The sequence below is a fragment of the Macaca mulatta genome, chromosome 1 (assembly GCF_049350105.2).
Source record: "Macaca mulatta isolate MMU2019108-1 chromosome 1, T2T-MMU8v2.0, whole genome shotgun sequence".
NCBI classification, from domain to species: domain Eukaryota; kingdom Metazoa; phylum Chordata; class Mammalia; order Primates; family Cercopithecidae; genus Macaca; species Macaca mulatta.
Window position 1 is genome coordinate 146,487,211 of NC_133406.1, and position 517,173 is coordinate 147,004,383.

Sequence of the window (517,173 nt, forward strand, 5' to 3'; positions counted from 1 at the left end):
TTTTTCTTAAAAGCATTAATGATGCATATTCACTAGTTAATTATTGTTGGTTCTATTCCATCTCATTTTATCCTCTTCACAATCCTGTGATGTAGCTAGATCTTTTTGTATACATCCAAATATGGTTCACAGACATGTTTGGTATAGCTAGCACATTATTTTAAAAATTGTGAATTCTTACATAAGTATCTGAATTTCTGGCTTCTCTTCACAATCATAAGATTGAATAAATCTAGGCCAAGCTTTCCTCCTAACAGCAGTGAGCTGCAGCTGAGTAGTGATGGCTCCCTAGGTAAAAGCCTATCTTCTCTGTTTGCCACAGTCCCCACCACTCCCTGGTACTACTTAACTCGTTACATTTTATGTCGCACAAGCATTTGACTTTGAGGTTTTCCACCTTAGAAAAAATAGGCCCAGATTCTACTATGGAAAATTATAATAGCCTACCTTCATTTGGCGTTTCCAAAGTACTTGCTATAGAAAGCTGCATTTTGGGGTTTCTTTTTTAATCCTCTCTCTCTTTTGGGGAGACCATCAGGTTGCTGTTTCTTGTTTGAAGGGCACCTTCAGCTCTCTACTGACTGCAATAAATGATATGCCCCAACTCCCAGAATGGCCCAGCTGCCCAGTTCTAGCCCTTCCCTTCTAAGCTGGCCCTTTTGGGAATCCCCAAGATGGAGCAGAACTATCCTTAATCCCTTGAATTTGCTATGTTCACGCCTGACCAACACTAGATCCTTATAACTTGGAATTCTCAACAGGAGTAAGGGAAGCTCATACAGGGAGCACCAACGTCAAAGTTTTCTAACACCACAATCTTGCCTAGAGCCAAGTGTGCACACAAAGACCTCCTCTCTGGAAGATAAGTGCCCAGTGTTCATCCACTGTTGAGAACCAATTCTCAATATTCCTAATGTCACAATGCTCACTTTGTCCTGTCAAAGGCTCTTGATTTTGTTTCCAAAATGTCAACAGGTAACTCTAAGTGTTGATTAAACAAGCAAGAGCATTGCCTAAGGAGAGCATTGGCTGTGCGGTCTTCATCAAGCCCATTAGAGAAGCTCCAGCCTGCACAGAAAGGATAGTCTCTGCCTGACCTGACTAGGCAACTGTCTAATCAGGACACTTTCTTCCCCTTTGGCTCTTGGGTTTTTCTTTGGCTCTTTCATGCTGGGAGAACTGCTCACCCTCAGCACTGCTGGTGCTTAGGAGTAGGAAAGGTCTGTGGTTTTACTCCTTTTAACCTTCTGAGTAGGCTCTGCCACCAAAGTAGGACATTCTGGAGCAGGCAGTTCCCCCACTCGATCCTGCTCCATCACATTCCCTGTCCTCCCCTCATCAATAACCATAATCCTAAATTTTATGTTTATTCCCTTACTGTTCATCAGATATTTTACTATCTATTCTGGATACCTATTGCATAACAAAATGCCCCCAAATTTAGTGGTGTCAGTCTTTTTTTTTTTTTTCCTTTCTTTACAGATCCATTATTTGGGCAGGATTCTGTAGGGAAAACTCATCACCAATTCATATAGCATCAGCCTTGCTGCTCAACTGAGGGCTGTTGGATCCACTTCTAAGATGACTCACTGCTGGCTGGCTGTTAGTGCTGGGTTGAGGCCCTGGGGCCTTGGTTTGTCTCCACATTGGCATCTCCATGTGGCCTGGACTTCCTCACAAAATGGTGGATGAGTTCTAAGGGTAAACATCCCAAGATAGAAAACCAGGCAAGAGAGCAAAACTTGCCTTTTGTGACCTAGCCTCAGAAATCACATAGTGTCTATTAATTGAAGCAGTCCCAAAGTCCCACCTGGGTTCAAGGGGAGGAGATACTGACTACACTGTCCTTGATAGGAGGGTGGTAAGGTTCTGGAAGAGAGATGGGACCAGAAATGTTGTTGTAGCCATTTTGGGGAAGTGCAATCCACCACAACACATATGTATGTACTCCTAGGCAATATGCTATTTAATTTTGCATGGTTTACACTTTATAGAAACATCCATACTGAATGTTTTTCTACAACTTTGTTCCCTCAACATTTATGAGTCACTTATATTTCTGGAGTTCATTTTTAGAATTGTGTATTTCATTGCAATTATTTGCTACAATTTAGTTGTCTGTTATTTTGTTGAATGTTTGTGCTTTTTCTATATGTTTCCAACCCTTTTTTTCTATATATTTATGCCTTTTACTATTTTGTACAGCTGCTCTGAACATTCTCATAGAACTTTGCACATGAGCCTAGGGCAAGAATTATCAACCAGGGTGATTTTTAGCAATGTCAGAGGCATTTAGCAAATGTCCTGCACATTTTTTATTTTCATGACTGGGGTGGGAAACATTGATACTGACATCTAGCAGGTAGAGACTATGGATGCTGCTAAATATCCTACAGGAAAGCCCCCTATAACCATTAGCTGGTCCAACATGTCAATAGTGCTGAGATTGAAAAATCCTAGTTTAGGGTATATATGGAGGAGTAGAATTCTCTCTCGATGATAGGTATTCACAGTTTCAACTGTACAATACTAAATTGTTTACCCAAGTGGTTGAGCAAGTCTATACTTCTACCAAAGGGAGGCTCCACATCCTCTGATAATGTCAGTCTTCTTAGATTTTGCCAATTCATGTTTTTTTCCTTCTGAAATGCACGTTTGTATGCTTTGTCCGTTTTTATAGAGTACATTTTTATAGGATTGATTTGTAGGCATTATTTATATATTCTGGATACTCATTCTTTGTTGGTTGTATGTGTTGAAAATATCTCCTCCCAGTCTGTGGCTTATTTTCTCACTTCTTCCTGGTTCTTTTGATGAACAGATGTTCTTAAGCTTCATGTAGTTAAATCCATCAATCTTATACTATCCTTCAACGCTTGTGATTTAGGGTTATTATTTAAGAAAGAATGTCCTGCCCTGAGGTTATCATTGCTTCCCAAGCCTGGCAGCATTTTGGGGTTTTATCTTTTCCAGCTGGCAAGACCTGGAGTTCCTCTTGCTGACCCCAGAGGTGCCTGGCCTTCCTTATCCTCCACTGTGTTTGCTCAGTCCTTATGAACACTCAGATTGTATTTCCTAATGTACTCCGTTTTCTCTGTTGGGCTCTTTCTACAACCTCTCTAGCCCTCCCTACCCGGGACTGGACTCTACTGTCTCGGGGCTGGCCTCAAAATGAACTGACTTATCTGGAACCATAGTGCCCCACTTAGTATCAGCACTGCTGAAGATGTCCCTTAGAGATTAGCCATGCCAGGATTGAGCCCCAGTTTTCTACAGTACTTGGATGGTTTCATTTGCACTCATGTGGAGCATTCTCCTCTAGGGCTAAAATAAAAAATGGGGCAAAGCTGAAGATGCCAGGTGGTCCCCAGGAACATTGCTGCTCACAGGAGGGACACCCCAAGATGAGCCTGTCTGCTTTAACCACATACCTTCTAGCCAGGCCTACCTACCCAGGGCCCCTCAGAGCTGACCATGATTAAAGGACAGCCTTGGTGTGGTCTGCTCCATCCAGGGAAATCATTCAGAGTTGATTTTGCTTCCTTTTCCCTCCATTCCTGTTCTGTCCACATCCAGACTTCTGAAATGTCCTCTCTTCTGGATCCTTCTCCCATCCTTTAGATTTCACATTCATCTGAGTTTCCCTGGCTTTCACACTCTGTAAGGGCTTTGGGCAAAACCCACCTTTTGGTTCCAGCGGCTCCTGTTTGCCCCAAGAAAGACACCTTATCCTAGTTGAAGTCATGATGACCCAAACCCAAGGACCAAGATAAAGTTGAAGAGATACAATTCCAGGTTCCTAACCTGAACAGTTGTCGAGCTTGGGAGAAGATAAATCTTAAAGTGGGGAACAGGGAGAAGGTGAAAGTAAGAATCTAAAAAGCCAAACAGCAGGAAGAGATAGGAAAGTAGACAGAGGAGGATTTGAGAACCCAAAATGTATGCCTATGATGCAGAGCCAGCATGGGAGGCATTATAATGGCTGAGAACATGGGCTTTGTAGATAGGCGAGGATCTCCCAACCTTACTAGTTGTGTGACCTCAGGCAGGTTATCCTCCCAGAACCCTATTTTCATCATCTGTAAAGTGAGGCTTGTGTAATAACTTGCTCAATTGTACGAAGATTAAATGATGATAAATATGTAAAGCATTTGCATAGTATTTAACAGAGTAAGTGTTCAAAATCATGGGCATTATCAATATTAATTGATGTTAATATTAATGCACTAATGAACAGAGGACCAGCTGCCCGGTTCCTTTGTGGCTGTTCTGGCACACACTGAGGGTCAGCAAATTATGGCCTGTGTATCAAATCCAGCTTATTGGCCATGTGGCCCATGAGCTAAAAGTGATTTTTATATTTGTAAATGATTGAAAAAAAATCAAAAGAAGAGTATTATTTCATGTGTGAAAATGACATGAAATTCAAATTTCAGTGTCCATAGAGTTTTACTGGAACATAGCCATGGTTGTTTCTTTTGTATTGTCTTATTTTCTGCCTCTCCAAGAAAGTTTGCTGACTCCTGGCATAGGCCTAGTGGACTAGGGGCAGGTGCTTTAGTCAGCTGGACCTTGGAGAACTGGGCAATCTCCTCCACTCCATAGCTCTATACATGCTGGCTACCCTTTTCCTACTGGCCCTCCCCTGGGGTTCCAGAGTCCCTTTTGGTCAAGCCAACTCCACTTGACCCAGGGCATTGAGGTCTAGATTTCTGAACAATGAGCCAAATCATTGCAGAATCATAGGGGAAATCAAGACAAGGCTGTTTTGAGATTAAAATGAAATAAAATGTGTGAAAGTACTTGTAAATGCAAGGGATGTTATTTAGCAAATAATGGTTAAATGGTATCAGTGAGGTTTGGATGCATTTTATTCTTCTTCGTAAATTTAGTAATGTATTTTATGGTCACTTTTAACAAAATGTATTATTAACCAGAATACCCTAATTTCTGTCTAGATCAAAAAAGATTTTAAACCAAATGAAACCATCCACAATGCATGTCAAACCCACCCCCAAAATGGAGTTTTGAGCTTCTAGCCCTTTCTGCAAAGAAAATCCTGGCTCCTCCATCTTGTTTTTTTTTTTTTCCTTTCCTCTTTGCTTCCTGTTTACCATCTCCATTTTCTTTTCTTTTTTTTTTTTTTTTTTTTTGAGACGGAGTCTCCCTCTGTCGCCCAGGCTGGAGTGCAGTGGCCGGATCTCAGCTCACTGCAAGCTCCGCCTCCCGGGTTCACGCCATTCTCCTGCCTCAGCCTCCCGAGTAGCTGGGACTACAGGCGCCCGCCGCCTCGCCCGGCTAGTTTTTTGTATTTTTTAGTAGAGACGGGGTTTCACTGGGTTAGCCAGGATGGTCTCGATCTCCTGACCTCGTGATCCGCCGGTCTCGGCCTCCCAAAGTGCTGGGATTACAGGCTTGAGCCACCGCGCCCGGCCTACCATCTCCATTTTCTTTTCCAGTCTCTGTGCTTGTGCTTTGGGCCACTTGATTGCTTTGGGTGGCCAGAGTAGAGAGCAGATGAATGTCATTGTGTTTGAAGAAGCCAAGGAAATGTAAGAGAAGGGTTTTAAGAGAATCATCAGCCCAGTGTAGACATATCAAGTGATGGTAAGAGTTGGAGTGGAAAAAACATTATGAGTCAATTCCTCAGTCCCTATTTTGGGATAACCAGGACTTGGTAGGAAAAGCAAAAGGAAGAGGTAGATGGCATAAGAATCAAAGATCGTTTGTACAAAGGAGAGATGAGCAAAATATTGGGCGAGCTAGGACAATGCTGATCGCCTCTGAGTCCCCACAGGATGTGGGAAAATGAGCAGCCTTCCATGAAAAAGGTGGCAAAGGAAGGCCACAGAGGAGTCCTCTAAGGGAACAGAAGAGAACGGGCTGAGGTTTGGGTGTTGTCTACCTTAAGCAGGCCCTGAGGGTGGGAGGGAATTCCAGGAGCAGTGAGGGATGAGGTCAGTGGGAAGGAGGTTGGAAACAATGTGGGGTTGAGAATGAAAAGACGTGTCCTGAGGGGTTTACCTTTTGGGTGGAGGCCAAGGGCAACAGGAACCGGAGTCACCTAGGATTAGCTGGTCCCAAATTGTAAATGAAGCACTGGGGTCAGGTTGTTCCCATCCTGGGATTGGGGAAGGAGGAAGGAGGTGGGCATGAGAGGCCCTGCTGGGCTGGAGGTGGGTATTGCAGCTGCCACATGCCATTCCCTTGCTGTAAAATCTTTTAGCAGAATGTCTGCTATCCAGGAGTACGTGCGTTGGTAAGTTTGTTCTCATTTCCTGAACAACTTACGCACTAAGCAATTACTTAAAAGCGCTGAAGGAAGAGGCTCAGGTTTCTAATGACATTCTGTCAACATGACTAATGCTACCCTGGAACACCCTTCCCCTAGGTATCTGCATGGCTCACTTTCTTCTTCAAACAAGTTTCTCTCAAAGAGGGGCCTTCTCTGATCCCAGTACCCAAATAGCCCTACTCATCACTCACTATCCTCTTGCCATGCTTTATTTTTTCTTCATTTTACTTATGTCCACCGACTTATCCTATATTTGTTTATTAGTTGGTACCTGTCATTCTCACTAGAATGTAAGCTGCATGAGGTTAGGAGTTTGCTTTTGTTCTCTACCCTATTCTCCACTGCTGAAAATGGTGCCTGGCATAGAGCACAGCTCAATAAACAGCTGTGAGCAAAGGAATTAATGAATGACTTGGCCAGGGCCAAGTCACTGGACCTCAGGAATGGCATCTTTCAATTAGAAGTTGTTGCTACTCTAATGATTTTGTTAACCATTAGGTGGCCTCTCTTCACCATGCTTCCTGTACAAAAGTGAATTGCCTAAAACTCAGCACCTGCATTTCTCCCTCAAAGTTTTAGACAATAAACTCTGACTGTTAGAAACTCAGCTGTTTGCCTTCACCACTCCTCCTCCCATCTTGCCTCCTCCCATCCTCCTTAACTGCTTTTTCTGATGTTGGCCAAGATATCAGAACCTGAGATCAGTATCAGAAAATTGAGCTCCTACCGTGACCCCATACCAAAGCCTGAGGCTTTCCATAACAAAGACAGACACCCTCCTTTCTCCAAGAGCCTATATGTTGTGAGGGAATTGATAACTAAACATGGTGATTGTATAATGGTTTAATGAGAACCACAACAGGGGAGGTGCTACCTTCAGAAAGGCTTCCCTCAAGAAATGATACCTGAGTATTAAACTGCACGATGAGTAGGATTCAGCTGAGCAAAGAAGGGTTGGAGAAAAGTGGACAGCAGGGAAAATCCCTGATCCTAGAGAAGTGGGTCGTGTTGGAGGAGCCAGAACTGGCAGGTGGCTGGGAACCCAGTAGGAGGTGTGAGTAGTGGCTAAAACCAGGATAAACTGTAGGAGGTGTGAGTAGTGGCTAAAACTTAGGATAAACTGGCTCTATCGCTTATACGACAAGCGATAGAGCCAGTTTATCCTAAGGCAAAAACAACTCAATTTCACTGCTGCTGCTGGTTTGGTTGGCAAAAAAAAAAAAAAAAAAAAAAAAAAAAAAAAAGACTCCATGATTTTAGTAATCAGATTGCTGATAATAATATTGGTATTATTATTCTGACACTATTCACTATATATATTATAGGATAGAGCAAATAAGTAATTAGGCTAATGTTGATAGAAACCAAGATTCTTCACTATAAAAGAGATGCAAATATAAAATTTTAATAATTAGTAAACATTCTATAATTTTAAATTTGAATAAAATATATTAGTGTTAACTAATGATACATTTTCTTATCTTAAATCTGTTTTCCATCTCTGATTAAGAAACAAGACTAGTCAAATGCAGTCCATGCCCCTAGTACCAGTTTGTAGTCTCTAAATTATGTTTCCCACCAAATGGAACCAGGGTTTCTTTCAGAAATGGATGGTCCAGAGGAGGAATTGCACATGAGACTGAAACATGATATACCAGATAGTGAGGGAAGTGTCAGAGATCCCTGGGGTCGTGTCAACAGGACTCAGAAGTCAACTTGTCAAGGCTCTCACTGGCCACAAATGGGACAATGTGAATATGAATAAGAATAACTAAAAAGGACTGAAATCCACATGAAGTCTGTTGGAAATTCACAAGTTTATAATGATGTTCAAAAAAGATAAATAAACACCATTGTTCACGTTTGGATGATACAGGGTAACAAACTCATTACTCTGAAAATAGGAAAGTAAAGAAAAGGAATCTACATTTGCCATATAAATTGAACCTCAGGGTAACCAAATGGTAGAGGAGGGAATGTTTCTTTCTATAGGATTATTCCAGCCAATAATTTAGAAATATTGGGCCCGGTGTGGTAGCTCATGCCTGTAATCCTAGCACTCTGAGAGGCCAAGGCAGGAGGATTGTTTGAGCCCAGGAGTTTGCCACCAGCCTGGGCAATATAGCGAGACCCCCATCTCTATAAAAAATAAATAAATAAATTAACACAGTGGTGCATGCCTGTGGAGGAGGAGGAGGAAGGAGGAAGAGGAGAAGGAAAGAAGAGGGAAAGAAGAAGAGGAAGAGGTGGAGGAGGAGGAGGAGGAGGTGGAGGACAAGGAGGAGAAAGAGGAGGAGGAGGAAGAGGAGGAGGAAAAAGAAGAGGAGGAAGAAGAAAGCAGAAGAAATATTTGCAAGCTCTTAAAGAAATAATTATTCTAGGTAAAAATAATTGTATTAGTTTCCTATGGCTGCCATAACAATGTACCACAAACTGGGTGGCTTAAAACAACAGAAATTTATTGTCCCGCAGCTCTGGAGGCTGAAATCAGAAATCAAAATACTGACAGGGCTGTGCTCCTCTGAAGCCTCTAGGAAAGAATTCTTCCTTTTGTTTGCCAGCAAGCAATCCTCAGCATTCCTCTGCCTGTAGAAGCATCACTCCCTCCTCTGCCTCCATGGTTACATGGCTATCTTCTCCCTGTGTCTATCTGTGTTCAAATTGTCCTCTTATAAGGACTGAATCAAGGCCCACCCTAATCCAGTATGACCTCATTTTAACCTGATTCCATCTGTAAGAACTCTATTTCCAAATGAGGTCACGATCACAGGCACAGCATTGGTGGGTAGTTAAAAGTTCAACATATCTTTTTGGGGAACACAGTTCAACCCGTAATAATCATCACGGGCAGCCTAGATCACAAATAGGAAGACATAAGACTTTATATATCTTCTGACAGAGTATACCACCCATTGGCAAAGAATTGGACATAAATCAGAGTAAGTCTAGATCTACCTACCAATTTACAGGAAGTAGAGAGTACAGAAAGGCATGTTAAAAAATACCACAGGCAGTAGAATCAGCAAGATCCAGAATGTGGGAAACTCTACAGAACTAATGACCTGATTTCTTCAAGAAATAAATTGCAAGGAAATTCCAGGAGAGAGCTCTGTAAATTATAATAAAATGGACATAATAGACATAACAACCAAATACAATATATAGATTTTGTTTGAAAATTTGCTTACTAGATATTTAATAAAATAATGGCTTATTGACAATTTAAAAAACAATTATATTGTGGTAATGTTTAGAAAGGGAAGAATCTTTAACTTATAGTAATACATTTCCTCAGATAAAATGGCATGTTTGGAGGTAGGAAGACAGTAGGGGGTGGGTTGGGTATGAAACAAGGTTAGCCAAGTTAATTAATGACACTTGGTAGTGGGGACATGGGGGTTCATTATATTATTTTCTCTGCTTCATATGCAGACATTTTCTAGCCTATAAAATTAAAAAGAGTTAACATGCAGTATGTTTAGTTAATGCTTCTCAGCTTGGGAAGTATCAGAACCTGCCTGATACTGCTGGAGATACCTCCCTCCTTCAGCCTCACTGAAATCTTTTGTTCTAGATACTTTCCTAGGAAATTGAGTTTCTCGTTTCAAGCTTATTCACTGCAGCTTGATTGCTGATGGAGATCTTTTGTTTGTTGGAAGCTCCTGGCTAGCTGACAAGAATATTTTTCATTAGGCAAGAAAGGAATTTTTCAAAACTGCTTTTATTATAAAAATCCTATGTACATACAGAGTCAAAAAGAAAATTCAAAAAGTGCAGAAAAATTAAGTGGTTCTATTTCCTAGAGTGTTCACTGCTTCAAGTTTCTTGTGAATTGCTCCAGACATTTTTTCTAAGCATATACAAAAATAAGCATGATTTGGACCTTACTGTAAGCCTAAGTATGTTTGCAACTTTACTTTTTTCCACCCAGCAATGTATCTTAGAGACATTTTCATAGCAGCAAATATACATCCTCCTCTGTTTTATTCCATTATGTGGAAAATTGTATTTATTTCAAATTGGTCCCTGAATGGCAGGCACTTTTTTTTCCAGTGATTTCCTCTTAGAGATAATGCTGCCATGTACCTTCTTGAAAACATATAGAAAATGAATTTTTAAAAAAATATGCATCTCTTAAGAAAGCCCTTCCTTTATCCTTCCAGTTCAGGACAGGAAGCACCCTATGATAAGAAGCAAGCACACAACAAACCTCCTGGACCTGTCCACATCACCCTGTGATTCACCAGACACACAAGCACTGGGCAGGTAGAGGCTGGAGTGGTCAGGAGCATGCCTGGCTCCTGCTGCCTCTCTGTGGAGAGCACCTCTGTGCCTCTCCAAGAGCACCCGTGGCCAAAAGCACACAGCTGCCCCCAGGCTGAGGGTGCTTGATACACCCCTGAATCCCCTCTTGTATGATGCCCAAGCCCAGGAGAGATAAAAGCATCAGCACCATGAGATTCACCTGCCTCCGGTCGTTAGATAAGTTCACAGGCACTGGCGTTGAAAGATTCTAGGACTGAGGGATGTTAAACTCAATTAAATTTACCTGGACGCAGCAATTGCTCAGCTGGTGATGTGTCCAAGTTAAGAAGCTAAAATGCTAATGTGTAGCACCAGTGCCTCTGATGGCTTAGCGGCTTCTCTGAAAGTGGGTAACCAGAGTAAGCTTTTATTTTAGCTTACTTTTTAGTTTACTCTATTTTGTTTAAAAATGTGGTTTGTGTTTAATCCTCTGGAAGTCCTCTGTGTCAGCAAGGCTTTTCTTTCCTGCTGTGTGAGACTTTATACAAGACATCTCTTGCCAGATTTTGGAATTCCCTGGCAAGGAAGAGAGGCAATTTGAGTAACCTGGCCACAGACAAATACATTTCACTTCAACAAAGCTTTTCAGATGTCATTGAAGATGTGTGAGAAACCAGATAGAAAGCTATAGAAAATGCTCTTTGAAAAAGTATTCCCTCATTGACTGCTTAATGAAGCTCTTGCCATCCAATCTTCTGAATGGGATAGATAACTCTGGGCCGTTGCTTTGCCAAGGAGAGGTTTGTTAGACCATAGGGACAGGGCTTGGGTGTTGGTCAACTGTCTCAGTACAGGCTATGTGGGGCCTCCTTTACAGCTTGGACAATAAGTATCAGGGCTAGGGTCAAAACGTACATAATTTGGTTTGCTTGTCTTTCTTTCTTTTCCTTTCTTTTTTTTTTGAAACGGAGTCTCGCTCTGTTGACCAGGCTGGAGTGCAGTGGTGCAATCTCGGCTCACTGCAACCTCCGCCTCCTGGGTTCAAGTGATTCACCTGCCTCAGACTCCTGAGTGGCTGGGACTCAGGTGCATGCCACCACACTACTTTTTGTATTTTTTAGCCCAGCTAATTTTTGTATTTTTAGTAGAGGCAGGGTTTCACCATGTTGGCCAGGATGATCTCAATCTCCTGACCTCCTCATCCACCCACCTCGGCCTCCTAAAGTGGTGGAATTACAGGCATGAACCACTGTGCCCGGCCGCTTGTCCTTTTTTAAATAATGCTCATGTGCCTGTTTGAAAAGTCTATGCAGGCTTACGTAGTCTCTCCCTGAAGAGTGTATTTTGGAGTTACTCCTGATTGCTGTTAGCTTCCTTTGTGAAACGTGGCCGATTGATAGTTATTGGAAGAAAAGCATATGGTTACTTTAAAGGGACCAACAAAGTTTTTGATCATCTGACAACTTTGATGTTTCAGTAACAGCATTTGGCTTACAAATAAGGCTACTCAGAAATCACCGTTTTAGCGGGACTTGAGGAGGGGATTCAAGTGGGCAATAGAGAAGAAGTTGAGTGGAAGTCCTATGAGGCCAACACAAGAGATGTAGGATGAGCTGGCTAGAAGGAGAAGGCTGTTCTGTGTTTTATATATATATATATATAAAATAAGCATTAATATCAAGAAAACAAAAGAAAAAAGAGCTAATGGAGGTGCGGTGGCTGGGGTGGGGGAATGGACTAACCTAAGAGGTACTGGTCAGGCTGGGACAGAGCTTTGGACACAGTTCACTGCTGATTCCCAGCACCATGTGGAAATCCAGTCCTAGACTTTATAGGCACTGGGCACTGGCTGATTGTGCAACTGGAGCCTGGTCCACGACTTTCATGAGCAGGGGCCAGTCACCAGGTTTCATGGGGTTATGGAAATAAATCCTGACCAGAAATCAAGTGGATTAGGTCCCAGGAGACAGACAGTGATTCTTAGGAAATCATCCAGGGAAGCTTTCTGTCTGCCCCCATCCCCTTCCCACCTGCACAGGGGTGTCCCATTTCCTGTCCAGTCTCCCTAAACAGCATTTATGTTCTGAACTAGTTCAGCTCCATAGAGAAGCTTTTGTTAAGCATTCATTAGCTTGTAAGATATTTTTTTCATCTATGAAATTCCCTCAAGTCTTTTGATATTGTCAAGTGCCACAATGACTAGTTTGAACAACTGTGACTTTCAGCTGCCTGAAGACTTGTTATGCCATCCCTGTGGATTGTAGATTCAAACTCAGGCATCTTTTAGTCAACAGGAGGAAACATGAGAAAGGGATGTAGGGTCCTCTCTCCCTGCCTTTGGGGTCTGTAAGCTACAACCTGTTTTTCCTACTAACCTATCAATCTTCTAGTCAATCTTGATTCTAGTTCCTGTAAACAGATCAATTTCCTAGAGAGATAGAATACCAGGGTGCCTGGTTTAGGAGTCAGAAAATCTGGGTTCAGTATTGTCCCTACCACCAATGACTATCCATGGCCCTTCAGCAAATCTTTCAGTATTTCCCCTTAAGTAAAAAAGAAGAAGTTGATGGCCGTGTGTGGTGGCTCACACCTGTAGTCCCAGCACTTTGGGAGGCTGAGGTGGGCGGATCAAGAGGTCAAGAGATCAAGACCATCCTGGTCAACATGGTGAAACCCCATCTCTACTGAAAATACAAAAACTAGCTGGGCATGGTGGCGCATGCCTGTAGTCCCAGCTACTCGGGAGGCTGAGGGTAGGAGAATTGCTTGAACCTGGCAGGCGAAGGTGGCAGTGAGCCGAGATAGCGCTGCTGCACTCCAGCATGAGCGACAGAGTGAGACTCCATCTCAAAAAAAAAAAAAAAAGTTGGATCAAGATGCACAAAGATTTCAATAGCCCAAAAGGAAGAGCTGAAACTAACAAGATTATATTTAAAACAGTTAGTTGCAGAGATAGATGCTGGGAAAGAGCTAACATTGCTATTCCTGTAGAAAGGCTCTGTTGCCCAGAGCTGAATGTGAACCAAGAGTGAGCTATGGCTGCTGGTATAGCTCACCATCACTGGCAGCATTGCTAGAAGCTAGGAGGTTAGAGGCCTGCTTTACTGTGCCCTGGTCTGGCCATGGCATGTCCTGCCCCCAGTCTCACATTTGCCTCCAATCCTCTCTCCAACTTGTAGTCAGTGATTTTTCTTAAAATCCAAATTTGATTGTGTCACTCCCCTGCTTAAAAGCCTTCAGTGGCTCTCCATTGCCCTCAGCATAGAATCTTATACAATGTCCCTTGTGATTTGGCCCCTGCTGACATCTCCAGACTATCTCTTGTACTCCACTGATCCATGACCCTCACCTCTGATGAGGCTAGAACAAATCATATTTCACTTGTTCCCTTTGAAATGCCTAGCCTTCCATTGACATTATGAGAGGCGTAATAACTCACCTTCATGCCAAGGGCTGCCAGGAGGAAGTGGGATATTATTTGCTCTGGCTGCAGCAGAGGGCGCAAATAGTATCTCTGGTGGGAGGGAGATGGATATGGTGCAATCTTAGAAGCAGCTTTGGAAAATGCTATGATGTGCTATATTTGGGTACATTTGGTAGAGGAAGGGTGTGCTGTGGAGAAGGGATGGCTTCCTGGTGACCCAAGGAGCGACCTGGCCCTAAAAGACCTCAGCACCATCTCAGGAATGTGGTTGGAAGGATTATTGTGTTGAGTGAGGTGTTCATATAGATAAAATATTAAAGATCCTGCAGAATATGGATTCTAAGATCTGCAGGTCCCTGACAGCTCTAAAACACCACACAATTTAGAAAACGAAACAGACATTCTAACTTACGACTTATTTTCCTTAGCAGCTTCTGGGTATTTACCTATTCCAAATCTGCCCTTGATGCCTGGTTCACTTCATTGTTCCACTGGGAAAGGAAAAAGGGACATAGAAACGTTATATAACTTGTTGTAGTTTTTGCAGGTAGCAATAAGAGGCAGAATCTTAATAGGAAACAGAACTCTCAGTTCCTAGGCACTAAAGCAGATGCTTTTCCAGGTCCCTGATGACTTCACGTGCCAAGTTGCCCTATGTCGTGTCTCTTACCATTTTGCCTGAATTCTATGTATAAAGTTCAAGAACACAACTCTGACAGGGTGACTGTGGGTATGGGTTCTGGAATTAGATTGCCTGTGTGACCTCAGAAAAAGTCACTTAATTTTGCTGTTTCTCCTATTTCAGCTTATCTTAGTTTCCTCATCTTTCCATTTCTCCATCTATAAAATGGATATGATAATGGAATTAACCTTGTAGGGTTGTTATAGGGATAAAATGAGAACACAGTACATGGGTATAGTAAATGCTTAATAAACATTAGCTGGTATTATTAGTACTGGACAAGGACTGGATTGGAAATAAAGATAATTGATTTATCATTCCCTTGTGAAAAGTATAGTACAGTGGTCTTCAGACTATTTTCTGTGTAGCCTCAGAAGTTCCTCAGAGCTTCCACTGAGAGCCTGGACTGGGTTTAATGGGTGAGAGATGACACCACTGACATAGATGAAATAAACGGAGTGGGAGTATGCACCAAAATGGTGCTCCTGTGCTGCTGTCTGTGGTCCTGAAATATAATTTGTTAGTAGGACCTAGTTAATTCTCTAGAAAACTGGTAGGTACTCTATTGCCCCATGCCTTTCCTCCCTTCTCAATAACTCCTTGCCTATGACCAGTTCTCCCACCAACTACTATTTGGATAAATTGTTGATAACCTATTGAAGCATTAGTTTCCTTATATTTTAATATAGGTATTTTCTACACACTCCCTCTGTATGTTCATGGGGATGCTCCCAGGTTATGTGCCATCCTATATATATAAACTCCTCCCTCAATGCCTGCCTGAGGGACATAGTCAGAAAGGGGCAACATACTGGCAACAAAATACGTTTGCCTCTGAGCTCCCTCCTAGTAGAGTCACTGGAACCCCAAGCCCACTGAAGGCATAGCCCAGTTTCTACCTGCAGAGTCCCAGGGGGCCCACACAGATTTTTAGCAATCATTCAAGTTTTTCTGAGGCCAGGATCGGGATCAGAGCAGAGGCATTCTCTGCACTGTCTCCTGGTGGCCTACGTGAGCTGTCATTGCCTCTGCCATTACTGATGCTATACCTCCTTTCTGGTAGTCCTTATGGTGGGGACAGGGCAGGGCACTCCCCCAGCAGGGTCACAGCTCTTCCGTTAGATGCCTCGAAGTATTCTTTTGCTGTTTCAACTTTAAATCTTCTTGACCAAGGACTTGGGATTGATTTCCAGTGGCGTCTGGGCCAAGTGACAGTTGAGCCACCTTCTGTCCCTGACTATCTTGCTGAAAAGCCTTTCCCCTTTCTGTCTCATAAGCCCAGACAGTGCAATCCATCACTGTCCCAGGATAAAGTCCAGCCTCCACTGGGCCTTCCCCAGGGAAGACAGAGGGGATGCGCTGCTTTTGTCCTCTTTCTTGATGTCAGGGTTTTTATCTCACATCCTGCAGCTCAGCTTCATTCCCAACACCCTCATCAAATAACTCTCCTGGTGGCCCACAAGTGGGTCTCCTAAGGGCATCCTGTCAGCTGGGCTCCCTCTGGGATCCCCAATCCAAGATATGAAAGTTCTGCACCAGAGGAGTTCTCCACATTGATAGAGTGTTATTATGAGGAAAGAGTTGGAAAAAATTTTCCTTTCCATAGATTCACAGAGCAGAAAAACACTCTTGGTGTTGATTTGGCCCATCTTTCTGGCTCCAAGCGGGGTTAAACTCAAACAATGAATCTTTAAACTTAGAAAGAGAGGAAAACACCTCCTAGAGATTGCAATGCAAAAATACTCCCTTATAAGTTGTAGGATTTTTTTTTTTCTCCTAGTGGCCACACAAATTCTCTGGTGGTGCAATTTGAGTCCTTTGCCTGTTGTTCTGTCCTCAAGGGGAATCAGAGAGAAGATCATAGTCTCTTTAAGTATTTCCATCACATTGCATTTCTCTCTGGCTGAGTGCTTCTCCACCCCCCTCCTTCACACACACACACACACACACACACACACACACACACACACACACACACACACACACATTCCTACCCACACATTTAGTCCTAAACTATAATCACCTGTGTCCGACTTGGCTCTTGGAAGTGAAGAGGGAGCCCTGTGTTTGCAATACCACGAGCATATTTTCCCCAAGAGCTGCTTATGCAGCAATACAGAAATTCCCACTGCTCTGCCTTTTAATTAGTTCAGGGAGTTGCAGCCTAACGGTGTGGGTGTGCTTGCCAGCTGTGCTTTTCGGGAAGTTGTATGTCTGCTGCTCCTTCTCTCTCCTCCCCAGGGTTGGGAAATTATAGACCCTGCTCTCTTTACCCTGTAGAACCCCAGATGCTCTAGGGCCTTTTCCGGCCAGTGCTCAAAGGCCCTTGGGAACAAAGGCGGCGACACTCAGATCTCAGGTCTTGAAACCTGCTGTCCTTGAGCAGGGTGGCAGAGATGACCTTTGAACTAAAGGGATTATTTTCATCTGTGACTATTCAGTCCCCTCAGGTTACCTACCGTGGAATCAGTGCTTGCTGGGGACCAGAAGAGGGATTTTATGGCTTGAGGGGTACCTGCATCTCTCCCAGGCAGCGCCTTGTTTGTTCTACAGGCTGCCAGATACCTTATCTCCATGAAATGAGAGGCCTCCAGCATCCCCTCCTGCCCCACTTCCTGCAGTATCTCTACTTCCCCACATGGGCCCTGGGCTGGCTGCATGGCTGAAATTAAATCTCTCATCGCTGCTGTCTTTTTAATTAAACTTTTTTCCCCTTCATATTTTGTTTGTGCATTCTCCCTCTGGGTGGTCACATCACACTCCCGGCTCCAGTTTTAAGTTCTCCTGGTTACCAAGATTCAGCACATCCCCCTCCTTCAAAGGGTGGGTGATAGTGTTTTTCCTGGCATCCTCCCACAGACACTTTTCCAGCTCAGCTGCGCGGCTAGTGCCTGTCTGATTTGCCCAAATGGGTGGTGTAGGTTTCTACCACACAATTTGAACTCAAACCCATCAGGGCACAATTTTCTTTCTTCACTTATCTCAACCTTGGGCATGGATTCTACTGTTCGTTGCTTCCTATTTATATACCTGCTTTTTGTTAGGCTGTTGTACACACACACACACACACACACACACACACACACACACACTCACTTAGTCTTTTGAGCAGAGCTTCTGCCAGCCTTCCTCCTTGGCACTTGGCTTCTCTGGCACAACATCTCTCTGCAAATGGGGTGATTCGTTGCTGCTCTGGCCATTGACTCTAATCCGACAGACCTGCACATAGCCACTTGCTTGCCACGTAGTCCCAGCACGTCACATTGATTTTCACCAAGTGTACCTCGGCAAAGCCTGAAGACAGGTACCAGCCTTGTTATGTTCATATTTTTCAAGGCCTAGACTAAGAGCACAAACCAAGAGGCTCAGAACTCTTTGATAAATGATGTTTTCCATGACTAAAAATATATGCTTTTGTAACCCCTATCTAGTTTCAGAGGATCTGCCTAATTGAAATGTTGTCTTGGATGCTATATTTATTTTTCAAAATAGCAAAGTAAATTAAACTGTTATTTTCATTTAACCCATTTCCTGTTTGCCCCGAGAATACTCTTGCTTCTAATCATAATGTAACATCACATATATTTCTGTTACATTAGGATTAGAGACAAGTTCTGCTTAGAAATAACTCCAAGAATAGTTTTTATATTTTATTTTCATACCGAAAATCAGATTTCCTTCAGCCTCAAAGAGCATGTTTATGTAAAATTGCTGGCAGTGAGTTGCACTTTTATTTTCTAAATAGGAAATGGGTTAATTTTCAAAAGGCGTAATACATTTGTATGACTTGAAACACAAAAAGTATAAACTATTTTTTTGGGGGGTCAGGGTCTTACTCTCACACAGGCTGGAGTGCAGTGGTGTGATCATGACTCACTGCAGCCTCAACTTCCCAGGCTCAAGTGATCCTCACACTTCAGTCTCCCAAGTAACTGAGACTACAGGCACATGACACCATACCTGGCTAATCTTTGTATTTTTTGTAGAGATGGAATTTCAACATGTTGGCCAGACTGGTCTGGAACTCCTGTGCTCAAGTGATTGCCTACCTCGGCCTCCCAAAGTGCTGGGATTACAAGCATGAGCCATTCTACCCAGCCAAAAAGTATAAATACTCTTAGACAGCAAAAATGCTTTCTCCCAGTCTTGTTCCCTTCTGCCCAGTTCCCACCCTGCCTAGGTAACTACTGTTCTTGGCTTCTTGTGTTTAACATGGATCTTGATAGTCTCGTACCAGATTCAAAAATCAGTCAACTACCTCAAAAACAATGACATACTGGCTACTTAAATAGAAAAGGAGGCTTCTTTTTTTTTTTTTTTCGCTCTGTCACACATTTGTCGCTTAGGATTGAATTAACTGCCCTGTTCCCCACCCTGAGAGCTATATAAATTCTATCCTAAACTTTTTCTGTTTCTGACAGTCTACAACGTAGCCTTTGTTGCACTATGAATTTTTATCTCAGCCATCTTTGTCTAAGTTTCTTTGTTTCAATGTCTTGAAGCTTAAAGCAGATTCCATTACTTGGAAGCTTAGTGAATTGGCCCCAGTTAATCAGATAAGCACTAAATAAATTCCCTGGAAACCTCCAACAGATAGACTTTAAAAGATCCAGCACAATCGGTTTATCCTGACAAGATTACAGCTGTGATACAGTGAAGACGGAGGAGACTCTGGTTATCTGAATAACTTGAAGTGGACTCTAAGGAAGAGGAAGGCATCAGGAGTGTGGACAGGCAGCCATGTTCAGGCTCAGGCTGGATGTGTGCTGTGGCCAGTACTGGCTCTGGATAGCGGTCAGCAAACCAGGCAACAAGAGCCCAGCATTCCTGCAGTCAGAAAGAAAATTCACCTGGGAAGAGGGACCTTTAGAGAGCTCTGGCTGCCCACTTCCTGGGCGCTCTTGCCTCTCAGGCTGGAGGAAGGACCCCGGTAGCTCAGTCATGGTCAGCACCGTCTCCAAGACTGCCCCAAACACATGCACACTTAGTGTCACCTAATGCATTTGTCCCAAGTCATCACTTCTCTACAAAGAGCTTTTAATGCACTGGCTCAGGTGGCTCTGGATGAGTCAGGAGGGGTCACCAATGTGGTTTCCTCTGAGGAAACTCTCCACAGGTTTGTTCTGTAAACTAACTATCCCACACATCTCTGTGACCTGGCACCACATTTAAAGATGTTGGTCAAACTCATGGAAGCAGAGTAGCATCGTGGTTGCCAGCGATTGGCAAAAGGGGAAAGGGGAGATGATGGTCAAAGGGTGCAAAGTTTCCATTACACAAGACAAATTCTGGAGATCTACTATACAGCATAGTGCCTGTAGCTTTGAATATTATATTGTATACTTTAAATTTGTAGGCTGAGAGCAGTGGCTCATGCCTGTAATCCCAGCACTTAGGGAGGCCAAGGTGGGTGGATCACAAGGTCAGGAGTTTGAGACCAGCCCAGCCAATATGGTGAAACCCTGTTTCTACTAAAAATACAAAAATTAGCTGGGCATGGTAGCAGGTGCCTATAGTCCCAGCTACTCAGGAGGCTGAGGCAGGAGAACCCTTGAACCTGGGAGGCAGAGGTTGCAGTGAGCCAAGATCACGCAACTTCACTGCAGCCTGTGCGACAGCAAGACTCTGTCAAAAAAAAAAAAAAAAAAAAAAAAATTTGCTAAAAAGGTAGACCTTATGTTAAGTGTTCTTACCATACACACAAAAATAATGATAATAATAATAAAGGGAGTGAGAGGAAACTTTGAGAGGTGATGGATGGCCTTGGTGGATGGTGTCAATGGTTTCACAGGTGATATCTACAGATTCATCAGGTTGTATACATTAACTATGTCCAGCTTTCTACCTGTCAATCATATCTCAGTAGAGTGGTTTAAAGAAAAGAGATGCTGACTGGTGATCCTAGAGATGGCCCCAGGTCCCACAAGATCCAGAATAACCAAGACCAGGGAAGTGTGCTGTAGTCTCAGTCGGTAGTATTAATATTAGCATTTGATTGTGAGGCTATGAAAACTGACCATTCTTATACAGTGAGTGTGGTTTCTATGGTAACACCACATTAAATATTTATTAAGAAAATGTTACTCCCAAGCCATACCTAGTAGTAGTGGTTATTGTACACAGCACTGGAGACATACAAAGGGAAAGCAAGTACTTTCTTTGGGTAAACCCCTTGGTCTTTAATTAGGAGTTGGGAGGAAAATACAGGGTCCTGGCTATGAGCTGTGCCCACCTTAGCCGCCTCCCCTAGGAGTAGCCCCCAGGATGTCCACTGAAGCTCATCCTGACCTTAGGAATATCTTCTGATCTCTGAGCAGTGGAGCTCAATCCTTGGGGCTGCCTGGCATAAGAGCGAGTTCCCACTTGAACAGGAGATGCAAACACACATATGTGCTACAGTGGGGCAGACACCTTCCCCCAGGACTGTGGATGTGGCCCAGGGTAGACTGGGCAAGAGGATACCTCTGGACCCAGACTCCCACTTAGGAGGCAGAAGTGCTCAATCAAGGGCATAGACAGAGACCAAAGGAGAGCTGGAGACTAAAATTGAAGAGAGGAAGCATTCTGACCAGGTCCCCCACACTGAAGAACCCAGGTAAGTGTGGAAGCCCAGGTGAAAGGCAAGGACTCTGGGCACCCTGGGCACTGAGGAGAGGAGCAGGAGGGGCAGGCTTGGTATCATGGGGAGCCAGGTCTCCTGGTAGCGATGTGGGGATGGGCCAGAGCAGAGGCATGCAGGTGTAAGACTGTGGCAGCAATTCAGGAAGAGAGTGGTTTGGTGATAGCCGCAGCAGAGATGGGACCATGAGAGGCAGGAGATGGAGGCCACAGATATCACAAGGGTAGACTCTGTAGGGCTTGGTTCCTAGGCTGAAGTGGGAGAGGGGAGGGAGGTCTCAGATCATGCCCATGTTCCTGGCTTGGCTGATGCGATGAATGGCGGTGTCAGTCAGAGATTGGGACATGGAGGAAGGGTTCAGTCTGTGGAGAAAGAGGATCAAGGAGGCCTAAGAATGGCTTAATGGGAGGGGCTTATGGGACATCCATATTCCCAAAACATCCTCATAGGAAGGAATGAGAAGAGATGGGCCCCCTGGAAGTGTGAGATGATGGAGAAGAACAGACACACAGACCCAGGCAGCAGGGTGGGGTGTTTTGGTGGAGGAGGGCAGGGGCTGTGATGAGTCAAATCTACTGTGGCAAGTAGGAGACAGGGGCCTGTCTGGAAATGACAGCAGCCTTCAGTTCTGCCTTAAGACTTCCATTGGTGGGCAAAGAAATAAGTGTGGGCTTTCAACAGCACTTTCCGGATCTACATGTGATCAGGTGGATGGGTGTGTGAGGTCCAAGGTACTCCATCCTTGACGAGCAGTCATGGAGGGTGACAGAGCTGGATCCCATCAGTGGTGTGCTGGAGTCAGCTCCTGCCAGCTCAGCTCACAGACTGATTGTGCACATCTCTTCCCATCTCTGCATTCAGTGACATCATGTTCATAGCTTGAAATCAGCCATGATGGGAGCATTTACACCATGGAGGTTGGCAAATGCTGCAAGTCAGGACTTTATTTTCCAGAAAGCCAATGTTAAATATTCACTGGCACACCACTGGGGTGGAAGGGGGAACAAAGTTGCATGTGGGCAAGTGAAAATGGATGAGTCTGGAGACAGAGGTGGGCAGGAGCCAGAAAAATGAGCTAAGAAGACTGGAGAACAATTGAGAAGCAGTATGATTACAGTGCATTGCTTGAGAGTGAGGAATTTAAAGCCTGGAGGCTTGAGTTCACATTCTGGCTCTGTCACTAATTGTATGACCTTGGCCAGGTTACTTAACCTCTCTTGGCCTCAGTTTTTTCCTTTATGAAATGGGAGAAATAATGCCTACTTCATGAGGTTACTATGAGATTTCAACACATTTTGCATGTAAGCACTTAGAACAGAACCTAGCATGCAGTAAGCATTCAACAATAAGTGTTAGCAGGCTGGGTGCAGTGCTCACGCCTGTAATCCCAACACTTTGGGAGGCCGAGGCAGGAGGATCATGTGAGGCAAGCAGTTCAAGACCAGCCTGGGCACATGTGAGACCCCAACTCTACACAACATTTAAAAATTAGCCATGTGTGGTGATGTGCACCTGTAATCCTAGCTAATCTGGAGGCTGAGGTGGGAGGATTGCCTAAGCCTGGGAGTTTGAGGTTACAGTGAGCTGTTTTCATGCTACCACACTTGTAGCAGAGCAAGACCCTGTCTCAAAAAACAAAACAGAAAAACAGTGTTGGCTATGTAGATCATGACATGATTGTATTTGTCTTTTGGAATGAACCCCACAGTATAGAGAATACATTGAAAGAGGCAAGAGAGAAGGCAGGAAGAGCAGGCAAGGAGCATCATTAGACAAGACATGGGGGAGCCTAAGCTAAGGCAGAGAGAAGAGAGGAGATTTGAAGGAGCTTGAGGTGGAATGGAGGGGACTGGGAGATTTATTGACTATGATTCAAGAAGGAGAGAGGGAGAGTGGGTAACGTGACTAGAAGAGGCTTTGGGAAAGAGGCTGGGATCAGGCTGGAGTTTGAAGGGCTATCTTTGCAGAGAAGAGGGAGGAGGAAGCAATATGGGAGGAGAACAAGTGTTTTTCAGAGAGTATTGGGGTTGGGGATGGAGTACCTGGTAGGGCGTGACAATGATTGGTGGGTTCAGGGGTGAAGGGTGTCATTTCAGCAGAGGAGCATGAGTCCATAGCACAGTCAGGTCCCTCTGTGGCCTGGCCTGCCTTTGCCTGGCTCTGGGTCTTAGCCAGGTGTGGCCATCAGCACACATCCTCCTGCTGCCCTTGCTAACTTGTCTGCATCCACTGCTGCTGCCACTGGGTGTACACGAGCTCTCAGCAGGATGGTTCCGAGTTCTGACCCAATTCTGTGGTCAGCATGATGGGGAGCCTTGCTTGACAGTTTTGTCTGCCATGTATGTGGATGGTGCACAGAGCAGAGCTGGGGACAGTGACCCTTCAGGGGTCTGTTGGTGTGAGTTGATGTGTGTGGATGCTTTCACTTCTTAGCAAAGGAGGTGGAAAGATCTCTTGCTTGTTAACTGTGCATCATGAAAGTGAGAGAAGGACAATGGACAAGTGAGATGTGTCTGTCTTCAGCCTGGTCCCTGGTGCTGCTGTTTTAGGCCCCTATGGAGAGAGAGCTTGGAGGAAAAAGTTTAAAGAGCTATTTTCATGAGGGACTTTGTGATACTTAGAGCACATATTCTACTTCTGTGGGACCCTGGTGACAAGATGTGGCACAGAGCCAGGGAGAAAACCATGATCCCAACTCTTGCAGGAAGTCAGCACTGTGGGCCTGCATGCTGGTGCTCTTATCATAAACCCTGACAGCCCAGACAGCAGTATGGTACCCTCAAGTGGCTTCTTGGGTGAAGGTATCAATGAGAGAAAACTGGAAGGGGACAGGAATAGCAGGGAGGATGCTATTGATGTAATCATTGGACTGGCTCATGGGCATGTAGGCAAGTGGGATAAGAACATCATCTTTGTGTTACTGAATTTCTTTGGAATTAAACAGGATCCACAGGAAGGTGGCCTGGGGATGTTCAGATTACCCATGAAAGTGAAACATTAGAAGACCACATTCATGCTGGCTTGGCTGACTTGAGCTGGGGGGTTTGCCGTGGCTGCCCCAGCTGGGTTGGCTGAGGGCATACAGTAACTGCAGGGCTGGGTGCTCTCAAGGTAGTTCATCTGTCTCCAAGCCTGTCTGGGTCACCACTTACACTTGCTCTTATGGTGAAAACAGAGAAAATACCTCAGCCAAAGACCAGCCTGTGATTTCAGCAGGTCCAGGGTGGCCCCTGCCTGAGCTGGAGTGTCCTTTGGTGATAGGATGGCACTTACTAAGGTGTTAGGAATTAATCTCAGTGGGGAAGGGCTGGGTGAATTGCGGAAGCAGGGTTGGAACTTCAGCATCAGGAGCCCAGACCTCCTCTCTGAGCAGGTCTACACTGGTTGTGTTCACTGGTTCCAACTTTGTAAAGACAAAGCTGGCTCAGGACACTGGGGTCAGCAGAAATAGGTGGAAACTGCTGTGGAGATTTACTGAAGCTCCACACCCCCTGTCATCTCAGCCTTGCGTCTCTGCTGGGGGCAGACTCCTGCCACCAGCTCTGTCCCAGCAGGATTCTACTCCACATGCCTAAAATCATCTCCTTGACTCTAAATTCCTTCTTTCCATATTTGTGTTAATGCTCCCAGCATAGAACCACAGTAGTTATCATTTCTGAGTGTCCTACATGCTGTCCCATCTCACTCCTTCCAACAAGAGTGGCTTATTTTTCCTTTTAGGTCCCACTGTCTACAACGGGTGGACCATCAGTCACATGCCTTGCTCCTCTCTGGCTTCAAAGGTGCCATGAAATGGAAATCTGGTCAATCAGAGACCTCAATTCCTTGGGCCACAGTGATAGGTCCAGGGATGAACTCCTGACCAAGGCCTGGCCAATCAGAGTCTTTCTTAGGACCTTTCTACCAGAGGTCATGGGAAAGCTCACCTGTGTTTGCTGGGAGATGAGTCTGGGGCTGCCTAAAACACTTGCCTGCGCACAGAAAGAGCCTAGTCGTGAGTGGAGCTGTGCCTGCAGCAAGAAGTTTCCTTACACTTCCTAGTGACATGGCTAATACATTCTTTCTTTTTTTTTTTCTTCTTTTTTTTTTTTTTTTTAGCTAATTTATATAGGGTTTTACCATTTGCAACTAAATCTAATGCAGCCACAACAGCATCCAAATTTGATTTCTCAAACTTATCTTTATTTTATTAGTCTCCATAATGCCTCTCATATCTGTCCCTTCCTTTTCATCCTCACTGGAGTGAGTAAAGCTACCATGCTTCATCATACTTTATACCTGGAAGACACCCTCCTGCTCCCCATTTCTCATTGAGTCTCACCCAAAGTCAGACCTTTATCACCTTATAAGCTGGATTATTGCTGAGCCCCCATTGAAAATCATGAAAGATCAAAGTCTAATACCTTAATTCCTAGTGCAAGACTTCCTTTGATTCTAATCTTTCTTTTCAACCCTCCTTTTCCCCATTTGTCTCTTAGATGACCTCTCTGAATGGTTAGCCTGAAAACTCCAGAAATGCCTTTTTTTTTTCTGTGGGCCACATTTATTCATTTATTCACCATGGCCTTTTGTATGCCAGGCACTTGCTGGGTCTCTGCCTGGAACACCTGCTTTTTTATCTGAATCCTGTTCCTGCTTTCACACCTAGTTTATGTTACCCTTCCTCCAGCAAGCTTTCCCTGACCTACTGACCCACTCACTGGATAGGTCCAGTTTATCCCTGGACCTTTCACTGTGACCCAAGGAATGGAGATCTCTGATTGACCAAATTTCCATTTCTTGCCACCTTTGAGACCAGAGAGGAGCAAGGCATGTGACTGATGGTCCACGTGGACCATGGTAGACAGTGGGACCTAAAAGGAAAAATGAGCCACTGATCTGTTCCAGCCCTGGACCTCAGCAGCACCTCCTGTGTGGCTTTCTGGTGTGCTCACAGCAGCTCATCAGGCTATCATTTTCTCTTTCTTATGTGTACTTATCTTCTCCTTCCAAGTAACGCAAGGGCAGGTGTGTTCCTTCTTTCCCCTGAATCATTTAGTGTGGTGCTTGACACCTAGTGGGCTTTCTAGCAATGTTTGTCATTTGGTTATTTAAATGTTTGATTGATGCAGTTGGCATGAAAATGAAGAAAAAGCAGGAAACTTAAAAAACAAAAATTGCTGTGAGGCCCCAGTGGCACTCTCTGCTCTACACACTCCTTCCCCTAGCACCCATAGAGGCCACTTGGTAACACACCCAGGTGCCACCTCTGGCGCTGTCTGGCAGACAGGCTTCCAGCCAAGAACTGCTCCTGCCTCTCCTGAATGCCCAGCTCATTGTGGAGCTGCAGTTACCCTTGGCCAGTGTTGCTTAGGAAATTAGCCAGACACTGGAGGGTTAAAAAACTTCTCTCTTTTTCGTGAAGGGTAGAGAAAGAGAGATCTTTCCTGTCTATACTGTGCTTGGCTTTCGGCACCTTCCTGTTATCATAATGGTTCTTTGTTGGTGGCAAAAGCCTTTTCAGACCAGTGAGGCAATATTTCACCCTTGGTCACACTTTAAACCTTGTTGTCAGGGGCCAGCTAACTGTGCCGTAGGCTGTGGGTTGCATCAGCCTGTGTGTATGCTTGTGAGGTTAGTTTGGGGATAATGACTGGCTAGGGTTATACCTAATTTTGCATAATAGTGATGGGAGAGGGGTAACAGGGTGATAAGAGTTATACACCGAATGCTCTTGGCTAGGGAATGCAGGCCCAGAACGTTCCACCATTCCCTGGCATCTGGCCAACCACCCCCATGATGGCCTGAGAAAGGTTCACAGTGCAGACAGCCAGACTTTTCTCCTATTCGGTTCTCAAACAGCCTCTCCTCCATTGCCACCCTCTGTCCCTCCTCCCAAATGCAAGAGAAAAATAAAGATAGGTGGCAACGATGCCCAGTGGGGTGAACAGAGAGCAGAGAACCACACTGGACCTGATAAAGTGACTTGGTGAACGCTGATAGGCAGACATCACTCCTAGCTTTGGTCAGTATTTCTCAGTTCCCAAGAACGTTTCTCAGCTATTCTCCTCATCCAGTGTCTATGAGTCTGCTATGCTTTAAAAATGATATACACTAGGAAGTGCAAAGCAGAGTAAGGTTAAAATCACCTTTGGGAATCTAGTGAAAGTGTCATAGATTTAGACCATCTTAGAACCGGCTCCCGATTAGGGGTGTTTTCCAGACCAACTCTTTGTCTGCACTGGGACTCTCCTCTTAGGCCTAAGCTGGTTGTCTGGACTCCATCTACAAGATAGCGGCCAGTTCTTCTTCATACTGGGTCTGCCCTGCAGCTTCCAGCTGACACTTGTTCTTTTCCAGCAAGCACTGGCAGGGCTCCCTGGAAACTTTTCTTTGTCCCCACCGGCCCTGTATCCTGATGGATCAGGCCAAGGCATTGACCTAGAGCAGTGCAGACCAGAGGCCACAGCTTTATACTCCTCTTTCTCTGGTCTCTGACAGGAGCAAATGCTGGAGAGACTGCCCACATCTCCCTTCTGAGCCAAGACACTCATCCTTCTAACTTCAGAAGTGCTGCCTGCTGATGGGTCCCTCCCTGGGAGTTGCCCTCAGCCAATGGGAGCTGCCTCCCAAAGATTACATGCCTCAGGCACAAGTGGACGATGCAGCGGTACCAAGGGCTCCTCCTTTCCCTCCATTCAAGATATCTCCGAAGGGCCAACTTGGCTTCAGAGCTCCCTGTGTGATCAGCTGAGGCCTCTAGTACAATTGTGCACTACTCAACCCTGTGTCTGAGCCTCCTTCTCTCACTCCCTCATGGGTATTGTTCCCAAGATCAGCCACCAGGCCCCATGATTGTGTGCCCCTTTTGGAAGACCACTCCTCACTATAACAGAGGACAGGAGTGAAGAACGTCTTCCTCTTTGCATCTCAACATGGATTCCAGAGGCTAAACACACTAACCTGCCCATCAGACCTAGAACAGACCCCAACCAGCAGAGACTTTCCTATGTGGGAGCTGAGCTGGAACCACAGCTAGTCAGGGGACATGCCTGCAGGTCCTCCCCACCCCTCCCTGACTCCAAAGAGGCCAGTCCAGCTCAGCCTCTCTGCCTCTCCCATTCCAGGCAACTCTAGAAGCCTAGAGTGTAGATTTTGTAAGGCCAGGCACCCCCACATTTGGGGATAACCATTACATAGCACTTGGCACAGCAGCCATAGGAATGCCAGGGACTAGTCATCAAAGCCATGAGACTCTGAGTGCTGTTGGTGCCAAAAATCACTCTAACCCTTCCCAGAGGCTGCCCCTGGGCATTCCCTGGAGTGTTCCTTATGGAGCATGGACAATGAACACAGCCACACTTCTTTCCAAATGGAATATTGCCTCTTAGGAACTAACCAAGGCCCCTTCAGTTTCTGTTAAGGTTTTTGTTCAAAAGTAATTTTTAAAAATGTGTTTTATAACCATTTTAATTGAAATTAGAAAATTAGCACATATAATGACTTGCTTCATCAGCTTTTCCCCAACCTTTAAGAGATTACAGAGAATAGGAGAAATGAAATGCAAACTTTACAAGAACTTGTATAACATAAAGTGGTGCTGGGCTCTTCAGTTAGTCACCAGGGTGGTTCCTGGCATGAAGCACCAGCTATTCGTGTCCCATGCCAAGGAGGGCTCTGGACGACTTTGGGGTGGTGGGGTGTTGATTATTAGACCAGGGAGTGGTATTACAGAGATAGAATGGCTTGGGAAGGAGTTAAGAGTGAGCACTCCAATAACAGCCTTTGGGTGACCCTGGGCCAGCCATTGTTTTCTAAAAGAAGGGGAAACCAAGCCACCAAGAGCACTAACATACAAGGGGGAAAGAAAACAATTCTAGACCACGGCATGCAATTAAAGAGCAATTAAAGAGCAGCTTAGTTTGGTTCTTTTAGGTTATAGATCACTCTCAAATCCTGCTAATCAGTTCTGTGCATTTTGTCTGTGCTATTGGCAGTTATCCACAATCCACTGAAATAGTCAGAGGCTCTAGACAGGAGAGTCACAAAGCCTATGAAACTGGGGACATATTCTCCCTACTCTTACTTGTCAAGGTCAGGTGAACTTCAGTAACAAGCTGGCTCCTGCTGTGGGAATTCCCACTCTGTTTGGCTTGAGCCCTGGAGTCAGTGTGACTCCAGATAACCTTGAGATGGGACACAACAAAAACTTTAAATGACACAAAAGTCCCTGTCATCAGATATTATCTGAGATAATTTTAAGTGATTAAATGTTTCCTCCCTTTTGCATGCACGCACACACATGCGCACACACACACACACACACCACACATACTTCTTCACTCTATATCTTTTTATATATAGTCATGTGTAGCTTAATGATGGAGATACATTTGGAAAAATGCATTATTAGGTGATTTTATCGTTGTGCAAACATCATAAAGTGCACTTATACAAACCTAAATGGTATAACCAGCTGCATACCTCTGCTATAGGGTATAGCCTATTGTTCCCAGGCTGCAAACCTTTACAGCATGTTACTGTACTGAATACTGTAGGCAACTGTAATAGAATGTTAAGTATTTATGTATCTAAACATGTCTGAACATAGAAAAGATATAGTAAAACTACAATATAAAGATTTAAAATGGTACACTTGTATAGGGCACTTACCATGAATGGAACTTGCAGGACTGTAAGTTGCTCTGGGTGAGTCAATGAGTGAGTGGTGAGTGAATGTGAAGGCCTAGGACATTACGGTACGCTACTGAGGACTTTATAAAGACTGTATACTCAGGCTACACTAAATTTATTTTAAAACTTTATTTTTCTTTCTTCAATAATACATTAACTTTTTAACTTTATAAATGTTTTGATTTTTTTTAACTTTTTGAATCTTTCATAATAACACTTAGCTTAACATACAAACACGTATAGCTGTGCAAAAATATTTTCTTTATATTCATATTTGGTAAGCTTTTATCTATTTTTAAATTTTTTTACTTTTAAAGTTTTTTTTGTTGTTGTTAAAAACTAAGACAAAAGCACACACGATTAGCCTCAGCCTAGGCAGGGTCAGGATCATCAGTATCACTGTGTTTCACCTCCACATCTTGTCCCACTGGAAGGTCTTCAGGGGCAACATACGTGGAGCTGTCCTCTCCTAGGATAACAGTGCCTTCTTCTAGAATACCTCCTGAAGCACCTGCCTGAGGCTGTTTTACAGTTAACTTTTTTTTTTTAGTAGGGGTACACTCTAAAATAACATAAAATTATAGTATAATAAACACATAAACAAGTATAATAGTCATTTATTATCATTATCAATTATGATGTACTCTACATAATTGTATGTGCTAGGCTTCTCTATGACTGGCAGTGCAATAGGTTTGTTTACACCAGCATCACCGCAAACATGTGAGGAATGCACTGCACTGCGATGTTACCGCAGCCATGACATCACTAGACAACAGGAATTTTTCAGCTCCATTACAATCTTATGGGACCACTGTCATAGATGTGAGTCATCACTGACTGTATTTATGCATTTCTGATTCTTCATCTGCACAATGGAGATAAAAAAGAAAGTCTGGCTCAGTTTCACCTCCGAGATATGTTGTATAGATCAAATCCTATTATGCAAGCTCTCCAGAAAGATGAAGTGCTGTAGAAATGGAAGGCATTTCCACCAAAAACCATAATTTCATCACTTGTTATCTGATTACTCTCTACCTTGCCCTTTGTGTTCAGGGAACAATGGAGGCCTGCAATTTAGAGTTAAACTCTCAGCGATCTCCGTGTTGACAACACCAAAGCTAGAAAGAGGAATCCGTAGGATGTGGGCATGGTTTTCCCGGAAGGCTGACTGAGCAGTTCTGCAAATGTGTTTGCAAGTACAGGGCAGAATTTCATCCAGCCTTGGAACCTTGAGCCAAGACTCAGCATCAGCAAAGCCAAAAGTTTCATTTCTTCAACTGTGGGAGTGCTAGACCCACCCTTTAGATGGCCATTCAGTTTTAAGTTCAATAAGCATTTTGATTGAGAAATACTTTGCTGAGGGGTGAAAAGTCCTTGGCTTTGAAAGACAAATGATGAGCAGTTCAGTGGCCCATGTCACAGTCTGGGCACCTGCCAAAGGTGACTCCCTGGGAGGAGCATCTTAGTCACAGAGCCAGTGCCTGCTGTAGGTGTGCAGGGCTCCAGAAGGGTGCGTGTGTGTGTGTGTTTGTGTGTGTGTTTCTGTGTGTATATGTATGTGTGTGTTGGGGGAAGGGAGCAAGGTTGCAGGAGCATTTCTTATCTGCTCTTCTGTGCAAGATTTCCTGTGATTTAAGTCACATTAAAGTGCCCATAAGCCCATAATGCAAAAGAACCCCAAAACCAGCCCAGCAGCTAACCACGGCAGCAAGTAGGTGCTCTGGTCTTTAGATAGTCAGAAGTGACACTTCTGGGCTCTCAGGCAGTCACTGGGTTGAGCTCCCCATTAAAGTTCCTAATGGAAATGTTTCTCCCTGCCAAATCTGGAATAGTCTTCTGGAATAGTCTTGGTCCTGTGTGTGGTGTGTGTGTGTGTGTGTGTGTGTGTGTGTACCCACGTGTGCATGAGCGCGTGCAGTACAGGGTCTGCATGCCTAAAGCAGATGAAATTCTGCAGAATGGCTACCTCACTAGACAAAGTCAAGAAGACAGACCGAGGAGAGAGAGGTTGATGTGTCTCCACTACCAAGAGATAGGCTTCTCTGAACCAGTGAGACATTCCATTCAACAACATGAAACTGGCCACATTCCCTTGAGATGTCAATGTTGAAAGTGTAGCTGCATCTTTGTTCTTCACTGTTATGAAGTTGGGTGCAACACAGCCCGAGTGGCATACAAAAACACCACTTGGAAACACATGATCTGGATTTGAATCGCAGCTCTATCATTCACCTGCTATAGACTTTGCGCAAGACCCCTCTGAGGTTATTTCTTCACAGTAGGTAGAGATAAGACCTACTTCAAAGATTCTTAAAGGTGAACCTACCTGAGTCAATGAATGCAAAAATGTTCACATTTAAACTGTAATTTTAAAGCACAATACAAGTAAATAGCATTAATATCATTAAAGAGATTAACTTAGCACTGTGCATCACATGATTCATCACGGGCCATCTGTGAGATAGCAAATAGACAGGTGAAGGCCACAGCAATAAAAAATATTGCCATAGATATAACCAGTGCACTGTTCCCTTCCTAAACAACAAACAAATCTTGCCAGAGTCAAAAGGCAACAGTTTCGACTGCTTTTTCTGTTTTCTCAAAAGGCAGCCTTTCTTCAAGCTTAGTCCCTTCTCTATGAGAAATGGTGAAGGAGGCACTCTTTGTTAGAGCTATGGAGAGTGGCCCAGTGTGGATCAAGCCAATGTCCTGCCTTCCCTGGGCTCACAGACAACACTTAGAAATGTCAGAGCTCAGATCACCTCCAACACTTTTTCCTTCATCAAAGAAAGTGTGTCCGAATGCAAATGAGAGCAATGATATCGTATGCATACCCAGGAATCCACTTTTCGCTCACTCTTATTTTGAATTCACTCCTATTTCAAACTTTTGGTACTTCCTATTATTGATAACAAATGACTTATGACTCACTTCACAACCGATTGATATGTGATGGCACAACTGAAAGTCAAGATTGAGGACAAATGTCTGCAACCGTGGGTGGGGGCAGGAATTTGTTTTATGCATCTTAGTATTTCCAATGCCCGGGTAGATGCTCACTGCTGACTTGAATTGGCCCTAGCCTGGGAAGGAGAAACCTCACAGCTCCCTACCCATGAGCTCTGGGGCCATTCCTAATGCAGAGGGGCTAGTTGGGTAGTCATAGCCCTTTTAGGAGCATCACAGTCATGACAGGAGACCAGAAATGGCCTCTACAGGAGATTTCAATGTAGGACAAACCAGCTCCCTTCACACTCTGTGGTAGTGACAGTATTAAGTGGAGGAGTAAGTGCCCAGCTTCTTTCATGCCTGCCTTTGAAGAGGGTGGCCTCTTGCCAGCAAGAAGTGTCTGAGGTTTGGGCTTGGTGAGAGCTGGATGAAATGAGTGTGCAGGTGGTACTGCCCAGGGAATAAATGTGAAAAGCCAAAGCAAACCTGCAAGCACACAGCAAAGAGGTGCATTCTGAGCTGTGTTCCTAATGACATTCAAAATCACATGCTTCTATCTGGGTCATGTGGGTGGATCTGTAACCCAGGGCATCCACAGATACCAGGGCCAAAGCTGGCATGGCTGTTCCCTGCCAGGCTGGGAAGGCCTTGCCAGAGCAGCAGCCCCAGCCACACGCCCTTGTGTTGGGACAGTCTGGAGGCTGCCAGTCTGTGGGGCTGGCTGAGAGCGCCAGCATGTGGGGAATCTTCTAGATAATTTGTCACAAATGTGCTAATGGCTCTGGGGGCCAAGAGGAAAGGGGTGATGCAGCATGTTTGGAGACTGGAATGTGTAAATGAGTTGCTCTGTGAATTATTTGATATTTTCTTCCTGCAGTTTAGAAGAAAACTAGGTCTGATGGGCTTGGCTAAGGTTTATGAGGCAAAGCAGGGCTTCTGAGGTGAAGCTGCATGGCTGTTTGAGCCTGAGGCGTGGCAGTATTGCTGCCATAGTCTGTAAACCTCTCTGGTGATTTCAGGCCAGCTTGGTACCAGGTGTAAAGTTACCCAGGTCAGAAAATGCAGAGGCTTCATTCCTTTCTTGAAAAAAGGGAATTGTAGGTAGCAAGTGGGAAAAGAGAGAAACCAGAGGAACCAAATATTTGAGGGCATAAGGGAAAGGCCATCAGAGCAGAAGTCCAGAGGTTTGTGTTGACAGTCTTGTTGTCACCCGCTGCGTGGGAGGAGTCAGCTGCAGCTTAGGGGTGGGTTAAGCCAAGCTGAGGTATCAGCCCCGGCTCTGCCAGTTCCTCCCCATGGAACTGAAGTTGTTAGCCCCTTAGTCTTCAGTTTCCTCGCTGTGTAAGGGGAAAATGATGACTTCCTCCCTGAGTTCTGGTCAGGATGAAGGGAGGTGAGTGTGCAGGGCTTGCCACTGTGCCTGGTGTTTGGTGTTGTTTCTTGGTCACCATGGTCATTGTTACCCAGTGTGACTCTTCTGATTACCATGGCTGCATCACACACAGCACAAATTTAGTGGCAGAAAGACCCCAACTATTTTTTATCATGCTCGTAGATTCCGCGGGTCAGAAATTCAGAAATGGCACAGCAAAGACGACTTGTCACTGCTCCACGATATCTGGGGCATCTTCTGGGAGGGGTAAAGATCCAGGGTATCTTGACTGTTGGAACCTGGAATCACCTCAAAGCTCATTCACTCACATGTCTTGAGCCTGATCTGGGAGGGACTTGACGGTTAGGACTGCCAGCCAGAGGGCCTACACGTGACCTCTCTGTGTGACTTCCCCACAGCATGGTGATCTCAGGGTATTTAGACTTCTAACACAGTGCCTGGTTTCTCCCAGAGCAACTGTCCCAAGAGAACCAGGCAGAAGCAGAATCACCTTTTCTGACCCAGCCTCAGAAAGTTGTGGCATTCTGTTGGTTATAAGTGAGTCTCTAAGGTCAGCTGTCTGTATTCAAAGAGAAGGCAGCTCTGGATGGGAAGACTGTTCAAGAATTTTAAAACCGTCATAGTGACTACAGAAAATTATAATGCCTTATGCTCACGGAATGTTTACAGTTTCAAAAGCCCATTCACTTGATCCTCACAGTGTCTTTGAGTGGTGAGCAGGACAGGTAGCAAAATCCCATTTTGCAGATGTGGAAACAGCCTCAGAAAGGCCACGACTTCATTCCCCTGAGCTACAAGATGAAGCATTTATACAAGATGCCCTCACTGGTGCCTGAAATGCGGTGGTTTTCCGTTCCTTGCTGAAGGAGGCAGTCCTGAGCAGTTGGTTTGAGTGAAGGAAGCAGTCTGATCAGAACTCTATTTGCTCTTTGAACAACTTTTGTGACTTCCTGGGCCAAACCGAATTGCTTCCACTTAGCTCACACCTGGATTCTTGAAGGCAGCTAATTTTAGACTCTTTGGTCTGGTGCCAAATATCAAAGGAGAGTTGAAAGAATAATCTTTGCTCAATTGTAGTACAAATTCCTTCAACTGAGACCAATTCTGGTGCCTCATATTAAGATAAGGAAACCCCCATTTATCATATATCTTTAAGCTGAAACATTTCAACCAAAGCAGGAAAAGGAAAAAAAAAATCAAGATAATCTTTAAGCAAATTACTCACTGAGCAAATACCAAGAACGCAGATTTTTAAGAGTATAAAATTACTAAATTTGTGCAGGTGCAATTTGCTTTATGTAATACTTGTGTTCCTGATTTGGTGAGTGGAAATTAAACATTTATACTTTAAGTCTATTTTAAATTGACTTGAGAGTAATATGAGAATGGGGAATTTCCTAGTAAAGGCTCCTGTGCAAATTTACTTCCTAGTTTCGGTTTTGTTAATTTGGGTTTCTAGAGATTGGATTTTCTTTTTCTTCTTTCTTTCTTTCTTTTTTTTTTTTTTTTTTTTTTTTGACGGAGTCTTGCTCTGTCACCCAGGCTGGAGTACAGTGGCGCGATCTCAGGTCACTGCAAGCTCCGCCTCCCGGGTTCACGCCATTCTCCTGCCTCAGCCTCCCCAGTAGCTGGGACTCCAGGCTCCCGTCAACATGCCCAGCTAATTTTTTGTACTTTTAGAAACCCCGTCTCTACTAAAGCCAGGATAGTCTTGATCTCCTGACTTCATGATCCACCCGCCTTGGCCTCCCAAAGTGCTGGGATTACAGGCATGAGTCACCTCGCCCGGCCCATGATTTATATTTTGAAAAGTGCTGTGAGGGAAGGGTAATAGGAGGGAGAACGATGAAGAAACATTAACCAAAACTTAAACCCAAGTGTTCTTCATTAGTGGCTCTGGAAGCCATTGTGAGAGATTAATATGCAACTACCACACACACACATGCGCACGCACACCCCCCCCACATACAATTATTTCTTTTGTTGAAGGATACAGTAACATTTCTTTGAGACCTATACAATGCCCTGCAGTTATTGCAGATCATCTTGTAATTCTAAACTTAATGATATTTTAGTTTTTAAAACTAAACTGGCACATTATGGTGGTGAGGCTACTTAAGGACCCAGTCAAATGTTGATTCAGCACCTTTGTTGTCTTCAGCATTGTGTTGGGTATTGTGAGAGTTAAAAGCATAGGACACAGTCCCTATTCCCATGTACCCCAATCTAGCTGGAGGGCTGAGACATACACATAGTCCACAGTGAACAAGCCAGGTTTGTATACAACATTATGTAAAGCAAGAATAGAGTTCCAGGCCATGTGACACTATGGAAAAATATATAGGTCAGTATTTGAAGTACTATTAATTGTGCAGACAATAAAAATATATAGGTCAGTATTTGAGGTGCTTTTAATTGTGCAGATAGTAAGGACAAAAGAAGATTGGTGCAGTGAGAAATAATATTGAGAAGGATGGTGACCAAAGGGGCTACTTCCCTTTAATGAAGAGTCAGAAGTTAAAAATCACAAGATCATTGAATATGGCCAACTGAAGTCCAGTCTGGAATGGCATTAATAATCAAAGTATCTGATCCAAGGGATGGAGTCAGGCACAGTGCTAAGGGCTTTGAGATGGAAATACATCTTGGGGATGGGTAAATGACAGAGTTAGAGATCAAGTTAGGTGAAGGAAAGGATATGACAATTAAGATGCAACTCTTTGTGAGTGGAGAGTAAAGAGGGAGGTGGGTGCTGGTCAGTGGGGTATGGGGGAGCTGGCCACTGAAATGGAATTCAGAAGACAGTGCAAAAGCCCAGGCAAGCAAGCTAGCCCCAAAAGTGGGCATTCAGCTGGCTCTGCCCTCCAAGATAAGCAATGGCTATCTGTCTATGCTCAATCCGAGCACCTAACTCAGTACCTAATATTGAGTGGGTATTCAATAAAGAAGTGTTGAATAAATAAATGAAAGAATTAGGAAATGAGGAAGAAAAGGAGGCACCTAGGGCTCTGTTTACTCTAGGGATGTTGTTTCCAGGGCTCAGGGAAGCAGACATTTCTACTTACTAAAGGTGAGGCCCTTCCAATGAACCACCAGGGTTGGTTCTCAGTCAGGACCAGAGGCACTTGCTGGGTCATTACTGCTGGCAGATGGGTAAGGTTGGAGCAGGCAGGACTCTCCAGAATTATAGTAAACAAAAGCCTAGAGGTTTTCATCAGCGTGGCATGTACAGGAAACACAAGCAGTTGAGTATGGCTGGAGCATAGCGCACTGGGGGAAATGGCAGGAGATGGAACCTGAGTGTCATGCTAAAGGGTTCAGATTTTATCCTCAAAGCAATAGAGAGGTGCTGAAAGATTTTAAACAGCAAAGTAACAAGGTCCAATTTACATTCAGGAAAGACAGTTCTGGTAGCAGCTCAAATTAGATGGAATGGGAGAGATGAGAGGCAGGGAAACTCACTAGGAGGCTATTTTGATAGGGCAGGTGAGCACTAATGAGACCCTAAACTGACAAAGTGGTGCTGGGACACAGGGGAGAGGACAAAATCAAGAGATAGGTTCAAGGTTCATTTAATCTCACTGGGTGAAGATGATGCAAATAGGATGTGATGCTGTTACTCAAGATTGGAAGTATAAGAGAAGGATCCCTGTGGAAAGTAGTGGGTAGCCCCTATACTGTCTGCAACAATGCTGGGCACAGACACCACAGCTTGTGCTATTGGACACTGAACACTACTTCTAGAACCTGGATATAGCAGCATCAATCCTCACCTGAATGGAGCCTGCCAGTGCATGCCTTTTGAGCCTGGTTTCCCATTCAAAGGTGGCTTTCAGGTGCATCTGGTTGCCAGAGCCAAGATTGAATGTGTGCACCCTAGCTGCAAGGGAAGCAGGAACCAGTATCCAGACTACCTCTCCTTCCCACCTAAACTCTTAAGGTGGAGACTTCAAAGAAGAAACCTGTTTAGAGGGGCTGGTCAGGCATAAAGAATGATAAATGTCCATTAAAAATACGAAGAATGAAGAAAACAAAGAAAACCAAGACCAGAGCCCTGAGGAAAGCCAATATTTAAGGGACAGAGGAGAAAGAGTCAGTGAAGGAAACGGAGAAGGAAGAAACAAGATAAAAGGAGATTGAGAAGAGTAGGAGTGTTGCAGAAGCCTTGAGAAGAGAGGGCTTTGAGCAGGACTGAGCAGCCATTGGATTTGACAGTTAGGAGGTAGCCAGTCACCTATGGGAGAGCACTTTCAGGGGCAAGTGGGGGTAAAAGCCAGACTTCAGGGATCTCAGGAGTGTGGGAGTTGTGTTAGTGAAGACAGAGTGTGGATCACCTTTAAAAATTTGACTGCACGGTGGCTCAAGCCTGTAATCCCAGCACTTTGGGAGGCCGAGACGGGCAGATCACGAGGTCAGGAGATCGAGACCATCCTGGCTAACACAGTGAAACCCCGTCTCTACTAAAAAAATACAAAAAATCTAGCTGGGCGAGGTGGCGGGCACCTGTAGTCCCAGCTACTCAGGAGGCTGAGGCAAGAGAATGGCGTAAACCCAGGAGGCGGAGCTTGCAGTGAGCTGAGATCTGGCCACTGCACTCCAGCCTGGGCGACAGAGCGAGACTCCATCTCAAAAAAAAAAAAAAAAAAAAAAAAAAAAAAAAAAAAAAATTTGACTGCAAAGGGAAAAACAAAGAGAAAGTCGAAACTAAGGAGTGGCATAGAATGGTAGGGTGTGGAGTTGGGTTTTTGAGCCTGGGGCGCCTTGACTATATTTATAGGTGTACGTGCTGGGCAAACCTTGTGTTCTGTGAGGATGCCCACAGGCTGTGGGGAGAACAAATTTAGTAATGGCCTCTCCCTTTCTGCTGCTCTGAGAAAGTTGCTCTGTTCCACAAAAGGTATTAGTGTTCTTTTTAAGACTAAACTACCCATGAGGCTCTCTTTCTTTAAGGATTAAGAACATAGAAAGTCTCAACTTTACATCTAGTGTTTGCAAATGTTTACTTCAAGAGGCATTCTGAAAGGCTGGAGGGAGGAGTGGGGGTTGGCAGGGAGGCTTGAATTGAGCACAGCCTTGTAACATTTTAGCCCAGTGCATCTCTTTCCAGCTCCTAGACAGGACTGGCACCCAGCCCGTATTCCTTTGGACCTGGGCTGGTGGCTGCTGCTGCCACTCCCTTTTGTGCCTGTCCCAGAAGACTTGGCAAGTTAGATGCTCTTGACATCTTCCTACCCACATGCTTGCAAATCCCTGAGCTGATCCACAGCCAGCTGCCTTTTACCTAGTAGAGCACAAGGAAAGCATTAGGCTTCTGCTCAATTTTTCATCCAAGTTGCAACCTTCTATCATCCCAAGACCACTGTCTCACCTTTAGTTTCACACAAATACTACGTTTAAGTGAATAAAAGCTTCTATCTTCTGAAGAATTCTAAGCACTTTCACTTATCACACTCCCTCAGAAACATGCCCAGAGTAAAATATTTTTGGTTTTGTTTGTAATTTTTAAATATAGAGATGGGGTCTTACTATGTTGTCCAGGCTGGCTTTGAACTCCTGGTCTCAAGTGATCCTCCCACCTCGGCCTCCCAAAGTGCTGGAATTACAGGTGTAAGCCATCAAGCCCAGCCATAAAATTTGTTAAAAGCCTTACTTTCCAGATGGGGAACTAATGAACAAGTAGATAGGGTTGTCTGCCTGCTGCCCCTGCCTCCCCGCCCCACACCTGGTTGTGAACTCCTGGAAGAGACAAGATGAGAATCCAGGACACTTTCTTCTGCATATCAAGTAGCAAGAGACAAGAGGCTATGGAATGTTTGATTGTGCTGGTGATAGAGGGGATTGATTGAGGAGAAGAAAGATGGTGGAGGGTAGGAGAAAGATAAAAGCATCTTGATTTCCCATCTTTAATTTGCATAAAACATTTCAGCTCAAGAAGCTAACATTTGGTAATTTCTGAATAATCACAAGGGCCTATGACAAAGCAATTCTGGAAATAACTGAGCCATGGGCCCCTCTGCTCTTCTCACAAATGCTGTTGATAAAGGCTGTGTTCATTTGCTGAACAGTGAACTCATCTGTCTTCAAAGCACCTAACTCCTTGGAGGTGGGCAGAGGCTGAATCCAACTGCCAACTCCCATCTGCACAGCCAAGCTGGCAGCATCACTCCTTTCCCTCCACTCCCAGTCACATGACCAAACCAGCAGGTTCTTGGAGCATCTGCTTCTGCCCCACATGGAGGGCTCCACCTGGCAGACTTTCTGTCACTGACTCTTTGAAAGAGTCTGTTTGTCTGTGGGAGAGTTGCTGTCACCCATAAGACTTCTGACCCCAGCCATCCAACAAGAGTGTACCTGCTGGGTAGGGCAGACATGTGCTTGCCTGATTTCTAGCTATGGTTCCCTGGAGATAATTAAGTAAAAAAGAAATGCGTTTGGGTTTTGGCCCAGCTCAAAGTAAAATTAGAGAAGGCCTGGAAGGGGAAAGAGAAACTGCAGTTTGGGCAAATCTCTTTCATTTGTAGTTTCTTTCTTCTCTCAGACACCATGGCAGCTTTCTTCCTAAGGGGATTTCCTTGTGGGGAAGACATGAAACCCACTGCATTTGGCTGAGCATCCTGTTTAATGAAAGCAATAAAGCATGTCAGTGAGGGAGGTCTAGAGAACTGAGCCAAGGAAGGTGGGACAGGGGTTTCTGCTGGCCTCAGGCTTGGTCCCCTTTATCATCAACAGTACAGTGGGAAAGACAAAGGTTTCATGGGATGTGCCTGAGAGAGCCCAGAGGGAAGCTCAGGGATGCTTCTAGCTTTCAAACCCAGCTTACCTCTGCCTTGAGCAGGGCTCTAGCTCCTGTGTGTGCAGAAGGGCCAGCCTCTTCATCATACAATACAGATTGGTGGCCTGAGATCCAAGGAAGGTCCTAGATTCTCTCTTGTACTCATTTGTTGCTAATGTAAAGTGCTCCTATTGGAGAAGCACTTTACATTAGCAACATGGTCTTCCCAATATGACTACCTCTAAAGTAGGCTCATTTTATGGGTATTTACCCCTGTTGTAATGTATCCTCAGGAGGAAGACAGGGACTGATCAGGACAGCTTGCCAACTACATACTTTACCTGGGCCTAACCCTGCAATCAAGCACTGTCGGGAATAAATGATTTTGCCACTAAATTCTAATGTGACTAAGACTGTCATCATGCTCTGAGCTTTAGCTTTCCAATCTGTAAAGTGAGGATAATAATGCTTACCTAACGGGGCCATTGCCAGGGTGAAGGGAGATTGCAGATATGAATGCCCTGGGTAACTGTAATGTACAGTGTGCGTGGTGGGGGCGATTCTTGCATACAGCCTGCTGACTCCCAGGCCTCAGGCTAATCAGGCCTGGCTAGGTTACATCCATAGGTCTTCCCTGCACTTTCTGTCCCCTCCCACTACACATCCCCATGCCCTTCCCCAGCATCCTTTTATGTGACATCGTGATATCATACTGTTGGCACCATTAAGCCTTAACCTTTCTTTTTAAGAAACAAACAACAGTAATGTGGACTGAGAGATGACAGGCACACAGACCAATCTATGATCTTTATACAAAGAGACATATTAAATAAATACCTATTTACATTATAGACAAATAATGTAGTCAGTGTACTTAGGAGTAGTTGGGTAAGAATGGGCTTGTCTGTACTTCCTGGCTGATTGAGTGCTCTCTGCAAAGTCCCTACAACATTTTCCAAACAGAGTTAACCTGGGAAAACACCATGTGCTTAGATCCAAATTAGACAAGTGTCTCAAGGAAAAACCGTATCAGTACTTTCTCCCTTAAGGTTCATGTTTTAACAGTGTACAGGGAATATTTGGTAAGTTTAAATGAATTTATTTTTTATGAACTGCCCAATGCAGAGGCTGTATGCTCCTGAGCAGTGGAAACTAAGCTAGAATATGTGAGATTTATGGAGCAGTTGGGGTTGTTTATAGGACCCTTAAGCTCTGCCTGTATTACTAGCCCCCTGATCTGGAAGGGTCACCTCCAGATTTGTCTTTTTCCTGGACTCAATTTTTCTCTCTTGCATGATGATAAAACTTTGAGAAAGTGCAATTAATTAATTTATAGTCTATTTCTCATTCCCTATTAGATGAAATGTTTTAAGAAAAAATACACAGCATAATTTTTTTAAATGCACCTGGCACCTGTATTAAAAACAGGTCTTCTATTACCCAACCCAGTAATCTCTCAACTGTATTCACTTTAGCACCATATCAACATTTTTTTCTGATACCAAAAACTGATCAAATAATTTGTATTAACCTATATAAAGAATTTGATTGCTTATGATTCAATACATATGATTTAATAAAATAGATTGCATTTTTTAAAATAAAGAATGATTTGAAAAAAGGCTTATGGAGTTAAGCAGAATATTCATTTTCTTTTCAATTCTACTCAGTATGAAAGAGGTGGCATTTCAACACATGTCCTTTCTTCGGTTCCCTTCTTTGTGTGATGGCATTTTGGCAAGAGGATTTCTTTTCTGTGTGGTACCATTTCTGAAATAATTATATGTGGGTTTGTTGTTTGTTGTTTTTGAAATAGTAGATTTACAAAAAATGATCCCTGTTTCAATTTGTAAAATAATCTACTTCAGCAGAAACCTAGGAAGGTCTTGTCAGTGGTTTTAAACACAAGAGATTTTTAGTACCAGCAATTTTATTCCCAGACTAATTCAGCGTGGGAAAGAGTTCACCAAAAATAGACAACAAGGACGAAATCTGTGTAGATAGAAAACGGCTTCTAATGGGTGTAAATCCCATTTTAAGCAGACCCAGGTGTGCAAGCCAATTAGAGAAAATGGAACCTGGCAAATGGAGAGAACGTTTCCAGGGTCCCCTGGGAGTGGCGGGTTTTAATCACAGCCTGTGTGAGGAACACTTAACTGAGATTTGGGAGATTATTAGAAACTATTAGCACCTTGTCAACTTAGGAGTCAGTAAGCCTCTTGCTTTAAACTTTGAACTGTAGTTTTCCACTTTCTTTCTAAGACTATAAAGACACAGTTTTAGTGGTTATATGGAGCAACTCTGCTTGCTGAATTCTCCCTCCAGAGAGCTCTTTGGATAGCAGGAGGCATAATCCAGCAAGCATAATGTCCCTCACCTTATTTCTCCTGCTCCTAAGTCTTCTGATTAGCAAATTGCTCTGCAAAAGAGACGTCTTCACTCTGATACCCTGCACCACCCACCTCCCCTTCTCCAGTGCCCTGGATAAATTCAAAGGGACATTTTAGGAGTGAGGAGCGCTGGTTTGAGATGCCAGACCCAGACAACTCTCCATTCTCCTGTCTACACGGAAGCACCGTGTGGTGGAGGCAGGTACATGGGCTCTGATTTAAATTAAGACTCCATCACTCACCATCTGGGTTAGATGGACAAATGATTTAACCTCTTTGGAGCTACTTTTAAATCTGTCAATATGCATTCCTTACCACATCATTGTGAGGATCAAATTCAAAACATAAGGACAGGTGTGATGACTCACGCCTGTAATTCCAGCACTGTGGGAGGCCAAGGCGGGTGGAACACCTGAGGTCAGGAGTATGAGACCAGCCTGGCCAACATGATGAAACCCGGTCTCTACTAATAATACAAAAAAATTAGCTGGGCATGGTGGTGCACGCTGTAATCCCAGCTACTCGAGAGGCTGAGGCAGGAGAATCACTTGAACCCGGGAGGTGGAGGTTGCAGTGAGCCAAGATAGCGCCATTGCACTCCAGCCTGGGCGACAAGAGCGAAACTTCGTCTCCAATAATAATAATAAAATAATAGCTTCCAGTTATTGAGCACTTGCTATGTGCTAAGCATTATTATAAGTGCTTTATTAATATTAGCTCATTTAATCCTTACAACAACCTTATGAAGTAGTCACTTTCATCATCTTTGTTTTACTGAAAAGACAACCTAGGCACAGAGAGTAACTTCCCCATGGTCAGAGTTAGCAAGTGTCACAGTGAGGCATCACAAACAGTCTGACCTGAGTCCATGATCTTCATATTGAACTGTAATGGGTTTGTGGAGGTATCGGGCGTTAATAATAATATAGGCCATTATTATTCAGCATGTTTTCCCCAAGTTGCAAGCTAGTATAAAAGTCTGGGCCCTGCTGCCGTTGCTGTCATTGGAATGTTGGGGCCCAACCACCAACCCCTACCATCTACTGATGGTAGTTACAACTTCCTTCCAGTGCCACATTCTCAATTACACTTCTGGTTCCATTGAGCGTATTTCCTGAAGCCACCTAACAGATTTAGGCACTGGTCACTTGATGTCAGCCAAGTAAGGACTCTAGTTCAGAGACAGGCAGGCAAAAAGCCAAGCTCTCACCCTGGCCATCTGCAGCTGTTATCAATAAAGCCGGTTGCAGAGGATGTGGAAGTCAGCAGATGCGCTTGCATCTAAGGGCTGAACACAAGGCTGTCAGCTGGAAACACAGCCAGTGCTTTTGGGTAATTCCTAACTTCCTATTAGAAATAAACAAAAAGCCCGCCCTACTGAATTTCCCACTTGGCTTCTCTGCTTGGCAGCCAGTCCCTATTGCCTGTCACCTAAGATAGCAAAGATATTAGGCCGGGCTGCTGGACTAGAACAAAAAGGATGGGAAAGGCCGCCTCTTCCCTGACCTCTGCTCCACTGAGCGACTGATCCTGTGGGAATCTAGATGCATCAGGGTTTTGGGGGCTGGAAGGGGCAGGGGCCAGCATGTAGGGTGAGGGGAGGACTGAGCAGAAGACAAAAGAAGGAAAGAATGTTGAGTGAGCAGAGCGCACAAGCTCAAGGACCCCTTCCTGTTAGTGGTCTCCCTGCATCTTGCTGGAAGTTCAGACCCACCCAGGGCCCACTGAGCAAGTCTGTCTTTGGGTGAGGACAAACCCTGACAGGCTGATGGGACAGGGGTTACAGGGAGATTCTGGCTGAGGATCTAGAGAGTGATCTCTGTGCAATTAAAAGTGGATGGCCCAGCTTGTGGCTGAGGCTGGGAGCCTCTCCCTCCACAGCATGCCCCTTTGACGTTGTGCTGTTAACGCCTCTGTCTGTGGGAAAGAACATCTCGGCTGACATGCTGAGTTTCCTAGGCCTGGATGCCACACACACCTAGCCATTGTTGTCGGCATTTGGTGTCACCATGAGCAGATTCCTAGGTGACAAGATACCTGCTTGAATTGACTTTTCTCCCCAGATGAAAATGCCTTCTTGTGATTTTGTGCCACCACGTATCAAATTTTGGCTGGTATTTCGGAGGCTCTTTTCTTTTTCTTTCTTTCTTTCTTTTTTTTTTTTTTTTTGAGATGGAATTTCACTGTGTCACTCAGGCTGGAGTGTAGTGGCATGATCTTGGCTCATTGCACCCTCTGCCTCCCAGGTTCAAGCAGTTCTCCTTCCTCAGCCTCCCAAGTAGCTGCGATTACAGGCACAGGCCATGATGCCTGGCTAATTTTTTATATTTTTTGTAGAAATGGGGTTTCACCATGTTGGCCAGGCTAGTCTCGAACTCCTGACCTCAGGTCAGGCTTGGCTCCCAAAGTGCCGGGATTACAGGCATGAGCCACTGTGCCTGGCCAGCTCTTTTCTTCTTCCATGTACCGTACTTGCTTTTTAGGCATATTCCATCCTCTTAGGGCAGGGCCAAGTACATAATTTTTAGGTCCCAGTTAACAATGAACATGCAGGGAGGGCCTCATTCTAAAGTTATTAAGAATTGCAAGATGGCAATCGCAGAACATTAAACCTGCTGTGGGATCCTTCCAGCTCAGGGCCCTGCATGCGTTCTAAGAGGCTACATTTCTATAGGCAAGGTTAACTGGGTCAAAGATGACACTATACATTTTTGGTCATTTTTAAATTTTAGAATATTTTAATACTGTATTAAAAGATTAAAACATAAAGATTTTAATCAGTCATTACTTGTTCTTTTTTAAATATAGAGGTCCTTATATTTGGGAGACATGGACATCTAGGCACCCCTTCTAGTAACATTTAACTGATTCTAACCACTACTCAACATAACCGTAATTTTCTCCCATCCTTGAGCAGCACTGCATTTCCCATCTCACAGGCTCCTCTGTGGCTCTGAAATGTCTCCTCTTAACTGGACCAGGGGTCATCTAAGGATGTGGTAGCTGTCATGTAACCATGCCACCTAGAGAGGACCATTTCCCCGGGGAAGGGAAGTTTATTTCCCAGTTGTACAGCTTGAAACCCAGCAGAACCTGGGAGATTAACACCTACAGCACAGAAGAAGAAAAACGTTCAGTATTGTCCAGCAAGTCGAGGTGCGAATTCCAGGAGATTAGAGGCAGTGCCAGGTGCCTTTCCACCAGTTGTGTGGGTGGGGTCAGGAAAACATATCCTCAGAGGACTGAGGTCAAGGCTCTGCCCCTCTGCTCTTCCCATGGTTCCTCTTCTCTGGCCCTGGCTCTCAGGTTGTCCTTTGTTCACCTGAAGGGTCCTAACTAAAGTTGCCACATTCAGCTAATAATAAATACAAAGTTCAAATTTAACTGGATAGACTGTATCTGGCACCCCCAGTCCTAACCCTGGCACCCCCCATGCCACCCTGTCTTGGCTGACTCAGGACTGGCTTCTTCATGACTGTAACTGCTCCCAGACTAGTGCTCTCCCCACCAGCATCTCCCACCAGGCTTCCTCAGACTTAGCTGCTGATCTGCCCTGCCCTGCCCTGCCCAGTCCTCTGATGGGGACTTCACAGACAAGCTGTTAACCACCATGGAAGATGCCAGTGCCAGGTGGAGACTCATCTCTGACCTGTGGTCGGCTCTGCCGGGACCTCTGTGCATTCCTTCCTAGTGCAGCTCATCCTTGACACTGAGACCTGTGGCAGGGTAGGGTGGAGCACAGGCTTAGCTCCATCACTGGCCTACAGGGTAGGCTCAGAGTACATTGAAATGGTGACTGTGGCTTAGGAATGCTTGTTAGACAAGTTATTCTCCTCAATTTCATTTCATTTTAAATTTCCCTTTTTGGAAATGAGCATGAAAATATTGAGTGTCAGGAATGTGCACATTGCTTGATGATATGTCACTTAATCCTCGTAACAATACTGTGAGGTCAGTAATATTGTCCCTACTTTGAAGATGAAAAAACTAAGGTGCCACCATCTTACTATTGGTAGATTTCAAAGCTTGAATTAAACTCTGGTCTTCTAAATTCAAGCCCAGGGGCTGGGTGCTGTGGCTCATGCTTGTAACCCCAGCACTTTGAGAGGCCAAGGCAGGAGGATCGCTTCACATCAGGAGTTCAAGATCAGCCAAGGCAGCAAAGCAAGACCCCGTCTCTAAAAAGTAAAAATAAAAAAATAAGCCTGGCATGGTTGTGTTTGCTTGTCTTAGCTACTTGTGAGGTTGAGATGGAAGGATCACCTGAGCCCAGGATTTCAAGGTTACAGTGAGCTATGATTGCATCACTGCACTCTAGCCTAGGTGACAGAGCAAGAGCCCATCTTGAAAAAAATTACCCCAAGCCCATGCTCTATTATTGCATAGTTTCATCATTGGCCACCCAAGCAGAAACTTTTGAATAATTAATTGTTCATACCTCACTCTTTCTTCCATCTGATCCTATGTCCTTATGATTTTGCCACTGAAATGCCTCTTGATACCACTGTATTGGCTTCCTAGGGTTGTTGTAACAAATGACCACAAACTGGGTGGCTTAAAACAACATAAATTTATTCTTACAGTTCAGGAGGCCAAAAGTCCAAAATCAAGATGTCAGCAGGGTTGGTTCCTTCTGGAGACTCCAAGGGGAGAACCGTCTTGTGCCTCTCTCCTTGCTTCCAGTGATTGCAAGCATCCTCGACATTCCTTGGCTTGTAGCTGCACCACTCCAGGCTCTGCCTATGTTGTCACATGGCTTCTTCCCTGTATGTCTCTCTGTGTCTAGGTACATCTCTCTCTCTTCTTTCTTATATAGGCATCAATTACTAGGTTTAGGGCCCTCCCAAATCCGCTATGTCCTCATCTTAACTAATTACACCTGCAAAGACCCTATTTCCAAATAGGATCACATTCTGAGGTTCTGGGTGAACGGGAATTCTTGGGGGACACCGTTCAACCCAGTACAACTGCAATCTCTCTACTCCAGACTTTCACCATCACCACTGTTCCACTTTGAGGCTTTCCCCTCTCCCATTCATCCATTGCTCAAAAATTTGCTTTCTGAAAAGCAAATCTGACCACAGCACTCCACAACTTAAAAATGGTCACATATCTAAATGGCTTCTAGCAGTGGTTCTCACACTTGAGTGTGCAAAAGGATCACCTGGAGAACTTCTTAAAACTCAGGTTAGAGATCTCCATCGGGGAGCTTCCGATTCAACAGGCCTTGGGAGAAGCTGGAATCTGCATTTCAACATGCGTAAGACGATTCTGATGCAGATGGACCAGAGACCATGCTTTCAGAAAGGTCTATAGCAGAAAATACAAAAGCCTAACAGAACCCAGCACACAGAAAGCACTCGATGAAAGTTAACTATGATGATTTTTTATTTTCATAGCTTTGCTCATTTTGCCTACTTTTCCTGGGAATGTTTTCCCTCCTTTTATCACTTGGAATAATTTCTTTTATCCTTCAAAATCCAGTGAAGAGGCCATCATCTCTGTAAAATCTTCCTGGACCCCCTTAGTGCCCCCTTAGTTATTGTTTTCTTGTCCATTCCCCCATAATTATTGCTGGTATTCTTTGTTCCATTACCATATTATGCAAAGGAATCACACATATTTCTGTCTACATACATGAACAAACAGTTTGAGGGCACCTACCATTCTGTAGGGCTTAGTAGAGTGTCTGGCATATTTTATAATTCAGCTCCTTATTGGCCAGGCACCGTGGCTTACGCCTGTAATCCCAGCACTTTGGGAGGCTGAGGCAGACAGATCACCTGAGGTCAGGAATTTGAGATGAGCCTCTAACATGATGAAACCCCGTTTCTACTAAAAATACAAAAAATTAGCTGGGCATGGTGGCATGCGCTTGTAATCCCATCTACTTGGGAGGCTGAGGCAGGAGAATTGCTTGAACCCGGGAGGTGGAGGTTGCAGTGAGCTGAGATCACGCCATTGCACTCCAGCTTGGGCAACAAGAGCAAAACTCCATCTCAAAAACAAACAAAAAAATAAACTTCTTATCACATCTCTTCATACAATTGAATGTTCAATTTATTGTTTTAAAATGGAATTGCATGATTTTTTTCTTAATTTAATTCAATAATTATACTAGCTCTTCTTTCTTCCTACCACACTCCCTGTTTTCTCTCTCCCAGATGCTCCATGTTTCACACTGTGGTCAGTGTGCAGTGACTAGTCTGGCTGGATTGTTTTGCATTCCAAACACCTTATTTAGGAACTAGGGCTTACCACCCACTCATAGATACAACCCTCAATTCTGGTGGCAGGAATGTTCTTTCTCTGCTCTGCCTACAGAGTCCATAGGAAAGCCACCAAATGCTATGCTTCAGAGAGTTGTGTCTGAGTCTCCTAAGGAAGTCTGGCTCCTACCAGTGGAAGCTAGAAGCTTATATGGTGGTGCAGGACATGGAAGCTAGCTTCCTAGGCCTAAAATATCATCTTTTCTCTCTGAGAGTATTATCTCAAGACCACATTATGCAATAAATGGATAAATGAGCTTTTCATGGGCCTATAAAGATTTCTGAGACTTGTAAAACTGTATGTATTTTTCAAAATAAGGAAAGGAAACTCCAGAATCAAAATTGATAAATTGAATTAAATGTCTACAAAATATAAAATGATTCCAACTAGCCAACTGCACCTGAGCTCAACTCTGATGTGGTTATGTATGTTCTATTTCATGTGGAGCACATTTTAATAATGTTTTATATGGGATGTGGTCTCCAAAAGCAAAAGTGCCTGATGTTTGGGAAGTTCTCAAAATGATCCCATGTTGTCTGCCATGACAGAGCTCATGGCTTTGAGTGGAGTCCATGTGAGGAGTGGGAGAGGAAGAGAGGAGGGTCCTTATCCGGACAGTCAGATCCAGAGAATCACATGGAAAATTATCCCACAATCCAGGCATTTTGGAATGTGGTTCCACACATGAAAGACATTTGTGTAGATGATTGCTGCTCAGCTTTTAGCACAGAGGTCCAGGCCAATTTTGACCAGGCCAGAGGGGGCACCAGAGGCCCAGATCCATCAAACCCAAAGGGCCTAAAACACATTGTTTGCATTTCCTCAACAAATATCTACTGAGCCCTGTTATGTGTCTAGAACTCTGCTAGTGATGGGGAACACCACAGTGAGCAAGATAGGCACCATCCCTGCCTCAAGGAACTTACAGAGCAGTTAAAAAAACAAACTCCAAGAAGCTCACCACCAGTCAAGAAGGATTGCAAAGGGATGTGGAGGTTATCATGGGTGTCTAGTAGAGAGGTTAATCTAGTCTGGGAGTGAGGGAGGACCACTCAGAGGAACTAACATTTAGTATAATAACTGAAGGGTGAGTAGGAGTCAGCCACAGGAAAGCATTTTGCACAGAAAGCCCCATGCTGCCTTAACATGGTGTCAGATGCCAGGAATGGGCATCCTCTGTGTGCCCGCTATTCCGAAGCCCCTTCTGATTGGCCCAGTAACATCTCCGAATCCCTGCCTTGGCTTCCTGATTTGCCCTGAGTGCTGGAACTACAGCTAGCCTTGCCGACGTTGCTGGGGCCCTCCCGGCCTGGACATAAGAGCCTCTGCACTAAATGGCTTGCCCTGGGTGGCCCATGCAAAGCTGTACTGCTGCTGCCACCTGTTCCAAGCACCGCCGCTGCCCTGGAACACCACACTCCCTCCCACCCCTTCTGACCTCCTCAGAGATCAGCCCAGGTCAGAGCACACCCTTGTGTGTCACCCTCCTTTGGCCTTGGTGACCGCAGGAGCCAGCCATCTACCCTATTGCAGTCCCATTTCCTTCCGGCTCAGGCCTCTGGTTCAACCACACCATGTGACAGATCCTACAAGAATGCTGGAGTCATACAGTAACGTTTCCCAAACTAGGGAATCCAATGCATCCTGAAAATATATCCATGCACTCCAGTTTGAGGAACACTGCACTGAAAGATAATGCAGTCTCTTCTAGTTGACATGATTATAAACCAAACACAAATGTGTGCCTTGAAACTTCATGTCAGTACTCTTGCATACTTCACAAATGTTGTTAATATAGACTGGGTGAGGCACATAAGACACCTGGAACTCCATCTGAAGAGGCCATGTAATTACAAATGGGTATTATTATTTGTCTTCATCCTGTCTTGCCAGCTAAGAGAGACAGCCAGCCCACATTTGCTCAGCAGCCTGGAACTTTCTCCTCCAAAGAAAACCCAGTTCTCCCTATAGAGATCAAATAAGGCCAGATATTCAGGAGAAAAGTAACTGGTTTCTACTCCTCAGAGATTGGATTTTGGTTTTAGGTTCTGCTTTTCAAATTAACTTGTCTGCTATGCCTATCTGGCCTAATGCTTAAAAGAAAAAAGAATGAATAACCTTTATACTAGTACCCAACAGGCCAAGGGCTCTGAGAAAATGAGAGGATCTGGAGAAGGGTAGACACATGCATGCACGCACACACACAACCCACATGCATACACATGTGTGCACACATATGTTCTAAGAGTGCCCATACGGGTGCATGCGTGTGCACATACTCTCACACACACGTCATCCAGCTGTTCTGAAGTCTCTGGTTAGAGAGCAGGGTACTGGCCTGTGTTTGCATTGTGCCTTTCATCTGGGGTACACAAAGTTCCTGGCAAGGAAGGCAGGCTTTGTCACTCCTCACCACCCTACTGGGAGGCAGCTGCCCCAATCAAGTGCTGGGGGATATCCCGCTAGAGCCTTGTGTGTCTCCTCTAAGCTCTCCTTTACCCCCAGCCCAAACCTCCTCCTGAACACCAGCTTCCTGTTCCTGGGCATTTTGTCCTTAATCCACTTCCACTGTCCTGCCCACTGTCTGTGAGGTGGGTGGGCAGGGGTAGGGAATGTACAAAAAAATCCAAAATACTAAGTAAGCTGGGGCATCTTTATCTTTCCTGTGGCTCTTCTGGTTTGGTGTGTCTGTACTTCCAGGGAACTTGTCCCCAGGTGGGCCTGAGTAGGAGACAAATCTTCAGCTGCTGGTGGGGAGGGTTAGAATATTTGGAGTTTTCAGTGCACTTATTCCTCAGGGACTTTAAAAAAAAAAAAAAAAGCAGTCTAGCAAGGATCTATAGTCCAGAATTCTGCTCTGGTAGAAGACCTAGTAAAATACTGCATTGGTCTCAGTTTTGTATTTTGCTTTTTTTGCTGGGGGACTCAGATATTAACTCCATTGATAGAGTTTGGATGCAGTGCAAATGCTTCTCCTTCTGCAGTTATTGTTTGTGTTTAGCTGGTCTTTGTCTAAAAATGATCATTGCTGCAGGTGTGGGAGGAAGGGGCGCCATTTTGCAGTTCTCAGTACATATGGAAGGTTTCTGAAATTGCTGCCCTGAGAAGTCAGGCAGGTTGGGAGGAAGTGAGATCTCTACTTTCCTGAGGCTGTTTTCTGGAGTTTGGGGTTTTGGAGAAGGTATCGTGGCTGAAGGATAGTGGGATCTCCCCTAGAGGGCCTCAAGGCAACTGCTGAAGTCTTTTTTCTCAGTCATTTCAAATCAGATCTTCCTTTTCTTTCTTTTTTCTTTTTTTGAGACAGGGTCTCGCTATGTCGCCCAAGCTGAAGTTCAGTGGTGCAATCTCAGCTCACTGCAACCTCCGCCTCTCAGGTTCAAGTGATGCTTGTATCTCAGCCTGCTGGGAGTAGCTGGGATTACAGACACCAACCACCATGCCTGGCTAATTTGTGTATTTTTTGTAGAGACAGGGTTTTGCCATGTTGGCCAAGCTGGTGTCAAATTCCTGGCCTCACATGATGCGCCAACCTTGGCCTCCCAAAGTGCTGGGATTACAGACGTGAGCCACCGCGCCCGGCCAGATCTTCCTTTTCAAACCTCTTTCATTCTCTGTCTCCCTCCACCTCTTGGTGCTGATTTGTTTGTCCTGAGGCTTTGTTGGCTTTACAAAGCATCACCTGGCACTGAACACATTGTCTAGGAACAGGTTTCACCCCCAGGGCCCTGTCCTAAACACTAGCCCTGCTAATTTTGGCTCCACACTGTGAAGCCACCGGTTCTGTGAACCTCTTTCTATTCCTTAAATATGCGAATTCTCTCTTTTTCTTTCTCACTTTCCCTGGAGAGTAGAGTCTCTCCTGGATGTGCAGACACTAGAAAGAAGTCACCTGTCCTCGCGGTTTGCTCTTGTTTCCCAGCTTTGCCTGCCAGGCCCACCTCTGAGCCTCACCCACAGGGCCTCTGCCTCTACCAGCTCCAGGGTCAGAGCCCTTGCTGCCTTCTTTCTCTTTGCCCAGAGGCGGTGGGGGCGGGCAAGGAGAAGGCCCTTTGAAATCTGGGAGGATAATATTCCCACTCCCTACTCCCCAGGTGCTTGGGGCATTATGCCTGAAAAGGACTGTTTGGGAGATTTTGAACCTCATTTTGGAATCTCTCAGCCATGCACTGTGCCAAAGGGAGAGAAGATTGCTTGGATTCAGGTGGCACTTGAATTATTTTATTTTATTTTACTTTAACATCTACTATTTATATAAGACACAGGCTTCCCACTGATGTTTTTATCCCATCTAGAGCATGTTTTTATAGCTGAGCCCCTGGCCTTGTACCTTCTTCCTTTCCAGCCTCTCAGATAAAATGGGTTAATGGGAGGGCGGAGCAGGCCCAGCGGCTTTCCCCTGGCATAGAATCGTTGTTGTGCCTCTCCTAGATTAAAAAAAAAGAAAAAACAAACTAGCTTTAGATGAACAGAAAAGTTGCAAAGATAGTACAGGAAATTCCCATAAACTCCTCACTCAGTTTCCCTGTTGTTAACCTGTTATATTCCCATGGAAGTTCAACCCTCTGCCACCATGAATAACAGAGATTTGCAATTGCTTTGATTTTGTTTTTAATATTAAGTTTAGACCCCTCCAAAAACGCAGGCCACACTCTCAGACTCTTACGTATCTTTTCCATAATGAGCAGCCCCAATAACAACCCTGCAAAGGAAACCATCCTGTCACCTGAAGACAGGAGTCTGCTTGTGCACAGTTTTCTTATCTCCGTTTTTTCTTTTTGTTTTTTTTTTGTTTTTTGTGTTTTTTTTTTGTTTTTTTGTTTTGTTTTTGTTTTTGTTTGTTTGTTTTGAGGTGGAGTCTCACTCTGTTGTGCAGGCTGGAGTGCAGTGGCGTGATCTCGGCTCACTGCAGCCTCCACCTCCCTGGTTCAAGCAATTCCCCTACCTCAGCCTCCTGAGTAGCTAGGATTACAGGCGCACACCACCACACCTGGTTAATTGTTTTGCGTTTTTAGCAGAGACGGGGTTTCACCATGTTGGCTAGGGTGGTCTCGAACTCCTGACCTTAGGCAATTCGCCCGCCTCGACCTCCCAAAGTGCTGGCATTACAGGCGTGAGCCACTGCGCCCAGCCTCTTTATCTCCAGTTCTTACTTCCATGTAGCCCTTGGCCTAAATGCGAAATCAACTAACTTTTGCTGCCTAACAAACTGCCCCCAAATTTAGTTGTTCAACGCAACAACAATTTATTTAATTCATGTTTACAAACTCAGCAATGTTGACTGGGCTCAGCTGGGCCTCCTTCTGGGCTGGGCTGGGTTCCCTCATGTGTCTGTGGTCAGCTAGCAGGTTGGCTGGGGACTGGTTGATCTGGGAGTACTCAGCTGGGATGACTCTTCTCTGCTCCATGAGGTCTCTCATCTGTCAACAGCCTAGCCTGGCCTTATTCACATGGCACAGCACAGATCTAAGAGTATAAGTAGATACTGTGCGATTTCTTGAGTTTTAGCTAAGAACCTCTACAACCTTGTAACCTCTGCATTCTATTCATCAAAAGACCAGCCCACATTCAAGGAGTAGAGAAACTGATTCCACCTGTTGATAGAACTGCAAAGTGTTGTGGCCTCAGTGTATATCTCCTGAGCCCATCTACAGCTTCCCCGCTCGCGTACCTGAGTCTCCCTGCCTGAGTGCACGCTCTGCCTCTGAGAGCATGTCCATCTCCTGCATAAAGCAGACTAGAAGATCAGAGTGGATGCCCTCCAGTCAGCCCTCAACCAATGAGGAGGGGAGCTAATGGACAAATCCTCCAGGTTCCTTTCCCTTGGCCAGATAATTTCAAGGTGTGTTCTACACAAATTCTCCAAGGCGCTATGGGAGATGGAACCCAAGTTTCCCATGGCGGTCACCTGCTCGTGAGGTACCCTTTCTCGGCATTCCCCTTTGTTGTCTCATGTCCCCTCTACCTTACCACACTCTGGGGATCAGCTCCCTCAAGTGATCTTGCCCTACTTGAAACCAAATCCTTTCAGGGCCTGGTTTTGGGGAAATCTATGCTAAGACAGAGAGCTAAGAGTTAGATCACCCCTGATCTCATAGGCCAAGCTAATGAGTTTGAATTTATCTTGCAGGTGATTGAGCTTCAGTGGGTTTTGAGCAGGAGGAATTGGTGTTTTACAAACCATATTAGTGGCAAAGTAGAAACTAATAATACCCAGTTCCACTGACTTCAGGCCAGTGCGGTGACATCAACTGCATGCTATTGCTATTTCAGGCTTTGGATGTGAGAATATGCAGATCTTCTTTTAAAGTTCATTTATTTTTGAATAAGTAATACATACACATGGTGCAAAATTAGAAAAGTGCAAATGGTCTTTTGTTAGAATTCATTTTTCAACACCAAAGGATCATTTAAATAGACATTGTGTTCACCCTTTATTTGGATTTCACTAGTTTTTTCCCCGTGTCATTTTCTGTTCCAGAATCCCATCCAGGATACCACACTGCATAGAGTCATCCTTGGCCTCCTCTGGCCTGTTTCTGACTTTCCTTGTTCTGATGACCTTGGCAGTTCTGAAGAATACTTACTGGTCAGGTGTTTTGTAGATTGTCCATTGGTTTGCATTTGCCTGCTGTTTCTCCCATGGCTAGACTAAGGTTATGAACTCTGGGGACGAAGACCATGGAGGTGCAGTACCTTTCTCATCACAGTGTACCAAGGTCACATGCTGCCCACGTGACTTATTCCTGATGTCCATTCACCTGGATCACCTAGCTGAAGAGTGTTTGCCAGGGTTCTCTACAGCCAAGTTCTTTCCCCATTTTCCATCCTGTACTCTCTGAAGCAAGCCACACTCAAGGGATGTGGGGGAAGGAGGTAAGCTCCACCTCCTGGTTGAGGGAGTATGACACATACTACTTGGAATCTTCTGTAGGGGAGATCCCAGACATGTTTTTTAAGTAACTCAGACATTCCCTCCAGCACTTACTAAAAGGTCAGTGGTACTGGATGTGTGGATTTTGCCAGGCTGGTGCCACAGACCTCAAGTAGAGCATCTCATGGGGCCATACCCTGGGGGTTTTCAGTTCCTTGGTATGAGGGAAACCGGTTGGGATATGCAGAGTACAGGACGTATGTGTATAAACATGTAACCACTGTGTAAAATCACAGAGTCATTCAAAAATGTTTAGCAAGGGTACACAAATGCACAGCGCTCTGCTGGGTGCTAAACGTGTGGAGTGGCAAATAAGACTCAATCTAGGTCCCAGGAGTGGCGGGCTGGAATGCCATGCAGTTCACCAGATATCTCTGCACACCCACTGGCAGCCCAATTTTGAAGCAGCAGTTACAAGTGTGATGAGCAATAAGATGGAAAGAAAGTCCCAGGTGCTGTCGGAGAGTTCAGGTAAGGGGAGTTAGTGAAGGCCTCTCTGTGGACATGAAGAATGGGCAGGAGTGAGCCAGGTGTTGGCAGGGGAGGGGCAGGGAGGGCTTCCAAGGAGAAATCTCACCAGGCGAGAACAATATGTGTTAAAAACAAACTAGTGTCAAGAGGGACATCTGGAGGAACTGAGAGATGCTTATATGGAAAGAAAACTGCTTCCTGAAAAAAAAATCACATGATTATTTAGTCATATGGAATAGTTCTACTTTCTTAAAATAAGCCTGTTCTATAAAATTTAAGACATAAAACGCACTAGTGTTTGATAATAGATTTATGCTTTAATATTCTGCTAAATTTATGTATAAACATGCATAAAGTTCAAGTGTTTCAGAAATTAAGTGCTAAAACTGAAAATGTGTACTACAGAGAAGCGTAGAAATGACTGGAAGGGTATTTTAGTGCAAGCTGATGTGGCCCCAGTTCTCCATCTCAGGACAGAGGCTCTCATTTCCCCAGATGCTGGAGTGGTGCCTGCTGAGGGCTCACAGCCCTCAGCGTTGCCTTCTTCTGAGGGGAGGTGCCCACCCACAGTATACCCCTCCTGATGACTGGCCAATGCAGAGGTCTGGCTCCCTGGCCTCAATCTCAGACAACTCTGAGAAGCCATCCCAGCATCAGGGCTCCCAGCCGGGTGAGCTAAGGCCTCTGTGACAACTGCACCACAGTTCAACTTCCCCTCTGCCCAGTGCTGCTCCTCTCACGGCCTGTCAGATCCGTTGGTCCCCAACATCATGGTTCGGCTTACGATTTTTAGACTTCTTGACAGTGCAAAAACTATCTACATTCAGTAGAACCCGTAATTCCAGTATCCATACAACTTTGCTGTTTCTCACTTTCAGTACAGTATTTAATAAACTATATGAGATACTCAACACTTTATTATAAGATAGACTTTGTACTAGATGATTTTGCCCAACTCTAGGCTAATGTGAGTGTTCTGAGCACAGTTAAGGGAGGCAAGACTAAGCTATGATATTCAGTAGGTTAGGTGCATTTTCAACTTTAGATATTTTCAACTCACGATAGGTTTATAGGGACATAACCCCATAAGTCTAGATGATCTGTATTGTTTTCAAAAGCATTCCCCAATAAACTGCCTACATGAAAATCTCTGCCTCAGAATGCATTTCCTGGGGAATTTGACCCCAGAAAATACAGTGTATGGCAGATATACACTGTATTAGTCCTAGTGATACAGAAAGGAAGAGCATGGTTCCTTTAAATGATAGGGAAGCGGGGAAGGGAAGTGCTGGGTAGAGGAGGGCGTGGTCCCTGGCTACGGCTCCACCCCCACGGACCTAAGGGAGGACAGGCATTTTTTTTTTCCTGACCAAATGTTGTGTTTCCCAAGATCACCCTGGCCTGCCACGCCCCCATCCTATGCCTGTAAAAACCCTGAGACCCTAGTAGGCAGACACACACACAGCTGGACGCTGAGAGGAGCAGATCGGCGGAGGAAGACACAAGCGGCTCGACCTCAAGAGGACGTCGAGGAAGTACGCTGGCAAAAGAGGACATGACAGATACCGGCACGCCCGCAGGTCATTGACCAGCACTGGAAGAAGGCAGAGTTTGTCTGGGGCAGTTGGAGGAGAGCCCGGGCAGCTGAGTAGCTTGACTCCATCCCTTTTTGGCTTCCCCCGTCTGCTGAGAGCTATCTCCACTCAATAAAACCTTGCACTCATTCGCCAAGCCCACGTGTGATCCAATTCTTCTGGTAAACCAAGGCAAGAACTGGGGATACAGAAAGCTCTCTGTCCTTGCAACAGGGTAGAGGGTCTAATTGAACTGGTTAACACAAGCCGCCTATAGACAGCAAAACTAAAAGAGCACCCTGTAACACACGCCCACTGGGGATTAGGAGCTGTAAACATCAACCCCTCAACATTGCCATGGGGTCGGAGCCCCACGACCTGCCCTTCTGTGTGCTCCCCTAGAGGTTTGAGCAGCGGGGTACTAAGGAAGCGAGCCACTCTCCCTGTCACACGTCCTGCGAGGGGGACAAAGGAATTTCCCATTTCACTACGGCTGCTGTAAAAAAAATTATCACAAACTTGATGGCTTAAAACAATAGAAATTTATTCTTTCCCAATTCTGGAGGCCAAAAGCCTCACATCAAAGTGTCAGTGGGGATACACTCCCTCTGGTGGGTGGAGGGGAGAATCCTTCCTTGCTTCTCCCAGCTTCTGGCGGCTCCAGGCGTTCCTTGGTCTGTGGCAGCATAACTTCAATCTTGCCTTGGTCTTTGCATGGCTTTCTCCCTGGTGTCTGTTTCTTGCCCTATCTCTTCTCTTATAAGGACTTGCCATTGGATTTAGGACCCACTCGAATCTAGGATGTTCTCATGTTGAAATTTTTTTCTTTTTTTTTTTTTTTTTTTTTTTGAGACGGAGTCTCCCTCTGTCGCCCAGGCTGGAGTGCAGTGGCCGGATCTCAGCTCACTGCAAGCTCCGCCTCCCGGGTTTACGCCATTCTCCTGCCTCAGCCTCCCGAGTAGCTGGGACTACAGGCGCCCACCACCTCGCCAGGCTAGTTTTTTGTATTTTTTAGTAGAGACGGGGGTTTCGCCGGGTTAGCCAGGATAGTCTTGATCTCCTGACCTCGTGATCCGCCCGTCTCGGCCTCCCAAAGTGCTGGGATTACAGGCTTGAGCCACCGCGCCCGGCCGTGTTGAAATTCTTAACTTCATTACATCTGCAAAGACCTTTTTTCCAAATAAGATTATAATTACAGATTCCAAAGTGGATGTGTCTTTTGGGGGGGGCCACTAGTCAACCTGCTACGTACACCAATATATTAAAGTGATTATATCCCAGGGTGGGAATGGGATTTACAGGTAACTTTAATTTTCTTCTTTGTACTATTTTGTTTATTCCAAATTTTGTACAGAAGGCATGTATAACTTCTATAATGGTAGTTTTTTGGAGTTGATGGTTTGGCCTAAAGTGCACAGTCTGGATTAAAAGGTAACTGCCTAGTGAGTGGAGGGCAAGAGGTAACGGCCACAGATAGGCTGAAGGATTCTCCCATTAAAAAATGACTGGATCCCAAATTCTTGAATAAAGTCCAATTTTTAGTACATTGCCGGGCTTACAAAAAGTATGGTGAATCCTTAAGTTCTCTCCCAGGTTTTTCTGACCCAGATTCAAGAGTTGAAACTAAACCTGGGTAAAGCAGTAAATAACCAAGAGTGAAACTTGACCTGAGAGTAAGTGCCTATTTAGGAGCTAGTCCAGAAGAAAAAGGCTTGGGCTAGAGGTAAGGTAAGGCTGCCACATTAAGTCCAGGGACCTCTTAAGGGGCTTGTGTGGTTCCAGATTAATGCATCCTCTGGATCTAGACAGAAGCAAATGCAAACTCCCTATGCAGGAAAGTATCCCCACTTTAGGGCCATAGTTCCACAGATTAAGACTATGACAATGTAAGCTTACAATGAAAGAAAGCCAAACGCAGAAGGAAACAAAGCCACCATGTACAAGAGTCAGTGGAAGGAACAGACAACAGATTAAAAATTATTAGATAAATAAAAGTTCTGCAAGGATTTCTACAAGTCAAAAAGAAAAAGACAACCCAAGAGAAAAGATGAAAGGAGTCACGAAACAGGCATTTCACAAAAGAAACAACACCAATGTTTGATAAACATGTAGAAAGATGCTCAGCCTTATTAGTAAAGGAAGTACAGGCTGTTGATGAATACAAAATCAATATACAAAAATTAATTGTAGTCACCATGTGTGAGCAGAAATTTAGTGGTTTGTTTTTTTTTTAAAGATACTACTGCAAAGCAACAAAAGTAGTGTATTTCATAGAATCTAAGACGCCATCAGTGATACGATGAACCATGACTTTATACACTCTAAGAAAGGAAAAAGACTGCCAATTATAATTTCTAGATGCCATCAACTATAAGACACAACCCAGATTGTGGGCAAAAGTATGAGAGCTACGTGGAGAAAAGTATAGCTTTATTCAAAGGTACTAAAGAAGTCCTAAAAGTCAAGAAGTACTCTGAGTTCATAGACAGGAAAACTCCCTATCGCAACAGCATCAGCTTTCCCTAAAATAATTAATTAAAGCAATTAAGTCAATGCAATTCTCCTCACAATCCCAATAGAATTTTTTTGAGACATATGACAAGATAATTCCAAATTTAGGTGGACTGTAAAGTATTAAGAATAGCTAATAGGCCAGGCACAGTGGCTCATGCCTGTAATCCTGACACTTTGGAAGGCCAAGGTGAGAGGATTGCTTGAACCCAGGAGTTTGAGACCAGTGTTGGCAACATAATGAGACCCTGTCTCTCTCAAAAACAAACAAACAAAAAACTTTATTTAAATTGGCCGGGCATGATGGCATGCACTTGTGGTCTCAGCTACTCGGGAGGCTGAGGTGGGAGAACCTGGGAGGCTGAGGTGGGACAACCGCTGGAGCCTAGGAGGTTGAGGCTGCATTGAGCTGTGTTCACCACTGCACTTCAGCCTGGACAACAGAGTGAGACCCTGTCTCAAAAAACAAACAAACAAACAAACAAAAACTAATAACCTCTGAAGAAGAAGAATAAGGAAGAGGGAATTTCAGATATTATTGACTTATTATGAAGTGGTGATCAAGACAAAATGTACTGATGCCAGAGTGGAAAAACTGGTCATTGGAACAGAATAGAGAGCCCAGAAATAGACCTGCCAAATATGGAATCTTGATATAAGACAGAAGTGAAGCTGCAGATTCCTGGAAAAAGAACAGACTAGTAAATAAGTAACAATAATTGATGGTTAATAAGGCAAAAAATTGGATCGCTACTTCACCCTTACCCAAATATCAACTCTTAGTGGATTAATGATTTCAGTGTGAAAGACAAAACTTTAAAACTTTTAGAGAGAATACTGAAGAATATCTTTATGGCTTCAGAATATAAAAAATTCATTAAATAAGACACAGATAGCATTAATCATAAAAGATTAATAAATTATACTACATTAAAATTAATATACCACAAAGAAATAGGAAAGACAAACCCCAAACTGGGAGATACACAATAGGATCAATATAGGATTTGTTTCCAGAATATGTAAAAGATTTCTACAAATCAGAAAGAAATAGCCAGACAACCCAAGAGAAAAGATGAACAAGAGACATAAGCAGGCATTTCACAAAAGAAGAAACACAAATGTGTGATAAATATGTGGAAAGATGCTTGGCCTAATCATTAGCAAAGGAAGTACAGGCAGGCTGGGCCATTTTAAGGCCCTCACAGGCCCTACGTAATGCTTATTTCTGGAGGCCTAATCTTGTAATATTTCACATACCATCATGCATACACATCCCACATGAAATTTGTTCATTCAGTATATATTTTTGAGTGCCTGCTGGTGCCAGGAAATGTTATATGTGCTTGGGATGTATTGCTGAACGAAGGAGACAGGGTCTCTGTGAACTTACATGTGAGTGGGACATAGACAATGAAGAGAAGGAGGTGAACTATGTAGTGGTGCGGTGGGAAGTGACGAGTGCTGCGGGCTACAAAAGACAAAGCAGAGTAGAGTAAGGAGAAGTGGGTGGCAGGGACAGAGGCTCTTGGCGGGTGGGACTTACCCCACGGGTGCTCACAGCATTTCCCTTATGCATCAGTTCCCTTGGACCCTTCCTTCAGGCGGTTTCTTCTTGGGGTATCAGCTAAGAACAGTTTAGAGGGCTAATGCCTCTCAGAGGTCTTTATGGGTAGGTGGGTGGAAGTGGAGAGAAATCCTTGAGGACACCTCCACCAGCCCCATCCTATTCAGATACCAATGGCAGGTCAGGGGTAGGAAGGACATTGCATCAGCTTCCCACCATCTTCTCCAGCACCTCCCTCTCCTGTGGCCCATCCCAGAGAAGAGGCCCGCCTCTCCAAGACTCACTAGGTGGGACCTTTCCCAGACAAAAGTCCTTGGACACCAGGCTGGGTGGCAGGAGGGGAGCCAAGTAGCTCAGACGGGACAGCCGATCATCCCTGTAGACACAGGCTCACCGTGCTGCAGGAAGCAGGCATTTTCTGCAATGTGGTCCTTTGATGCACCCCTTTGCACTAGAAAGAATCTATGGCAGCCTTCTGAATTCTGCAGGCACCACTTACATGTACAGATTTGGTGGTGTCTATTCCTTGGGAGTTATAACAGTCCAACAAACAAGGGCTCCTGTGTGTGAAGGCCCAAAGATAGGGTGGCCCCAGCAGCAGAAACAGCCCAGGAAGGCACTGCAGGCCAGTAACGGACATAGCCTTTTGGAAGTCACTCACAATGGGACCAGTGTGATGGCGGCCCTTTCTTTACCAATGTCCCCACCTGAGAGGCTGGACATGGACCCCCAGCCACCAGCACTGGCATCCTAACTCTGGGGGCCTCGACTCCACTCTGTGGGGCTCCCCTCTGTGGCTCCCCTTGTTTTCACTTCGGCTAAGCTGCCTAAGCACAGGCTGCAGCCCAGTGGGATTAGTGCTCAGCCCTCCTTAATCACTTTATTGCCCCCCCAACCTGCTCATCAGAAGCTCCTCCTGCCCTGGACAGAGGATCAGTTCATTTCTTCCAGATCTGCAGGGACAAAGGCACTGCTATGAGGTCCCCAGAGGGAGATGGCCAAGTGGCTTCTCTTTCATAATGGAATTTGACATCTCCTTGTAATTAGCGACCATACAGGATGGGAAAATAAGAGCAGGGTAGTCCTTCTAGCGTGAAAACCCATCCGCCTTTACCAAGAGAACTGCCAAGAGGCCCTGCATTCCAGTCCCAGCTGTTTAAAACTCCTGGCCTCCTTCAGTGGTTATCACAGCCTCTTTTTCCTTTGCCTGCCTCCTGGATCAAATTCAAGGTCCTGTCCCTGAGACAAGGTTCATGTCTCAGGATCATTCAGTCCCCAAGAACAACCTCCCAAGGCTTGTTGTTCCTGAGGCTCCTGTGGTAGAGAAAGACATTTAATAAAGGCGTTAACGGGGTGGAAATCAAACAAACTAAAACCAAGTGGAAAGTCAGAATCCATCTTTAAAGAGATGTGCTCTTCCCAGGATACTCTCCCAGGGAGCTGGTGGAAAAGACTGGGCCTGAGGACCCTGCGGCGAGGAGTCAATGGAGGATGCTGAAGGTTGAGAGGAGCACAGCGCGCAGCTCCAGTCATCAGCAAAAGCGGCTTCCATCCTGTTGGGGAGGGAGCAGCCAGACCATTCCAGCACATCGCTCCTTTGAATGCTGGGTGCCCACGCCCAGATGGCCTTTCCCTAAAGGAATGCAGGCCTGTCACCATGCAGGGTATCTGTTTGCCTCCATGCCAACAGGGCAGCTCTGCCAGAGGACACTGGAGTGTCTTTTTCTATTTCAAAACTCCCTGCAAACCACTTTCCTTACTAAGATGTGTACCCCTGCTAGGAGCATCAGGTTTCCAGAAGTACCTTATTCCTGGGGCCAAGTCAGTGTTTCAAGGAAAATTGTTTTTTTCCAGCTACACCTCTGGGACAGCCCCTGGAGCTGGGGTCTATTGGTTCCTTTCTTTCTTCCAGGCATTTTGAGGACTTGCCTGAGAGCTTAGAGATCTGCTCAAGCCTCTAATCTCGGCTGCTTCTTTGTTCTTCAGGCAGTGACCTTTACTGACATCATTTCAACCCCCATCTATTTGAATCTCCCATTCTTTTTTCCTCTTTCTGGGTTAGAGTGAAGGATTTTACTCTCAGGGGCCTAATCCTGTTGCTCTTGTGTGTGACTAATTCCCTCCCTTCCCCCTCGGCTCCCGCAAAGAGGAAGGGGCCTGTTCGCCCCACTAGAGGGTCTGCGGCCCTTGTCGGCAATCAAAGCACAAACATATTCCTCCGGGTGATTTCCTGCCCTGAGAGCCCAGCCCGGAACACAAGCCTGCTCTGTTCCCTCACAGCCCACCAGTCCCTGGGACTGGGACTTAGGCAAGAGGATTTATGATATAGAAAGTAATAAGTCACCCTTCCAACCTGGCAACGTCTGGTGTGAAAGCAAGTTGTACTGTTGTTCAGACAATGGCTCCCAGGAGGAGAAATAGCATCCCTCAGAGCCCCACAGTCCTCTAGTGGCTGCCTGCAGCTTAGAGTGTGCAGAGGTGACCCAGCGCAGGACGGAGGCCTTAGTATCCCCAGGGCACCCCATGGACTGCGGCGGGTCAGCTGTGGCTGCCTGATTTCTGAAGTTAAAAAGCACATAATTATGGTATTGTTTGACTGCCAAGAATTCTGGGTTAATCTCAGTTTTATTTTGACTGCTACCTAAAATAGTAGCCTGTCCCCAAGGACGCAGTAAAGGCCAAGAAGCCAAAAACAGAAAGGCAGTCCTGAGCTCTAGGAGGCCCTCACTCGGGAGCTCTGAAGAGGCTTATGAGTGCATGGGATCCGGTACCAGGAGCCAGGTCACCCCGAGGCCCTCCCTTCCATAGGCCTGTCCTTAGCCACCGGCCATGGCTGCCCCTCCCCCATGGGACCTGGCCGAGGCTGTGGAGAGCTGCAGGATGGCCAGTCCCCACACACCCATTGTCCCCGGATGCACTCAGGACAGTCCCTGAGACAGTGTGGAGGCCTGCTTCTGTGATTTGGGGAGACAATAAAAATAATAGTTGTCATTACTGAGTGTTTGTGATGCACCAGTCACTGACCTAAGTGCTCCTGCATATGGTAACTCCTTTAGTCCTCACAGCCAGTAGGCACTCTGGCTATCTTCTAACCCAGCCAGAGCCACATGGCTAGTAGGTGGTGGAAACAGAATTTGGACCTGAGGAATCCTTGCTCCAGAGGCCACCTCCCCTACTTTGTCGCATGGCATCTCAGGAGGTGAGCAGCGGCAGAACTTAAAGGCTCAGAAAGAACAGCTCCCATTGGAATCGGTGAGAGGCATCAGTTCCTAAGTGGAGGCCATGAGAACAGGCCTGGTGAGGGGTCGTTCTCCTTCTTGGAGCACAGATAGAAGTGTGCCTCAAGCATTCTCCATCATACTTAGGTCAGCAAACATTTACCAAGGTTTCTAGTCTGTTTTAGAGGTCTCCTGGCCACTGGGCCCTGGATCTCCAAGAAAAGTTCTGTTGTATTTCCAGGAGAATAACAATACAAAGTCAAGTGTGCTCTTAGAGAGGAATGCTTCCTGCATGCAGTCAGGGAGGGCTTCCCAGGGGAGGGGACATTCGAGTTAGATCCTAACAGATGCCAGGATTCTTCTGGGTTGATAAAGTGGAGGTGAACTCTCTGGGCAGAGGGGACAACCTGGGCAAACCACTGCTGTATTCCACCAGGCTCAAGATGTTGTTCTTGAGGATTTTGTTCCCAACGATTCAGAGCCATTGGGCCCTGGGCTCCAGTCTGCAGGGCATGGCAGGAACTGAGTAACTGTCCCCTCCCAGCTACTACTAATCCCCGCCATGCTGACTTCAGACGAACCTTTCCTACCCTTCCTTCCTGCCCCACCTAGATGCCACCCTTCCAGTCTGAGGCATCCCTGAACTTCTAAAGTGCCCAGAGCTGCCAATCTAGTCGCTGCCAGTGGCCGCTATTCCAGCGGTGCTCCCAGGGTCAGCCTCGCCTCAGCCAGAAGCACCTGCAGAGCTGGCTCAGGCTTGCCCTGCTGCCCAACACCCTGATGCACTCCCAACCCTGCTCCACTCCAGCCACCCTCGCAGGCTAACAGCAGGGCAGGTGGACACCGTGAGAGCACAGGGAAAAGCACAGGGCCTGGGGGTTCTGGCAGCTTCTTCATTCTTCTCCCCTCCCCACAAGTGAGAAAAAAGATACGAGGAAGGCCAAAGGTCCAGGCCCTCAGGCCCAGGGGGTGTAGGGGCAGGTGGGTCTGTGTTCTTCTGGCTCCTCGGAGCATCCTCCTCCTTTCTACTTTTTGTTTGTAGTTGTTCATTTATTTTAACAAAGTGATTCTGAGTTTTTATTTGGAAAAAACAAACACACAAGGAACAAAGGCAGTAGGAGTTTTAAGTCTTGGCCTGTGGAGGAGGCAGTTGCAGCACTGAGCATTGACCCGACTTTGGATCTCCATCAGGCTCTGTGGTCCAGGAAGGCGAGTGGCTGTATAAGGCACCACCGTCCAGCGAGACCAGGGTCTGGAGGCAGAAGCCCCTCTACTGAGTGCTCCTGCAGGCCCCTGTATCAGCAAGTGAAGAAGGAGACTCCGAAGTTAGGTCCTGTTGTGCCCAAGAGCACACAGCCAGGAAAGAGTGGCACTCAGAGTCCAGGCTCTTTCTGCAGTATCTTACAATTCCAACTTGCCCTCTTTGTGTCTTAACACTTTTTTCTTAAAGCCTCCAGAGGAAGACTTCATTCAGAGATGTGACATGCCGGGGAAGCTGCAGGTCCACAGAGCTGAGGCCCCAGGCAGCCCAAAGCATCCTAAAACCCTGTGGAACTTCGGGGGAGAAACAGGTGGAAGGAGAAGCCTTCCCAAGGAAGTGCTTCACAAATCCCAGTCTCTTGCTTGACTGAGGATTTTTATAAGAAAGACCCATAGGTTTACTCTACAACATACCAGTGCCCAGGAACATTACATGAGCCCAGAATTCAAGGCAATAGTGCACTATGATTGTACCTGTGAATACAGCCACTGCACTCCAACTTGGGCAACATAATGAGATTCTGTCTCTAAAATAAAAAATTGTAAAATTCAATTTTGAGCAAATCATAAGTGAGCATTCAAATCTTCATGCATCAAGGGAACCAATTCCTCTTCCCAGAGCGATCAGAGATTCTCTCTTCATCAGAATTGCCATAAACATGAACATAATGAAACACTTGCTGATTGTCTATGTACAGGTTCAAAGGACTTCTCCACTGCAGTTCAGCATTTATCATCAGTGCTTAGCTCATTAAACTAATTACATGCCTGCATTTCCACATTGAAAGTTTAAATATAGAGGCCGGGTGCGGTGGCTGATGCCTGTAATCCCAGCACTTTGGGAGGCCGAGGCGGGCGGATCGCGAGGTCAGGAGATCGAGACCATCCTGGCTAACACGGTGAAACCCCATCTCTACTAAAAATACAAAAAAATTAGCCAGGCATGGTGGCGGGAGCCTGTAGTCCCAGCTACTCAGGAGGCTGAGGCAGGAGAATGGCGTGAACCCGGGAGGCGGAGGTTGCAGTGAGCCGGGATCTCGCCACTGCACTCCAGCCCAGGCAACAGAGCCAGACTTCGTCTCAAAAAAAAAAAAAAGAAAGTTTAAATATAGAGACTAACTTACTGCTTTTTAATGTCTTTGTCAGAGCAAAAGCTGATGCAATATAGGGCCTTCATACAACATGGAGCATCAACCATTGCTAATAGCAGGGTCCCAGCTGGACCTTCCAGAGTAGTGGACTCTGTGAGAACCTGGAGATAAGAGTGGGGTTTATTTGGAGGCTTCCCTTTTCCTCGGAAACGATTTTACAGGGGAAAAAGATAAACTGATGAACCTGCAACTCCCTTGGTGGTCTGGGGAGGCAAGTGGCCATGTGAGGCACCATCATCCAGGAAGCTATTGACATCTCTTTGAATATTCTTCAGCTGGGCATGGTGGCTCATGCTTATAATCCTAACACTTTGGGAGGCCAAGGCGGGCAGATTGCTTGAGTTCAGGAGTTCAAGACCAGCTTGGGCAACATAGGGAGACCTTGTCTCTACAAAAAAAAAGAAAAAAAAAATTAGCTGAGTGTGGTGCATGCCTGTAGTCCCAGCTACATGGGAGACTGAGATGGGAGGATTGCTTGAGCCTGGGAGGTTGAGGCTGCAGTGAGCCAAGATCATACTACCGCACTCCAGCATGGGCAACAGAGCCAAACCCCGTCTCGGAATAAAAAAAAAAAAAAAAGAAGAAGAAGAAGAATGTACTTCAGATCGTTGTGAAAATTAGAGAACATTTACTTTATGGCCAAGCATCCTGGAGGGACTTTACATCAGTTCACTTAATCTTCATGACAGCCCTTTGATGTATCTATCATCTCCATGTTATAGTTGAGGAAATCGAGGCCCACCCAGAGGTGTGAAGTAGTGCGCATTAGGCCACAGCTAGGAAATGGAAGAGCCAGTAGTTAAACCTGACCCCAGAATTCGTGCCCTTCTCCCATCATACTGCTGTGTCCTGGCCCAGCATCGCTCCTCACGCTGCAGCCTCCCTCTGCACCGCATGCTGGCGCTTTCTCACCCTGCTGCATTAGTACGCGTTCTACTTTCATCTTTGGTGTCTAGTGGCTTCAGTCTTTCTAGGGAGTGTCTGATCATATGTATCAAAGTTTAGAAAACTACTTCTGTCTTCTTTCATTTTCTACGTGCCCAACTCCTATTTATTTTACTAGACTCTGGTCAAATAACATGTCCTTTGACATGAAACTTCTCCTCATCCTCTGATTGGAATTCAGCATCTGCTACAAGTATGCAGGAGTATGTTGAAATTTATTATTTTACTTTAAGAGCTGTGAAGGTGGAAGTTTCCAGTGAAAGTCTTTAGACACTTGGAAATATTAAATGTGACAAACAGAACCTAGTGACAACCAAGTGAAGTGAACTTTAGGCTTCCCTGTCTTTTTAGAATAATCCGCAAATGAACAGACAAAAAGTTCAACCCTCTGCCACCGTGAATAACAGAGATTTACAATTGCTTTGATTTTGTTTTTAATATTAAGCTTAGACCCCTCCAAAAACGCAGGCCACACTCTCAGACTCTTACGTATCTTTTCCATAATGAGCAGCCCCAATAACAACCCTGCAAGGGAAACCACCCTGTCACCTGAAGACAGAAGTCTGCTTGTGCACAGTTTTCTTATCTCCAATTGTCTTTTTGTTTTGTTTTTGTTTTTGTTTGTTTGTTTTGAGGTGGAGTCTCACTCTGTTCTGCAGGCTGGAGTGCAGTGGCACGATCTTGGCTCACTGCAACCTCCACCTCCCTGATTCAAGCAATTCCCCTACCTCAGCCTCCTGAGTAGCTAGGATTACAGGCGCACACCACCACACCTGGCTAATTGTTTTGCGTTTTTAGTAGAGACGGGGTTTCACCATGTTGGCTAGGGTGGTCTCGAACTCCTGACCTCAGGCAATTCGCCCGCCTCGACCTCCCAAAGTGCTGGCATTACAGGCGTGAACCACTGCGCCCAGCCTCTTATCTCCAGTTCTTACTTCCATGTAGCCCTTGGCCTAAATGCGAAATCAACTAACTTTTGCTGCCTAACAAACTGCCCCCAAATTTAGTTGTTCAACGCAACAACAATTTATTTAATTCATGTTTACAAACTCAGCAATGTTGACTGGGCTCAGCTGGGCCTCCTTCTGGGCTGGGCTGGGTTCCCTCATGTGTCTGTGGTCAGCTAGCAGGTTGGCTGGGGACGGGTTGATCTGGGAGTACTCAGCTGGGATGACTCTTCTCTGCTCCATGAGGTCTCTCATCTGTCAACAGCCTAGCCTGGCCTTATTCACATGGCACAGCACAGATCTAAGAGTATAAGTAGATACTGTGCGATTTCTTGAGTTTTAGCTAAGAACCTCTACAACCTTGTAACCTCTGCATTCTATTCATCAAAAGGCCAGCCCACATTCAAGGAGTAGAGAAACTGATTCCACCTGTTGATAGAACTGCAAAGTGTTGTGGCCTCAGTGTATATCTACTGAGCCCATCTACAGCTTCCCTGCTCGCTTACCTGCATCTCCCTGCCTGAGTGCACGCTCTGCCTCTGAGAGCATGTCCATCTCCTGCATAAAGCAGACTAGAAGATCAGAGTGGATGCCCTCCAGTCAGCCCTCAACCAATGAGGAAGGGAGCTAATGGGCAAATCCCCCAGGTTCCTTTCCCTTATTCAGATAATTTCAAGGTGTGTTCTACACAAATTCTCCAAGGCGCTATGGGAGATGGAACCCAAGTTTCCCATGGCGGTCACCTGCTCGTGAGGTACCCTTTCTCGGCATTCCCCTTTGTTGTCTCATGTCCCCTCTACCTTACCACACTCTGGGGATCAGCTCCCTCAAGTGATCTTGCCCTACTTGAAACCAAATCCTTTCAGGGCCTGGTTTTGGGGAAATCTATGCTAAGACAGAGAGCTAAGAGTTAGATCACCCCTGATCTCATAGGCCAAACTAATGAGTTTGAATTTATCTTGTAGGTGATTGAGCTTCAGTGGGGTTTGAGCAGGAGAAATTAGTGTTTTACAAACCATATTAGTGGCAAAGTAGAAACTAGTAATACCCAGTTCCACTGACTTCAGGCCAGTGCTGTGACATCAACTGCATGCTATTGCTATTTCAGGCTTTGGATGTGAGAATATGCAGATCTTCTTTTAAAGTTCATTTATTTTTGAATAAGTAATACATACACATGGTGCAAAATTAGAAAAGTGCAAAAGGTCTTTTGTTAGAATCATTTTTCAACACCAAAGGAGCATTTAAATAGCCATTGTGTTTTTAGAGTGTGTTAAGACATAGGCAGCTAGCTCTTGGCTCCTTCTGAGGCCGTTCCTGGTGGCATCTTGCACTCTCACTCCTGCAAACCTGTTCTGGGCCCTCCCAACACCCTGCAGCCCGCAAACCTCTGCTCTAAGGGCAGGAGAGAGACGCTGACATTTGTGGTCCAAAGAAATCTTGGCGGGGTTGGTGGTTGCCATCCTTGCTCCCTGTCACCACAAATAATTGCAAGCTGGCTGAGGGCTACTCAAACGCATTAAGGTTTGTGGCTTGTTCTGACAGAAATTGAAAAAGGGCAATGTCAAGGCCAAGCCTGCAGCTTTTATCTCGGTTAGCTGGAGAGAGGAAGAGATAATGATTCACAACACTCCAGGTCTTCACATTTCTCCTGAAGAGCCACCATCTGTCTATAACATGAGGGAAGAAGTGCTGTCAGGTTAATTGCCTTGCGTCAGCCAAACCGTCTGCATTTATTTAAATCAAGTCAAGTCCATAAATAGTTTCGAGTGTCTGCTGTGGGCCAGCTCTGAGCTCAGCTCTCTGGGCTACTCAGGTAAGTGTGAGCCACCAGCTCTGGCACCCTAAGAGATAGGCTGGTGGTTTGGCAGTTCTGAACCAGGCATGTTCAGTAAGAATCCCAGTCCCATCATCAATCAGCTGAGAGATCTTGGGCAACTTAGTTGACCTCTCCAGAACCTGCATATACTCACCTTTAAAATGGTCCTGCCTACTGCAAAGGAGTAGGTGAAAATCGCAAAGGCAATGCTTTGCTTCTGTCATCTTTCCTAGGAACTTACAACCTTTCCAGGGAAAAAAGACAATTTCACCTTGTGAAAAGTTAAGAAAACATTTCTAAAAGATAATCAACAGTTCAAAACCAAACAACAACAACAACAAGAAAAGAAAGGAGGTAAACACAAGGGGTGATGAACTGCCAGACATCAGTGTTTACTCTAGAAGTTGCGCTGGGAAGAATAGCAGGGGGGAAGAACAAGGAGGTGTTCCTGGTTTGTAATTTTATTCCATTTTTGCCTAATACAAAATTGCAGTGCCTAGCACATGGTAGGCATGCAATAAATATTGTTGAATGAGTGTTCAAGTAAATAATAAATGAATGAATATTCTGTACAGGTTTTGTCACTGAACCTTAGGAAAGATACCCAGAGGAGAGTAGGCAGAGATGATAAACAGATGGAATGGGAGACTTTTATTTTCAAAAAATGCTTTTCCTGAGAAATCTTTCTGGTCTGTAAAGGCAGGAGTTGAAAATGGATGTGACAGAAGCTTACAAAATTATGAAAGTCATGGATGAGACTATTATCATCTTTTTTTGATTTTTGATTAATTTATAAATCTTAAACAAATATTGTGTTGCTAGAAGTAGGTACAGGATAACCTTTGAATTATATGAAGTTTTAGGACATCTGAAAAAAAAAAAAAAAGAAAGGAGGTCTTAGTTGTGATTAGTATGTAGAAAGAATTTTTATCCCTTCACACTGGAGGCTGAAAATACAAGTAAAGCCAAAAGGGATTTGATGAATTCATGAAGGCTGATCTCAGGGTAAGTTGCTTCAGATTCCTCAGGGATTTTGAAGCTTATGTTTTGAAGGACTCCCATGTTAGAGACAGACTGCTGGGCTGTAGTGACCCTGGACCTAGCCTAGGAGCACATTTCTGTGGTTTTGTGTCCCGTCAGGGAATATTTAATAAGCTCCCACTATGTGCCAGACAGTGTTCTAGGGGCCAAGAACACAGCAGTCAATAAGATGGTGTCCTAGACCTCCAGGACTGCCAACCTAGAGACAGAAGGAGATATGGGAAGGAATACATTTCAGTGTATTAAGTTCCATAATAAAAGTAGGATGGGGCCGGGCGCAGTGGCTGACACCTGTAATCCCAGCACTTTGGGAGGCCGAGGTGGGCGTATCATGAGGTCAGGAGATCGAGACCATCCTGGCTAACATAGTGAAACCCCATCTCTACTAAAAACAGAAAACATTAGCCGGGAGGAGTGGCGAGCACCTGTAGTCCCAGCTACTCGGGAGGCTGAGGCAGAAGACTGGCATGAACCCGGGAGGCGGAGCTTGCAGTGAGCCGAGGTCGCGCCACTGCACTCCAGCCTGGGTGACAGAGCGAGACCCCATCTGAAAAAAAAAGAAAAAAAGAAAAAAAATGTTGAATCTATAAAAATTGTCTTTCTAATTTTTAAATGCCTCTCCCCCACCTGCATTTTAGAATTCTCATGTATGTAGAAAAATGTTTGTGGATGGGTGGATGGATGAATGAATGAATAAGTAAGTAAAAGAATGAATTTTTGCTTCCAGAAATGGGCATATTTTTCAAACAGAAATTTATTAATATTTGAAGGCTCACTACAGTCAAATTCACTAAGTAACCACTTTTAAGATTGCTTTGTGTGAAAGTCCTGAAGCCTACATGATTTAATAGGGGAAAAAATGGCATTTCAGTTTTTGGAACCATTGCTGTGGGTTTTTAAATCTGTATTTCCAGAAATCTTGAAGGGGGAAGCTCTATGCAATTGCAGCTACAGGCCAAAGGTCATTTTTACTAAATATTGATTTTAGCAGCAAGGAACTCTTACTTCAGTAAGACTTCTCACACTTGCCCTACCCTGAAATGAGCACATTTCACTCTGCATGTTGCTCAGGAAGGCTGCCTCTCTGAAGAGCCTCAACATAATTCCTAGAGCCTGGCATGCTTGATTACATCACCAGGAATTTGGTGATTGGAAGGCAGAGGTCCGGGAAAGAATCTGGGACCAGGAATCTGGACCTCATTAAATAATTGGTCCTTATGAGAAGCTTAGTCTTGGGTCCATATTCATGGACCACAGAACAAAGAGTTCTGTGGCTTCCTCAAGCTGCCTTTCTCCCCATCTATCTTTCGCTACCTCCTGCCACTTATTCTCCCTCCAATAACAAACTGCACTAAGATAAGACCCTAGAGTGTACCGTCCAATACAGAAGCCCCTACCTGGGTCTGGTTATTTAAGTTTAAGTTAATTAAAATTAAATAAAATTGAACATGCAATTTCTCAGTCATACTAGCCACATATCAAATGCACAAAAGCCACATATGTCTATTGGCAACCATAGTGGACAGTGCAGAGAACATTCTCATCACTACAGAAAGTTCTGCTGAACTGTATTGCCCTAGAGAAAAACGAAGACAAAAGCTGAGGATGAAGGTGGTAATTTTGAAGGAAATGCTGATAACATCTAGACCAGCCATATAGAGAGAAGGAACATTCTAGCAGGAAGTTGCCACAGGATGCAAAACCAGGCAACAAGTGAAGGATGTGAAGGGAGAGAGTACAGCTTTGGGACCAGAACCCAGGTTAAATCCTGATTCTAACCAAGTTGTGGCCATGAACATGTTATGTGAACACTCAGAGCCTCAATCTTTTCATAAGGGAAATGGTGGTAATAGTTCCTATGCCATGGAGCTGATGTGAAAATTAATGAGACAGTTAGTGTAAGGTGCTTAGCATGCTGCCTGGCTTATGAAAAAAGGTCAAAAATAGTAAGACAGGGAGGGATAAGGAAAAAGAAAGGAGAGAACCTAGTGAGAAGACAGCTGACCTGGAAAGAAGAAATGTCCAGAGGATGTTTACATGGACCTAGACAGTGAGCACTTTTATGATGGCTGGAGAGTACAAATCGGAAGGACAGAGCAGCTGGACCTCCGGAAACCTGAGGAGCACGAGGGGAAGATCCTCTGGATTAGGGGAGCTGTGCCAGGTGGGGCACAATCCCATATGATCCAGTGTTCCTGCCCATGTGTGGCAGCAGGAATTGTGCCACTCATGGGAGCTTAGCTGTACTCAGGTTTATGCCAGTGATTGCATTCTTGAGACCAAGGGAAGTATGGAACAGATGTGGCTTTCCTGGGACAGGGTGGGTGAACCAGGGTTGGGAACAGAGGGGCCAGACCATGATCGAGTTGATACAGGGAATTGAAGGGAAGAGTATGACATTTATTCAGTACCTGCTACATGTTCAGCACTTCACATATCCAGTTGCACTTCACCCCACAACAGTAGCCATCCCCAGTTTGTAGGAGAAGAAACTGGGGCTCAGCAGAGTGAAGGAACTTGCCCAAGATCACACAGTCAGTAAACGAAATTCAGGATCTCAGCCCTGGTCCTCAGGATTGCAAAGCCTATGCAAATCAACTGTGGAAGCCCCTAAGCTTTGAGGAAGGAATAGCAGTAGAGATGTGCAGAGAGGGTTTGAAAAGAGTCGGCATTGCATTTTTTTCATCATCTAGTAGAGTTCTATGCAATGTCCATGTTGTGCGGGTCACAAACATGAATAAGACAGGATTCTTGTCTGTAGGTGCTTCCTTAGCAGTGAGGCAGACAGGCTACGAACCAGATGAGGACAACTAAAGGCAAAATGTTCAAACTCATCCCTCTAAGAAACACTGTACTTATTGAGTCTCTACTATGTGCTAGGTACTGTGCTAGGCTCTGGGGATACTCTGGTGTGCTGTGTTTACAGAAATGGTTGCACTTTCCCCTTTTCCTATATCCACACCCCTTTGCACTATGTGACTTTGCAGCTCCTTCTATTAAAGTTGAGTCTATTTTCCGCCGATTGAATCCAGGCTAGTCTTGTGACTTGTCTTGGGCAATAGAATGTTGTAGAAGTCACATTGTACCTCTTCCAAATCTTGGCCTTAAGAGGCCCCATACCTATCCATTCTCATTCTTGAAACTCTCTAGCTGCCATGTGGACTCACCCCGGCTAGCTGGCTGAATAATGACAGACACATGGCTCTTTCATTTTCATTGTGCCAGCCCATGGTCAGTCACCTGACAGACATGAGTGAGGCCATTTGGACCCATACCATACGAGTATATCTTAAGGGAAAGGAAGCAATAATTAAGCCAGCCTCCCACGATGGCCCCAGAGATCACCATTCTGGTATTCATACCATGTGTAGTTTCCTCCCACACTGCATCAAGGGTGGTCTGTGTAACAATGGCACATGGCAGAAGGGATGATGTGTTGCTTCTGATATTAGTTCACAAAAGCCTGCAGCTTCTATTTTGGGTGCCTTCCTTCTCTCTTTCTTATCATTCATTCTGGGAGAAGCCAGCTTCCACATCCTGAGAACACCCAGTCAGCCCATGGAGGGGTCATATGGTAAGGAACTGAGGTCTCCACCCATAGCCTGAGAGGCACTGAGGTCCACACTGAGTGAGTGTGTCAGGAGATCCTATAGCTCCAGATGACCAAAGCCCAGGCTGACAGCCTGAATGTAACCTCTTGAGAAACCTTGAACCAGAACCATCGAGCTAAGCTGCTCCCAGACTCCTGATCCAAAGAAAATGTGAGATAACAAATTTTTGTTTTAAGCTACTAGGTTTGGGGGTAATTTGTTATGCAAGAAAAGATAACTGGCAAAAAAGAGTTAGCTAGATAAAGCAGGGGGAGGGGATAGAGTGTTCCAGACAGAGGGAATGGCGTGATCGAAGGTCCTTGGGTAGGAGGTAACACAGAACCAGAAGAAACTGAAAGAAGACCAATGCAGCAGGAGTTCAGAGAGCAAATGAGGCCGAAAGGTTGGTGGGGTAGAGACCTGCCGGGTGTGGCCTGAGGGTCTTCCTAAGAAGTTTGCATTAGGAACAACAAGAAACCAAATTATTGAGGGACCAGCATTAGGGGCTCCAAGGAAACCCAGATATCCTGGCTAAGATAAAGTCTCTCCCTACCAATCCTCCAAATTAGTAACTTTCGGTTTTTAGTTTTCCCTACTCAAAGGTGCCCTTCAAGGTCTCCAAGGGAAGGGGCAAAGGGAGACGTAGCAAACATCCAGCATGGTATGGGTAAGGCTTCTCCAGCTCCAGCCATGCCAGGCAGCCAGGCCCAGCAGAGCTGTGCTTCCCTGGCTGGTCAGGACTGGTCCCTCCAGCAGGGGCAAAGCCAGACAAGGGGCACAGGTCCAGGGAGGGAGCCCACCTCTTGATCAGCCTTTCTTGGTTCCCAGTTTCCCAGCTTCCCACCCCCTATCCACCAGAAGTGAGTTTATACTGTTTTACAAAGACTAGTACATTTGAACTCATATTTCATTCTCTCATGGGTTTCATCCAACTGGCCTAATCTTTTTTCTCTAGTGAAGAAGAATCTAACGATACAAAATGTTCCCCAAAACAGCTTTGCAAAAAAGCAAAATAAACACAGCATCAAACAGGCCCATTCATTTTGTGAATTGATTATAGAAAGATAATTTCTATTTTTTCTTTTAAAAATGTATATTTAAGATAGAGGTATGAAAAAATTACATGATGTTCCATCAAGGAGATACATTCCACCATGATTACGTTACAGGAGCAAAACCATAGTCCTAATATAGGAGGGTTGAGTTGATCAGATAAAGACTTGTTTTCCCAATCTACAATCCCATAGATGGTAAATAGAATTTTTTAAAACCACAACAGTTTTCCATTAAACCGCCTTCCTTTTTCTCTTCCCATCTCTGGTCTAGGAGATATTCCCATCCCTCCTTTGTGCTGCTCCAAGGACAATCAAGGGGGACTGCCTGCTGAGCATTCACCACTGTGAATCCTAATCTAATGCCAGTAAGACATCCTTATACAGGGTCACCCACATTAAGAGAGAAGGCTCTGTGTTCTGGAGCCCCTGGCTAACACCTGTACAGATCAAGGGCCGCTTCACTGAAGGATAAGGGACCAGTTTGAAGACAGAGCGTGTTGTCAGAACATCAGTGCTTGCTCAAAACCACTTCCCAGTTGGGCGGATTCACTGGCCTCTCTTTCCCTTGAGTGTGCTTTGAACAGAGTGTGCTCTGCAGGCTGGCTTGGAGGGACAGGAAAAAGAAGAGATGCAGCTGTAAATCAGTGTCATCTCTCCAACTCGGGGTCAGAGGAGGAGAATGTGCCCACCTCCAGGAAGGCCTGGTGTTATCAGATGTGCCTGAGCAGTCATGAGCACGCTGCTCTGCTGCCCTGCAGCCTGTGGACTCCCCCTTGTTCCTCTCTTCTGCGGCATGGAAACAGATGCCCTTGGGAGGGGAAAAGCTCTGACTTCATCAGGGCTCCCAGGCTCTCCTTTCTCCAAACAGAACAAAGCCTGTTTAGCTTATCGCAGCACTTCTTGTGATTTTTTTTTAAAATTGGCCTCTTCAAATGTGCAATCAACTCTCCTGATATGAAAGTTGTGAGTCCTGTTTTTGCAAGCCCGAAGGTTAGAAGCTGATCCTCATGAGCATCAACAGAAATCATCTGAATGCTCTAAGTACTGCCAGTGCTTGCTAAAAATAAAACAGCCTGCCAGCCTCCTCCTGCCCGTGTCCTCGGCATAGCCCTGGTGGGGCAAAGGAGCCCCAAGGACCCCATTGTTCTTTGGAAAGAAAGAAGCAACTCCAGCCAATTCAGGTGTTTGGGAGATTATTGAGATGGTCTTTTTTTGTAGATATGATGCGGTGGTGAATAGGGTAAATTATATAGGGGACTCTATGGTAGTGACATTTGAAAAGATTGAAGGGTGAACTGAAACGGGTTTCTGTGAGCCCAAAGTTTTATTCAGCCAGCACAATTCTAGAATTTGCTACTAATATTTTTATTTTCTCCCAAAGATCTTCTCCTTTTCTGAGAGTAATGGGACACTGGAGAGATAACTTACGGACAAAAATATGGAGATGGAAAAGATTATGACAACTTGCAAAGGGTCCACACTGTGGGTTGGATTAGCTATGTGAGATGATGATGGTTAAAGAGAGAAGAACAGGCAAAACCAAATGAGGCCCCTTGGAAACAAAGTTAAAATGGTTTTTTAATTCATCCTACCTCCTGTGGGTTTAGCTTAACATTAGTCCCATCTGCCAGAGGCCGGAGGCAAGGTGCTTAGGGGTTTAATTGTTCTGTGAGACCCTGAAGCAAGGTGAGAAGTGGCCTGGTGTCAGAGTAGAGCAGTTGGCCCATTACTGAAGGTCGTGGTTCAGAAGTTCTCAATTTATTCTTTTCTCTATTCAGGTTCTACATAAGTGAGCAGTAAAAAGATATGGTTATCTCCTTCCTTTATTGTAGCAGTCTGTGAAGTTCCATTTCCTTCTTGAAACCTCTGACGCAATGGCTAGAGGAACCCTCCCACACCCCTCCCCTTCTGTCTATGCTGGCAACTTTTTTTTTTTTTTTTTTTTTGAGACGGAGTCTCGCTCTGTCGCCCAGACTGGAGTGCAGTGGCCGGATCTCAGCTCACTGCAAGCTCCGCCTCCCGGGTTCATGCCATTCTCCTGCCTCAGCCTCCTGAGTAGCTGGGACTACAGGCGCCCGCCACCTCGCCCAGCTAGTTTTTTGTATTTTTTAGTAGAGACGGGGTTTCAGCTTGTTAGCCAGGATGGTCTCGATCTCCTGACCTCATGATCTGCCTGTCTCGGCCTCCCAAAGTGCTGGGATTACAGGCTTGAGCAACACACAACTTTTGAGCCGCCCCCTTGGCTTATCGCCTTGAAAAACACACCAGATCCATTGCTTTTACACACTGCTGTTTACCTCGTTGTTTATGTTGTATATGTGGGTCATCTGTTGTTTAGGTTAGATTGAAGTCTGGCTGTGTTGGTGTAGTTAGCTTTTAATTATTTCCAGAAGAAAGATAGTGTACCATATCCATATAAGCATTTAATATTATGGTGTTTTCTTTTTGATCTAATGTTCAGCTTCAGCCTAGGAGACACCCTGAATGATCCAGGCTTGGGGACTGTCAGAGCTATTATTATTATTATTTATTTATTTATTGAGACTGAGTCTCACTCTATCACCCAGGCTGGAGTGCAGTGGCACGATCTCGGCTCACTGCAACCTCTGCCTCCTGAGTTCAAGCGATTCTCCTGCCTCAGCCTCCCAAGTAGCTGGGATTACAGGCACATGCCACCATGCCTGGCTAATTTTTGTATTTTTAGAGATGAGGTTTCACCATGTTGGCCAGGCTGGTCTTGAACTCCTGACCTCAAGTGATCGGCCACCTTGGCCTCCTGAAGTGCTGGGATTATGGGCATAAGCCACCATGCCAGGCCTATTATTATTATTTTAAAGCATAATTATTTAATGTGGATTTTGCATATCTACTGCATTTGATCCCTTTCCGAATAGTTTTCACTGTTTTCTTTAATTACTGTACTTCAAAATACAGAAATTTTAGAAAACAGAGAAACACTATTTGGTATATATACTCTTCATATTTTTTTTAAATGAATATAGATTTATTTTCTGTTTTCAGCAATAATATTACACAGTTTGTTGTAAACTGTATAGTATTTTTTTTTTTGAGATGGAGTCACTCTTGTCACCCAGGCTGTAGTGCAATGGCACAATCTCAGCTCACTGCAAACTCTGCCTCCCGGGTTCAAGCAATTTTCCTTCCTCAGCCTCCTAAGTAGCTGGGATTACAGGCACCCGCCACCACGCCCGGTTAATTTTTGTATTTTTAGTAGAGACAGGGTTTCGCCATGTTGGCCAGGCTGGTCTCAAACTCCTGACCTCGTGATCCACCCGCCTCAGCATCCCAAAGTACTGGGATTATAGGCGTGAGCCACTGTGCCCGGCCTAAACTGTGTACTATTAAACTGTATATTGTTTACTTTAGTAATAGATCATGAATGTATTCCCATGCTACTATAGAAATTGTAATGGCTGTGTAATATTTAATTATATAGATTTATATAAGCTATTCTCCATTATTCTACTTTTATTTATCAAACATTTATATAAGAACTTACTACTAACTGGATATTAACTCTATTTGAGTTAATATCCAAATAGATATTAACTCATTTAACTCTCATAATAACTTTATGAGGTAAGTACTATTTATATCCCCATTTTGCAGATGAGGAAACTGAGTCACAGGTTAAATAACTTGTGCCAGGACACACCTCTTTGTAAGTGATAGAGCCAGATTCAAACCCAGATGATCTGGCTCCAAAGTCTATGCTGTAATCACAGCCCTCTCCTTGCTTCCCTCTCTACCTCTATTGAAAAGTAAAGACCTTTCTTTCCTGGGAGAATAGCTTAATCTTCATAAGACTTCCCTGGCAAATAAGGGAACTGCTGTCCTGTGAGTCACTGTTATTTACAATTAAATTGTGAGCTGCTGAGACGACAGGCAAAGAATCATCTGGGCAGGATGGGCGGTGTGAGCTCTGCAGCCCAGAGAAGGTGACTCCAGGAGGAACTGTAGACTTGGATCCAACCAGGCTGAGGTCCAAGTTACTCACCCACTGGCAGAACCCAAGTGGCTCTGCCTGCCCCGAAGCTACTGTAATTTCCTCACACCCAACGGAAGGTCTTTCCTTTGCATTCTACTACAGGAGCTGCTGCATCTGACCCAAGCCTGCCTGGAGAAAGGAGGAAGAGGCAAGGTAGGAAGTGGCCTGGACTCCTGCTGCTCTGCCCCAGAGTACAGGGCAGAAACTGCAGCTGGAGCTGTGGCGTGGTCTTGATCCAGCCTACAAAGTGACTTCTGGGGCAGTGCCTGGAGTGTGTGAGAATCCTCTTAGTAACCTGCAGAAGCTCCAGGGTAGTTGTTTCTGGGTGACTCTGGGATCCTTATTCATCACAGCCCTGAGACTGGGCTTTGGCTTCAGCCACCTCCTTTCCTATACTCTCCCTTCCAATAATGACAATATGATATCATAGCTGACCGTAATTGTTCTGTCTGACATTTAATTCATTCTGACTCATTAAATTCTCACAACAGCGCTATGAGGTAGAATGATGGTTACCATAATTATCCTCATTTCAGTGATGAAGAAAGGCAGCCACAGGGAGGCTGAATAACCTGCCGTAAAGGGGGGAGGGTTTCAGGTGCTGGGAGCAAGGTCATGCAGAGTTGTGACCTTGACTTGTATCTCAGACAGACCCTGCGAAGGGAGCAGTGGCTGGAGGCGAAACTGCAGGTGAGCCACCTTGCTCCTCTTAACCCTACTGGGAGGAGAAGTTCTAAACAAACAATTGGCATTTGACAGGGGAGTGTTAGGGCTGGAGGTGGTCGGAAGTTGTATTTTATTGAAGCACTTTGGCAGTTGTTTGCAGGGCTGGTAGTAGGTTTATATGACATAACATTCCTTCTCTCTCTCTGGGAAGTCCGTCAGTTTTCCTTTATTTCCGCATTTACAAGGGAGCCTGGAACACATACACCCCACATTCAAAGTCAATGTTACAGGGTAAATTGGTCCAGGGAGGCATGATTATCACTGCAGTCCTAAGACTTGCCACTCTAAATGCACGAGATGGAGATGATTACATACCACCCAGCCTGTGAAGTTCTTTTCCATGCAGAAACCCCACAAGTTGGGTTCCCACCTGGGTCAGGACTCCACCCCCTTCTCCTAAACATGGAAACGACCCCGGGTGGAGCTAGAACCAGCTCAAGTCAGATCTCCCATTCTAGGAAGATCATTGGCCTAACTTGATAACAATGTATAGAAAAGATGCTTTATACAGAACTGGGTAAGGCTTGGCAAAAACTGGCTTTCCTGCAGCTAAATGCATGCTGGTATGTACCTATTGAGTTTTGGAGCAACTAACTCTTAGGAATGTGTGTGTACTTTTGTCTTAGGAAAAAGAAAAGATACATGGTTTTACCTGCCATAGTCCTTGAAAGTAAGTAAACCATGAAAAATAAAAGTGCAATGTCTGATAGGCTTTTAAAAAGAAGAAGAATTGCTGCTGTCCTAGTTGGAGCCACAGTAATGTTATTACCTCGAATAATGAGGCAGTCCCCTGACTTGGCCTTCTACCGTCTATTCTCCCCACCATGAACAGATGGATCACTTAAAAGTGCAATAGATCGGCCAGATGTGGTGGCTCACGCCTGTAATCCCAGCACTTTGGGAGGTCGAGGTGGGCGGATCACGAGGTCAGGAGATCGAGACCATCCTGGCTAACACGGTGAAACACCATCTCTACTAAAAATACAAAAAAATTAGCTGGGTGTGGTGGCAGTCACCTGTAGTCCCAGCTACTTGGGAGGTTGAGCCAGGAGAATGGCGTGAACCTGGGAGGCGGCGCTTGCAGTGAGCCGAGATTGTGCCACTGCACTCCAGCCTGGGTGACAGAGCAAGACTCTGTCTCAAAAAAAAAAAAAAGTGCAATAGATCATGTCACACTCTTGCCTAAAAACTTGTGGGGACTTCCTTTCACACCCTGATGAGGTCCACACTCCTCACAGGGCATTCATAATGCACCCCTGACTTTGGAGATGCAGTGCAGTGTAGTATAATAGCTAAGTGCTCCATGGCTATGGCACTAGCTGGAATCATAGCTCTGTCCCTCACTAGCTGTGTGACTTTGGCCAAGTAGCTCTACTTCTCTGTGTCTGTGTTTTTATTTGTAAAATGAGAATAGCAGCACCTACCTCATAGATGCATGTAATGAGCACCCGACAGCCATCTCAGCTGTTTTTATTATTACTTTTGACCTCATCGTCTCTACTTTCCCCACCCCCAGCTCATTACACTCCAGTCACACCAGACATCTTTCTGTTCCTCAAATTTGCCAAACTTAAGTCTACACGTGGACTTTTGCCCTAGAGTGAGTGAAACTGTCTGCCCACACCCACTCCCACTCAGGCCTGTGAGCTGCTGCTTTCTTCTCATTTTCAGGTTCCACATGAAGGCACCTCCACAGACAGGCTTTCCCTGACCACCTATTCCAAATCAGCCCTGAGCCTCTCACTAGCCCTGTGCCACCCTATGGCAATTTCTGTGATGATGGAAATGTCCAGTATACCACTAACCATGAGCCACATTGGCTATTCAGCACTTGAAATGTGGCTAGTGTAAATAACTCAATGTTTAATTTCACTTAATTTTAATTCATTTAGACTTAAATGTAAATAACCACATGTGGCTTCTGTATTAGACAGTCCAGCTGTAGCTATTACCTGACTTGTGGCACTTGTCACTCCCTGGACTTGTCTTGCTGATTCATTTGTTGTTTGCAGTCTGCCTCCCCCAACCAGACAGTAAGGCCAAAAGAAGTGGCAGAGGGCCTTATGCACCTTGCTCACCACTGTGTCTCCCTGTGCCTAGGAAAATGTCTGGGTCTTTGTGGGGCTCAAAAGATTTGTTGGATAAATAAATGAATGGGCATATAAAAGCACTCTGTAAACTAAAATACATAACATAAATGTAGTACATTATCATTATATGTATATATAATTTGAAAGCCTGCAGGGGTATCTTTTTTGTTTTTTTTTAAAGAGACAGGGTTTTGCTCTGTCACAGGCTTGAGTGCGGTGGCACAACTATAGCTCGCTGCAGCCTCCAACTCCAGGGCTCAAGCAATCCGCTGGCCTTAGCCTCCTGAGTAGGTAGGACTTCAGGAGTGTACCACGACACCTGCTAATTTTTTAAATAGAGACAGAGTCTTGCTTTGTTTCCCAGACTGGTCTTGAACTGCTTCAAGCATCTTTCTGCTTCAGCCTCCCAAAGTACTGGGATTATAGGTGTGAGCCACTGTGCCTGGCTGTGTTTCACTTTTAAAAAATCCCTAATACACATACAGAGCTGATCGTTAAATGTCAATAATTTTTAAAAGTTGTTTTCCTGTTTGGAGTGTATTTTTTATGTCTTCAAGTGAGACCCCCTCACCACACGGGTAGTACATATGATATGCAGTCCCTCTGGAAACCTAAGGAGGGCCTGGCCTGATCACAATTCCAATTTCAGGCAACTTCTGAGCAGCTGTCTTTGAGTTAAGTAAAGCAGGACACACCTGTGAGCTCTTCTGCCTAGCACAGGCCGCGGTGGCCAGCCCTGGACCACAGAGGGCAGGCTCCCTTCGCTGGTCCCTGGGCTGTTCATCTGCTGGCCAGAGACCACTGCTCTGGGCTTGACCAGGATCAGGTCTGAAGCCTCTGACATGTGTGGGCAGCTGCCATTCTATCATGAAAACATGAGTTTTCCTAAGGGGATTGCAGTATTCTGGAAATTAAAAACAAGGTGGGAGCAAGTCATCTCCTTCCTGTGGGAGTAGCTGAAGCTCAGTTGTTCTGAAATACAATGCCTGGCACTCCTGGGAGGGCTGGGGCCTGGCCGGTTCCATGCCACTGGGCGGTGTGCGGTTTCCAAAGAGGGCTGGGGCTATTATCTGACCTCATGTCTTAATGAAGTGCTTTGGCTTCATGTCTGCCTCTGAGAGAGCTCTGTGACTGCAGCAGCAGAGTCAAATCGAAGACAGGGGACATCCCCCCAACCCCCATCCTCACCCCTACCTGGGCCTGAGCCCAGGAACTCCATGAACACAGACTCACTGCTGCTTCCATTGCTCAGAGCCAGCTGCAGGGTCTGGGAACCAGGCTCAGCTGGCTGTGCCAGGCCGGCCTGGGCCTCCCCTGACCTGGACCTGAGCTGATAAGTTGGGGGCACAGTCAGGAGACAGTTGGGCTGAGGTTGTTTTTAAGACTCCTCTGTGGCCCATGTGCTTGGATTTCTTGTCAACACTCTCCCTTCTGACGTGCCTAACTTGCCTCTCCCTGCCATGCCTAGGCGCACATTGTCTTCCCATAACATCAGACCCGATTCTCAGAATGAGAACAGGGCGTATTCATGGGGGCGCAGCTTTAGGAAGGGGCCTGCTGCAGTGGTGTGCTGTGCCTAGGGGCATGAAGTGTGCAGGGGTAGGTGTGCTGGCCCTGAGACTTTCCACTGTGAGAATTTCATTCCCACAGCGCCAGTGGGTGGATCGATATCTTCAGGAAGGTGAGGTTTAGTTTGTGGAGAAAGCACCAGGAACAGCGTGTCCACCCCCAACCCCACCTCAAGCCGCAGGCTCCTGGATGGCCTGGGTTCTTCCACGACACTCACCCAGCCCCTCTCTATTTGGGGCCCATGCCTGGAGCACAGCCCAGTCCCACCCTGCCCCTGAGGGTGGCTCACATGTTCTTAAGGCAGGTACCAGGAGGATGACTGGCCACTCAGGGATGCAGGAAGTGGCTCTTCCGCATGGCCTGCCTGGTGAGTCACCTGGAGAATGCTGGGCCCAGGTCAGTCCTCCTGGTCCCACAAGGCCCGTAGACAACAAAAGTGGAGACAGAATCATCCTTAGAGAGAGGCCCAGGGGCAGGGCTGGGAAGCCAGCAGAGTGGGGACAAAGTGGGCCACCACATAAAACAGGCCCCTGTGGGCCTGCCCGGCCCCCCATCACACATGGTGGTCTGTGCAGTGTTTCTTTTGTCCCAGTGGCTTCATTTTGTTTCCACTTTTTATAAATGCTTGCTAATTGAGCTTCACTTTTTTCAAAATAATAATATGTCATTGTGAAGAGATGTCCCCTGCCAGGCATCTTTAGGGCTTTTCTCACAGCCCAGCAGACCAATGCACGTGAGGGCATCAATGTCCTCCCCCAGCCTGGTGAACCCTGACTTCCACTCCAATGGAAGAGATGTGGGGTGGCTGGTCGCTGCCTCTCTTGAAGGCACGTTTTGGGTTGGAAGGAGGCCTTGGGCCCCCTAAGGCAAGCTCAATAAGGGAACCAGTGACAGCCTAGAACTCAGCCACACAGCTCCTTTCAAGGCAAGTGGGGACCTCACGATGACCGCTGTGGTTATTCAGTGCCTGTGTGTGGCAGGCCTTGTGCTCCATGCTCCTTTGACATCATTGGGTCTAATTCTCAAGGGCCAGTCCAAGAGGTAAATATTCTTGTTACCCCATTTTAGAGTGGGGAAACAGGAGCAGAGAGGTGAAGGAATTTGCCCAAGCTCACACAGCTTTGAGCAGCAGAGCCACTGCTCAAAACCCAGGTTTGGCTGCTCCCGAAGGCTGTGCTTTTAACACCACACCATCTGCCTCCCACCTGGTGAGGTCCGCTGAGGGCGCCCACATCCCTGCTTGGTGCTAGGTCCTGAGGGGACGGCAGATGCCCATGGGCGGACCCTGCCCTCTGCAGTAGCTTAGAGCAATCTGCTTCCTTCCCCAAAAGGCCTGAGTCAAAACACTCTCCACTGATGAAATGTTTCTTCCTGTGGAATTCCGCTGAAAGACGGCTCCCGACTGTGTCCATTTGTTCTCCACAGGAGAATCCTGTAGGGGAAAGATTATCAAAATATTTGCCAGCCTTGCAGGGAGTATTCAGAGTCGTTGCCAGAGTGCTACTGGATGTGTGAGGTGCTGCTGTTCCTCCTGGCTTCTGTTTGTATCCATCTGCCAAGGAAGGGAGAGGGGCAGAATCTCTGTTTAACCTATAGGTGGAAGCTATAGTTAGTATTCTATGAGCCCATCGGGGATGCTCAAGTACAGTGCAGATGTCTGCCAGTGGCATGTCCAAATAAATAGGCATTTAAGGATTTCCTAGGCCAGGCGTGGTGGCTCATACCTGTATTCCTAGCATTTTGAAAGGCTGAGGCAGGCAGATCTCTTGAGCTTAGGAGTTTAAGACTATCTCTATAAAAAATACAAAAATTAGCCAGGTGTAGTCGTGTGCCCCTGTGGTCCCAGCTATTCAGGAGGCTGAGGTGGGAGGATGACTTGAGTTCAGCAGGAGGAGGCTGCAGTGAGCCAAGATTACACCACTGCACTCCAACCTGAGCAACAGAGCTAGACCCTGTCTCAAAAGAAAGAAAAAAAAAAAAAAAGATTTTCTAGTTTAAAGCATTAGGGAGGATCTAAACTTTGAACTGGGTGAAGTGCAGTTGGCATACTCCTGGAGTCTTGGGTGTGCTGAGCCCCCAGGGTGGAGGAAAGTGCCCTGGGTTTTGGTCAGAAGATCTGACAACTTAACTGGCTCTGCCCTTGACTGGCCAGGCAAGGCCCTTGCCTCCCTGGACTCATTGCCTTACCTGTAAAGTGGGGTGGGGTAGCCAGGGGAGATGATCTCTGAGAGGCAGGGCAGCATCTGGGAGCCAGGCTGTCCAAGTCCCTTCATAAGAGCTGGGAAATGGCGGGCAACCTCTCTGGGTCTGTTTCCTCATGTGTACTGTGTGTGTGTGTGTGTGCACGTGTGTGTGTGAAATGGGTCTATATGTAATGTCTCTGGAACAGTGCTTGGCTATTACATAACAAGCAGTCAATAAACTTGGCTATTATTATTTATGGCCCCTCCCCACTCCCTCATGAACTAAATGGTGGGTCTTGGCAATCATTCTCTGAGAGAAAACGCTTTGGTGGAGCAGTGGGTTGAAAAGCTGGCTGGAGGGAAAGAAGATTCTTCCTTGCTGGAGTTTAAAAGCAAGACATGGGGCTGGGAGGAAGAGAGAATCACTGAGGCCAGTATATGATCAGTTCATGAGTTCTTCTGCCCATCCACCACCCCCGCCCCCCCACCGCAACAAGGTACAGCTTTAATGCAATGATTTCACCCCTATAGAAATCCTTGAGGATGGGGTGAGGAAGGCAAGGAGTGTAAATGTCCCCAGGGCCCAGGCTCCCTGATAGCATCTTGGAAGCATGAATAGGAAGAAGACTGTAGGGAGACTGGCTTCAAGTTCCGAAGCAGAACTCGTCAAACTTTTTCTGTTCCTTTTCACTATTTTGGGTTTCTCTCCTGCCAAGGGAAAAACTTTGCAGGTGACACAGTGTGAGTTAAGAAAACCCCATGTGTCAGAGCCAGACAGAGGGGAGAATTCAAATTCGATCTCTACAGTTTAATGGCCGACCAGTGTTATTTTTTCCCTCTGAGGTTCAGTTGCTTCATCTGTAAAACGGAGATAATGACACTTGTTTTACAGGGTTGTTGGAGAATTAAATGTGAACATACATGTACAGCAGAAAGCAGGGGTTCAGAAAAGCTAGGTCCCCTCCGCTGCATCCCGTCCCTGTCTGTGCCTAAGAGGGTACTCCACTTGCCTGTCCACCTTCTGTACCAAGCCAAAAAAGCAGGAGGCACGATTCCCTTGTGTTGTGTGCTGTTCGCTTTCAGAACAAGGCTATAATCTTCCTAGAAGTTCCTGGGCAGGTCAGAACCTGTGAGCTGTCGTCAGTAGTGGATGCTGTTAAGGTGAATCTATAAATAGGAATGAAACAAAAGGAGAAAACTCAACAGCCCCCTTTTACCTGACATTAGGCCACAGACAGATTGGTCACAGACTTAGCTTAGCAGCCAAGGTTGATGCTAAAGGCTGAGCACAGTGGTAGTCACAGGGCAGCCTAAGGACACCTCTCTTTATCAGGTATCCTCCACCCCACTCAGGAATGGGTTGTTGGAGTTTAGGTGGCCAGGGCCACAGTCATGATTATACTGCCTTCTTTCCTCTGGCCATGGAGGCCTTATGGTTGGGGTAGTCTTGGAGGGAGTGGGATGGTCCTGAAGGGATTAAAGGAGGAGTAGGGCACAGTCACGGGCCTGGGAAACATCTCAATGGGCTGAAATTCTAAGCCCTCACACAGTAAGGTCCCTGGGGCTCCCAAAGCCCTTGTCATCTTCTGCCAGATCCTGGGTTCCTCTTATGTTCTCCTAAACTTTCTCATGGCTGCTACCAGTGTCTTATCTCTCAAGGTTGTGACAATCCAAAATGGTGCCTTTTTGCAGATTAGAAATAGGCATCCCCTTGCCCCAGCAAATGCAGTCCTGCACCAGGACACACACCTTGTGATACAGGTGCATAGACTAGATTTCAGCCCCGAGTTGCCCCTTTGGCTGAGCTGCCTTGTCTGCTTCTCATGCTCTGCTTCAGTGGTCAGGACTGGCCATACTGCTTCTGCTGCTGCCTCCTCTGAACTTGCTGCCCCCGCCTCCACCGTAGCCCTTCCCATGAGCAGAGCTGGCTTTCAGTAAGACGCAGAAGGTAGCCTGGATGTGTCAGATTTTCTAGCCCTCTCTTTGTTTTGTTTTTGTTTTTGTTTTTGTTTTTGTTTTTGTTTTGAGACAGAGTTTTGCTCTTGTTGCCTAGGCTGGAGTGCAAAGGCATGATCTTGGCTCACTGCAACCTCTGCCTCCCGGGTTCAAGCGATTCTTCTGCCTCAGCCTCCTGAGTAGCGGGGATTAACAGGCATGTGCCACCACACCCGGCTTATTTTGTATTTTTAGTAGCGACAGGTTTTCTCCATGTTGGACAAGCTGGTGTTAAACTCCTGACCTCAGATGATCCGCCGCCTCGGCCTCCCAAACTGCTGTGATTACAGGCATGAGCCACCATGCCCGGCCTAGCCCTCTCTTTGAAGGGGCTTGTGATCCATTCCAGGGCTGGGTCAGAGGACACTTGAAGGATGCCACAGAGTCCAACTGTATAGTATTCTCTCTAGCATCATTCAGCACTACAGGCCCAGGTGAAGGTCTCCCCATCTGCTATAGTAGTGAGAATCCCCCACCTATCCAAGGCTGAGGGCAGTGCCCCCAAGATTGTTCAAGAGAGTGCATCCCCAAGTCCTGGGGCCTCCAGTATCAGTCTCGGCCTCTTCACCTTTCCTCCCAGTAGGGCATGTAGGCTGTCTTATAAACAGCACCCTGGGTGCCTGCTCTGGCATCTCAGGATGCCTGAGGCGGGCAGGTAAGTGGGCTACACCCTCCCTCCCGGCTGAACTATCCCCTCACAACTGGCCTGGCCCTTAGGGTTCAGGGTAGTCCAAAAACATGGCATTTTATGATTCCATCTCTGCCCCTTTTAAACTCACATCCACATCCCTGCCAGAATATCTGGACCACCTGTTTAGACGTGAATGGTCTGAAGCCAAGTTTCTGGTAGCTTTGCCAATAGCCAGGAGAGGCCACTCCCTTTGAGGGGCAGAGCTTGAGGTGCGCTGTACCTGGGTGGTCCTGCCGCTTCACTATGAGAGACTGAGGGAGGAGGGGAGGGCTGGCTTCAGACACATTTGTGGGTGCACAGAGACGCCAGCTGCCAGTCACTGAGGTAACAATCAGGGCTGGGGGAGGCTGTAACACCTTAAAACAGTCCTCAAACTTTCTCTCCACAGCTAAAAGCTGGATTTACCATATAATCTGGTAAGTGGAAAGTGACACAGGAATATGCTTGAGAAGTGCCAACCTAGAGCCAAAAAAGAAGTTGCTGGGGACACAATGCCTGGGCAAGGGACGGCTGGTTAGATAAAGAATGAAAGAAACTATAGGAGCAATGGCATGGAGGCACCAAATAAAGGGTGAGTTCAGGGGAAGCATCCTGAGGAATTTGGATTTCCACTTATGGGTGGCAAGAACTCTTGAAGGGCTTTAAGTGGTGGAGAGATGGATCAAGCTTGCCTTTCAGAAACATCACTCTGGGGCCTGAGTGGAAGACAGACTGGAGAAGGGCAGGATGGGAGGGAGGGAAACCAGCTGGGAAGCAATGGAGAGTCCAGGCGAGAGAGGAGGGGACCCTGGGCCAGAGTGGTGGTGGGGGAAGGAGAGGAGGGCATGACTTTGAGGATTCCTTAGGGATAAAGTCCCCAGGCCTTGGTGAGAGATTGGCTGTGTGTTATTTGTGTGTGGGTGGAAATGGAGAGAGACTGGGACCCAGGGTGGTTCCCAGGGTTCCAGCTTGGGCAATAGCTGGATGGAGATGCCATCCTAATATTTGGGAATTCAAGAGAAGAGGGAGCTGGCTGTGGAGTGTGCAAATTTTAAACTGTCTGTCCCATAATCAGCGTTTAGCAAACCATTTGGATGTGAAAACTAAGCTAAAGACACAGAGCTGGGCACAGTGGCTCATGCCTGTAATTCCAACTACTTGGGAGGTTAAGGCTGCTTGAGCAGGGGAGGTCAAGGCTGCAATGAGCTTTGATTTCGCCACTGTGCTCCAGCCTGGGTGACAAAGCAAGACCCTGTCTCAAGAGAAAAAAGGGAGAGAGAGAGAAGCAGTAGCAGATTGCATTATACTGTGGAAGTGTGTGTGATGACCAGGCAGAGTAGACCAAGTGCAGGACCTGGATACGCCCATTTTCAAGGTGGCTGGGGAAAGAGGACACACAGAAAGACAGGCTGGAAACTGTCAGAGAGGTAGCAAAAGAGTCGGGAGAAAACAGTGTCTCAGAGGTCACAAGAGCTGAAAGATTCACGAAAGAGGAAGCAGTCAACAATGTCAAATATAGCAAAAAAGCCAAGTAACACAAGTTCTAAATCCTGTCCACAGGATCCTGCACTGAGGAAGTCATTATCAACCTCAGGGAGAACAATTTCAGACGAGGGGCTGAGGCAGGGGTGACTGCAGAGAATTACAGAGCCTTTGGTGAAAGGAAGACAGGAGATTGGATAAAGATGGTAGATAGGGGCATAAAATCAAGCAAGCTATTCAGGGCAAGGGAAACTTGAGCAGCTTCATTGGCTGAGCTGGAACAGCCAGTTGAGAGGGAGGCGTTAAAGATAGAGAGAAAGAGGGTGATTAATAGAGTGGGATAGGAATGGGATGGATGACAGCAAGAACATACTGGGTGGGTTTCTACTGAACCACAGGATCACAGTGAAGAGACAGATGGAGAGGATGACATCCTACAAGAGGATGACCATGTCAGTTCCATTGTAGGGGGAAAAGGAGTGGGAGTTGGAGCCTGATGGCCTCATGGGCTCTAATTCTAGATGAAGTTGAGCTTACCCTAGATTTGTGGTGGGGTGGACCTACAGGGTTGTGGGGTTTCTCTGAAGATCTCAGAGAAGATGGAATGAATTAATCTGAGCATTCCTCAGGAAGTACAACAGAAGGATATGGGTCCAGACTGACAACAAACTAGCTCATGTGATTAACCATGGGTGGGCAGGGAAGGAAGAAGGAAGCCCAGGAGGTGCCTGATAGACCAGAATGATGTCGATGCATGAAAGGATTATGCTCAAGGGCCAGGGGTCAGGGAGGAGGAATGTGGGAGGGTGAGGGGAATGTGGGCAGAAAGAGGCTACTGGCGTGAAGATGTCAGGGGAGGAGCAGTCCCAGGGAATAACGAGACCCAGGTGGGGCAGAGTGTAGGCTGAGGTGGAGCACAGGTGAAGGTGATTGGAGTTGGGAGGTCATTTTACTTTGAGGCTGGAGCATTGGAGGTGCTGTCACAGAACAGGAGTGGGTGGCTTTGAGGACCCCAGCCATTTCCAGGGTGAATTAGGAACAGTGTTTGGTGGATTACAACAGGAGGAGTGTGGTTCGGGGTTTCCTAAATGTGTTTGATCATAAGGACACATGGGCTTTTGTTAAACATTGGCCTCAAGGTTTCACTTGGGTCTCTCCAATTCAGACCTCTGGGACAGGAGCTGGGGGATGTGCATGATTCTGATGATCAGGTGATTCTAATGATCAGGAAAGTTGGAGAAGGTTGATATTAGGCATAGGCCTCCAAGTATGGAGAAGGGGACTATAGAGAAGAATGGATGAGAGGTTTGGAAAAGAAAGGGGTAGGGAGAAGAAAGAGGAAGGGACCAAGAGAGCTATGGAGAGTGGAGTGGAGAAGAGAATTCTTGCCCAGGGGACTCACATTTTGGATGCTGAGCAAGAATGATGTGATGTGAAGAACTCTGGGGTCATGACTGGGCTCAGTCACAGTAGCTGGGGGTCCCATGGTGGCTGGGAGGGCATCAGTCCCTGAAAAGTCCTCTTTTTGTCCCTTGGTGATTCATGCAGGGCATCTCAGGATCCCAGAGCAGGGACCAGATTGACATGGAAGTGGAGTTGCCAGCCACCAGTGTGATGTGATTTCCACATGCCAGGGGAGCTCCCCACCTTGCGCTCTGTGAGCATCCCTCACCAGAAATTCCCCCAGGAGCCAGGTGAGGCTGAAGCAACCCAGGTGTGGAGGGAATGACACAGGCTTTAGAATCCTGGTCAGATCTGTATTCTCATCCTCTGATACTTTCTAGACATGCAACCTTGGGCAACGTAGCTTCTCTATGAGCCTCAATTTCCTCATCTATAAAATAGGGATAATAATACCTGCCTCGAAGAGCTGTCATGAGGATTAAGTGGGCAAAGCACATAGAGTGCCAAGAGTAGGTGCTCAGGGCCTTGAGCAAGAGGCAGAGCCTTGGTGGTGGAGACCACTATAAGCTCCACTCCACACTGAGAGCCCAGAGAAGATGGGAGATGGACAGTGGGAGAGAAGCACAGGAGGTGAGCGTCCCTGGAGCTACTCTTGAGTTTCTGCTCCTACTAGTCACCAAAATCACAGCAGTCCGTGTTTACAGAGGCATCTTACCTGTCCCTATTTTTACTGTGTTACCAAGGTGGTAACAGTATAATATTATTTTTGTATAAAGTGTTGATCTGTTGTCCCCAGCACCTTGCACTTTGGGGGACACTATATGTTCATTATCAATATATTCTGAAATAAGAAACAGAAACCAGAAATTTAATCATCCAGTACCCAGTCCACAAGAAAGGCCAATGACTCACTTCAGAATATGCGAGGATTGTTCACTCATTTCCTTCCATGTGGTGTGTTTGTCACTGCCTGGTCATGCTGTGAGGAAAAGCTGCTCTCACCTTCATGTTCATGAACCTGAGACAGACGAGGTCACATGGAGATCACTCAAGGGGTTCGCTCTTCCTGGAAATGCTGACAACTGAGAAGTTTGCCTCCCACAGCTGTATGAAAGGTTTTGTGAGGAGGAGGTTAGGTCAGCACCAGGAGTTAGCCCCTCAAAGTGCTATTCCCTAAGCCTAGCACAGGAAAAAGAAATTTCCTCTGTACTGGGTGGGGGGATGACTGCTCGCTTGCTCCCTTGAAGGAGGGTTGTTGAGCTGGAGCAGTGCCTCTCACACAGGTCACCAGGAGGCTTGTTAAAATGTGGGTTCTGAGTCAGTGCCTTGGGGTGGGGCTGAGATTCAGCATTTATGACAAACCCTGGGCATTGGAGAGGCAGCTGCTCCACAGCCCCAGGACAGGGCTAGGACTCCAGGGTCACACCTGTGAACCTTCAGTGTGGGTTCCTGCCGTGGAGAAAATTCAAATGTATGTAGAGGCTTGACTGATTCCTGACCTGCTTGAGACCCCCACACACCCTGACCTTATGTCTGAAACTCTGTTCAAAAGTCCAAATCTCAAATATCTATGGAATGCCTAGCAAGTGCCAGGCACTGGGCTAAGTTTACCTAACCCAGCTTGCTTGCTTCTCTTAAGACTCACTGTGCCATTCCACACCACGCTCAAGCAATCAACACCAAACTCTCCCACTCACTCTGAGGAACAAGGGTTCACACTGGGAGGTGAAGCGGGCAGTGGAGACAGGGAGGCCAGTTTAGGGAGCTCCACATCCCAGCTCTGTGAACTTGGCTGGTTACTCTGCCTTTTTGTGCTTCCATTTTCTCATCTATAAAAAGGGCTTAATAACCCCCACCTCTCTGGGTTGCTGAAAGGATTAACTCAGATGATGTACGCAGAGTTCTTAGCCCTGGGCTGGTAAGCATAGCTGTTATGATTCATATTTAAGGTTGTGTTTCCTCCATCAGAACCTTTGGTGCTCTGTCCCTCTTTGCAGACACCTAGGCCAATTCTTGTGTGACTCCTTATGCTTGACTGTGTTACTATCTGGAAATTATTCTTACCATTTGGAAACCTCAGTCAACAGCACCATTAAAAGCAGTTCCAAATGGTTACCACACAAGAGGAGTGCCCCACAGCAGCTGCGTGTGCACTGGGGAGGGGAGTTCCTGTGAGGAAAGAACCAGAGAGGAAAGGGCCAACCCGACAGCCTCTTGCAGCCCTCCAGCTTGCTGTGCCAACTGCTCTTGCACTGGACACTGAGCTGTGCGGCAAGGACTTCATTCCTAATAATGCAGTGTCAGTTATAAATCATTTATTTAAAAATCAAACTGGCCAACCCTAGATTGTCTTTACCATAGCACCACTTTCACTCACTTGCATTCCAAAGAGATTTTAGAAACATTATTTAACTTTTCATCATGGCATTTTCAACCATACGCAAAAGTAGAGAGAATAGTGTAACGGACTCCAGCTTTAAGAGTTGTCCACATTTTAGCAGCAAAAGGTCTCTTGAGGGAAAGAGAACAGTGTGGGTTCATACACCTCCACCACCCACATAAGAGTGAATTGTACATATTCTTGTCTTATTGGAAAAAAGCCTGAGAACTCTGGGTCTTTCCTATCCATTTCCATTTGACTCACTGTGCCATTCCACACCATTTTTTTTTTTTTTCCTGGAGAATGGGGTAATGACCCTTACTTTGCAGGGATCGACTGAGCCTGAAAAATGGGCTGCTGGTCAGAGCCTCATACATGGACATCCTTTCCTGGGCTCTGCCTGCCCCCTCTGCTCCTGGGAGGAAAATGAGGAAGTAACAGGCACAAGCAGGAGGCTGCTGAGCTGGGAGCAAGGACCAAGGCTCCACTCTGGCCCCTCCCACCACCCACTGGCAGCCACCTGCCTGCCCAGGCCACCTGTCTCTTGCGGGGTGGATTGTGTCCTGTTTGTAGAATAACTCCTGTAAAAATAAGCACCCTAAATAGCCTAGAGAAAGGGACAGTAATCTGACGCCGGGCTGCGTGTACCCCACAGGGAAGGGGTGTGTCTGTCATACTTGCCCCTGCTTTGATTTAGCTCTGAAGTGCAGGGGAGACCATTTTCCTCACTCAGCAACAGCAGCCTGTGAAGTAATGGGAGGCTGTCCCCGCTGTGGGACCATTACCACTATCATTTCTATAATGCTTTCCTTCTGAGAGGCTGAAGTCACCACTTCCCAACCCTGATAGCCCCACACTGGCTCAGGAAGTGGGTGTTGTGGAAAGAGGATGGGATGTGGAATTAGAACGTCTCACTTTCAGTCCTGGCTCTGCTATGTAATTTGCTTAGTGGCCTTTGGCAATCCCTGAGGCTCCATATTCTCCTCCTGAGTATAATGATATTTTACCCCAGAATGACTCTAAAACTCATACACATATTATTAATCTTATTGGCTTAATTGGACTGGGTTTAGGCAAAACTGTGAAACAGTAGTGTTAATTTAGCATTTTCTACTTTTTCAGTCAGATTCCCCCTTTTTCCCAAGTTCCCCCTTTCCACTTACCCTTGAAGCACCCAATAATGTCAGGCAGCCTGTCAAGAAAATGGCCTAGAAAACTAATATACATTAAAGGGCTAGTAGTTTAATCTTAATAGTTAAAATAGTCTACATTTATCAAGTGCTCACTAAGTGCCTGGCACTAAACATATTTTCTGGAGTTTTCACAACAGCATCATGAGGTACGTAACTATTATCCTCATCTTTCATATGAGAAAACTGATCTAGAAGTCAGACACTTGCTAGGAACTGCACAGCTAATTTGCAAAATCTGGGATTTAAATGCAGATGTGTCCGATTCTAAAAACAGTGTTATTTGTTTATTTAATCTTTTGGAGGCACTGAACCCTAGTGATTAAGAGCACAAAGTCTGAACCAGATGGCCTGGGTTCAGAGCTCAGTTCCTTCACATATTGCTATATGACCTGGGCAAGGACCATGCCCTCATCTGTAAAAGGGGAAAAGAACAGTGCCACCTCATAAGATTATTGTCAAAATCAAATGAGTTAATGTATGTAGGGCTCTTAGAATAGTACGAGGCACATAGTAAGCACTATGTAAATTATAAAACAAAATAAAAGCAATCAGTGATAATCAGAAAAAAGCTCAGTTTAGAACCACATGAAAGAAAAGGAGCATCCCTTTGTGCTCACCAGTCAACTTCACTTCTCAGTTTGATGGGAGGAAGTTCTTCAAGATGTTTGTACATAATCCCACACAAATGCACACAATTACAGACGTCTGTTATTTGCACATGAAAAGGGCAACTTGTATTTTTCACCTAACATTTTATCACAGCTGTCTTGCTGTCAGTACCTATGGAATTACTTCATTCTTATCAGCTGCAGAGTGCATGCCAGGTATAGATGTGCTGTAATTAAATCATTCCTCTACAGATTATCTGTAAATGATGCTGCCATGAGCATTTTAGGTTGTTTATCTTAATATGTACAGGAGAGTGAAGCCCTGGAAGGCTGACTTTGCTCTCAGAGATTGAGTTGGTACATCTAAGGAAGTCAGGTTTTTCTCTCAGTCTGGCTCCTTTTGTATAGAGGAGCTGTTGAAGCATAAATGCTTTCTGTTCCCTGCATTTCCCTCAACTATCTGCATTCCTCCTGTGCTAGAACGAGGTGCACAGCTCATCATCACCACCCACCCCCAACCCTGGGGTAGCCCAAAGCATCTAAATGAAGCCCTTTCCGGTCATAACTCAAGAAGGCAGTCAGGTGGCCATTGCCACCAGGTTTTACACACATTTGTTTCCTTTCTCTTCATTTCCATAATCAAGCTCCCTGCCTCCCTACAACTCCTCCCTCTCCTTTATTTCTACAGGCATCTCTAAAATCAACAGTCTGTCCCCAGCACTTTTTTTTTTTTTTTTTTTTTTGAGATGTAGTTTTGCTCTTCTTGCCTAGGCTGGAATGCAATGGTGCGATCTTGGCTCACTGCAACCTCCGTCTCCCAGGTTCAAGTGATTCTCCTGCCTCAGCCTCCTGAGTAGCTGGGACTACAGACACATGCCACCACACCCGGCTAATTTTTGTATGTTTTTTTTTTTAGTATATGTGCTGCCAAAGCCAGCACTAATTTTTGTATTTTTAGTAGAGGCAGATTTCACCATGTTGGCCAGGCTAGTCTCGAACCCCTGACCTCACGTGATCCACTGGCCTCGACCTCCCCGACCTCCCAAAGTGCTGGGATTATAGGCGTCAGTCACTGTGCCCAGCCCCCAACACTTTTAATCTCTGCCTTCTCTGTGTTCCCACAGCACTGGGAGCTCTGCTGCAGCCCATCCTTCACTCACTCCAGATCCATGCCATGTTCCCTGGTGGGATGAAAGTCCTGGTAATGTGGTTACCTTCATACCTCCCAGGGCTAGTGATGGTTTCCATATGGTAGATGCTCAATGAATTTTTAAAACTTTGTTTATATTTTTAAAATATGTTTTTGAATTTGTTTTTAAGTAACATTTTACATGATAAAAATAATATATGCTGGCCAGGCATGGTAGCTCACACTTGTAATCCCAGCACTTTGGGAGGCCAAGGTGGGCAGATCACCTGAGGTCAGGAGTTTGAGAGCAGCCTGGCCAACATGGTGAAACCCTGTCTCTACTAAAAATACAAAACAAAAAATAAAACAAACAAAACCAAGCCAGGTGTGGTGGCATACGCCTGTAATCCCAGCTATTCAGGAGGCTGAGGCAGGAGAATTGCTTGAACCCAGAAGATGGAGGCTGCAGGGAGCTGTGATGGCTCCACTGCACTCCAGCCTGGCCGAAAGAGTGAGAGTCTGTCTCAAAAATAAATAAATAAATAAATAAATAAATAAATAAATAAATAAATAAAAAATAAACAAACATACATACATATGGCTGGGCGCGGTGGCTCATGCCTGTAATCCCAGCACTTTGGGAGGCTGAGGCAAGCGGATCACGAGGTCAGGAGACCAAGACCATCCTGGCTAACATGGTGAAACCCCGCCTTTACTAAAAATACAAAAAATTAGCCAGGCGTGGTGGCGGGTGCCTGTAGTCCCAGTTACTTGGGAAGCTGAGGCAGGAGAATGGCGTGAACCCAGGAGATGGAGCTTGCAGTGAGCCGAGATCACACCACTGCACTCCAGCCTGGGCGACAGAGCGAGACTCCATCTCAAAAAATAAAAATAAAAAAAAACCCATACACACACACACACACACACACTTACTGTAAGGAAAAACTGCAAAGGAAAGCTGTGTAAATAAGGAAATTAAATCATCTGGAATTCCTATCCAGAGATGTTCTGATGTATTTCTTTGAATTGTTGAATTAAGAAGCTAATTAGTGAAAAAAAAAAAAAGGCTAGTAATTAGACTGAGGATGTAAATGGGAAACAGGGTCCAGAGTTTGGTGATAAGAGTAAGTCTTGAAATGGGTGGTTCAAATATAGACAATCAGGTTGAGGTGTACTTTGTATAGAAAATGAGCCTGTGTTGTCAAGAAGTTCATCTTTTTTTCACTCTGTCACTATTTATTCAATAGTATTTACTGAGGATTAGTAAGCCATAGTCCTCAGACAATGATTTCTCTGGCCAACGTGATAGTAAGTATGCAGCTATCACACAGGCCTTTTGGAAGCTGAGTTGACTTCCCCGCCTAGTAGACTGGACACCAAGTTCATGGCTAGCTCTTCAGGGGTAGGCACCTAGGGGGTAAGGCTTCTGAAATTATTGCAGAATTTTGCCTCTCTGGTTCATATCAGTGTGGCCAGCTCTTTGTATCAGTAGTTATGATATATTAACTTCAGGGAATTCTCAATCTTTCTTTCTGCAATTGTTTAAGTTCAGCTTTTCTGATTGGTGTTCCTTGGTGATAGTTTAAGCACTTGTTATTCCTTACCTGTTACTGTTAGGGCTTGGCAAAGCAAGAACTTTAGGGATTGTTCCTTGTTAAAGTGCAGTTCATCTAATGCATACCCCAGCTGCCTGTTAACTAGTGTGTTATGGGATGGGACTCAACCGATTACTTTGTGGCAGGAAGGGATCAACTCCAGGTGGAGTGCTCCCTGACAAAGCCTCTTGTGCTTCTCAGAAGTCATTATTATGTTGTCCGTTCATGTGTCTCTTTGGCAAAGGAACCCAGGGTTTCGATATTTAAAAATTTAAGTGTGGCTGGGCATGATAGCTCACGCCTGTAATCTCAGCACTTTGGGAGGCTGGGGTGGGTGGATCATTTGAGGTCAGGAGTTCAAGACCAGCCTGGCCAACATGGCGAAACCCCATCTCTACAAAAATACAAAAATTAGCCTGGCATTGTGGCAATTGCCTGTAGTTCCAGCTACTTGGGAGGCTAAGGCGGGAGAATCCTTTGAACCCAGGAGGTGGAGTTTGCAATTAGCTGAGATCATGCCACTGCACTCCAGCCTGGGTGACGGAGCGAGACTCCATCTCAAAAAAATAAATAAATAAAAATAAAATAAAAGTTTAAGTGAAGCCTGGTTGTGGACTTGAAGAAATTTGAATTCTAAAATTGTTTATAGCATGACTAACATCCAGGGGATTATATTTATTTAGCCTATGGGGAGCTTTATGATGTAATTTAAAGGTGAAAAGCCAAAGGAGTTCATTCATTCAATAAGTACTGAGTGCCAGGCCCCAAACTAAGAACAAAACAAACAAATATAGATCTTAGAGTCTATAGAGCAACAGGTATTCAACAGCAATAACAGAAATGAATAATTACCAGCTGTGACAAATTCCAGGTAGGAGAGGGTGCTGTAAGGCACATATAACTGGGAAACCTGACCTATGCTGGGTGTCAGGGAAGGTTTCCTAGGGAATAGAACACCTGGTTATTTAGTTTGTGGTACCTGAGTCTTCTCACCAGTAAAATAGGGATACTACCCTCTTTGACTCACAGAGACACTATAGCAAGAGTGGTCATGGACAAGAATGAGCTCTGAAAAATGCTCAGTGTGCCTAAAACTGAGTTTGTCCCTCCAGCCAAAGGCAGCTGTTCTCTAGCTTTGACATCTGTCACCAAGCCAGGCAGTTACTCAGGCAATCTGACTGAAGACCTTTGATCATTCTCCTCTACTCTGTCCAGCAGCAGGGGTCAGACAGACTTGGGTTAGCTTTGGTTCTGCCATTTAAATGTCATTTGAACTTGAGTAAGTTTCTTAATTGGTAAAGTCACTTTTCTTATTTGTGAAATGGGGCAAGTATCGGTTCATGGCTTAAAGCTTGTAAAGCACTTAGCATAGTAGTTGGCATGTAGTTACTTCCAAACCAAGTATAGCAAATGTTGCTGTAATTGTTATCATTGCTAATTATTAACTTTTTTTTTTGTAATGGGGGCTCACTGTATTGCCCAGGCTGGAGTGCAGTGGCTATGCACAGGCTCAATCAGCACACTCAGCCTCAAGTTCCTGGCTCAAGTGATCGTCTGCCTCAGCCTCCCAAGTAGCTGGTACTACAGGCATGCACCACAGTGCCTCGAGCTAATTAATTACTCTTGTCAATTATTTCTTTGTAATAACTTTTACCTCTATTCCCACCAGCTTAGAGAAAGCCCTTGTCATTTGGCAAGAAGTGATTCCATAGCCTTCTGATCAGTGCCCCCAACTTGGCTCTCACTTCTCTAATTAATTCTACTTGCTTCCAAAAATAACAGCATTTTGCATATGTCACAGCTTTTAATATTATCACTGAAAAAACATTTGAAGCTTATAGCACAAAGAGCTAAACTTCCTAATATGGAAAGAAGTCCTAGATAATTGATAAGAAAAAGACCTACAAATGTGTAGAAAAACAGACATACAAATTCCAAAAAAGAAAAAAAAAAAGTCTACTAAACATGAAAAGATAAGCAGCCTCATTTATTATAAAAGAAATGTAAATTAAAATTACACTAAAATTCATATTTTACTTATCAAGTTGACAAAAATTGAAGGTGTTACTAATAATACCTTCTGGCCAAGCTGTGGAGAAATAGGCATTTTCTTACATTGCTGGGGAGTAGAAATTGGTACAATCCTTATAGAAGGCAATTTGGCATTATTTGTCAAAATTACAAAGGCATATACCCTCAGACTCAGCAATTTTACCTCAGGAAATTTATTTTACAGAATACTTGCACATTGTATTTATTGCCGTATGGTTTGTAACAAGAAAGAACTGGAAACAAGCTAAATGTCTGGTAAATTATGGTTCATCTCTTCAAATAAATGCTATGCAAAAAAGAATGAAGAGAGTCCCTCTGTACTAATACAGGAAAATCTCCAAGATGTATTAAGTGGTTTTTAAAAAGCAAGGTGTAGAACAATGGGTACAGTATGTTACTTTTTGTGTAGGGAGGGGGTAATAATACACTCATGCGTGCACACACACACACATAGAAACTCTGGTAGGCACATACAATATTAATAGCAATACTTATCTCTAGTGGGAGGGGGTCTGGGTAGATGGGAGACAGAGGTAAGAGGGGAACTTTTCACTGGATACCTTATATAGTTTTAGCTTGTGAACCGTACTGCAATGGTTCTGTAAACACTACCTAGTCAAAAAATTATATTTAAATTACTCCCACTATTAAACCATTAACATATTGAGCATCTACTGTGTGCCAGGCCTAGGGGATACAAATGTGAATGTGGTTGTGGTTTGATGGAAAGATCCACTGAGCTTAAAATACCTGATTTAGGTCGGGCATAGTGGCTCACGCCTGTAATCCCAGCACTTTGGGAGGCCAAGGTGGGTGGATCACCTGAGGTCAGGAGTTGGAGACCAGCCTGACCAACATGGTGAACCCCTGTCTCTACTAAAAATACAAAAATTAGCCGGGCGTGGTGGCATGCGCCTGTAATCCCAGTTACTTCGGAGGCTGAAGCAGGAGAATCGCTTGAACCCAGGAGGCGGAGGTTGCAGTGAGCCGAAATCACGCCATTGCTCAACAGCTTGGGCAACAAGACCGAAACTCCGTCTCAAAAAAAAAAAAAAAAAAAATCTATCTGGAATTGATTGGGGATGGGGGGATTCAGTTAATCCAGCATCATTTACTGGAAAGACAGAGCCAATCTGACCCCCAATACAGCACAGCAGCACCTGACATAAATCAAGTGACCACATATTGTAAATCTGTTTTCAGACTTTATTCCATTGGTCAGTTTGTCCATCCTTCTACTATTTCTATGACTTATAATGGGTGTTGATATAAGATAGTGTTAAGTCTTTTCCAGTGGGCTCCGATTTTTCACCCTACCAAACCATCTAGTGCTGAAGTGCCACTGCCAACTCGCGCTTTGCTTTCAATACGTCCATGCGAGTGCGATTGATTTGCCTGTTTCCGTGGCTGGTTCATTTGTGGTTACCTGGGTCTTTGTCTCATTAAAGCCCTTCACACTGAAAGCCAGCCAGGTGTCTGCAGACGAGCAAAGCAGATCTGTTGGGTAATTAAATAACGCGGGGCAGGGGGAGGAGTGGATTCGACGAGGTTGTCTCTGGAGAGAGCTTCAGAAAGGAAGTGATCGAGCTATACTTGAGGACTGGCTCCTTGGGGAGATACGAAGAGAGCCAAACTCTAAAATCCGGGCAGAGGGAGGGCCTGGCGAGGTCACCGAATGTAAATGTCTCGGGGGGTTCCGCAAGGCAGCGCGAATCGGCTCGCCGGGGTGGGGCCGCGGAGCGGCAAATCACCAGTTGAGGGCCAGAGCGCGCGCCGCCAGCTCAGAGCTGCGCCTGCTGCTGGCCGGGCAGGGGACGGGACGGCGGCTGGAGCCGGGGCTGCGGGGCGCACGGGCTAGACGCGCGCGGGCTTCTCAACGGGCACGCCCCGCGGACTATGAGCGTCCCCTGCTCCGGGAGCAGCCGCGGCGCGGGCGGTGCGAGGCCAGCCGAGCGGCGCCTTTGAGCCCCAGCGGGAGGTCCAGAGATCCCGAGAGCCCGAGTGCCCAGCGCCGCGCCGGGAGGTGAGTCTCCGCCGCGCGCCCAGCGTCCTCGGGGTGCTGTTCCTCCCGGGGCGCCTGGGCCTCCCCCGCCCCTGTGAGGACACGCTAGGAAGTTTGTTGGAGAAAGTTAGGCTCTGGGGAGCCGGCGCTTGTTGGTCCCCACCCACCCCCGCCAGCGGATTTGGCGTTGGGGGCGGGGGTGACTGAAGTGGGGCCGGGGCTTGCGCTCTCCCGGCTCTCCGAGCGCGCTGCGACTCCCGGGACGTGGCCCACGGCGGGGAGCGCTCAGCCATTGGCAGCCAGACGTCTTGCTCGGCGGCACTCGAGCGGCATCTTCCCGGGCGCTGGCCTCGTCCGACCCCCTGCCCGTCGGGGCTGCTCTGCCGGACACCCCGTCCCGTCCCTCCCGGCCCCTCTCCGCAGAAGCCGGCCGGGTCGGGGAGATGCGAGGGCCCAGAGCGCTCCGCTGGAAGCCCAAGGCTCCGAGGAGGCGAGTTTCTCTGTTAATCTCTTGGGAAGTTTGCAAAGAAAGCGAAGGAGCCTGCCCTGTGACTGTTGACAACATCTCCCTCCCTCTCTCCCTTTGTTGAGAAAGAATGAATAGTTGGTTGTGTCGCTCCCTCTGCGTCGCGGTGGGGAGGGGGAGGGAAGGCAAAGGAAGGGAGGGACGGTGGGAAGGAGGTTCCGATAGATCGTACGGCCCATCTCTCCTTACCCACTTGGGCCGCTGAGGGCGCCGCCGCTTTAAAACGGTGTAATCAGGTGTAGACACTCGTCCGGGAGGAGGTTGAGCGGACTCCGAAGCATCTGGCAAGGCGGCGTGTTGCGTGGGGCGGGTCATGGTTGGGGTTTCTGGGGTGGAGAACTCGTGTTGGCGTTAACTCGCTTGAAGCAAGGTGCAAAGGAGAAAAACCATTTTCCTAACCTCATGTCTGTTTTCGCTTAAAGCTGTTAGCTGAGATGGAAAGTAGAGCCGTGCATTCAGATTCTTTTAAACCTTGACTTTATCTCCCAAGGCTACACAGACCTCCCCAAGGAAAGTACATTGGCCGAGGGAAGGTCAGTTTGGAAGCTGATAGCCTCCCTTGTGTTGCCTGGGACTGAGTTGAGATCCTGGGGGCTGCGGGAGGCCTCAGTGCTGGGGGTGGGGCCCAGCTCAACACAGGCCCAAGTGGGAAGGGGCTACCCAGATAACAACGGGGAAGCCCACAGGCAAAGCGCTTGTCTGCGAGCGTGCCAGCGGGTATTGAGGGTAACGTAAATACCTTGCCAAGCCAGGAGCTCCCACACCACCCCAACTCCAACTTTCTCTAAACTGCTGTTGAGAAGGCTGACGTTTCCAGGATGACTAACTAAGGTCTAAATCTCCTGTTCACAAAGAAAGAACTGCTTGTCAAATGGATGCTAATCTTCAGAACCTTATCGGGTAAATCCTGTACTGTTGCTCGAAATACGATCCATGGAGGAATTATTCATACTTGAATCATTTGGCTAGACTTCATAAGTTTACTTCAAAAATAAAGGGATACTCTTAATTCCTAAACCCAAGCAAAACTTCATTTTAAGTGGATGAGCATTTTAAGTGAATATGTGTGGTTGTTCCATCTCCTCTCTCCATCTGACTCTCCAGAAAAGATATAAAACTACAGATCCAAGTTGTAAATTCTCTGTCATGGGGCAGCCGAGACGGTTACATTTCCAGAGTTTAAAATATAATGAAAAGTTCTTAAAGCCCACATCAGATAACCATTATGAGTTAAACTTGAAAATATCCCGTTTCAGAAATAAAAGAGTAAAATCCAAACAAGTGGGCTGCTTATCTCTGCCTCAGCTTGCAAGATCATCAGTTTCTCTGAGACGTCATTGTAAAGCAAGTGAGTTGGGCCTCAGTTCACAAGCATTTCAAAACCCAGCGACTGACCAGGCCCAGGAAGGCAGCACATATGGTAGAGTTTGTCAGGCTTGCTCTTGTTCCTGATGGTCACATGAGTCTCAGATTTTCATATCAAGATGCAGAGTCTTTGACTTTTGTATATTTCAAACTGTGGCATTAGACTGAGTCAGGACGTTGTGTCTGTTTTCCTGCATAGTAGAGAGAAGTTAGATGGCCAGAGTCTCACTTAGGCTTTATTCTAAAGACTGCATGTAGGCTCACTTGGTTTGCCTGTACGTGTGTCTGTGTCCATGTCCTACTTGGCTTCGTGTGTTTGTATCTATTGTTCTAGGTTAAAACGTTTCCCTCCCCATCCTTCCCAGTTGCAGTCTTCATTTGTGAACTCTGAGTTACTTCCTTTGTGAACTCTCAGTATAACAGAGATACAGTGACTCTTATCTGACAAGATAGATAAGAGCAGCTCCTGCCCTGCTTAGAGGGGACCTGCTATTTACTAAGTACTTGCAGTATTTCTAGAACTTTGTATACACAATCACTTTTAATTTTTACAACAATCTTATGAAATAGCTGTTAAGTCATTTTTTAAAATGAGAAACAGAGAGGTTGAGTAACTTGTCCCAGGCCATACAGCTAGTAAGTCAGTGGCAGAGTAGAGACTTGAACGTGTAGATACCTGCCTCCAAAGCCTAGGTTCTGAGTCATACCATTTTATTTTTTAAGAAGTATATAATGACATAAGAAGTATATAATGACTAGGGACATTGAGACAGAAACATTTCCAAGTGGAGAAAACATGGGAACCAGAGACTGGAGACTTGGGTTTAGTCTCCATCCACCACTTGTTCCTACAGCAAGACTTTTGCATTTGCCAGATCCCCTGCCTGGAACCCCCCTTCAGACCTTTTTTTGACTGGTTCCTTCTCTTCCCTTTTTTCAGGTCTCATGTCATTGTTACCTTTTCAGAGAGGCCTTCCAGTCCACCCTAATGTAAAGTAGCCCTCCACCCCCATAGTCATCTTTTGTCAGTTCATCCTGTTTTATGTTCTTTAGCCTGCTTACAACTTGGATGTTACCTCATTTTCTTGTTTATATAGGTTGGATTCCTCCATAAGAGCAAGACCTTGTCTAATTTATTATGCCCTTAGCCTTGGTACACCTTGAGCCCACAGAGAATATATATCAAATGAACATTTATTTCCCTTATCTAGAAAAATGAACTGGGAATTACCAGTACTTATGGTCATTACTTTTTGTCTAATAATATTCTTCCTCCAGAATATTATTAGCTTCATGAGAACAGACCACTTCTGTCTTGTTTAATGCTGTCCCCAACACCTAGCACAGTGCCAGCCATAAAGGAGACCCTCTGTAAATGTATGTGTTGAAGAATGAATGTTTGTATTGATTGAATGATACCCCTTCATCATCATTGAATTCTGTTTTGCAGGTAAACAATTATGACTGAATTGCTGTGTACCAAAGAGACTCACTAATCCAGTGGTTCTCAATCCCGGCTTCACATTGGTCAATACTGGAGACTGATGCTAATGTCCCACCCACAGAGATTCTCATTTCATTGTTCTGGGCTGAGACTTGGGCATCAGGATTTTAAAAGCTTCCCAGAGGATTCTTATGTGCAGCCAGGTTGAGAACCAATGGTTTATGTTTTTATAATAGAACTCATTCCTTGCTTTGGTCCTTATAGGCTTGAAAAAGCCAGGGTGAGAGAGAGCAGGGATATAATTCATGGGTATTGTATGATTCCTGACAGTTTAAGAGGTACTTTCACAGCTGTTATCACCTCTGATAATAACAAGTTAAGGGATCTACTCTCTGGTTTAAATATTCCCTTTATGTTGATGATTCCTAAAAATCTCCATCTGCCCCCACTTCTAATTGTGCATACCAGTATCTAACCTCCTCTTAGACTAAATTGCTTATACCTCACATGCAGCAGCTCCAGTGCTGCGCTTGGTTCCTGCAGGGGTCCCCTTCTGAAGCTACTCAGCATGTTACAGCATCGCACCACCTCCTGTGGCTGTAGGCTTCTTCCTTCCAGCCAGATGCCTCAAGCTCTGATGTCTCATCACTCTCTCCTTCCTCTCCCTTTACCCAAATGCTGTCCCAGGTCAGACTTCTTCATTGTTCCTCCATGGGTTTCACCATCAGCCTCAGTAACCTCTCTGCCTCCTTTTTCTCTCCCCTCCAGAACAACCAGAGTCACCAACTTGGGTACTGACTGGGTTCTGTCCTTCCCTGCCAGATCTTCCCTAGCACTTACAGTCAAGTCCAGACACCTTGGCAAGGCCTTCAAGACTCCATGGTCTGGTCCTAACCTAAGTCGTTTCTTGGAAATGCTTCTCAGCTTCACTCGAGCCACAGCACACAACTTGGAGTGTCCTGAGCCTGTGGGGACACTTCCATGCCTTTATGCATCTGCCATTATAGCATCCCCCGGGGAGGCTTTTCCCTACACGTTAACTTTTCAAAATGCTTTGTCTCTATTGTTGCCCTCTCTGAGCCTTCTCAAGTCCTTTTGTCAAAATTAATTGTTCCTTTCAGCATAAGGGTCTCTACGAATTATTCTCTCTTAGAGTTCATAGTCAGGTATTGGGTCTTAGGTATCTTTGTTTCTCCAGGTGTCTTGTATGAAATAGGCACTTAAATGTTGGTTGAATTGAAGGTAAGAAGGGGAAGTATTAGCATCCTCTGTTATTGGAGAATAAATTGAGGTGTTGGTAACTTGAAGGACATTTTAGAACACTTTAGGGCAATCTGGAAGTCTAAATAGATGTTGGAGAAGCAGAGAGGAACAGGCTGCCAAAGGCACTGGTGCTAGGGCGACTTTTGCCCATCATGCTATCTCGGAAATAGATTTGATCAGCAGCATGGCCCTATGCACATGAAGAAGTTCTGTAGAGTGCTGCAGGCCTCCCCACAAGGTTCTTGGAAATGACCCAGTCCTGTCTGTGAAGAAGGAAGGTGCTGATAGCTTGAACAGGCGAGAATTCACAACGGTGGGGTGTGTGTGTGTAGGGTGGAAGAATCCTAGTCGGTTTACGTCACTTGTGTTCAGGCAGGGTGGCTAGGGAGTTTGGTTTCCTTTCTAATATGGACGGTTAGCATTGAGCAAGTGCTGACAGTGTGCCAGGTACTGGCCAGAGCTGGGAGGGGCTGCACAGGACTCTGTCCTATTGTTCTGCACCTACTGTGAGCAGGCCTTCTGTGTGGTACTAGTTAGACGCGGAGCAGGCAAGCCCCAGAATTATTGGATTTGACAATGAACCGAGGACAGGGTTAGGATTGTAGACCTTTAATAAAGATGCTCCTTCCATCTCACTCCCAGCACTTCTGTGCTTCTGCCTATCTTATGTGGAAGCAGTGGGACGTGTGTTTTGTTGTATACACACATACAAACACGTGTGTTTTCTTTACACACTCTAATGTCATTGTCGCTGCTCCACTTCTGTCAGCTTGTGGAGGGTTGCGTTCTTCTTGGTTGTCTTCAAGCCACGTCCCAAGTCCACAGTTCCTTTGTAGAACTGACTGTGCAGTAGTGCTATTAAGTGAGAATTTTCACTCGAAGCTCTTGCATGAATAATGCAGTGGAAAGGGTGGTCTGCAAGGAAAGAGGGCTGCAGGACTGGAGAACAGACTAAGGGGCAGCTCTCCTCACCAGCCCAGGGGAAGGGCTGTGTGTTGGGCTTGGCCACCCTGCAGTGCTGTCCAGACCAGAGTCTGATATCATGACTATTGTAAGACAGATCCTGGAGCCTCTGTCTCCAGGAGCCAGCCCTCATTTTTCTTTCTTTCGCCTCCTATTTCTTTTCCTCTGTATATTGGCCTTAAAAATGTGTTATATAATTTGTCTTAGGCCAAAACCGTAGTTTGCTTTGGAGCTGGAGGCACTGACTCTGCTTAAGGTAAATGCTTCTATTCATGGTCCTAGCTAGGAGCGAGTGTCGGGGCTACTTGCTGCAGACAGCCTCATGTGCCATTCTCCTTTCTCTTTCCATGTCTCCTTTGCCCCCCACCCCCACCATTTTTTTTCTTTTCTTCTTCCCTTTTCCTGTCTATTCTTTCCTGACTGTACAGGCACCCATGGGCATTACCTAACCCTGCTGGGGGCAAGCAGATCCTGACCCCTCTGGGGGGCCATGTACATGCAGCGCCCACCTCAGTGGCTTTCCTTTGCAGCTAAGCCTGCTGGTGTATGGCAGAATTGCCCACCTCCTGACCCCTGACCCTAGCCCGTGTTCACTAAGTAGAGTGCATTGATTGATTTATAAACACTGGGTCTTTGCCAGAAAAATTCGGTCCCGTCATCCTGGGTAGCACAACTGAGGACTGGTTCGGCACTGAAGACAATTCTAGCGGCTAAAGAATTTCAGTAATCCCTGCTTGTTCTTATCATTTACACTGCTGTGAAAATATGTGAGCTAATTAACAGTTTATAATATTTTCTTTCATACATTTATTACTGCAACTGTGAGTCCTCCCTTAATCACCTTTGTTTTGCTAGTTGTGCTTTTCCATCAGTCACCTGAAATAATAAAATGGCTTATATGCCACTAACAACTCTGAAAGTGTTTGCCCTCTTGGTTTTGCTGCCAACCCAGGAACATTTCATGAGGAAGATAAGTAAACTTCCCATTCTTATTAGACTCCACTAGTGATGCATTAAATGTTGATCTGTTAATGGTCTGTGAATATTTCATTTTATGTGGCATATTTCCATTTCCTTTTGTAAGTAGGAAGTCAGTTCTTGTGACTCTCGAAGATTTATATCTTCACTCTTTTCTTTCCCCCTTAGAGTTGAGAATTATGGCTGCAGGAAAATTTGCAAGCCTTCCCAGGAACATGCCGGTGAATCACCAGTTCCCCCTGGCCTCGTCCATGGACCTTCTGAGCAGCAAGTCCCCTCTCACTGAGCATCGCCCAGATGCCTATCAAGATGTGTCTATACACGGCACCCTTCCACGGAAGAAAAAAGGTCCTCCTCCCATAAGGTCCTGTGATGACTTCAGTCACATGGGCACCCTCCCCCACTCCAAATCCCCACGGCAGAACTCACCTGTGACCCAGGACAGCATCCAGGAGAGCCCATGGCAGGACCGGCACTGCGAAACCTTCACCTTCAGGTAACTTCTGTGATTTCACTAGTGAAGATGATTTGTCTTAAAGTGCTTTTTAAAAGGTTTTTATGGCTGGGTGTGGTGGCTCACACCTATAATCCCAGCACTTTGGGAGGCTTAGATGGGTGGATCACAAGGTTAGGAGTTCAAGACCAGAGCAACATGGTAAAACTCTGTCTCTACTAAAAATTTAAAAAGTAGCCAGGCGTGGTGGCGTGTGCCTGTAATCCCAGCTACTCAGGAGGCTGAGGCAGAAGAATCACTTGAACCCAGGAGGCAGAGGTTGCAGTGAGCCGAGATCACTCCACTGCACTCCAGCCTGGGCAACGGAGCGAGACTCCGAAGTTTTTATTAGGAAAAATGTCAAACATACACAAAGTTGAGCGAATAATTTAATTAACTCCCATGAACCTGTCACCCGGCTCCAACAGTTACCAGCTCAGGGCCAGTCCTGTTTTGTCTGTACTCTCACCTACTTCCCTCATCTGGTATTATTTTGAAGCAAATCTCAGATTTAATATTATTTTATCTGTAAATATTTTGGTATGTTCCTTTCAAAGATAAGGACTCTTATGTTAAAAACTATATAACCACAATGTAAAAAACTATAACACCTAAATAAAAATTAGCCACTTCTTAACATTATGTAATATTTGAGGGTATTTAAAAATCCAACTTCCTCTATTAAGTCCCTTAAAAGAAAGCCCAAGTACTTTCTTTTTATCATAGCATCAGATTCTGAACCATGTGCATCCACTTCTGTAGAGATGCCAGGATGTCTATAAATTAGGCCCCATATCTCCTTATATTTAGTTGTCAGCAAGCTGAAATAAAATTTTATATGGATGCACCATCAGGTCAGCTTCAGAATACTTTAGGACAAGAATTGATTTTTCCCTCTCTGTGACAGAGATCTGGGTAAATGAGTCTTACAGTTGTAAATGCTTTTTCTCTGGATTTGTAATGGGCCTGGCTGTGACTGGTTTCTGCCTGTTAGAGCTAGTTTGGAAACTGCACTCCTTTTCGTGTTGGGGAAGATCAGCAGCCTGTGATGCTATCTGGTAAAGAATGGGACGATTTCTTTTGTTATATCTCTTTCTGTCCAAGCTTGTCGCAAAGCCGCTTGGATCCTAGCTCATTCATTTGTTCAGTATCTGTATATGGAGCACCTATATTAGAGTGTGTTGATTTTATAAGCCCCAGGGCTTACCAGGAAAATTCTTCTTAGTCCTTCTGATTATCTTAAATGAAGGGCTGGTCCAGCATTGAAGACATTCTAGCAGCGAAATTATTGCACAATCGGTTCTTGCCCTTTTATAGGGTGGTGGAAATATGTGAACTAACAGGGTAGCAGTGGAGCATCTGAAGCAGTGTCTTCCCAGAGTTTACATTCTAGTGAGCGAATTAGGTAGTATGTGCAAATAAATAAGACAATTGCAGATTATCCCAAATGCTGTAGAGGAAATGGAGTGATACGCTGGAGATTTATTGGAGGTGGTACGTTTTTGGTAGGATAAACAGGTTTCTGAGATGATATTTAAGCTCAGATTTGCATAATGAGGGAAAGCAACCATGGGCCTTCCAGGCTGTTGCAGGCATAGGGAAGTCAAATGCAGAGAACTGGAGGTGAGAGCACGTTTGGCATGTTTCAAAACCCCAGAAGGAACCGGAATGGCCTGTGGCTGGACTGCAGCACCTTGAGAGGAGAACAGTGTAGGTGTTGGTACAAAGCTAGGTGAACAAGAGTTCAGAATTATTCTCAGTTCCATAATTACGGTAGTACAAGAAGAAAATAAGTGGAGGCCCAGATAATCTCCATAGAAACCACTAGAGAGCCCTGAACTGCTTCTGACACCAGATTGGGACATTCCTTGGGGTATCCTGGGGGTTAGAAGGTCCTGGACCCCGCTCCACAAAATCTAGGTGGGTGACCTCCCAGCTCAGAGAGCTGGCAGGCAGCCACTGCTGGAATGGGTGAACATGGAGGTGCATACCTGTGCACAGGATTGTTAATATCGCCTCATTGGCATGTAAGGCACGTAAGGGGCAAGAATGCAGGAGGTGAGCAGCAAAGACAGGTAACTTGGCCTGTTAAAGATGAGCACAGATGCCAGGCTGCATGATGTGGAGTCAGAACCAACTGTTAGCTGGCTTACGGTGGACCGCTTTTCATTTATTAACTTAAACTGCCCTGAGCTAGGTGTCTACCGTGTACTAGACACAGACAGTTTATAGACTTACTCCTTGAAGTTCTGAGGCCCTGGCTAGGTGCCAGCTCTTACAAAGGGAAACTCCACGCTAGGGGGGTGGGTGGGGAGGCGGTAGTAATGGAGTCACCCTTCCTATCTTGGGGAAGTTCTTGGTAAACACCCAAGGTCCAAGCTGTCAAGCTGCCAAGAGCGTAAAGCTTTTTGATTTGAAAACTGACTTGGACTGAGGTCGTATTTCTGTAAAAGATCTTATCGGAGGATGGGCGCAGGTCCTGAGTTTGTAGTCCAGGCTGTGGAAGACTTAACAAGCACTCCTGGTTTAGGGTTTGTTTATGATTGAGAGCTATATTAATCCAAATTCACATCTTTTTTTCTTAGCTGAAAATATCTTATTGTTAAAGATGAATACAGGAAGTAACAAATGCATATCCCTCAAAAATTGTGCTGAGAAGATGCATGGTTCTCTGTCAAAGGGTCATAAAGTCCTACCCCGCTCTGTACGACTATTAATGTATTTGTTTTTCTAACACATTAAAGAAAAATCTCCTGAGGTGTTCTTAATTTTGAGAAGTTCAAAATACCTTATATTCTTTTTTTTGTGAAGTATTCTTAATGAGATTATAAGCTGCCTCAATTCCTTTTTGAAACCAGCCATGATATAAACAAAGTTTTTGCGTATGAAAAGCTAGGACCAAGCAGCCTGAATGAAAATCCAAGGCTCTAGAGAGGGAGGTTTTGCCAAAGGTGCCACAGCAGAAATACAGTGAGAGAAACCGAACTTCTCATTCAGCTCTTCCAGTTGAAAGGAGCTGCAAAACACCAACCATTCACTCCAGCTCAGTCACCTCTTTCTCTCTTTTCGTAGTGAATTCAGGGGTTAATTTGAGTTGACAGTGACTTGCCCAGATGTCAGCTCTGAAAACATTGCATCTCATCATGTTGGGTATTGGCCTGATGTGTATTGGCATGAAGATAGTGGGCCACCTTGGATGTCTCCTGCCTCCCCTATCTCACTCAGAGGGAGGCCCTCCAGATAAGCACCTCTTTGTCTTGTGAAGTACTCTGTTGCAAGTTTGCTCTTTTCCAAAAAATTATGTTTAGCTTGTTAATCATTTAAAAGTCAGCTTTATAGGCCGAGCGTGGTGGCTCACGCCTGTAATCCCAGCACTTTGGGCAGCTGAGGTGGGCAGATCATGAGGTCAGGAGTTCGAGACCAGCCTGGCCAACATGATGAAACCCCCTCTCTACTAAAAATACAAAAAAATTAGCCAGGCATGTTGGCGTGCGCCTGTAATCCCAGCTACTTAGGAGGCTGAGGCAAGAGAATCGCTTGAACCCGGGAGGTGGAGGTTGCAGTGAGCCGAGATCATGCCTCTGCACTCTGCCTTGGGTAACAGAGCGAGACTCTGTTTCAAAAAAAAAAAAGTCACCTTTATTATAATTGAATATTCATTGAACATACATCCTATCGGAGGCCCAAGACAAAGCAGAGGAAGTCCCTTCTTTGACCTTAAAACTTGCGTGATTAAGCTGTCATGTCTACATGTGTCATTTCCTCCATTATTCTTCCATTATTAATTATCCTAATAATTATTAATAAACATAATTATCCTAATATTATCAATTGTTATCGCCTACATTTTATAGTTTTCAGATAGCTTAAGGGATATGTTCATAAACTACCTTGTTTGAACATTGTAACCCTGTGTGAGAGACATAGCAGATTTCATTATGAATATTGTTATCACCATCATCAGTATCATCATTTAGAGTTGAGGAAATGGGTCCAGGGATGTTGAGGCACCTAAGATCATACCTTAATGGATCACTGAGCTAGGATTAGAACCCAGAAAGTATTATAGGGCCTTCCCCAGACAGTGTGTTCCATAGCCTCCCAAGAATGTTGGCACCAGCTGTGGGCATCCTCTGAGCTATCTTCTTGCACAGGGATCAGTACCCTGCTTGTATTCAGCGCCTTGGACACCTACTTTGGGGAGAATGGAGCCTTGCCTGCCGAGAGCCAGGCAGAAGGCAGGCCTGGAAGGGGGAGTTGGTCTTCTCTTTTGGTGACTGTTATCTCTTGGCTTTGTTGTTGTCTTGGCTGCCCTTGGATGTACTTGTGGTTTTGAAAGGTGGCCAAAGCCAGAAGCCAGGGAGCTCTTAAACCTGCTGCTTGATGTCACAGAAGGAGCCTTTGTTCTGCAAGCAGACCCAGGTTTCTCTGAGAGGTCTGCAGATAGGATTTCCTCTTGACATTCACATCGTTCAGCTGATATCCCCTTGATTCATTTATCTTCAAGGATGAATTAGTATTATTATTTATTTTTATATTTTTCCATAAGTTATTGGGATACAGGTGGTATTTGGTTACATGAGTAAGTTCTTCAGTGGTGATTTGTGAGATTTTGGTTCATCCATCATCCAAGCAGTATACACTGCACCCTATTTGTAGTCTTTTATCCCTCGCTGCCTCCCACTCTTCCCCCCAAGTCCCCAAAGTCTATTGTATCATTCTTATGCCTTTGCATCTCATAGCTTAGCTCCCACATATCTGTGAGAACATACAATGTTTGGTTTTCCATTCCTGAGTCACTTCACTTAGAATAATAGTCTCCAATCTCATTCAGGTCACTGTAAATGCTGTCAATTCATTCTCAAGGATGAATTTGTATTCAAATCTGGAACCTTCCTTGGACTGAGAGGAGACTGGTTCCTGTTGTCGGGATGTCTGTGTTGCTAGGATAGCTGAGGGATCAGTGCTTGGAGACCATTCAGGTCTTTTTCTTGCTTGTGGGTACGTGGAGGCACACATTCCTCGGAACAGCTGTGAGTGCCTAATTCCTTCTGCCTCTTGTGCTGTGGGAGCATGTGGTGGGACAATGTGGTGTTTCATTAGTTTGCATGAGTGGAACTGACTGACTCGTCACAAGTGTTTTAACTGACAGTGGCCAGAAAGTCTGCAGAATTATCCCTAGTTAAAATGAGCGGTACATTTTCCCAGGCAGTAACTAACCTACCCTGTCACAGTGTCAGATCTTCAATGTTGAAACAAAGATGTAAGGTCCAGGATCTATGCAGCTTTTTCATCTAAAACACTGATTTAAAGCCCTAACTCTGGACTGTCAATGCCCTCATCTGAAAAATGGTTTTAGTTATTCTTCTTCAGTACCACTGATTTCTGTAACTACTGCCTTCTCCTTAACAAAGCAAGATGTTCCCTCAGACACTCAAATACACCAGCCTTTAGCTCAGGGTTAATCAGAAGGATGTATGATGTGAAGGTCCACATGCAAACATCTGCAATTTATTTATACCCAGCATGTCTGCTGTCTGCAAATTGGAAGCTTTATTGTGTACTTTTTGGAGAAAAAAATTGGATTTGGAGTTTAAAAAAAATACTGGGCCAGGCATGATGGCTCCTGCCTGTATTCCCAGCACTTTGGCAGGCCGAGGCAGATGAATCACCTGAGGTCAGGAGTTTGAGACCAGCCTGGCCAACATGGTGAAACCCTGTCTCTACTAACAATACAAAAATTAGTTGGCCATAATGGCACATGCCTGTAATCCCAGCTACTGGGGAGGCTGAGGCAGGAGAATCACTTGAACTCGGGAGGCGGAGATTGCAGTGAGTCGAGATCACATCACTGCTCTCCAACCTGGATGACGAGAGTGGAACTCCGTCTAAAAAAAAAAAAAAAAAACTTTTACTAGATTAATAGATTCTATTTAGTAGACGGTATACTTACTGAGTGAGCATAGTGACAATGGCTTTTTAACAGCCCAAGTTCAAGAATGTTTCTGGAAAATAAGAGTCCATGGGTTGAATTGATGTTTTTATAAGTTTAAAGTTGGGTTTTACTAACATTTTGAAATACCCCTTGGTGTTTGAATGCAGCTGTTGTGAATAGTTTAGTGAATTCCAAGGAATGGTGAATGTCCTGGCCCCTGGTGGCCCCTGGTGTGCTGAGGTCAGGAGCAGCTGGGTCAGAGGTGAGCTCAGCCCCTGCATCTTGCGCTGCTCCTGGGTTGAAGAAGTCCAGAGTGTGGAAAGTGCCTGCAGATCTACCAGCTGTCTGGTGGTTGTCCTAAATCCTCTACTGACAAGGATGATTTGAATCTAAATGCCAGGATCTACGCATTCTCAGCTGTTCTGGGGGAAAAAATTTTTTTTAACAGATTGCAAACCACAACCAAGAAAATGATCAGAGAATTACACAATGCAGTCCTTGTTGAGTGGAGCTGCGTAACATCTCCTCTGGACTGCCCCTTCCTCACTCCCACCCCAGGACAGACCTGTTTTAAATCATGTTTTTTTCAGGTCACCAGCATGCTATTTGGGAAAGATCAGGTATTTTAGTCTTCTGGGTTTTTCACGTCCCTCAATATATGTTAAAACACCTTGTAAACAGAAAGTGCTATGCAGTTACAAATTATTACTCATATTCTTATCACATGTGGATTTGCGAGCCAGCCTAGCCTGGCTAGAATACACAAGCTGGAGAAGTCTTAGTTGTAAGCTAAAGGAGTAGTTGCTGTGGTTGATTGGAAGGAGACTGTCCTCAGGGGGACTGGACTAGGTGGCCAGACCTGCCTGAGCCACATGGCTGATACGACCTCAAGTCATGCTTCGGAATGGTGTCACTATCCAGTCTGTCCCCAAGAGGCTAGCCGTGGGATTGGATGTAGAATTTCAAGCTCTCTTCTTAGAGGCCCCAAAGACAAGCATATAGGGCCTTGCTTGAAGGATTGTGCTGTTATTTATGAGTTAGAGAGGTCTGAGAAACCTTCCTTAGTTGCCCCAGCTTTTATGCAGTGTGATCTGTCTGTAGTTCCAGTTTTCCTGTGAATATAATCGCTAAATATAAAATAACTCCTTTTGTGAAGAGAAGAAAAAACACAGGACAGATAATCCAGAGGTTTCAGTTCAGATCCTTGTTTTTGCCACTTATTAGATGTGTGAACTCTATAGCAGGTTCTAAACCATAAAATGGGAGTGTAAATAACCCGTCCGAGGAGTGCTGTGTAGGTTTACTACTCACTAAATATGAAGGCTCCACAGAACGTCAGAGCTCTGACTTTCACACTTGAGCCTGGTACACCGTACTGGGAGTCTGCTTGAGCAGGTCCCATGCCTGCTTCTAGCTCCCACCTGGTCACCAGCAGTTTCTTCTCCTGCTCAGCTCTGCTGGGACGCCTGGCTCAAAGCCACTGAGGCCTTTTCCGGGACATCGATGTAGCCATGGCTATCAAAGAAAGCCACTAGTGACCTTGACTCTGATTCCAGCAGCCTGACATGGTAGCTTTGTGACCTTGGATAAATTATTTTATCTTTCTGAGTCTCCATGTCCTCAAAGGGTGACTCTAAGGATCAGATACAATCTCATGTGAGGGTGCCTAACACAGCTCCTGGCATGGAGGACGCTCAGACTGATTGGTTTCCTTCCTTCCTTCCTTCCTCTTGGAAGGCTAGAGCTGGGAGGTGCCTAAGCCTTTGGTGTAACCTGAGATCACGTTCAATGACAGCAGCATGTGTGGGAGAAAGTTTCTCACATGTTGATGGAGTCTGGCTGGAATCCCTCTATCTGAGCCTGCCCTACAGCAATGAGTCTTGGCCAACACTCAGTTTATAGGTATAACAACCACGCAGTGCTCTAAAATATCAGCATACCATTGTACTGATACAATACACAAAACAGAGCCTGTCTTCAGTGAATGGGGCCCCCAGCCCTTGCCTGATTGTTCTTGTACTTAATATCAGTGTCTTTGCTGTTTATTCTTCCATGCATATTTATTAGCTTGTTTTATGCCAGGCATTGTGCTAGGTGCCAGATACCTAGTGAAGCACAAAATAGATGTAGCCCCTGTCCTTAGGGAGTTCTCAGTTTAGGGGCCATTCAGGCAAATGCATCATTAAGTGCATAACTACAAAATGAGGAGGAACAAGGAAGATACAACATCAGAGGACCCCAAGTTACTTAGACTGGTCGAGAGAAGGCCTCTCTGGCATGGGAATTTGAAGATTTAATATAAAAAGAGAATGTATTTCAGTAATAATTTTTACGTAACCATGTTGAAATGATAATGTTTTTGAAATAGTTAAATAAAAGATTAAAATTAACTTCACCTATTTTTTAAATTGACTACCAGAAAATTTAAAATTACCCATGTGGCTCACGTTGTGTTTTTATTGGATAGCACTGGTCTAGATTTAGGTAAGGAGGTCAGATTTTCTCTGTAGGGCGAAAGAAAATCTAACTTTAAAGGATTTTAAGCAAGAGAATGGCATGATCATTTTTAGAAGATTGCTTTGTCTCCTTGTAGAGAATGATTGATGGAGAAGAGCATGAGGAGGGAAGGCAGGACGTGGTTGTAAAAGTACAGGGAGCAGGTGAGGGTCTGCACTAGGGTGGTGGTAGAGGAGAGAAGTCTGTGGATTTGAGATATAGTTTGCAGGTACAGTCTGCCGTATCTGCTGAGGTTTGGATCTGGTGGCGTAAGGGAGAGGTATAGTCAAGCATGGCTCAGGCAGCTGAGTATATAGGATAGGGTATTCGCTGAGATAAAGAAGCTTGGAAGAGGATCAAGGCTTTATTTGTTTGGTTGATGGCATTTTCTTAGGGAAGGGGGTTATGGTAGATTGCTGAGAATCAGGACTTCTGTTTGGGGCTTGCTAAGTTTGAGATGCATGCATGTCTAAGTGGAGGTGTTAAACAGACAGGCGGTTGGAATTATGAACCTGGAGCTCTGCAAAAAGGTCTGATCTAAAAGGTATAAAGTTAGGAGTCTGCACAGAAGTGAAATTAAAGCCATAGAAATGGATGCCATCGTCAAAGGAGAGATCTAGAGCTCTGTGTATAGAGTAAAGGGAAGGAACCCTAAGAACGACCTCAAAGGAATCCCAACACAGTTCATTCCAGGGAGTCAGAAGAGGAGGCTGAGTGCAGAGAAATGAGATAGGATATGGATAGGTAGGATCTGGATAGGGTTGGTGTTCAAAAGAAGATTTTTTTTTTTTAGATGATAAACAAAATTCAATAGGAGACAATCTTGCCATTTAAACTAAAACAAAGCACATTTTATCCACTACTTGATTTTTTAAATAAAGCAGACATGTTTCCAGGGCCACCCTCCCTGGGGTCTGTGTCAGCAGCATGGTGATTGTATTCCTATGGTTCCTTCCCAGCAGTCCTGGACATTCCCCGAGGACCCTGTAGACAGGAGGTACATGGACACTTCAGTGTCTGCCTTTGCCTGAAGGGTGATGGCTGCTTTTCCAAGGTTGAGGTGGGTGGCCACGTTGAGGATGGGTGTCTGCCCTGGAAGACAGGTTAAGGGGGTATGTTCTTTATCTGGTAGGCAGAAACCCTTCCTCTTAGAGGCTTGATGACATTATTTCAAAACCATAGCATTTTTATTCTTTCTCTGGATTAGTTAGAAAAAGACTTTACAAACACACTCTTTCAGAAGCCAGTAGGGAATGGGTGGGGGTGGGGTAGATGGGACTAGTGGGATTGGAGGAAGGGCAGATAGATAGCAGCCAAACAAAGCATCTGCTTTTATCAAAAGTGCTGTGTTTGGGCTTAGACAGACTGAAGCCTCATGATTTACTGATGCCAGATCCTCTATGCCTGCCAAGAGACATACTGGCCTTGATACGGTTTTTCTTGTTCTTACCCTATTCAATTTGACCGACTGCTGCCAAGTTAAAATTTCAACAGTGGCTTTTAGCTTCATGCTGTCACTAGAATTCTGCTGAGCCCAGGTTAACCCATGACTGGGTCAAGTTTTTATCAACCAGTACCACTTTGTATTAGTCTTGGATTCCTATATAGACTCACCATAGTGTAATATGCAGGATATTTAAATGATGCTGTTTTAACATGATTAGGGAAACTGCCTGAAAAAGGAGTTGAGTTGCCATTCTTTTCATGAACACATTCATCATTGCTATGTTTTCAGATAAGATAGACACTGACTCATAGAAAAGTAGGAACTGGGCCAGGCGTGGTGGCTCATGCCTGTAATCCCAGCACTTTGGGAGGCCAAGGTAGGCAGATCGCGTGAGGTCGGGAGTTCGAGACCAGCCTGACCAACATGGAGAAACCTCGTCTCTAAAAAAAATACAGAATTAGCTGGGCGTGGTGGTGCATGCCTGTAATCCCAGCTACTTGAGAGGCTGAGGCAGGAGAATCGCCTGAACCAGGAGGCAGAGGTTGCAGTGAGCCGAGATCCTGCCATTGCACTCCAGCCTGGGGCAACAAGAATGAAACTCTGTCTCAAAAAAAAAAAAAAAAAGAAGAAGAAGAAGAAAAGGAAAGTAGGAACTGGCTGTTGAAATGAAAGAACCAGGCATTTTAGAAGTAATCAGGCCTTAGAATCTCTGACAGCCAGGGAGGGAAATGTGTTCTTGTCTATAGTCTACCCCGGACTGTAAGAAAAAGGATTCCAAAAGTCGAGGGGCATGATAAACACGATCCTATGGCCTCAGATTTCAAAAGAGAAACACAGTTCAGGACAATTAAAAACAGCACTGTGACCCCAGTTCCAAAGGAGGAAGAGGTATGTGGCCATCCAGGTAGCTCTTCTGTTTAAGGATGTGCTGAACCTGCTCCTTTAAAGGATTCCCCCAGTGTGATATGAGGAGCCAGGGCCACTCTGATGTATTCATTCACAAGTATGTTGAACACTGGTGTGCCAGCTTTGTGCTAGGTGCTGGAGATTCAAAGACAGAAAGGCCAGGTCTTTGTGCATTTAAGGAGCCCTGGGAGAAAGGAATGCCCATTTGAACCACCTCTCCTTAGCAGCACCTTTTCTGCATCTTCTTTGCAAGTGACCTAATTTCTCATCCACAGTATAGCCCTTTGTATCGCTCCACTGGTTTCATAAGCAATCCTGCCTTTCCTGACCTCTGACCTTAACATCTTTCCAGGTATCATGTTACTTTTTCTCCTTGACTTGCTGACTGCAGGTGGCACTTTCTAGATAACCCTTTCTTTTGGACCTGCCTTCTCTGTACTGCCACTTCCTCTGTGCTTTCCTGACCTTGGACCCTGAGCCAGACCCAGGAAAGGTCGGGTCATGCAACCAAGGTCCATATCAGAGGGTGGCTCTGGGCTGTAAAGAAACAGAGTGCAGAGTGAAAAGAGGATTGTGAAAAATGCAAAGGGTAACAAAAGGGCTTTCAGAAGTTATGTTTGGAACAATAAGACCAAAGAGAGGGGATTGTGAGAGAAACCAAACTGCTGAGCTTCTGTTCGGCTTGCATTTTTTTCCATCAAGAAATGACTTCTCTGATTGGAAAGGGTAGGACAAATGTGAAGCAAGAATTGCTGGCCTGGAGTAGATGAGGCCATGACAAGAGGCTCTAATGCCACCAGATAAGGTGAAGCCCCAAAGGCCAAGAAGACTGAGGGAGTGTGAGACTGAGATCATCAAATCATGTGATGTTGGAGGAATAATGGAGTAGCAAAGAACTATAGGAAGGATGCAGGTGGATACATAGTTTAATTTTTAAAAAATTATTTAGAGAGAGAAAATTAAGCTACAAAATGATAAGCTTGACAATGATCTTAGGAAATATTCTGTTATAAAGTAGATTATCAAGACAATGATTTTTGAATACTTTGTAAAGGAAGCAGTCACCATTAGTAGCTATCAGGGCTTTGCTAAAAGCCAGTCATTCCAGATTAACTTTAGTTCCTGGGATTACTTGGTTGGAAGCGTAGAAGAATGTTAAGAAGGCATGCATGCAAATCAGTCACTGGTGCTTTCCGTGGGGTGAGGGAGATTCAGGCTAAATGATAATACAGGAAGCATGCTGGAGGCTGTGTCCCCGGTTTTCATCATTTAAAAACATCATCTAGACAATAATGTTGGCATACAGATCACATACGTGAATGATAAATCTAGGGGAATTGTTAATATTTCAGAACAACAGAAATGAGATTTTTTTTGAAAAAAGAGATCTTGGTATTTCAAAACAACAAACCAAATCTAGTTGAATACAACTTGAGAGGGAGAAAGAAAGACTAGCACGAGAGTCCAAAAGCATTCATTACAAGTGAAAGTATGGGGTTTGGCTAAACAGCCACACACGACAAATATTTCAAGATCTGGAGAACTGCAGCCTCAGAATGAGTCAGCAGCATGCTGTGACTCTCAAAGAAGCTCCTGTGATTTTCAGGAGCATTAACTAAAGTTAATATTCTGACCATCGGAGTTGGTCACACATGGCTGCCCAGATCATACCTGGTGAATTGTTTTTAACTCTAGACATCAGAAATAGAAGGTGAATCCACCCTTGACTGCAGAGCAGTGAGCTTCTGTTTAGACCTCTCCTGCTTTGAAGCACTTCTATTGCTTTAATCATGAAGTATCCCTAACATTCTTCTGTATTCGTGAAAAGGAATTTCTCGCATCATGTGTTAACCCTGGGTGCAGAATATAAAATGAGTGTCAGCCTTAATCCTGCTAACTGCTAGTAAAGCATACTTTAACAAATAAGATGAATGCGCATGTTGTAAGATGTGGAAGAGCGAATCTTTTCTCTTTTATTTTGCAAGGGGATGAAACAAAAATATTTAAGCGCACATCTAGAAGTGGTATAGTTCTCTGTTTAAAGCTACGTTGGGGCTGGGCAAAGGGGCTCATGCCTGTAATCCCAACACTTTGGGAGGCCAAGGCGGGTGGATCACCTGAGGTCAGGAGTCGAGACTAGCCTGACCAACATGGTGAAACCCCGTCTCTATTAAATACAAAAAAACTTAGCCAGGTGTGGCGATGCATGCCTGTAATCCCAGCTACTTGGGAGGCTGAGACAGAAGAATCTCTGGAACCTGGGAAGCAGAGGTTGCAGGGAGCCAAGATTGCACCATTGCAATCCAGCCTGGTGCAACAGAGAGAAGCTTAGTCTCAAAAAACAACCAAAAAAAAAAAAAAAAAAAAAACTACATTGGGCCTGGTGTGGTGACTCACCCCTGTAATCCCAGCATTTTGGGAGGCCAAGGCAGGCAGATCACTTGAGGTCAGGAGTTCGAGACCAGCCTGGTCAACATGGTGAAACCCCGTCTCTACTAAAAATACACAAATTTGTAGGCTGGGTGCGGTGGCTTATGCCTGTAATCCCAGCACTTTGGGAGGCTGAGGTGGGTGGATCACCTGAGGTTGGGAGTTCAAGACCAACCTGACCAACATGGAGAAACCCCATCTCTACTAAAAATACAAAATTCGCCGGGCGTGGTGGCAGATGCCTGTAATCCCAGCTACTCCGGAGGCTGAGGCAGGAGAATCACTTGAACCCAGGAGGCAGAGGTTGTGGTGAGCTGAGATCGTGCCATTGTACTCCAGCTTGGGCAATGAGCGAAACTCTGTGTCAAAAAAAAAGAAATTAGCCAGGCATGGTGGCAGGTGCCTGTAATCCCAGCTACTTGGGAGGCTGAGGCAGGAGAATTGCTTGAACCCAGGAGGTGGAGGTTGTGGTGAGCTGAGATTGCGCCATTGCACTCCAACCTGGGCAACAAGAGCGAAACTGTCTCAAAAAAATAAAAAAAGAAAAAGAAATTAGCCAAGCATGGTGGTGGGCGCCTATAATCCCAGCTACTTAGGAGGCTGAGGCAGGAGAATTGCTTGAACCTGAGTAGTGGAGATTGCAGTCAGCTGAGATCACGCCATTGCACTCTGGGTTGGGCGACACTGCGAGACTCGATATCCAACAAACAAGCAAATAAATAAGCAAGCTAGCTACATTGCTTTTAAATTTAGCAAAGGCTATATGCACAATATTCCCCTGCTTGCAGTGAGAAAGCAACTCTTTATTGGGACCTTAATATGATTCCCAACATCAGTAAATAACCTGTTAATCTGAGTACACACTAGCTGATATTTTTCCAAAAATGTCATTTCTGCACTCACCAGGCCAGTCCCATTTTAAGCCTCTTTGTTTTCTCTTTTTCCCAGTAAACAGATAGAAATGGCCCTATGGTAAACTCTGTTCTCTTGGTTATCTCCCTGATTAAGTTTCTCCCTGGTATTTTAAACATGTTCAGAGAGATTCATTTTCAACAAGAGCAGCCAGCCTCTCACAGTATCACTTTGAAAACATCTGGTCTCAGTGGGGCTGGGGAGTCGGGCGCTGCTCTGGCAGCAGTGATGTTCTGTTGCTGAGGGAGTTCTGTCTGAGGCCATCACAGTTCAGTTGCCCGCCTGTGGCTAAATTATCTCCTTAATGAGGGGGCCTGTCAATCCAAGAACAACATTTCTCTCTTGTTCCCTCTCTGCTTCCAATGTTTTCTTCCCTTAGTGAACTCACAGAGTGTGATGGGAGGAAGGTCTAGGTCTTCTGCATATTAGAAAACACACACACACACACACGTTCATTTATTCAAACCAACATACAGGGAGCAACTGCACGGGAAGTACAAAGGTGAATACAGTATAGTCCCTGTTCTCAGTGAGCTCATAGTCCAGTGAGTGAGGTAGACAGGAATACACATGGTATATCGAATTGTAATTGTTTGTCATCACAAAGTTTTATAATTCACAGGAAAGGAGCACTGAGGAGATGTCACTGATTATATGAGCTGTGTGTCTGGGTGGGGGTGGGAACACATGGTCAGAGAAGCCAGGAATGAATGGCAAGAAGATGGGGGCTCCAGGCCTGTTGATACAGGTAATTCCAAGTAGTTAAATTTGCTGGAGTGTAAGGAGCAAGGTGAGGAGATTAGGCTGGTGGGTTGGGCAAGACCTCAGAACCATGATTGTCATCTTAAAAAATATAAAATGAGAATACAAGACTGTCCCATGTATTAACCTTATCTAATAGAACATTATTATCTAATAGAACATTATTATATATTATATATAACTATATATATAATTCTATTATAGTAGAAGGAATATTGTCCAGTAGATGCAAAATCTTCATAGACTTAAAGCCTGTTGCTGGCCGGACATGGTGGCTCATGCCTATAATCTCAGTGTTTTGGGAGACTGAGCAGGGAGGATTGCTTGAGCCCAGGGGTTTGAGAACAGACTGGACAACATAGGAAGACCCCATCTCTACAAAAAAATAAAAACTGAAAAATTAGTCGGGCATGGTGGTGTGCGACTGTAGTCTCAGCTACTCAGGAGGCTGAGTCAGGAGGATTGATTGAGCCCGGGAGGTCGAGGCTGCAGTGAACCAATGTTGCACCACTGCCGTCCAGCCTGGGCAATAGCAAAGCTGTGTCTCAACAACAACAAAAAACCTGTTGCTATCTCTCTTCCCCCTATCCCTTCATTCCTTCTTCTCCCCAGCTAAGATTTTGAGATGTTGCTGAAGCTTCATGCTGGAGAGCAAGGGATGAAGCCTCTGGATTCCAAGGCCATATACACATGCAAATGAGCAGAAGCCCCCAGGTTGCCTGTGGAGGGCACACTGTCTCCCAGTTGTTTAGTTCACCTTTCCTGATTGTGTGACATACCCTGGTGCATGGGTTGGTGAAATGATAGACTAGTGGATTCCAAGGCTGAGGTGTTTGTTCCTTATGGGCGGCACTGCCTCTGGTAAACAGAGAGGTTCAGCCTACTGGCTACACTCATCTTAAATCTTGTTGTGTTACACTGTAATTAAGTGTTCTAGGAATGGGTTCATTCAGGATGAATAAACACCAGCAAAGCAAGAACTCCATCCCAGACATGTAAGCCTTCTTGTCCCTGCCCTCAGTAAGTTTTAAATCTAAGGTTTTTGCATAGTGCTTTTATATCCAAGAAACTTGCTCAACTTTCTTTTTTGTTTTTGAGACAGGGTCTTACTCTGTCGCCCAGGCTAGAGTGCAGTGGTACCATCTCGGCTCACTGCAACCTCCACCTCCCGGGTTCAAACAATTCTCCCACCTCAGCCTCCAGAGTAGCTGAGACTATAGGAGTGTGCCACCATGCCCAGCTAATTTTTGTATTTTTTTTTTTTGTAGAGATAGGGTCTCACCATGTTGCCCAGACTGGTCTTGAACTCTGCTCAACTCTCTTATAAGCTCTGCATAGATTCTTTGTGTGTTCTATGAAGACAGTCATCATTTGTGACTCATTACTGTTTTGAATCATTACAACCAGTTTTGTTCTTTCTTTTCCAGTCCTGATACCTTTTATTTCTTTTACTTTATTTAACTGTACTGGCTAAGACCTCCAGGACAATGTTGAAAAGAAGCAGTAACGGACTGGGCGCAGTGGCTCACACCTGTAATCCCAGCACTTTGGGAGGCCGAGATGGGCGGATCACGAGGTCAGGAGATCAAGACCATCTTGGCCAACGTGGTGAAATCCTGTCTCTACTAAAAATACAAAAATTAGCTGGGTGTGGTGGTGGGTGCCTGTAATCCCAGCTACTCGGGAGGCTGAGCCAGGAGAATGGCTTGAACCCGGGAGGCGGAGGATACAGTGAGCCAAGATTGCACCACTGCACTCCAGCCTGGTGATAGAGGAAGACTCTGTGTCAAAAAAAAAAAAAAAGAAAAAAAAAAAAGAAAAAAAAAAAAGGCAGTAACAGTGGACATCCTGTCTTGTTTCTGATTGATTGATTTTAGTGATGCTTCTAATACTTAGCCATCTAGAATGACACTTGCTGAGGTTTTTGGCAGATACCCTTTTCAGGTTGAAGAAATTCTCTTGTATATCCAGTTCATTAAGCTTTTTTAATCCCAGAGATTATGAAAAGATGAGGATTTTTTTTTTCTTTTTCTTTTCTTTTTTTTTTTTGTGGACCATACATCAGACTTAAAGGATTTTTTTAACGCTTTTTTTCGTCAATTCAATTTTCAAAATTATTTTTCTCTTTTAATCTGTGAATGCGGTGAATTGTATTAACAGGTTTTCTCATGTTAAACTGACTGTATATGCCTGGAATAAACTTTATTTGATTATGATATATTTTTTATACATTCTTGGATTTGGTTTGTCAATACTTTTTTAGGATTTGTTCATACCTACTCGTGTGATATTAGCCTATGCATTTCTTTTACTGACTTTGTCTGTTTTGGGTATCAAAGTTATAATGCCCTCTTTTTCAAGTCTCTGGAAGAGTTCATATAATTTTCAAGTAACAAATAATTCCAAAGTTTGGAAGAATTTGCTATATAGTAAAACTATATAGGCCTGGTATTTTCTTTGTGGGAAGATATTGAACTACTTTTTCAGGTTTTTTTAAATGGTTATGGGACTATTTTGATTTTCTGTTTCTTTTTTTTTTGAGATGGAGTTTCGCTCTTGTTGCTCAGGCTGGAATTCAGTGGCGCGATCTCAGCTCACTGCAACCTCTGCCTCCCTAGTTCAAGCAATTCTCCTACCTCACCCTCCCAAGTAACTGGGATTACAGGTGCCTGCCACTACACCTGGCTAATTTTTTCTTGTATTTTCAGTAGAGACAGAGTTTCACCACGTTGGCCAGGCTGGTCTCAGGTGATCCACCGTCTTGGCCTCCCAAAGTGATGGGATTATAGTTGTGAACCACCCAGCCTGGCAAATTTTCTGCTTCTGAGTCTGTTTTGGTATCATCTTTTCCAGGAACTAATAGAGTGAGAACTTTATTACCCTCTTCTGCCAGGGGATTAATCTGTTCATGAGAGATCTGCCCCCATGACCCAGACACCTTCTATTAGGCCCCACCCACAACATTGGGGATCAAATTTCAACATGAGATTTGGAGGGGACAAACATCCAAACTCTGGCGCCATCCTAATGGGTGTGAGGTGATAGTTTGCCTTTTTTAACTCCACAAATTAGACATCTGTCTTGCTTTATACTATCAGTGCTGATTTTGAGTTACCTGCCTGTTTACCAGTTTCTTCATGCATTGTCCATTTTTAGATCTTAGGCTTTCCTTTTGGCATCCTTTTCCTTCTTCCTGAAGGGCATTCTCTGTTTTCATTGGTCTAGGATTCTGTGTATTCACCCTTGTTGTTAATAGTTTTGCTGGGTACAAAACTTTAAGTGCCTCAGTTTCTCTTTTGGCCAATGAAAATCTGCTATCAGTCTAATTGTTATTGTGCTTTCTTTGCTCTGTGACTGCTTTTGAGATCTTTTCATTGTCTTTGGCGGTCTTTAGTTTTATTGCAATGTGTCTAGGTGAAGATTTACCATTTCTCATCATTATTTAAAATTTGACTATTGCTTTTTCTTTTCAATTTTCTCCTTCTGGAGCTCTGGTTAAATGTACTTGGGGCTTTTCATCCTCCGTCATTGTCCCTTTCATACTTTCCATTGCCTTTTCTCGCTGTGCTATGTTCTGTGTGATTACTTTATGTCTTTAATTCATAAGTACTTTCTTTAGTCATATCTAATTTATTATTTAACCTAGCCATTGGGTTTTATATTTTTATTGATTATAGTTTTTTATTTCTAGAAATTATAGTATGTTCTTTTTATATTTTCCTGTTTATTGAGACCACTTATGATTTTATCTTTTTTTAAAAAATGTACCATGCATCGTTATTTTATAGCCTGTATCTAATATTCCAATATCTGAAGTCTTTTTTTTTTTTTTTTTTTTTTTGAGACAGTGTCTCACTCTGTCACCCAGGCTAAAGTACAGTGCACAATCATAGCTCACTGCAGTCTCAACCTCCTGGGTTTAAACGATCATCCTGCTGCAGCCTCCTGAATAGCTAGGACTACAGGCATGTACCACCACACCCAGCTAATTTTTTAATCTTTTGCAGAGACAGGGTCTCCCTGTGTTGAGCCTCCTGCCTCAGCCTCTCAAAGTGGTAGGATTACAGGTGTGAGCCTCTGCAGCCAGTCTCTAATATCTAAAGTCTTTGTGGGTCTCAGTCTATTAATTATTTCTGCTGACTTTCATTCTTTGGGGCTTCTTTCCCAGTGTGTATGGTTGTTTCTGAAAGGGAATTTACATTTAACCAAATTTGTGGATAACCTGAGTAGCATTCTGTTGAGCAAGTTTTCATCCAAAAAAGATTTGCATTGTTTCGTTACTAGTGGGCACTGCCAACCCAGACACTTTGATTCCTCTATTTTGGATTTATCTGAAAGCAGGTAATATGAATTTGAATTCCCAGCCAACATAAAGACTTGACCCATGTATGGATTCTTAGGAGAAAAATTATTGCCATTATTTTTTCCCATTAGCATTTGTGTAGAGACAACAGGTTTCTTTTTTGGTTCCCTTTGCTAGAGCATGTTTTGTTTTTAGCCCATTTCTCTCTCCTTTGGGGTGGGGGTACCCCATTTTGATGGTTCTGCTGTTATGCAGGGCTTCAGGGCCCAGAGTGCATCCTCCCTGCTTTCCCCCTTGCCCTTCTTTTGTCGTTTATGTTTTGTATGGATTTGTTCTGTTTCTGTATCTGTTTTGTATATGCATGTGTATTTCTTGGGAATTTCCCTTTCTTGGACTTCGGCGACATGTTTGAAAATATATTTGTAATTTAACTATCATTTAGTTTTCAGAAGGTCTGGTTTACCATATTGAGCAAATGAAAGTCTCATAGTAAAAATTTCAAATTTTCTGAGGCCTTAATTGGATTGTATAGATACAATAAAAGGTTGACTATTTGTGGTTTATTTTGTATTTGTCCATTCCTACCCTTATTTATTAATTGAATACTATGTAACAAGTACTGTTCTAAGGACTCCCTATACATTGGTAAGACTGAAGTATCCCCTACCCTCATGGAGCTTACAGTCCAGTGGAAAAGACAAACAAGCAATGACTACCTGCTGGGCAGGGTGATGGAGAAATGCAAAGGTTATATACAATTGGGCATTCTTAACTAGTGTCTGCACAGCTCCCTTGTTTTGTTGGTCTCTGCTTTTCCTTCATGGATTAAATATTTTTGTTGGTCCGAAGGGATCCCTTAAATGTTTGTCATGTTTCGTTGTACTTTTTGGGAAAGATTTATGTGTCCATAATTTGAAGGATGTGAAAGACTCTCCTAAAAGAGCTGATTTACCTGTTGAGAGGGAAGGAGAGCTTATTTGCTATTTAGTAGTTGCTTGGCAGCAGTCATATGTGCACTGTGCACTGATAGCCACAGAAATAAGTAGTAATGAAGAGAAGTCTTATTTTTTCAGATCCCAGTGGTCTTAAAAGTTAGTATAGTGTAGTGCGTGGAGGCAAAGGTATTTGCCAATTCGTTGTTAACAAATGGATTGAGTGCCTGCCATGTGCCAGGTACAATCAACTTAGTACCCTTGGAAAGAATTCTGTGAGTGTCCTTACCTCTCTCTTCCGTTTCACTCACCAAAGCCAGTCATTTATCAAGATCTGTCTATTCTTGGAAAAATTTCTTACATCTGTACACCATCTCCCCACCTCCCACACTCTAGTTCAAGTCTCGTCATCATCTCTCATCCAGATGATGCCAACATCCTCTTCTTTGGGCTTTCTGAGTCTATCTTGCCCTCCAGCTAATCTCATTTCCATGATGTTGCAGGGGGACTTTTCAAAAACAGAAATCTCTGGTTATTTTCCAGCTTAAGATCCTTCAATAAATCCCATTGCTATCATGATAAAGTCTAAGCATGTTTGTGTGGCATCCAAGCCCCTTGTGACCTGGCCCTGCCTCCTCTCCAGCCTCAGCTCCCAGCCCCTTACTGTTCCTGCTGCTGTCCCGAACCCTGCGCTTAGGTTTACTGTTCTCTTACTCAAGAATCCAGCAAATGCTCACTGAGCAACTGCCATGTGCAAAGCACTGGGGGTACCAAGGTGAGTAAACTGGACAAAGCCCCACCCTTGGAGGGTTGTATTCCAGGGGAAAGATAGACCCTGAGCAAACAGACATTTACTATAATATCAGGTATGATGGAAAAAATAAAGCCAGATTATCAGATAGAGGGGAGTGGTGGGGCAAATCTAAATAGGCTAGATAAGGAAGGTCTCTCGGAGGAGGTGGTGTGTGAACAGAGACCTGAATGGTGGGAGGGAGCGAGCCCCTGAGTATCTGGGGATGAATATTCTGGGCAAGAGAGTAGTCAGTACCAAGGCACTGAAGCAGAGGCAGGCTTGGCATGTCTGAGCAACAGGAAGAAAAAGTCAGTGTGTGGCTGAGATGGAAGAGTAGAATAGACAATGAGCACGTTCATTTTCTTTTACTGTGTGACAAAAACTTGGCAACTTCATACCCATTCATTACCTCGCGGTTTCTGTAGTCCAGAAGTCTGGCGTAGCTCAGCTGAGGTCTCAGTTCAGGGTGTCCCACTCAGGATGTCAGCTCTAGGGAAGAATCTGCTCCCACACTCATTCAGGTTACTGACAATTCAGTTCCTTGCGGTTGTAGGACTGAAGTCTCTGTTTCCTGGCTGTTGGTGGTGAGGGCAGCTCCCCTCTCCTGGAGACCACTTGCAGTTCTGTGCCATAGGCCTTCTCCCAGGCCCTCTCATAACACTGCACCAGCAGCAGGATCCCTCACCTCAGATCCCCTCACACTTCGTGTCAGGCCCACCTAGTCGATCACCGTCTCATAACGTCAACTGACTTCAACCCTTAATTCCATCTACAAAATCCCTGTGCAGCAGCACTAATCTAAACACCAGACTGATTTTTGACTGAGTAGCTAGGGGATAGGAATTTTGGGGGCTGTCTTAGGAATTCTGCCTGCCACCAACTAGTTGGACTGGTGGCTGGGGTCACGCCAACCAAGCTGGTAGGGCATGGTGAGGACTTGAGGGTTTTGTTCTGATGAGGTGGGAACAGCCTGAGTAAGGACCATCATGGCACTGGATGGAGAGCAAATTGTGGAGCTGGCAAGACACAGAAGGTATTGCAGGTGTCCAGCAGGAGATGATGGTGACCTGCGCTCAGGTGGCACGAACTCCTGAACAGCTTGCAGTCCCCCAAATGTACCGTGTTGCCTTGTGTCCCTATATCTTTGCACATGCTTCTCCTGTTGCCTGGAGCATTTCTTATCACCACCTACCCCATGTGGGGCTTCTTCACCGAAACAAGTCCCCACCCCACTGAGTGCTCCAAACCTAGCTCAGATGCTGCTGGGAGGCCCCTCCACGGTGTTTCCCAGCCACTGGCACCCTCTCGCCAACCTGAGCTGTGTTGTGTCTGTTAAGCTGTCTTCCGCCCTGGCCTGTAACCTCTCTGGAGTCAGGGGCTTTGTCTTTGGTTCCTGTGTTTCCATTTTCTAGCCTTGTGCATGGCATATTGTAGATGCTTGATGATGTTTGTGGGCTGAATACAAGAACTATGGAAGATGACTGGGTGTGAAGTAGACATGTTACGACTGTTGGAAAGCTCACCCTGTAGAAGGAAAGAGCATATATAAAAAAATATACAATACAGTGAACGGGAATACAGATACCATGCCATGTGCACAGAGGAGGTGTGCCACCTCTGCAGATGGCTAGTGTGCGTGGAGCTTAAACAGAGCCCTTATCCTACTCAGTCTGCAGTAGTTGGTGCTAGCTTTTCACATTCCTCCATTGCATGAAATATTGATAGTATTGCAAACAATTCCATTTTGTTATATCTAAAAACATTTGGCAATACTCTTAGCCATTAATTTATTCTGTAATTAAAGAAGTAAACAGTCATTCATTTAAAACATTCTATAACTTAAGACTGACACGTAACCTTCCTTCCCTATCCGTATTTCAACTACTCGGAAAAGAAGGTCTGTACTAGTGAAATTTTGCTTAAGAGTAGGACCTCTTAATTCAAAATAGCGAACGCTTGTAGAACAAGTGTCCTTTTAAGAGGGATGGAGGAAATTGTCAATCTGGTTACTAATGAGAAACAAACTAAAATAGTAAGAATATCATTTCTGTGACTCAACTAAACATTTCCAAAGTTTGAACTTTAAAAAGTGGGATGCTGGAAAGAATAATTTAACCAGAGTAGACACAGTGATGTTATTTAAAACTTCATAAGCTTAAAAGCAAAATAATGAGGGAGTCCAGTTTCACCCTGCTGGCTTCCCTGTTGGCCATTCACAGTGGGGCAGCGTGCCTGCTGCCAGGAGGGGCCAAGGTGCCTGCCAGACCCTCTGTTGCAAGTAGAGATGCACCCACCATGGAATCACAGGGTGAGGACTCATAATTGGCATAAGCCAAAAAAAAAAAATTATATAAAAAACCTTTTCATTTATATTGCCAAGTTTCTCTGTTTGTTTTCTAGTGATCTGTCTTGCAGAATAGAAATCTGTGGTGCAAGAACTGTTTGCATACAGTCTTGTGTAGATAATTGGATATTCTATTTCCAATTAGATTCTCGGACTATAGGGCCAACTGTGATGTTTTCTAGCTCCCTGGAAAGGGCGTCTGGGTGTGGAGAATGTCTTCTCTCTGGTTAGCTGCGATTGGGTGGCTGGCTGGGAAAGAAGGAGACACAGCATTTCTGCTTTTAAATATAATTTTAATTTGGTTCAGATTTTTTAAAGCTTTTGGATTTGTAAGGCATTAACTTGGTTTTATGATACTGTCCTTATATTCCTTCCCTTGCTTCTCTAAAAAGGGTAAGGAGAATAAGCAGATCCAGGATCCCTTGGAGCCCTGAAACTAGAATCTGAGAACACTTGAACTCCTGTTTGCTTTCAGAACAAAATGAACAAGGCCCCCTTAGCAGAGGCCTTGCTGGGTTCACCTGGGGGCAGCACTAAGAGGGAACTTCAGTCTTATTCTTTTCTCTGCTCTCAAGGTGTTTTAGATGAAGAAAAGCAGAATAATTTCATGGGAAGTGCCAAATACCCCCTCAGAAGTTCTCTGGGTAGTTTGCCTGACTTTTTTTTGGCCTCGCTGCCAGAGAGCACCGCTGGTTTGTCCGTGCATGGCCGCATGGGCTAACATGTTGACATGGGGGACCCAGTGCAGATGCTTCCACAGACCTGTTGAGATCAGTGCTGACGCGGGCTTGGGAGCCATCCTAAATGTGATGCCACTTCTCTTGGCTTCCCTTTTATAAAAGGGGGAGGGGGAGGAGGTAGGGATAAGGCCAGAGTAGGAGAGTTACCTGGCAACTTTTCTGTGCCTTTTTGTAGCCTCAGTGTTGAATGGTCAACTGCACATCTAATCGACTTCTTTAACCATTTCTCCTGAGAGCCTCTAACTTGCTGGCACTGTACCAGGACATACAGTGTAATGTGGTCCACATCTTGTTCAAACCTCAGACTCCTCTTCCTAGCCGAGTCCTCTCTGTTTTGTGCTCTGTAAGTTGAGGATAGTACCACTTTCTTCACAGGATTATAAAAATTAAATCTTCTAATGTATGTAAATCACTAGCACAAAGTAAGTGCTCAATAAATGTTTTGTTTTTAAAAGACAGATACAGTCTCTGTTCTCACATGTGAGCTTTTTCCAACAGTCTGGACAGAGGGCCATCCAGCTTCCCATCCGCCAGATGACCATGGACCTTCACACCCATCTTGGAAGGCAGTTCATCCCATTTTCAGATGGTGTAGTTGTTGGAAAGTACTTCCTTAAGTGAGGTGAAAATCTTCCTCCCCGTGGGTCCCTCTGGCTGCACCTAAACTAAGTATTTGCTCCTTCTTCCATAAAGAAGTCCTCAGCTGTTACTGACAAGCAGTCTGTGTCTGCCTTCTCCCCAAGCCCACTCTCACCCGGGCTAAATGTTCCTCTTCCTTTTGGTTCTTCCCATGTCATGTGGCTTCCGTATCTTCTCTCTCTACCTGGTTGCTGGTTTTCTGGACCTGTCCTGGGGAGTCAGTGTTCTATTTATTCCTGTTTTATTTACTTTCAGCATAGAAGTGAATATTCCAGATGTGCTCTGACAAATGGCTCCTACGTCTTTTCATTCTGGTTTTTAATCTGTCAACATAGCCTAACATCCCACTGGCATCTTTGATAACAGTATCCTGCTATTTCACAATTAAACTTGGTCAATCAGATTTCACATCTTTCCCATCTTCTACTTGCACAGGTGGAATTTTTAAATTAGAAGTTCAAATTGTATTCCTGTTCTATTTCATCGGGTTAGATTTTGCCCATCACCTAATTTTTTTCGGGGAGGGGAAGACTTTATTAATGTGATTTAATACATAGATCACACTTATAACACTTAATATATGCCCACATATTACTTACTAATGCCAGATGCTGTTTTAAGTATTTTGATAAATTTCACCTTTGCTCTGTCTGCACAACTATCCTATGATACAAGTACTATTATTCCCATTTTGTAGATGACAAAACTGAGGCGTAGAGAGGCTGTGGTCACATGGTGAACTGTGTTGAGATTCACACAGTAGTAAGTGATAGAGGCAGTATTTGAACCCAGGTAGTCTGGCTTTATAGCCTGTGTTCATTATAACTCAGCTAGAGTGACTGTTACATGAACTAGCCCTTCTGGTTTTCTTTTTTGAGACAGAGTCTTGCTCTGTTGCCCAGGTTGGTGTACAGTGGCATTATTTCGGCTCACTGCAACCTCTGCCTCCTGGGCTCAAGTCATTCTCCTGCTTCAGGCTCCCGAATAGCTGGGATTTCAGGTGCTTGCCATCATGCCCAGCTAATTTTTGTATTTTTAGTAGAGACAAAGTTTCACCATGTTGCCCAGGCTGGCCTCAAACTTGTGACCTGTAGTGATCTGCCTGCTTCGGCCTCCAAAGTGTTGGGATTACACGCGTGAGCCACCACACCCTCCCAGGCTGCTGCTGCTTCTTTTTTTTTCCCCCTTGATTCATGAATTTCATCACTGTGCCATCCAAGCTCTCATTTAAGGTATCATAGCAGTATGGATGGAATGGGGGCTTGGATGGAACACTTCTGTCCACTTATATGGATCTTTCTAGATAATCAGTGGTTTGTTGGGCTTTTTTTTGGTGGCGGGTAGAGTGGGTAGGGTGCTGGCTGCTGAGTTCAAACAAATCTACCTTATGGAATACTAAATAACTTGGGGTCTTATAAATTATTTGGTCATAGCAGTGTCACGACTTCCTCAACTTCCTTGTTGAACTCCAGATATGATTTAATTATAGCATTTGTTAGACCTGCTGTTCTCTTCATCATATCACAAAAGGCAATATAGTCAGATTTGTGATTATAATGCTTTTTTTTAGGTGCTCAACAAGTCATTCTGGTTAAATTTTGCCTAGGACCTGCTGTTTTTACCAGATTTATTTGTAAAACCCTTTTCCTTTTGTCTTTTTTTTTTCCAGCTACATAATTTTTATTTTTATTTATTTATTTCCTTTCACCTTTTGAAAGCTGAAACATTCTTTTTTCCCTTTCTCTAGAGAGGCATGTGAAAACTCACCATACTTCCTAAGCTAGTTCTCTAGCTTAGTCAGTGAGAGCAGTCAGTCTCACTGGGGAAGTTAGGTCCAAGCAGGGGGAATGACAGCTAATGACATAGGGCAGCATGCAGGAGTGGTGCAGACCAGGGAGGCTGCAGCCAGGAGCCAGGCTGAGGGAAGACACCTCAGGGAGGGCTTCCTGGAGGAGGTTGGACCAAGACCCACTGGCTGGGAGAGGCAGTCTTGGCTGGAGTGATGGCAGGCCTCAGAGAGAAGAGGAAAATGAGGCTCCTGAGGTAACTTGGGGTTTCCAAATATCTGGTCCTCAGTTTTGCTATCAGGACATTGAAGTACCATAATGAATTAGGAAGGTTTAATCACAAGTAGGAGGAAATCTAAGCAAGCACTGACTGGTGATAGTTAATGTTAGAGATTGTAGGAGAGAGAACTGGGAAGACAAACCTCAAACCTCTTTAGCCAGTTAACGGACAATTGTCTATTTTATTCTTTCTTTTTATTAATTATCCTAATCTCATTCATTTAAGACCTTAGTTTTTAAAGAGTCTCCTTTTCGGTCTCTATTTCAGTCAAACCTCATTAAAGACCATCCCTTTTCATTTTTAATGTGCAATTTCCATTTACCAAGAGTAGCTTTTGGAGAGAGATCAAGATCAAACCATTTACCTCTATACATAGCACCTCTCTCCTCCATCCCATTATGCCTGTCACTAAAGCAGAGCTAAAACCCTCACCTCATAAGCCTTGCTTTTATTGCAGACATTTCAAGGGAATGGCTTTGGATGGTTTTAATAAAATTTTCCCTAATTTGAGTCATTCATCCAATACTGTGTCGTGTTTGAAAGACCCATGTTACTTTTCTCATGTAGAGATAGTCCACTGGCACCCAAATATTTCAGAATTTTAAGTGAAAAATTTTGAAAAGATGGGCCCAGGTGCATTGGCTCACACCCGTAATCCCAGCACTTTGGGAGGCCAAGGTGGGCGGATCAGTTGAGGTCAGGAGTTCGAGACCAGCCTGGCCAACATAGTGAAATCCCCGTCTCTACTACAAATACAAAAATTAACCAGGTGTGGTGGTGCATGCCTGTGATCCCAGCTACTCAGGAGGTTAAGTCAGGAGAATCACTCGAACCCGGGAGGCAGAGATTGCAGTGAGTCAAGATCATGCCATTGCACTCCAGCCTGGGTGACAAGAACGAGACCCCAAAAAAAAAATGTATTTTAAGAAAACTATACACAGGAACTTTATCATACTGCTGGTCTCCAATGCAATTGTTTGGGGCTACCTTATAAGTGAGAGCACTTCGAATCTCCTTTGGTACTTTAGTTACTAAGTTATAACCAAGAGCAGCAAAGTGAGGGTCTCTTTGGAATCAGATGTCCTTCTATTTAGAAGAAGTGTTTTCTCTAGAGTATCACTGTCCAGTAGAACTTTTTGCAATGTTGGAAATACTCTGTAATTGGGTCATGCTAGCTGCTAGCCACTGGTGTAACTGAGGAGCTGATTTGTAAATTTTATTTGGCTTTAATTTAAATAAAGCTTGTTTAAACATCTTAAATTTTATAATTCTGTTAACCTGTATGTTTTTATGTTCTGGCCTCAGGAACCCCCCAGACCGTCTTACCTTTTGGTGAAAAGGGTTTGGGTTCCCAGCAAGGAACCCAAGCAAAAATTAAGAAGCGTCTCTAAGACAGCAAATTTGATTAGGCTTCTTAAACAGTCCTGTGATTCTGTGGGAGGGGCACCCAAGTTCAGAACAAAAATTCACCACACAAGAATCTTTCTTATAAAATTACTTTCCTTTTTACCTTTTTTACCAAAAATACTTCTTTGTATCTTTAACTTTCTTTTCATCTCTTATTTACCTTGTTTTAGACATAGCCCAATGAGGTTTGAGTTAGACAAAGATATTTTACCTTTAATAAGAACATTAAAAAAAAAGTTTTCCTGTAATTCTTAAATCAGAAATTACCCAGATACTTAATATCAAATAACCCCAGATCCTAAATTATGACAGATTTGTTTGTAAGCATTTATTCCATTACATTTACCTGATGAATGTATGAATGTAATAGTTTACCTAGACTATTAACAAAAACTGTGATAGCTAATAAAGTTATTTTCCTAGTAACTATTTTTATAGCTGTGAATTTCAGGTATTTACTTAAGTAATAAAACTTATGCTTAATTTTAAGGGTATTTATACCAATAACTCAGGATTTAGTTATTTTCATTAAGCCAACAATATTTCATAGGTATACACAAGCAAAGATTATTCTGTCTTGGGCTGGGTTTTATAGTTGATAATCCTCATGGCAAATTTTATAGTATTCTGCAGGGATAAACATTGCTAGTATTTTACCAATAATTTTTTTTTTTTTTTGAGATGGAGTTTTGTTCTTGTTGCCCAGGCTGTAGTGCAATGGCGCCATCTCAGCTCGCCGCAACCTCTGCCTCCCAGGTTCAAGTGATTCTCCTGCCTCACCCTCCCTAGTAGCTGGGATTACAGGCATGCGCCACCATGCCAGGCTAATTTTGTATTTTTAGTAGAGACGGGGTTTCTCCATGTTGGTCAGGCTGGTCTCAAACTCCCAACCTCAGGTGATCCACATGCCCCGGCCTCCCAAAGTGCTGGGATTACAGGCATGAGCCACCATGCCCAGCCTACCAATAATTTTAAAGCCACCTAATTTATTAAAGCTTTTACTTAAGTCATGGGTATCTGGGTAATTTCCAATTTAAGAATCACAGGAAAACATTTTCTTTTTAATGTTCTTATTAAAGGTGAAATATCTTTGTCTAATTCAAACCTTGTAGGGTTATGTCTAAAAGCATTTGACTAGTCTTTTAAGTATCTGGTTAAGGGCTTTTACGTATTTTTTAAGCCAGTTAATTAGAGTGCTTTATGTATTTTTAGTAGTGAAACATTGTTTACACAATGTATAAATACATAGAGGTATTTAGGCATGCTGATAGAAATACATTTTATAGATTCATAAAGACTTTTTCCTTTTTTCTAGCTTAGATTCAAAATTCTTGATAACATGTTGCATCACTCTAGGCAGTTTTCAGCTAAATAGTCCTAAATCTGCATATTAAAGGAAACAACTCAGGTGAAGATCCGATAGCAAAATTTACATGATGAGCTATAGGGAGAAAAAGTTTGGTGTGCTAGAGGGCAATTAAAATGAATTTAGCTGCCAATTAAACATATATATTATAAAATTATATATTTATATTTAATGTGTATATCACATATAATACGCATATCATAAAATGCATGTATAATTTACAATGGCCTTTTAAATATACATAGATACATGTATACACACATATACAAACAGAGATCCTGTAGCTTTACTTTAGTGCTTTAGCCTTGAAATAAGTATAAATTCGCTGGCTTGCAAAAAACAAAACAAAACAAAACAAAAAAAAACAGTTAGATCCAAACAGTGGTTTAAAGTAACAGCAGATTTAAAGTAGGCAGAAAGGAAAATAGAAAAAGAGAATTTAGGGACTCTATAGTTTGCAGGTCGACCTTAGGGTTCCTTTTCCTTAATGTAAATGTGTACAAAGACCATATTACTTCTATTTTACATAAACTCTGGCAAGTTGAGGTGCCATAAAACCTATGGAGTACTCGAAAGGGGATCATTCTCCTTATTTTTAGAGTATTTCTTTCCCACGTGTTTTGTTTTGTTTTGTTTTTTCTTGAAAGGAGGAACTGAGTTCTGGCCTAGGGATTTGTGTGGTGGATGGATATGTGTCCTGGACGAGCCGTTTGTAAAATGAATTTGTACTGAGGATTTCCCTGCAGGGTTGCTGCACGTTGTGGGGGATCCACCCCCTAGACACTCCCATGAGGCCCCCAGTCACCCATGGGCGCCTTTTGGCTGGGAGGAGCAAATGCCCTTTCTCTTCAAAGCTGAAAAAACTGTCTCTCATTTACCTATGAAAACAACAGTTCAGTTTCTTATACAAATGCGCACAGCCAAGCCAAATTGAGATTAATTCTGAGAGGAAAAAGCAATAGAGGAGACCCTTTAGAATGCACCTTTGAACTAGAATTAGGATCTTACACGATTTCCTAGGAGAAAAATCAGCTCAAGAATAAATTAAGGACCATCCACCAAAACGGGAGGTCCGGAGCTCAGGTGGACTTACCAGTTCCACCAGAGGAGAAGCTCAAACTGGGTGAGGCTTCAGTGGGCCCGGGCTGGTACCTTAGCTCCAGTTTCCGGCAATTCCTTCAGGGTCCTGAGTCTTCTCTGAGGCCCCACGTGTTTGCGCATCAAATTATTGTCAATGGAAAGAGTCAAACTGTAAAATATTTGAAGAGATTTATCCTGAGCCAAATATGAGTGACCATGGCCTGTGACACAGCCCTCAGGAGATCTTGAAAGAATGTGCCCCTGGTGGTTGGGGTACACCTTGATTTTATACATTTTAGGGAGGCATGAGCCATCCATCAATCAAATACATTTAATTAATACATTGGTTTGGTCCAGAAAGGCGGGACAACTCAAAGCAGGGGCTTCCAGGCTGTAGGTGAATTTAAACATTTTCTGGTTGACAATTGGTTGAGTTTGTCTAAAGACCGGGGATTGATAGAAAGGAAATGTTCAGGTTAAGATAAAAGATTGTGGAGACCAAGGTTCCTTTGAAGTCTCATAGTGGCTGTCCTTAGAGACAACAGATGACAAATGTTTCCTATTCCAATCTTTAAAAGGTGCTAGACTTTTAGTTAATCTCTTTAGGATTGGGAGGGCCTGGAAGAAAAAGATCTAGCTATGTTAATGGAGATTCTTTACAGATAAAAATTTTCCGCCATAAAGGACAACTTTGCAGCGCCATTTCAAGATATCAAAGAAACATATTTCAGAGTAAAATATTTTGACTTTCTTCTTTGTCACATGTTTTGCCAGAGTCAGATTGGAAAGTAAGACACGATATGTAGGGTTAAATAAAACCCATCTGATGAGAATTTATGGTTTGTAGGGCATGACTCTCCAGACCCCTTAGATAGGAATTCGGGCAAGATAAAAAAAATCAGAGCTTAGTCCTCAGTATGTATCCAAGATATACAACATGATGCTATGGAATACATATACTCTTTAAAAGGTGACTATAGTTGAAGCAAATTAATATATTCATCATCTCACATAGTTATCCACTCTTTTGTTTTTGTGGCAAGATCAATCGAAATCTACTCAGCATGAAACCCATGTACAGTACAATTGTATTACCTGTAGTCCTCATGTTGTCCATTAGAGCTCTAGGCTTGTTCATCCTACATATCTGCTGCTTTTTATCCTTTGACCTACATCTCCCCATTTCCTCTCCCTTCTGGCCCCATCACCATAACCGCTGTTTTATTCTCTCTCTGTATATTTGACTTTTTTAAAATTTTTCTTTTTTTTCTTTCTTTTTTTTTTTTTTTGAGACAGAGTCTTGCTCTGTCGCCCAGGCTGGAGTGCGGTGGCGTGATCTTGGCTCACTGCAACCTCCGCCTCCTGGGTTCAAGCAATTCTCCTGTCTCAGCCTCCCAAGTAGCTGGGACTATAGGCGCCCACCACCACGCCCGGCTAATTTTTTTTTTTTTTTTTTTGTATTTTTAGTATAGACAGGGTTTCACCATGTTGGTCATGCTTGTCTCCAACTCCTGACCTCAAGTGATCCACCCGCCTTGGCCCCCCAAAAGGCTGGGATTACAAGCATGAGCCACCACACCTGGCCTCTTTTTTTTTTTTGAGACAGAGTTTCACTCTTGTTAGCCGGGCTGGAGTGCAATGGTGTGATCTTGGCTCACCGCAACCTCTGCCTCCTGGGTTCAAAGGATTCTCCTGCCTCAGCCTCCCTAGTAGCTGGGATTACAGGCATGTGTCACCACACCCGGCTAATTTTGTATTTTTAATAGAGATGGAATTTCTCCATGCTGGTCAGGCTGGTCTCGAACTCCCCACTCGAACTGCCTTGATCAGCCCGCCTTGGCCTCCCAAAGTGCTGGGATTACAGGCATGAGCCACTACACCTGGCCTATATGGGGGAATAAAAACACTGGGCACACAGAACAGTAGGATGAATTGCTGAGGTTTTCACCAGGAGTGGGTGGGTAACAGCCAGCAATGAGAAGAGAAGGCTCCGTTCCCTCCATCACCCAGGCACTGGGCAACCTGGGGCAGCCCCTCCACCGCCTAAGCCTCTCTTTTCTTATTGTCAATGTGGGCACGACACAGTTACTGGTGGGGATATTTTGGGGATTAACCCAGACACCACCAGTGACCGAAAGTGCCATACGTTCCCATACCCAGTCCTGCCTGCCTCCCACCTCTGCCACCCCCTGAGCTCTTTGCTTCAGACTTTCACTTTCTATGCTCAAGTAAATCTAGAATTACCACATATAAATACTCTAACATTCTGGGGCCTGAATTTCACAGGGAGGCCTGTGGGAGCTTCTAGACTGAGGTCACGATGGTGTCATCCACCCCACCACACACACCTTGTCGTGAATACTGTCTGGGAGATGGGGCCCAGCTTAGTAACTTAATGAATAGGGTGAAATAATGTTGGACATATTATACTCAATGTAAGAATGCATCGTTCCCAACCATTCTTACATTTATATTTTCTCTTTTCAGGGATCCACATCTTCTGGACCCAACTCTGGAATATGTGAAGGTAGGAAATCAGTATTAAACATGTAGCCGTGACCCTGGGTAGTAGATTTTCCATTTGGATCACAAAGTTGCTAAATAATGCTGCAGCCTGGTTTGTGTAAAAAGCTGGTTAGACTCGCCAAAACAACGGGAGGAAATTTGACTCCCTTAGGCCTTTGGTAAATTTTGTAGGGGTCTCATGTCATCCTATTACAGGTACCCTTATCTGGCCTTAGAGCCAGATATGTTTTAAAATTCAGAGTTTTTTTTTTTCCCCAGAAAGGTAATATGGTACGTATAGTAATACCCCCAGAGAGGTTTGGGGTCAGCACTCCATAATCACACTCATTATTTTCACAGTGACATGTAAGAATATTCACACTAAGAGGGATAAATAGATGACAAATTATTTTATGTAGTTCAGGTTACATTTTGTCACCAAATGAGTTTGCTGCCAAGTGAGGTTTTTTTTATGTTTGTGTTCAGAGTTTTTTGGATTTTGGAATGTAGATGAGGAATTGTGGACCCATATTTACCTTCAGTGGAGGACCGAAGGCTCCCTGAGATTTTGTGAGCCATCTTTTCCATTCCAAGAGCCACCCTCTTGTTCAGGGCTAATCTGGGGTCAAGTAGTAATATTAGGTACTTAGTTACTTTCCAGCAGGACTGGCAGTCGAGGCTTCTAAATATTCAACCCTTCTAAATAATGTATTTCTTCTGAGCAGGAAGAAAAGATGCTTTTCACTTCTTCCCTCTGCCTCCTCATTTTCCGGTGTTGCTGTTTGCTTTATTTTCTTTTATTTTTGAAACTGTATTCTGGCACCTCCTACAGAAGAAAGAAGTCTGATTCTCACATTTGGTTTCTTGGATTTATGACAACATAGTTATTTTTTGGGAGAAATCGTGGCAAGAATTAGAGTTTAGAATCAGGAGCCTCATTCCACCTTCACTATCCCAAGGGCAGCATCCTAGTTTCAGAGTGTGTAGGCCTATCTCTTGTGTGTGTACCCATGCCTTCCCCAGAGTCTTGCCATTTCCTCCCTCTTTAAAAGACCAGAGGATAGACGGAAGAGGAGGAAGCTCCAGTAGAACCACTTGGCCACTTGGGGCGGTGGAAGTTTGTTGGAATAGAGGTGGATATTCTTTTTTCCCATCTCTTATCCCTGAATGACAACTGAGCTGTGTTTTCATGGGAGAAAATGTGTAATCCTAAACCTGCAGGGCCACCGCACCAGAATCTGGCCAGAGCTTTATAAATAGTGTATCTGTGTCCCTCCCAGATGCATCACATGTTTTGTGCAGGTTATGCATTGCAAAGTATTAGAGGATGCTATTTGCATAGACTGTGATTTTTTTTTTTTTTTTTTTTGAGACGGAGTCTCGCTCTGTCACCCAGGCTGGAGTGCAGTGGCCGGATCTCAGCTCACTGCAAGCTCCGCCTCCCGGGTTCACGCCATTCTCCTGCCTCAGCCTCCGGAGTAGCTGGGACTACAGGCGCCCGCCACCTCGCCCGGCTAGTTTTTTTGTATTTTTTAGTGGAGACGGGGTTTCACCGGGTTAGCCAGGATGGTCTCGATCTCCTGACCTCGTGATCCGCCCGTCTCGGCCTCCCAAAGTGTTGGGATTACAGGCGTGAGCCACCGCGCCCGGCAGAAAAATGCACTTTAGAATTCTGCAGTGTGTAACAACAGCCCTTTAAAAATCACTCCATGCCATGTTTCAGAAATTGGCTGTCTCCTACCGTGGGCCAGTCTGGCTGTGCTCAGCAAGTATTCTGCCTTCTTCTTACTCCAATACCTCAGTCTTTTCTTTTACAAAAGTCCAAACCCCTTTTAAGATAATTTGGTGGTGCATTCTCAAGCTAAATATAGAGGATTTTGGAATGGCCTGTTTAGGTATTATCCAAGCTATTGCATCTCATTTGTGAGTATCAATCATTGTGAGTTGAGTGGTATTGACAAAGAAGAGATTTTGGAGTTGTCAGTGGCTTCTGTTTATCTGGGCTCTCTTTGCCTTCTCCTGGCAGTGACATGTGATGGAACTGCTCTTTGAGGTTCAGAGGTTCCTTTTCAAGAACATGTTGAGGTATTCCGAAGGGTACCCTTTCCTCCTAACTTGATCTGAATCTAGTCAGAGCCTTATAAATGATGTGTCTGTATCCTTCCTAAATGTATCACTTTTTTTTCTTTATCACTTCACCTTGGCTTAGAGGGATGGTTTCGGAATGTGTTGGGCCAATGTGGGGTATTTTCATTTGCCTCTATGGACACTAAGGCTCTGAAAGCACGTCCTAGCGGTCTCTGATGTAAAGGTCCAAGAGGACCAAGGGACCCATCTTCTTGGCTTGGGTCTGATGTAGGACTTCTCACACTTAGTTGCCCTGTGGAGCCAGGCTGACTAGTGCCAGGAAGGCCTCATAAGTTGATGCCAGCTGGTGCCTCATGGCTGGAGATAAATCAAGGGAGGTGAGAGAGTTGCAGATAAACTGAGGTGCAGTTTGACCCCCTTAACTTCTTGTCTACAATCCCCTTGTGCACTTACTGCCTCTTGAGCTTAGAGAAAAATAGTTCTATGTGAATTATGTTGTCTCATAAAGACCCCTTCCAGTGGGTTCAGATTCATTGGTCAAAAAAACAAGCATCACGAAGCCAAATTGTAGGATCCATTTTGACCCCAGAATGGGGAGAGTCTTATCGTATCCTGAGTCTCATCCGGGCAGGGGAAGCACCCAGTTGTGGCCAACAGATAGCAGTCCAAATACTGGCAGGAGCTCCAGCCCCAGGTCTCCCTCCCTCCCTGTGTCTTTAAATGCTGCTCCCTTGCTGGGCCCTGTGGCTCACACCTGTAATCCCAGCACTTTGGGAGGCCAAGGCGGGCGGATCACCCGAGGTCAGGAATTCGAGACCAGCCTGGCCAATATGGTGAAACCCCGTCTCTACCAAAAAGACAAAAATTAGCCGGGTGTGGTGGCAGGCATCTGTAATCCTAGCTACGCGGGAGGCTGAGGCAGGAGAACCCAGGAGGCGGAGATTGCAGTGAGCTGAGATTGCACCATTGCATTCCAGCCTGGGCGACAAGAGTGAGACTCCATCTCAAAAAAAAGAAAAAAAAATGCTGCTCCCCTCCCCATCAGAGATTTTCCAGCCATCTTCCCTTGGTTTTTTCAGTGCCCAGATAGAAGAGAGAGGTCTGGGATAGAAGAGAGAGGTCTGGGACTGCCTCCTGCCTCCTCGGGTCTGGGAGAGACAAGGTATTGAGGCTGACCCTCGTAGCTGGTGGAGCGAGGGGACTGCAGTGTCATGGCAGGAGAGAGCTGGGTGGAGAAAGAATCCAGCATTCAGCTCTGGCAGTTTGTAGGTGTGTCCTTCTAGCACCGCGCACCGTTTGTGTTGCAGTACATTCATGCCGGGTGAAAGGGGACCAGTTTCTCGGTTGCTTAGCTACCGGTTGTTCATCCCAAGTGGAATGGAGGAAAATATGCATGGCTGGGAAGCCCCAGGGCTGTTTGGCAGCTCTTTTACCTTGTCCAGCAGGCTGGCCTCCTGCTGGGACTTCTGACAGCACCAAGACCCCAAAGGCTCAATTTGATATTTGGATGTGAGAGGAAAATAAATTGCAGATCCAAAGTAGCCCAGGGATTTGGGGATCTCATTCCTCACTGTTTCTGTCTCTTTAATTCCGGCATTTAAAGGAGAGAATTTTTCTTTTCTTTTCTTTTCTTTTCTTTTCTTTTCTTTTCTTTCCCCGTTTTTCTTAGCCTTCTCCCCTCACAATTTTTTCCCCTCATAGTAGCTCAGAACATGATCATCTTGAGAGTTTGGTTTTAACTTTTGTCTAATCATGAGGTCCTTTTCTGTGGTCAAACGTAATTGATTTCTATTTCACAAGATTGAAAGGAAAGATTTCTTCCAGATTGGAAAGCCGAACCCTCCAGAGTGGCTCCACCTTCCTCCTGCTGTTGACCACGTAGTTAGTGACTTCGGTTCCTGGCATACAGCTCTGGAATTTTCCTCTGCGTACCTAGCATATCTTACCCTAGATAAAACCAAACATTTTTTTTTTTAATAGGAGGAAATATCTTTTAGAGCCAATAACCCTAGGCAAAATTATGAAGTAGAAGGTTATCTCTATACTGCTGAATCTACTCACTGCCCCATTGCATTTGGCTAGATTTTTACCTCATTAAAACACAATTACACTGTGTCCAGTTTCTTAGATCACTATCAAGTAGCTGCTTAGAAAATTTGATAAAATAGTAGTGCTAAAATGTTAATAAATGATAACAGCTCCATGCGATCCCCTTCCCAGGTAGTTTTCCAACAGAGACTCACATCCCCTGAGACCCCCCACCCCAGCGAGGGAGCTGGGTCCACACTCTGGTTCTTTTTGTTTTGTTTTGTTTTGAGACGGAGTCTTGCTTTGTCGCCCAGACTGGAGTATAGTGGCACAATCTTGGGTCACTGCAACCTCCGCCTCTCTGGTTCAAGCGCTTCTCCTGCCTCAGCCTCCCAAATAGCTGGGACTACAGGCGCCCGCCACCACACCTGGCTAATTTTTTGTATTTTTAGTAGAGATGGGGTTTCACGGTGTTAACCAGGATGGTCTCGATCTCCTGACCTTGTGATCCACACCCCCCTCAGCCTCCCAAAATACTAGGATTACAGGCTTGAGCCACCACACCCAGCCCACACTCTTGTTCTAATTAGTAATGTGACCCTGGATTTGCCACCTGCTCTCTGTGGGTTCCATTGTCCCCACAATAGAAACCTTGGGGTGGGCTAATGTTCCTTCTAGCTTAAGTTTTTAGGATTCTCCATGCCTAGAATAGGCTGTAGAGGAAAATCTTGTAGCCAGTGGTAAGGAGTTCTTAATTGTGCGATATCCCTGTTGATCCTAAGATTGCCATATTGGTTGGAACAGGATACCATTTCATGTTGTATCTTGGATATGAAGACCAAGGCCATGACAGATCATAACTGCCACCATGGTGTTCCCAGAAGAGTGGAAGTTACCCCAGCACTGCTGCATTGCTCTGTGATCCATTATGTTTCACTTCTGTAACCCTCTTTGAACCTATGAAGCCTAGGCTCACTTCCACTCTTTATCATTCTCTTCCTTTTATTTTCCCCTGGAACTGCATCTTTAAGCTTCAGAAGTTGCCCCCACAACCTGCACTAAATATAAATGTATATTATCTCCTCTGAGTGTGGTGGCTCACGCCTGTAATCCCAGCACTTTGGGAAGCCGAGGTGGGTGGAAAACCTGAGGTCAGGAGTTCGAGACCAGCCTGACCAGCATGGTGAAACCCCAACTCTGCTAAAAATACAAAAATTAGCTGGGCGTGATGGCAGGTGCCTGTAATCCCAGCTACTCAGGAGGCTGAGGCAGGAGAATTGCTTGAACCTGGGAGGTGGAGGTTGTAGTGAGCCAAGATTGGGCCATTGCACTCCAGCCTGGGCAACGGAGCAAGACTCCATCTCAAAAAAAAAAAAAAAAAAATTTACGTTTTCTCCTTCCTCTTTGTACCTATATTCCTTTTAGGCTCAAGACTAGTGCTCTTTTGTTTATTTTGTTTTTTGAGACAGGGCTTACTCTGTTCCAGGCTGGAGTGCAGTGGCTTGATCATAGCTCACCGAAGCCTTGAACTACTCGGCTCAAGCAATCCTCCCACCTCAGCCCCCTCAAGTAACTGGGACCACAGATGACCACCGCCATGCCTGACTATTTTTTTCTTATTTTTTATAGAAACAAGGTCTCACTATGTTGCCCTGGCTTGTCTGGAACTGTTGGCCTCAAGTGATACTCCTATCTCAGCCTCCCAAAGTGCTGGGATTACAGATACAAGCCACCATGCTGGGCCAAGACTAATTCTTTTTGGCCTCTTCACACACCAGCCCTACAGTTATTTTAGTAAAGAGTTCTTTTTCTGGGGGTGATTTAAGCTGTAGTTTTTTAAGGGAGGAAGTGATTGGCTAGGGCAGGGCTGGGTGATTTTTCTTTTAGAAGAAGTGTTTATTATACATTTTCCATTTTTAAATAAATTGTCGTCAAAAAAGATACATTAGAAAATATGGTGAAGTGGAAAAAAATATTGGAATGCCTGTTTTTTTCAAATTAGCCGTGAGTAGGCAAGTGGTTTTTTGTAGCCAGGCTGTAAACAGCACGCTTGCCCGGCTGTGGACAAAGGCCTGCTCTCCAGGCGACTGCAGTGAGGAAGTGTCAGGACGGAATGCAGCCTTTTGTTCCTGGCTAGATTCCTAGTGAAGGCATGTCCTCTTTCTTTTGTAGTCAGCCTTGGTGGGTTCTTGTTAGACCCACTGTGAGCTGTAATAGAATGACCTACAGTCTCTGAGCTTGTTGCGCAGGCTAGGAGGAGAAAGGACAAGGCTGCAGCTGTTATCCTCAGTGGGGACAGCGCCCTGCAGCTTCTCCCTTCACAGTACAGATGACCCCAGAGAAACTCAGGAAGCTGTCCTTTGTGGGGTGAATGCTCTGAAAATTCTCCTTCCCAAAGGGTCTTCTAGGTCTATAGATGTTACAGGCCATCCAAGGCTTAGATCTCAGCAAGGCCGTTTCCTGCAGCCAGCTGGGGATACATTAGGTCACCCAGCATATTTAAAAAGGAGTAATTATGCAAATTCCAGCACCAAGAATAAGTGCCCTGGCTGCCGGAGACCTCAGTGGAGAAGGGGTGACGTGACTTCAGCTCCCTTTTTGTGCTCAAGATGGCTGCAGCCGTGGTCACAGTTAAATAGCTGTCTTTGAGGGAAGCCTTTTCTTCCAGCAGGAAAGCAGGCCAGTCTGCTCTGAATTAGCCAGCTCGCAAAGTATGAAAGGGACTTACAAAAACAATGGCACGCTGTACATTCCGTGAGATTTTAACAAGTTATATGAACCAAATAATGGACCGATTGGCTGGCTCTGCAGGTTTTTGCCTGAGTGTGCACATTGGCAGAGCCAGCGCTGGCCCCTGTGGGACCAGAGATCAAAAGCCGCCAGCAGTGAATGTAAAACAGCCCTGGCCTGCTCTAGGGCCCACATGCAGAGGGACGAAAGGGAGCTCCCATCCAACTTCTTCCACTCCACCCCAAAAACATTCTCTGCAAATATTCTTGGGAGGTTTGGTGTTACTACAGTTACGAAAAATGCTGAGGTAGGATGTTCCCACATCCTAGGTATGGACGACAGTCTCTCTCATTCAGTGGAATCTTATCCTTCAGGTCTGTGAAAATGTGGCCATTTATAAAAAGTAAAACCTTATGAAAACACATGTCCGTATAAAAGTCTATATCCATGTTTATAGTGACATTATTCATAATTGACAAAAACAACTGGAGACAACCCCAAAGTCCTTCAACAGGAAAAAAGTAGTACACCCATACAATGGCGTATTATTTAACCATAAAGAGGAATGGACTTTTATTTACTTATTTTTTTTTAAGAAACAGGGTCTCACTCTTGCCCAGGCTGGATTTCAGTGGTGCAATCATAGCTCACTGTAGCCTCAAACTCCTGGTCTTGAGTGATCCTCCCACCTCAGCCTCCTGAGTAGCTAGGACTCCAGGCACTCGCTACCACACCTAGCTAACTTGTTTATTTTTTGTAGAGATGGGGTCTCTTTGTGTGCCTGGGCTGATCTCGAACTCTGGCCTTCCTCCTGCCTTGGCCTCCCAAAGTGCTGGGATTACGTGTGTGAGCCACTGTGTCCAGCCTAGGAATGGGCTATTGATATACACAGAAACACTGTGTTAGTCTCTTTTCACGCTGCTGGTAACAGCATACCCAGACTGGGCAATTTACAAAAGAAAGAGGTTTATTTAACTTACAGTTCTGTATGGCTGAGGAGGCCTCACAATCATGGTGGAAGGTGAAAGGCATGTCTCACATGGCAGCAGACAAGAGAAAAGAGCTTGTGCAAGGAAACTCCTTTTTTTTTTTTTTTTTTTTTTGAGACAGAGCCTCACTATGTTGCCCTGGCTGGAGTGCAGTGGCATGATCTTGGCTCATTGCAACCTCCACTTCCTGGGTTCAAGCAATTTTCCTCCCTCAGCTTCCCAAGTAGCTGGGATTACAGGCATGGGCCACCATGCCCAGCTAATTTTTGTGTGTTTTTAGTGGAGGTGGGGTTTTGCCGTATTGGCCAGCCTGGTCTCGCACTCCTGACCTCAAATGATCCGCCCACCTCGACATCCCAAAGTGCTAGGATTATAGGCATGAGCCATCGTGCCCAGCCGAAACTCCCCATTTTAAACGTCAGATCTCATGAGACTTATTTACTATCATGAGAACAGCATGGGAAAGACCTGCCCCCGTGATTCAATTACCTCCCACCGGGTCCCTCCCACAACACGTGGGAATTTGAGATGAGATTTGGGTGGGGACACAGCCAAACCGTATCATGCATGAATCCTGAATACATTACATTGAGTGAAAGTAGACAGTCTCAAAGGCTACATACTCTATAGTTACATTTGTATGATATTCTGGAAAAGGCAAAACTTATAGTGACAGAAAACAAATAAATGGTTGAAAAGAGGTTGGGGAAGAGATGAAGTGCACCAGGGAGCTTTTGGGGGCGATAGAAATAGAAGTATGGTGATTGTAGTGATAGTTACCCAACTGGGTTGTTTGTCAGTGCTCATGGAATTGCACTAAAAAGGGTGACTTTTGCTGAATGCAAATTATACCTAATAAGCCTGAGCTTAAAAAGCAAGCTAGGCTGGGTGTGGTGGCTTATGCCTGTAATCCCAGCACTTTGGGAGGCTGAGGCAGGCGGATCACAAGGTCAGAAGTTTGAGACCAGCTTGGCCAACATGGTGAAGCCCCTGACTACTAAAAAAATACAAAAATTAGCCGGGCATGGTGGCGAGTGCCTGTAATCCCAGCTACTCAGGAGGCTGAGGCAGGAGAATTGCTTGAACCTGAGAGGTAGAGGTTGCAGTGAGCAAAGATTGCACCACTGCACTCCTGCCTGGGCGACAGAGCAAGACTCTGTATCAAAACAAACAAAAAAAGGCAAGTTAAAGCCTTATATTTCAGTCCTTAAGTGCTGCCACCTCAGCAGGAGAAATTTTCCATTTTGAGATGGGCCACACCAGGGAGGCCCGACCCTTGATGAAATGGAGAAAGTGCCAAGCTTGAAGATTTTTGACTGCAGTGGCTCTTTCAACAGATATTTTTTTAGTATATACCATGTGTTTGTAATTGTTCAGTCAGGTCAGACCAGGTGGCAGGAAAGTGTTACCAGGAGTCTAACCTGAGGTAGTCGCAGTGGGAATGGAAAGTTAGGTCACATGCTGAAGGCCTTTTAGAGATAGAATTAAGACCTAGTTATTAGGGAAGCTGAGAGATTCTAACAGGATGTAAATGGTGCAGGTGAAAGAGAAGCTAGGGGCAGTTCCCGGGACCACACCAGTACCTAGCATTGTGCCAGAAGCCAGTAAATAAGGAGGAAAGGGGATGTCCATTTGGAAACCTTGTTACCACAGTGTTGTTAATCTTTGAGCATTTGTGGATATCTTTAGACCAAGGAGTCAGCAAACTATAGCCTAAGACCAAATCTAGCCCACCACCTATTTTGGTATGACCACTAAGCTAAAAGTGGATTTTATATTTTAATATGGCTTTTTTTTTTTTTTTTTTTTTTTTTTTGAGTTGGAGTTTCGCTCTTATTGCCCAGGCTGGAGTGCAACCGTGCAATCTCGGCTCACTGCAACCTCTGCCTCCTGGGTTCAAGCAATTCTCCTGCCTCAGCCTCCCAAGTAGCTGGGATTACAGGCACCCACCACCATGCCTAGCTAATTTTTTATATTTTTATTAGAGACAGGGTTTCATCATGTTGGTCAGGCTGGTCTTGAACTCCTGACCTCAGGTGATCCATCGCCTCGGCCTCCCGAAGTGCTAAATGGCTTTTTAAAAATCAAAAGGAGAGTGGCATAAAGTTCCAGTTTTGATGTGCATCAATAGTTTTATTGGAACACAGCAATGCCCATTCATTTATGTATTGTCTGTGGCTACTTTTCCTATAATGGTGGGATTGAGTACAGATTCTCCTCCACTTACAATGGGGCTACATTGCAATAAACCCATCATCAATTGAAAATATCCTAAGTTGAAAATGCATTTAATACACCTAATCTAACGAATGTTATAGCTTAGCCCACTGAATATTATAGTTTACCCCAGCATCACCCAAGAGTATCATGGTACATGTTGCTAGCCTGGAAAAGATCACATTTCAAAATTTGAAGCACACTGAATACGTATCACTTTAACACCATCGTAAAGTTGAAAATCAGTGGAAGCATTGTTAAGTCAGGGCCTCTGTAGTTGTGACACTACGGCCCCAAAAGCCTAACAGAACCTTTTACAGAAAGTTTTCTGACCCTTGCTATAGAGTCTTTGCACCTTTACTGTTTCTGTTTTGCCTTCCCAATAATGCCTAACAGGCTTTCAACAAAAGTGAGTCCTTGGGCAAGTTTTGTGATCTTGCACAATCACAAGGATAGTGCTTTTGTCACACTGTGCAGGATTTGGACCCCTCTCTGCATCTTGTGAGGTGTACCTGTCAGCTCTGAGCAGCATCTCTCTGCTGCCCTGGTCAGTTCTGGCATCTTTAGCCCAGATGGATGAACAGGTGTGTGGGGCAGCATTGGTACTTGAACCCTGACTGCTCCTGACTGAGGGTTGCCTGGATAACTCCTCAGCCCAGACACTGCTTTGTCCATGCAGCCTGAGATGAATTTTCTTGTGCCCCAAGTCAGAGAGAAGTGACTTCTCACTGGGCCTCCTGAACTTGATGGTTTGAGATAAGGTCAAACCCTGGAGCTGCCCTCTGGAGGTGCTAAAAGGAACATGGTCTGGCCAGTGAGAGGAATAAGACCAGATTTACATTCTGTGTGGATTTGTATTCTGTGCTGCAGGCGTCAGCCTTGTAGCTGAGGCACCATCCTCCTTAGTTCAAGGAAGGATTCTTCTGAGATCCCAAACTGTAGGGATGGCTGAGAGACTCAAAAACTAACAGGCAGGCAAGAATTGAAACTGTGGCTTCTGACGGGACTCAGCTCCATATTGGACTTAGAATCTGGTGTGGCCTGCCGACCTCTAACCTCATCTCCTGCCACCCCAATAGTCACTGTCCTCTGCCACCCTGGCTTTCCCTAGTGTCCCTGGGGCTTTGCCTTCCCATTGGCCTGGAAGGTTCTGAGGCAGAATAGCTGAGTGGTTTGGAGTGAGTGCTAGGACAAGGACACTGCTGTGGGTTGAATTATGTCCCCCAAAAGCGGTATGTTGAAGTCCTAACCCCCAGTACCTGTGAATGGTGACCTTATTGGGAAATAGGGTCATTGCAGATATAATCAAATTAAGATGAGGTCATATTGGACAAGGATAGGCTCTAATCCAGTGACTGGTATCCTTGTAAGAAGAAGGAGATTTGGACCAGACACAGGCGTAGAGGGAGAAGGCCATGTGAGGACAGAGACTGGGGGATGAGTCTGCAAGCCCAGGAGTGTCGGCAACCACCAGAGGTGAGGGAGAGGCAAGGCAGGCTCCTCCCTGCAGCCTTCAGAGCCATCGTGGACCTCCGGATACTTTATATAGGATTTCTAGCCTCCAGAGCTGCGAGACAATAAAAACATTTCTATTTTAAAGTTGCCAAGTTTGTGGTAATTGGTCCTGGCAGTCCTGGGAAACGAATACAAATCCAGAGCCCTGTTTTAGCCATTTCTTGGTTGTATGACCTTGGGCAAGTTACTGAAGTTCTCTGGAGCTCAGTTTCCTTAGCAGTAAATGGGAATTTCGGGGGATTAAACAGTGAATACATGTGAAGTTCTTAGTTCTTAGCACAGTGCCCCACATGTAGTTAGCACTCAGCAAATACCAGCTTAGTGACTGTGGCTCCACTCCCTATGTGGCTGGTTCATTTGACTCACATTTCACTGCCTCAGAACAGCCTTCCCTGACATCCCTACTAAAAACAGCCCCCAAGTCACTATCTCATTACTCTGTATATTATCCTCGTTTGTCCCAAATTTTATTTATTTATTTGAAACAAGGTCTGGCTTGGTCACCTAGGCTGGAGTGCAGTGGCACAATCTCAGCTCACTGTAATCTCTGCCTCTCAGGCTCAAACCATCCTCCCACTTCAGCCTCATGAGTAGGTGGGCCTACAGGCATGCACCACCACACCCAGCTGATTTTTTTTTCTTTTTTAGAGACCTGGTTTCACGTTGGCCAGGCTGGTCTCAAACTTGTGAGCTCAAGTGATTCGCCTGCCTTGGCCTCCCAAAGTGCTGAGCTTACAGGTTTGAGCCACTGTGCCCGGCCTTATTTGTTTACCTTTAAAAATAAGACTTCTCACTAGCATGTGAGTCCTGAGGACCAAGACCCTTCTTTTGTTTAGTGACTGAGCACACACACCAGATGCACAAGGGCATTTATTTTAATTTTTAATTTTTGTGAGTACAGAGTAGGTGTATATGAGATATTTTGATACAGGCATACAATGTGTAATAATCACATCAGGGTAAATGGGGCATCCATCACCGTTTACTGAGTTACAGACAATCCACTTATACTCTTCAGTTATTTTAAAATGTACACACACTGGACACTTAAATTTAGGGAAGGGGGAATGAGGTTGTTCTAAAAACTTTTATGTTTCCCAAAGCAGATAATGCTGATGTCTCTAAAATTTTTCCAGAAATCCTTAGTGTTTTTATTTCAAAACAGCAAGGAGGTTCCCACACCTAACCTCAGTCTACCTTCTCTTGCCCACCTGGTACACGATCAAAACTGTGGGGTTGCTGTTGTCACCTTAAAAACTCACGTATTTGGGAAGAGATATACACTGTTTTTAAAAGTGTAGTTCTGGCAACTTCTATGGCCTACACCGGTCTACTCTTTGGGAGATCTTGTTAACTATAGGCAATCTAACTTCAACACCAAAATGAGAGGCCTGGATGTCTAGCTTTAGAATCATTTGCTGTTAAGCTCTGCCCTCTAGTGGTCACCAGTGTCACAACAGTTCAACATTTGGCTACAGTTCGGTTTCTAAATATCCTGAGAGCTTTTAATATTAAATGTAATAGCGTGTCAGGACATTGTATTCAACTTCAGAAAGAAGAGCTGTGTTTACAATATATGAAAAAGCAGATTTAAATTGTCAAGGAATTTTATTATTAGAATTGTCAGTGTTCTTGAACGAAGAGCTGTAAAATGCTATGATACTGTATGTAGATTTTGAGATAGGAGGTTTGCATTTGGCCTGAAGTTCCCTCTGGTAACCAAGAAGTTTCCTGGGAACAACTGGTATTTAAATCGTGATCTGATATCTGAAAAAATGTCTAGGCTTGGCAGGAAGGGTGCTGGTATTGGGTAAGGCAGAAGACCGCATGCCTGGGAGACAGCATGTGCTCAGGCTGACTGCAGCAGGAGAGAACAGTGGGAGGAGCCTTGGGAGAAGCAGTAGGTGCTCCATGTTTCTTGAATCAGAAAAGAGATTCTGAGAAGATCACGTTGTTCAGAGAACAATGAGTTTGGGAGGAGTTGTATTTATTTATTGCCAATGTATCTAACTACATATAACTTTGCAAGTTGCTTTTTTCGTTGGACATCATTCCATATTAAACGTATGGGCCTCCCTCCTTTCGAGTGGGTACCCAGTATTCCATTGTATGAAATACAGTTATAGTTCACTAGTTCCCTACTGACATTTGGGTTTTGCTAATATTCTGTTAGAAACAGTTTTGTGGTTAGTACATAGTCATTTGGTAAATATTTGTTGAGTCTCTTGCCTGTGCTGGTCACTGTTCCAGGGGCTGAGGATACAGCAGTGAACAAAACAATATCCCTGCCCCCATGGAGCTTTTACTCTGGGGGTGGAGGACTGGGAAGACAATAAGAAAGACAATCAAGTCAATCCTGTTAGCTGACGATGAGTGCTTAGCAGAAAAGATGCATCAGGGAAAGGAGCTATGAAAGTTGGGGTAAGGGGACATTAAATTTTAGATAGGGTGACCAGGGAAGGCCTCACCAAGAAGGTGACTTTTGAGTGGAAATACAAGTCAACTGTGATGTCTAAGGGGAAGAAGAAGGGCAAGGCTTTGAAGCCAGGGCCCACCTCTTCCATGGAGGAACCAGGAGGCCAGAGGCTCGAGCTGGTGAAAGCAGCTGGTGTTAGAGCGGCAGAAGGTGATGTGCGAGGGATTGTGGGTCAGAGTAAGGACTTTAATTTTTTCTGGAATGAGATGGGAGGCATCTCAGGTTCACTTTGGCTTCTGTGTTGCTGCTAGACTGCAGGGGACAGGGGCTGAAGCAGGGAGACCAGTGGGGAGGCCACTGTGATTGTCCAGATGAGAGATGATGGTAGTTTGGACCTGCGAGAGCAGGGGAGGTGGTAAAGAAGGGGGCTCTAGGAGCCATCAGCCCTTCCTGATGGATTGGACGTGAGGTGGGGGAAGAGAGGAGCCACACCTGATACTGGTAGGATGGTGCTGTTGTCAGTGGAGGTGGCTTGGCGTGTGTTTGTGCAAGAATTTTCAGAAGATAAAAATCTAGGAGTAGAATGATTCAGTGTCACATAATGGGTCAAAATAAAGCTTCTTGGCAACTGAAAGATTCTTTATTTGTTGTTTCTTACCTTTTTCTCAGTTTCTAATTTTTTTCTAATAGTGTTTTTATGATAGTTACTTATAAAAATAAAAACACCCCTGTAATTGTATACCTTAGTCTACTCCGTAGATAAGACACTGAAAACTTGTGGCTCAATCAAAATTATGTAAAGCAAGTAAATATTAGAGCAGAAGTTCTTGAAGTCTTTTGTCTCAAGACCTCTTAAAAATTATTGAGGACCCTAAAAAGTTTTTGTTGTGTGACTTCTAGCTATTGATACTCATCATGTTTGAAATTAAAATGGAGTATTTTTAAATGTTTATTTATTTTTACTTAATGAGCATTTCATGTAATGTTTATTCATTTAAAAATAAGAGTAAACCCATTATATACCAGTGAATGTACATTTGTGGTAAGAATGACATTGTTTTACATATTTGCAGATCTCTTTAGTGTCTGATAGAACACAACTTGATTCTTATATTTGCTTCATTGTTCACTCTGTTGTTTTATGTTATTTTGGTTGAAGTCTCAAATAATGTGGCCCTGCACAAGTATGCAGTTCAGAAAGGGAGGAGTATTTTAATAGCCTCTTCAAATCATTACAGATGTTGGTCTTTGATACTAGAGTAGAACTCAACAAGTTGTAATTCCTTAGAGGTTAACTGCAGTGTGGACTCTGAAATCCTATCAATGAACTTGTTTTATTTCCTTAAAATTCAATTTGAATGGATCTCTCTTGCAATTTGAATGGATCTTTTACCCATGCATAAGTTTATATCATCATGCATTGGCCATTTGAAAAATATTGGTTTATAAGTTATGCAGATCTGATAAATGTTACATATTTCACTATGTAATATCAAAACTCACATTCATTAATATGACCACCGATCTCATCAGAAAAATCATTAAAGTATTGGAAAGCTGTCAAACTCATGTGGTAAATACAAGTTTTCCAAAATTCTATTTTCACTTGAAACCTGGAATTTTATCATTGGCAACAAACACTGTTGTTTTCCTTGAAGTAACAGGCTCACTTTGTTCGTTTTTCAGAAAATGGCTGCCAAATAAATACCCGAGTCTGAATAACCAAGTTTGTCAGACATTCTTTGAAGTAAAAACTGTGTTCCACGAAAAAGCAGCTAGTTGAGCCCACGATTCAATTGCACAGTTGCTTTTCCTTCAGACAAACTCTGTGCTTGGAAACGCGGCAGAATTGTTTTCTGTGCATGTCCTGTTCCATTGTACAGAATACTAAACAGACATGTACTCGAGGGCCCAGATTTAATAAAGTGAGTAATTCTCACTGCTTCATCAAAGACTTCTAGGTGGAACTGGCTCTTTTTCTTCAATTCTTTGAGCCAGTGGGAGTCAAGAGTGCAATGGCCTCTGGTAGAGTTTGGTGCCTCTGCCTTGCTTTGTGCTGAGGCACCAGGAATTCACCCGTCACAGCTTCTGCACCACCAGCAGTGAAACAGGCAAAAAATGTCTCTGTATCATGATGAAAATAAGTTTTGACCTCTCAGACCTCCAGAAACCTCCCCCCAGCCTGCAGACCAGCCTGTAGACCACACTTTGAGCACCACTGTACCAGAGGGTCTTTTGCTACTTAAGAGACTAAAAGCTGCAAAAACACTTAACGCACAAATAATCCCCTCTTGTTTATCTAAATCCATATTTATTTCTCTAGCAAAGTTTACTTTTAAGCTCAGCTTGCCCAACAGTTGCATTTACATTTAAAGAGACTGGTTATTAATATAAAAAAGACATTAAATTTTCATTTAAAAATAAGGAAAAAATTGAGAGTCAATCCTCGAAGTAAGGGTTCTCAATTGTGGGCCTGTTCCTTGCAGTGGAGTGGATTATGATGCCTCTAGAAATGCTAACTCTATGTAACATAACCAAGTCATGATATAATGTAAAGATCTGGTTGCTTATCATATACTGTAAAGTGCTAGGCCAGAAGCAATTGTAACTCTCCTCTCATTGCTTTACACTAAAACTCTGAAAACCCCAAGCTTGGTGGGGCCAAGGCTGGGGTTATGGCAAGGTGCTCTGCTTGAATGTGCAAGTACAGTCGAGGGAGAAATTTGTTGGAGGGATCCATTTACTTGCAGCAGGCTGGAAGTGCGCATTCTCCTGATCCTTAAGCTTTTATTAATTGCTGCAGCCTTGGCTCCTTCTATGCTCCCAGCGTGGATTTGCTGGCTGAGCTCCATCCGTCCTTTATGTGAATGAAGATAAGGATGTGTCAGACTCTGGGAATGAGAGCATGCTGTTTGGCCCTTCAAGGCAATTTCCTTTCGAGTCCCAGCCCTCTCCAGATGGCATCTAATTGTTTCTTGAATGACCTCAGTGTCCAGGCTGCAGGAACCTGGTCTGAGAAGCCATTTCACATATTTATTAGCCTGTGGATGAGAACTTACTATATAAAGCCCCCATTCACACTCTCAAAAGAGCTTTTTGTACAGAAGAAATAAGGAAGCTGATGGACTGTTTCCTGTGACCACCAGTCTCCAGCTGGATTCTTATTTTTACCAGGCCCCGGTGGGTGTATTTTGAAGGGGTCTGTGTGGTTCAGTTGAGTCCATCCCGATTCAGTCACCTCCACTCTGTCTCCTCATGGTCGCTACACAAAGCCTTGACAGAACGGAGTCAAGTCCCCTTACCTCATGGTTTCAGGATTACTTGAACAGAGTACAGGTGGTATGAGTTGGGGATTACTGCATTCTGGAAGCCTCTCCCAGTTTGGGAGCTAGTTCAGAGTTTGAGAGAGTAAAATGACTCTTAGGGCCAAAGTGGGAAGCAGCCCTAATTCAGCCAGAAGCTGGCAAGGCTGGCTTACCCAGTGAGGAGCATAACTCCTCTGTGGCCTGTCGTCCCTCACACCTCTGCAGTTCTGAACTATTTTTGGGGAGAGAGGGAAGGGCCCCTACCTTTTTGCAAATATCATGAATAAGAGCCATGTCTCCAGAAGTATGCATGCACACTTATTGCACATCTTAGTTCCAGGTGTTTGTGGACCCTAGGTTGAGAATCCCTGAGCTATCTCCAGATGTTCAGTGGGCCCCTATCATGTTCAGGCTTTCTAATGATGACAATAAGACATGGGTCGTGAGGCCAACAGACAAGGGCACCAGTCATTTTAATGAGTGCTTCAGTAGCTGAACCCTGGAGGACAGGGTTGGAGCTAGGGCTTCTTACTGGGACAAGTAGAAGAATAGCAAGGGGAGAAGGAAACCCCAATGGGCCCACACAGACTAAGAGCAGGGGCTCCCAAACTTCCAGGCCATGTCCACCTAAGGACTGTCTAAGGAGTACATTTGGGAAGATTCTAATGTGATTTGGAGATGATATAAACATCCTGTCCTTTGACCTGGAAAGAAGTCATGAAGGTTGCCCTCCCAGGTGACTGTACCAGGTAAAGCTCATCTGGCATCAGAAAGGGGGTGTCTCAGCCAGTACCTCTGAATTGGGTCTGTGGCCTTCCACATAGCAGAATAGCCTTTTGGAAACATTCTCCAGGAGCTGATGGTGCTGATGCCACATAAGCAGGGCTGAGAGTGCAGTTGGTTCATGCTTTCCCCTGGCTGGGAGGTGCTGGGTGTGGGAGCAGAACTCACCCCTACACCAGTGGCATAGGACATTCCAACAGTAGGAATCCCTCTCCCTCTTCCTAGAGGCAAATTCATGTCATCGTTATCCTTAAAAACTCAAGACAACTCAGTTATTTCCATGGAAGTCCCTGGAATAGACTGCAAAACACCATTAATTTCCATTCATTGCTGACACATGAGTGCACAACCCTATTATTAATGGGTGTATAATATGCATGTTTTCATGTAACATCAGTTCATGTTGGCTCCTTGTAGCGTTTCTCAGATACAGAGATCACATTTTATACACATAATCTCCAGCATAGCCCGACACAGTATGTTACATCTTCATCTCAAGTTTTAATCTTACACTGATAAGGTGAGCCTGTAAGCGCACATTGATGGTGTAAGCTAGGAAATTTACCTCTGGGAAGGGCATGGGTGGAGTGGCCTGGGTTGATGACTACTTCTGGGAAGGAAAACATTTTTAGGACCTTAGTCTCTTGCATCTGCTTCTCTTAGCACTTTGGCCACATTCTCTTCCATCAGCTTCTTTATGCAGTGGGGCCTGACTGTGGGCTGCTCTAGGCTTATATTCTTAAAACTTGTGGTCCAAGGGGAAAAGGGGGTGTCTTCCTTAGCCCTTGTTCGAAAAGTCTCAGGGAAGGACTCTGTTTGGTCTCATGTCATTCACCTGCTCACTCTTGGACCGTTCAGTGTTCAGTATTCTGATTGGCTCACACATCCATTTAAAGAATGAATACACATTCTACTCAGTAAAGCTTTTAAATATAATAGCCACCACCTGCTGTCTATACCATTTACCCCCCTACATTTTTAGGATCAGAAGTATATTCTGCTATATTTCCGTTATCTCTATTCAGGATACATATATAAAATGTTGACACATGAATGCTAAATTTTGCAAAAAAAAAAAATCTTTCCAAGTCCTATTCCCATCTTTCCCCAGTTTATCTCCCTCCTCGTTTATGTACTGGATACCTATTGCCTCCAAGTTTGCCAGATTCACTGCTGTTACAGATAAGTTATGGGCAGGGGGTGGGGGTGTCCAGAGGGGATGTGGATCCCCAGCGATCTATAGCTTGTCCTTGGACAGATTCCCACCTCTTATCACAAGTGACCCAACCGGGAGGCCTGGTGTTCCTGGAGAGTTACCCAGATGGGTTTCTACTGCTCTCTCTAGTAATTCTCCCTTCCTCCACCCAGCCCTTCCACCCATTTGGGTATACACTGCAAGGTATACCCAGATCCTTGAGCCACTGGCAAAAGAATTCATTGTCCCCACCTTGGCACCAGGAAGGGCAAATGTTGACCTTCTGGGTGTCACTCCTGCAGACAGCATTGTGCTTGGCAGTTGACCACGTTAGGAAGTGAAGAAACTGGCCGGCAGTCAATGAGATCCTTCCATGCACAGAACCCTCTGAGTTGGCCTCTTCCTGTAGAGGAAGGCGTACTGTTTGTGTTTCCATGTGACAAAGGCGGTCCCTTAGCCCTTCTTGTTGCCTCCTGGTTCTTCTCAGATTCTGATGTCAGCATCCATCCGTCCCAGCCCTGCCGTTTCCTTTCAGCTGTGCATGGACTAGGCTCTCTGATGGACTATTGCAGATGAGATCTGCTGTCTGTGTTGCCAAAAGTATCTGTCCCTCAGTTGGAGGGAGGTCTGCCTTTCAGATTTGCATAAGATAAAGCACTTCTGGTGACCAGGTGTTCTCCATGCTTCCCTCATCACAGCAGATAGAGCCAGCCATTATGATTCATTGTTGTTTTAATCATTAACTTTAAGAGCTGTTTGATCCCACATGTGAAATGGAGATAATAATACTTAATACTCCTCTCCTAGTATGAGTATGAAATAGGACACTATGGTAAAAGTTCTCTGTAGAAATGCTGGCTCCTGGCCGGGCGTGGTGGCTCACACCAGTAATCCCAGCACTTTGGGAGGCCTAGGAGGGTGGATCACAAGGTCAGGAGTTCGAGATCAGCCTGGCCAACATAATGAAACCCCATTTCTACTAAAAATACAAAAATTAGGGCCGGGCACGGTGGCTCAAGCCTGTAATCCCAGCACTTTGGGAGGCCGAGACGGGCGGATCACGAGGTCAGGAGATCGAGACCATCCTGGCTGACACGGTGAAACCCCGTCTCTACTAAAAAAAAATACAAAAACTTAGCCGGGCGAGGTGGCGGGCGCCTGTAGTCCCAGCTACTCGGGAGGCTGAGGCAGGAGAATGGCGTAAACCCGGGAGGCGGAGCTTGCAGTGAGCTGAGATCCGGCCAGTGCACTCCAGCCTGGGCGACAGAGCGAGACTCCATCTCAAAAAAAAAAAAAAAAAAAAAAAATTAGCCAGGCATGGTGGCGGGTGCCTGTAGTCCCTTCTACTCGGGAAGCTGAGGCAGGAGAATCGCCTGAACCTGGGAGGCGGAGCTTGCAGTGAGCCGAGATCATGCCACTGCACTCCAGCCTGGGCAACAGAGTGAGAGTCTGTCTCAAAAAAAAAAAAAAAGAAATGTGGGCTCCTGGGGACCTTGCACGCAGGGTGAGTGGGGTGAAACGGTGTCTGTGACTGCTGCATTCTTCTTCAAGGCGTCTCTGAAGTCCGTGGTGAGGAGGGGTTTTCTGTTCTAAGTATTATATGCAAAGAAGGTCCTTCCACCCACTGAGTGAAGGAGTTCCCATGCTGGTTAAAGCTGCTCCAGTGACCATTAGGAACTGCAATACTACTTGCCTCAAGGCTATCTCTCCCCTCCTCTTACCAGCCACATCCCTGCTACAGCGCGGGTATGTGCAAGGTGGCCAGCCAGGATGCTTTATCAGTCGTTACTCACTTCCGTGACCACCAGGGTATTCTCACCTCCTTTCTCACATGCCACTGAAAGTCTTTCTGGATCAGAAGGAATTTTTTGGTCACATGACTCTTTGAGATTGGGTAAAAGTAATAACCCCTCTCTTCAGTGAACACAACAGTTTGTATACAGTTTCTAGTGGCCCATGGAAGCCCCAGTCCATCCCTAGGTTCAGAACTTCTCATCTGGACTGATTCTCACAGCTACTTTGGCAGGATGCAGAATTATCCAGTACATCGCTCAGATGGTAATGCCCATGGTCAGCTCATGACCATGAAAAAGGGATATTTTCCCGCTGAAATATTTTGTTTACATGGCTAGAATTTGCTTGACAACAGAAAAGCAATTTATAAGACCATTTTCTCTCCAGGCTGGAATGGGTGTGGTTACTCCTGACTCCATTTCTCACCCGGTACAGACCCCGCCCTCCACCCCTGGGTTCCTGTCTTCCTAGGCAGGTGATCCCTTGCAGGCTGGTTCATCCACTCAGCCACTTGGCAGCCTTTCTGGGTGGAGATAGGGATGGGTGGCTTTGGAAGAATGCACTGTAACTCTGGCAGATTCCTGCCATTAGGGACTTGAGAGAAGGAGATCTAGGCAGAAGGCAGTATCTGGAAGGACACAGAGAAAAAGTCTAGAGAGGACAGAGGGGTCACAGCATCTGAGGAGCTATAGCAGACATGGTTGTAGTTCTAGAATTAGTTGCTATCAGACAACCCAGTAATACAGGCCAGGGAAGTATGAAGGAGTCGGCATATGAGAGGTGGTTCTCTGGGGATGCTAAACACACATGGGAGATCTGTTCCCAGGGCTGAATTGCAGGGCCAGGGCAGGGGGAGGTGGGGCTGGAGGAGTGAGGATTCTGAAGGACATCCAATCAGGACTGAGGTTGAAGTCCAATTCTGCAACCAGCTTGGTCCCAAGGCAGTGGGAAAGAAGGGGTGTCACCCAGGCCCCATAGGCAGAGGGGGCCCACAGGATCCCCAGTCAGATTAGCTCAGACAAGGATGGTACATGGAGAGCTGGTAGTTGTGGATGAACCCAGGAGTTCCCTGGATTAGGGTCATGTGGGCAGATGCTGTGGATACACCTGCTGCCTATTAGCTCCTAACATGATAGAGACTCTGGAGTAGAAAATCCTGAGACATCTGAGCAAGTGTGATTAAAACCATATGTGGTATTTTAATAAGCAGTTTTAAAATTTAATGAGTAACATATATTTTAAGGCTAAAAGCTCTTAAAAGTCTCCTTATTATACCAGCTCCTAAGTGTACCAGCTGGGAGCCAGCCAGTGGTCAGTGGCTCATGGCATGGGTGGGTGTCCACCCTCTTCTTGTGGTTCCTGTAGCCCAGTGTGTGGGTGGGTATGTGCCCTGTGAGTACAGTGGGGAACATGGGGTTTGTCGTCCCTTCCTTCGAAGGGGGAAGGAAGCTCACGTTCGTTGTGTGCCTACTGTGTGTTGGGTGCCAGGCCCCCCGTGTGATATCTCACTTGATGCTCACAATAACTTGGTAAGTTTGGGGAGGAAACTGAGGCTCAGAGAAGTTAATCCCCCAAGGTCACCCAGCTAGCTAGTGGTAAAGACTGGAACCCATCCTGGCTCTCTTTCTAGCCTCCTACCTCCGGGGTGCATTACAGAGCCATTCTGAAGACAAGCAGATGTTTGTCTCACAGCTCAGTTTTGGAAGATGCCATTTTGCAGAGATGCTTGTGAGACAGAGAACTGGCACAGTGGAGATGGGAGAGAGGCAGCCGTTCCTGGCTGGTAAGGCCTCCAGAGGGCCCCGCAGATGCCCCTCTGCCCATTTTTATGGCACTCTGCATGGGAGGGACCTCTGAAGGGCTTTGTGGTCATTGCCTATTGCTTACATAGCTCATGCCTACCAAAAGTGGAAGGAAAGGGAAAGAAAAAAGTGTACAACAAAGAAAACCCAGGAGCTAAGATGGCAGGAGAAGTAAGTGATTGCTCCAGGTGTAATTGCTTGCATAGTAAGTGTAGAAGAAAAGGAATCTTGGTGATGAATCATCTTGGATGGATAAGACTCCAAGGGGTATATGGATGGGCTTCAGTGGATACAAGAATCCCTTGAAGCAGAGGTGTCCAAGAGGGAGAAGGGGTTCTTAGTTTCTGTCTCTGGTTGGACCAGTAAAGCCCCTTCTTCATCCCTCTTTTCCACTTATCATTAGAGACAGAAACTAAAAATCATGGCTTCAGCCAGGAGCAGTGGCTCACGCCTATAATCCCAGCACTTTGGGAGGCTGAGGTGGGTGGATCACGAGGTCAGGAGATTGAGACCATCCTGGCCAACATGGTGAAACCCTGTCTCTACTAAAATACAATTAAAAAAAATTGACGTGGTGGCGTGCGCCTGTAGTCCCAGCTACTCGGGAGGCTGAGGCAGGAGAATTGCTTGAACCTGGGAGGTGGAGGTTGCAGTGAGCCGAGATTGCACCACTGCACTCCAGCCGGGTGACAGAGCAAGATTCCGTTTCAAAAAAAATTAAAAACAACAACAACAAAAAACACCCATGGTTTCAGGCTGCTAAATGCCTAAAACAGAACAAAATGAACAACAACATAGTAAGGCGGGTTGGACAAGTTCTAATTGTAAAGCATTGCAAGTATGTGTCTTTTGCTCTAGCAGGAGGGCCCATGACTTTCATAGAATCTCAAAGAAGGCCAAGATCATCAGATAATGAGTCTGCCATTTGAGAGCTTGGGATTATGTCCTGTATGTGTTCTTTTTTTCTTTTGCTTTTATTTATTTTTGCCTTAATGCTAAAAACAGAAAATTGAGCTTGCATAAGATTTCTGGGGTGACACCAGGAACTAGGTGGTAGTGGTAGAGAGGTGAATGGGGCAGAGTTGTGTGTGATAGTTAAGAAAGCAAAACAGGGCACAGTGCCTAATTTTGCTTCACATTACTCAGTTATACAATTTTAATAGCTAGTTAGAGAAACAGAGATTGGTAAGGGAAGACAGAAGGCCCAGCAGAGAGAAATCTGTGTAGACTGTACTTAGTCTCTTTGTTTGTGTGCTAGGCAGATCAATACTGCTTCCGGATAGAGACCATTTGACAGCCATACTCTTTCATCCCCTTGAGGAATCTGGGGAAACTGTTAGACCAGGATATGTACAGCAAACACTCCTGAATGCACCCTCTGTGTTCACCAGGGCAGGTGAACATCTTGTCCACAGCAATACACAAAGGGGGCCAGAGGGCGCAGGCATTGTTGCCTGCCCTCCTCCCGCTGAGTGTCATTTGCATTCCCTTTTGGAACAAGAAATCAATCAGATTTGCATATAGGGAAATGTGTAGAACTGTCTTTGGCAGCTTCCGTAGCGACTGAGCCTGGCTGGAAGAGGAGCTGACCTCTTGCGCAAAGTCCTCTCCTCCTGTCCTCCCCGGTTTCTCAGCTCTTCTCCCTCAGGCCCTCTGACTCTGTGGGAAGGTGTGTGAGCCCCTGGCTTATTTGTTCAGAATCAGGCAGAGACATGGTGGGTGCTGGGGAAGTCTTGAGAAGCAGGGCTGTGGATCAACTTGCCTCCTTATCTGCCTAGGGCTTCCCAGGCATCTGCCACACTGCTCTCCACGGAGCCGAGTCTGCCGAGGGTATCCTCACCGTGACACCAGGCTGGTGCTGAGTGGGGCAAGGTCCATTCTAATCATTGCCTGCTTCCCAGGGCACCAGGAAAGATGGAGCTGGTTCCATCAGCCTCAGGCCCTAGCTCATTAAAGCTGTCTTTTTTCACCGGGAGCCAGATCACTGGGGTTTAGGGGAAGCAAAAAGCCAGAAAGCATTGATCTTTAGGGGAGAGGGAGTAGGATAAAGGGTCATAGTAGTTGCCACAAGATGTTTTGAGCTGTTCTGATCGTGATGACTGGTGGTCACCCCGAATGATGTCACTTTGGGCAGGAACGAGCCAGGCCTTGAAGCCTGGGGTGAGTTACTGTCCTCTAGCCATGGGCAGAGTCACTGTCCATGGGGCTGCTTGACAGAGCCCAAGAGTGCCTCCGTGTAAGGCTTGATGCCCTGATTCTGGGCTGCTTTGGGGAGGGTTTGGGGCTATGGGCAGTATTGTGTTCCAGATGTGCTGAAACAGTGAAAAGCAGGTACCTGGCAGGCATATCTTTCTCGTGCTGTCTCCCTCCATGCCCTGTTGGAGAGAGGGCCTACCTCACTGGGAGCCTGATCTTCTAGCGGGGGCCGTGGCGCTTTGGGAAAAGGACTCTGCACTCACTCTCTTGGCCCTTGTCAGCTGAGGGGCTGCTGCCAACAGGAAGCATGTGTCTGCTGATGTGGCTGGCAGGCAGCTCCTGTTTCCATGGTTACTAAATAGGGCAGGTTAGTATTAGGGCTGCCCAAGGAAAAACTGGCATTGAGGGCAGTGCTTCTGCAGGGGTCTTCCTCTGGCCTGCGTTAACCCTCTTTTTAAATTGGGGGGTGGGCAACATTTGACCTGAGGTAATGGAGGTTTCCTTCAAGGACCCACCTGGCTTCCCAGCCATGGCTTTAATCACAGGTGTTCCCTTGGTGCAAAGGAGCGAGCCTTCCAGGCAGCCAGAGAGGGGCGGTGGAGTTCACCCTGTGGGACCTTTTCCAGAGCTCAGAGCTGCCTGACTGGGTCCCTCCCTTCCTCAGTCCCTGGGAATTCCTTAGAAATGCCCTCCCCTATCCCTAAAGGGTCATGGTGTGTAGAAAGCCCTGCATCCAAATTTGATGAGTCCCAAATCCCATGTACCAGATCATCAGAAAGTGGCCCACCGCCCCAGGTCACAGCCCCTTAACGGGGCTGTGTGAGTAACAGGTTTAATTATAAAACATTTAAAAAATCTATTTGTGTTTCTGTGTGACCAGATACCAAGTTCTGCAGTCTGAGGTTGGAGTCCCTAGCCCTTTGTTCTCTGCTGAGTGGTACACGGGTCTGGTCCTGTATTTCCTTGTAACTGGAATAGAGTAATCATTGTGGGGAGAATGGGAGGAATTGATCGGCGTAAATAGGCAACGTTTTAAAGCTTAACAAGTCAGTGAAGGGCACTTTGAGAATGCCTGCAATTATCATCTTTAGTTACAAAAACAACACATTATGTTAGTCTCTCTCCTTGACCGTTTCGGGAGAAAATTGATGAAAACCTTTGAGTGCTGCTTCAGAAATTGTTTTTGGTGTGAAATAAAAATAAAAGATGCTTAGGAAACAGTTACCTAATAAGATTAGTCATGATTTAATCCTGGTGGAACAAATTCTTTGAGTATTTTGGAGATATTTCTTAGAATAAACAGAGAAATCCTCAGGTAACAAGAGCTGTGATTCCACAGTGACCTGAGTGTCTTTGGTTTTGTTTTTACCCTGGCTCTGGAGCACTTTATTCGTAATTCTATGTGATTTACATGTCTGAGTTATTTGCATATTACTTTCAGGAATGCATTTCATTCACGATTTCTGGGGGAAGGGTGTCTGGGCTTCAGAATCTCTTGGCTGACTAATCTCACGAATTTCTGTGCAGGATTTCAGGCACTGCTCCCCTCCCTTTTCCCAGGCCTGGGATGGTGCCTGTCTAGCCTCTTGGGGAGGTTTTTAGCTTGGAGGAATTGTTATTTGCTCTCCAAGGAGAATACCAGGTGAAAATGGCCCCTTTTGTGGTGGCTAATGGCCTGATTGATGAGTCATGCCCACAGAACTGCTGGGGCCTGGGCCTGGCTGCTCACACGGACTTACCCTTTGAACCCCATCTAATGGAAATGAGGGCAAGCCAGAAAACGCTTCCTCGCAGATGCAGTACTGGACCTTGGAGGACAGTAGGGTCCCACTGACCAGACAGTCTTCAAGGGCTCTTCCAGCTCAGAAAACCCGTCTGAGTTCTGCCACCTTGGTGCTGCCTTCTAGGTTCTCTGGTGGACTTTCTGTGGCCCAGGAGTCCTCAGGACTGTACACCAGACCTCCAGAGTCAGAGAGGAGAAGGAGTGAGGGAGGAAAGCAGAAAGGAAGTCATCGCCTGTGGCAATAGAGCCTCACTTAGCTTCTCCATCCCCATGTTGACACGTTGATTAGACCGGGCCCTTGTCCTTGCATGGGTGCGAGACTGTGGATCTCCGTACCTGCTCACTGGGCCCAGAACAATTCCCTATTTTTGTAGGCAGACTTGACCTAGTCCAAAGGACCTAGTCCAAGGTCTTCTGAGGATTTGACGCTAATCCCGTTGGATATTTCTCATACCTCCCTCATGCCTCATTTGGTATTGTTCCTTTCTGGACTGAATAGGTCCTGTTTCTTCCTCATTACAAGTTTCTGCCTGTGTGAAGTTTTAGAAAGCTTCAGGACACATTCCATATTTGAGACTGAAGCCACAAAAAGTTAATATATGGAGCAGTAGGATAAGAGAGGAAGAGCTACAGGCAGAAACCTGGATTTGATTAAAAAAAAAAAAAAAAAAAAGACTCGTTGAGTATCCGCTGTAACTGGTATGAAAGAGGAAAAGCAGTTAGTTTTCCCTGAAGGTGTTATGCGGCTCTTGGTAGGGGTAGAGGCCTCAGATTGCAGGGAATCCAGGAGGGCCTTGCTTGGCTGCGTTGGATGCGAGGTTTGTGTGCAGGATCTAGGTTACGCAAAGTGGGTAATCAGAGTGGCGATGAGTAATTAAAGTGAAGGATTTAAAGGAGAGTGTAGGACAAACAGTTGAGTCAGAAGTGGGTACATGGGCCCCATCCTCCCAACAGGCTGCACAGCCAGGTGGGAGGGCATAGGGCGCTTAGGGTGTTTGCTGACAGACTTGCTAATTAAACACCAAAAGGCAATATTGCTTTGCCAGTAGTGATGACTATGCCAACGTTATCAGCTGCAAACTGGCTGCCAGGAGCATCTTAATTAAAAATAAACAGCTCTGGAGGTGGGCTTGGGAGAGTGAGGACAGGGATCCTGTCTGGGTTACTTAGGACATCTAAGATTGCTCCTAGGGAAAGTCACTTTTAGGCCACCTCGTTTCTTCAAAGGAGCCTCTGTACATAACAAGGTAGTGTGAATGTACAACTTTCCCTGCTTCCTTAAACCTCTGGTTGCTAGAGTGACAAGCAAATAGAACCACTAGGAGCAGGTGGCATGGTACAGTTTAGTCCCAGAAGGAAATCCTGGGTTGGGGGAGAGGGGCTGCTAATGATTTCTGCCTGGTCTCTAAATTGAGGGGACAGCTAAAGCCCAAGGCCTCTTCTAAGAGGGGTTAGAATTTCATCAGAAAGCAAGTCTGGTCACATGAGAATTTCTGGCACTGTGTGCATGGCAGGCTGGACACCAGCCTGCGAGAATTGAGCGAGTGGATCGTATTGGCTTCAGCAGAGGGGAAAAGTCCCAGACTAGCCTGGGAGAAGGAGCCGACTCACTCCCCCGGCTGCCGACTTCCCTGACTTCTGGGCAGAAGCAGCACAGCTGCTGTGGTGGGCTAGGGCTTTAACATCCGAAGCCCCCTTTCTTTTAACCCTGAAGAAAGTGTGTGGTCCCCGGGACTGAAGACCGAAAGATGCCTAAGGAATGCAGTGCTTTCCACGCCTTCTCAGCAGCTCTGTGCTGCTTTTATCACCGCAAGTCTTTCATTGGAGTCAAGGTAGGTTTGGTTTGGAAATAAAGTACATCTGTCAGTCTTTTGGGGGACCCTGAAAGCATTAGTTTCCTAAAGGGCAATAGGTAAAAGTTTGCAGCTTGCTGATTATAAAAACAGAGGTGCTTTCTTTGACTGATGGGTCTTCAAGAGCCCCTAGTGGTGTACCTTCCCTGGAAGCAGAGCCCAGTGGCACAGATCGGCGCTTCTTGTCTGTTTTGGGCTGAAGCTGTTTTTCAGGACACTTTCAGTTCTCCATAGGCTGAAACTTTATACTAAAGTAACTCAGTAAGACAGAGCAATTTTTCTTCTTTCTCTCTTTGCTTCTCTTCCTTCATTTCTAATGAACGCACGGTGGCTGAGCCCTTTTCTCTGTGTATCCTGCTGGTCCATTACATATCAATAATATACATAATGTACAGAAGCCACACAATATTTCCTTTCAAATTGCAGCCAGGTTTCAAAACATCTCAGGGTTCAGAACTGTTGTCTTTACTGCTCACATTTTAACATTTGTTATAAGACACCAGTGCCAAGAGCTTTGTGTAATATGTCAATACACTATCTTTATTCAGAGAACCTCCTTTGGCTAATTCAAGATGAGGCCTGTGTTCTATGTTGCCTGCCTGTGACGCACTAGGAATTAAGATTAATATAGGCTTTCGTGGATCTTGGGGTTTGTCTGCCTTGGAAAAAGCCTCTCGGCCCCAGCCTGACTGCGGACCTCGTTTATTCCTGGGAAATTGGACTCTGAAAGCTCTTAAGGAATGCTTCCCACCCTGAAGCAGAGCTCCCTCTCCTGTGGGACTGGCTTATTCATTACCTTTGAAAAGGCTGCAACAGGGTTATGATGTTCTGCTTCTTTCTTCTCAATACGCTTTTTAAAAAATCAGGAAAACTACCTGTTAGTGGGAGAAAACCTTTCTGTGTAAAAATATACAGAGTGGGAAAAGGGTGAGCTTCCACTGATTTTGCTCCCTGGTAGGAGTGTTCATTTTTGTCCCTTTGTCAATAAATTTGACAGAGGATGAGTAATTAATCATTGGTTAGAAGCATTCCCTTCCCGACTTGAGCCCCTTTCTCTCCTGGAGCCCAGTGGAGTGATGCGAGGTCCATGTGGTTTCTGGCCTAAATATGGATCGTTCAAGTGTGGGGCAGATGAAGTCATGCCATTAACAGTATTTTAAAGCTTCCAAGATAGACTGGGAGGTCCCAAAGGGTATGGTGCACTTCAGGGATTGGCAGTGGGTTTCACGCTAATAGAAGTCCTTCCACAAGCCAACTTCTGCTAATTCAGTAAAGTGCAACTCAGCATTGAGTGTATGAGGGAGTCAGCCTAAAATATCTGGGTCTGAGGGATGAGTTTCTGTTTGGGTACCTGTTTTTCTGCACTTACGGCCCCCAGGCTGCATAATCTATAGAAAAGGCCACTTAATATATGGGGTAGTCAGATCCAGCTGTCCTTCAGCTTGTCCACTCTCTACCTCTCCACCGTGGGCACTGTTAGTGGTTGACTATTGGTAGAAACACCCTTCTTTCCACCTGGACTTCCTACTCTATTCCCAGTTTGTCGAAGTCTTCATAGCACAGAGAGAAGGCCTGACCTGCTCACTCACTGGAAACTGCAGCCCTTGGTCCCAACTTAGGGTTCCCCAACTGCACCCTCAAGATCAGTCTCCCTGTTTTGTTTTGCTTAGCTAGTTACTTGGGAAAGAAATCTGCTTGTACCTCATCCCCCATCCTGCCAGTGGTGCCCCAATTGATAATGCCGAGTCGCTTTATTGACTCCCACTTTAATTAGGGGTTTCAGATCTTGCTGCTCATAATTAGTTTCCGTTGCAATTAGAGTTTCAAAATTAAATTGGGATTGATTGCCTGATAGCAAAGAGGAAATAAAGCTCCAGTTCTTGACCATGTATACTGCTTCTCTTGGCATGAATTTCTCATACCAAAAATAACACTGCGGTAGCCATGGTAACTTTCCATTTGGTCTAATCCATATCATCTCTGGAGAAAGTATGATGGTATTAATAGTGTTTGCTGTATGGGAAGAAAACTAAAAATATAGAGGCTCCCTCCTTACATAGGAGAATGATTATACAGGTGTTTTCAGAGAGTAAGATCTTATTTGCAGAGGTCTTACAGAATTTAGGATGTATTTAGAGGCCTCATACGGACTTGTGTATAAAGACCTTGGGAAGGAATTAAATGGGAAGCCCAAAATGAAGAGAAGGATCAGGGATGTGCTGGCTCTCATAGAGTTGGGGCCAAATACAAGATGTTCCAGCCATGTTGAAGGTCATGATTTTAATATCCCGAAGGGGTTCACAGTAGACAGCCATTACATAAAAGACTACTGGATTTTTTTTCTGGGGGGAAAAAGATAAAAGTATGTTTTGTTTAAGCCCAATGGAAAGAAGCTTGTAATGGAGATATTCCAGATCATAACATTAACAGACACATTCAAGTTCTAAAGTCCATGGATATTGAATGTAGCCCTTCCATGCATAAGCCCTCTGTTAGGTGGGGAGGGATTGGTGGGAGGTGTGGGGCAATAAATGAGAATTGAGGTATGGTTCCTGCCTTCAAAGACTTACCACAAGAATATTATTAGGTCATAATATCCCTTCGTTACGTTTGTAAAAGACTTTCAAATGTATGAGTTCTTTCACATCTTGTCTCATTGGAGTCTGAAAACAAACTCTATATGCTATGAAGACTTCAACAACTTTGTCTCACTGGAGTCTGAAAATAAGCTCTGTGAGGTGAGCAGGGCAATAATTTCCCCTTTCCACAGAGGAGACACCGAGGTTCAGAGAAACAGCCTGCCCAGAATCATTTCGTCGGGAACCAGGAATAGAAATCAGATTTTCTGGGCCGAAGCCTAGTGCTCTTTTTTTTTTTTGAGACCGAGTTGCCCAGGCTGGAGTGCAATGGCGTGATCTCGGCTCACTGCAACCTGCGACAGGAGAAGGCAGAGGTTACATTACAGGCACCCACCACCACGCCTGGCTAATTTTTGGTGTTTTTAGTAGAGACAGGGTTTCACCATGTTGGCCATGCTTGTCTCGAACTCCTGACCTCAGATGGCCTGCCCGCCTCGGCCTCCCAAAGTGCTAGGATTACAGGCGTGAGGCACTGTGCTTGGCCACTAGTTTTCTTTCTACTGTACTATATTAAGACAATTGATGCCTAAAACAAGATGATATTGCGTATGTTAATACTTTATTTTGCAGTTCAGTTGGGAGAGAACAGTGTGAGCCATAGTTTTTAGGAAAGCTTCAGGGAGGATGTGGGACTGTTTTTTTTTTTTTTTTTTGAGACAGAGTCTTGCTCTGTTGCCCAGGCTGAAGCGCATGGCACAATCTTGGTTCACTGCAAGCTCCACCTCCCGGGTTCACGCCATTCTCCTGCCTCAGCCTTCCAAGTAGCTGGGACTACAGGCAGCTGCCACCACGCCTGGCTAATTTTTTTGTATTTTTAGTAGAGACGGGATTTCATCATGTTAGCCAGGATGGTCTCGATCTCCTGACCTTGTGATCTGCCCGCCTCGGCCTCCCAAAGTGCTAGGATTACAGGCGTGAGCCACCGCGCCCGGCCGGGACTGTTTTTTGTTGTTGTTGTTGTTTGTTTGTTTTTAAGAACAGGTAACACCTTTTAAAATGTTCTCCTTTTTTAAATAACTGGGGATTTGGACGCACAAAGAAAAGAATGGCATAGGGAAGGCATTTCAGCCTGGGGGAGCAGCAGACCAAGTGGCTCAGAGATAGAAGAGCCACTGGCATTTGCAGGAGTACAGTAGGCCAGACCTGGTCAGAGCAAGGTTCACTGGGAAGGTTAGTGTGTGACATGGTCAGAGAAGTCACAGAGGATCTAGGAATAATCCTAGCAGCCAGGCCTCCCATACCAGGGGTTAATAAGTATTTGAGGCACATTTCCCCATTGGCTTTCATCCCATTGCATCCCCAGTTCAGCTCAGCAGTCGCCAGTTGTGGTACCTCGGATATGTCGGTGCTGGGGACCCAGTGGGAGTCATTGGTCCAGTGGGGAGCTCTGCTGTAATATCATGCCTGGCAGGCATTTTGCCGACATTTACCTCTGGTTGAAGGAAACGATCGGTTATCACTGATTTGGTGTTGCTCTCCTTAGAGGGTGCTGTGGCTCCCTGGAGGCACATGCCTGGCATAGATGGGGCTGGAGTGGGGAGGATCAGGGACGGCCTCCTGCAGGGAGGGAGAGCCTCTGCTGAGTCTGGTGAATTAGTCGAAGTTATCCAGAAAAAGAGGAGAATTGGCCTTCTTCGTAGAGAGAGGAGCACACACAAAGTGTAGAGACGTGGAGTACCCAGGTGTGGGCGAACAGGGAGGCACCAGCCTGGAAGGGGAGCGCAGGGAGCAGCTGCTGGCAGTCCCGCCCCCAGGTCCCTGGTGAGCTAAAGGAAGAACTTGGTAAAAAACACAATGGGCCACATTTCTGGGGCTGGCAATGAAAACAAACCCCCACCTCTTCTGGCCCCTTGTGTCTCTGATTGTTAGTAACTTATTTAGGTATTTTTGTGGGCAGAGAACAAAGGAGCTGAAACTCGTCACTTCATCAATGTTTGCGCCTGAGGAAGATCCGGGTGCCTGTGTCAGAGGAACCTAAGAGACGGGAATTACCTTGCAAGGGCAGAAAGACCACCTTTCTGAAGGAGTGTAGATAGAGAGGTTGGGGTGTGGTGCCTGTGGATAGATGAATCAGTAAGTCTCCGCTAACCAGGCCTTAAGTCCAGTGGCCATGGTCTTGTCAGTGAGCAGCCACAGTTAGAAGGTAGGGATGTTAGGCATGTGCTTTCCTAGACTTATATTCGACTATGTTTGTAGCTAGGAAGTGCTATGTAGTATTGTTTCTTTTTTGTTTTCCTTTAAAGTCATTTCCCCTGCCCTGAAAATAATTTCTGGAGCCTCTTGGAATCCGTAGTACAGCCTGAGGAGTCACGTCTGCCCATCCTAGAGCGCTGGGCCCCTGGAGCTTGGTTTCGTGTGAACTGTCTTTCTGTGGTGGCGCGTGTGTGTGTTGGAGCAGAGGCCCTGCGCATCTTCCCTGTGGCTGGTCCTTTGTCTGTCTGTTACTGTGACAGCTTGGGGAATGGTGACACATCCCAGCATTGACGATGGCCCTAAGTGCCTTTGTCAGTAAGGCAGATGCACCATCAGCACGAGCTGCGCAAGGTGGAAGAAGCCTTGCAGGAAACATCTTTCCAAGTAACTCAGCCCCTCCTCGTGGCGGCTGCTAATTGCTCACTTATCTCTCCAGCCCTCCCAAAAGAAAGGACAGTGTAGCTTTTTGAAAGAGGCTTAAATGCATTCCATTGGCATCTGGTTGGGTGGGATCTGGTTTCAATATCAGGGGAAAGACATGCTTGACAGAGGCTATGTCCCAGCACCCGGTTCCCTAGCAGACCCTGGAGCTGGGATCCTGGCCAAAACCTTGTTTTTGTTGGAGAGACCTAAGTGGGAAGCAGAGACGGGATTGGGATCTTGGGAAAATTCTGTTAGTGAGTTCAGCACCTCCAGGACTGCAGAGGGATGGGCCGTGCTAAACACTGAGGAGGACGCTGGAGGCTCGGTGTGCTTCGACCACAAAGGTCTCTCCGCGCAGCCCGTGCGAGAGGTCAGCAGTACACACGGGACCCAGTCCTGTTGCCGGGTTTAAAGATGTTGTCAGCGATAGCTTGGGGGCCTTTTAGCTGATGGATATCTTGGGTGTCCCCAGGAACAGCAGAGGAGACTCAGCCTGTCCTGGTGGGGAAGGAAAGGAGAGCCTCAGGAGGTTGGACACCATCTCTAGCCTCAGCTGTATTTCCAGTGTGTGTCCACAGGCCAGGAGCTACTGTTGGAATCTGGCTCTGGCCATGAGAATATTATGGCCAATTTTTCTTTCTAGCTCATGAAAGTGCTATGTTTCATGTCTTGTAGTTCTTGTGGAGAAGAACTCTCCCCAGTGTCTACTCTAGATATATGTGTGCTTTTACAAAAATAGTTACGTACAAAGAACTGATGAGTAAAATCTGGATTCTCAGTAAGATGGGATTTGAGGAACTATCCATGCAGCCTCTGACTCAGAAGCCATTGATGGGCCGGGCGCGGTGGCTCAAGCCTGTAATCCCAGCACTTTGGGAGGCCGAGACGGGCGGATCACAAGGTCAGGAGATCGAGACCATCCTGGCTAATAACACGGTGAAACCCCGTCTCTACTAAAAAAATACAAAAAACTAGCCGGGCAAGGTGGCGGGCGCCTGGGAGGCGGAGCTTGTAGTGAGCTGAGATCCGGCCACTGCACTCCAGCCTGGGCGACAGAGCGAGACTCTGTCTCAAAAAAAAAAAAAAAAAAAAAAAAAAAAAGCCATTGATTCATCACCCTTCCCCAGCCTACCCCTAGCATGTGCATTGAAGGCCTACTAGGAGGGGTAAGACGAGGTGAATGTTCCGCCTGAAGGAGCTCTGCTGTGTCTGGTGGGCAGATGGAGATACAAGCAGCTTACACTGTGCTTTATGGTGGGTGCAAAGGCAGGAAGGATGCACAGCCTATGGTGAGATCCAGGGAGAGGTCTTTAACACAGCCCTGGATCAGGGGACTTCCTGGAGGAGATAACACCGTAGGAGCCATAGGTACAAAAGGCATAGGAGAGGGAAAGAGCTTCCTCTACGGGAGCTTCAGGCTAAAGCTGAGGAGTGGAACGAGATGAGCCCGTAGAGGCGGTTGGGGAACAGAGCATGCTGGGCCTTTTATTTTTATTTTTACTTTTTTTAAGGGCAGTGGGGACCCAGCAAGTGGCTTGGATGCAGAGTGAGTGAGAGCTTGAGTGTTGGACTCTATGTGTGGGATGAGTTTGGGGAGCAGCAGCAGCATCCCCCTAACTCATGCCTGTGTCCTCCCTGGGCCCCTGAAGCCTCCCATCCATCCTGCTTGTCCTAGCTCAGTTCACCCTAATTTTCTTTCCTCCACCTTCACTTCAGACCTTGTCCTTCTAACACTCACAACGAGATTGTGTTTCCACTTAGAAACATGCTGTGGTCTTCCCCATGTTAAAAACCCTCCTCATTTCCATGCTGTCCTTTCTAGTCCCTATCTTCCTCTACCCCAAAGCTGGTTAACACAGTGTTTTTAAAAATATTGAGCAGGGGCTGCATGTGCAGGTTTGTACATGGATATATTGCATAGTGGTGGGATTTGAGCTTCCAGTGAACCCACCACCCAAATAATGAACATTGTACCAATGGGTAATTTGTCAACCCCTCACTCCCCATCCCTCCTCCCCTCTTTTGGAGTCCCCAGTGTCTATTAGGTCCCTCTGTATATCATACATGCATAAACTCTCACTTACATAACACAGTCTTTACTCCCTCCCTTTCCATCGGCCACTCAGCCCCCTTTATGCCACCAGTGACCTGCACATTGCCAAGTGCAGCAGATGCTGTCCAATTCTGGTATGATTGGAACTCTCTGCAGCACTTGACAATGTTGACCATTTCTTCCTGAAATCTTCTCTCTCAACCTCCAGGACACTGCATTCTATTTGTTCTCCTGCATCCTTCCTGTCCAGTCCTACTGTCTTCTTGGGTTTCTCTTTCTAGTCAGCCTCTGAAAAGCCTCCCCCAGCCCTCTTCTCATGCTGTATCACATCTCTTTGGTGAAAGGTGGGATAGAATACCCCTCTATACTAAGGACTCCCAAGCCGTTGTTCTCCAGCTAGGCTCTCCAGTCAACCTATGTCCATAGCACCTGGACCCCATGGCCTGGTAAGTGACTCCATCCAGATGGCCCAGCAGACCTTAGTTCTACATCTTCTTCCACAAACCCACTATGCCCTCGTGCATTTTTATTGGATGTTGGTGGCTCAGTCATCTTTCTGGAATGGCCATGCCCCTTCTTCCTATTCATTTTCCACATGTAATCAATGAGTAAGTCTTCATGATATTACCTTCTAAACGCCACTCTCACCTGTCTCTTCCTTTCTGTCCCTACCACCACCCTATTTTCTTGTGAGATGTAAACATTCTTGCTCACTATTTAGCTCACAGGAATGCTGTATGGACTCATGAGATCTGAGTTATATTGGGTTGAGTATCTTGTGTCTTTAAGTCCAGTTTCTGGTTCTCCATTTCTTTGCATGACATGTAGGATGTTTGTTGTTTGCATTTTTGAAAATGCTTGTTAAATGAGATATGTGGGTATCTAGTGCTTTGAGCTCCTCTAGAAGGAATATACCTTTAAAGTGGCCTGTGAGTTGTATATTAAAAGTGGTGCAGTTGATATCTGGCCAAAACCCATCTTGTGATGAATCATTTTGTTTTACTGCAAGCCTACTGCGTACTTAGCACTGACATATGATGCGCTTTGTCCCAGAGCAGAGTTCTAAGATGGTTGTTAGTCATGGTACTATTTTGGAGAGAGAGAATTTCAAAGTCATTTGTTCTACACCCCACGCTGGAAGGCTGTCTGAATCTTTGGCTTTTCCTCCGTGTGTTTGGCATATCTTGTTTTTCCTTCCAATTACATCTTTGGGTGTCTTTCAACTACAGTGCAATCTGTTGATTGAGTACTCTCCCTTTCCTAATTCATCTCATTCATTTGAGGTGAATTAAGAAATGAGAGTATTTGAATTAAGTTGATTTTGATTTGCTGACATTCTTATTGAAGAGCAAATAGGACATCTGGTTTGATGAATAGCTGTGTTCCAGATCATTCATAATTTGCATTAAGATGTTGAATTAACAAGATCGAATTACCAGTGGTGAGGATTTCTGGCTTGGATCTTCTAACATTTTGAACTCTGATCAGCTGGATTTCAAACTCTTTTATTAGGGTCTGCCTTAGCCAGGGCAGTCTCTGTTTTTTTCATTCTTTGTAGATGGTAACAAAGCACTACTATTACTGAGTGTAATCTTGCTGCTGAACTCAGCGATTAATATTTCACTTGCATTGTTTCATTTAACCCAAGGGCCAGCCCTGTGAAAGCGAGAGAAGTATTATTCAAAGTCGCTCGAGGACATGGTTAAAGGGAGCAAAGTGGTTTAGATGGGGTTTTTGTAGGTTGAACTGGTGTTTAGCTTTTATCAAAGCCCTTCATTTCTCTGGTCCCATAATGATTAAGTACACCCAGTGACCTTCGGCCTTCCTCTTAATTGTGGCACAACCGACTTCTCGCTAGGAGGAATGAGAATGCAGGCCTGCCTCGTGGGGGTGATTTGGATGTCTGGTCCTCTGTGGGCTGCTCCAGGAAGTCATCATCTAAATTTGATCTAGACGGAAGGTACCCACCAGGGCTTTCAGAAAGCAGGGCAAGATGTTAACAAATGGCCTATTGGAAATCTCATCGTGTTTCGGTTTATCTGTTAACAGAAAGATGAAACCCCCTTGGAGCTGAGCTTTGAGTGAGGCTGTAGGTAAATGATGCTTATCAAGGGGGTAAGAAACACGATGGGCAAACTCACTGGGGTCAAGAAGGGGTGGAGGGAGATATTACAGTGCAGTGAGTACATTGAGCAGTTTCACCAGTGTGTGGGTGAGCTTAGTGAAGAAAAGAAGCCACATTTGTTGGCATTGTATGTGCTACATTCTGTCAAGCTTAGAATTCCACCGGAAGTTTTCAGACCAAAATCAGTGAGAAATAATTTTCAGTCCCTTGGTGTTCTATCAAAATAAAAGTGAGCTTCAAAAGCAACAGCTTCATGATCTGGCAGGATGGGAATGTGTACAGGAGACCTTGCCCAGAGAATGACTGGGGAGCAAAGGTAACAGGGGTTTAACATCAAAGGAGCCATGGGCACCTATCACAATGATTCTAATATAATTAGTTTGGCATGTAGGATTAAGTTACTGCTGCCTGCTTACAGAGTGCTCTGCTCTAAGACTTCGATCTGCACGAATTAAAATTAAATTAGTCTTTTTAGTTTGCACACATAACAGAAATTTAATGGGAATTTCTCAGAACTTTGATAAGCAAGGGGTTCTACAGATATCCTCTTCATATTTACTATTCATGGTTTCTGAGCCTCTTTTGATAAGAGATTGATTAGGTTTGATAATAAAAGGAAATCTCTTAGATTTGGGGTCTCTAGGGGTTTTGATGATATTTTCTTGTCTGCACTAGGGTCTGATTGCCCTTGTATCCTCACTCATCTGTGAAAAGGAAAATCATATACAGTAGGAAAATGAAGCATCTTAATTTAACAGCAAATTGCAAATTAGTTTTTAATGGCACTAAAGCGAGCATTTGGTCTACAGTGTGATAAATTATAGAGATCTAACTATAAAATGGTAAAATGGCATCAAAACCCATCTGCAGAATCTTTGCTGAAAGGGAGATTCTTTCTAGGATTTGGAAGAGAGAAATTTATTTCATCAAGGTGCTTAAACATTAACATCAAACCAATTGAAGTGTTTCAGAATGCTAAAACTTATTGAAATTTTTGTGGAATCTCAGCTGCCATTTTCTTTGTCAGAAGGGGCCAGAAACCCTTACTGACCCCAGATAAGATAGATGTTTATTGCTGTGCATTCTCTTCAGATGCTTTGTCTGCTCAAAAAGGCTGTGACTGCTGCAGGGCATGGAGTTCTCCTTCCATCACAGCTGCGGCTGCCTCAGATCTAGCCAGGGAGGCAGAGTAGTACGGCGGGCACGTAGTAAGTCCTTGGGTTTCATTTAAGGCACAGTGTTCCAGTGACTGTCAAACTCTTGATTAAAAATGGAGGCCCTGACTATTTCTGCAGGACTTTAGCCAACAGGGTGAAGTATGAGTGGATTAGGAAGCTCTCTGCAAAGGCTGCTTCACTGAGCTTTAATGAGGGAATTTGAAGGAGCTGACTCATAGCAAGGGGTCCAGTGAGGCCAGAGGTCCTCATCTGCCAGGAACCCAACACCTAAAAGGCAGAGAAGTCACAGGGACACACTCAGGGACCGTCCCTGCTGGCCCATAGAGTGGCTTTGCATGAATTAGAGTAAGACACCCTTTCCTCAGGACACTTTATTACCCTCTGTTGGACAGCTGTTGTAATCAATATACAGATCCATGACAGCTGTGTACAAGTGGCACCTCCTTAGCTATGGTTCTGGCCATGTCCTGGACTGCTGGCCAGGCCACCATGTGCCCACTGGGCTGGGTCAGGCAAAGATGCCCAATTGCCCATGTTTACTTTTTTTTTGTTTACCCAATAGGGATATAAAATATGAATTCTTTTCTCTTTGAACTTTTTTATTTGTAAAGTTAATTATTTAAGTAAAGGCTTTGGCTTTAATCACAGTTATTAGCATAAGAAACTATTTTTCTAGCCTAGCATCCCAGTGGGAAAAGTAGGATTGGTGAATTCAAACCTTTCTTCATTTATCTTTGGATTATAATAAAATAAAGTATTTTTAGGTAAGGCACAAAACCAGCAAGTGTCAGTAAAAGGTGAAACAGAACCAATCTACTAATTATTTCATTACAAGGCTTTAGGATTGCCACAAGTGCCATTCCTGTTCCTTCTGTTCTACTTTACATGAAAACACCCAAGGGCTTGTACTAGAAGTAACTGGTTTTCAAACTTGTAGAGAACTGGATTTTTATTTTTTAGCTTCGGGCAGGGTTTAGAGTGGTGAAAGTAATTGGGGTTTATTCATTCTTTGGGTTCATGATCAATTTATGCAGGTTTTCAATTGTAAAAATACCAATTGGGTCTTTAAAAGGCCTTTATATACTTCGGAATTTGGTTGTAAACTTGGCTTGAAATTCAACACAAGGCAGGGATTCAAAAGGGCTGAGTTTCTGAATTCTCCAAAGAACTTCATTTTGGGGTGGATTTACTTGTAAGACGATGCCAGATGTAGCAGCCTTCTTCAGAGGAAGGGTTCAGACTGCTTTATTTAGTGGTTTTTGAAAGTGTTCTTTTTGGGGATACAGTTTCTTTACATGTTTACAACGTTTTATTGGGGGTAGTGATGATGCAGGCCTCAAGTCATCACAGGGATTCCCAGAGTTCAGTGGAATTGAGATGTGGGTCTGTCTTTTTGGACACCCACCTTGGTCCTTGTGGTGCAGTTCACAGCCCAACCCCTGTGGGGTTTCCCACCCTGAGCTCATTGGAAGACACCGGCGTTGCTTAGAAATTAGACCAATGGCCAGGTCTGGTGGTACAGGCCTGTAGTCTTGGCTACCTGGGAGGCTGAGGCGGGAGGATCACTTGAGCCCAGGAGATCAAGGCTGCAGTGAGCTATGAACGTGCCACTGCACTCCAACCTAAGAGACAGAGCAAGACCCTGTCTCAAAAAAAATGAAAAAGAAATTAGACCAGTGTTAATATTGAAGATCCAGAACTCCAGTCAGACTTATAATTTTGTTTGTAATCAAAATTTCTGGATAGGATTTCTAGAAAATCCCAACCTGTGGAGTTGTTTCGTACAATTCGATAAGAGGCCTGGACTGTTGTGGACTTCTCCCTCAAGCTAATAAACTGTTCCAAAGCTGAAGAAAGGAGGCTTTTGTTTGAGAACCCTGATAGCATTCTGGGTGTTGGAGCCTGACATTCCCAACTAGGATAGAATAGCCCAGCAGCTTCTTAGCTTTCTCCTTCTCCAGCCTCCTCTTCCTTCTCCTCCCCACCTCCTCTTTTTATGCACACATTCCCTTCTTCTTTTTCTTTATTCAACCAAGTTAATTGCCAGGCTTGATCATGGAATTAATGAATGACTAGAAAATCATCTCAGTTTTTAAAATTCAACAAAAAATTTCTCAACAACTAAGTGTCCAAGAAGACAGAATCTACATACAAGGACCTCTTAGCCTTGTGCAAACACAAAACTGTCTTGCACTCGCATGCTGGGCTGTGTCACCTGTGTACTTGTGGATATGTGAGCCACCTGGAGCGAATACATAAACTTGTTAATAGTGAGATATATGCACAGAAAGTGCTTGCCACCAAGTGACAGTATGCCTGCTTACTCACCCTGCATCTATAGAACCATTGAGTGCTACTCAAAACTCCAGAAACTATTGACTTTGAACTGAAATAAATGAAATAAACAAACCTGTGCCTAAGTAGAGATCAATTTTCCAGCTTCTAGCTTTTTTATCACATTAGAACTAAATTATCAAGGGCCCGGTATCTCTAAAATTTCTGATGGATTTTGTAATTTTTTTTCTTTACTTCTTTAGTGAAAGTTCCATTTTGTTGCTAAAAGCCATCTTTGAAAGAGGGTTCAGGCCGGGCACGGTGGCTCACGCCTGTAATCCCAGCACTTTGGGAGGCAGAGGCGGGTGGATCACGAGGTCAGGAGATCGAGACCATCCTGGCTAACACGGTGAAACCCCGTCTCTAATAAAAATACAAAAAATTAGCCAGGCGTGGTGGCGGGCGCCTGTAGTCCCAGCTACTCGGGAGGCTGAGGCAGGAGAATGGCGTGAACCCGGGAGGCAGAGCTTGCAGTGAGCCGAGATCGCGCTACTGCACTCCAGCCTGGGTGACAGAGCGAGACTCCATCTCAAAAAAAAAAAAAAGAAAAAGAAAGAGGGTTCAAATTCCACAGTGTGTCAAGCGAGCATCCATGTGCCAGGTATAGTGCCAGATGCTTTACATGCATCAGGTTCTTTAGTCCTGTGAGTTGGGAATTGTTACCCCCACTCCTTGTGCATACAGAAACAAGCTCAGAAGTATAGAAATGTGCCCATGGTCACTTGTCTTGACCAGCCTCCAAGCTCTCTCCTCTTCTCCACACCCAGTGTGACAAGGAACCTGCTAGACAGAGGGCAAGCAAGTGAGCATGGTTCCAGCCAGTCACTGTCTACTGGGCACTCGCTGTGTGCCAGGCACTGGGCCAGGCTCTGGGAGCCAAAGGCAAATAAGGCATGGCCTCTGCTTGGCCTTCAAGGTCCCCACCTGCCTTGTCTGACTTTCCCCTGGCTGCTCCCCAGTTCCCATCCTGGACTCCTGCCAGGCTGTGCACCTCTATAGATGTGTCACTGTCTGCCGGACCACAAGACAGAGGCACGGAGGCAGGACGTGAGGGATGTTATGTTCAGGGAGCCGTGGAAGGTCCCTGCAATTGGGCCCTGCATCAGAACATGTTAGCAAGTTAGCTTGTGACCAGGTGGAAAAGGGCATTACCTGCCTTATGAAGGAGGCTTTGGGCTTTATCTGGAGGTCACTGTTAGCCCTTGGGAGCATAACCATTATTTCCTCAGGGCTTGGCAGCCAACAGCCCCAAATAATGTCCTGAAAACTTTAATGCCTCAACTCTGGTGACTCCTGGAGCGCACTTCATAATGGCAGGACCCTTACCCATCTCCCCGCCAGTCATGCCTCTGACAGTTATTTCTGGGGGCCCATAGGGATACTTCCTATTTGCATCCACAGCCCTCTCATGGTCTGGGCCTCCTAGCAAATTCAGAACCAAATCCCAGTGTGTCTGTAGGTTCAGTATATGTCAGGGGCATGGGTCAGCTCCCTAGGGCAACACGGAATGGTGTTTAAAGCTCAGGATTCTGGAGGAACAATGCAGGACTGGGGTCTGTGCCCCCAGGGACTAGGCCTGAACCCTGGCATGAATGAAAACTAAATACTAGAAGCTCATTGATTCTGTGTATATGTGTGTGTGGTGGGAGGGGAGTTGAAAGAGACTGTGGCTGTCGTGTCGGCCTTAGCTGGAGCACCCTCGGACTAAAATCTCTGAACCTAGAGGCAATATGACAAGGTTGGTGGTATTGTAGGTGGCAGGTTGTGAGACTAGAGATGGGAGGTAGAGGAACTGTTAGGAGGCTACTGCAGAAGTTCTAGGAGAAAAGAACAGTAATCTAAACAGTGGGGATTCGAATGGGGATAGGTAAAAGAATCAGGAATTTTTTAACCAATGGAAGCCGATTCTGAGGGTTCTAGTTTGGGTAATGAGGGCAGAAGAGATGCCAGTGACTGGGCAAAAGGGCAACGATCAGGCTTTGCAGAGGGGATGAGTTGTTTATCCATACTGACATCTGAGCTCTAATGCGGATTCCAGTAAATATCCCTACCAGGCACTGACCCTAAGGGCTGGAGATGGAGATCTGGGCATTGTCAGTACATTTCAAAAGACTCTGACCTGTGCCTTCAGCCCTGACCCCATCCAGCCCATGCTCTCACTGCAGCCAGATTGACCTCTTTGAAAGCATCTTTTTGTATACCTGTTGCCTTCCTGGGCAAAGATTTTCAGTGACTCTGACTTTCTGGAGTATGACGGTCTAAACCCTCAGCCACCAATGTTGGGCTGCCCTCAGCCAGTCCTTGCGTTTCTGGATCAGGACTGCTTTGGTCACAGGTGACAGGGATTCCACTCATACTAGCCTAGCTCACAAGAGGAGTTTGCCGGCTGATGTAATCAGCTTGGGGCTTAGGGAGGTGCATGCTAGGGGTCACTTTCCATCTCTTGCTCCTCTTCTCTTTGCTTGCTGGTTTGATTCTCTCAGCACTTTGTTCTACCTGGCAGGAAACACGGGGGTGAAGCAACTTCCACGCTTCAAATCTCATGATGTTTTCACTGGAGTGGGATAGAGTACCTTCTTCGCTCAGTACCATCTAGAAAAATCCCAGGAAGAACTCTGATTGGACCAATTTGGTACAGGAGAACTTCCTGGGCCAACTAGCCATGGTCAGGAAGGTGGGGTCAGAACCACATGCTTGGAGTGAAGATGGGGCTCTCCTGGGGGGTGGCAGGGTTGCTGGATGATTATAAAATACATAACATACCATTGTTATGCCTTCGCATGCTTTAGCTGTCTCCTCCTAGCCAGAACCTTCCAGCCAAGGCCAGCTCTTTTTGTCTTCAAAAGACACAAGGAAATGTCTCTTAGCTCAAATGTCCCAAATACCCTTCCTATCCCTGTCCTTAAGTTTTATCCTCACGGTCCAACCCTGGTTCTCCAGACTTCTGTCCTCCTCCCATCTCCATGAATCTGTTTCCAGGACACTCCTGGCCACAGTGACTTTTCTCATTTTTCCACAGGGAAAACCAAAGGACAAAGAGGTGGGGTAACTTGCCCCAGCTGCCGAGCTGGGAGGGACAGGGAGCAGATGGCAGGACAAACAGTATGCTTCTAGAGCTTGGGGTGTGTTAAACTGTTTGTGTGTCATCTTCCAAGGAGACTGTGCCTTCCTCGAGTGCAGGGACGAGGGCATCCATCCCCCACCGGCAGCCAGATGCTGGCAACTGTTTGGTCATGACAATGGATGGCCATGGCCTCCTCAGCCTCTTTCCACCCTCGTTCCTAGGCCTGGGGAAGAGTCTTTCCTGCCGATTTGCACAATTTAAAATCCTGTGGGAACTAGGAAGCCTTTCTTACAGGCAGGGATAGAGTAAAATAATTATTTATTATAATGCAAATGCCATCTTTTTGAAATTCTGCTGTCTCCTACATGCGAATGAGTGTCCCCAGCCTCCTCTGGGCGTTTCTGACAGATCGCCCAAGTGCACCCCTCCCCATCCCCTGTCTTCAGAAGTCGAATCTCCTGCGCCTCCAGGGCCCGTTGTTGTGCCTGATTTGAAATGCAGGCTCTGATGCTCACGCAGGAGACCCCGAGCTCCATTCCTCCCATCCCGGAATGGCTTTTCTTCCTTGGAGAGCTGCTGAAATGTGGGTTTCTGCATTAATCAAGGTTCCCAGCACATTCGCGGACCTGGCTCTGCGCCTCCAGAATGTGTTTTCCAATCATCTCCTGGGCCCTGGCTATTCCAGCCTGTCAAGACTGGACTTGCCGGGGCCATGTGGGGCTGCAGAGATGTGCTTTCCAGATTCAGAGTGATATTTATGATTTCTTGGAGCCAACCCCAGCAAGCTAGGACCAGCCCTCTCCGTGTAACCGAGCAGAGGTGCTGGGCCAGGTGGGCAGTGAGTGAGGATTGAAGAAACCTGTGGCAGGCAGCCTCCAGGCACTCCGCAGGCTCCAGGCTGCTTTCCTTAACTGCTTCCCTCCCAAACACCTGCCTCCTTCAACCTCCTGCGTCAGACCTTGAACAGGAAGCCTGCTTATTTTACAGAAACAGATTAGTAGCATCCTGATGAGAGTCTATTATGACAATTGACAGTGCTATGTGCCAGGGATGTTCTTAGTGCTTTCCCGATGTTGACCCATTTAATCCTTATTAACACCTCATGACATATTATCATGCCCATTTTGTAGATGAGGAGCCTGAGGCTCTACAGAGTTAATGTCACTTGCCCGAGGCCACACAGCAGATGCGTGGCACAGTGGCCTGTGGATTGAGGTGGCTCTTAAACACCTTGCTGTAACACTTTTTGATATGAGGGCTATTAAAATGCTGGGGATAGGAAAGATGTAGCTAGACTCAGATTTTCATGAAAAGCATCAATTATAGTAACTTATTAATTTTCTAACTATCCTGCAATTTTGTTGGACAAGAGGGGGCGTCATCCACTCCCTACATTTGCCCCGTTTGTCACTTTACCTACATCTCATCTCAGACCCCAGTGCTAATGACTAGGACAAACATAAACATTTCAAAGTGGGGCCATGTGAGTGGGTGACCATGTACAGTAGTTACTAACTCTCTCTCCCTTCTTTTCTTTCTTTCCCCCTGAAGGTATACTTATTATTTATGTACATAGTACCTTATCTTACTCTCCCTGTCCCTCTAAAAGGACTACTCAAATTTCTTGAAGCACAAGATATGGGCCCTGCCTGCACATTTGTCTCATTGTGGTCTCATCACGGTTGTGGGTGGATTTGGTCCCTGGAGTGAAGCTGGCAAGACCTGTGGGCACAATGTTCTTGATCCAAAGCCCAGCAGCATCCCTCCCTCCCGAGGCTGAGCCCACAGCTGCTGTGTGGGGTGAGCTCAGGATGGCTGGAGCCTCTGCTGAGGCAGCGAAAACCAACCTTGTCTCTCTGACTCCTCCTCTGCTGCCACCTCCTTCCCTTCAAGACAAAACGCTGGAAAAACAAGGAATCAGATGCCTTCTAGGAATGAGGTTCAAACTCAGGGGCAAATATTAGAGAATTTAATCTTGGAGGGAGAGTTGTATTACTAGATAATGTAATCATTATTAACGTTTATTGCATTTATGTGAGCGAATGATTATTCACAAGTTATCTTGCTCTGCCTGGCAGTTGAAGAAAATGTACAGTCCTGCATTCACATTCAATGTCAGCTTTCTTTCTTTCTTTCTTTCTTTTTTTTTTTTTTTTTTGAGACGGAGTCTCGCTCTGTCGCCCAGGCTGGAGTGCAGTGGCCGGATCTCAGCTCACTTCAAGCTCCGCCTCCCAGGTTTATGCCATTCTCCTGCCTCAGCCTCTCGAGTAGCTGGGACTACAGGCGCCCGCCACCTCGCCCGGCTAGTTTTTTGTATTTCTTAGTAGAGAGGGGGTTTCACCGTGTTAGCCAGGATGGTCTCGATCTCCTGACCTCGTGATCCGCCCGTCTCGGCCTCCCAAAGTGCTGGGATTACAGGCTTGAGCCACCACGCCCGGCCTCAGTGTCAGCTTTCTAAGAGAGCACAGCCGTGTTACTCATTCTGGGTGCCACAATGCCTACTGTCCCTTGCTGACAGAGGGATTGAGGATGACTTGAGTCCAGCCCGTCCTTAAAGCACACTGAGTTCAGAAGATGTCTACAAATGTGAGAGAGCTGGAAAGGAGCTAGGAGAAAAGGCTGTAGGAACTGGGGTGGATTTGAACGATGTGCTTGTGTCTATTTTTCCAAGATTGGAAGCAGTTGGAATACCTAGGACCTGACACCTTATCCTGTCTCTTCTCATAAATCATTCTGGGCTATGCAAACAATAACAATGCATGTGAATATTATGTGAGTGAATACAGTACTAATCTCTTCTGCCCTTCCCTTAGAAAAGTAGTCTGAGGAAGGGCAGGAGGATTCTTAGGGCATTCATAGAATAAATTAGATCAATTAGAGGAGACCGATAGCCACACAGAGGGGATGAAACCTTTGCTGAAGGCAGAGGCTCTGTTGTGTTACCTTAAATTGCTAGAATTTGCTTCATAGCCAAGTCCCAAAAACTAGCCTATGCCATGAACAAAATGGTTACATTCCAGGGAGAAATCCAAATTCTTCCCACATGGCAGTAGAGAAGTGGAAGGAGACACTGCCACCAGTAATTCAGGTTGTATGTGGGAAGCCTACAGAATTCTGCCAAATGTTACAGACATGCATGACCAGTCCTATGAAGCAGGAATCTCATTTCTGGTCCCCAAGAAGCACAGATATCAATCACAATGTTCTCAGAAATACAGATGGATACATTTTGCCACAATTTGTTATATCGTCACCTCTCACTAACCTGTGGGGTTTACAGTCCATCAAAATACTTATCTATAGTGGCAAAATCCCAGTTGGGAGATCCAGATCTCATAAAATACAGGCAGCTGGGAAAAATAATTGCGTTAATATATGTGACAAAGGCAGTAGTGAAAGTTCTAGAAGGTTTCCACTCCCAAAATAACCACTATTTAATCATGAGGTGGGCATATGGGGTGATCCTTTTGAATTGCTTTCTTCAGTTGTCTGGCACACTTGTCTACATCATCTGCTAAGGCAGAGGCGCCCAGCAGCACACATGGCTCCCTGCAGTATATTCGAGCCAGCCCTCACTGGCTGGAAATGGAAAGCCTTTTGCAATTGCTTGTTCACTCTGGGTTTCCCTCTCTCCCTCCCTCTCTCCCTCTCATTTTCTTCCCTCTCTCTTTCCCTCCTTCCCTTTTAAAATACAAGTCTAGGCAGTTGTGTAACCTTCAAACTTTTCATAAATTATGCAAGAGCTTAAGGGCATACTTTTTGAAGTCTGGTCTTTCATTCCAAATTATTTGAGAGCATCAATCTTAAAATCTTCATTTCTCTCTCTCTAGGTACTTTCCTAGTACCCTACCTCCTATAGTACCCTGTAGGATTCCCTCTCTGGAGTCTACAGGGAGAAAGAACAATAATTTAGAATTTTTCTGTTCTTCTGTTAGTAATATGGACAGAAGTAGCAAGGTAGTTGATTTTATATATTTTTTAACTAGTTTAAAAGCATTATCTCAAAACCTGGAATAAAAGATTGATGCATATAAAGTGCTAAAAAAAAAAATGATAATAAGCCTTGCAGTTATGAGCAGAGCTGAGAAGGGAGCCAGGGAGAGGGAGAGGTGGCTGAGTGTTAGGACATCAGGGAGGAAGGAAAATGCAAAGATAAATATGGAAATAGCTTCTTGGATATAAGCAAATAAATTTTCAATAAAGAACCGTGCAAGACCTGCTGTATGTTTTCAGATCTCCACATTTTCAGAGCTCAGACCAAAAAGTGGGCCCAGGGTGCAGCACAAGGGATTTAGGCTAAGCCTGCAGACTGCCTGTCAGGGTGACTCAATGGGGGTCAGGTCACAATATGGGTTAGGATTTAGTTCAGCTGCCAGTGACGGGAACACCCACCAATCACAGGTGTCCATAAAGTAGATCACCTAGAAGACCTGGAGGCTGGCGGCCCAGGGCTGGTGTGTTGGCCCCACAGTCATCAGGGACCCAGCCTCAATCAGACCTTCCACCCAGCCATTCCTAGGTGTGGCTCCCCACTCATGGTCCAGAATGGTGTTGAGGCTCCAGCCATCGCATCTCAGCTCCTTGGTCAGAACTGAGTCCTGTGGCCACATCTCCCTGGAAGAGACAGAGATTGAGGAATGTGGTCTTTTGGCTGAATGGCAGCATGCCCAGCGAAAACAGGGCTTCAAATAACTTGAGAGAGAAAGAGAGAATCTCCATAACTAAGCAAAGTCAGCATCTTTCTCATCCTGGGGTATTTGTTTACTACATACCCAGTGCCTGATGTTTTCAGGCATTGCTCAAGGGCGATGGGGAAAAAGTAAATGGATTTCTGTTTTCATGAAACTTACAGTCTAGTGGGAGGCAAGACAGACAATAAAAGGACAGTAAAGCGTGGCCGGGTTGACAGCCTGCGTTCCACACTCAAGCTGTCTTCAGATGAAGCTGCACAATATTAATAATGGAGCGGACGGTGTCAAACATCACCATCTAAAGCCTGTAGGCACCCTGGACAGCCAGCGTCAGCATCTCTTTGATGCAAATTCCATCTTCAGACACTCCCCAGTGAGTGTCTGCCCAGTGAGAAGAGGAGGAGGGAGAAGTAAACACATAGTAAGCCAGGGCCCCGTTTAAAAATCAGCCCCTGAGTGACTCTTCAGCTAACTCGCCTCATGGGCCAGTGTGCAAAGAAACACTAGAGGATAAGAATCTAGCCCTAAAATTCCAGGGTTTTTTTTTTTGGTTGGGGGGGGGTGGAAAAGAATTTGAAGCTATTTCTTTGCTGAGGTGCAAAGTAGTATAATAGGCCAGGCACAGTGGCTCACACCTGTAATCCCAGCACTTTGAGAGGCCGAGGTGGGTGGATCACTTGAGCCCAGGAGTTTGAGACCAGCCTGAGCAACATGGCAAAACCCTATCTCTAAAAAAAAAATTACAAAAATTAGCCAGGCATGGTGGCACGTGCTTGTAGTCCTAGCTACCAGAGAGGCTGAGGTGGGAGGATCGCTGGAGCCCAGGAGGCCAAGGCTGCAGTGAGCTGAGATTGCGCCACTGTGTTCTAGCCTGGACAACAGAGTAAGACCCTGTCTCAAAAAAGTAAAACAAATAAGCATTTTTAAAAAGTGGTGTGATAAGTAATAATCGTGTGGCTCCCTTGGGGGTTTGAAAGGCAAGCTGGGAAACTTGGGAAAACCACAGGGACACAGCCTTTTTCTGCTCATGGGACCTTTAGCAAGCGGTTCCTGGTCAGCCAGCCTGGTCTTGCTGGGAACTGGGCAGGTTTCCAGGTTCAGTTCACATGTTGTAAGTGGGCGTGGCTCTAAATTAAACCTGGAGCCACTGCTGCCCACCTAGCACTCCCCGCCGTGGCCACTGTGCAATGCCGCAGGCTAGTGATTCTCAGACATCTCAGGTGAAGGACCAGGGATGTCTTTTTAAACTTGTTTCAGTTTCCTATCTGTCATAAAAATGAAATATTAGAAACGTGAAATGAAGACATAGACTTCTGTTATTAGATTCAAGAGACATAAAATTGCTCTGTCCATTTGCCCTAAAAGTTTCTAAAGACGGACTCAATTCCTGAACTTGAGTTTACCAACAGCAAAGAAGTCAGGGCCATCGCTACCAGCCCAAGGATTCTGCTTTGGGCCTCACTGCCCAGAGGCCCAGTATCTAAGGCCAGAAGGGAACAGCTGCCCTCCCCACGCTATGTCAGGACAGTCCTGAAGGAGAATGAGGAAGCTCTCCGCTGGGAAGAGAGCAGCCTGGGCTGCTGTGTCTTGCCACCTGTTCACCTCTCTGGCCCTTCCTGCTCAGCTGCTTGAGTAGACTGGTCAAAGGAACCTCTTGGTGGACTCTCCTACCATAGTCCCCATGTGCAGGTGAAAATTTTATTACATGGTTGCGGCCAGAGAAACGAAAGGTCACAGCTCTTTGTAATCATTATCTAGGCTCCCCTACCTGAACGCAGGCTTTAGCATAACTGGTTGGATTAGTGAAGCAGGCGGTCACCTCCAGCTGGCATGGCCTGGTGTGGCCTGGGCAGGGTGAGCTCATGGTTGACTCTGTGTTGCAGTTCTCCAAGGAGAGGCACATCATGGACAGGACCCCCGAGAAGCTGAAGAAGGAGCTGGAGGAGGAGCTGCTGCTGAGCAGCGAGGACCTGCGCAGCCATGCCTGGTACCACGGCCGCATCCCCCGACAGGTACCTGGTCTTGTCCCTTCCAGCACACACAGGGCTGCTCTCAGGCAACATACAGACTGATGATCTGCAGGGCCCCACTTCGAGGCCACACGGGAGGAAGCTCCTGTGTAACCAAAAACAGATACTCTAAAAATGGCTTCATTTAGACCCTTCTCTAAGAAGACCTTGGGAAGAGCTGAGGTCAAGAACCCAAAGCACACATCCACATGTTCAGGAAGTAGAGGGACAGCCAGCACTCCTGGGGTCTGCAAGCACAGAGCTGTGGGAGGCAGCAGCCACAGGGTCAGCAACCGGAAGAACTAGGAGGGCGGGGTATGGCCCAGGTAATTGAACTCTTGGCCAGCTGCCAGCAGCCTCAGACCATTTTGCAGCCCCTCCTTCTCAAGGCAGTGGCTTAGCTTCGGGAGGAGAGAGGGCGGTGGCCCAGACCAACAAGGCTGCCTCTGGCCCGGTGAGCTGGCAGTTATTCACACTCTCCATGGCTTCCCTGCTGGATCCCGTGACCAGAGGTGGGGAAGAAGGGGAATTAAACCCATGACCACAGACTCGTGGCCCAGAATATACTGTGCGATCGTCATTTGGGTGATTGCCATGAATAATGTTTTTTCATTTAATACTGTAAAAATTGAAAAATAGAGTAAGTCCGCAGAATTGAGGCATAGAATTTCCCTTGGGTTTTTATTGTAAACCTGACCTGGCCAATCATTAACCAAGGACAACATGACAGGAAATGTGTGGACAGGGGCTGGGGGGAAGGGCATCATGTCTTAAGTTTTTTTTTGTTTTTTGTTTTTTTTGAGACAGAGTCTTACTCTATCGCCCAGGCTGGAGTGCAATAACACGATCTCAGCTCACTGTAACCTCTGCCTCCTGGGTTCAAGCGATTCTCCTGCCTCAGCCTCTCCAGTAGCTGGGATTACAGGTGTCCACCACCACGCCCTGCTAATTTTTATATTTTTAGTAGAGACAGGGTTTCACCATGTTGGCCAGGCTGGTCTCGAACTCCTGACCTCAAGTGATCCACCCACCTCGGCCTCTCAAAGTGCTGGGATTATAGGCGTAAACCACTGCGCCCAGGCTTTTTTTTTTTTTTTTTTTAATGTATCAGATTTCTTGGCACAATCAAATAATTATTATTCTGACTTTTTTTTAAGTTTAAAATTGATTGTAGAAAATATACATAGCAAAAAGAAGGAAATTAAACTCATCCATAATTCTCCTCATAATTCTCCTGGGGATAACCATGATGAATACTTTTGTGTACAGACATCACCCCAGGCTTTTTGAAATCAAGTATGAGATCGTACTGCATATACTTTTTTGGTAGCCCATTCTACTCACTCACTGTGTCCTGGGAATTTTCACCCACTGTAGAATATTCTTCTGCACCAGACTATGTTGTATGTCTGTCCACGGTATGCATGCACCACAATTTATTGGACACGTAGAGTGTTTCTAATACTTTGACCAACATCCTTTATGATTGCTATGTTCATACCTACAATTATTTTCACAGGCTCAATTCTAAGAAATGAAATTTCTATGTGAAAACATTTTTAAGGCAAAGATGCAATTTTAAAGTAACCATGGTAGCCTACTCTTTTGAGCTAGCAGAAGTATGCTGTTGATCAAATATTGGAATGTCCCAGAAAAATTGTCAGAATTATAAAACTGATGACTATCACCACTGTCCGTCTCCTTATCATGGTCATCAAATTTGTTTATTACTAGCCATGAGTATTAATTTTCAGTGATAAATCGTTCCAAACTGGATAACTGAACACTATAACCATAACCATAATAACAAGTTATTGCTAACATTTTAGCCCCTTAAATCTTTATAGCCATTCCGTAGGTAATATCATCATTTGTGTTTTTCAGATGATGTAAGTGAGCCACAAAGAGATTATGTAATTTGTCCAGAGTCATACAGCTGAGCCAGGATGCAAACCCAGGTGGTCAGGCTACAGGAACAGCCAGGCTGTACCACATTATAAATTCTTCAGTTGCTATAAGCAGCAGCATCATGCTAGTTAACTATTTTTGAGCATCCACCGTGTTCCAGCGCTTGCATATGTTATGTATACAAATACATAACCCTCATAGTAACTGTAAGATGGACCCCAGCCTGACTTTGTTCCAGGCCTCCTAGCCAGTAATTGGTGTGTCCAGAATCCATACCCTAGTCCTGCATGCAGAGTCCTCCTCCCCATTGGCCAGGCCTGGAGAGGGGCATCTTAGGAGAGGGCCCCGAGGACGACTTCTGGACACCAACAAATACCTTCTTTCTCCTCACTCCACTTGTTGGGGAGGGAAAATCAGGCCTGCCAGGCACACGTTTTCTCATTTCTTATTTCCTGTTGCATTACGTCATTCAGGTCCGTATAAACATCATGTTCTTGTGACACCTCCCCAACCACCCTGTTTTACTGGACAGCCCTCATCCCCTCCCCAGCACTCCCTGCCTCCTTTCCTGGTTCACTTTTTCCCTGAGCTTACAACTGGCGTGCATAGCTGTTGGTTATTTATCCTCACTCAAACAGAAGCTCCCACCAAAACCAGGAGCTCCATGAGCTGGGCTCTTCGGTGCCGCTGTCACCACCGCATCCCCTGAGCCTGCAGTGGTTCTTGGCACGAGTAGGTGGTCAATGAACACAAGGTGAATGAATGATTGGATCTCCTATGAATTTGGTATTTGAAAAACTAAAGAACTGGCCCAAGAAGAGACATAGTAGCATTGTCTTCTGTTGGCCCAGAGAAGTGGGTAGCCATAAGCTTTTAGAAGGAATGTGAATTTGCCTTTCCTACCCCTCACTCACCTTTTTGTCCCAAAGGTGTCGGAAAACCTTGTGCAGCGAGATGGCGACTTCCTAGTTCGTGACTCTCTGTCCAGCCCTGGGAACTTTGTCCTGACCTGTCAGTGGAAGAACCTCGCTCAGCACTTCAAAATCAACCGGACGGTTCTGCGGCTCAGCGAGGCCTACAGCCGCGTGCAGTACCAGTTCGAGATGGAGAGCTTCGACTCCATCCCTGGCCTGGTGCGCTGCTACGTGGGCAACCGCCGGCCCATCTCCCAGCAGAGTGGCGCCATCATCTTCCAGCCCATCAACAGGACGGTGCCCCTGCGGTGCCTGGAGGAGCGTTATGGCATCTCCCCAGGCCAGGCCCGGGAGGGCAGCCTCACCGAGGGAAGGCCAGACGTGACCAAGAGGCTGAGCCTCACCATGGGTGGCGTCCAGGCCCGAGAGCAGAATTTGCCCAGGGGAAACCTCCTCAGGTAGGTCAGGGTCTCCTCCTCAGGACTATGAGGGGCGCCGGGGGTGCCCAAGGTTAGTTAGGCAGATGAAGAATTCATCATGGAACAGAGAAATAAAAGATGTTAATAGGAATGCTGACTGTTCGCGGAATAGCAGTCATGAGGCAGTGCACGATCAGCTCCTAGCCGAGCAGGGCCAGCAATGAATGGTACAGGAGCTGAGGAAGGATTGTGGGGGCACTTACAGGGGAGACCTTGTGAAGGGGGTAGGCTTAGGCTGGTCTGATGACTGGGGGAAATTTGGATAGATGCTGTAAAAGGCAGGGGGTGTTCCAGGTGGGAGGCACAGCATGGGCATAAGTGTGGGGACAGAAAATGCCACGAAGAGCTTGCAGTGAGTGTGCTGATGGGGCTGGAACAAAGGGTCTGTGCAAGGGACCTGTAGCAGTCGGCTTAGGGAGGTAGCCCCAGCCATATCATGGGGGCCTTAATGCCAGGTGCAGGGCTTTGAGGGAGCTGCACAGATTCAGCATAGTGAACACGGTGTCCTAAGAATAGAAATGGACAGCAATGTACTGGGGGCGAGGAGTGAGACAGGAACAGGAAACCCAGTTACTGAGTCATGGAGGGCCCTGGCTGCAGGAGTGGAGCGAAGGGAGAGTTGAGAGATGCAGGAGCCTGGCCTCCCAGGACTCTTCTGCACGTGGTAGAGTCAGAGGAGGGCACATTGGAGACCACAGGAGTGACCAGGAGGAAGGGCACTGTGGAGGATAAAACACACTTTTTCGTTTTTTTTTTTTTGAGACGGAGTCTCGCTAGGTCGCCCAGGCTGGAGTGCAGTGGCCGGATCTCAGCTCACTGCAAGCTCCGCCTTCCGGGTTTACGCCATTCTCCTGCCTCAGCCTCCCGAGTAGCTGGGACTACAGGCGCCCGCCACCTCGCCCGGCTAGTTTTTTGTATTTTTAGTAGAGACGGGGTTTCACCGTGTTAGCCAGGATGGTCTCGATCTGACCTCGTGATCCGCCCGTCTCGGCCTCCCAAAGTGCTGGGATTACAGGCTTGAGCCACCGCACCTGGCCAAAACACACTTTTTCATCTGAGCTGGAAGATGTGGTTTTGTTGAGTGCCAGAGTCCAGCAGCAGTTTTGGGGTCCAGGCGATGAGTTAGGGCTGAAAACTTAAATTAGGGCTTGGTCCACATGGAAAGGGTGGTTCACTTGATGAGAACAGATGAGATGTCTAAGATAGGAGATGCAGAGAGCATGGGGCTGTATTCTGAATCGCAGGGAATGGGGGAAGAGAAGGATTCGGGGCACTTGGTGGAAAATCAGGGCTTCAAATCAGGCCTCCCTGATCCTAGGCACCCAGCTGTCAAATGTCAGCGATGGTGGGCTGCATTTGTATAGGGCTGATCTTTCATGGAGCTCAGAGTCTTTGTGCATATTATCTAAAAGCACTGGGAAAGGAAACGAGAGAAAAGGCAGGCATAAGAACACAGATCCAGTCCAGCCCCTCAGTCACACAGCAGCCTGAGCCGTCTCCCAGCTTCTAATCTTATGCACGTAAACCAACATGTTTTATTCTACTCACTGGTTTTCTTTTTGGTCCATGAGGAAATGTCACAAACTGTCATTTCTATACTGCAAAACTTCGGGAGGAAAATACAGGACTCTGTGTGGAATGCAGATGACAGCTGTGTGCTGCATGGAGGCTCTGGCACATGCTAGTCAGCATCTGGCTGGGGACCTGGTAGCCAGGCACAAATGCTGGTTCCACACTGGGCAACTGTTCAACCATAGGCAAGCGACTTGACCTTCCTGGGCCTCACCTTCTTTATCTGGAAAGATGGAGCTTGTGAGGTGTACATGATTTAATATATGCAAAGTGCTCAGAACAGTGCAGGCACATAGGAGATGCTAGGGAAATGCTCGTGATAATTATTATCTGGAGGGGAGCAGAATGTCAGACTCAGACCCAGCACAGTGGCTCACAACTGTAATCCCAGCACTTTGGGAGAATAAGGTGGGCAGATTGCCTGAGCTCCGGAGTTCGAGACCAGCTTGGGCCACATGGCATAACCCTGTCTCTACAAAAAATATGAAAATTAATATAAGGAGTTCAAACAACTCTATAGGAAAAAATCTAATAATCTGATTTTAAAAATGGGCAAAAGATTTGCTCTTTTGAGAAATGGGTATTTCTCAAAAGAAGACATACAAATGGGCTGGGCACGGTGGCTCACGCCTGTAATCCCAGCACTTCAGGAGGCTGAGGCAGGTGGATTACCTGAGGTCAGGAGTTCAAGACCAACCTGGCCAACATGGAGAAACTCCATCTCTACTAAAAATGCAAAAATTAGCCAGGTGTGGTGGTGCATGCCTGTAGTCCCAGCTATTAGGGAGGAGAATTGCTTGAACTCAGGAGGCAGTGAGCCGAGATCATGCCGCTGCAGTGGCAAACAGGCATATGAAAAGGTGCTCAACGTGGTCATCAGAGAAATGTAAATCAAAACTATAACGGATATCACCTTACCCCAGTTAAACAGGCCTATATCCAAAAGACGGGTAATAACAAATGCTGGTGAGGATTGTGGAGAAAAGGGAACCGTCTTACACTGTTGGTGGGAATGTAAATTAGTACAGCCACCATGGAGAACAGTTTGGAGGTTCCTCAGAAAACTAAAAATTGAGCTACTATATGATCCAGCAATCCCACTGCTGGGTATATACCCAGAAGAGTGGAAATCAAAGAGATATATCAAAGAGATAACCTGCACTATGTTTGTTGCAGCACTGTTTACAATAGCTCAGATTGGGAAGCAGCCTAAGTGTCCATCAACAGCTGAACAGATAAAGGAAATGTGCGTATCCACAGTGGAGTACTATTCAGCCATAAAAAAATGAGATCCTGTCATTTGCAACCACATGGATGGAATTGGAGATCATTATGTTAAGTGAAATAAGCCAGGCACAGAAAGACAAACATCACATGTTCTCTCTTATCTGTGGGATCAAAAAGTCAAAACAATTGAATTCTTGGACACAGAGAGTAGAAGTATGGTGGGCCGGATGCGGTGGCTCACACCTGTAATCCCAGCAGTTTGGGAGGCCGAGGCGGGTGGATCATGAGGTCAGGAGTTCGAGACCAGCCTGGCCAACATGGTAAAACCCCATCTGTACTAAAAATACAAAAATTAGCTGGGCATGGTGGTGCGTGCCTGTAATCCCAGCTACTCAGGAGGCTGAGGCAGGAGAACTGCTTGAACCAGAACCTGGGAGGCAGAGGTTGCGGTGAGCCAAGACCACGCCATTGCACTCCAGCCTGGGCAACAAGAGTGAAACTGTCTCAAAAAAAAAAAAAAAAAAAAAAAAAAGGATGGTTAGCAGAGCCTGGGAAGAGTAGTAGTGGGTAGGGAGTCAGGGGTGGGAGGGAGGTGGGGATGGTTAATGGGTACAAAAAAATTTGGAAAGAATCAGACCTATTTGATAACACAATAGGGTGACTATAGTCAAAACAACTTAATTATATATTTTAAAATAAAGAGTGTAATTGGATTGTTTGTAACTCAAAGGATAAATGCTTGAGGGTGTGGATACCCCATTCGCCATGATGTGCTTATTTCACATTGAATGCCTGTATCAAAAGATCTCATGTACTCCAGAAATATATACACCTATGTATCCACAAAGTTGTTTTAAATATAAAAATTAGATGGGCATGGTGGTATGTGCCTGTGGTCCCAGCTATTTGAGAGGCTGAGGTGGGAGGATTGCTTGAGCCTGGGAGGTTGAAGTTGCGGTGAGCCATGACCATGTCACTACACTGCAGCCTGGGCAACAGAGCGAGACCCTGTCTCAAAACAAACAAAAAATCAGGGCAATTGCAAGGAGGGAGGCAAGATCTGATATTTAGAAATCCTCCTTTTCATAGTAATAGGATTGGACTTGAGATCCCCTACAGTGTTACAAGGGGTACGTTTTCTTCTCTTTCCTTTGGGAGGGATTGGCTGCTGAATGGTTGAAACAGGGAATTAATGTCATGCACAGAGTGGGAGTGTATTTGGCAAGATAACAGAACCACTGCTGTGGGGAAGGCCTTCTAGTTGGCCCTGAATGAGCCTAGTTTAAAAACTTTCTAAGATAAGAAATGAAAAAAAGACTAAGAAAGTCTCTAAGTCAACAAGTCAGGCCTAATAGAGCCACTTTTCTGTGTGCCCTTTGGAATGCAGATCCTCCTAGAACTTGTCACCACTCTGTACAGGCAGCACGCCCAGAAATGTTTAAGTGGGAGGAGGGGAGAAGATGGCCTATGGCCTGCTGCCCTGCCCCAAGGTCCTTCAGTGGCTGGCTCCCTTATGCAGCTCTGGCCAGGTGCCACCTGCCCTGACGTGGGTCCTGCTAGTTGGCTGGCTGGTGGCCTGCCCTGGGCAAAGGTGTGTGTTCACAGGCAGGTTGCATTCCAAGCCCTGCCGTTCTGGCACCTGGAGTCCAGCCGCAGTGGTCACTACTTCAATATCACTTCTCAGGAGTCATTTCCTTTTGTAATCTGCCCTCGGTCTTGCCTTATCTTCGAAAGGTTGCTGGAATTTCCCTGTTGCTCGGAGTTTGGGGGTGTTTTGATTTGTTTTTTCTTTGGTGCTTGTAAAGGTAGGAAAGAACTTCATGATTTCTGTAACATAAGAATGTTTTGTGCTTATGGGAAGGCCAATTAGAGTTCATGACAACTTGGCTGGTGCAGTGCCTCCGTCTCTAGCTAGGGAGATTCTGGTGCTTGGTGCTGGAAAAATTCCCAATTTGAGTTGGAAAGGGACAGAAGGAATAACAGCGAGTGTGTTGAAAGTTACCTTCCACCTTTTCCTTGTGTGGTTACGCAGCGTGCCTCCCAACTGCTGCTTGGTGACCATGGCGGTGCCTTTCCCAGCTCAGCAGGAGGAGGCTGTGTGGGGGGTCCCCCCAGAGCAGCCAGGAGGTTGGGGATGGCAGCCTCCCCAGGCAGTCCTGCAGGTTATTTGGGGGATGCTGAGATTTGCACCAAAATGGAAGTTTCCCCACAGCTTCCTTCCTAACTGGAACACTGTGGAGCATGTGGAAAATGCATGTTAGTTAGGCAAGCCATTCCCTCCGGGCCTGTAAGTAATTTTGGGCTCTGTTAAAAGTCCACATTCCAGTTCATCAGATTTTCCCGGGGAGTATCGTAAAACTTTTACCCTACTCTGTTCAACAGGATGGAACGGCCCAGGGGAGGCATCCTAGGACTTAGCTGCATTGGTCATGGGGACAGGGGGATGGAGCACACGCAGTCATATATTAATCACCCCATCAGTAATTTGTTTCTCCAGCAGACATTCCTATACTTTTAGGGTATGCTGTAGCACTCTCGTTCCGAGCAGTTTTCTGTTTTTTTTTTTTGTTTAAGTTCCCATGGCATTGCCTAAAGGTTTTAGTTTACACTTTAATACATGTTTCCGTCCTATTTGTCTTTTGCTTCAGAAACAAAGAAAAGAGTGGTAGCCAGCCAGCCTGCCTGGATCACATGCAGGACAGAAGAGCCTTGTCCCTCAAAGCCCACCAGTCAGAGAGCTACCTGCCGATTGGTATGTTTCGGGGAATTTTCAGGGAGAACGTCATTGTGACCCTGGTTTCCTTCAAGCTGTTACCCTGCCCCATCTAGTCATCTCATTTGAAACCGACACTTGCCTCAGCTTGCAGCCTGAAGGGGAATGGGTTTGCAGAATTATATCCAGCTGGGAAGCGCTGAGCTAGACACTGTATGCCAGCTTTTAGGCCTAGTAGCAAGCCTTCAGAGTAGGCATGATTATTGCCATTTGACAGCTGAGGAAACTGAGGCACAGACAGGTTAAGTAACTTGTCCAGAATCACCCAGCATTTGAACCCAGGTTTTCTGATTCAAGCCCATTTGAAAACTGGTAGACTTCATGACAAATGAGCCTACTCCCTTTTCCCGGGTGGGTGGGTGGATCCTGGGGCTTTTGGCAGAACAGCTGTCCAGGCCAACTCCCCTTCCTCTCCATTCTGCTTTCAAGGCCGGAAGAGGGATAAGGTATGGGGTGTGGGGAGACCTACCAAGCAGTTACATTTGTAGGACGGGGGGTTGTTTTTCATCATTTTCATAACTGACTTTCCCTGGGACCACAAAGGGATTTTCCTAATACCCCTGCATAAACTACTTCCATGTGGGTTACCCCAATGCCTTTTCTCCCTTCCCTGTCTCCAGCTCTCCCTTGGAAGCTGGCTGGGATCCATCCTTTGACAGTGGCGTTTTAGGTGGCTAACAACTTCTGTTTCTTAGGGCAAGATTACATTATTCGTGCCCTCCTCACTCGTATACTTTATCATTCTGACTGTCCAAGCCTTCTATGACCATACAACAACGTTTGTAGCCCAGGTGTCAGCAGTCCCCGGGATTCCAAATTGTACCCAGGAGTGTGGGATGGGGCCAGCCCAGCCCAGCCCTCACAACGCTGTAGACTCCGTGAGATTGGGCGTGGGACAGTCACACTGACTTTTCTTTTGGAAATGAAAATGAAAATTGAAACCCACGGGCATGAACGGAGGGCCGGGCCGCCGCCGCTCTGGTTCTGTTTGTTTTATATTCTCCACACAGATGAGCTTTCTCTGACCTTTTCTTATCCCCCACAGGCTGCAAGCTGCCACCTCAGTCCTCAGGTGTGGACACAAGCCCCTGCCCAAACTCCTCACCCGTGTTCAGGACGGGAAGCGAGCCCGCCCTGAGCCCAGCAGTTGTTCGGAGGGTCTCCTCGGACGCCAGGGCTGGGGAGGCGCTGAGGGGATCAGACAGTCAACTGTGCCCTAAGCCGCCTCCTAAGCCCTGCAAGGTGCCGTTCCTCAAGGCTCCCTCATCTCCCTCTGCCTGGCTCAACTCAGAGGCCAACTACTGTGAACTGAACCCAGCGTTTGCCACAGGCTGCGGCAGGGGAGCAAAGCTACCTTTATGTGCCCAGGGAAGCCCCACAGAACTGCTCACAGCCAAGCAGAATGGGGCACTAGGTCCCCGGAACTCTGGCATCAACTACTTGATCCTTGATGATGATGACAGGGAAAGACCTTGGGAACCTGCGGCAGCTCAGACGGAGAAGGGGCAGTGGGACAAGGGCGAGTTTGTGGCGCCCCTCCTGGAGACTGTCTCCTCCTTCAGGCCCAATGACTTTGAGTCCAAGTTCCTTCCCCCTGAGAATAAGCCCCTGGAAACAGCAATGTTGAAACGTGCAAAGGAACTGTTCACCAACAACGACCCCAAGGTCATCGCTCAGCACATACTGAGCATGGACTGCAGGGTAAGAGCTGGGGGTCCTGGTGCTGTTCTGGCTTTTCAAGGTTTGGTAAGAGCTGGTAGTCCCGGTGCTCCTCTGGCTTTTGTAGGTTTGGAAGGAGAGTATCCGTCTGGCCTCACTCTGCCTCACCCATTAAGTGCTTTGCCCATAGGAAAGTCCGAAGATAACACCAGCATGGGAATTTATTTAAGGGGTGGGAACCACAAGCTGGGACAACCTTTGCCCAAGCAGGAAGCTTATAAAATTCATCTTAGACAGAGGGATGGCAGGCTGCTGCCATGGGTGGGGGCCGCCCTCTTCTCCCACCCATCCCTGCTGGCGTCAGCAGCTGCAACAGAATTCTTCTCACACCTGGTGCTTATTTAAAAACTACCCCCTTGCCGGGCGCGGTGGCTCACGCCTGTAATCCCAGCACTTTGGGAGGCCGAGGCGGGAGGATCACGAGGTCAGGAGATCGGGACCATCCTGGCTAACACGGTGAAACCCCGTCTCTACTAAAAATACAAAAAATTAGCCGGGCAAGGTGGCGGGCGCCTGTAGTCCCAGCTACTTGGAGGCTGAGGCAGGAGAATGGCAGGAACCCGGGAGGCGGAGCTTGCAGTGAGCCGAGATGGTTTCACTGCACTCCAGCCTGGGCGACAAAGCGAGACTCCGTCTCAAAAAAAAAACTACCCCCTTGCCTCAGCTCCATCAGAACTGGTAAAGCCAAAGCTATAGGAGAGTAGACTGTAGATGAAAATGTAGTTTCTGGAGTAGCAGACCTTGGTTATTTTTATTACATTATACTTATGCATTACATAATTATTACTAAAATGATCTTTAGTATAAACATCTTTAAAGCTACGTTTTAAAAATAATCCTTCCTCAATTTAGAAAAATTCTAAAATGGCCGGGCATGGGGGCTGATGCCTGTAATCCCAGCACTTGGGGAGGCCAAGGTGGTGGATCACCTGAGGTCAGGAGTTCAAGACCAGCTTGACCAACATGGAGAAACCCCATGTCTACTAAAAATACAAAATTAGCTGGGCGTGGTGGTGCATGCCTGTAATCCCAGTAACTCTGAAGCTGAGGCAGGAGAATTGCTTGAACCCGGGAGACAGAGGTTGTGGTGAGCCGAGGTCGCACTGTTGCACTCCAGCCTGGGCAACAAGAGCAAAACCCTGTCTCAAAAAGAAAAGAATTCTAAAATACAGATTAAAAGATAAAATTAAAATCACACCAAATCCAGTTTCCTGGAGATCACCATTGTCAGCATTTGGTTTATGCAAAAACATTATTTTTTTCTCTGTAAATGTATAGGTGTAAATAATTGCATGCATAATATCTATTTGCCGCAGAAATGGCACAGGTCTCTACACACTATTCCAAACCCTGAACCTTTCATTGATCAAGGTGACTGTCTTTCCACGTGATTAAATATTTACACTGTCACCTTTTTTTTTTTTTTTTTTTTTGAGACAGAGTCTTGCTCTGTCGCCCAGGCTGTGGTGCAGTGGCTGGATCTCAGCTCACTGCAAGCTCCGCCTCCCGGGTTTACGCCATTCTCCTGCCTCAGCCTCCCGAGTAGCTGGGACTACAGGTGCCCGCCACCTCGCCCGGCTAGTTTTTTGTATTTTTTAGTAGAGACGGGGTTTCACCGTGTTAGCCAGGGTGGTCTCGATCTCCTGACCTCGTGATCCGCCTGTCTCGGCCTCCCAAAGTGCTGGGATTACAGGCTTGAGCCACCGCACCCGGCCTTTTTTTTTTTTTTTTTTTGAGACAGGGTCTCACTCTGTCACTCAGGCTGGAATGCAGAGGTGCGTTCGCAGCTCATGGCAGCCTTTGCTTCCCGGGCTCAAGTGATCCTCCTGAGTAGCCGGGACCACAGGTGCATGCCACCACACCTGGTTAACTTTGTATTTTTTGTAGAGATAGGGTTTTGCCATGTTGCTCAGGCTGGTCTTGAACTCCTGAGCTCAAGTGATCTGCCTGCCTCGGCCTCTCAAAGTGCTGGGATTACAGATGTGAGCCACCGCGCCCAGCCCATCACCATTTTTTTGCAGGAAACATTTATTTTACATGTGAGTGACTTTTGTCCATAGGTGGTCCCAAAGCAACCACATCCTGAAGAGAGATTAAGTCACTTTTTCGGATCTGTGGGGATTCGTTTGAGGCCCTTCAGTGGCTAGCAAAATCCACAGAAGCTTGCATTCCTTATATAAAATGGAATAGTATTTGCATATAACCTATGCAATCCTCCTGTATACTTTAAACCATCTCTAGATTACTTATAACACCTAATACAATATACATGCTTTGTAAATAGCCATTATACTGCGTTGTTTAGCAAATAATGACAAGGAAAAAAGTCTACATGTTTCATACCAATGCAGCTTTTTTTTTTTCCTGAATATTTTTGATCCTCCTTTGGTTGAATCTACTGTTGCAGAAGCCACGTATAAGGAGGGCTGACTGTATTCTAGACACCAGGTGCTGTTTCAGGCAACGGTGGGCTCGGTCCACCTTTTCATATAAAGAGGCTGGTTCCTGGGCATTTGAAGCCCTTTTTTATTCGTAGTTCAGTGAAGTCAATTAGCCTCAGATGTCAGGGCTTATTTAGGAACGGGGTTTTCCTACCTATGTGTTGAATCATGGCAAGAAGTCCAGTCTCAGCGCACTCCTGCAGGAGTGCCAAAGTTGATGGAGGGCTCCCCCAAATAGGCTTGAGGAACTTTAGGCAGCTGCTGGCCATCCTGGAGTAAACAAGGCCCTTGCTGACAACAGAACTTGAGGGATGACTCAGAAACCAGAGTAACTCATTGCCCAGGCCTAGGAGGTGGGGCTGAGGGTGCACTTCTGCTGGGCAGGCCCTGAGAAGAGAGCCAGGGCTGCACTGGAAGAACAAGCGCCTGCTGCACTTTTGGCCGGATGACCTCGGGCAGTGCTCCCAGGTAGTCACGCAATTTGCGGAGTTAGCAGAGTTATCTAGACCTCACTTCAAAGCGAGCTTAACCTGTTTGGGAGGTAAGAGTAGTGAGGATTTCTGTTCTTGTCAGGCACACTGGGCCCTGGATCTGAGAGCAGAACCATGTCAGCGGGCCAGGAGGGAGACTCTGGCCTGGTATGAACCTGCGTGGGTTCTCCATGGAGGAAGCTCCTTGTAGAAACAGGCCTGGGTTTACAGAACAGCCCAATTCCCAGGGGAATGAATGCTTCCTGTGACTCTGGGCAGGGCTTAATGATCCTCTAGGTGGAGGAGAGATGCCTGCCTGCCTGCCCACCTGCCCTTGGCAGGAGGTCTGGGACCTGCCCACTACCTTTGGTAGCCATGAAACTAGACTCCGAGGATGGTCTCAACTGAAGAATGCAGTCCCCCTGGCTTGCTGTGGCACGTTTTGTCCTCCTAGTGGGGCCTCACTCCCATGTCTGCCTGCAGGCACCCCTGGACAAGGGGGCTGGATGGGCTCCCCAGGCAGCGAGCAGGAGCCAGCCTGGATTCTGTCCAACCAGCCCCAGGGCAGGGCCATGTTGAAACTTCCTTCTTCCCTGTCTCTCAAGAGCAGACCACGATTTCCATATTATCTTCTGGAACCACTGACTTCCAAGCAGACACAATCAGCATCTCTAAGAGGGAAATACACAATCTGTTGTTTCCCACCCCAGATGCAGTGGCAGCCCAGACGGGGCCACCCGGAAGCTGAGAGCAGGCTCTGGCTAGCATCTGGGTCCCGCGTGCTGGTTCCCAGCCATGAGGGCAGATGCCCAGATAGGCCATCAGGACAGTGGGTGGTCCTAAGAGCCCTCCAGGCTCCCTGCCCTGCTGTGTCCATGCCCCCAACCCCCAAGGGCCTGGTTAGGAGCCACTGAGCCTCTCCCACCATGCACAAGGTCTTTGCCTGTAGCTAGAAGTGAGGTCCAGTAGTGAAGTGCTTGGCCCAACTGAGCCTGAATCCTGCCTCTGCCACATCAGCTGAACAGCCTCCCTTTCTCTGCCTGTCTGTAAGGAATACAGCTACCCAGGTGGTTGGCGAGGACTAAATGAGATACTAATATAGTAAAAGCCCTGGGCACCTTGCCTAGCCCACAGTGAGCACGATGTGTTTATCCGGGTTATATATTCAGCCTTGACTGAGCGCCTCCTGTGTGCCAGGGCAGCTTGTGGTCTCTGTTCTTGGAGCACCTGCTATTTGGTGGGGGTGGGCTGGGGAGGGACAGTGATGCAGGACCTTGAACCATGACCCAGGTGGGAAACGCCCTGCTGGGGAAGGCACAGGAGCTGTGGGGCCTCTGGGCAGGGCCTTGAACGGGGAGTGGGGTGTGGAGATGGGGCGGGGATGTCCAAGATGAGTTTGGAAGGCTGTGTCATTGGCCAGATGAACACCAAAAGCATCTTGCAGATGGCAGGCAACGCACACGCGCAGAGACTCAGTTGTCAAAAGCCATGGAGAGCGGGGTAGGTTTGCAGCAGATTTGTTCTGTGTGGGTAGAAGAAGATGGAGTTGGGGTGGGTTGTGGGAGGGCTTCACAGGTCTTTCCTTCAATGTTTTTAAGTCTCTGCTTCTGCTTCCTGCCTTCAAGGCACTTTACAGTTGATTTGGGTGCAGATCTGATCCTCTATGCCCAGGGCAACAGAACCAGCAAATGGAGCCAGGCAATCTCATGGCGTTTTAGAAAGGCCCTTGTGGCTGGGAGGAGGGCTGGGCCGGGCCCCCATCGGGGTCTCCTGGGTCCGTGCAGCAGCCTCCAAGACAGTGGAAGAAGTAGCAATGGGTGGAGTCCAGAGGTGGAGCAGAGTAGACCAGCTAAGATTTGGAGGGCAGAGGGAGGCCTCGTCGGGGGTGCTTCTGCTACCCTGCCCTGTGGAGTCGGCTCACAGTAAATGCTCTAGATGTGGTTGTCCTTCCTTTGTGTCTGTGAGCTGCACAACCTTGGGCATTTGTCAGGGAACCTAATCCAGGCCCTGCGGTATGAGCTTGGGATCCCCTCGGCCCTCAGGCAAGCAGGTGTGGCTACAGGGAAGTGACCTAGGCATGGCATATATATGCTGAAGAAACGCAGGCTGGAGAGCAGGGGCCGCCGCCTGTCTGCCAGGTTTTCTAGAGCAAAACTGAATCAATCACAGGCCTTTCAATCTCGCCACCCAGAGCGTGGGAGACACCCCTCAGAAGTACAGCGTTTGGGACGTCTACCAGAGGGCAGCTGTCTAAATAAGCGAGGAAGTGTGCATGGCATGCGTCTGGGCTGCCTTGCCAAGGTCAAGGTGTAAATCGGTTTCCCAAGATCTGGCCAGAATTCTTCCCCTTTCCACATGGCTGATGATTCACAACTTGTATTTTCAGGTAGCTTTTGGGAGTTCTAAAGTTATCTGAATCCTTTGCAGAGTCCTTGAGAAAGGTGAATTTAGCAGTTATGTTAGAAAAGGGGAAACTGAGGCCCAGAGAGCACAGGTAGGAGCACAGTAGGAATTCCGCATCCTGTCCTGGCGTCTGCCACTGGAGAGCTCATCCACAGGGTCATCCCCTCAGGGTTGACAGTAGTTCAGCCTCAGAAGTTATAGGGCAGGGTTAGTAATACCACCTAAATGTCCAGATGTGTTTCGATAGCTTGGGGTAATTAAGGTTGAGGACAGGTGTACCAGATCAAGGAGAGGAGCCGTCCTATGCCTGCCGTGTGTTCAGGTGGCTAGACTTGTTGTTGCAGCTGTTAGTTCCACTCTTAGTACATCACTGTGCTGTGAGGTATCATTAGCCGCCATTTAATTTTTCTTTTGTTTTTAGACAGTGTCTTGCTCTGTCACCCAGGCTGAAGTGCAGTGGCATGATCATAGCTCACTGTAACCTCAAACTCCTGTGCTAAGTGATCCTCCTGTCTTAGTGTCCCAAGTAGCTAGGACTGCAGGCGCACACCACCATGCCTGGCTAAATCTTAATTTTTTGTAAAGATGGGGTCTCGCTATGTTGCTCAGCTGGTCTCAAACTCCTGTCCTCAAGCAATCCCCCCACCTCGGCCTCCCGAAGCACTGGGATTACAGGCATAAGCCACCGTGCCTGGCCTGTTGGCCCCATTTTAGAGACACACTGGCTCGGTTGTAACTCTTCTTCGTGACATTGTAATAACTAATACCTGATTCTAATAAACTGAGATTACATACTAGAATGGCGATGGGTTGAGAGCTGTCTGGGACAAAGATTTTAAGAAAAGCCTCTCAGGAGAAAGAAGTGTGTTTGAGATCTCAGGTTTCCAATCACGGTACACATTTTTAATAGTTTCCAGACATATAGAGCATTTACTGAGCCCAGGAGAAGCGTAATTAAGGGTAATAGCAGCCAGCTGTGGCTGTTAAGTGAGAACATGAATGGCAAAGCCCACAGCAGAGAGGCTCTTGGATGAGATTCCGCTTTTCCACTGCAGGGGATCGGTCGGCTCTGAACACATGCAGCCCTGCTGTTGGCAGCAAAACGTCACAGCAGGATCCGGCCTGTGTCAGACAAAAGCTTAGAGAACTAAACTGTTCTCTGGCTGGGCAGAAACACTTAACAAATCTGTGGATCTGCAGAGTGGCGTCGGCATCTCCCACCAGTCTTTCTTTTCCCCCTAAGTTTTATACTCTTCTATGTGTATTAAAACACCCTAAACATCATATAAGAACAGCAGTCTCAGTGGTTGCTTATAAAGAAATGCAACACATAAAGTGTGTCCACGCCATTCTAGTACAGTGTGTTTCCTCTCATATGCGGAATTCGTGATCAGGCAAGCCCACTTCCTGATCCAGTGTATTTCACCTTTGGCTCTTGACAGGTTGCTAGGATACTTGAAGTCTCTGAAGAGATGAGGAGAAACATGGGGGTGAGCTCAGGCCTGGAACTCATTACCTTGCCTCACGGACACCAGCTGCGCCTGGACATCATTGAAAGGTGAGCAGTGCTGTCCTCTGCACTTCCGACCCTCCCAGCTCCTTGCAGGCATCAGAGCAGCAGGTTTTAGAACAGGGACAGGCTCAGCACCAGCCTAGCCCTGGGGTAGCAGCGCTTCAGGGCGCATGGCCTACAGCGACTCTTCCCAGAAGCCTGAGCTTGAGAACCCTGGGGTTGCACAGAGACAGCACAACTCAGGAACAAAGAACGTGTTCCTGTCCCTGCTCCTGGAGGCGTGGATGGAGAGAACAGAGGCCTGAAGCCAGTGACTCAACTGGCCTGTGCGAGCAGGAGTCACAGATCCTGCAGCCTGGGGCAGAGCTGGGGCCCCAGCACGGTGGAGTCTCCTGCCCAGCAAGCTGCGCCTTTGTGTCTTTGGGAGTTAAGATTGCTTGAGGAATCAGGAGGAGTTTGTGGGAAAGGCTGGGAAGAGCAGAGTCTAGACAGTGTTTTCTTTGAGGGGTGGACAAATAGGGTCAGAGGTCGGGGATGACGGCACTGGCCCGGGGCCTCCGAGGCATCCCTCCCCTCTTCTCATGAAAAGCCGGGGCCCTGGGTGTCCATTGAAATGGAGTGTTTAGGAATTAGAAAGCCACCAACAATGAGGTATGTTTTTAAGAAAAGCACTAGACTAGATGTCCGTATTACCACAAAAGCTGGCCTTTTTGACACATTTTTTTAAAGTTGATTTGGGCAGGACTGTCTTGTTAAGTTTTCTGTCTGTCCAGCCCATGTCCTAGTTGCCATGACTGACTGCCCATGGCTTTCCATGAAGTTCCAGATCACAGCGCTGTCCAGACAGCTTTCTGTGGTAACAGACACGTCCTGCACTGACCATTACAGTAGCCACCAGCCCCACACATCACTCTCGGGCACCTGCAATGTGACTGATGATTGAAGGATGACTTTTTTTTAGTTAGAATTTACTGTTCTCAGGGTAAAGAGCCACCTCTGGGGGGGTGGATGTCGCTGCGTTGGAGTTTCCTCGGCTGTACAGCAGATAAGATGACTCCCATGCTGCTGCTGTTTTGGTCTCGCAGCCGTGGTACATCCCATGGAAACTACCGAGAACGCTGAATTGCAGCCGTGTGGGAGGACGGAGGTGAAGAAGTGGGGCCATGCGGACTTTGTTCGGGAATGCCCATTGCTTAGGCCTTTGGGGAATTCTAGATCCCACTTCTGAATTTCCCTGCTCTTCCTGAGACTTTTCTAGGTTCCAGCCTCTCTCCGGGTGTCCCCTTTTTCCCTCCTGCCCCAGGGGCCTGGCCTCCCAGCTCCGCTAGCTTCCGTTCTATCAGCAGAGGGGAGCTGTGCCACCACACTTGGCCGTTTCTTCCATGAGACATTTCAGCCTGAAACCCCCCAGCTTCCAGGCCTCATGAATCTGAGCCCTGTTTTCTTAGTATCAGTCAGGGTGCTGGGACAGGCTGAGGGCAACAGGTTTGTTTGGGGCTTCTCTCTTGGCTGTTTTCTGATTTTCTACTTTATTTCTCTTTTCTCCTGACTGCCTCTTGCCTGGGGTCTTGCTTCTTAGCTTGTTTCTTGTGACCTGTGGGATCTTCTTTTAAGAGCCTGGGGAGTAGTTTTATTAATTACAATGTGTTTATTAAATAAAGGCCAAGGTTATAGAGGTCCTGATGTGTCACATGACATCACCTTCTTGCATTTGAGAATCAAATACAAAACCACCCTTTATTTTTAATTTACCACCTCACCCATTCCAGGCATACTGCTCTGGAAGTGTCCTTCATGTGACATCTGAATGCCTCCTCTTGCCAACCACAGGAGCTTTTGCTGCAGATTTGCCAGCCCGAGTTGTTTTTCCCACAGTCGGTGTATCCAGGAGGTTTCAGGCAAATGTTGGTTGAGTGAATGGATATAACCATTCAGTTAACCATTGATGTAACACTAGAGGGCCATTAAAACATAGGGGGAGAAAACACTGAATAAAGAATCAATGGAATGCAGCATGGGAAGTGAGTTTATAGTTAAAAGCAACATCTAAAATGTTCTGTCAATGTTAATATTTTGCAAATGGATAACAACACTCTTCCAAAAATGTATCAGATAACAGCTGGGCATGGTGACTCATGCCTATAATCCCAGCACTTTGGGAGGCCAAGGGAGGTAGATCACTTGAGCCCAGGAATTCGAGACCAGCCAGGCAACATGGCAAAACCCTGTTTCTACAGAAAACACAAAAATTAGCTGGGCATGGTGGCATATGCCTGTGGTCCCAGCTACTTGAGAGGCTGAGGCAGGAGGATCCCTTGAGCTAGGGAGGTCAAGGCTGCAGTGAGCCGTGATCACACCACTGCACTCCAGCCTGGGCAACAGAGCAAAACCCTGTCTCAGAAAAAAACAAATAATAAAAATATATTTTAGGTCTATTTTTGGATCCATTAATTGAGAAAGACAAATCCGGAAAAGGAGATAAATGGAGAAAAGAGGAAAGAGACGGAGACAAAGAGGCAAAATGGACCAAGACACAGAGGGAGAGGCATGCAGAGACAGCGCTAGTAACAACTGCTATTTATTAGGCGCCTGCCAGTGCCAGGCACTTTCGTTATTATTCTTTTTGTTTTGAGATAGTCTCTCTAGTTACCCAGGCGGGAGTGCCGTGGCCCGATCTCTGCTCACTACAACCTCCGCCTCCTGGGTTCAAGCCATTCTCATTCCTCAGCCACTCGAGTAGCTGCAACTACAGGCATGTGCCACCACGCCTGGCTAATTTTTGTATTTTTAGTAGAGATGGGGTTTCACCCATGTTGCCAAGGCTGGTCTCGGACTCCTGGGCTCAAGCATTCTGCCTGCCTCGGCCTCCCAAAGTGCTGGGATTACAGGCCTGAGACCTGGCTCACTTTAATTATTTTCACTCCCATACACAGTCTCTCTTTCTCACAACCCTTGCTCCCATTTTACAGATGAAGAACCTGAGGGGTGGAGCAGTTAGGTACCAGCCTAAGCTTACACTGCAAGTGAGCCCCATACATGCATATGTGTGCAAACACACTTGGAGGCAGAGCTCATTACCTATTCAACAAACATTAGAGAACTCAGTGATGCTAAGCACTCAGTGAATCCCTGCTGCCCTTTGCTCAAGGACAGCAAGAGACAAACCAACACACCTGGACACACAGAGAGCACAGCGTGGAGTAACATCCCAAGCTCTGAACATTCAGGACAGAGTGGCCCTGCAGTTCAAATGCATGCTGTATTTTAGTAACTCTAGCTATACATTGGGGCTTTGCCTCCAGCACTTGTACCACAGCCTGGAAGAAACTGAGGCAATTCTGGTCTAAAGCAGTTAACTCCTGGGTCCTGATTTACAGTGGGAAGGAAAGGGGATCACAGTCTATGCTTTTGCAGCGGACTGACCCCATTCATATTAGTCCTGTTGTCATGTGGAGGAAAGATCACCCTGCTTCCTGTTTTGGGTCTCTGAGGTTGACCTGTGTAGTTTAGGATGAGAAAAGGGAGGATTGTTGGGGAAAATGAGATTTTGATTTTATTAGGGTCTGGCCTTACAGGCACATTCCAGCCCATCAATCTTTACCCTCTTCCCCGTTCACTTCCTGGCCTCTGGAGTGGGGCTGGATAACACCATTCTTACCTCCTCTTTCCTGCCTTTGTTCTGATAGCCATGTTATTATCCTGGATCAAGAATGTCCTCTCATTTTCCTGTCCCTTCCATCCCCAAGTCCAGGGGGCCCAGTGGAGGTGGCCCTGGGCTTCCCTGAGGAGAGATTCTCAGAGCGTGTTGGGGGACCTGCTGTCTCCACGGACCTCTCATGGTACAGGGTACTAGCAGCCACATGCAACTGTTAAACAGCTTTGCCTCAGGAGCTCCCTCTTTGTGCCCCCAGGTCCAGGGTTGAACATGGCCCTGTCCGGGGACATCTTGCTTTCTGACTGAAAGTGTACCCTCTGTGGCCTAGTTTGGCCCTCCACAGTCAGCCTGCTAAGGGGCGTTCTCTGTTGAGATTGGCCATCTAAACTGTGCTGCCAGCACATTTTAGAGCAATGGCAGCAAATGGCACAAAAACAGCCCTGCTCTTGGCTGATTTGGTTTGGTTTTCTCCTAGTCTCATTGGCCCTGAACCTGACCACTGATCTCCTCGCTTTCAGACACAGCACGATGGCCATCGGCATTGCAGTGTACATTCTGGGCTGCACGGGCACTTTGGAGGACCGAGCAGCCACTCTGAGTAAGGTCATCCAGGTGGCAGTGGAACTGAAGGATTCCATGGGGGACCTCTATTCCTTCTCAGCTCTCATGAAAGCCCTGGAAATGCCACAGGTAAATTTCCGATTACTTTATGTGTACTTAATGTTCTGTAAAGAGATCTGCATGCCATGTTTGGCAAATCAGACTATATTAGTCAATCTCAAAAGTAAATTGAATCTTAGTGAAAGCTGCTTCATTTAGGGGACAGTGTCCTAAGTGTTTGGGGTCTTTTTTTTTTTTTCTTTTTTGAGACAGAATCTCACTCTGCCACCTAGGCTAGAGTGCAGTGGCTCTATCTCAGCTCACTGCAACCTCCGCCTCCCAGGCTTAAGTGATTCTCATGCCTCAGCCTCAAGTAGCTGGGACTATAGGTATGCACCACCACACCCAGCTAATTTTTGTATTTTTAGTAGGGACAGGGTTTCACCATGTTGGCCTCGAACACCTGACTTCAAATGATCTGCCCGCCTCAGCCTCCCAAAGTGCTGGAATTACAGGCATGAGCCACTGTGCCTGGACTGGGGTCTTTTTTTTTTTTTTTTGAAATGGAGTCTCACTCTATTGTCCAGGCTGCAGTGCAATGGCGTGATCTTGGCTCATTGCAACCTCTGTCTCCCGGGTTCAAGTGATTCTCCTGCCTCAGCCTCCTGAGTAGCTGGGATAACAGGCATGGGCTACCATACGTCGCTAATTTTTGTATGTTTAGTAGAGAGAGGGTTTTGCTATGTTGGCCAGGCTGGTCTCCAACTCCTGACCTCAGGTGATCCACCCACCTCAGCCTCCCAAAGTGCTGGGATTACAGGCGTGAGCCAGCACACCCAGTCTCTGGGGTCTATTTTTAAAGTAGTAGATAATTGCTGACAGTCCATGCTTTCTCTTTGATGCACAGTGGCAAGTGTTATCCTCATGAACAGTAGTGATTCATGGAGAACCAATTAGGATGAGACATCTGTGGCTAAAGTGTGTCGTATAAGAAAGAGACTGCCTCCATCTGGGTCGCCGGGTGTGTGGGCAGTTTAGTATAATCCTTGGGAAATGAGACACTGGCAGAGCTTCTATCAGAGAATCCTTACAATAGTTTAGTTCAGGTCACCTAAAACAGACTGTCCTATTAAAAAGTTCAGATTCCTGGTCCATCTGCCATAGAACTCCCTAATTACCGTTTCTGAAATTGGGCATTTGAATTTATCTGCTGTGCCAGGGGTTTTTTAGGATGAGTGTCAAACATGAATATCTGTATCTGAAGTCAAGCAGGCCTCATAGAGGAAAGTCATGCTGCCATCTTCATCGCTTAGGATCAGCACTCCCACTTCTGTTCTCCCAAGCCCTGGGTGCTTGGAGGACTTGAGTATGAGTTTACAATCCAGCCAGCAAAACCTTCTAGTAACACCAAAACCGCTGGTCACTCGGCTTGGCTGTTTCATAGCCACAGGCTATATCCGAAATCCTGCCAGGTGCTCATTGAAATTCCATCATTGCTACTGGGAAACAGCCACAATCACATGTCCCGCAAGTCAGATCATGGCAGGAATAGAATTTACTTGCATTAAAGCAAGGTCACCTTAAAAATAAAAGGTTGAACAACTTAGTGCCTTCTTCGGGAATTTTTGGGGGGTCAATTCTAATTATATTTCAGAAGCTTTCAAAATTCTTCAGGTAGCCTGGAATTTTGTAGGATTGGTATTTGAAATAAGCAGTCCATAAGTTCTGCCAGATTTTCATGATATACCTATTTCTACTATAACAGGGGTTATCATTTTTTCATTCAGGTATTTTAATGTGCATTATGTTTATTTCCTGTCATCTAAAACTGCCTAGAATTTTGACAGCAGAGCCAACAGGCCAGGCTGTGGGTAAAGCCTTCCAGCCCAGAGCTTCCCCTGAGACTGGTAAAGGGGATATTTTGTGGGATCACATGGTTGTCATCCATGACATCAAACTCAGCGGTTAGGGACTTGTCCCCAACCACATTACCATGCTTTGTAGGTGGCTCCCTGCCTTTTAACAGTGTCAGCCTTTCTCTTCTGGAGCACATCAGCAGTGACAGGACATAGTCCTCCGGAGCATTCAATGGCCTAGGAGGAAGTGGCATACCCAGGGAAAGCCCAAAAAAAGAGTCACATTACTTTGCATGTTACCATCCAACCCAGCCCTTACACTATAGCCACATGTGCCACCTTCTCTTCTCAGCTTCTAGTGTCAAGAGAGTACGTCCAGGAGACGGGCCTAGCCCAGACCCAGAGGCTTCTTTCAGAAAGGCAATGCCTCAGGGAGTGGGTAGGGAGCAGGGGTCTACAGAAGGAAGGGCAGCATGGTGGGCAGCAGGAGGAAGGCCAGCCACAGCCTTTTCTTCACAGCACATCTGCTGGTGCTGAGCCTACTCACCTTCCTTTTGGATACAGGAGCTCTTCAAGGCCAAGTAAATGAGTCTCAGCTCTACCACATACTGGCTGGGAAGCCTTGGGCAGTTACCTAATCGCTTCTGTTTTCTGATCTGTAAAACGAAGCCAAAATACCTGTCTTAAAGGGCATTGTGAAGATTAAATGAAATTCTTCAAATATTTGACACAAAGTTGGCTCTTATTCCCTAAATACTAATGCCCTGGCCTTGTTTCATGTAGAAAACTTAACACAGCCTTGCTGGTTTTAGGGTATGACTTGGGGACCATTTATCTCAGGACAGTCAGAGTCAGTGGTAATATGCTGCTGCTGACTAAATTGTTCCAGAGGAAAATTAGGCCCTGAGTTACCTGCAGAAGAAAAGAAATGAGTAGCAGGCGTGGTGTCTCATGCCTGTTGTCCCAGCTACTCAGGAGGCTGAGGTGGGAGGATCACTGGGCCTGGGAGGTTGAGGCTACAGTGAGCTGTGATCGCATCACTGCACCCCAGCCTGGGCAACAGAGTGAGACCCTGTCTCAAAGAAAAAAAAGTCATAAAACTCTTTAAGAGACTAGTTAAACTATAGCTATCCATACAGTGGACTATTATGCAGAAATTTAACAAAATAAGGCTGTTCTATATGTACTTATACTGAATGCTTTTGAGGCAAGGAATAGGTATGGTTTATGTAGTATAATATGCATGTATTTATTTTTAAAAGGGGTGTGCATATAGACAGGAATTTTGGGGAGGTCAATTCCAGTTTTATTTCAAGAGCTTTCAGAATTCTTCAGGTACAATGGAATTTTCTAGGATCCATATTTAAAATAAGCAACTTATCAATTCTGCCATATTTTCCTGATAATGCTGATTTCTATTATAGCAAGAGTTACAATTTTTCATTCAGGTGCTTTATTTTGCATCGTGTTTATTTCCTCTCATCCAATACTGCCTTGAATTTTGACAGTCGACTGGCCAGCAGGCCAGGTGTATGTGAAGCACACACGCACAGGCAGTTGGAGAGTTTTCATCTCTGGGATGGGCTAACAGCAATGCAGATGGGGAGGATGGGGGATTACTTTTCCTCTCTACCCTGCTTTCAGCCACTTTGACATTTTTACCATGTGTATCTTATCACCTGTTCCAAAATTTAAGCAAAAAGGTAATTTTATTTTATTTATTTTTTTGAGACGGGGTCTCACTCTGTCACCTAGGGTGGAGTGCAGTGGCACGATCTTGGCTCATTGCAACCTTCGCCTCCCGGGTTCAAGCGATTCTCCCGCCTCAACCTCCCGAGTAGCTAGGACTACAGGTACACGCCACCATGCCCAGCTAATTTTTGTGTTTTGAGTAGAGACAGGGTTTCACCATGTTGGCCAGACTGGCCTTGAACTCCTGACCTCAAGCGATCCACTCGCCTCAGCCTCCCAAAGTGCTGGGATTACAGGCATGAGCCACCATGCCCAGCCACAAAAAGGTAATTTTAAAAAGAACGTTTCCCAGAACACTACCTTTCTTCCAGATCACAAGGTTAGAAAAGACGTGGACTGCTCTGCGGCACCAGTACACCCAAACTGCCATTCTCTATGAGAAACAGCTGAAGCCCTTCAGCAAAATCCTGCATGAAGGCAGAGGTGAGCACGTGGGCAGAGCAAGCATGGGGCTACCTGCTGGGGAGTGGAGTACAAGTACACAGGGCATGTTATGAGGCCCTGAGTTATCTGCAGCACTGTGAATGGCTCATCAGGGCTTTTATCAGATGACAGCATTGCTTGTAGAAGGCTGCAGTTGCTATAACAAGACAAGGGCTGAGTCACCTCATTCTGTGCTTAACTTCGGAAAACATCTGATATGGAAAACTCTACTCCTTATTCTTCAGAGTCCACATGTGTTCCCCCAAATAATGTATCAGTCCCACTGCTGATGCCCCTTGTGACCTTAATGGAGCGCCAGGCTGTCATTTTTGAAGGAACCGACATGTGGGAAAAAAATGACCAGAGCTGTGAAATCATGCTGAACCATTTGGCAACAGCACGATTGATGGCCGAGGCCACGGACAGCTACCGGATAAATGCTGAGAGGATCCTGGCAGGTGAGAGGTGGTTTTTGTAAGTTTTTCTCTAACACTGTATAGTAACTGAAATGAAGGAATGGAAGAGCATGGCTGACTTCACTTAGAAAAAGACTAAAGAGGAAGGATTAAAGAATGGACTTCCCTTTCCTATATGGCTGGTTATTACTTCCTCTTAATTCCAGAATGACTCAAGTGCCCTTTTCTCCTTTCTTCTTGAAGTGTTCCTTTTGTTCAATGGCATAGAATAAACAGAGAGAAGGGGTCAAGAAAGAATTGGGGCCGGGCGCGGTGGTTCACGCCTGTAATCCCAGTACTCTGGGAGGCTGAGGCAGGTGGATCACTTGAAGTCAGGAGTTCACGACCAGCTTGGCCCAAATGATGAAACCCTGTCTCTACTAGAAATACAAAAATTAGCTGGGCGTGGTGGTGCATGCCTGTAATCCTAGCTACCCAGGAGGCTGAGGCAGGAGAATCACTTGAACCCAGGAGGTGGAGGTTGCAGTGAGCCGAGATTGCACCACCGCACTCCAGCCTGGGTGCTGAGCAACAGAGCAAGAATTGGCCAACTTGCCTACCACTTATTAATAGTACCTCTAATAGGTGAGATTAGAAAAGGTGATGTGCCAAGATGAGGAGGTGGAGTTTTATTCAGACCTCATTTATCTGCATTCCTGTGAAGTGAGCTCCCCTGCTCTTATCATCAGACACATCCTGGAAAGTGTGGGGCACTTCTACAATGTGTAAACGTATCTTTCTTATAAGTGCTATGGTGACAGAAAGCAGCCTCCTCAGTCAGCCCGGCCGGCATTTATCACAGATGCGGCATGTGCGCGGCACCACGCTAACTGGATGTCCTGAGGAATGTAAGCAGGTATCTCAGCATGCAGCGATAAGTGCAGTGTGTACTGTGGGAGCACTTAGGGGAAGGGACTGATTTGGTCAGAGATGCTAGGAAAGAGGAAGCACCTGGTGACAGCTTCCCAGAAAACACTGCATTGATTGTTAAAGGACAAAGTAGATACCAGCAAGCAGGCTGGGAATTCCACTCAAGACGGCACAACCCAAGCAAAGCCACTGAGAGAGCTTGGTGAAAACTGGGATCCACAAGTACCTGGGTTTAGATTTGTACAAGGTATGACCTAAGGAATGGCCAACTAGGCTACCGAGGGAGGTGCAGCTGGGAAGGGCCTTCCACATAGACCATGGCTGAAGAACAGCCGGTGAAGGGTTTAACCATGGGAGGGTGCAACATGGTCAGATTTCTGTTTTAAAGTAAATTACTCTGGTGTCTGTGTGGAGGAAGGCTGGAGGGCTGAAGGTGTGATGGCAGAAAGACCATTCAGCAAGGAGGGCTTTGCCAAGGCAGTCATCGGGGATGACTATTTTCCATTACTATATAATTTTCAAAAATTCTTCAAGGACCCATAGTTTGAGTCACAAGGTTAAGAACTACGTGGGGGCAGGAGACTCCATTCATTTAATTCTAAAAGGGAGCTAGCTGCCTCAGAACCAGAATGTGGGACTCAGTCATTTGCTGTGGTTATAAGTACCACGTACCTGTTTCATTTTCTTCCTCAAAAAGTTCTCCAGGATTGGCTGTATGTTACTCAAACAATAAAAACAAGTCAACAAATATCAGAGTGCCTACTTAGACAAAGCCAATGAATACACTACCATGGATGTTGCATAAGCCAGTACATCAGGCTGTGTTTTTAGAAAAGTGTGCCATAAGCTGTTCTACAGCTCTAAATCACTTTAAAGGTCGCTGATGGAATTTTTCAGTTGATTCTAATGTAGATTTACATAGCAAGTTCCCATTGCTGTAAGTGACAGTGAACCCAGGAAAGGCAGACATCTGCTCATCAGCATAGACCAGACCAGGTGAATGGGGAGGGGCTCAAAGCATGTTAACTGAATGAGTAGAAGTCACCATCTGGGGGCTGGGCACGGTGGCTCACACCTGTATTCCCAGCACTTTGGGAGGCCAAGGTGGCCAGATAACCTGAGGTCGGGAGTTCAAGACCAGCCTGACCAACATGGAGAAACCCTGTCTCTACTAAAAATACAAAATTAGCCGGGCATGGTGGAGCATGCCTGTAATCCCAGCTATTCGGGAGGCTGAGAGGCAGGAGAATCATTTGAACCCGGGAGGCAGAGGTTGCAGTGAGCTGAGATCATGCCATTACACTTCAGCCTAAGCAACAAAACTCTGTCTCAGAAAAAAAAAAAAAAAAAAAAAGTTAACATATACTTACCATATGACCCAATAATTCCTTTCCTAGAGAAATGAAAACACATGTCCACACAAGATTTGTACACAAATGTTCACAATCAGTTACTCATAGCAGCCAGAAAACTGAAACAATCCAAATGTCATCAATTGGTGAATGGATAAACAAAATATGGCATGTCCATAAAACTGAATACTGATCAGTAAAAATGAATTATTAACATGCAACATATGGAATAATCTCAAAAACATCATGCTAAGTGAAAGAAGTCACACATTAAAAAGTCCATAGTGGATGATTCCATTTATCCCAAATTCCTAGAAAAGGCAAAACAGTAGCAACAGAAAGCAGATCAGTGGTTGACTGAGGTCTGCAGTAGGAACAGGAATTGACAGCAAAGAGGTACTAAGGTGATGTAAGTGTTCTAAGACTGGTAGTGATGGTTTATATAGACTTACCGTCATAAATCAAACTGCACAGCCAAAAATAGGTGAATCATATGACATGTAAACTGTACATCCGTAAAGTTGGTAAAAACAAGTAACAAACTCCTAGGTACCATGAACCCTCCTTCCCACAGCACTACTTCCCACGGTGGTCTGTACAAACCAGTTTCACGCTATTGTTTTTAATGAGTTGACCTGTTATTTCTTCTCTGAAGGTGCTCACGTTCTGCAGGGTGGGACTCTGCTCTCCCTTATACAGAATAGATCCTATATTTTTCTTTGGGGACATTTTTTAAAGTTCTGAGAGAGAGAAGTAGTTCATTTTGATTCTACTTTAAGCAAGCTTTCAGTCTACTTAGACAGAACTGAAGTAACTTTCTGTTTGTTTTGTTTTGATTAGGTTTTCAACCAGATGAAGAAATGAATGAAATCTGCAAGACTGAATTTCAAATGCGATTGCTATGGGGCAGCAAAGGCGCACAAGTCAATCAGGCAGAGAGATACGAGAAATTCAACCAGATTTTAACGGCCCTCTCACGCAAATTGGAACCTCCTCCTGTAAAGCAGGCAGAGCTTTGATAACTCTCCAGAGAACCTTTAGAATGTCTTTTCAAGTTTCCCCAGCTTCATCTTTGGGAAAGCTTACTATTTGATAAAGTAATAATGTGCAAATCTGACAATATACAAGCTTTTAGTATCCACAGGATATTAAACGTGTAAATTGCACAGAGCACACTTATTTATGAATTGTCTAAAATTACTACTGATTTTTAAATGAATAATTTATTATTAAGATAACTACTGCTAATGTTGATCAGCAAATTTAAGAGAAGACCTAGCTATGTTGGCTGGTTGCTTTCTATTATCATGGTATTTGACCATTTTAGTTTTAATTCCATGTCAGATAAGTGTAAATAGAAGAGTTTAAAAGCCTGAACCATTTCAGAAGGTATCAGTTATATGATATTCTTTAAACAAATACGAAAAATGTAAATACTCATGAATGAAAATATATCTTTTTGTGAAACAGTTGTATCCAGTCTCTTTCATATTAAACAATTCATCTTGGTACAGTAATTCTACCTCTTAGCCACCTCAGGCATGCTCTTCCCTAGGCACCATATCCTGATGGTAAACCAAAATGAATGAAAGTGGTACGAAAAATTTAATATTCCTGGATTAGGAGACAGAGTGATAGTGATACAAGGTAGAAACAGCTGCACAGGACCTGGGTTCAGACTCAAGCTGTGGTACTTGCTAGCAGGTGTAGTTAGGCCAAGTTTACCTCATTGAATTCCATGTGCAGCATAGCAGCCTGTACAAACTGGGCACCCAGATGTTATAAACAACATCTCTTCACATATTTCAGAGTAATCAACTGTTACCTTTTCCTCTAGCTGATAAGTACAACAATGTGTTTCCTAGGTTGGCTTTCTAGGTTTCTCATTAAGCAAGGGGGATACTTTCTACTTTCTTTCTAGTTTATCAATATCCCTCTCAACTTTCCCTATTGTACAGAATTTGGAATGTAAGACTTTAACATATCCTGTCACTCTGCCACCAACTGTCAAACATTTAATAATCTGTTTTTCCTTCTCTTTTACATAGTATTAGGACCATACCAACTTTTATATTCGCCTTAAACTGGCTGTGAAAATTTCTCCACGATGTTAAATAGCCTTTAAAAACTATGATTTATTGGTGACAGAAGTTACACTGTAACTTAACTATCTCCCTGTGATGGTTTTTAAAAATGTGCCACATTTTTTTAAAAGGTGCCATAATATGTTATTTTTTGTTGAAACATACCAAAGCACATTTCTACTTCCGGCAGTATGGTGGTTCAGATGCTTTTAGCCCTCTCACCCATAACTAAATCCTGAATACATTTTAATAAACATACCTTTTAGTGTATGATCAACCTTGATAGAAATCCCCAAGGAACAAACTTCTCCCCCTGCCGCACCTGAAAAAGGTACAGCAAATTTGAATCAACTCCTTATGAGAACTTAGGAGCCGGGACAGACCTAGAGGCAAAGAGTAACGTCAGCTCAATGAATGAGAGTGTCTGTCTTGGGGGAACTTAAAATGCCTCCATTAAGCAGGACTCCTTAAAGGGTCCCTGTTAATGGAATAGAAAACATTCATCTGCCAGCAAAGGGAGGTTGCCAGGAAACATGACTGTCTTCACATACAGCTCCAGGAAGAAAATACTTATAATGACTATAATCTTCAGTGAGGATCTGCAACCACATGCCTGTCCTCATACAGGTCTGGAGTAAAAATTACAAAATCCAAAACCAAGAAATTTATTTACAGCGGTCACCGGTTCGTGGTGCCTACCAGATATGAAAGCTCATAATTCAGCTACAGTAATTAAGGTATCATCAGAAATTTAACATGACAGAGTGATACTGTTGATCAGCAAGGGAAAGGATGACTTTAATTCTTGAACAATTGGTTAAGCAAATGAAAGGGGGAAAATGGTCTCTCACCTCTTGTCATACACAAAAATAAAATTTGGATGAGTTAAGAACCTACATGTGAAAGGCAAAATCGTAATACTTTTATAATAAAATATATTTTACTTTGAATCAAGTATTTCTTAAGTTAGAAAAAGCATTAATTATAAAATAACAATCTGCATTAAAAAGAACTTTCATTCAAAAGACAACATAGAGAACCTGAAAAATCAGAAATATTGGCAACACATAAAATGGACAACAGATTAGTATGGTAGGCAGCCTCCAAGATGGCCCCCAGTGTTCTCTGCCTCCTGGTGCTCACACTCTGTGTTGTCCCTTCCCACATTATACCAGGCTTTGTGCAACCAAGCACACAGGGCAGAAGTAATGGTATGTTGCATCTGAGATAGGTTATGAGAAGACTGTAGCTTCTGTCTTGAGTCTTGGATCACTCACTCTGGGGAAAGCAAGATGCCACCTTGTGAGTATCCCTATGGAGAGGTCCTCATGGCAAGGAACTGTAGCCTCTGGCCAACAGCCAGCAAGGATAATCTTGGAAGTGGACTCTCCAGCCCCAGTCAAAGCCTTGAGGTGACTACAACCTCAGCCAGCAGTTGGACTGCGACCTCATGAGAAACCCTGAGCCAAAATCAGCCAGCTATGTTACACAGTAAAAGATAACTAACACAATTAGCATCCTTAATACATAAAGAGCTTCCATGAATAAATATAAAAAGACAATTGACCCCCCCCCCCCCGCCGAAAACAAAAAGGATAAAAACAGGGTTTTTACAAGAAGGGGAAACATAGTAAACATGAAGATGCACAACATCAATAATCAGGGCAACAATTGAAACCTACAATGAAATGCTCTTTTATATCCTTTAACTGACAAAAATTGAAGTCTGACTCCTAAGTGCTGGCCAGGATATGGAACACAAATAACCCTTATACAATGCTTGTAGGAGTGTAAAAATATTACAATAACTTTGGGAGGCAAATGTGGCATTATATTTTAAAACTGAAAATTAAGGAAGTCCTAGCCAGAGCAGTCAGGCAAGAGAAAGAAATAAAAGGCACCCAAGTAGGAAAAAGGGAAGTCCTATTTTCTCTGTGTTGATGATGATTCTGTACCTAGAAAACCCTAACGATTCCACCAAAAGATTCCCAGACCTCATAAATGACTTAAGCAAAGTCTCAAGATGCAAAATCAATGTACAACAATCAGCAGCATTTCTATATACCAGTAACATTGAAGCTGAGAACCAAATCAAGAATATAATCTCATTTACAATAGTCACCAAAAAAAAAACCAAAAAAACAAAAAACCAAAACTAGGACTGCTGAAATACTGCTGAAAGAAATCATAGGTGACACAAACAAATGGAAAACCAATCAGTGTTCATGCATTGGAAGAATGAATATCATTAAAATGTCAATATTGCCCAAAGCAATATATAGATTCAACACTATTCCTATCAAATTACAAATGTCACTTTTGACAAAATTAGAAAAAATCATTCTAAAATTCATACGGAACAAAGCAAAAAGAATAAAGTGGAAGGTATCACATTACCTGACTTCAAACTATACCACAAGGCTACAGTAACCAAACCAGCATGGTACTGGTACAAAAATAGACACAATAGACCAATGGAGCAGAGTAAGGACCCCTGAAATAAAGCTGCTGCACACCTACAACCAATTGATCTTCAACAAAGTTGACAAAATAAATAATAGGGAAAGTATACCCTATTCAATAAATAGTGCTGGGAAAACTAACCATATGCAGAAGAATGAAGCTGGACACCTACTTCTGACAATACACAAAAATTAAGATGAATTAAAGACTTAACTGAAAGACCTCAAGCTATAAAAAGCCTAGAAGAAAACCTAGAAAATACTCTTCTAAATATTGGCCTAGGCAAAGAATTTATGACTACATCCTCTAAAGCAAATGCAACAAGAACAAAAGTTGACAACTGAGACCCAACTAAACCAAAGAGCTTCTGCATAGCAAAAGAAACTATCAACAGATTAAACAGACAACCTACAGAATGGGAGCAAATATTTGCACACTACACATCTGACCAAGGACTAATATCCAGAATCTGTAAGGAACTTAAATCAGCAAGAAAATAACTACATTAAAAAGTGGGCAATGGACATGAACAGACACTTCTCAGAAGACACACGAGCAGCCAACAAACATGAAAAACTTCTATCATTAGTCAGCAGAGAGATGCAAATGAAAACCACAATATCAGCTCACACCAGTCAGAATGGCTACTGAAAAGTGAAAAAAAAAAAAAAAAAAGATGTTGGCAAGGTTGTGAAAAAAAGAGAATGCTTATACACTGTTGGTGGAAATGCAAATTAGTTCAGCCCCTGTGGAAAGCAGTTTGGAGATTTCTCAAAGAACTGAAACTAGAATTATACCATTTGACCCAGCAATTGCACTACTGGGTATATACCCAAAGGAAAAGAAATCATTCTACCAAAAAGACATCTGCACTCGTGTATTTATCACAGCACTATTCACAACAGCAAAGACATACAATCAACCCAGGTGCCCATTAGTGGTTGACTGGATAAAGAAAATGTGGTGGGCAGGCACGGTGGTTCATGCCTGTAATCCCAGCACTTTGGGAGGCCGAGGCGGGTGGCCTGAGGTCAGGAGTTTGAAACCAGCCTGGCCAACATGGTGAAACCCTGTCTCTACTAAAAATACAAAAATCAGCTGGGTGTGATGGCGGGCACCTGTAATCCCAGCTACTCAGGAGGCGGAGGCAGGAGAATCACGTGAACCCAGGAGGCAGAGGTTGCAGTGAGCCGAGATTATGCCATTGCACTCCAGCTGGGTGAAAACAGCAAAACTCCATCTCAAAAAAAAAAAAAGAAAGAAAGAAAAAAAAAATGTGATACATACACACCATGGACTACTACACAACCATGGAAAAGAATGAAATATTATTTGCAATAACATGGATGCAGCTGGAGGCCATTATCCTAAGCGAATTAATGCAGAAACAGAAAACCAAATACTACTGCATGTCCTCACTTTTAAGTGGGAGCAAAACATTAGATAAACATGTACATAAAGATGGAAGCAATAGACACTGGGGATCCAAAAAGCGGGGAGCGAGAGAGGGGAGAAAGGCTTGAAAAAATACCTATTGGTTACTATGTTCACTATTTGAGCAAAAGGATCATTAGAAGTCCAAAGCTGAGCAGCACACAATAAATCCACGTAATAAGCCTGAACATGTGCCCCTTGAATCTAAAATTGTAATGAAAACTATAACGATGACCTGGCAATTCTACTCCTCGGTACAGATTTTAGAGACACTCTTAAATCAGTAAACATGTACATAGATATACATAAGCGGTATATTTTTACCAGCAAAACTAATAGCCCAAATGTCCATCAACAAGAGGATGGATAAATTGTGTATACTTTTATAATGGAATACTATACACAATAAAATTATGCATAAACAAGGATAAATCTTAGAAATGATGTTGAGTGAAAAAGCCAAGTCTCAAGATACAATTGAATATTTAAAATATTTGATAAATGGGATATTAAAATCATAAATATATAAATCAGTGTACAAATCATTTTCTTTACATAAAACTTTATCAAGTGATAGAAGTAGCACCAACCATTTATCAATCACTAATAATTTTCAAGTTGTTTAAACAAATGGGTTGGTATAATCTGTTTGATAAGGCTGTCACCAGGTAAACGACGCCCCTGTGATTTGACACAAGGAACTGCAAACTCTTCCAGTGACTTCCCCCATTCAACTGATCGTTATCATTAGTTTACTATCCACTGTCTGGCACCTGAAGAGAGGGGACAGGCAACAGATCGCCATCTCACTTCCTACCCTCATCTCACCTCCTACATCAGCACAGCACCATCTGGGTGCTGGCTATATGCCAAGAGCCAGTGGCAGGAGCTCTCAGCCATAGAAGAGAATGGAGAAAAGGGTGAGAGGGAGTAAGATGGTTGGGGATTGCTGATCTTGCTTTGCCAGAATTGGAAGCTTGTAGTTTTTATCTGTCTCACTCCACACTCAGACAGTGCTTCCACTGCACCCACCTGGTAATATTCTATTTGTTAAACTGGGTGATACATTTATCTTATAATGGTTCATAACATACATATACATATAAACTCCTCAGGGTGGAGATTCTGGGTTTACCAAATCAGGTCATCAAATGCTCCCATTCTCCCTAACAGTGCTGTTACAGCTCACAAAAAACAAGTGAGAAATCTTGTCAAACTGAAATTGTGTTGAAAGCAAGACACGAATTGTGTCTTAGAATTCCCCCATTTGTATCAAAAGAAAGAAATGAGGCTATTTTGAAATGGCTTATTCTTAGGAACTTCAGTCAGTTGCCCAATACACTGTCCCCTAAAAGCTAACATTATCTAATACTTTCAAGGGTGGTTGTCCAACTTCTCTCAGAATTTACTCTTCAAAATGTATGTTTGCCAATTCCCCAATCTTTTGGTGCCTCTTATGTTTTCTGTAGTTTCCCTAATTCCTGACAGTGACTATCCTCAAGAATACATTGATCCTAGGTATAGGAACTCATAGAAGTAAGTTCATTGTTTCTTAAGCATTTTTTTTTAAACCTAAGCTAATACAAGTTGAGAATCCCAAATTCTAAACTCCAAAATCTGAAACTTTCTGAGCACTGACATGATGCTCAAAGGAAATGCTGACTGGAAAATTCTGGATTTGGGGATTAAGGATGCTCAACTGGTAAGTATTTAATGCAACTATTAAAAAAGAAAAAAGAAAAAAAAAAAAACAACAACAACACTTCTGGTCCCAAGTATTTCAGATAATACTTACAATCTGTTCGTTCTTCAAAATAAAATCCCTTTCAATGAGCCTGGAGAACCTTTTCATTTGTTGTTATTGTTATAAGGACGTTATCTGCCCCTCACAAATAGGATGTGATTTCCCTGATCTTAGTTTCGATAATAAAAGCCTTTTTCATTGTTTTGCGCTCCCCACCCCAAATGTCTGTCCATCTGAAGTTTTAACAATTGACACTATTTTCCTACTATTTTGTTTTGTGTGTTCCTACTTCCAAACTTGGGACTGATCTCTAAATTTTCATCTCAACAATCACAGCCTCTCATTGTTCAGCATCTACCCTGAATTTTATTCCCTTTTCTGAGTTTCTAAAAGTTTGCAGTCATAGTTTCATATTTCCATTTTTTAAAAGGTGAATCTTCTGAAATTAGACTTTCTGAAGTTACAGATAATATGTCACTAATTATGGCAAATGTTCTTCCCATGCTTTGAAATGCCAGGAAGACTTGGGTGTTGTAACTGATCAGGAATCAAGCCAGAGCACAGGAAATGCTGTCCAGCGTGTAGTGGCTAGACTGGGCTATGAGGTACAAGGAAAGTTCTTATGGACGCAGTGGATAGATAGTGTAAAAGGAAAGTCTATGCAACACAGCTACTGGAGAAGAAAGATAAATCCAAATTATTGCAAGCAATTTAAATTCACTCTAAAGAGACAGTGAACTTTTTTTTCCCCCTTTAGGAAAGCTTAGAGAAACCAAAATTAGAATAAAATTTCCAAAACTGCTTTGCAAGAAAAAAAACAGTTGTCCCACTTACGGAATTTGTCATCTACTCTGTATTACCTGAGACTTGGCACATTCAAGAACAAAATCATCACATCTCTGGTTCACAGAGCAATGAAAGATCACACACTAAACACCTTAACAGGCCATGAAAAGATTGTTTTATTCCATGAAAATATTCTCAACAGAGAACACTATCTTTAAATGAAGGATTTACCATTAAGAAATCAACATGTGCACAAAGAGAGTAAAAATTACCAAAAAATTAAAGATTTTTTGGGACAATTCACATGTTCAAAATTTAAGAATGATTTAAACTGTGCAAGTACAAATGTCTTTCCTATTATAATAACCCATATACAGGTTGCACTATTCCACGTCAAGGAACTTGCCTCCTACGGAAGCAAATCCTGCTTTTAGAAAAACAAACAGTAGCTTGAAAAGAACAGTTAGTCCTTACAAGATAGTCTTAAACTTTGCCCTCTGTGGCTGTTAGCCAGAAAACCATAAGCACTTCAGGCTTTGTACAGAAGACAAACACAGCCAGATCACATTTCCTCCTCATTGCTAACCTTTAAAATAAAAATAGCACTAGATTTTAAAACTACTTCACGTAGTCTGTCAGTACTGAATAATGTCACATTATATAAATAACCCTGTAACGAGATTCAATATCTAAACTTTATAGTTTACTAGCTGCAAAGGTAATACACTATATGTCAGCTGTGTAACAGTGGTGACTTGATCTTATGAAGGCAGTAACTTTCACACAATTGTCATTTAGCTTTAGTATAACTGGTAGTATGATTCAAATAACACTGGGAAAAAGTTATTAAAGCAGTCACACAGCTTCTAAAATATTGCTTAAAATTCAATAATACACAAACCATTTCACGTTCTTTCTCCCCTCAAAACAGTAAAGAATCAAATTAATGAAGATTCAGTGGTACAAATAACCCCCCACCTGCCCCATCTCCCTATTACAACACCACTAAGAAATTAGTTAAGATACAAGTCATTAACAGAATCACAAATGCGAGGCAGGACACCATGAGCAACAGGAGCACTAACAACAATCCTATTTACAAGTATAAACATACAGAAATTCCATTTTACAAGTAAAAGTGCACATAGATCATTACAAAGTTTCACTAAATTTTATCAGGTTCAAACAAAAGCATCACGTGGAAACAGACTATCATTGTAATTATCAAACATGATCGTCATAACCCCAAATAAAAAGACAATTGGGGGAGGTCCATAAAACTTCTCATAAAAACACTGAGGAAAGTAAAATGGACTTGGACATGTCTTTAGTTTGATGCATAAATTTGAAGATGCACCATTGTATATGGTAGAGCTCTAATAGCCACCTACCGAGGCTACGTCGGTAGCTGCAGCAGTGCTGCAGAGTTAAAGGAGGTCGCACTGAGCTGACACATAAAGCCCTTTGTGGGATACTGTAGTGGTAGTGTTGGCAATCAACAGATTTAGGCACTCTAGTTTAAGGCAGCATTTGAATGGAAGCAGCTGACTTTTGACAACAGTCCTTTGTCTTGAGGTGGTGAGTATCTTCCGTGTTTATTATGCCAGGATTTCAGTGCTGACTATAGATTCTTCCCAGACTGAGGTGCTGAAGATGTGTCACGTTTCAAAGAGTTCTTTCAACTGGGCTGCAGGCTACAGCAGAGATGTTTTCTTTTTCTTATCATAAATACCTCAGCTTCACAGGCTACTTCTTCGTAATGCCAAAACTGGAATGTTTGCAGTGGGGAGGTTATAGCAGTGTGCACAAATACTAGGATGGAAACATTCGTGCTGGAGATGTTTGACAAAGTGATTTGCACTACAAATGTAAAACAAAACAAAGGCTTTGACAAGAACAAGGGAATCTAAAGACATGCCTGAAAAATCTAGCTCAGTCACTCTAGACATGCAACAGGATGTTAAGCAAGCACGGAGGTGGCACAGGCAGACACTGACAGATGGCAAGGATCTGACAGATAGTGGGTCTAAAAGCCAATTAAAACAGAGCTGGGAGGGAGACAATCCTGTTGGGACGCTAATGTAAGACACATTTTTTGACAGCTCTGCATTCTTTATTGATTAGACAGCAATAAAATAAATAGAAAAATGGTACACTATTGTTGGCTTTTTCTTTTGTGGGAATAACTGTGAACTAAGAACTTAAGGGTTGGTATGATTTTTAAAAACAATGTATGGAAATGCTAATGAAGTTAGTAAAAAATAATCATGTCTACATGCACTCATGCAACTTGCTTCTCTCACTCTCTTTGAGCCTGACAACTCTAATACCCTCCCCCCAAAAGCAGCTGCATGTAACCTCCTTCAACATCTTGCCCATTTCCTCAGAAACCCTCTTCAGGAACCTGCAGTCCAGGAGGAAAAAGAAAAGAACAATTACTGAAGACCTTTGGTAAAACCAAAAGGGGTGTTCAGTTTAAAGTGCCTGTCCCAAATGTCTCTAATCATTTTACAGTCAGCTACTGAAAATACCAGGAGAATTTAAAACATAGGCAAAATTAAAAACCAATCTTACTGCTTCTTCACTTTTACTTCCCCACACCACTGACTCAGGGTGTGATCACATAACCAGCACTGCACAGTCCTTGACTGCACAGTGTTTCCAACAATGCTTGCTGAAATTAACTGGAAAAATTTATCTATCCTAATAACTAACGATTCAGCTAAAATAACAAAATGCCCTAAAGGGTGGTATACGTATCTTCCTTTAACCCAGATAGTCAAAAAGTTTCTCCTTTAAAATAAAATCTGTCAAAACTTCCCCTCCATTCAACATTTCCTCTATCTTCAAATGTGTATTTTTCTATATAACTATGTATTTTTCTGTGTAACTGCTAAATGCTAAATAATCACTAAAGTGGTATTTCCCAAAAGATATTTTCAAGATCAAACATACAAAGTATAAGATTAGTTTGGAAAGAAGCCTGTAAATTATTGAAAATTACCAGTTAACCTCAAAATATTTTGAGGTCTCAAACAAAATCTCTTTTATTCACCTAAGAGCTAGACCAGGAGATTTATTTTGCAACTCTCTTTAAATCTATTTAAATAGATTATGTGCTACGTGTTTATTTTCTTCCTTTAGGAAACCAAAGTTAAGAAAAGGGAAGAAAATGAAAATGATTTTATTATTTTACCAAATTTCCAACTACTATTTTTCTTCTTGAAAACTGTAGCTACAAACTCAAACTCCTAGAAGAAACCACTCTTTGGGGAGTCGGCTTTCCATGGCATTTCAGAGCAGTTTCACTTATTCAAATTCACTATAGTCACTGTGTTTTCTGAAGTAAAGGGGGCAGAGAGCATTACTATCCATGAATTCCTGCCCAATAAATCAAATTCTATTTGTAAGGCAGAAAAACACAAATCCTTCACACAGACTTAAGCAGGACATAAAGCAAAAGGCATCAATTAAGCTTCACACCAACATTACTCAAACAGTAAAGTGCCACAAAATGTTTCTTGTGGTAATATTCACAAGATCAAGCCTACACTCAGCTCACATAGTGAACAATTAATCTTGGATGCCCTTTAAGTTTTCTTATTTTTTTCAACCTATTGAATGTGTTTTCATTTTATGTTACTCTTTCTATGTCACACACGGCACAAAGGTGCCTGGTTACTTTAGATATAAGTTACTGCACCTTTACTGTTTTTCTCTAGAGTTACATCTATGTATGACGTGGGAACGTAGCCTTCTTCACCGTTCTGTCTCCGAGCTCTTGTCCATCCGTCACCTTTGTCCTCCTCTATAATGTAGAGAACTTCACCTTCTTTCATTGCTAGAGTACCTTCATTATGTCCTAGATGAGAGTTTTCACAAGCGTAATTTAAGAAATGTGATATATTTTTTTAAAGTTACAAATACAACACACAAAATACAATGAAACCCTATTAGATTTCAATGTATCTGGAACTACTGATTCTCATTAGCAACATCTCTATTATGCTTTGTGGTTTACCCAGCACTTTCATATTCATTCTCCCATTTGAGCTGCATAATAAGCCTGCAGGGCTGGATAACATCACCCCCATGTAACAGATGAAGGTAACTGAGCCACAGTGACATTACATGAGTTGACAGAGTATTCTAATTCCTATGTCACTATTCCAACTCTTTACCCAAATTTTAGTGTCTTACTATCTAAAAAAATTCATTAGGTATGGATTAGGAAAATAGTAACTAGAGAGCAAAAGAGTGGGAAGAAAGAAGGAAAAAATACCATTTGAAGGGAGAGCAGAGAAAAATACAGGTTTGACTCTAGAGGTGGCAGAAACAGAATGGCCATACACAACTCTTTTACTCTCTATCCCCAACCACCCCCAACCTGCTTAGCAGTAACAATTTTCACAAGTGAATCTTCATTTAACGTGTGCTAAATTACTTCCCGACTCTCTAGATTACATTATAGCAAGTGTTTTGTTTTGTTTTGTTTTGTTTTAGAGATAGGGTCTTACTGTCCAGGCTGGATTCGAACTCCCGGGCTCAAGCAATCCTCCCACCACAGCCTCCCAAGTGTCTGGGACTACAGGCACACATCACTGCACTTGGTTGCAAGGTCTTAAATTTAATATATTTTCTAATAAGAAGTTACTAGAGACTTTGCTCAATTTTAAACCAACACGAAGTGGGGAGAAGGACCTTAAATCAAGCACCATTTTACAACAGTTTTTTAATGAAAGTGTTACTCAGCTCTCCTGCTAGTTGAGGGAGAGTATTTTTCAGAGTCCAGGAGAAAGAGGAACTAAAAATCTGCAGGAGAGGGCCTCAGTGCCTTACTTCCCTTACAGAGTTTGTTCTTCAACTTTCATGGGGTAAGAGATAGCACAGTCAGTAGCTACTACATTCTCTCCCACTTTCATCTAAACAGGTGGCCTACAGACTTAGTATATGATGATGGCATTCAGCTAACTATGCCTCGTGCCTGTATCTTAATGTTAGTAAGCTACAAGGAGGAAGAACATGAAGTGGCATCCACCAGCATCCCGCTTCCTGGGTTGGGCTACATGTTCAAGATGTCTCAACTTTGTTTAGGACATGTACACATTAGTAAGAACTCTGGTGAAAATTCTGCATTGACCAAAATTGATAATTAATTAATAATCTGTATTAGGATGCTAGTAACATGGGTAATTTCCTTTTAATTCCATGTATGGAAGAAAAATATCTACATTTATAATACAGTTAAAACAAAAGTATGCATACTAAAGAAATGGGATAATTTTCTTTTTTTTTTGAGACGGAGTCTTGCTCTGTCGCCCAGGCTGGAGCGCAGTGGCCGGATCTCAGCTCACTGCAAGCTCCGCCTCCCGGGTTTACGCCATTCTCCTGCCTCAGCCTCCTGTGTAGCTGGGACTACAGGCGCCCGCCACCTCGCCCGGCTAGTTTTTTGTATTTTTTTAGTAGAGACGGGGTTTCACCGTGTTCACCAGGATGGTCTCGATCTCCTGACCTCGTGATCCGCCCGTCTCGGCCTCCCAAAGTGCTGGGATTATAGGCTTGAGCCACTGCGCCCGGCCGAAATGGGATAATTTTCTGACAACGTGTATTACTTAAATAAGGACACTACAGTGAGTGACTCGATGTAAATACTTTTAAAGAACCAATTTTATCAAATACAATATTATTAAGAAAATCATACCATCAAAAGGGTAGATAGCTTTGCAGTGTCCAATAGCAGGTAAGGGATCATCATCCTCAAATTCATCATCAAACTCACTGTGGTGACCATGCTGTTGGGGTGGCCCACGGACTTCCTGGTTTGCATCATCAGTGTAACTTCCCTCAGGACTGTAAAACAAAAAATTATCTCTGATCAAGTATCATAAACATGAGAATTATATAGATTATTTATAAATTGATATCCTCAGGATCAATTCCAAAAATTAAATATTAATGACACGGTTTCCACTTAAGCCCTATTTTTTTCAAACGTCGAGTATACAAATTACTTCTAATACAAAATGCTGCTTTGCTGAATTTCCTGAAATAAAAAAATTACAAGATTACAATATTCTAGGCACAAAGTATTATTCAGTAAATACATCTCACTATCACCAGGTCTAGAGATAAAACAGAAAAACGTTCTAGACACTTGTCTTCCATCATCCCAAGTTTATCATCCTAAAATTCCTTAGGGGACCCATGCAGACCTATGTTTAGTTCACAAGCTTCAGGTTGAACTGTTTCTATTCTGGATCTGGAATGGCCATCAGAGCAAGCATCTGCATGACCAGTTCACAGGAAGTCCTGTAACCTAATCAGATGTAAGAAATGCACAGAGACTTTTGCTTGGGACTCTTGGAAGAGAACTCACTCTGTCCCTTTTCTACTGGACTTGAACCTGCAGGAATACTCACTTAGAGCTTTGGAGCCTTAAAATTAAGCCAACACAGTAGAAAGCACAGCTGTGAGGTGGACAGAAATCGAGTCCCGGGGATAACATCTGCGCTCCTAGATCAAGCTCTCCCTAAAGTCAGCCAATGAAGTCCATTTTTGGTTTAAGCCAGAAGGGGTAAAGTATTCACTCTGTCACTGAAAATTAGAAGATTCTCAACTAAAATAAAACATAAAGTAAATTTCCAACTAATCATGGTAACAGGGAAGTTGGTAACTTAAAAAATCCAAAAAAGCAGGTAATACAAATATAATTTATTTTTCTTAAAATTTTTTAAATCAGAGAAAAATGTTAATAATTTTGCTGAAGAATCCAATGACTGAATTAGATTTAATAATGGAAAATTTTACAGAATTAGATTTTAACAGTACTTTCAGTAAGCCTGAAGCCAGAGAAATAACACATGACAAAGAAATTAGATCCTTTTAATCTGAGTTTTACCTAATAACAAAAACCAGTAATTTGTGGGTATCTCTTGACAGATTAAAGATACGTACTCTTTCAAGAAGTCATACTATTATTACCACTATTTACTACTAGGTGCTTTAGGTACATTATTTACTTTTATACTAACAAACCTAAAGGGTGGATGTTTTAACCTCCATTTTATACTTCAGGAAATTGAGATTCAGGGAGCATTAAAAATGAACTTGCTTAGATTACACTATAATTAAGTAGAAAACTAAGAGTTGTTACTAGGCCGCTCACATTCTTCTCTAAGATGAATCCTAATTTGCGGACTTTTATTCTGGAAAAAAAGATACAATACATCAAGAAAGAAATGTCCCAGTGGTACAGAAACTTAGCAAAGTGTCTTTTGGAAGCTCTGGTCCAAACTAACAATACGTGTTTTTTTTCTTCACAAAACTCTGAGCTATTTGATAGCAAAATTTTTCTTTGGCATAAGCGACCCTAACTCCACTTGAACCTTAAGAAACCTTCCAATGCCTGAGGAGCCTACGCCCTCAGACTGTAGCTCCAAGAATTTTCTATGTTCCTAGCTCTGTGTTTGGATGCATGACAAACTAGGATTGAATAGCAAGATGAACTTTCCTACTTCATCTGTAATTGTCACTAAAGAAAATTACTTAGGTTCAAAAGACTGAGGTTATTAAAAGCTGAACTTGTTAAATTTGGAAGAAAAAAACGAATTGTATAAAGTTTAGGACAAAAGGTTGAGAAAACTTTGGGGAGAAGAAATACAAATAAAATACAAAAAATGACCTTTCTCGTCCCTGTGTTACAAGATGATTTATGTCACTGCTATGTCTTCTGTCTCCTCTCCCACCTGTTTTGCCTTCAACTTCAGAGAGCCAAGCCTTAGGAAAAAAATAAGCAAACAACTGAGCTCAATAAATACGTTTAAAAGCTCATAAGTTATACTTCTACATTTAAAATGTGTTTGTTTTTATAATTATGTAATTCTTAGAGATGTGAAACCTTTATTCCAAATTGGTCAAATGATCAACTTTATAGCTGATTCAAAAAAACAGTATAAATATTTAATTTTATATAAAGGTCTAAATAAAAAACTTCAAGGAGATTAAATAACACACATCACAATAACACTTTTAGATCATAAACCCTAACATTAAATATAAACATTTGAAGATAATTCTAAGAAAAACCAATCTATCATAATGAAGTTTATAAAAATAATTTATCTTGACAACTGCTGAATAACAACTCTACCTCATTCTTATGGATTTCCATTCGTAGGCGGTCAATGTTATTCATGGTCTCTGCTAATTTAGGCTGCAAACTCCCTGGATCCCCCATTTGTGGATTCTTCTCATATACATCTTTCATTTTGTTGAGTGCATCTCTAAAAAAGAGAAGGGAACCACAGAATTAAATATTAACTTCATATGCTTCCAGATAAAAGAGTTTTATTTGACTCTGGGGACTCATACGCAGCTTAATCTTAAGTAGAGTCATATCTTTTAAAGTTTGTCTAACACGACCTGATTAAAGACAATTTGCATAAAGGTGATAACATATATAGAGTCAGTAATTTATCAAGACAATCGGAATACCAAAAGAGAACAGAGTTCATTTCTTATTTCCTGCTTTCTAAACAAGGAATTTTATTTAGATGTATATATACAAACACACACACACACACACAAAATCAAGGGCTAGAATAACATTCTTCAGCTCGTCATGTCCCAAATCAAATTCATTATATTCCAACTCAGCCACACTATTCCACAGTGTTCCTTAGCTCATACATCATCATTGTCCTCCCACTCACCTCTGCTAGAAATAGAAATGGCAGCTTTAACTTGCCCCCACCCAAAGTCAGTCATTTGCCAACTCCTCTCAACCTACCTCCTATTCTCTAATCATATCACAATCGGTTATGCCTCAATTAGCTGTTCTTGACTCTAACATCTGACACTATTGACTAACACTCCTCAATACTCTCTTCCTTCATGACTTCCTAGAGGGTACATTTTCTTTTTCCTCTTTCTCATAATCTCCCTCACTGGCTTCTTTCTCCTCCTTTGTTCAACCTTTAAATGTGTATTACATAAAATGACAAACGTTTCTTCGCGTCTCTTCCTACAGTCTTGTTTGAGGATGATCTCTTAATTGTCTTAATATCATCTATGTTCAGATGATTTTCAAATGCGTATCTCCAGACCTCTTTCTCTCCTGAACTCTAGATTCATATTTCTAAACTCAACTGGACACTTCCAATATGGACTTTTCACATTTGAAAAATCAACATAAACAAAATCTTTATCTTTGCCCTAAACTTTTTTCTTATTGTTGCAATTAAATCTATAGCTGCAAGCCTTCTTTTTTTTTTTTTTCTAAGCTTCCTCCATGTATTCTCTTCTCCAGCATCCAATCAGGAGAAAAGTACAACCTACTTTGGCTTTGAAATGATTCTTTTATCTATTCCTCCTTTCTATTCCCATGGCCATACCTTAATTTAGGCCCTCAGCATCTCTCACCCATATTGTTAAAGTCTTCTACCTCCAATCTCTTTCCTATACTATTTACCCTTCATACAGCTTTCAATTATCTTTTAGCACACAGAGCTAATAATGTTACCCCTTCTCTCAATAACTGGGGACTGTAATACCTACAGAACTCCACAGAAAAGCATTCAAAATTTTTCACAAGTCCTATACTTCTTCATCCTCAACTTCTATTATTATGCTCCACATAATTTTGAACCAAGTCTCTCTGGATTAGCACTAATTCCAGGCCATGGCAAGAACATTAACATTTCTGTGCCTTTATTCTTGTTTTGGACATGGAGATATCTGAGAAAAATTTGAGTCACCAGAGGTAACATTCAGGTTCCAAGCTGAGGTCAAACCAGTAATACTCTGGCCTTTCTGCTTGTATTCTCATATTCTGGACATGTATCCTTTTTGCAGTCTACTCATTTAGTGCAATGTTTCTCACATTTTTGTGCTTTTTGTTGATCTTGGTGTTTAAAATAGCCCCTAAGCATGGCAATGAAATGCTGTCTAGTGTTCTTAAGCAAAAGAAGGACGTAATATTATTACTTACAGAGAAAATACATGTCTTAGATAAGCTTTGTTCAAGCATGAGTTACAGTGCTATCAGAAAAAATTCAAAGTTAATAAATCAACATCATATATGAAATAAGGTGTTTTTGCACAGGAACACAAATAAAAAAAGGTTGTGTGTCAATCAGCTGATGGAAACATTGTGACCAGTGGCTACCTAGAACCTAACCCTGTATCTCCACAAGAGCAATGTTTCAATATTCCATAATTCAGGGTTCACAGTGACTTTACAGAACACAGCTACTGTGAATGAGAATCAAAGGTATTGCAATATTTCATATGATTAAGCGCCACTTCATATCTGATACACTAATTCTTAACATCAAAACTTCAATCTCTCATGCTACAATTTAAGCTCCAATTTTATCCTCAGTGAAGATCTAGCAAGTCACCAATTCACTGTAATAACACTTTAATTATCATATATAATTCTATGTCCATTAAAAAAAATTAAACTAGAGGAAACTTCTTGTAAAAATGAAATAAAAAAGTAAACCTATGTGTGAACAAATATGAAGCTGTTAGTAATCAAGCACTGTCTGCCAAATGTTTTGCTACATACAAAACAGCCTCAGGTTGCTAATGAAATCAATTCACATATAAAAGCAAAATGAAAATGTATCAAAGAACAACAGGTGGTTAGTGTTGGTGAAACTACTCTTGACAATAAAACATTGAGAAATTTTTTGCAAATTAATGAAGACATAAATATACACTATTAGCATCCAATAAAAATCTGCAACCAAGGAAATTCTCTAACCTATGACAGGGTAACCATAAAAATTTCCAGGGTAGGAGTATAATTTTCTCTCAAAAGATATTTCAATTGGTATATATGATTTTTAAGGCTTCTGTATATCATACTTAAGGGTGTCACTCAAAGTAGATCCTAAAATAAGCAATAATGATAGAGAAAACTTAAAGGAATAATACTTTTGGTCTGACTCCTTCTGTAGTTCTCTGTTAAGTTCATCAATGCGCTGCTGTAGTTTTTTACGTCTCTGTTCTGGTGGCAGATGACTGAAATCTTCTAGTGCTGGGCCCTGAAAAGAGAATCTAAATCATTATAACGGACATTTTCAGGAAACGTTATTTTTAAAATATACCTGCTATAAAATAAGAATACATACCAATCTGAAGTTTAATTTCAAATTTGCCTCAAGCAACCCCTTAAAAAAAATCTACACAGATGTGTGTGTTTATGCGTATATGTTAATGAAACAATGTACTGAAGAAAGAGCTCAAATTTCATTCATTTTATAAAACCATGTAACAGAATAGGTAAAATCATACCCAGATACAGATAACCAGTAGGTAGTATCACATTACTTTCCAATCTTGGCAGATTATAATGAATACATGTAAACCTTCTTACAGCAACAACAACAAAATGGAAACACATAACATTTCTTGTCTATACAGGGTATTGTTTTATATATAACATATCACAACATTTCCAAATAAAACCCATTGCCATGACATTCAGAATGTTACAAATGTTCAAACTGAAAATATGAATATAATTAAGAAACTTACCTCACAAAGACAATCTAATGAAATATACTTTGATACTACATACAGTCTTTGAACGATTGATTAAACCATTCAAAACATACCTGGTCATTAAAAACCAAAGACAGAACTATCCACTGAGCAGAAACTATATTCCAACAAAGAGTGTATTTTCAATTAACCTTTTGTAAACCAAATAACATACTTCAGTTGTTACTGAAAGAAGGATAAAATCCTTCTTTAGGAAAGATCCTTGATGTCTGAAAAATTTTTTAAATTTTGATATTCAAGAAACTATGCAATTTAAGAAAAAGTACTAGTATCTAAATGTAAACATCTGATCCAACTGACATCTTTTCCCTTAAATGTTATTTTAATCACTGTTACTTATGTTATTACAGATTACAACAGAACCAATATTAGCAACTATTGAATCTATTTAATATAAACCTATATTACTTAAATCTTTATATATACTCCAGAAATTGATGATGCCTATCACTATTCATTTTCTTTTCAAAATGGTTATTTTAAGAATATTAATATGAGGCCAGGCGCAGTGGCTCACGCCTGTAATCCCAACACTTTGGGAGGCTGAGGCGGGTGGATCACCTGAGGTCAGGAGTTTGAGGCCAGCCTGGAGCCTGGCCAACATGATGAAACCCCGTATCTACTAAAAACACAATAAATTAGCCAGGCATGGTGGTGGGCGCCTGTAATCCCAACTACTCGGGAGGCCGAGGCAGGAGAATCACTTGAACCCGGGAGGCAGAGGCTGCAGTGAGCCGAGATCGCGCCACTGCATTCCAGCCTGGGAGACAAGAGCGAGACTCCATCTTTAAAAAGAAAAAAAAAAAGAAAAGAAAAAAGCATATAAATATTCAATTTGTTAAAGTGATGCTAAAAGGAGCTCTCAAAACAAATACATTCTTGCTCTTTGGGCCACTTATGCCTGTAACATATGCTAAATAGCTTTATTTCACCATGTGTAAGAATGAGTCACTTACTTTCAGAAAAGAGAAAACTCACTCCTAGGATGAGCTATAATTAAATGTAAAATTTAATTAATAACAGAATCCCTAGTCTCTTTCCCCAGTGGCCTGTACATTATGGATATTCAACAAGCTTGCTAGAAAAACGCAGGGGATCCTAAGTATTTTTTATTTTTTTTCATTTACCAATCACTAGAAACAAGGATCTCAATCAACCCAATCTGACCTAAATAAATCAATAGTGAAATTTCCTTTGTTGATTTCCTTTAGATTTACTGGTTAATTTGTAACATAAATTTGTCGTATTTTATCTAATTTGGAGTTGAAGGTTTTTTGTAGAGACAGGGTCTCATTCTGCTGCCCACAATGGAATGCAGTTGAGTGATCATAGCTCTCATGGCTCACTATAGCCTCGAACTCCTGGGCTCAATCAATCCGCCCACCTTAGCCTCCCAAATAGCTGGGATTACAGACAAGGAGTACAAGTTTTGAAAACTAGCATATATATGCCAAAAATAAACTTCCTAATTTATATTTTTAAAAATATTTCTTAAAATCTTGAAAAAGTATTGAATAAGATGAAGAAATGCATGTCAACATACTGTGGGTTTTTTGTTGTTAAAATTATGATAAACTCACAATAATCTACAAGTAAATCTGCCAGAATTCCACATATCCCTTATCAAACCCTGTTCTCAAATTTATGAACAGTAAATACTGAGGCACTTACATTTTGAATATCCCATTTGATATTAGAACCCTATTCTTATATAGAATATGAGAATTAAACTTAACTTTATTTCCTATGGATGTTCAGAAGACCTCTGGGACATTTAACAACCTCTCTTACTACAAAGGAATTTATAAAAGGCTGATTCCAACAGTGTAAAAAAAGAGTAATCTATTTTTCAGTAGCTTCCTACACAATAATTTTGGGGTTAGTTCCTAATGTAGATCCATTAATTTGTTTGAAATAAACATACCAAGGAACATCCCAAACCCATACACACCTTCTCTGCCACCGCCCCCGCTGCCTGCCAAACACACACAGGATATTTAGATCATATGTGCTTCTATTCTCCTTCAATAGTACAGAAGAACCAACGACTAACTCCATAATGATACTAGCAGGAAATTTTTCTTTCTTTCTGGAAAAATCTAATGATTCTGGTGATAAAACTACAAATCAAATGTATATGATTTTTTTAAAGGCTGTTAAGAAAAATAATATTTGCTAAATTTTCCTTCTGCATAACAAACTGTGGCTCTACCACGTAATCTTTAAAAAATGTTTAACCACAATTTTACCCTCTTCTGTAACATGACAAGGACTCCATTCAATGACATTTAAGAACTTAATGGGTTGATGACAATTAACCACATTATTTTCTAATCTTATGACATCAAGAGTACTGGCATATGCTGGACTATGAAACTATAAAAAGAAAAAACACACAAGGTGAAAACGTGGGATGTAATTTACCACTTGCTTTGAATTAAACAAAACAATGTTCTGAGATTACTTAATGTTGGCACAGTATATAGATCAGCACATAAGGCTTACCATCTTCACCGACCACTGAATAGTTCAATGGAAAACAGAAAGAAATGGTAAATTATTCACAGGAAACCATAATACAGAAGATGCAATAGCCTATTCTTTTTTACAATACTAAAATAAATCACATACATTTCACAATTCAAACAATTATGCCAGAAAAACCATTTTAAGCACATTTTGGAAAAGTAAATTACTTGCAAAAAAAGAAAAAAAAAAGCATACACTGATAATGGGCAGATATTTTCTATGTTTAACTAAAACTTAAAAATAAACATTCTATCTGTAATCATGCATTTTATTTTAAAGTGAATTTTATGTAAGTGGATTTCACTTCTATAGCAGTTTATTCTCAAATTACTAACATTTGAAAAGGTGAATATGAGCTCTAAGATTAGACATTTAAAAAGAAATCTTACGTGAAATATTAAAAAAATAGAATGTTCTTTCCAGTGCATTAAAGAAAACACTATTATCTACATTTTTATAGTTCCAAGTACTGTTTGAATTTAAATATACCATGGTTAGGTGAGGGAACATTTTTACTTTCATTTTAAGATCTTTTTAAATGTAGAGATACATTAAAAACACATTATTTTCAAAATAGTGAGTTATCCAGATTCAAGTTTCCCATACACATTTCCTAATACATACAAATATATAGGTTGAATTTTGCTTTAAAAATATAGCTTCTATTTTTCAGGTTTTATTTTAAAATCCATATGCTTGAATAACACTAAAAACATAACTTCAATTTATAGAAAACTGATTAAAATGTATTCTTTCTGAAAATATGAAATGACACAGATTCTGAAGAGACCAACCATAGTGCTCTTATACAATAACAATACTTTATATATGTATATATATGTGTGTGTATATAGATATAGATATGAATATGAATATGGATATATCTCCCACATTTTGTGGGTCAGTAGGATTCTCCAACTGGCACAGCATCTATCTAGCATCCCAACTACACACACACACACACATACACACACACGGTGACCCAGAATATGCAACAGAGTTTTATAAAGTTAATCTTCACATTCATCTCAATTGGTGAGCAGCCTCTAAAATTTTTACTTTTCCCTGTTTTCTAAATCATGATGTTTTAAGAGAAGGTGTTGGGGAGATGTCAGGTAAAAAATTCACATTAAAAATATGAATGAATTTTAATAAATAATCTGACAAAAATATCTACCCCTTATCTCTGATGAGTTGGTCACTGCTATGCATTATCTTTCCAAATTAAGTTTAACATTCTTTAGACTGTCAGTATTTTTGAGAAACAAAAACCACAATTTACTTTGCTATGAAAAAACTCCTGGTAAGGAAATAAAAAGGTTTAAAGAAAGATATTCATGGTCTTTCAAAAATGTTATTAAACGAAATTATATACAGGACAAGCAACAAAACATTTAAAGTATTTGAATTTGACTTATCTGTTGATAATTTTCACCAGCGAAATTTCTAAGTGATTCAAATTATCTTTCCAATTTCTATATTAATCTTTTAGAGAAAGCATTAAGATAATTATAGCTGAAATATCAAAATTTTTAGCTGTTTGTTAATCTAGTCTTACTATCAATTGGAAATCTGATAATTAGATTTGGGGATATACAAAACTCAAGTTCTTTGTAAAAATAGTAGACATATATTCTGTGTAAGGTTTTAAACTAATACAGGTTCCACACAAAAATATCTTAGTCTCATATACAATTATATACTCATAAACTAGAAAATTTCATATACTCAACTACATTTAATAAACACAAGAGAGCTAAAAAGGAAATCATTTAGGCAATTACAATTATTAGGTGTATTTCATTTTACATAGGACAAAATTTCATGAGAACTACTCTGGAGAGAGAAAAGCTTAGAAAAAAGTCTCGGAAAGTCTATAAAGTCATAAATAATTCAGAGAGAAAACCTGGACTCATTGCTAATAACTTAAAAAATAGTATCCAATAAAACTCAAATAAAGTAGCAATAGAGTAAAATTTATTAGTTTGTTTTTAAGTAGTTAAGTTCAAGTATATCCTCAAATATCCATTAACAGAACTTAATGTCACAGAATGAAATTATAGACCTTCCTCCCTCAGAAAAGATCTGCTGATACCACTGTCAAACTCAAAAACACTGGTGTAAGATAACATTTTTCATATCCTTAATTTATATTGGGTTCTGTACACACCAGTTTTTCTTTAAAAAAGGAAAAGGAAAAGAAAGAAAAAAAATCATAATTTTTTAAAGAAGTTATTTAGGAAAAGCAATGTGCAGCAAATATTGCACAAAACAAGAGTTTCTGAACTGAACGGTACAACTCATCGGTTTTAAGAAACCTCTAGACTTGTTCTGTAATCTTTAATAGACTGAAAACTCCATGTAAAAACATATAAATAGGCTTACTTAAAGCTTACCTCCTTTTTTTTAAATTTTTCTATATTGAGAAAATTCTTAAGTGGGAAAAAAAATCTCTATAGGTTAATTTTTGAGATACATATCTAGTAAATACCAAACAGTAATCAAAAGAAAAAAATTTCTCAACCTCAAAGTTGTAATCCACTTTCCTCCCTGCTCTGTCCTCTAAACCCCCAGTTGGTTTGTCATATTTTCTATCTTGCATGCTGCTTTCTTCTTCAGAATGGTAGCTAATAATAAATCTGGGAGAGGATTTCAGCCTTCTAAAACTAGGCCCCTACAAAAATAACTTATGAATATCTATAATTTGTGAGAAACAAATAATAAGCAAACGCTTTTAAGTTTTACAGTTGTAAAATTCTACCTACAAACTTATTAAAAATAATAATAATAAGATGACATATTTAAGCTTCTCTGTCCAGGGCTCATAGCTCTAATTGCCTGAGGTTTTTTTTTCTTTTTTTCTTAGAATTACACTTATGTTGCATCTCTATGACTATATGTGAAAAATATGACTATGACTATATAGTGTAAAATATGACTATTTTAACTGGGCCTGGTAGACTCATTATGTAGGATATACAAATGATTACAAAAACGTGACTACTACATGGTAATTTCTCATGATTTACGTAACAACATAATATTTAGTGTAGTCTAAATTGCCAGAAGAGTGGTGGTTCATGCCTGCAATCCCACAACTTTGGGAGGCTGTAGTGGGAAGATTGCTTGAGCCCAGGAGTTTGAGATCAGCCTGGGCAACAACACATTTCTATAAAAAAAAATTAAAATTAAAAATAAGTAGTAAATAAACTGCCATAGGGAAGCAACATAGAAATGAGTTCTAGCCTCATAACTGAGGCAATAGAAATTCCAAATATGATTTCTCAAAGTCTTTCAAACAAGTCTTCAGAGCTTTTGGAAGTGATTATAGGCATGCCTGTAGTTATAATACAGACTCATCCACGGGGACTTTTCAAAATGTCATCAATTACCTACCATCCACACATAGAATCAGGTAAAATAGATGCAAAGAAGTTCATGTCATTGGAGGAAAAAAGAATCCCAAAAAAAGACATAACACACTTGGACATTTCTGCTGCATTAGTTACATTAGTTAAGTTTGTCATAATGTTTTAAGGCAACATAGATATAATCTTGTCCCTAAACTAATATGTCTTGTTCTACAGGAGGCCAAAATGCAATCTGAAGACAGAAAGAAAGAAAAATAGAAGGGAAGGAGGAGAAAGGAGAGAGAAGAGAGGAGAAAAGAAGGGAGGGAAGGGTCTAAGAAGGAAGAATGAAACAACCTAACTTTAGATTATTGTTGTTAGGCTTCTTATGGCACTGACAGACTGATTTCTCATCTATGGGTTAACAAACCTATGTTTTTCAAATCTTCCAACAAATGCTCAAACAAATCTTATAAATGAGTCTAAATTACAGGCTATTAATATTAAAAGCACACCTTAAAATCAAACATAAACAAGAAAAATTACCTCACTAACACAGTAAAGTAACACTAATGTATTTATTAGTAGTATAACAGTTGTTGCTAAACAACAGTTTAGTAAACATTACTCAGTGATATCTAGTATTTTTGTAGGCTTTACAATTTACAATCTACCTTCTAATATATTATCTCAATTTGATCTACAACAATCTTGATATTTAAAATGCCTATCTTTAATTTTTTTAACTATTGGAAACTGTGTTTTATACATCTGAAAATAAGCAGGGCAATTAAAATTGAGTTTGACATTTTATCGTCGACAAAATAATACTTTATAAAATTGGCAGGTGAAGTCAGCATTGGTGACAAATTATTACAAGAGTAACTCCAGTGACAAATTACTGAAAGTCTTAAAAATGTAAATACATTACAAGACAATGGTGAACATATGATTTCACATAAACAAAAAAATAGCTAAAATATGATTGTACCCAGCACCCTCTTTATAATACCATTCTTTTATGGTTGAGCATTTCAAATGTTATAAAGAGGAGTTGTTTTTAACTTGAGGGCAGCTATTCTTAATTCTGTGGTGTTTTTAAACTGTGTATTTATAGGAGAGAGCCTTATAATGAGGGTGGAGAGTATTAAAAGCCACACTACACACACAATAGGCCATCATGCATTTTAACCCATTATTAAACTTACCCCTCTTTTGAGGCTTCTGAAAGAAGGAATTCTGGGCTTCCCTGTTTTTATTTCATTCATACAATAATGCACGGGCTCAATGGAGAATGTGAGAAACTGGGACCCATTAGGAGTACTGGATGTGAATAAACTAGTAGGGGTTAAGGGTGGGGACTGTGGCTAATATGGAAATAAAGAAAGGAATCAATAAGCCAAATGTGCATAGTTTTTTCCTAAATGAAAATTCTATTTTTGGCAACATACTTTTCACAAAATAAATCTCAAATAAAGTTTTCTGTAAAAATATTATGAGAAAGTAAACATAGTTTTGCCCAAAACTATCATTTAAAAAAATCAAATTACTTTTTAAAATGTACCATTTCACTTGATTACTTTTTACATCGGACAAATTAAAAATACAGAGTACACACATTATATTGTCAAAGAAAGCAATATGGACTAGATTTTAAAATTCTCTTCTAATTTCTAGAATATTAGCACTACCATGGTACTTGTCAAGAAATAAAGCTGGCAGCTACACCTAAAGTTATCTAAACAGGTAATGTCACACATAAAATATTAAAACTATAACTGATTATTATCAAAAATAGGCAAACAACTTTTCATTACATTAATGGCTTTCCTCTCAGGCTGTTTCTATTTCATCCTTATTTCACCTTTTTAATTCCAGTATTCCTTCTATATCTAAGCTCTTCTAGCTACCTTGATCTGACTAAAACAGGTTTTACCTCTCAACTTCTTGACTGGACAATATTATTAAAAGCATAAATAAAGCATGAGTTAATTATAATTGTGCTTTTAAAGATATAGATATATTATAATGAGTTAAATTTTAATTTTATCTACACTCATATGCCATGATCAAAAAATGAATTAAAATAATCAAGTAGACTTTAATAAATATAGTGCATCAGATTAAAAGTATTTCTCTATTCTCCTCACTAATAAGACACTAGTACAACCATTTAATTGATAAGAAAGACAAAGCACCCATCTATTTCATTTGCTCACATGCTGACCTAGATCTATCTAAAATAAAGAGCACATCAGAAGGCGGGTTCTAACAAGAAGTCAAGAGTGAGATTCTCTTACCAAACTAGAAATTGTTTTAAACTTCAATTAACCAAGAAGACTGAACTCTTCCCATTAAAAACTCATATGGATGATAAAAATTTTAGTAGTATGATCTGTCAAACCTAATTTGACATGTGTTATGGCTGTGGTCAATCATTCATTCCATTTGAGAATTGCAATTTTAGTGGTATTTTAGTTAGATCATGTTTCCTTAAAAATTCGGATGGAAACTACATACAAATGAAACTTCAAAAGCATGTAATTTAACTAGATATTAACAACTTTGTTAATACTCTTACCCATTATTAAGTGGTAATCAAATGTTAAATCCATAAATAACTGTTACTATTAAGGTATTTCTAATATAAGTGAAAGGTTAACTGAATCATTCAAATTGAAAATATTTATTCTCCATTAATGGTAAATCATTTTCCATTCAATACCCACACTGTTTTAGTTGGTACACTTAAACTGATTAGCATATAAGAATTTTATGACTTTTACCTTTGGTTTCTTTCCAAAGAGCCACAATTTGCCCTTGGCCTTTCCTACTGTGGTTTTGGCATCCATCTTCCCACTCTCCTGTTTGGATGCACTGATAGTCCCATCAGAAATGGTTCTATATATATGTTGACTGTAATCTTCAAATGGAAAGTCTCCTGGAGGTTCAAAACCAGATTTGAAGGAGTCTACCACCATTTGAGAGTCCTATACAAAAGAAACTAAGTTTTAAAACTGTTTCACTTGCTCATAATTCCACGTTAGCTTTCATACCTTTATTCAGTAGAAGAAAACAACAAATATAAGTTTAAATAAATAATTCCACAGTAATCATTAAAGTAAATAATTTATTCCCATGAATGTGTAACAAACCCAAAATATTTTAATCCCAATATACTTGCAAATTACCACTTAATTAATTTATAATATTCATAAAATGTTTTTACTTGGTAGCTTTAATGACCTGAAATTCATCTGAAGACTACTTAGCTGAAAAAGACCTAACTGACAAAAAGAATACAGAAAGAGGTTATTATCAAGTAGAAATGTTGAGAAGTTTCAAAGCAAAAAGGCTTTTTGCTTTAAAAGACAGATGCCAACAAAGAAGCTAATCTTTGAAGTGAGGAAAGAACATCTAACTGTAAAAGAGAGTAAAAGATGAGTGGGAAAAGCTTTCTAACTAATTCAACATGGGAAAAGACAAATACATTAAATACATACTGTGGAATGTTAACAGAGCAACACGGGAAAGATCTCATAAACACTACTGAGTACAAAAAACGCTTGAAAGTAAAGTCTAATACCATGTACTTAAAATTTTTAAACTCACATAAGTATTGTTTTTAGATATACATACCTCTACCTGAATGCTTTACTGACATCTTAAACTCATTATTTTCAGAGTATCTCTACAAACTCCTTCCCATCCCTAACAACAACCTCTCCTCTTCTGTTGCCTATTTCTGTTAACTGTACATTTTGCCCTTTAGTCAAAAGTCATCCTTAAAAGTCATAGCTTACTTTTGTCAGTAATGCTACCCTCAGCAATCATTTGCTTAGGGTAATTAGAGAGAAAAGGGCTCTAATGATATTGTATAAACCTGTATCCAGCCATGCTCAAATAATATATGCACTTTGGAATTTCCAGTTAAAGAAGCCAAAAACCCTCTTTTCTAAATTTAAGAATTCTATTAGCTGTTACAGAAAGGATCCTCACTAATATAATATCTACTTCATAGGTTCATTAAGACTAAAATATGTGGCACATATCTGATACCCTCCAAACACCAGTTCTCTTCTCTTGTCACTGCTTTTCCTCAGTTTCTGCCAACCATGCTTTTTGATCACTCAATCAACATTTACTGAGATAAAAGATCACTAGTCCTTAATCAAGATACAATGTGATTACCTATATTTCCCCAAGGGGAGGCGGCCTATGCTGTTTCATCTGCACATAATGCCTCCTTCCTCCTCCTCATGGGTCATCACTCCATATGCTACCCACGTTTCTTGATCCAGCTCAAGTGCTAAAGGCAACTCTGACCACATCCTTCTCTAAATTTTCACTAAACAAATAGTATAACACAATTTGTAACACACAGTTCCTAGGTTAGACTCTTTGATAAGAACTGAAAACTTAGTGGGAGAAGCGAGTTAGAAATCTTTTTTTTTTAAAAGAAAGAATTAGAACTTTTGCATTTAGAATGAACTTAGAACTCAAAGGAATCTATTGCAAGACATTATGCTACAGAATATAATTTAGAATCACACATCAGATTACTTTATCCCTTTCTCAACTCATTTCACTAACTTAAACTGCACACCTAAACCAAACAGATGCATTCAAAGATAATTATGTAGCACTTACTCTTCTTTCATCAACAGATTTTGCTGCAAGAATCATTCCTTCCAAACATTTTGAAATGATAGGAATAACTTTGCGTTCTGAGTCAGCAAATCCTCTGTAACACTCACTGAGTTTAATAGTCCTTCGTTCATCCATTTCTTGTAGTTGCTAATAATCAAGAATTTTTTAAAAAAGAGAAAACTGAATTTTTCAATCATTCTAAAGGAGATCAATTAGTGATCCCCCACCAAAAAATAAAGATTTCTACCCTCATAGTTACGCTGTTGTTGTTAATACCTTTCAACAAGTGTTACTGACTCATAATACTTAAAACCTGAGGTGTGCTAAACAGCAAAATAAATTAAAAAAAAAAAAAAGTAAGGCTCTTAATATTGTTTTCCTAGAACCAGATGACACTGGGATTCCAGCCTTCTAAAAGGATCCCTTACTGGCTATCAGCTCCCTGCCCCATACTACTGCCACCTTTTACTCTTCAATTAGAGTATTCTTGTTTATGCTTCCAGGAAACATTTCATTTGATGACAAAATTCTGGTGCTTTTTAAAAAAACTTTTTTATTTTTTAATTTTTTTTTTGGCAATTGGCCCATAACATATACAAGTCTGAGACTTTTTTTTTTTTTTTTTTTTTTTTTTTGAGGCAGAGTCTTGCTCTGTCACCAGACTGGATGGAGTGCGGTGGCGTGATCTTGGCTCACTGCAACCTCCACCTCCTGGGTTCAAGCAATTCTCCTGCCTCAGCCTCTCGAGTAGCTGGGACTATAGGCATGTGCCACCATGCCCAGCTAATTTTTGTATTTTTTAGTAGAGACGGGGTTTCACCATGTTGGCCAGGATGGTCTCCATCTCTTGACCTCGTGATCCGCCTGCTGGGATTATAGGCGTGAGCCACTGCCCCCGGCCAAGTCTGAGACTTCTAACCTCAAGTTTATTCAGGATACTTCGGTAAGACCTGGCTGGACCAACAGTCCATACTCATTGTTTATCAACAGGTACCCAGACCTACCGCAGTGTACGGCTCAGAGCTGGGAATACATGAGGAAAAACAGGAAGTCACAAGCTCAAAGTGGCACATAAAGAATCCTCACAACTGAAAATTCACTGGCACATGCCACTAGGAAATATGTTGGAACACATGAAGTCCAACAACTTAAAGACTTTTTTTTTTTTTACATATCCTATTTGCCAGCACTGACCTTTCTGTTCGTTGAAAGCAGTTACACTGCTTGTGTCCCCAAACTCCCACAGCCTAGGACTTTGAGACCTGTATTTTCACAGAAGAATTGCTCCATAGAAAGGTCCAAATGTAAGTATCAGGCCCAAAACACAAAAGGTAGTTTATCTCCGAGTTATAGTTTCCCCAGAATATGGAGACTTAACTATTAAGCCTAGAAAAGCACCACAGTGAAGACTGGCAGGCTTGGTCCTCTGGATTCAGTGACCAGAATTCTGGTTCCCACTCCAGTTCACCAACTCTCACTGTGCTTCCTTTGTATTTCCAACTCACCTTATAAAGAGGAAAAAGTATACCTGGGCTGACATTCTTCCCATGTAAGCTCTGCTCTTTGAGATACTACCTCATCAACACTGTTTTACTAAATCCCTTTTCTGTAATTTCTCTTCTTTCTAGAAAAGGCAATTAAATAATTTAATCCTCATGAAAATTCTGAGGTCTTTTTTACCTGAGGCTGTTTTGCAACTGTTATCATCAAGTGATGACAGACAGGATTTATAAGCAAGCTCAAAGTCTGAATTACATTTATCATCTAACAGAGTCAGCATGACAAGCAGGCAAAATCCACGCTAGCAAATACATTTTGTAAGATTTATTTCTGCCATCTGGACTGATGCCAATGACTCTGGTTTGGTATAAAAAAGCTACATCTCAATTCTAGGTGAACAGATTACAATACACAAATGCAATTAATTCTTCTTTGTCATGTCAAAACACTTAATGATACAGTATTTAAATGTTTCTTACAAATGTCATTGTTTAAGTAAACTGTTTATAACACTAATAGTAGATATGTAGGAAAATGTGTGACTTAAAAGTTAGAAAAAACTTGTTTTCAAATCTATAATCATAAAGGAATCTCTCACCCCTAACCTTGATGACTAGTGAATCCAGAAAGATTCTGATGTCTAAGATTTACAAGTTTTATATTTAAACACCAGCTCTTCCAACTCTAAAACTAGATCAACTTCATATCTAAGATTTACCTTGTAAATCTGAGGAATCACTACATAAAAATGTTTGTGTTGTTCTCCATTAAAGTTTTGTAATTGTGCAGCATATTCATTTTTATTTTCATCAGCCATATGTGTGCGCAGATTCAACTGCTGTTTGGCCTAAGGGCAAATTGGTCGAAATTATTACCAAGAACAACAACAAAATCACAACAATTCACTTTTCTGAAAATTATACTAAAACTAGATTTTATCAATGGAGAAGCCAACACCTGACATCAAAAGAATAATGAAGTGGCATGACTCTTTTGAACTATTAATACCATTTAAAATATAAGGAGACACTTGCAGATCTTATTGTCAGAGAGGTCTCCTTATTACAATATTCTTCCCTCCCTCATTACAATAGTATTCTTTGATAGCAATAAGCCACTCTAATATAGACTCTCCTTACCAAATCCAGATAAAAAAATAAACAGATGAAAATCTCATAGTTTGAAACAGTGTGCTTTTAATCAGAAGAGAAAAACAGGTAGCTTTAGGAATATTTTCATATTGTTAAAAAAGTTAACAGTAAAACATTTCTTTATGATCCACCTATATCCAACTAAAATATGGAACTTAAATCACAGTGAAACTAAATAATATGATTTTTGAATAATGCAACATTCAACAGTGTTTCCACCTATGTGTAGAACCACAGATACTTTAAGGAATGCTTATTTAAGGAATATAGTTCTGTTCCTCTTGATCTCTTGCACAAAGTCAAATTACAACAGTTATTCTCTAACTAATTAGTTATTACCCCATCAACACATCTTAGCTTTCTAACCTATCTTGGAATAGGACAAAAACTCAATTCCAGTAGCAACTACATCTTTCCTCTAAATTTGAATGCAGCTAAGATATTGTAATAAACTAACACATATTGCTTTCTCAGACCAATACGTACAATTTAAAGTTGGCAAATATTTGTATATTTTAGACTTAGATACAGTGTATCTCTTGAGTAAATTCTAATACTGTACTGATGCAAATGTCGTGACTACTTTCCTTACGCAAATAATAATATTTTGACATTAAAGTCAGGGTATTTCTTACCTTTTCAACATCTGCCTTGGTTGCATTAGTATCATTATCCAATCTTTCATAACTCTGTTGTGCCTTTTCTGCCTCTCTACATTCTCTTTCAAACTTCTTTTTACTCTGTTAAAAAAGATTAAAATATCACACTGAGAAAATAAAATTAGGCTAACTTCATTTAAGAAATAACTTTAGATAGCATTAGGAGAAAAAACTAACACAGAGGATGGGTTGATGGGTGCAGCAAACCACCATGGAACATGTATACCTATGTAACAAACCTGCATGTTCTGCACATGTATCCCAGAACTTAAAGTATAATAATTTTAAAAAGAGAGAAAAAAGAAATAACTTTAAAATGTGCCAGTGTGTATTGTGTGGAAATGAACTGCACGCTAAGTAAAATTTGTCCTTTCTAAATTAGAAAATAACTTTCACTATTACAACCAATCCACTTTCCTTAAATATGACATTACAGACTATGAAGAAAAAAAACATAGGCATGACTGAGTTAATATTTACTATGCATCTCATTCAAAAAATGTGTGTTTTATACTTTTTATGATAAAAAATATAAGTCCTCATCTGCAGGAGGACTTTTTTGGTTTGGTGTTTTTGGTTCAGTTGGTTTGTTTTGGCATTTGTTTTTATATTTTTTTGGTGAGACCCAATGTAGCTTGGGATATGGAGTGTCCCTCCCAAAAGTGGTTTTATATTGTTTTTTTCCAGGTGTCTCACGAAGACCATCAGCCCAGACCCCAAATCTTTTTAAATTTTATTTCATTCAAATTATTATGACTTTGTAAAAGCTATTCACAACTGAGCCATATAAAATGTATGTCATATTATATTTCCTTTCCTACATAATTTTTTGGAATTCTGGAGTTAATACATGTCTTCATTTTTTCAATTTGCTTAGTTTCCAATGCACTTATCTCTAATTCAACACCGGTTTTTTCCAGTTCTTTAAATCTGTCCGCAGTTAATTCTAACACATTAGGAATTCTATTGATTTTATTTTCTTGATAAATCTCTCCCAAAGGCTTCTAAACTTGCTGAAATTTGAACTCATTAACTAGGCCTAATGCATACTTGTTACCTTAGCATTTCCCTCCACCATCAACCTGTGGATTCATTTCACCTCTATCTTTGTTTGGATCTCCTATTTCCTAGTTTTATGCTTTTTCCTTTCTTGATTCACTTTCTCATTTTGCTATAACACATTCAGTAGCAGCCTCCTAAAAGGTCTGCAGGAGATAACTGAATCTCCATGGCTAAAAATGCCTTTACCATCATTTTTAATCAACAAAATTTGGCTGGATTTAGAACTCTAAGTTGGAAATCATTTTCCTTCAAAAACTTAAGAAGTATTGCTCCACTATTCTTCTGGCTTCCTGTGTGACTATCCTGTCTATTCCATTCTGATTCCTGATCCATTGTATAAACCATGTTTATTTGTTTGGGGTTTTTTCTCCCTAGAGGGTGGTAGAATCTTCTCTCTCTCCAAATGTTCTGAAATTTCAAGAGATGTGGACCCACTGTGCCAAGCACCTGGACTATCCTTTCCATCTGGAAATTCATGTCTTTCAGTTCTGGGAAAACTTTCTTGAGTTATTTTTGTCCTCTTCTATGTTTTCTCTTTTCTAGTATGTTTATTATTTTGGAAATGAACCTACTGGATGAGTCTTCTAATTTTCCATATTTTCAATGTCTGTCATTTTGCTCTACTGGGGTATTTATTGAACTTTATCTTTCATTTTTTTCTAGTGGGCTTTTTTTTTCTACTATCATAAAGTTATTTTTTGTTCTTTATATGTTTCTTTTAAAATAATACCTTATTCTTATTTCATGGATGTAAAATTTTCTCTATTCCCTTTGAGAATATTAGCTAACAGCTGCAGGTCTTTTCCTTGTTTGTTTTTGCATTTTAATTTTCATTTCCTTTCACAGTCACATTGACTTCTTTCCTGCATATTAGTTCTGGTCTCTGATGTGCACATTAGATGTCTTCTTTAAATATCCGGGGATCCTTGGATATCTGCTCTTATTTAAAAAGCTGTTGAAAGCTCCACAGATGGGGCTTTATGGATCATGATATTTTCCTCCAGGGTGACATGGCCAGGTAGTTTGTTTCCTTGGAAAATTCTGGCATCAATTTTTATAAACTTTTTCTCCCTAACTGATTAGATTACCCTGAAAGACTTCCAATTTCTTGCCTGGAAAATTCATACCTTGCAACCTGTGCTCTGAGAATTCCTCAGAAGAAGCAAGCAGGGGATCTCAATATTTTGTATTTATCTAACCTCCTTTATCAAACGAGTTATAACCTCGAAATCCAAGCCCTTAGCAAGTACCAGGTCCAGGAAACCATTATACCTCAAACACCCTGTCCCCATTTTTCCAAATGTCACTGTATCAGCTCAGACACCTATTGCTCTGGATTTGTTTACCCATGGTTCCCTAGTAGCTAGCAATTTCCCTTTCTTTCAAGTAACTAAGAGTTTAAAATACAATTTTAAAATACAATAGCTATTACATGCAGCCATTTGTAGTCAAAAGATTTCTTAGTTCAGTTTGTAATATAGTTATAACCAGATAGGCCTATAACTTACATCAAATAAATGCGCTCCAGAATTTTTTACAAATTTATTTAAATGTAGGCTTTATTCTATACAGGTATTTTGATTAGTATAAGACACCAAATGAGATACTTGTAATTTACTCGAAGCCCCTGAAATATACAAATACTCATACATAAAGTCACTTTGCTATGAAAATTAAGTTACCACATTTCATTCTCTGAAACTGAGTTCAGAACAGTATTTTCCAATCAAGCAACTACAGGCTACTAATTTTGGTGCAAACTGAGGCTACTTATGTACAAAAGTATTTTTATATTTGGTATCTTATTTGTGGAAAAACACATACCTAATAATTCCTTGCAAAAGCAAAAGAACTAGTAGTACAATAATATTAAAAATATTCCTTCCCTGAAAGATAATATAACGTTACACAATATAGAAATATACTCCAGAAAAGATTTTTTTTCCCTTCATCCTTGGTGTGGCAGATGAAGAACAGCCACTTCTACTCCCCTACTCTTGCTTAGCAGAGCCTGCCCTCCAATACAGAGGCAGAAAACAGTTAATACTTGCTGTCCTAGACTCCCCACAGCCAGGGCAGAGGTAAGTAATCTAATTCTGTCAAAGGCACCCAGAGGAAATTTGCTGGGGACTTTCTGGGAAAGTTTTCCTTCCCTGATAAAAAGGGATAGTTGGAAGTGATTTCCCACCTCTGGATGAAACTGAATGAGGATATGGTGTTTAGCTGTTTAAGCCTACTTTTGACCTTAAGGAGACACGGCTGAGGAAGAGAGCACCTGGTCAAGATGGCAACATAGACAGATGAAAAGGACATGGAGCCTGGTGACATCCTTGGGCTACTGACTAACTATGGAACTGCTCCATTTCTGAGCTGTGCTCTTATAAAATTGCATGCTCTGTTACTTGGAGCCTCCTAACTGATGGACCTGGCATCTCTGATGCTTCTGTCTTCTTAATCTCTGACCATTCCTTTAAGACCTCCTTTACAGGCTCTTCTGTCCTGACCTTAAATGCCAGTACTGCCTACTTTATTTATCCCAAGGTTAATAACTGTCTTTTAATTTTTTTCCTCAATTTTTAATACTCTGTCACTAATTCAACCTGTCCACCAGTTCTTTACATTGCCTCACAATTATTTCAAATGTGTTAGGAATTCTACAGTTTCATTTTCTTGACTAAACAGGAAGACATGGAACTAGGAAATATGATCCTACATTTGTTTCTACATATTAAACAGAAATTATATTGGTTAGTTTGCCTCACTAGACTGCAGGTGCTACAAAAACAAGAACCATGTCATACTTACTTTTGTACCTCCAGAGTACATGTCAAGGATACTTTTTAATAAACACAAGTAGAGCTGAACTCACCTTTTTTTATAGTGTTGTTAATGCCTTAAAGAAATCTCTCCTACATTTTTGATGCTTCTTTCTTACGACCTCTAAAACTTTCGCTTAACAACTGTCAACTGTTCTAAAGGCAAGTTGGCACCTATTAAGAATAATCTGTGCCAACACCAATTTTTAAAGGAACCAACGACTCATGAATGTAGGAGTATGTTATTTTGTGCAAATGAAAACACACACACACTCATTAGGTGGTAGATACTAAGGATGATAGTAAAGGCAATTTAAAACTTAGTCAACATAAATACTTTGTAAAGTCTTGCTGAAACCAATTAGAAAATCGAAATGAAAATGAAAACAGATTATTAATATACCTAAGAACTCTCGATCAGCACTGGTGATTAGAACATTACATCAATGATAGTTACATAGTAGAAATGTAATCAAAGTTTTGAATATGCATTTTTAAAAGGGAAAGAAAACAGGCTGAAAGCAATGGAAGTATATGCATGAGATTTTTAATCTCAAACTACTTTTTCTAACAAGCACAGGCTAAACTGATTAACATGGAAAAACTCTCTTCAGCATAATTTTCAAGGAATACGCAGTGCCAACCAGAGAAACATGCTAGTAAAGAGTAAACTGTTCAATAACTTGAGGGTTCAAAAAGAATATCTTATACTACAGAATATCATTTAATAGAGCTTTTTTTTTTTTTACTCTAATCCCATGACACAGATTACAGAGCATTTTATGTAAAGGCAACTGCAGTGTTCCATGTGAACTTCTTGTTTTTCAAATTATTCATGTACTAGAGCATTTAAGAAAAACTACATGAGGAAGTGCCTTGGGGAAATTTTTAAGTAAATAATTATTATGCCTTTATAATTTTGCCCTAGAAAGTACTTTATTTCCTACATTGGGATGGTCTCTATTAGCAGGCCAATATCAGGAGCATTTATAAAATTATACAATGACTGAACTGGAAGAAACATTTCATATTATCTCGTTCACTCTCTTCATTTTTCACATGCTAAAAAATGAAGTCAAGAGAAATCAAGTGCTAAGTTAAAGGTAGAAAAAGAACCTTGATTATTCTCAGTCCTCAGTCATATGGTCTTCTAAGACATATCACCCTTGCCCTCTTACTTCTATCCTCTATTAATACTTTATAGTAACTACTTTAAAGTAAAAAAAAAAAAAAGAAAGAAAGAAATCTCCTTAAATGTTCACAATGATTGAAGATTATAGAGTTCTTAAGTATAGAGTTATAAAGGTCAAGAAAAATGACAAAATGATCTCACATCCTCTATTTACACTATATTGACTATTATGCAATAATACCAATGTCAAATTATTAATAATACACTGAGAAACATTAAAGTCAAATAGATATGAAGCATAAAAGAATTTAGGGCTAATCTAGTCTACAAGATTTTATGTTAACCATGAAAACATCATAACTCACATTATCCATCTGTTTCCAGCACATGTCAAGATATTGTTGAGCTTTTCGTCCTTCCTGCAGATGCTGAAGATTATAACCATGGCCAAAAAAACAAAATAAAACAAAACAAATAAAAATAATTACATTTAAACACTAAAGTCTAAAGTCCCCAAAAGGCTTTTCACTTCATTTTTTTTTAAGGTACTAATTATAACTTTATCAAGACTTAGGAAGAAAGCAAAACTTCCTAAAAATGCATTTTATAGGATATTGTCTTAATACTTTAAATATAACCTTGAAAACAAGCACAATTTTCAGAAAAATAATGATTGTCTTGAATTGTGGATGACAAACATTTTTTATAAAAGGTCAGATAAATACTGTAGGCTTTTAAAGCTACACTGTCTCTGTGACACTCAACTCTGCTAATGTAATGCAAAAGCAGCCACAGGCAATATAAAAGTCAATGAATGTGGGTCTGTTCCAATAAAATGTTATGTATGGACACTAAAATTTCATATAATTGTCAATGTCATGAAATATTATTCTTTTTTCAACCATCTAAAAATATAAAAATCATTCTTAGCCTATGGCAACTAGCAAACAAAACCAAGCACTAGGTTGGGTTTGGCCCATAGGCTGTAGTTTGCCAAACTTAAATCCAAAAGAATCATAAATTAGCAAGAGTATTTTGTGATAATTTTTAGCTAGAAGAAATGTAGTGAAATAGAAAACCAGTTTATGCTGAACACACATTTTTAAAAAAAAGTATTTCTGTGCAACTATTTCATATACTACTGCAATTGGATGAAAATTGTAAGAATTACCATTTTTCTTTCAGTTTTCAGATCATGAGCATATCTCATTAATTCACCATATACTCTGTGCGCCATTTCTTCTGCTACAACTTCTCGTTGTCCTGCATAGTCATTTAACTCATTAAGGATATTAAAAAAGGCTACACACGAGGTAAACCTGGCAAAAACATTTCAAAATGGTGAGACTTAATTTTATTTTCATTACAAATGTTGGTGAGGTATGGACTGAATCTAACATTTCACAAATTTTAGCATATTCAACCTAAATCTCAGCTACTAGTTCTAAATTAACTTCATATGGAAAAAATCCTGCATTACGCTCAAGTTGCACACGTCTGTATATCTTCAAGTAGTCTTTCATTTATTAGTAAAGGGATATTGGGGGTCAAAAAATAATAAGAATACTACCTGCAGGCTCTTTTGGCATACTGGAATCTCTTAAGTTGCCAACTGACTGGCCTGAGCTTGGGAATGAACTTGGTTGGATTCCTAGGCTTGGCAGCTGAACCTGTTGCAGAGATGATGTGCTTGCCAAATGCATCTCGATGGCTGATCTACAGAACAATTTTGCTATCAGCTCTGGACACAGCTGCCTGTATGCCTGCCCATATCCTGAATGGAAGTGAAGTGCCATTATATTGACACCAAAGGGGATAGAAGGGTCAAAAATAAGGGTAAAAACGTGTGTGAGGGAAAAAGAGAAACAAAGAGAATCACTGTATTAATGTATATATCTACTTTGAACATACTGCGGAACACTCTCTTACAGCTGAAGATTAACAGCTCAGATAGGACTCCATTAACACTAAACCTGAGAATCCTAACAACTGACAATTATATACAGAGTTGTTTGTTCGTAAGTCTAGTCTCTTCTTGTTTCTGCATCTAACCAATCATCCACATATTCCTCTTTAAGACCACCAAAAAACTCATAAGTGATTTCTAACCTTTTTATTTATTTCTAACGCAAAAACTCTCAGTGCTTTCCAACATCCCTGTATACCAATTAGTCAAATTGTTTTACTACCTATAAAAGTAAAAGCAAGAATCTAAGAAGCCAACAACTATGTAACAAAGTGTGGAAAATATTCTTTTCTTCTGCAGACTAAATCATTCAAGTGGAGTCCTAGTCTACATTTTAATTGAAAATCTGTATTTGACTATTCTAGAAAACCATTGATCAAGCCCACCGCAGTATTTATCCTCATAAAACATTAACAGTAGTTCTCTCTTTCATAAACATTAATTTTTAAATTAAACTTTATAAAATCTTTATAAAAAGCTAAGAATATATTTATCTTACTAAATAATAAAAATATAAGTATTTTAAAATTTTTTAATATGCATTAATGAACAGGTATGTAATTTACCGTGGCTCTTCATCTTTGGATGAACGTTTGGGGCAGTACTTCTTAACCAGATTTCTATAGGAAGAAGATTTTTAAAAATTTATTAAAAATTTCAACTGTTGTTACAATTGAAATAGTCTAAGTTTTCAATTTCATTCAATCATGAATTTTATGATATAAAACAATTAAGACAGCAATATGGTCTCTACTCCATTAACATCATAATATGTAATCATTACTTACATTTTGTTCTTAAAATACTGATATCTGGAGAAAGAAAGGTTATTTCTATATTTTCATATGAATGTAATCACAACAATTTGGTTGATGTTACTATCAAATAAGAAAAGAGTTAAGAGGAAGAATAGAAGAAACAAAGTACAGTTGGCCCTCTGTATTCCAGGGTTCCACAACCACAGATTCAACCATGGGTCAAAAATATTCAAATAAGTAAATAATACAGCTATAAAAAGTAATACAAATTTAAAAACCAATAGAGCCTAACAAATATTTACATAGCATTTACACTGTATTAGGCAGTCTAAGTAATCTAGAGATGATTTAAAGTATGAGGAGAATGTGGGTAGGTTATAGGCAAATGTTACGCCGTTTTATACAAGGGACTGAGCATCTTTGGATTTTGGTACTCATGGGTCTGGGAACCAATCCCCCTGAGGAACAATTACACTCAGTATGTGAAACTGAGTCAGGGCAAAAAGAAACATTTCAAAGAAGTATCATCACTTCTTTTGTTTCACAAACTGGGGGCTTTAATACTAACTAAGGTAAAATGTAATCAGATGCTGACTCAAAGGATAAAACAACAATTTGTCACCATCTCCATAACTCTACTTTTATATGAAAATCATGATGTAACTCCTTACCCTTCTCTTTTCTAGGCAAATGAATTACATTCTGACTTGTAACTATTTTTGCCTTCATCCATGTCTGTTCTTAACATTCTTACAGTAGAATGCTACCTTATTTCATCCTTTCAAAATCAGAAAGAGACTAGCATATGGACTTTGGAGCCAGATTGGACTGACTACCTTTGTTTGAATCCTGGTTTGTTTGTTTGTTTGTTTGTTTATCGAGATGGAGTCTCACTGTGTTACCCAGGCTGAAGTGCAGTGGTGCAATCTCAGCTCACCGCAACCTCCGCCTCCTAGGTTCAGGCGATTCTCCAGCTTTAGCCTCCTGAATAGCTGGGATTATAGGTGCATGCCACCACACCTGGCTGATTTTTTTATTTTTAGTAGAGACAGGGTTTCACCATGTTGGCCAGGCTGGTCTCGACTCCTGACCTCAGGTGATTCACCTGCCTCAGCCTCGCAAAGTGCTGGGATGAGCCACCAGCCCAACCTGAATCCTGGCTGTTTTATGTAGTACCTGTGTGACCTTGGACAATGTGCCTAACTTCTCTGTCCCCTCATTTCCTATAAATGGTACAAACAGTACCTACTCCATACAGTCAGGAGAATTAAATGATATAAAGTGCTTTATACCCTGAGTCTCAAAGTATGGTCAACCTGGGTCCAGCAAGAGTCCATAGACTCTGTGGTAACAATCTACAATGAGATAAGTACAGAAGTTGGGATTAACTGTATTTCTTTTGAATCTAATAATTAAAAATTAGGGCCTATATTCTGTATGTCTCTTTTATGTCACGTTTCTAGTATTTAATTTTTATTGTATTTTACTGTATATTACAATACAAAATACAAAAATCTATATATTTATAATATAAAATTTACAATACAAAAATTTATATAATATTTTACTGTATTTTACAAAAGTACACAATGGATTGGAAATTAAAAGAAACTGGTCCATCATCACAAACAATTTGAGATGCACTGCTTTAAACTATAAGCAGTTTTAAAGTAAGGGGCCCTACTATCTTTCAATACTATAAAAGAATCACTGTCTTAATTAGTGATTCTCAGATTAGTATCAATTACTTCCACTTGAATCAATTTATTCATTCTACAAATTGTCTATTATGTGGTAAGCACCATGCAAACTACTAGGAGCATCATAAATAAAAGAGGACCCATGAGCAAGAGACTTATACTCTATTGAAAGGAGACAAGTATACACCAATAATTGTAATATAGAGCATGGTAAGTGCTATGATAAAGATATACGAAGAAAAGGAAGACCTAACACCCAGAGAGGGGTGGATAAAGAACAGGCAAGACACTGAGAAAAGAGTTCAGATCAACATGTATTGAGTTCCTACCACCAAGAAACCCACAGTTGTCACTGATTGTAAAGTTAGAGACAACATGAAAGCATTAGCACTTCAACCACTCTAGGGTGCAGCCATAGCTCACTGTAGCCTCAAACTCCTGGGCTTAAGTGATCCTCCTGCCTCAACCTACCAAGTAGCTGGGACTACAGGCACACACCATCATGCCTGACTAATAATATCTATATATACTTTTTAAAGATACAGGGTTTCACTACATTACCCAAGCTGGTCTCGAACTCCTGGCCTCAAGTGATCCACCTGCCTTGGCCTCCCAAAGTACTGGGATTACAGGTGTGAGTCATCCTTCTTGGCCTTCAAAGCTTTGCAGATATTTAACATGTCACTACATTAATACATGTACATAATTTACAACCTGTGCAGTCATATGCTCAAACATTTTTTACAGGTGAGCAATAAAAAGTTCAGAGATCTCTGGTCTAGAGAAATCAAATATATGGACACTCTTATATAACATAATATGGTAAGAACAATAGAGGGCTCTGTAAAGAGGGTTCCCCAGGGGTAGAAAGCTAAAATTTCTGATTTGCTGACTGAGCCTAAAGAGATAAACAGGAATTGGGCAACTGGAAACCCCTGGGGGGAGGATTCTGCTCATTAGTGAAGATCTAATGAGCAAAGACAAAGAAGTGGGGGAAAACAGAGCATTTAAGAACTGTAAGTGGGTTCAATGTTGCTGGAACATCAAATATGAGCTAGAGAATTACAAATAGTTAAGGTTGAAAAGTAAGTGGGGAACGAAGCAGAGACCCTTCTAAAGTCATATGAAGGAACTCTGAATAAATACTCTTGACCAGTGGTTATTAATCCTGGTTACCCAAACACTATCAAAACTCACTGTTGTGAATGAGTTAATTTACTAATTCACCCAAATATCAGCAAAGCTACTATCTGCTATAAATTAATTACTTCAGATACTAGACTGACAGAAAGAAAGGGACGAGTCACAGTTAGCAAACTAGTAATTGGGCATGACCTACAGTCCTTTCTACAAAAGAACTCAAAAAGGAAGAAGGGGAAAACATGATGAACAGAATAATTCACTAGAATAGGCAAATTCAGAGACAGAAAATAGATAATGGTTGCTAGTACATGGAGGAGAAGGAAATGACTGCTAATGGGTACAGGGTTTTCTTTTGGGGATGATGAAAATATTCTAAAATTCAATCGTGGTTATGGTTGCAAAACTCTGTAAATACACTAAAAAACCATTCAAGTGTATGCTTTTAGCAAGTGAATCTTACAGCATATGAATTGTACCTCAGTAAAGCTTCTATAGGAGAAGGAGTGGCAGTTGCATAGGCAGTCCATCTGCCACAGGTACCTCTATTCAACAAGTCTAAAATGAAATTTATCTGCTTCTTAATCTTCTTTTACATACCTCTTTTCTTACATTAGTGGCACTACCAACCATCTAGAATCTAGACATTTAAGCCAAAAATTTGACAATCATCCTACACTTTCTCCCACCTTAACACGTTCAATCCCTAAAGATTCTATTTCCTAATTAACTTTTTTAAAACAATAATTTTTATAATAAAAAGGAAAAAATACACAAAGAGAAGCCCTGTCTTGTGACTACTTTATAAAATTGTTTTGTATACAGATGTGGGAGGACAGACTGCTGGACGCTACTGCAATATCTTGAAACCATGAGGGGAAAGACCAAGAGACGTACGATAATGCCCTGACATCATTGCTGAGCTCTAGAATGCCACTTCCAAATTTGTTACATAAAATGACTCTATTACGTGAAGCTGAAAGCTTCTTAACTGACACTATAGAAGAGTTAAATAAAAATGCCTAGTAGAGATATATAGTAAAAACTAGAACTCTAAAGAAACTGCTGGGATCATGATGCAGATATGAGGGTAAACGTGTAAAGACAATAACAGAAACAACAAGGAGTTACCATTTGTCGTCCATGTATTATTTGCCAATCTTAATGCTAAACTCTTTATATATAATCTTATGCTTACAACTGCAAGCAGATATTATTAGCCTGACTTTACAGGACTCAGACATATTAAGTGACTTGCCCACAGTCAAATAGCCAGTAAGTGACAAAGCCAAAACCTGCCTCAAACCTGATGCCAACACCTGAGATGGTTAAAATAATGAATGCGAATGAGGCTACTGAAGAAGTATGAAATGAAAGGTAGCTAGAGACCATCTATGAACACAAATTTAACAGGGAAGGAAGAAGAGCTGCTTCAGAAGAACAATAAGGACGAACAGCTAGGAAGATTCGAGGTAAACAAACTATGTCCTACCACCTATTTTTAAAACAAAATTTTATTGGAATGCACTACACTAATTCATGCTTGTATTGTCTATGGCTGCTTTTGCATTACAACAACAAAGCTGAGACAACCAAGTTGAGTAGACGTATGGGTAACAGAAAACCCAAGAGTCTGTCATTGAAAAGAAGGGATTTCTTTTTTAAAGACGTTCTCAGACACGCCAGGTGAGGTGTCTCACGCCTGCAATCTCAGTGCTTTGTGAGGCCAAACTGGGATGATCCCTTGGGGCCAGGAGTTCGAGGATGCAATGAGCTATGATCATTGCCACTGCACTCCAGCCTGGGAAAGAGAGTGAGACCCTGTTCCTTAAAAAAAAGAAAAAAAGAAGACAAGACACTTTGGGAGGCCAAGGCAGACAGATCATTTGAGGTCAGGAGTTTGACACTAGCCTGACCAACATGCTGAAAACCTGTGTCTACCAAAAATAAAAAAAATTAGCCAGGCATGGTGGCTCACTCCTGTAGTCTCAGCTACTCAGGAGGTTGAGGTACGAGAATTGCTTGAATCTGGAAGGCGAAGGTTGCAGTGAGCTGAGATCGTGCCACTGCACTCCAACCTGGGTGACAGAGTGAGGCTCTGTCTCAAAAGAAAAAAAAAGAGAAAGAGGAAGAAGAAGAGGAAAAGAAGAGGAGGAGAAAGAAGAGGGTGAAGAAGAAGAAGTTGTTCTAAGAAACAGTCAACTCATCAAAGATAATAAAACAGGTACCTAAAGTATCCACGGAATTTAGCAATTACCAGGTGATTTAATAATGTGGTTATGACAGGCACAGTCTCCAACCTATAAATGGGGTTGTATTCTAGAAATTACTTTTAAGTTCAGTGGTTTGCAAGCACAAACTCATGAACTGCATTAAATAAGTCAAATTGGCCGGGCGCGGTGGCTCAAGCCTGTAATCCCAGCACTTTGGGAGGCCGAGACGGGCGGATCACGAGGTCAGGAGATCGAGACCATCCTGGCTAACACGGTGAAACCCCGTCTCTACTAAAAAATACAAAAAACTAGCCGGGCGAGGTGGCGGGCGCCTGTAGTCCCAGCTACTCGGGAGGCTGAGGCAGGAGAATGGCGTAAACCCGGGAGGCGGAGCTTGCAGTGAGCCGAGATCGCGCCACTGCACTCCAGCCTGGGTGACAGAGCCAGACTCCGTCTCAAAAAAAATAAATAAATAAAAATAAGTCAAATTTAAGCAAAAAGCATTTCATAGAGTGAGTAGTTTCAAAGATTGACTACATTTTTATATACCAACATTTTAAACATTGTTTAGGGTCCCAGTCTGTAGTGGACACATTTTAACTACCTCTATGACTACCCTTCTTCTGCAACAGCTTGTGGAGACATATTTCTGCTCATCAAAAAGCCATGTTATTTCACACACTTCCCAGCCCCCTAACAGTTTGGTAGAACCACGTGGTCAATTCTGCATTGGGCTATGACCTCTCTGTAAGTACAGGCTGAAGCATTTAGAGCTTGTGTACAACCCTCTGGGCTCCCTTATTCTCTGCTGAAGCAATCGTGGAGGTTGAATGATGGGATGAAGATGAAAAGAGTATGGATCCTTGAGTTACCACATGAGCTGTCTGAACTTGTAACAGACTTCACATGATTAAGAGTGTTAATAAGTGTTTAGTTAGTTATGTTTAGTCCCTGGGATTTGGAATTTAATATTCTAGTATAGCCTAACATATCCTAAAATACAGCTCCTCCACTGTCATGCCTATGAACCTGTGGTCGTGGTGACCACATATTAAGGTCTGGGAGTATTCATATGATCCAGGTCCATTAATCTAAGCCAATGAAAGTCAATCCTAAAATTTCTGTTGTAATTCTTAGGAAGGCATGCTCTCTTTCTGCTGAAGTTGTTAAACTGATAGGACATAATCTTAAGGCCATGGGAAAAGAGCCTACTGGGAAATTAAACCAACACAGAGAAAAGCAAAGCCAAGAAGAAAGATCCAAAACACTTCTCTAAGTGCCTGGATCCCTAAATTTTTCACTCAAACAAGCCAGTAAATTCCTTTCTTTGTTTAAACCAATCTGAGTTAGGCTTCTGATACTTGAAAGAATTATGAGTACTACCAACGGCAACCACAGAAGTCATTAATAGCTTAAACATCACATAAATAACACTAATTGGAACTCTAGCTTCTGGGAGGAAGAGCAAATGTAACACAAGAGGTAAGGGGAAGAGGAAGAAAATAACTCTGTATTTTGAACATGCAAGGTAGTCCTAAGCAATTTTAAAAATAAATTCATCTTGAATCCCTGTATGTAAAACTCACGCATCTATAGGTGACTCATCCCAAACCCCAATATCCTGAGCCCTCAGATGCCATACACAGGTCACTAAAGACTCCATTCAAGTCAACCCTGCAACCTGAAAAACTACAGCACTGTCCAAGACGTTCTTCTCATTTGTCACCAAATCCAAATTTATAGGAAAACATATGCTCTGAAAGAAGACACACCAAATTATTATAAGACAGGGTCTCACTCTGTCACCCAGGCTGGAGTACAGTGGTGCAATCTGGGCTCACTAAAACGTCCACCTCCCGGGTCAAGCAATCCTCCCACCTCAGCCTGCCAGGTAGCTCGGACAACAGACACATGTCATCACGCCTGGCTAATTTTTTTGTATTTTTAGTAGAGATGGGGTTTCACCATGTTGGATCCACCTCCCAAAGTGCTGGGATTATGGGCGTTAGCCACTGCCCCAGCTAACACACCAAATTATTAATAGTACTCACTTCTCAGGAGAGGAACTGGGAAGGGACTTGAATTTAAATGTTATAATGATCATATAATGCTTTCATAAAATAAAACTAGGCCAGGCATGGTGGCTCACCTGAGGTCAGGAGTTCAATACCAGCCGGGCCAACATGGCAAAACTCCATCTCTACTAAAAATACAAAAATTAGCCACATGTGGTGGTGGCACACCTATAATCCCAGCTACTAGGGAGGCTGAGGCAGGAGAATTGCTTGAACCTGGGCAGTGGAGGTTGCAGTGAGCCAAGATCGTGCCACTTCACTCCAGCCTGGGAGAAAGAGCGAAACTCCGTCTCATAAATAAATAAATAAAACTAATAATAAAAATATACAATAAGAATGTATTCTTCCGAAGCAGCTGATCTCATTTGGGCCTTCTGAAAAAATAGTCTAAAGTCAACAAAAAGTCATACAAAGGGATGAATGGTTCAGTAAGTCCCGCAAATCCCTGCTTTGCAGTTTTAACACAATATGCTTATTAGCTCAAATAAATTTTAATATGTAAGTGCAAAGTATTCAGGTCATTCCTAAACTAAAAATATTTCAGACAATTCATCTAGTTTAAGAAATCTGCCCTTAACGTTACTTCCCCTAGGCTCTTTTTCTGTTCGCCCCTCTTCTAAATCCAGATTCTCCACCAAACTGATAGCAGTTTACGTATGAGACATGTTTTTAGTATGTTGTCATAAATCAGGAGTTAACTGAAACACAAAGTTTTATATACACACAGTACATATTACAGAAATTATAATAGATTCCACAGATAAGCTGGTACATTGTTTGGGGGGAAGGGGAGGGAGGGACGGAGAGAGGGAGCAGAGAGAGAGAGACAGTGAATGTGCGTGTGGATCCATGTTTTTCTATGTACTTTGGCTTCATGCACTTTGGATACAAAAGAAATCAGTGTTGTTCCTTCAGTTGTCAGAGAAGGCTTCTAAATTTAGTGGGCATCTCCAAAGATTATAGCAGTCTATACATATTAGTTATATTTGTGATATTAAATATATCACCCTTTTAAATGTATATTTAAGTTGTTGATTCTAATCTTTTTATCCATTCCAGTTTTGTCATGTCTATATTTACTTTTGAGTTTCAGTAAAAATTACAAAATATTCCAAATACTTTCTCAAAACATTAATTCACTTCTATTAAAACATTTTGCTGCTAAGTGCCAGAATGTAAACTATCTCAAAAATCTTAAAAGACTGAGAATCACCTCTATACATTTTCAAACTTTCAACATTTGAGAGGCTGAGTTCTAATTACTGTTTAAGAGGTGATCAATATTCTATTTATTTACAAAATGGAATATAAATCATACCATTTCTTCCAGCAAAGGGTAGTATTAGAGATCTGAGACTCACTGACTAGTATCCCTTTTCTTAACCTACTTAAGAGCTGCCAGATTAACACATATGGCCCAAATTGTGGGCTCAGTTAAGTGACCCAACGATAGTAAATGAAATAGCTGGGCCAACGAGATCCCTTTCTGAAAGTTCTAAGACTTTGGACCTGACACAGCTTTGAGGCCAGTATGGGAGCTGAATCGCCAAGACATAAAACTGGCACTGTTGGTGACTGTATTTCCTGCCACATGGAGAAAGTCAGTCTGTGCTAAAAGAATAATGCCACCAACCCCAGAGGACACGGAGGGGGAGAGGCAGGGGGAGGAGGGGGAGGGAAGAAGGGGGAGGGGAGGGGAGGGGAGGAGGGGGAGGGGGAGGAGGAGGAAGAGGAAGAGGAAGAAGAAGAAACAACAAAGGGCTTTGGCTGTGTTTCAGATACTGTCTTTATTTTTTTCTGTGAGCTAGCTGTAGACCAAGCCTTCTAGCAGTATGACTATTTCACTTCTTGAACTCAATAAAAAATTAAAATCAATAAATCAATAAATTTATATTGTAAATAAATTTCTCATTATACTTAAATTAGCTCAAGCTGGAGTTTCCATCACTTTCAGCCAAGAATCTTCTCTCTTATAACTTAAACATAAAAGGCATCCATTGCAAAAGAATGAAGCGGGGCCAGGCACAGCGGCTCATGCCTGTAATCCCAGCACTTTGGGAGGCCAAGGTAGGTGGATCACAAGGTCAGGAGTTCGAGACCAGCCTGGTCAATATGGTGAAACCCCATCTCTACTAAAAATACAAAAATTAACCAGGCGTGGTGGCAGGTGCCTGTAGTGTCAGCTACTCCGGAGGCTGAGGCAGGAGAATCATTTTGTAAAAAGTAAAGTAGAGGTTCCTCTTCAAAGACTTTCCTCCCCATCTAATTAGGAATAAATAGTAACTTCTCTTAGAAGCAAAATTTATTTAAAGACATGTGCTAACATTCTTAAATACCTGCTAGCTGTAATAAGGAAATCAGTGTACTTTATGTTCTTAGCTCCCATAATTTAGCCCAAATATTTGCCCTAGCATGCTCAGACTGGTCCAAGCAAGCATTAGGTCATAGCCTGTTCCTGTTCCTTATTTAAAAGTGTTTTTACCTTTCTCAACAGGAAACAAGTTACTTCCTCCTTCCTTTGTTCCCCTCTACCTTTACCTCTTTTTAAAAAAAAGTTGTAAGTTGCTAACCAATCAGGGTGAGGTCCCATTCCAGCTAATGGAAACTGGACACAGCAGTAGGGTGGATGCGTCAGGTTATAAATGACCCTGTCTCTTTGTTCAGTGTACTCTCGTGGCACGAGTGTACCCTTTCTGCAGGAAGTAAAAATGGTCTTACTAAATAAATAAATTTTATGTTCAAGTGCTATTTCTTTACAGCTCCGAGGAACAAACGTTTCAAACAGTTTGAACCCAGGAGGTGGAGGTTGCAGTGAGCCGAGATCGCACCACTGCACTCCAGGCTGGGAGACAGAGTGCGACTCTGTCTCAAAAAAAAAAAAAAAAAAAAATGAAGCTGGACCCTTATAACACATACAAATATTAACTCAAGATGCATCAAAGACCTAAAACTATGAAACTGAGAAGAAAACATAGGAGAAAATCTTTGTGATATTCGATTTTGCAATGATTTCTTGGATATGACACCAAAAGCAGGCAAAAAAAAAAAAATAGATAAACTGACTACATCAAAATTTAAAACTTCAATGCATAGAAGGGCACAATCAAGAGAATGAAAAGGCTACTTAGAGAATGGGAGAAAGAATTTGCAAATCATATATCTGGCAAGAGGTTAAAATCCAGAATATACAAAGAACTCCTAAAACTCTAAAACAAAAAAACCAAGTAACTCAATTTTTAAAAATTGACTTGAAAAGACATTTCTCCAAAGATATACAAATGGACAACAAGCATATGAAAAGATCACTAGTCATCAGGGAAAAGTAAGTCAGAACCACAGGGAGATAACAAACTCACACGGATTAGGCTGGCTACTTGCAAAATAAGGATGTGGAGTAACTGGAAGCTTTGGGTATTGTTGATGAGAATGTAAAATCTTTCAGCCAGACAAAATAGAGTGACATAGAAACCAAATTCTGATAAAGAGGTATGAGAAAAGTAAAATGAGATAGAGACATACCCGAGACAGGGAGGAAAAAGAGGTTTAATTGGAATTACAGTTCCACAAAGCTGGGGAGGCTTCCGACTCACGGCGGGAGGCAAAAGGCACTTCTGACAGACTAGCTGTATTTGGATTGCTCTGTATCTAAGCCTACCCGAAATATTTGGGACTGCTCTTAGTAGACACAATGATGTACATAACACCAACTTGACCACATCACAATGATGTACATGACACCAAACTCCAGTATTAATAGAAAGCTGCTATGTAGTCAAAGGTTTGGCATGTGGTCAGAGATCCTAATTTCTAAACTAAACTGAAACACAGATTATGCCATTACTTATTCATTCAACTTATATTTAATCACCCAGTTCCAGAGGTACCAGGTAGGCTTAGTATGGGGTATAGAAATGCACATAATATAATCTCTGATCAAAAGAAATTCAGAGATTTCTGCTTTGGCCAAAATAATGGCTTCCTGTCTTGCAGCCTAATTCTCTTCCACTATACCATACTGCCACATTTGAACCAAAAATTTATGTATGCTTTGGGGTGGAGGCTGGGGAATATAATTTCATACAGCACTATCTCTATGATAGAACTGAATACAATTACTTTTACTAGGAAAAAACTAAAATGATACATACTTATCACATATATAGGGCTTCTTTTTTTACTTAGAAATCTTAATCTCTGTTATACAAATAAAATAGTGTAAGTTTATTAAAAGAATGATTGATTTCAGTTGCATATATCTTTGCAAACAAAATACACTCCACCAATTGATCTGAAGTGACCATTTTCCATCAATCAAAATGGACATGATTCAATTGTATGTAACTATGTCTCCAAATGTCATTAGATGCTTTATTTTCTATTTATTCCCATCCTCAAACCAAAACCAAAAATCAGTATCAACCACCAGAATAAAGTTAAACCAACACCATCAAAACACAAGAACAGAAGAGTAAAGGGAGAAAAGAAGAAAACAATCTGGAATTGCCAAAGATTAAGAAATTTTAATCTTGTAATATATTTAAAATGTAATTGTTTAACATCATGAATATAGTTGATATGATTTGGCTGTGTCCTTACCCAAATCTCACCTTGAATTACAGTTCCCATAATCCCCATGTGTCATGGGAGGGACCACGTGGAGATAACTGAATCATGGGAGCAGTTTCCCCCATCCTGTTCTCATAACAGTGAGTTAGTTCTCACGAGATCTAATGGTTTTATAATGGGATTCCCCCTTCACTGGGCACTTATTCTTCTCCCTCCACTATAAGTTTACTGAGGCCTCCCCAGCCATGCTGAACTGTGAGTCAATTAAATCTTTTTCCCTTATAAATTACCCAGTCTCAGGTATGTCTTTATTAGCAGTGTGAGAATGGACTAATAGTTATTATTTAGGAGAAAAAAAAAAGTGCTGCCTCACTATGAAAGAAATTACCCTCTGCACTAGCAAAAATATGGGGAGTTAACCAAAAGAATTTTTCCCATTAAAGAGGAGGAAACAAACAAGGCAAACCTCTTCCCTTTGGATAAAAGACATACTATAAACAGCAGCTGATAATCCAATCATTTATCAAGTAGTCACCCAAAGCAGCAAATCTCAATGTAGATCATTTCAAATTAAACATGCCTTCTCTCAACTCTTCGTTACTCCTCATACCTCACTACTCCAATAATTCTACCCTTGCTGAGAATCACTGCTATTGAGAATTATCCTTAGAATGGAAATGTGCCAAATTCCTTAAGTGTGCTTCATTCCTTCAAATCACCTATCTAAAGCATCAGTACATAATAAAACCTACTTTCTCAACACAAAATTCTACTTTTCATATCATGAAGTTGTGGGTTCTAGCCACCCTTGCTTCAATGAATCAGAGCTCAATCCTTTTCTTCCAAGTAAGTGAAAATTGTAATGGTTATTATCAGCCTCAGAACAGAGAGAAGGCAAACGAGTCTGCCATTTGATTAGATGAGTCCTGTTACACTAGCGAAACCCTGGCCATCTCAAAAGCTTTGAGGTCTAAGTAGTCTTGGGCAGTTAAATATTCCAGATTACTGAAGTTTTGTCTTATAAGTTATCAATTTTTATTTTATAATTTGTGATAGGAATCTCTTTTGAAGCATATCCTCTTCTTAATAACAAGTGTTTTAAATTACAAAAGTAACACACAATCATTGAAAAGACTACAATTCAAAAGTGTATGAAATAAAAAGTTCCTTCCCTTATCATTCCCTACTCTCATTCCACAAGGGTATCATTGTAACATAATATGAGTGTATTCTTCTAGACCTCTTCAGAATACATACAAATTTTATACAATACTGTATGTACAAACACAAGTAAGCAATAAAATGATGTTACTGTACATTCAGTTCTTACTGTACATTCATCATTCAACCTGATGAATAAGGCTTTTAAGTTTTAAAATGTTGGTAAACCTGATTTTTTTAAACTTAATCTACCACAGTCTTTTTCATCCTTCTTCTACTGACAGGCACTTTTACAACCAGAAACTTTTTTTTTTTCCCCTGCAATGAAGAGTTTTGTGCAAACACCTTTGCACACTTGTGTTTTTCTGCAGGGAAGTTTAGAAATGAAAATGCTAGATTAAAGGACAGATTGGACTTTTTAAACATTTTGAGATACACTATTATATTCTCTGCCTTCTTTAAAATAATCTGATTCTTTTCTTGAGGGCCCAGGATCATTCTTACCAGTATTTACTTTTTCACTCTGTATAATACAGTGATTCTCTTGGGGCATTAGAAGTAGGTTCACTTTTCACTATGGTTTGGATATGGTTTGTTTGACCCCCACCAAAACTCATGTTGAAATCTGATCCCCAAAGTGGTGGTGTTAGGAGACGGTGCCTAATGGGAGGTGTTTGGATCATGAGGGATCCGCCCTCATGGATAGTGGTTTGGTGTCATTTTTGGCAGTGAGCTGTGTTCTCATTCTAATAAGACTGGATCACTTTTTGAGAGTGGGTTTTTTAAAAGCCAGTACTCTTTCAGGTTTTCCTTCTCTCTTCATACATCCACGCTTCCCCTTTGACCCAACAAAACCCTGCGCCAGGAGCTGGGGGCATGCCTTTCAACTCACCAACCTGTACAACCATTAGTTAAATAAACCTCTTTTCTTTATAAATTACTCAGACTCAGGCATTCTGTTATGGCAACACAAAATGAACTAGGGCACTCCTGCATTAAATTTCATCTATTTTTGTAATTTTTAAACCTTTTCCTTTATTGTTTGTTCCTTCACACTGCCATCACTGTATTACCTAGAGCATTTTTTCTCATTCATTTCTATTGGAAAAACTGAGAATTTTCCAATAGAAATATGAGAATTTAATGTGCTAAAATTGAGATCAAATTAAAATTTAAATAAAATTTTTATTTGTCACACAAGAATACATGTGGTAGCTGCTATTTTAATCTCTCAGAGGCCATTTCAAGCTCTTCTAGATTCTAGAGAAGTAAGGTTCGCAGATCATTAACTTTTGGACAGATGAAACATCATCACTGTGATTATTAATATACTAATAGGCTCCCTGTTTATATTCTCATGTGGAAAATACCTTGTTTAAAAAACAGGAAGACGATGGAATAGGAAATTAGCATAATGTCAATATTCAGTAAATATCATAAGTGTTTATCATTATAAAAATATTATAAGCAAGCTATTTGTGACTCTAGTCTATTCCATCCCTGCATCCAGTCAGTTGGTTACATGCAATTTTTTTTTTTTATTATTATACTTTAAGTTCTAGGGTACATGTGCATAACGTGCAGGTTTGTTACATATGTATACTTGTGCCACGTTGGTGTGCTGCACCCACCAACTCGTCAGCACCCATCAACTCATCATTTACATCAGGTATAACTCCCAATGCAATCCCTCCCCTCTCACCCCTCCCCGTGATAGGCCCCGGTGTGTGATGTTCCCCTTCCCAAGTCCAAGTGATCTCATTGTTCAGTTCCCACCTATGAGTGAGAACACGCAGTGTTTGGTTTTCTGTTCTCGCGATAGTTTGCTGAGAATGATGGTTTCCAGCTGCATCCATGTCCCTACAAAGGACACAAACTCATCCTTTTTTATGGCTGCATAGTATTCCATGGTGTATATGTGCCACATTTTCTTAATCCAGTCTGTCACTGATGGACATTTGGGTTGATTCCAAGTCTTTGCTATTGTGAATAGTGCTGCAATAAACATACGTGTGCATGTGTCTTTATAGCAGCATGATTTATAATCCTTTGGGTATATACCCAGTAATGGGATGGCTGGGCCATATGGTACTTCTAGTTCTAGATCCTTGAGGAATCACCATACTGTTCTCCATAATGGTTGAACTAGTTTACAATCCCACCAACAGTGTAAAAGTGTTCCTATTTCTCCACATCCTCTCTAGCACTTGTTGTTTCCTGACTTTTTAATGATTGCCATTCTAACTGGTGTGAGATGGTATCTCATTGTGGTTTTGATTTGCATTTCTTAGATGGCCAGTGATGATGAGCATTTTTTCATGTGTCTGTTGGCTGTATGAATGTCGTCTTTTGAGAAATGTCTGTTCATATCCTTTGCCCACTTTTTGATGGGGTTGTTTGTTTTTTCCTTGTAAATTTGTATGAGTTCTTTGTAGGTTCTGGATATTAGCCCTTTGTCTGATGAGTAGATTGCAAAAATTTTCTCCCATTCTGTAGGTTGCCTGTTCACTCTGACGGTAGTTTCTTTTGCTGTGCAGAAGCTCTTTAGTTTAATTAGATCCCATTTGTCAATTTTGGCTTTTGCTGCCGTTGCTTTTGGTGTTTTAGACATGAAGTCCTTGCCCATGCCTATGTCCTGAACGGTATTACCTAGGTTTTCTTCTAGGGTTTTTATGGTATTAGGTCTAACATTTAAGTCTCTAATCCATCTTGAATTAATTTTCGTATAAGGAGTAAGGAAAGGATCCAGTTTCAGCTTTCTACTTATGGCTAGCCAATTTTCCCAGCACCATTTATTAAATAGGGAATCCTTTCCCCATTTCTTGTTTTTCTCAGGTTTATCAAAGATCAGATGGCTATAGATGTGTGGTATTATTTCTGAGGACTCTGTTCTGTTCCATTGGTCTATATGTCTGTTTTGGTACCAGTACCATGCTGTTTTGGTTACTGTAGCCTTGTAGTATAGTTTGAAGTCAGGTAGCGTGATGCCTCCAGCTTTGTTCTTTTGACTTAGGACTGTCTTGGAGATGCGGGCTCTTTTTTGGTTCCATATGAACTTTAAAGCAGTTTTTTCCAATTCTGTGAAGAAACTCATTGGTAGCTTGATGGGATGGCATTGAATCTATAAATTACTTTGGGCAGTATGGCCATTTTCACGATATTGATTCTTCCTATCCATGAGCATGGTATGTTCTTCCATTTGTTTATGTCCTCTTTCATTTCACTGAGCAGTGGTTTGTAGTTCTCCTTGAAGAGGTCCTTTACATCCCTTGTCAGTTGGATTCCTAGGTATTTTATTGTCTTTGAAGCAATTGTGAATGGAAGTTCATTCATGATTTGGCTCTCTGTTTGTCTGTCACTGATGTATAAGAATGCTTGTGATTTTTGCACATTGATTTTGTATCCTGAGACTTTGCTGAAGTTGCTTATCAGCTTAAGGAGATTTTGGGCTGAGACCATGGGGTTTTCTAAATATATAATCATGTCATCTGCAAACAGGGACAATTTGACTTCTTCTTTTCCTAACTGAATACCCTTGATTTCTTTCTCTTGCCTGATTGCCCTAGCCAGAACTTCCAACACTATGTTGAAAAGGAGTGGTGAGAGAGGGCATATCCCTGTCTTGTGCCAGTTTTCAAAGGGAATTTTTCCAGTTTTTGCCCATTCAGTATGATATTGGCTATGGGTTTGTCATAAATAGCTCTTATTATTTTGAGATACGTTCCATCAATACCGAATTTATTGAGAGTTTTTAGCATGAAGGGCTGTTGAATTTTGTCAAAGGCCTTTTCTGCATCTATTGAGATAATCAGGTGGTTTTTGTCTTTGGTTCTGTTTATATGCTGGATTATGTTTATTGATTTGCGTATGTTGAACCAGCCTTGCATCCCAGGGATGCAGCCAACGTGATCATGGTGGATAAGCTTTTTGATGTGCTGTTAGATCCAGTTTGCCAGTATTTTATTGAGGATTTCCGCATCGATGTTCATCAGGGATATTGGTCTAAAATTCTCTTTTTTTGTTGTGTCTCTGCCAGGCTTTGGTATCAGGATGATGCTGGCCTCATAAAATGAGTTAGGGAGGATTCCCTCTATTGATTGGAATAGTTTCAGAAGGAATGGTACCAGCTCCTGCTTGTACCTCTGGTAGAATTCAGCTGTGAACCCATCTGGTCCTGGACTTTTTTTGGTTGGTAGGCTATTAATTATTGCCTCAATTTCAGAGCCTGCTATTGGTCTATTCAGGGATTCAGCTTCTTCCTGGTTTAGTCTCGGGAGAGTGTAAGTGTCCAGGAAATTATCCATTTCTTCTAGATTTTCTAGTTTATTTGCGTAGAGGTGTTTATAGTATTCTCTGATGGTAGTTCGTATTTCTGTGGGGTGGGTGGTGATATCTCATCATTTTTTATTGCGTCTATTTGATTCTTCTCTCTTTTCTTCTTTATTAGTCTTGCTAGTGGTCTATCAATTTTGTTGATCTTTTCAAAAAACCAACTCCTGGATTCATTGATTTTTTGGAGAGTTTTTTGTGTCTCTATCTCCTTCAGTTCTGCTCTGATCTTAGTTATTTCTTGCCTTCTGCTAGCTTTTGAATGTGTTTGCTCTTGCTTCTCTATTTCTTTTAATTATGATGTTAGAGTGTCAATTTTAGATCTTTCCAGCTTTCTCTTGTGGGCATTTAGTGCTATAAATTTCCCTCTATACACTGCTTTAAATGTGTCCCAGAGATTCTGGTATGTTGTATCTTTGTTCTCATTGGTTTCAAAGAACATCTTTATTTCTGCCTTCATTTTGTTGTGTACCCAGTAGTCATTCAGGAGCAGGTTGTTCAGTTTCCATGTAGTTGAGCAGTTTTGATTGAGTTTCTTAGTCCTGAGTTCTAGTTTGATTGCACTGTGGTCTGAAAGACAGTTTGTTATAATTTCTATTCTTGTACATTTGCTGAGGAGTCCTTTACTTCCAATTATGTGGTCAATTTTGGAATAAGTGCGATGTGGTGCTGAGAAGAATGTATATTCTGTTGATTTGGGGTGGAGAGTTCTATAGATGTCTATTAGGTCTGCTTGCTGCAGAGATGAGTTCAATTCCTGGATATCCTTGTTAACTTTCTGTCTTGTAGATCTGTCTAATGTTGACAGTGGGGTGTTGAAGTCTCCCATTATTATTGTATGGGAGTCTAAGTCTCTTTGTAAGTCTCTAAGGACTTGCTTTATGAATCTGGGTGCTCCTGTATTGGGTGCATATATATTTAGGATAGTTAGCTCTTCCTGTTGAATTGATCCCTTTACCATTATGTAATGGCCTTCTTTGTCTCTTTTGATCTTTGATGGTTTAAAGTCTGTTTTATCAGAGATTAGTATTGCAACCCCTGGTTTTTTTTATTCTCCATTTGCTTGGTAGATCTTCCTCCATCCCTTTATTTTGAGCCTATGTGTGTCTCTGCATGTGAGATGGGTCTCCTGAATACAGCAGACTGATGGAGCTTGACTTTTTATCCAGTTTGCCAGTCTGTGTCTTTTAATTGGAGCATTTAGTCCATTTACATTTAAGGTTAATATTGTTATGTGTGAACTTGATTCTGCCGTTATGATATTAACTGGTTATTTTGCTCGTTAGTTGATGCAGTTTCTTCCTAGCCTCAATGGTCTTTACATTTTGGCATGTTTTTGCAATGGCTGGTACCGGTTGTTCCTTTCCGTGTTTAGCGCTTCCTTCAGGGCCTCTTGTAAGGCAGGCCTGGTGGTGACAAAATCTCTAAGCATTTGCTTATCTGTAAAGGATTTTATTTCTCCTTCACTTATGAAACTTAGTTTGGCTGGATATGAAATTCTGGGTTTAAAATTCTTTTCTTTAAGAATGTTGAATATTGGCCCCCACTCTCTTCTGGCTTGTAGAGTTTCTGCCAAGAGATCTGCTGTTAGTCTGATGGGCTTCCCTTTGTGGGTAACCCGACCTTTCTCTCTGGCTGCCCTTAAGATTTTTTCCTTCATTTCAACTTTGGTGAATCTGACAATTATGAGTCTTGGAGTTGCTCTTCTCGAGGAGTATCTTTGCGGCGTTCTCTGTATTTCCTGAATTTGAATGTTGGCCTGCCTTACTAGGTTGGGGAAGTTCTCCTGGATGATATCCTGAAGAGTGTTTTCCAATTTGGTTCCATTTTCTCCCTCACTTTCAGGCACCCCAATCAGACGTAGATCTGGTCTTTTTACATAATCCCATACTTCTTGCAGGCTTTGTTCATTACTTTTTCTTCTTTTTTCTTTGGATTTCTCTTCTCGCTTCATTTCATTCATTTGATCCTCAATCGCTGATACTCTTTCTTCCAGTTGATCGAGTCGGTTACTGAAGCTTGTGCATTTGTCATGTATTTCTCGTGTCATGGATTTCACTCTGCCCGTTCGTTTATGGCCTTCTCTGCATTAATTATTCTGGTTATCAATTCTTCCACTCTTTTTTCAAGATTTTTAGTTTCTTTGCGCTGGGTTTGTAATTCCTCCTTTAGCTCTGAGAAGTTTAATCAACTGAAGCCTTCTACTCTCATCTCATCAAAGTCATTCTCCGTCCAGCTTTGATCCGTTGCTGGCGATGAGCTGCGTTCCTTTGGAGGGGGAGATGTGCTCTTATTTTTTGAATTTCCAGCTTTTCTGCCCTGCTTTTTCCCCATCTTTGTGGTTTTATCTGCCTCTGGTCTTTGATGATGGTGACGTACTAATGGGGTTTTGGTGTGGGTGTCCTTCCTGTTTGTTAGTTTTCCTTCTAACAGTCAGGACCCTCAGCTGTAGGTCTGTTGGAGATTGCTTGAGGTCCACTCCAGACCCTGTTTGCCTGGGTGTCAGCAGCAGAGGCTGCAGAAGACAGAATACTGCTGAACAGCGAGTGTACCTGTCTGATTCTTGCTTTGGAAGCTTCCTCTCGGGGTGTACTCCACCGTGTGAGGTGTGGGGTGTCGGTCTGCCCCTAGTGGAGGATGTCTCCCAGTTAGGCTACTCAGGGGTCAGGGACCCACTTGAGCAGGCAGTCTGTCCATTCTCAGATCTCAACCTCTCTGCTGGGAGATCCACTGCTCTCTTCAAAGCTGTCAGAGTCGCTTGCATCTGCAGAGGTTTCTGCTGCTTTTTTTTTTGTTGTTGTTGTTGTTGTTGTTGTTGTTTAGCTGTGCCCTGTCCCCAGAGGTGGAGTCTACAGAGACTGGCAGGCCTCCTTAACTGCTGTGAGCTCCACCCAGTTCGAACTTCCCAGGGCTTTGTTTACCTACTTAAGCCTCAGCAATGGCGGGCGCCCCTCCCCTAGCCTCGCTGCTGCCTTGCGGTTAGATCACAGACTGCTGTGCTAGCAATGAGGAAGGCTCCGTGGGCGTGGGACCCTCCCCACCAGGTGTGGAATATAATCTCCTGGTGTGCCTGTTTGCTTAAAGCGCAGTATTCGGGTGGGAGTTACCCGATTTTCCAGGTGTTGTGTGTCTCAGTTCCCCTGGCTAGGAAAAGGGATTCCCTTCCCCCTTGTGCTTCCCAGGTGAGGCGATGCCTCGCCCTGCTTCAGCTCGCGCTGGTCGGGCTGCAACAGCTGACCAGCACCGATTGTCCGGCACTCCCCAGTGAGATGAACCCAGTACCTCAGTTGAAATGCAGAAATCACCTGTCTTCTGTGTCGCTGGCACTGGGAGCTGGAGACTGGAGCTGTTCCTATTCGGCTATCTTGCTCCGCCCGACTACATGCACTATTATAGTGGATATATGAGGCACTCAAGTATCTCCCCCTTCCTTCTGGGACCACTAGTTTAAATTAATTTTGAGTAACTATCCTCCCCCCATCATTAGCTGTAAGTCGATATTAGTGAATTGTTCAAGATAAGCACATAACCTAACCAAAGTCAGTATGACTAAAGGAGACCCTCTGCTAGTATTTCTGGAGAAAAGAAGCTTGGTGCAGGCTTGCATTTCCCCTTACTTTCATCCCCCTTTCCCTTCTTCCATTCCCCTACTCCCTCTTTCCCTCCCTTCCTTTCTCCCCAAAGGTACAATAGAGAAGACCATCATTCTTCTCCAGAATATGGGGGTATGAAGATGTAAAACTTAGAGCTAAAGGAATAGAGAGGATGGTATGAATGGAACCTGAGAATGAAGAGAACAAGAGGGAGTACAGTCAAGAAATGGGGCCTGAAGACTATTTGACCCCTGAATCAAAATACGCCTGGACTTTGTAGTCATGTATGCCTGTTTAGGTTGCATTTTTTTGGTCACTTCAGGTCACTTTTTTATCCTAAACCCTACAGCTAAAACCTTATACTGGTGTCTAGTCTTCAGACTTCAAGCACCATTTTTACTGAATAAGTTCCAGCAACTACTTGTCACAAAGTCCATCAGTTTTAAGACTAAAATTTTCCCTTTAAAACTTTTATCTTCCAAAACATATTCTAGAATCATGTTCATTCATAATATGTAACTGAATACTGACAGAAACAAACTCAGCTCAGCACACACTCAATTTCCAAGTCTTACAAACTCTGAAGAGAAGAGAAACTGAAGAAATATTCAATACTTTGAAAAGATGACTAAAGCAAAAAGTTAGAGAGGAATAAAAGTATAAAACACAGAATAACACCCAGATATTTCTTTTTCCTGGCATTATGCTCCCCAGTTTTCAGATTTTTAAGTGTCTTTCTGGAATGACAGCTATTTGTGATCCAGCTAGTCAATATTCCTTGTGGTACTGTACTGGCCAATGACTTAATTAACCATTAAAACAAACCAGTTACCTAATTCAATCTAATTCTGATGAAAAACACAGAATTTAACCTCTGGAATATCACACTCCTCTAATATCCAACTGTTTAAACATGTAATTTCATTTCTAAAAACTGAAAAAAATTAACTTACCTCAATTGTTTCGCATAGTTCTGTTCAATTTCTATCCTCTCTTTAACAAATTTGGCATATCTTTCCAAGAAGTCAATTCCCCATTGTGTATGCTTGTCTAAGCTGTCAAACTGATCCTAGAAAAGGAAGATAAAAATGCATTTTAAAAAGTCTAAAATTTTATCCACACATATTTTAAACAGCTTCTGATATTTGTACGGAGAAGCAATGAGGTATAAAAGGAAAAACCCAGGCTCATCTACTAGTTCCCTCACTTCGCCCGTTAAGACCTAGAAACAGGTCCCTAAGCATAAATCTTGCTACTTTATGCCTGAATGTCTTTGCAAACATGGCTCTCCCAGTTGCAACACCCTCTCCTATTCAGCTTTTTGCAGTCAACTCTTCCCCAAATCCCCCCTACCCTGGCCTTTGAGATTCAGTTCAGGCATTATGTCCGCCAGAAAATGGTTCTAAACTCTCAGACTTTCTCCATGTCCCCAAGGCTCCCTAAAATTACTATCTTATTCGTTTGCTATACTATATTGAGGGCCAGAATCATGCATTATTCAATTCTGAACTCCCACAGCCTAAGCACCATGCTTGGTACCATAGCAGGTACTCAACGAATAATTATTTAGCTGGACAAAATCAAATATACCTGAGTTCAAATTCTGGGATCTGCCATTTCCGAGATGTTTGAAACTGCGCAAGCTAACAAGGCTCCTTGAATGTTTTCCCATCTTAAAATGGAAATCCCATCACCCACTTAACAGGATTGTGGTGATGTTATTAAACATGTTCTGCAATGCAGGAAATATGATAATGACATATAATAGAGTATCACTGTCCTACAAGGCTCTTTCAGTCCTCACAGATGCCACCTCCTGCCAGAGAAACCACCATTTCCCTTGCTTTAACAACAAGCTCCAAACTGACTAATAACTTGGTGCTGTCTTCCTCTCATATATCAAGTCTGCAGTGCTGACAAAATATTCAAGTATCATCCCTTTCCATATTTACAGCTTGTTTTAAAATCACTTGTGGTTTAGTCACATTGTTTACAAATTATCTCCTTTTGACTTTTATCTCTTTCTCTACCTTAAACCATCAAAAAGAAATTCTAAAAGCAAGTTGCCACTCTAATACTATTCTTCCAAGAAGCTTTCTGATTATCATCTGGTTTTCAAAATATATTTGAATACAGCAAGAAAATGCATTGCTCAGTAAACTCAATCTGCATAATATTAACTACTGTAAATTAGAATTCTCATCAAACTGAAACTGAAATACACTCAATGAAAAACAATTCCAAAAAAAAAAAAACACTTCAAAGCTGAAACAATCTTCCTTTATTTTTCTAAATTGCTTCAAAGGCTTCTCTTCCCACAATCTTCTTCACCAAATTTTATATTACGCTTCTTTATCCTCTAGATTAAGTCTCCAAATTTTAAATTCCAAACCCCATCAGTAAAAAACCTGAACAAAAACTATATGTAGTTATTTATATATTAAATGATATACTATTGAATTATGTAGTTATGAAATCCACAATAGAAATTTTAAAAAGAGATGAAAATGAAACGAACATTATTTTTAAACAGCTTTTTTTTTTTTTTTTAAAACATATTTGACAAACAAATGCCTTTGAGCAATGACTTTTAAAATATTATGGCCAGGCGCAGTGGCTCAAGCCTGTAATCCCAGCACTTTGGGAGGCCGAGGTGGGCGGATCACTTGAGGTCCGGCGTTCGAGGCCAGCCTGGTCAACATGGTGAAACCCTGTCTCCATTAAAAACACAAAAATTGGCCAGGCGTGGTGGCGCACACTTGTGGTCCCAGTCACTCAGGAGGCTGAGGCAGGAGAATGGCGTGAACCCGGGAGGCGGAGCTTGCAGTGAGCTGAGAGCGCACCACTGCACTCCAGCCTGGGTGACAGAGCAAGACTCTGTCTCAAAAAAAAAGTTCAAACCCCACTGAAACTAATTGTGATTACTAACTTTATGTGTCATCTAGGCTGTGCAACTGTGTCCAGATATTTACTTGGTTAAACATTATTCTGGATGTTTCTGTGAAGGTGTTTTTTAGATGAAATTAACATTTAGGCCAGGTACAGTGGCTCACGCCTATAATCCCAGCACTTGAGAAGGCCTGGATGGGAGACTCACTCAAGGCCAGGAGTTCAAGATCAGCCTGGGCAACACAGCAAGACCCTGTCTCTACAAAACATAAAAAAGGCTAGGTGGCTCACATATGTAATCCCAGAACTTTGGAAGGCTGAAGCAAGAGAATCTCTTCAGCTCAGGAGTTCAAGACCAGCCTTAGCAACATGTTAAGACCCAATCTCTAACAATTAGCCAGGCATGTTAGTACATGCTTGTAATTCCAGCTACCTGGGAGACTGAAGTAGAAGAATTGTTTGAGCCCAGAAGGTCATGACTGCACTTCAGCCAGGGTAAGAGAGCAAGACCCTGTCGCAAAAATAAATATTAATAATAAATAAATAAATAAAATTAGCCAGGTGAAAGGCGGAGGTGGGAGGATCCCTTGAGTCCAGGAATTCAAGTTACAGTGAGCTGTAACTGTGTCACTACACTCCAGCCTGGGTGACAGTGAGATCCTGTCCACAGGAAAGGAAGGAAAAAGAAAGAAGAGGGGAGTGGGGAGGGGGAGAAGGCAAGAGGGAAGGAAAAAATTAATATTTAAATAGGTGAATTTTAAATAAAGCAGATTATGCTCCAAAATGGGTGAGTGGGCCTCATCTAATCAGTTGAAGTCTTTCACTGAACAGACTGACCTTCCCCCAGCAAGAAAGAATTCTGCCAGAATACTGACTTTGGTCTGAAACTACAACTGTTCCCTGGGCCTACCCTGCAGATCCCAAGCTTCCACAATCACATGAGTCAATTTCTTAAAAGAAATTTCTCTCTATATGTGTATATATCCTGTTGATTATCTGTCTCTGGAGAATCCTGACTAAAACACTGACTTTACAACAAGTAAAAAATTTCTGTTTCTAAGAATTTTAAGTGTACAGACAAAATAATATTTGTAGGTGACACAGATCATTTTCAGCAACAAAATTATATAATGAATACATTTCCAAATATTCATCATCAAAATGCTTTCTATATAGCTCAAATTTCTTTGGAAAAGCAGCTATTCAGTCACCATTAAAACTTCTCTTTTATCTTGAAGGCACAGATTAAATTCTCTCAAAAATACCTGGTAGCATACTAGTTAAAGAAAAATGTCAACAAATTTGAAACAGCCAGGAGATAGCAAACCTGTATTAAACAAAGATTTTTCAATTGTCTCTCCCTGTTTCATTTGGAAACACTGTAGTCTTAAAGGTATTATTTTTATAAAACTAATCATAACAAAAATATAACTTAATATTTTGTGAACTTCCTGCTTTAGTTTTCTTTGCTTACCTACAAATGAAGTGAATAAATTCCAACCTTATTCCAATTTCCTTTTTAAAACTCCAGCCAACACACTACTTTATCAGTGGTTAATACATTTACTGTTAAGAATAAATCTTTTTCAACACATCTTTCCATCAGTGGGTCACAAAAAGGTAGTTTTAAACATAACTGCTTTATTGAAACATTATTCATTATTGAAACAATCTAGACATTATAAGCTGAGAAATGTTGGAAACATCTGTACTTTAATGAAACTGTACAACAAACTTTCTGTGTGAAATCTTTTCTAAAAACTTCCATTTTTCCATATGGCCTAAGAGTATTTGCTGAGATAATTTATTTTGCTGCCATATTTTACACATATAATATCACTATTCTCACCACAAAAGGAAGAGCTAGTGCTAATGATTTGATACCATTTGGCTGTGTCCCCACCCAAATCTCATCTCAAATTATAATAATCCCCACATGTCATGGGATGGACCTTATGGGAAGTAATTGAATCATGGGGGCAGGTTTTTCCCTTGCTGTTCTCATGACAGTGAATAAGTCTCACCAGATCTGATGGTTTTATAAAGGGGAGTTCCCTTGCAAAGCTCTCTTGCCTGCTGCCAAGTAAGATGTGACTTTGCTCCTCATTCGCCTTCCACCATGACTGTGTGGCCTCCCCACCCATGTGGAACTGTGAGTCAATTAAACCTCTTTCTTTTATAAATTACCCAGTCTCGGATGTCTTTATTAGCAGCGTGCGAACAGACTAATACAGCTACGTAGTAAGAAATGCAGACATTTTGTCTCCACCGCTGATTCCTGAAACAGAGCTTCTAAAACGCTTGGAACTCCATGAGTCGTGAAGTAAGAGGAGCATCTTTTGTTATTCATAATAACCCCCTTTCAATCATACCTAAATTTATGCTAATGCGGTGACTTTGAAGGACAAGGACTGGTTGCTAGAGGAACCAACCAAGTGATTTGAGGGTTGAAACTTTCAGCTCTCCCTACCCTCAAGTCTCCTGGGAAAGGAGAAGGGATGGAGATTGAATTCAATCAACAATAACTAACGATTTAATCAATCACACCTATGTAATGGAGCCTCCACAAAAACCCTAAACCATGGGTTTGGAAACCTTCTGGGTAGGTGAACACATCCACTTGCAGTGCATCTCAACTCCACAGGAACAAAACATCATGCATCTTGGGTCTTTCCAAAGCTTACCCTAGGTACCTCTTCATCTAGCTGTTCATCTGTGTCCTTTATAATATCCTTTGTAATAAACCAGTAATAGTAAATAAAGTGTTTCCCTGAGTTCTGTAAGCCATTACAGCAAATTATCAAACCGGAGGAGGGGGTCACAGGAACCCCTGATTTGTAGCCAAGTCAGTCAAGTACCCAGAAGTCCAGGACCTGCAATTGATGTTTGAAGTCCAGGCAGTACTATGGAACTGAACCCTTCAACTGTAAGGTCTGTACCAACTCCAGACATATAGTGACAAAACTGAACTATAAGACATCTAGTTAGTGTCCAGAGAGTTGAAGAACTGGTTGTTCAAGTGGAAAAAACTCACGTTTGGTGTCAGAAGGAACAATTTTTCCTTTTAGCAAGAATATTTCTAATAGTGTACTGTCTTTCACCACTAAGTTCAAAATTTTAAGACACTTTCCAGTAACACATATTCATATCATAGCAGCATTATGGAAGCAACCCACTTGTCCATCAACAGATAAGTGAATAAAGAAAATGTGGTATATAAATACAATTAATATTATTCAGCCTTAAAACGGAAGGAAATTCTGGCACATGCTACAAAACATGGATAAATATTGAGGACATCATGCTAAGTAAAATAAGACAAAAAAGGACAAATACTGTATGATTCCACCTACATGAGGTACTTAGAATAGTCAAAATCAGAGAGAAGAAAGTAGAATGGTAGTTGACAGGGAATGGGGTAGGAAAGAATGGGGAGTTATTTAATGAGTGTAGAGTTGCAAGATGAAGATCATTCTGGAAATTTATGGTGGTGATGGTTGTAAAACAGTATCAATGCAATTAATGCCACTAAACTGTACATTTAAAAATGGTTAAGATGGTAAATTTTACATTGCATATTTTACACAGTAAAAAAAATCTTCACCCCTCCACCAAAAATAAATTTCCTGTGGTTCACCCATGCATTCACCATCATAGCTCATTGCAGCGTCAAAATCCTGGGCTTAAGTCATCTTCCAGCCTCAGCCTCCCAAGTAACTAGGACTACAGACATGCCCATGGCTCACTGCAGACTTGACCTCCTGAGCTTAAGTGATCCTTCCAGCTCAGCTTCTCAAGTAGCTGGGACTATAGGCGCGTATCACCATGGCCAGCTAATTTTTGTATTTTTAGTAGAGACAGGGTTTTGCCATGTTGCCCAGGCTAATCTCAAACCCCTGAGTTCAAGTGATCCTCCTGCCTTGGCCTCCCAAAGTGCCATTTCAAATAACCTTCTCAATAATTTCTTAAGAGGGGGAAGGTTACCTCTAGTCCATATGATTATATAGACATTATATCTTTCTTTCTTAATAAACATTATGTTTTTTTCTCAAACACATTAAGAAGCATCAGCCTGGTCATTCTTATCGTTTGCCTATATTCACATTAAAATATTATATTTAATCCATGGTTTCTTTTTTATATTTTATTTTTTAGGTTTTTAAGAGATGGGGTCTGGCTCTTTCACCCAGGAATGTAGTGGCACCATCATAGCTCACTGCAGCATCGAACTCCTGGGCTTAAGCTAATTTTTAAAAATATTTTGTAAAGAAGGGGTCTTGCTTTGTTGCTCAGTCTGGTCTCAAACTCCCGGCCTCAAGCAATTCTCCCACCTGGGCCTCCCAAGGCACTGGGACTATAGGCGTGAGCCACCACACCCAGTCCAATCCACGGTTTCTTTACAGGAAACTTTTAAAATCCAAGACAAGACACCAGGATCAACTCACATTTTGAATACTAGTAAAGTAACCCATTTCTTATTTTTTAGATAACATATAAACAGAAGTTCTAAGTTCTTTTCTCCTTATGTCAGTGGATCATCTTGTGTGCTCTTCTTTGAAGACCCAGGTTTTAAATAATGCATTATCCTTTATCTAATTTTTATCAAGTCCTTCCTACCCTACCAAAATGATTTTACTGGCTTTTTTCTTCTTGTTGTTATCTCTTCTACCAGTGGTTCCCATAAAGAATTCATTTTCTGTTTATCACTTTTCAAGCTCTTTCAGGATTCTCAAAAATTACTTCATCTAAAAAATAGATATCTAAGACCTGTGTCAGACTGTTTTTAAAAACTAAATGTCATTCTTATTTTCTCCAATACTCAAAATCATACATGCTGTGATTCCACTGGATAAAACCTTGGACTATATCTATGTATTAGCTCTCTCCAAAAGGTATTTTTCGAGTTGGTCACCATAACAAATGTGTAAAAGCTCAGCTAATCAGAATATTGAGAAAGTTTGGTCAAATTTCATTTTTCAGTTAATGATGGTTAAGTTACAAATTATAAAATTTATTTAGATACCACTTTTTAAAGTTTTAAATTTATTTTGTAACTGACAAAAACTGGATATATGGATACAATGTTTAATTGTTAATGTTGATTTAAAACTCAAAATAGAACTGTACAAGTAGAAAACATAACAGAAGCCTATAATTGTGTTAAGTATATTTCATTAAGGTTGTACTATACTTTTAAAATAAATAAAAGCCAACTTCAAAAAACAGCAATCAGCTTTTTTTTTTTTTTTTTTTTGAGACGGAGTCTCACTCTGTCGCCGAGGCTGGACTGCAGTGGCCAGATCTCAGCTCACTTCAAGCTCCGCCTCCCGGGTTCACGCCATTCTCCTGCCTCGGCCTCCCGAGTAGCTGGGACTACAGGCACCTGCCACCTCACCCGACTAGTTTTTTGTATTTTTTTAGTAGAGACGCGGTTTCACCGTGTTAGCCAGGATGGTCTCGATCTCCTGACCTCATGATCCGCCCATCTCGGCCTCCCAAAGTGCTGGGATTACAGGCTTGAGCCACCGCGCCCGGCCCAATCAGCTTTAAAAGGTACCATAAAGGTAAAATACAATACAAGTTTAGCTACAAGTGAAACAAATTATCTTCTTTGTAACAACCATGACCTGGCCGTAGCTCATGCCTATCATTCCGACACTTTAGGAGGCCCAGGTGGGAGAATAACAAACAATTTTTTACACTAGGTTGTGGTGGCACATACCTGTAGTCCCAGCTACTGGGGAGGCTGAGGATGGGAGGACAGCTTGAGCCTGGAAGTTCAAAGTTACAGAGAGCTGTGATCGTGCCACAACACTCCTGGGTAACAGAGCAAGACCCTGTCTCTTTGGGGTGGGGAAAAAAAAAGTCATCCAGCCTTTCTTTAGTAGTCACACTATTAGTGATCAAACAACTCCAGAAACATGAGAGAAGAAGGCTGGAAAGCAAGGAATGGTTTTAATCACCACAATATAAAGTAGAAAGTTTTTAAATTAAAATATAAGAATCAGCCAGGCATGGTGGCTCACGCCTGTAATCCTAACACTTGGGAGACCAAGGTGGGAGGATTGCTTGAGTCCAGGAGTTGAAGATCAGCCTGGGTAACACAGCAAGACCATCTCTACAAAAAATAATTTAAAAAAAAATTAGCCTGGCATCATGGCCCATGCCTGTAATCCCAGCTACTCTGGAAGCTGAGGTAGGAGGATTGCTTGAGCCTGGGAGGTTGAGGCTACAGTGAGCCATGATCACACATTGCACTCCAGCCTGGGTGACAGTACAAGACCCAATCTCTTAAAAATAAATAAGTAAATGATAAAATGTAAGAATCAAAGTCATGAAGTCTTAGATTATCAAAAGTAACATCTTCCAACCTCTGTAGTTTCAAAGCCTGAGATCATACATCTTCCCACTCCGCATGAGCAAATACTTTGGGACTATGGAAAAGGTCAAGGGAAATGATCATGAAAAACTAAAGAAGTGAAGGTGAGCAGTATTCTGAAATCATCTGTAAGTTAGAAATAAAGAAGAATATTAAGTCATCAAAGAGGCAACACCTCCGAGCTATTCTCTCTACCTTTAGTATTGCTCTTATTCCTATGGATTTATTTCAGATAGAATCTGGAATAAATTACTAGTTAGTAATTTCAGCTAGTTGGACTTACACAGAGTCCAACTTCCTCATTTCCTTGTCTTCATTATCCTCTCACTTCCTTTTCCAACACATTCATTCTTACCATAGCCTGTGTGAAATTAATCTCTGTATCAGTAGTGAGTTCTAATCTAAATCTTATCATCTTATATTTAAACTCAAGAAAGCTCATTTTCTGTTTCCTTTGGGCATTCTTTAATTTTGTAAGATACTTAAAGTTATTTTACTGTATTTACTTGGAAACACAGGAAAATACCCTAAATTAAAGCTGGCATCAGCACCAGCATAAATGTCCACATTATGTAGCATAACTCAAATTATACAAGGTTCTACTGCATAGTAATGTGAGGCAATAAATATTATGTTTACTCAATCTTCTTGCTTTTATCTGTATGTCTTAAATGTAATTTAAAAGAACTATTTTATATATCACAAAATGTTATTTTTTAGAAGTCACTACTTAATATTCAATCCTTGTTTTCCTAATTACTTTGATACAGCCTTGCATCCAAATGAAGTCCAAATAAAGTACTTTTTGGTAAAAAACCAAGGGTCACCATCATTTTAAAAATACTTTCCTCACTAAAAAGCAGAATAATGACTTTGCTGTCCTAGTTTGGACTTGCTCTATGGCTCTGACTTTCTGCCAAAGTTCCTCCAGCACTTCTGAATACCAAACTACCACCAAAAATGTTTTTAAAGATCTAACACAACTGACTTTTCTCCCTCTTTAACTCTTACGGACTGCAGAAACTTTTTGTTTCAGTCTCATAGAGCTAAAACACCAATTTCCATTCAGGATCAACCATGTCTGTCCTCAAAGAAAATTGAGAAATAATTGCAGAATTTTTAAAAAAAAATCAATTTAATTATTTTTGGTTTCTCATGGTGTTGTTTTTTTAAAGACAGGTGAAAACTTGCATATTTGGGAAATTCCCCCAAATCTTTTCATTTAAATTTTTTCTTAAAACTTAAATTAAGCTTTTAGTGACTTCAAAATCTACCCAAATGATCTTTCCAATACCCTACTGCAATTTTTCTTTTTTACTTTTCTGTGACTTTCACTTCCACTCCACCTTAGTAAGTCATTCCCATGGTCATCTCCATTGTCATTAGCAATAACTGCCTTATAAAGTAGGAAGAATGTCAATCTTGTCTCTCCCACTCCACTTCCCTGCAATAAATTTCAAGAATGTCTTTCTCAGGCAGCTAGCCCTGTCAAGTCACTCCCTGAAATACCCCAAGTCCAACAATTTTTTGGCCCCACAGAGACCACAATCCATTGATCCCAACACATCATTATTATTATCCTTCACCCCCTCCTGTCGCCATTTCCATCTTTATACAGCTTGGATTCCCTAAGTCATTATAATCACTCCTTCCAAATATACTCACTGTCCTTGCCCCTCTCTAGCTTTGCCAAATTTCAACCCTGATTTATGGTTAGAGTTTTACTAACTCTTCCTCACGCTGCTGAAGAAAATTGGAAAAAAGGAAAGAAAGAACAACGCTGGCTAGTTATACTTTGAAATTCATGTCTATTACCTACAGGACTTTAATACTACTTAGCTCAAATCCATTCACTACTTCATTATCCTAGCCAACTATCTCATACCTTATTCTTTTACTTTAAATTTATACCATCTCCTATCCATCTCACTCTTAGCCAATAACCTTGCCTCCTACTTTGCTACAAGAGAAATAGAAGGTAACTCCTTGCTCACCAACTCTATTTTTTACCACAATACCTACATGTTTTTATTAGGCCTTCCTGATTATTACTTTGGATAAACTGTCCACGCCCCTAATACTTCAGCTTACCTGGAGAACTAGTGCAGTTACAAGTTCAGTTGTTAAAACGGTTAAAACCCTGGGCCTACATATGTTTGATGTATTCCAGGAAGAGCAAAAAGCTGAATAAGCAAGCCACAGCTGAGTGAGCAAGAGGGGAGAGTAGCAGATACTGAAGTGGAGTGTGTGAGCGCCAGAATGCCAGTTTATATGCCCTATCTTCCACCATAAGGACCTTGGCTTTAACCCTGAGTTGGAAATACATTGGAGCGTATAACCTCCAATAAACTTGGCATGACCCAATACAAGTTTTTAAATAGATCACTGGAGTTTCCATGTTGATTAAAAACTAGTTCAAGGTCCACAGACCCACCATCCTTGAACACATCTGATCTTGTCTGATCCTGGAAGCTACTCAGGGTCAGGCCTGGTTAGTATTTGGGTATACCGGGTGCTGTAGGCTTTTTCTTTTAAAAAAAAAAAAAAAGACAAACAAAACAAAACACACACACACACCCCCCAAACTCAGAGCAAGGGAGACCTTTTAAGGAGGCTACTGCAATAATCCAGACCAGACATGAGCTGGTTTGGTCCAGAGTAAAAGCAGCAGGGTGGTGAAAAGTGGTAAGATTTTGGATATATTCTGAAGGTAGTGTGAACACATTTTTCTAATGTTTTGAGCATGGGTTTTAGAAGAAAAACAAACATCAATTTTGAGCCCCATGAACTAGAAGGATGAAACTGCTTTTAACTAAAAGAAGAGATCAAGTTTGGGCAATGGGAAGAAAAAAGTTTTGGCTTTAGACAGTTAATTTTGAGATGTCCTTAAGATATCCAGGTTGATATGTTGAGTAGACAGCTAAATACATATGTCTGGAATTAACAGAAGTGGTCCTGCTGAAGATAAATGATAAAGAAATTACCCTGGACATGATCTCAATTAAGCCTCATTGCACACCAACATTCAGAGGTCAAGGAATTGATGAAGAACCAGCAAAGGACACTGAGGAGTAACCAGGGAGGTACAAGTAAAACTAGAAAAGTGTGGCGTAATGTATAAGAAGACAAATGAAGATCACTACAGTGATGAAAATCTTAGTGCTGAATTCAAGGCATTTATGGCTAGGTAGGTTGACCTGTTAACAAGATCTTCCAAGGTCTTCTAAGGAGCCTCATTCCCTTATATGATTTTCTCTTTTTCTGAATTTCTACCAGGCCTGGAGTCAAAAATCTCTGTCACGTGGTTGGTTAGTGAAAACGTATTTGTTCTGCTTTCCTCTATCGAATGCAGTGACAAATTAATTATGATGAAAAAGGAGATGCCAAACATGTAGTACTGCTTAACTTTGTAACATTTCAGACTGTAAGAGTTGAAATTTACTTGACAAACTATACACTCAGTTTGAACACTTTAACTGACTTACCCTGATTATCCAAATCAAGCTTTCTTGGATGAAAAGAAAGTGATAGGGGAGTAAAGAAGGGGCAAAATCAAATCCCAGGTACCCACTGTTACAGACATGAAACAAAACAAACAAAATTAAAAGCCAACATTTGGGGGGAGAAAAAAAGAAGTCGAATGAATGATGTATTATTTCAAGGAGGAGAAAGTGATCCACTTTGTCAGGTGCTACTAAAAGTAGTAAAAAGACTGAAAACTGACCACGTTAGCAACATGCAGATCACTGACTGTCTTAACAAGAGCAGTTCTGTTGAAATAATGAGGGCAAAAGCCTGATTGAAATGGTTTCCAAAAGATTAGATAGAAGTTGAAGACAGTTAAGTGTGGACATCACTTTTAAGGAATTTTGCTTGAAAGGAGAGAAGAGATACAAAAAATAGCTAAAGAGAAGAATGGGATCAAGTGAGGGTGGTTTTTAAGATAAAAAAAATATTATTATTTTATTGCTAATGGAAATGATCTGAAAGAAAAGAAAACACTTAAGTGTAGAAGCAGTGTTCACTGCTGGAGCAATGAGCACTGAGCCTTTGCTAAGAGCATGAGAAGTTTAATTACAGTAACGGGAGAGAAGGCAAAGTAAGTGGGCATAGGTCTAGACAGCTTGGTAGATATGGTAGTAGGAGCATGTGGAAATTCTCCCACGATTGCTTCAGTTTATTTTCAGTAAAATAGAAGGCAAGGTCAACAGCTGAAATTTACTTATTCAGAAAGTCTTTGAATTAAGAATTATTATTATCAGTTAACTGCTCTGAGATTCACTTTCCTCAACTGTCAAATGAGAATACACGTGCTGCCTACTTTACAGGGTTGTTGTGAGGGTCAAATGAGAATGTATGTGAAAGACCTGTAAACAGTAAAGCCCTAAAAAAAAAAGTATTCTGTTACAGAGCCACATTTTACCATTTTCTTCATCTTCTTGAAAATTATGGAATTATAGAAAAGTGACATTTTTACATCTGAAATTCTAATAACTAGCTGGGCATATCTCAACATGCAAATGATTCTGATTTTTTAAATTCCAAAATAACTGTATTACACCAAAATAGTGGTATATCCATGCATTAAAGGTATATGAGACCAAATATCAATGCGGTAATAACTATATATGAACAGTAAGCTAACATTTTCTATGTTCACTTAGAGATTTCAATACACTAAAAACTCTTAAGTACAGAATCCATTTCTAATTCTTTGCATCTGACACCTAACCTGGTGTCATTTACTAGTGCTTGATCTCTGAGCTTCCTGTTCCATATCTGTAAAACTGGAGTAGTTACACAACTCCAAAGTGGAAAGATTAAATGAAATATAAATAATGCGGCCAAGCATGGTGGCTCATGCCTGGAATCTCAGCACTTTGGGAGGGTGAGGCAGGCGGATCACAGGTCAGGAGTTCGAGACCAGCCTGGCCAACATGGTGAAACCCCGTCTCTACTTAAAATACAAAAACAATCAGCTGGGCATGGTGGCAGGCGCCTGTAATCCCAGCTACTGAGGAGGCTAAGGCAGGAAAATCGCTTGAACCCAGGAGGCAGAGGTTGCAGTGAGCTGAGACCACGCCACTGCACTCCGGCCTGGGCAATGGGGCAAGACTCCATCTCCAAAAAAAAAAAAAAAGGAATATAAATAATGCATTTAACATAGTACTTGGCACTGGTAGCTATTACTATTCATTTAATGCAACAAATAAATGAGTGCTGAGCTTGGCACTAGGGATGTGAGTAAAAATATACTTAGTGGAAAGGAGATTTATTAATCAAATAATCACTTTTCTTTAATTTCACTGGCTAGTACCTCCAGAATGTTATATATAGTAATGACTGTTAATAATCTTTAGTGGTCAGCTTTGTATGACTGAACTTCATACAATACATAGGTTTTATGTCTTCTAGCAAACTCAATATATAAATGTATTTATTAAAAAATTAAATTACAGGATAATTGTTCTCTATAGGGGTCTTTAAAATAGTATGTGTTCTTAGGACAATTAAAATTGTTTGATTAATCCAAAATAAATTTACAAACTATCAGAGCACATCTGTTGTGTGAAGTAAGCTCTATATCTGTGTAGTATATGAGCCATCTTCCCATCTTCACATGTGGCCATCTTATTTCACAATTTTTTGTAATTTGGAGATCCTACAACCTTTCTTAACTTTTTTTTTTTTTTTTTAAAGCTAGGGTCTCATTCTGTTGCCCAGGCTGCAGTGCAATGGCACAATCACAGCTCACTGCAGCCTTGACCTCCTGGGCTCAAGCAATCTTCCTGCCTCAGCCTCCCAAGCAGCTGGGACTACAGGTGTGAGCCACTATGCCCAGCTAATTTATTTTATTTGTAGAGACAGTGTCTTGCTACATTGGCAAGGCTGGTCTCGAACACCTGGCCTCCCAAAGTGCTGGATTACAGGTGTGAGCCATTCCTCCCAGGAGTTGTCTTTGTTGTCTTTCATTTCTGTTTGACATTAGCCTCTCTATTGTTCAGCACTGCTCTGCCTCCCAAGATCTCAAACTTGAGCCCAGGGTCATTTAGTAGTTAGGGTTAACACCACAACTAGAGTTTAGGATTAACTATTTTAAATCTAGTTTTCTTTACGTTATTCTGTTTAGCCTTTTCTCAGATTCTCAAGTCATTTGCTTGCATCATTATCCTTGCTACCTACCAACCTGGACCACTTCCTGCCAGGAGTTCCTCTACCCTCACACCAATCAGCAACACAGTTTGGTCCCCCTGTGCTGACATTTTATCCTGACATGAGAGAACATAATTAGCAAACAGGGGATTCAAGAACAGAACTAGTCTTCGTGTACAGGCAGTCATATTTTTAACATGAAAATTCTCTAGAACAGTGCTAAACATCCCTTTGCACCACCTCTCTTTGATTTCTTGGCTTCTCACTGGGCTCATTTTCCATTTTACTCTAGTCTGCTTTCCCCTTTTCCCTTTCTGAGACTCAATCTACTTGGTGACTGCAATGCTTAAGTGTGAAATTTAATCACAGGCCTTTATGGCGAGAAGAGACTTCAAAGATCAGTCTCTACTTACAGATGAGGAAACTGAAGGCTCAAGATTAAACTATTTGCCCAGTCAGGCACAGTGGCTCACGCCTGTAATCCCAGCAGTTTGGGAGGCCAAGGCAGGCGGATCACAAGGTCAGGAGTTTCAGACCAGCCTACCCAACATAGTGAAACCCGATCTCTACTAAAAATACAAAAATTAGCCGGGCATGGTGGCTCATGCCTGTAGTCCCAGCTACTCAGGAGGCTGAGGCAGGAGAATCGCTTGAACCCAGGAGGCAGAGGTTGTGGTGAGCCAAGATCACGTCACTGCACACCAGCCTGGGCAACAGGGAGAGACTCCATCTCAATAAACTGTTTGCCCAAAGTAACAGAGCTAAGAAACAGCTAAATCAATGATCCACATGTCTTGACTTAATTAGTTTTGTTCCCTTGTGTTGATGCTTTAAATCAGTTCACTTAGTTAAGTAAATTCTCTAAGACTATTTATTATTTGAAAAGCAAATAGGCTTTCTGGCTCTAATATAATCTGAAGGATACTTAGTTCTTGGTATATTCATGGGAATAACTCCAAAGAGTGACCTCATACTATTCTTAGCATATAATTATGGTTAAATATTGAGATAATTTAGTTTTATCTACATATGGTTTATTATATTTTGGAAGAAGCAAAACTGATCTAGACAGAAGTCTCATGGCTCATTTTTATCCACAATATTGAAAAGTCTTAAGATTTAGAATAAATTATTAATGTATTCAATTTTATATAATAGCTACAGATGCATACAAATTTAATCAGAAGTCTCCATGATCCAAAACAGCCATATTCTGAACATACACATGCATAATTTAGGCTGTTGTTTATTCTTTCATGGCTTACTGTGACTGTAATACTGGTGGGAGGCATTGAGTAAAAGGGAAATGATTAAGTAAATGAATTCTCCTGCACATCAACATAAACTAGGCACTATTAGTGGCATGTTGCATTACATGGTAATTTTGTCCTTTTCATATTGACTGTATATAATTGTTTATTCAACATCAAAAACTTGCCTGTGACCTGGTAGGGTGGCTGCTACTAGCTTTCCTTTCCCTTTTGTTTTTTTTTTATTTTTGGAGACAAGGTCTCACCCTGTGGCCCAGGCTTGAGTGCAGTGGCACCATCACAGCTCACCACAGCACCATCAACTTTCTGGGCAGAAGTGGTCCTCCCACCTGAGTAGTTGGGACTACAGGAATGTGATACCATGCCCGGCTACTTTTTGTATTTTTTTTTTTTTTTTTTTTTTTTTTAGACAGAGTCTTACTCTGTCGTCCAGGCTGGACTGCAGTGGGGCGATCTCAGCTCACTACAAGCTCCGCCTCTCGGGTTCAAGCCATTCTCCTGCCTCAGTCTCCCAAGTAGCTGGGACTACAGGCGCGCACTATCACGCCCGGCTAATTTTTTGTATTTTTAGTAGAGACAGGGTTTCACCGTGTTGGTGAAATGGTCTCGATCTCCCGACCTCGTGATTCACCCGCCTCGGCCTCCCAAAGTGCTGGGATTACAGGCACGAGCCATTGAGTTTTTGTATTTTTTTGTAGAGACAAGGATTTCACCACGTTGCCCAGGCTAGTCTTGAACTCCTGGGCTCAAGTGATCTGCCTACCTCAGCCTCCCAAAGTGGTAGGATTACAGGTGTGAGACACTGTGTCTGGCCTGCTACTAGCTTTCAATTCAATAAACCATTACCATGCACAGTATTTTAAATGAATACATAATTTCAGACTTTTATTTATTTATTTATTTTTTTTTTTTTTTTTGAGACGGAGTCTCGCTTTGTCACCCAGGCTGGAGTGCAGTGGCGCAATCTCGGCTCACTGCAAGCTCCGCCTCCCGGGTTCACGCCATTCTCCGGCCTCAGCCTCCCGAGTAGCTGGGACTACAGGCGCCCGCCACTGCGCCCGGCTAATTTTTTTTCTATTTTTAGTAGAGACGGGGTTTCACCATGGTCTCGATCTCCTGACCTTGTGATCCGCCCACCTCGGCCTTCCAAAGTGCTGGGATTATAGGCGTGAGCCACCGCGCCCGGCCAATTTCAAACTTTTAAAAATAACTTCATTTTAAGAATGATTCTTTTTCTTACTCCTAAAAGAACACTAGAGTGAACCTTATACTGCACATGAAGTACTTACAAGCATATCTATAAAAAAATTAAAGAAAAACTATTAAAATTCTTAACTTGAGCTTTAACATTTATATAAAATGGCTCTAAATGGAAAAGGAATTTCTTTTTGCTAATGTGAAATAAATCATGTTTACAGTAATAATTAACAGATATACCAGGAGAAAAGTATATACATGGAGGCAGTTTAGCAGCTAAGAAGAAATGAAAATAAGGCAAACAAAAAAATTTTCAACGTTGTGCTTGTGTTTATTTGGTTTGCTTGTTTGTTTATTTATTTATTTATTTAATTTATTTGAGACAGGGTCTCACTCTGTTGCCCAGGCTGGTGTGCAGTGGTGTGATCACAGCTCATTGTAGCCTCCACCTCCTGGGCTCAGTGATCCTCCTCCCACCTCAGCCCCCCAAATAGCTGGGACTACACGCACATGCTACTACACCTGGCTTATTTTTGCATTTTTAGTGGAGATGGGGTTTCGCCCTGTTGCCAGACTGGTCTCAAACTCCTGGGCTCAAATGATCCTCTGATCCTCTGGCCTCAGCCTCCCAAAGTGCTGGGATTACAGGTGTGAGCCACTGTGCCCACCCTTTGGCAGATTTTTATTCAAATGCAATAGACTGAAATTTTACATAAATACGGACCAATACTTTCCTTTTTTTCCCAATTTTTAAAAAAAATTATTTCTCTGTCTACTTTCAAAAAGGATTGATAAGAATGATGAACAATTACGTAGAAATGGACAGTTTATTCAGAGGTGGCAAGGAACTATAACAAGGTGTCAAAAAGGTATTATAATTAGGACAGCAGTCTGTTACTCTCTTGCATTCCAAGCTCAGAAGTAAAATTTATTTTGAACCCCAATTTCTCTTGAATTTTACTGTATGTTCATTTCAGTACAGGAGTAAATTGATAAGAGGCTTGCAAGTGTGACTTGATAAACTAGCTAAAATTTCTGACTATTATTATTTTATCCCACAATTAATGGACCAGTCTCCTTAATTTCCCCTCTTAAGCATCCTTAAACATGTCAGACATCAATATTGTTTTCCTTTCTTATGGTGTTAATACTAAAGTAGTTAGAACTCTTCATTTAGTAGCTATATATTTGATTATTGACAGGCTGGTAAAGATGGGTATGAAGCGTGCTTTCACTAAAATACTGAAGGAATAGTATGCAACAAATGCCTGCCTCACACTTTTAGCCTTAGGGAAAAAAAAAAAAAAGGAGCACACATGGACCTCTGGGGCCTATCTAATTGCTGATACAGAAATTAAGAAGTTTGTTCTACACATGGAAACACTGAGATTATGTGTTGTAAAGGGACATCTACATCAAAAGTGGGGAAGTTTCAATTGCTGATTGGTTATGTGCTTCTTCCACTGGAGCATTTGTCAGGAAAATTTCTATGGTAACACAAGTACGATTAATCACATCATATGTTGGAGGAAGGGATTGGGATTATGATTTTTTTTTCCCACAGAATTCTACCCTAACCATTATTTGCTCTTAAACAAATTGGAAGATGTGAGATACAATGTGGCAACTTTATTATACAGAAACTTATGGAAGAGATTTTAATCAGTTGATTCCTTAAGAATTAAGAGACAGTTGGGCGTGGTGGCTCATGCCTGTAATCCCAGCACTTTGGGAGGCTGAGGCGGGTGGATCATGAGGTCAGGAGATTGAGATCATCCTGGCTAACACGGTGAAACCCCGTCTCTACTAAAAATACAAAAAATTAGCTGGGCATAGTGGTGGGTGCCTGTAGTCCCAGCTACTCGGAAGGCTGAGGCAGGAGAATGGTGTGAACCTAGGAGGCAGGGCTTGCAGTGAGCCAAGATTGCGCCACTGCACTCCAGCCTGGGTGACAGAGCGAGACTCCCTCTCGAAATAAAAAAAACAAAAAAAACAAAAAAAAAAAGAATTAAGAGACTCTAAGAGACCCAACTTACAGGACCCCTAGAGTCATCAGCAAGAAAGTAGAAAGACACTTGAAGGGAAGCATACTCCAATGCGTAATGTCTAGAGAAAATTTCCATGCATTTCTCATTTAATCTTCACCCACAACCCTATGAAGTTGGTGGTTTTACAGATAGCGGAATGGGTTCTCAAAAGATTAGGTGATTTGTGAAAGTTAAAATTTTCAGAGTCTTTCCACTCACTATGGCAAGAAAAAGACAAGAGCATTGTTGATATGTCCAAGGTATTCAGACTTAAGACTGGTATGTGGATGGAACAAGTGGCCACTAGAGGTTTACTCATTTCTCTGCACTAAACTGTTCTGAGGTTTAGTAAAATCGTAAAATGAAGAACTGCACGCTTTGTGGGGAAAGGGATTGTTGCAGGAAGTCAGGGACCCCGAACGGAGGAACTGGCTGGAGCCGTGACAGAGGAACATAAATTGTGAAGATTTCATGGACATTTATCAACCCCCTAATACTACTCTTATCTTCTTACGCCTGTCTTTACTTCAATCTCTGAACATAAACGGTGAAGATTTCCTGGACATTTATCAGTTCCCAAATAATACTCTTAACAATTTCTTACGCCTGTCTCACTTTAATCTCTTAATCCTGTTATCTTCGTAAGCTGAGGATGTATGCCACCTCAGGACCACTACTGTACAAACTGATTGTAAAACATGTGTTTGAACAATATGAAATCAGTGCACCTTGAAAAACAACAGAACAGCAGCAATTTTCAGGGAACAAGGGAAGACAACCATAAGGTCTGACTGCCTGCGGGGGCAGGCAGAACAGAGCCATATTTTTTTTCTTGCAGAGAGCCTATAAACGGACATGCAAGTAGGAGAGATATCACTAACTTCTTTTCCTAGCAAGGAATATAATATTAAGACCACAGGAAAAGAATTGCATTCCTGGGGGGAGGACTATAAACGGCCGTTCTGGGAGTGCCTGTCTTATGCAGTTGAGATAAGGACTGAAATACGCCCTGGTCTCCTGCAGTACCCTCAGGCTCACTAGGGTGGGGAAAAATTGGAGGTCAGACTGGTTCTCTGCTCTCAAACCCCATTTTCTGTTAAGATGTTTATCAAAACAATACGTGCACAGCTGAACATAGACCCTCATCAGTAATTCTAATTTTGCCCTTTGCCTTGGGATCTTTGCTTTTGTCCTTGCCCTGTTTCCTCAGAAGCATGTGATCTTTGTTCTCTTTTTGCCCTTTGAAGCATGTGATCTTTGTGACCTCCTCCCTGTTCGTACACCCCCTCCCCTTTTGAAGTCCTTAATGAAAACCTGCTGGTTTTGTGGCTCAGGTGGGCATCATGGACCTACCAACATGTGATGTCATCCCCAGCAGCCCAGCTGTAAAATTCCTCTCTTTGTACTCTTTCTTTTTATTTTTCAGACTGGCCGACACTTAAGGAAAACAGAAAGAACCTATGTTGAAATACTGGGGGTGGGTTCCCCCGATAAGGGATAAGATTTAGAGGAGTTACAAATTTTGATGTATGAATTTTGCTTTAAGTTTAAATGGCCGCCTTTTAGAAAGCAAACCTCAGGATGTATCAAATCATTAAGTATCTTCCTTGTCAATGTGACTGTGTGAATTAAAGAAGACCTGAGTCCAAATTAAACTTACCGTTTGTCTCTTTATTTCTACATCTATCCATCTATCTATACAGAAAACCATGAGTTTACACCAATATCTCCAATTCCAATCTAACACCAACACCTTTTCAATATTTGTAATTTCCTTCTCCAACAGTGAAAAAACTTGGCTCCTTTTATCCTTAATATATATACTCACTTAAACAATCCCCAGCAGGTAATCAGTCTCTCACTGCCACCATGGCTACACACAGGTACCCTCCTTACTGTACTCAAGGCTTCACACCTTATTAGACTGCCACTGCTGCCCCCTACTCTGACACTCTCAATCAGGCTGATGCCACTCTGCTGCTGTCTGCATGGATTGCCCCCCGCTCCACCTGGGTTCTACTACCCTGAGGCTGGCTGCCCTCCTGCATGGGATACCCTCATCATTCCACTTAGGCTCCAATATACTGCAAGGGGTTATAGCTGCCACTCTTTCCACTCTCCTAAATGGTCATCCTCTTCATCCCATTCTTGCTCTGATACTGCATACTGAGTCTGCCATCCTCTCACACGGAGGCTGTCCTCTCTCCGCTTAGGCTCTGACTTACCATTCCAGGCCACCTCCCACACTCATCAAGACCCAGGTTCTGATACCCTGCTCTAGACCATCACAGCTTCCGACACCAAGGACACCAACCTTGCTGAACCTCACGTGAATTGCTCAGAGGGTAAAAGACAGAAGGGAAAGTTCCTGCCATTCACTTTAAATTCTGATTTACACTCTTGAACTATTAGTTCCTCATTTATCCCTAACTGGAAAGATTCTTAATTCACACAGTTTTCACAGTGTGAATTATTCACAGTTTGCTTATTCTACAACCAAAGTGAATGTGTGTGTGTTCCAGACATTTTAAAAAATAAGGTTTATTTCTTTTTTTTTTTTTTTCCTGAGACGGAGTCTCACTCTGTCGCCCAGGCTGTAGTGCAGTGGCCAGATCTCAGCTCACTGCAAGCTCCGCCTCCCGGGTTTATGCCATTCTCCTGCCTCAGCCTCCCGAGTAGCTGGGACTACAGGCGCCCGCCACCTCGCCTGGCTAGTTTTTTGTATTTTTTAGTAGAGATGGGGTTTCACCGTGTTAGCCAGGATGGTCTCGATCTCCTGACCTCGTGATCCGCCCGTCTCGGCCTCCCAAAGTGCTGGGATCACAGGCTTGAGCCACTGCGCCCGGCCTAAAAAATAAAGTTTATTTCTGACAAAGAATTAGTCTGTGTCTATCGATGGTACTCACAATTATAGAAAGTAAAAGGATTGTTAAAGAAACAGAAAAGGCAGAATTAAAAACAATTATTGTATCTTATTACATCTTTTAGCTTTCTGGAATAAAAATGTTTTAACCACAAAATGCACTAATGCAGGGTATGGTTATAGTAGGATGTCTGAAATAGAAATATGGATTTTTCAAATTAGACCCAAGTATTTATTCTGCCCATCTGCCTTTACTGTTCAGGAAGGTTGTGATTTTCAGTTTTAGAGTGAATGATCTCTTCCTTTTAATTCATTTATATTTATCTTTAGAGCATTCTTCCTTTATTTTCTGAGAAGCAGTAATAGCTTTGTACTATAATTCACTTTTGTGCTGAAGAGTATTTAAAAGTCTAATGAGAAATAGAAGAGCTTTACAGCATCAAGTGCACCTAAAAGTTTGCAGGGTGAACATATACAAGCTACTACTTTATAGATTAACATATTTTTCTACCATGTATTTAACACAAAAACCTTAGTTGGTGGTAACATAAATCTAAATAGGTTTATATTTACCTCATGATTTTTATTTCAACAGATAATTCAGCAGTTGTTGCTTATAAACTCTGTACAGTAAGACAGCACACTGCCATATTATACACGTGTCTCACCTCATTTCATTCGTTTTTCATTTATTCACACAGGATACACTCATTTTGTAAAATAATAAGCCATCTACTACTCTGTATCTCTCTTGCCATCATTCTACTCCAAGCTACAATCACCATTTGTTTAATACCATTTGTTTAAGAGGCAACAGCCTCTTAACTGGTCTCTCAATGTCCTTTCTAATTATCCTCTAATCTATTTTTCACATTGTAGTTAGAGTGATCTTTTCAAAATGCAAGTGATCATGTCAGGCAATATGGTACAAATATTAAGGGCACTGATTCAGTATCTAGGCCGCCTGTGTTCAAATACAGACTCTGCCATTTATTAAATGTGTCACCTTGGGCAAGCCATTTAACTTCTCTGCCTTGTTTCATCATTGGTAAAATGGAGAGACGTCAATTTATGTATCTTAAATGACTGGAAGGATTAAACGAACTAATACAGTAAGTGTCCTGTGAATGGTGGTCACCTTATCAACTTCAGTAACACATCTTTCTCTGTATCTGTTTTGCTCTGGCTACAACAGATTTTTTATTTGTTTGTTTCGTTTTGTTTTTCATTTGAGAAAGACACCCTCCTGTTTGAGAGTATTTGCACATGCTACATCTTCTTTCTGAACTCCCCCCTCTGCCCACTCACACACACCTAATCATCTCCTAACCATTTTTCAGATCTCTGTTACAATCTCTTCCACAGGACACCCTCGCTGAACTTAATGGTGGGTTATGTTTTTATGCCGATATCATCTTATGGAATTTTATTCCTTTCCTTTGTAGTACTTACCCCTCTATGCGACTATTTGATTAATAGCTCTCTTTCCACCATACCAAAAACAGAGGGATATTTTTGTTCACATAATATCCCTATCCTTAGGTTAACACTCAATTATTTGTTGAATTAAATAGATAATAACAACTGCCACCAGTGCCAGGCACTGTGTTGAGTGCTTTTATATATTATCTCATTTAATCTCTCCTTGAGAGTAGGCATAATTACTCCTATTATTATACAAACATGGAAAGTAAGGTTCAGAGTTTACCAGCTAGTAAATGACACTGGACTAGATGGAAGATAAAAAGAATTAAAAGTAGATCCTACACTTAAGAGTTTACAGTCTACGAAGAGCTGAATAAATACTTTAATTGAACACAGAATCAGTTACATATCATTTGTACATTACTGTCACAATGTTGGTGTTCGGTCCAATATTTCACACGATGTTTTAATGCACTAACATACCAATGAAATTAAACAAGAGAAAGAAATTGGAGGTATAAACATTGCAAAAGGAAAATATAAACATACTGCTACTTGCAGACCTTGTACCTGCAAAATCTCAAAAACTCAAGAAAACTGACCAATAAACTATTACAAAAAACAAAATTGAGTTGGGTAGCAAAACACAGAATATGTAGAAATCAGCCATTTTCACATATAAAACTACCAGTAAGAATTTCTGATTTCACAATTATATTTCACAACTCCGTAAAGTTAGTAACAAGCAACCTTACTTTATGTTTCCTTTAATTCAAATACACAAAGCTGTTAATGCTTATTTTGTTATTATTTTACAATTATTCTCATGCATGATTTCTTATACATAGCAGGTTTATTCTTTACAAGTTAGGTTAAACTGATTTTTATGTTTACAGCTTATTTATCTAACATTTATACTTATGCAAAATATTTCACAAAATGTGATGATTGGCTCAGAGTACCTCTTTATTACATGCATGTGATGTGTACTGAGTGGTGAAGATAGGGAGTTTGTTTTTCGTTTTGGGGTTTTTTTTCAGACAGGGTCTCACTCAGTCACCTAGGCTGGAGTGCAGTGGCACAACCAGAGCTCACTGCAGCCTCAACCTCCCAGGCTCAAGTGATCCTCCCACCTCAGCCTCCCAAGTAGCTGGGACCATAGGCATGCACCACCCTGCCTAATTTTTTTGTATTTTTGTAGAGGAGGGTGTCTCTCTACATTGTTTCTGGGCTCAAGTGATCCTCCCACCTTGGCTTCCCAAAGTGCTGAAATTACAGGCATGAGCCACTGCACCTGGTCTAAATGTATTTTAAATAATAAAAAATTTTAATTATACATTTTCAGAATATGTAAAGCTTGAAGCTTTAGTTTCTAAAAGTTATGAGTATATTCTACTTCTTTCATTTCTAACTGCACCTATATATATTTTACATGTCTCATAGTTTTTTAGTTGTATGTGTATCATCATTCTAGATATCAAGAAAATCTCAAAAAGGAAGAAGTCACTTCCCATTCTGTTCACTTGAAAAAAAATACAAAATGACCTTGGCTCTGGTTATCCACTGGAAATGAACAAGCTTTAGAATTCAGTTATCATGACACAGTGCTACTGTTCCCACTGTTATTTCTCCAGCTTCCTTGATATATATATCTCCTACTAAGGAATTGGAGGTTCATAACAAGACATCAAAGAAAAGCAGCTAGGTGTGAGAATGAGCACTACTGTGAAAAGAGGCAGAAGCAGTTAGGATGTAGTTATTTAGTAAGGTAACTTAAAAATAAAAAAGCAAGAATGGCCTATAGGCTCTGGCCATCATCTCTCTAACTTCATCTCACATCACTCTTTTCCCGAACCTCTGAGCCTCAGCATTATGGCCTCTCTCTAACTCTAAGAAACAAATGATTGACAAAATAACCTGAGTAGGATTTTTAAAATATATACTCTCCAGACCTAGTAAATCAGAATCTCTGTAGAAGGGGACCTGTTTTGTTTCAAAAGAACCAGGATGTGTGAAGAAAATTCCACAGAGACGCCTTCTCAGGCTAGGCACGTCTATTCTAAGTTTTCACAGCCCTCATCACACTTGTAATAATTTGCTCAATACTTATTTTCCCTGCTTATCTTATCTCAATACATATCTTCAGAGTAAGGGCCATGTCTGTGTTCCTCATTCCTCTTCCAGAATCACCCTCTTTCATCAACACTTCTCTGGGCCCCTATAGACTACTATCAATGGGTTCCCTTGCCCTAACTTCTCCTTTGGTTCAGTCAATTGAAGGCATCCTGAAAAAGCAGGATGAAAGTGAAGTCAAAGTTTTTGGTTTTGTTTTTGTTTTCTTGAGATGGAGTCTCGCTTTCTCACCCAGGCTGGAGTGCAGTGGCGTGATCTCAGCTCACTGCAACCTCCACGTCCCAGTTCAAGCAATTCTCCTGTCATCACCTCCCGAGTAGCTGGAATTATAGGCATGCGCCACCACGCCCGGCTAATTTTTGTATTTTTAGTAGAGATGGGGTTTCACGATGTTGGCCAGGTTGGTCTTGAACTCCTGACCTCAGGTGATCCACTAGCCTCAGTCTCCCAAAATACTAAGACTAGAAGTCAAATTTTTTATTCCTCCACCACTCTGCTGTAAATTTCCTATATTCCCCTACTAAAGGCCATAGACCCTGTACATAGCCCTTTCTGCCTACAGCTACTGCTTAGGGGGCTAGTAACCAATGCCTCTCTTTGCCCTTAAGGCCTAACTACTAGCAGCTCCCAAATGTTACTAGCTCTAGGGTAACACACTATCCACTGCTGGCTCCACAGACCAGGCCCACATCTTTATAAAAAGTTTATTTGCAGCTCCTCAGTTAAGCCTTTTGAGTGCTATTTCCTACCAGGACGATAGACTAATACAAATGTCTGTTCAAATACATGTTAAGCTCAAGTCAAGACATCCTATCCAGTGTAGCAACTTCTAGGCAGTTGGGGATGTATACCCAGAACTAGGCACAGTGCTTTCTATAAAGTATTTTATGAATGCTTGTTGAAGATGTTAATGACCGCCACTAGAGGGTTAAGAAATCTCTAGATAAATTAGATCCATTAGAGGCACACAAAAAAAGTTTTGGAGTCACACAAATCTAGATCAGAGTTTAGCTTTACATGACAAAAGTTAACCTTAAGTTTCATCTTCTGTAAAATGGGAATACCACTATTTACCTTGCAGAGCTGGTATGAAAGTAAAATAAAAAATAAAAGAACATCTAGCAAAGTTCCTGGCACACAGATAATGTTCCAAATTACAAGATCCTTTCTTGCCCAAATTCAAAAATCTTTCAAAAAGATTTTTGGCCAGAATTACATAAAATGGTTCAAAATCACTTGTTAATTACTTCACACTTCCCTCTAAAGCAACATAAAGATAACAGAGCAAGATACAATAATTATAGAAGAGATGAAAAAATGAAAAAAAGAAATAGACAAATGTAAGATGATACTAAGAACAAAATTTGTAAACAAAATGCAGACAAAAAAATCCTATACATCTGCTAACAGTGAACCAGAACCTGACTTTAAGTTTTCTAGCAGCAAGTGCAAAATGAGAAACATAAACAGGCATAGAAAATGCAGTTTCTATACCACAAAAAAGCTAAAGAGTAATTTATTCCATGAGTCTCACAGAGAATACCACAATAATGCAATCAGCAATATTCTTAACATCTTTATGGTAAACTAACGAACTGTTAGGATTTTTTTTTTAATAATCTCTGCACATACACTGATGGCTGCCTTCTCAACAAAACCAATTCAATAAAAGCAGTATAATATTCATGGTAAAGAATAAGGGCTCTGGATACAGAAATATCTGAATTTATACCACTCTTCCACTTACTATGAAGTAGTTTTAGACAAGATACTTAATCTCTCTGAACCCAAAAATGTGATATACACTGCTTAAGTATTCAATAATCATTAGATTATTATTAGTATTAGTAAAATCAACTTAATAGGAGTACAAAGGGAATATGACTCAGTATAAGAACAAGGAGATTCTAATTTCCTGACTTAAGTACAGATTTTAGAGTACATGAAGCAACGGTTTTCAAACCTTGGTACTGTCAGAATCATTTGGAATATTTTCAAAAAACACAAATTTCTGGGCCTCATGCCAGAGATTCTGATTCAAGAGATTACAGTAGGATTTGGGAGTATGGTTGTTACTGCCTTTAAATTCTCTAGATGATTCTAATGACTGTCCAGATTTCTGTACTGCTAATTAACAGCACCATTTCTCAGCCAGATGAGAATCACAATCATCAATGAAGTCTTACAAAACTATAAACTGCTGCCCACCCAACACTCCCATAAATTAATGTTATTATTAGACTCTCCAAGCCACATGCCAACGGCCAACTGAAATAAAAAGTTGCTGATGTTTAAAAGGTATAAAATACATAAAATAAATTACTAACTTATCGACTACCAGAAGTTGAACAAAGAAATGAACCAACATTTCACCCAAGCAAGAAACACTGAGGATAAATAAAAAAGAATTAGGTTTTTGGTTTTGCTTTTGTTTTTTGAGGCAGGGTCTCAGTCTGTCACCCAGGCTGGAGTGCAGTGGCACAATCACGGCTCACTGCAGGCTCCACCTCCCCGACTCAAGAAATCCTCTCACCTCAGGCTCCTGAGTAGCTAGAACTACAGGTGCACACCACCACACCCAGCTACTTTTTGTAATTTTTGTGGAAACAGGATCTTGCCACGTTGCCTAGGCTGGTCTTGAACTCCTAGGCTCAAGCCATCTGCCCGCCTTGGCCTCCCAAAGTGTTGGAATTACAGGCATGCACCACAGTGCCTGGATGAGAATTAGGTTCTTCATACAGATAATAAAGTCAAAACACTAAGCAGAATAAAAACAAAAATGTAGCTTTGATTAACATAAACTAACGTTCCACAGGTTGAGCACCCCTAATCTGAAATGTTCCAGAATCTGAAACATTCCAAAATCCAAAAGTTTTTGAGTGGCAGCATGATGCTCAAAGGAAATGCTCATTGGAGCATTTCCTATTTCAGATTAGGAACGCTCAACCAGTAAGTAAAACGAAAGTATTCCAAAAATCCAAAAATAATCCAAAATATGAAAATCTTCTGGCCCCAAGCATTTTGGATAAGGAACACTCAACCTGTAGCTACAATATAAATGAGTAAGTAAGTACCACTGCAGTATTTGTAATTTTGCATCACTAAAAAAGAATAATATTGCCATTATTCTTATTAGATATTACCAAAGAACTGCCAAAATGTCTTATAGGAATTAATCAAATTCTAAAGTCATGTTTAAATCATGCAGAAGGTTTTCATTACTTAAGTATCTCCTAGACCCAACATTTCTTGGACTTTCTTTTTTTTTTTTTTAAGATGCAGTCTCACTCTGCGATTCTCCTGCCTCAGCCTCCCGCATAGCTGGGATTACAGGCGTGCACCACAACGCCCAGCCAATTTTTATATTATTAGTAGAGATGCGGTTTCACCATGTTGGCCAGGCTAATCTCGAACTCCTGACCTCAGGTGAGCCGCCCACCTCAGCCTCCCAAAGTGCTGGGATTATAGGTGTGAGCCACTGCGCCTGGCCCATTTCCTAGACTTTCATATTTGATACTACTGACATCTTACAACGTAAGAAAGCTTTCTACTTATACAACAACAAAGACTCCCATCCATAGTCAGAGACAAGAGAAGCAAGGCAACTGGAGTGCCAGTTAGTGAAAAAGTTTCTTTTAAAAAGTAACAGACAAGGCTGAGTGTGGTGGCTCATGCCGCAATCTCAGCACTTTAGCAGGCCAAGGCAGAACGACTGCTTAAGCCCAGGAGTTTAAGACCAGCTTGGGCAACACAGAGAGACCCTGTATCCACACACAAAAAAAAGAGCTGGGCTTGGTGGCATGCACCTGTAGTCCCAGATACCCTGGAGGCTAAGATAGGAAGCTCACTTGAGCCCAGGAGTTTGAGGTTACTGTACTGTGATGGCACCACTACACTCCAACCTGGGCAACAGAGCGAGACCTCATCTCGGGAAAAAATAAAGAAAGAAAAGAGAGCACAGCTAACATTCACACTTGGATTTTTAATTTCTTAAATTAATGCCAGAACCAAACACCTCAATATAAAAGAGTGGCTGGCAAGTTCAGGGAGGAATATCAAAGATAAATATGGTACTTCAACACCACAATTACATTTTTTCCTTTTCTTTTTTTCTTTTAAGAGTCAGAGTCTCACTCTGTTGCCCAGACAGCAGTGGTGCAGTGACATGATCATAGCTCACTGTAGCCTTGAACTCCCGGGCTCAAGTGATCCCACATAGCTGGAACGACAAGTGTGCACCACCATGTCAGGCTAATTTTTTTATTTTTATTTTCTTAGAGACAAGATCTTGCTATATTACCCAGGTTGATCTCAAACTCCTGGCCTCAAGCAATCCTTCTGCCTCAGCCTCCTGAGTTGCTGCCTGGCAATTTTTCCTTTTCTTAATACAGTACCGCTGCCATCAATATTAGTTTTTATTTACAGTTTACTAGTACATACTACCGCAGAAATTTAAGGTGAACATTCATACTTAAAAGTTAACTGAGGTAACAAAGGATTATAAATCATGCTACTATAAAGACACATGCACACGTATGTTTACTGCGGCACTATTCACAATAGCAAAGACTTGGAACCAACCCAAATGTCCATCAGTAATAGACCGGATAAAGAAAATGTGGCACATATACACCATGGAATACTACGCAGCCATAAAAAAGGATGAGTTCATGTCCTTTGCAGGGACATGGATGAAAATGGAGACCATCATTCTCAGCATACTATTACAAGAACGGAAAACCAAACACCACATGTTCTCATTCATAAATGGGAGTTGAACAATGAGAACACATGGACACAGGGTGGGGAACATGACACACTGGGGCCTGTTGCGGGGTAGGGGACTGGGGGAGGAATAGTGTTAGGAGAAATATCTAATGTAAATGACGAGTTGATGGGTGCAGCAAACCAACATGGCACATGTATGCCTATGTAACAAACCTGCATGTTGTGCACATGTACCCTAGAACTTAAAGTATAATAATAATAATAATAAAGTTAACTGAGGTAAGCAGATATTTCTTTAGGAAAGATATACAATAAGCACAAGAAAAGATGCTCAACATTATTCATCATCAAGTAAATGTAAATCGAAACCACAATAAGATACTACTTTATATCTAACTATGAAGGCTATAATCAAAAATTCAGATGATATCAACTGTTGGCAAGGATGTATAGAAATCAGCACTCTCACACATTCCTGGTGGGAATGTAAATGCAAAATAGTCTGGGAGTTCCTAAAATGGTTAAAAATAGAGTTACCATATGACTCATCAATTCTACTGCTAAGTATATACCCAAGAGAAAGAAAAATACATCCACACAAAAATTTGTCCATCGGGCCAGGCGTGGTGGCTCACACCTGTAATCCTCGCACTTTGGGCAGACTGCTTGAGCCCAGGAGTTTAAGACTAGCCTGGGCAACATGGCAAAACCCCATCTCCACCAAAAATATAAAAATTTGCCAGGTGTGGTGGCATTTCCCTGTGGTACCAGCTACATGGGAGGCTGACATGGGAGGATTGCTTGAACCCAGGAAGTCGAGGCTGCAGTGAGCCAAGATTGCACCACTGCACTCCAGCCTGGATGACCGAGCAAGACCCTATCTCCAAAAAAGACGGAAAAATTTGTCCACTAATGTTCAAAGCACACAGCAACATTATTCATGCCAAAAATAGAAAACGCCTAAATGTCAATCAACAGATGAATGGATGAATAAAATGTGGTATATGCATACAAGAGAATATTATTCAATTAAAAAAAAAGAACGAAGTAATGCATAAGTTACAATATGCATAAGCCCTGAAAACTTTTAAACTAACTGAAACATGCCAGTCACCAATGACCACATATTCTGTAATTCCATTTACATGAAATGTCCAGAATAGGTAAATCAATTGAGACAGGAAGATTAGTGGTTTGCTAGGGCTGGGGTTGGAGGTGAGGGAGAAGAAGGGAGTGACTCCTAATGGGCACCAGCTTTCCTCCTGAGGTAATGAAAAGTCACAGTAAAAAGATCAGTGGTTGTACGGGAAGAGGGGATAACTAGGGGAAGCACAGAGGAATTGTGGGGAGGAGAGAAGAAATTTTTTTATTGTGGTAAAATACACTTAATGTAAAATTTACAATCTTTTGTTTAGAGAGAGACAAGGTCTCACTCTGTTGCCCAGGCTGAACTCAAATTCCTGAACTCAAGCAATCCTCTCAACTCACCCTCAAGAGTAGCTGGGACTATTGCGCACACCACCATGCCCAGCTTTTTTAAGAGTTGGCATCTTGTTATGTTGCCCAGGCTAAAGTGCAGTGGCTATTAACAAGCACAATTATGGCACAGTACAGCCTCAAACTCCTGGCCTCAAATGATCCTCCTACCTCAGCCTCCTCAGTAGCTGGGACAACATGTATATGCCACCACACTTGGCTCTACCATTTTTAAGCATACAGTTCAGTGGTACTACGATACATTCATACTGTTGTACAACCATCACCACCAACCATCTCCAGAACTCTTTTCATCTTGCAAAACTGAAACTCTATACCCATTAAATGATAACCCCTTTCCTGCCAACCCCTATTCCCTGGAAACCATCATTCTACTTCCTTCTTTCCAATTTTGACTACTATAGGTACCTCATGTAAATGGAGTTGTACAGTATTTGTCCTTTTCTGACCTGCTTGTTTCACTTAACATGATGTCCTCAAGAGTCATCCATGTTTTACAGAATGTGTCAGAATTTCCTTCCTTTTTAAGGCTGAATAATATTCACTGCATGTGTATACCAAATTTTGTTTGTCCATTTATCTGCTGATGAACAAGTGGGTTGCTTCCATTTTTTAGCTATTGTCAATAATGTTGCTATACAAATGGGTGGACATATACCTCTTTAAGACCCTACTTTTGGCAAGGTGCGGTGGCTCATGCCTATAATTCTAGCACATTGGGAGGCCAAGGTGGGTGGATCACTTGAAGTCAGGAGTTCAAGACTAGCCTGGCCAATATGGTGAAACCCCATCTCTACTAAAGATACAAAAATTAGCCAGGCATGGTGGTGTAACCTGTAGTTCCCAGCTACTCAGGAGGCTGAGGCAGGAGAATTGCTTGAATCTGGGAGGCGGAGGTTGCAGTGAGCAAGATCACACCACTGCATTGCAGCCTGGGCAACAGAGCTAGACTCCATCTCAAAGAGATGGAGGACACAAGGAGGACACAAACAAATGGAAGAACATTCCATGCTCATGGATAGGAAGAATCAATATCATGAAAATGGCCATACTGCCCAAAGTAATTTATAGATTCAATGCCATCCCCATCAAGCTACCAATGACTTTCTTCACAGAATTGGAAAAAAAACTACTTTAAAGTTCATATGAAACCAAAAAAGAGCCCGCATTGCCAAGACAATCCTAAGCAAAAAGAACAAAGCTGGAGGCATGCTGGTACCCGACCTCAAACTATACTACAAGGCTACAGTAACCAAAACAGCATGGTACTGGTACCAAAACAAGAGACAGACCAATGGAACAGAACAGAGGCCTCAGAAATAACACCACACATCTACAACCATCTGATCTTTGACAAACCTGACAAAATCAAGCAATGGGGAAAGGATTCCCTATTTAATAAATGGTGGTGGGAAAACTGGCTAGCCATATGTAGAAAGTTGAAACTGGATTCCTTCCTTACACCTTATACAAAAATTAATTCAAGATGGATTAAAGACTTAAATGTTAGAAGTAAAACCATAAAAACTCTAGAAGAAAACCTAGGCAATACCATTCAGGACATAGGCATGGGCAAGGACTTCATGACTAAAACACCAAAAGCAATGGCAACAAAAGTCAAAATAGACAAAGGGGATCTAATTAAACTAAAGAGCTTCTGCATGGCAAAAGAAACTACCATCAGAATGAACAGGCAACCTATAGAATGGGAGAAAATTTTTGCCATCTATGCATCTGACAAAGGGCTAACATCCAGAATCTACAAAGACCTCAAACAAATTTACAAGAAAAAAACAAACCCCATCAAAAAGTGGGCAAAGGATATGAACACATACTTTTCAAAAGAAGACATCAATACGCCCAACAGACACATGAAAAAATGCTCATCATCACTGGCCATCAGAGAAATGCAAATCAAAACCACAATGAGACACCATCTCCCGTCAGTTAGAATGGTAATCATTAAAAAGTCAGGAAACAACAGATGCTGGAGATGATGTAGAGAAACAGAAACGCTTTTACACTGTTGGTGGGAATGTAAATTAGTTCAACGATTGTGGAAGACAGTGTGGCGATTACTCAAGGATCTAGAACTAGAATTACCATTTGACCCAGCAATCCCATTACTGGGTATATACCCAAAGGATTATAAATCATGCTACTATAAAGACATATGTACACGTATGTTTATTGCGGCACTATTCACAATAGCAAAGACTTGGAACCAACCCAAATGTCCATCAATGATAGACTGGATAAAGAAAATGTGGCACATATACACCATGGAACACTATGCAGCCATAAAAAAGGATGAGTTCATGTCCTTTGCAGGGACATGGATGAAGCTGGAAACCATCATTTTCAGCAAACTATCACAAGGACAGAAAACCAAAAACCACATGTTCTCACTCACAGGTGGGAAATGAACAATGAGATCACTTGGACACAGGGTGGGGAACATCACACACCGGGGCCTGTCAGGGGATTGGGGGTCTCGGGGAGGGATAGCATTAGGAGAAATACATAATATAAATGATGAGTTGAAGGCGCAGCAAACCAGCATGGCACACGTATACCTACGTATCAAACCTGCACGTTGTGCACATGTACCCTAGAACTTAAAGTACATAAAAAATAACTCCCCTGCCCCCCAAAAAAGAGACAACCCTCATGACACTGAAACAGGGCCTCCCAAAGGGTAACATTCTCTCAGGGCAAAATAGAAAAACCTGACCCCACAAAATGAAACCATGATATGCATAATTCTCTCAGCCTTAGTTTGGGAGAAAGAGAAAAAGTTTCCCCTGATGATTTTTAGCCTCAAACTTCTACTTATTTAGCTATGTAGCCTAAATCTTACGACTATTGTGGCCCTGAGAAACCCCCAAGTCAAAATTATTGCTTATATGGATTCTGGGTTGGTATCGTTCCCAAGGTACCTGACAGAAGTAATAGAAATCATTTCTGGAGGAACACATGTTATACTCAAGCCTCAATGGTTCCTGCAGATAAATTTAAAGTAACATGAACTTCTGATTAAAATTCACTAAACACACAAGTAAACAGCTCACATCTTGAATGAGAGTCAGCAATAACGTCAAACTAGGTATTTAAGTTATTAGGTAATAATTTAATAATTATGTTTAATATGTTTAAAGGCTGCTATTGAAAGTATGATTAAAGAACAAGAAACTGGCCAGGTACGGTGGCTCATGCCTGTAATCCCAGCACTTTAGAAGGCCGAGGCAGGCAGATCACGAGGTCAGGAGATTGAGACCATCCTGGCTAATATGGTGAAACCCCATCTCTACTAAAAATACAAAAAATTAGCCAGGCACTGTGCTGGGTGCCTGTAGTCCCAGCTACTCAGGAGGCTGAAGCAGGAGAATGGCATGAACCCAGGAGGTGGAGCTTGCAGTGAGCTGAGATCGCGCCACTGCACTCCAGCCTGGGTGACAGAGCGAGACTCTGTCTAAAAAAAAAAAAAAAAGAAAAAGAAATTGACTATTTGGAAAAAAGCAAAATAGAATTTGTAGAAAAGAAAACAACATATTATGATTAAAATGTGAAACACAATGAATGTGTCAAACAACCAATTAACATAATTTATCCTATAATTTATTGAAAAAAATCTGTAAAAAGAAAACAGAACACAGTATAGAAATATACATAGTGAATGTTTTATTGATGTGGAGGATAGAGCAAGAAGATCCAACAAACATGTAACTGGGATTCCAGAGACATATGACAGAAACATAGAGGCAATTTTCAGAATACAAATATTGTGTTTAGTAAACAGTATACCAGATTTCAGGTTCCTATGTTGAATGAGCATAAATTAGAGAAAATTGTACATATCTTTATAATTACAAGGAGAAGATCAGTATGTATTGTAGCTACTCAATAAATCTTTGTTCTTCTGAAAAACAAAACAAAACAAAACCCTACTTTCAATTCTTTGGGTATATGCTCAGAAGTGAAATTGCTGAATCATACGTTTAATTTTTGGAGGAACCACCACACTGCTTTCCACGGCACAGTAACATTTTACATTCCTACCAAAAGGGCACAAGGGTTTCAATTTCTTCATATCCTTGCCAACACCATTTATTTTCTGTTGTTCTTATGGTAGCTGCCCTTATGTGTATGAGGTAGGCCACAGGGGATTTTTAAGGTAGTGAAACTATTCTACATGATCTTGTGATGTTGGATTCATGGCATTATGCACTTGTCAAAACCTACGGAACTTCACAGCACAAAGAATGAAAGTTAATGTATGCAAGTTTTAAAAATTATTTAGGAAGTCAGAGGATCTCAAGACAGAATGTAAAATGTGATAAGAGAATCTGTTTTACAAACGTATGAAACAAACTCACTGAAGGGGATGAGAAAAGGTGCTGACGTAAGTAACTGGAAACGAAGAGCCTAAAACCAAATGCAAAGAACTGCACATAATCAATGTACTCCAGTTGACAGAGTTGTTTCCCACAGGGATATCAGTTAACAACTCTAATACTGCTATACATATATACTGGAAATAAACGATTAAGCAAATGGATGGCAGGTAGAGAAAATCACTGGATTAGGAATTTACGGATAAGCAAGGAAGGAGGCTAGAAAGATACATGTGGTAATGGATTAGATTTGGAGGTATCAGTGAGAACTCAGATTTAATTTAATACAGATGGTTACATATAGAAATATTTATAAATATGTACACAGACGGTTCCCAACTTACGGTTGAGAACAGTTTCAACTTTACGATTGGTTAACTGGAACACAACCCCATCCTAAGGAGCATCTTATACACAGGTTAGTATACAAACATATATTTTTTGTTAAGCTAAGAGGGCCTATAAAAATGATACAGCAGTAGCAATGAGCACAGCTAGCACCCAGATCTGTTTCTAACACTATTCTACAACAAAATGAACCAGGGCTCTTTGAAGAAATGGCTTATTCTAGGTTTCGGGCAGGAAATGCACAAAATGAGCCTGGATCACATATCTTACAGTCCCAGAAAGTAAGGAAGTGCTTTAAAAGAAAATCCTTATTGATGAAAGTCTGTTAAAAAGACACAAAAGCCAACCGAAAGAGCTCAAATGGTCAAAAGCTACAATAATCTGAGCAAAAAAACTAATGAAATAGTCTCGGATTATAACTCAAAGTACAAAGTAAATATCCATCAGTTCATACTGATATAAATAAATGACTGATGAATAAACAGATGGAGGGGAAAAGACAAATCTTCTGTGCAAAAGAACTTTAAATAAATTATGTAGATACTCTATCATAAAGGATGGGAGCATAACTCCCCTCTCCTTCAGTTTTCGCTATACATAATGACTTCCTTCCCAAGAGTACAGTATAGAAAAAGGAGGAGAAAAAAATACAGTGGAAAAATCTGATAAACACTACTTTAGCCAGGTGACCAAGATCAATGCCAAAAGTGATAAAATCCTGTCGATAACAGATACCCTTGAAATGATGTGATGCAAATGGCATATTGTCTTCCTCCCCAAAACCCGTAACTCCAGTCTAATCATGAAAAAACATCAGACATTTTCCAATAAAGGGGTATCCTACAATATGCTTGACCAGTACTCCTCAAAATTTTCAAAGTTATCAAAAACAAGGGAAGTCTGAGAAAATGTTACTGCCATGTGTCGAAGGAGACATACAACTAAACGTAATATGGAACAAAAAAGGGGCATTAGGTAAAAACTAAGGAAACCTTAATAAACTGTGGCCTTTAGTTAATAATAATGTATCAATATTGGTTCATTAGTTACAACAAATGTACCATACTAAAGTAGGATATTAATAATAGGAGAAACTGGGGCAGAAGGAATAATAAATACCTGCTCAATTTCTAAGTAAATCTAAAAGTGTTCTAAAAAATAAAGTCTATCAATTCAAAAAAAAGTAACTCCAGGCTGATGGCCTCTTACTCTCTGTAGACAAATTTATAGCTTGGTATTATATTTAGGTGACTAAGAGATCTGGGTTAAATATAGATCTTTGTTTCCAACATCCCAGGAAACCTTCTACTCACAAAATAAATTTCTGGCCTTTTGTTTCATGACTCTTTCCTCAGTCCCTAACGTATCTTCTCATCTGACTGGAGTCGGGTCAACTCCACCCATCAATTCTGGATACTTGCTCAAAACACCCTTCCATTCTGGCAGGTGATGTCAGCATGGTATGGTGTGTGACAAGTAAGAAGTAGTCCATGGAATCCAGCTAAGACACACGAGCCCTTTACCAACAGGACTCTTAAAATGATGGTGGGCTTTGTGAGATCCATGAAGATGTCATCTCTTCTTAAAATGTCTGATCGGGCCGGGCGCAGTGGCTCACGCCTGTAATCCCAGCACTTTGGGAGGCCGAGACGGGAGGATCACGAGGTCAGGAGATCGAGACCATCTTGGCTAACACGATGAAACCCTGTCTCTACTAAAAAAAAATACAAAAAAATTAGCCAGGCGTAGTGGCGGGCGCCTGTAGACCCAGCTACTCGGGAGGCTGAGGCAGGAGAATGGCGTGAACCCGGGAGGCGGAGCTTGCAGTGAGCCCAGATCATGCCACCGCACTCCAGCCTGGGCAACTGAGCAAGACTCTGTCTCAAAAAAAGAAAAAAAAAAAATTCCTGATCAGTTACCTGTATTATTACCCTTAACTCCCATGTAATAATTCAAATATCCACATATTTGTTTTCCCTCTACTAAGCCATCATTAACTCCTTAGAGACAGAGATCATATATTCTATGCTTTGGCATACCTTATACCTATTCCTCTTCTTCCTAATAGAATCCTAATTTTGTTCAGGTCCAATGCACCCAGCTCTGCAGAAGATGTTTTTTGTAGGGTTTCTAGAAAAGCTTTTGCATTCGTGATAAAGAGGCAAACACTGTTGATGTTGTCCCCTGCTTTTTTTTTTTTTTTTTTTTTGGCCTTAAATACAAACATGATGGTTAGAACTGCAACTATCACCTTATAACTTCGAGGGAAAGTCCAAAACAATTGCACATGCTGACTCTGAGAGTGTTGATCTCGTGAACCCATGCCAGTGATGGTCTACCTCCAAATTTCTTGTTACGTAAGACAAGCTATTTGTTTAAGCACCTGACTAAAAAAAAAAAAAATTCAAATTGTGCTCTCAACACCATAAACAGCAATGGTATATGTGACATCAACACTTCAACTTGCTTCTACCCTGGAAAGACTCTGCATACCTCCTGGGCTTTCACAAAAGGATTGGAAAAGAGAAAGCGGATTTGAACACTCCAGGGTAAATCAAGAAGAAAAATTCCTTTAAAAGGATCAAAAACTTCAAACAACCCAAACTCTAAACTTACAGGTAGAGTATATCAGAGCTCAGTATGCCCTAAGTTTAACAAACATCTTTCCAGAGTCCTGGAATCATAAAATACTTGAGGAAAGCCTCTAACATGAAAGACAGAAACCAAAACTGACAAAGAAAAAAAATGCAAACTTGGAGGTTACAATATTATGCAAAGATAAGAAAACTAAACGTAACAAACAAAAAATCTATTTTTTTATTTTTAGTTGACAAGTAGAAATTGTATATATTTATGATATAAAACTATCCTCATAGCAATTTTCAAGTATACATTATTAACTGTAGTCAACATGATGTACAATAGATCTCTTTAACTTATTCTTCCTGCATAACTGAAAGTTTAAGTCTTTTGACAAACATCTTCCCAATTCTCCCCACACCCAGCCTCTGGTTACCACCATTTTGCTCTGTTCCTATGAGATCAACTTCTCTACACTCCACACGTAAGTGAGATGATGTGATATTTGTCTCTCCGTGCCTGGCTTATTTCACTTAACATGAAATCCTGCAGGTTCATCCATGTTATCGTAAATGACAGGATTTCCTTTTTTTCTTTTTCTTTTTTCTGTGACACAGCCCCCAGGAGATCCTGAAAACATGTGCCTGGGATTTCCTTCTTTTTCAGGACTGAATAGTATTCCATTGTGAGAATATATATTTTCTTTATCCATTCATTCACTGATGGACATTTACGTTGCTTCCTGTTTCAGTCCCATTTGTGCTGCTAAAAGAAAATATCTGAGACTGGGTAACTTATAAAGAACAGAAATGTATTTGTCTTCATTCTGGAGGTTGGGAAGTACAAAATCCAGGTGCCAGGAAAATTGGTATCTGATGAAGGCTGCTCTCTGCTTCCAAGATAGCACCTTGGTGCTATGTCCTCACACATCAAAAGGGCAAACAGGAATGGAAAGTGTGAACTCTCTCCTTCAAGTCCTTTTATAAGGGCTGTAATCCCATTCATGAAGGCAGAGCCCTTACAGACTAATCACTTCTTAAAGGCCCCACTGCTTAAAACAGAATGAGCATCCCAAATCTGAAAATCCAAAATCAGAAATGTTCCAAAACCTTTTGAGTGCCAACATGATGCTCAAAGGAAATGCTCATTGGAACAGTTCAGGTTTTGGATTTTCTGATTTGGGATGCTCAATTGGTAAGTATAATGCCAATATTCCAATATCCCCCAAAAAAAAAATCACAAAAAAAAAATCTGAAATCCAAAACACTTCTGGTCTTCTCTAACTATTTCAGAGAAAGGGCACTTAATGTGTACTCTTGCATTGGAGATTAAGCTTCAACTTGTATTTTGGAGGGGCCACAAACATTCAAATCACAGCAATTCTGTATCTTGGCTATTGTGAATCACGTTGCGAAGAAAGTGGGTGCAGGTATCTCTTCACCATACTGATTTCCTGTCCTTTGGATAAATACACAGAAGTGGGATGCTAGGCCATATGGCAATTCTATTTTTAATTTTGTGAGGAACTGTCATATTGTTTTCCATAATGGCTGCACTAATTTACATTCCCACAAACAATGTACAAGGGTTCCCTTTTCTTCACCTCCTCACCAACATTTATCTTTCCTTCTTTTAGTAATAGCCCCATAACAGGTGTAAGGTGGTATCCGATCGGGGCTTTAATTTGCATTTCCCTGATGATCAGAGATGTTGAGCATTTTTTCATACACATGTTGGCCAATTACACGTCTTCTTTCAAGAAATGTACGCTCAGGTCCTCAGCCCATTTTTTTTAATCAAGTTGTTTTCTTGCTACTGAGTTGTCTGAGTTCCTTACATATTTTGGGTATTAACCCCTTATCAGATGCATAGTTTACAAATATAGTAGTCCCCCTTTATCCACAGGGATACACTCTGTTCTTTTTTATTTTCTTTCTTTTTTTTTGAGACAGAGTCTCGCTGTGTCATCCAGGCTGAGTGCAGTGGTGTGATCTCAGCTCACTGTAACCTCCACCTCCTGGGTTCAAGTGATTCTTGGAGTAGCTGGGATTACAGGTGCATGCCACCACACCTGGCTAATTTGTGTATTTTTAGTGGAGACGGGGTTTTGCCACGTTGCCTAGGCTGGTCTCAAATCCCTGGCCTCAAGTTATCCACCCATCTTGGCCTCCCAAAGTGCTGGGATTACAGGCATGAGCCACCACACTCAGCCCACAGAGGATACACTGTAAGACCCCCAGTGGATGCCTGAAACCTTGTGTAGTACCAAAGCCTATACGGGTCTATACTGTTTTTCTTATACTTCTATACTTATGATAAACTTCAATTTATAAATTAAGCACAGTAAGAGATTAACAACAATAACTAATAAGAGAACAATTAGAATAATAAATGGTAACAAACATTATGTGAATGTTTATTTCTGAAAATTTCCATTTAATATTTTCACACCACAGTTGACCACAAAAAGCAAAACTGAAGGGGGATTACTGTAATATTCTTCCATTCCCTGGGCTGTCTTTTCACTCTGTTGATTGCTTCCTTTGTTGTGTAGAAGCTTTTTAGTTTGATGTAATCCCTCTTGTCCATTTTGCTTTTGTTGCCTATATTTTTGGAGCCGTAACTAAAAAATCTCTGCCAAGATCAATATCATAGAACTATATTTTCTTCTAGTATTTTTACAGTTTCAGGTCCTATGTTTAAGTCTTTAATCCATTTTAAGTTGATTTTTGTATATGGTGTGACATGAAGGTCTAGTTTCATTCTTCTGGGCTAGGCACGGTAGCTCATGCCTGTAATCCCAACACTTTGGGAGGCTGAGGCAGGAGGATCACTTGGGCCTAGTAGTTCAAGACCAGCCTGGGCAACGTGGTAGACCCCATCTCTATCTAAAAACAAAACACTCATTCTTCTGCATGTGGATATCCAGTTTTCCTCCTCAAAAACCTGTCTTTGATCTATAAAAAGAACCAAGAGAAGATATTGCTCCAAGATACAAGTAGAAAATGCTATTTTAAAATTACATTTAGAAAACAAAACCAAAAAAACACGGCTCTTAGAAATAAAAATAGCAAAAATTAAAAACTTAAATAAGAAATTTCCGTTTCCAGTAATGGAGGGCTAAGTTGTCAACTATCGCTATTTAACTGAACAAAAAATCTGGATGAAATATATTTCAAAAATTTTAAATCATTCAAGAAGACAAGCCAAGAAATGTGAAGTAAGAAGGAGAATCCAGAAAGGTAAAAGAGCACATAAGCTACTCTTGCCCTGAGGATGTCTGCCAATCCTGAAAAATTAGAATCTCTGTTTTGATAATCAGCAAGAGGCACAGGGAAAAAAATCAAAATCCAACAACCACACAAGAGAACTGCACATCTTAAAACTGGCTTAAGGTAGTCCCAGACCAGTAATCACCCCAAGCAAACGGCAGAAGAAAATACAAATTCTGTACATAAAATAGAACATTGCAACTAACCACGGAAGGATGATTCTCACAGATTTCAAGGAAGAAAATGCAAAATGGAAGAAAACAGATGTTAAATGGAAGAGGGTGCAAAAGAGTACTTATCATATGGTATCATGTATATGAAATTTTAAAACCTACAAAAGTAATCAATGGTGATACAATTCAGAATAGTGGTTGGAGGTCAGACGCAGTGGCTCACACCTATAATCCCCAGCGCTTTGGGAGGCTGAGGCAGATGGATCACTTAAGCCCAGGAGATCCCAGCCTGGGCAATATGGCTAAATGCTATCTCTACAAAAAATACAAATATTAGCCGGGTGTGGTGGCAAGCACCTGTAGTCCTGCTACTCAGGAGGCTGAGGATGGAGGATCACCTGAGTCAGGTAGGTCGAGGCTGCAGTAAGCTGTGATGGCACCACTGCACTCCAGCCTGGGCTATGGAAGTGAGACCCTGTCTCAAAAAAGATAAGAAAGAAAAGGAATTGGCATGTATTAAGCACTAAAATTGGCTGAATCAATAGTGGGATTCAATGGCTTGCCATCCCCAGTAAATACTCCCCCAAAAGCAACCATTATAATCTTTTTTTTTTTTTTTTTGAGACAGGGTCTTGCTCTATCACCCAAGCTAAAGTGCAGTGGCAGATGACAGCTCCCTGCAGCCTCGACTCCTGGGCTCAGGTGATCCTCCCGCCTCAGCCTCCTGAGTAGCTGGGACTACAGGTGCGCACCACCACGCCCAGCTTATTTCTGCTTTTTTTTTTTTTTTTTTTTTGGTAGAGAAAGGGTTTCACCATGTTGCCCAGGCTGGTTTCTCTGGGCTCAAGAGATCCGCGCACCTTGGCCTCCCAAAGCGCTGGAATTACAAGCATGAGCAGCCGCACCTGGCTCCTTATCTATAAATTGGGTATGCAGCAAGGACACAGCAAAAACAAAACAGATATCCTTTACTCCCTAAAAACAACAAAATTATGGTGTGCCAAAAATAGTAAAATCTCACTCTATACATTGATTCTTTTCAAACTATAACAAGTATACAAATACTAGTATTTCCCATCTTTCATGAGATATTTGTAAAGTCTGCTAATTAGTTCTCTATCAAGAACTTGAGGAAAAAAATGCCCCTAATTGCCAAACGTGAATAACTAATTTGGATTCAACATGGACACTTTACATAAACTTTTATCCTTGTTATTATAGATTTTTTTTCTTGGGCTCCAAACAGATTCTAAATGCTGACCCCCACATTACAAAAAGCAGTCAGACATTTTTTTTCCTTGGAGACAGTGTCTCATTATATTGCCCAGGCTGGACTCAAGTTGCTGGGCTCAAGCAATCTTCCTGCCTCAACCTCCCAAATAGTTGAGACTAGAGGGGAGTATCCCCATGCCCAAGTAGGTAACATCTCACAATGCCCGACAGCATCCTCCTATGGTATAAAAGAGGTTTCAAAGAACTAGTCAACGAAAATTCTGTAAAACCAATCATAGAAGTTAATACAACTTATTTTGGGGAAAAAAGGAAAATGCTGAAAGGCACAGATGACAATATTAAAATTATCTGTAACACTAATAGATTATGTTTATTATTTCTAAAGCACAATTTGCAGTTTTAGAGCATTTATCATTGTCATCAATTAGGTGATGTTTCAAATATTCTAAAATATTTTGTTATTAGAATACTCTTAGCATATAAATCAGCTCATGAAACTAGGAATTAAAGCAGAAGTGTGGGAATCAAAACTAACTGCATTTTCCCAGTGAACACCCTCTCACCTCCAGAAAAAGCACTGATACCTAAACTGATATAGAAGTAAAAATATAGTTGTCCACCAGCACTGGTATTCGCCATGGATGTTCAAGTCCCTTATAAAATGGCATGTGGCATAGGGCCAGACACAGTGGCTCATGCCTGTAATCCCAGCACTTTGGGAGGCCGAGGGAGGAAAGCCACTTGAGGCCAGGAGTTCACGACCAGCGGAGCAATGCAGTGAGATCTTGCCTCCACAAAAAAAAATTAGCTGGGTATGATGGCACATGCCTGGAGTCCTAGCTACTTGAGAGGCTGATGCAAGACGATCACTTGAGTCCAGGAGTTTGAGGCTGCGGTGAGCTATGATTGTGCCACTGCACTCCAGCCTGGGTGACACAGCAAGACCCTATCTCTAAAAAAAAATAAATAGGCCAGGCGCGGTGGCTCACGCCTGTAATCCCAGCACTCTGGGAGGCCGAGGCGGGCAGACCACAAGGTCAGAAGATCTAGACCATCCTGGATAACACGGGGAAATCCCATCTCTACTAAAACTACAAAAACAAAATAAGCCAGGCGTGGTGGCGGGCACCTGTAGTCCCAGCTACTCGGGAGGCTGAGGAGGGAGAATGGCATGAACCCATGAGGCGGAGTTTGCAGTGAGCCAAGATCACGCCACTGCACTAGAGCCTAGGCGAGAGAGTGAGACTCCGTCTCAAAAAATAAATAAATCTCTGTCTCAAAAAATAAATAAAAATAAAATGGCACGGTATATGCACATAACCCACATAATCTACACACATCCTCCCATATATTTTAAGTAATCTCTAGATTTAAATAATCTCTAGATTTAAGTAATCTCTAGATTGCTTATAATACCTAATACAATGTAAATGGCATGTGTAAATAGTTGTTATGCTGTATTGTTTTTAGATTTGTATTATTTTTATTGTTGTATGATTGTTTTAATTAGTATTTCCAGTCCATGGTTGGTTGAATCCACAGATGTGGAAATCACTGATATGGAGGGCCTACAGTATAAAGTCACAGATAAAGGGGAAAGAAAAAACAGTACAAACAAGTTGTAGTAATTATATTTAAAAATAAAACTGATTTCAAATCAGTAGCATATTATTAAAGGAAATAACGTCCTTCAAATATTCTTGCATGGGTGATAAAATAAATACACTTTCACCTTCTAAAACCCAGAGGTATTCCCCTCCTGCCACCAAAGTATTCAGAAGCAAGAAGTAATCCTTTCTACCAACAAACTAAGACTTCCTTCTGTGAATTTTTAAATGGTCTGAAAAGTGGGTTGATTATATGCAAATGCATAACTACACACACACACACACACACACACACACACACACACACAGTCACACACATACATGCACACAAAAGGTTCATGAATCAAGCAGCCAGACCAACCTCTTTGCCTGCCTGGTTCCAGTCTACCCTTTATCACTAATTTCAGACATTCTGCACTCAAATTCAAGTCAAACGTAACACTAGACTCAGGTCAGTCCAGCAAACATTTATTAAAGAGCCTAATAATGTCAGGCTCTAAGCCAGGTAGGATAGAGCAATGAATCAGACAATGAATAAGCAATGAGTAAGACACAGTATCTGCCCTCTAGAAACTTCTCAGGAACCCCCACCTGCATAACCCTTCTTATTCCAAAACCTAGGTCAAGTGACAGAGTCTTCCTAAAGATTTTCCTGTGATGTCTAGAATGAAAAGTCATTTTTCACAGCCCTGAAGTCCATCTATTACTTTCTACTTGTTTTAGGGTTGCTTTGAGGCTCATGCTGATATCTAACTGATTCTTTTAGTATGCCCCACAAAGCCTAGCTTAGTGCTGAAGCCATAATAGGCATGAAATAAACATGTGTTGAATGAACAAGCCTCAGTCCTGTTTACATGTTTTAGATGTATTAGACAGACATGGCCTGAATTGAAATATGGAACAGCTTTTACATTCTATAAAACAAAACCTTTATATAACCTTTCCCACCAGTTTTTAATATTCTATAGATATATTCCCCAAGGCAGATTTTTTTTTTTTTTTTGCTATTGAAGTGAAAATGTTTAAAGATTGAAGATTATTAAATAAGACAGCACTTGTTGATATGCACAGACGGTATTTGACAATTATAAGCCATTACTATTCTCTTGCCATATTTTCTCTCTACAAACTAGCTGATAGGGGAAAAACTTGGTAGAGCAAGTATTTTTTAAATTTCCAGCCAAAATCTTATTTTATAGGTTTATAGGGTGGGGGAAGGAGAAAGAGCAAATATTTTAAGAAAAAGGCAGGGAAAGCAAGTGGAAGTAAATGGAGTATGAGCCGCAATGCAAAGGAGATACTGGTTAGAGGCAGCTCTCCAGCTTCCAACTTATTATAGTCATTACGGAATGGTGACATAAACAGATATCTTGATACCTCTCACTCATCCTCCTTAACTAACAGCAATAACATCTGTAATACAAATGTTGAACACAACAATTTCTGCCAACAAAAGGGAATGTAAGATGTAAGTATTTATATCATGACAATTTCCCTAAGATTTGAATGCACAAGAAATAACTATAATATAAGGTGGTAGTCCCATAAGAAAGATAATATCCAGAATGGATAGTCTGGAGGCATGGGGTTGATAGGAATTGGTCAACAGAGGGCATTCTGGGCAGTAGTATCAATGTAGGGGAGTATTTTGGAGTTAGTAAAGTAATATCACCTCAAAGCAACTCCACCTTTTGTCAGGGCAGGGCCAATATCATAAGCCTTCATAAATCTCACCAAACATAACAGTGCTTCCCATATAATAGACACAAAATAATTATTGTATTTTTAAAACAAAACTGAATTCCTACAGCAGTTTCATGGCCTTTCATTTACTTTTGGAGAAGCAATTCAGTTTACATTAATAATGAATTTTGTCAATCTCCTCTAGACAAGCACCCTCTAAAAAATGTGAAATAAAATTAAAGTCAATATTATAGACAGTCCCAGCTTCTTGGGAGCTTTAGGCAGGACAATTGTGGAGCGCAGAGTTCAAGACTGGCCTGAGAGTATAGCAAGACCCTATCTCTAAAAATATACATATATATTACAGATATGGTCTAACCAGTAGACTATGAGACCCAATTCCTTTTCACAGATAAATCTATTAATGTGGCCTAAGATTTCATCAATTACTTAGGCAGTCACATTACCAAGCTATCAATCAAGTAAATTCACCAGAAATTACCTGTAGGTCTTTTCTTCCCCATCCTTTCACCATTTTACTTGATAAAAATGTTTAACCCAAGTAATAAAACTTAACTTTATAATTTTGGTTTCAGCTTTAGACTTTCTTGAGCTGTTATCTAGATCACCTAACCTATCATCACCTACAAAGGCTTTGAGAACCCTAAAGATACACTTGCTAATTAGTCACTAATACTCTGGGTAATGCAATCAACTATCAATGCAATTGGAAAAAACATGCATGATCACCTACAAGCATTGTTTTGGTCAGTGAAAACAAAGATGAATCCAGTCTTTCTACACTCAAGGACAATCTAGTCACTTACAATGTAAATTTAAGTCCTATATAAAGTGCTATGAAGTCAAGATAATGATGCATTAAAAGGTTAAGATTGAGGGTAATACATAAATTATCCACCTAATCTATCACTCAACCCACATTTTTCAATGTCTTCCAAAAAGATATAAGCTTTGTCAAATGCATTTAGTTAATAATACGATGAAGGCTGGGCACAGTGGCTCATACCTATAAACCCAGCACTTTGGGATGCTGAGGCGGGCAGATCACAAGGTTGGGAGTTCGAGACCAGCGTGGCCAACATGGTGAAACCCCGTTTCTACTAAAAATTCAAAAATTAGTTGGGCATGGTGCTGTGCATCTGAAATCCCAGCTACTCAAGGGGCTGAGGTGGGAGAATGGCTTGAACCTGAGAGGCTGAAGTTGCAGTGACCCGAGATCGTACCACTGCACTCCAGGTTAGGCAACAGAAGACACTCTGTCTCAAAAATAATAATAATATAAATAATATAATGAAAATAACAATGGCTTTTAAATTATACATTCTTAAACTAAGGACCAAAGATTATATCGACCAGGAAATTAAGGCATAAAAAAATTTATATGCACTTATAAATTAAATCAGGTATTTGAATCCATCTTCTAACTACCAGACTTATCCAGCATTTCCCTTGGGTAGCAAAATTTTCAGTAAATCATATGTATGTGAGGTGCTCAGCCATATATTTTTTTTCATATCTATACACACATTCACAACCCATACACAGATTTTTGTCTGTCGAACTTTAACCAGGTCCTCAAAAAACTAAAAACCTATTTCTTAATAAGTAAAACTTATTTACTAAACATAGGTCTTTTTCAATCTCTAATTTCCCTGTTTAAAAAAAAAGCAAATAATTTCAAAATCTGTGCTTTGTGAAATTATTAATTCATATTTGGCTCTCTATCTGATCCATCCATTCTTGCTATGTAAGAAAGAAATGAACATAGTAAGCAATGCCTAAGATGCTACCGTGCATCCTGAAGAAGTGAACACAGTATCATCTCTTTCTTTGGTATTACCCAGAATACAATGCAAAACTGTGACTGTAGTATACATTCACCAACTTATTTACTCATTTGGAACACTAGAAATCCTTGTAAGCACAGTTCAAATTTATTACAAGTTAATTCATATCCCCTAACAACTACACAACCAAAGTCTGACACGACCTACTTAGCATATCACTAAAAAAAAGTCCCCCAAAGTCAGTATTAGAGTCGTTCTACTGAATTCCTTTCTTTTCTCAAATTTAACATAAGACTTAAGAAGCATTAAAACAGCAAAAAAAAAAAAAAAAAAAACTCCAATGATTGTTACAAGAAGCAGACTTAGGTTTAAGTGCATGGCTACATATCATTTTTCTGTAACAACATATTCTCAATAATTAACTCTTTGGGACAGTAATGTGATTCTAAACATGAAATAATAGGATAACTGGTTTCTAAATCCAAAATTTCAAGAGAATTTCCCAACCTCGAATTCCTCAATGGCAAGAGCACAGTACAGGTGTTTGTATTACATTACAATCCATTGGAAGTACAATCCTTTTTCAAAACTGAGAACAGTAAAAATAGGAAGCATACTCAAATTTTCCTAAGGTTTTTTCTAGTCCCAACAATAGTCCTCTACACCAAGTTCTGCTTATCTAAGTTTTAGACACCAAGTTGGTATTAGTTGATTCTACATTACTTAGTTTCTAATAAATGTTTCCCTCAAATCCTCAAACTAAAAATCTTAAAATATGGAGATGTGCTAAATGTTAAGAGAAAAATTAAAAATCTTTTTTCAGAATTTCCAAAGGACACAAAACAAATTTTAGTTAGAACAAAAATTCCCATCTCTTCTACAGTTTATCTTTTCAGATTGCTGAGAAACTATTTAAATGCTGAAAGTAAATAACCAAATTACAGAAGACAGCAGAGAAATGGAATAGTTTCCTTATGTAGTACCATAAGTTTAAAAAAAAACTTTAAAATAACATTTTATTATTCACTAAAATAATGTTTTCCCTTAAAACTGTTATTCTTTAGTGTGATACAAGGTGAATTTTTTTTTAAACCTTAAGAGTTAAATCTAAATAACATGCCTCCACTGTTTTCCTATGTTTACTTTTTAAAAGTATTCTACTTACATTTTAATTTCCTTTGAAGCACGAGTCATTTAAACAGGCAAAAATTAAAACATTTTGTAATTATAAAAATGGATGAATGCACTCTGGTAAGCATGAAAACATTGAAAAATTGAAAATAAAACTATACCGATTTCCTTTCATTGATAATTCACTATAATCAATTACAGAATGCACAAAGTGTAAGGAAAAAAAGGCCAATAATGCCTGAGAAACTAACCAATGTAAAAGGATTAAACTTTACATAATTCTTTTCCACACAATCCTCCCCAATATAAGAACAATTAATGCTATCTAAGAAACAGAATGAAGGGGCTCCTAAGGTATTTTCTCTTGGGTGGTGTGTTTACAGACTGGGTAAGCACTTGTCCAGAATGTTGCACAAGAGATTCCTGGCTAGCTAAGTAAGCGTTCACTAGATGGACTCTAAAGTGTCACAGTTCTAAGATTCCCAATCTATGAGTAGACGAGAAAAATAAGAAAACATTTTGCCTTTCAATTAACCGATCGGCTTTCACTCCCACCCTGGCCGGGCACACACATACTCAAAAGTTATTTCTCCCCTTTATCTGCAGTGATTTCACGAGATCCTCGCGAACAAAAGGCACGGAAAACAGGCACAGGTGGAATAAAAAGGGGAGTGGCTGAGGCCAGGCGGCTCTCGGAACAGCGCCCCCACGCACCCAGTTCCCCCGGCCGCACCTGAGAAATCACAGCCCTCTACACCTCCACCCTTCCGCGCCGGCGCCAGGGGCAAATTCTCCGACCTATTACCCTCCGCCCGTACCTTGGCCAGACATTGGGCATTGTCTGGAGCCTCCTGTGCCAAAGAACGGCAGGGAGGAAAGGAAAGGAGAGAACGAAGGAGAAAGAACAAGTGAGAATAAAGAACGGAAGGGGAAGTAAAGCAACAGGGAAACCGTACGCTCCTTTTGGCAAAATTAGCTTCCTGAATTAAATCACTCGATTTAATTCAGCCCCCAAAACCAAGCCATCAGCCCAAAGGCTGCAGCCGGGGTTGGCCAAACCGGAGTCCCTCGAAGCTGTGCCCGCCCGAAGCACAGAAGCAGAGAGAGGGAAATGGGAGTGTGGGCTGGGCCTGGCTGGCCCGAGGCCGGGCTCCGAACAAAGCCGCCTGGGTCCCCATACCTGGGGCGAGAGCTCTGGGCGGCGCCTCCCCGCTCCCCGCTCCCCGCGCCGCCCCAGCCGGGCGACGCCCTAGCCCCGCGGACCTGGCCCGGGCGAGGGATCGCGGCCGGTCCCCTCCCCGCCCTCGAACAGCGCCCATTGGGGACAATGGGCCCCCTCCCCCGCCTCCAGGAGAAGAGATACAAAGGGAGAGACGAGCCGCCGGGCGCGAAGCCAGGCGTCGGGAAAGTGAAGGCGGAGGAGGAAGGGACAAGAGGGGATCACGGCGGACGCAGTAGCCCGCGGGCTGCTCCCCCGGCCGTCCCGGGCGCCGCCCGAGCCGCACCACGGTGGCAAAGGCGGGGGAACGGACTAGCGGCCCCCTAGACCCCCGACCGAGAAGGGAAGAGGAGTCTGCACACAAAGAGGAGCGAGACCCTCACCCTCCGCCAGCGCCGTACCAAGGACCGCGGTGCGCGCTCTCACCGCCGAAGGTCCGCGGCGCCCGCCCAACCCGCGCTTCTCAGGGGCCGGGGTCCATGCGGGGCGCCCCTTTCCCCCACTCACCCACAGCTCTGTGCCCCAGCTCATGGCGGAACTTGAGGCGACTCTGGCCGTCTGGCGTTGCCGCTGTCCGTCCGTCTGTCGGCTCTGCCGTCAGTCGATCCGACCTCTCACTCCCTGGCCGGCGGGCTAGCAGCTCAGCGGGTCTGCCTCGAAAGGTGCCGCCACCGCCGGGCTCCCCAGTGAGTGAGAAAGACGCGACTGGTGAAGGCGCCGCCGCCGCCGCGTCCCCGCCTCCCCGAGCTGGGCGGGAGGGGGCCGGGGCCGAGGGGAGGCGGAACGCGGCGCGGGGAGGGGGCGGGGCGCAGTGCATCCTGGGATCGGGGAGGACCTGGGCGCCCCTGGCCACCGCCGCCGGGGTCCCCCAGCGGGCACCTGGTCACCCTCGCTGGCCCCTTTCGCTCGTCGAGTCTCCTCCCGCCGGTACCCCGCAGCTTGGACTGCCTCCGCTCCGCCGACACTCGCACCCCGTTTCCAAGATAGAAAGGGAGAGAAGGGAAAAGATCCCACCGCCGCTATTATCTCATTCCTCCTCTGCGCTGAGCCCCTTTAGGTGAGGCAATTTCAGTTACCTGCCTTTCCTGCCTCTTGTCTCCTCCACGCGGGAGAAACCTTGACAGGGAAGCGTCATCCAAATCCTAGAGTTTAGATTGAGGAGAGTTGTGTTTTATTTTTTTAAATCTTGATGCTTAAGGTGATCTTTCGAGCCTGATGCTTTGACATGACGATTATTGGGGACCACCAAAATGTGCACAGGTTGAACATCAAATGTGAATGCAACATGTCCCCGATTCTGTCTTTAAATGTTTAATTTTATAAATTCTGTCAGGAAATTATAAAAAGAGGCAGCTCTTCCAGTAATCATTTGGGGATGTTGCCAAGGCACGAGATGGAAGACGTGGACAAATGTGAGCCGAGCTGTCACCTACCGAAGATGAGAAGGCAGCTTGCCCCATCTCTGGAATGGGCACCTCGTGGGTGGGGGTTGGATGGGAGCCAGATTTTTCTCTGGTAGTGTAAACAGCCTATTAGGAACTTCAGATCTCTTTCACGTCCCGGTATCGGAACCTTGGAGGCAGGTCCACTACTTCCTTTTTTCTCTATGGAGCTACTTCTTGGCCTATCTCCATGGGAAGGCTGTTAGCTAGCTTGGCTGGTGCTACTAGATATCAAGTACGCTGAGCAACTCCCTAACATATGCTTTAGTATTAATAGCTTGTCTCCTAAAGCAAGCAAGCGCACACACACACTTCAAAGCAGTCAACTAGTAGAGTACTCCTCAGTGCGTCATGACAGCTGGGTGTTTTAGGAAGCTCTCCCAACGGGTTCTTTGTCAGCACTGAAACTCCTCCCCTACCTGGCCTGCACAGGTGTTCCAACCTCTTCCGCTTAATCCGTGTCCTTGCCTAGCTGCGCTCCCTCTTGGAGTTGAGGCCAACAGCCAGACAGCCCAGTTGCTAATCTTCCTAAATTTTCTGCTCTCCTTCCCTGAGGCCACTTTAAGCATACGAATGCCCTCTTCCAAGTGGGTTATAGACAATTTTTAAATGCTTAAGTTTGTACCATGCAGTGAAAAGCCTGTGAAGCATTGAACAACAGTTTCTAATATTTTTCCACATTGCCTCTATTCCAAAAGAATTTCTTCGTTTATTTACATCACCTAACATTGTTAACCGCCTCTCCTATCACTTCCTCTCAATCCCTGGAATCATGAATGTATTTTGCAATTGCAAGTAACACTAATTAGTAAGGGAAAATGGAATGGAAATGGATTTTTTTTTTTTTTTTGGACGGCTTTTCACTCTGTCGCCCAAGTTGGAGTGCAGTGGCGCGATCTTGGCTCACTGCAACCTCCACCCCCCATGTTCAAGCAATTCTCCTGCCTCAACCTCCCGAGTAGCTAGGATTACAGGCGCCCGACACCACGCCCAGCTAATTTTTGTGTTTTTAGTGGAGACGGGGTTTCACCATGTTGGGCTGGTCTGGAACTCCTGACCTCAAGTGATCTGCCTGCCTCAGCCTCCCAAAGTGCTGGGATTATAGGCGTTAGCCACTGTGCCCAGCCAGGAAATTGATTTATTAAATGAGTATCTCATTATTTAGCAGCACAGCAATACCAAGATTTATTATATCTAAGTATTGTCATAAAAGCTAAGACCTATAGAGTATAATTTAAATCGAAGTTAAAGAATTTATCTCTTTTTTTTTTTTTTTTTTTTTTCTGAGACACAGTCTTGCTTTGTTGCCCAGCAGTGCAGTAGGGCCATCTGGGCTCACTGCAACCTTCGCCTTTCCGGCTCAAGCAGTTCTCCTGCCTTAGCCTCCCAAGTAGCTAGGATTATAGGTGCTCGCCACCACACCTGGATAATTTTTTGGATTTTTTTGTAGAGATGGGGTTTTGCCATTGTTGCCCAGACTGGTCTTGAACCCCTGGGCTCAAGCGATCCAACCCCCTCAGCCTCCCAAAATTTTGGGATTACAGGCCATGAACCACCACACCCAGCCAGGATTTCTCTTTTAAAGTAAAATAATCTACTGTTCACATTAAAATTCCCAACCGTGCTGTTTATGTAATTTCCCAATAGAACATAAAGCTCACCTCCTACATGAAGATTTTTTCTTCTTTCAAGGTTCTGAAGCAGGATTCCACACTTAAAACAATTCATTTCTCTTCAAAAAGCTCAATTTGGGGGTTATCAAGGGTTTTCTTATTTGTTTTTGTTTTGAGACAAAGTCTCCTGTCATCCAGGCTGGGCACCATCATAGCTTACTACAACCTCGACCTCCCAGACTCAAGTGATCCTCCCACCTCAGCCTCCTGAGTGGCTAGGACCACAGGCACACAACCACACTTGGCTAATTTTATTTTGTTTTATTTATTTATTTATTTGGGAGAGACAGAGGTCTCACAAGGCTGCCTGGGCTGGTATCAAATTCCTGGACTCAAGTGATCCTCCTACCTCAGCCTCCCAAAGTGCTAGGATTACAGGAGTGAGCCACTGCACCCAGCCCTGCATCAAGTTTAATATTCAAATTTAAATAAAATTTCTGTTACCCTCCATTACTATAAAATTTTTAATGTAATTCATATTGCCACCTTAAATAGATAATATCTTCTAAAGAATTATTTGTAATTTATAAAATTCTTTCATGACATTAAAAGTCACTGGTTCAACAATGTTTAAGCAAAAATAAAAAGTGAAAACTTTCACAATAAAGAAATAAATGTTTAGTGTTATATTTTGTTACAAGAATAATAAAGATTAATCAGATTTCAAAGTATTTCCTATTAGAACAAATCTTCTCTAAAATAGTATATAGGCATTCAGCCAACAAACATGCAGAGATATTTTACATACACATAGTCACATACACAAATATATATTATCAGTATGGCAGTTTATAAGACTATGATTTTTCACATAATCAAAATCATTTTGGCACTAAATTACTTTTACAGATAATTTATTCTTTATAGACTCATGACAAGGCATTTTGTAAGCAGTTCAAACACAGAATTTTTATCTCTAAAAATGTTAAAACTGGCCAGGTACAGTGGCTCATGCCCATAATCCTAACACTTTGGAAGCCTGAGGTGGGAGGATTGCTTGAGGTCAATAGTTTAAGACCAACCCAGCCAACATAGCAAGACCCCATCTCTTATTTTAAAAGATTAAAGTAAATTAAATTTAAAATGTTAAAACATAACTTTCAGAATCTTGAAAGAAATATCTCTTTATTATAGTAGAAATCTAATATTAATTTATTCCAGATGCTACCTCTATATCATAATTTGAATCATTAAATATAAAAATCTTCAAACCAATTATACTTTTTTGCTACTTGACCTATCTTGGCAATCACCACATAGTTTTGATTTCATATTGCATAATTTATAAGGTAATAATACTAAGAAAAAATCAAGAAAATGATATTATTCTATTTTCTCCATATACAATGAAGCTACTCTACAAGTAAACTTGAAAGGGCCTAAATTACAAAGGTGCTTTAGCAATTTAAACAATTATTACAATGTCTCTTTTTATTATGAAAAATAACTTATCGAATGCATTTTCGCTTCAGGCATATCATAGAACTCTGGTCTATAATAGTCCCTTAAAGTGTTATGTTTTCTTTTGCATATATTATGTAGTAATTCAAATGCAAGTTCCTTTTATAATTTCTTTATGTTATAAACATTTAACTAATGCCCTTTCTGGTTTCGAATATTCCCTTCATGAATCCTTTGTTAAGGCAAAATATGAAACAAAGTTTTTCACTGCTGCATTCTTGGATATATAATAATTTACTAGTCCAAGTACATCAACTTTCAACCATAAATCAATCCCATGTCATTTGCAAATCTTAAGACTTTGTCTTAAAATTAAAGCTACAGAGACAATGTCCAGAAATAAAATTATCCTTCAAGTAGCTAGGCCAGAACAATCAAGCTAAAACTACCTTAAGGAAGAAAATCAAAGAGCAGTACCATTTTAATGTTTCAAAAATGGGATCACACTAGCATGCTGAGTCCATGCCAGCCAAATGAAGAATGGCACTGGCTAGTTAATAGTCATCACTACTTTCTGTACTGCCAGTTTTCCAACCCAAGAATTGGAAGAAATCCAAAACTTCAAGGGCATTGCTCAAGGTGGCTCACTGAAGAAAAAGAGAAAGAGAGAGGGAAAGAAAGTGAGAGGGAGACAGAGAGGCCATTTTATGTTTTTTGGAATTCTACTCGCCATTATTGAATCTAGTTAAAGCATTTCATGTAATTGCTCCAGTGAAATGTGGAAAAACAAAAGAAAATTCAATATAAATCAAATGGAATAGATGTGTTTAAAGAGGTAACTTATGTCTACTTTTCTACGTTGGTTGGATTTTTCCCACTGCATTATGATAGAACTGTGTAACTTTAAAAATGTTTAGGTATTTGTTTATATTAAATTTTCTTCAGGGCAGGAGACCTGGTAGAACAAAAGTTATAGTTTTCTCTAGGTGTTGGTTGTACTTTCCCAAACCCATTCAAAATTTATATTAATTTCTTAAAGTATTCCTATCTTTTTTCTTGTTGTTGAGTTTTGTTTGGAAATTTTTTTGGCATGTGATAAAAAATTTCAAGATATGCACACCAGTTAACAAAGAACGAACATTCTCTGTTTTCTTTTTATGAAAACCAGACAGGTACATCATGTGAACTCATAGAAATAAAATCAGCTTGTACAGATTCAAAAGAATAAATTGCTAAATTTTCAGGAATTTTGCAAACAGGTTGTTAAAAAATGTTAGCTTGATAGCAGTCATGGTAAGAGTATTTATAGCGTGGGAATTAGCAAATGCTTCAAATCAGGGCTTTTTCCCTGGAGCGCTGATTGTTAAATATAAGCATACCACTGTCTAAATCCTATGTAGATTAGCCGGGAAGGAAATGAAAATGTACTATAGCTACAATTCTGAAATGAAATGATAAATTTTAATTTTATTGAGTCCATTCAGACATTGTCTGGGATACTCAGGGTCTAATACAAGTTCTTTTTCATCTCTTATGTAACAGAATCATATCCATTGCCGTAATCTTTGCCTCTACTATCTTCATAGTAGAATTCTAACATTTGTAATTCTTTGTCATTTGATATTTATTATAATATTGTTGCAGGCCGAAAGAGTGAGGTTTGTGATCAACTCAGTATGCCACTGGAGGCTATATGAGTAAACAGCAGACTGTTCCCATGAAAGCAAGTTGTTGGCAAACTGACAAACTGTGTCTGCCGCCCAGAAGGAATGCTGAGGGCAGTCACGCCCCAGGCACAAGTGTTTCTTGTGATTAGGCACATCTGAAGCCTGTTAGCAATAATGTGAACCTGTGATCAATTAAGTAGCCGACCAATCGTTACCTCCCGCTCCCTGCTCTTTCTACCCAATAAATATGAGGGGCTGTAGAAGCTCAAGGTGGCTGCCTTTGCTCAGTAGAAGCAGAAGGCCTCTTCCTCCCCAGACCCCTTCTTTAAGACAGTTTCTTTTGTTTTAAGTTTTCATTTCTTGTTCATCCTCCTTCATTCAGTCCTGTGGTAACCATGGCAAACTGCAGCATAATATGTTGTTATTGATTTACTTAAAAGATAATAAACCACAATTCTGCATCTTTCATGTCAGAATTTTTCACCATTTAAGTAAATGCTCAATTTTTTATTGATAATAGAAATGATTTAAATAATCAATCATGAGCACTTACCTCTAGGCTGGTTCTCCTTATCCTTATCCAAATCCAATCAGCTAAGATTTTAATGTTGATTTTAAAGACTAACATGGCTCAGACTAGATATTTTAAATTCTTTAAAAGTAATACACATAGTCTACTATGTGTAAATTCAAGATTTGGTGTTTTGGTTTCTTTCTTTCTTTTTTTTTTTTTTTAAGAGATGGGGTCTTCCTCTATTGCCCAGGCTGGAGGGCAGTGACGTGAAGCATAACATTATATTTCACAGCAGCCTTAAACTCCTGGATCTCAATTCCTCCTCAAACTCAAGTGATCCTCCCACCTCAGCCTCCTGAGTAGCAGTGACTACATTGCATTCCACCAAATCTTGCTAATTTCTTGTGTTTTTAGAAAGAGGGTGTCACTATTTGTTCAAGCTGCTCTCAAACTTCTGGCCTCAAGCTTATTTTTTAATTTCGGTGGCCACTTCACTGTAACAATACAGGTTTATCCCATGAGATAAAACAGCAAGTTAAATCCACTTATGTTGAAGTAAGCCAACAGATACCTAATTTAAATTAAACTCAGAGAATTTGGCTTTAACCTAAAGGGCTTGGTTTTAAAATTATAACCTAGGTCGTCTCAAAAAGAGGGCATTTTACAGACTATCAGTTGGAATAACTTCTGATGCATCAAAATTTTGTATAGGACTGCCAGATTAAATATTCAGACTCCCACTTAAATTTGAATTTCAGATATTACAAATATTGCATGGAATATACTTACACTAAAAACTATTTATTATATATCTGAAATTCAAATTTAACTAAGCATGCTATATTTTAATCTGGTAACACCAAGTATTCTTACATTGAACACCCTAGATCAGAGAGTCTTAACCCGATGAATTTAGACCACATATTTGAGGGCCTTGCTGAATACATGAAATTAGATATAAAAGATTTTTAATAAATGCATCCATAGCTTTTAGTGGGGAACAGAAGCATAGCTTTTTATTAGTAGCTTTTAATGAGGCATTTGCTTCAAAATCTCTTGGAGAGCCTTTTAAAAATTAGTGACTTACAAGATTCAGAACAGTAGTAAATGATGCTGTCACTTCTGTTTAAAAGAGAATTTTTACTCTCTGTATGCACAGAATACCTCTGGAAGGAAACACAAGGAACTGGAAATAAGTACAGCCCTCTGGACAGGGGAACTAGGAGACTGGGATGATTTTTTTTAAGAGTCCTACTTTTCACTACTTCTCTTTTGTACATTTAATTTTATTACATTGTCCATATTTTATCTATCTAAAGAAAGTTTAAAATTACAAAAACCAACAATGCCCAGGCCTCACTGTAGGCCTATTAAGTCAGAATTTCTAAATTTCCAATGATTAAGCCATAATGTTTGCATGTATTTTTGTTAACTCCACAGTATATTTTAATTATACATGAATATCACACACATTACTCTGTGGAATTTGCCAAATAAAACAGCAAACACAAACAAACACACCACAAACTCACGGGAACACCATTCCCTGCATCTCCCAGGAAAGACCCAGAAAATAAATTACTCACTTCAAGCAAGGCTGGAGAGGTTCTGTTTAAGGAGTCCTGTGCGGTGAGTTCAAACAAATCTCCGCTTAGGTGTGGTGAGACAGGAAGCTGCTCAGTGTTTAAGCTGAAGACTCAGGAAAGGGGACTCTTAATTAATGTTTTTGGCCACCAGATTACACGGAAGGGTAATTGAACATTTGCTTATCCACCTATTAAGTAACCTGCCTCTTCTGTGCTTCTAGTGGGTGGGTCCCGGAGTAACAAGGATCTGCTACCCCTGGAAACTCTTCCTAGTGTTGTGCCATCATAGCAATTTACCCAGCCTGCTTCAAGGAGACACCCTGCCTGTTCACAATTTATCTCATCTTCACTATTACTCAAATGTCATTTAAGGCCAGGTGCAGTGGCTCATGGCTATAATCCCAGCACTTGCAATGCCAAAGGCAGGAGGATAGCATGAGTCCAGGAGGTTGAGACCAGCCTGGGCATCATAGTGAGACCCTCCTGTCTCTACAAAAAAATAAAAATATTAGCCAGCCATGATTGCATGTGCCTATAATCCCAGGTGCTCAGGAGGCTGAGGTGGGAGGACTACTTGAACCCAGAAGGTTGAAGTTGCAGTAAGCTGTGATCATGCCACTACACTCCAGCCTGGGCAACAGAGCGAGACCATGTCTTTAAAAAAAAAAAAAAAAAAAAAAGTTTCATTACATGTTAACGGAATGACTGACTGCAGTACTTCAGAATTCAGTCTGCAAAGAGAGAACATGCCCAGCAGAGTAACCTAGAACACTTCCTGGATCATTGTCCTGGAGTTAACCTGAAGAAGTGGTGTCTCTTGCATACCCTTGCTTCTCTCCATTTCAGCAAAAATGGCGGGAAAGAATTTCTTCACAAGCAAACATACAATCTGAGAAAAAACAAATTTTTATTCCCTGTTCTTAGTATCCTATTTCTGGTTCCTGTGTCCAGAAGAAAGGAATGCCACAAGTTACATGACTGCAAGCAATAGTAAACAAGTGTATTTCACAGTTTAATCTAAGATCTACCTGGAGTTGAATTTTATGAAAATACAGAGTTTCCGGTGGCTCACGCCTGTAATCCCAGCACTTTGGGAGGCCGAGGTGGGTGGATCACGAGGTCAAGAGATCAAGACCATCCTGGTTAACACAGTGAAACCCCGTCTCTACTAAAAATACAAACAATTAGCCGGGCGTGGTGGCAGGCACCTGTGGTCCCAGCTACTTGGGAGGCTGAGGCAGGAGAATGGTGTGAACCCAGGAAATGGAGCTTGCAGTGAGCCGAGATTGCACCACTGCACTCCAGCCTGGGCGACAGAGTGAAACTCTGTCTCAAAAAAAAAAAAAGGGGGGGGGGGGAAGAAGAAAAAAAAGAAAATACAGAGTTTCACAGTTAATACAGTGAAGTTTCTAGAACATATATAAGACTATCTTCACAACTCTGGTATAGGCAGAGGTTTTTAAAACAAAGTACAAAAAGCATGAACTAACCATAAAGGAAAAAATGGACAAAATGAGTAAATTAAAATTTACCAGAAAGTGCTTTTAAGGGAATGAAAAGACAAACCCAGAATGGGAAAATATATTAATAATACATATACCCAACAAAGGGCTCATATCTAGAATATATAAAAAGTTTCTACAAAACAGTAAGATAGACCACATGGTGGAAAATTGGCAAAATACATGAATCAACACTTACATAAGAAAATATATTCAAAAAGTGTTTAACGTTATTATGTATGAGAAAAATGCACATTAAAACCCCACTGAAATATCGCTACATGTCTATCAGAATGGCTGACATAGAAAAGATCGACAACACCAAGTATTAGCAAAGACATGGAATGATGGAAATTCTCACACACTGCTAGTGGAAGTGTAAATTGATACAACTTTGAAAAACTATTTGGCAATATTGCATACTATGCAATACAAAAATTCTACTCCTAGGTATATACTCAAATGCCATATGTTCTTATGTGCACCAAAGGCACATGCAAGGATGTTCATCACAGAAAATTATTTATAATAGCTAAATACTGGAAACAACCCAGATTTCCAATAGTAGAATGGATAAATAGTGGTATATTCATATAATAAAATTTGTTAACCACAAGGGAAAAGAATGAAATATACCTACAAGCAAAAATAACAAAAATATTGAGTGAAAGAAGCCAGACATAAATGATATATAATAACACTTAAAAACTTTCTCAAAATAGGAAAACCTAAATTATAATGTTGGAAGTCAGGATAATGGTTACCTCTGGGGAGAAGGGAGAAGGTAATGATTGGGAGAGAACACAAGGGAGTCTTCTGAGATGCTGGTAATGTTCTTTCATTTTATCTAGGTGATGCTTATACAGGTGTTTTCACTTTGTGATGATGCCTTAAACTGACGGTGCTTTCTGCATTTTACTGTACATATGTTATACTCCAAATTTTCAGAAAGCGTATTTTTAAAAAAGACCTGATCTCTTTGGGATACCTATTTACCTTGTAAAATGCCTGGTTTCCAAGAGGAATGTTAGATCATTGACAATGTCTTTCAATTTTCACAGAGCTTTTTATAAATATGTCCACTGAATAACATGTTGTACCTATGTAAATCATTATTAAACTTGGAGTTTAATCATTGCATTAGTTTTGACTGCCATCTAATGGCAAGAATACTGAACTATCTAGAAGTAAAAAGAACCAGTCTCGCTGCAGTAAGCAAAAGAACATTGACTTTGGCTACAATTTGCAGGACTGTTTTACAGTAGAATTTATTGTCTGCACTCAGTGTAAATATTAGGACATCATGCAAATATTAAGTATTCAATTAGGATTGTTAAATCTGAAATAAAACAGAATTTTTCATTTCTTTGTGTAAGAAGTTCATGACCTTACTGTAATTTTCATTCTTTCTTTGACCACACATTATAGTCCTTTCAGATTACAGCCCACTTAGTACAGCAAATATTAGGCAGTAGCACAATATGTAGTCCTTTTACCATGAAAGTCCAAAAGGAGAAATAGACTTAATATATGTAATTCAATTCCTTTCCATATAATCAGTGCTCAGTACAAAGCATTGGATTAATGTGCTGCTTAAAGCATTCTACTTGGACCCTAGTTTTTCAGTGGGATTTTGAAAGTAGGGGCCTGTGTGGCATGCTGCTATACTCTGACCTAGAAGTTACACGCATTGTGATGAAATCTACAACCAAAAGAGAAAGTTGGCTGGGCATGGTGGCCTACACTTGTAATACCAGCACTGTGGGAGGCCAAGACCAACAGATTACTTGAGCTCAGAAGTTTGAGACCAGACTGGGCAACATGGTGAGACCCCATCTCTAAAAAAAATACAAAAATTAGCCGAATATGGTGGTGCTCACCTGTAGTCCCAGCTACTTGGGAGGCGGAGGTGGGAGAATCACTGGAGCCTCAGAGGCAGAGGTTGCAGTGAACCGTGATTGCGCCACTGCACTTTAGCCTGGGGAACAGAGAGAGACCTTGTCTCAAACAAAAACAAAAACAGAAACAAAAAGGGAGAGGGAGAGAAAGTTAAAAAATTATTAGTTGAAAATAAGCATTTCTGAGCCTCAACTGTTAGATATTTTTTAAGCAAAGATGAGGCAGAGTCCTCTAAAAGGACCTTTAAGACAGCTAGCAACTTCTTGGTGTGTTTCAGCAACATCTATGGAAAGCCAAAAAAAATGAAGAAAAAACAGAAAAGAGGAAGCTTTGCTTATATTTGTTTAAGCATTCTGCCCCCACCAAATCCAGTTTGCTTATGAAGTAACCAAGATGAATATAGTTTCATCCTCCAGCAAAATGCTCCAACTCTTTTATTATCTTTAATCCAAATGGAATCAATTGGTTTTTGTTTGTATTAACAGATTTACTGAGGTACAATGACATATAATGAATGGCACATCTATAAAGGGATATATGTTTATACTCATGAAACCATCACAAAAATCAAGATAATGAACATACCCATCACCCCCAAAAATGCCCTCATGACCCTTGTAATCCAAACCCACCTCTCCCATCCCACTCTGTCCCTAGGCAGCTGCTGATTTGCTTTTGATTACAGATAAGATTATATTTTCTAGAATTTTTCTATAAATAGAATCATACCGTATGTACACCATCATCTGGCTCCTTTTACCTGGTGTGATTACTTTGAATTCATCTATGTTGTTGCTGTATAATTTCTTTTTATTCTGAGTGGTATTCTATTGGGTGGATGTATCACAATTTGTTTATCCATTCACTTGCTAAAGGAGTATAGATGACTTTTTGTTTTACGAATAAAACATTTGTAAATATTACAAATAAAGCTGCTATGAACATTTGTGTAAAAAATTTTGTATGGGCCAGGCATGGTGGCTCATGCCTGTAATCCCAGCACTTTGGGAGGCTAAGGTGGGAGGATTGCTTGAGACCAAGAGTTTCAGACCACCCTGGGCAGCGTGGCAAATTTTCATGTTTACAAAAAAAAAAAAAAAAAAATTAGCCAGGCATGGTAGTGCATGCCTGTGGTCCCAGCTACCCAAGAGATTCAGGTGGGAAGATTACTCGAGCTCAGGAGGTCGAGGCTGCAGTGAGCCATAATCACACCACTGCATTCCAGCCTGGGCAACAGAGTGAGACCCTGTCTCAAGGGGGAAAAAAAAAAAAAAGATTTTGTATGAACACACACTTTCCTTTATTTTTGGAATGAATACCTAGAAGTTTTTGCCAGACTGGATAATGATCTGCCAAAGACATCCATGTCCTAATTCCCTTTTGCTATTTACCTTATATGACAAAAGGTACTTGGCAGATGTAATTAAGTGAAGGATCTTGAGGTGGGAAATTCACTTGATTACCAAGGGGGCCCAATGTCATCACAAGGGCCCTTGTAAGAAGGAGGCAACAGAGTCAGAGTCAGACAGAAAGTGAAATGACAATGGAGCTGAGAGAGGGATTGAAGATGCTACGTTGCTGGCTTTAAAGATGGAGGATGGGAGCAGGAGTCAAAGAAATTCAGCCAGTCTCTAGAAGCTAGAAGGCAAGGAAACGGAATCTCCCCTGGAGCCTCCAGAATGAACCAGCCTTTCCAACTCTTGACTGTAGCCCAATGAGATTGATTTTAGACTTCTCACCTCCAGAGCTGTAAGATAATAAACTTGTGTTGTTTTAAACCACTGAGTTAGTGGTAATTTTTTATAGCAGCAATAGAATAATATAATAGAATGTAATGACTGAGTTATATAATAGTGATGGCAGCTGCAGCCTGTCTGGAGTGGCCTCAGCCATGACACTGGCTGCAGTGGAGAGGCACCGCTGGGGCTGTGTGCTCCACAGAGCCAGAGGGAGCCAGGAACAGGTGGAAGCCCTGCGCCTTTCAGAGCTGGATGGGTAGGAGCCCTGCCCTCCAGGTGCAGCTGCAGCCACCCAGCCGGGGTTGTGAACCCGAGCATTCTAGAGCTCTGGGGACCAAGAAGGCCCCCTACCCCCACAGGCTTGGAAGTCCCTGCTCCTCTCCCTACTCTAGGTGCCTGGTGTGATTTTGGAGCAGAGTTGAAACCCAGCCTGGGCACCGTCATGACCTGGCCAAGTGTGTACGCTTGGGGCAGCACTGGCCCACCAGCCCTTGCCACCTCAGTCCCCTCTGGACTTTGGGTACTAAGGAACACGGGAGGGAGTCTGAGAGGGGCCAGAGAGCAGCTCAGTGTGAGCTTGCAGGTGCCCCTCAGCATGAGCAGCCTGGGTGCTGGTGAGCACCATGGACAGCAAGTTGATGGCAGCAGGAGGCAGCCAGGCTCCTGGGCAGAAAGAGGCGGCTCCTGGTGAAGCCCTGCCTTCAAGCTAGGGATGGCCTGAAGGCTGTGGCCCGGGCTGCCAGTTCTGCAGACTGAAGTGAGAACTTATGGTGCTTTTTCCAGGTTCTCTCATGGCTGCCCGTGGACCAGTCAGCATGTATTTCCTCCATTCTGAAGCCCATAAAAATCCCCAGACTCAGCCAGACTCGGGCAGATGACCTGTCTGCAGATAGGAGCTACCCACTCCAGCTCTAGTCTCCACTGAGGTCTGCAGACTTGTCAAGATGACCTGCCTGTGGATTGGAGCTATTCACCCCAGGTGTCATCTCCACTGAGAGCTGTAGGGACATCTGGACAAGCTGCCTGTGGATAGAAGCTACCCACTCCAGGGCTTCTCTCCACTGAGGGCTGCAGAGACATTGGGATGACCTGCCTGTGGACAGGAGCTATCCTGCCTCTGGATAGAATCCACACTGAGGGCTACACAGACAACGGGACAACCTGCCTGCATATAGGAGCCACCCACGCCAGATCTCCTCTCTGCTGAGGGCTTCAGAGACATCAGGGTGACCTGCCTGTGGATAGGAGCTATCTACTCTGGGTGTCCTCTCCACTGAGGGCTGCACAGATGACAGGACAACCTGCCTGTGGAGAGGAGTTACCAACTCCAGGTCTTCTCTCTGCTGAGGGCTCCAGAGACATCAGGGCAACCTGCCTGTGGTTAGGAGCGATCCACTCTGGGTCTCCTCTCTGCTGAGGGCTACACAGATGTTGAGATAACCTGCCTATGGATAGGAGTTACCCACTCTGGTCTCCTCTCTGCTGAGATGATGGGATGACCTGCCTGCAGATAGGAGCTACCCACTCCAGGTCTCTTTTCTGATGAGGGCTGCAGAGATGTCAGGGTGACCTGCTTGCAGAAAGGAGCTACCTACTTTGGGTCTCCCAAGAGCTATACTGTCACTCAATAAAGCACCTCTTCACCTTGTTCACCCTCCAGTTGTCCACATACCTCATTCTTCCTGGATGTGGGACAGGATCTTGGGACCCCCATATGGCAAGATTGAAAGAGCTGTAACACTAACAGGGCTTAAACATGCCCCCCTGCTCACCACGTTGCAGGTGATGAGAAGGAGAGAAGAAAGGAGAGCTGCAACCCTTTGGGGAACCCAGATCTTGGAGCTCCCCAGTTCAGGGCTGTGACACCTTCTTTGGGGCTCTGTGGTTCCTAGTGTCTCCTAGTTTCCAGGTGCCACTGTGTTCCCCAGTGCCCCTAGAGGAAGCTGCTTGCAGTATGCCTGGTCCAGTTACAGCCTCACAGGGGACCAGCACCTGTGTCAGCACCTGGAGCTGCCTGCCCCACTGCAGCCAGCATGCCTGGCTGTGTGCAGTGGCCAGACCCCGTGCTCGCTCACACATTCCTCACCACTCTGCCCCTGGCTCACCTTTGGTAGGTGTGGGATCCAGACCAATAGTGCAAGCCAAGTGCAGCCTGACAGGCCAAGTGGGCAAAACAAGCCCAGCAGACCTGAGGAAAACTTGGGTAAAGGTGCCACTGGCAGGTTTCCAGCAGGTGAAGCAACACCCCAAAGATCTCATGATAATAGGTTCATGTTTAACTTTTTAGGAAACTTGCAAACTGTTTCCTAAAGAGATTACATTGGCCGGGCGCGGTGGCTCAAGCCTGTAATCCCAGCACTTTGGGAGGCCGAGGCGGGTGGATCACGAGGTCAGGAGATCGAGACTATCCTGGCTAACACGGTGAAACCCCATCTCTACTAAAAATACAAAAAACTAGCCAGGCGTGGTGGCGGGCGCCTGTAGTCTCAGCTAGTCGGGAGGCTGAGGCGGGAGAATGGCGTGAACCCGGGAGGCGGAGCTTGCAGTGAGCCGAGATCACGCCACTGCACTCCAGCCTGGGAGACACAGCGAGACTCCGTCTCAAAAAAAAAAAAAAAAAAAAAAAAGAGAGAGATTACATCAATTTTAAGTACCACTAGCAGAGTATGAGAGTCCTGGTTGCTTCACATGTTCACCAAAGACTAGTATTGCTAGTCTTTTTAACATTCTAGTGGATATAAGATGGTATCTCATTGTGTTTTAATTTGCATTTTCATAACAAATAATGATGTTGAGCATCTTGTCATGTACTTATTTGCCATCCACACATATTTTTTATGAAGTATCTGTTTAAATATTTTGCCCAATTTTTTATTTTGAGATGGGGTTTCAGTTTCTTGCCCAGGCTGAGGTGCAGTGGCTATTCACAGGTGTGGTCATGGTGCACTACAGCCTCAAACTCCTGGGTGCAAACAATCATACTGCCTCAGCCTCCCAAGTAGCTTGTACAATAGGAATGGGCCACTGTGCCCAGCTTTTTGGCATTTTGAAAATGGGATTATTTGTCTTTTTATTATTGAACTGTGTGAATTCTTTATATATTTTAGATACCAGTTCTTTTATTGGATAAAGTTTTGTGAATGTTTTTTCCCAGTCCATGACAATGCCTTCAGAAGAGCAAAAGATTTAAATTTTGTAAATTTTTTGGAAGTTTCCGAAACTGTTTTCAACAATCCCTACCTTCTGGCATTTGTGACCTTGTGTAATCCTCTCCCCTTGAATGTGAGTTAGACATAGTGTTTTATTTCTAATGAATAACTTGTGGCAAAGGTGATAGAATATCACCTCAGGATTACACTAGAAAAGACTGTGACTTGCTTCTTGCTTGTACCCTCTCCCTGACTCTTCTTTCATCCTTCCTTTGATGAAGCAAGAGGCTCTTTCGTGAGCTGCCCTATTGAGAAGCCCACAGGGCAAAGTAGAGTTGCCTCTGGCCAATAGCTAGCAAAGAAGTAAGGGCCTCTCAACAATCCTTGAGAACTAAATCTTGACTACAATATTCAAAAGTGGATCCTTAACTAGCTGAGACTTCAAATCAGAGCACAGCCCCTGTTGAAAGTTGACTGTAGCCTTGTGAGAGACCCTTGAAGCAGAGGTCTCAGCTCTAAGTCATGCTGGGATTCATGACTCACAAAGGTAACAATAAGTACTATTTTAAGTCACTAGGATTAAAGGTAATTTGTTGTCCCACAGTAGATAATTAATACAGTGGCTCTTTTTCTTTTACGCTTTTTGAATCCTGTTTAAGAAATCTTTGCCAAGGCCGGGCGCGGTGGCTCAAGCCTGTAATCCCAGCACTTTGGGAGGCCGAGACGGGCGGATCACTAGGTCAGGAGATCGAGACCATCCTGGCTAACACGGTGAAACCCCGTCTCTACTAAAAAATACAAAAAACTAGCCGGGTGAGGTGGCGGGCGCCTGTAGTCCCAGCTACTCAGGAGGCTGAGACAGGAGAATGGCCCGAACCCGGGAGGCGGAGCTTGCAGTGAGCTGAGATCCGGCCACTGCACTCCAGCCTGGGCGACAGAGCGAGACTCCGTCTCAAAAAAAAAAAAAAAAAAAAAAAAAGAAATCTTTGCCAAATCCAAGGTCATGAATATTTTCTCCTTGATTCTTCTAGAAATTTTACAGTAGTAACCCTCACAATTAAGTCTTTGAGCCATTTTGAGTTAATTTTTGTAGACAGTATGCATATAGTGTGAGGTGAGTGTACGTAATCTGTGTATAGTGTGAGATTCATGTTGTCACATACAGCAATTCAATTGCTTCAGTGTCATTTGTTTAAAAATTATCCTTTCACTATTGAATTGCATTGATCCTTTGTGAAAAATGAATTATATTTCTAATTCCAAACTCTCTATTCTGTTCTATGGCCTGTCTTTACACTACCATATCACATTGATTACTGTAGCCTTACCTTTAATTCCAGACTATCTACTCTGTTCTATTGTCTGTCTTTACACCAATACCATACCATCTTGATTACTGTAGCTTTATAGGTCTTGAAATCAAATAGTGTAAATAAATAGCTTTATTCTTTTTTAAAGTTGTTTTGGCTGTTTTAGATTCTTTTCATTTTCAAACGCATTGTAGAATCAGCTTGTCAATTTCTATTAAAAAATTGTGCTGGCCTTTTATTGGGATTGCATTGAATCTCCAGGGGGAGAACTAACATCTGACCAATACTGAGTCTTCTGATTCACGAACCTGCTATATCTCTCTGCTATATTTACTTGGGTCATCCCTAGCTTCTCTCAGCAATGTTTTGTCATTTTCAGTGTGCAGATTTTCAACATGTTTCATTAAATTTATTCCTAAATATTTTAAATTTTCTAGGCTGGGTGCAGTGGCTCATGACTCTAATCCTAGCAATTAGGGAGGCCAAGGTGGGTGGATCACTTGAGGCCATGAGTTACGGACAAGCCTGGCCAACATGGTGAAACCCTGTCTTTACTAAAAATATAAAAATTAGCCAGGTGTGGTGGCGCATGCCTACAGGCCCAGCTACTCGGGAGGCTGAGGCATGAAAATCACTTGAACCCAGGAGGTAAAGTTGGCAGAGCCAAGATCATACCAATGCACTCTAGCCTGGGTGACAGAGCAAGACACTGTCTCAAAAAAATTTTTTTCAATGTTATGTAAATGGTATAGATTTTAGAATTTTAATACCTGACTGTGGTTAATATTTTTATATATTTTGTACATTATATATCATTCAATGATGATTCACTTCTTAGTTATATAGTTATATTATCTTTCTTGAGGGGTTCCTTAAGATTTTCTACCTAGATGATTTTGTCGTTCCAAATAAAATTTTCCTTCTTCTTCTATAATCTATATACTGTTATTTCTTTTTATTTTCTTAATACAATGTTGAATAGAAGAGGTGAGCATGGAGGCCCATCCAGTGGCTCATGCCTATAAATCCCAACATTCTGGGAGACCAAGGCAAGAGGATCACTTGAGCCCAGGAGTTTGAGACAAGCCTAGGCAACATGATGAAACCCTGTCTCTACCAAAAATACAAAAAAATAAAAAAGTTAGCCAGGCCTGGTGGTGCACAGCTGTATTCCCAGCTACTTGGGAGGATGAGGTGGGAGAATTAATTGAGCCCAGGAGGTCAAGGATGCAGTGAGCCATAATAGTGCCACTGCACCCCAGTATGGGTGACAAAGCGAGAACCTGTCAACAGTAACAACAACAACAAAAAAGAGGTGAGTATGGACATTTCTTTCTTTCTTTGGAATCTTAGACAGAAAGCATTCAGTTGTTGATGATAAACCATGAGGGTAGATGTAAATTTTTTATATATGAACTTTGTTAGGTAAAAGAAATTCCCTTCTATTCCTACACTGATGAAAGTTTTTATTAGGAATGAATGTAAGACTTTGTCAAATGTTTTTCTTTCATTTATTGAGAAGAATTTGTGTGTGTGTGTGTGTGTAGATGAAATTACATTGGTTAATTTTCAAATTTTTTTCACCACTCTTGCATTTGTGGGATAAACTAGTTTAGTCAGAATGTATTAACTATTGTACTCATTACTGGATTTACTTTGTTAACATTTTGTTGAGAAGTTTTATTTCAATGTTCATGAAGAACACTGGCATACAGTTTCATTATCTTCTGTGTTTTTGTTTGGTTTTGGTACCAGGTTAATGCTACTCTCATATAATGAATTAGGGGAAGTTTCTTCTTCTTCAATTTTCTGAAAGACTTTTTGTAGAATTGTTACTATTTTGCTTTTACATTTTGGTAGACTTGAACAGTGAAGCCATGTGGGCCTAGAGTTTTCTTAATGGGAAAATTTTTAATTAAAAATTTGATTTCTTTAATAAAAATAAAACTTTGCATATTATCTATTTCTTCTTGAGTAAGCTTTGGTAGCTTGTCTATTTCATTTAAGTTGTTCAATATATTAGTAAAAAGTTTATAATAGTCCCTTATTATCCTCTTAATGTTTATAGAACCTATAGTTATGGCCCCCTTTCCTTCTCAATATTAGTGATGTGTATCTTCTTTTGTCTCCTATCAGTCAGGCTACAGATTTTTCAATTTTATTGATCTTCTCAATATGTTTTTGGCTTTATTGATTTTTCTCTATTCTTTTTGCTTATTTGTTTTCCATTTCATTGATTTCTGCTCTCATATTTATTACTTTCTTTGGCTTCTTTGGATTTGAATTGTTCTTCTTTTTAGTTTCCTAAGGTCACTAATTTGAAACAATTTTTAAAAAATATATGCACTTAATGCTATGTATTTCCTCCTAAGCACTACTTTAGCATCATCTCACAAATTTTTCTTCTTACTCAATTCAAATAATTTCAACATTCTTTTGCTTGCCTCTTTGATACTTGAGTTATTTAGAAGTGTGTTATTTATATTTAATATCTACCTATTTGGGGATTTTTCAGATATCTTTCTGTTGTTGAGTTCCATTTAATTTTCTTGTGGTCATATTTTGTACATCTGAATTCTGTTCAACTTACTGAGACTTGGCTTTTGATCAGAATATGACTTATCTTGGTAAATGTTTTGTGGATATTAGAAAAGAACATGTATTTTGTTGCTGTTGGGTGAAGCATTTGATAAATTTCAATTAGGTCAAGTTGGTTTATGGTGTTTGAGTCTTCAATATCTTTACAGTTTTTCTGTTTATCTCTTCTACTAAATTCTAATCAGAAAGTTGTTGAAGTATCTTACTATAATTGTGAACTTATGTATTTTTCCTTGCAGTTCCATCAGTTTTATTTTGTGTATGTGAAGCTTAATTATCAGGTGCATAAACATTTAGAATTGCTAAGTTCTCTTGACCAATGGACTCCTTTGTTTTATCTCATTTTCTTATTCTTTCATTTTTTATTTTTTATTTTTGAGATGGGGTCTCACTCTGTCACCCAGGCTAAAGTGTAGCGGCATAATCATGGCTCAAGGTAGCCTCAACTTTTCCCGGGCTCAAGTGATCTTCCACCTTAGCCTCCCGAGTAGCTGGGACTACAGGCACTCGCCACCACACCAAGCTAATTTTTTGACTTTTTTTTTCACTATGTTGCCCAGGCTGGTCTCAAACTCCTGGGCTCAAGTGGTCCTCTTGCTTCAGCATCTGGAGTAGCTAGGATTACAGGCACACGTCACTGTACCTGGATTTAGAATGATTCTTTTTAACACTGGCAATATTCTTTGCTCAGAAATCTACTTTGTCTGAAATTAATATTGTCATCCTAGTATTCTTTTGACTAGTGTTAGCATGGGATTTTTTTTTGGCATCTTTTAATTTTTAGGTTATTTGTTACTTTGTTTTTCAAATGGGTTTCTTATATGCAGCATATAGTTGGGTCTTGCTTTTTTACCCAACTTGACAATCTCTGCCTTTAAATTGGGGTGTTTAAGATATTTACACTTAACATAATTAAGGATATGGTAGGGTTTAAGTCTACCATCTTACTTTTTGTTTTCTATTTGTCCTATTTGTTTTCTGTTCCCTCTTTTTCTTGTTAACTTCTCTTGGATTCAGTATTTTTTATTTTTCCATTTATCTCCAGTTGGCCTATTAGCTACAACTCTTTGTTTTGTATTTTAATGGTTACTTTAGGGTTTCTAATATACATTTTTTAAACTTTATTTTTAAAATGACTGTTTTCCTTTTTGAGACAGGGTACTGCTCTGTCACCCAGGCTGCAGTGCAGTGGTGCGATCTCGGCTTATGCAATCTTCATTTCCCAGGCTCAAGTGATCCTCCCACCTCAGCCTCTCAAATAGCTAAGACTACAGGTACGTACCACCACACTTGACTAATTTTTAAATTTTTTGCAGAGATGAGGTCTCACTGTTGCAGGATTTTTGGGGTGTTGCTTTTCTGGCTGGAAACCTCTGTGGCTAAGTTTTGCTTGGGGCTGCTGAGCTCATTCCACCCACTTGGCCTGGCAGGCTCCTCTCAGCTCATGCTACTGGCCTGGATCCTATGGCTGCCTAGGGCGAGCCAGGCATGGAGTGGTGAGAGATGTGTGAGTGAGCAAGCATGGGGTCTAGCCACTGTGCACAGTCAGGCACGCCAGCTGCTGCAGTGGGGCAGGAAGCTCCAAGTACTGGCATGGGTGCCAGTTCTCTGCAAGGCTGTGGCTGGACCAGGCACACCACAAGCAGTTTCCAAGGCTGCCACTGGAAAACACGGTGGCACCCAGAAGCTTACAGACTCTAGGAACTGCAGGACCCCAAAGAGGGAGTCACAACTCTGGCTCAGGGAGTTCCCAGGTCTGGGCTTCCCAAAGGGCCATAGCTCTTCTCTCTTTCTCTTCACCCGCAATGTGGCAAACAAGGGGCATGTTTCAGCCCTGTTTGTGCTACAGCTCTTTTAGCCCCACCATTTGACAGGTCCTGAGTTCCTGTCCTGTCCTGCTACCAGGAAGAATGAAGTATGCAGACAAGTGGAGGGTGAGCAAGATGAGAAGGATTTTTATTGAGGGATAGAACAGCTCAGAAGAGACCCACAGTAGGTAGCTCCTTTACATAGCTAGGGTATCCCAATAAGTGTTCACTCCTAGCAGAGAGGAGGCCCTGGATTGGGAGGCTCCTCTCTGCAGGTAGGTTGTCTTGTCATCGCTGCGCTTTCAGCAGAGAGGAGGCCCTGGAGTGCGTTGTTCCTCTCTGCAGCTGGTTTCTATTTCTGCAGCTGGTTGTCCCAATGTATCTCTAGCTTTCAGGGGAGAGGAGGCCATGGAGTGGGTAGCTCCTCTCTACAGCTAGTTGTCCTGACTCTGCTGCTCTCAGCAGAGAGGATGCCCTGGAGTGGGTAGCGGGGAGCAGGTGTGTCAGCACTGCTCTGAGTGTGTGCACATCTGGCCACACTGTGACAGCACCTGGGCTCAGCCCTGACTTTGCAGCAAGATCAGAGTGAGCACCAATAGCAGTGAGAAGCCAGACAGCAGGAGCAGGCATTTCTGAGTCTGCAAGGGCAGTGGGGGGCCTTCCCAGGCCCCGAAGAGTGTAAGGATGCCTGAGTCCAGAGCCATGACTTGGGCAGCTGCAGCTGTACCTGGGGAGCTCCTGCCCCACCAACTCGGAAGGGGAGGGGCTCCCACCTGTTCCTGGCTCCTGCCGGCTCCATGGAAGGTGCAGCCCAGCTGTGCCTCCCTCCTGCAGCTGGCGTGATGGGAGCAGCTGCTCCAGATAGGCTGCCACTGTTATCATCACTATATTGCCCATCTGGTAAAACAGCTCTTTTTGAGATATAATTCACATACCATGCACTTCATTCACTTAAAATATATAATTTAATGGCTTTAGTATGACAGAATTTGGCAACTATCACCATGATCAATTTTAGAACATTCTCATTGTTCCCAAAAAGAGATCCCCTACACCTAAGCAACCTTCCCCTCCATTTCTCCATTCTCCTCAGCCATAGGCAACCATTAGATTTGCTTATTCTGGATATTTGGTATAAATGAAATCATGCAATATGTGGTCATTTGTGACTTTTTTCAATTAGTATGATGTTTTCAGTTTCAACCATGTTGTAAAATATATCAGTACTTTATTCCTTTTTATTCACAGATAATATTCCATTATATGGATATAACACATTTTATTTGTCTATTCATTATCATCAGTTGATGGATAGTTGGATTGTGTTCACTTTTGGGCCATTATCAATAATGATGCTATCAGTATTAGATACATGTTTCTGTGTAGACATATGTTTGTATTTCTCTGTACACACCTGGACATGGAATTACTGGGTCACATGGTAAGTCTATATTAACCATTTTAGGAACTTCCAGACTGTTTGTCAAAGCAGCTGCATCATTTTACATTCCCACGACAGTGCATTAGGATTCTCATTTCTCCATATCTTCACTAATACTTGTTCTTAATTTTCTTTTTGATTATAGCCATCCTAGTGGGTGTGAAGTAGTATCTCATTGTCATTTTAACTTGCATTTCCTTGATGTATAGTATAAATCTTTAATTTATTATAATCTGCCTTCAAGAATTACGGTACTTCATGTATGGTATAATAACCTTACAACAATATACATCTATTTTCCCTCCCCTGGCTTTGTGCTATTTTCATGCATTTTACTCCTTCAGATGTTATAAGCATTACAATGCATTGTTACTAATGTTTTTTGATATGGGGTCTCTCTCTGTTGCCAGGCTGGAGTGCAGTGGTGCAATCACAGCTCACTTGTAGCCTCAACCTCCTGAGGGGCTCGAGCAATACTCCCACATCAGCCTCCCAGGTAGCTGGGACCACAGGCATTTACCACCACGCTCAGCTAATTTTTAAATTATTTTGTAAAGATGGGGTCTTGTTATGGTGCCTAGGCTAGTCATAGACTCCTGAGCTCTAGTGATCTTCCCACCTTAGCCTCCCAAAATGCTGGGATTATAAGGGTGAGTCACCGTGACCAGCTCATTGTTATTAATCTTGCCTTAAATACCTAGCTATCTTTTTTAAAAGAATTTTATTGAGATATAATTAACAATACCAGGCATGGTGGCGCATGCCTGTAGTCCCAGCACTTTGGGAGCCCAAGGTGGGTGGATTGCTTGAGCTCAAGAGATCAAGATCAGCCTGGGCAACATGGTGAAACCCCATCTCTACAGAAAATATAAAAAATTAGCTAGGCATGGTGATGCATGCCTGTAGTCCCAGCTACTTAGGAGACTGAGGTGCGAGAATCACCTGAGCCCAGGAAGTTGAGGCTGCAAGGCTTTAGTGAGCCATTATCACACCACTGCACTCCAGCCTGAGTGATAAGGTGAGACTTTATCTCAAAAAAAAAAAAAGAGAGAATTAACAAGTTATACATTTCACTCATCTAAAGTGCACAATTCAACAATTTTTAGTGTATTCACAGACTTGTGCAACCATCATTTTAGAGCATTTCATCATCCCAAAAAGAAACCCCTTATCCATTAGCAGTCACTCTCCATTTTCCCCCAATCTGCCAAGCCCTAGGCAATCACTAATCTGTGTCTATAGATTTGCCTATTCTGGCCATTTAAGGTAAATGAATCCTTATCATATGTGGTCTTTTGTGACTAGCTGGCCAATTTTTTTTCTTAAGAGATAAAGGTCTTGCTTTGGTGCTCAGGCTGGTCTTGAATGCCTGAGCTCAATTGATCCTCCTGCCTCAGCCTCTGGAGTAGCTGGTACTACTAGAACATGTCACCACACATGGCTTCAATTATCTTGTAAAGAAATTTTTTAAATTAGCAGGAAGAGTATTTTATCTTTGCCCACATTTTTACCACTTCCATTCTGTCTTCATTCCTTTGTGTAGCGCCAGGTTTTCATCTGGTATCACTTACCTTCTGCTTGGCAGGTTTCTTTCTCTCTCTTTCTTTCCTTTTCTTTTCTTTTCTTTCTTTCTTTCCTTCTTTCTTTCTCTTTCTTTCCTTTATTTCTTTTCTTCTTTCTTCTTCTTTCTTCCTTCCTTCCTTTCATCTTTCTTTTTCTTTCTTCATTTCCTCCTTCTTTTCTCTTTCTTTCTTTCTTCTTTCTTTCTTCCTTTCTTTCTTTCTTTCTTTTTCTTCTTTCCTTCCTTCATTTTCCTCCCTTCCTTCCTTCCTTCCTTCTCTCTCTCTCTCTTTCTTTCTTCTTTCTTCCTTCATCTAGTATCACTTTCCTTCTGCTTGGCAAATTTCTTTTGGTCTTTCTTTATTTCTCTCTCTCTCTCTCTCTCTCTCTCTCTCTCTCTCTCTGTCTTTCACGTTTTTAAGATGGAGTCTCACTCTGTCACCCAGGCTGGAGTGGAGTGGCACAATCTTGGCTCACTGTGGCCTCTGTGTCCCGGGTTCAAGTGATTCTTGTGCTTAAGCCTCCTGAGTAGCTGGAATTACAGGTGCCTGCCAACACACCCAGCTAATTTTTTGTATTTTTAGTAGAGATGGGGTTTCACCATGTTGGCCAAGCTGGTCTTGAACACCTGGCCTCAAGTGATCCACCCACCTCGGCCTCCCAAAGTGTGGGATTACAAGTGTGAGCCACAGCACCCAGCCCTTTTAGCATTGTAGTGCAATTCTGGCATAAATTCTCTCTTTATATATATACATATGTGTGTGTGTGTGTGTGTGTATTTAATTTATAAATAATAGAAATTTATTCTCACAGTCCTGGAGGCTGAGAAGTTCAAGATCAAGGAGCTGGCAGGTTTGGTGTCCGATGAGAGCCCAGATCTCTGCTTCCAAAATAGTGTCTTGAATGCTGCATCCTTTCATGGCGAAAAGGATGGAGAGCAAAGTAAAATGGGCAGTTTTTTATATATCCAGCAAAGCCTTTATTTTGCCTTTTTAAAAAAGATATTTTCACTGGGTGTTGAATGTTAGTTTGATTGTTTTCAGTGTTTTGCCAACAATGTTCCACCATCTTTTGGTTTGCATTATTTTCAACAAGAAATATGCTGGATTTTTAAATCTTTGTTCTTCTCTATGTAGTATGTGTTTTTTTCTAGCTGCCTTTAAGATTTTCTCTTTATCACAATTTGATTATAATGTGCCTTGGTGTAGTTTTCTTCATGTTTCTTATGTGCAGGGTTCATTGAGCTTCTTGGTTCTGTGGGTTCATACTTTTCAGCATTTTCATTCATTACTTCATCAATTTTTTTGTTATCCTAGCCCTCCTTTTCAGGGATTTCAGTTATACACCCATTAGGCCACTTGAATTTGTCCCACAGTTCAACTTTTTTTCTTTCTGTGTATCATTTTGGGTAATTCCTGTTGCTACATATTATATTTTCTTCCACTGTCCAATCTGCTATTAATCCCACCCAGTGTACTTTAAAAAAATCTCAGACCTGTATTTCTCATCTATAGAAGTTTGATTTAAATTTCTTTATATCTTCTGTTTTTCTTTAACATGCTTAAGCTTTCCTCTGCCTTGTTGAACACATACATTTTATAACATAGTTATAGTTATAATAACTTATACTGCCTACTAATTTGATGATATAAACATTGATAATAACAGATGATAATCTATGCCATTCTAGTGTCTATTTCTTTCAAGTAATTTTTCTCCTTGTTATAAGTCATATTTTTCTGTTTCCTTGTATCCCTAATAATTTTTCACTGGATGCTTGACATTGGAGTTTTATGCCATTTGATGCTACATAATTTATATTCCTTTTGATATTCTTGAGCATTGTTCAGTTAAGTTACTTGAAAATAGTTTGTCCTTCTAAGGCTTTCCCTCAAGCTTTGTTCATGGGACAAGAGTAGCTTTTAGTTTAGAGCAATTTTGCCTCATTACTGAAGCAATACCCTGTGTGTATCCCACCTCATGTCCCATGTATTACCAGTTTTTTTTCACTCTGGCCAGTGGACTCCTGTGTGAGCTCCAGGGACTGTTCTTCCTGCTCATCTCTGGTGATTCTCTCAGCAGCCCTAAATGATTTCTTTCTACATACACTTTGGTGAGTACTCAGTTAAAGACTCAAGAAGGGCTGGGCGCAGTGGCTCATGCTTGTGATCTCAGCATTTTGGGAGACCGAGGTGGGAGGATTGCTTGAGACCAGGAGTCTGAGACCAGCATGGGCAATATAGGGAGAACTCCGTCTCTACCAAAAAAAAAAAAAAAAGACTCAAGGACAACTTGGCAAATATCCGAAGCTCTCTTTCTCTATTTAGTTCTCTCTTTTCCATGAAGCTCTCTCCTCACCGGTACTCTGCCAAGTGAAATCTAGCTACCTTGCCCTGTGTGAATTCTCAACTCTGTTTCCTCTATTCAAGGAGACCATCAAGATCTGTTTGAGTCCCCACTTCCTGTGGTATGGCCTGGAAACTCTCTTCTGTCAGTAATGGAAGCTACTGAGCTAAATGAGCCCCTCTTCATTTGTTCCCCATCATCCTGCCTGTTGTCCAATGTCTGAAATCCTTATGTGGTAGACAGAATAATGACATCCCCCCAACAACAAAACGTTTATGTCCCAATTCCCAGAACCTGTGAATATATTAAGTGGCAAAAGGGACTTTGCCTGTGTAATTAAATTAAGGATCTTGAGATGGGGAGGTTATCCTGGATTATTCAAGTAGGCTTAATGTATTGATAAGGGGTCCTAATAGGTGAAAAGGAGAAGAAGAGGAATTAGAGTGAGAGAAGGAGATGTGATGATGGAGCAGAGGTCAGAATAATGTGTGGCTGGCTTTGAAGATGGATGAAAGCCATAAATCAGTGAATACATAAGCCAATTTCCCAGCCTCTAGAAGCTAGAAAAAATAAGGAAACAAATACTCCCCTAGGTCTTCCAGGAGGAATGCAGCCCAGCTAGCACCTTGATTTTAGCCCAGTGAGATCCATTTTGGACTCTTCAGAACTGTAATATAATACATTTATGTTGTTTTAAGGTACTAAATTTGTGGTAAATTGTTACAGCTGCAATAGAAAAGTAATATACCTCCTTTCTATATATTTTGTTCAGTTTTTGATTTAAGATGTGAGTGTGCTCCATTGCTCATCAAGGCAACTCAAACATAGACTCTGCAGTTTCCTTTTCCTTTTCTTTTTTGTTTTGAGACAGAGTCTCACTCTGTTACCCAGACCGGAGTGCAGTTGCACGATCTCAGCTCACTGCAACCTCCACCTCCTGGGTTCAAGCAATTCTCCTGCCTCAGCCTCCTGAGTAGCTAGGATTATAGGTGCCCACCACTACGCCTAGTTAATTTTTTGTATTTTTAGTAGAGATGGGGTTTCACCATGTTGGCCAGGCTAGTCTTGAACTCCCGACCTCATGAATCAATCACCTTGGCCTCCCAAAGTGCTGGGATTACAGGTGTGAGCCATTGCACCTGGCCTCTTTTCTTTCTTTCTTTTTTTTTTCCAAGACAAAGTCTTGCTCCGTTGTCCAGGCTGGAGTGTAGTTGTGCAGTCTCAGCTCACTGCAACCTCTGCCTCTGGGATTCAAGTGATTCTCCTGCCTCAGTATCCTGAGTAGCTGGGACTACAGGTGTTTCTAAGGTAACAAAGAAAAGGTAAATGTCACCATGCCTGGCTAATTTTTTGAATTTTTAGTAGAGACAGGATTTCACCATGTTGGTCAGGCTGGTCTCAAACTCCTGACCTCAAGTGATCTGCCTGTGTCGCCCTCCCAAAGTGCTGAGATTACAGGCATGAGCCACTGTGCCCAGCACAGACTCTGCAGTTTCTACACACACCCACATGCGTGGTATTTGTACTTATCACAATCGGCTCCATTCTTGTGGGCACATAGACTCCATTTCTCAGCTTCCCTTGCAGTTGGGTTTGGCCATGTGACTTGTGTTCTAGCCAATGAAAGAGGAGCAGAAGTGAACAGTGTCATGGTCTATCTATACAATGAAATACTCTTCAACAATAAAAAGGAGCAAACTACTGACACATGGTATGTCAAGATGAATCTCAAAAACAATGTGCTACAATGAAAGAAACCAGAAACAAGAGGCCACATATTGTGTATGATTCCATTTAAATAAAATGTCCAAAATAGGCAAATGCATAGAGATAGAAGATACAGTAGTGTCGCCCAGTGGGATAGAAATGGAGATTAACAGGAAATGGGCACAAGGGATCCTACTGGGAACATAAAAATATGCTAAAACTGACAGGGTAATGGTTATACTGCTTGGAAAAGCTAGCAAAAATCACTGAATTGTACATCTGAAAAGGAGAAACTTCATGATCAGTTAAAAAAAAAAAACCTCAATAAAGCTGTTTTCTTAAAAATAAAGAATAAAGATGAAAATGCGAATCCAGTCTGTTACCTCATCATGGCCTGAAACAAAAGTCCCTGCCAATTCTTTCTTTTTCTCTTTTGTCTTAATCCAAGCCCACAATTCCAGTCAGGTAGAGACAGAATAAATGTAAAAACTCTCCCTCTAAGGCTAGCTAACTTGGAATAAAAACCTGAGGGACTTGATATAAGGAAAGATTCTAAGGTAACAAAGAAAAGGTAAATGCATAAAATCAGAATGGAAACCTGAGCATGAAAATGCCAGAAGATTACTCATCTTTATTACATAACTATTAAAATACACATCTAATGGAAAGGGGGAACTGCAATATATAAAGCAAACATGTAGTCAAAACATTTCTGTTTCTGAAGCTTTTGAAGCAGATCTTTTTGTTATATCTATGGGATAACTTTAAAGACAAAGAAGAAGAAGAATTTTAAAACTTATATTAATTCCTGAGTTGATGGTTGTTTTCGTGGACCCACACTGCCCAAGAAATCCAATCCTTTTATCATTCTGGAGGAAAAAAGGTAACTCCTCCCATGCTATATAGAGTAGGTCAGAGTCAGTTTGTGAAAGTATTCTCTTGGCTTAGAGTTCCCTGGTAGAAGATTTTAAATTATGGAATTGTAGCTTTAGAATTTTCATCAGTTTTTGTTTGTTATTTTAATAGTTTTGGGGGTACAGGTGGATTTTGGTTACAGGGATAAGTTGACTAGAGGTGATTTCTGAGATTTTAGTGCACCCATTACCTGAACAGTGTACGCTGTACTCAAGATGTAGTCTTTTACTTCTCATCCCCCTCTCAATCTTCCCCCCTGAGTCCCCGAAGTCCAGCATGTCATTCTTATGCCTTTGCATCCTCATAGCTTACATCCCACTTATAAGTGAGAACATACAATAGTTGATTTTCCATTCCTGAGTTACTTCACTTAGGATAATGGCCTCTGGCTCCATCCAAGTTGCTGCAAAAGACATTATTTTGTTCCTTTTTATGCCTGAATAGTATTCCATCATGTATATATGCCACATTTTCTTTATCCACTTGTTGGTTGATGGGCACCAAGGTTAGTTCCATGTCTTTTCAATTGCGAATTATGCTGCTACAAACATGTATGTGTATGTGTCTTTTTCATAGAATGATTTATTTTCCTTTGGGAAGATACCCAGTAGTAGCATTGCTGGATCAAATGGTAGTTCTACTCTTTGTTCTTTAAGGAATCTTCAAACTGTTTCCCATAGCAGTTGCACTAATTTACATTCCCACCAGCAGTGTAAAAGTGTTTCTTTTCACCTCATTAATGCCAACATCCATTATTTTTTGACTTTGGGGCCATTCTTGCAGGAGTAAAGTGATATCTCACTGTGGTTTTAATTTGCATTTCTCTGATAACTAGTGATGTTAAACACGTTTTCATGTTTGTTGGCTGTTTGTGTATTTTCTTTTGGGAAATGTTCTTTGCCCACTTCTGGCCACTTTCATTCGTGTACTTTGCCAACTTTTTGATAGGAATTATTTATTTTTTAATTACTAATTTGTTTGAGTTCCTTGTAGGTTCTGGACACTGGTCTTTTGTCAGATGTATAGTTTGCAAATTTTTTCTCCCACTCTATGGGGTTACTGTTTACTCTGCTGATTATTTCTTTTGCTGTGCAGGAGCTTTTTAGTTTAATTAGGTCCCATTTATTTACTTTTCGGTTGTTGTTGCATTTGCTTTGGGGGGGTCTTAGTCATGAATTCTTTGCCTAAGAATTATCTTCTAGAATTTTTATGGTTTCAGGTCTTAGATTTAAGTCTTTAATCCATCTTGAGTTGATTTTTGTATAAGGTGAGAGATGGGGATCCAGTTTCATTCTTCTACATGTGGCTTGCCAGTTTTTTCAGCATCATTTATTGAATAGAGTGTTCTTTCCTTAATTTATGTTTTTGTGTGCTTTGTCCAAGATCAGTTGGCTGGAAGTATTTGTCTTCATTTCTGGCTTCTCTATTCTTTTCCATTTGTCTACTTTGTATTTTAATATCAGTACCATGCTGTTTTGATAACTGCAGCCTTGTAGTATAGTTTGAAGTTAATGTATTTGTATGTTTTCATGCTGCTATAAAAAGCTACCTGAGACTGGGTAGTTTATGAAGAAAAGAGGTTTAATTGACTCATAGTTCTGCATGACTGGGGAGGCCTCAGGAAACATACAATCATGGTGGAAGGCAAAGGAGAAGCAGACATCTTCTTCAAAAGGCAGTAGGAGAGTGCGCACTAAGAAAGCTACACACTTTTAAACCATCAAATCTCATGAGAATGCACTCACTATCATGAGAACAGCAAGGCAGAAGTCCATCCCCATGATTAAATCACCTCCCACCAGGCCCCTCCCCTGACACATGGGGATTACAATTCAAGATGAGATTTGGATGAGGACACAGAGCCAACTTATATGATTTTGCCCCTGGTCCATCCCAAATCTCATGTCCTTCTCACGTTTCAAACACAATCATGCCTTCCCAACAGTCCCCCAATGTCTTGTCTCATTCCAGCACTAACCCAAAAACCCAAATCCAAAGTCTCATCTGAGACAAGACAAGTCCCTTCCCACTATGGCCTGTAAAATCAAAAGCAAGTTAGTTACTTCCAAGATACAATGGGGGTACAGGCATTGGTTAGATGTTCCCATTCCAATGGGAGAAATTGGCCAAAACAAAGGGACTATAAGCTCCAGCAAGTCCCAAACCCAACAGGGCAGCAATTAAATCTTAAGGCTCCAAAATAATTTCCTTTAACTCGATGTCTCACATCCAGGGAACAGAGCTGTAAGAGGTGGTCTCCCAAGGCCTTAGGCAACTATGCCCCTGTGGCTCTGCAGGGTACAGTGGCTGCAACTGCTTTCACGGGCTGGTGTTGAGAACCTGTGGCTTTTCCAGGTACACAGTGCAAGCTGTTGGTGGATCTACCATTCTGGGGTCTGGAGGATGGTGGCTCTCTTCTCACAGCTCCAGTAGGCAGTGCCCCATTGGGGACTACATGTGGGGGCTGTGACCCCACATTTCCCCTCTGTATTGCTGTAGCAGAGGTTCTTCATGAGGGCTCTGTCCCTGCAGCAGACTTCTGCCTGGACATTGAGGCATTTGTATATGTCCTCTGAAATCTAGGCAGAGGCACCCAAACCTCAACTCTTGTCTTCTGTTCACCCGCAGGCTCAACACCACATGGAAGCTGCCAAGGCTTGGGGCTTGCACCCTCTGAAACATTGACCCAAGTTATACCTTGGCCTCTTTTAAGCCATGGCTGGAACTGGAGTGACTGGGACACAGGGTGCCATGTCCAAAGGCTGCACAGAGCAGTCACTTCCTGGGTCTGGCATGAAACCATTTTTTCCCTGCTAGGCCTCCAGGTCTGTGATGGGAAGGGCTGCCTTAAGATCACTGAAATGCCCTGGAGACATTTTCCCCATTGTCTTGGTGATTAACATTCGGCTTCTCTTTACTTGTGCAAATTTCTACAGCACACAGCTGAGTTTCTCCCCAGAAAATGCTTTTATCTTTTCTACTACATGGTCAGGCTGCAAATTTTCAAAACTTTTACACTCTGCTTCCCTTTTAAACATAAGTTTCAATTTCACACAATGTCTTTGTGAATGCATATGACTGTATGCTTTCAGAAAAAGCCAGGTCACCTCCTGAATACTTTGCTGCTTAAATTCCTTTTACCAGATACCCTAAATCATCTCGCTCAATGTCAAAGTTCCACAGGTCTCTAGGACAGGGCAAAATGCTGCTAGTCTCTTTGCTGAAGCAATAGCAAGAGTGATCCTTGCTCCAGTTCCCAATAAGTTTCTCATCTCAGCCTGGAATTCATTGTCCATATCACTATCAGCATTTTGCTCAAATCCATTCAATAAGTCTTTAGGAAGTTCCAAACTTTCCCATATCTTCCTGTCTTCTTCTGAGCCTTCTAGACATTCCAACCTCTTCCTGTTACCCAGTTCCAAAGTTGCTTCCACATTTTCAGATATCTTTCTGGTAGTCCCCCACTCCTGGTAGCAATTTTCTGTATTAGTCCATTTTCAAACTGCTATAAAGAACTACCTAAGACTGGGTAATTTATGAAGAAAAGAGGTTTAATTGACTCACAGTTCTGCATGGTTGGGGAGGCCTCAGGAAACTTATAATCATGGCAGAGGGCAAAAGAGAAGCAAACACCTTCTTCACAAGGCAGCAGGAGAGAGAGAGAGTGTGTGAGTGAAGAAAGCCACACTTTTAAACCATCAGTTCTCATGAGAACTCACTCACTATTACCAGAACAGTAACGGGGAAGTCTGCCCCCATGATTCAGTCACCTCCCAGAAGGCCCCTCCCCTTGACACATGGGGATTACAATTCAAGATGAGATTTGGGTGGGGACACAGAGCCAAACCATATCATTTGGATAATGTGATGCCTCCAGATTTGTTCTTTTTGCTTAGTATATTGCTTTGGCTACATGGGCTCATTTTTGGTTCTATATGAATTTTAGGATTGCTTTTTCTTGTCCTGTGAAGGACTTTATTAATAGAAAATTCATGGCCATAACCTATTTTGACATTGCTTCTGCAATCTTTTTCTTTTCCTCTTCTCTTCTCTTTTCTTCTCTCATCTATTATCTTGTCCTACTAGGACTTCAATCACATGCATGTCAGGCCTGTACCTATGTTCTATATGTAGACGAGGCTTCTGATACACTTTATCACATCTCCTTGACACTACTAATTTCAGCACAGCCATGGTGGACAGCTCCATGTAGCTTTACAGTGTGCTACATCAAGCACCATCTCTATGCTCCGATTCTCCAAAGCTGCAAAAGGCCACTCAGCCATGAGCAAGTGCAACCTAGAATGTGGGAGAGTAAACCCTCAACCAAATGGAGAGCAGGCATTAGTGAATGAATGCCCCAGCCTTTCCATCCTCCAGTAGGACAATTCTATTTTAAAATATGTTTTACATGATTCTTTAGAGGATCTCCAGCAACATAGAGGTCTCTTTTCTTCTGTTCCTGCTGCTATAACAAAATACCACAGACTGACTGGGTACAGTGGCTCACTCCTGTAATTGCAGCACTTTGGGAGGCCAAGGCAAAAGGATCACTTGAGGTCAGCAGTTCGAGACCACCCTGGCCAACATGGTGAAACCCCAGCTCCACTAAAAATACAAAAATTAGCCAAGCATGGTGGTGGACAACTGTAACTCCAGCTACTTAGGAGGCTGAGGCAGGAGAATCACTTCAATCTGGGAGGCAAAGGTTGCAATGATCCAAGATTGTGCCACTGCACTCCAGCCTGGGCAACAGAGCAAGACTTCATCTCACAAAAGAAAAAAAACACAGACTGAATAACTGATAAATAATATAAATCTACATCATACAGTTGTGGAGGCTGGGAAGCCCAAGATCAAGGTGCCAGCAGATTTGGTGTCTGATAAGGTCTTCTTTTCTGCTTCCAAGGTAACACTTTCTTGCTGCATTCTCACATGGCAGAAGGGGCAAAAAGGGAGCAAACTCACCCGCTCAAGCCTTTTTATAAGGATATTAATACCATCCATGAGGGTGGAGCCTTCATGGCCTAATCATTTCATAAAGGTCCCTCTCAATACTGTTGTATTGGGAATTAAATTTCATCATGAATTTTAAACTATAGCAAGGTCCCAAGAGACCATCATAGTAACCTAGAAGTAAACCACAGAAGTAAACTTCTAAAGATACCCTTTTTTGACTTTTCTTTCTTCCCCTTTCAGACAGTTTCAGTAAAGTCAGGTCAACTTAATAAAAGGAGGGACTGAGCTGATTTGAACCAAGGAGTCAGTTTTTATAATGACTTGTAGATTTACAACCCTAAGGTGCAAACTTCTGGGGAATCAAAACTGGAAAACCAGAGTATTTATTAGGATCTCTCCTTTTTGTTAGGCCCTGAAGTGCAGTTTTTCTTCACCTAGTCCTATACGACTGCAAGCAGCTCTGTACACTTTCCCAGTCTCTTAGCCAATACTTATTAATTGGTACCAGGAAAGAAAGATGAAAGTAAAAAAAAATAAAAATGTATAAATAAGCAAAAATAAAAGAGAAAAAAAGAATTGCCAAACATCTTACCTCTCTCTGTGCATTCTTTCCTTCTAGGATCTTGACTTCTAATGTCTTTGTTGCCTAGGCAGCTCTTCAATACCTTCAATCATGTATTTCTAAAAACATTTTGCAGTGTTTTTATTTGTTCTCAGCAGGAAAGTTAGTCTATAACAAGCCAAATTGCTATTAATAGAAATGCCCATTAACTCTCATCTTCTCAACAATCCTATGAGGGAGATAATACTATCTCTTTTACTGCTGAGTAAATTGAGGCACAAAGAGGCCATGTATCTTCTTAAAGTTGCTAAAGCAGAAAATTTCAAACCTGGGCAGTTGGACTCCAGAAGCCATGTTCTTAACTTCTAATAGTCTGCCTAAATAAGCTGAGTCAGTGGCAGGACCAGGACTGAATTCCTACCCAAATCCAATACTCATTCCATGTGATGTGCTCACTAGTGATTACTTCCCTCTCTTTATTACTTTCCTTTCTTTATTGCATGCTTCTTTTCACTGCACCTTGTGCCAGCCTCGCAGTGTGTTTCATCATGCTATCTTTCTCTAATATTTAGTTTGCTTCTTCTCCATCTCTAAGCTTATTTCCCTCTTTTGTAAAGTGCTTTGGAGTAAGGGTGAGTGATTGTTTACCTTTTCAGTGCTTCAATTTCCTCATCTATAAACAGAAGATAATGACACACTCAGAAAAAGCCAGCTCTAAAATAAAAACACAATCAATGGGGAAGCTATTTTCTGTGTGTTTTTTTTTTCTTGTTTGTTTGTTTGTTTATTTTTTGTACTTCATGCCAAGGGGAGAGCTATTTTCAATGGTACTTAGAACCTTCTAAAAAAGGCTCTGATAAAGTAATTTATTTGCAAGAGAAAAACAAAAATTGTCTGAAATAATTTCTGAATTGAAAAAGGCTGCCAAAATTTCCCCTTCAGTTCCTCTTTCTCTTTTGTCAGAACCTCCTTGTCTGAACCTAGTTCCCCTTTCTCCTCCTCCTCCTTCTTCTGCTGTTTTGGCTCCATTTTGGGAACACTCTGTGTTCAGCAGAGAAGAACCGGCCTAGGTTTATCAACCATAGTCAAAAGTTAAACTTATGGGCATATTTAAAGGATTCCTTAATTCTCTTCAGGACCATATTGAATTTGCCAGAAAATTAAAATCAAACTTTTGAATTTATGATCCTGATTTTCTGATTCATATCAACTGGCTCAAATGTTAGTGTCAGAAAGTAAAACCAAATATTAGATAGCAAAGTAAATTGGAGAAATCCTTTAGGCGCTAAAGGATTTAGACTTCCCCAAATTTTTGGAAGCAGATTGTGAACTGACCTACAATACTGCCAAAACTTTGCTACACACTATTCCCTTAGTTCTCCAAAGAATAGTTGGGTGGAACAAAATACAGCAATACCAACAAAATCTTAATGAGCCTGTAATATCATACTATGAGACCGCCGAAAAAGTGTTTAAACAATATTCACACCTAAAAGAAGAAAGTTATGTTAACCACCAAAATGATACTCCCTAATTCAAACTTTATAAAAAAATCAGATGAGAGTTGATAATTATATTAAAGAGACACTACCCCAGTTGTACTACCTGTCAAACTCATGATCTAATTAATGTTGTGGTTCAAATGTCCCATACTCTAACCAGGGAAGAAAAGGAAGGAAAATTAAACAGAGAAGAAAAGCAAAGGAGGTAATGAGTTTACAACTAAAACAATTGTTCAACCAACTCCTAATCTCTAAATGGCCTAATAAGTTCCAAAACTTACTCAATCCGCTTCTTTTCACTTTCTGCAAAAAGCTTGGACATTCCAAAAAGGATTGTAGGTTACATACCACCCATACCTCCTTCTCTCAAAAGGGAGGAAATGTGTCTAGAATTAGAAGATAATATAGAATTATTAGGGTCAGCTGGGCCTGGTGGCTCACACCTGTAATCTCAGCACTTTGGGAGGACCAGGTGGATGGATCCCTTGAGCCCACGAGTTTGAGATCAGCTTGGGCACAGCAAAACCTAGTTTCTAAAAAAAATACAAAAAACTAGCAAGACACGGTGGCACACACTTGTGAACTAAGCTCTTATTTTTTTTTATCTTGCCCAAATATCTAAAGGGTCTGGGGAGTCATGCCCTACAAACCATAAATTCTCATCAGATGGGTTTTATTTAACCCTATATATTGTGAGTTACTTTCCAATTTGACTCTGGAATAACATTACATGATAAAGAAGAAAATCAAAATATTTTATCCCAAAGCATGTCTTTTTGCCACGTTTTGAAATGGCTCTGCAAAACTGTCTTTTGTCGGGGGAAATTTGCATCTGTAAAAAATCTCTATTAACATAGCTAGATCTTTTTCTTCCAGGCCCTCCCAATCTTGAAATGATTAACTGAGAGTATAGCAACTTTTAAAGGTCTGAACAGGAAACATTTGTCATCTATTGTCTCTGATGGCAGCCACTATGAGACTTCAAAAGAACCTTGGTCTCTACAGTCTTTTATTTTAACCTGAACATTTTCTTTCTATAGATCCCAGATCGTTAGACAAACTCAACCAATTGTCAACCAGAAAATGTTTAAATTTCTGGACTAGAAGGCCCCTCCTCCCAACCCCCTCCCCCAAATTCAAATTGTCCCATCTTTCTGGACCAAATCAATGTATTTCTCAAATGTATTTGATTGATGTCTCATGCCTCGCTAATATGTATAAAACCAAGTTGCACCCAACCACCTTGGGCATATGTTCTCAGGACCTCTTAAGGACTGTGTCATGGGCCAAGGTCAATTATATTTGGCTCAGAATAAATCTCTTCAAATATTTTACAGAGTTTTACTCTTTTCATTGACACACCTGTGGTCCCAGTTACTCAGGAGGCTACAGTGAGAGAATCACCTAAGCCCAGGGAGGTCAAAGCTGCAGTGAGCTACGATCACACCACTGTACTCCAGCCTGGGTGACAGAGTGAGACCCTGTCTCAAAAAAAATAAAAAACTGAAAAAAAAATTACTAGATTCAAATTTTTTTTCAAAATCAGATTCTGTTAATTCACAAATTGCTATTCATATTGGCATGGGGAAAACTAAATTGTTAAATAATAAAGAATTATAAGCTGTTAAAAATATTGTCTGATCTCTTTGGCTTTTGGGCTACCAGAGATTACTTTGTAATGTGAGAGAGAACTTGACTTTTGTGTGTGCAATGGCTGGTAAGTCACTGGCAAAAACTATAGTTTTGGAAGTGGCTGACAGCAGTTGCAATGAATGGTTATTACTGCAAAGGTATTAGATAAAAAGGCAGGTTTGAACTCTTACCATCAAGAGATAAGGCTCCTGTTGGAGATGAGCAGATCACAGAGTGGGCTGATTGCTGTTGGACTGCCTACTGTAAGGAACACGGCTGTGCTTTGGTCAAGGATTGGCTGAGGTAAGATGCTTACATCCTGCATGACTCAGTGAGTTTGTAGCACAGGTGTGTAACTCCACTTGTTATCACAGCCATATAGCCATAACATGGGAAGGCCATCCCCTTGGCCTTATGCCACTACCGTCTGTAAAAGGTATAATGTGGCCAGGCACGGTGGCTCACACCTGTAATCCCAGCACTTTGAGAGGCTGAGGTGGGCAGATCTCAAGGTCAAGAGATTAAAATTATCCTGGCCAACGTGGTGAAACCCCAGCTCTACTACAAATACAAAAATTAGCTGGGCATGGTGGTACGCACCTGTAGTCCCAGCTACTTGGGAGGCTGAGGCAGGAGAATTGTTTGAACCTGGGAGGTGGAGGTTGCAGTGAGCTGAGGTTGCACCACTGCACTCCAGCTTGGTGATGGAGCAAGACTCCATCTCAAAAAAATAAGGGGGGGGGTATAAATTGCCTTGCTGACACTGTACAAGCACACTTACACCCAGAGAAAGAGAGAGTCAGAGCTCTCTGGATGGACAGCGGGGAGCCAGGACACAGCTCAGCCTACTCATGCACAGAGAAAGAGTTAAGCTGCTGACCCTGAAGGGAGAGCTGGTCACACAGCTGTGTGTGGGAGCCGCCAGACTAAGCAGCAGAGAGGAGGCGAACGGTGTGAGAGAGCTAGTGTAAGTAAGCTGCGGAATAAAACTACATTTCACCTGCCTACGGCCCCCTGAATATCCTTTCAACTATCTACTCATCCACCCACTCCCCTCGGACCTCAGTATGGGCTGAAACCTGGCCCTGAGCATGACAATTGGCATAGTTATGGACCTGACACCTACCACCCTTGAGAAATGTCTTTGTAGTGTGGTGCACTGTGGAAGTATCATGCAGCCTGGTCTTAGAATGTTTCCCTCTTTCTTGAACCTTGAACCCAAGATTCAGTGGAAAAATGGGGTCCTTGATTTTTAAAGATCTAGACGCACTGCCTTCCAGTTGTGCCTGCTTTCACATACTTAAATATTAATACTTAAATATGTGAAAAGTAAACTGCAAGTGCTTTCTTTGCTCTCTTCATTAAAAGGCTCCACCCTAAAGTCAGTAATCTAATTAAGAAACAAGGTAAATTGAAAATACCTATGTAACTAGTCTCCAAAATATGACTTTCTGGCATTAGCTGGCTATTTTCAAACTCTTTGTAAAAGAAATTTACATCTATACAAGGAACCTCCATTTGTAAGGGCATCTCCCTTACTGCTTTTAAACCACTAGAAATTTTTACAATGGGGAAGACTTGGTTTAGAGTTTACATGACAAACCTTATCTTGTTGAAGATACTTTTCTTGGCAACCTTGTCTTGACTGAGCCTTTACCTATGTCCTTCTTTGTCTTATGAAATAATGGTGTTTAAATCTAAATACCGTGCCTTTGGGATATAAATTTTCACCTAAGAGTCATGTCTCTGTAAATGCAAATTTAAAGTTAGTTAACAATTGTTTAAGGTTTGATAGTCTAAAGTAGGGGAGAGAAATTATTTGAATTGGCAAATGAAAAACCTAATAAAGTTATAAAATCTGCTTCTGTCTATGTATGTCTGTGTATATTCTGTCTGTATATCTATATGTTTATACATGTCATGAGTACATGAAATTTTACTATCAAAATACATGAAAGGGCTCTAATTGGCTTAAAGTAAAAGCAAGAACCTACATATTTTATCAGAAAAATAGACACAAACTCAAATGCCTTTGAGTTCACACAACTTAGGAAATCTTTAGTAAATAAGACTAGTTTAATATTGTTATTTTAATAAAAACAGATGTGTCTTCTAATCAGCAAAATACCCATGTATTTAACTTTAGAGTTCTTGCTTAGGTAGTGACTAACACTTTAGGTAGCCTAACATTCACAGGATGTAAAAATGATTAACAAAGAAATAACTTGAGTTCATGGCTAGCTTCGTTTAATAAATTGTTCAAGCATAATTGATAATGTTACCGGGGGTCCTTGCTCCCAGAGCTCCCAAGATGGTGGTGGGCTGCTTCCAAAATGGTGGCAGGCCACTTCCAAGATGGTGGCAAACCTCGTGTTCTCTGACCTGGGGTTCTTGGCCTCACGGATTCCAAGGAGTGGAATCTTGGGTCATGTGGTGAGTGTTATAGCTCTATTAGAAACCGTGGGTCACAGAAGAAAACCATGGAACCCAGTGACTAGTGTTCAGCTTGATTAGGATGAACCCAGGAACTTAACCATGCAGGAACAATGGCAAGCCTTTAGCCCAATCGGGAGTGGCAATGGGTGCCTCGCTGGATCAGGAGCACAACAGACTCAGATCTGGAGGGACGGAAGTCAGCGGCGGGTCTGCAATGGTGGCAAACAGCAGTAGTGGATGGCGAGCGAAAGCTTAGCTCCAGCCCTAACAAACACAGACCAGAAGAGTGCAGTTGCAAGATTTAACAGAGTGAAAACAGAGCTCCCATACAAAGCGAGGGGACCCAAAGTGGGTTGCCGTTGCTGGCTCGAATGCTTGGGTTTATATCCCAATCCTTGTCCCTCCCGCTGTGCTCTCAGGCAATCGATGATTTGCTATTTCTTTACCTCCTGTTTTTGCCTAATTAGCATTTTAGTAAGCCCTCTCTACTATCTGATTGGTCAGGTGTGAGCAAAGTTGCAAGCCCTAAGTTTAAAGGTGGAAGTAATCACCTTCCCAGCTAGGCTTAGGGATTCTTAGTCAGCCTAGGAAATCCAGCTAGACCTGTCTCTCAATAAGAATAAATAAATATCTCATCTGAAGGAAAAAAGAAATAAAAATAAAATAAAAAAGAATAAATAAATACAAATGCCATAAAAGTTTATAAATGAACTTTTCATAGCTTTAAAATCTTCTTTCAGAAACTTAAAGTCATGTCATGTTAAATTAAGTATTAGATAATCATAAAATGTGTGAGTCATTTATAACAGTATAGAAAGGCTAAATATACTTCAATCTGTTAATAAACAAAAAAAATGATTAGTATCTTTCTAAAAACTATGAAATGGGCTTCACCTGCAAATACTGGTATATAAGTTTAAAATTACTAACTTCCTAGGCTTTCTTTAGATATTAGGGTTGCTAAGAGTTAAAATTGTAGTTAATATATATATAATCAAAAGTACAAGATATAAGAAAAAAAGAAAGTAAGATATGGGCCAGGCATTGTGGCTCACATCTGTAATCTTGGCACTTTGGGAGGCTGAGACAGAATTGCTTGAGCCCATAAGTTTGAGACAACATAGGTAACATAGTGAGACTCCCATCTCTATAATTTGTTTTTAGTAGCCAGGCCTGGTGATGCACATCTGTAGTCCCAGCTAGCTATTCAGGAGGCTGATGCAGGAGGATTCCTTGAGCCCATGAGGTCGAGGCTATAATGAGCCATGATTGTGTCACTGCATTCCAGCCTGGGTGACAAAGTAAAAGAGCTTGTCTAAAAAAAAAAGTAAGAAAGATGTGTTTTTGGTAAAGAAAGCTGAAGAGAGTAATTTTTTCTTTTGCATGAGGGAGAATTTGGTGTAGTCAAAATAGTAAGAAGCAAGCAAAAGTAAATTTTCGTCCTAAGGTAATATACCAACATAATAAGGCAATATAGGACAAAACTGAAGGTTTATGTAAGCCGTAGAAGGTTTGTGGAAGATTAATCTTGGGAAAGGAATTTTATGTGTAATCAAGTTGGCTAAAATTAGAACGGGGGTGGGGCGCCCAAGATGGCTGAATAGGAACAGCTCCAGCTCCAGCTCTCAGCGTGAGCAACACAGAAGATGGGTGATTTCTGCACATTCAACTGAGGTACCAGATTCATCTCACTGGGGCGTGTCGGACAGTCGGTGCTGGTCAGCGGGTGCAGCCCGACCAGCAAGAACTGAAGCAGGGCAAGGCATCACCTCACCTGGGAAGTGCAAGGGGGAAGGGAATTCCTTTTCCTAGCCAAGGGAAACTGAGACACACAACACCTGGAAAATCGGGTAACTCCCACCCTAATACTGCGCTTTACCAAGGGTCTTAGCAAACGGCACACCAGGAGATTAGATCCCACACCTGGCCCAGAGAGTCCCACGCCCACAGAGCCTCCCTCATTGCTAGCACAGCAGTCTGAGATCTAACTGCAAGGTGGCAGCAAGACTGGGGGAGGGGCGCCCGCCATTGCTGAGGCTTAAGTAGGCTTAAGTAGGAAGCTCGAATTGGGTAGAGCCCACCACAGCTCAAGGAGATCTGCCTGCCTCTGTAGACTCCACCTCTGGGGACGGGGCATACCTAAACAAAAAGCAGCAGAAACCTCTGCAGATGTAAATGTCCCCGTCTGACAGCTTTGAAGAGAGCAGTGGTTCTCCCAGCATGGAGATTGAGATCTGAGAATGGACAGACTGCCTGCTCAAGTGGTCCCTGATCCCTGAGTAGCCTAACTGGGAGACATCCCCCACTAGGTGCAGACTGACACCTCACACCTCACACGGCTGGGTACACCTCTGAGACGAAGCTTCCAGAGCAAGAATCAGACAGCAACACTCGCTGTTCAGCAATATTCTATCTTCTGCAGCCTTCGCTGCTGATACCCAGGCAAACAGGGTCTGGAGTGGATTTCAAGCAAACTCCAACAGACCTACAGCTGAGGATCCTGACTGTTAGAAGGAAAACTAACTAACAGAAAGGACACCCACACCAAAACCCCATCAGTACATCATCATCATCAAAGACCAAAGGCAGATAAAACCACAAAGATGGGGAAAAAGCAGTGCAGAAAAGCTGGAAATTCAAAAAATCAGAGTGCATCTCCCCCTCCAAAGGAATGCAGCTCATCGCCAGCAATGGAACAAAGCTGGAGAGAGAATGACTTTGACAAGTTGAGAGAAGAAGGCTTCAGTTGATTAAACTTCTCAGAGCTAAAGGAGGAACTATTTACCCAGTGCAAAGAAGCTAAAAACCTTGAAAAAAGAATGGATTAATGGATAACTAGAATAATCAATGCAGAGAATACCACAAAAGAACTGATAGAGATGAAAACCATGACACGAGAACTATGTGACAAATGCACAAGCTTCAGTAACCGACTCAATCAACTGGAAGAGAGTATCAGTGATTGAAGATGAAATGAATGAAATGAAGCGAGAAGAGAAGTGTAGAGAAAAAAGAGTAAAAAGAAATGAACAAAGCCTCCAAGAAGTATGGGATTATGTGAAAAGATCAAATCTACGTCTGATTGGTGTCCCTGAAAGTGACGGGGAAAATGGAACCAAATTGGAAAACATTCTGCAGGATATCATCCAGGAGAACTTCCCCAACCTAGTAAGGCAGGCCAACATTCAAATTCAGGAAATACAGAGAACACCACAAAGATACTCCTCGAGAAGAGCAACTCCAAGACACATAATTGTCAGATTCACCAAAGTTGAAATGAAGGAAAAAATGTTAAGGGCAGGCAGAGAGAAAGGTCAGGTTACACATAAAGGGAAGCCCATCAGACTAACAGCAGATCTTTCAGCAGAAACTCTACAAGCCAGAAGACAGTGGGGGCCAATATTCAACATTATTAAAGAAAAGAATTTTCAACCCAAAATTTCATATCCAGCCAAACTAAGTTTCATAAGTGAAGGAGAAACAAAATCCTTTACAGACAAGCAAATGCTTAGAGATTTTTCACCAGCAGGCCTGCCCTACAAGAGATCCTGAAGGAAGCACTAAACATGGAAAGGAACAACCGGTACCAGCCATCGCAAAAACATGCCAAAATGTAAAGACCATCGATGCTAGGAAGAAGCTGCATCAACTAACGAGCAAAATAACCAGCTAATATCATAATGACAGGATCAAGTTCACACATAACTATATTAACCTTAAATGTAAATGGACTAAATGCTCCAATTAAAAGACACAGACTGGCAAAATGGATAAAGAGTCAAGACCCATCAGTTTGCTGTATTCAGGAGACCCATCTCACATGCAGAGACACACATAGGCTCAAAATAAAGGGATGGAGGAAGATCTACCAAGCAAATGGAAAACAAAAAAAAAGCAGGGGTTGCAATCCTAGTCTCTGATAAAACAGACTTTAAACCATCAAAGATCAAAAGAGACAAAGAAGGCCATTACATAATGGTAAAGGGATCAATTCAACAGGAAGTGCTAACTATCCTAAATATATATGCACCCAATACAGGAGCACCCAGATTCATAAAGCAAGTCCTTAGACACTTACAAAGAGACTTAGACTCCCATACAATAATAATGGGAGACTTCAACACCCCACTGTCAACATTAGACACATCAATGAGACAGAAAGTTAACAAGGATATCCAGGAATTGAACTCAACTCTGCACCAAGCGGACCTAATAGACATCTATAGAACTCTCCACCCCAAATCAACAGAATATACATTCTTCTCAGCACCACATCACACTTATTCCAAAATTGACCACATAGTTGGAAGTAAAGCACTCCTCAGCAAATGTAAAAGAACAGAAATCATAACAAACTGTCTGTCAGACCACAGTGCAATCAAACTAGAACTCAGGACTAAGAAACTCAATCAAAACTGCTCAACTACATGGAAACTGAATAACCTGCTCCTGAATGACTACTGGGTACATAACGAAATGGAGGCAGAAATAAAGATGTTCTTTGAAATCAGTGAGAACAAACATACAACATACCAGAATCTCTGGGACACATTTAAAGCAATGCATAGAGGGAAATTTATAGCACTAAATGCCCACAAGAGAAAGCTGGAAAGATCTAAAATTGACACCCTAACATCACAATTGAAAGAACTAGAGAAGCAAGAGCAAACACATTCAAAAGCTAGCAGAAGGGAAGAAATAACTAAGATAAGAGCAGAACTGCAGGAGATAGAGACACAAAAACCCTCCAAAAAATCAATGAATCCAGGAGATGGTTTTTTGAAAAGATCAACAAAATTGATAGACCACTAGCAAGACTAATACAGAAGAAAAGAGAGAAGAATCAAATAGATGCAATAAAAAATGATAAGGGGATATCACCACTGATCCCACAGAAATACAAACTACCATCAGAGAATACTATAAACACCTCTATGCAAATAAACTAGAAAACTTAGAAGAAATGGATAATTTCCTGGACACTTACACTCTCCCAAGACTAAACCAGGAAGAAGTTGAATCCCTGAATAGACCAATAGCAGGCTCTGAAATTGAGGCAATAATTAATAGCCTACCAACCAAAAAAAGTCCAGGACCAGACGGATTCGCAACCAAATTCTACCGGAGGTACAAACAGGAGCTGGTACCATTCCTTCTGAAACTATTCCAATCAATAGAAAAAGAGGGAATCCTCCCTAACTCAGTTCATGAGGCCAGCATCATCCTGATACCAAAGCCTGGCAGAGACACAACAAAAAAAGAGAAATTTAGACCAATTTCCCTGATGAACATCGATGCAAAAATCCTAAATAAAATACTGGCAAACCAAATCCAGCAGCACATCAAAAAGCTTATCCACCATGATCAAGTGGGCTTCATCCGTGTGATGCAAGGCTGGTTCAACATGTGCAAATCAATAAACATAATCCAGCATATAAACAGAACCAAAGACAAAAACCACATGATTATCTCAATAGATGCAGAAAAGGCCTTTGACAAAATTAAACAGCCCCCATGCTACAAACTCTCAATAAATTCGATATTGATGGAACGTATCTCAAAATAATAAGAGCTATTTATGACAAACCCCCAGCCAATATCATACTGAATGGGCAAAAACTGGAAGCATTCCCTTTGAAAACTGGCACAAGACAGGGATGCCGTCTCTCACCACTCCTATTCAACATAGTGTTGGAAGTTCTGGCTAGGGCAATCAGGCAAGAGAAAGAAATCAAGGGTATTCAGTTAGGAAAAGAAGTCAAATTGTCCCGTTTGCAGATGACATGATTGTATACTCAGAAAACCCCATCATCTCAGCCCAAAATCTCCTAAAGCTGATAAGCAATTTCAGCAAAGTCCCAGGATACAAAATCAATGTGCAAAAATCACAAGCATTCTTATACACCAGTAACAGACAAACAGAGAGCCAAATCATGAAAGAACTCCCATTCACAATAGCTTCAAAGAGAATAAAATACGTAGGAATCCAACTTACAAGGGATGTAAAGGACCTCTTCAAGGAGAAAACTACAAACCACTCTCAGTGAAATAAAAGAGGACACAAACAAATGGAAGAACATACCATGCTCATGGATAGGAAGAATCAATATTGTGAAAATGGCCATACTGCCCAAGGTAATTTATAGATTCAATGCCATCCCATTAAGCTACCAATGACTTTCTTCACAGAATTGGAAAAACTGCTTTAAAGTTCATATGGAACCAAAAAAGACCCCGCATTGCCAAGACAATCCTAAACCAAAAGAACAAAGCTGGAGCCATCCCACTACCTGACTTCAAACTATGCTACCAGGCTACAGTAACCAAAACAGCATGGTACTGGTACCAAAACAGAGATACAGACCAATGGAACAGAACAGAGCCCTCAGAAATAATACCACACATCTACAGCCATCTGATCTTTGACAAACCTGACAAAAACAAGAAATGGGGAAAGGATTCCCTATTTAATAAATGGTGCTGGGAAAATTGGCTAGCCATATATAGAAAGTTGAAACTGGATCATTTCCTTACTCCTTACATGGAAATTAATTCAAGATGGATTAGAGACTTAAATGTTAGACCTAAAACCATAAAAACCCTAGAAGAAAACCAAGGTAATACCATTCAGGACATAGGCATGGGCAAGGACTTCATGTCTAAAACACCAAAAGCAACAGCAACAGAAGCCAAAATTGGCAAATGGGATCTAATTAAACTAAAGAGCTTCTGCACAGCAAAAGAAACTACCATCAGAGTGAACAGGCAACCTACAGAATGGGAGAAAATTTTTGCAATCTACTCATCTGACAAAGGGCTAATATCCAGAACCTACAAAGAACTCAAACAAATTTACAAGAAAAAAACAAACAACCCCATCAAAAAGCTGGCAAAGGATATGAACAGACACTTCTGAAAAGAAGACATTCATACAGCCAACAGACACATGAAAAAATGCTCATCATCACTCACCATCAGAGAAATGCAAATCAAAACCACAATGAGATACCATCTCACACCAGTTAGAATGGCAATCATTAAAAAATCAGGAAACAACAAGTGCTGGAGAGGATGTGGAGAAATAGGAACACTTTTACACTGTTGGTGGGACTGTAAACTGGTTCATCCATTGTTGAAAAGAATGTGCTGATTCCTCAAGGATCTAGAACTAGAAATACCATTTGACCCAGCCATCCCATTACTGGGTATACACCCAAAGGATTATAAATCATGCTGCTATAAAGACACATGCACACGTATGTTTATTGCGGCACTATTCACAATGGCAAAGACTTGGAATCAACCCAAATGTCCGTCAGTGACAGACTGGATTAAGAAAATGTGGCACATATACACCATGGAATACTATGCAGCCATAAAAAAGGATGAGTTCGTGTCCTTTGTAGGGACATGGATGCAGCTGGAAACCATCATTCAGCAAACTATCGCAAGAACAGAAAACCAAACATCACATCTTCTCACTCATAGGTGGGAATTGAACAGTGAGATCACTTGGACACAGGAAGGGGAACATCACACACCAGGGCCTATTGTGGGGAGAGGGGAGGGGGAAGGGATAGCCTTAGGAGATATACCTGAGGTAAATGATGAGTTAATGGGTGCAGCACACCAACATGGCACAGGTATACATATGTAACGAACCTGCACATTGTGCACATGTACCCTAGAACTTAAAGTATAATAATAATAATAAATAAAAATAAAAAATAAATTAGAAGAGAATTATTTATAAGTTTTTCTAAAGTTTGAATATTAATATCAAAAGCATTCTGATGTATCTGGGCATGGTGGCTCATGCCTGTAATCCCAGCACTTTGGGAAGCTTAGGTGGTAGATCACTTGAGGCCAGGATCTTGAGAAGAGAGGCCTTCTACCAAATGTCCAGTTATTACAGGCACAGTCTTATGGTGAATCCTTGGGTTGGCTTCTTAGCATTGAGAGGCCTTTAAAAGTCTAATCTAAGAATCCTTATGAGACCAGCCTGGCCAATGTGGTGAAACCCTGTCTCTACAAAAAATATCAGAAAATAAAATAAAATTAGTCGGGTGTGGCGGCATGCACCTGTAGTTCCAGCTACTGTGAAGGTAAAATCAAAAGCAAGTTAGTTACTTCCAAGACACAAAGTGGAAACAGGCAACGGGTAAATGCTCCCATTCCAAATAAGAGAAATTGGTCAAAATAAAGGGGCTACAGGCCCCATGCAAGTTCAAAACCCAACAGGGCAGCAATTAAATCTTTTTTTTTTTTTTTTTTTTTTTTTTTTTGAGAGGGAGTCTTGCTCTGTTGCCCAGGCTGCAGTACAGTGGCGCGATCTTGGCTTACTGCAAGCTCTGCCTCCAGGGTTCACAGCATTCTCCTGCGTCAGCCTCCCCAGTAGCTGGGATTACAGGTGCCCACTACCATGCCTGGCTAATTTTTTGCATTTTTAGTAGAGACGAGGTTTCACCATGTTAGCCAGGATGATCTCAATCTCCTGACCTCGTGATCCGCCTGCCTCGGCCTCCCAAAGTGCTGGGATTACAGGCGTGAGCCACCGTGCCCGGCCAGCAATTAAATCTTAAAGCTCCAGAATAATCTTCTGTGACTCCATGTTTCACATCCAGGGCACACTGATGCAGGAGGTGTTCTCTCAAGGCCTTGGACAGCTCTGCCCCTGTGGCTCTGCAGGGTACAGCCCCCATGGCTGCTTTCACATGTTAGTGTTGAGTGCCTGAGGCTTTTCCAGGCCCACAGTGCAAGCTGTCAGTGGATCTACCATTCTGGGGTTCTGGAGGACAATGGCCCTTTTCTCACAGCTTCATAGGCAGTGTCCCAGTGGGGACTATGTGGGGGCTCCAACCCCACATTTCCCCTCTGCATTGCCTTAGTCAATGTTCTCCATGCAGGCTCTTGCCCTGGAGCAGATTTCTGCCTGGACATACAGGGTGAAACCTAGGCAGAGACTCTCAAAGCTTAACTCTTGTCTTCTGCATACCCGCATGCCCAACACCACATGGAAGCTGCCAAGGCTCAGGGCTTGCACCCTCTGAAGCAACGATCTGAGTTGTACCGTGACCCCTTTTAGCCATGATTGGAGTTGGAGCAGCTGGCATACAGGGTGCCATGTCCTGAGGCTGCACAGAGCAGCAGGGCCCTAGGCCCAGCCCACAAAACCATTTTTCCCTCATAGGCCTATGGTCTGTGATGGGATGGGCTGCCAGGAAGATCTCTGAAATGCCCTGGAGACATTTTCCTGATTGTCTTGGCTATTACTATTCAGCCTCTTTTTACTTATACAAGTTTCTGCAGCCAGCGGCTTGAATTTCTCCCCAGAAAATGGGTTTTTCTTTTCTACTACATGGTCAGGCTGCAAAATTTTAAAACTTTTGTGCTCTGCTTCCCTTTTAAACATAAGTTCAGACCATCTCTTTGTGAACACATATGATTGTATGCTTTAGAAAAAGCTAGGTCACATCTTGAATGCTTTGCTGCTTAGAAATTCCTTCTTCCAGATACCCTAAATCATCTCTCTCAAGTTCAAAGTTCCACAGATCTCTAGGGCAGGGGTAAAACGCTACCAGTCTCTGTGCTAAAGCATAGCAAGAGTCACCTTTATTCCAGTTCCCAACAAGTTCCTCGTCTCCATCTGAGACCATCTCAGCCTGAACTTCATTGTCCATATTACTATCAGCATGTTGGTGAAAGCCATTCAACAAGTTTCTATGAAGTTCCAAACTTTCACACATTTTCCTGTCTTCTTCTGAGCCCTCCAAACTGTTCCAACCTCTGTCCAAAACCAGTTCCAAAGTTGCTTCCACATTTTTGGATATCCTTGTAGCAGTTCACCACTACTTCATTATCAATTTACTGTATTAGTCTGTTCTAACACTGCTATGAAGAAATACCTGAGACTGGGTAATTTATAAAGAAGAGAACTTTAATTGACTCACAGTTTTGCATGGCTGGGGAGGCCTCAGGAAATTTTCAATCATGGTGGAAGGCGAAGGAGAAGCAGGGACTTTCTTCAAAGGGTGGCAGGATGGAGTGAGTGCAAGCAGGGGAAATGCCAGATGCTTATAAAACCATCAGATCTCGTGATACTCACTCACTATCATGAGAACAGCATGTAGGAGACTGCCCCTATGAACTAATTACCTCCATCTGGTCCTGCTCTTGACACATAGGGAGTGTGGGGATTACAATTCAAGATGAGATTTTGGGTAGGGATAAAGTCAAACCATACGGCACAAGATATCAATCAATACATGTAAGATTTACATTGGCTTGATCTGGAAGGATGGGACAACTCAAAGCAGGGGCTTTCAGGTCATAGGTAGATTTAAGCATATTCTGATTGACAATTGGCAATTGGTAGCAGTCTTCAGAGAAAATAGATTGTAAATGTTTCTTATCAGACTTAAGGTCTGTGTTGATGTTAATAAGATATGTCCGACCTCTCCCCTTCTTCCTGTCAGTCATGGCCTGGGCCAGTCTTTCAGGTTAAATTTTAGAGCGTCCTGGCCAAGGAGGCAGTCCATTCAGATAGTTGCAGGGAGGCCTTCGAATTTTGTTTTTGGTTTACAGTCTGAAAGGACTGGGAACCCCAAGACACATAAGCTATCAAGCAGTACACTCTTTGTTCTGAATGTGCCAAGCTCTCAGTATAGTTTGTCTTTTTTTTTTTTTTTTTTTTTAAAGCGACAGGGTCTCACTCTGTCACCCAGGCTGGAGTGCAGTGGTGCAATAATAGCTCGCTGCATCCTCAAACTCCTGGGCTCAACAGATCCTCTTGCCTCGGCCCAGTGGCTGGGACTACAGGTGTGTACCACCATGCCTGGCTAATTTCTCTCTTTTTTTGTTGTTGTTTAGGGGAGTGGGAGATGTTGCCCAACCTCATCTCAAACTCCTGGCCTCAAGGGATCCTCTTGCCTTGCTTCCCAAAGTGTTGGGATTACAGACGTAAGCCACCACTCTCGGCCAGGGAAGTCTGTCTTCATAAGAAGTCTTACCCATAAGGGACTTTTGTTGCCTCAATTTTTGTTGCCTTCTTAGTTCTGGGAAGTCTAATCCAAAGTGAACCTACCTGTTGTCACCAATTAAAGGATCTGTGACTGGTAGTCCCCTATGAATTTGTGGGTTATTTAAGTGTAGAGGCTAAAGCATTCCATTTTGAATGCTTATCCACCATGTTGACTTCTGATTCCCTGATCTGAGAATACTTCTAAGATTTCTACTTTACTGTTCCAGTAAATTCTGCCCTTAGGTCAAATAACCTTGACTTTAAATCCTGCCCTTAGGCAGATTCACATAGCAGTTTTGCCTTTCCCCGGGTGTTGACTTCCCTTGTCCTACACATTACTCCCCTGTGGTATGTAAACCCTGGGCCTGGGAGGGTAAATGGTGCAGGGATGCACCATCTTGTCTTGCCATCAAACAAGACACAGAGATGGCTTCTGTTTGTTAAGTCCCTATTAAATGTTTCTTCCTGAGAAACTGGATTGTCAGCCTGTTTCTTCAGCCTCTTAGCTTCCTTAAATTTTGGGGGTAGATTTGCATAGACTTGCTCCCTGCAGAACATGAAGAAACAGTGCACACAAACACCGTTCTTTACCATCTGTGACATGAGGTTTTTGCTATTTTGGCCTATTTCTGGGAGTGAATTTGGGGGAATCATGGGAATTGCCTGTTCTATGCCCTCTCCAGAGACATGCTTGCTTATGTGGTAGACACTTATTCCAAACCTGGAAAATTACCTGCTGGTTTATCCATGAAGAGGTTTATTGAATTGAGTTGCTATTGAAATAAATACACAGTTGGAAATTCTAATCATTAGTGGCCAGAAGATGGATCCTTTGGACTAGAAAGACTCCTATATTTGAAAAAGATTTTACTCCATTCTAAGTAACTGCCTTATTTGTGTTTGTGGCAGGATCAAATTGAAAGAAAGATACATATTAGTGCCATGACTAGCCTTAGAAATTCTCCTTAAAAAAAAAAAAACAGCAGAAATTAGATTTAAAACAAAGTTAAAATCCTTTGTACGCTAAAACTGCCTGCTTTGGATTCCCCACAGGATTTAAAAAGAAGACGTTTCAACTTGTAGTCTAGTATTATATTCCTAGACATAGGCCAAGCTAACTTTGGGAAGAACTTAGTTTATAGTTTAATCTTAAAGAAAAGATGGTAATAACCCCTTCCCCACGCTAACCGACCTTTGTAGAAGTAATGAAAGGCCATAAGGTTAGGATTATGAGTGGGGTCTGAATGCTGATAAGATGTAGGTATAGTTTCTATAATCCCTTACTTCTCAGGAGTCATGTGGCCAGAGGTCACAAGATTTGTGACCTCTCCAATTGCTCCTATAGATAACATCACTACTGTAGAACCTAACATTGGTGTTTTGAGATTTTTTTCAGACTGTCTTGCAGCCAACTGACCCCACCTGGACCCATGACTCATGACTCAACTGGTCGTGTGGCACCTATCCAAGGCAGAGGTGGCACATGTGGATCATTTTCCATGCCCCTATGATTTCATCCCCAACCAATCAGCAGCACCCATTCCCTATCACCCTGTCCACCAAATTGTCCATAAAAATCCTAACTTCTGAGCCTTTGTAGAGACTGATTTGAGTGATAATTTCAGTTCTTCCACATGGCTGACCTCACATCAATGAAACTCTTTCTCTATTGCAATGGCATGCTCTGAATGAATTGATTCTGTCTGTAGAGCAGGCAGGAAGAACTCATTGGGTGATTACAGGTTTGATATTCATGTAACTCTTGACTTTTGTGGTACCCATTTATTACTGTTCTTGTTCCCTTCCATGGACAGCTTTCAATTTCCTGTCTTACTAATTGTTTGTCCCTTTTAATCTTCCCTCTATGCAATTGCTGAGACTTTATGTGAAGATGGTTGGTTGATAAGCCAAGACCCTAAAGAACATGGTTGGTCAGAAATGTATGTTGTACCCCATTTGCAACTAGTAAATTTTTTTCCTTGAGCTGTCTTTGGGGTAGTTCTGGTTCTTGTGAGAACTGCTTTGCACCTTTTTGGAGATGCCTTACGCATCTTTGGGTAAGTCATAAAGGCTTATAGGTTTTGGTTGGAATCACTTGGAAGATAACTTTGATTTAAAGAAGTTCAAAACCAAGAATATTGGCTGTTTGTCATGGCTAAACTGATAGTTTTTAAAAGATTGTTTTTAAAAAGCTTTATGTGGTCAGTGCCAGCTTAATTAAAAGTTGATATTCAAACGAAAACTTTTTTTTAAGGCCTTTCTGCTTTTTCTCTTTTGGAACGTGTTTCTCCCATGGGAATTTTTTTCAGTTTACTGAAACTTTTTATAAAAAGTTATATGTTTGGGCTGGGCATGATGGCTTATGCCTATAATTCCAACATTTTGGGAGGCTGAGGCAGATCATTTAAGCCCGGGAGTTCAAGACCAGCTTGGGCAACATATGGAGAACTCATGTCTACAAAAAAAAAAAAAAAATTACCTGAGTATGGTGGCATGCACCTGTGGTCCCACCTACTTGGGAGGCTAAGATGATAGGGTCACTTGAGCCTGGGAGGTCGAGGCTGCAGTGAGCCATGATGGTGCCAATGCACGCCAGCCTGGGTGACAGAGTGAGACCCTGTCTCAAAATATGTATGTGTGCGTGTGTGTGTATACATATACATGCATACATATGTGTATATATATATGTTAAAAAATTTATATGTTTCATATGTTTCATCCCTCTGCTTCCTTTCCTGTTGGTATAACTTTTTGCTTAGAAAAACATAAAACTTCGTTGACTTTTTTGAGAAGTTTTAAATCTCCCCAAACTGGCTTCCCTGAGACTTGTTATCCCATTTACTTTTATTATTCCTTCCTTTTTTGCCACCTTTAATACCACATGAAGAGATCTAGAGGGGACCCCTAGCAACTATGACACTCCTTAAAGAAGACAAAAAAGGTGCCTCTGACCACATTTTGGGGTCTTCTGTCTTCTTCATGAAGCACCAAAATTCATGAGCAGGTTCGTCTCAGGTCTAAAGCTCTGCTCTCATTTGCACTGAGTTCTCTGATAGCTTTGGCTTTGAGGGTACCAGAAGTTATTTTGTACTATGAGAGAACACCTGATCCTTGAGTATGCAATGGCTGGCTCTAAATTCAGTGGCTGCAGTCACTGGTGAGGGCTGCAGTTTTGGAGGTGGCTGACAGTGGTTGCAATGAATGGGTATTACACAGGTGCTACTCTCTGTCTTTTTTTTCATGGTTAGATTTTTTTTTTTTAAGTACATTTTGGAAACTTGGAGGCTGTAGGAACACTCACCACCAAAGGATAAGACTCCAGACTCCTATGGGGGATAGGCTGATGACGGAGTGGGCTGGAATCCTACCAGCCTTGGGGGACTTATATTGAGTCACCCACCAGCCTTGGGGGACTTTCCTTCCACTGAGATACACTGTAGAAGATTGCACGACCTGTTTCCATGACCTTTCTCTCTTGGACTTTTGCCTCCACTGTGGGAACCTGGAATTCAGTGTGAAAATGGGGTCATAAATTTCTAGGATCTAGGTGCTCTGCCTTCCAGCTGTGTCTGCTTTTCACAAATACCAGTAATTAGGCCCAGGAAACTGTAAGCACTTTGTTGGCACTATTCATTAATAGGCTCCACCCTGAGCTCAATAGTCCAATTGGAAAATGGAGACTAACTTGAAAACTACCTAACTAAAATTGATCTTGTTATAAAATCCTGTGGTGAATTCCTATAATTTTGTGTTACCTAGGCATCTAGTTTTAATCTTTCTCTAACTAACACACCCTGACTTCTTCTTCAGAAAGCTTAAATTCTCTTTGTGCTGTGAGATACAAATGTGCTACACTGTTTTCTCTTAAAAAAAAAAAAAAAAAAAAAAAAAAAAAAACTTTTATAAGGGCTTTGACTATGTGGGACAGATAAACTTTAACTTGTTCCATTTATAATGACACGGTTTTAATTCAACTGTCCTTTAAGTGAGTTTTGCCTGTCTTGTTGCTAAAATTTTTAAATCAATGCTATAAAATCTACTTACGTTTCTCTGTATTTTATGCAAACATGTGCACATGGCTGCCTTTTTATATTATCTACATGGTACCAAATTCACTATAAATAGATGAGTGTTCATAAATTAAATAATCAGCCAAAATGCTTTTCAAGTTCATGTAAATTTAGTAATATCTGGTAAAGAAAAACTAGTTTTTAAATTGTTGGTAAGGCCAAGTGCAGTGGTTCACGCCTGTAATCCCAGCACTTTGGGAGGCCAAGGCAGCAGGACTGCTTGAGCTCAGGAGTTTGAGACAAGCCTGGACAACATAGGGAGGCCTTGTCTTTACAAAAAGTAAGAAACAAAAATTAGCTGGGTATAGAGGCACATGCCTGTACTCCCAGCTACTTGGGGAGCTGATGTGGGAGGATTGCTTGAGTCTAGGAAGTGAGGTTTCAGTGAGCCATGATTGGGCAACAGAGCAAGACCTCATCTCTACAAAAAAATGTATAAATTAGCCAAGCATAGTGGTATGTACTTGTAGTCCTAGCTATTCAGGAGGTTGTAAGGTGGAAAGACTGCTCGTGCTCAGGAGATCAAGATTACAGTGAGCTATAATCAGGCCACTGTACTCCAGCCTGAGTGATAGAGTGAGATTCTGTCTCTAAAAAAATTAAAATAAATAAAATTTGTTTTTCTCTTTTGAAAAAGATTCTTATGTAGTATTAATGTGATAGTAAAAAATTTTTTGTTGCTCATTTTTCAGTAAATTGCAAAAATGTGGGGACAGGGTAAGAGAAGGACAGATAGACTCTGTTTGCCTCCAGCTGTCTTTATTAGGCCTTTTGATAGTTTAGAAAACTGAGTCCCCTCTCTACCATAAAGAAAAGATTTTTGCTTTTTGAATTATTTTAATGATCAGTTTTGCTAAATGAACGACCTATGATCCTATTTCTGTTCCAGTGTTTTAAATCTTTGACATATTTGACAGGCTTCCCAAAATCAAATTTCAAATTCTAAATTAAGTCTTTTTTACTTCAAAATAACTTTTAGACACTCCAGAAGGGTCCCTGGCAGTACAAGAGAGACATATTAGGCTTACTTGGTATGTTAAAATCATGCAGGAAGGATTGTTAAGTAAGAAATAATGTTTAGCCTTTTTTTGAGTCATATTTGTATAAATGTGTTAGTATGTGTTCCAAAATTGAATGAGATTCTTAAAAATCTGATATGTCGTGGTATGTGTTATTTAGTCACAATTATGGATATTGTGTAAAGTTGTTGTAGGCCACAAAAAATGACCAAATTTCCTTGTCAACTGCATCTTTAATCATGGTTATTTTAAGGCTTATTGTTCACAATTAAGCATCTGTGGCTTTATGCTTATGCTCTTGTTTTCTGAAAGTTCTTTAGAAATCTTTTCTGTTTCCCAGGTGGGAGTGCAATGGTGTGATCTTGGCTCACTGCAACCTCTGCCTCCCAGGTTCAAGTGATTCTCGTGCCTCAGCCTCCTGAGTAGCTGGGACTACAGGTGCGCACCACCACACCCAACTAATTTTTTGTATTTTTAGTACAGACGGGGTTTTGCGATGTTGGCCAGGCTGGTCTCAAACTCCTGACCTCAGGTGATCTGCCTGCCTTGGTCTCTCTCTTTATAAGTCTTAAAGTTTTGTGTCTTTAAGGAAATTCATGGAAAAGACTACAACAAATAATCTTGAATACGTGTTTCTGATAACTTTAAGACTGAATCACGTCTGTAGTCCCAGCACTTTGGGAGGCCAAGGCAGGAGGATCACTTGAGGCCTGGAGTTCAAGACCAGCCTGAGCAACATAGCGAGACCTCATCTCTATTTTAAAAATTTGTTTTCTTTTTCTTTTTTTTTTTTTAACAGCAAGCTCATCCTTTCAAAATTTTTTTAAAGAAATCAAGATTGAATCATTAGATGGGGTAAAACAATTTCAGAACACTAGTAGAACAAAAGTGGACTCATAAAATTGCTAATGTATCATCACATGGAACAATAGTTAACTACATGAGACTGAACTGATGAAAAACTGAAATGGTTTTTTTTTTTTTTGAGATGGAGTCTCACTCTGTCACCCAGGCTGGAGTGCAGTGGCGTGATTTCTGCTCACTGGAAGCTCTGCCTCCGGATTCATGCCATTCTCCTGCCTCAGCCTCCCAAGTAGCTGGGACTACAGGCACCCGCTACCACACCCAGCTAATTTTTTTTTGTATTTTTAGTAAAAGACGGTGTTTCACCATGTTAGCCAGGATGGTCTTGATCTTCTGACCTCGTGATCTGCCCGCCTCAGCCTCCCAAAGTGCTGGGATTACAGGCGTGAGCCACCACGCCTTGCCCTGAAATTGTTTTTTAACCACAACTTTTTATTTGAAACATTGCTGATTCTTTTCTCCCCAGAGTACAGAAAACATTTTTCTTTTAAGCTCTTTGTAGCTTACACCAATTAAGTAAAGTATACTTTTGTAAGCAAAATTGAAATATTTACCTTTCTCTTTATTTGATCCCTCCAAAATTTAGAAACTATTTGCAAGCATTCTTATTTTATGACAATATAATTATTTGCATAGATTCAGTGAGAATCTGTTTTCTTTTGTAATAGTACACAATTTGAAATGCAGATTATTTTACCGAGGCTTAGACTGGAATGTCGTATTTTTAGAAATGACCAGACGGCTTTGAGGAATTGAAGTTCACTTTAGAAAGCCAGTAGACTTGGAAAAAGACCGGCCTGGTATGTTGTCTATGCAGTTCCCTTACAAAGTCCCTGACCTTGAAGTAAGTAAAGAATCCCACTTTTGGACAGACCCAGGAACGTCAAGGTATTTTGAGAACCTTTAGAAGAAAGATATTCCCCTAAGTTTTTGTACAGGTATTAGAGTGTTTGGCTTGGCTCCTATGATTTTTTTTTTTTTTTTTTTTTTTTTTTTTTTTTTTGGTGTAGATGGGGTTTCACCATGTTGCCCAGGCTGATCTCTAGCTTCTGAGCTCCAGCAATTCACCCACCTCGGTCTCCCAAAGTGCTGGGATTACAGGCATGAATCATCACACTCAGCTCTGGCTTCTAAGCTTTTAAAAAGTCTAATCTGAGATTTTTTATGAAAATGTTCCAACAAACCAACTTAAAAGAGCCTATGTGATAAATCACTATTCTTACTGTACTTTATGCAAATAATCAGGCCAGGTAAAAGACTAAAACGTAATTTTACAAATAAATTGGACTTTCTATGACTTACGTCTGTTACAAGTGGGGAACTAAAGAAAGAAAAACTATGTTTCAGAAGAAAATTGTCATGTACCTGTTATTAAATTCCTAACCTTGTCCATTGTTTTGGGGTTTTTATTATTTTCCTTGCAGGAAATCCTGAATCCTGAATTCTTTCCTGGCTATAAGTCTCCAAACTAATGTTTCTAAATTTTTCTTCCATTTTTCTGACTTGGACTCACTAAAATTGAAACACTCTTTCTCCTGAAGTTCTATGAGCTGAAGTTCATGTATAAACAACCTTGTGACATACAAACTATAAACCATAAAAATCTGTCAGATTGCCACTGCCTGCCTGCTCCAACTAAAGATGTTTCAAACCCAAATCTCAACAGACTGCCCTCACAAAAAATACATTTTCCTTTTCATTTTAGATACTAACTTTAAAAGTAGACCTGTGACTTTGCTCTTTTTAGTGTACAAAAAATGAATCTAAGTATTTTAGAACTTTTGTATCCACCATAGAATTACAGATCAGCTAGCTGTTTACCAAACCCACTTCCTCTTCTTCATGGATAAAAAGCATCCCTTGAAATTAGGTGTGGCTGTGTAGAATGAATTCAGGGCAATAGAATGTGAGTGAAAGTGATTTATGCTACTTCCTGTTCTGGCCCATAAAAACTACCCATGAACGATCTGCATGTTGCTCTCTCTCTCTCTTTCCCCTTCTACCAGCTAGATGTTGATTGACTACATTAAGCAAAGACAGTTTCCTCCAACCACTGCCTTCTAATCTCCCATTAACACCCATCTCCCTGATAGACATTACATTTTTACATGAGTAAGAAATTTCTACTTAAGCCATTGAGATTTGATGGTTTATCTGCTTCAGTAGCTAATAGACCCTTAACTAAAATAACCATCATCCATTTAAAAAATACATAAACAAGCCCTTCTGAAACAAAGTAATTTTAGATTATTCCTTTTCTCCAAGTCATATTCCCATCCCACTTCTCCCATAGTACATTATCCAAATATATTTTATGCTTGAATCTTTAATTGGCTACTGTATTGTACTTCTCTGCAACAAACATAAATTTATAACCTGACATTATGAAACCTATTTGTTTCTTCTGTTCATAAAGCTCTAAATGTTGGAAACATACTTTATATAGATTTATTATTACAATTATTAGTAAAGGGTACAAAACTGGAGCCTCAGGCCAGTTCACATAAGAGAGAATTCAGGCCAAGTGTGGTGGCTCACGCCTATAATCCCAGCACTTTGGGAGGCTGAGGCAGGCAGATCACCTGAGGTCAGGAGTTTGAGACCAGCCTGGCCAACATGGCAAAACCCTGTCTCTACTAAAATCACAAAAATTAGCCAGGCGTGGTGGGCGCCTGTAATCCCAGCTACTTGGGAGGCTGAGGCAGGAGAATCGCTTGAACTCAGGAGGCAGAGGTGGCAGTCACCCGAGATCGCACCACTGTACTGCAGCCTAGGCGAAAGAGCAACACTCCATCTCAAAGAAAAACAAAAGAGAGAGAGAGAGAGAGAAGGATTCATTATGCCAACAGTCCCCTGAACACCGTGTCAAAGACAGTCATCTTAGACACAACCCAGAGAAACACTGAGTCCACCCAGGACACCTACCCAAACAGCCAGGACCACACAAGAACAAGGTAAGAAGCTAGTTGGACTTCAGCAACTTGGTTTGGACAGCAGTACCTGCCTGCCCAGCATGACATGGGACAAATTCATCCCAGTCCCTAAGCCATTCCAAAAACATGCAGTTTTTTCCAAGGTGGTAATGGGAGCCATGATTTATAGCCACTTGGTCAGAAGTATTGGTAACACCCCACTACTTGCAATTTGTGCCTGAAGTGGTAGGAGTCTTGTGGGACTGAGCCCTTAACCTGTGGAATCTGACACTATCTCCAGGTAGATAGTATCAGAATTGGATTGCATTAAAGGACATCCAGCTGGTGTCAGCTGCAGACTTGATTGGATGTGGGGAAATACCACCATACATCTGGTCACAAATGTGTTCTCTGTTAAGTGTGTCAGTAGAGAGAAAAAGCAGTTTGGTTTTTCCTCTTACAATGTATACTCTGAGAGTCTCAGGTATCACACAGTCCACCTGTGAGGTAGGCTACATGTCTATTTGGGGTAGTTGAGGGGCTCTGCTCCACATTGTGAAGACAAGTTGCATAAGCATGTTAGTCTATTTGGGCTACTATAACAAAATACCTGAGACTGGGTAATTTAGAAATAATAGGAAGGTATTTCTCACAGGTCTGGAGGCTGGAAAGTCCAAGATCAAGGCACCAGCAGATTTTGTGTCTGTTGAATGCTTGCTCTCTTCTTCATAGATGGTATCTCTTAACGCACTGTCACATGGCAGAAGGGGTGGAACAGCTCGCTGCACCTGTTTTATAAAGTCACTAATCCTATTCATGAGGGCTCCACCCTCATGGCTTAATCACTCCTAAAAGCCTCCACATCTTGTTTTTTTTTTTTTTTTTCTTCAAGGCTAGTCAACTGCAGTAGTGAGAAGGGGGAAAGAGTAGAACAAGGAGTTCCATCTGTAACTGACTGTGAACAATCGAGATAACTGACTACCTTCGGATGAGCCAGCCTCCACTTCTTAAATATTATCTAATTGGCAATTAAGTTTCAACAATAAATTTTGGGGGGCACATTCAGACCATAGGAATAAGCAACAAATAAATCTTTATTGTTTCAAACTACTGAGAATTTAGGGCTGTTACTACAGCAAAATCTAGGTCATCCTCACTTAAGGTAGATATGGTTATCTAAAGTGCGGTGCTGCCATAACAAGAACATAAAACATTTAAGAGAGACAGCACGTAGCAAGAAAATTGTTTTCAGAGTTTCAGAGAGCAATCCATGTGATGCAGTAGTGAAACATTTAATAAAATTGTTATCTACAATAACTTGGAAGATAGGTCATGTACTTAATAAATTTGTAGCTTAGTGGGAAGGCTGGAAAACAGAATGTTGTGTGTTATTTGCTATTGGCTGCATTTGGCAAGCTATTACAAGAAAAAGAGCTGAGAAAAAGAATTGACCATTTTGTAAGCAACGAAGGGAATCAAGAGTACACCAATTTGAGGACCTACTTGTAGAGTTGAAAGAGGCAACTACTTCTCAATCTCAAATAGTTAAAGACAAATTTGAGAAATGTTTAGAATGACAAAAGGTAACTAAAATTTAGCCTGGAGGCAATGTATCAATTTAAGACAGTGGTTGTTCTACCAATTTTTTTAAAATTCTGAGTGGATTAATAGGTCCCAGATGAAAGTCCCAACCAACTAAGGCTACTTGAAACATGTTACTTCACAAATTTCTCACTATCAGCATGGGCGTATTAACTTTTACCCAAAGCCCACATTGCAGCAGGACTTGACTTTACCAGACCGAGGCTTAGATCACATAGCAGAAAATGTTATTTCGATGCCAGGTGTCTGTGTGCAGCAGGGCTGGTATATGAAGAGCAGCAGCAAGTGATCTAGAATGAATGCTTTGGAAGAAGCTGATTGAACAAATGGTACACACTGATCCTCTATGGAAGGGACTTTCAGAAAGAAGGTGGGACAGCACCTGTTTAAAAACAGACCCATAGATGGCCCTCCCAATTCATTTTTTGGGTCATTATACCCAAAGATTATCCAGGTTATAGAGACTATAGAATCTAACTGGCAGTGTGGATGACACACCTTACAGAGGATTCAGTGCCACTCTGAAAATAGTAAAGGTGTCTATTGTTTACAGTATGATGATGAAAAATTATCAGTGGCCTACAAGATAATTTTATTAAGGTTAATGATTGAATTTTGTATGTATTATTTTTAGAATCATGGCTATGCATTAGAGACTAGTGTGATGATCTTTCCATTTACTCCAAATTGTTTTTTATCTCTTCTACTCAATCTTGGTAGCTCTCGGTGTAGTTCTAAAGAACTGGAGCCAGAGTATTTCCCTGTAACTAACACAAGACCCTGATTGTCTCACTTCTTATCCTTCTCTAAGCACATTCACATTCTGTATTCTGTATTACATGTGAATAGAAAATATCCCAGAATCACAGGACTCTTGATTACTTTGCTAGCTGGTAAGAGTACTGCTAGTTTATAAATCAAAGCCACTACCTTTTATGGTTTCTGAGAAGGACTCAAATAAAATTACAGTAGAATGATAGAGTAACTTATATTGTTTTTGATAGTAGATAAACTGGATTATTTCTCCATTTTTAATCTGTTTGATGGCCGATCTGACCTGATTTTGTTTTACATTGTTTGTATTAGTAGCTTATTTCCTCATACTTAAGAAAATATTAAGTTTTTTTTAACTTTGTTAAAAAAATTATAATTTACAAACAGGGAAGTTTGCTTTTTTGGTGTACAATTCTGAATTTTGATAAACACACAGAGATATATAACTGTAACAACACTCAAGATACAGAACAGTTCTCTCATTCCCCCCAATTCCTTTGTCCTGCCCCCTTCTTTTCCTGGGCTTTTCTGCCTCTTTCCTGTGCTTACCCATTTACCTATTGAAGGACATTTGTGTTATTTCCAGTTTCTCACAATTATGAATAAAGCCACTATAAATACATAACATAGACTTCATGACTATCACAATGTCTAAGAAAGAATGTTAAATATACTCTTAAATTGGAAAGGAGATGACAATAAGGTGTTAAGAAGTAAAATAAGCTGCAAGGAAAAGAAAACAAAGTGTAACTGATTAAACTGTTGTAACTCATAAGCCAGCCTAGTAGTGAAAATGTTATAATCCTACTAAATTTCTTTGTTTTCTGCATTTATAAGCAAGACCTTAACTTTTAACTTCAGAATACTGACCCTATTTCTTTGGAGTCTGTTTCCCAGATGGCCATTCCCAGCTTTTCCCTTGAATAAACTCTTGGTGTTTTCGTTGTTGTTCTGAGACAGGGTCTTCCTCTGTCACCCAGGCTAGAGTGCAGTGGTGCAATCACGATTCATTGCAGACTTGACCTCTCAGGCTCAAGTGATCTTCCCACCTCAGCCTCCCACCTGGGACTACAGGTGCATGCCACCATGCCTGGCTATTTTTTTTTTTTTTTTTTTTTTAGAGATGGGGTCTTGCTATGTTGTCCAGGTTGGTGAATAAACTATTTAAAACTGGATTTTAAAACTTTTATTATTTTTTTTTAGGGACAAGGTCTCACTCTGTTGCCCAGATGAGAGTGCAGTGGTATGATCACAGTTCACTATAGCCTCACCTTCCTGGGCTCAAGTGATCCTCCCACCCCAACCTCCCAAGCAGGTAGGAGTACAGGCATGTGCTACCATACCTGGCTAACTTTTTAAATTTTTTGTAGAGATGGGGTCTTTCTATGTTGCCTAAAACAGGATTTTTGATTCTTTTGATTATTTCAGGCTGACACAGGACAGCTCCTCCAGTTCCATACTTCATATCCCTTACAAAACAGTAAACACAGCAGGGAGGAAAGGGAAGAAAGTGACTCTCTATCAGGGAAGAAGACCTCTCCCTGAAGCGTCAGCATCTTCCCTCTGTGACTCATCATGCCCAACCCATATGGATCACTGGAAAAGAAGAAGGGGGATGCCATGACTGACTTAGATCTATCAAGAATCATGCCATAGGGTACATTGCTACAACAAAAGCTGGGTTTTGATAACCAAAGAGAATGGAAGAATGGCTATTGGGTAGGCAACTAACATTTGCCAGAATTTCTAAATGTGTTTCCTGAAGATTATTAATGAAAAAAAAAAGTATCAGCCCCTTTATCTACCATTTTACACTGATTCTTTCAACTAATATTAATAACATCTCCTATATGTTGGGTACTGTGATAGTAGCAGGAGCCTCAAAGATCATCAAGACATAGTTCCTGTCCTCAAGGTCAAATTAAGAGAAACATTCATCAATAATGCAGAACAGTATAGCAAATGCTGTTAAATAGCATGTGCATGGTATAGTGGGGCAACAGAATAGACTGCAGCATCTTGAAAGGTAATCCTTGAATTGAGTTTTAGAGGAGAAGCAATTAAACAGAGAAAATGTAGGGATGAGTAATGACGTTCTAGATAGAGAAAAGAGCAGGTAAAAAGATACTGATGATTGGAGACTACTACTACGCATTTATGCAATTACAAACATTTTAATGTGGCTAGAGAACTGTGGGGAGCAGGAGGGCAGGTCAGATTGGTGAGGTGGGTGGGAGCTAGACGGAGAAGGGCTGTCTGTGCTGAAGTAAGAAACTGATACTCGATACCAAAATCCATGAGGAGCTATTAAAGTATTTCAATCCAAGGGATTAACAAATTAGATTGTTTTACAGAGTATTCTGGCTGTAGGTGGATGGTTCTGATTGTGTGACTGGGTAGATGGTGAAGGGCAAATAATAGTAGAGAAATGAGAATTGGGAAGTTATTGCATTCAGGTGTATATTTTGAAGTTTAAAATACCTGGCCCAAATGGGTCTCTCTCTCTCTTTCTCTCTCTCTTTTCCCTGAATAACTTCTAATATACACGCAACCTGTCACTTTTTTGTGGACTTTTAGGCCTCTATTTTTTTACATTATTTCCATTTTTAAAAAGAGATGCCCTTGGATTAAGAAAGAGATATATCAAAATGTTATGGGGAACTGTGTGGTGAGATTACAGATGAGTTTTAAAAAAAATCTTTCTGTATTTCCCGAAGTGACCATTCTATACACACTTAAGAACCCCAAATTCCTCAACTGTAACTGCCCAAGATGTTTTTCATTCCAGAGTCAACTTTTTTTTTTCCCCTAGACATGACATCTTCTTGGGTAATTTTAAGTAACCTCCAAGTTTCTTGTCACTTAAATTTTAAAATTTTACCGTTCAATATTTTTCTTGTGGTCATACTTTCAATTTATCAATATACTTATCATAATCTTATAATCATTTGCTTATCAGTCTTTCTCACTGGATTATGAGGACCTCGCAGAAATAAATCTGGTCTTAATTCATCTTGGTAGACCTAGTACCTAGTGGACAGATAATTAATAAACATTTACTGAATTGAGGTGTATAATTTGCATCTGTGTGTCCCTAGTTTCCAGCACAGTGCCAATGCCTAATAAACATTAATGAAGCTGTATTTCAACTTTCAGAATTCTACCAGTGTTCTACCAAAATCATAGAGTGATTGGTTGGCAAAAACAAACAAACAAATTCCATTTTCACAAACCACAGTATTCTTTTTGTCATACAATATACTATATATAGTGTGTGTAATTCACTTACACACACACCTATGTGTATGTGCACATACACACTTTACTCCTCTGTCAAATAGGCTCAAAGATCTTTCTACTTTTGTACCTTTGAAAGACTGCCTTGTCAGGTAACTTTTCTAATTTTTTAAAATAATTTTTTAAAAGTCTCATTGCTTTAGCTAGTACTTCCACAACAATGCTGAAAAGGTGTAGTGAGAGGGAACATCCTTGCCTTCTTCCTGATCTCAGTGGGAAAGGATCAGGTTTCTTACCACTAGGCATGTTAGCTGTAGGTTTTTTGAAATGTTCTTTACCAAGTTGAGGAAGTTCCCTCCAGCTTTTCTAATTTATTCGTAAAAATATGAAGGCTGAAAGTTACCGAAGATCTTATTTATTGTGTGAAATATTTAAAAGCATTAGAGACAAATTTCTTTGTCTCTATATTTCTTTCATAAACTATATTTATAATGCTATGTTCCAGATATTGTGATGCGTTCAGCATCATCTCTGCCTACCCTTTTACTGTATTGCAGGGCCTAGGCAACACAGAAATGTCCTTAGACTCCCTTGCCAGCAGGGTTCCTGTTTTTATTTTGGTTTGTTTTTAATGTTTGCAGGTATATAGTAGGTGTATATATTTATGGGGTACATGAGATATTTTAATACAGGCATACAATATGTAATAATCACATCAGAGTAAATGGGTATCCATCATCTCAAGCATTTATCTTTTGTGTCACAAACAATACAATTACACTCTTGTTTTTAAACGTACAATTATTGTTGACTGCAGTCACCCTGTTGGGCTATCAAATACTAGATCTTATTCATTCTATCTAACTATATTTTTGTATCCATTAACCATACCCACTTCCCCACTCCCTCTCCCACTACCCTCTCCAGTCTTTGGCAGTCATTATTCTACTCTCAATCTATGTGAGTTCAACTGTTTTAATTTTTAGCTCCCACAAATAAGTGAGAATATGTAAACTCTGTCTTTCTCCAACTGGCTTATTTCACTTAACATAATGACCACCAATTCCAACCATGTTGCCACAAATGACAGGATGTCGTTCTTTTTTGTGGCTGAATACTACTCTATTTTGTATATATACCATATTCTTTATCCATTCATCTGCTGGTGGGCACTTTGGTTGCTTCCAAATCTTGGCTACTGTGAACAGTCCTGCAATAAACATGAGAGTGCCGAAATGTCTTTGATATACTGACTTCCTTTCTTTTGGGTATATACATAGCAATGGGATTGCCGGATCCTATGGAAGTTCCACTTTTAGTTTTTTGAAGAATCTCCAAACTGTTCTTCAAAATGGTTTTACTAATTTACACTCTCACCAACATTGTACAAGGGGTCCCTTTTCTCCACATCCTCTCCAGCATTTGTTATTGCCTGACTTTTGGAAAAAGGCCATTTTAACTGGTGAGATGACATCTTATTATAGTTTTGATTTGCATTTCTTTGATGATCAATGATGTCAAGCACCTTTTCATATGCCTGTTTGCTATTTGTATGTCTTTTGAGAAATGTCTACTCAAATCTTTTGCCCATTTTTAAATTAGATTATTAGATTTTTTCCTATATGGATTTTGTCCATCCCGTTGACATGATGTATCACATTGATTGATCTGCATATGTTGAAATATCTTTGCATCCCTGGGATAAATCCCACTTGCTTATGATGCATGATCTTTTTAGTGTTTTGTTGAACTCAGTTTGCTTGTATTTCATTGAGGATTTTTGCATCAATGTTCATCAGAGATATTCGCCTGTAGTTTCCTTTTTTTGAAGTGTCTTTGTCTGGTTTTGGTAACGGTAATATTGGCCTTTAGAATGAATTTGGATGTATTCCCTCTTCTATTTTTCAGAATGGTTTGAGTAGGATTGGTATTAGTTCTTCAAATGTTTGGCAGAATTCGGCAGTGAAGCCATTGGGTCCCATGTTTTTCTTTGCTGGGAAACTTTTAATTACAGCTTTGGTTTCATTACTTGTTATTGGTCTGTCCAGGTTTTGACTTTCTTTATGGTTCAATCTTGGTAGGTTATATATGTCTAGGAGTTTATCCATTTCTTCTAAGTTTTCCAAGTTATTGGCATATAGTTGGTCATAGTGGCCACTATTGTTTAATTTCCATGTGTTTGTATAACCATTTCCAAAATTTCTCGTTATTGATTTCTAGTTTTATTCCATTGTGATCAGAGAAGATGCTTGATATTATTTCAATATTTTTGAATTTCTTGGGACTTGTTTTGTGACCTAACATATGATGTGTCTTAAGAATGATCCATCTTCTGAGGAGAAGAATGTATTTTGCAGGCACTGGATGAAATGTTCTGTAAATATCTATTAGGTCCATAAGGTCTATAGTGCAGGTTAAGTCCGATAATTCTTTGTTGACTTTCTGTCAGCTGATCCATCCAGTCCTGAAAGCGGGGGTGTTGACATGTCCAGGTATCATTTTATTGGGGTCTATCTCTCCTTTAGCTCTAATAATATTTGCTTTATATACCTAGCTGCTCCAGTGTTGGGTGCATATATAATTGTCATATCCTCTTGCTGAATCAACCCTTTTTTCATTATATAATGACCTCTTTGTCTCCTTTTATAGTTTTTGTCTGGAAATCTATTGTGTCTCATGGATGTATAGCTACTCCTGTGCTTTTTGGCTTCCATTTGCATGAAAAATCTTTCCCCATCCCTTTATTTTCACTCTATGTGTGTGTATTTTCAGCCTATGGTGTCTTTATTTTCAGTCTATGTGCATCCTTATTTTCATTCTATGTCCTTTTTGTAAGTAAAAGATTATTGGGTCTTATTTGCTTGTGTGTGTGTGTTGGGGGAGGGGCAGGCAGGGGTTGGTTCTTGAGACAGGATCTTGCTCTGTTCCCTAGATTGGAGTGCAGTGGTGTGATCACAGCTCACTGCAGCCTTGACTTCCCATGCTCCAGTGATCCTCCCACTTCAGTCTCCCAAGTAGCTGGGACCACAGGCAAGTGCCACCATGCCCAGCTAATTTTAACTTTTGTAGAGAGGAGGTGTCATTATGTTGTCCAGGCTAGTCTAAAACTCCTGCACTCCAGTGATTCTCTAGCCTTGGCCTCCCAAAGTGCTGGGATTCTAGGTGTGAGTCACAGTACCCAGCCTGGTCTTTTTTTTTTAATCCATTAAGTTACTCTATGTCTTTTGATTGGAGGGTTTCATCCATTTACATTCAATATTATTATTGATAAGTAAGGCCATAGTCCTACCATTTTGTTATTTGTTTTCTGGTCTTCGTTCTTTTCTTCCTTCTTGTCTTCCTTTCAGTGAAGGTGATTTTCTTTGGTGGTTGTTCAATTTCATTTTTTGTGTATCTTTTCCATATTTTAAAATTTGAGGTTACCAGGAGGCTTGCAAATAATGTCTGATAACCCATTATTTTAAACTGATGACAAATTAACACTGATTTCATAAACAAAGAGAAAACTAATAACTTTAACTCTGTACCCAAATTTTTAACTTTTTATTGTTTCTATTTATCTTATTGTACTGTCTATGTCTTGAAAAGTTATTATTTTTTATTGGTTCATCTTTTTGTCTTTCTACTTAACATATGGGTAGTTTAAATACCACAGTTTACAGTGTTACTATATTCTGTGTTTGTCTGTGGACTACTATTACCAGTAAGTTTTGTACCTTCAGATGACTTTTAAAATTGTTCATTAATGTCATTTTATTTCAGATTGAGAAATTCCCTTTGGTATTTTTTGTAGGTGTTGATGTTGATGTAATCCCTCAGTTTTTGTCTGGGAATTTTTTTTTTTTTTTTTTTTTTTTGAGACAGAGTCTCACTCTGTCGCCTAGGCTGGAGTACAGTGGCATGATCTTGGTTCACTGCAGCCTTCACCTCCAGGGTTCAAGCAATTCTCCTGCCTCAGCCTCCTGAGTAGCTGGGACTACAGCTAATTTTTGTATTTCTAGTGGAGATGGGGTTTTGCCATCTTGGCCAGACTGGTCTTGAACTCCTGACCTCAGGTAATCTGCCTGCTTCGGCCTCCCAAAATCCTTTGATTACAGGCAGGAGCCACCACGCCGGCCAGGAATGTCTTTTCTTCCCTTTGCATTTGAAGGACATTTTCGCTGGATATACTATTCTAGGCTAAAATATTTTTTTTCCTTCAGCACTTTAAATACATCATGCCACTCTCTCCTGGGCTGTTCAGTTTCCACTAAAAAGTCTGCTGGAGACATACTAGAGCTGAGCTGTGTGTTATTAATATTTGTTTCTTTTCTCTGGCTGCTTTTATGATTCTTACTTTATCTCTGACCATTAGGAGTTTCATTTTTAAATGTCTTAAGGTAGTCAAGAGCCAATAATTCTTAAATTTGTCCTTTTGAGGGCAAATCTAGATCTTGCATGTGTGCTTCATTCTTTCTTATTGTTTCCTTTTGTCTCCTCTGTGCATAGCTTGTCTTCAAGCTTACTAATTCTTTTGCTTGATAAATTCTGCTAAGGCTGATACATTCTTCAATATATCAATCACATTTTTCAACTCCAGAATTTCTGCTTCTTTTTATTTCAACCTCTTTGTTTAGTTTATCTGATAGAATTCTGAATTCTTTCTCTGCGTTATCTTAAATTTTGTTGCATTTCCTCAAAACAGCTATTTTGAATTGTCTGTCTGAAAGATCACATTATCTTGTCTCTCTGTGATTGGTCACTGGTGCTTTATTTAGTTTGGTGAGGGCATGTTTTCTTGCAGGGTCTTGATGCTTGTGGAGGTCAGTGTCTGGGCATTGAAGAGTTTATTGTAGTGTTCACAGTTCTGACTTGTTTGTACCCCTATTTCAGGCCCTAGCTTTCAAACTTTCTTCTGGAGAAGGTTTTCCAAGTATTTGAAGGAACTTGGGTGTTATGATCTAAGTCTTTGGTCACCGCAGCCATATTTGCATTAAGGGGCACTCCAAGCCCAGTAATGTGGTGGTTTTAGATAAGTTCCAGAATTATCTGGATTACCAGGCAAAGACTCTTGTTCTCTTCCCTTAGTTTCTCCCAAACCAATGTAGTTTCTCTCTATGCTGAGCTACGTGGAGCCGGGGGAGGGGTGACACAAGCACCCCTGTGACTACCACCACTGGGACTATGCTGGGTCAGACCTGCAGCCAGCACAGCACTGGTCCTTGCCCAAGGCCCACGATAACCACTGCCTAGCTACCACCTATCTTTGTTCAAGGCCCTGGGGCTCTACCATCAGCAGATGGCAAAGTCAGCCTTGTATCCTTCCCTTCGGGGCAGCAAGTTCTCTCCCCATCCCCCACCCCAACTCCTGGGCAGGTTCAGAGATGCCATCTGAGAACCAAGACCTGGATTTTGAAATCTTAGGAATCTACCTGGTGTTCTATGCTACTGCAGCTGAACTGGCATCCAAGCCACAAGACAAAGTTCTTCTCTCTTCCCTCTTTCTACAAGCAGAGGGGTCTTTTTCCATGGCCACCACTGCCCCAGACCCACAGGAAGTACCGCTTGTCTACCTCCAATGTTCATTCAAGACCCAAGGGCTCTGCAGTCAACTTGTGGTGAATGCTGCCAGGCCTGGGACTCTCCCTTCAGGGCAGTGGACTCTCCTCTGGTCCAGGGCAGGTCCAGAAATGCCTTCCACAAGCCAAAGCCTGGAATCGGGGAACCCAAGAGCCTGCTTGGTGCTCTACCCCACTTTGGCCAAGCTGGTACTTAAAGCTGCAAGGCAAAGTCCTCTTTACTCTCCCACCTCCTTTTTTCAAGCAGGGATTCTTCCCTGTAGCCACCACAGCTGAGAATGTGCTGGCTAACATCTAAGGTCAGCATGTCTCTGAGTCTCATTCGAGGCCTATGGTGACTATTGCCTGGGTACCCGCTGCTTCCTTTTCACAGCCCAAGGGCTCCTTAGTCAGCAGGTGATGAATCCTGCCAGAACTCAGCCTTTCCCTTCAAGGCAGAGGGTTCCTTTCTGGTTCATGGTGTGTCTGGAAATGTCATCTAGGAGTTAGGGCTTAAAATGGGGTCTTCAGGAATCTGCCTTATGTCCTATTCTGTGGCTGAGGTGGTATCCAGGTTGCAAGACCAAGTCCTCTTTATTCTTTCCTCTCCTCTCAAGCGGAAGAAAGAAGCCTAGAGCTGCATTGCCTTGGGTTGGGGGAGGGATGGTGCAAGCATTCCCTTTGCTGCCCAGCTGGTGTCTCACTGGGTTGCATACCACCAAGCCTACTGGCTCCAAGTCCAGTACAGCATGCAGACTCACCCAGGAACTGCAGTCCTTGTGGCCTAAGCTGCCTTTCAAGTTTATTTAGAACCCCAGAGCCCTTTAGCTTGCAGTGGCAAGGCTTGCCAGAACACAGGTTCCAACCCCTGTGGTGGGCAATTCCCTTCAGACTGGGGTTCATGTAAATGCTCCCTCTGTGGGCACTGGCTGAATTCTGCCCAGTGTTGCTTTCTGCTGTGACGTGACTCTGCAACTCATTCAATGCAAAGTCCCGTAATCACTGTGCTGTCCCCTCTACAGCACACATATTCTCTCTCCACGCCATGTGGTGCTGACAGGCGATAGAGGAGGGAGGGGTTGACAACTCAGTCTAGGCCGCAAGGGCTGCAATTCTTGGGCAAGTCTTCATGCTGTACTGGGCTTGGAGTCAGTGAACTTCAAGAGCATGCAACCCAGTGAGATGCCAGCTGAGCAGTCAAGGGAATACTTGCACCACCCCTCCCCTAACCCAAGGCAGCACAGCTCCGGGAGACCCCTTCCTTCTGCTTGAGAGGAGATGAAAGAATAAAGAGGACTTTGTTTGGTCAGCCACAGTAGGACGGGACACCAGGAGGAGTCTTGAGGCCACCATTCCAGGCGCTAGCTCCCAGATGACATTTCTAGACACATCATGGGACAGAAGGGAATCTTTCCTACCCTCTTAAGTGCCTTTAAGTAACAAAAAGGTAAAGCCAGGTGTTGTGATCACTGACCTGATTTTTGGTTCTTATGAAGGTGCTTTTTTTGTGTGGATAGTTGTTCAATTTGGTGTTCCTGTGGGGAGGATGATTGGTGAGGAAGATTCAGTCATCTTGCTCTGCCTCACAGGGTTCCTGTTAGGGTTCTGTCAACTGTAGGCATTTGCAAAAGATTGAAAAGCTAAACAACATGGAAACAATCTTCTGGCTCAGGTAGCGGTGGTAGCAGCAGGCTATGGTACCCAACTGTCATAAGAGTAGGCTCCTGTAGAACCTAGGTAGCAGCTGGACATTGGATCCTTATAGTGGCAGCACTGGCTGCATGGGCGACAGAGGAGAACAACTCTGTTAAAGTCATCGTGTAGTATGGGTTGTTGTATGAGTCAAATTCTGCAGATGACTACTGGCTCCAGAGGAAGAAGTAGCTTACTATACTTCCTCATTTCTGGGCAACACCACCTCTTTTTGCTCCACCAGCCCTTCTAACAATTTCATCATCTACTTTTGTCCATTAAATCCCTCCTTACTTAAAATATCACAGATGACTTCCATTTTTCTCATCAATTATATGGCATAACATTTTATCTGGCATTCCTAGAATCAGAAAATGTGCTATGCCGGAAGAATTATTTTCCCAGGTAAGTTTAAACCTTTCAAGACTAAAATATCAATTTTCCTGAAATTTTTAATTAAATGTTTCCATATATGGTCCTTTCTTCCTAAAGAGTATTTGAAATACATTTTTTTCTCCTTTTCCATTATTCCCACTGAATATTCACTATCTTTTGTGTTTTAAATGGCCTCAGGGTGAAGCTCTAGGAACAGATGGTATGGTACTCTAGGTGAAATTAGTACTGACCAGAAGCAGATACTTAAAAGTTCAACTGCAAATACCTTCACTGTTGCAGTTACTAGAGACAGAGTTGGTGACAACACAGTTACTTTTCCCTGGACACTCCGACAGAAAAATATCTAAGCAAATAAATAAGGAATGATGGACATAAAAATAGAAATATATACAACAGGCACAGACTATAAGAGGAAAAGACTACTGACTGTAATCTGGAGATGACAGAAAAAGCTCTACATGGGTACTGAATTGTAAGTTGCATCTTGCAGTATGAATAAAGGTTTGCCAGGAAAAGAGCACTTCAGAGCAGGGAAGAACCTGTGCAGACAGGTGTGGTAGCTAGTCTCCAAAGATGGTTTCCAACATTTATCCCCATTCTATATGCTTATATCTTCTCCCCTTGAATCTGGACTGGCCCTGCAATTGTTCTGACCAACAGAATGTGATGGAGGAGCTGTTTTGGGACTTCTGAGCCCAGCACTTAGGAGGACTAGCAGTTTCTACTTCCTTCCCCCTAGGAACACTCTTGAGATGTTCATTCTTAGAATCCCACTAAGCTAAAGAAAGCTCAAGCCACATGGAGGAAAATCAGGGTGCTGCAATTGACCACCCCACCTGAGATCCCACCTGATAGTACCAGCTAACAGTCATACAAGTTAGCCATCTTGGACCTTTTAATTAATCCCTCAAATTAAATCATATATCATATGAAGAACTGCTCAGCTGAGCTCATTCAATTATCAGAATCGTAAGAGATAATGATTGTTGTTTTAAGCTGCTAAATTTTGAGGTTTTTTTTGAGACAGGGTCTTGCTCTGTCACCCAGGATGGAGTGCAGTGGCATGATCTCAGCTTACTGCAGCCTCAAACTCCTGGGGTCAAGTGATTCTCCCACCTCAGCCTCCCAAGTAGCATGAAACTACAGGCACATGCCACAACGCCAACTACTTTTTGTATTTTTTGTAGAGACGGGATTTTGCCATGTTGCCCAGGCTGGTCTTGAACTCCTGGGCTCAAGCAATCCATCTGACTTGGCCCTCCAAAGCGCTGGGATTATAGGCGTAAGCCACTATGCCTGGCCAAGCTGATTTTTTATGCAGTGAAAAGGCTCTGTCTGGGTGCAGTGGGTCATGCCTATAATCCCAACAATTTGGGAGGCCAAGATGGGAGGATCGCTTGAGCCCAGGGGTTCGAGACCAGCCTGGGCAACATGGTGAAAGCCTATCTCTACTGAAAAAAATAGCCAGGCATGGTGGCGCACACCCGTAGTCCCAGCTACTGGGGCAGAAGAGACTGCAGTGAGCTATGGTCAAGCCACTGCACTTCAGCCTAAGTAACAGAGTGAGACGCTGTCTCAAAAAAAAAAAAAAAAAAAAAGGTTCTGGCATGACTGAAAGTTACAGATGATCAAAGGAGTTCTCACAATTCTTCATATCTGGGCAATACTGCCTGCCTTACATTTTTTGCTCCTCCAGTTCTTCTTGTAATTTTGTTACCTAATCCCTATATTAAATCACTTTTTGCTTGAAGTATCTTTTTTTTTTTGAGACAGAGTTTTGCTCTTGTTGCCCAAGCTGAAGTGCAATGGCACGATCTCAGCTCACTGCAACCTCCGCCTCTTGGGTTCAAGTGATTCTCCTGCCTCAGCCTCCTGAGTAGCTGGGATTACAGGCACCCGCCACCAAGCCCGGCTAATTTTTGTATTTTTAGTAGAAACAGGGTTTCACCATGTTAGCCAGGCTGGTCTCGAACTCCTGACCTCAGATGATCTGCCTGCCTCAGCCTCTCAAAGTGCTGGGATTACAGGCGTGAGCCACTGCGCCTGGCCTGCTTGAAATATCTTAAGGTGCTTCTGTTTCGCTAGCTACCCATGTGGAAAACATCTTGTTATCTTTTATTTCTAGAACTAGAGAATGCTATGCCAAAAAAAAAATAAATTTCTTCTGATAATTTCAACCTTTTCAATATTGAAATGCTGTATTCCTGAGTTTTTCTTAAATGGTTTGTTCACGTACCTTTCTTTTCTTTTTTTAGAGACAGAGTCTCACTCTGTTATCTAGTTTAGAGTGTGGTACAATCATAGCTCACTGCAGCCTGAAGCTCCTGGGCTCAAGTGATCTTCCTGCCTCAGCCTTCCAAAGCACTGGGATTACATATGTAAACCACCATGCCTGGTCTAGACCTTTCTTCTTAAACACAGCATATGAAATGCAATTTTTTCTTCTTTTCCATTATCACCATCAAATATTTACCAAGTTCCTATTATGTATTGTATAGTAGTTCTAGGAACAAATGGTATGGAATATCAGGTGAACGGAGGGCTAACCACAAGCAGATACTTGTAATTTCAAGTGCAAAAACCTTTACTGTGTCAGTTACTAGGATACTGAGAGGATAATTATATGGTCCCTGTCCTCTAGAAGCTCCCACTATAATAGAAATAGATTTGTCAACAAATAAATTATAATATGCTAGGAAGAATTCAAAAATAGAAATATCTATCACACATGTAGATAATCAAAGAAAGAGTGATTACACACAAAAGCATCAGAGAAAACTTCATATAGGAGCTAAAATTTAAAGTGGGAATTTAAGATGGGTCTTGAGGTATGGTCTGAAGTTTGCCAGGTAAAGATGGGAAAAGGTTACTCCAGAGTTGGGAGGAAGCATGCACAAAAGTAGTTCAAGTGATAGCATTATTTGGCCCAGATTTCATTATGATTAAGAGATTACAGAAAACAAAGTTGAGGTGTGCTGCGAAACATACTTTTTATGTAATACTTAAGAGTTTGGACTTTATACTATGATCACCAAGGAGCAGAGAAGCCTCATTTTCGCTTTTGTATTTCAGAAAAATAATACTGGTGGCAATGTGAAGGACAGACTGGGACAAGGAAGGACTGGCAGCAAGGCAAGTTAGGAGGCTCCTCCAAGCTTCAGAAGAGAATCAATAAAGCTACAAAGTGAGGAATTGTAGTTGCCTAACTTCCAAGGCAGCATGACTAGAATTCTGTGTAAAATAATTCCTAAAATAGTTATATCTCCAAGGGTTATCCTCATATATTGATAGCTGCTAACTCATCAGTACCAATGAGATCATGATCCTTAATTTCAAATTATGAACATGGTCCTCAATTTCATTTATAGTAGCTACGGCTCATTTCAATCCTAAATAATGAGCCATAGCAACTAATTTATTTATTTTGCCACGTCCATTGCTAAAGTAGCTACTAGATGTTATTTCCTATTTGTACAACAGTAAGTTTGTTACTGGGATACGGAAAACAGGGACCTTGCAATTAAAAAAAGGCAATTTGGCCTTGGTTTTATTTTATTTTTACTCACCACTGTACTAAAGGGGATGGGCTTGTTTTTAAGAGAAAGTTTACTCCAAAAGATTCCAAAATTCTGCAACATTTGGATAAGGATGAAACTAAAAACCTGACACCAGGTCACTTTTTCTATAAGCTTTCTTTAGTATTTTGACCAAAAGAAAAGACCTATATAAAGTCCACACCACAAATCAACTTTATAAAATAACTTCTCATATTCTGCATAACACTGAGTGAATCATTTAGACAACAGTGGACAGAAAAAGGGAGCTGAAAATAGTACCAGACATTACCTCTTGCTTCCTTAAAATGAGTTCTACAATTACCTTGCAAAAGCACACAATTTTGCTATCCTTGGGGCAGGCTTATAAGATCTTCAAATAAAGGTCATTTATTTTAGTGTCTATTCCAGTATTTCCGAGTATTTTTGGGGAAAAAACTTCTAGTAGAAGAAAAATAGTTTTCATAATTACTTATATTGGGGTTCAAATCATTCACTTGTTAGATATTATATTATAGTCATCCCTTGTTATCCACCAGGGATTGGTTCCAGGATACCCCAAGGATACCAAAATCCAAAACCCAAGAATGCTAATTATCTCTAGACTATAATATCTAATATGATGTAAATAATATATAAATATTGTTATATTATTTTTTAAATTTATACTATTTCATTGTTGGGTTATTATTGTTTTTTCCCCAAATGTTTTCAATCCATCAACCCATGGTTGGTCAAATCTATGGATGTGGAACCCCAAGACACAGAGGGCCAACTGTACTTAATTTCTTGGAATCTTAGTTTCCTCACTTACCACATGTTTATAATAAAGACACACCAAATTTTGTAAGGGCTACTAGTATATGTGTAAGGCAACTGCACATGAAAACCAACACTATTTGGCTTAGAAAACCTAACACTATTTGACTTAGAAAATACACTCTATCCTATGTAATATACCAAATAAGTGTTTCAGAAATAAATACCATTGTTCTTCATAGCTTAACCACACTACTACACCCTACTACATGGATTCTAGAAGTTTATTAGTGACATAAATATGAAGTTAATGGCATCTTTTATAGGCACAACAAAAGAAACAAACGTATTAGAAGGTATTTGCAAAATCAGACCATTTTGAGCCTGGTATGTTTTCCCCAGTAATTGGAGGATCCTTAGATGCGTTAACAAGGACAGTTTCTCCATCCTTTGCTGCACACATACCTTCTAATACTCTCTCTCTCCTTCCACTCCCAATTCCTAATAAAAATATCTGATTCACATTAAAAACTTATTCTGGCAAGTCTCCCTCTTCCACCTCTACTACTTTCTATGTTAGTGACAAGTGCTATTCATATAAAATATACAAAGGCAAGAAACATACAATTAAAAGGAAACAGTATGTACTATTCTTCATACTCAATACATCATACATAAAATATGGAGTTTCATAAGTAAAACAAAATACTGCATACTATATGTCTATTCTTTTTAATGGTGTGCCTGTGTTACCAGTCTATGACTAGACTATCAATACTTACCCTCACAGAGGAAATAAACAAATGAAATAACATATGTAAAAAAACTATTACAAAAAGAGTTGATCCTCACTGTTCATATCACATATTGCAGGTCCTCAACTAATGTAATTTCTTTTTTTGTTTGTTTTTTGACACGAAGTCTTGCTCTGTTGTCAGGCTGGAGTGCAGTGGTGCGACCTTGGCTCATTGCAACTTCCACCTTCCCGGTTCAAGCAAATCCCCCGCCTCAGCCTCCTAAGTAGCTGGGACTACAGGTGCACACCACCAAGCCTGGCTAATTTTTTGTATTTTAGCAGAGATGAGGTTTCACCATATTGGCCAGGATGGTCTCGATCCCCTGACCTCGTGATCCGCCCGCCTCGGCCTCCCAAAGTGCTGGGATTACAGGCGTAAGCCACCACGCCCAGCCTGTAATTTCATTATAATGTTGATGAGAAACAATTATTTACAAACCAGGGACACTGTCCGTGTGAATTTTGCATGTCCTCCACATATCTGCATGAGTTTTCTCTGGGTACTCTGGTTTCTTCTCAATTCCAAAGATGTACATATTAGGTGAACTGGTACAGCTAAATGGTCCCAGTACCAGTGTGTGTGCTGTGAGAGTACAAACTGCGATGAAAAGGCATCCTGTCCAGGGCTGGCTCCCACCTTGCTCCCTGAGTTGCTGGGATAGGCTCTAGCTACTCAAGACACTGAACTAAGCAGACTGAAAAACAAATGAATACAAATTATTGTAAAACAAAAATTTGTAAAGTATATGATCATACAAATGCACAATAAATGATGCAATATGAAAGCACTCAGCCAGCTTTCTTATTTTTTGTTTTTGAACTGCATGGTAGTAGGAGGTGCTCCTTACAATTTTCACTTCCCAAACAGTTATTCCTTGATTTAACCCACTACCACTACAACCACTGTTACTCACTGATTTGCCAAATATTGGGTAAATAATTTTTACTTTTTTTTTGAGACAGGGTCTCATTCTGTCACCCAGGATGGAATGCAGTGGTACCATCACAGCTCACTACAGCACCAACTGTGGGATTGTTTAATGCAGGGTCTATCAATAACCACCCCATAAACATTTGGGGCTGGATAATATATATATTTTTTGAGATAGGATTTTGCTCTGTTGCCCAGACTGGAGTGCAGTAGCATGATCATGGCTCACTGCAGCCTCGACCTCCCAGGCTCAAGGGATCCTCCCACATCAGGCTCCCGAGTAGCTGGGACTACAGGTGCAAGCCACCACCTCTGGCTATTTTTTGTAATTTTGTAGAGATGGGGTTTCACCATATTATCCAGGCTGGTTCCGAACTCCTGAGGTCAAGCCATCTGCCCACCTCGACCTCCCAGTGTTGAGATTACTGGCGTAAGTCACCATGTCTGGCCAATTCTTACTTGTTTTTATCCTTTTTAAATGTATATAAAGTTCACATTAATCTCAGTGTTTAATTTTAGAAATGTTTTGGGTCTTCATTAGAAATTTGGTAATGTTTTTGTGACCAGAAATATATGCCATAGGGACTTAACTCTTATTTATATCAATTCATCTATGGTAAAATTGGTTTCATTGTATGTTGTTTTTCTTAAACTCGCAGTTTCCAAGAACCTATCAACAACATTGAGGACTTATTGTATTATAAATTATTTTTATATGTATATAAAGACTTTCCCTATTTCAATTGCGAATATACAGATCTGTGCACTCAAAAATAACAAGCCTATTACGACTCAAACAGCTATTTGTATACCCATGTTCACAGAAGCATTATTCCCAAGAGCCAAAAAGCAGAAGCAATCCAGTGTCCATCAATGGATGAATGGATAAACAAAATATGATATATACATACAATGGCATATTCGGCCTTTAAGAGAAAAGAAATTCTAATACATGCTACAATATGAATGAACCTTGAAGACATTATGGTAAATGAAATAAGAATGAATCTATTTAGATATCTAGAGTAGTCAATTCATAGAGACTGAAAGGTGGTTACCAGAGGCTGAGGAGAGAGGAGGTAATGGGGGGTTATTGTTTAATGAACACAGAATTTCAGTTTGGGAAGATGAAGAGTTCTGTAGATGGATGGTGTGGTGGTTGCAAAATAGTATGAAAATACTTAATGCCACAGAATTGAACACTTAAAACTGGTTAAAGTGGCAAATTTTATGATATGTATATTTAATCACAATAAAAATGCTTATTACAAGATGTACTAGTTATGAGATAGCATACCTTATCTGTTTCAAACTGGGTGTGGCTAACAATGAGGTAGAAAAGCAGCAAGCAGGTAGAGAGATTTATAATAGCTGCTCTAGGTCCTATCGGGTGAAGGGATCAGCAGATGTGAAGTCAAGAGTCTCCTGTAAGATTTGACTTTCTTGGAAACACATTTTAACCCTGGGCCTCTTCTTTCCAAATCACCTATTTCTTTTAGTCTTTTTGCAGTGATACTGTGTGTTGCTTCTAACACAGGTTCAGTTTCACAGCCTTTCCCTCAAGTGTCTTATCCTAAAAGTAAAACCTTGATGATCTAAGCTGGTGGTTTTCAACAGGGGGCAATTTTGCCTCCTATCCCCGCAACACCCAGAGACATTTGGCAATGTCTGGACACATTTTTGGGTCGTCACAACTGGAAGTAGGGTGGGGAGTGGTGCTAATGATATTGACTGGGTATAAGCGAATTCTGCTGCTAGAAATCCTACAATGCACAGGATAGGCTCCCACAACAAAGACTTAACCAACCCCAAATACTAACAATGCTTGGTTTGAGAAACCCTATTCTAAGGTTTTTCTAAGTTGCTTATTTATGGTAGAAACTGATCATAAGTTAAAAGTTTCCTCCTTTTGGATTGCTTGAGCCCAGGAGTTTGAGGCTATGGTGCATTATGATTATGCCTGTGAATAGATACTGGAATCTAGCCACTGCAATCTATATTAAGAAACGTAGGCCAGGCGTGGTGGCTCACGCCTGTAATCTCAGCACTTTGGGAGGCCAAGGCAGGTGGATCATGAGGTCAGGAGATCGAGACCATCCTGGCTAACACAGTGAAACCCCTGTCTCTACTAAAAAAAAAAAATTAGCTGGGCGTGGTGGCGGGCACCTGGAGACCCAGCTACTCGGGAGGCTGAGTCAGGAGAATGGCGTGAACCCAAGAGGCGGAGCTTGCAGTGAGCCGAGATCGTGCCACTGCACTCCAGCCTGGGTGAGAGCGAGACTGTCTCAAAAAAAAAAGCAAGCAAGAAAGAAAAAAGAAACAGAGAGAGACCCTGTTTCTTATAAAAAAAAAAAAGTTTCTTCCTCTTATTCCTTACTTTCCCTTCTCATTTATTTTGAGGAAATAGGATAAGAACCAGTGGTAATACCTTGGGTTTGAAAGGAGGCTACTTATGTTATCATTCTCTTCACCCTGGCCGATCCTAACCATAACACTTTATATCCTGGGGCATGGTGAAAAACAGAGGAGGTGGGGTAGGACTTGCAGTCAAACTGCTGGGGACAGAGGAAAAAAAGAAGACAGCAACAAAAAAATACAAGTGAAGAAAGTGGAAGTCAGTGCCTATGCCATCTGAATTGGATAATTCTTCCTGATGGCCATTTGGACATAGGTGAGTTGGAGAAACATAATTTAGAAACCTATATAAGGAAATATCATGCATTTTAATGACGTTATAACCCCAAATTTAAAAGTCAATTAAAAAATTGTATCACAGATTTTCCCACAACATACTAATTCAAGATATCACTTATAACTACTTAAAATTTGCATTTTTTCTAAGGGGCAATAACCTAATGAGTATGTAATACTAATGTGTCAGTTAATAAGGGCAATTACTTTTGCTCTTATTTTCCTCTTATACGAAATTAAATAACAACATACCTGCTGCAACATAACTTATTTGGTACAATTTAGGTGTTCTGAGAAATTCAACCCACTAAGATCATTAGGGTAATTCATTATTATGCTACACATTAAAAAGGTGCCTTTACAGTCATTTTGGAAAACTGTTTGACAGTAAATACTAAAACTGAAAATACACACACCATACAACCTAGCAATTCCATTCTTAGGTTTATACTCAATGGCAATGTATACACTCACCAAAAGACATGTATAAGAATGTTCTCCACAGTACTATTCTTAATAGCTCAGAACTGAAAAATTCTCAAATGACTATCCATGGAAGAGTGAATAACTTTTGGATGTAATGAAAAATGGATAAATAAATGCAAGACTATACAGCAATAAGAATGAATGAGCTACAAATACATGCAACAATAAGGATGGATCTCACTTTGGCAGGTTGAATAATGGCCTCCACAGATAGCCAGCGTATGAATCCCTGGAACCTGTGAATGTCACTTATATGGCAAAAGAGATTTTGCAAATGTGATTAAATTAAGGATCTTGAGATAGGGGGATTATCCCTGCTTTATGCAGGTGAGCCCTAAACGTAGAGGCAGGGAAAGATCTGACTACAGAAGATGATATAATGACAAAAGCAAGCTTTGATCATAGAGAAGAAGGGGTCACAAGCCCATAAATACAGGTCATCACTGGAAGCCAAAAAAGGGAAGAAAACATTCTCCCTCACAACCTCAAGAAAGAGCCAACCCTGCTGATACTTTGATTTAGGCCTAATGAAACTGACTTTTGGACTTCTGATCTCCAGGACTATAAAATGATGAACGAAAAAAAGTGTATTACATATGATTGCATTTACATAAAATAAAAAACAGGCAAAACTAATCCATGATTTTAGAATTCAGGATAGTAACTTTCAGCAAGAAAGAAGATAGTGTTAAGACAGGGCAAGAGAAGGGTTTCTGGGGTATACATAATGCTCTGTATTTTGATCTGAAGACTGGTATATGAGTTTGCTTAATTTGTGAAAATCTTTATTTGTGTACTGTTCTGTGTGTGTGTGGTATATGCAGTTTTAAAAACCAATGCCTTTTAAACACTTATTAATCTGATAATCTGCCGAAAAAGATATATAACATATATTCAAGGGGATGGAAAAATACTTACTGAACAATAACTTTATTTCTCGAGAACGCTAAAGATTTAGTTTCTCTCTTCAAGAGATTTAAAAAATTTTAACTGGCAAAACATAACAGTGACTCTCAAATGCTAAAAAAAAAAAAAAAAAAAAAAAAAAAAATCTAAAAATAAAATATTGCATAAGTACCTTTGTTATGCCTCGATCTTACGACTGTAAATTACAAAAACACAAGTAAAACCACATTTTTTGAAATAACAGTAAACAAAAACAAAAGGCAGGTACTACATACCAAATGACCAAAATGTCTTCTGGGCCTAAGATTCTTGAAACTAGTAAAAATTGTAATAATAGAAATCTCTCTATAGATCATTAAATATAAAAACCATTTATAAAACACATCACAATTTTATTGCTTGAAGAATACAGCATATGAAATCACAAGAATGTCAAAATGAAAAGTCACTAGGCTTCAAACGTATAATACATTATCAGATGCAGTAAAATATTAATTAACCTGAACTCTGCATCAAAAAAAAAAAAGGTGTGGAAAATATCTAAGTTGTTTACTTAAGAAACAGATATACTTAAAATAGAAAGTATAAGGATGTTACAGTACAAATTAGAAAAGCCAACACATATTAACTTATTATTGTTCTAGACTAGACTACCTTTGGTACTTAAACTTTTTAAAAAACAATTTCTTCTATCTCATCCAAATGCACTTCATGGGTATGACATCTATGAAGTAACTTCAACTTAAAACATTCAGCAAAATTAACCTTTTCACTTCATGGGGGAAGTATAAATGTATAACAATATTTCCCTTTTACTAAAACTGCAAAATATGATCATTAAGAAACCTAATAGTTATAAAACTTTACTTACCTAGCTCTCCAATTAAAATTGAAATCCTGGGAGCCACAATCTATTTTTGGGCTTGGTGAATACATAAGTTTAAAAGATTTGGCAACTGACATAGGAATTTAATTACTTAATACTATCTTAAGTGACTTTTCCTTTCTGTTTCCAAAATATAGACACTATCCCATTTCTTCAACATCCTGGATTCCTATAATCACTACCATACTTTATTTTTTAGAACCAAATTAAAGCTTCTCTCTTTTAATAAGCAGGTAGAAACTATTTATGTTCCATATAGGGCTGATCAGTTATAACACAACTTCTGTTTCATATAGGGCTGATCAGTTAATTCATATAGGGCTGATCAGTTGTAACACAACTTCTTAAGCAAAACTAATCTTTTTTTTAAAGCTATCACTCAATTATGAATGGAGACAATAATGTCATCTCAAAAGGTAATGTTGGACTCTAGGCCATCTAGTCGGGAAAATGTAAAAGTAATTCTAAAAACAATAAGTAAACTATAACTACAAGTTAAATTAAAAATCCCTCTCTCATAGCAAGCATGCTCATTAACTTTCATTTCTTTCCCCCAGCAAAGGTTTGAATATTCATGAACCTCAGTTAAACCAAGGGAATCAATGCAATTGTTTCAAAAGTCCCACCTATATATTTGAATAATATGAGTATGGATGGACTAGGTAAGTAATACTATCAACAATTACTGAATTAGAGCGAAAGAGTATAAATCATGACAGACTTCCAAACTGGGCAGTCTTTGAAATGTCATAGCGGAGCTCAAAATGAATTATGTTGTAATAAAACTATAGTTTTTACCTCTACACAAAACAAAAACAAAATAAAAAAACATAACCACCAAATTTATACAACTACTATTAAACATACTCCTTCCTAGTTTTTTAATGTCTTGAAGTTTTTCTAAACAAGTATATTGATCTGAGCATATATATTTATTGCCTATATATGTTCTCATTTTAAAAGACAAATTCAGATACTACAGAACTGAACTCTTTCACCAACCCAATCCAATGTCTACTGATTCACACAGCACCCCCCCTTAATAATTTAAAATTCACAAGTTTTAGTTTAGTTAAAAGGGCAGAGGAAATGCAAATGCAGATTTAGAGCTTTGTAGAAATTTCACTGTATTTTTATAAACTTGAAGTTTTCTGTAACACTGTTTATTGATCAAATGAAGGACTTGCTGCTATCTAAAATTTCATAAACACCATTAAAAATTCAAAATTGATATTATACTGAACCTTAAATTTTCAATAGTTCAAAGAGACAGTTTTTACATGTATAGCACACAATAGATGAAACTTAATAGCAGACATCCCTAGAATACCAATGACAAGTCCACCAAGATGCATACAAAATTACAGATAAGCATTTCTTTCACTGTTTTTGTTGTGCAGGGAAAAACATTTATAGAAGAAATAGAAACTCAGCTGGTGAATTTCAGATATCATCATCATCTTCTTCATCCTGAGAAGATCCCGCCTGATTAGATGCACTGGCTGAGGCAGCAGCAAGCTGGGCTTGTTGGGCAGCTTGCTGCATTTGAAGCCATTCCTGTTGGGCCAATTCTGCTTGTTGCTGTCTAGCCTAAACAACCAAAACATTAAAAAAATGATAACAATTTTTTAAAAACCCATAATATATACACTTTCGTTAAATGTAGATTAGGCCAATTTCAGACAGTTATCATCATACATCTGGATATTGTCCAACTACTATGTAATTGTCACACACCTGGAGAACATAAACTATAGGTAAATATAATTAGAGATTGCTTTTTTCTAACTACACAGGTCTAAGAAATTTCTCAAACTTAGGTCTCTTATAAATGGCCCTCTTTTATTTCACGTAATTTATGACCTTTGGTTCAACTGAAGAAGTTGAAAAAGTTGACAAAACCCACAATATTCCCTCTAGCTCTTTCCCTGTACTTTTCCTTTCATTTCACTTGACTCTTCCGTACCCTCAAATTAAATTTTGATATAAACATTTTTCAATCTAAAATTTATATGGTTTAAAAGTTCTCTAGTATAGTACCTCTACCTCATATGAAGGAAGTACTATACATGTATGCAGTAGCTACCCCAATATTTCTTTCTGAGTTTCTATTACAATTCCCTAACCTACGATATGCCTATCTCTGTGTCCCTCATTCCCTCTCTGTAAGCACACACATTTGCATATACACACGTACACATACAAATATACATATCCTTTCCGTATACACACTAGTAAAAAGATACTACTTAAAATCCATTCATCTGATATATCCTCTATTAAAAACAACCACAGGATTTTAGAAACCAAGATGCATACATATGAATTACATAAGAAACAGCTAAGGCTCCTTCACAATTTAATTTTATCTGTTTGTAGAAAAACCACACCAAGAAGGGAAAAAACGAACCTGTTCTTAAAAAGGTCTTATAATTTCCCATTAGACTCTGCCAAAACAATCCTTTTCTCCTTTTCTGTCTGTTCTGGGAATTGTTCTTTAAGTCCAGCTCATACCCTCCCCTTTATGCATAGGTAATTCCTAGTCATCATTTGAAATGCAAATCAGTTAGTTTTTCTTGACCTTTCCAGGCCATATTTTATGCTCTATTTCATATACCATAATTCCCTATGCATTCCCATATCCATCCACTTTGTTCTAGAATTATCTAAGTTTATATCTTTTTTTTCCACCACACTTGAGAACAGAGATTGTTTCCATATTCTTTGTTGCATTCCTAACACAAAGGCCTTCAGTATTTTCTGAATGAACATGCTACAGGAAAACAGTGATGGCCAGCATAACCAGTAACATTTAAGATTTTACCATATACAATCCTCACTCTTCTGAATAATCTGTCATGACTTTATTATCCAAACGTTTCTAGATATAAATTCTAATCAGGTCATTATTTCATTTTTTAAAAAAAAAAATTGTTATCAATCAAATCCAAATTTCCTAGCCTAGAGTTCAAGATCCTCCAAATTAGTGTCTACCCCAACTTCTCTATAGTCTTTTCTTGTAACATGCACTTTGTGCTTCAAAAAAGCCTAGAATACAAAATGTTTCCCAAATTTACACCATACTTCCTCATCTTTGCTACTTTTACTCATGCTGACATTCATCCTATGTGAAATTTCCTGCCACTTACTGAAATTTTACCCTTCCTTCAAGTCAAACTGAAATACTATTTTCTCCTCCTGGTATCAGTCAGTGTATAATCAAGAGAAAGAAGTCACACGAGTTACTGGAATGGAAAAAATTTAATATAAAGAACTGTTAAACAAGTATAAAGTTGTTTTTAGGCAGCTGAAAAGGCAGGAAGAGAACATTAAGATGTCATGAAAGTAGCTACAGGAAGCAGCCACCAACCCTAAAACTGGGGGAATAGAGGAAAATGCTAGAATTTTTAAAATTTAGACGCTTAACGAAACCACTTCATGGAACTGAAACTCAGACCTCGGAAGAATGGGCATAGATAAGCTAGTACTAATATATCCGTGCTTGGACGAGGGCCCCAAGGGTTGCGATCCACACCGCCAGAGTGGGGGGATGGAGTGCGGGTTCAGGCGGGTTGTGTATTAGAGAAAATGCAAACAGGATTCAGTCTCTGCTACAGGAAAACTGATGCAACCAGGATGAAGAAGTGTTGCTGGTTTGTTCAAAGGAACTGAAAGACAAGAGAAAGTAAAAGGAGAAAACCCTTTCTCTTCCTCCATCCATGCAATCTCCCACGAGAACCCCATACTGGCAACAGAGTCTAATGGAGAGTCAGCTAGCAAAGAAACATGTGGCTTACAGAGTACTAGGTCCAGTCACAAAGCAGAGCACAGAAAGGTGGTTCTGGAGCTAACTGCTTACTAGTTGGCATACTCCTGCACCCCCAAAAATTGATGTAATGTTTCCATACTTGAGATTTCTTTCTTTCTCTTTCCTTCTCTCTTTCTAATTTTGTAGAGATAGGATCTCACTATATTGCTCAGGCTGGTCTCGCACTCCTGGGCTCAAGTGATTCTCCCACCTGGGCCTCCCAAAGTGCTAGGATTACAGGTGTGAGCCACTATGCCCAGCCAGAATATCTTTCTCGTAAGTGGTTGGCCTCATTTTTTTTTTTTTTTTTTGAGACGGAGTCTCACTCTGTCACCCAGGCTGGAGTACAATGGCACGATCTTGGCTCACTGCAAGCTCCGCCTCCTGGGTTCACGCCATTCTCCTGCCTCAGCCTCCCAAGTAGCTGGGACTACAGGAGCCCGCCACCACGCTCGGCCAATTTTTTTGTATTTAGTAGAGACGGGGTTTCACTGTGTTAGCCAGGATGGTCTCGAGCTCCTGACCTCGTGATCCGCCCGCCTCAGCCTCCCAAAGTGCTGGGATTACAGGCTTGAGCCACCGCGCCCAGCCCAGCTTCATATTATAGTTACCTTCTTCATCCAAGTAGTCAATCTCATAACAGCTGTTAGTGTGTCTGCATTATACCTCCCCTACTAGATACTAAGTTTCTTAAGAAGAATGATATAGTCTTCATTTTTGTATATCTACAGTACCACATATGTCTTGCAGACAGTAGGGACACGTTAATTTAATTCTGACTTGAAATTTGTTGACTGAAGGGCAGGAGTGGGGTGGTGCTGGTGTAGGTGGCAGTAGGGAAGTGAAAGAAGAAAAGATATTACCTTGGGGGAAAGCTACCCACATAACCATAGTATCAGGGACTAATAAAGGAAGAGGTCTACATCAAATGTTATTTTTAAAAAAACAGATGAGTAAGAATTGAAAGGAAAAAAAATTACTGAATTTCGTGATTAAATGTCTCTGTGATAGGAAAGAAGTTAAATTTGAGGAATAAGTGACTGTATGTTTTCAAAAAATGGTAGCACTGATCATTACTTATTTATTTATTTATTTTAGAGACAGGGTCTCACTATGTTGTCCAGACTAAAGTTCAGTGGCTATTTACAGGCATAGTTGTTATGCATTGCAACCTTGAACTCCTAGCCTTAAGGGATTATCTTGCTTCGATCTCCTGAGTAACTGGGACTACAGGAAGGTGCCACCTTGCTTGGTGAGTAACACAGATCATTATAGCAAAAGATGAAAGGGTTTGGGGGATACAAGGAAATGCAGAAGACCCGTATATGGTTAAAGGCAAAGACAAAAAAAATAAGTAAGGAAAAGACTATAGATATTAGAAAAAACAAGGCTAAGACAATTTTTTTTTTTTTTTTTTTTTTTTTGAGACGGAGTCTCGCTCTGTCGCCCGGGCTGGAGTGCTGTGGCCAGATCTCAGCTCACTGCAAGCTCCACCTCCTGGGTTTACGCCATTCTCCTGCCTCAGCCTCCCGAGTAGCTGGGACTACAGGCGCCTGCCACCTCGCCCGGCTAGTTTTTTGTATTTTTTAGTAGAGACGGGGTTTCACCGTGTTAGCCAGGATGGTCTCGATCTCCTGACCTCGTGATCCGCCCGTCTCGGCCTCCCAAAGTGCTGGGATTACAGGCTTGAGCCACCGCGCCCGGCCAATTTTTACAGTAAACAAAAACTTTATTTTGCTTAGGAAATTAGAAACCAGCCATTCTCCCTAACGATGATTGTCATCCATTGTTGTAAAGAAATAGGAAAAATAGTAGATTCTAACACACTAGCATATTTACTTTTATGGCAGGAATACCCAGAGTTCAAAACCAACTAACAGAGCTTCACTAAAAACATTTTAAGGCTGGGTGCGGTGGCTCATGCCTGCAATCCCAGCACTGTGGGAGGCCAAGGCGGCCAGATCGCCTGAGGTTGGGAGTTTGAGACTAGCCTGGCCAGCAGGGTGCAACCCTGTTTCTACTAAAAACACAAAAATTAGCCGGGCATGGTGGCGCATGCCTGTAATCCCAGCTACTTGGGAAGCTGAGGCAGGAGAATCGCTTGAACCTGGGAGGTGGAGGTTGCAATGAGCCAAGACAGCACCATTGCACTCCAGCCTGGGCAACAGAGCAAGACTCCATCTCAAAAAAAAAAAAAATTCTAAGAGTTCATAAGAAAATTGCAGGGCAAATCAAATATGTAAATTTAACCAACTTAAGCATACCTATATTTTGTGGTCTAATCAATTACAAATTGGTATAATTTTGTGACATGGAAAAAATTCAAATAATTTCAAGTCTCTACAAAGGTTTTACTGCAAAGGTGCTTGATTTGGTAGTTTATTCAATGGTCTGCAAAGTTGTGTACTAGTTACAATTCAAATTTAATTGACTTTTAGGTACCATGCCCCTGTATCAGCTCTGATACTTTTCTCTGAACATAAAAGCACTTCTATGCCTTTAAAACTAACTGTTGAACTGGACTCACTAGTGCACATCTATAGTCCCAGCTACTCGTGAGGCTGAGGTAGGAGGATCCCTTGAGCCCAGGAGTTCTAGGCTCAAGTGTGCCTGATAGAGCCTGTCAATAGCCACTGTACTCTAGCCTGGGCAACATGGTGAGATCCTGTCTCTTTAAAAAAAAAAAAAAAAAAAAGTTGATTGATAAAATTTTACTTGTATTCATTTCCACAAATTGAACGTTTTTCAGTGATATTTATTCTAATATATTTTTTTCTCTCTTGCCCCCTATTCAATCCATCCCAAGTATTTTTCTTCTAAAATTGGGGAGGGAAAGACAGGTAAGCAGGCATATATTTCCTAATTCACTTTTCTTTTGGAGGTTTTCATTATGTTTTAAGATACTCACTCCCACATATTAAAATGACTCATTTATAATTTAAAGTTAACTTTAATCTTGATGTATTAAAGGTTCCCTCCTTCCAAATATTTGCTGCTAGCTTCAAATGAGGCTGTCATTGTGTTAATATTTAAAGTCTAAAAGATGAAACAAAATGAAAGTGACAAAAAAGATATATTTACTTATCCATTCTTTCACATTTAGAGCTTCAGTGCTGTAGGGAAGAAGTACTAGGCAACTGCTATAATTTTACCTCTCCGCTGGTCATCCTCACAAAAGCAAAGAAATACTAGAGATCTTCATACATAAGCCAGGGTAAGAAACAAGGGAGATAAAAAAGAGGAATAAAAAACAGATAATTGGGATAGAGAGGTGAAGACAGATATAGCAGGCAGTCAATTATTTCTTTATAATTTGCCCTAACAAGGATAATACATATTCTATTTAAAAGCCCCACAATAAGTTTAAGAAGATAAAATGGAGGCTAGAGCATTAGCATGGTATTGTAGAAACAGTAGAGGCTTTTGGGCCAAAATACTTAAGTTTAAATACAGACTCCAACACTTCCTAACTTTCTGAACTTACTGTTTTATTTAAGTCAATCTTTCCCACTCAATCTTCCCCAGTAGACTAAGCTCTATAATGACAGGAACCCTGTCTCCTTGTTCACTCTTGTAAGCCTAGCACCTAGCACGATGCTTGGTAAATAGTAAGGACTTCAGTAAGTAACTGTAGAACAAATGACAAATAATTTCAAGCAACTTGTTCCACCTCTGAATCTATTTTTTAATATGTAAATGAATACAATTAAATTTATATTTCATAAAAACTCTGCCAAGTTTTTATGTATTTAAAGTATCCAGGAGAGCATCTTCTGTCACCAAATGTTTAATTTAGCATTCTCTAGGTGGTCTGCAATAGCATAAATCAATAAATGCGATTAATGTTTTTAAAACACCAACACCTCTTCTTTCGTACCTCATATTCATATGGATTATAACATTGCATGTACTCACGCCTGCTTCAAAGGCTTTTCCTCTTTAGTGCCTATGATAGGCTGTGAGGATTAAATGAGATAATGCAAGTAAATTACTTGGCAATGTGATTAACACGTGGTTAGAACTCAATAAATGTAAGTTTTTCTTTTTACCTTAAGTTTAAATGGTACTTGGTGTCTAGTGACTAAACATACTTAAGACTCAAATGCAGTTTGATATAAACCAAACTGATTGTTATGGCTGCAGAGAGATCAGCTACAGGACTAATCTGGAAGAGTTTACCTAAAATGATACTTCCCAGTTCTAATGGTTACTACAACTTCTCTTCTATTCAATCCAAAGCTGCCTTATAATTTCAAATGAAAGGCCAGAACTTAGAAGGGAAAAAACAGCCTTGCCACCAATTCCCCTCCCTTTTCTTTTTGAAACAGAGGAATATTAGTATTTGATTCTAATTCTTCAGAGTCTAGATATTAGAATTATAATAAGCAAGGAAGAAAACATTTTCTCCCTTTGCTCTACTAGCTTTAAAATACTTTTTTAAGATTAAAATGCTTCAAAGGTGTACATTAAATACCTAATTTAACTACACAGTTGATATTAATCAGATTTTGCTTGTATGTCATGCATCATAAAATCTGATATAGAATTTTCTCATCAGCTCATCATTTTAAATCTTAAGAACATTTATGTATACTTTTCACGCCTTAAAATGGTCATTCTGTCTGAAAAAAATATTAAAGTGAAATTTCAATAGGTATTTGGAGTTGTTCTCTTTAGAAAACAGATTGCTGCAAATATTTACATTCACATAAACCAGAGTCAAATTGGTCAGCTCTGAACGCTAGATTCTATAATCAACTACCTAGAAAAAGGGAATCTTCTGGGTATGTCTGTTAATTTAGGAAGCAATTTCAGTTAGCAATCAGGGTAGGATTCAGAGGAAAATAATGTAAATAAATTACTTACTTTTGCAAATAATTCTTGCTGCTGTCTCAATAACTCTTCTTCAGGAATGCCAAGGTTTTCCAAACGAGAACTGGCCTTTCTTCTTTTTAATGCTACTGTTTTACACTCTTGCAAGACTTCTTTTACTTCACTGATGTAGGAGCCAAATCCCAAACTTTCTAGTGCTAGAGAAATGAAAATATTAAAATGTGAAAGGGTGATAAAATATAGCTTTCCCCAACCTGTGGAACATAAAGTTTTTGTGGACTTTTCTTTAGGGGAGGGGAATGTTTTGCTGTTTTCTAATAATTTTACCTATTTTATAGTTGTACAACAATTGTCTGGGCAGCCAAGACAAATATTTTATCAATCTGCTAAAAATTAGGTGGCAAATCAGTTAAAACTTGAAGAACCAAGGTACATGCCTTCACTTTTCATTCTGACTAATTTTTAAAAGACCAAAGCATTTCCTGTAAGCGAGGAGAAAAAAATAGTCCATTATAAGAACATATGGTTTTAGTAAGAAAATACATTTTGTGTCATTTGACTTAGAAAAAGTAGGCTGGTAACACATTCTCTACTAAGTTCTGGTAGGACAGAATAAAAGAAGAGAAGTTTTTCTTTTGTCCAATATACCAACAGGAAGCTATTTTTAGCAGATACTCAAACTGCCAAGTTTAAAAAATACTGGTGGAAATGAAAGTCATGAAATTCAGCACTTAAGAGTCAGCCAACAGGTTTCTCTTGAAAACAAAACTTAACAGGAAAAATAAAAACATATTTAAATGATGTGGCAAAAAACTGAGATGAAAGAAGACTATAAGGAGATAAGAAGCATTAATAAAAAATTTTTCTCCCCTTTTCATATTTAGAAAGGAAATTTTATAAGGAAAAAAAAAAGTGGGCTGGGCATGGTAGCTCATGCCTGTAATTCCAGCACTTTGGGAGGCCAAGGTGGGAGGATCTCTTTAGTCCAGAAGTTCACGACCACCCTGGCAACATGGCAAGACCTCCTCTCTACAAAAAAAAAAAAAAAAAAAAATTAGTCAAGTGTGGTGGCTCGTGCCTATGGTTCCAGCTACTTAGGAGGTTGAGGTGAGAGGATTGCTTGAGTTCAGGAGATTGATGATGTCATGAGCCATGACTTTACTGTACTCCAGCCTGGATGACAGAGCAAGACCCTGTCTCAAAAAAAAAACAAAAACAAAAACAAAAAAAAACCACACACTCTAAATACCTTCTGTAATCCAGAAAAGACAAGGCATAAAATTTCCTTTTGGCTCACAGTATTTAAAATTATATCTTATAATTTTGGTACATTGACTAATGCCCCAAAGGCATATTTTGTATTGTGAACCAATGATGAAACATAGGTGGTGAAAAACACAGTAAATCAATTTAGGTCATCAGTTCTTGAAGTCTTTCAGGCATTACGTTGAACCAGACTCCTTTTAGTATATACGCTCTCACTTCTAACTTCAGGAATTTGCTCTTCTGGGACAATGTCAAATATACCTTTACAAATCTACATGCCCATGCAAACTGGTTTTTAAGACATTTTAAATGATTTACAACTTTAATTATTTCAAATGTTAAGCTGTTTTCATCAACCTTCTTTAGAAATAACCTGATGCCAAAAAGCATAGTACTGTCCTATAATTAACTCACCTCCCCTGACCTCCCTAAAAACTTCAGAAAGGCATTATTCTAAGTTCTGTATATCAAATTCGCCAACATGGCCGTGCACAGTGGCTCACGCTTATAATCCCAGCACTTTGGGAGGCTGAGGCGGGCAGATCATTAGGTCAGGAAATTGAGACCATCCTGGCTAACACGGTGAAACCCTGTCTCTACTAAAAATACAAAAAATTAACTGGGCGTGGTGGTGGGTGCCTGTAGTCCCAGCTACTCGGGAGGCTGAGGTGGGAAGAGTTTGTGTTCAGGAGTTTGAGGCCACAGTGAACTATGACTGTGGCACTGCACTCCAACCTGGGTAAGAGAGCAAGACCCTGCCTCTTAATTAAAAATAAAACAATAAATATCACATTGTTATTAGTTTCAGGGTTGTGGGAATCAACAGGTAATTAATACAAGGCATTTAACAGTGTCAGGCACATAAGAATCACTTAACCAACTCAGACTACGTATTTCTCATCTTTATTTTTTATTTTATTTTTTATCTTATTTTAAATGTAAAAGAGTACCCTCATAAGTGTACAGCTAAAAATGAAGGTATAGCTATACAATATCATATTTAAATTCAAGCTCGACAGGTATATTTATAAAATACTACATTTATAAAATTAACAAATCAACACAATGGAGAGACAACCCTTCAAAATACCATAAATTACTACACCAGACATTAAGGAAATCCAAAACAGCCGGCCATGGTGGCTCATGCCTGTAATCCCCGCACTTTGGAAGGCCAAGGTGCAGGGATTATTTGAAGTCGGGAGTTAGAGGCCAGCCTGGCTCACATGGTGACACATTGTCTCTACAAAAAATACAAAAATGAGCCAGACGTGGTGGCACACGCCTGTAATCCCAGCTACTCAGGAGGCTAAGGCATGACAATCGCTTGAACCTGGGAGGCAGAGTTTGTAGTGAGCCGAGATCACACCACTGCACTCCAGCCTGACAGCGTGACTCTGTCTCAAAAAAAAGAAAAAAGAAAATCCAATCCAAGCTATTTTTTTTAACCATGGAGGGCTTGGATTAAAAAAAAATTTTAAATATATAACTACCTTTAAAAACATTTAAGGCTGAGAACACTGCTTTCAAGAAACTGGCAAGTAGGTCCAATGTTAATATTTAATTTTATTCAAAGAATTGCCATATGTAAAAACTATACTCTCAATAAAATGGTTGAAAAGGAGCAGCCACAAATTTAATTTCAAAATTGCATTGACTTTAATTTTAAACACATTTGGCAAACAGCTATCAATAACTAGACATAATACCTTCTAAATAGGGAGATATTTTACATCATTTGCTTTCATGTATTAGTTATCATACACAGAGAGAATATTAAAGGATAAAGGAAATGGCTCCCAAGCAGGGCCACCATTTACGGTTATGTAGGTTATTCAGTACACAACATACTACAAGGCCATTCTTATTGTAAATATCATAAATTCGTATGTTTACTGTGATACTTTTTCTGGCAGACAGTAGGAATGCTTTTTAAGGAAGGAGTGCCTTTTTCTAATTTGTACAAAGGGACCTTATGGATTATTGATGGCTCTATTTCTAAGGATCTTATCTTTCTAAAACAGAAAAATTTTTTTTAAAAACTTGTGGGTAAAACTAACACACATCACTATCTGTCACCCTATGCCGTGCATCTTAAAACTACAACCAGAAAAGTCCATAGTGTATATTAGGGGAAAAAATATGTAGCACATTTTTCAGCTTAAGAGACAGATGTTAACAAGACAGCTATTCAAAAAACAAAAAAAAAAGTGAAAATTTCTTCCAAGCAACAATAATCTTCATATAGGCTTATCTTATTTTACAAACTGATGTACTCCTGAAAGGTTCTGTCATAACATGAATTTATGTGAACTACTTCATACTTCATATGCATAAAACATGTTTTTCATTTTTAAAATTATGTGATATACAGTACCTTTTAAATACTATATAAATCAGCATTCTCTAATTTCTCCATTTTCTTTTGCTTGTGGGAAGGAAGGGACTAATGTATTTCACATAAAATACATTAAGAGGATGTAGGCCAAAGTGACTTCTTGGCTCATTAGCCTGGCAAAGGTTTCTGAAGACCCTTAAGAACCATGTCCTCCATGGTATCACTACTGGAAATCTTGGACAACAATGAGAGACTAATGGCAGGGAAGGAATTGAGTATCATTTATCTTAATATCCTTAGTAGTATCTAGCACAATGCCAAATACTTGATAGTATTCAGTAAGTAATTGTAGGGTGGCAGAAGGAAAACAGAAACAAAAGATACATTAATTTTAAGAAAAGTATTAATAAAATCCTAACTTGAAAAGCATTTGATTATGTGATAAATTTTGCAGTGCAAATTAGATGTGTCCCTTCGGAAAAAATATCTGTATGAATGATTATTTACTACTCATGTCCACTTTCCAACACAGACTGTGGTTTAGGCTTTAAAGCAAAGGTTCTCAAAGTGTGGTCCATGGACTTATGCCGGAACAGCTCCTAATGGTTAACATTAGTTAACCATGGAAATTCAACGCATTTAAGTACCTTCATTGCAATTTGACAAAATAATTTTATGTCTATTGAATCTAATAGTAAAAAGTTAAGTGTTGGTCTTTTCCTCATCTTTTCCAGTGATCCATTTTCATGTTATCTTACAAAGGTACCAGTGTGAGACGGACAGGAATTTTTTAAAAACTCCTTCAACATAAGACAGCTTGGAGCAACTCAGTGGCTGAAGATGTAAATTCTCAGATACTCTCAAACTTTTACTACTTCCAGTTACAATTCTCATAATGGGAGGGGAGATATTTCATGTAAGGTTCTCAACCCCTGACTAATTCTCAAAAATTACAAGTAATACCTGAAATCAAGTATTATTTATACATAAATAAGAAAACCTTAGTTAAAAGATTTACCTAAGGTTAAAGAATTCTCAGTGCAGAACTTAAGCTGACTCTCAATGTCAATTCTTTCTATAAGGTGACAGAACATGTTAGAACTCATTCAAGAATACGTGTTCACAAAAAACTGCAATAAAATAGGAACACCTTTTATAGCTTAGAACTCCCTCTATTCACATATCTATGATCTTCAATACCAAGTCTACTTTCTTAAACTCAAAATAAGCAAAACAGAAAAAAAATTTTTTTAAACTAAGTTATTTAATAGATTTACTGGTGATCAAATTGGTTCAACTTTAACTTGCATTTTACAGAACTATCTCAGAATGCTTAATTTGTTCAGACAAGATAAAGCAAGGTGGGAAATGAACAAGTGAAATGTCCTAAAGCAAAGTCCAGTTCATTAAACTTACCACTAAAAACTCAAACTTCAACATGTGAGAATCATACCACTTTAAAATGTACATTATTTATTCCACTTGGATATATTCTACATTCCTAATCAATGCTGACAGAAAAGTATAAAAATGTCCTATCTATTATGATTAGTGTACAGGAACACACTTCAAACACCTAAAACATATAAACCTTAAGAATTTCTTTAAAAATTTAACCTCTCAAAACAAAACTTCTTTGGAATAATTAAGCAATATGAGATTATAAATGTATAAAGTCTACAACCCCAATTAGGGAGAATTCTTGGGCGAAAATGTAGATTCTTATCCACCTAACAATAGCATAATACAAAAAAAAGAGGTAAAATTTTAAGACTATAACACGTCAATACATGATTTTCAAAAACAAATCATCTTCATTACACAATGGAAATGCTTTTTCACTATAGCTTTCTGACTCACACATTAAACTGAATTTAGCATATTCCAAAGTTGAATTATTTAGCATACTGCTTGCTACAGCTGCACTTCTATTCCATCATGTCAATCAGAAATCTAAATATATCCTAGAAAAGAATTAACTCTCCCCAAGAAGACAGACTGTAATGTGTTATTAGGTTTTTGGAACGATCCCCACTTCTGTAGTGTAAACAAATATTTAGGCAGACCCTGTTGAAATCTTTTGCAATTTTCATTAGAAAGGCAATGTTGATAAAAAGTTCTTTTTCCTTTTTATGAGTTGTAAAAAGAAATTACAGCTATCTGTGCTGGATAATCTTGTGAAAGACTTATGACAGCAATCACACATACAATGTAAAAATAAATACACAAGAGAAAAAACAGACAACTTGGCTTTCATTTTACTTGCTAGAGTATTCAGCACATCAAGTAGAAAAAAAAAAAAAAAACTAGTACTAGTTTTAAGAATCAAATATGCTTTTTCCTAGGGATTTTTCTCCTTATGTACTGAAATGGCAGGATATATTTTAAAACTACTTTCAAGACGTCATAAAGGATTAAAAATCAATCATTTAATCCTTTTGTCAATACTGACAGTAAAATATTGGATATGGTCAACATAAGCAGATGTGTTCTCTACTTCAGTACAACAGGCAAGTCACATTTTAAAAAGTTAAAGTATAAAAATTAAGTGACAGACAACCACCTGCCTACCAAAATGATTAAAATTAACCATTTTTTCCCTGGTTTCACAAGCAATCAATACTTTTAATTAGATTATTACGAAAGGCAAGTTCTCACTTCAAATTGAGAACAACTCTTTCACAAGAGTACATGTAAAAATATCGCAAAAGGTACATTCCCGAAACATTATGACTAGTAAATATGTTTCTCCTCTCTGAAACCATTAGAATACAGTCCCCCAAATCCCTATTACGGGACCACAACCTTTTCAGGATAAAAGAAACTGTTGAAGCTTTCAGAAGTGCTGTTCAATAAAAGCCTAAGTGTATGCATCCAAATAAGAATGACAGCAGGAAAGGACGGGGAAATTTTCCGTTTAAAAAAAAAAAACTTGCATAAACTTTCAATCAAAGATTTTAAAACTTATCTCCACAGAATAGAACAAAGCAAACGACATAAAGGCAAACAAAAAGAAAAAAACAAAAATTTAAAGTTCACCCTTTTCTTACAGAATGGACCAGGAGTGCTTTCGTAACTCATTCATGAACGTACCATCAAACCATTTTTAGAGCAGAAAACATACCTCCTTTTATTCAACAACGATAAACTTGACAACGTTGAACACATTGTATATTAAGAATTTTTTAACTCATGTGTTCAGAAAATAAATCTTTTCCTCTACATTGGTGAAAGGTCAGGTGGGGAAGGGGCGCTCTGTCTCCATCCATACTTGAAGTTCCTCTGTCTGAATTTTTAATTTTCCAAGGGAGAACTTCTGCGTTCCTTAATTATTATCTAAGTTCAACTTCAGGCAAGCAATTCCTGTTGCTTCGGCTTACCTGGCTGTAAAGTGAGATCACTCTTTATGTTTTGGGGACGTTGACCTAAATGTTTGCACTCCTTACGTGTATTCGCTAGATGAAAAGTACTGCAAGAATGCTACAAAGGGATTGTTTTTAAAGCACGGGCTACCTACATGCCAGTCTGGCTTTTTCATTAAGTTACTTACCAGTGAAGAGGAATGAAGGCTTTGACATGAAAGCGTCACGCGATTAGCAGACTGCTCCCCTAGACCCTCATTCAAACCAATTTCCACACATGACTTACCTTGTATGACATGTTCTGGTGAGATGGTCTTCTTTTCCGATTTGTTACAAATCTCATTGGCTTCAGAAGATATAAGGTGAATGAATTCAGTGCAGCAGTTCACCACCAGCTCTCGAGCATCGTTGGCCACCCGGACATTAGGAAGAGTCTCTTTGATCATTTTATTGATAGCAGCTCTGGGGATAGTGAGATCATCATCGTTGCCAGACGAGGAAGCCATAGTACCTTCCTGTTTCTCGCGCCCCGGCTTTTAAAAACTCCCCGGCTCTGGTCCACTACTCCACGGAGATCTCTCAAAAAGCCGCCCTCGGAGAGTGATCCCGGGGGGTGCTTCGCGAAGAGGGTGCAGAAAATGAACGGAGGAGGAGCTGGCTTGAGGGCTGGGAACGCTCGCGTGTGTGAGAGATTTAGGATGAGTTTGGGAAGAAAGTGGGGGCCTGAGGATTCTAGAGAGAGCACAGCCCAGGCTGAGGGGAAAGCGCGGTGGTCCGGAAATTTGAGCGGCTGGGGAACCACCTTCGGGTCTCCTCAGAGGGGCGGGCACTGTCGCCTAACTGGTCCCCAACGGCGTCGAAGAGGCAAGATCCAGGGGCACTGGCCTCGCCGCGGTACCGGGCGGGTACCCAGCGGGCTCGGCTCTATAGAGCCCGAGGCCCCGCTGCCGCTGCCGCCGCCGCCAGCAGCCGTTGCCGCCGCCTCGGCCAAACCATCCTTCAGACACCCGCGCCGCCGCCTCACAACATGTCCGCCGCTGCCGCTGCTGGAACGGCGACGGCCGCCTGGGAACTAATATGGACAGAGCCAGGCACAGTGGGAGTCGCAGTGGCTGCCACCGTGGCCGCGTAACCCGAACGCAGATCCTGGAAGCCGAAGCGGCGGCAACGGTGGTCCCTCCAGAGGCCAGGGAAGATTTGCAGGAAGCCGCTCCCGACACCCTTTGCGCCGCCGGAAGCTTCGTTCCTCAGATTTCCCCCTCCCTCCCGGACCGACTTCCGGATGTGGCTGCCGCCCTTCCCCCACCCACGCTGACGGGAGCCGCCCGTTCCCGCTGCCAGCAGCTTCCGCCTGCTGCGGTCCTGGCAAGCACCTCGGGATCCCATTCCTTCACAGGGGCCCTAGCCGGGCAAGCGCGCGCGTCACTGTACCGGAGAGCTCCAAGCACGCGCTTGGTCAGGGGCCCGGACGCTAGATCTGGGAAGGGGTGGTGGCTGGCTAGATGGGCGAGGAAGGATCGTCTCTACCCTCTCTCCAGCAGCTGAGGCCTCCGAACCCATCCCTAGCCGGATTTGGGGACAGAGGAGCGCTGGTATTGATAAAAGAACTCTCTTTGCTATTCTTTTAGGAGCCCAAATGAGGATTGAAAGTGAGAAGAATGGGGCCTGGGCTTGGGAGTGGGAGGTGGGGAAAGCACAGAATCCCGTGTGCCTGTTTCTGCGTCGTCTGGAGAGAAAGCTTTTGAAGATGTCTAATAGACCTTATTCGGGTAAAAGCTCTCTAAAGTCCTCCACCTTTTTTTTTTTTTTTTTTACTGCATGGAAAATGAAACAGAGAAGTTACTTGCCTAGAGGCGACTAAGTCGCCTAATAGATAAGGAGGAAAGTAGAAGTCAGTTCCAACGTAGTGGAAATGCATGGCGTACAATGAGCCGTATTAGAAGGTTCCCATTTAGACAGTTTTCATGGTGTATTCCATGTTGGCTTCTACAGGGGAAAAAAATGTTAGAGCATCTTAACTGTTTTTGCTTCTTTCCATAGTGACTAGTAATATCAACAGGTGTCAAGATCTAAACAGAAATTGCATTTTAAAAAGTGTGTCAGCCGGGCGCTGTGGTTCATCATACCTGTAAACCCAACACTTTGGGAGGCTGAGGCAGGGAGATCACATGAGCCCAGGAGTTCAGGACCCCCCTGGGCAACATGTGAGACCCGTCCCTACAAATATCTGTGTGTGTGTGTGTGTGTGTGTGTATTCATTCCAATATCCCACTGTTTATAGTATAGCCTCTTCTCCCATATGACAGTATGACACTCTTACGGGTTTTTTTTTTCCACCGGGCTTGGTGGCAGGCACAGTAGTTCTGGCTACTCTGGAGGGTAAGGTGGGAGGATCGATTGAGCCCAGGGGGTCAAGGCTGCAGTGAGCTGCGATTGTGCCATTGCATTTCCAGCCTGGGTGACAGAGAAAGAGTCTTTGTCTCAAAAAACGTTAAAAAAAAAAAAAAAAAGACAAACTAAGTTTGTCATACTGTCGTGTGGAATAAGAGGCTATATAAATAGTGGGATGTTGGAATTTCTAAAAACAAGACACCGTTTAAATCCATTTTGTCACTTTGGTTCATCAGATTCATTACTCTTGATGACACCTGGCTTGTTGACAATGTTTTCTTAAAACATTCTGTCTGAGCCCTGTATGCTGTTCTCAAGAAGACATTACAGTTTATTACTCTATTTTTTCATTTAGCATTTTCTCCAGGACCACTTACTGGTTCTTTAATTTCTGAAGTGTGGACACTTGTTTTTCAGTGCTACTAAATTTAGTCAAAACAAAATTTCTTTGATTAAAAACAGTATTTTAATTAAATTTTCTTCAGGCCGGGCATAGTGGCTCATACTTGTAATACCAGCACTTTTGAGAGGCCAAGGTAGGCGGATCACTTAAGCTCAGAAGTTGACCAGCCTGGCTAACATGGTGAAACCCCACCTCTTCTAAAAATACAAAAACTAGCTGGGTGTGGTGGTGGGCACCTGTAATCCCAGTTACTTGGGAGGCTGAGGCAGGAGAATCACTTGAACCCTGGAGGCAAAGGTTGTAGTGAGCCGAGATTGCACCACTACACTCCATCCTGGGCGACGGAGCAAGACTGTCTCAAAAAAAAAATCTTTATGAAGTGGTGGTTTGTTGTTTTTTTTTTTTCGTCAGTTTACTGTTGATTTAAAGATTTATTATAGTGCCTAAATTTATCTTGACCTTATCAAGTTTATCAATCTGAAAAAGCTAGCTGGCAAAAAATGTCCTGAGTTGTCACAGTGTCACTGACCCATATCTTGTCTCTCCTGAAAAAACTATAATAACTTTGCTTTTTCATGTAACATTTATGTTCTTTATAGACTTGTGCTAAATAGATGAGTAGAGCACACATTATTTCAGTAATAGTTTATTGCTAGAGGCTTCTGTGGTAGCATAAACAGAATTGAATGTGTAGTAAAGAGTTGTAGGTACCAGTCCCAACTTTTTTTACTTAGACAAGTCACTCTCCAAGCCTCATTTTCTTCAATTCAGATATAGAAATATTATGTAACACACAGGATTCAAAATCAAATGAGACTTGTGTGAAAGTACTTTTTGTAGTATGAAGTGTTATATAATGTTACTGTCTATTATCTTTATCAGGCTTGGTCAGTCCAACTAGTAATAAACCATGTAACTAGTTTATTACATATGTGGCTGAGAGAAATTTAATTGGATGTAAATACCAGTGTGATATGTCATAAAATATGCTAATCTGTAGCCCATATTTAAATAGTTATTTATAGTATACTATATGTATCTATATTATAAATAGGCTTTTGAGGACAAAGAGAACATCTCCTTATTAAGCTTTAAGAGTTTCAGAGAGAGTGCATATATATGAAACATTATTTTTTCATGTTGTCTAGGTGCAGTTGTGCACACCTGTGAGCCTAGCTACTTGGGAAGCTGAGGTGGGAGGATTACTTGAGCCCAGGAGGTTGAGGCTGCAGTGAGCCATGATCATGCTACTACACTCCAGCCTAGGTGACAGAGTGAGACCCTGTCTCAAGAAAAGGAAAAAAAAAAAAGTTTAGCTTCAGACTACGGTTAGGGGAGTGTCACTGTCAAAAATAGTGGAGTTGAAAGGGAGCTGTTTAGAGAAGACATGCTTGCTTTTGCATGTGTTTGGGCAGGCATGTATAGACTTGGTGTCCTATAGAAAGAGGAAAGAGAAGACAGCATCTGGGCCGGGCGCGGTGGCTCAAGCCTGTAATCCCAGCACTTTGGGAGGCCGAGATGGGCGGATCACGAGGTCAGGAGATCGAGACCATCCTGGCTAACACAGTGAAACCCCGTCTCTACTAAAAATACAAAAACTTAGCCGGGTGAGGTGGCAGGCACCTGTAGTCCCAGCTACTCGGGAGGCTGAGGCAGGAGAATGGCGTGAACCCGGGAGGCGGAGCTTGCAGTGAGCTGAGATCCAGCCACTGCACTCCAGCCTGGGTGACAGAGCGAGACTCCGTCTCAAAAAAAAAAAAAAAAAAGAGAAGACAGCATCTGATTTCTACATTCATTCAATAACTGTCTAGTGTCCTGACTATGATGTAGGAGAAATAAAGATGAATATAACTCCCCCCTTGTTCTTGAAGACCCTATAATCTGGTGGGAGAAGCAGAATATAAACCAGATTGAAATAAATACTGTGATAAAACACACAGGTTAAGAATGTGCATGGGAAGAAGTGATTAACACACTAGTGAAGTACAAAGGGTTTTATGGAGGACTGAATATTTTAACTGCGGCTTGAAGATTGAGTACAATTTTGGTAGAGAAGGAAAGAGCATATAACTGAAGAAAAAACACAAAAGTATATTGTATGACTTGGGAAAATAAAGTAGTCTAGAGTGGCTCTGTTAATAGGGTTTGTAAAGAGGTGTAGTGGTATATAATGCAGGAAAAGTAGGTTAGGGCAAAAAGAAAACAGATCAGTGCCTGATATGAATTATACACTGGGCCAAAAGTTTTCATATTTGCTATTTCATTTAATTTCTATATAGCCATGCAAAATAGGTGTTTTGACATGGGGGGAAAACAGTCTCAGAGAGTTTTACTAATTTGTTCAAAGTCTCACAGATAATAAGTAATGGAGCTGAAATTTCAAACCAGGTTGTTATTTAACTCCAAAGCTGAAGCTATTTGTAATTTGATAACTATCTCTAAATTAAAAAAAAAAAAAAAAGGAAAAAAGGTTATATTCATTATAGGACTTTAAAAAATATAAAGTACTTTCACACGTATTTGGTCTTTATAACTAGTCATTAATCCCAGTTGATGGATGGGAAAATTGAAGCCCAGTGAGATTATTCAAGGTCATGGAGTGAATAAGTGGCAGATTGGAAATGCAACCCAAGCTTTCGGACTGCAAAGTTTTGAGCCTTTCCAACATCCTTTTAAGAAGTCTGGAGATCATTTTTAAGCAGTGGAAAGAGTTAGTGAACATTTTTGAGAAGGGGATGACGTAAACAATAATGTTTAAAGAGATTAGTTTGAGTTGGCATAGAAGATGGTCTGGAATGCACAGAGACAAGAACGTTAATTATTAAGCTATTGTAAAAACACAGTAATGATGTAGACCTGAACAAAGAAAGTTTGGTGATAAACATAGAAGAAACAAATTAGAGGCATTTGGAAACAGAATTTACAGGATTTAGCTTTTGACTGCATCTACCGTGAGATAGGAGGACCATGCCTAAATAATAATGGAGGTGGGGACAATGATAGCTAAGAAGAGGTAGATTTGGATGGAGAGAAATAGCCATCCAAATGGATGTGTCCTGTGAGAGCTGGACAGGGAGATGTGGGATCATATAGTAGGGCTATGTAACAAGTCCCTCTATAGTAGGGTTTGTTTAAGCTAAACTGTAAGTACACAGAGCCAGTGAAGGTCTGGTTTATTTCTGCATCCCCAGAGCCAGGACAGTTCTTGGCACTCAGTAAATATTTGTTAACTTTGAAACTGGATGAAGATCTTTAAAGATGGTAGAATTTTTTGAAAAATGTTCAAAGACAGAAAGCAAAAAGAAGAAAATATTTGAGGAAAGATTTGATAGAAACCAAGAAGCATTATGTAAAGGAAGTTGTGGGGAGAGAGTTGCAAGAGTGTGAGCTGCCACAGAGAGGCATTGTTGGAAGGGGATCAAAGATAGTGTTACTGAAGTAAAAGTTCAGGAAGAGAGATCGGAAGTCAACTTGCAAAGAACTGAAGAGGAATGAGGGGGAGAACTGGAACCAGGCAGCAGAGAGTACTTTTTCAAAAAGTTTGGTGGTAAAGGAAAAGGGAGCAATGAGAAAACACCTTAAGGAAGAAGCAGGGTCAAGGAGGAATTGCAAAGGCACGTGTAGCTCAAGGGAAAGGAGCCAGAGAAGAGAGGTAAATTGAAAATACAAGCAAAATGAAGCTCAAGGAAATGGAGGAGGATGAGATTGAAAAGACACAGATGGAGTGATCAGGATTAGATATATAGATCTGAGCATGTTTCACAGAAAGGACAAGTTGAAGCCAAATTTTAGGTGAGTGATTATAGAGAATGCTTGCAGAGGGAGAAGAGCAGAAGACTAAGGAAATCTTTAGAGAATGACCACAGGCAAGGGCAAAGGAGGGGTCAAAGAAACAGCAAGAGAAGTTGTGTAAATTCACTGTCAGAAAAACAGATACACAACCAACCAAGTTTGAGAAAAAGTAACAGGCCAAAGTGTCAAGTGTTGTAGAAGAGAATGAGAACTGGGAATAAATGGTATATATCCAGTGATATTTGTACAAGCAGTTCATGAACAAAAAACTTAGAATTCTTTTTTTGGTGTGTTCAGTTAAAGCTGATACATTCCCATGCAACTAACTCAGATTTTGAGGTGAATAACAAATCTCTTTATCTATAGATGATAAGTTTAAATTGTGATGCCATTTTTCTTTCAGATGGTGTGAATGTTGAATCTAATTCAGTCCTGCTAATTTTCTTTAAAAAGCATTTGAAGCAGATGGAACTAGAAAGCCTACTTCTGTAAATTCCATTTACTCATTCATGCATTGCTTTCATTCAAGAAATGTTTATTAGTGTCTACCATATACTTTGCTAGTTACTGGGGTTATGAGGGGATATGGCAATAAACAAGAAAGACAATGTTTATTGCCTGAAAAAGTAATACCGAAAGAAGAAAAAACTTTGCTATATTGTTGCTAATAGAAAAAAATTAATTTAACTTTTAAAAACAATTGAAACAGATTAATTACAGTAAATCTATTTGAATAACTTACGTAGGCATGAAAATACTTATGAAGATTATATATGAATATGGTAATTTTCCTCTAATATTAAAACAAAATACAACATTGTTATGAGAACAATGTGAAAATACATATGTACATGGAGAAAGGCTCAATAGAAATGCAAACGTGTGTGCTAAAATAAAGAAGTTATTGGTGGTTTTACTTTTGATTTTCCCTTAAATTTTTTTAAATTTTAAATTATTCTTTTTAAAAATGTCTTCTACTAATCTTAAAACAGTAAGTAATGAGAAATATTATTTCTACTGATTTATAAATATATCCATTCTTCACATTCACAGTGGGATTTGTAAAAAGCAATCCTTGGATTTAAAACCTTTTTTTTTTTTAGCAAACAAAGCTCTCAAGTTGGTGATCCTCAGGTAAAATCTAACCCACAGATATTGCACCAGTTATTTATTGCCACAAAAATGCTGCCTAAGAAGCCACCCAAAGGGCAGTGGGTTAAAACAATAACTATACCTTTTTTCTTAGGAGTCTCTGCATTAGTTGGACAGCTCCTCTGGAATTATCTTCTAAGTCAGCTGTGGGTTGGGTAGGTGGCTCTGCTGATTTTTTGCTGGACTTCCACATTTGGAACCAGTTGGCTTTCATCAGCTCTAGAAAGGGTGTGGCTGTTTTACATTGGCTGTTTTCCTCACATTCCTCCAGCAGGTAAGCTTAATCATGCTCTCATATTGAAGCAGAAACTGTTTACTTATTTATCTGTTTACTTACTGAGTCTCCTGGGCACTAGGTACTGTAATAAAGAACTGGAGAAATAAAGTCAGATGGGAAGTTGCCCCTACTATCAAGGAGCTTACCATCTAATGGGGGAGATAGGCAAGTAAACCAAAGACTACACAGTACAGTATGGTAAGTGCCATGATTTTGATATGACAGGCCCTAAGGGCACAGTGGAAGACCTTCCAAATCAAAGCAAGTAAGTATGGGTTGACAATGGTAAGTATCATAGTGGAAGTATTCTTGAACAAGGTTTCAGGAAGAAGAAGAAGGGAATTTCATGCAGGGAAACAACCAGAGCTCAGTGAGTCAAAATATCATAGCATTCTTGGTAAGCCCAATTTTTTTTTTTTTATTTTGCTATTTTGGTGGAGAGAAAGGAATACATAAAGGAATAACATGAGAGAAAGCTATTTGGGGAGTGTAGTAGTTAAGGTTCTGGTTGCAAACAACAACTCCAGCTAGTTAAGTTGACTTTAGTGGAAGGATACTGGGGTATCTCATGGGATCCTGGGAACTGTTGAATAACCAGGGAAACTCTGGGGAACTCACTGGTAGGAATCCATAAACTGTCTTCCTGGTGAGCTGTAAACAACTCATCCTCTATGCATCTCACATCAAAATTCCAGTTTCTTGGGAAAACAAGTCTGTTTGCCCAATTTGGGTCATATTTCCACCTCCATGTTACGCAGGCATGACTCATCTGCAAGTTATGTGTATAGATATTTTGCTACTGTTCCGCCCCTATGCTATGCTTGGGGGCGAGGTGTCACTGTGAGCTGTGTGGCTGCCTTAAGAGATATCTGTTGTGTCTTATTACTTGGTTGCCTTTCCCCACATGTACAATGACAAAAATGCCTTCAACCTATTCGATCCAGCCATTCCAGTACAACTCCTATACTTGCCATCTTTCTAAGCCCAAAGGCACATCCAGCTGATGGAAGGAGCATCTTGGGTTTAATATTCTTTTAGTTATGATATCTGAAAGTAAAATATCTATTCTTCTAATTCTGGCACAGTCTTATCTAACTATAGTTCCTCATGGTCCTGCACTCCATGGACTAAATTGTAAGTGTAATTACTACCAATGCACTCTATAAATAACTGTTGGGGCCAAGGTGGCAATAGTTGCTACGGGAAAAAAAAAAAAAAAAAAGAAAGGAGAAAAAACCAGTGATAGTTCTTATTTTAAAAAGAAAAAAAGAGGTGGGAGGCTCTCTTGAGGCCAGGAGTTTAAGACCAGCCTAGGCAGCATTTCAAGACCCTGTCTCTAATAAAAAGTAAAAAAAAAAAAAAATTTAGTCAGGCGTGGTGGCGTGCACCTGTAGTCCTAGCTACTCAGGAGGCTGAGGTGGGAGGATTGATTGAGCCCAGGAGTTCAAGGCTGCAGTGAGCAATCATCAGGCCATTGCACTCCAGCCTGGGCATCAGAGCAAGACCTTGTCTTTTAGGAAAAAAAGGCGGGGAGGAGGAGTAGGTAATTTATCAGTCTTCAGACATTCCAGCAGTATATGTGGACTACTCATTCTCACTATAGCTTATAAGGCCATAGCTAGTATGTATGACTACCCATCCAGGTTTCCCTGCTTACAGTTAATATTCCAACTGATTGAGGGGCTTTGCCTAATAGAGTGATTTAAGCCTTCATTTTTAGACATCTAAGCCCTTGGTGATCATCAGCATAAAATGTGACAAATTAAACAAAAGCAAGACAGCAGATCAGAGAACAACTTTGAGGTGAAATGATTGGGAACCAGTGAATAGTTGTTCAATAAATGGTTTATATTTTACAGATGATGACACTGAAACACAAAAAATTTAGATTAACTCTTAGGTGACAAAGCCAGGATTGAAGCTCATGCGGTCAGGCTCCAGAACAACTCTTCTTCATAGTTATGTTATACTGCCCCTGCATTGTTGGTATCGAAAGTAAGTGTGGGCCCTGGGCCTTCTATACCTGGGATTAAGTCACATATTCCTATTCCTCTTCAACTTTTACTAGCCTGGTGAGCAAGAAAAAGCTACTGAATGTTTCTAAGCTCAGTCTTTTTCATTTATAAAATAGAGATATCCTTTGTGGGCCGGGCGCAGTGGCTCATGCCTGTAATCCCAGCACTTTGGGAGGCTGAGGTGGGCGGATCACGAGGTCAGGAGATAGAGATCATCCTGACTAACACGGTGACACCCTGTCTCTACTAAAACTACAAAACATTAGCTGGGTGTGGTGAGGGGTGCCTGTAGTCCCAGCTACTCGGGAGGCTGAGGCAGGAGAATGGCGTGAACCTGGGAGGCGGAGCTTGCAGTGAGCCGAGATCGCACCACTACACTCCAGCCTGGGCGGCAGAGCCAGACTCCAAAAGAAAAAAAGACAGAAAGAAAGAAAAATAGAGATACCTTTTGTGGTGGCATGATGCTTATCATGTGATAAGCACATTTATAAAAATAGTGGTGGCTTGAAGCCTAGCACATAAAGTTGAGATTTTACAAGAAAAGTAGAGATAATTGATCAAAAGATTTTTGTGACAGAACAGGAAGTTAGAAGAAGGCGAAAGGAGAAATGATCTGTGAGAGACTTGAAGAGATGAAGAGTAGATATTCTCAATACACTGTAGAAGGCATGATTAAGGGGAAGGAAGTGAGAAACATTTTAAAAAAATCATCCTCGAGCTAATTTGGAGAACAGCCACACTTTGCAATATGAGCCAAGAGATAAAATCAAATTTGTCTTTCGGGAGGGGAAAATAAGCCTCTTTTCAAGCTAAATTTCCCTGCCACCTGGTTTGTTTTCTTCACTGTAAATGAGTGCTGGGAAAAGAACGGCTTTAGAGATTCTGCCCAAGCAATTCGCAGACCATTTTCTTGGTAACCACATTGTAGCTCTTTTTTCAGTCAGGATCACACAGGATTTAATGCTGTTTTTTGACAGCAAGTATTATTTTTAACATCTATCAAATGCACCAAAATAAGCCTGAAATGTCTTATTGGAATGTATATAGGGGAAGAAAAGTGGGTTACATATATCTTTGAAATGACCTAATATAAAATTCTGCAGATGCACCTTTATAAGCTTGGTTATGTAACTTGACCTACTTCATTGTTTTGGTTAAAACCCATTTATGCCTAATGTTCCATTATTGGAACGCTAAGCTTGTGGGAGTTATTTATATCCTATGCTCAAGGTCATCGTCTGACTTTTCACAAAAAAAAATTTGCGACCTCCAGCATAAATGGGTTAAGGCCAACATTTACCACAATGAACTAGTACATTGATTAAGTGATCAGTTGTAGTATTTTCAGGAGCATTTAATGGTAAGTGGCATATGGCTAAATTACAGGCAAAGTGATTGAGAAAGTCACTGTTCCCGAATAAATACCAGTTTACCATGATGGCATTCACCATCAAACCTATCATCTTTATTAAAGCTAAAATTAAGGTTACTATTTACATTTAGAACAGAAATATGTATTTTTGTGATTTTCATGTATTTGGGAGAAAGGAACAACTTAAGCACAACTGAAACCTACACAGATGCTTTTCTATGTATTGGCAGCTTAAATTTAAAGGATAACAAAATCGATTTCTATTTTTTTGGTGTAATTATATTGATTATGTTGGAAAAACATGAACCAATACATTTGGCTTTAAGATTGATCTACAAACTGGTCACATACAGGTACTCATGTATACAAAATGTGTTTGATCATTGTTTTGTTTTTTTTTTAAGATGGAGTCTCACTCTGTCACCCAGGCTGGAGTGCAGTGGTGCAATCTAGGCTCACTGCAACCTCCACTTCCCGGGTTCAGACAATTCTCCTGCCTCAGTCTCCTGAGTAGCTGGGATTACAGGTGTGCGCCACCATGCCCGGCTAATTTTTGTATTTTTAGTAGAGACGGGTTTCATCATGTTGGTAAGGCTGGTCTCAAACTCCTGACCTCGTGATCCGCCTGCCTTGGCCTCCCAAAGGGCTGGGATTACAGGTGTGAGCCACTGCGCCTGGCCTTGATCATTTTAAATTCACAAATAATACTTAGCCCCTGAGTAATAATAATAAATATATAATTTATGCATATATCACCCATAGTTAATTAGGAACATTTTATTGGCTTAATGAGCAAAATATGATCATAAAATATATGCCATCATAGCCCAGATGTATGGCAATAAAAAAGCTTAGATTATAATATCTCACAAGTCTGCATTAGCAATGACATTGTTACAAAATATTTATAACACTTTCTGATTTAATTTTAAAGAGCTAGAGATTCATTCAGTATCTTTTTGGCATTTGAAATGAAACCTCATTTACCCTCCACACAATAGCTGATTAAAAACAGCTCTTCAAGAGGTCCCAGGCAACATACACAGAGGGGAAATGGTTAGATATGTGGGTTTATATTTTCACATTAAAATTCAATGTTATTCACACCCACGTAGATAATAAAAGTGGCATTCAAGCTGGGAATGGTAGCACAAGCCTGTAGTCTCAGCTACTCAGGAGGCTGAAATGGGAGGATCACTTGAGCACAGGAGTTTGAGGTTTTAGTGCACTGTGATTGCACCTGTGAATGGCCACTGCACTTCAGCCTGAGTAACATAGCAAGACCCCATCTCTTTTTTTTAAATGTTAAATTTATAATCAGTGAGGAAAATATAAACCATGCAATAAATGAAGGGGTCATTGGCCAAGTGTTGGAGGGAAAAAATACACCATGTTCCAAAATAAATTTCTAGTGATTTATTGTGATTTTCATGAATTTGGATGATTTGAAAGATTTTAATATAAAAATGAAACCATAGCCTTACTAGAAGAAAATATAAAGAAAAACTTGTATAGTATTGGGAGGGGGGATTATATTACATGAAACATTAAGTAAAATATTTATTTTTTAAATGTTAAATAACTAAAAACTGCTTTAGAAGTCACCAGAAAATTAAAGGGCAGGCTGAGCATGGTGGATCACACCTGTAATCCCAGCTTTGAGAGGCTGAAATGGGAGGATCACTTGAGGCACGGAAGTTCGAGACCAGCCTGTGCAATATAGCAAGACCCCCATCTCTCCAAAAAAAAAAAAAAGCCAGGCATAATGGCATGTGCCTATAGTACTAGCTGCTCAGGAGGTTGAGGTGGAATGGTTGCTTGAGCCCAGGCGTTTGAGGCTGCAGTAAACTATGATTGCGCCATTGCACTCTAGCCTGGGTAAGAGAGTGAGAACGAGACCCTGTCTTAGAAAAAAGAAAAAAAGAAAAAGGGCAAGTGCTAAATGGAAAGAGGAAAAAAAGGGACTAAGAATTAGGAAGTCTTCCATATCGGTAAGGAAAAGATAAATAGCCAAACAGAAAAATGGGCAAAGGACTTCCACTGGTAAATCAGAAAAGAAGAAATGAAAAGGATCAGCAAAGATAATTTTTTTCATTTCCATCAATAATAAAAAATGCAAATCAAAGCAACATTAAAATACCATTTTGCCTATCTAATTGGTAAGGATTATTATTATTCTTTATTTTTATTTTTATTTTATTTTTTTGAGACGGCGTCTCACTCTGTCGCCCAGGCTGGAGTACAACGGCGTGATCTCGGCTCACTGCAACCTCTGCCTCCCAGGTTCAAGCGATTCTCCTGCCTCAGCCTCCTGAGTAGCTGGGACTGCAGGCGCCCACCACCATGCCCAGCTAATTTTTATATTTTTAATAGAGATGGGGTTTTACCATGTTGGCCAGCATGGTCTCGATCTCTTGACCTCGTGATCTGCCCACCTTGGCCTCCCGGTAAGGATTATTTTTAAAGATAATACTCAGTATTAGAGAAGGTACTACATCTGTTCTGGAGAGCTCTTTGATAAAATGTCTGACAAGTACATACCTTTTAACTAGCAATTCTACTTCAAAATAAAACTAAGGAAATATATGCTAAGGAAACAATTAATGATGTGTACCACAAGATGTTCATTGCAGTGTCCTTCCTTCCTCCCTCCTTTCTTTTCTTTCTCCCTCTTTCCCTTCTTTGCTCTCTTTTTTCTTTATCTTTTTTTGGTATATGTTTGATATTGGTGAAAAATTGAAAAAATGAAAATGACCAACAAAAAGAGGACTGGTTAACTAAAGTATGGTAAATTCCTTCAACCAAACATCAACACTATTCAAGCAATAAAAATGACACTACAGTTGATGTATTTGAAAAGATATTCATAATATATGAATGTTGTTTTGTTTTGTTTTCTTAGACAGAGTCTTGCTCTGTCGCCAGGCTGGAGTGCAGTGGTGCTATCTCAGCTCACTGCAACCTCCACCTCCCAGGTTCAAGCGATTCTCCTGCCTCAGCCTCCCAAGTAGCTAGACCTACAGGCATGTACCACCACACCCAGCGACAGGATTTCACCATGTTGGCCAGGATGGTCTCGATCTCTTGACCTCGTTATCTGTATTCCCTCCCAAAGTGCTGGGATTACAGGCGTGAGCCACTGCGCCTGGCATATATGAAGTTTTAAAAAATCAGAATACAGAAGAAAATGTATTGGGAGATGAGCTTCTTTCTTTCTCCAATATCACCACCACATCACCTTCACGTATACACACACTGAAAAGATACTGAAAAGACATAATAATCATGGGAAATGGAGATTACTAGATTGTTAAATGTTCTTTTCACCTGTCTTTATTCTCTAACTTTACTATAATGAACAAATTATTTTTTGATGAGCAAAAAAATTTTAAATTTAAACATATAAAGTAACTTAGTAGTTGCCTTTTCAAAATATGTAAAAATCATTAGTTCACTAGTTGGTTAAATATGTTTTTAATCCCAACATCTTGATAATTGTTGCAAAATTGAGGGAACATTTTTTGAACTCTAAAATGCTATAGAATTGACAGATCATTTTTCAGTTCATAAGTTATTACTTATAATCAGTATTTTTTTATTGTTACTATGGCAATATTTTATACACAAGAATGGCTGAGATTAGGAATTTGTGCCCTGAAAATCATATCAACATATCAAATATGAAGTAAATAACAATTTCTTGCTTTAAATATAACAGAGATGTGGGAAGAAGTGGTAGGCAAGAGGCTCTGTGTTACCATGGGAACGATTAAGTTTTTCATGGTGCAGACCAATCTCATTCCAGCTTCAGGGTCAGTGACTCACTAGCTCAGAGGGAAATGAATAAATATTTAGGTACATACCTACTATCTGTACAGAGTGACTTTCATTACCCAGAGAACTGCTGTAAAATATTATTTCTTCACAAATTACACAAAACCAATCTAAATTAGTACTTTTATACATTCTATTTGGGGAGTACTTAAGGTGTATGAGCAAACAAATTGTTATCCAGGTCACTCCAGAACTGCTGTATACAGATTAAGAATTGATGTGGATACTAATTAAAATCATTAAAGAAAAATAAAAAAAAACACTTTGGCTAGCATTTCAATTATTTTTTAAACAGCATTTCTTAAAAGGATCCCCAAAGTAGTCTTGTAATTTGTTCATTTTAAGGATCTCTGTTACTCTGAGGCCAATCAAGGGGCTAACAGTCTAGTTGGGGAGCCGAGATAGCCATTCATCAGTAAAACATATTGAGAACCTACTATGTACCAAGCAATGTGCTGGGCACTAAGCATTAAAGAATACCTGAAACATGGCACCTGACCTCAAAAAGCTTAAAATTAGGAGACATAGATGACATGTAAGTAAATAACTGCTATAGGCAAATCTCAGCAACTGCCACACCTGCTTGCTCCTTCTAGCAGAACTCTGGCCATACTTTTCACATAGTGACCAATTCACCTGTTTTCCCTATTTACTTTCCTTGCTATAGCTGAGAAAAAAAGCCGTGGCCCAAAAGTTTCTCCCCTGAGAGGAACAGGATCAGATTGTCTCTTAAGGAGTTCCCATGTGCAATACAGAGCTGAAGCTGAAGCTGAAAGGATTCATAGAAAAAGACCCAGTATAGGCCCGGCGCGGTGGCTCATGCCTGTAATCCTAGCACTATGGGAGGCGGAGGCGGGGGGATCACGAGGTCAGGAGATCGAGACCATCCTGGCTAACACAGTGATGTAACACAGTGTATTTTAGTCTCTACTAAAAATACAAACGAAATTAGCCAGGTGTGGTGGCGGGCGCCTGTAGTCCCAGCTACTCGGGAGGCTGGGGCAGGAGAATGGCATGAACCTGGGAGGCGGAGCTTGCAGTGAGTCGAGTTCCCGCCACTGCACTCCAGCCTGGGCGAGAGAGCGAGACTCCATCTCAAAAAAAAAAAAAAAAAAAAAGACCACTATAAATCTTCAGTGTACCAAAGTTATGAGAAAGGAGAAAGCTTGCAATGCATATATAGAGGAAGTGCTGAGGAGTTGGTGGTAGCAGCAGACAAGAGAGGAGAATGGATAGAATCATGGTTACTGTCATGGTGGAGGATCCATGAACTGCAACTGAAGATCAGGGCTAGTGACATGACCCAGTTCTTAGGGCTGTCTCTATTCCTGAATATTTATTTAATATAAGATAATTCTTATATAGCATTAGGGCAAGGAAAAAAAAAAGGATTCAAAGTTTCCAAGAGACTTCTGTTTCATCCATAACAGAATAATGAATTTACCTTCCCTCAATAAATAGCCATAAAATTAAATAAAGTAAATAGAACCAACTGTTTTCAGACATTGGACAATAGAAAGCAGAGAACTCTATGATCCTTGACAGAAGGGGAACAAAGAAGGTGTTAATCACAAAGCAATTTAATTTACATAACAAGGAATATATTAGACATCTATTTAGAAATCATTTGCATGAATGTTCAATATTCACTTTATTTCTAGAGTCATCCATGTGTAATCTGGGTTACATAGAGGCTGTCACATGTAAGCCAACGTTAATGTATAATGAAAGCTCATCAGTGTAATATAAGCATCTACAAGTGACCATACGGGAGAAGCGGTTAACATCAAGCTTGCTGCAATACTAAGGGAGTTACTTTTGTAAAAATTAGGCTATAAAAAAAATTAGGCTATAGTCTCCATGATGTATTATACAACTAATTTAACTCTCTGGAAATCTACCTATAATCCTACAAAATATTTGCAGATAATCAACTGCAAGTTCAGACTTAGAAATAAACAAAAGAACTACCCAGTGTTTGCTTAAATCCACTTAGGTCACTGATATACCTGAAATTCAGTAGCTTGCTGTCAGGAAGATGCCGTGCATTAACACTGAAGGAACTGTTGTGGAGAGGAAGCAGGGAATGATTAGCACTGAAACCACTGAACTTTTATAAGGAAGGAAAATTTTCTTTGTGCAGGTATGAATAATACTAACATGAAATACTGGAACATGTAGGTGGAGGATACATCATTTTGTCTATTACGGATGATGTCAAGTCATACCTAACCTGCTCATTGTATAAAACTAATTAGTACTCCAAAGTGCCTTACTGTAACTAATAAAAGATGTATTGACCCTCCCTATGCTATTAAGATACAGACTGAGATTCTGTAGCAAAGAGACATCTTATGTCAGAGGTGAGAGGTCAGAGGTCAGTGCTTCAGGCTTCAGCAGGGTTCTGTTCCATGTAATCATTCAGGGTCCTAAGATCCTTCAGTCTTTTCGTTTTGCCATTCCCTAAGGTGTTGTCCTCATTTACATGGTCCTATTTGGGTTTGAGTTCCAATCTGTGGGAAGGAAGAAAGAGAGGCCCTGAAGGGCTGGCAATTTCCCTTTAAAAAGAAACATCACAGCTGGGCATAGTGGCTTATGCCTGTAATCCCAGCACTTCGGGAGGTTGAGGCTGGAGGATCTCTTGAGGCCAGGGGTTTGACACCAGCCTGGGCAACATAGCAAGACACTGTCACTATGAAAAATATAAAAATTAGCCAGGGTGTGATGGCGTGTGCCTATAGTTCCAGCTACTCAGGAGGCTGAGGCAGGATGATTGCTTGAGCCCAGGGGGTGGAGGCTGCAGTGAGCTATGATCATGCCACTGCACTCCAGCCTGGATGACAGAGTGAGACCCTATCTCAAAAAAAAAAAAAAAAAAGTAAATAAACATCATTTAGTTTAAGAAAGTGGTGTGCACATCTCATAATTCAATGGTAAGAACTTAAGTTTTGTGGTTACACTTAGTGGCAAGGGAAGCTGGGAAATGTCAGCCTGGGCAACTACGTATCCATCTAAAACTCAGCTGTTATGGAACAAAGGGAGAATGGATTTGCGGGACAACTGGCCATCCGCTACACTGATATTAGGCATACACTGCTCGTGGAGGTAACTAAGTTCAATTTTTTGGAAGGAATTTTGTCAATAGGTATCAAAAGCCAGAATAATGTACCTGACCTTTGATTTAAGAGAAGTTTATCCTAAGAAAATAAAATATGTGGCTGGGTGCAGTGGCTCATGCCTGTAATCCCAGCACTTTGGGAGGCCAAGATGGGTGGATCATGTGAGGTCAGGAGTTCAAGACCAGCCTGGCCAACATGGTGAAACTGCATCTCTACAAAAATACAAAAAAAAAAAAAAAAATAGCCAGGTGTGGTGGTGGGCCCCTCTATCCCAGCTACTCAGGAGGCTGAGGCAAGAGAATCGCTTGAACCTGGGAGGCAGAGGTTGCAGTGAGCCGAGATTGTGCCACTGTACTCCAACCTGGGTGACAGAGTGAGACTCCGGCTCAAAAAAAACCACACACACACACAAAAATGTGCATGAAGATTTAGTTACAAGGTTGTTCACTGCAGAATTATGTTAATAGCAGAAAAACTGAAAACTGTCTAAATATTTATCCCATTGCTTCCTGTGGAAGAGAGCCTTAAATGTGTCCATGGATACCAAGTGACAATAGCATTACAGTTACTGCTCCAAGAACCATAATCTCTGAGTGTTTGTTTGTAGGTGACCATTCCATGCTGTCTCTACAGCCATCAGATGTTGAGTACCTGCTATGTGCCTTATCCTGTTCTAGAATTTTGACATATATTATTTCATTTAATCAATCCTGCAAGGTGGATGTGAATATGTAAATAAGCAGAGGCTCAGTGAGCTTAAGGAACTTGTTTAAGGTCAAACAGCAAATAAGTAATATGGTTAGCTTTCAACTCAGTTGTGTCCAGTTCTTCCCACGCTGCTTCATGCAGAGTGGAACACGTTGCTAAGGAGAGAGCAGTGTGCACATCACAGGTGACTCTTGATAAACAACTGCCTCACCAGAGAGATTGGTGGAGACAATGCCTAGCCCTCAGGATTCATCAGGGTGTTTGTTTATCAAGAGTAGAAACCAACTTTGAACTATTTTAGGTAGAAAAGGGGACACATAAGAAAATAGCAGCATCTCACAAAGCTAAGGCAGGAATGCAAGCAGCCAGGCATCAAAAGAGCTGATACTGAAATGGAAATATCAGCAGGAACTCAGAGAGCTTACTTTGTTTCTCACTTCATTTTTTTCTGCAGCATCTGGGTTTCTCAGTTATTTAAGCCATATGGCAGCTGGCAGATGGCAGCAACAGCTTTCATATTTACTTTTTACAGTTCCAACCACATGGAAAGACACATTCTCTCTCTGCTCCTATCCCCACTTCCAGATTCCTTGGGAAGGGACTCTGCTCAGCTTGAGTCAGCAGCCTATTTCCAGTCCAGTCAGTGGCCAGAGGGAGGATGGGGGACATTGTACACGGCTCTGCCATAGCTGAGGGGACCAGTTAATGGGTTCTTTGTGAGCCATCAAGATATTCCAAAAAGTGTCTAGAAGATACTTTTCCATGTGACTCTGGACTGACCTAGTTCTCCCCTCCACCATGATTTCTTGATTGTAGTTCTCAAGAATAATTTAAAAATATGCTGGGAATGCACTATCATTAGAGAGGAACTGCCTGAAACAGCCTGGGCCTTGTGCTGGGCCAGTCAGGGATGTGATTTTCTGCAGTTACACAGATATACTTTCTTGATGTATCTCTTGACCTTGAAACTCAGACTAAAAGGGAATTGAGAGAAGTATTATTTTTTTTGTTTTTGTCTGTGACAATTGTTGCTACAAAAATAAGCAATTATCTTTCTCTACAAGTAACAATGACGAAGTTTGTCCAAAAGAATTTATTTCACCCCCTTAACATCTTGCTCAACTGATTTGATGGTAACAAATTTAAATGCTAATAAATGGACTGATTCAAATAATCTATCACTAAAAAATATAGATGTATATTCTGATATTTGTAGTACTGCTTATTAACAAGTAGCAAAGGTTTGTTTGTTTGTTTGTTGTTTTCCCCAGAAACATCTGGTTTGCTTGTAATGCACATTAGCCATAGATTGCACTGGAAGAAAGGCAGAGAAGGATAGAAAAGACTCAGGCAGGGACAAAGCTGGGATAGCATTTCCAGTATATCAAAATAAGGCCAGTTCTTTTTATTAAATCTCAAAAGTACTCTATTTGGAGAATATACAAAAATAATTCATTTGGAAAATTACACCAACAATAGCTTGTGTGGCCTCAACTAGTATGGCATAAAGTAATACAATCTTTTTTTTTTTTGAATCTTAAAACCTTGAGCTACTGTAATCTGGAAGGATACTTAATAATGTTACACAGGAAGTTATGTGGCAACTATTTTCTGTCCAATGGGGAGAAGGAGTTTACAGCTTAGATTCTATAGACAGTCCTCGATTTAAGATGGTTTGATTAAGTTTTTGAATTTACAATGTTGCAAAAGCAAAATGCAATCAGTAGAAGCCATGCTTCTAGTAATCATACAATCATTTTGTTTTTCACTTTTAGTGTAAAATTAAATAAATTACATGAGATATTCAAAACTTTATTATAAAATAGGCTTTGTGTTAGATGATTTTGCCCAAATGTAGGCAATGTAAGTGTTCTGAGCATGTCTAAGGTAGTCTAGGCTAAGCTGTGATGTTTGGTAGGTTAGTTGTATTAAATACACTTTCGACTTACGGACATTTTCAACTTATTTTGGGTTTATTGGGACTTCTCCCTATCATAAGTTGAGAAGCATCTGTAATTTGTAAATTATTCTTTTATATAAAAAGATTTAAAAGATCTTTCTCCTCTTCACATTATGGAAAGAACACTTTGGAGAGAGAGAGACAAAGGCCATGCCCCAGTAATGAGCAGAAGGCATTTGCAGAAATAATTAAATTCTAGTTAGAAATGCCATTGATAAGAAATTGGCACATAAGGTAAAATTTAGGTTTCAGTTTAAATGTCCCTTCCTCCAGGAAGCCTTTTATTATCTTCTTGGACTAGCTTTGAAGCTCCTGCTCTGAACTTTCATAGAGTTTCCAGATTGTATGGGACATATTTATAGTAATTAATAGATTATACATTATTTATTTGAAATTCAAATTTGACTGAGCATCCTATATTTTATCTAACAATCCTACCTATATTTCATCTTTTCTTTTTAAGCACCTACTAAATTTCATTGTGATTGCTTATTTAAGAGAGTAAGCTCTGTAAGGTCAGGGTCTATGTCTATCTGGCTTACATTTGTATTTCTTTTTTTTTTTGAGATGGAGTCTCCCTTTGTCTCCCAAGCTGGGGTGCAGTAGTACCATCTCGGCTCACTGCAACCTCTGCCTCCCGGGTTCAAGCAATTCTCTTGCCTCAGCCTCCTGAGTAGCTGGGACTACAGGCGTGTGCCACCCCGCCTGGCTAATTTTTATTTTTGTATTTTTAGTGGAGATGGGGTTTCATGGTGTTAGCCAGGATGGTCTCGATCTCCTGACCTCGTGATCCGCCCACCTCAGCCTCCCAAAGTTCTGGGATTACAGGCGTGAGCCACCACGACTGGCCTGTCAGATTTTTAAAAATATATTTATACATCATGTAATTTCAAGTACTCAAACTTTGTTTATGCTCTTCTCTTTCCCTAAATAGAATTTCCTTTCATCTCTGGTAAAAGTCAACTCTCTAACTACTGCATCTCCCAGCTGAACAGGTAACCATGTTCACTGGACCTGCTTTAAATATATATTCCTTAATGCTGCCCATAGCCAGACTATGCTTCCTTAGTCCATTCACTCTTCCACTACCTCTTGCCTTTTCTTTCCTCAAGCTTTCAAGAACTCCTCCCTCATCCTCATTCTCAGCAGATGATCTTGTTTCCTATTTCACTGTAAAAGGAGAAGCCATGGGCTGGGCGCAGTGGCTCATTCCTAAAATCCCAGCACTTTGGGAGGCTGAGGTGGGCAGATCACCTGAGGCTGGGAGTTTGAGACTAGCCTGACCAACATAGAGAAACCCCGTTGCTACTAAAAATATAAAATTAGCCAGGCATGTTGGCGGGTGCCTGCAATCCCAGCTACTCAGGAGGCTGAGGCAGGAGAACTGAAACCAGGAGGAAGAGGTTGCGGTGAGCCGAGATCACACCATTACACTCCAGCCTGGGCAACAAGAGCGAAACTCTGTCTCAAAAAACAACAACAACAACAAAAAAAGCCATAAGAAGGAAATTGGCACAAAAAGGACAGCCCATCATGTTCTTTTTGGGCCTAATTCTCTTCACCCATTTTCCCTGTTCCCCAACTCTTACTAGACCCCAGGCCATTTTGTTGCTAATCTGTTGGGCCAAAGGAAAAAAGTAATGGAGAACTAATGAAAATAATAATATGTTTGTTATATTTGTAATGTATTTCAAATAACTGATATCGTGCTTCCAGAAGATTTTTCTAACAGTGTTTGCAAGCTATAAAATAGTGTTTTCACTTAGAAAAGGCCAGATATAGTGGTTCATGCCTGTAATCCCAGCACTTTGAGAGGCCGAGGTGAGTGAATCACTTAAGGTCAGGAGTTTGAGACCAACCTGGCCAACACGGCCAAATCCTGCTTATACTAAAAATACGAAAATGAGCCAGGCATGCTGGTACATGCCTGTAATCCCAGCTACTTGGGAGGCTGAGGCAGGAGAATTGCTTGAACCTGGGAGGCAGAGGTTGCAGTGAGCCAAGATCCTGCCATTGCACTCCAGCCTGGGCAACTCCATCTCAAAAAAAAAAAGGCAGAATTACCATTCTCATCCAGCTTAATCTGTAATAGCCTCAGAACCCTAAGAGTGCTCTGAGGTCTACCCAAATCCTCTCCTAGGCCTACCAAATAGTCTCCTTTCTAAGATAAGATACTATATTAATGCTCATTTAAGCAGTGGCTTTCACACTTTTGTTGTTTATTTCCCACAATAAGAAATATATTTTACATCAAGACAGTTCAAACACATACAGTCACATTTATGACTGAAACAAAAGTTCACGAGACCATAGTTATCTTTATGATATGCAATGATGAGTCAAAGCTCCTAATTTGGAAGATACTACATTAAAGAATAATTAGAGGAAGCATAGGCTAAGCTAGGTGCGGTGGCTCATGCCTCTAATAGACAAAAATCTTTAAGATTCCACATATAGCTAGATGAACATTAGTTTGGAACCTCCTCAACTATAACTCCCCACCCTCCACATACACACAAAAAGGAGTGTCCACATGCATGATGAAGCTGCTTGACTATGAATAAATGACTCATATGACTATTTGTCTAAGTGGTAAAAAGCAAAGTTAATGTAGGAACAAGTAAGGTAAAATCAAGTAGGGGAAGGGAACAGCTCCTCCCTACTGTTCTTTTTTGTTCTCTACCAGCATAAACACTGCTATCCAAGTAGCCTCTGCATTACAGAGGGCTGAAAATTAAGTCCTGAATTGGGGAAAGGGACTAGATGGATTCTATGGTTTCTAAGTTACTTTTAAATCTTAAAACTTTATTCTCTCAATATATATTTACTGATTGCTTAATACATACCAGGCACCATGCCAGGAGATAAGGATCCAATAGTGAATAAGAGAAACAGTGCTGATGCTTTTGGAAAGCTCATATTCAAGCTGGGGAGACAAACAACATACAAGTAAGTAAATACAATGAAATTAATGATGTGAAGGAAGTAACAAAGCCCAATGGTAGAGAATAATAGGGGTAACCTACTACTATTCTTATCTATTATTATTAATTACTACCATTACTATTATGGTAGGGGTTTGACTGTATGCTGTGTCAAATGGGCAGCCATCAAAAGTATTTAAACAAGGAAGTGACATGATATGGTTTTAAAAGAACACTATATTGTGTGGAGAATGTTTGGAGGTGGAAAGAATAAAAGTAGGAAAATTATTTTAGGAGTCTAGGCAAGACATGATAGGGATTGGATTATGGTGGTGACAAACTAAAATCCTGTTTTGTTTGCAATTAATAGACAATGAAAAAGTATTTCTGAATATTGACTTGAAAATCTTGCTTATTTTGCCTCCAAAGCATACATTTTTTTTCCATATTTGCTAAATCATTTAAATCCAAGGGTTCCAAACTTTTTTTTTTTTTTTTTTTTTTTTTTTGCACACAGTATGCTAGTGGTGGTTGCTTTTAATATCCCAGAGCTCCGTAGTCAAGAGAGTGTAGGAGTTGGTTGGGGTGGAAGGACTGGCATAAGTTGAGACTAGTGGAAAGAAGCTGGTGCCAAGTTGTTGTGCAGAATAGGGCATAGGTGCATACTATAGCTCCCTGGGAATTCTGTGAAGCTTGGGACAGTGTTAAATATTCTGTATGGACAAGGCCCACCTTAGTCAAACAGGGGAAAAGAAAGATATATAATCTACAAGTTCACTTTGGAAAGTCATAGGTATCAGGGTAAGAGAGTATTATTTGCATGAGGGTCTCAAAGCTTCTTGGAAGAAATGATACAAGAATTTGGAGTGATGATTATTACCCTAGGATACCATGATTGTATTTCCTAAACCAAATAAGAGGAGACTTTTTCTAGCCATATTGGGTGAAAGTGAATGGGGCTGCCTGGGAGGGCAGGAAATTCATCTTAAAGTTGCAGAAAACTAAGATATGTGGCTAGTGTTAGGACAGCAGCTGTCTGCATGTGATGAATTATTTGTTATGATACAGATTAATGTTTGTCTGGCCTAGTCTCTGAGAAAACTTAAGTCTTTAACAAAGAACTGAAGAAAAGCTTAAAGAAAAAGACTGCCTCTTGGAGGATTAAATTGAGTTAGCCTAAGGGCCAACTTTCAGCTAAGAGAGCTGTTATAATCAGCAGAAGGAAGGAGGTAGGAATCCCTCTCCCTACCCCACCCCTATCAACTTTGAGTAGAGCCCCAGCAGGAGCAGGGGGAGAACTGGTGCAGAGTCCTGGCTGGAGCCTTGGCAGAAGGCTGAGAACGCTCCCAGGGCTGGGAGGCCACTTGGGACCCATGAAAATGGAAGAAACCTCACATGTTGGTTGTCCTTATAAAGAACGGACAGGGTGGGAACTTGTTATCCATGTACTCAAAATCCCCAAGTGTGGCCTCGGAAAATAAAGGTTACATTGGGTGGGTTGGTGTAACAATTGCTGTATCCCAAAACAAGCTGTAGAATCTTTGGAGATTCACAAGAATTAATTAAACCGGTATTAGTCTAGAAATGGTTTATATCCAGATTCTGCTTGGATCCAAGAAAACAGTTTCCCTAAACTTCCAGCCCCCAGTTTGCAAGAGAACAGTCACAGACACACATTCGAAGTGATACTGTGTTCTTTCCTCCTACACAAGTAGTTGAACAAATGTGGACAACTCTAAAAATAAGTTCTCTAATCAAGATTCCAGATCGGGAGCAGGCTAAAAGAGGTCTAAGCAATGTTTTCATTTCTTATTGCTCTTGATGGGTTCTTGGTGAGAGGCTTATTCTTAAAAAGCCCATTTGTAGGCTAGGAGCAAAGAAGCTACAGGAATTTACCTGCTTGCTGACCAGTTACTGATGCATGTCCATGTCCATTCTGGTTCTTAAGCCACACTTGTAAACAGCATATAGGCTTTTGTAAAAAGGCAAGTCAAAAGCTTTCATGAAGATATTGACATGCTATATCATGTATAAACATATTTGTCTCTTTGAAATGTCTCAGGAATGAATCATACATGTTGCTTTCCACTTTTGGAATATACTGAAACTGGTTCAGCATGTCCAGCAGGTTGGTCTGGCTTCCAAAACTTGTTTGGTTATGTGTTTGGCTAATGCAAAAGTAATTGTGGTTTTTACCATTACTTTCAATGCCATTACTTTTGCACCAACCTGATATATTTGTGCATTTCTTTAAGGAAAAATAATTAACCATGCTCTTACCTGTCAGAAGTAGTTCTTAGCTTAGTTGCTATTTTCATCACCTTCATAAATTCACATCTAGTTCACAGCAACATTCTAGAGGAGTGGTATATGTGAGCCAATAGAAACCACCTCATTAGAAAGTGTTAAAAAAAAGTAATTTTAAGAAACACCATTCAAAATTTGAGTAAGAAAATTAATTTTGCAGCACAGATATACCTTGAGTAGAACTTATTGTTCAAATATAAAAAATGACCAATACATGTAAGAAAAATATACTTATTTAATTCTTGCAAAACACATAGATTTTGCTGATAGGAAAAAGAGAAGCATGGATATAAGGGCATAAATTGCATGCTTTCAGAACACACAGGCTCTATTGATGAGAAACAGAGATGTGTGGATATGGATGCGCGAAGGGACTCACTAAGGCTATAATGAAGGGCCGTGAGGAAAGAAAGCGTTGACATTTGTGCTTTCCTGGTCCTTGACCCTGTGTTATCAAGACCAGATATAGCAGATCTTATAAGGAGGGTGGGAAACAAAACCAGTGGATTGAGATAATTCAATTCCAGGCCAAGAATGTAAAAGACGTGAGATTGGTGTTTTTGAAAGCCAGTGCTACCTAAAAGGGTAAAAATTCAAACTGTTTGTTCCATAAAATTACTTTTTAAGAAATGATAATTAGAATTGAAACAACAAAACTCCCAACTACTGGTATTTTACAAGTACAACTTTTAAAGGAAGAGTCTAGAATAATTCATTACTCTTCTTAAAACCCTGTCCCACCTGTTTCTCATTATCAGCCACTTTATGTCCCAAATCACAGAGAAAAGGGGCTCTTCCTTCTTTTTCCCACCTTATTCTTCTTTTTTTTTTTATTGAGACGGATCTTGCTCTAATGCCTAGTCTGGAGTGCAGTGGCGCAGTCTTGGCTCACTACAACCTCCACCTCCCAGGTTCAAGAGATTCTCCTACCTCAGCCTCCTGAGTAGCTGGGCTTACAGGCGTGCACCACCACGCCTGGCTAATTTTTGCATTTTTAGTTGAGATGGAGTTTCACCATATTCGCCAGGCTGGTCTCCAACTCCTGACCTGAAGTAATCCTTCTGCCTCAGCCTCCTAAAGTGCTGGGATTACGGGCGTGAGCCACCGTGCCCTGCCTTTCCCACCTTCTTTTAACCTCCTTCCAGAAGAAAGAAATAGCCAATTTAAACAAACATCTATTATGTGTCACTTTTGTTATCTATGATGTTCAGAGTACTGGAGAATGAGCTGTAAATAAGACAGACAGCAATTGCGCCCCCCCAGGAGTTGACGTTCTAATGAGGGATGACAGCCAATAAACATACAGAAAAAAATGAATAAGAACTTCAGGTGCTGATCAACATTATGAAGCTATAATAGGGTATTGTGAGAAAAGTGACTCAGGGAGATGGGATACTGCATTAGCTGTGATAGTCAGGAAAGGCCTGAGAAAGTGACATCTCATTCACTTTATCACCTAAATCAGGAGTCCTCAACCCCCAGGCCACAGACCCATACAAGTCTGTTGCCTGTTAGGAACTGGGCTGCACAGCAGGAGGTGAGCAGCATGTGAACGCAAAGTTTCATCTGTATTTACAGCCATTCCCCACCACTTGCATTACTACCTGAGCTCTGCCTCCTGTCAGATCAGCAGTGGCGTTACATTCTCATAGGAGGGCAAACCCTGTTGTGAAATGTGCATTCAAGGGATCTAGGTTGCACGATCCTTATGAGAATCCAATGCCTGATGATCTGTCACTGTCTACCATCACTCCCAGATGGGACTTTCTAGTTGCAACAGGTTTAGGGTTTCCACTGATTCTATATTATGGTGGGTTGTATAATTATTTCATTATATATTACAATGCAATAATATACATAAAGTGCACAATAAATGTAATATGCTTGAATCATCCCAAAACCATCCCCCACAACCCTAGTCCATGGAAAAATTGCCTTCCATGAAGCCGTTTCCTCATGCCGAAAAGGTTGGGGACTGCTAATCCAAGATAAAAAGAAGGAAGCACATGAGATCCAGGGGAGCTCTCCAAGCAGAATGAGCAATAGGTGGGATGGCCTGAAACATGAACAAACTTGGTGTGTTCATGGGACAGAGTATCAGAGTGGTTGGAGCTCAATAAACAAGGGGAAGAGTGGAGAGAGATGAAGTCAGAGACCCAGATGGTGCAAGATTTGGAGAGCCTCATAGACTCTGATGAGAAGTTTGTTGATTATTCTGATGCAATGGGAAATCTTTAGATAATTTTAAGCAGGGAAATTATGTTCTTTGATTTACACTTTAGAAAGATGACTCTGGCTGCTATGTTGATAGAGGAAGGGCAATGAGGAATGAAGAGTGCAGCCACAGAGACCAGTGAGAAGTGATGATGGCACTGACCTAGATTGGAAGAGTAGAGATGGAAAGAAGTGGTTAGGTTCAGGATATATTTTGGAAGTTGGAGCTAATAGAACCTGTTGATGAATTGGAAGTAGATACTGATGGATTGAATGTGCTGTGTGAGGAAAAGAGAAGGGACAAATAGGGCTCCTAGGTATTTGTCCTGAGCAACTGAGTATATACTTTACTAGGACCAGAAAGGCTCAGGGGAAGCAGACTTGGGGTGTAATAGAAATCCGATAGCTTGGTTTTGGCCATGTTAAATTTGAGTTGCTTATTAGACATCCAAGTGATATGCTGAGTAGATAGTTGGATATATAAGTTCTGGAGCTCAGGCAAGAGCTTGGGTCTAGAGATATACACTTGAAAGGTATCAGTATATAAAGTTCTTTGAAGCAATGGGTCTAGATGAGATCACCTAGGGACACAATATAGAAGGGATATCCAATCTTTTGACTTCCCTGGGCCATGTTGGAAGAAGAAGAATTGTCTTGGGTCACACGTAAAATACACTAACACTAACAATAGCTGATGAGCTACACACACACACATATACACACACAATATCTCATAATGTTTTAGGAAAGTTTACAAATTTGTTTTGGGCTACATTCAAAGCCATCCTGGGCTGCATAGCATTCCCTGCACTTGGATAGAAAGAGAGGAGCTGAGGACCAGAGTTCTGCATACTCCAACATTTAGCAGTATTCTCTCTTCATGTCCAAGGCAAATCTTTTATTATATTCTCTGATCTTATCCAATTCACCCTTTCTGTAGCAGATTAAAAATGACTGTAAATTCTTTGACACACCTACCAAGAGGTGGGGTCTAATTCCCTTTCCCTTGAATATGGGCTGAGTCAGTGAGGCCAGTCAGTGACTTGACCAATGGAATTAATCAGAAGTGACATTCTGGGACTCAAGAGATGAGGTCATAAGAAGACTTATACTAGTAGTTTCTGCCCAGGAAATTTGGAATATCCTCTCTGGAAGCCAGAACCATCATGTAAGAAGGCCAGTCACCCTGAGAATACCCTGGAAAGACCATCTGTAGGTGCTCTTGTTGACATTCTTAGTTGAGCCCAACCTTCCAGTCACTCCTGCCAAGACATCAGACATGTGAATGAAGCAATCTTGGAATTTTCAGACTAACCCATCTACCAGCAAACCTGGCAAGTAACCACATAGGATATCATGTGGGGTAGAGATATTGCCCAGCTAAGCCCTGCTGAAATGTCTGGCACCTCAAATCATGAGATATAATAAAATGGGTAAGTTTGGGATAATTTGTTATATAGCAGTAGAAAACTGAAAACACCTTCCCTCTTTCTCTGCGAGCTTATTTTATAATCAATTCTCATCCCTTCTGGTTTATGCTACCTTCTCAACACACACATTATTTTATTAATAACTTTTCCTTCCTTCCTGGTTCTTTTTTCTCCACCTGCAAGCATGCTCAGTCTTTTCTACCTTGTTAAAAACTTTCTTTAAACTTCAGCTCCCATTCATTCTTAAACCTACTGCAAAATCTTTTTCCTTTAACACACCCCTAAATTGATCTCACTGAGTTTACCAATATCTAATTGACAAAACCATCAGATATTTTTCTGTCCTTATATTTAACTGTATCTGGTTTCAGAAGTTCTCATCATGATACTTTAAGGATGAGGAGAGCTGATGTGGCTGGCCTGAGAAATAAGGTAAGAACCAGAACTAATCTGCACAGTCAGGGACTTCGTTTTTTTTAGGCCTGAGTTTCTTTAGCTGAGACTTGAGAAGCACCTCAAAATCAGAGTTCCTGAAGACAAGGTGGATACAGAGTGAATGAAACAGGTAGGACAGAGCCGGATAGGGGAGAGGAAAATACTAACCATGAGAAATTCCTTGATAGAGAATTTTGGTCCAGCATTTGAGGAACAGCAGGATCAAACTCCTGAAAACTGAGTAATAGACTATCAAAAAGAAGGGTAGGCTTAGATTAGTGTGGAGAACAGTCAGGAGAAAGCCCTTAACCAGGTTCTTAAATTTTATTTTCCTTATGAATCAATTGGAAAAGTTTTGTTAAAGATACTGATTATCTTGCCTTGCCTAATAAATTCTGGGGTTGGATTGACAATTTTTTGTTCAAATAAACACCCCGGGTCATTCTGATACAGGTGATCTTCAGGCCAGACTTTGAGAAACATCATCCTCAAGAAAGAGGAAGGGCTTGGCTAGGGCATTGTGGAATGGGGCCATTTGGTCATTTCTTCTTTACCTAATTAGTTAACTCATTAGTTTGCTCATGATTCCACAGTCTAGGCTGGGCTCAGCTGGGACACTGGGAGGCTGAACTGAGTTTCTCTCTTTCTCCATGTAGTTTCAGGGCTTCTTCCTCTTTATATGGCCTCCATATGTGGCACTTTCCATGTGGTCTCTGCAGCAGAGTAGCCAAACTTTCTACATGTGGCTTGGAGCTTCAAATAGCACAAAAATGGAAGCTGCCAGGCCTTCTTAAAGTTGAGGCCTGGAATTGGCACTGTGTCACTTTTGCTACATGCCACTTGTTGAAGCAAGTCACAAGTCTAGCCCATATTTAAAGGAAAAGCGCCGTGCAGGTGTGGGAACACTGTGGGACATGGTTCACTAAGGCGCCATAATTTAACGGGGTAGCAGAGAAAATAGCAGAAGAAAAAAATAAGATAAAGCTGGGTTTGTTGGGAGTAGAGATGTATAAGGTTAATATATATAATAAGCACAACCACAAGGCATGCTCAGTTTTTAAAGGTGAACCACAAATTAGGCTCTGAGTTTCCTAGTAGCCAGGAAAACCAGTTAGGATTAAATAAATTAATAAAGAATTAACATTTATTATGGGTAGTTTGCAAATCTTTTTCCCATTTTGTGGGCAATCACTTCACATTATTATTTGTCTCCTTTGCTGTGCAGAAGCTTTTTAGCTTGATGTAATCTCAGTTGACAACTTTGCTTTGGTTCCCTGTGTTTTTGAGGCCACAAAAATCTTCCCAGACCAATATCTTGGAGCATTTCCCCAAGGTTTTGTTTTAGTAGTTTCATAGTTTCAGGTTTTACATTTAAGTATTTACTCCATTTTGATTTTATTTTTATATATGGTAAGAGATAGGGGTCTAGTTTATTCTTCTGCATATGGTTATCAAGTTTTCCCAGCACTATTTATTAGAGACTATCCTCTCCCCATTGTATGTTCTTGGTGCCTTTGTGGAAAAAGGTTGGCTGTAAATGTGTGGATTTATATCTTGGCTCTCTATTTTTTTTTTTTTTTTTTTGAGATGGAATCTCACTCTGTCTCCCAGGCTAGGATGCAGTGGTGCGATCTCGGCTCACTGCAACCTCCGCCTCCCGGGTTCCAGTGATTCTCCCACCTCAACCTCTTGAGTAGCTAGGATTATAGGTGTGGACAGCCATGCCCAGCTAATTTTTTGTATTTTTAGTAGAGACGGGGTTTCACCGTGTTAGCCAGGCTGATCTCAAACTCCTGACCTCAAATGATCCACCAGCCTCAGCCTCCCAAATTGCTGGATTACAGGCATGAGCCACTGTGCCCGGCCCTTGGCTCTCTACTCTGTTCCATTGGTCTATGTGTCTGTTTTTATGTTAGTACTATGCTGTTTTGGTTACTATAACTTTGTAGTATACTTTGAGTCAGGTAGTGTGATGCCTCCAGTTTTGTTCTTTTTGCTTAGGATTGCTTTGGCTATTCGGGCTCTTTTGTGGTTCCATATGAATTTTAGGATAGTTTTTTCTATTTCTGTGAAGAATGTTATTGGTATTTTGGTAGAGATTACATTGAATCTGTACATTGCTTTGGGTTGTATTGTCATTTTAACAACATTAACTCTTCCAATCAATGAGCAAGGAATATCCATTTTTTTTTTGTCCTCTTTAATTTCTTTCATCAGTGTTTTATAAGTTTTCCTTGTATTGATCTTTCCCTTCTTGGTTAAATTGTTTCCTAGGTATTTTATGTTCTTTGTAGCTGTTATAAATGGAATTGCTTTCTTGATTTCTTTTTCAGATATTTTTTTTGCTCCTGGCATTTATAAATGCTACTGATTTTTGTATGTGGATTTTGTATCCTGCAGCTTACACTGATTTCGTTGATCAGTTCTAAGAGTTTTTTTGGTGAAGTCTTTCTAAGTATAAAATCATGTCATCTATGAATAAGGCTAATTTGACTTCTTCTTTTCCAATTTGAATGTACTTTCTTCCTCTTGTCTAACTGCTGTAGCCAGGACTGCCAGGATGATACTGAATGAAAATGGTAAAAGTGGGCATCCTTGTTTTTCCTCCAATTCTCAGAGGAAAGGCATCCAATTTTTGCTTGAGGCTAAGGCAGGAGGATCACTTGAGCCCAAGAGTTTGAGGTTATACGTGAGCTATGATCACACCACTGCACTTCAGCCTGGGCAACAGAGTAAGACCCTGTCTGAACCACTCAGTCAATCATATGGTTTTTGTTCTTGGTTCTTTTCATGTGATTTATCACTTTTATAGATTTGGATATGTTGAACCATCATTGCATCCCTGGAATAAATCCAAGTTGATCATGATGAATTATCTTCTTAATATGTTGTTGAATTCAGTTTACTATAATACTATAATAGTTTGTTGAGGACTTTTGCATCTGTGTTGGTCAGGGATATTGGCCTGTTGTTTTCTTTTTTTGTTATGTCTTTGTCTAGTTTTGGTATCAGTGTAATGCTGGTCTCGTATAATGAATTTGAAAGTATTTCCTCCTCTTTGGAGCTTGCGGTGAGCTGAGATCGCACCACTGCACTCCAGCCTAAGTGACAGAGCGAGATTCCATCTAAAAGAGAAAAAAAGAAAGTATTTCCTCCTCTTCAGTTTTTTAAAATACTTTGAGTAGAACTGGTATTTGTTCTTCTTTAACTGTTTGGTGGAATTCAGCAGTGAATCCCTCAGCTCTTGGACTTTTCTTCACTGGGAGACTTTATTACTGCTTTAACCTCATTGTTTGTTATTGGTCCGTTAAAGTTTTCTATTTCTTCATGGTACAATCCTGGTAGATTGTATCCAAGAATTTATCCCATTTTGTCTAAATTTTCCAATTTGTTAGCATATACTTGTTCATAATAGTCTCTAATGAGTCTTTGTACTTCCGTGGTCTCAGTTCTTATGTCTCCTTTTCATTTGTGAGTTTATTTGAGTCTTTTCTCTTTTTGTTAGTCTAGCTAAAGGTTTGTCAATTTTATCCTTTTTTTTTGAGACAGAGTCTCGCACTGTTGCCCAGGCTGGAGTGCAATTGCACGAGGCTCACTGCAATTTCTGCCTCCTGGGTTCATGCGATTCTCCTGCCTCAGCCTCCTGAGTAGCTGGGATTACAGGCGCACACCACCACACCCGGCTAATTTTTTTGTATTTTTAGTAGAGACAGGGTTTCACTATGTTGGCCAGACTGGTCTTGAACTCCTGACCTCGTGATCTGCCTGCCTCGGCTTCCTAAAGTTCTGGGATTACAGGCGTGAGCCACCGCTCCCAGCGCTATCTTTAAAAAAAAAAAAAATTTCATTTCATTGATCTTCTGTATTTTTTAGTCTTAATTTCATTTACTTATTCTCCAATCTTTAGTATTTCTTTCCTTCTACTAATTTTGGGCTTGGTTTTTTCTTGCTTTTCTAGTCCTTTGAGGAGCATAGTTAGGTTGTTTATTTGAAGTCTTTCTATTTTTCTGATATATTTGTTTGTTGCTATAAATGTATCTCTTTGTACTGCTTTTGGTGTCTCCCATAGATTTTAATATGTTGAATTTCCATTTTCATTGCTTCAAGAAATTTTTAAATTTCTTTCTTAATTTCTTCATTGACTCATTATTTGTTCAGGAACATGTTGTTTAATTTCCATGTGTTTGTGTATTTCCAAGGTTCCTCTTATTATTGGTTTCTAGTTTTATTCCCTTGTGGTCAGAATAAATACTTGAAGGCTGGGAGCAGTGGCTCATGCCTGTAATCCTAACACTTGGGGAGACCGAGGTGGGTGGATCATTTGAGTTCAAGAGTTTGAGACCAGCTTGGACAACATGGTGAAACCCCATTTCTACTAAAAATACAAAAAAAAAAATAGCTGGGCGTGGTAGTGCATGCCTGTAGTCCCAGCTACTCAGGAGGCCGAGGCACGGGAATCGCTTGAACCTGGGAGGTGGAGCTGCAGTGAGCCATGATCATGCCACTGCACTCCATCCAGCCTGGGCAACAGAGTGAGACAATGTCTCAAAAAAAAAAAAAAAAAGAAAGAAAAGAAAAAAAAACTTGGTGTAATTTATACTACTTTGAATTTGTTGAGACTTGTTTTGTGGGCTAAGATATGTTCTAATCTGGAGAATGTTCCATGTGCTGATGAAAAGAATGTGTATTCTGTAGCAATTGAGTGAAATGTTTTGTAAATGTTAGTTAAGCCTATTTGGTCTAGTATGTAATTTAACTCTGATGTTTCTTTGTTGATTTTCTGTCTGCATGATCTGTCCATTACTGAGAATGGGGTGTTGAAGTCCCCTGTTATTATCATATTGCAGTCTATCTCTCCCTTTAGATCTCTTAACGTTTGCTTTTTAGACTTAGGAGCTCCAGTGGTAGGTGCATAGATATTTATAACTGTTATATCCTCTTGCCGAATTGACCCCTTTGTCATTGTATAGTGACTTTGTCTCTTTTTACAGTCTTTGATTTGTAGTCTGTTTTATCTTTTAAGTATAGCTACACCTGCTCTTTTTTGGTTTTCATTTACATGTAATATCTGTTTTCCACCCCTTCACTTTCAGTCTATGTGTGTCTTTATAGGTGAAGTTGTGTTTCTTTTAAGCAGAATATAGTTGGGGCTTGTTTCTTTACCCATTCAGCCACTCTATGCCTTTTAATTGGAGAATTGAGTCCATTTACATTCAGTGTTATTATTGATAAAGACTTACTACTGCCAATTTATTACTTGTTTTGTAAACCCTCTCTTCCCTTCTTATGGTTTTCCTTTGTGGGTAAATGATTTTCTCTGGCAACATGTTTTAATGTGTTGCCTTTTATTTCTAATGAATCTGTTATAGGTTTTTGTCTTGTGGCTACCATGAGGCTTCCAAGAAAACATCTTATAGATACAACAAAAGTTATTTTAAAGGGATTATAATTTATCTTAAGTCACAAAAAATACTGATCGACAGAAAAACAAAACCTCAAAATTTAACTCCATCCCCCCTACATTTTAACTTTGTTTTCTCTATTTACATATTTTTATATTGTCTGTCTCTTAACAGGTTGCTGTAGCTACCTTCTGCATATGAATATCCAGTTTTCCCAGCACCACTTATTAAATAGACTGTCTTTTCCTCAGTGTATGTTCTTGGCACCGTCATTGAAAATGAATTCATTGTAGGTGTGTGGGTTTGTTTCTGGGTTCTCTATTCTGTTCAATTGGTTTATGTGTCTGTTTTTATGCCAGTACCATGTCATTTTAGTTACCAGAGCTCTGTAGTATAATTTGAAACCAGGTCATGTGATTCCTCCAGTTTTGTGTTATTAGGATAGCTTTGGCTATTCTGAATCTTTTGTGTTTCCATACAAATTTTAGAATTTTTTTTTCTATTTATGTGAAGAATGTCATTGGTATTTTGATAAGGATTGCATTGAATCTGTAGATTGCCTTGGGTAGTATGGACATTTTAACAATATTGATTCTTCCAATCCATGAACATGGAATACATTTCCCTTTTTTGGTGTCCACTTCAATTTCTTTCATCAGTCTTTTATAGTTTTCATTATAGAGATCTTTCACTTCTTGGGTTAACTCCTACGTATTTGATTTGATTTGTGGCTATTGTAAATGGGATGACTTTTTTTTTTGGCGGGGGGATGGGGGACGGAGTTTCATTCTTGGCCACCAGGCTGGAGTGCAATGGCGCAATCTTGGCTCACTGCAACCTCCGCCTCCCAGGTTCAAGCAATTCTCCTGTCTCAGCCTCCTGAGTAGCTGGAATTACAGGTGCCCGCCACCACGCCTGGCTAATTTTTGTATTTTTAGTAGAGACACGGTTTCACCACGTTGGTCAGGCTGGTCTTGAACTCCTGACCTCAGATGATCTGCCCACCTCGGCCTCCCAAAGTGCTGGGATTACAGGTACAAGCCACAACTCCCGGCAAGGGATTACTTTTTTAATCTCTTTTTAAGATTTTTCACTGTTGGCATATAGAAATCCTACTAATTTTTGTATGTTGATTTTGTATCCTGGAACTTTACTGAATTTGTTTATAACTTGTTTATTTGTTTATAATAGTTTTTTGGTGGACTCTTTCAGTTTTTCCAAATATAAGATCATATCATCGGCAAACAAGGACAGTTTGATTTCTTCTATTCCAATTTGGATGCCCTTTATTTCTTTCTCTTGTCTGATTGCTCTAGTTAGGACTTCCAGTACTATGTTGAATAACAGTGGTGAAAGTGGGCATCCTTGTTGTGTTCCAGATCTTAGAGAAAAGGCTTTCAGTTTTTCACCATTCAGTTTGATACTAGCTGTGGCAGCTTCCATGAGAATCACGCAGTTTGAAGAAGCATTTCACTGAAAACATAGGAATTGCTATTCTGGAAAGATAAAACAATTGTCCACAATCCTAAAGAAGAAGTGAACACAGTAATTAAATCCGTGTTATTCTGGGTCTAAAGCTTATATTCTTTTTTTTTTTTTTGAGACGGAGTCTCGCTCTGTCGCCCAGGCTGGAGTGCAGTGGCCGGATCTCAGCTCACTGCAAGCTCCGCCTCCCGGGTTTACGCCATTCTCCTGCCTCAGCCTCCTGAGTAGCTGGGACTACAGGCGCCCGCCACCTGGCCCGGCTAGTTTTTTGTATTTTTTAGTAGAGATGGGCTTTCACTGTGTTAGCCAGGATGGTCTCGATCTCCTGACCTTGTGATCCGCCCGTCTCGGCCTCCCAAAGTGCTGGGATTACAGGCTTGAGCCACTGCGCCCGGCCCCTAAAGCTTATATTCTTAATTACTATATTATCCCATCTTAAAATTTTAATTGGAAACTACAAATCTAAATATTATAATTAATAAAGTTGAACACACATGATGAAGTGTGAAGAGAAGTAAAAAACAGATGTATGAAATGATTCCATGATTACTAATGTGCTTATGTTTCAAGGAGTTTTCACAACCCAACAAAACTTACCCTCTCTGGGGCCTTTCTAAAAACAAACCAACAACAACAGAAAGCTCATTCTCTGTTTTTCCACCTGCTGTTATCTGCTCCACAAAACAAAAATGCATCTTATTCACCTTAGAATCCGCAGGTACTTGGTAGAGGCTCAAAAAATGTTTACTTAGTAAAACCAAAATGTCTTCCAAAAAATAACAATAGTTGTTTTCTTTTTCTTTTCTTTCTTTCTTTCTTTTTTTTTTTTTGGATACAGAAACCCACTCTGTCACCCACGCTGGAGTGCAATGGCACGATCTCGGCTCACTGCAACCTCTGCCTCCTGAGTTTAAGTGATTCTCCTGCCTCAGCCTCCCGAGTTGCTGGAATTACAGGTGCCCACCACCATGCCCGGCTAATTTTTCTATTTTTAGTAGAGACGGGGTTCTGCCATGTTGACCTTGCTGGTCTCGAACTCTTGGCCTCAAGTGATCTGCCCACCTCAGCCTCCCAAAATGCTGAGATTACAGGCATGAACCACCACGCCTGGCCAAGTAACAATATTTCTGGATATAATACCTCAGAACTCAGCACAGAAAGATATAAAAGGATAAAAAAATTATAGTCATATAATGGAATAAAATGAAATGTAAAGCAATAAAAAGGAATGGACAACTGATACATGTAACAATATGGATGAATCTCAAAAGCAATATCAAAAGATCAAAAGGGTATATATTACATGATTTCATTCTGGAAAAGGCGAAACTATAGGGACAGAAAACAAGTCAGTGGTAGGCATTGCAGGGGGGCAAGTGATTTACTACAAAGAGGCATGAAGAAACTTTAGGGTGACATAAATGTTCTATGTCTTTATATGGTCGTGGGTACATGACCGTATACCTTTGAAAGAGGTATATCTAAAAGGGGTGAGTTTTACTGTGTATAAATTATACCTCAATGAACCTGACTAAAAAAATAAAAGAAGATACAAAGATCCTAATATAACACTGTTTGTTAATTTACTTAAAATACACCTATTAATTTTGAAGTAAATATCAGAGAATTTCATAGAAGCTATAAAAGCAATTGTCCTGCCATTATCACAGTCAAATAATCATTTAACTATAGCATTTCAAAGATACAGTTAATTCTAACTATTTATTTGCTATTGTTTTTGTGAAGAACATTTTGTACCTGAAAAGGAGGCAAGAAATGAGATAGTGGACTTTAATTTGGGAGAAATACATAGAGCTAGGAAATGGAAAGGAGTAAAAAAATGAGCTTTCTTCTATGAAAGGTACTTAAGGGCTGGGCGCAGTGGCTCATGCCTGTAACTCCAACACTTTGGGAAGTGGAGATGGGCACGTCAAGTAAGCTCAGGAGTTCAAGACCAACATAGGCAAAATGGCAAACTCCATTTATACAAAAAATACAAAAATTAGCCCGGTGTGGTGGTGTGTGCCTGTAGTCCCATTTACTTGGGAGACTGAGGTGGGAGGACAACTTGAGCCCAGGAAGAGGAGGTTGTAGTGAGCCAAGATTGTGCTACTGCACTCCAGCTTGGATGACAGAATGAGACGCTGTCTCAAAAAAAAGAAAAGAAAAGGTACTTAATATCTTCAAATATTCAAGATTTGAATGAGAAAAATGTGATTTTAGGTCAGGTGTATATAAAAAGTATCTAGCAATTCAAATTCATAGCTGCTTATCTTCATGGACCGTTTCCTTGTTTGGTTATCTCTGTCACGGTTCATATCACACCGAGGGTTGTTACGTGCTGGCTTTCACATCTTCCTGTTCATTCACTCATTCACTAGACTTTTCACTCATTTAATCATTGTTTTCAAACATCTCTGTGTGCCAGACACTGGAGTAGAGATGCAACAGTGAGTAAAACCCATGAGATCCCTGCCCTTTCATTACATTTAATGAGAAGAGAGACAAAAAAAAAAAAAGTTGATACTTTCAGATTATGTTAAGTGTTATGAAGAAATAAAACAGGATAATGGGGCTCAAAATGACTTTGCATGTGAGAGATAGGTGGATGGAATATTTTAGATAGAATGGTGAAGGGATCTGAGGAGACAATTTGTACTGACAGCTCTGGGAAGTAAACGAAGAGAAGGAGCCAGCCATGGGAAGAGTTCCAGCCATAGGAAACAATAAGAGCAAAAGCCTGAGACAGAAATGCATTTGACATTAAATGAGAGGGCTGTAAAGCAGGCCTGTGTGGCCAGGGTACAGTGAACAAGGGGAGAATGGTAGGAAAGCTGTGCAGGTCTTAGAGACTTTGGAAAAGAGCTTCAGTTTTTTCTAAGAGCGATGGAAAATTATCATAGGGTTTTAAGTAGCACAGAGATGTGGTGGTTTTTTTTTTTTTTTTTTTTTTTTTTAAAGGCTCTCTGGCTTCTCTAATAGTGGACAAGAGGATAAACCTGGAAAATAATTAGATGGCCACTGCAGTCATCCAAGCAAGACATGATGACTTGGACTAGGGTGGTAGCTGTCACAGTGGTGAGAAGAGGTTTGATTCAGGTTCTTTTTTACATATGAGGCTGAAAAGACTTGCTGATGGATTGGTTTGGGGGTGGTTGGTGAGAAGAAGTACTGGGTGAGTGGGGATGCTTTATTCAAAATGTACGAAACTGGGAAAGGAGAAAATTCTGGAAAGACCAATAATTTTTCTCAGTCTTGTTACGTTTTAGATGGCTTAAGAAATACAGGTGGAGATGTGAGAAGGCAATTAAATATTCAAGGAGATCGGGGCTTGAGTAAAGGAAGAAGTAAACAAGAAGAAACACCAATGAAATAGGAGAAAAATTGAAAGCATATGGTTACAGAAGCCAACTACAGAATGGATTTTAAATAGGAGGAAATGGTCACCTCTGCCAAATTTACAGAGTGATCAGATTAGAGAGGACTGAGAATTGACATGATCTTTGGTAAGATCAAAGTCACTGGTGACAGATCTGGTAAACATTATTTCAGCAGATACAATGAACATATGATTGGAGTGGGTTGAACAGAGAAAGAGAAGTTAGAAAGTAGAAAGAGCAAGTATAGGCAACTCTTGATAAGCTTTACTGTGAAGGCATGCCGAGATACAGGGCAGAAGCCTGCAAGGATGGGGAGTCTAGAGAGAGTTTAGTCAAGCAGGATAATAATAAGGCATGATGCAGAAAAGAGGACACGAGTGGCAGGAGTGAAATCCTCAAATAGTCAGGAGGGCATGGGATCCAGAGCCCTGGAAAGGACAACCTCATTGTGAAAGGAGGGAGAACAATGTATTCAGGTTCAGATAGGTTGGTAGATTTGATAGTGGGAAGATATAATTACTGCCTGAGGCTTCTGTTCTTGCAGTGAAGTGTAAATTGAGATCACTAGTTGAGAGTGAGGAACGATGAAGTGTTGGAGGTTTGAGGAGAGAGGATATGTGAAATAAATAACTTGGAGAGTCAGAGAAAATGTCATGTTCATATTTGTATCCCAGCATCCTACCACTGCCTGGCACATAGGAGGCACTGAAAAACAGTTTTGAAGAGTGACTGAAAGTAAGAATCCAAAAAGAAAGAACAATGATACACACTTAAAACTTATATCTTAATACAAGAATGATATATTTGTAGAATATATTGGTTTATAAATGGTTTAGCATCTACTTGAATTTACTCAAGAAATTCCAGAATACTAGAGGAAGGAGGCATACCTGCAAAAGGTAATTTAAGACAAGATGATCACTTTACACTTTATTTACAAAACCACCTTTCTCATTAGGCTGATTTTTTCAAGAGTAAGGAGATGCTGTCTTTTCATCTTAATATTCTCAGGACATGCGTTAAACAGTGCCTGGCACAAAATTAAGTGCACAATAATGCTTTTTTGGTTTTTTATTTGTTTGTTTTTGAAACAGGGTCTTGCTCTGTCACCCAGGCAGGGGTACAGTGGTGTGATCACAGTTTACCACAGCCTCAACCTCCTGGGCTTAAGTGATCCACCCCAACCTCTCAAGTAGATGGGACTATAGGCGTGTGCCCCCATACCCAGCTAATTTTATTTTTTGTAGAGATGGGATCTCACTATGTTGCCCAGGCTGGTCTCAAACTCCTGGGCTTAAGCAGTCCTCCTGTATCTCCCAACGTATTAGGATTATAGGCATGAGCCACCACACGGTCCAATAATGCTTTTTTGAATAAATAAATGACTATAATCACATGGAGCTTCTAATCTCCAGAGGATTTACAGGCTGAAACAGAAAAGTCTCCAAAAGAATTTAAATACTTCAGGGATGAAAAGCCGAAATGGATTGATTGTAAAGACAAACAGATGCTTTAGGGACATTTTAAGGGAGTCACAATATACAACCACACATTTCCACAAAACTTTCTTTGTAACATTGTTTCAAGAATAAAAAATAACCTAAATTATTTTGGGTCTTACTGGTGTGGCAATTTTTATATTTGCTTGAGTTTATAGGCTCTTTGACCTTTTCTCTATAGTAGTAATAGATTTTTGTCACTATGCATTATAGTGAACTACATTCCCAGATGCCTTAGAACCACCCATCTTTGTCCCTTTCCTCCTCTAGGAGGGCTCTGAGAGATTTCATTTCTGTCCTGCTGATGAAGTCTACGTTCATTCAGGGCCTGCTGTGGAAGACCAGCCCCAAAGGTGTGTTATACTAAGTTGGCAGATTCTATCTTCATCTAATTCCTAAGTTAGACTTTTCTTACTTTTCTTACTCCTAGAGTTCTGTATAGCATGGCCTTCTTATTTCTTGTAACATTGCTTTTGGGAATAAAATGTTTGAAAAAAGGAATATAAAGAAGAAAAAATGCTGGAGAATATATAAGGGAAAAAGAACAAGTGTTGAAAAACAGAAACAGAGAAAGAGGGGAGAGATAAATCTGACCACTTTAAAGTCAGTCAGTGTACCTACAGACATTCAGTTGATCAATAAAAGAATGGGATAAACTATGCAATTAAGAAAAAATAATGACAGAGGGGCAGAAAAGACTGGTCATTTTGTCCTGTAATGAAGACCACAGAAGTCATTTTTACATCGGGGTGAAATAATTGTGGCCATAGCTATCTCTGGTCTCATGTTTATACATCACTACAGATCACAAATGAGAAATAATATAAACATATTTACCGAGAACAGTTGGCTTTTCAGATTTAGAAATAGCTCAAAGGGGAAGGAGACATTACTCAGTCATATGTGACTGGCACCCTCTAGTGGCTATTTAGATTTCCTGCATGTGAATCCTAAATGGATTTTGAGGAAAAGACCTTTAGAACAAAAATCTCAATACTCAAGTTATATGTCCTGACATACGGCTTTTTTTCAGTGTGCTTTGGCAGCAGAGCTAAGTTACAAGCGTAGAAATTGGGGAAGATAGATTATTTGTGTGTAACATAATTTAATTATTAAAAATGAGCTACATCGTTGACAAAATGAAATGGCAGCGAGAGAATAGCAAGAAGTCCATTCAAGGGAAGTTTTTTCTACCAATTTGCCATTGTCTTCATTCAACTCTACAGAATTTCCACATGGGAATTTAATTCTGCAAATGAATCGACATGATGCTATTAATTGATATTTACCTATTAATGAACGTACTTGGAAAAATATTATTCAACTAGAAGTCCTTTTCTTATAGTCTAAGACCATCCTTTTATTTATGCTAAGATAGCTCTTTGCAGAGCTTGATATTATTTTTTTATGAATTTGCTACTTAATCCAGTGTTAAAAATCTTCACTTTTATTCTTTACCATTGTTGACCTAAAGGTAGATGCTAAGGCACAAAATATGATTTAAAGAGTTTACTTAAGCGGGGCACAGTGGCCTGTAATCCCAGCTGCTCAGGAGGCTGAGGCAGAGGATTGCTTGAACCCAGAAGTTCAAGACCAGCCTGGACAACATAGCAAGACCCCTATCTCAGGACAAAAAAAAAAAAAGTTTACTTGAGCCAAGATGAGGACAGTTGTTCTAAAGACTCAGACCCAATTACCTTGGATATAAGCTCCATCAGCCTCAGTTACAAGCAAGCTTTCAAAGGAAAAAAAGATAATTAAAAATTATCAGGAGTGGGCTGACAGAAAGTTGTTTGACCGGCCAGGTGTGCTGGCTCATGCCTGTAGTCCCAGCACTTTGGGAGAACAAGGTGGAGACCAGCCTGGGAAACATAGTGAGACCCTGTCTGTACAAAAAAATAAAAAAATTAGCCAGGTGTGGTGGTGGGTACCTGTATTCCCAGCTACTCAAGAGGCTGAGGTGGGAGAACTGCTTGAACCCAGGAGGTTGAGGCTGCGGTGAGCTCAGATTGTGCCACTGCACTCCAGCCTGGGTGACAGAGACCCTGTCTCAAAAAATAATAATTAAAAAAAAGTCGTTTGACAGGAATTCTCATTGGTTTACAGAGATAACATTAAGTGATTGACTGTACATTGTTGAACGATAGGATAGGAGTTCTGGTGTCCAGCTATAGCATTTCGTGGCTTCTTGGTGTCAGCCTCGGGCCCATGTAGCAGGTGGTATCAAGAGACAATTATTTGGCCAAGTGCAGTGGCTCACACCTGTAATCCCAGCACTTTGGGAGGCCAAGGCAGATGGATCACTTGAGGCCAGGAGTTTGAGACTGGCCTGACCAATATGGCAAAACTCTGCCTCTACTGAAAATATAAAAATTAGCCAGGTGTGGTGCCATGCACCTGTAGTCCCAGCTACTCGAGTGTGTGAGGCACGAGAATCTCTTGAACCCGGGAGGCGGAGGTTGCAGTGAGCTGAGATCACGTCACTGTGCTCCCCAGCCTGCGTGACAGAATGAGACTCTGTCTCAAAAAAGAAAAAAAAAAAAAGACAATTATTTAGCTCAAGGGGAAGTGAAGTGAAGTGAAGTAACTGCTGTTTCATTCTAATGCCTCTTTGGGCCTGATAATTTAAAGGGGCTCACATTCCTAAGATAAAGTCTCTTTTCTTCTTTTTTTTACATTGTTTTTAGTGATCAGTAAAGAGTAGTATGTTTGATATAGTGACAACAATCCAAACTGATCATAACATAACTAACCATGTGAGTTGTTTGCTAGCCTAAGGCATTATTCGATAGCCAAAAGCAAGCTGTGGTATTGACAAGATTCTTTCACTGTTGCACTTCTGGTACTATAAAGGATGAACTAGATCAGGGCAAGTAAAAAGTTAGCTGGCTGTTTTGTTAGTCCAAGGGAGACAGGATGCAAACCTAATCTAGAGCATTGGCACATAGGATGGAAAAGATGGGTTAGACCAAAGATATTTCTGAAAGAGAATTTCAGGATTACTTACTGAATATGAAAGGAGTGAGAAGGGGAGGAATTAAGAATAACTCTTGAGATTTCCGGCTTGGGAAAATGGGTGGATGATGACACAATTAACTAAGATCAGGAATATAAGATCATTTGTATTTGTACAAATACAAATTTGGAATTCAGGGTTGAGGTTGGCATTTGAGAAACAGATTTGGGAATCAATAAATGAAGCTGTGAGAATAGATAAGGCCATCAAAGAAGCATGCTGGAGAAAAAGGAAGAGGTCTAAGGAAAGCAGTGCAACATCTAGAGGCAGCAAGAGAACCCAAAATAAGAATTATCAGAGTGAGGGAGGGCCTTAGAAAATGGCATTTGAGAAGATCACAGAGGAGAGAGCATCAAGGCACAGTAGTCTACAGTGTTAAATGGGGCAGAAAAGTCAATAGACTGCAGAAAAAAAGCCAACCATTTTGCAATGAATTCAACAGGTTAAAATAACTACCACTTGTAGAGGAGGAAAAAACTTTTTCCTATCCTCTTAGGTTCAGTACCTGGGGCCCTACAAATTAAACTAGCAAAAGACAGATTAACAAGAGTGAAAACTGTATGACATGAGCATATTGGAGCTTCACAGAAAAATTGTAAAAGCCCCCAAAGGCCAATAGACTCAGAGGCTTACATATCATTTTAACAAAGTATGAAGAAAGGGGTTTTGAACTTGAGGTGAGGGATAGGTTGTGTGAGAAGGAGACTTACGCAGATTTAAGTCATCTTGGGTGATGAGAGTTGTCTCCAGAGTCGGTATCCTCTTTCTGGTACCAGAGAGGAGGATAACTTTATAAATAGAAATTGCCTTTACAAAAATAGAAATGTATGCTCTGTTTCTAGAGTTTTTTCTGCATCTTCGGTTCCTCAATTGCCTTCAGCTCAAAGTAATCATTATGCCAAAGTGACATATTTTGGGGAGGCTTCCTCTGATCTCCCTCACATTTGAAAACACGCAAAGTTTCTCTCAGAAAGCAAATAAGTATACTAAACAGGGTAATATAATATAGGCCAAAATGAATCCTAAAAGCTTGTCAAAATTCTTTTATTTTACTAAAGTTTAGATGTAACAAATATTGTTTGCATGGCTCCTTTTATACACACACATACTCTCTGTCTCTCTCTTTTCTAGACCAGAATTTAATCTGTATTAAACAGAGTTTAAACTGCTTTTATTTCAACATGAAATGGCTTATTGAGCTATTTAAAGAAAAATGACTTGAACCAAAAGCCTTCTGTCTTAACTACTCTCAACAGAGTGACTATTGTAAAATGTTGAGCCTATTAACTTCTCAAATGAATCACAATATATAAGGATATCCAAACTCAATAAAGTGAATGGAATTATGGTCAGACTACGAAAATATTATTGAGAAATACATTTAAATAAGAAAACACTTAGTTGATTTGGTTATCAGGTTAAAATGCTTTTACTATTGTAGAACATTTCTGTTTAGTCCACTTAAAGATGAGAAAATTGGCATATTATACAGGAGGCTACTGAAATGCCTGCATTGCAGTAATACTATTGGCATCAAGAGAGATTTATCTCAAGTTTTAAATCTCAGTTGGGTAATTTTGTTTTATAGGTTTTCATGCCCCACCCCAGAAGAATTGTTTTTACTTATTGAAAAGCGATTTTTGAAAAACTGTTAATCTATAGTTTGTCAGTAACTAGTACATAAATATTAATAAATATAAAAATATGCGGTGTTTATTAAAAAAACTAAATTGAACAGAATAATTTTGAAGAATTGGCTAAACCCAGATGAAATAATTAGAAAAGTATTTTAAAACAAATCCTACACAGAACCACTTTTTTTTTTTTTTTTGAGACAGAGTTTCACTCTTGTTGCCCAGGCTGGAGTGCAGTGGCGCAATCTTGGCTCACCACGACCTCCGCCTCCCGGGTTCAAGTGATTCTCCTGCTTCAGCCTCCCGAGTAGCTGGAATTACAGGCATGTGCCACCATGTCCGGCTAATTTTGTATTTTAAGTAGAGTCAGGGTTTCTCCATGTTGGTCCAGGCTGGTCTTGAACTCCTGACCTCAAGTGATCCGCCCACCTCAGCCTCCCAAAGTGCTGGGATTACAGGCATGAGCCATCGCGGCTGGCCTCACAGAACCACATTCTATACAAATGCTTCTTTTGTATTGATGGAACACAACTATATTATATTCTTTGAAGTTGGTTGACTACATATTTTAAATCTTCAGCTACCAGCACAATGTCATGAAAATAGTAAGTCCTCAATTACCGAAACCCCTGTTGACATGAATAATAACTGGGATAAGTAGAATTCTAAAGATGTCCTGCCAAGGCCAGGGCAGCAGCTCATGCCTGTAATCCCAGCACTTTGGGAGGTCGAGGAAGGAGGATCGCTTGAGCCCAGGAGTTCAAGATCAGCCTAGGCAACACAGCAAGACCCTGTCTCTACAAAAAATCAACAAAATTAGCCAGGCATAGTAGCATATGCCTGTATTCCCAGCTATCCCAGAGGCTTGCCTGAGCCCAGGAGTTCAAGGCTACAGTGAGCCAACATCAGGGCACTGCACTCCAGCCTAGGCAACAGAGCAAGATCTTGTCTCAGAAAAAGAAAAAATAAATAAAATTAAAAAAAAAAAAAAAAAAAAGATGTCCTGCCAAGATTCCTGTCTCTTGGTTATTCAATGAAACACTATTCTAAGTATTGCCATAAAGGGACATTTCATTTGCAATTAAGGTTACTAATTAGTTCATCTTAAGAAAGGACCTGGCCAGGTGTGGTAGCACATGCTTGTAATCCCAGTACTTTGGGAGGCGAGGCTGAGGAGGGAGAATCACTTGAGCTCAGGAGTTTGAGACCAGCCTGGGCAACATGGCAAAACCCTGTCTCTATAAAAAATAAAAAATTAGCCAGATGTGGTGCACACCTGTAGTCCCAGCTACTCGGGGGCTGAGGTGGGAAAAGGCTGCAGTGAGCCATGATCATGCCACTGCACTCCAGCCTGGCCAACAGAGTGAGACTCTGCCTAAGAAAAAGGGCAGGGGTGGAGCTAATCTAATCATACGAGGTCTTAAAAGTAGAGAATGTTATGTAGATGCTGCAGAATAAAAGGCAAAAGATAAAGTCACTTTGAAGCATCAGGAGGACCTGACACTGTGTTGCTTGCTTGAAGATGGAGGGGAGCACATAACAAGGAATTAGAAACCTCAGTCCTACTACCATAAGGAACTGAATTCTACCAACAATCCAGAGGAGCTTGGAAGTAAAATGAATGTCTCCTGAAGTACATGTGAAATAATTTCTTAGGGTATATATCTAGTATTAGCTATTGAGTAGGTATATACTTATCTGTACTAAGTAAGGTCAAATTATTTTCCAAAGCGAACATACATTTTCCTTAAAAAAAACTGATTTATAGTTGTTCTTTGTTCTTGGTTTGTATTCTTTGGTGGTTATATCTTTTTCTAGTCTATGGCATTTGTTTTCCACTGGTATCTTTTGTTGATCAGAGGTTCTTAATTTAAATGTTTGATCTTTTCCTTCATAGTTTATTCTTTTTGTGTCTTGTTTAAAAATCTTTCCTACCCTGAAATCATAAGAATATTCTCTTGTAAATATCTTCTAAAGGTTTTATAATTTTGCCATTCACATTTAGATTTTTAATCCACATGGACTTGTTTAATTACCTTTTTAAAACTTTTACAAAGGAGCTCAATGTATTCATTTTAAAGTGGACTTAAATATAGTCTCATTTTGCATTTTATAAATGAGGAAACTCAGGCCTGAGTTATTCCCAGCATTTTGGAAGGCTGAGGCAGGTGGATCACGTGAGATGAGGAGTGCGAGACCAGCCTGGCCAACATGGTGAAAACCTGTCTCTACTAAAAACACAAAAATTAGCTGGGCATGATGGCAGGTGCCTGTAATCCCAGCTGCTTGGGAGGCTGAGGCGGGAGAATGGCTTGAGCCCGGAAGGCGGAGGTTGCAGTGAGCTGAGATCGCACCACTGCACTCCAGCCTGGGTGACAGTGAGACTCTGTCTCAAACACACAGACACACACACACACACACACACACACACACACACACAAACACACAGAGACACACACACAAACTGAGATGTTTTGGTATTCTTGAGTTTTAAGAGTTATTTATATATTAAGATTACAAGTCTTCTTCAAATATGTGATTTGTCAGTATTCCAGTCTATGGCTTTTTTTTTTTTTCATTCTATTTAACAGTGTCTTTTGAACATAAGTTCTTAACTTTTATAAAGTTGAAATTACAAACTCTTTTCTTTCATGGATCATAATTTTGGTGTTACATCAAAGGAATCTTTGCCTAACCCAAAATCACAAAGATTTTTCTCCTTTGTTTTCTTCTAGAAGTTTAAAATTTTTATTTAAAACTTGAAAGCTTTAGATTTTACATTTAGATTTTACATTTAGATATAGGATCCATTTTTTAGTTAATGTTTATGATGTGAGGTATGGATAGAGTTTTCTTTCCCACATGGATATTGAATTTTACCAGCACAGTTTATTAAAAGATGTCTTTTTTTCTACTGAATCATCTTTAGAACTTTCTTGAAAATCAATTGACCACATATGTGTGGGTCTATTTCTGGATACTCATCTTGAATTCAGATATTGAGTCCTCCAATTCTGTTTTTGTTTTCAAAGCTGTTTTGGCTTTCTAGGTCTTTTAAGTGTCAGCATGAATCTAAAATTCATTCGCTTATGAATTTCTGTAAAAAATCCTGCTGTGATTTTGATTGGGATTTTCATCTGCAAATAACAAGTATTATTACTTCTTTTCAAATCTGGAGGCCTTTTATCCTTTTTTTTTTTTTTTTTTTACCTTGTTGCACTGGCTAACATCTCCATTAAATGTTGAAAAGAAATGGTGAGAGTGGACATCCTTACCTTGTTTCTAATCTTTGCATGAAACCATTCAGTTTTTCACCACTAAGTATGCTGTCAACTGTCGGTTCTTCATAGATGCCTTTTATCATATTAAGAGAATTAGTTTTCTATTTCTAGATTGTTGGTATGTGTGTGTATGTGTGTCTGTTGAAGATATATACAACAGAATGGGTGGAAGTGGAGCAAGATGGCTGAATAGAAGCCTCCACCAGCCTTTCTGCACAACACTAAATTTAACAATTATCCACATAAAAAGCACCATAAGAACCAAAAATCAGGTCAGCAGTCACAGTACCTGGTTTTAACTTCATATCACTGAAAGAGGCACAAAGAGGGTAAGAAAAACAGTCTTGAATTGCAGATGCCTCTGCTTCCATATCCCCCAGCAGTAGGTTATGTAGTGCAGAGAGAGAATCTGTGCATTTAGGGGAGCAAGAGTGCAGTGATTTTGGGACTTTGCTTTGGAACTCAGTACTGCCCTATCACAGTTGAAAGCAACACCGGGCAGAACTCAGTTGGCACCTATCGAGGGAGCGTCTAGACCAGCCTTAGCCAGAGGGGAATCACCCATCCCAGTGGTTGGAACCTGAGTTTCAGCAAGCCTCACCAACACAAGCTAAAGTGCTCTGGGGTCCTAAATAAACTTGAAAGGCAGTCTAGGCCACAAGGACTGTAATTCCTGGGCAAGTCCTGGTGCTATGCTGGGCTGGGAGTCAGTGGATGTGGGGGGGCATGTGACCCAGTGAGACACCAACTGGGGCAATCAAGGGAGAGCTTATGCCACCCCTCCCCCAACTCCAATCAGCAAAGCTCAAGCCCCAGGAAAGACTCCTTCCCTTCACTTGAGACAGGAAAGTCTTGAACAAATTTACACTCCCATCAGCAGTGTCCATTATTTGTTTTGTAACAGTTAAGTTTTATAGGTGTCTTGAGGTGATGATAAAAAGTAAAGCTAAATCAGTTTGTAAATATATTTGTTATAAATGGATAGAAAAAATGCATCTTGAACATGGAATTGTTAAACCATCTCTGAGTAGTGTATATCAGAACTGGCTCATTAGGTTGGCAGCAAAAGGGCAGAAAGAAGTTTAAAGGGAGAGATGTATGTAGATGTGTTTATATTTACATATTGATGATGGCCATTTATGTGTGTGCATCTCTTGGCTCTACTGTAGTAATACACTCAGTAATTCAATGGAAACATGCTTCTTCACTAATATTCTTTTTTTTTTTTTTTTTTTTTTTTGTGAGATGGAGTCTCACTCTGTTGCCCAGCCTGGAATGCAGTGATGCAATCTTGGCTCACTGCAACCTCCGCCTCCCAGGTTCAAGCGATTCTCGTGCCTAGCCTCCTGAGTAGCTGGGATTACAGGTACCCGCCACTGCGCCTGGCTAGTTTTTGTGTTTTTAATAGAGACAGGGTTTCACCATGTTGCCCAGGCTGGTCTCAAACTCCAGGGCTCAAGCAACCCACCCACTTCAGCCTCCCAAAGTGCTGGGATTACAGGCGTGAGCCACCGTGCCTGGCCTTTCACCAATATTCTAATAATATAGTTCTGATAATGAATTATCTTAGAAACACACTAGTGTACTCTTGCTTTATGTCTCATTTTAAATAGAGCATTAAGAGAATGCTGTAATTTTTATTGTTAACTCTGTCAATACCTTTATCTAGATGCCTGTTGTCATTTTGGGCTTCTGTGAAATTTTTGTCCCCAAGAAAGGCAGGATTATATATTTTTAAATATAGATTGAGTTGGTGTAGTATATTCTGTTATCAAAATACTTGAGATTTTGAATTGGTAAATATTCATAATGTGTGAAAAAGCATGATACATACTGCATGATCTCAACCACATAAAATTGGATGTTGTATATAGACAACACAGGACCTAGAAGGACACATCCAACTGTAAGATGCTTGTTATTGTGGATTATTTTGTTCTTTGATTCCTGTGTTTTTCAATTCCCTGTAATGCACATTTGAAGTTTTAAAAAAAAGTTATTTTTAAAACATGTATGAAGTCCCCATTGCTCATAGGGGAAAAAAAGAATTAAAGTGTCATAATATGAAATTTTCTGTGTGGAAAAGTTTTTAAACTTCAGTTAAATTTATTTAATAGATATAGGGCTAATCATGTTTTCAGTTTCTTCTTAAGGAAGCTTTGGTAGTTTGTCTCTTTGAAGAAATTTGTGCATTTGAAGTTGCCAAATTTATTGGCATAACTGTTCATAACATTCTATATCCTTTTAATAAATGCACAATCTGAAGTGATGTTGCCTGTCTTATTTTTTATATTGGTACTATGTATCTTCTATTTTTATGAGTCTGGCTAAAAATTTATATATTTTATTAATCAACTCCAGGTCTAGTTTCTGGCTTCATTAACTTTCTCTGTTTTTTTTTAACTTTTAATTTTTAAGTTGTGTGGGGTACATAGTAGATGTGTATGTTTATGGTGTGTATGAGACTTAATTTTTTTGTTTTAGAGATGGGGTCTCACTACGTTGCCCAAACTGGTGTCAAACTGCTGGGCTCAAATGATCCTCCCACCTCAGCCTCTCAAAGTGCAAGAATTATAGGCATGAGCCAACCTGCCTGGCCAGTATGAGATATTTTGATACAAGCAAACAGTGTATAATGATCACACTGGCATTGGTGTAAATGGGGTATCTATCATCTCAAGCATTTATCCTTTGTGTTACAAACTGTCCAATTATACTCTTAGTTATTTTTAAATGTACAATAAATTATTGTTGACTGTGATCACCCTGTTGTTTAATCCAACAATAGGTTTTGTTCATTCTAATTATATTTTTGTACCCATTAACCATCCACACTTTCCCACTGTACCCCCATACTACCCTCCCCAGCCTCTTGTAACCATCTTTCTACTCTCTATCTCCATGAGTTCAACTGTTTTAATTTTTAGTTCTCACAAAGAAGTGAGAACATGTAAAGTTTGTCTTTCTGTGCCTGGCCCCTTTCACTTTAACATAATGACCCCCAGTTCATCTATGTTGTTGCAAATGACAAGATCTCATTCTTTTTCATGGCTGAAGAGTACTCCACTGTGTATAAGTACCACATTTTCTTTACCCATTCAACTGTTCATGGACACTTAGGTAGCTTACAAATCCTGACTATTGTGAATAGTGCTGCAGGGCAATAAACATAAGAGTGCAGATATTCCTTTAATATACTTACTTCCTTTCTTTTGGGTATACAACTAGCAATGGGATTGCTAGATCATATAGAAATTCCATTTTTAGGTTTTTGAGGAACTTCCAAACTATTCTTCATAGTAATTGTACTAATTTGCATGCCCATCAACAGTGCAAGAGTTCCCTTCTCTCCACATCCTTGCTAGCATTCATTATTGCCTGTATTTTGGATAAAACTCAATTTAACTGGGGTGAGATATCTTATAGTTTTAATTTGTATTTCTCTAATAATGATGTTGAATGCTTTTTCATGTACATGCTTCTATTTGCATGCATTCTTTTGAGAAATGTCTATGTAGATCCTTTGCCCACTTTAAAATCAGATTATTAGATTTTTTTCCTGTTGAGTTGTTTGAACACCTTATGTATTCTGGTTACTAATCTCTTGTCAGATGGATAGTTTGAAAATATTTTCTCCCATTCTATGGGTTAGCTCTTCACTTTGTTGATTATTTCCCTTGCTGTGCAGAAGCTTTTCAACTTGATGTGATCCTATTTGTCTATTTTTGCTTTGGTTGCCTGTGCTTGTGGGATATTATTCAAGAAATCTTTGCCCAGTCTCATGTCTTGAGGAGGTTCCCCAATGTTTTCTTTTAGGAGTTTCATAGTTTGAAGTCTTAGATTTAAGTCTTTAATCCATTTTAATTTGATTTTTGTTTACAGTGAGAGACAGGGGTCTAGTTTCATCCTTCTGCATATTAATATTCAGTTTTCCCAGTACCATTTATTGAAGAGACTGTCTTTTCCCCAGGGTATGTTCCTGGGACCTTTGTCAGAAATGAGTTCACTGTAGGTGTGTGAATTTGTTTCCGCATTCTCTATTCTGTTCCATTGGTCTATGTGTGTCTCTTTATGCAAGTACCATGCCATTTGGTTACCATAGCTCTGTAGTATAATTTTAGTTCAGGTAATGTGATTCTTCCAGTTTTTTTCATTTGCTTAGGATAATTTTGGCTATTCTGGGTCTTTTGTGGTTCCACATACATTGTAGGATTGTTTTTTCTATTTCTGTGAAGAATGTCATTGGTATTTTTATAAGGACTGCACTGAGTCTGTAGATTGCTTTGGGTTGTATGGACATTTTAATATTGATTCTTCCAATCTATTAACATGGAATATCTTTCCATTTTTTGGTGTCCCCTTCAGTTTTTTGAATCAATGTTTTATAGTTTTCATTATAGAGATCTTTCACGTCTTTGGTTAATTCCTAGGTATTTCTGTTTATTTGTGGCTAGTAATAATGTGACTACTTGCTTGGTATCTTTTTCAGATTGTTCACTGTTGGAATATAGAACTGCTATTGATTTTTGTGTGTTGACTTTGTATCCTGAAACTTTACTGAATTTATATGTTCTAATCATTTTTTAGGGGAGTATTTAGTTTTTCCAAATCTGAAATCATATCATCTGCAAACAAGGACAATTTAACTTCTTCCTTTCTAATTTGAATGCCGTTTCTTTCTTCCTCTTGTCTGATTGCTCTAGGTAGTACTTCCAGTACTTTGTCGAATAACAGTGGTGAAAGTGGGCATCCCTGTCGTTTTCCAGATCTTAGAGGAAAGGTTTTCAGATTTTCCCCATTCACTATGATATTAGCTGTGGCTCTGTCATACATGTTTTTATCACGTTGAGGTATATTCCTTCTAACCAGTTTTTTGAGGGGGTTAATTTTGAAAGGATGTTGAATTTTATCAAAATCTTTTTCAGCATCAATTGAAATTATGATGTGGTTTTTGTCCTTCTTTCTGTTGATATGATGTATCACATTGATTTGCATATGGTGAACCATCCTTGCATCTGGGAATAAATCCCCATTGATCACGATGAATAATATTTTTAATGTATTGTTAAATTCAGTTTGCTGGTATTCTGTTGAGGATTTCTGCATGAGTGTTCATCAGTGATAGTGGCATGTAGTTCTGATGTTGTTGTTGCTGTTTGATGTGTCTTAGTCTGGTTTTGATATCAGGGTAATACCGGCCTTGTAAATGAATTTGGAAGTATTCTCTTCTCTGTTTTTTGGTATAGTATGGGTAGGATGGGTATTAGTACTTCTTTAAATGTTTGGTAGAATTACTCAGCAGTGACTGGGCATGGTGGCTTACACCTGTAATCCCAGCACTTTGGAAGGCTGAGGCAGATGGATGACTTGAGGTCAGGAGTGCAAGACCAGCCTGGCCAACATGGCGAAAACCCATCTCTACAAAAAATACAAAAATTAGCTGGGAGTGGTGGTGGACACCTGTAATCCCAGCTACTTAGGAGGCTGAGGTGGGAGAATTGCTTGAACCTGGGAGGTGAGGGTTGCTATGAGCCAAGATTGCACCACTGCACTCCAGCCTGGGCAACAGAGTGAGAGACTCCATCTCTTAAAAAAAAATTCAGCAGTAAAGCCATCAGGTCTCTGGCTTTTCTCTGCTGGGATACTTTTAAATATATCTTCAATCTCATTACTTCTCATTGTTCTGCTCAGGTTTTGCATTTCTTATGGTTCAATCTTTGTACGTTGTATCTGTCTAGGAGCTATTTCTTCTTGGTTTTCTGATTTATTGGCATATAGTTGCTCAGAGTAGCCACAAATGATCCAATACCATGGCCACTAATTTATATGGTATTGGTTGAAATGTCTTTTTTTTTCATCTCTGATTTTATTTATTTTAATCTTCTTTTATTCTTAGCTAGTCTGACTAAAGGTTTATCAATTTTATCTTTTCAAAAGCCACTTTTTGTTTCATTGATCTTTTGTATTGTGTTCTTTATTTCAATTTCATTTAATTCTGCTCTGATCTTTATTTTCTTGTACTAATTTTGGATTTGACTTGCTGTTGTTTTTTTCATTCTTTAAGATGCATCATTAAGCTGTTTATTTGAAGTTTCTCTTTTCTGATGTTGGCGCTTATAGACATAAACTTCCCTTTTAGTACTGTTTTCACTGTATCTGATAGGTTTTGGTTATGTTGTATTTCCATTATCATTTGTGTAAAAACGGTTGTCAATTTCCTTATTTTTTTCATTGACCCACTGGACATTCAGAAGCATATTGCTTAGTGTCCATGTGTTTGTATAGTCTCCAGAATTCCTCTTATTGATTTGTAGTTTTATTCCATTGTGGTCAGAGAAAATACTTGGTATTATTTCAACTTTTTGAATGTTTTAAGACTTGTTTTGTGACAGAACATGTGGTATATTCTTGAGAATAATCCATGGACTGAGAAGAGTGTGCATTCTGCAGCCATTGAATAAAATGTTCTGTAAATACTTATTAGATCCACTGGGTCTATAGGGCAGATTAAGTTTAATGTTTCTTTGTTGATTTTATGTCTGGATGATCTGTCCAATGCTGAAAGTGGGGTGGTGAAGTGTCTGGCTATTATTATATTGGGTTCTACATCTCCCCTTAGCTCTAATGGCATTTGGTTTATATATCTGGGTGCTTCAGTGTTGGGTGCATATATATTTACAATTTTTAACGCCTCTTGCTGAATTGACTCCTTTATCATAAGACCTGATTTGCCTCTCTTCTTATGGTTTTTGTCTTGAAATTATATTTTATTTTCTTTGTCTTTTTTTTTTTTTTTTTTTTTTTTTTTTTTTTTTTTTGCGGGAGAAGGAGTCTTCCTCTCTTGCCCAGTCTGGAGTGCAGTGGTGCAATCTCAGCTCGCTGCAGCCTCTGCCTCCCAGGTTCAAGCAATTCTCCTACCTCAGCCACCTGAGCAGCTGGGATTACAGGCATGTGCCACCAGGCCCTGCTAATTGTATTTTTAGTAGAGATGGGGTTTCACCATGTTGTCCAGGCTGGTTATAAACCCTGACCTCAAGTGATCTGCCCACTTCGGCCTCCCAAAGTGTTGGGATTACAGATGTGAGCCACTGCACCTGACCTTGAAATTATTTTTACTGATAGAAGTATAGCCACTCCTACTCTTTTTTGGCTTTAATTTGCATGGAATATCTTTTTCCAACCCTTTATTTCAGTCTGTGTGTGTCTTTGTAGGTGAAGTGTGTTTCTTGTAGGCAACAGAATGTTGGGTCTTTTTTGACTGGAGAGTTTGATCCATTTACATGCAGTTATTGATAAGTAGGGAATTGTTCCTGCCATTTTGTTATTTGTTTTCTTCTTGTTTTGTGGTCTTCTCTCCTTCTGTTCCTTCTTGTCTGCCTTTTAGTGAAGGTGATTTTCTCTACTGTTGATACAGGAGCTAGAAAGAAATTATTTAGGCAGATAGTGTGCATAAAAGGAGTATCCAGCAAGGCTTCTCTTTTAACAAACAGCAGCTCCCAAATCATTTCTTTTCTAACAAAGAGCAGCCAGAAAAATCGAGCTTCAGACATAGATAAGCAAGCTGAAAGCTTTGCATGGGTGAGTGCCAGCAGCTGTGCCAATAGAAAAGGGCTACCTGGAAGCCAGGTATTTTCAACATGGAGGCTCCATCTTCCCTTTTCCTTGTCACCACATGTACAGTAAGGAACAGGCAACCTGGCATCAGTCAGTTAGAGAACCCATCTGCATAATAAAAGATTAGGATGGGGCAGCCAGCTTCTTCACATGCTATGCAAATTGCACACCTGGTCCGACCAATCTTTTGTGCGCTCTGTAAATCAGATACCACCTCCTCAAGCTCATCTATAAAAATTCCTGCACTTCACCATGGAACTGGCAACACATTTTTCTCTGGGACCCTTCTGCACAGAGAGCTCTTCTCTTTCTTTCACCTATTAAGCTTCTGCTCTTAATCTCATTCTGGTGTTTCTGCATCCTAGTTTTCTGTGGTCATGGGACAACTAACGTCAGGTATTATCCCAGATAAATGATGCTGCTTCACTGTGGGGGCCTGCTTGGGATCTGAGGCCGATTCATCAGAAGGGTGAGTATAGGATCAGACCCCCAAATCTTTTCTTTCATTTCAAGGCCGTCTGCTCTCCATTTAGAAATCAAACCAAACACTGGGACCCTGTCAGCCATTTAAAAATGGTTAGCCTGGCTGCCAGTCTTACAAGATTCAGGGGACAGGCTTGCTAGAGGGATCTTAGCAAATCACCCAGTGTCCTCAGGGTACTAGGAATGTTGACTTTGTTTTGAACTGGTTTCATTTCATGGAGAGCCTAGCCATCACACGGGTCTAAAAGAGGTCCAGAGGCAACTGAGGGTTTCTGGCCAGGGTAACACCCTGGTGTTACTGGAAGGCTTCTGGACTAACTCCCACCTCTGACAGCCCAGTGTGTGATGGCAAAGGATCTCCAAGCTTTTTCTGTTGCAATTTTCCTTTTTTTCCTAGCCATCATTTCTTCTATCCATTCTCTATATGCAATGCTGTGGGAATTTTTACAGTATAGGGCAGTAATCCTGTTAGGGAAGATCAGGAAATGCTGTAGTAATTGGGAATATAGCTCAAGGGATTGCTGTTTTTGAGATTTTCTAGGAACGGAGGGCTCCCCAACTCCCTGAAGTGTGCATCTCTCTCTTTATACTTGGTCTGGAGAACAACATGGTATTTCAAAGTCAACAGCAAGCACCACCTAGTGGAATAGGAATCCTCTCCATTAGGCACATCATTGGCCCTTTGCCAAAACACTCTAGCATCCCAATTATCCCTTTGTGCCCCTCTACTGGACACCAGGCTTTATGCCCCTTCTGTGAATGAGAAAAGTCAATAACGAGGAGGAAAATGTCCTCTGAAACCAAATTTTAGTCTCAATACTGTCCCATCAGCAGGAAAACTGTCATTCAGTCCCTACATTCTTTAAAGGCACATACTCTGCCTCCGATTAAAATGGTACTTAAGTAGTAAGGGGATTTTAAGTCCAGAAGTTAACTAGAGCAACTGCCTAAGAATAGATACTTTAGTACAGGCCATAATAGCCAATTATAGAGCTCAAACTAGCACACTCCCTCCATTAAGGGACCTTACGCAAATGCAACTGTTACATAGTCTTTCCTGAGATCCATCTACTGGGGAGCCATGCAGATCATGCAAGTCTAGGAAGTCAAAGGGAAATCACAAGCAGAGGACTAGAGTCATACAGGTAAGTGTGACTACTCCCAATCACTTAGTTTCTCCGGTTCCATGGCTGAGGGTCATGCTTGCAACCATGGGCAGCTTCTTTAACACATGCCAGGGCTCAGGGAATCAAGGAGGGAAAATAGTTTGGGGGATGCCCCCACTGTCTTCCCCTCCACCCTGGGCCATTCCAGGGCAAGAAAAGACTGAAGGGACACCTTTTTCTTGCTTCTCTTTCTAGATGGATAACAAGCCATCTTCAGTCTGCACTCCCCTGGGGTGCATTCTGAAGCACTGGGACTCCTTTGACCCCAAGAGTTTGAAGAAAAAGCAGCTCATTTTCTTTTACATAAGGGCATGGCCATCTTACTATCTTAAACCAGTCTGGCCTACAGAGAGGAGTCGTGATTTTTTTTTTTTAATGGAGTCTTGCTCTGTTGCCCGGCTGGAGTGCAGTTGTGTGATCTCGGCTCACTGCAACCTCTGCTTCCTGGGTTCATGTGATTCTCCTGCCTCAGCCTCCTGAGTAGCTGGGACTATGGGTGTGCACCACAACATCTGGCTAATTTTTGTGTTTTTTTTTAGTAGAGACGGGGTTTCACCATGTTGGCCAGGATGGTCTCAATCTCCTGATCTTGTGATCTGCCCACCTTGGCCTCCCAAAGTGCTGGGATTACAGGTGTGAGCCACCATGCCTGGCCACCTTGATTTTAATACTATCCAACAATTTAGATCTTTTCTTTAGATGGGAGGGCAAATGGTCTCAGGTTCCCTATCTACAGGCTTTCTTTGCCCTGCAAGAGAACCCAGACCTTTGCAAGCATTGCCCAGTTGACTCAGCTCTTTTAGCAGCCATATCAGGCAGGCCCAAAGGAAATGATTCCCCAAACTAGAGAAGCAACTTCCAGGAGAACCATCTGAGGCAGCTATTGAGTGTGCAGACCTTTGTTGTCCCCCTTATTTGGGGTTCTCTCCAAACATAACGTCAGCTCCTCCAGTTCCACCATCTCCAAAACTCCCCACTCCCCCAGCTTGACTCTTTCCCCTACAGGAGATGCCCATAGAGGTGATGACACTAGGATTCAAGTTCCCTTCACATTGCAGGATGTCAGGAAAATAAAGGGAGACTAAGGCCGAATTTCTGATGACCCTGATAGGTATATAGAAGCTTTCCCAAATTTAACTCAGGTGTTTGACCTCTCATGGAGGGATGTTATGCTGCTCCTAAACCAAACCCTAACCACAGCTAAAAATCAGGCAGTTCTGCAGACAGCAGAAAAAATTGGAGATGAGCACTATGTTTCCTATCGTAGGCCAAAAAGGAAAAGAGAAGACAGGGAAGGTGAAGAAATAGGGAAACCATTATTCCCAATAGGAAGAGAGGCAGTACCTCTTGACAACCCTGATTGGAACCCCAGTGATGCCACAGATGAATGGAAAAGGAAACACTTTTAAATGTGCATATTGGAGGGCCTATGAAGAACTAGCCCCAAGCCTCTTAATTACTCTAAACTGTCCATAATAGACCAAAAAGCCAGATGAGAATCCTGCAGCCTTTATGGAAAGGCTGAGAAAGGCACTAATAAAATACACCTTATTTCTGGATTCAGTTAAGGGACAGTTAATCCTAAATGACAAGTTTATTACACAGGCAGCTCCTGATATTAGAATGAAACTGTAAAAGAAGGCTACAGAACCAGATAGCACCTTGGAAAGCCTCCTGAGGGTAGCTACCTTGGTCTTTTATAATAGGGAGCAGGAGGAGGGCCAAGAGAAAGAGAAGAAGCACAAGAAAAAGGACAGAGGCTCAAGTAGCTGCTTTGCAGGCTTGCAAAGTTCAGGATCCCTGAGGTGAATCTGCTAGTTACTACTGATGTGGCAAATCAGGGCACTTTAAGAATGAGTGCCCAGGTAGCAAGAAAAAGCCACCTTGACCCTGTCCAGCCTGTGGTGGGGACCACTGAAGATCAGACTGCCCCTGGAGACAGAGGTCACCTGGTTCAGATCCAGTCACACAGATGGTCCAACAGGACTAACAGGTCCTGGAGCTCAAACCCTGGCTCCAGTGGCTCAAACTGCCATTACTGTACAGGAGCCCCAGGTGATTCCAGAAATTGAAGGAAGGAAGGTGGATCTCCTTCTGGACACTGGAGCCAATCTCTCTCTTCTCCTCTCTAATCCAGGCCTCCCATTTTCCCATAGCATGACCATAAGGGGCATCTCAGGAAAGGTTCTAACCCAATATTTTTCTCAACCTCTTAGTTGTAGTTGGGTGGGGGGATCTATTATTTACACATGCCCTCTTAATTATGCCTGAAAGTCCCATTCCTTTATTAGGTAGAGACATTTTAGCTCACATGGGGGCCGGCATCCTTATAGCCCCAGGACAAACTCTTTGTCTCCTCCTGGTGGAAGCTAATATTAATCCAGAAGTGTGAGCAACTCAAGGAATAGGTTGAGCTGTAACTGCTAGGCCAGTCCAGATCCATCTTAAGGATCCCAGTTATTTTCCTAACCAGAGACAATATCTACTAAAGCCAGAAGCTAGGAAAGGGCTAAAAGCCATTATTAATAACCTGAAGATGCAGGGGCTCCTCAAACCCTGTAACAGCCCCTGAAGCACCCCAGTATTAGGAGTGCAGTAACCCAATGGGGAATGGAGACTAGTTCAGGACCTCTACCTCATTAACGAGGTCATAGTCCCAATTAATCCAGTGGTCCCTAATCCCTATACCTTGCTGACTCAAATACCGGAAGGAACTAAATTGTTCACAGTCCTAGATTTAAAGGATGTCTTTTTTTATATACAATTACATCATGAGTCTCAATACCTGTTTGGCTTTGAAGATCCCTCTGGCCAAACCACCCAGTTAACATGGGTGGTGCTGCCTCAGGGATTTTGATACAGTCCTCACTTGTTTGGACAGGCATTGTCAAAGGACCTTCCTGAGTTTTCTCATCCTCAAGTCATGGTCTTGCAATATGTGGATGACACACTGCTCTGTGCCCCAACTGAGGAAGCTTTTCAGGAAGGCAATGAAGCTCTTCTTAATTTCTTTTTTTTTTTCTTTTGAGAAGGAGTTTCACTCTCGTCACCCAGGCTGGAAGGTAATGGTGCGATCTCGGCTCACTGCAACCTCCACCTCCTAGGTTCAAGCAATTCCCCTTCTTCAGCCCCCTGCGTAACTGGGATTACAGACACCCACCACCATGCCCAGCTAATTTTTGTATTTTTAGTAGAGATGGGGTTTCACTGTGTTCGCCAGGCTGGTCTCAAACTCCTAACCTCAGGTGATTCACCCCGCTCAGCCTCCCAAAGTGCTGTGATTACAGGCATGAGCCACCATGCCTGGCATGAAGCTCTTCTTAATTTCTTAGCCAACAGAGAATACAAGGCTTCAAAATCTAAAGCCCAGCTTTGCAAAACCTCAGTGAAGTACCTGGGCTTAGTGCTGTCTGAAGGGACCAGAGCATTAGAGGAAGAAAGGATTAAGTCCATTTCCTCCTTCCCCATCCCTAAAACCCTCAAGCAACTAAGAAGATTTTTGGGCATTAAAAGACTTTGCAGACTATGCATACCTGGGTATGGTGAGATAGCTCACTCATTATGTCATCTCATAAAAGAAACTCAAGTAGCTAAAACTTATCTCCTAACCTGGGAACCTGAAGTTCAAAAGGCCTTTATCCAGCTAAAGCAAGCCTTACTTAAGCCCTCCCATAAGGAAGGTCTTTAATCTTTATCAGAAAGGAAGGGAATGGCCTTGGGATTTTTTTCCTTTTTTTTTTTTTTTTCGAGATGGAGTCTTGCTCTGTCACTCAGGCTGGAGTGCAGTGGCGCGATCTCTGCTCATTGCAATCTCTGCCTGCCGGGTTCACGCCATTCTCCTGCCTCAGCCTCCTGAGTAGCTGGGACTACAGTCGCCCGGCACCCCGCCTGGCTAATTTTTATTTTTGTATTTTTAGTAGAGATGGGTTACACTGTGTTAGCTAGGATGGTCTCGATCTCCTGACCTTGTGATCCACCTGCCTTGGCCTTCCAAAGTCCTGTGATTACAGGTGTGAGCCACCGCACCTGGCAGCATTGGGATTTTTAACTCAAGCCCAGGGATAGCTCAGCAGCAAGTGGGCTACCTGAGTAAGGAACCTGATTTGGTGGCTAAATGATAGCCAGCATGCTTCCAAGCAGTTGCCATGCTGGCCCTTCTGGGACCAGAGGCCTCCAAATTAACCCTGGGAAATGGCTTAACTGTTTATACCCCATACAATGTAGCAGGATTGCTGTTGTCTAGGGGGAGCCTTTGGCTAACAGACAGCTGACTTCTTAAATATCAGGCTCTGCTGTTAGAAGAGTCAGCAGTTCAGTTAAAAACTTGTTCTCACCTAAACCCAGCCACTTTCCTCCTTGAGGAAACTGGGGGAGCTGAACATGACTGTGAGCAAGCTATGGTACAAATATATGCAGCCAGGAAGGATCTCAGGGAAACTCCTCTAGAAAATCCAGACTGGACCCTCTTCACATATGGAAGTTCCTTCATAGAGCAAGGAGTCCATAAGGCAGGTTATGCAGTAGTCACTCTGAATGATGTTATTGGAAGTGTGCCCCTCATTCCAGGCACAATCACTCAACTAGCTGAACTGATAGCTCTTACAAGAGCACTTGAATTAAACAAGAGAAATGTAACTAACATTTGCATTGATTCCAAGTATGCTTTCTTAGTCCTTCATGCTCATGCTGCCATTTGGAAGGAAAGACACTTTCTTACTGCTAATGGATCCCCTATAAAATACCACCAGGAAATTAACAGGTCATTATCCTCAGTTTTCTTTCCACAAGAGGTAGCAGTGATGCATTGTAAGGGACGTCAGAACAGAACAGATGAAATAGCTGAAGGAAATGAGTTAGCTGATCAGGCAACTACATCAGTGGCAAGGAAGCCTCAGAGCATCAACACATCTGAGGCTCCTCTAAACTGGAAAGGCTCCTTAAGAGAAAGTAAGTCTCAGTACTTGCCTGCAGAGATAGAATGGGTCATCTCTTGAGGGTACACTTTCCAGCCCTCAGGATAGTCTAGAGGATGGCAAACTCCACTTGCCAGCCTGCAGCAAGTGGAAAGCCCTTAGGATCCTTCACCAAGCTTTTCATTTGTCAAAGGATAAAACTTATCAGTGTGCCCAGAGATTGTTTTCAAGAGAGAACTTAAAGAAGTTGTTAGTGCTTCTGAAGTCTGTTTTAAAAATAATCCCAACAGGTGGCTCCTTCTTCCTCAAACTCAAAGGATGGGAAGCTCTCAAGGGGAGGACTTGCAGATAGATTTTACCCACATGCCAAAGATGAAAGGCATCCAGTACTTCCTGGTATGGGTAGATACTGTCACTAACTGAGTAGAAGCATTTCCATGCCATACAGAAAAGGCCTCTGAGGTAATAAAACATTAGTTAATGTTGTTAGTTAGTTTATTACTCTGAGGTAATAAAAGTGTTACTTAATGGAATAACTCCCCACTTTGGTCTACATAAGTACCTCCAAAGTGACAACGGCTTCTCATTTAAGGTAGCCACCACATGGAGGGTCTCAAAGGCACTAGGCATACAGTATCATCTCCCTTGTACTTGAAGACTCCACTTCTCAGGAAAGGTAGAGAAGACAAACAATATTATCAAAAGACACCTCAGAAAACTATCCCAAGCAACTCACCTTGGGTCACTCTTCTTCCCATGGCTTTAGTGCAGGTAAGAAATATCCCTTTAAAGTTCAGTCTGAGCCCTTTCAAAATGCTGTATGGATGACCTTTCCTTGACAATGATTTCTTATTAGACAAGGAGACCTCTGAATTGGTTAAGCATGTAACCTACCTCTCTGGCTCACTTTCAACAGGAATTAAGTCAATTGGCAGAAGCCCAGTCCCAAGAAATAGGATTACCTTTGTTTAACCCAGGAGATTTGGTATTGGTGAAAGTTCTCCCTTCTCTCTTCTCTCTTTCTCTCCCTAAGTCCAAGCTGGGAAGGGCCTTACACCATTCTGCTTTCAACTTCCTCAGTAGCAAAAGTTACAGGAATCAACTCCTGGATACCTCACACTTGAGTCAAAGCCTGGAAAGCTGAGGGAGCAAACCCGGAAAGCCAGAGGAACGTCCTGGATATCAATATGAAGAAATAGGAGATCTTAAGGTGAAAATTATAAAAGATAAGTAAATGATTGAGGGCCACTCATCCTACTCAGTCCCACCTTTACCTTACCAGGTACTTTCAGTCATTTCTACTTTTCCTCTTGAGATTCACAGTCAAATATCAGAACTTCTTTTTGACTCATATTTGCAGGGAGATTTTTATTATCCATGGGATTACATTTGTAACTTCATAGACTCCCAAAGGGAAATTCTGTATCTTTGTGAGCAAAATTTTAGATTGAAATTATCTACACCACCCATGTGGGAATTGTTATATTCACTCTGTTATTTACAGTAGGACTGTAAATATACCATAGCACCCCTGGAGTATTTTATTTATTTATTTTATTTATTTTTTATTTATTTTATTTATTTAATTATTATCCTTATAGCAGGGATAATAGTTACCAACAAGAAGTAAGTATGAAAGTTTTACTATCACTGAGTCTGCTAGGACCTTTTATTGGGTTTGGTAATATGTCACACCCTTTAGCTCCTACAATATCAACAGTGAACCCTAGCTATGCATAAAAAGGTTATAAAGAAAAGAGAGGATCTTGTATGGTAAAATCTTGTCCTAAAAAAAATACTGGTTGTTTAAAAAGAGGGATGTTTAGGACAAGTCAGAAAGTTTAAGCATGTCATAGATGGTCTGTGTAAGTCATAAAAGAATTAATAATTGCAGGAAAGATTTAGCCAGTTATACTCAAGCCATCCAATCCAATGCCACTTATCAAAAAAAGTGTTACTTTTATATCAACATTTCTGGTAAAGTACAGCAACATCTGGTGGAGGCAAACCAGTATTTAACAAATATCAAAGAAACTCTAGTCATAGTTATGGACTGTAGTATCCCCACTAATACTAGTAATCTTAATACTCATATTCAAACCCTATATTCCAAACCTTCTTGTAAAATTTATCACTTCTAAGGGAGAAGCTATTAAACTCCAAATGGTACTGCAGACAGAACCATGCAGGGATATGCCTTTCCTGTTAAGACCCTTAGGTTAACCCAAGGAGGAGTTGTCCCCTGCTGTCCCCCACACAATGCCCTACTTCAGCAGGAAGTAGCCAGAAAGAATCATCATTCAACACCCCCTAACAGCAGTTAGGATTACCACTCCTGGGGGAGGAAATATGATACAGGAGCTAGGAAGAAATTATTTAGGCAGATAGTGAGGGTAAAAGGAGTCCTTGGCAAGGCTTCCCTTTTTAACAAAAAGCAGTCCCCAAATAATTTCTTTTCTAACAAAGAGCAGCCTGAAAAATCAAACTGCAGACATGATAGGCATGGAAGGGAGAATGCTGGCAGCTGTGCCAATAGAAAAGGGCTACCTGGAGACCAGGTATGTTCAACATGGAGGCTCCATCATCCCTTTTGTCACCACGTGTACAGTAAGGAGCAGGCCACATGGCACTGGCCAGGTTTATTATGCATCTGCAAAATAAAAGATAAGGGTGGGCTGGCCAGCTTCTTTGCATGGTATGCAAATGGCACAGCTGGTCTGACCAATCTTTCATGCCCTATGTAAACCAGATACTGCCTCCTCAAGCTCATCTATAAAACTTCCTGAATTTCACCACAGAATTGTCATCTCATTTTTCTCCAGGACCTCTCTCTGGGCAGAGAGCTCTTCTCTTTCTTACACCTATTAAACTTCTACTCTTAACCTCACTCTGGTGTGTCCATGTCCATAGTTTTATGTGACCGTGGGACAACAAACCTCAGGTATTACCCAGATGAATGATGCTGCTCCAGTGGTATGATTTAATTTCCTGCTTTTTATTTTTTCTGTACCTTTTGCATGGCTTTGAGACAGGGTCTTGCTCTGTCACCCAGGCTGTAGTGCAGTGGCATAATCATGGTTCACTACAGCCTCAATCTCCAAGTATCAAGTGATCCTTCCATCTCAGCCTACTGTATAGCTGGGAGTACAGACACATGCCCCCAAGCCCAGGTAATTTTTGTATTTTTTATAGAGATGGGATTTAGCCACACTGCCCAGGCTGATCTTAAACTCCTGAGTTGAAGTAATCCACCCATCTGGGCTTCCCAAAGTTTTGGACCTTACAGTCACTGCACCTAACCTATTGTATGATTCTGATTTGAGGTTGTCATAAGGCTTGCAAATATCTGATAACCCATGATTTTAAATTGACAACAACTTAACACAGATTACATAAACAAAAACTAATAAAAACTCTACATTTTAACTTTCTCTCTCTGCTTTTTAACTTTTTGTTGCTTCTGTTTATATTTTATGGTACAGCCTATGCCTCAGAAAAGTTGTTGTAGTTATTATTGTTTATTGGTTTATCTGTTTGTCTTTCTACCTAACATATGGGTAGTTTACACACTACAATTTACAGTGTTATTATAGTGTACTTACTATTACCAGTGAGTTTTGTACCTTCAGATGATTAAAAAGTCATCATTTTATTGCCCATTAATGTCATTTTATTTCAGATTGAGGTATTCCCTTTGGTATTTTTTTTTTTAGGACAGGTCTGCTGTTAATGTAATCCCTCAGCTTTTTTCTGGGAATGCATTTTTTCCCCTTCATATTTGAAGGATATTTTCCTGGATATACTATTCTAGGCTAAAAGTGTTGTTTTTTTCCTTCAGCACTTTAAATATGTCATGCCACTCTCCCCTGGCCTGTTAGGTTTCCACTGAAAAGTCTGCTGAAGACATACTAAAGCTGCATTGTGTGTTATTTGTTTCTTTCCTCTTGATGCTTTTATGATCCATTCTTTGCCCTTGACCAATGGGAGTCTGATTATTAAATGTCTTAAGGTAGTCTTTTTTGGGTTAAATCTACCTGGTGTTGTATAATCTTCTTATATGTGAACATTGATATCTTTCTCTAGGTTTGGGAAATTCTCTGCTATTATCTCTTTGAATAAACTTTCTACCTCTATCTCTCTCTCTACCTCCTTTAAGGCCAATAATTCTTAGATTTGCCCCTTTGAGGCTATTTTCTAGATCTTGTAGGCATGCTTCATTCTTTTTTATTCTTTTCTTCTTTTGTCTCCTCTGACTGTGTATTTTCAAATAGCCTATCTTCAAGATCACTAATTCTTTCTTCTGCTTGATCAATTGTGCTATTGACTCTGGGGCATTCTGCAGTATGTTAATTGCATTTTTCAACTTCAGAAATGGTTTGATTCTTTTAAAACAAAGAATTATTTCAATTTCTTTGTTATATTTATCTGACAGAATTCTGAATTCCTTCTTTGGTTTATTTTAAATTTCATTGAGTTTTCTCAAAACAGCTATTTTGAATTATCTGAAAGGAGACATATCTCTGTTCTCTGAGATTAGTCCCTGGTACTTTATTGAGTTCATTTGGTGAGATCATGTTTTCCTGGATGGTCTTGATCCTTGTGGGTGTTTTCTTGTCTGGGCATTGAAGAGTTAGGTATTTATTGTAGTATCCACAGTCTGGGCTTGTTTGTACCTACCCATCTTGGTATTCAGAAGGAATGCAGGTATTCAGAAGGCCTTCAGTGTTGTGATTTAAATTTTTGGTCACTGTAGCCATATCTACATTAGGGAACACGTCAAGCACAATAATGCCATGCTTCTTGTAGACTCATAGAGGTACTGCCTTGGTGGTCCTGTATAAAATCCAGAAGAATTCTCTAGATCACCAATCTGAGACTCTTATTCTCTTCCCTTCATTTCTCTCAAACAAATGGAGTCTCTCTCTGTGCTGAGCTGCTTGGAGCTGGAGGAGGGATGATACAAGCACCCTGGCGGCCACCACCATTGGGACAGTACTGTGTCAGAGCTAAAGCCAGCAAAGCACTTGGTCTTGCCCAAGGCCCACTGCCTGGCTACTGCCTAAGTTCACTCTTGGCTCTAGGCCTCCACAACCAGCAGGTGGCAAAGCCAGCCAAACTTGTGTCCTTCCCTTTAGGGCAGCAAGTTCCCCCAGGCTCTGGGTGGGTCAAAAGATGCCACCTGGGAGCAAAGGCCTAGATTTAGATACCTTAGGAATCTACCTAGTGCTCTATTCCACTGTGGCTATGCTGGCCACAAGACAAAGTCCTTACCACTCTTCCCTTCCCTTTCCTTAGAGAGAGGAGTTGCTCCTCATGTTGACCACCAACACATGTCCACAGAGAGTAATGCCAGGCTACCACTGATATTCATTCAAGGCTCAGGGGCTCTTCAGTCAGCTTTTAGTGAATGCTGCCAGGCCTGGAACTCACCCTTCAGGGCAGTGGGCTCCCCTCTGGCCCAGGTTAGGTCCATAAATGCCATCCATGAGCCAAGGCTTGGAATCAGGGACCAAGAGCTTGCTTGGTGCTCTACCCCACAGTGGCTAAGCTGGTACCTAATCTCCAATACAAAGTCCTCTTTACTCTCCCATGTGTTTTTCTTGAACATTAGTAGTCTCTTTTTGTAGTTCCCACAGTTGAAAACATGTACTGGGTCATACCTGAAGCTAGCCATCTTAGAGTCTCATCTATGGTATGTACTACCTGGTTATCACTGCTGGTTATTAAGGGCCCAAGGACTTTTTAGTCAAAATGTAATGAATCCTGACAGAACTGGGTCCTTCCCTTCAAGGAAGTAGGTTCCCTTCTGGCGAAGGGTGTATCTAGAAATGTCATATGGAAGCTAGGGTGGGAATAGGGGGCCTCAAGACACTGCTTGGTTCACTGTCCTACTGCTTGTATCAAAGTTGTGAGACAAAGTCTTCTTTATTCTTCCTTTTCCTCTCAAGTGAAAGGAAAGTCTCTCCTGGAGTTGTGAGGGGTGCTGACTGGAGTTGGGAGAGATGTGATGCAAGCAATTCCTTGGTCACTCTGGCATCTCACTGGGTTGCATGAACCCCAAGTCCATTGGCTCACAGCACAGTACCAGGAGTTGCTCAGTAATTGCAATCCTTGTGGCCTAGACTGCCTTTCAAGTGTATTTAGGATACCAGAGCACATTAGCTTGCAATGGTGAGGCCTGTTGAAACTCAGGGTATTAGTCCATTCTCATGCTGCTAATAAAGACATGCCCAAGAATGGATAATTTATAAAGGAAAGAGATTTAACTGACTCACAGTTCACCATGGTTGGGGAGGCCTCAGTAAACTTACAATCATGGGAGAAGGGGAAGGAAACACATCCTTCTTCACATGGCAGCAGGAAGAAGTACTGAGCAAAGAGGGAAAAGCCCCTTATAAAACCATCAGATCTCATGAGAACTCACTCACTATCATGAGAACAGCAGTACTTCCCACCAGGTCTCTCCCATGACATGTGAATTATGGGAACTACAATTAAAAATAGATTTGGTTGGGGACACAGCCAAACCACATCATTTGACCCACTGGCCCCTCTCAAATCTTATGTCCTTTTATTTCAAAACCAATCATGCCTTCCCAACAGTTCCCCAAAATCTTAACTCATTCCAGCATTAACCCCAAAGGCCAAGTCCAAAGTCTCATCCAAGACAAGACAAATCCTTTCTGCCTATGAACCTGTAAAATTCAAAGCAAGATAGTTACTTCCTAGATACAGTGGGAGTGCAGGCATTGGGTAAATGTATCCGCTCCAATTTCTCCTGTTTTGGGAGAAATTGGCCAAAACAAAGGGGCTACAGGACTCCTGAAAATCCAAAATCCAATAATGCAGTCATTAAAACCTAAAGTTCCAAAATGACTCCATGTCTTTGACTCCATGTCTCACATTCCAGTCATGCTGATGCAAGAGGTGGGTTCCCACAGCCACGGGCAGCTCTGTCCCTGTGGCTTTGCAAGGTACAGCCCCACTCCTGCCTTTCATGGGATGGTATCGAGTGTCTGTGACTTTTCTGAGAGCATGGTATAAGCTGTCAGGGGATCTACCATTCTGGGATCTGGAGGATGGTGACCCTCTTCTCACAGCTTCATTAGGCAGTGCCCCAATAGGGACTCTGTGTGGGGGTTCTGACCCCACGTTTCCCTTCCACATTACCCTAGTAGAGGTTCTCCATGAGGGCCTGGCCCCCTGCAGCAGATTTCTGCCTGGACATCCAGGCATTTCTAGACATCTTCTGAAATCTAGGCAGAGGTTCCCAAACCTCAATTCTTGACTTCTGTGTACCTGCAGGCTCAACACCATATGGGAATTGCCAAGGCTTGGGTCTTGCACCCTCTGAAGCCATGGCCTGAACTGTACCTTAACCCCTTTTAGCCATGATGGGAGCAACTGGGAGGCAGGGCACCAAGTCCCTAGGCTGCACAGAGCAGGGGGCCTCTGGGCTTATCCCACAAAATCATTTTTTATTCCTAGGCCTCTGGACCCATGATGGGAAGGTCTCTGACATGCCCTGGAGATATTTTCACCATTGTATTGTTGATTAACATTCAGCTCCTTGCTACTTATGCAAATTTCTGCAGCAGGCTTGAATCTCTCCCCAGAAAATGAGTTTTTCTTTTCTACCTCAAGGTCAGGCTGCAAATTTTCCATACTTTTATGCTCTGCTTCCCCTTGAATGCTTTACCACTTAGAAATTTCTTCCACCAGATACCCTAAATCATCTCTCTCAAGTTTAAAGTTTCACAGATCTGCCGGGCGCGGTGGCTCACGCCTGTAATCCCAGCACTTTGGGAGGCCGAGGCGGGCGGATCACAAGGTCAGGAGATCGAGACCACGGTGAAACCCCGTCTCTACTAAAAATACAAAAAATTAGCCGGGCGCGGTTGTGGGCGCCTGTAGTCCCAGCTACTCGGGAGGCTGAGGCAGGAGAATGGCGTGAACCCGGGAGGTGGAGCTTGCAGTGAGCCGAGATCGCGCCACTGCACTCCAGCCTGGGCGACAGAGCGAGACTCCGTCTCAAAAAAAAATAAAAAATAAAAAAAAATAAAAAAATAAATAAAGTTTCACAGATCTCTAGGGTAGGGGCAAAATGCCATCAGTCTCTTTGCTGATGCATAGCAAGAGTGACCTTTGCTCCAATTCTGAATAAGTTCCTTATCACCATCTGAGGCCACCTCAACCTGAACTTTATTGTTCACATCATTGTCAGCATTTTGGTCAAAACTATTCAAGAAATCTTTATGAAGTTCCAAACTTTTCCACATCTTCCTGTCTTCTGAGCCCTCCAAGTCTCTAGGAAGTTCCAAACTTTCTTACATTTTCCTGTCTTCTTCTGAGCCCTCCAAACTGTTTCAACCTCTGCCTGTTACCCAGTTCCAAAGTCACTTCCACATTTTCAGGTATCCTTATAGCAGCGCCCCATTCTACTGGTACCAATGTACTGTATTAGTCTGTTCTTATGCTGCTAATAAAGACATGCCCGAGATTGGGTAATTTATAAAGGAAAGAAGTTTAATTGACTCACAGTTCAGCATGGCTGGGAAGGCCTCGGGAAACTTAAAATCATGGTGGAAAGGGAAGGAAACACATCCTTCTTCACATGGTGGCAGGAAGGAGAAATGTCAAGCAAAGAGGGAAAATTCCCTTATAAAACCATCAGATCTCGTAAGAACTCACTCACTATCAGGAGAACAGCAGCATGGGGTAACTGTCCCCTGATTCAGTTACCTCCCACGGTGTCCCTCCCATGACACATGGGGATTATGGGAACTACAGTTCAAAATGAGATTTGGTTGGGGACACAGCCACCACATATCACTCAGCTTCCAACTGCTAGGATGGGTGATTCCCATCTGGTTAGGGCTAGTCTAAATACTCCCTTTGTGGGCATTGGCTGAATTCTGTCTGGTGCTGGCATCACTGAGTTCCAATGCAAAGCCCCAGAATCGCTGCATTCTCCTTCTCTCCCACAAGAGCACAGATTCTCCCTGTGCCATGCAGCCTCTGCCTGGGGATGGGAGAGGAGTGGCATCAGCAATACAAGACTGTCTTTCCCACCCTCTTCAGTGCCTCTTTCAGCAGTATGAAGTTAAAAACCAGGTATTGGGAGTGCTCATCTGCTTTTTGGTTTGTATGAAGAATTTTTTTTTTTTGGTAGATAGTCGTTATATTTGATGTTCCTGAAGGAAAGATGATTGGTGGAGGCTTTTATATGGCTATCTTGATGTGCCTTATTCTTTATTGTTTTTTTCTATTTCATTAATATTCACTATGATCTTTAACATTTCCTTTCTTGTGCTTCCTTTGGGAAGCAGTTTATTCTTTATTTTCTACTTTCCTAAGGTAGAAGCTGAAGTCATTGAGACCTTTCCTCTTCTCTGATATGAGGAAGTCTCCAATTATTATGAAAAATGGAATTATAAAATATAAAACTTTTAATTCTCAACATAAGTTCCATTAAATTCAAGACATTTTTGTACACAACAATCCCCAACATTTAGTTTCTCCTTAAAGAACTGAGGCTCCTGAGAATTTAATAATGTCAATACAGTCTTTTCTACATTATTAACTGAAGAGAAATGGGTGCTCTTTGTAGATTTCTTTAAAGATTAGGGAACACAAAGAAGTCAGAAGGAGCCAAATCAGGACTGTAGGTGGATGCATAATGATTTCCCATAGAAACTCACAAAATTGCTCTTGTTTGATGACAGGAATGAGCAGGAGCATTGTCCTGGTGGAGAAGGATGCTCTGGTGAAGCTTTTTTGTGGATTTTTATACAAAGTTCTTGTTAACTTTATCCTCCTTTAGAGAAAAGGTATTGCTTTTTCTTTTTTTTTTTTTTTTTTTGAGACGGAGTCACGCTCTGTCGCCCAGGCGGGAGTGCAGTGGCCAGATCTCAGCTCACTGCAAGCTCCACCTCCCGGGTTCACGCCATTCTCCTGCCTCAGCCTCCCGAGTAGCTGGGACTACAGGCACCCGCCACCTCGCCGGGTAGTTTTTTTTTGTACTTTTTAGTAGAGACGGGGTTTCACCATGTTCGCCAGGATGGTCTCGATCTCCTGACCTCGTGATCCACCCGTCTTGGCCTCCCAAAGTGCTGGGATTACAGGCTTAAGCCACCGCGCCCGGCCTAGGTATTGCTTTTTCACCGTGACTGGAATGCAGTGGCACAATCAAAATTCACTGCAGCCTTGAACTCCAGATTCAAGCGATCCTCCCACCTCAGCCTCCTAAGCAGCCAATGTGACAGGCACATACCACGATGCCTGGGTAAACTTTTATTACTTTTGTAGAGATGGGGGGGGTCACACTGTGTTGCACAGGCTGGTCTCAAACTCCTGGCCTCAAGTGATCCTCCTGCCTTAGCCTCTGAAAGTGCTGGGATTACAGGCATGGGCCACTGCACCTGCCTAGACGTATGTTATTTAATTTCCAAAAATTAAGGTTTTCCCAGATACCTCCTTCTGCTATATGTTTACAATTTAACTCAACATTGTGTTCAGACAACATACTTGGTATGTCTTAGATCCTTTTGAATTTACTCAGACTTGTTTTATGTCCTAGAACATGGTCTATACTGGTAAATGTTTCCTGCATAGTTTAAAAATATATCTTCTGCTGTTGTTGGATGAGGTGTTCTAGCAATGTCAGGTTTAACTGTTTTACGTTGTTGTTCCTGTCTTCTATATCTTATTATTTTTCAGGATACTTTTTCTATAAGTTATTGAGAAAGGTGTATTGAAATATCTAAGTTTAATTCTGGATTTGTCTATTTTTCCTTGCAGTTCTATTAGCTTTTATATCACACATTTTGAAGATCTGTTATTAGTTACATATACACTTAGGATTGTTGTCTTCTGGATCACTTGACCTTTTTGCCCTTATGAAATTACCCTCTTTATCTCTGGTGATATTTGTCCTGGAAAGAACTTTCGTGTTAATATAGTCACTCCACCTTTATTTTATTTTTTTGTTTTGTTTTGTTTTTTGTTTTTGTTTTTGTTTTTGAGACGGAGTCTTGCTCTGTTACCCATGCTGGAGTGCAGTGGCGTGATCTCAGCTTACTGCAACTTCCACTTCCTGGGTTCAGGTGATTCTCCTGCCTCAGCCTCCCGAGCAGCTGGGATTACAGGCATGCATCACCACGCCCAGCTAAGTTTTTGTATTTTTAGTAGAGACAGGGTTTCACCATGTTGGCCAGGCTGGTTTTGAACTCTTGACATCAAGTGATCTGCCCGCCTTGACTTCCTAAGGTGTTGGGACAACAGGTGTGAGCCACCATGCTCAGCCCCACCTTTATTTTGATCAGTGTTAGCATATCATATTTTTCAATCCTTTTAATCTATTTCTGTCTTGCACTTCTTGTAGATAGTATTGTTTCTTATAGGTGGCAGAGAGCTGAGTCTCATTTTTTGATACAACCTGATGATCTCTTTTAATGAAGATGGTTATGCCATTTACATTTAATGTGATTATTGATTTTGTTGTCTTTATTCTACCATTTGCTATTTGTTTTCTATTTGTCCCAGTTATTCCTTTCTCCCTTTTCACTCTTTTTCTGTCTTCTTTTGGAAAAATTACTTTTTGTGATTCCATTTTATTTTATTTTTGGGTTTATTCACTATAACTTTTTGTTGTGTTATTTTAAAAGTTACTTTAGGGCTTTTTAATATAGAACATTAACTTATCACAGTCTACCTTCAGGTGATATTTCACTCTTATACCTGAGATAAGATATAAGAGCCTTAACAGGCGTGGTGGCTCATGCCTGTAATCTCAGCACTTTGGGGGGCCAAGGTGGGTGGATCACGAGGTCAGGAGATTGAGACCATCCTGGCCAACATGGTGAAACCCCATCTCTACTAAAAATACCAAAATTAGCTGGGCATGGTGGCGTCCATAGACCCAGCTACTCGGGAGTATGAGGGAAGAGAATCACTTGAACCCAGGAGGTGGAGATTGCAGTGACCCGAGATTGCGCCACTGTAATCCAGCTTGGCAACAGAGCGAGACTCTATCTCAAAACAAAACAAAAACCAAAAACAGTATACTTCCATTTCCCTCCTCACAATCCCTATGCTATTATTGGAATAGATTTACTTTACATAGATTATAAACCCCACAACACACTATAGTTTCTAGTATAGTATTCAAGAGGTTTGAAAACTTTTTTTTAGAATTTTTGTTTCCCCTTGTCCCCCTCCCCTCTACCTTTTGTTTTGTAGGGACTTCACTTAGAAGTATATTAGGTCTCTTGAAGATTTCCTGCAGCTGGTTGATGGTCTGCTCACTTGTTTTTCTACAATTTTTTGTTTCATTTTGATAGTTTCTAGTTTTGTATTCATGTTCATTAATCTTTCCTCTACAATATATAATCTCCGGTTCATCTCATCCAATTTATTTTTCATCAAATATTGTTGTTTTAATCTCCCAAAGTTGTGTTTCCTTTTTATGTTTTCCATGTCTCTACTCAACATGTTCAGTGTTTCTTCTAGCTTCTTGAACGTATAGAATACAGTTGTAATAATTTAGTGGCCTTGACTACTAATTTGATCATCTATGTCTTTTCTGGTTGGTTTAGATTGCTTTTTATCATTATTGGGTCATATTTTCCTGTTTCTTTCCATTCCTGGTAATTTTTTAAAAGAGATGTGGTCTTG

At 41.8% G+C, this 517,173-nt stretch overlaps 3 protein-coding genes and 1 pseudogene across 10 annotated transcripts; 2 read left to right on the plus strand and 2 right to left on the minus strand.

Moving 5' to 3' along the window:
• The first annotated feature begins 7,219 nt into the window (after positions 1 to 7,219).
• Positions 7,220 to 32,308, plus strand: LOC100425842 (uncharacterized; annotated as a pseudogene).
• A 49,361-nt stretch (positions 32,309 to 81,669) lies between these two features.
• Positions 81,670 to 226,230, plus strand: BCAR3 (BCAR3 adaptor protein, NSP family member). Of its 4 annotated transcripts, none has more exons than XM_077952882.1 (12): positions 81,670 to 81,957; positions 111,590 to 111,917; positions 144,961 to 145,000; positions 196,256 to 196,384; positions 199,219 to 199,661; positions 205,130 to 205,233; positions 206,300 to 206,955; positions 213,730 to 213,845; positions 217,974 to 218,145; positions 221,975 to 222,086; positions 222,332 to 222,544; positions 225,604 to 226,230. In XM_077952882.1, the coding sequence occupies exons 2-12, from the start codon at positions 111,601 to 111,603 to the stop codon at positions 225,780 to 225,782; spliced, it is 2,481 nt and encodes an 826-aa protein (XP_077809008.1). In that variant the 5' UTR covers positions 81,670 to 81,957; positions 111,590 to 111,600; the 3' UTR covers positions 225,783 to 226,230. The 4 variants fall into 4 exon arrangements, with proteins under 4 accessions (XP_077809008.1, XP_001103070.3, XP_015000757.2 ...); XM_001103070.5 differs by lacking the exon at positions 81,670 to 81,957 and adding an exon at positions 104,664 to 104,903; XM_015145271.3 differs by lacking the exons at positions 81,670 to 81,957; positions 111,590 to 111,917; positions 144,961 to 145,000 and adding an exon at positions 172,873 to 173,651.
• A 7,196-nt stretch (positions 226,231 to 233,426) lies between these two features.
• FNBP1L (formin binding protein 1 like) lies at positions 233,427 to 339,912 on the minus strand. Of its 5 annotated transcripts, XM_015145217.3 has the most exons (16): positions 339,713 to 339,912; positions 288,149 to 288,264; positions 266,227 to 266,280; positions 264,866 to 265,013; positions 264,060 to 264,122; positions 258,661 to 258,765; positions 257,593 to 257,721; positions 255,375 to 255,521; positions 253,511 to 253,714; positions 251,933 to 252,091; positions 247,351 to 247,365; positions 244,216 to 244,325; positions 241,424 to 241,556; positions 240,956 to 241,050; positions 238,976 to 239,124; positions 236,870 to 237,136 (listed from the first exon to the last, which is right to left on the minus strand). In XM_015145217.3, exons 1-16 carry the CDS (start codon positions 339,734 to 339,736, stop codon positions 236,958 to 236,960), a joined length of 1,830 nt encoding a protein of 609 aa, XP_015000703.1. In that variant the 5' UTR covers positions 339,737 to 339,912; the 3' UTR covers positions 236,870 to 236,957. The 5 variants fall into 5 exon arrangements, with proteins under 5 accessions (XP_002801703.2, XP_077809051.1, XP_015000703.1 ...); XM_002801657.4 differs by lacking the exons at positions 247,351 to 247,365; positions 251,933 to 252,091 and adding an exon at positions 233,427 to 235,678 and having other exon boundaries at positions 236,978 to 237,136; XM_077952925.1 differs by lacking the exons at positions 247,351 to 247,365; positions 251,933 to 252,091; positions 255,375 to 255,521 and adding an exon at positions 233,427 to 235,678 and having other exon boundaries at positions 236,978 to 237,136.
• Positions 339,913 to 424,170: 84,258 nt separating this feature from the next.
• On the minus strand, positions 424,171 to 440,980 carry DR1 (down-regulator of transcription 1). The gene is given in 3 exon segments (NM_001257839.1): positions 424,171 to 426,275; positions 433,360 to 433,523; positions 440,579 to 440,980. Coding segments are annotated over 3 exon segments (531 nt in total). The 5' UTR covers positions 440,799 to 440,980; the 3' UTR covers positions 424,171 to 426,128.
• Positions 440,981 to 517,173: the final 76,193 nt, after the last annotated feature.

Bases quoted from the DNA above. Each gene is read 5' to 3' on its own strand.
- BCAR3 (XM_077952882.1), top strand. From the start codon at position 111,601: ATGGCTGCAGGAAAATTTGCAAGCCTTCCCAGGAACATGCCGGTGAAT. The intron at 218,146-221,974 runs GTAAATTTCCGA...CCTTTCTTCCAG, and splicing joins AAGCCCTGGAAATGCCACAG to ATCACAAGGTTAGAAAAGAC. The intron at 222,087-222,331 runs GTGAGCACGTGG...CTTATTCTTCAG, and splicing joins AATCCTGCATGAAGGCAGAG to AGTCCACATGTGTTCCCCCA.
- FNBP1L (XM_015145217.3), bottom strand. From the start codon at position 339,736: ATGAGCTGGGGCACAGAGCTGTGG. The intron at 258,766-264,059 runs GTGAGTTATGAT...CTTTTTTAACAG, and splicing joins GCTGGAAACAGATGGATAAT to AGTAAAAAGAAGTTTGAAAG. The intron at 253,715-255,374 runs GTAAGTGCTACA...TCTTTTGTATAG, and splicing joins AATCTGTTGATGAAAGAAGA to GACTCTCAAATGGTGGTAGA.